The following is a 534,843-nucleotide window of genomic DNA, read 5'->3' as shown; positions in this document are numbered from 1 at the left end:
CCACTTCCCATCATCCTCCCTTCCAATCACATGCACCAATCACCAATTGCCACACACACCTGCAGATCATTACCTGGACTATTTAAGACACACACACACACACACACACACCCTTTGCGAAGTCTTGATTTGCCGTGGTTATCATTACTAAGCGTTTTCTTGTGGACTGTTTCCTGGTTTCCGTTTGGATTGTTTATTCTTTGTGATTCTCTGCTGCCTGCCCTGAACCTTGCCTGTGTACTGGACTGTGTTTGTTTGCCGCCTGCCCTGATCTCTGCCTGTGACCCGATACTGTTTGTCTGCCGCCTGCCTCGACCATTGCCTGTCCTTGTTTATGTTCCTGCCTTTGCCCCTGTCTACCTGTGTAAATACTGTCCTTAATAAAGTTTGCAAATGGATCCCCGCTCTGCCGACCCATCATTACACTCTGAAACTCAGAGTTTGTTCAGCTATAGTTTCATGCAACAGGCCACTAGTTTCCTAGTGTGTGCCAGTTTGTTCCCTTAGTTACTGATTATCGCCAACTGTTTCTAATTGAGTTCTTTTATTATACCTCCTGTATTTACACCCCTGGTTCTGTTCTCTGACGGTTCTCGTTAATGTATGGTTTGGTTTGCATTTATCCTGTGTTCCTGTGATCTTCTGAGTCTTTTGGATAGTTAATAAAATCTGTTATTTGAATCGTCTTCGTGAGTGCTACCTGCATACATGACACATGCACAAATGATAGGTAAAAAAAAAGTAAAAATTTAATAGTTATCATAGAATTCTGCAAAAATCATCAAGCAAAATGGTGTTTTAATATACAAAACTTTTGTAGAAAGTAGCTTATTTATAATGATTTATTCTAGACGTTTCAGCTGTGTTACATGCAACAAACAATTGTACAACTTGTTAATATTCAGTCTTTTCCAGGCCAGCATTCTCTAGTCCGACTTAGATGAGAATAAAGAGAAATATCGGTAACACTTTACAATAAGGTCTCATTTGTTAACATTAGTAAATGTATTAACTAACATGATCTAACAATGAGAAATACATTTGTTACAGTATTTATTCATCTTTGTTAAAGTAATAAAAATACTGTCATTCATTGTTTGTTCATGCTAGTTCACAGTGTATTAACTAATGTTTTTATTTTAATAATGTAATAGTAAACGTTGAAATTAACATTAACTACGATTAATAAATGCTGTAGAAATGTTGTTCATTCTTAGTTCATGTTAATTAAAGTAGTTAACTAATGTGAACTAATCAAACCTTATTGTAAAGTGTTACTAAAATATCTTTTGTCCAAGAATTGAATTTCAGACAGCAGTGGAAAGTCTGTTATCCACAGAATTGGTAATGGAAGTTCTTTGGAAAGCGCTCCGGGTCTCCTCATCAATGGCGCTCTCAATCTTTGACAGGAAGGAATAGCATTTCTTCTTCAAATCCTTGGCCATGAATGCATAGAGGAATGGGTTTATAAAGCTGTTTGCAGTGGCAAGGGCTGCAGATATTTGTAGGGCCGTGTGAAAGACAGGATCATGCTCAGTTTTGCCCACCTCTAGAATAGATGTAATGTGAAATGGCAACCAACAGACAAAAAAAGTTGTAATCAGTAATGTCATGATCTTGTACGGCTTGGATGATTTGGACATTTGGTTTGCTTTAAGTTTACAGATCAGGACGGAGTAACAGGTGGAAATGGTCAGGAACGGAATTAAAAACCCAAAAGTAAAACGTGTGAACACAACGGTACTGTGGTGATCTTTATAGTTGGTATAACATTTGACCGTACGTGAGTCATGTGTAATATCTCTAAATTTGGCAGGTGGAATGCTAAGCAAAGCAGACACAAACCAAACCATCATAACAACTAAAGAAGCTTTCTTTATAGTGCGTTGATTCTGGGCCCAGACAGGAAACTTGACTGTGATGCAGCGATCCACACTAATGATGACCAGGATGAAAATGCTGCTGTACATATTGATGGTCATAACAAAAGAGGCGAATTTGCACATAAAGAGCCCAAAGATCCAGTTGTCCGTAGCTATTCTGCTAATGATGAAAGGGAGAGTAGCGCAGAAAATGAAGTCAGACAAAGCCAGGCTCAGGTACCAGGTGGTGTTCACTGACTTCTTCATCTTAAAACCAGTAATCCAGATCACCGCACCATTTCCAACGATGCCAAGAAGGAATATGATCACATTAAGAATAACTGTGATTACACATGCTGCTTCCTTGCAGTATCCAACAGGTAAATCCACAGAAATGTTTATTGCGTGATTTTTAAGATCATTTTCAAAATTACTGTAGTCGTAATCTGCTTCTGTAGTAGAATCCATTATGTCTTGTTAGAACTAAATAGGAAGTAAAGTTCTGTAATGAAAACAACAGGCAATTTATCCAAACAAATTTAAAGTGAAGCCATTTTGCACATTTCTAAAAATGAATGCAGTTGCTGAGTAAAAACATCATGACACTTGATTTGCAATGAACTGCCTTTCCCACAATTTCCATCAGGTTTAAACCACACAGGACCACAATTTGCACAAGTGGCATGTTATTAGCGTTTGAATTTTAAATGCATCTAACTCACTTTGAAACTTCAACATGTAAAAATTACGACTGACAAGTATGTTTGTTAAGTTAGGAAGATGTAATGTTTCTTATTTTGTATCCTATCTGATATCTACAGCCTGTAAAGGTGGTTGCAATCCTGAATTTATAAAGTATCTTAGTTGATTTTGTTGCAGCATGGAATTAGGAACATACATCTTAATTCAATTACTGCTCTCAAGTGTTCACCGCATGATCAAATACACATCTTGTATCTTATATATCTTTGATGCACTGGCTCATATAACATCTATAAATAATAACTTACCTCACAATGTAAGCCTCAAAATGCCGTTTTCAATGCTTCAGATTCGTACTTCTGCTGCTGGGTTGTTTTCTCATAAGACAAATGCAGACAGAGCTATTGACCAAATATTTTAACACCTAGTTCCTCTGTAAGTTGCAAGCAAATTTCTGAGAACTGATACTGTTGACAGCCACTCTTAACATACCATATTCAAAACAGCTCTGTTTATCTGATAGTTAGCAATAGGCTGGTTTGCGGTTAAGACCTGAGAATATAGCGCCATTTCAGTGAGCAGGCCCCAGTGTGTTAAACTCTGCCTTCTTTACCATTGTGGGACAATGCTGAAGTGTGGTATATTATGAAACTCAAAGCACAATGACTGCAGTCAAATAATGTTTATTAGTCACAGAAAAGTTCAGTTATTATACAAGTGGTTATGAAAATTAAAGAATGCTTGCTTACATTAGGAATCCATCTGCATTGTGCATAATGATGGCTTGATTTACTATAAATCACTGAAAATTAGGATTGTTTAAAAAAATGTAATCAAATTAACTGCAAATTCTAATTACAAAGCCTCAAATTAAGATAATTCAAAGACATTACATTATTGTGGCAAACATGTAAATCATTAAATATATATTACAAAAAAAGTGGCTTCAATAGTCAGTATATTGTTTATTACCATGTCATTTACAATAGGCATGACTGGCCTAAAATTATGTTGAAATTGTGGGAAAGGCTTCTTTCACACAGGGTGGGTTATCACATTCTATTTTGTCTATGTACGTGTTTTTTTGTCAGATATTTTTGGTTGTTGCACCACATTTTAAGATGCAGTGTCACTTTAAAAGCAGTTCTAACTTTAAAAAAAACATATCTTGCAACCCTTTTGTTCTGTTTCATTTTGTTGCACTCCAGCAGTTTTGAATGCAATAATGCATCCAGAATAACATTTAGGTGGTATTTTAAACTTAAATTGCACAGATGGAAAGAAAATTTATGTTCAGGTGGCATAATCTAAGAAAAGTCCATAGGGCCAACTTTACTGTTAATGAGAAGGAATTTTCCATGTTGATTTTTCACAGATGTTTTACCTGTATTCAGAGTTATGCATTGCATTATGTTGTGTTTTAGGGTTAAACAGTCTTTCAGGACCTGAAGTGGGACAATCATATTGACTCCATTGTGGAAAAAGGCCCAGAAGAGATTGTGCTTCCTTAGTTGAGGAAGTTCAGCTTGCCACAGGCACCGCTGATGCAGTTCTACTCAGCCGTCATCGAGTCTGTCCTCTGCACTTCAATAACTGTCTGGTTTAGGTCAGCTACAAAATGTAGTTAGAAAACCACAGGGGACAGTTCGGACTGCTGAGAGAATTATTGGTGCCCCCCCTGCCCACCCTCCAAGAACTGTATACACCCAGAGTGAGAAAAAGGGCTCAGAAAATCACTCTGGATCCCTCTCTTCCAAGCCACCTTCTTTTTGAACTTTTGCCGCCTAGTCGACACTACAGAGCACCGAGCACCAGAAAAGCCAGGCACAAGAAAAGTTTCTTCCGCCAGGCAATCTATGTCATGAACAGTTAAATGTTCTCCCCACGGTGCAATGATAAATATGTGCAATATTACTTGACAATACTGTCTTCCTATTCCATTCCCTGTTAATTATTCTATTCTGTTCTGTTTGTATATAGCATTTTTGTTATACATATGTGTGTCTTATTTACATATGTCTTTAGTTTTTATTTTACTATCTGTGTATGTTGTTGTCTTTGTGTACTGAAAGCTTCTTCTGTCACCAAAACAAATTCCTTGTGTGTGCAAACATACTTGGGAATAAAGCTCTTTCTAATTCTGATTAAAGGAAATATCCACAAACTTAACGGATAATGTCATGGAAGAAAATTAAGAAAACTCTCCTTCCATAAATTTTGCATCTGAAAGAGAAAAATCCTACAAATGCATATGCAACAAGGTCATCTGAAAAAATAACTGTGTCCATGCCTTTTCATTGCTAAAGTAGAAATAAAGTTGAAATATTTTTTTTTTTTTTTTTTTTACAATTAATCATTCTAAACTGCATTAAATCACGTCAAACTCCTCTACAACCAGCTCCAAAAAACCTGCCTAAAAGTTTCTAGTAATCCTAAAGACCTTGATTAGTTGGTGTGTTTAATTAGGGTTGGAACTAAAGTCTGCAGGACTGTGGCCCTCCAGGAACTGCGTTAAATTGACAGCCCTAATGCAAAATAACTTACTTCTAGTTTATTTTTTAGATATGAGTGGACGCCCTGGCATCCACTGAGCTAGAGCGAGACAGGTAGCGACTGATTGTTCGGCCATCTTCTCCAATAGCATTCTCAATCTTTGATAAGATGGAGCTCTTGAACTTCTTCCTGAAGTCATTGCCCATGAAGACGTACAAAACAGGGTTTAGGAAGCTGTTAGCGGCAGCAACAGTGGTGCCAATGGTCAGTCCGTGAGTAATGACCTCATTGCTGAAGGTTTTGTTTTGTTCGATTAGCACAAATGTGTGGTACGGCAGCCAGCACACGAAGAAGGTCAGAATGAGAGCCGTCATGATCTTAAAGGGTTTGTTGGACTTTGCCATTTGGGTGGCTCTCAGTCTGAGGATGATGACAGTATAACAAACGATGATGAGGAAGAAAGGGATCACAAATCCAAAAACAAAGCGGCTCATTGCAATGATTCTGTGGCTGTACTGGCTGGAGGTGTAGTTGTTCATGCATCGGTTTGTGCCCAGGTAATTCTGGACATCACGGAATACAATAGATGGGATACTTAAAGCTGCAGAGATGATCCATGCGAGTACAATTAACACAGATGCTTTTCCAATAGTGCGGTGATTCTGTGCCCAAACAGGAAACATGACGGCAATGCAGCGATCCATGCTGATGATGACAAGGAGGAAGATGCTGCTGAACATGTTAAGGAACATGACAAAGGACGTGAACTTGCACATGAAGAGGCCGAAGATCCAGTCCGAGGTGACACCATAGGCTATGTTAAAAGGCAAACAGGCACAGAATATGAAGTCAGATAGAGCCAGGCTCAGGTACCAGGTAGTATTGACTGTCTTCTTCATGCCAAACCCTGCAATCCAGATGACCACAGCATTTCCTCCAAGGCCCAGCAAACAGATGATCAAATTGATCACCAGCAACAACAGGCAAAGAACCTGAGTGAAACATGTGTTGTGGACTGGTGTGTAGACTGAACCTTCTTCGTAAGTTATATTACTGGAGTTATTATAATCAGTGTAAATTTCATATTCACTAGTTGAATCATAGTCAAATAGAAAATTTGTTGAATCCATTGTAATTTACGTTGATTCCCTGTAAGCAGACAACAAAAAGATCTTTTGTTAGTTCAATTGTTCTTTAAGTATTAATATCAGTAATATCACAGTCACTGTTCCCAGATTATTTTTTGCTCAGTAATGTCATTTCAACCTAAAAGTTCAATGTAATTTCATAATAATTCATTTTGTGATTTTTTTATAACTAAAATATAAGTTAGATTCACAACAAAAGATTTAAGAGAGAAAAAAGCTAAAAGTAAAATAAATCTTTTTGAAAAGTTAGTCATATTAAATAAAACTATTCAATATTATATAATATAAATATTATAATAATTACAAGCATCTCTGTGGACAGAAGCATTCAAGTAAATGTTCACAAGACTTATTAATAGCTATCAGTCTCTCACCTTAGCAAAAAAACAGTGCCTCCAGCATTACTGCACCAATAACCATTTGACATCTGACAACTTTGTCGCTTTTCCATTTATAAAGAACTGGTGTCTTGTCCTTCTCTTGGGCAATATTGTGCATGACTGCACATGCTGTACTTCCACAAAACATTTCCAAAACTGTTTTTGTTTTCCTCATCAACAAGTTCCCCTACTTTCACTTCACATTTTGTTCTTCTAGATTTGGAGAAATAGATTCATAAAACAAACTTTAAGCTTTGGCCATCTACAGTGATCTGACATATTTCAATTATCCCTATCAATAAAAATTATTAAGTGATCATTTAAAATCATTTCCCTATAGAGAAATTCCAGGTGTTTTGCTTAATATTTCTCTAATCAAACTTGTTTTCTTTTGAGTATTGTTTGTTTATTCAGTATCACTTATTTTATAAAAACTAAAGCTTAACTATCCCCTTAAATTTGACTAAAAGCTAGTTCCTCCATGACATCATGCCCCAGGAAGTGATTTCATTTTGGGGTGAAAACAACAGCACTTGTCAGTATCAGTAATGGATTTAATGAATTCTGTGATGTTTTTTGTGTATAGGTTGATTAGTCTCATTTGTTCCACCATGTACAATTATCATAAAATTACAGAAAGATTTTCTCTGAGACCTTACATGTCACAGTCTGGATGTCCTGTAAAGAGCACATTCAGAGATACCAAATGTTCGGAGGTTTCACTGTGACCACTCCCTCTCCTTGTTCTTTAAAAATGTCTGACATTAATTTTGTGATCAAATTTAACACCCTTATGGAAATATGATAATGTTTTGTTTTTTATCATTTACATCTGACTAATTTTCAAATTGTTTGTCATAAATCAACATCTCAGGAAAATGTTATGGGGTTTCAAATCAAAATATGACTTTCTGTTATGAAACAGGACATCGATTTTATACATATACATTGCATAAAGCAAAATGGTATATAAAATCATTCTGTTATATCTTTCATAACATAGTTGAGAATCGTTATACAAAGTTTGGTATAAAAAAATCCTGAAACCTAAAAATTGATTGGTGATTTAAAAAAATCCCATTGTTTTTGCCTTTTTATGTCTATTCATGTCTTATTTTATTTGAGTCCTGGTGTCCACTAAAGAGGACATAGCATAACATATGAATAAAATATAATTTTTTCATTTATTTTTCCATTTTTTCTTATGCTCTAAACAATGTAAATATACTAAATTCATAAAACCTTTTTTTTCTAGTAGTCAGGAGGATATAAACATTTCAAGAGATGGTTAAAATGGTCAAAGATAACTGATAACACCATCATGTAAGCCAACTTTCAGTCTCTCCCTGAGCAATGGCTAACTTTAGCTCTTTATTTACATCCTGTTCATTTCTAAGAAAGTGTTCTACCTGTAATATGAAGCTTTACCTGTAAATATGAAGATACATTTCTAGCTCTGACTGGTTTAAATCATAATTTTGGCCACCCCTGAAATGGGTCATACCAACATTACCTGAGCAGTTTAAATAAATACCTATAAAACCGGGCTCATTCAGGGACGTGTAAAGTTATAATAGGCCTACTAACTTTAAAATTATTTCTACTCTACGTTTTTTTAAATAGCCTATAGAACATTTAAATGGTGGCTGTCAGCTTGACAGATTTATTCAAACATGCATTATATAGGCTATTAAAGAACATTAAAAAAATATATAATTAATATGTAATATGGTGCATATATTTAGCTAAATGCTCCTCTCTAGAGTTAATTTTTCTAGCTGACTAACAAGTTTATGGTCACTGAATATGCTTGTTCTGAGGTAAATGTGACGTTACGTTTGTTTGTTTACTAGCTTTTTTATTACTGTCTTTCCACGGTTGAACACTGAGTAAGCGATTACACGAGACATGATATGGATTTCGGAAAGTTGTTCTGTATCTTTTAACATACCTTTAGGTGTTCATTCATGTTTATTTCACGCTGTAACTGGTATTAAAGCGGAGGAGAGGATCAGTTCACGTGCGCGTCAGGCTGCCGCTTCTCTTTAACTGAGGCTACAGCAATCTGTTACGACACATTAAAGAGCACCAGATCCGTATCCTTGCGCTCTTTTAAGTGGATATACGGAAATCCTTTACCTTTTCTAGTGGGTATAAGGCATATACCTGTGTATCACGTAGACTACAGCACTGGGGGGATCCCCTAGGGGAGAAATCGTGGGGGCCCTCGTGCTTGGAGATCAAAGACTTTGGGTGCTTCTCAAAACCTACTCAAATCATGCTACATCCTCCAGCCTGTGACCCGGAAACCGATCGAAATCAGCCATCTATGAGCGAGGATACACAGGCAGAAATCATATTATTATAGGGAGATAAAAGGGTCTGTATCTCTTACCATTGGAGAAAGTGTAACAGCTAACTTAATCACGTGCGGCACCTCTCAGCCTATCGTGTTGCCGTTCAAAACTCCTCCCTCGTACTGCCAATGCGTACCGCCCGTACCACCAGTTAGCATTAGCCGTTACGCTTTTTTGGCTAAAGGTTGCAGGCTTGCCTTCCAGTGGCTTTGACACAGGTGTATCCTTTGCGGAAGTCTTTCTCGTCAAGAACGTTAAATGTATGCTTTACTTTTGCAGTTTCTATAAACCTTACATCTCACATATTTCATCGGGGCATACGTTATTAATATCTATTATGATTTTTTTAATTAACCAAACTTTAACAACATGAGGGCAAATCCCTCGAGTGCAGCTGATTACGCTTTGAAGTGACGCTCAAGTGATCAAGAACATTTCAATATACAAATAACATTTCCTTCAATTCCTCCTCCGTCTTCATTTTTAGGGGTTCAAGCGCATAGCGCTGAAACCTTATTGTAATTGTTACATTTTCCAAGGATTAGCGTTCTCCCCTAAAAGTGATAGGGCAGACCAAACCGTAAGTCGTAGAGACTTAAAACTTTGAGGGCTGGTAGTACTCATACTGCCTACAATGTCACCAAGACTCGGCCCAATCGGCCTGACGGGGGCGCTACAGCAGTCAAAAGTATGAAATGACTCATAACTAAGGTGGACAAGATGCATGAAATGGCGAAATGTTCGGGTATTTCGGGTTTTTTGAAAAACCTACTTCTGCGAACTAGTCCTCGGTTTTTGACCCGATCGGAACCAAACCAGACAGAAATGTTCTCTGGAGTCTTAATATCAATAATTATCAAAAAAATGTTGCAATTTTGATTCATGGTCGCTAAGGGGTGCCAAAACAAACAATGAGGGCAGAGCCACTTCTACTAAAATGGCTACAACTCAAGAACGAAATGAGATATTTGCACTCGGTACACGTGTGTAGGGCCTCAATCTTTGGTCACAATAAAAATAATCGCGTTGATTGGACACTAGGTGGCACTATACTTGAGAAAAACATGAAAACAGCTGTAACTATGCAACCGTTAGTCCGATCGACTTGAAATTTGGCATGCAGTGTCTTGGTCCAAGGAGGCATGACAGTCTATGAGGACATTGGCGTATCTCAAAAAACATGGCCGCCATCAGCCAACTAAATTTGAGCACCTGTTAGACAAGGTTAACAGAGGCCGATCGGAACGAAACTCGGTGGGTATGTTCGACTCATGGTCCTAGAGGTCTGTAAGAATTTTGAAAGAAATCAGCCACTAGTTGGCGCTAACGAGTTTTATGCCTCTGTAATCATGTGCGGTTTCACAGATCCACACAATATGCATATCATTTGATAGATCTCCTAATGCTGAACAACTTTGCCTCAAGAGCCAATGCTGTCAATCAAATCGTTCATTAATTATTCATGAATATCTGAAAAACCTACTTTTGCGAACTACTCCTAGGTTTTTCGCCCGATCGGAACAAAACCAGTGCAGGACAATTCTCTGGACTCTATAGATCAATAATTATCAAAAAAAGTTGAACTTTACCCTTTGGGTCGCTATAACAGGGTAATTTAGAAAATGGGCATGGCAAAATATACTCAAAAGCCTATAAATCCTAAACAAAAACTCAGAACTTCACAAAATTAAGTGAGCACATGCAGCATATGACTCTAAAGAAGCATGCCTATAACTGTTAAAAAGCTTTAAAAATATATATTTTTAATGGTTTTGGTTGAAAATATATATAACTTTGGGTGTGGTTGACTTATTTTCATGGGAGTCACGTCCTTAGACTCCTGAAACCTTGCAGAGTCCAATGATACTAGACTTGCCAGGTTTTGGCTTATGGTTTGTGCAACGTTGTGATTTAGTGCTTAAAAAACTTTTGCGAATATCTTCGAAACCGTTAGTCCGATCAAGAGGAAACCAGCGTAGGAAACATGTAGGTTATTTTTTATGCTCTCATATACATAAGTATCTATAACTCCAAAACAAAATGAGATATTTTCACCAAAATTAACACGCATATGTATGGGCACACTCTGAGGACACCCAAAAAAAGTGGTGGAGATCGGGCAATAGGCGCCGCTATAACTGTCAAAAACCTTTAAAAACCATATTTTTCCTTAGTAAATTGCCTGTATTGGCTGTAAATGGTCTTTTCCATTTATTATCTAAGTGCTTACATGCTTGCTAAATATAATACCTTTTTATGTGCTTAAAGGCCTTCAGTGCTTGAACCCAGATAAATGCTGCTTGCAGGTTTAATCTTTCCTTGCATCCTCCCCTCACATCCTACTAGGGTGGAGCTGAGCCACGAGGAAAGGAAACAAGGATGCACAAATAAGAAATGAGAAACACCCTCTATATACAGTCTTAAAGGGACTTTAGTGTAGACGAAAAACAGTTCTGCTATGTTTCTGTGATCTGATAAGGCTGCAGACTCTGCATGCAACATTCACCCTGCATGTGTGAATGCAGTCAGTTTTGACCGCAAAAGATGAGGTAGGTTTGATTGGATGTTATGTATTTACAGCATTTTGCCTGCTAGAAATACATCCTCGGTTTTAATGTTGGTAGGGTAGAATTATATGAAGGGCAAAACTCAGCATTTTGTTCGCGTACCCCCAGGAGTATGCTTACAACAGTGTGGGAACCACTGATTTAAGTGAACTTAAAACTTAACATAAACATCTTCACATAAACCCATTATAATAAATGTCATATTTACCTGTGGCTTTCCTACCCGTGTAACAGGTATGAAATATACAGAAATTAAATAAAATTAACAAACAAAACTTTAGTTTTCACTGCATAAATTATAAATAAAAATGGATCAATCCTTATTAATGCTACAGTTGTCTCTGTTAGCTTTGTCCTTTGATTAACATTGATGACAGACATCACTGGTTTATTAGGCTACAGTCACTTTAAGAGCTGACGCTGCTGCACATGAAGCGGATATGATTAAAGAACTTGTACTGACAAGAAGTGAAAGCCAATAGAACGTTCCATTAAAACACCAGGGCCCAGCAGCAGCACTACGCTTCCACCATTTTGGGGTGAAAGCGCCTCGGCAGTCCACTAGCTTCTATGGCAATATCAGCTGCTTTGTTAAAAAAACCAAAACATTACATTAAAGCTGAAATTCAACCTGAATGATGACAACACAGGATAACATACAATCGGGGGACTTCCGGGTTTAAGATGGAGTAAGACGTGAGTTTTGTAGCTCCGCTGATTTACATTCAAATTTCATTAAAACAAGACAACATAAAGCCAGTTAGTGCTCTTGAACCGTTAATAGTGTGACAAACGTTCAACATCAATCGCAATTTTCTTGCTTAAATGCCGTCAAAGAAACAAGGAAAGAAAGATGTCGCTGAGGGAGAAAGTACGGCCAAGACCGCGGGCTCGATGGAAGAGGCCAGCTCAACAGTAAGTAATGACCCGGTGCTGCTTGCAATTGAATCTCTCCGATTGGAGCTGGGCAAAGTTAAGACTGATATTAAAGAAAGTTTGAAAGGAAAGATTGCGACGCTGGAGAGGAAAATTGATGCGAAGTTTGATGCAATGCAGTTAATCATAAATGACCATCGCACAACTCTCGAACATCTTGAACAGACCGCTACGGCCTCGTCAGATGCTGTTATGAAACTACAAGCTCATGTTAAAAGTTTGTCCGAGCAGGTGTCAGAATTAACGGAGAAATGCATCGATCTGGAAGGCCGTTCTAAGAGGCAAAGAATCGCGGGAATCCGACAAGGATTGGAAAACGGTCAAGGTGCTAGAGAATTTGTAGCTAAGCTGCTGATGGAGGTGCTTGAATTAGATGAGCTTCCTGTGCTGGATCGCGCGCACCGAGCTCTTCGTTCCCGGCCTGAGGACAGTGACCCACCGCGTCAGTTTATTGCTCGGGTACACCATGGCCATACAATGGAAAACATCATGCGCAAAGTGCATGCATCATCACAAAGTTTCTGTTATGTAGCGGACTCATGTTGGACTTTTGTGAAGTCTCTGCAAGTAATATGCGGAGGTCGGCTTTTCTTTTCTACTTTTTGTCTTTTATTATACGTTTTTGTTGCCTTCTAGGCCTACTTCGTGGTGAGTTGTGCTGTACATTTGTTCTGGTAACAGCTAAACATGTTCTGTTAGCTAATGTTTTGTTGGGAGGGTGGGTGGGTCAGTGCTAAAGGTTTCCACGGTAACAACTACCGGTGTGTAGGTAATTGGTTGGAGCAGATTGATGTTGCAATAATCACTGTTTATGTTAAATAATCAAAAATGCAAAGAGGGCGTGTTTAAGTTTCTCCACTTGGAATTTTAAAGGTCTGAATGAACCAGTTAAGAGAGGGAAAATATTATCTCATTTAAAATCGCTGTCTTCTGATATTATGTTTCTACAAGAGACCCATTTGAAACGTACTGCACATGTTAGACTGAGATGCAAATGGATCGGACAAATATATCATTCCAATTTCTCTGCCAAATCTAGAGGAACAGCTATCCTTATTCTTAAAGGAGTCCCATTTAAACATAATTTGACTATGTCAGATGAAGAAGGGAGATATGTAATTGTTGTTGGGGAAGTATTTTCTGTGCCATTAACACTAGTCAATGTTTATGGACCAAATTGTGATAATCCTGAGTTTTTCAAAAAAGTATTTGATCTAATTCCATCTATTTCAGATACAAATCTCATAATTGGGGGTGATTTTAATTGTGTCCTTGACCCGTATTTGGACAAATCCTCCACAAAAATAGTTAGTTCCAATTCCAGTAAATTTCTGAATGCATATATAAGTAATTCTAATATGTTTGATGTGTGGAGAATTCTCTATCCGTCAGCTAGGGAATACTCGTTTCATTCTCAAGTACATAATATCTATACCCGAATAGATTATTTAATTCTGGATGGTAAACTTATGCCAAAGGTCTGTACGGCTAAATACCATAATATTGTTATCTCTGATCACAGTCCAGTGACTTTTTCTATTAAGATAGATAATATGGAGAAACCACAAAGAAATTGGAGGCTTAATTCTCCTTTACTTACAAATAAAGTTTTTATTAATCACTTAAAACGGGATATAAAAATGTTTTTCGAATTAAATGACAAACTGGACATTTCTATGGGGGTGCTATGGGACACATTTAAAGCATACATTAGGGGTTGTATTATCTCCTATCAAGCGTTTCAAAGAAAGAGAAATAGGGCTGAAGCAGAGGTATTAGAAATTCAAATTCGCGAATTAGATGTGGAAAATGCTAAACACCCATGTATTGAAAAATATAAAAAAATTTGTGCACTTAAATATAAATTGAATGAAATTCTCACTTCTAAAATTTCAAAATCCTTTCAGTATGTAAAGCAAAAATATTTCGAATTCGGTGATAAACCTCAGAAACTTTTAGCTCGACAACTCCATAAAACAGCATCTGAACTGACAATATACAAATTAAATCAGACACAGGAGAATTTCTCACTTCCTCTAAGGATATAAATAGTAGGTTTCAAACATTTTATGAGACACTGTATTCATCTAAAGGAAATATAGATCCTACAGTTATGGCAAAGTTTCTAGACCAACAGAATCTACCCTCATTAAATCAAGAGCAAGTTGAGGAGTTAGGTACAGAAATTACTATTAAAGAAATATCGGATATTATAAAATCTCTAAAAGGATGTAAAACTGCTGGTCCAGATGGATTTTGTAATGAGTTCTATAAAGCCTACAATGAATTACTATCACCTTATTTATATAGGGTTTACAAACAAGCATCTATAGATCAGTCTCTGCCGTCCTCCCTAAACGAGGCAATTATTATTGTAGTCCCAAAAAAAGGAAGGAACCCAGAGGAACTGGGTTCTTTTAGGCCGATCTCACTTCTAAATACTGATCAAAAAATTCTGGCAAAAACCTTGGCACGCAGACTAAATACAGTAATTAGAAACTTGGTGCATCCAGATCAAAATGGCTTTATACCTAAACGTAACTCTTCTTCTAATCTTAGGCGTCTTTTTAACATCATGTACTCTTCCAGAGCCTTGGCACAAGATTTTGCCATTCTGTCATTGGATGCAGAGAAGGTATTCGATCAAATTGAGTGGCCTTACCTATTTGCTGTACTGAAGAAGTTTAATCTTGGAGATCACTTCATTTCATGGATTAAATTGTTGTACTCTAGTCCGTGTGCAAGAATTCTCACAAATCAAACAATATCTTCTCGTTTTGAACTACACAGAGGTACAAGACAGGTTGTTCGCTGTCACCACTTTTGTTTGCATTAGCAATTGAGCCTTTAGCTTAGGCTATTAGAGCCCATTCGGGTATTAAAGGCTATAAAACCAGAAGTACTGATAATAAATTGGCGTTATATGCAGATGATGTAATTTTATTTATTTCTGAGCCCAATAGTAGCATTCCAAACATCCTTAATTTGATTAATTTCTATGGCACATTTGCAGGATATAAAATTAATTGGGACAAGAGTGTGTTGATGCCAGTTACTATCAAGGATTCTTCTTGGCTTCATCATTTGCCCTTTAAGGTTGCTTCAGAACAATTCACATACCTAGGAATTGAGGTGACAAAAAAGTTTTCCAACTTAGTTAAGGCTAATTTTCAACCCCTGTTGTCAAAACTTAAATCTACGATCAGTTTCTGGAGAACACTTCCTATTTCTCTTGTGGGAAGGGTAAATGCAATCAAGATGATATTTCTCCCGCAATTTTTGTATATGGTGCAGAACATTCCTGTATTTCTGCCCAAATCCTTTTTCAAAAAATTGGACTCTATCCTGGTCCCATTTGTTTGGAACTACAAAGCCCACAGGATTTCGAAACACCACCTATGTAAATCCAAAATACAGGGAGGGCTCGCCCTACCTAATTTTCTTTTTTACTATTGGGCTGCGAATCTGAGGTTCTTGACTTCATGGATAGATTTTACTCCGGCGTGGGAGAGTTGGTTGGTGCTGGAACAGGACGAATGTGCTCCATATTCTATTAATGCAATACTTTTATCACCCAAAGGTATAGCTAATTCACTTTATAATCACAACCCTGTTATTCATAATTCTATTCGTATTTGGAAACAGTTAATGACACATTTTAAATTCATCCAAATGTCATTTTTGTTATCTATCTCAGCTAACCCCGCTTTTTGCCCTTCGATGTTAGATAGTGCATTTGAGATTCGGAAAAATTTAGGGTTACGAAACATAGGGGATTTATATGTGAATGGAAAATTTGCTTCCTTTCAGCAGTTGTGTGAAAAATACAATATCCCTTCTAATCACTTCTTTAGGTACCTTCAAGTTAGAGACTTTGTGAAGTCTAACATTTCTAATTATGTCACGGCTACACCTGTGTATCTGGACACATTTCTGGAAAGATGTCTTCGAGAGGGTAGTACCATCTCATTGCTCTACAAGGCTTTAGAACAGGTGAAAAGTCCATCTACGGAGAAAATTAAATCTGCCTGGGAAGAAGAACTTGCAGTAGAAATTCCTAGTGAAATTTGGGAACAAAGTCTTGAACTGGTTCACAGATGTTCCGTTAATGCAAGACTTTGTCTTATTCAGTTTAAAGTGCTTCATAGGCTTCATTATTCCAAGTGTAAATTAAATAAAATATTTCCAGAAGTGTCTCCATTATGTGACAAATGTCAATTTTTAGACTCTAACCTGTCTCACTGCTACGTCATGTGTCCAAAATTACAACGTTTCTGGAACAAAATTTTCCAGGTATTTTCAGAAACATTGGATATGCTTATTGAACCTGACCCTATATTAATTATATTTGGAGTTTCCGAAGAATTTTTGAGACTTGCACGGGTACAACAACAGTTTGTTTCATATGGGATAATATCTGCTAAAAAACTTATTCTTTTGTTTTGGAAGAAAAAGGAAGTTCCAACTCTTATATTATGGCTGACAGAATTGTCAAGTACACTACATCTGGAGAGAATTAGGTATACCCTAATAGACAAGACTTTGTTATTTGAAAAAAATTTGGTCCCCTTTTATTTCCTTTTTGCAAACTTCTGATTAATATGTTTATCATGCCTACATTACCTGCCTTTACCATTGGATAGCACTTATGGGTTGAGTTTTTAGGTGGGGGGGGATTTTATTTTTATTTTCTGTTCAACTGTTATTTCTATGACTATTGTGTGTATTTTTTTTTTTTTTTTTTTAAAGCCTATTTGTTAAAATTTAAGTTTTGTTTGCATTTTAAAAAGTGTAATTACAATTGACTTGCTGTTAAAATTTCTAATAAAAATATACAGCACAGAAACACAGAATAACATACAATCACTAGTGATCATCAAATCCATTTATCAGTTTATTTTACAGACTTTGTGTTTAAGTCTTCCACTTTTCTTTGCAAAACCTTTGCTCTCTAGAAACCCAGTCAGTTTGGGTTAAAATTCTTTGAAGTTCAAATATTAGCATTATTATTAGCATTATAAACACTGAATTAACACCAACATATGAAATTAAATTATAGAATTATTGGGAATGTTGGACAATAAATATATAACAGACAGAGCTGGGTAGTAACGGATTACATGTAATCTGGATTACGTAATTAGATTCCAAAAATCAAGTACTTGTAATTAGAGTAAATTACTTTTTAAAATATTCGTAATCAGACTACAGTTACTTTTTTATGGATTACATATTTACACAATGGCAGTAAGTTGTTCACAATTCATTGATTCTCCTAATTTTTTATTTTTTTAACGTTTATATTTTTTTATAATAATACTGCCGCTTATATACGTTTGTGATTCTTCGAGTTTTTCCGGTGGTGAGGGGGAGGGCTGTGAAATGGTGCACAGAAATCAGCAACAACAAGAATATTTGTTTTTGTAATGTTGCTGTTTTCTAAATTTACTTAATTTTAAGTAAATATGTTTTAAAATCATAAGATGTGAACAAGTGATTTGTTTTATTCAGTGTTACTATTAGCAAACACTAAGAGGTACATTAGTGTTAGTATTTTGAAGTATTAACTGTCCATACAAACCCGATTCCAAAAAAGTTGGTACACTGTACAAATTGTGAATAAAAAAGGAATGCAATAATTTACAAATCTCATAAACTTATATTTTATTCACAATAGAATACAGATAACATATCAAATGTTGAAAGTGAGACATTTTGAAATGTCATGCCAAATATTGGCTCATTTTGGATTTCATGAGAGCTACACATTCCAAAAAAGTTGGGACAGGTAGCAATAAGAGGCCGTAAAAGTTAAATGTACATATAAGGGACAGCTGGAGGACCAATTTGCAACTTATTAGGTCAATTGGCAACATGATTGGGTATAAAAAGAGCCTCTCAGAGTGGCAGTGTCTCTCAGAAGTCAAGATGGGCAGAGGATCACCAATTCCCCCAATGCTGCGGCGAAAAATAGTGGAGCAATATCAGAAAGGAGTTTCTCAGAGAAAAATTGCAAAGAGTTTGAAGTTATCATCATCTACAGTGCATAATATCATCCAAAGATTCAGAGAATCTGGAACAATCTCTGTGCGTAAGGGTCAAGGCCTGAAAACCATACTGGATGCCTGTGATCTTCGGGCCCTTAGACGGCACTGCATCACATACAGGAATGCTACTGTAATGGAAATCACAACATGGGCTCAGGAATACTTCCAGAAAACATTGTCGGTGAACACAATCCACCGTGCCATTCGCCGTTGCCGGCTAAAACTCTATAGGTCAAAAAAGAAGCCATATCTAAACATGATCCAGAAGCGCAGCCGTTTTCTCTGGGCCAAGGCTCATTTAAAATGGACTGTGGCAAAGTGGAAAACTGTTTTGTGGTCAGACGAATCAAAATTTGAAGTTCTTTTTGGAAAACTGGGACGCCATGTCATCCGGACTAAAGAGGACAAGGACAACCCAAGTTGTTATCAGCGCTCAGTTCAGAAGCCTGCATCTCTGATGGTATGGGGTTGCATGAGTGCGTGTGGCATGGGCAGCTTACACATCTGGAAAGGCACCATCAATGCTGAAAGGTATATCCAAGTTCTAGAACAACATATGCTCCCATCCAGACGTCGTCTCTTTCAGGGAAGACCTTGCATTTTCCAACCTGACAATGCCAGACCACATACTGCATCAATTACAACATCATGGCTGCGTAGAAGAAGGATCCGGGTACTGAAATGGCCAGCCTGCAGTCCAGATCTTTCACCCATAGAAAACATTTGGCGCATCATAAAGAGGAAGATGCGACAAAGAAGACCAAAGACAGTTGAGCAACTAGAAGCCTGTATTAGACAAGAATGGGACAACATTCTTAGTCCTAAACTTGAACAACTTGTCTCCTCAGTCCCCAGACATTTGCAGACTGTTATAAAAAGAAGAGAGGATGCCACACAGTGGTAAACATGGCCTTGTCCCAACTTTTTTGAGATGTGTTGATGCCATGAAATTTAAAATCAACTTATTTTTCCCTTAAAATGATACATTTTCTCAGTTTAAACATTTGATATGTCATCTATGTTGTATTCTGAATAAAATATTGAAATTTGAAACCTCCACATCATTGCATTCCTTTTTTATTCACAATTCACAATGTACAGTGTCCCAACTTTTTTGGAATCGGGTTTGTACATTGCACCTTAAAAATCTGTTGAGGCTCTTGTTGGTGAATAGAATATATTTTTTGGAATATATTTTTTCTTTAGTACAAGAATAGTACAAGATTATCCTACAATATATGTGACATCAAATAAGAGTTAGCACAAAAGTAATCTAAATGTAATCCAAAAGTAGTCAGATTACGTTACCAAAAATGTGTAATCTAAGAGATTATATTACTGATTATAAATTTTGTCATGTAATTTGTAATCAGTAACTGATTACAATTCATAAGTAATCTACCCAGCTCTGATAACAGAATATAACAGCTTGACAGTAAACTGTTTTTGCAGTGTTGTCTTATATTAATATCCGTTAAAGCAAGACTATGTAAAACACAGGAAAAACACAGCCACTGTGTCCAAAAGTGGCAATTATGGGATAACAGACACAGCAATGCATCATGTTCTATAAGATCATTATCTCTGTAGCGTGATCCAGGGGATTAAAACGTACAATATATATTTCAGACCTAGAGGAGTAATTTACTATTACTATTACTCCACTAGGTCTGAAATACGTTTTAATCCCCTGGATCATGCTACAAACATGATGATCTTAACTTTATTAATTATTAATTTATTAATTTACTATTAATAGTAAATATGTAAAGTTGCATAAAATGGAAATACTCAATAAAGTAGGCAAACTACGTTACCTCAGATGTGTTGGATTCAGTGGTGTAACTTTGTTTTAAAAAGTGGCTGGGACATGCGTGTGGGACATCCGCCCCTTTTAGTTACTGTTGCTTTGTCAGACAAGCCATGCCGCTCTCACGCCACACATCATGTTCTCACAGAATGAAAATTACATCTCAGAGCAAAGAGGACTGACAACATGTCGACAGAAAAGACAGAGCAGGTTACTTTTGGTATGAAACAAAGTCTCAGCTTTCAAATTTTGTAATTTTTTAAAGAAACTCAAACAATAAATACCGTTTTGTGGCTCATTAATGTGTCGTGACAGATAGCTGCATTTCAGTTCAAGCGGCGCCGGCACGTGAACCAATCATCTCTTCCTACTAGTAATAAACATGAATTAACATCAGTACACACCATTTAATCCCCCCCACCCCCCACATTAAAACCAACATTCAGTGATAAAGCGCTCTTCTGTGCACGAGCGCCAAGAGAGCACAGTTGCATGCCACTGATAACAGCAGCAACGTCAACGAACACTCGGCATGATTTGAAAAACAACACATTGCAGCGCCAGATAGCCTCTTATTTAAAAAAACTAAATTAATGCTTTGCTAGTCAACTGGAGATGTTTCATGTGTATTAGGTACATCCATGCCGCAAGATGTTTCAAAAAGTGGTAGGGACAATATCGACCCTGGTGAAAAGTGGTGGGGATGTGTCCCACCTGTCCCACCCGGTTGGATTCCACAACTGATAACATAAAACATAGGGTTATATAGGCTAAGACTAAGTGGCTAAGTACAACATTTACTGTAGGTGTCATAAAATTTACTGAATTTGAGAAATTTTCTCAATTTTCTGATTTGGCTGTGAGATTCGACGCTTTTGGGTGCGTAAGATGTGATGGATTCTATTGTCCAGTTGGCATTTTCACCCCAAAATGGCTGCTGTGCTACCGAAGAGGCCGAAGTGGATGTTACCCAAAAAGCATCAGAGCTCCGTCTCTTGGGTTCTATACCAGGGTGAAGTCAGCATAAGTGGGACATCAGCTAAAATGGGACAAATAAGCTTTTTGGTGTAGTGCTCTTTAAAAAAAATTATAGATAATGGTGCGTGGTCTTGAAATGTTGCAATAACAGTACCTAATTTGAATATCAACATTTGATTGGTAAAATATAAATCATGTGGGTGTGGTTACTACTCAAGTGCTGGAATGTCTGAGAAAGCACATGTTAATTGCCCGTACATAGTTTAAGTCTAATGAAATTGTTAAGGTTTTAATTCTAATACAAACAGTATTTCAATCTACAATATACATTTTTATTACATCTGTTCATGTGATAATTACATTTTATCCAATTATGTGTATGTTTCTTCATTCTATTTTAAAAATATATCAAGTTTTGTTACTGTCCTAATTTACCTTAATGTGTTAGATAAAATGGGCATTCAGCTAAAGTGGGACATCCTATTAAATAGAAGATAATACATTGCTTAATGGGGGAAATTGTTTTGTTTTACAGAAAATGTCACAAAGCTATAGGCAGAAAGGAAAACATTGGAAAACATGTCAGCCAAGCAGAAGATACAGGTATAATCAGTGGGGTGAAGAAAGAAAGAAAGGGGCAATCAGTGAGTACAGGGTAAGGCCATGCAGGCCAGGAACCTAGACTGTTTTTTGGCCAGGGCATGGTGTGTTCCAAAATCCACTCTTGAAAAAAGAATGAAAGGTGTTGTGAGTGGATGTAGTCATGCCTCTGGGAGAAAACCATTTTTGTCAGAGTCATCTGAGAAGGAACTGGCAAACATGTTAAAGCATATTTCACCAAAAAAAAAAAAAAAAAAAAAAAAAGCTTTTGAATATGCAAAAGCTAATTGAATTAAAGAATTTTCTGAAACCAAAAACACAGCAGGCTATTACTAGTTCCAAAACCTTTTAAAAAATGAATCCAGAGCTGAGCATGAAACATCACCACCATCATAACACAATCTGAAAGTGTGCCTGTTTTTATAGTTATTCTTTTACATTTTGGAAAAAAAAATTGAAAAAAAAAAAAAAAAAAAAATATATATATATATATATATATAGCCAAATTATGATGGAAAAAGCGCAATCTGCATTAATAAATAGCATATTTTTAATGCGTTAAACTGAAAGAAATTAATCACATGCGTTACCGCTCTAATTTTGACAGCACTAATATGTAGCAGGCTATATATACAGGTGCTGGTCATATAATTAGAATATCATCAAAAAGTTGATTTATTTCACTAATTCCATTCAAAAAGTGAAACTTGTATATTATATTCATTCATTACACACAGACTGATATATTTCAAATGTTTATTTCTTTTAATTTTGATGATTATAACTGACAACTAAGGAAAATCCCAAATTCAGTATCTCAGAAAATTAGAATATTGTGAAAAGGTTCAATATTGAAGACACCTGGTGCCACACTCTAATCAGCTAATTAACTCAAAATACCTGCAAAGGCCTTTAAATGGTCTCTCAGTCTAGTTCTGTAGGCTACACAATCATGGGGAAGACTGCTGACTTGACAGTTGTCCAAAAGACGACCATTGACACCTTGCACAAGGAGGGCAAGACACAAAAGGTCATTGCAAAAGAGGCTGGCTGTTCACAGAGCTCTGTGTCCAAGCACATTAATAGAGAGGCGAAGGGAAGGAAAAGATGTGGTAGAAAAAAAGTGTACAAGCAATAGGGATAACCGCACCCTGGAGAGGATTGTGAAACAAAACCCATTCAAAAATGTGGGGGAGATTCACAAAGAGTGGACTGCAGCTGGAGTCAGTGCTTCAAGAACCACTACGCACAGACGTATGCAAGACATGGGTTTCAGCTGTCGCATTTCTTGTGTCAAGCCACTCTTGAACAACAGACAGCGTCAGAAGCGTCTCGCCTGGGCTCAAGACAAAAAGGACTGGACTGCTGCTGAGTGGTCCAAAGTTATGTTCTCTGATGAAAGTAAATTTTGCATTTCCTTTAGAAATCAGGGTCCCAGAGTCTGGAGGAAGAGAGGAGAGGCACACAATCCACGTTGCTTGAGGTCCAGTGTAAAGTTTCCACAGTCAGTGATGGTTTGGGGTGCCATGTCATCTGCTGGTGTTGGTCCACTGTGTTTTCTGAGGTCCAAGGTCAACGCAGCCGTATACCAGGAAGTTTTAGACTTGCACACAGTGCCAAAGCTACCAGTACCTGGTTTAAGGACCATGGTATCCCTGTTCTTAATTGGCCAGCAAACTCACCTGACCTTAACCCCATAGAAAATCTATGGGGTATTGTGAAGAGGAAGATGCAATATGCCAGACCCAACAATGCAGAAGAGCTGAAGGCCACTATCAGAGCAACCTGGGCTCTTCTAACACCTGAGCAATGCCACAGACTGATCGACTCCATGCCACGCCACATTGCTGCAGTAATTCAGGCAAAAGGAGCCCCAACTAAGTATTGAGTGCTGTACATGCTCATACTTTTCATGTTCATACTTTTCAGTTGGCCAAGATTTCTAAAAATCCTTTCTTTGTATTGGTCTTAAGTAATATTCTAATTTTTTGAGATACTGAATTTGGGATTTTCCTTAGTTGTCAGTTATAATCATCAAAATTAAAAGAAACAAACATTTGAAATATATCAGTCTGTGTGTAATGAATGAATATAATATACAAGTTTCACTTTTTGAATGGAATTAGTGAAATAAATCAACTTTTTGATGATATTCTAATTATATGACCAGCACCTGTATGTGTGTGTGTGTGTGTGTACCCCCCACCCAAACTTTCTGACCCCCCTGAAGGCCACTGTGGCCACAACCATACTATTCTCATTATTCAGTTTTTTTTTTAAAGATATTCAGTTCACACAATCATGCAATCTCTTGCTCTGAACATGGTAAAGCAGGTTTGTGGAGCCATTACTCACCACAATCTTTGAGCTCAGATACCTTCAAATAATATTAAAAAATATATTTTAAAAAAACTCAATTTGCACATTTCTTTTGGCAAAATGGCTATTAGAATAAAACACAAAATACAAAAATGTAAATTATTTGACATACCTTAGCAGCCTAAAAGCACCATTAGTCTGCCCATTCTATGCAGATTCAACTTCATATACAAGCATTTACCGAAAGGGAAGGACAAGTATGAAATGACTTCACTGTGTTCAACCCTGTTACAGGAAAGTTTTTTGCTTACCACAGAGACAGATTAGCTATAGTCAGACTATTTGCACCATTTATTTATGATCTCATAGTTTGAAGGAAACCAACACATGTTCTGTAGGTGTAAGAAAACTAAGACAAATTTAAACCCAGAAGCTCAAAATTTTAAGGAAAATGTAAATAAGGTGTTTTTGTTTAGGGTTGGTGCAGGAAACTCTGCAAGAGTGGATCTCGAGGGCCAGAGTAGTCCATCCCTGATCTAGATGGATTTCTCTTCACCCCCCCACCCCTTTAAAAAAAAAAGAAAAAAAGAAAAAAAAAAAGAAGAATCCTTGGGTGGATCATGATCTTTAACTTGACATGAACTGGAAATTGCGGCCGCCCTTTTCCCCTATTATGACATATATCTGAGCATGTCAAACAAGAAAACAGGGAGATAGATGTTTTAATGTATTTAAAAAAAGAATAAAGTGATAATAAAAGTGATAAAAGGCAAGAAAACAATTTGGCTTACCATATTACCCTTAAAGTACAAATTCAGCTTTGTCTTACAAACCACAAACATAAACCACAAGCTAAAATTAACAGTTCAGCCTTGACAGGAAATTTTGTGCTCACCGCAGAACACATTCACGGTGCAGTTGTGCCAGTCAAAACCTACTTTTTGCAGTTACTCATATATAATTAGCATATGCCAGCTATAATGTAAATGTTACATATAAAACATTTTGTTTTTCATGCATGATTAGAGCTACTGCATGCAGTACACCATGCATGGTGTCAGTTGCTCTGTCTGCTTCTTGCATCATGGGCCTCATTCATGTAATCCTCTTATTAATCTCTTACACAAAATCTGATCATGTTTCATAAATGAAGCCCAATTTTCTCATTATTACTCATTAAACAAACAAAACAAAAACATAATATAATATATTCATTTGTATTATATTAATTACACCATAAACATGTTTTGACAAACAATGTTTATACACAAACATAAAGTTTATACATAAATATAAAGTCATAAAGTTGCTATATAAGCTTTATTCATATATACAACAGGAAATATATATTGGGCTAATAGTGTTCCGTAGCAATGGTTATTCTAGCATATCTTATTCATATTAAAGTCCCTGGGGGGGACGTTTTTTCAGAAAACCAATATGACTCATTTAAAATTCTGTACTACTTACATTACTGCATGCAACAGTTTCAGAAACCCACTTTAAAAATGACAGTCCATGTTCAGCTTCTTAATGATTTTTAGTACATTTAACATAGATAGGCTATAGCAAGTTATTGACAACATTATTTCTATAACTTCATTTTTGATAAAAAAAAAATATATATATGTACACGGGTTCTTTCTCGCGCACAGACGCGCGTGCGAGCCTTTGAAAGTATTTGGCTGCGGAAAGACTGCTCACTGTCTGCTCACTTTCTAGTGGAATTTTGTTTTCAAGCACTCATATCACTCTCACATGGGCTTTTTTGGGGAGGCCCCTTCGTATTTCTGCCCCCCGGAACGCGAATCTTGGTTTTGACATTTCAGAGTTTGGATAAAAGTTAAAAGAAACAGGCCACTTTTCAGTTTCAGTATATACAACCCAGTTTTTATAGACAGTCAGTATAGTTCACATTCCTTGCTTGTATGTGCTACAACTATATTTTTCTACTGCTTCTACTTCGAGGTACCTAAGGGCATCATTTCCCTCTCATCATTGTGATTACGAATATGTTCTGGGTCATGCCCCATCCACTTCATTTTAACACTGCATCCCAGTAACATATAGATGAGTGGGCTGGTAAAGAGGTGGGTTGTGGCCAGTACGGTAGCTGCTGGAAGTCCATATTTTGACATATCTGCACCCAGGCTGCCGCTTACAGTGGCTTGAAGCATAGTTAAGAAGATTTGAGGGCCCCAGCACACAAAGTATGCAATCTTTAGAGCACAGATAATCTGTGCCTGCTTCTTGCATTGTTTACATAATTTGTGAGATGATGCCATACAGCAGCTGAGAAACATTATCAAAGCTGGCACCAATAGCCCGAGGAGAAATCGCATGACAACGACAGCCTTCAGCCTTGTAATGCCGTCTTGAGTTGTTTTGGTTTTGTCGAAGTCATAGTCATCAATGCACTGAAAATATCGAACCTCTCTGGAAAACAGCGAAGGACATGCCAAGACTGCTGCAATGGTCCAGGAGAGTGAAATCAGAATAATGTTACAATTCTTGCACTTTTTTGTGCACGCGCTCTTTAAATAAACAGATTTAATGCTCCAGAGACTCAGCATGGTTGCCGTGAAGAACATACTGCCGTAGGTGATATAGGATGACAGCTTGCAGCTTGTAGTTCCGTAATTCCATTCAAAGTAATTGTAAGCATACAGGAGCTGAAACACAACAGATGTACAGGAGACTAAATGTGTTACAGCCAACGCCATAATCCATATGGCAACCTCCTGAAAACGCTTGTATGTCCGGCAGCTGATGACAATGACGGTGAAGTTGAGGGTGACACCCAGGATGAGAACAATACAATATGTACTGAAATAGGTCATCCTGATCTCATTTTTGTACTGCTTACTGCTTGTATTGTCTATGCTTTGAAGTTCTAGAATGAAAGAATCGTAGTCTGTATCGCTCCCGTTAATGTGATCTCCAGACATCTTGTAAATCCTGAAACAAAATTAAATGGATTATATCACTGTGAATATATCCACTGCTTTGGAAGGGATGCGTTCCGTTCACACTTTGTTATGTTCTTAAAGGAATAGTGCAGACAAAAAGCTTTACAGAAGTGGTCACTCTGAAATGTTTTTATGGAAAAGAGCTATGTGATGATTTTATTTTCATGTCCAATGGAAACATTAACATTATACAGGTTCATGGCTGAGCAATGACAGGATTTTTATTTTTGAGTGAACTGTCCCTTTAAAGGAGGAGTAAAAAAACGTCTCGGTTACGTATGTAACCCTCGTTCCCTGAAGGAGGGAACGGAGACGTACGTCAGTAGTGACTGACGAATTGGGATATCGCTAGAGAGCCGTATCAGCTTCGAGTGAACTACAACAGGCCAATGAAGTTGGCGTGCGATATTTGCATAATGCGCACCACCCCCGCCAGGTGGTATAAATAGGGGAGCAGATGCAATCGCACTCTGTTTTTCGCTGAGGAGACAACCTAGTCTGCACTACAGCGAGGGTACAGCAACTGTGGCGACGGGACGTACGTCTCCGTTCCCTCCTTCAGGGAACGAGGGTTACATACGTAACCGAGACGTTCCCTTTCAGTCGGTCACGTTCGACGTACGTCAGTAGTGACCGACGAATTGGGATCCCAAATAAAGCGCCACAGTATGACCCCCTTCCAGTGCCCAGCGCAAGCTCTAGCCACCCGGCGCACCAGTGGGACAGGGAAGGGGGCGAGCTTACGCCGAGAGAGTTTACTGCTGTTCCGATATACCCACTAAGTAAACTAGACTACACTGGGGAAGCGAACCCATAGGGGACGCTGCGGAGACCACTACCCACCCGTAGGGGAGGAATTTACGTGGAGAGTACACATATGGACTGGCCGTGGGCAGTACGCATATGGAGTCCCTGGGATGGCTCCACCTGGGTAGGGGGAGACTCATCTGACAGGTGACAGCAGAGCTGGCTCTGCTAAGGGAAAGACACGGGCTCACCGTGGGGAGTTGACCGTGGACAAATACACACATGGGACCACTCACGTGGAGAGGTCACGACATGTGGAACCCAGCCAAACGTCAACGTCGGAGACGGAGGTTTGGCCTGGCATCAGACACTCCGCAATGTCCGAGCCGAAGGGGGAGGCGGAGGAACTCGACAGGGTTCGCCAAGCGGGGAACTCGACTGGAGTAAAAAGGATGCACGTATCCGGCCCAGGGGGCGGGAGTGGCATTGCAAGCCGACACTAGAACAGGCTCTTCGCGTCTACCGGCTGGTGGAAGCGAGTACACGGGAAGATACCGGTTCTACACGAAGGCTATAGAATCTAGCGAACGTGTTATCTGTAGAGCTGCAGGCTGGGCGACACCTATCTGTCAGCGAGGCGCCATGCGCCAGTGCCTAGGAAGAGGCCACTCCTCTGGTGGAGTGGGCTCTCAACCCGAGCGGGCAAGGCACGTCCTGGGATTCATATGCCAGGGCGATGGCGTCCACTATCCAGTGGGCCATCCTCTGCTTGGAGACAGCCTTTCCCTTCTGCTGGCCTCCGTAACAGACAAAGAGCTGATCTGAGGTCCTAAAGCTTCACGTTCTGTCCACGTACAGGCGCAGAGCGCGGACGGGACAGAGCAAAGCTAGGGCTGGGTCTGCCTCCTCCGAAGGCAGCGCTTGCAGGTTCACTACCTGATCTTGAAAGGGAGTGGTAGGAACCTTGGGCACAAATCCAGGCCGGGGTCTCAAGATAATGTGAGTCACCGGGCCCGAATTCCAGGCACGATTCGTCAACCGAAAATGCGTGCAGGTCCCCTACCCTCTTGAGGCCAATGCAACCAGGAGGACGGTCTCTAGGGACAGTACTTTTAACTCAGCTGATTGCAAAGGCTCGAAGGGACAACCCCGGAGAGATGTAAGAACCAGGGTCAGATCCCAAGAGGGTACAGAGGGAGGCCGGGGAGGATTCAGTCTCCTCGCCCCCCTCAAGAACCTGACGATCAGATCGTGCTTCCCTAGCGATTTACCATCAACTGCATAGTGATGTGCGGCGATAGCCTTCGCTCCAGGCCCTCTTGCAGAAAGGAAAGCACGGTTCTGACCGAACATGATCGGGGGTCCTCTTGGTGAGAGGAGCACCATTCGACGAACAGGTTCCACTTCAGCGCATAGAGGTTCCTCGTAGAAGGAGCTCTAGCGGAAGTGATAGTGTCTGTGACCGGCTGCGGGAGATCACTCAGAACCTCCGCGTCCCGTCCAGGGACCACACATGGGAGTTTCCACAGGTCGGGACGCGGGTGCCAGAGGGTGCCCCGTCTCTGAGTCAGGACCTCCTTCCTCAGAGGAATGGGCCAGGGAGGTGCTGTCGCGAGGAACGTGAGGTCTGAGAACCAGGTCCGAGTTGGCCAGTATGGAGCCACTAACAAGACCTGCTCCTCGTCCTCCCTGACTTTGCACAGGAGCTGTGCGAGAAGGCTCACTGGGGGAAACGCATATTTGCATAGGCATCCGTGCCGAGCGTGCCGCCGGTCAGGGAATAGAACAACTGGCAGTGGGCAGTCTCCGGGGAGGCGAACAGATCTATCTGTGCCTCGCCGAAGCGCTGCCAGATCAGCTGGACCACCTGGGGATGGAGTCGCCATTCGCCCGGAAGCGGAGGCTGCCGTGAGAGCTCGTCGGCTGCACGGTTGAGCACGCCTGGGACGTGAATGGCACGAAGCGACCTCAGATGCTTCTGACTCCATAGCAAGAGATGGCGGGCGAGTTGCGACATACAGCGGGAGCGTAGACCACCCTGATGGTTGATGTACGCAACGGCCGCAGTGCTGTCCGAGCGGACCAGTACGTGCTTGTCTGTCAACAGCTCCTGGAAGCGGCCCAGTGCAAGACGTACTGCTAGCAACTCGAGACAATTGATATGCCAATGCAGTTGGGGCCCCGTCCACAGACCCGATGCTGCATGCCCGTTGTACGTGGCCCCCCACCCCGTGGCAGAGGCATCTGTGTGGACCACAGCATGCCTGGACACTTGTTCGAGGGGAACTCCAGCCCGCAGGAACGAAGGGTCCGACCACTTGGTGAGGGTGTGACGGCAGTTCGGTGTCACTGGGACACGGAACGTACCGCGCTGCCACGCCCATCTCGGGACCCGGCCGCGGAGCCAGCGTTGAAGCGGCCTCATATGAAGCAATCCGAGCGGCGTGACTGCGGCTGCGGATGCCATATGCCCCAGGAGCCTCTGAAAGAGTTTCAGTGGGGGCGCCGTCCTGCGCTTGAGCGTACTCAGGCAGGTCAACACTGACTGGACGCGCTCCTCGGAGAGGCGCGCGGTCCAGGCGACCGAATCCAGTTCCCTACTGAGATAAGAGATCCTCTGCCCGGGGGAGAGTTTGCTCTTGTCCCAGTTGACCCGAAGACCCAACTGACTGAGGTGAGCTAACACCATGGCCCTGTGTTCACACAACTGCTCCTGCGAGCTGGCCAGGATGAGCCAGTCGTCGAGGTAGTTGAGATGCGAACGCCCTGTTCCTTGAGCGGAACAATGGCCGCCTCCGCAACCTTCGAAAAGACGCGGGGTGACAGGGCCAGCCCGAAGGGTAGGACTTTGTACTGATATGCCCGACCCTCGAACGCAAACCGTAGAAGGAGTCTGTGACGAGGCAGAATCGAGACGTGAAAGTACGCATCCTTCAGGTCGATCGCTGCTCGACCAATACACTGGGACCTGCTGGCGAAGTGAGAGGGGGCTGAGAGTGGCGAGGTGGGGCCTCACGCACTGCCAGCCGCGCCCTCTTGGGACCTGGAGGGTTAGAAAACAGTCCTACTCCGTGGGCACCGCTGGTCTCCGGAGAGCCAGTGGCGGAACAAACCAAAATTCTCCACCCAGTCCTCCTCCGGGGAGGGAGCGATGCGGGCATCGTCTCCCCAAGAACTGTTTACCTCAGCTCCAGGTCACCCGTTTCTCCAGGACCGCTTCTCGCTAGCCAAGTGGCTTGGCTGCGGCTGAGCGGGCTGGATTTTAGGCCAGCTTGTGAGATGAGAGCATCGAGAAAGCGTACTTAGACGATGACACACCTCTGCAAGGCTAGCCAGGGGTGTTTCCGGACCACCATGGTGGACATTGTCTGGCCAGGGGCCTGCGCTATGACTTGCATCATGCGTAGCTCAACCCCGACTCAGAACTACCCATATGCAATGAGTGCTTTGGCCTTCCACAGACTTGCCGGGGGCCAAGACCCATGCAGGGCAGAGGTGGTGTGCCCGTAGCACTGCCACCCCACCACAGAGGGTAGTGAGAGAGAAAACTTAATGCAGATTATGACCCTTTTGGCGTTCCATATTTGGCACCAAAAAAGGATTCCAAACTGCCAAGTTTTTCCATGCACGTCTGGGCTAAGACAGGGGGCGGGGCAAGGCGAGTACGCGTCGCACCACGCCCCCAGGGGCCCGGGAAGCATGGTCGTTAACTCTGAATCTGATTCAGCATGAGTACATCACAACCGTGGGACGCTCAGCCTCATCTTCATGTCCAGAGCCCAACAACCCTCTCTCCAATGTAGCAGTCGACATCTGATCCTCTGCTGGAGCCCTGCTAAGATGCTAGGTCCCCCATGAGAAGGACCAGCAATCCACCCAGAAGCTACCAGCCATGTGGGAGAGTGAACGTGGTCGTCTAACTGAACGACACACGGCGCTGAGCGCCGACGTGGCCATGTTTTTACCAAACATAAACCACCCACGAACACAGTCACAACATGTTTGCGATGCATTAGGAGTGGGGGGCCCACGGGGATTGGCTCAGCAGGTATTGCCCCACTGTGATCCTCTGACCACCCTGGCTTATTCACCAAAAGTAGTACTTTTCTGATTCAGAAAGAGAAACTAGATCGGGGAAGAGGTGAGGGGACTCCACCTCATTTGAGGCACTCGAGTCTCGACCACGCATCTAGAGCGCCGAACAACGCGCTGGGTTGCCATGGCAACGCGCGCTGTCAGCCGGCAGCTCGACGGCACACGGCGCGCTGAGCGCTCAAGCCCTTACGAGAAAGGCAAGACGAACAACGCGCCGACGTGGGCATGCTCTTTTTTGTTTACGAGAATATGAACCACCCACAAACAGTCTCAGCACGCTAAGCAGACATGAGAGAAAGTGACTGTGGCCGTCAGTGAGGATAGGAAACGACCGCTTCCAGAAACGCACAGACAGCATGACGTCTTGAAAAAGACGCGGTGTCTGTCTGTGAAGCTCTTTTAGAAGCTCTTGTTCTTTGTGCCGAAGCACACAGGGAACAGCCGCGATGTGACTGCAGGTACACTTTTCACTCCCTGAGTCACACACACAGAGGAACCGGCCCAAATCGCAAACCAACGGGGCAAATAATGCTATGAAAACAGCAGTTGAGAGCTGTATAACAGCTCGAGAAGCTCACTCTGGGAAAGCTCGCGGCCTCGCTGTAAGATGCCATAAAGCCAGCACTGTAGAACAAAAGCTCTTCAAAGGCTTGCGAAGTCACTCTCAAACTAATAGCAGAAACACACAGGTTAGCTCCGAAACGAAAGACAGAGTGCGATTGCATCTGCTCCCCTATTTACACCACCTGGCGGGGGCGGTGCGCATTATGCAAATATCGTACGCCAACTTCATTGGCCTGTTGTAGTTCACTCGAAGCTGATACGGCTCTCTAGCGATATCCCAATTCGTCAGTCACTACTGACGTACGTCGAACGTGACCGACTGAAAGGGAACGTTTATTTTTCCAAACGACACGCCAATGAAAACATGGAATGGCTTCCTTTTCTAAACTATCTTCAAGCATAAAATATCATCATATATTACAGAAATATCTTATGTTATAGTCAATGACACTGAAATCCTTATACTTTCATCAGTAATGAACGCATTTAAATACTTTACATTATAACCAGTGAAAAACATTAGATGGTAAGTCAACAGCAAGACTGTAAAACTGTAGTAATTCAAATATCACACAAAAATGCATAATTTAATATTACGAATGAAAGCATTTACTAAGCATCTCCACAAACAGAAAAAATATTACTATCATTAGAGTACAAATATATGCAAAACAAGACTACATGCAAGTTAAAAAAAATCTTATTGTGCATTATTGCACACCACTTTTGAAATCAAATTACATCTATATGTCTTGCAAAACAAATCCTTTTTTTTTTTTTTTTTTGCATATATATATATATATATATATATATATATGGTTTGAATTGTTTGTGTTCTGCATACTTTCTGCAAAATATTCTTACCTTTGGCAGCAAAAGTGCAGAATGAAGAAATTCAGAAGACTGTGTCCATCTGAGAAAACTCTGAATATGAAAGTAAAAGCACTGCACTGAATATTTAAGACAGCACAGTACACGTTTGTTTTCGTCAGCTGCAATTTGAGCTGCAGGACATGGTTTTTGGACAATTTCCAAACATTTTTTGTTCCTGTTGGATTACTGTGGTTACACAACCGCAAGTGGAAAAAGAAGTTTCATTCTTCTAACTAACCATATTTATGTCAGTAGTAAGGATGATAAAAGATCTAAGTTTGTGGTTCTACGGTTAAAAGAGAGAGTCTTGCACTTGCATAACAAGTTGTTAATAGCAATAGCACCATCAGATTACATGTTGAAAATAAATTATTTTTTTAAACCTTTCTAGTAGCTTCACTTGGTTACAGTTCAAGAGCAGTTTATATAAAAGGCTTAAGTTAAGTTATCAAGTTAAAAGATGATGAATTAAAAGCAACCTACCTTTATGGCTAAACTTTGTTTAATTCCAAAATTCACGTAAGAAGTTCATGTGAGAAGCTAACTACTGCCTAAGGGGTGGAAAGATATCTAGTTACAAAAACTAATTTTATGCAGGGCTCTTCAACTGGCGGCACACCAATCATCTTCATCCGACCTGAGGTCACCCCATGGCAGTGCGACTAAATTTGGTTAGATACGTGGGTCAAAATAACTATAAAGTGGCTTTGAGACTTCACAATTTCCAAAATAAAAGCTGAGATTTTCCATTTAACTTCATATTTGTTGTATTAAGGAGACCTTAGGCTGTTAGAAATGCATGTTGGTCAAGCTCCAGCACTTTTTGTAAATTAACTGCAAGCAGACAATGTACGAGCAAACCACAAAATATGTCCACCCTGTCATGACAAAATCAAAGTAGAGTAAATACATTTTCATTGCATAGTGATTATTAAATGTAGATTTTCAGGAGGACATTTGGTCCCTTTCTCAACAATACATTTTAATTAATCAGGAAAGTCTTTTGATAATTAACTACTGAAAAATATTTGTTTCCCTATAAAATATGCGATAGGTGCACTTTTCTAAATAACGTCTAACAACAAAGATATCTGGTCAAACTTTCAAACAATATTAACTGGCCCTCTTTATAAAGGAGTCACACAAAAGGTTTTGCTAACTTGTTTAAATAATTTGATTATTTTCATAAAAGATGAAGATGAGAGGGTGGACAATGACATGGTGGACCTTGGCATGACAGGGTGGACAAAGACTTTAATGGGTGAAGAAAACAGGAACATCAGAGAAACAACAGGAACAAGAAGAAACCCTTAAGCAATATACGATATTCTAATAATAAACTAAAACTGCTCACTTGATTTGTTTAAAACCGTGGCTTCATTCATAACGAATCGCTGCTTTGTGTTGCTCAGAGATGCACAACAATTCTGCTATTTTTGTTGGCAAAATAGAACAAAAACTGACAATATTCATGATATCTTGCATTAACTTCTTGTTTATTTTACTGTTGTATTAAATTAAATACCACATTTGCAAATCGAGCAGATATTCAGGAAAACAGCACTTGCTTGTGTGATTGCTTAACTATCGCATATAATATAAATATAAGACAAAAACCCATATGGAGCATTTTCCATCTTCATATCTTGAATTTTAGGCACATTCTAACTACATTCTAATAGGCTACATCACACAGTGAGTCGTTGCCTTACATCATGTTCCATCACTATGCAACTGCATGCCATGTAAGATGGCGCACAGGTCTGGGCCGGGGCAAGGTGCACTAAATGCGTTCATTTCAACGTGTTATTTTTTCCATAATTAATCACACCAAATTACCACGTTAAATCGACAGCCCTAGCGAAAACATTATCAGAATGTGGCAAAAACTATGCACGTGTCCACCATTTCATGTACCATGTCGGGTGGCCATTATTGGGGGGTTAAACATTTTTTTTGGAAATGTTAACCTCTCAACCCCTCAGTTGTTTCTCCACTAAAAGTAAGTAATGTATGCAAAATTTCATCCAGATAATGTGTCATTTAGGCTATGCTCAAAGCATGCATCTTTTTATCAACAGGTACTTGATATCTGATTGGAGATATTAGTGAAGGTTTCTTTTACTGTTAAAATTTTGACTGTTTCTGATATCAGATGGCCACTTTGCGTAACCAGGATGAAGTATACTTGTTTGAAAGCAAGAAGGAGTCTTTATCACCAGTTTTCCGTGGGGGCAGTCATGGCCTACTGGTTATCGTATCCGACGGGTAACCCAAAGGTTTTTTTCCAGCACCGACAGGAAATAACTGAGGTGTGCTTGAGCAAGGCACCTAATCCCTAATTGCTCCCCAAGTGCCACAGCATAATGGCTGCCCATTGCTCCGGGTGTGGTGTGTGGTCCATGGTTTGCATTGAATAGTGAACACACACACTGCAAACCTAATGTGTGTGCACTAACTTGGATGGGTTAAATACAGAGGACAAATTCCAAGTATAGGTTACCATACTTGGCCTTTACATGTCACTTTCCCCTTTCATTGTCAATGTTCTTCAAGTATATCTGCACCGAATGGGAAAAAAGGTATAGTGAAGCAAGAAGCAGCAGCGCAGACCATGAAGGAGGTCCAAGACTTTTGGGAAATGGCCCGCTTCCCTTTCGAAAGGGAGCTCGCTCTGCGTTTGAAATGCTATGGGGAACGTCACACGTGAGCTGATGTCTGAAAGCCAAGTATCAAAAACTCCAATCCTATTGGCCAGCGACAGCCTATGACATCATATGGCGCGACCCGGAAGTATATAAAGAGCACCTGGAGAAACAGTATCTTTTTGTCTTTCGGAACTGTTCTGTCTGATCATGATTGTATCGACTCCGGTAAGGGATTCTATAATATGCCTCACAAACGTTCAAGAGAGTGTGTTCATCCATGTCCCAGGTTTTGACACTTGATATACACATTTCTGGGCGTTTTCTGTCTGGGACAGGAGCGCTGATAGACAGTGCTTGAGGGCGCTGTCTGTGACTTTCTGTTTTTTAATGTGAGCGTCTCCCTGTTGGGATGCTTCGTTCTCGTTTGGCACTCTTCTTGAGGGAAGAGATGTCTGCATCTGTGCCTGGTGATTCTTGCCCCGTTTGTGCTGAGGCATAACGGCGGCTGCAATCATGGCGTTTGATGGTGAGCTCGTTGGGAAGCTTGAGAGAGTTGTATTCTCTCTCGGCTTCCCTGGGGGCTGATGAGGATGAGTCGTGGATGACAATGACGTCTGTGTTTGACATCATCGCGTCTGGCAGCAAGCGCTCCTCTGGCTGCTGTGTATGTGGAGCTGCTGGTGTTTTTAGGACGCGCTTCTGGCAGGCTGCGGCTGCCGTGAGGGCGCGTTAAGAAAGGGACTGCACGCAGACGGCTCGACGAGCAGTTTCTTTCTGTCCATGAACGCTGCAGCTCCCATAAGCTTTTCATTCATTCCTGATCTCTATGTTTGAGATTGGGAGGGCAAAAACACCTAGCCCTTCAGATTTGTATCTGAGCCCAGACAGACGGGAGGGGGAAGAAGCGAGAGTGAGATGGGTGATCGATTGTAAACACCGCTGCGTTTGTAATCGATCCCCCAGCTGCAAAAGGGCGATTTACATCTACCCTCTCCTCTTCTTCTTCCACCTCCTATATATATATATATATATATATATATATATATATATATGTGTGTGTGTGTGTGTATGTATATATATATATATATATATATATATATATATATATGTATGTATGTTTATTTATATGCATGTATATATATTTTATAGACATATATCATGCTCAGATACTTCTTATGGTCAGACTGATGGCTGGGCCCATAGTGATTCTGTCGGCCCGCTTTTTCGGTTTGTTAGTGAGAGGATCTTTTAGGCTTAAAAGAACCCTAGATTCTATCCTTTCATATCGAGGAAAAGGAATATAGGAATCTTCGGTCTATGAGCCGCAGGAAGGTAAGCTGGGTCTATATTTTATTTTTAAAATGAGACCTTGTTTTCCTGTATAGTTTATCTGAGCATGTAGTTAGTCAGGAGGCTGGTCCATCTCGAGCTGAGGCTCTGAGACAGGGCCAGAGGTCCAGTATGGCTGCTCGGGCGCCTCCTCCTTTTCGGAGCAAGGCGCAGAGACGGCTGGACTCAAGGAGGAAGAAGCAGGTTTTAAAGGAGGTGATCGAACACATACGGCAGTAGCGTCGGTGATCGATTCCCTCTCGTTGCGAAGGTGACTTTACATCTGCCCTCGCCCCTTCTTCCTCCGCCTCCTGGGTTTTGGTTTCATTTAACATACTCAGGTGCTTCTTTAACAGTCAGGCTGGTGGCTGGGCCTCTGTTAATAATTTCTAAGGCCCACCTTCTGGCTTGATAGTGTAAGAGGCTCCTTCCTTGTTAAAGAAAATGGGAGGAGGAGTCTTTGGTCTTCGAGCCGCAGGAAAGTGAAAAGGGTCTATATTTCTAAATATGTTGACCTTGTGTTCCTGTATAGTTTTTCCTGAGTATGTAATCTGAAAAAGTAAGGGGTTTTTGGGCGAACTGAAGTTTGATAGGTTGGCTAGAACAATATATATTGCAGGCCACAAAATGGCTGCCTCTTAGCCGCCTGTTGTTTAGAGTAGCTTCTCGTCTGCTGTTTGCTAGAGTAGTTTGAGTTAGCACTCGTCACTTCAGTTAATATCTATGTTTAGGTCGGCCTTAATCGGCCGCCTGACATTGTTTGCTTGTGAGCTTCGCTTTCTTTCTCTTATCCATGAGATATGGAGGTGAAGCCCAGGCTCCATTAGGCATGTGGCCCTGTAAGAAGGCCCATAGCTTAGCAGCCAGGCTAGAGCTAGGTTAGGTGTGTTATATGTTAACCCTATGTATACTATCCCTTGTCAGGTTGTATAGTTCCTAGTTCTGGCCTCCTCCCGAGGGAGTTGTTAGGCCATATGCCCATTGTCCCCTTGTTTATGTAGGTGCAATGGTGAGATTAACAGCTAAGGTTGTAGACTGTTTTTCTCAGGTGGTAGGCCCTTATCTTTGCATAGATAAGTTATGCAGTGTATACTAGGCCCCACTTTCTAGAACTTTCCATGCTATGAAAAATGTTTTTTCCTCTGAGCCACTTGATTTTTCCATTCAAGTTTGAGTTGAAGGCGCTAGCTTTTAGCCTCCGTCCTCTAGGACTCAGTACAGATTTGCGAATCTGTTTGGAGAGAACATTTATCCTATTAGGATAGCATGTATTTCAAAGCATTGTGTTTTGCTTTGAGTTCTAGCCTTTGCCCTACATTTGTATGTGAGCTTACTTATGCTGCCACAGGTTAGCACCTGTTCTCATAATAGCAGGCCTCCCTTAGACCATGTAGGCATTTATTGGTTCCCTTTAGTCACTGGTTTAGGGTACATTGCCTGTTGGAATGTGTAGTTGGTTGTAGTTAGCTTTCACATCTGTTGCTGGGTTAGAGCTGGTTCCCTGTAAGCTCCTTTTTAGTTCACATGTTGGCACAGTTTGTGTTTATATATCTCAAATGGGCTGAACGCCACTTGTTGCTGAAGTTGAAGGCCCCATAAGGCCCCCTTTTTAGCTGACTTGCTGGCAGGATGCTTGGGAATCCAATACCACCATCAGCCACGCCCCACCTCTGTTGAGTAGGCCTTAAGCAGGCCTCTCATGGAGTATGGTGGCATAATATTTCCTTTTTAGAAACTAAATCGCTGAATGCATGGCCTAATGGTTGGTATGGGTATGGTTGCCACTAGCTGGTGCCACATGCTTACTAGGGTAGGCCCTCTGGGCCTCCCGTGTAGCATGCTGGAGTTCAGTTATGTACTCCTCTCACTTTGAGAGTAAAAAGGTGCTTTCACCGAGTACTTTTCGGAGTGGCTGACCTCTCAGGGGTGAGTTTTTGTGGTAAAACCCTACTGAGGTTTGGTTTTAATGGATCATCATAAATATCTAGATCAGATGTCAGTTTTGTTCTAAGTTCACTTTCTTTACAGTACACTAATTTCACTTTTTAACATTCTGCTTTTACATCTGTAAGAACTTTGTGGCTAAAGGATGTCAGACTGTCATCATGATCTAGATCAGATCGCAATTTTTCAAAGATCACTTCTCATCGGCATTGTAATTGAACTTTTTAAGACTAACAACACTGTTCTGTGTCCTCATTTTTAACCTAATTAACTGTTTACAAATGGTCTTGTATAATTATTAATTATGTGCTGTTATGGTCATTAAGACAGAAATTCAATATTGTTGAGCACACCCTAAATGTACTCCAATCTCAGCGAAATTTGGGTTGTTTCCATTTCTCATGAAGGAGAGTTGAATGGGTGGGTGAGAGCAGAGGATTTCAAAAGTCCAAAAATAAGGGCCTCCCTTAGGACTTGACCCTTTACTCTTTGACATTAGTGTTTCTCTGACTGCTTTAACTATGCGTTTCTGATGCATGTTTGTTACAGCAAAAAAAAGCAAAAAAGCAAAAAAAAAACACTCAGATCAGATGATGTAGTCATCATAAAGTGGTCTGGTTCACTGATACCAGAGTCTGGTCTCTGACTAAATTGTTTAATATTAGTTGTAATTTCACATGCTAATATACTGCAATGCTGTAATACTATAAACAATATTATTAAATCATTATGCAGGAAATGTTTTGTCGAAGTCATGCAGATTCACACAGACATCAAGAATCAGCGTATGAATCTCAAAAAAAAAAAAAAGAAATTCAGATCAACTCACAGCTTCACAAAACAAGCTGCTAAAGTCACAAAAAAGCTTTGTTGATTGTCACCATTGTTGAGATTCATATATTGATTATTGATGCCCCCCATCATCATTTTATAATGATGTAACTCAGTTACTAACTCAAGTTACTATTTGTGAGAAGTAACTAGTAACTATAACTAAATACTTTTTTAAAGTAACATGCCCAACACTGGTTATTTTGTTTATTGTAGTAGTCTGGCTTTGGTATTTCCTTTAGTTTCTTTAGGGACACTGTGCTATTTATATGTGTGTGGGAGTTCTGACAGTTTGTAGGAATGTGCGCATACACATGTTGAGAGCTGTAATCATTGTGAGACTAACAAAGACTGACATTATTTGGGCTATTGGCTAAAGTGAACCTTGACTGACCATTAATCCTTCATTCTCACAATAATATTCCCTTCACAGAAACCAATATAATAATTACTTTAGTATAAGTCACTTTGCATAAAAGTACCAGCTAAATGTATAAATAGAAATGTAAATTGCAGAATTAAAAACAAACATTGATTATTATTATATATTTCTCATAACACAAAATTCACAGGAAATTAACTCATTGCATATCTGCAATAATTAAATAATATAAAAATTTCTTTCTACTTTATATAGTTAATACTGGCTAGTGTGGTTTGTCTCTGTGTGTATTTCCTGTCCACTAATGAAAGCCTGCATTATTACTTGCACTTTTTCCAGTCTTGAAGTGCATTAAAGAGATCACTCCTCCACACAAAATCACTGTTCGTGGCAATTCAACCTTCATGAAACTGAAGGCTGTGCGATAAATGGTTGTTGACCTGGAGAAAAACAGTCTGTTTATTTCCCACTACAGCAATCATATTAATGATTTGTAAAACAGTCCTGTCACTTAGTGAGTAATAGCCTAAGCCAAAGGCAGTGGTCTCAAACTCAATTCCTGGGACTGCTGGTCTAAGGTATTTTAAGGGGATAATACAGTCATTTGGGTATTTTAAATTACATTAACTTGAAATGTCCACTCTAAGAAAAGCCTATAAAAATAGGACAAAATACTATGTATGTCACGATCATGTTCTGCTTATGGTATGTTGCAGGGCAACAATGTAGGCTACTAAAAACATGTTCTGTCATGTTCTGTCAACAGAAAATTTCATGTTCTGTTTAGTTTTCACCTCCTTTGTATTTGCCTGGGGTGCGTTCAAGCTCAAACCGGTGCGCAACGTTTTGCTACGGTTTCCGGGTTGAACGACATGTTTCATGGAAACGGTGTGCAACGGGTTTGAGAGACATTTTCTCTTGTTTGGTGGGTGTGTCAAAAATGTCAGCCCAGTATCAACATGCATATAAACCACGTAGTATTAAAGAAACGTAAATGTAATTAACATCAAAATAAATTCACAAGAGCAAGTATATTGTTTGCACATGTTTATTTATAAATAACTTAAATAATAAGAGCACAAGTATAGATCTGGAACTTCTTTAAGTCTCTCTAAATATCATTTAGTGATTGCAATGTCTTCTGGTCCATATCCTTTCCTAAGGCAGGTGTGCTAGACACTGATTAATGTAACATAAAAATACTATACTTATATATTTTGCTATTGTATTGTGGAGTGATAGTTTCATAAACTTTCATAAACATAAAGGCAAATGTTGGATCACAATTAGGAACCACAGTTTCCACAAATCCCTTCACTCGATTGGGATGTTCTCTTTTATTCTGGACGGCAAGGGCAGTGACTGTAACGTTGAGCGTATTTTGCAGTATTAAACACGTATTTATACCAATTTCATCAGGCTCCGAAAATTCTTCAAAAAGAACACAGGCTATAGTATGGTCTTCTCAGCTGCCATAGTTGCAACTCTTGTGTCATCAGAACGAGGTGTTCAACCAAAGCCACTGGAAGGCAAACCCATAGACATAATGTCTATAGGCAAGCCTGCAACCTTTAGCCAAACAAGCGTAACGGCTAATGCTAATGCTCCACCTCTGGCGGTACGCAGGGAAGGAGACCAGAGGCTGTTTTTTGAATGGATGTCAATGGATGAGAGGCTTCACTATGCTGATTAAACAGCTTTTGTGGGGAAATAGCTCATTTAATTAATCGACAGCCTGTTTGCTAATCTTCAGCTTGTTTTACACTAAACAATACTTTCGTTGGGAACTGTATGTTGATTTTAGCTTGATAAAAATGTATTTTTTCAAGAGAAGGCAGACTAGGGAATGTTGCGACTGAAGTCACTGCCATTACATGATAGGCTGAGAGGTGCCGCACGTGATTAAGTTAGCCGTTACGCTTTCTCCAATGGTAGCCTAAGAGATACCCTCTTATCTCCCTATTATATACAGTCTCTGGTTCAACGCACCACTGTTTCCGTTTAAATAAACGTTTTGCAACGTTTTGTCGTGGCTGAACGCAACCCTAAATTGTCCAACATTGTCCAATTGTGTTTTCTTTTCATGGTTTCTGATTAGTTCACACCTGTTCCCCGTTTCCTTGATTGCTTTCCTCGGTGTATTTAAACCTTCAGTTTTCTCAGTTCGTTGTTCTTCGTCGTTAGTATATAATGTGTCATTTTTCATGTTCTTGGTGTTTAATTAAGAGTTTCTTTATCATTCATTCTGCGTCACGCATCTCATAATCGGTGTAATACTACACAGCCACTGTGACAGCGTAAATATGAAGGAATTTTCTTTATTGACTTTTCACGTGTTTTACCCATTGAATTACACATTACTAGGGCTGGGACAATACATTGAATCAAGATTGGCGATACAATGATTCTGGACCGATTATGATATTTTCTCTCTCGAATCGAGTCTGAGCTTAGTTTTAACAGCAGGTGGCGCTCTAGGCTAGTTTTTAACCGCACACTCAAATGTTCACGAGGAAGAATGCTGGTCGCGATTGTGCAGTCATGTAAGTGGTTAAATATAATTGCACCTCTGCTCAGAATGCTTTTATGACACGAGATTAATGTAAACACAGCCCACTGCGAACACCATTGTAATTCGCTTCAACCTTTTTGAACTTTATGAACGATTATTTTAGGTTGAAGCGGTGTGTGTAAAGGAACTGGAAGGAAGCGGAGTACGGGTGTTTCTAAAGCACGTGGTGCCATCTGCTGTTAAAAAAACTAATCTCAGAATCGATTCGAGAGAGAATCGCGATACATCGGAAAATATCAGAATGAAAAATACACTGAAATAAACAGTCTGTCAGAAAATGAAAAAGGTACTCGCAATTATCTGCTGGGACATTATCTGTTAAGTTTATAGACGTTTCCTTTAAACCTAAAACACAACACAATGTAATGTGTAGGGCTGGGACAATACTGGGACAAAGTAAAATAATAATAATAAAAATAATAATAAAACAAATTGTAATTCCAGGCTCAAAACGCAAAACAAATTTGAGACTAATACCTTATGATAACTTATGATAACTTATTCACACTGATTTTACTTTGTCTCTGAATGATGTTTACCAATTTTCCTCATTTTCTTTCCACTTAAGAAAATGCATATAGTTTGCATTTCTGTAATCAAAACACTAGTTGCTGAGATACATCCTTTGTGACAACTTGCCCATTTGACTTCCCTATACACTTCCTTAAACATTTTGTATAACCTTTGGTATAATTGTTTTGTGTTCAAGTGTCTTTAGACAAAACCCAAATAACCCAACACTCACTGCAAAGATAAATGAAGTAGAAAATGCATCTGAAAACACTGACCCTGCAAACATGCCCCTGCGGGGCCCATGCTGGCTTTTTGCGGGCACAGTGGTCTAGGGTCAGCCCACACCAAACCTAAACAGGCCCAGTGCGGGCTTGCCCAGGCGAGGCCCACAGCTTTGGGCTCACTGCGGGCTCTCTGTGAGCAGTCCACACTAGCGAACTGCCCACATTAAGCCCATGATGGCCCAGTGTGGGCCAGCCCGTTCAGGCCCAGAGCAACTTTTGTACCTTTGGGCCCATGCAGGTTTTGTGTAGGCAGCCCACTTTCATTTCCCATGCTATGTTTGGCTGTATTTTTATACAGTATTTTCTGTTTTCTTAAATTACATACAAATGTATGTAGAATTACAAAAATAATCTGTAATTAATACAATAACAAAACAGTTAGATGATACAACAGTCAAATGACTGGCAGTAAAGTAAAATCTCCTTATTTAAATAAGCTGAAAACACTGTCACATGACCAGCAGCAGAACATTAAACGCTAACAGATCTGTCTAGATCTCAGCATCTTTACTTATTACAATCCAGTTTGACTATTTCTTTCATACAAAACTTTTAGATGTTAGTTTTATTGAAAAGTCAATTTTGAATTCACCATTAAGGAGGTGAGCTGTAACTGTGTGTAGAAATTCTGGTTAGGGGAAGTTGATTACTTATTGATGATTCAATCATCATGTGGTGGTCAGAATCTAAGAGATTTGCATTTTACAGAGAATGGTTTAGGGAGCGTTTGAGTGACAAATACCTTTTGCAGTCATTAACTGTAATTTTTGTTAATGTTAAACGTGTGGCACCCTGTGCTGCCAGATTTATTGTTGTAGGTTAATAGAGTGGGCCCAGTGAGGCATTTCTGGGGGTTAAGTGAGGGCTGCCTGTGCAGGGCCAGCGCTAAGGGGCCAACGTTTTGCCAATTAGCAAATTCTCAAGGGCTCTGCGCTTGCAGCCTGCTGGGGGCCCTTACGCTAGCCCTAATTGGGCCCGTAAAGGGTCAGTGCAGGCTTGTTTGCAGGGAAAGTAGCTATTTGTTATCGTAGTATGTTGTGTGTTGACCCAGATGAACTACTCAGATTCCTACTCCAGCCACTGCTACTCTCCTACTTAAGCACAGATGGAGCATTAAAATTCTACTTTGGGTGGGTGGCGATGCTTCCTAAGTCTGTCATATGTGCAAAAAAGGGAAGAACAAACACGCTCCAGGTTACAACTAGCAAAAAAGTATTAAAGAAAAAAAAATGCATTTATGATTTAACCAATTAGCGATGGTTTATATCTTGTGCACACATTATTTTACTTCAGAAGCCATTGATTCATCCACTGGGGTCACCTGGATTACCATTGCGTTCGCTTTGTGTTACAGAGATGGATAATTTTTCTAAAAATCTTTGTTTGTGTTCATCTGATGAAAGAAAGTCATACATCTGGGATGGCATGTGGATGAGTGTAAGCAACGATGCCTGAATTTCAAGAGTTACAGTTTACAGGCCTGTTCTGAATACCAAAAAATGGAGCCAAGTTCCTGTCTAGAGATATGATTGTGCTACAACTCTCAGTCACAATGTACCTCACAACACTGGTTTTTCAAAACCTGTTGTGACATGTTGTCACAAGTTCAAAAAACAGAAAAAGCATAATGTTAAACAGTCATCTCTCCTAATAATATTAGTTTCATTACCACATTGATCAAAACTCATAAATCCAAACTGATCACACTTGTAACACATAGCTAGTTCTTCTTTCAAAACCTGATCTCATTCATTACAGTTATACATAGTTTCAGCCAACATAAACATTGTTTCAAAACAAAAGATTATTGTATATGTAATGAGAACATTTGGTTTACAGTTTTTTTCAACTGCTTAAACACATTTTCAAAACTTTACACACAAATCCAAGAATTGCACACACAAAATGCAAAAAATAAAGCACTGCATTCAAAATATCACAAACACATCTCAAAAGCAAACATTTGTCTTACGTTGCAAACACCTTTGCCATAATATCTTATTTTTGGATATATCATATTCACAGTTATTCAAAACCTAAAGCTCTTCTTTCATGAGGTCCTATGTACATTTCTGTACAAGATTGAAAGTAATTGGTAGAGAGATGTTGAAAAATTCACAGTAAACACGAAAGCGAGATTGAAACCAAACTATTTTTTTTTTTTTTTCTGTAAGCATTTGTGGTTGTGAATACACTATTACACAGAATGAAAGAAAAGAAATGAATCAACCATGTGTAGTTGGACAGAAACAATGGTTGTGTTTGAAAAAGGAAATCAAGATACTTCCTGTTAGATTTTTGTGTGTTACATAGAAATTTGTGTGTTGTGTTTTGAAAAAGTGTTTTAGGAAATTGAAAACTGAGTCGAAGGCCGAGAATTAGTATATGGTTTTGCAGATTTGGTGTGTGGTTCTGCTGTTTGAGTGTCAGGTTCTCACTGTACTAGACTGAATCCACTGTTGACCTTTTCAGATGAAGGAAGAGTTACAGTAATATGGCAGTCTCTACCATGGGCATACCTCTATTTACAGTATCACATGGCATACTGTAATATAAAATGCTGTATTTGATTCCATCTGTCTCCTTCTTCTGATGTTACACACTCATTGACTGTTTCCTCTCCCTTGTACCCTATCCTGCTCTATGTTCACAATTTGCAAATCTCTCTGTTTCACAAACACGCACGTGCACATTTTGAACATAATGGTTATCATCTAAGATAAATATAATTTTTATAATGTAAAAAGAATTAATTACATTTGGTTATATCGAAAATCACAAACAAGTTCTAGAACCTATATCTATAGAAAATGTATTAAACTGAATGAGATGCAAATTTAATAAAGTGTGATAGCAAGAGCTTTATTTCTGTCATAGTCATAGAGGCATGGAAATGGATATGACAGTGTTGATATGCAGAGGTAGGTAGAGTATCCAAAAACTCAAGTAAAAGTACAAGTACTTATAGAAATATTTACTGAAAGTAAAAGTGAAAGTAATAATCTTAATAGTTACCTTGAGTAAGAGTAAAAAAGTAACTATATATATATATATATATAATTAATATTGATAAAATTGATTTCATATTTTTATGAATTTTTAAAATATGTCTGTATAGCAATGTATGTATTGGTCATGACTTTGGCATATAATTATTAAAGAATAAATCAGTAAAAGAACATGAAAATCACCCACAGTGGTACTTGGGGAGATATAGAACAAGAATCAGGTGGAGTTTGCAGAAAACAAATTGATTTCATATTTTTATGAATTTTTAAAATGTGTCTGTATAGCAAGGTAAACCGTATTTGTCATAACTTTGGCATGTAATTATTAAAGATTAAATCAGTAAAAGAACATGAAAATCACCACAGTGGTACTTGGGGAGATGCAGAACAAGAATCAGGTGGAGTTTGCAGAAAACAGTTTGATTTTATTTATTTTTTTATGAATTTTAAAAATATTTCTACCGACAGTGAACACCTACCACGCAACCTCATGTAGACGCGCAATACATTTTAAGCACACGAGGAAGCGCGTGTACAGTTCGCAAATATTGAGGTCTCTTTCAAGTCTTGTGCTTGAACGGACAAATTCACAAAAAATTATGTCAACATGCCCGTCTTGGCGAGTATCCTAGCAAGCATAGTCGGTTATGTCTTAAGTGAACTTATACACTCGAGAAAGAACGCATGTGTTCAGTATCAGTGTACTGATCCGTGTATTGTGTCTTAAAGAGACAGCAGCCCTTGCATTCCTGCTGTCTGAATGTGTTTTTAATGTTAATCAAACAACAAAAGACAAGGAAATCACTCACTGCTCATGACTGAATAGTAACTTAATAATTAATAATGATTGATCTTTATTTAATTTATACAGTGAAGATTATATGCAATGTTGTTTTACATTTTATTAGCTACTTTATTCAAATTCTGTACCTGAAAACTGGATACATGAAAAACCTGAAAAGCTTTATTTATTTGTATCTTTGCTTTACTGTATTGATTTGTGCTGTTTGTCTATTTGTTCTTATTTTCTTTATTTATTTATTTTTTTGACAGTAGTAATTTTTTACCTGAACATAGCACATACTGAACCGTACCGAAGCATTATTTCTGGCATCTGTAGCCCAAATATCATTGCATGTCCTTTGCTTTGTATAATAATAACGTATACTCCTACATTTGACAGAAGAAAGAGAGAAAACTCTTATGTGGGTAATAATTTGGCAGGGGGTCGAAATTCGGCACAACACCAGCGCCGCCACTGCGCTTACCGTGGGACAGCGGGTGTTCATTTCATACTCTCTGAACAATGGTAGCTTATTTAATGTATAAATTAAGATATATGTCCATAAAAAACGGTAAAGAAATGCTACATACTTTGTTATCGTGGCGTAATAATCTGTTTGGTTGTAAAATGTCGGCTATTGGCTGTATGAATTGAAATCGAATGAAATCGATACCTGTGGAATTGTTTACAGACAGCATACGCAGTTCAACTAATAAAGATCTTCATCGCTGGCAAACAATAGGATGTATTTGCAGATTTGCTTTTAATTGATTGTAGGTCCACTGCCACTACATCCATGCCATGCTCTGAGTGAGAAACCGCTTCAGACGATTCAGTGCATGTAGGGAACCGAACAAATAATTCAAACTGATTCACGAACCAATTTAGACAGTTTTGCCATCTTGTTTGATCAAGTCTTTGAACAGAATTGACTCAAAAGAGTGATTCATTTGTGAATGGGGCATCGTTCATGAAAAAAAGAGAAAGTACGCTTGGAATAAACTACGCATTTCTTAACATGTACAGTATTGCATTAAAATAAAGTAACAAGAGGAACGTCGCCCAGCGTAGCGTAGTAAAAGTAAAAAATTTTATTAGAAATGTACTCAAGTTAAAGTAAAAGTACCCACATTTAAATCTACTCTAAAAAGTACAGATTTTCCAAAAAACTACTCAAGTAAATGTAACGAAGTAAATGTACTTCGTTACTACCCACCTCTGTTGATATGTTTGGTCTTGGTGGAATAGATCTGTTATGCTGCTGCTGTTGGTTATTGCTGCTGCTGCAGCTCCTACGGGAATGCTACTGCCAATACATACACGACGCGCTACTGTGAGCAAGTAAGACATGCTGCTGCTGTACAATATAGCCTACATGAAAAACCCGTAGCAGATCTATACAGGTGGAGCTGGGGAAGATGGAGGGTTTCTGAAAGCGTGCTGAAAGTGTGCACCAGCAAATGCTGATCAAGTATTTGAAGGTTGAGCAGTGAGCTCATTGGCTACTGCAGCAGGAACCAATCAGCTGTGTCCTATAGAGAATGATGTGATTGCAAGCAGATTGAGTTAGGACCTAACTCAATCTGCATGTGCACATCAGCATGTGCCATCTAGAGTTTCATGACAGTACTTTGTATGAAAGGCAGTTACTGTGAATGAAATATTTATATATGAAACACTGCAGAATATGTTACATGATCCATGTTTACATTACAGTACAAAATTATTCCTAAGTTGTCCCCTTTTGTATTGAAAGACTGACACCTGTGTAGGTGTTCAGCTTCATTTTTGAAATTTTGGTGGTTTTGGTGGTGTTTGTATCTAAGTGAGAAAGAAGTTGAGAAATGGGTCCTATTGTAAATAAATAAATAAATAAAACTGTAAATGTCAGATGCATAAGTAATTTTAGAAGGAAAAGTTTGTCATCATTCTCTCTCATGTTGTTCCAAACCTTTATGACTTTATTATGTGGAACACAAATGAAGTTTTGAAGAATGTTCACACTACTGTTTCATACACTAAAAAAATAACCAGGGGCATAAAATGCTCTGTAAGTAATTTGTGTCTTTTTTTTCTCTCTGTTTCCTTCTGATCTTCTATGGTTTAGGGGAATAATGTCACCTTGTTTTAAAATTTTGTGCATTTTTGTGAATGCTTATTTTGCTTTACTGTACATGTACTTGTGTAGTCATTGATGAAAGTTGGTAAGAAGTAGTAAAATGGTGGATCTTAAAGGGTTTTTTTATTTTTTATTTTAGTTTAATCTGTTACTGAAAGTTCTACTCTGATATCCTCTGACAGCAAGTTCAGTTTGTGGATTTAAAGACATAGATGTCAATGTGCCACCATATTACAACATAATATCAATATTACTCATTGTACACGCATTCCTTGCATGACTCCAAATTTCTAATTGTATAGTGAGGTATCTTGTCATGGTTGGTTATGCCTGAGGCCTTTCCCTAGAACCACATGCAAAGCAAATGTGAGAAAGACAACTTATTCCTTTACATGACTTTCATGAATAGCAAAACATTGAACATTTACAGCCATGAAAAGCTAACTGTAACAAAAACAAACAGCAGAAAAAAACATGTTTACAGCCTGGATCAAATTGTGGTTTTGGTCTATACAACTAATTTTGCCCTTCATGACAACTCTGAGGGGGGTGAATTTTTTTATAACTCATCCGTTTAAATGATATTAATCCTTAAAGTTCTGCATAATTAAGGGCGTGGTCACTTGAGTGACAGGTTTGCCGCTGCTGTCACCTCAGCTAATTCCAGCTGCTGAATTTGGCATCTCTGCCGTGTTTGTAAAATGTGTTTTAAAAAATTATACTTTGGACGCGGACTCATTTGTTTGTGAGATATATACGATCATATAGAGTCTTACAACATAAAGCGTTTATGTTATGCTCAGGTTGCATAATTTCTTGAAGAACGATGATGGAGAGCAGATCATTCAGAAGAAATGTGATGCAAACAATGGATAATATAGGCTATCAATATTTCATGGATTTAACGCTTTTGTGGACAAAAAGTACTGTTTTTTGTTTTTCATTGGACACTCATGGACATTTTACCCAAGTGCAACGAACTTGGGTAAAATGTTTTTCATCTCACGATCTCTATTTCATTATGAAGTCCCGTTTGATTTTAAATCAGTTCATGTGAGTACAGTGGTTCAATATTAATATTATAAAGTGACGAGAATATTTTTGGTGCGCCAAAAAAAAAAAAAAAAACGACTTATTATAGTGATGGCTGATTTCAAAACACTGCTTCAGGAAGCTTCAGAGCATTATGAATCAGCGTGCCAAATCAGCTGTTCACGTGATTTCAGCAGTTTGGCGGTTTGACACACGATCCGAATCATGATTCGATACGCTGATTTATAATGCTCTGAAGCTTCCTGAAGCAGTGTTTTGAAATCAGCCATCACTATAATAAGTCGTTATTTTGTTTTTTTTGGCGCACCAAAAATATTCTCGTCGCTTTATAATATTAATATAGAACCACTGTACTCACATGAACTGATTTAAAATCAGCTCATGTGAGTCTTCAGTGAAGATGCTTGTGATGTAGATGACACCCCCACTTTTGCCTGTTCAAACAGGTGGCAATGATTCTTTTAGATATACAAAGATGGTGCACTCATATTACTTATGAATGGTAGAAATTGCAAAGGCATAGGAATAAGAACCAATTGGTAAAGTCATTGTGTCACTGCAGTTTCCAAGCTCCAGTTGCTATACAAAAAGACAGTGTTCTGAGACGCGTGAACTGCATTTGCTCATTGGCTCGTCCAGCCTAAAATAAGCTTTTTAACACTATTTGAGCATAAGAAACAATATTTTTGGGATAGTTCATATCAAATTTGTTGCTGAATTTAATCGTTTTATTTAAATATGCTTGCAGTTTTTGCAATTTCAGGATTTTCCTTAATCAAATTTATAGGACTTCTTCTTGGATGTCCAAAACAGCTGCCCGGCGACGTCGCAAATATGGCTGCCAAATGTGACCAGAATTTCCTTGACCGAGTCTTAAATAAATTTATTTAATAAAAAAATAAAAATAAAAAATAAAAATTTTTCTACAATATAATTTTTGCCAGCAGAGCTCCAGCTATTAATAGCCCGCAAATTCAAATATCTGAACCCAGCCTTTTAGATTCTCGTTTGTCACTCGTAAAGTATTAAGCAAATGCTTATTCCTCCCCTGCAGGAAATCACTAAGAAAACATCACCAGAACAACACCAGAACAGAACACTCCGAATCTACTTGCAATTCTAAATTTGATCCACCACGCAGATCCTTTTGTCTTTCTCCAATCTCCAAGTATTATACAGCGACACCATCCACAATATCAAGCATAGCAAAACAGATCAGTTAATGAGCATCCGTTCAATTTTCATTCAATTTACCCAAATCCCTCCAATTTAACCAGTAAACAATTTCTTCAGTTTCTTTATTTTAGCCCACAGAAGTTCCAAAAATTTTAATTTCCTGCTGACAACGACAATAATACTCCCAACTCTTTTGAAACATTGTTCCAAAACACTTTCCAAACAGACTTCAGTTCAAACCCGTCACACATACTCAAGCTCAATTACCCATTCAACAATGTAGTTGCTGCGTATGTAATGCATGAATCAATAACTCCACCTGCTCTCCTCTTTTCCTCTGCAATTGCAGGATTTCCTCCACCCTAAAAGTTCCGTCAGCCTGTCTCCATTCAAGTGGTGCAAGACTACCTAGCATGGATTTCCCTTTAGGCTCTGCAGTAAGACTTTTATTTCTCACTGCCGCAGCCGTGATTTCTCATTAAAAATAATCTTTTAGCAAACACCAGTGCTAAATTTACCATATGTTATAATTATTCTTCACAGCTTATATTAACGAGCCCATTGTTTCTTGCGTAAATTAATACATTTTTAGATAACTGTGTGATTTGTATATGTACATTTCTGAAATACATTACATGGACACAGTGACCTCTGATAACAGATCGCACTAAATTGTAATGTAGATACATGAATTTCTGTAAAGCTGCTTTGAAACAATATGTATTGTGAAAAGCGCTATACAAATAAATGTGAATTGAATTGAATTTTTCTACCACAGCATGTATTTTGGCCTGCACTCCAGCATCAGGTTTCAGACTAAAACTTTAAAATTTGAATTTCCTGCTGATGCCCTGTTTGTCAACGACAATAATACTCCGAACTCTTTTAAAACATTGTTTTTATTCCCCACAGCAGTGATTTTGGACACCTCTCTCTCAACAGCCTTCAGACTAAAACTTTATTCCCCACTACCGCAGCAGTGATTCCAGCCACAGCTCTCTTAACAGCCTTCAGACTAAAACTTTATTCCCCATTGCCGCAGCAATGATTTCGCCACCTCTCATTCAACAGCCTTCAGACTAAAACTTTATTCCCCACTGCCGCAACAGTGATTTCGGCCAGTGCTCTCGCATCAGCTTTCAGACTAAAACTTTATTTCTATCTACCACAGCAATGATATCTCCCCCACTGCTCTCTAAACTTATTTCTCACTGCCGCAGCAGTGATTTCAGCCTCCACTCTCGAAGCAGTTCTCCAACTGATCATCTGTAGGGACAGAAAAGTATCCCTTCATTACCCCAGCAGTGATTTCTATCTCTGTTCCTGCAGGAGCCTTTCGTTTTCTCTTTTAGCTCCCACAGGAAATTCACCACACAAGCTGCCTTATTTTTTCCCCCAATACGGCAACAGCAAAAAATATTCTGCTCATCTTTGGGGGGGAGAGGGATTAAATCCTTTAAGTCTTCTGTACTTATATTGCTGAACTACTCTTAGTTGACTGCCCAGAGCTCAAGCCAAGCCTCGGGTTCGAGACTCCTTCGACTCCAACTTGGCTTAAGTTTGTTTTACCATTAACCATTCAGACTGAATGGGCAGGCGAACTCGTGAAACGTAGTTTCAAACATAGGTTCGGGAGGAGCCTAAACATTCAGTCCTGTCAATCGTCATTACGAGCAGCAGTCACTGCGTCATCCCAGTGACAATTCTTCCAGCATCCCTCCTCCTCCCCATCTCCTCCTCTATTTCTCTTATCCCTCTACACAGCACTGTTGTAGGGGAGGTTTAACTCAGAGCTCAAGCCGAGCCTCGGGTTCGAGCCTCCTTCAAGGACAGCAAGCCAAGTTTGTTTTACCATTAACCATTCGGACTGAATGGGCAGGCAAACTCATGAACACTAGACAAAACCTCGCAGGGAATGGATAAGTGAACCAGGCTTATATAGGGTGAGAAAACAAGACTAAACAAGCTTAACAAGGTAATGAGTTAACAAGGGGGCATGGTCCAATGAGTGTCTATGGTAACTAACAAGGGGAGCAGCAGCAGGTAAACACATAATGGAGATGCAGGAAACACAGACAGGGATCATGACACAGGGAATAAATAATTCCATAACTCAACTGATTTATTTCTCTCTTGGTTCTCTCTCAAATTCAAATTCAAATGAGCTTTATTGGCATGACAAATTGTACATTGTATTGACAAAGCATTTATATAAGCAGGACAAATAAAAATGAACAAAGTAGAACAAATTGTGTGATGAACAACTGTAGAAAAACAGAAAAAAGCACAGTGTAAAAAGGTTCAATACTGAAGACACCTGGTGCCACACTCTAATCAGCTAATTAACTCAAAACACCTGCAAAGGCCTTTAAATGGTCTCTCAGTCTAGTTCTGTAGGCTACACAATCATGGGGAAGACTGCTGACTTGACAGTTGTCCAAAAGATGACCATTGACACCTTGCACAAGGAGGGCAAGACACAAAAGGTCATTGCAAAAGAGGCTGGCTGTTCACAGAGCTCTGTGTCCAAGCACATTAATAGAGAGGCGAAGGGAAGGAAAAGATGTGGTAGAAAAAAAGTGTACAAGCAATAGGGATAACCGCACCCTGGAGAGGATTGTGAAACAGAACCCATTCAAAAATGTGGGGGAGATTCACAAAGAGTGGACTGCAGCTGGAGTCAGTGCTTCAAGAACCACTACGCACAGACGTATGCAAGACATGGGTTTCAGCTGTCGCATTCCTTGTGTCAAGCCACTCTTGAACAACAGACAGCGTCAGAAGCGTCTCGTCTGAGCTAAAGACAAAAAGGACTGGACTGCTGCTGAGTGGTCCAAAGTTATGTTCTCTGATGAAAGTAAATTTTGCATTTCCTTTAGAAATCAGGGTCCCAGAGTCTGGAGGAAGAGAGGAGAGGCACACAATCCACGTTGCTTGAGGTCCAGTGTAAAGTTTCCACAGTCAGTGATGGTTTGGGGTGCCATGTCATCTGCTGGTGTTGGTCCACTGTGTTTTCTGAGGTCCAAGGTCAACGCAGCCGTATACCAGGAAGTTTTAGAGCACTTCATGCTTCCTGCTGCTGACCAACTTTATGGAGATGCAGATTTCATTTTCCAACAGGACTTGGAAGCTACCAGTACCTGGTTTAAGGACGATGGTATCCCTGTCCTTATTTGGCCAGCAAACTCGCCTGACCTTAACCCCATAGAAAATCTATAGGGTATTGTGAAGAGGAAGATGCGATATGTCAGACCCAACAATGCAGAAGAGCTGAAGGCCACTATCAGAGCAACCTGGGCTCTTATAACTCCTGAGCAGTGCCACAGACTGATCGACTCCATGCCACACTGCATTGCTGCAGTAATTCAGGCAAAAGGAGCCCCAACTATGTATTGAGTGCTGTACATGCTCATACTTTTCATGTTCATACTTTTCAGTTGGCCAAGATTTCTAAAAATCCTTTCTTTGTATTGGTCTTAAGTAATATTCTAATTTTCTGAGATACTGAATTTGGGATTTTCCTTAGTTGTCAGTTATAATCATCAAAATTAAAAGAAATAAACATTTGAAATATATCAGTCTGTGTGTAATGAATGAACATAATATACAAGTTTCACTTTTTGAATGTAATTAGTGAAATAAATCAACTTTTTGATGATATTCTAATTATATGACCAGCACCTGTATATCTTGTGGTATTCCCTAAGCAACTGACTTAAGTGAAACCAAGTGTAGCGTTTTTAACCTCTAGCGCATCTACTGGTGACAACCTGGACAACGTCTTGCCCCCTATTAAGGTCTTGGGATTAAGTTCTTTAGTGTTCCACTGTCCTGCTGCATCAGTAGTCAGACAGACTCCAGACAATGCCTTCAATATGCTTTAAACACAGACGGGAGGATCTCGGACAAATTTCAGAGAAAATACCCAGACAAAGAGAGTAAAACAGTTTTTATTAAAAAAAGAACATGGTAAAGGTGACACGTAAAACCAATCAAGTTGGAGGAAAATGATGTAATGAATCATGCAGTATGTATAATTCTTTGTATTATCTTTGTATTGTAGAAACCTGGCTATCTCAGTCATGAGGTTGGACATACATAACAAAACTGGACAACTGTCTAGTTTTATTTCTCCTTTTGTTATTTTCAGAGACACAATAATTCTGGCCCAAGTGTTACAGACATTCAGTATTCAAAAGCATAAATAAATGTAATCCCTGTAAGGAAAAGAAATGTTAGTTATGATTAATTAAAAATTAAAAGTTAAAATTCAAATTTCTTCAACAGTCTCCTGTTAGTCATCGTTTTATTGGAAGAATAATCTCACAAATCAGAGTGAAAAATGCCCATGCAGAACATTTAGTAAAATGTACAAATTCATATTTTTCTTCAAACAGCTAATAAATGAAGAAAAATTGCTGTTTTCTCTAACGAAACCTGAAAACTCGAAAACATGATTTTTTCCGTTGTGTTTTAGGTGAATTATGAAATTAGCATTTTTCCTATTCTTTCCTCTCTGGCTCTCTGTCACCTCCTCTCTAGACATATATTCCCCACCTCTGCATTTCCATGGTAACCCCTCACCTCATTTATCACTAAAAGCTTTGATTATGCGCTCTTATGAACTACAAAACATACTCATGCAAGCTGATCACACACACAGAAACAAACCAATTTAGTTATAAACGGGGAAAATACAGGGAGAGGTGTGGGAAAGGTTCTGAATATTATCAATGAAAGTTCACGGTGTTGATTTGTTGGATGTGCAGTCTAACATACACTGTAAAAAAAAAAAATCCCCGTAAAATTTACAGTAAAAAAACGGCAGCTGTGGTTGCCAGAACTTTACCGTAAAAAATACAGTAGCAACGTTGTAGGTTTTACAGAACAGCACTTAGTTTACTGTCTATTTTACAGTTTAAAACCGTATAATTTAAAGGTTTATACTGTAATAATTATGGTTCATAACTGTTTATTTTACACACTGTAAAAAAAAAAGAGTTAAATTTACAGTAAAAAATTTATTTCATTAACTGACACAAACACTAAACACCATCATGGTAACACACATGAAATTTTAAAAATGCAATAAACATTAATTTAACAACATTAGATGTAACATAAAACCCTAATGTACATAACTGATTAGAAAAAACTAAGAAGAAACTGGATCATTTTCAACAAAAATACATCAAATGTGAAGTGTCACACAGGGAATTGTGGGAATGTCAATTTATGTTTTTTTCACTGTAAATTATACAATGACTTGTTATTTCTCACTTCCAAAAATAATGGTATTTTACTGTAAAATTATATTAAATGTACTGTTAGATCTATTACAGTTATTCACCATATGGTACGGAAACTTTCTGTAAACCAATTAACTGTTTTTCACCTTAGCATTTTTACAGTCTTTTACTGTTAAAATCACGGTCATTTTTTACAGTGTAATGTATGATTCCCTGGGGCCATATTCACAAAACATCTTAAGGCTAACAGTAGCTCCTAACTTGCCCACTTTGGAGAAACTCTTAAAAATAATGGCCGTGTTAGTCCTAAATTTAGTTTTCTGCATCCCTCCACCACCCCATCTCCTCACACTTACCTCACACTTAATATCCTAACCAGAGATACGGAGGTAGTACTCTGGGTTCGGGCCAAAATTCCATGCTCAGAGCCCTCCCTTCAGAGGTGGCATGCTATAGCACACCAAATACGCATACATTTTATATCTGGGGCCATATTCAAAAAACATCTTAAAGCTAAAAGTAGCTCCTAACTTGCCAATTTAGGAGAAACTCTTAAAATAATGGGCGTGTCAGTCCTAAATTTAACTCCTAAATTTTTGCTCTAGGACTATTTCACAAAGCATTTTAGCGCTAAAACTAGCTCCTAAATCTGTAATAAGTTAGGAGTAGTCAAGAGGACTCCTAAATCACTAAGACCAAATCACAAAAAAATCTTAAAGTGGTTGTTGCTGGCAATCCACCTCAGCAATCCTCCCAAAGACAGTGAATATCAGGCAATAGGTGATAGAGCCTTTGGTGCTGAGCCTTTTCTTCATAAATTCAATAAATATTTTGATTTATAGATTTTATATGCGATGACATAAAAAGATTCAATTATGTACAAGCAAAATGTATTGAACAATGGAGAATAAAACACTGCGATCAAGTTGAAAATAATTTCCTATCGTCTGTGCTGATAGCCTTGTGGGCAGCTTGCGTGACCTGAGTTCGAGTCTTTTTAAAATCTTTATTTTAAAATCTTTATTTAAATATGGCAACACCTTGTTAGTGATACCTTGATATTGATACCTTGTTCAACAATATTTCTATGAATAAATCACTGACAGAGACCCCTCCTCCATCAGCCAATCACTGTGTGCATAGTTAGTAAGCGTGTTGACATCATCCATAGCAATGAGGTCAACGCCGCCCTTTCTCTTAGCTTAAGACTTCTCTCTATTCTTTAGTAAAAGTTGGTCTCAGCAGCTTTGTGAATAGGTTTTAAGAGAAAACTCCTTTAAGAGAAAACTCCTCTCTTAGCTAAGAACTTTTACTGCTATTTAGGAGCAGGGGCGTCGTAAGTGGGGAGAAAAGGGTGACAGAGTGCATAGGGCCCTGGAGTGTAAGGGGCCCTTGACGATCCTGAAATTATTATTATTATTATTATTATTTTACGATTGTGCATATACATTGCGTCTGCGCTATTTCTCCATTCACAAAAAAAGGAGGAGAGGAAAATAAACTTAAGGAAAAACAATTCCTTAAGTTACAAATTTCTTTTCAAAGAGGCCTTCAAGCGAGAACCTATATTGTTCGAGCGAGGCGACGGCGCTGTTAATGTTGTGTAAATAGATGCTTGCTGCATGAGAGTCTGCATTTTCCTACATAATGAGAAACAACGTGTTTCTAAGTTGGTGATAAACGCTCTTATTATACTCTAAACACTGAAGTAACATGAAAAGTGTGTGACAAATCTTTAGATATAAACTGTAAATATGGAAAACAACATGTAAACGATGTTTGTGTGGATCTTGCATTAAAATATTAATACAAGCAAATTTGGTTATATAATTTTAGGATGGCGTGACGATAATAAACTAAACAATATATATGAATCAAAAACGATTAAACACAATGTTAAACGCAAAATTCTGCAGCTCCTATTAATGTTGCTGAGAATGAGTGAAGATAGAGTGTAGTCAGGCAACTAGCCTATTGTTTACAAATCCAATACACTTTTAACATTTTACAGAAATGACAAAAATATTTAAAATATATATTAAAGTAATATGTGTAGTAATATCATTACTATGTTTACTATTCAGCAGCTGTTATTCTTAAACTATACACATGTAGCATAAATATCAGATATGTAATATATGGCTCAGGGTAATATCAATCCTGTGTTCATCATGCTTGTAGAGGTACCAACACTGTTTAATAGTTTGGAAAGATTGTAATGTTTTGGAATATAAAGCACAATGTCTGTTAATAAGACAATTCCAATTAAATAATGTTAATCTGTCGTTTTTATGTCTAAGGGGATACTGGGGGCTCTATTTAAGTAAAGCACAATTCATACAAAAATATCAGTGTTATACTGTATACATGATATACAGTAAAACCGTTTTTCTATCAGTGAGTGCTGCGTGTAAAGTTGTAAACTATTATTTATTATTTATTATTAAACTATTATTCGGTGCAACTCCCCTGTTTAGGAGAACTCTTAGTGGTAAGATAAAAAATGTTTTGTGAATATGGTGCTTGAAATCATCCTACAGAGCCTGAAGCATGAATGTTAGTGTAGAAAACAAAAAATGAAAATAAATAAACAACATGTATTAGAGATTTCCCATTGCTGCCTTGAGGCTTATTGCTTTATAGGGGAATGAGGCACACTGCTCTCATTATATGCTGTGATTCATATACGTTATTTCATGATTGAGATTATATTCCAAATGCAATTTTAGTGAAAACATCATTATAGTGTCTCTAGATGCCTCTATACAGGTTTTTTTTTATGCAGATATGCATCAAAGTTTATAAAGGGCATATTTGATGGGTTTAGTGACTCTGTGAAGGGTCTGGTGTCTGGGTCTGATATGATTGTTCTGATATAGAGTCTGTTTAGCTGTCCCTTCTCCTCTGAAAATTCTGGGGACATTTTTTCCCCACAACATAAAGTTTACCAGGACCACATACACACACACACTTTGTGTGTGTGTGCACAGGTGTGCAGATTTGGCTAAACTTGAAAAAAGCCCTTGTCACACAAACCAGGGAACGTTTATTTTTATAGAACACAATGGTGATTCAAAGTGCTTTACATAAAAAGGATAAAAAAGAACCATAAAATAAACACAAGAAGTGCACAGGAAATAAGAATGACAATAAAAGCAAAGAATAAGACATTAAAATAGATTTAAAGTGTATTAAAACAGTTATAAAAAAGATTAAAAAGAGCTCAGATAAAGTGCAATCAGTCGGACATACAGTTGCACAGTGCTCATTCAGTAAATGCACAGCTGAACAGATGTGTTTTGAGTCTGGATTTGAATGGGTCTACTGTTGGAGCACATCTGATCTCTTCTGCAAGCTTGTTCCAGCTACGGGTGACATAATAGCTAAAAGTGAACCCTTGGTATTTATAAGTTTTCTAACTGACATGATCCTAATGATCTGAGTGGTCTGTTAGGTTTGTATTCAGTGAGCATATCTGCAATATAATGAGGTCCTAGGTGATTTATAAACAAGTAATAGTACTTTAGTCAATTGTAAATGTAACCAGAAGCCATTGTAAAGACCTGAGAACTGCTATGTTCAGATTTTCTGGTTCTGCTCAGAATTTAAGTGCTGAACACGTTATTTCCAGTATTTCTCACCCATTTAGTTTTGTGAGCATGAATTGCTTTCTCAGAAGTATTTTTCATCTAATCAGCAGATTAGATGAGTTTGCTGTACAATTTGAGAAGGCCTTAGACTTTCTATCACTTGGTTCCAGCATTCATCAGTTCCTCCATTTTATCCGAGCTCAGAAGTGGAGATACTGGAGAGAGGGATAACATCTGGTGAGAGGGACTGTGGCTCTAGTGCTATTGGAGGCTGAAATATGTTATCCTGGCTTCCCTCACTTTTTGGTCGTCCTTGAGCACCAAATCTTGGAGCGGTTCTAGTCTGTCACAGTCAAGTAAACTTTGTGGCAGAGCTCAGCTGGGATTGTGTCCATGAGCAGTGGTTGTTGTGGCTGCTTAGTGTTATCATTGACCTTGTGGGATATGTCAACCACATTCACATTCAGGTGCTTATGTGAAACCCTGTGGTCATTCAGACATTCACCATGTGTTGAATTCACCACTGCTGAGAGATGATGGAAGAAGAACAAGATATTTTCCTTTAGCACTCTTGCACCAAGTTTGTTTGGGTGGAGGCTGTCTGATCTAAAGGGTTAGCTCACCCAAAAATGAAATTTCTGTCATTAATTACCCACCCTCATGTCGTTCCACACCTGCGTTCATCTTCAGAACACAAATTAAGATATTTTTGATGAAATCTGAGGGTATCAGATCCACACATAGGCAGCAATGTCATTGCACCTTTTGATGTCCAGAAAGGTAGTTAAAACAGTCAACGTGAGGACTGGTGTGATATGTTCAGATTTTCTGGTTCTGCTCAGAATCCTGACAGCAGCATTCTGTATGAGCTGCAGCTGTCTTATGGTCTTTTTGGGAAGGTCAGTGAGGAGTCCATTACAATAGTCCACCCTGCTGGTGATAAAAGCATGAATAAAAGTCTTGACTGGAAACAAAACATCTAATTCTTGCAATATTTTTGAGATGATAGTATGCTGATTTAATTATTGCTTTGATGTGACTATTGAAACTAAGGTCCAACTCCGGAGGGAATCAATGGGGCTATAGTTGTTAGGCAACAGGGCTAATTAGATTTGGGTGTCATCTGCATAGCTGTGGTAAGCAATTTGTTTTTTTTTCTCATTATTTGGGTCAGTGTTGAACAAGTTGAATAAGAGTGGTGCAAGAATTGAGCCTTGTGGGACTCCGCATGTCATGGAAGTCCACTTAGACTTATGGTCAGATACTCACATAGGCCGTTTACACCTAGTATTAAGATGTGATTTGGTCGGTCGGATTACAAGTGGACATCGCTAAATACAGGTGTAAATGGGATGCAAAATGTTTTGAGTTTGTCCACTTTTGACCACTTCCAGAGGTAGCCTAGTCGAAAATGCATTTGACCGGATTGCATTAGTAGTGTAGATGCCCATGTGGTCGAAAGTGTTCGAACAGCCACAAAAGACCACCTACTTTCCACCTACTGACACAATAAATATGGGAAGCGTGCAAAACAGACAGGATTTCAACTTTGCCAGATGAAGCCATAGGTTTGGGTTGAAGATGAAAAATGTACTAAGCACAATATTCTCTAAACATTTCTTTTTTCTAACATGCATTTACTGCGTTCAGCACGGTCTTGCAGCTGTCAGAGCAGAAATGAAAGCTGATGCTCTCTGTTATCTCCAGTTTCGTTCATATGCAAACTGCACGCGCTTATTTCACCTATTAAATTGAAAGATCTGAAAAAGCCCATACATTTACCTGCCCATAGACCCGACCCTCAAAGACAACTGGACAGAAGTGGTTGAAAGTGGATGAAAGAGATGGATTAAAACACCAGGTGTAAGCTGGTATGTGTCTCTCTCGTCCACTTGTGATCCGATCGACCAAAACGCATCTTAATACTAGGTGTAAACAGGGCCATAATAACCTCTCCCTATGACCTGAACCATTTGAGGACCACCCCAGAAAGCTCTACCCAGTTTTCTAGCCTGTCAAGAAGTATGCTGTGATCGACAGTGTCAAATGCAGCACTGAGATCCAGCACTGATAATTTGCCTGTGTCTGTATTTAGGCAAATATCATTTATTATCTTTATGAGCGCTGTCTCTGTACTATGATGCAGTCGAAAACCAGATTGAAAATTGTATCCATTCAACAACTTTTTTGATTATCTTGCCTATGACAAGAAGATTTGAGATTGGTCTATAGTTGCTCAATATTCTGTTATCCAGACTGCTCTTTGGCTTAACAACTGCAGTTTTCAGATACTTTAGAAAAGTCCCAGAAAGAAGTGAGGCATTTACCACTTTTAGGAGATCTGTTGTTTGGATTTTTGCCATTTTATTCTTTTATGTAATTAGTATATCATAGGAGCCTATTTGATGATGGGTAAGTTTTACTTTAGATTAATGTTTGTGGTTCTGAGGCTCTCAAGAATGCATGCAGCTATCACTTGTAGCCAAAAACAGTGGTGAATGGTACTGTTTATATCATCATTGATATCGTTATTGAAATAAATACCCGAAAACTTCGTTATATAGTTTTAAGTCCATATCGCCCATCCCTACTGTCTGACCTCAGTGCTACACGAGGACATGCTGATTATTAATTCTCTGAAAAAAGGAAGCAAACTCATTGCTTTCGGAGAGCAGTTCACTGGAAATCTCACTAGGAAGTTTTAGTTTCTCTCAGTAGCAAAAAAAGTATTGTTTATGTTTCTGTTTATAATATTTGAAAAGAAGGTCTGTCAGGCTGTGCCTAGTTCTGCATTGAAAGTATGAAGGCTGTCTTTATAGATGTTATAATGGATAACTAGTTTCATCTTAAGTCACATGAGCTCAGCATTTCTGCATTTTCTTTACATACTTTGAACTGCTGTTGTGTTTCTCCAAGGTGTTTTAGGTCTGCTAGTCTTCTTCCTGACTTTTACAGGAGCAATGTCATCAATAACATTCTTAACTTTGAGTTAAAGTAATCAAGGCGAAAATCAACAGAGTCTGCAGATATGCTTGGTGTCAAAGATATAGCCTTCATAAATAGCACGGTAGTGTTCTCATTTATGCATCTGTTTTTAACAGAGACAGGTCTAGCTTCAATGGCAGGAGAGATCAATGTATCAAAGAAAATACAGAAATGATCAGTGCTACATTCTTAATAACAGTGGATGAAATGTTTAGACCCTTACTGATAAGTAAATCTAGAGTGTGTCAACAATTGTATGTGGGTTCATGTACATGCTGAGATAGATCAAAAGCGTTTAGAACAGTCATGTCTTCTTTTGCAGTATTGGATTCAGCATTGTCAATGTGACTGTTAAAATCCTCAGCAATAGCAAAACACTCAAACAGTTCTGACAACAGTTCTGTAAAATCATCAGTAATGGCTGGAGAATATTTCAGAGGCCTGTAAATAACGACCAATAAAATGTATGGAGCACCTTTTAACACTATATTTAAATATTCAAAGGACAATCTCTGATTGACGTTTAATAGGCAGCAGATTAGATGAGTTTGTTGTACGATTTGAGAAGGCCTTAGACTTTCTATCACTTGGTTCCAGCATTCACCAGTTCCTCCATTTTATCCGAGCTCAGAAGAGGAGATACTGGAAAGAGGGATAACACCTGGTGAGAGGGACTGTGGCTCTAGTGTTATTGGAGGCTGAAATATGTTATCCTGGCTTCCCTCACTTTTTAGTCATCCTTGGCACCAAATCTTGGAGCGGTTCTAGTCTGTCACAGTCAAGTAAACTTTGTGGCAGAGCTCAGCTGGGATTGTGTCCATGAGCAGTGGTTGTTGTGGCTGCTTAGTGTTATCATTGACCTTGTGGGATATGTCAACCACATTCACATTCAGGTGCTTATGTGAAACCCTGTGGTCATTCAGACATTCACCATGTGTTGAATTCACCACTGCTGAGAGATGATGGAGGAAGAACAAGATATTTTCCTTTAGCACTCTTGCACCAAGTTTGTTTGGGTGGAGGCTGTCTGATTTAAAGGGTTAGTTCACCCAAAAATGAAATTTCTGTCATTAAGTACTCACCCTCATGTCGTTCCACACCTGCGTTCATCTTCAGAACACAAATTAAGATATTTTTGATGAAATCTGAGGGTATCAGATCCACACATAGGCAGCAACGTCATTGCACCTTTTGATGTCCAGAAAGGTAGTTAAAAACATGGTTAAAACAGTCAACGTGACTACAGTGGTTAAACCTTAATGTTATGAAGCGACGAGAATACTTTTTGTGCGCAGAAACAAAACAAAAATAACGACTTTATTCAACAATTTGAATCGTTGCCATACGTAGTGAACACATAGGTAGGTTTTTTTAAATCTTTATTGTGTCTTAAAAACGGCGGTTGCTAACAAATTGCTAAAAGTGACTACTTCCTTTGGCAGGGACTTCAGACGTCATAATGACAAACAGGACATCTGGACAGCATTTCTCATGAAAAAGTGGATAAGTATTCATACACAGCGCAGATCATAATCAGCGAGCATGTTTTTAAATAAAGTTGTTTTCTAAATAAAGTTTGAGGACGCTTGGTGGTGGTGGCGTTGATCCGCGACCATGGTGTGCTGTAGTCCGTTTATAGCCTACTGTTAACATTTATACATTTTGAAGCCTAAATAAAGTCGTCAGCTATAAAAAGCTGTGTTAACTTGTAAAGATTATCTTGATAGAAACGTGTAAGTGTCATGTTGTTGTTGTTGCTGTTTTGTGCTGTTAGCGGTGTCTGACTAGGGTCAACACGTGGGGCGATGACATCATTGTTTCACAAAATATACGGACTGGCTGTACACATGAAAACGCAAGGGCGGCGTTTTCAGATTTATCCACTCTGGGAACAGGTGTTGTGTAATATTCGGTTCCTGTGAAAAACTGTTCCAGTGGGTGAAGTATACGTGAATATTCATGATATTTCCCCGGTTGTGGGTGTGGCCTTGAGACAACGCGCAGACGAATGGAACTGAAAATATTAGTGCTCAAATCGCAACTCGTTTAAAGGTTTATTTCTAAACAGTAATGAAGATTTAAAGTTAAGCATTAACTGCAACAGTTGACATTTTCAAAAGAATGAATATATTGTGTAATATATGATAAATCGTCTGTGATGTTTTGCCTGATTGATTACAGACACAGCAGAGCAAACAATCAGCGAATAACCCATGCTCGTATAGGCTAGTGCAGTTTATTACTATTTGATGTCTTTATCTTTTTTTATTATTATTATTTCATTTGTGAGGTTTTCGATTTAATTTGAATATTTTGGGTTTGTAGCATGTATACTTTTTTGCCATTCGGTGACAACAGTACAGCAGAGTGTTAACAACAATGCCTGAAATAAACTTATATGTATCTGTGCCCTAATAAATTGTATATAAGCTAGCCTGGTGTGAGTATTTGTGTAATTCTTAATTTATTTTATAGCCAATGTTTCCCAGCCTCCACAGCCACGTCAGTGAGGCTCAAACTTCCTTTATCAACACCAAACTACACATTTTTCCTGTTTTCTCATATTATACTGGATATTATGTAAAATTGTAATTAAAGTAACACAATTGCACATTTAGGCCTACTTGTATCTATCACAATTTTTTTTTTTTTTTTTTAAAGCTTTAACAAAGCAACATCAAAATCTTTCCACACCTATTTGGGAAACACTAGTCTCCAAGTACTAATCAATTATAATAGATTAAAGGTATAGTCCATCCAAAAATGAAAATTTTGTCATCATTTACTCACCCGTTCGAAACCAGTATGTTTTCTTTTCTTCTGTGAAGAAGATATTCTGAAGAACATTGGGAACCAGTAGAACTAATTTTGGTGCCCATTGACTTCCATTGTATGAAAAATACACTGATACATTTTTCAAAATATGTCCCACGAAATAATTAGTCATACAACTTTGAAATAAGATGAGGGCATCAGAATTATTTTTAATGAACTATCGCTTTAACATGGGACCTCAAAAGAGTACATCCTGTTTTCATTAACAAAAACAGATTGTATGTAGTTTTTTAAGAGTAAAATACAGTTTAGAGAAATAACTACTACTAATAAATATTATATTACTAAATATTTCTTACACACACACTTATATATATTTAAAGCATACATTGTGTCTGTTCTTTGAAAACATTGCACTGAAAAACAACCTACTTCCATGTCATGTGTTTTATAATGGTAAGAGAAATCATCCAAAATGTAATAATCCATAATGTTGTGTTAATCGTGTTTAAGATTTGAAAATATTATTCAAAAGTATTTCATTTTACAAGTATACATACAATTAGACCATTTCTGGGGCCGTATTCACAAAACATTTTATCTTACCACTAAGAGTTCTCCTAAATAGCAGTAAAAGTTCTTAGCTAAGAGTTTTCTCTTAAAACATTCACAAAGCTGCTGAGACAAACTTTTATCTCAAGAGAATGCAGAATTCAAGCAACAAATTATGTTTTATAAACAAAGTTTGGGAGGAACACATTTAAACGGGAGCCAACTCGCCTATAATTACTTTGACAGTTTTCTGCATCCCTCCACCATCCCGTCCCTCACTCTCGGCTGGGGATATGGGGAGAACTTTGCAGTTTGGGCTAAATTTCAAGCAATTTCATCCCCTTGGACAGCATACCAAATACGCTTATTATATATTTTATTACTCTATTCAATCATTTGTAAGCGTGAACTCATGAAAACCACTGCCACAGATAACCGGACAATATTTATTTATTTGTTAAAGATTTATTTTTGGCGCCTCATCGTAGATTCAAATCTATAAATCAAAATGTATTGCATTTATGAAGAAAAAGTTCAGCACCTAAGGCTCTATCGCTATTGCCTCAATGGTGTACAGTGTCTTTGGGTGGATTAGGACTGTTTGTGATTTGGTCTGAGTGATTTAGGAGTCCTCTTTCCTACTCCTAACGTTTCACAGATTTAGGAGCTAGTTTTAGCACTAAAATGCTTTGTGAAATACTCTTAAAGCAAAAATTTAGGATTCCTAAAATTAAGACTGACACGCCCATTATTTTTAAGTGTTTCTCCTAAATCAGCGATTTAGGAGCTACTTTTAGCCGTAAGATGTTTTGTGAATACGGCCCCTGATCTTCAACATTGTAGGGCAGGGATTCCCAAACGTTTTTGTCAGCCAAACTCTGTTGAACTGAAATATTTACTTGGGATTAATAAAGTTAATATTTTAATAACTCAGCAACACACTTTCATGTTCACTGTTCTCTGATGTTGGTTAATGGTTATGTGATGCAAAATTAAGTGAATGTCTGCTGTCTGAGATTATTAAAACAGGGCCTTGGCACTCAGTGAGAACAGCCTCCATGTATGTCCAGATCACACACTGCCAGAGCTACCAGTGACTTCAGCACTCACATCCAGTCTGAAACAGACAGTAACTTTACATGATGATGATATGCATCACAAAAGCAAAATGAAGCTTCTGAAAAATAATAGAATAATATTCTTGAGGTAACTGCTGGCCTATATAAGAAAGACTGGGCCGTCAGAACAATGCTTTAAAGCTTTATTCGCTGTATTATATAATAAAGTACAAATTGCAATGTTTATGATGACTGCAAGATTAATAAAACATTCTCGTATGTAGTTTATGTACACTGTAAAACTCAATAAGTTCAGAATACTCAAAACATTTGAGGAAACTTATTACCTCAAAACATTTAAGTTAACTAACTTAATTTTTTGTGACAAGTGGGGCGGGCCAAGTGCCATGGAGGTGGAGCAAGGCCAGTGTGGTGCACAGGTGTCTCTCATTAACAATCACGTCACTGGCATTCCTTCGCTCCTACGGTTCTAAGTCTTGCCCCACTCAAGTACATATAGTTAATTTACATAAACATCACATTCAGATCTTGGTTAAATATTAGTTAGCAAAAAACACATGCTATTAAAACTATCAAAGAGACTATCAATATATACTTGTATGTATGTAATCAAACAACATACAGTATATGTAGGTCTTAAAAGTTTTGCAGCCCATCCTCAACCTAACCACACAGTCTACTCTTCACCAGAATGGTAACCCTACAAAACTAACATAACAGAACCCCCTGTCAATCCCAACATAACACAACATTAAACACTAACTTATGCAAAAACACACAAAATAACACTTAATTTCAACATTTATACAGTCTGATGCAAAGCATGCTGGGAATTAGAAATCTGCTGCAGCTCAACTCAATCATATTAAGTTAGTGCCATAGTGCCATGGGCAAAACAATTTAGTTTACTTGAAATATGTCAGTGCTGTGAACTCAAAAGTAAAAGAAAGTTTTAAATACACATAACAGTTAATTTAACTGAATTAATTTGTTTAATTTAAGTTTGTCCTACTCAAACAAATTAAGTATTTTGAGCGTTAGGGTTTACAGTGTAGTTAACAGAAACACTGGCTATATACGAAATAAACAAGAAAATAAGGATGACTCACAACAGGCTAGCTTATGAATATTTTATTAGGGCACAAGTAATAAACTGTACTATCCCAGATTAGAATAGGTTATTCGCTCATTGTTTGCTCTGCTGTGTCTGTAATCAATCAGGCAAAACATCACAGACGATTTATCATATATTACACAATATATTCATTCTTTTGAAATGTCATCTGTTGCAGCTAATGCTTAACACTGAATCTTCATTACCGTTTCGAAATAATCCATTAAACGAGTTGCGATTTGAGTAGGCCTACTAATATTTCCAGTTCCATAGAGACAGAGCGACACGCGTCATAATCTGAAAACCACGCCCACCAGGCGGAAAACAATCCAACCGTTCCCATTGACTTTACATAGCGTGAGGCTGCCTCCTTGTCATTTCTGACTTATAACAAAAAATAGAACAATGTCTAAAAGCTGCTATGTGACATGGTGTACAGCAAACAAGCTAAAAACCCAGAACTAAGTTTTTATAAGCTGTCGACCCCCCAAAAAAACGAATGTTTAAGGACACAAAAGTGGATACAGGCAGTGAGAGAGCGCAACGGGTCATATTACTATAAGAACTACATTGGAGGGGAACGTATTCGGCGACAGGTGAAATAATTCTTTGACATGGTTAAAAATAATGAATGGTTTGTTTTTGTTTGTTTGTTTAGCATATGTTGTCGCTGATTACCTTCCCCTCCACTATTTCTTATAGTAATATGACCAGGGGCGCAACTGTACATTTGCTGAGGGGTATGCAAGATTATGGTTGCCCCCCCAGCCTACATTGTGTTTTGTCTACTTGTGACTTTAATGAATATGACATTGAGCAATTTATATGATCAATTAATCCAGAAAATCCAAAGGATTCACATTTTCTCACATTTTTCAATTTTCTTGCCACTCTATGTCCCCCAACCCTCACACACAGAAAACTTCCTGCATTTTACTGTCGATTTAACACGTTAATTAGATTAATTAATTACGATTAAAAAAAAAAAACTTTAATTTTTTTAATGCACTTGCCCCGCCCCAAACCTATGTAGGTCATCTGATGAGGAATATAATGCAGGGCAACAACTCACTATGCGATGGATAGAGCTTACAGAATGCAGTTAGAATGGCCATAAAACTCAAGATACTGGAGCAAAAATGCCCCTTATTGAGTTTTTGTCTCATATTTATCATATGAGTTAAGCAGTATCACAAAAGTAACGGATTTCAATATTACACGAGTGCTGTTTTTGTCCCAAATAAAATGAGTGCAACATGCAATGCTTATTTTATACGTAAGTTCAAAATAAGTTTATATTGTGTTATTTTAGACAAAATATTGTCTGGTTTGTTCAATTTTGCCAATGAAACTATAAAGACAAAGCAGAACTGTTCGTCTCCACGCAACACACAGCAGTGTTTCATTTCTGAATCTGCGTTTTGAATGTAACAAAAGTGATTCAGCGGACCATTCATAAAAGACTTGAAGCGGCGCTACACGCAGACCGACCGGTGTATGGCATCAAACTTATAGTGATATAGGTTACGCTTACCAATTTCTTGTTATCCACATGGACATCGATGTTATCATTTTAAGACACTGTTTTTCATTTTCATTTTCTTTTTTGCGTTTTCTGTTTTCTGTTCTGCGCCCCAGAAACGCTTCCCTCCTCTGTCCATTTTGGACATGTGACTGTCCGTAACAGAGCAACGGCTCTTGTCGAAATGGTGAGCAGTTGATATCACTTGAATTTAAAATGCTAAACAAACATTGTTTTTCAACAAACATCATTTTTAAATTTATTTTAAACGTTTTATTCAAAAAGATTTTCAAAGACGTTTTGGCACAATGGCGCCCCCCTCCGTGCGGCGCCCCTATGCACTGCATATACCCCATTTTTGCGCCACTGAATATGACCCGTTGCGATCGGTCTCACTGCCTGTATCCACTTTTGTGTCCTTAAACATTCGTTTTTTGGGGTCGACAGCTTATAAAAACTTATTTCTGTTTTTTTTTTAGCTTGTTTTCTGTACACCTTGTCACAAAGCAGCTTTTAGGCATTGTTCTGTTTTTTGTTACAAGTGAGAAATGACAAGGAGGCAGCCCTCACGCAATACAAAGTCAATGGGGACGGTTGGATTGTTTAACAGGGTTCTTTATTCTCGTTATAGCCTGTCGAGGAGCCTAGATTCACAGACCTCACAGGATTTTGTGGGCGTCCACAATGATGTTTTCCTGTTCTGGCAGTTCTGGCAGGACCGAAAGTAACTTTGTTCCATTAACTGCATTCTTTTTTAGAAGTCTGCGGGTGTTCGTGCTGTAGCTTTTAAATAAGATGGAGGCATTTTCATCTGAATATAGGCAGCTGTGTTGTTCCTTCTTAGGAATGTGCTGGCAGTGGGAGGCTGGTCGGGAAAAAATTTCCCCCTTTTTGTAGTAAAGTTTCTGATTTTATTATAGTGTTGTTGCCAACTTGCTTTGTCATTTGAGCACTGTGCTTATTTGCTGAAGTTAATATTAGGAGATGAAATAAAAAAAGTGAGAGAGCAAAGTGCGGAGCAGTAAGCAAGCATTTTGAAGTTACTGTATGTATGAATGTATACATGTCATGTGTGTTAAAGTTCTTTCACACTGAAAGAAGAGGATTAATGTTCAGTTGCTAACAACATCCTCATAATTTTAGAGGAATCCACAGGATGTTATGATTACTAAGGTCTTGGATTTCTGAAATGCATGCAGAACTTATTTGTAAGAGCACTGATCTATAATCATGTAGATCAGTGGATAAGAGCCATGTCTTCCCCACTGCAACATAATTAAATATTAACAGATGTCTCAGATGTGAAAGAACAAAAACAAGGAGTAAATCAAAAATTTTTTTTTTTTTTTTTTTTTTACTGAGGCAACACTGACCCCTAGTGTTTACACTTGCCAGGCAGAAGCCAGGAAAGTAGGAGAAATGTTTGGTAATAAAAGCAAATTAGCAAAAACCTTTTTCTTTCTTTTTTACATTGTATTGTTGTTTACATTGATTCATCTGATTTACAACAACGACAATAAAGGCTTTCCACAAAATAAAAAAAACAACAACATCAAAAAAAAAAACCAATAATAATTTCCTCATTGTGTATCATTAATTTAACTAATATAATATAAACATACGTAAATTAAATACCTCTGCAAAAAAAAAATAAATAAATAAATAACCGGCAAAATACTTGCTAGATTAACAGTAAACAACATTACGTACCAACGGATCCGTCTTGTCCAATCAAGTAGTTTCACGATCTGAAAAATGTGTTGCTGCAAGTGGGTGTGTGGCATATATCTGACCAATCACTGAGCACGTACTTAATAAACTCAACCTATCAACTTTAACCTTACAAGTAGGCGATGCTCGTTTCGCGGAAGTTGACGTTGCTAACAGCAGGGCAAACGTTTCTGATCATATCCATGATTTATAATGACAATAACACGTCTGTAACTAATAAGGTATGTTTGAACATCTGCGTCTTGTTTTACATTTTATAAAGGACGTAACTAGCTGCCGGTTTTAGGGTTTGGTGAAAGTCTTTTTGAAGAAATGTATGAATGTTGTAATCACTTGTCATGAACTGCTGTAGTCATGGACTGTTAATTTTAATGTATCTAACATCGGGGAATCTTTTAGGTATCAGATGTGGAAATATCTTGTACAATATTACAAGTATTTACCTATTGTGTTATTAAATAAATACAATGTTAGTGTGTTTAAAACAGCATAAAAGACAGGCAAGTTATACATTTCAAATACTGGTTAGAGTACATTGACCATGAGTACATTTTACTCTGATCATCAGACTGCCAAAGAACATGAGAAAGTATTGTAAATGTGGTTACAAATCACTGGACATAAGAAGGAACATTCAGACTATTTCACAAACTGTCAGAATCCCAAGACCCACCTGACTTACATTAGACTGTAAGGAGAAAAATTACAATTATCTTGATTTAACATTTTATGTCTTAACCCTCTTCCTCCTAGAATGACGGACATGTGGCCTGAGAGATCTGGATTCTGTGATTAATGGCAGCTCTAACAGTACTACGTCATGCCAGCAGCAGTCCTCTGCTCTGGGGTTGGGGACCCGCTCTGTTTGCCCTCCTGGGATCTGTATTTGTTATGCTGCTGCCTTTAGCAGGCATAGAGGAGCAATGCTGTGCCACGCTGAAGGGTCTTGCTCTTTTGCGCTGCCAGCTGTGGGGGGGTGTCCAGCGGCCTGTGGTGCACACAACCAGCCTGACGGTCCCCTTCACAGCACTGGACCTCCTGCCACAAAAAGTCAAGCCCAGTAAAGGTACAGTTGAAGATGCTATTGACTTTGTTATTGAGTGGCCAAATGTCAAAAGGGAAACCTGAATCAAAATGGACTTTATTTACATTTATAATGCATGTACCTGGACTTACTATGCATAATTTATTGATGAATTATTTATGTAATTCCAAATTAAAAATTAATAGTTCATACTTGTTTTATCACATTCAACAAAAAATACATGCAAACTTTGAGAGATGTTTTTTTAATTGAGAGATGGACAAATAATTGTTCCCCAAAAGCCTGTTGTCATATTTAACATTTACATTAACATGAAATGTAAAAAGAAGTTTAAATTTTAACATTAAAAAATGGTATAATGGCATGAATAATCAAGTAAACCCAAGTTGCTTCAGTCCAGTAAATGTTTATCTTGCATTGACATGAAGATTTATGAGTAAAAAAGACTTTTTTTATTTGATTAAAAAAAGTACTATCAATCAGAGGACAGAAGGCATGAAGTAGATTGTGTACAAGTTTTTCAGCAAAGTTTTGGTCATATTGATAATTTATAGGCCCTATAAATTGCATATTAAATATTATACTGAAGGTTAATATGTTCATAAATAAGCATTATATTTATTGTTCAACAGAATTTTACAAATATTTTTTTTTTAAACATTTGGCTAACATGTTGTAACATGCATTGCCAAACAAGCATTCTTTTTCAATGAATTTATACTGCCAAAGGGGTGACGCATCCAGGGGGATACTAACATTAAAATCAAAAATAAAAGTCATGTTTTTGAAAAAAAATAATAATAATAATAATGAAATTGTATTATTTGTGTCCTAAGAAGATTGAAAATAGCAATAAATTAATTTTCTGATTTCTCTCTGTGGTCTTGCCCTTTTTATTGTTAAAGTGTTAGTTCACCCCAAAATGAAATTTCCGTCATTACTCACCTGTAAGGCTTTCGTTCATCTTCAGAACACATGAAGATCTTTTTGATGAAATCTGTCAGCATTCTGTCCCTCCTTAGACAGCCTTCACAACTGGAACTTTGACGCTTTAAAAAGTTCATAAAGAGATCGTAAAACTAATTGATATGAATTGAGTGGTTTAGTCCAAATTTTCTGAAGAGACATGATCACTCTTTATGATTCAGATTTAATTTAGACTCACATATAAACATTGATCAGCGAACATACAAAGAAGCTCAACTGAATCTGAATGACACACAAGAATAAACCTCATTTGTTATGCAGCACGTTTGAGCTTCCGGAAGAGGTTTGTTCTTGTGCATCATTCAGGTTCGGTTGAGCTTCTTTGTATGTTCTCGTCAAAGTTCCGGTTGTGAAGGCAGTCTATGACGGGACAGAAAGCTCTCAGATTTCATCAAAAAAAGATCTTCATTTGTGTTACAAAGATGAACGAAAGTCTTACGGGTTTGGAACAACATGAGGGTTTTCATTTTTGGGTGAACTAACCCTTTGAGGAAATGCTCAAAGGGTAGAATTTCCCATTTGAATTTTTTGAATCCTGTTGAATTTCCTGTTCCTTAGATGTTCAAATATGTTCAATAATGCAAGTAAGGTTTGCAAACTGCATTTCTTTTGACAGTTTTTATTCTAATATGCTTTTGTCTCATCTAGCTTTTGAATGCTTGACAGACACTAAAACTCATTGAAAGCTCATTGCAATCAAGTTTAAAAGCAATTTACGGTGTCAAAAATGGAGATAAAAATGATAAAAATTTGAAAAGGAAACTTTTGAGTGATAGTGCCTATTGATTATGCGTCTCTCAGTTGAAATGTCACGCTGTGTAACGCCGACCATCTGTTTATTTACAGAGACTCAGTTGGAGGCAAAGGCGGCTCTCCAGCAGGCTTTGGAGATGAAGAAAACTGGAAAGAGAGAGAAAGCTCACAAGCTGCTCGTCCATGCGCTCAACATGAACCCTGAGTTTGTGGAGGCGCTCACTGAACTGGGAACCATTCTGGAGGAGGAAAAAGACGTTGTCCAAGCTGACCACCTCTACACCAAGGCCCTCGCCATCTCGCCTTGTAACGAGAAGGCTCTGGTGAGCAGGGATCGCACACTCCCATTAGTAGAGGAAATAGATCAACGGCACTTTGGAATCATCGATGGAAAGGTGCGACGTCTCATGTCCATTCCCAAGGGCAACTCTGCCTTGCGTCGGGTCATGGAGGAGACCTACTACCATCATATTTACCACACCGTTGCTATCGAAGGCAACACGCTCACTCTGTCAGAGATTCGCCACATTATTGAGACCAGATATGCTGTACCAGGTAAGAGTCTTCAAGAACAGAATGAGGCAATTGGTGTAGATGTAGCCATGAAGTACATCAACACCACCCTGCTGTCCCGTGCTGGAGCAATCACTGTAAATGACATCCTAGAGATACACCGGCGGGTTCTAGGCTACGCCGATCCCGTCGAAGCCGGGCGATTCCGTGCTAGCCAGGTGTTCGTGGGACATCACATCCCACCGCACCCGCAGGACTTAGACAGGCACATGCAGGAGCTGGTGCAGTGGTTGAACTCTGAGGAAGCGCTGCATCTACACCCGGTGGAGTTCGCAGCTCTCGCGCACTATAAACTGGTTTACGTGCATCCGTTTGTGGACGGGAACGGACGGACATCCCGACTGCTCATGAATTTAATCCTAATGCAAGCTAGTTATCCACCGATCACCATTCGGAAAGAGCAGAGGGCAGAGTATTACACCGCCCTGGATACAGCCAACGAGGGCGACGTTAGACCCTTTATTCGATTTATTGCAAAATGCACAGAAATTACACTTGATACGCTACTGATAGCCACGGCCGAGCATGCAGTTGGGCTGCCCGGGTCTAGTAATCACGCCTGCCCTGACTGTAAACACACCATACCTGTGCATAGCTGAAAGATGTATGTTGGTAGATGGAAAAAGACTGCACATGCATGTAAATTAAAGTGCCATATGGTCCATATCAGCCTCTGAAATAAATCACTGTCCAACCTTGTACTGCTAGAATCATGCGGCCACAATGGATAAGTTGTGGATCCATTTGAAGGTTTTTTTTGTTTTGTTTTTTTTGCATTTAATGTGTAGCTATATTTGTTAGAAATTGTTTTTTGACTGTTTGAAATATATTTTTAGCCTTACAACTTTGTTGTCAGTTTTAAATTTGAAATGAAAGAAAAATGTTTCTTTTCCACTGAATGAACAGTATTGGATCATATCCTCAGATCTTTTAACAAGTAAGTCCCTGATTGTGTTTATGATAAAGTAGCATACATGAACTCTGCTGTTTGTATGGGAACAATATTCATAATCATACATGTGTGATGTTTATCTGTATAATTAGAATTTTTTCTTGTCTCAAAATCCAAGCTTAAGCTAAATTTGCTTGGAAAAAGAACAGGTCTGTGAAATGCTAAAAGATTGCAGTTCCATTTAATTTTGTTTTAGTTAGGATTTTCAGACGCTTTACCAGCTGAAGTACATTTATTATGAACTCTACAGCTTGTTGGACACATTTCTCTCTTTGCATAAGACTTGCTGGCAGGCTACAGTAAAGAAATGCCATGTTCAAAAATTAATGTCTGTCAAACTCGGAGTAATAGTTAACCTTTGCCATTGCCTAGAGCATAATCCCTGATTTTGTTTTACATGAGTTTCTTTTAAGGTTTATTTTAAAAGGTCATTAATTTTGAAATGTAACTAAGGTACATTTTCTTCTTTTGCGATATGAAAATGATTATTCAGTGATGTATGATGCATACATATTCTTATTGCCTACAGCTGCTCAAAATGGTATTTAGGAAGATTATTGATTTCAGGAATATTGTTGAAATGTTTTATTAAGAATGTTAGGGACTTTTATTTATTTTATTTTTGATCAACATCTTTTCATTTTGGGTTTGCCACTATTTTCAAGCACTTTAGTTTGATCTATTTAAACATAGCTTTAATTTATTTTACTACTTCTAAAAAGATATTTTATTATTGTGTGTAATAAACTATTGTGCAACTTCTCATTTCCTTCTAGCGTTTAATGTCTTAATTTCCTTTCGTCTTTTCATACGCAGGTTAATAGTCAGTATCCACTGTGAAATATGACCTGGTGATAAACAGAAAAATGTCAGATGTACCCTTGACAAAAGATCAAACCAGTCTACTTATGAATTTGAGCACAAATATCACACAAGTCATATGTTTGACAACCACATATATTTAATTGCTTCATTAAACAATTTAGGCCTTAAAACAGAGGAAAAATAAAACCATATAACATGAGCAACACAGGAACTACAACAGGAACATTATTAGAAATTATTATGAGTGCCTAAAGAGGACACTGACGTGGTAAATAAAAATGACCAATCTATAATCAAAAAATTGATAGTTAACCAAATCAAGAAAGTGCACAATTTACCACACGTATACCATGATTTCATTATTTTTAATGTTGAACAAGACATTGCAACAGCACTTTTTTTTTTTCTCAATCACTACTTTAGGCCACTGTGGTGATCAAACGCAAATATATAGAGCTACTTTTTTTTTTTTTTTTTTTACTTTGTTCAAAATATACAAATGTTTTACAAAACTATGGCCAACTATTGAGGGGTGTGAACAAGAATCAAACACAATCATAAGAACAATGCAGGAGGGAACTGTCTAGTGTAGAACACTGCAGTTAAAAAAAAGTCAGCTTAACATTTATTAGTGGATGAAATACCATCATAGCCATCAAAACCAGTAAATAATACTAATATCCAGGACATTTTAGATGATATATGTTGTGTATATGTACAATACAGTATATGATGGGTTCACAATCAGGTGAACTAATAGTGGAAGGTTCTAGCGATATACAGCTGCATAGATTCAACTTTTGGAAAGGTCCAAATAGGTTCTAAAACTAACGTGCTCCTCAGCCAGTCCTTAGAACATGACCACGTACTCAAGTGAAATCTAAGGTTCTAGACAGAATGTTGAATTGAATCTGGCTGTGGAGCGCAAGCTTTAACCTTCAGACCATTTTTGAGTACACAAGGTAAGGCAGGTTTACAAGCTGTGTCAGCGGTTAAACAAGATTCTAAGGGCAGCGCTTGGAGAAAATACAAAAATGCGTGATAAACTCTGCAAATAGAATCTACTAATCTCCAGGACAGGACAGTGCACAGCTTTTAATTCAAGCGCTGCAGTCTAATAAACACCAAAGTTGAACCTCTTAGTCACAAATGTGTTGTTGGCAAGGTGCTGGATTTTATTTGCTGACAAGATCATCTATTATCCAATTTAGTCTTCATTTAGAGCTTTTATGAAGACATTACAGAAGTTAGTTGTAAATCTACACATGCAAATTGGTTGAGTTTCAGATGGTTGTGGTACTGCAAATAAATTATTTATACAACATGCAGTTCAGATAAAATGTAAAATCAAGGTTTTGATCTTTATTTTTATTTTTGTATGCCTTTGACAAGGCAGAGGTGCAGGACGCATCTACAGATCAGCTGCCCCAAAGGGACCTACTGAGAAATGAAGCTGCGTTGAAACTTATGATACATCATGTATCTTCATATTAAATGTTCTTGCATATACCTTTTAAAACAATGGTTCACGTCATCTGTTTTAACATCCTGTTAAAAAAATACTTGCTGACAAAATCTGAAATCTGACCCCCAAATCCCTTTCTTTATTACTAAGAATTGAAAACAATACAGCTCACATCTCCATGGATGAGGTGTTAAAATAGTTTTACTATATATCTGGGGTGGTCATGTATTTACAGAAAGTAGGCTAAACTAAAACGCTGTTTCTCCGCTGGACTTCGTAAGGACACAGCATGGCTTTCTGTCAGAAGGCAGGTATTCTTCTTGTGTTATCTGTATACAATTTCACTTTTTGAGGAGCATCCTGGCAAAGTCCTCATTGGACAGGGACTTGGTTTGCGTGTCCAGGCTTGCGGTTCCAGGTCCTTCGTGCACTCCATCTGTCACTGTGGCATGTGGTGCAGAAATGGTCCCGTTCTCCGCTTTGGCATCTGGAGCACTCTGTCGGTACAGAGAGCGTGGCAGCAGAGAGATCTGAGTGCGTCCTTTTCCCCTTCTGAAAAGAAATAATAATGTTTATGGAGTTACATTGTACTTACTAAAATAAGTACTGAGTAATATTAATTAATTACATGTACTTACTCTAGAGTTACAGTTAGGTTTAGGGTTAGTTACTTGTAATAAAGCATAATTTACTGTTATTACTATAGTAAGTACATGAAGTAACGTGTAACTACGTCACCTTAAAATAAAGTGTTACCGAAAGAACTTGTTTTTCAGTAAATCAGGACTATGAAAATAAAATTGAAAAACTGTAGGATATTAACCACAGAGGCTGTGTCAGAAATTTTGCACGATACATGATGTTAGGGCTGCACAATTGGTTGGGCGGAGGGTGATTCATTTAAAAAATTCAGATAAAAAAATTCAGATGATTCAGATTAAAAAAAAAAAAAAAAAAAAAAACTTTTACTTTGTTGTAAAGCTGAACAATTTGGCAAAAAAAAAAAAAGTTTTTTAAAATACATTTAAGATAATAAGATTACTATTTTAATTATGATTAGTATTATTATTAAATAACAATATTAAACAAAATAAAATACTCTGTTACAGTGAAATATTATTACAATAGTTAAGAAACCGTTTTATTTTAGGGAGAGCTTACAGCAACAGGTTTATAAGCACTTCTCATTACAAATCTCGTAAAATTGTTGCACTAATCGCACTAAGCCATATCACAATTTTGATTTTATTGTGATTGATCGCTTAGCCCTAAAAGATAAACAGGCAGCTGAAACCTCTTTTTCTTTCCCAGATCGAATATTACAAAACAACAACAACAAAAGTCTTTCCTCTGGAGACTTTGTGACTGTTAGTAATTATGTTGTGAACATATGTGGTCTTGGCTACAAGCAGTAATTTAACACATGTGAGAAGCTAACCTGTCGTATCAAGTACTTACGCTCCCTGAGGTTGCCTTTGCATTACTGCCCCCAGGATTCGACTAGGTGCTGCTTTATCTTCCATCTTCCTGCTCGGGGGGTTGCTAATAGCAACAGAGAGTGTGAAGTTCTCCAACATGGTGCCGTCCATCTTCTGCACAGCCTTTGAGGCCTGTGCCTCATTCTCATATTCCACATACGCCAAACCCTACAGAGCACACATAAATTACTATGGAGAGAAGAAAAAAAGAAACCTATTCCAGAGTTTTTGTTAAAAAGTGTTTTTTCTTTTGGACATGTAATGTATCTAGAGCAGGGATTCCCAAAGTGTGGTACGCGCACCCCCAGGGGTACGCGAGCTGCCACCAGGGGGTGCGCGAGAGGAAAAATGTAATGGCGATCTGTTTTTTTAAGTGGGCTTTTCCATACAATAAAAAACCATGAACAGTAAACATTCTTTGTAATCGCTTTTATTTTAAATAAAAAACTATAATTTATTAGTTTTTGATAGAAACGTAGAAGAAGACAGCTACTGTCTTCTTCTACGCACTGCTCTTCTTTTATGCACTGCAGGCTAGGCTATATGCGTGCCAACTCGTTTCATTCATTCCATATATATATATTATAAATATGCTTAACTGGCTGAAATCAGGGAAACTTCAATGTACTGTCGTTCTAATTTCCATAACCGTTGTGTTATGATGATGATGATGCTAGCTCCACGGTCATTTAATAGGCCTATTGCTGCAATGTTTCTTTTACGCGGCTGAAAATAACTGTGCTTTCTGTTACTGAGCCTGTGTCTGTCACTCGTCCTCTTAAAAGTGGAAGCTTGTGCGTAACTTTGTTGCATTATATTGAAACTTTGTTGATGTTGTTATTGTCATGCGTGTTCTGGTTATTTGCGCATTATTAAACATGAGTCTTTATATGGCGATAAAACAAAGCTTTGTTGCGTTTTTTTTTTTTTTGAAGTGGGGATTGGGGGTGCGCCAACCCGGTTGGGACATAGAAGGGGGTGCGCAGGAAAAAAAGTTTGGGAACCGCTGATCTAGAGGAATACGAGTAATATATTCTGGTAATATTAGTATACTAGGACAGTGTTCTTGTGTATTTATGTTGGTGACAGACACCTACACACCTTGGGTTTGCCTGAACGGTTGGTGACTAGCCGGATGGCTCTGATTGTGCCGTGTTCTTTACAGAGGTCCTCCAGTGTCTCTTTAGTGCAGGTGTACGGCAGGCCCGAGATAAAGATCTTGTGCTTCTCCAATGATGTTTTGTACTTAAAAACCTATCAGGAAAACATTGTTATAAAAATGATTAACTTTTTAAAAATGCCAACTAACGCTCACCAAAGGAAATTTAATAATTGTTCACTTGAACATAGGGACGACAAGGAAACACCAAATACCAGGTCAAAAATTTAGTAGTATACATTCTAGATACCTTGAAATCAGGATTCTTATTCTTGTCCACACAAGGAGACACATACATGGGCCGCCCATCCACCTCCTGCCTGTCTAGTTTCAGTGCCTCAGGTACAGCCAGCCGGTCCTCAAACTGCACGTAGCAATAACCTCTAAACACACCTTTTGGTGTATACACGAGCCGCACCTGCTGTACAGTCCCACAACCCCCAAACAATGTTCGCAGCTTGCCCTCGGGGTCCTCCAGATTAAAGGCCAAGTTACTGACAAACACACTATTTTCATCTTTGCGCTGCTCCTTTGACACGTCCTGGGGTTCTCGCGATGCTTCGGGCACTCCCTGCTGGTTCTTACGGAAACCAGGCGGCTCAGTTTTACGCTGTGGTGGAGCTCGTCGGCCGAAAAGCCCACTTTCTGTCTCCATGAGCTCCTCCGTGGTTGTGCAGCCAAAGTCCTCCTCCCCTCGGAGCCTCTTGAACGGCAGCTCTGCACACATTTTATATCTCAGTACAGTCAAAGTCTGAACCACACTGTTAGCTTTTACAAATTGACATTTTGTTTGGAAATTACCTCAAATTTCTCTGAAAACAGATTTTTTACACTTAACAGAATTATAAAACTTAAAAAGCTCTCCATTCATACCTGCATCCTCTCCCCATTCGTCCTCACACTCGTCTTCAGCTTTCCGTTTATCCCCCGTTCTGTTTGCTTTCTGGCTCTTCTTTTGGCCTTTTTTATCTGCCTTGGCTTTCCTCCTGTGCTCGGCTTTCTCCTCCTCTTGTCTGGCTAGGAGAGCCTCTTTTTCAGCCACCTGCAGAAACAGCATACAGACGGCTCAAAAACCACAGCAAAAGAACATTTCTACAGCTTCCTGCCAGATGCCTCAAACATAATATATAAATAATAACTACTTCTGTTATTTTATAGGAAAAAGGGCATAAATGAAATGTTTGCCAAGTATGGGGAAAATCTCAAAAAGGCTAGTTACAGGACTAGGGTTTAGAATCGTAAGAAATTTTCCCATTCCGGTTCTGGTTCCGATTCCATTAAAATGATTAAACTAATAAAAATAAATAAATAGTAGCAAGGAAAAAAATGCACAATACTCAACTCATTATTTAGCAATTTTTGCAAAAAATAATTAATTTTTCTGAAGGAAAATCAACATGTCTGCTTTCTCTGGGAGAATTCGGGATCTCTCCTGGCCTATTGTATCTCCAGCAGTGGAAAATACCCTCTCAGAAGGGGTAGAAGATGCTTGAAAACACATGTAAGTTCCAGACAGGAGAAACAGAATATTTTTTAAAATCGGTTTAAATAAATAATTCATAAAGTCTTCACTTGTTTCATTACTGGATGAATCAGCATTTTTTAACTAAATCTCTTGAATGAATGATTCAATGACAAATACATTTTTAAGTCACTTGTCGTCACCAAGTGACATAACGTAATCAATACAGTCGTTATTTAAAGCGCCAAGTTACTTTCAAAATGTAGACATCAGTGTTTATATCCAAACTATAAACTTTTATCTCAGTACTTCTGATGCAAAACATATATGAGTGCCGAGTTGGCTTTTGAGTGCATTCATTACTATATTTATAATCATGATGTGAGATATCGCTATTAAAGAATATGCTCCCAATGCTTCGCCCACACATCACACCAGAACCGTTTTCAGAACCAAAACTTGGGAATTTCGCACTGTTCTGGTATTTGTCAAAAAAACACTACCAGTTCTGGATAAGAACCGTTCTCGGTTCCCAATCCTATATAGGACTTACTCTTGCTCTCTGCTCATTGACTCTGTTGAGTTTGGTCTCTGTTTTTTGGACTGCAGCATCCCAGTCTTCCAGAGAGCCTGTGAGAGACAACACCCACATAAAGACTCAAAGCTGGACACCCACATAAACAGCAGCATATATGTGCATGAATTCAACTCACCTTCCACTCTTTCAAAGTTGAGCAGGACATCACACACATGCTCAGGGTAGTCTGATGTACACTGTACAGCTCTGTGTAGAGCCTTCCTGCAGTGAGTAGCATCTCCATATGACCTGATCAACAAACATACATACAGAGTCAGAACAGCAGCCTTTTACCAGTGGCTTAAACAATATGAAATTAAAATAACCTCAACCCTCTACAACTTATTAGTACACATTATTCTGAAGAAAACTAATGTTGGTTTTCATAATATTTAATAAAAATGTAATAACTTGCTCAATCTCTAAAATTGAATTGATCTTTCTGTTGATATAACCTAGGTCACACAGCCAGGGAAAAATTATATTAACCAATAATATTCATCGCACACAACACCCCCGCCCCCTTCCACTTCTGATCCAATCAAATCCTGATGGATAAACATTATCTCCACAATAATTCCTGGATATTGTGTTTCTTAGAAATATGTTATTGAAGTCAAATGTGTTGTGAACACTGTTTCATGACATCTTTGAATATTGTGTTCTACAATAGGGGTGGGTTGAGTGTTTTAAGGCAGGAACACACCAAGCCGACGCCGACGAACTAGTGGTGACGAAAGCAGACTGCAGGGTTGGCTCACGTCAGCAGCGTATGGGTCCAAAGTTGCTCTGACACACCAAACCGATGCTCGACAGCCAACGTCTGTTCTGCGCCTACGTAAGATGAAATGCCTTTCCATACCAGCAGGTGGCAGTAGCAGTAGCTGAACAGCCAATCAGAATGATCAGATGGCCCGACGGACCGACGAGCTCCAACGCCAATTCAACATGTCAAATCGGGCAAAAAAAAAGACGACGAGGACCAACTTCAGCCGACGGTGTGGAACACACTGAAAAAACTTAGTCGGCCGATGAACAAAAACTGCCCGACGGCCGACCGTCGGCTTGGTGTGTTGCTGCCTTTAAAGGCTCCCCCAGTATAGGCTAAGATATTTTTGGTATTTCTGCTGTAATTAAGCAGCTCATTTTCAATCTATTTTGAAAGTGGTAATATAGATATATAGCCCTAACCTAATAGGAATGTTAGATTAGAATAATGTTCTACAAACCAAAAACTAACGTTCTATTTCCGTTAAGAAAACTTTCCTGGCTAACCCAAAAACCATAAAAAAATAATGTCATGGAAACCAAAAACTAATGTTCTAAGAATGTTAGAATAACATTCTACAAACCAAAAACTAACATTCTGAGAATGTTAGAATAACATAATGGGAACGTTAGTGTAACTTTAGAATAACGTTTTACAAACCGCCTGGAGCTGGGTGGATTACTTTTATGATGGATGGATGCACTTTTTTGGGCTTCAAAATCTAGAGTACCATTCACTCCCATTATAAAGCTTCGAAAAGCCACGATATTTTTTTAAAGTCCCCCTGTAGTCAATAATTTTGTCCTTTAAAACTCATCTTTGATCACCAAAATGACTTATTTAAATGTTTTTTTCCTCTGAAAAAAAACTCTTCATGCCTTAAAATAACTTGAATGTAACTCTACACCCTTGCTTTATTTAGTATACGCAGATCTATGAATATGCTAATTAGCACCGCCTCCACCCACTCACACCAGCTCAGAGATCCACTCGGTCAAGAGATCCTTCTCACCCTGTTCAAGATAAAATTAAAGGCTCGTGCAGAAACAAATCTGTTTTCGAGGATATTTCATGTGTGATACAAGAACCCCCCTTTGAGCATGTGTGATGTTCATAGGTGTAATTTGCAGGTGGGACATGTCCCCAACACCTTTTGCCAGGACCTCTGACATGCTGAACAAAAATTCTACCACTAGTCTATCAGGACAATCTGACATTGAACACGTATCCACATATTTATTGACTAATGTAAATACTCATATTAAACATGAGGTCTATGTCAATAAATTTTGTGCATTTATTATTGTGATTAACAATTCTTTTGAGAATCCCCTCCTTCAGATCGGTCATAGTTAATAATATGCTAAAGGCCGCCCGCCCGTTGACGTGATTGGTTACAAGGTAGTTTGTGACATAAGAAACTCCAGTGATTTCAAACTGCGTTTTTGAAACCATCTTTAGATCACTGCAGTTTTAAAGAGAAAATACTCAGCAATGGTGTTGACTTATGAATTTGCACATGGTTTGTCTTAAAATATATTAAAAACACCACATAGACATATAAATAACATGAAAAAAATTATTTTGACCACAAGGGGACTTTAATATAACTCCGACTGTGTTTGGCTGAAAGGAGAAAGTCATATACACCTGTACATATTTTTTCCCCTCAAATAAACATGAATTTCAGAAAATTTTAGTATTTGGGTCATCCCTCTTTTGCTTTAATCACAGCAGCACTCAAGCTGCATGAAGTCAACACGATCAGAAGGTTTTACACAAATTTGTGATCCAGCATGATTTTGATTTCTCTGAATCAAATGATTCAAGGAGCACCTTGTGCTTCAACGGAAGCCAAAAAATATGACCTGTTGCACAAACTGAAGAAAATGACTGACCTTTCCAGGTTGTAATATTCCAGCCACATGTTGGCATATTTTGCATTCCCTTTTGTCATTATGCTGTCCCACAGTTCACGGGCCTTCTGCATGTTCTTACAGTGTAAGGCCTGTTTGGCGCAAACAGACACAAGCAGCACTATAAGACATTAGTTAATGGAGGATGGACAGATGCAACGGTGTAGTGTTTCCTCACCTCTATCTTTGCCCAGATCTGCATTATTGTGCAGGACAGATCTCCACTTTCACTAAACCCTGAGAAGAAATGAGACAGTAGTTAAATGAATCTTTCTACAACAAGTCTGCTCTCATACCTCATAAAATCAGATAAGATACTTACTCTCTTCTACATCCTGTTTCAGGTAATCAAGGGAGCGTGCGAAAGCTGCCCGCAGCTCGTCCAACTCCCTGCTCCATTCTGAAATGATCAACAAATCCATCAACAATAAATCACCAGATTCACTCATCTGATATCAACTATGACTGTGGACCAAAACTTGATAATGTAAGAAAAGATCAGTAATAGGGCAGAAAAGAAAAGCATATGCTCTTGCCTTTGCTGAAGTCAACACGTCTCCTCAAGTAGTCCAGATAAGATTGCCATATTTCTACATAATCAGTCGCCTGGATGAATCCTGCATTCAGGGCCTTTTCAAACACATCTAGGGACATAATGCATGTTACTGTCAATTTTTCCATGTTAAAATGGTTCTATTACTGCAAAAGGTTTTTGTCATTCAGAAACTGATTTAACATTACAGTGTTCCCACACCTTTTGCTAATTTGAATTTGCTAAATGAATTTCCATGACTCTTAATTTCATAGAGATTGCACAGAAATATATATTATTTTATATTTAGAACAGAGCATAATCTGAAAAAGTTATATTCACTATATAGATTTTTTCATTGACAATAGGAACCCTGTTCTACAACGTTTGATGACACAGAGATGTTTGAAGTGACTACCCGTCACTGTCTGATGGTCTGCCCCATGTCGCTCTAGAGCCAATAGATAGCTCTTCCACAGGCCCATGGTCCAGGGACAGTTCCTGACGGCTCGCTCATGAGCAGATAACACTAGATCTTTTATTTTCAACTGACGGTCCTGAAGTAGAACAGAAAAAAACAAAACATGTTGTAGGTGTGGGTGACTTAACTAACTGAATCAAACACAAAAATGATATTTTAATCACCTTCCTTCTGACTGTGGAATACTACAATTTAGAACATTTTCAACTGAACAGCTGGACAAAATCCTGATTCAAAACTGCCCTATTTAATAACATATCATTGATTGAACAGGTAAAAACACCAGAAATAAGGCTTGTGTTTCAAATAAATGCAGAGTAAACGTGAAAAACTATACTCTTGTTCTAAAAACATGACTGAACCTTCAGGTCGCGTGCCAGGTTTTCCCATCTTTACAAAATTGCAGAGATTGAAACAAATATAAATCAGGATGAATGACAAGCAAATTCACACCTGAATATACTTTCACTCAGAAACATGTTACACAAATACAACCAAATTCAGTATGATATATAAAATCAAGATATTAATACTGCATTGCATGTTAAAATGTACAGAAAAGGTCTCCAGCCTTTTTGCCTTCCACACCAAAGCCACTAAATATGTTTCAGGAAGAGCAGGTGGTGTGTGTGTCTCATGAGTAGTCTGTAATGATCATAATTCCCCATCCAATCCAGTGCTGCTTTTCTCCTCCCAACCCATTTACAAACACTTCTGCTCAAAAATTACATATAGCATCAGGCTAAAGGAGACGTTCAGCAGGGAATCACTCCTCCATTGTAAAAGAGGTTTAATCTACAGCCAAGACAAATCTGTCTGTGGGAAACTGCCTTACATCAATAATCATTCCGTAAAATGCAATAATGGCTTTACAAACGGGAGAGATGAATAAAATCCCTGCTTTGCGCACCATACGCCAACTCAACATCTGCTCACTGCACTCCAAAATGTTTTTGTTTCATCAAAGACTGAATGAGGATATCTGCTGAAGTATCAATCATGGTAGCAACGTTCTTTGAAGCCTACAAGACTACTCCTGAATAGCTGAATACTCATTGCATTTTGCTGAATACTCTGAATAGGTGGTGCATGGATATTAGTAAGAAAAAAAATGGAATTCCACTATGGAAAAACACTTGTTCCCAAAGTGGTGCAGGTCATTGGTTACATAGAAGACTTTAGATACAATACAGCACTTTGTAAAACCAAGTAATAACCCCATTTTATCCATTAGGCAAAGCAGCTCTGTGACTCATAGAGTGAGGTGCATATAATTTAGTTAAATAGCATCTCAATTTAATCACCTAAGAGAGTACAAGTATGGAGGCTTGATTTAATTACTTCACACATCCATAGCTGCCAGGAATTCAGCTGCCTGAATGGGTTCCACCAACACACTCCAGCCTGTAGCCCTTAATGCAGAAGTTCATTAAGTTCAGTCGTTGAATCAGAAAGCCCAAATGGATAGAAGCTTTGGCTGCTAATGTGGGGAGGTGTCATTCTCTCCCCTTCTCGTTCTCTTTTTTCTCTCCCTATGCGCCTCCCCCATCTCTCTTTCTGTCTTATTAACTCGCCGTTTTCCCCCATCTCCCTCCCTCCCTCCATCTGGTGAGGTGTTGGCTCTCTAATGTGTTCTCAGCTGCAACTACGCTGTTGCGCGTTTGTGGCTTGTGCATCTCATTACCATCCCATTAAAGCAATTAATATGTTTCTGAATAAACGAAGGGAGGTGTGGGGCTGGAACACATGTGCAGATGCACATTCATTTTTTTGTGAGCTCTGCGAAGGGCGGCTGGGAGAAAGCGGACGTGTGCTTATGCGAGTCACTCACCAGATATGTGGTGTATTTGATCCACAGGTCTGGCACAAGGCAGTTCTCCGCCAGCGCTCGCTCAAATATAATCTGGACACGGGCCGGATCCCCTTCCTTTATCTCGAAATCTATGTACACTTGATACTCTGCCAGCTTTGGAGTTTCAGAGACCAGCTAGAACATCAAAAAGAACAGCATTAGAAAGCACAAATGAGAAACATCATCTTTTGAATTTAACAGAAAAAAGAGCCATACAGGGAAATTACATGTGTTCTAATGAAAAGAGTGCCAGAGCACTTAACTGATTATTGTAGAGTTTAATTATAATTAGTGACTGGGTACTTTTATTTAAAATAAGTGCAGTGTACTTCAGTTCACTATTTAACAATCACTTCTACTTTCTGGGAACATGGCACATTCTCCACTTTCTATGGCAACGTCACTAGTTAGGTTGAATTTGTTTTCTGAATTCAGTTCTTGTGACTTGAGTGAATTATTTGTTGTAGAGTTGTCAAAAGTACCGACTTCGGTACCTAGTTGGTACTGAAATTTTAAAAATGTGCCGCTTTGAGTGCTGTTGAGCAGATTCGTAAACACCTCTGATTGGCCATTGTGTTCACGGCTCATCGGATTTGTCTGTGATTGGCTTCAATGATCAATGATGTAAAAACATTGTAAATAGTCATCAATGAAGCTCTTCACTGAGCGCTTACACAGATACACACAGGAGCGTTTGAAAGCAGGTGTCTATCTCAGACCAGTCCACTGATAGATGCCTGCTTTCAAATTCAAACACTTCCATGTGCTTTCAAACGCTGCCGTGCGTTGATCATTGTAGCCAATCACAGACATATCTGATGAGCGCATCAACAATGGCCAATCAGAAGCGTTTACGAATCCACTTAACAGCGTTCAAAGCATCACATTTTTAAAATTTCAGTACCGATAGGTACCGAAGTCTGTACCTTTGACAACTCTAATTTGTTGAATATAAAAATCTGCACAGTATAAATAGCATCTACATGTTAACGCTTCATTGTCAGACAAACAGGGTCAATGATTAGTTAATGTATTTGTCAGGTTGAGGTCTACAAGCTTGACTACAAGCTTTAAAGTCAACATTAGCCACCCATAGCCATTTTGTTTCTCTAATGTGCTGAATGTCCAAGAAAAACAGGATATTCAAAGTAGGAAAAAAGGTAGAGCATGACTTGATTTTGTCCACTGGGAATCAATTAAATAGTGAATCGTGTTCAAATTTTGCAGTCAATTGTGGAGGACTGCCGCCAACACCATTTTGGTTAAGCAGCCTTAGTAATGTCAGCCAAAAAGGAAGTTGTTTCAGAGATGGTTCAAGCCTTTAATGTTTGATGAAAGACTAAGAAGAAAAAGAAGAAACAAGAAAACAAAAAAGACCAGAACTGTGTAATAAGAAAGTAAACAATGAGATTAAATTGAGATTTCATGTTGACTTCTCCTGAATGGGTGAAAGTATAGTGTTGATGAGAATATGTTTGTGGACGAAGAGCTTTCATTACCATAGATGTTTTATTCATTCAGATTCTCTAAATGACACTTGGGAAGACTGATTTTGGGTTTAAGCAGGCTACTGCTATAAAACATTTTAAAATCATAATCACCGCCTTTACGGTCACAACTGCTGCCAGAGACATCATTTTGCATTAAATTATAATGGAAAATCAGAAAACCAAAGGATCTCTACAGCAGTAAGACAAGGGCATAGTTACCAAAGCCTCCTCGTAATGTTTGCATTTCTCCATTTGTTGCAGGGCACGTGTGTACTGGTGTGTAACCGTCTCAGGTACGCCATCATCGGCCCAGTTCGAGTACTCCACGTAGGTTCCCTCCATATCTACACAACAATGTTAACACAAAGATGAGAAACAAAGCATCCAGATACTTTAACTTTCAAAACCTTTTCACTGTTGCAGGAACACAGTGTCTGTTCTGTTTCAAAGATGCTTTCTGTTACTACTGCATTTCTCACCTATGTCATCACTACTAGGCAATTTTATGACACAGAAATAGGGCTATAGAAACATGAGCCGTGCTACACGAAAGCCTATTCTGTGATCTGGCTCTCTTAGCTGAGAGGGATGTGATCAGAGCTTTCTCCTCCGCATCTCCGGTGCCAAAAGCAGCCGGCAAGAGAGAAGGGGTGAAAAAAAAACCCTGCTCACAAAACCAGACCATCTGGCTATCTGCAGGCTGCTCCTGGTTCTCCTGTCCCCAGCCTGTGTTACAGCGTCTGGCAGCGCTGGTGTCTACCTGACAGAACCTATACTACTTGGCTTTCAGAAACGTACATGAAAGGAAACCACATGCAACAATCAATATTATTTGTAACTCAAGTCTTAATCAATCCCATCTGACCAAATATCACTTTGGTCTAGACATGTTGTTCTCAGTTTATTTTATTTCTGCCAAATTGCGCAATCTTATATTCATAGTCTAAATTCTTTCAGCATCCGTTCTCCCGAACCTTTCGGCCTGTGGATAAGTTTTTCCGATTATTTATTCCAACACTGGAAAGAGAAAAAGACAAGAAAGAATGGGAAAGTGGAGGACTAAAGGTATGAGAGGAGAGAAACAGAACTGCCCTCACCCATCAGAGGTACAGCAAGCTGCCGCCTGAAGAGTGTGTGTATGCGGTCGAGCTGGGCGTTCAACAGCTCCTGCTGCTCCTGTGATGGAACGCTGCCAGGAGGAGGCTGAATAAGAAAGAGGGGGTTAAAACACCAATACAAGACAAAACACTGCAACCATTTAAGATATTTATTCAAATTCATACTTCTCATTACTATTCATGTGATATTTAATAACAAGCCTTTCCGTTTGGCTATTTTTACAGCCACTTAATGCCATCTAAGTAGGAACCCCAAGTACATACCTGTACTGTTGAGAGAATAACAATCTCAAACTCCCTGTAGGCCTCCCATATTGAAGCTCCTTTAGTCACGTGTAAACCCACTGCAGTCAGTGCCCTCTCAAAGATGGACCGAACCCGCTCAATGCCTCCCTGGGCTCCCATTCCCCCGATGGAGTACTGCACATATTCCAACCAGATCTCTGGACCTGTGGATGGGTTTAACAGCAGCCTTTTTAATCCCCCAGCACAGGTTTATCTCAAAACAATCTATCTTACAATTAAGAAGAAGTTACACGTTCTTCATCAGATTATTGGTGGTAACAGAATGTGTGTTTTACAGTAAGATCAAACACTTGAACATAAATATTACATTTAGAAAACACTACAAAATTTGACCAAATTAAACCTGTTTCTGAGAACTGAAAATTATTAATATAATTAAGCCACACTTACACACATAATCCTTGATAGCCCTCTCAAACAGCTCGTAGACTTTCTCGCGGTCCGATTCATCTTCTGTTAGGCGAATTTCATCCTTCAGCCAGTCCAGCCAAATCTCTGTTCCATCAAACAAATGAGTCAAACATAACACGTAATAGTCACATCTTCACATCATAAAATCTTAAAGTCCCCCTGTGAAGAAAATCAAGTTTTTAATGCTGTTTATATGTCTATGTGGTGTTTTTAATATGCTTTAAGGCAAACCATGTGCAAATTCATATGTCAACACCATTGCTGAGTATTTTCTTTTTAAAACTGCAGTGATCTAAAGACAGTTTCAAAAACGCGGTTTCGAATCACTGGGGTTTCTTATGCCACCTTGTAACCAATCGCGTCAATGTGCCGGCAGGCTTTAGCATATAATTAACTGCATATTATTAACTTCACAGGAAAAAACATTTAAATATGCCATTATGGTGATCAAAGATGAGTTTTAAGGGATAGAATTGTTGACTACAGGGGGACTTTAAAACTCCTTTAGATTGTAAATACATACACATTCAAAGACTTCATATTTTGGTTTAAATATTCTTCATATGCACTAACTAATTTTCTAATTGCACTCTCAAAGGTTTATCCCCTTTTTCTCCTATTGCAGCCAAGTGCAAACTCATTATCATGTCCAGTAAATTAATATGAATCATTATTACAGGGTTGCTCAGTCCTGTTCCTGGAGATCAACTTTCCTGGAGAGTGATGAGAATTCATGAACGAATTCACAAAATAGCCAAGGGCCCGTTTCAGTATGGAGGTTCAACCAACTCGGAGTTAAAACTTAAACTTTGAGTTTACTTTTTCTGAGATGGGAAAGTTTCCAGTTTCAGAACAGATTAATTGAGCTAGTTCAATCAACTCTGAGTAGGTTGACTCGCATACACCACGACTATGAAAAGCCATGATCAATGGTGCTCCAATATTATGATTCAGTAAGTTTAATCACCGTTTTATCACTGATTTAAAATCAGAGGTGAAAACTGGCAGAAAGGTAGGTTATTGGACTAATATTTATTTTCATGTTATCGTTCATATTGTTTAATAAATAACTAAATAAATAATAATAATAATAATATTAAAGTGTTTTTTTATTTTGCAAATTAGGCTATCTGCCAATGGGGTAAGAAAAATATGGCAGCAGCTATTTACACTAAGTGGAAATAGCATATTTTCTTAACAATAGATGCTATTTACAGTGCAAATAGTTGTAGAAGTGTAGTGACAGAAAAATTATAGTGATAGAAAATAGTGATATATTCTATTTAACATGTAAAAGTAGCAGTTCTTTGGAGTGTAAAGTATAAATAGTGTTAAGTGTAAATAGTAATTAGATGCCATTTATACTTTATATTGGCAGATAAATACTTTTTGCACCTCAGTACTGTTGTGGATTAACAGGATGCAATAATAACAGAGTGTAAATGATTATATTTAATAAATTATAAATACTTTTATTATTATTATTATACACATTTGTTAGGCACTTTACTTCCACTTTCTAGAACATTTTGATGGGAAAAGGGAGAAAAGCGAGCCTGGCAAAAGGCGGACTCGAACCCAGTTCTACATGTCTTACACGCTACTGCCTACACCACTGAAGCCGTTGAATCATGCACGTCTTTTTTAACCTTGTGTGACATTTGTGGGCGGAGCTAGTGCAAATTTGCACTTAGTGTAAGACACTCCGAATAATCTTGTTTTCTGTTTGCATGAAGATTGTTTTTATTACCCCACTGGCAGATAATTTTACTTAAAGATGCAGTCCATAAGTTTAGCCTCTTTGTCGCCATCTCTGTTTGAAACCTGCAGTTGTAGTTATTTGCGGAATTACCATCTTTATGTGGGTTGTGCATCGGCATGGCTCCTCAGCGCGGATGAATCTAATGTTTGCTGTCAGTCACCACATCGGTGTGGATACTGTACTTTGGAATCAAGTCTCGGAAGTATGACCAAAATAAGAATTTTCACTGGAAAAGTCATCTGAACAAGTAAGTAACATGTCTGCCACTTTTGTTCTGACCAACTAAAATAAAATGCATTAGGCCTACAATAAATTGCGCTGCCAATGGTGATTAAATCTAATGATCGCTTAGCTCGGATCACGTCAAACCATGCAAATTATTATTACCGTTATACATTATTCTCAAATTGTTAATGTTAACAATACCAGCATTGCATGACTGTGTATTTAGTGTGTATTAGTGTTACCTGTACAGGGCTCAACGCTAAGGATTTTTTCTACTGGCCCGGTCGGACCAGTGGTTTAAATTTTTACTTGCCCCAAAAAAATTTTCACTGGCCTCACAACAAAAAATTATTAAAGTAAAAGAAAAGAAAATGGGCCTATAAAATAAGCCTAGTTATTGTTTTCGTTGTCTTTGTTACATTTAACCTTAATAAATAGGGTTATGACACCAAAAGCTACTAGATTAACTCACTTAAATTTTCAATTTTGTTAGACAAATAAACAGTAAGTAATAAAATAGTAACAAATAATCAAATTATTAGTAATAGCACAAATAAATGCAACAGAACAAACATATAAATTAAATAAACAGTGCTTTTCAAGTTTTTCATGTAGGTTTAAACAAGATTTCCAGGTACAGAAATTGTAATCTAATGTATAATTATATAACTATAGATTAAACATTATTAGTTAATCAGTCAAGAACAGTTACAGATGCATAAATAATGTTTTGCAATGTTGAAAAATTCAAAACGTTAAAATACTGTTATCTGAAATTATTTTAAAAAATCAAGACACTTTAAATATGAAATTAAGCCCGCCAGTAGGTGGCAGCGAATCACTTTTAATGAGCGAGTCATTGAGATTCAACCAATTCATTCAGGAAGTGTTGCTCAGAGACGCAAAACAATGCTGTGGACTTTGTTTGGAACTATTTTCGTTGGCGAAATAGAATGAAAAAGGAGATTTGGTGTCTAAAATGTAAGTCACTTGATATTAAGTTCTTGTTCATTAAACTATACGTTGTATAAAATCAATATCACATTAATCATGCTGATATTTGGAGAAAAACAGCGCTCTGTGTAATATTGGTTAACTATATTAAATGATATAAATATAAAAGACATACCTTATCTTTAATTCTGGGGGCATTCTAAATGCATTTTAATAGACTAAATCATGCAGTGAAAGCGTACACTCTAAATATGCACGCGCACTAGTCTAACCTACTAGACTACGTCACGTAGTGTATGCGCGCACTCAAGGGGTGTGTTTTTGTTTGGTTTTTGTAAAGTGAGGGACATACTCGATCATTCCAGATCGTTAAATCAACAATTACGATATCATAGACGATATATATCGCACACACTACAGCACTGGCCCGATCGGGCAAGCGACAGTTCCGTCAACTGTCCCGAGCGTCGTTCACACTGGCCCCGGACCATCGGGCAGTCCTTATTGTCGAGCCCTGCTGTAGATTTCAATTTCTGTAGCCATTCCGCAGTCCGAAGTCTTTTGTTTTTGACTACGGGTAAATTTTCAGTTGTCACTGATGATTGTCATTTGGACCTTTCTGGATTACAATCCGCCATCAAAATGATAAATTTAATTATTCTAGCTGCTGTGAGAAAAGGCTATAAATCATCCACTACCAACAGCATATTCACATGCCATATAGCCTAGCTGGGACTCCTCCTTTCTGTTTACATGTGTGACGTAACGACGCAAAGACAAACAGCTGTATGCTTGAATTTTACCAGCGGAAACCCACCGCTATTTTATTATAAAACATTATTACAAGCTTATTGTTGTGAATTGGGCTAAGGTAAGGAGATAGTTTTGAACACTGGATGGTTATGCACTTGCTCAAAAAAAAAAATTTGGGATAATTTTTAACCAAAAAAAGTTACTGACTGCAGCTTTAAGTAAAATGCACTTAATTTAGATTTCTCCCCGGGAAACAAGACTAAAGATCTTGCATCATTTTTCCTATTTAGAAAATGCGTCATGATTTAAGAATTTTTAGATATCTGTACTTGAATTAAGACAAAATTACTAGAAAAGAATAATAAGAAAAGCATTTTTGCAGCATGAATGAATAAATGAAGTATTTAAATGTCGCTTACGCTTTAAAAAGGGGAAGGAGACCGAAATAAACTCTGTTTACCAAAGAAAACCTGCTCCTGACCAGGTTAGGTTCACAAAGTAAGTTACCATGGTAACTGACTCTGAGTACAAGTTACCTCACTTTTAGAAATGGGCTTGGCTTACCCTGCTTTCTCAGGATTAACATACCTCCCATTCTGAAATGGAAAACCCAGAGTTTCCCTCATTTCAGGGTTAACATACTCAGAGTTTTCACTTAACCTCCTTTCTGAAACGGGCCTCAGGACTCTAAAAGCACTAGTTGTCCTTTCACTTTATATAACATTATGCACCAATCTCTCTGTTACAGAATCAGAGAAAAGTCTGGCTACCGCACAAGGCACACAAAGAGAAAAAAAAAAAACAAGAGGGAAACAAAATAAAGATGTCCCACCTTCAGTGAGGGGAAAGAGTTCACTCATCTTCTGCCTGGCCTTGCGCAGTCTGTGAAGCTTCCCTTCTTGCCTCAGGAGTTTGATCAGGTCCACATGGCAATTGTAATCAAATGCGTTGATTGACAGCTGTAGAAATGGGACACAGCCAGGGTGTTGACTTTTGCTTAATGAGATTCACGTGGTATTCACAAAATATTATACAAATGAAATCTCGATTCACAAAAGGGGCTTTCGCACCGGAGGAACATTTTCATTGTTCCTATAACTACTGGCGGAAGTACTTGCTTTTTGGCGTGTTCGCACCACAGCAGATCAGCCTGCAGTACCTGTGCGCTCCCCACGCTTTGAGAAACACTGGTTTACATATACGTACTCCACGAACTAACTCAACGAACATGGAAAACAGTGATAGATGGATCAACGCCAAAGTCCAGGCACTTCTCAACCGTTCACGGTGTCCTCAGTTGTTGAATGCCGGCCTTAAATGACGTCACTGTCATCCAGCTTACGTCATTTCAGTGTTCCTACTGGCGGTGCCGCTCTGGTGGCTAGTTCCTGTAACTACCCAATGCGAAAGCCCCTAAAGTATCCTGTAGAAGTTGACCTATACATGTTTAGTACCATTAAGCATGCTAAAATCATTCAGAATAAATACATCAATATGAGATTACATTGCTCAAAGAAAATGCTTAAACGGGAAGCATATACACAAAATATCACATGATTGCATTGCTTAAAGGGTTAGTTCACCCAAAAATAAAAATTCTGTCTTTATTTACTCACCCTCATATTGTTTCAAACCCGTAAGACCTTTGTTTGTCTTCGGAACACAAATTAGTCAGAGAGCTCTCGGATTTCACCATAAATACCTTAATTTGTGTTCTGAAGATGAACGAAGGTCTTATAGGTTTGAAACAATTTGAGGGCGAGTAATTATTGACAGAATTTTCATTTTTGGGTGAACTAACCCTTCAAGGGAGATTACATAATGTCTTCTAAACTGCATTACTCAATCAGCACAGATTTTTGCTTGATTTTTTCCTAACATTTAACAACCAATACGTTTGGTTGGGTGGATGGCTAAAGATTCATCTTGACAAGGCGGGCATTCACTGTAGTCTAGCACGCAAGAGTGGGAGACACTGGAACAGTTCCACTTCCCACAGAGAGCGAATCTCTGTGGGACTAAAAAACATTGAAATAAATCAGATAATGTGACTTGTTTTTGATCCACTATATTTTGCAGGCAACAAGCTAAACTTTTATCTCTGCTTTCTTATGTATTGCAACAAAACAGAAACTGGCTGATGGTTTAGAGATCAGACACACTTGGCAAATTTGGCATTACAGCTGTTGCATAACGGTTACTGAACAGGGACTTGACCAGTGTTCCATGCAAATCACTGTCTTTCATCCATTTATGATGGTCAGAAATGAATTCAGAATAAAACAATTCAATGCCAGGCCATAGAGACGGAACCAAACCTGCATTTATCATGTAAAAAGTTTGTCTTTTCACAGATTCACATAGAAAGTTGCCGCTTTTCTGGGACACACTTATTCTTATTTAGGATGGATAGTACGGACATTGGGACGCAGGGATAAATACATAAAGACTGCAACGTAATTACTACTTTCAAGGTCCAGAAAGGTAGTTAAAGACATAGTTATAATAGTCCATGCGACTACAGTGGTTCAACCTTAATATTATGAAGTGACGAGAATACTTTTTGTGCGCAAAAAACAAGAACAAAAATAATGACTTTATTTAACAATTTCTTCCCTTCTGTGTCAGTCTCTGACGCTGTTCACATTGTAAACACAGTGCAGCGCTTCCAGGTTCTATGTCAGAACACCGGCTCAGTATAGTATGTGTGTGGTGCTGACGCAGGAGCCTGTGTCAGTCTCTGATGCTGCTCACATGAACTGCGTCAGAGACTGACACAAAAGAGAAGAAACTGTTGAATAAAGTCTGTAAAAGACTATAAAAGATACATACACTGTACTAGGGCTGGACGATTAATCAAAAAGTAATCGAAACTGAAATTCAGAACCTCTAACCAGTGATAGGAACAACAGCATTATAAATAAACGGCGTTACTTTTTTCAGTAACGAGTAATCAAACAAACATTTTACTCCGTTACAACACCGTTACTGACAAAAAATGCTGCATTACTATAATTGAGCTCACTGAAGCAGTTTTCATCCGAGTAGGCTTTCTCTCAGCCATAGGACCTGCAAAGTTTTTATCTGGTGTGTGTTGGGGCAGGACACATGCTAACTGATGACGATCGGTGTGTGAGGAGAGATGATAGACCTGCAAAGCGTTTTGTTGTAAAGAAAATAGTACAGGTTAGTCATACACAAATATAATTTTAAACTGATAATAATGTTCGATGCTCCGTGTGTGTGGGTGTGTGTGTGTGTGTGGGTGTGTCAGAGCATGCGCTTTGTGACATGCTGGATCGAAAATATGTGAAATAAGTTTTTTCTAGTCGACTAGTAGCTGCTCATTTAAGCCATTAGTTGACTAGTCACATTTATATTAATTTGATTTCTTAAATACTGGATAGAATAAACATAATAATGAGCGTTTACGTAATACAGGCTATACAGCACTCAAGCGCACGCATTAAGCTTGCCATAAAGAACCGGCAAAAGTAATCATTATGAATGTGACAAAAACAGCAAGGAGACATTTTAATTGTTTATTAATAAACTAATGTTTTGTGAATCAGTGTCGGCTGCAAAGATGAAGTTGACATTGCTGACTCTCATCATCTCCGTGGACGCGCTTATAGAGAGAAAATGCACATTTCATTCGGATTACATAAACAGAGAGTAGCCTATTTCTTTTCGTTTTGAATGATTTCGTTTAAAAGTAGACATTTCAAGCTTTCTATAGATATATTTCTCATGTCTGTGAGGCAAGCAGCCGCTGAGTTTCGGTTCATTTAGCTATAAGAAGCGCTCCAGTTCATGTGCAAGTGATCGCTCCGGCGCCTCCATGTCATGATTATATTATCTGCTATATTTGCTTCTTATTTATTAAATCCAGGCAATTGGTTGATGAAACATTGATTAAAATTAAGATACAATTTTTACAAAATGAAATTCACTTCAAAGAAAGGCTTTCTACAAAACAAAACTTAATGAAGTGTCAAAATCATGTCTGACCCACTCCATGTCTCCCGATATATTGCGTATCTTATGATGTATCATATCTTAGTCATGCAGTTCACTTTTCATAATCAAATAGATGAATTTAAAACATAACATAGGCCTACTTAAACAATAACTTATTTTTAGACTTCTATTTTAACAATGTCTTTACTACCTCTCTGGGCCTTGAAATTACTAATTCCATAGCAGTCTATGGGGGGGGGGGTCAGAAAGCTCTCAGATTTCATCAAAAACATCTTAATTTATCTTGTCTTGCGGGTTTGAAACAACATGAGGGTGAGTAAATAATAACAGAATTTTCATTTTTGGGTGAACTAACTCTTTAAATGCCTCAGGGGGTAAGGCACTCTAAAAAGTTTGGGAACCACTGTTTTAGCAGGGCTTTTGGATACTCTTTAGCTGGTCTGGCTGGGAAACCAGCTGAAGACCAGTTTATATGAGTTTTAAGTATTTGGCATAACATATGAATTTATGCATTTGGAAGATGCTTTTATCGTAAGCGTCTTGCACTGCATCCAAGGTATTCATTTGATCAGCTCGTGCTTTCCCTGGAAATGAAACCCATGACCTTGGTGTTTCTAGCTATACCATCTTAAACGAGCTAGGGCTGGTTTTTAACAGTTTTTAAAAGAAACATGCGGTACTGGCACACTGGTGTTTTCATTAGCTGTACTCAGTTTGTCAAATCAGAAATAGCATCTACTCCAAAACAGAAGGCAAAACTCAGAGCTACACAAGGAATCCCAAACCAAACATGTGGACATGACCACTGCGCAACAGTATCTTAAGCCTCCTGCTACGGCATTTGGTCTGCAACTCAAAACAAATGTGTAATTATCATGATTCAAGTCTAAAATCATCACAGCATCTAATCGGCGTCTCTTGACAACTCTGTTGCATACAGCTCCCTCTATATGAGCTCTATGGCGCGTATTTGAACTCCATGCGCACAGCACGCGTCATCAAAACACTCCAACAGTAAACTTTATTCTTATATATTTCACTTACAGTCTTTAGACCTGCAAAAGGTCACAAAGCTCCATAGACACATTTAGGACTGCGTATAGGTGGAAAACAAGTAAAAAGGCAAAATGAAAAGGCAGTTTGGAGGGTATCATGACACAAGTGTTCGCTAGCTCACTTAAGCCTTTGCTAGCCACATTCCTCAGGAACACAGTTAAGCATTTCTGTATTTTTATTACTTCTGGCCACGTATTTTGTATGCTAAGCATGTATGACCTCTCTACTAAACGGGCTCTGGCAAATACATGAACAGAAGCTCCCCAGCGGAGTCGTCCGTGGGGTGTTTTGAGAGCTGCGTATGTGAAGAGAGCCGTTAGCCTCATTCATTCCTCTCACCTGCTCCTCCAGCCGCTGGATCTCTGCTTCATTTTCCCGCTCGTCCTCAGACGTGTCCTCTTCATCTTCCTCCTCGGAATGCTCAACTCCCATCCCTTCTACTTCTTCCTCCTCCGACTCCATCTCTCGCTCCATGCCCTCAGCCTCCTCTTTGATATCTGGCAACAACGTCTGTTCTTCGTTACCCGTCGCCGCCATGTTGAGTACTATCTGCCTGGAAACAGGGGCAGGGCTCGCGCACACAACACGAGAGCTTTCCCTCACGCGAAAAACAGGGGGCTCGTGCAACCAGAAGGCGGGGCTCGAGGGAAAAACAGGGGGCGCGTCCCAAATACAGGCATTGGCCGCTGTCAGTTTAGCATATTTGTTACTGTAGTCATTTCCAAAGAAATTCTTTGTGGTAGCTTGGAAAACTATCTTCGTTTGTCAATATTTGCATTAAAATATTCTTCATGCTTTTGTCCAATGCTGCAGTAATAACACATATACATTGCAATTCCCAAATATTCACATATAATATGCATGTTAAAAGTCAAATATTTAATATTACTCATGTGAACATGCTAAATATTATATTTATACATTTTATAATTACAGGTGCATCTCAATAAATTAGAATGTCGTGGAAAAGTTCATTTATTTCAGTAATTCTACTCAAATTGTGGAACTTGTGTATTAAATAAATTCAATGCACACAGACTGAAGTACTTTAAGTCTTTGGTTCTTTTAATTGTGATGATTTTGGCTCACATTTAACAAAAACCCACAAATAAATTAGAATACTTCATAAGATCAATAAAAAAAAAGGATATTTTAAACAGAAATGTCAGGCTTCTGAAAAGTATGTTCATTTCTATGCACTCAATACTTGGTTGGGCCTCCTTTTGCATGAATCACTGCATCAAAGTGGCGTGGCATGGAGGCAATCAGCCTGTGGCACTGCTCAGGTGTAATAGAAATGCCCAGGTTGCTTTGATAGCGGCCTTTAGGTCATCTGCATTGTTGGGTCTGGTGTCTCTCATCTTCCTCTTGGCAATACCCCATAGATTCTCAATGGGGTTCAGGTCAGGCGAGTTTGCTGGCCAATCAAGCACAGTAACACCATGGTCATTGAACCAGCTTTTGGTACCTTTTGTGGGCAGGTGCCAAATCCTGCTGGAAAATGAAATCAGCATCTCCATAAAGCTTGTCAGCAGAAGGATGCATGAAGTGCTCTAAAATTTCCTGGTAGATGGCTGCGTTGACTGTGGACTTCAGAAAACACAGTGGACCAACACCAGCAGATGACATGACAGCCCAAATCATCACTGACTGTGGAAACTTCACACTGGACTTTAAGCAACATGGTTTCTGTGCCTCTCCACTCTTCCTCCAGACTCTGGGACCTTGATTTCCAAATGAAATGCAAAATTTACTTTCATCTGAAAAGAAGACTTTGGACCACTGAGCAACAGTCCAGTTCTTTTTCTCCTTAGCCCAGGTAAGACGCCTCTGACGTTGTCTTTGGTTCAGAAGTGGCTTGGTACGTGGAATGTGACAGTTGTAGCCCATTTCCTGAAGACGTCTGTGTGCGGTGGCTCTTGACTCCACTCCTTTTGAAGCTCTCCTAAGTTCCTAAATCGACTTCGTCTGACAATCTTCTTGAACCTGCGCTCATTCCTTTCACTTGTACAGCTTTTCCTACCACACTTTTTCCTTCCAGTCAACTTTCCATGAATATGCTTTGGCACAGCACTCTGCGAACAGCCAGCTCTTTCAGCAATGACCCTCTGTGACTCATTGTAGTGGGTCTTGATGATCGTCTTCTGGACAACTGTCAAGTCAGCAGACTTCCTCGCGACTGCTGTTGGGATTACTGACCTAAACCCAGTTTTTATACCCTGAGAATGGTAATTTAATAGAACTTGAAATTAAATATTCTAATAATTTGAGATACTGATTTTTTGATTTTGATGAGCAGCAAGCTGTAATCATTAAAATGAAGACAAAAAAGCCTGGAAATATTTTACTTTATGTCTAATAAATCTAGAATATATTTAAGTTTTACTTTTTGAATTAAATTACAGGAAAAAAAAAAAAAAAAAAAAAAAAACTTTTTCATGATATTCTAATTTATTGTGATGCACCTGTATGTGCAGGTTGAAATTGCTCCCCCTGCTGGTTGAGTTCCGTGATAGCTCCCACTGTCGGAAGGCATGTTTTTGCAAGCGGTACTCATCAGTGCAGAGTCAAATGACATCCAGCTCCACCTCTCTGGACATCATGGGTTGAGCTTGATCTTTACCGACTGCAGAACCACAGGACCATACGTCACAGCAGTCTGAGGGCAACAGCACCAGGCCAGCAGTCTCACACCGGTGTTGGGGTGAGCTTATAGCGTCATTAAGGGTAGGGTGGGGTTCGCATTCGTTAAGGTTCAGCTTAAAGTTATGGTGAATGGTAGGGTTAGTGGTTGGGGCGGGTTATGGTGTGGTTGGACCTCCTAGCTCCACCCATTATGCTTGTCTTTTTTAGCAAAACAGTAGTAACATCAAATATAGAAATTAGAAATACATAACTACATATATAAATATAAACGTGGAATGTATATTATAATAAAAGATGACTACAATATGAGCAGTGGAGACGTGCTCCCTTGCTGGTTGAATGCAGTGAATTCGCTGCCGCTATCGGTTGAGTGCTTAATGTTTTGTGCAAAACAGCAATGATATTAATTATATATGCAATATTATATTAAGGCGAAATTTATAATATCTACAGTTTAAAAAACTTGTGTAAAATATCTGACATTTGTATAATGAGGTGTTCGGTGAAAGCGCGCCCCCTGCCAGTTGAGCCCAGTGTGTGCAGGTGCAGTCAGTCATCATGGCGTTAGCAGCGGCAGCCAAGCGCTGTGCATCCTCTGCAATTTTCAATAGATCATTGTCATTACCCGAGCTCAAATCCGCCTACTCTTATCATAAAAAGGTAAATATCACTTCTTGTCTTACGGCTGACCATCCAACGATAATTTAACTATGATTTATTCAGTTGTAGTTCCTAATGTTTTAGGAGAACAACTTTGTTCCAGCGTGGTTGCTAGCTAGGCTAACGTTAGATAACTACTCATGTAAACAAATCAGCAGAACATTGTACGTTAGACAGTAACGTTATATTCAGTAGTCTGCGTGAGTATAAAAGTCATGTCATCAACTGGTTTATGTATTTTTGTCTGAGATAAAATGACATTCATCCATATTTACAGTTAGTTTCATAATCAACTTGATTAACTGTCCTACAAACTCATCAGTGATGTCTTTCTGTATATGTTAACTGTGCCACAGGTTAATAAACCTGTGTCTTTTGTATATTGTTAGTACACTAAAGAATTACCAATAAATATCAATGATCTGTAATGTTATGCTATGAAGGTCACTGTCTTCTTGAACTTTTTCATTTGGTGTAAATTGTCATTCTCACCAGTCCTCATATGAATTGTTTTTGATTGTTAAATATGATCAGCATGTGGTCATGCTTTTTACTGAAGGTGGTAGACCACTATGAAAACCCTAGAAATGTTGGTTCCCTGGACAAGAATGCCAAGAATGTGGGCACTGGTTTGGTAGGCGCACCTGCATGCGGGGATGTAATGAAACTACAGGTAAGAGCTTTTTGCTTTTAAATATATATATATATATGTATATATAATGTATAATACATGTATATATGTGTGTGTATTAGGGCTGGGTGGTATGACGATACCGTTACCACGGTATAAAATGTCTATCATCAGAGATTTTGCTATATCATGTATATCGTGGTATGTAAGTATATAGTACTATTGACACTTCAGAATGATGAAATGCGTGAATGAGAACATACAGAGCGGGACATGCTTGATGTTAAAAAGAGTTATAAGTGCAATATATCATGAAAAGTAACTCTTTTGTGCTAACTGCCACACTGCCAGAGTGCGCACACAGAAAGCTGCCTCTCTCAGAGGGCAATCACGAATTTGGGACATGCTTGATGTTAAAAAGCAAGGACGGACTGGCCATCTGGAGTTCCGCTGGACAATATGGGCTGGTCCGTTGCTACGTAAATATACAGGAATAATAGTACAGTTACGTAACATGACTCAAAATGATTAGCCTATTTAGCGTGCTCTGGCTCAGTCACTGCAGCAGTCTAACAGCGCTATTCAATGTCAACATTTTTGAGATGGCCAATCAGATCAAAGGCGGGGTTTACAGTTCACAGAGGTCGAGCCCAATAAGTAATTCCAGCGTGGCACTTTTTAACGCTTGAAGAATGCGAGGTAAGTTGTAAGGAGATGAACATGACGAGGCTGAATACAGCAATATTTGCCAACTGTTTAAAATAAAAATGCTAAATATAGTAGTAGCTATCTGTCCGGTTTTAGGTCAGACAATCTGGTTTTAATATCATATCTGTCAGCCTGGAGCCAGATGCTCATTTGTTCACCTTTTAAGATCACTATTTTATACTTTATTCAATGGTATACAATTAATAAATAAATAGTTAATTGATTAGAGATAGGCTAAGTTTTAGGTAAATGACGCAACATTATATTATATAATATTGAGTGTTTTTGCTCCAAAATAGTTCCAAACCAGAGTCACAGCAGAACGTTTGTGTTACACAGTGGTGTTTCGTTCTTGAATGATTCAGCGTTTTTAATAATTCAATGACCCATTCATAAAGATACTCACTTGCCTCATTCCTGAATGAATCGGCCGTTTTGAACGAAATGGTTAAATTAATTAATGAATTTATCAATGACTCACTTATTAATACAGTGACTTGTTGCCACCTACTGGCAGTTTGTTTAACATTTAATGTATAATTTATTTTTTCAAAATTTCATATTTCTATATTCAATATATTTTTTTATTTAAAGCATGAATTATATTTTACAATTTTTATGCATTTGTAAAACAGTTTGTGTTAATACATCTAAATGCCACTTCAGATGCAGCTTGGTCTTAAAGTGACAGAAGCGTAATATACCTATTTGCTGCTCTGTGTCATTAATCTGAATCAAACAAAAGAGAAAATAACTTACTGCACTTGACTGAATTGCTTTTTTTTTTTTATTTTTTTTTTTTACCTTTAATAGGAATAAATGTATATTTAATTCGTACAGTGAATATGCAACTTTTTTTTTTTTTTTTTTTTTTTTAACATTTGATTGTTAAATTTCTGTACAAATAAAATAACAAAATAACAATATCATGATATATATTATCGTGAAATAAAATTTCTCATATCATCAAATAAGAATTCTGTCATATCGCCCACCCCTAAAAATATATGTATTACACCTATCATTCACTTGACTCTTATGTTTTGCAGATTCAGGTGGATGAGAATGGAAAGATAATAGATGCCAGATTCAAAACATTTGGCTGTGGCTCAGCCATTGCTTCCAGCTCACTGGCCACAGAGTGGGTGAAGGGGAAATCGGTGAGTCATTGTGACTCAGACCATCACACACATTCACAGTGGCCCTCATTTATCAAACGAACGTAGAAACCAGTGTACATCAGAACAAAAAAATCAGCTTACGCCAAACGCTCACGTGTGATTCATTAAACTTTCGTATGCAGCCAATTCTGTGGACCATTTAAACTGAGGAGTGTTAACTTTGTCTGCATTTTAGTTAGCTGATAAATGGCTAAAATGTAAATTTAGCAACGCTAGAACTGATGTGTTGGGTCTGCGTGTGTGAGTGGGGCGCCTGCGTGATCAATTGGATTTTTAAAAAATAAAGATAAATATTTTAATAAAGTAAAGAAAACGAATACAACACAAGCGTAGGCTGTACTAGCCCTACTTGATGCACAGTTTTTCTCTTTTGTTAATCTGTCGCATTTTTTTTTAATTCCTTGTAGGCTATATTATTCTATTATTCTGTTTTTCTCTGCATTGCAGGTGCATGATGTGTAAATCCTAATGTTCTGTTGATGTTGCCATTTGCGCATCCAGAGCGAAATCCCTGGAAAGAAAAAAAACATTTGTGGTATTTTAAGACACGCATCTATTCTAATTTAATTTTAATTTGACATTTTAATCGTGTCGTTTAATGGTTAATTGATCGGTTAGTGAGTGATTGTCGGTCAGGAAAATAATAAATGTTCTTATAACAGTTCCCCACCAGATTTACTATGCTGCACACGCAAGTTCCCGCTGACTTAAAAAAACGTGCATACACGAGCTGAGACCTGACATGAGATTTGATCGTAGTCATCACTCACGCTCATATTGATAAATGGCAAATTTTGCATAGAAACGAGCGTACGCACAGTTTTCTGGGGTACGATTGTTTGATAAATTAGGGCCAGTGTGATCAGATTATCTCATTGTGCTCTATATTTGTTCTCAAGCATTGTAATGTCCTCTCTTCCTTGTATAGATTGATGAAGCCCTGAAAATCAAAAACACAGAGATTGCCAAAGAACTTTGTCTACCACCAGTCAAACTACATTGCTCTAGTAAGTGTATCAAAATTAATGTTTGAGACTGCAAACACATTGAGGGTATCAAAAAAGACAAACTCAAATGCTCTGTTAATGTTTCTTTTTTGTTTTTCTGGCAGTGCTTGCAGAAGATGCTATCAAGGCTGCATTAGCAGACTACAGGCTCAAACAGAAGGACAAGGAGACGAAGGCAGAAGCTCGAAATTAATGTCCTAATTCACCAATGAGTCACTGTCACCCACTCTTGCTGTGACTCAGGAAAAAATGGTGTAGTTTATTATTGAGGTTGTAATAAACATAATAGCCAGTGTCTATCATTATTACTATATGCACACTGCCTTAGCATTGCGGGTTTGAAGTGCTTTGCATTGACAGACTGTGGGGATCTTTGGATTAAAGTTTTTTTCTGTATCTCTCTGAATCACGCACATTAAAATAAACTTTAATTCTTGAAGATCTCATACTCGGACATTAAATGTCCTCAATATTAAATGTATAATACTAAAATGCTTTTAAATGTATTCTACTACACCATAAAAAGTAAAGTATGGGTTTAAAAAGAAAAAAAAACATTTGTTAAGATTTGCAGGAGGGTCATTATAGTTTTGGCAGTGATTTGTAAGCAAAAGTGACACCAAAAAAACCAATAGATACCTGGGCTTTGATGCTGTATTATTTCTTGTAAAAACTTAATAAAGCTCTAGATGTTAATATTGCATCAACCATTGTTTTGTATTATTCCCTACATATTTTTCTGCACTAAAAAGTTGTCTGTAATACAGATTATGAATGTGTGCTAATGTCTTCTTGAACCTGTGGAAACGGTGCAACTCTCAAGTTTCTGAGCAGGATGTTCTTCAGTATCAAAAGCACTGTGAGCATCAGAAGTCCTGTAAGCACACAAAGAACAGCCAGGACCGCAATGAGCACTGGGTCACTGGACTGTAGTATTGTCCGAGGAGTGAATTCGATGTCTCTAGTTGTGGTCATTGAACCAGTAGTTGCTGATGCTCCTGTTGAATTCTCCACACAACCAGCTTCCTCATCTGTGGCTGGACTGTTGGGTACTTGGGTGGACGGGGGTATAAAAGATGTCAAATTTAGTGAGAGACAGTTTTCATAGCTCAGTCTCTCTAAAGTGGGCTGGTCTGACCCAAAGAAGGACCTTGATATTGTGCTCTCTGGCAAAGATTTTTGACATCTAAATGAACTTGCATTGCATGCAACATCAGATCTAACCAACATCGATGTACTTGTAGTCTGTTCTATATGACTTTCAACCACTTTTCCAGTTTCTGCACTTGTATTTACAGATGACATTCTCTCAACTGGCTTAAAAAGTTTTGGACAGATGGCCATGACCGACAGAGTTAATAGCAACTTCTGTGCAAGGTGCAAAGGAGTTGTACATACTAGATCCGATGCCATCCGTAACCTGTCCATCAGAAGCCACCTATAAAGATACATGATGTCACACTCACAAACCCACAGGTTATTGGCTAGTTCCACCGACTGGAGACGGGACAATCCATCAAAAGCCTGCTCGGGTATAGAGCGTAAACAGTTACTGTTAATCTTTAACACTTGTAAGTTCACCAATGCACCCAACGAGGATGGATCTAGGGCAGATATGCAGTTTGCCGACACGTCGAGGTGTGTCAGCGAAGAAGGTAAGTTAGGTGGCAGATGAGACAATCTGTTCCCCTTAAGGGTCAACCTCCTCAGTTTGGTCAAACCTAGCAGCGCCCCCGGCTGAATCGCTCGTATCCGGTTATCCTCTAGGTCCAGGCGTGTGAGGTTCCCAAGCTGCCTTAGAGATCCGGCAGTGATGTAGGTGATCTGGTTCTCTTGAAGCTGAAGGGTCTCTAGACTTGACGGCAGCCCACGAGGGAAACGAACCAGTTGGTTGTGGCTGAGGCTTAGTTCCTGTAGGCCCGAGTACGGTTGAAACACATTATCCACATTGCAGAGCCGATTCCGGGCTACGGAGAGGACGGCGGTGCTTAGGGGGACAGAGCGAGGCAGAGTATGTAGACCAAGAGACTCGCACAGAACCAGAGCACCAGAATGGGGACAGCAGCAGCCGTTGGGACAGGGTGACACAACCAGGCCGGCAAGGAGTGATGAACAGAGATACAACAAGAGACAGTAGAGAAGACTACGACACATGGCTCACTTGAGGGAAGAAGATTAAGAGGGATGGATAAGGGAAAGAGAAAGGAGAAGTTAGTAACTGCTTTTCTTTTACTGCAAATGAATCTGTTGAACAAACTTAATTACTATGATGGACTCTGCGGCTCCTCCAGGTTGTATTTCCTTTCATGCGCGTCTTGAGCTTGACTCCAAACGTCTTATCAAATGTGTTATTTAGACATAGAGATGTGGTACTCACCATTATTGCCCTGTTTCAGCTGACCCCTCGCTTTCACTTTGTCCGCTTCACATCCTTCGCTCTTTCCTCTTGTCCCTTCTAGAGAATGGTCCGTGCTCACCCTGAAAATTCTGGGTAGCGGCCCATCAAAATTTAATGGCAGCCTTAAGGTTTTGAGTTACCTGTTTTGTATCTTCTTCACAATGTAAATTAACTGGGCACTCCAGTTGCTTTTCCCATGGCACAGCAGCACTGGGTTAGTAGGGTAGTTTTATTGTTAATAATAATTCTGTGCAAGTAATATGTTATTTGATCGTTTGAAGAACAAAGCTAGGTGAACCACAAGTAAACTATATTTATGTTAATCATGGCTGGCCAAAATCATGTTCAAGTCCAAATCGAATCATTCAGGAGTGATGAGAGCACATGTCACTCTCTCCCAAAGAAGTGAGAGCGGTGTGTATTTCCAGAATTATTTAGCACCTCGTGGACAAAAGAGGGGAGAAATCGACCTTGAGCTATGGTTCTTTTGGTGGCTCAAGTTTCTGGCTCATTAAGGCTTCACTGCATATCTTTGATGTTTACTCTTTGGTGATGACATGCTACCAACACTTGTCTTGGCCTCGTGCCATGGCAGTGGGGTTTAAATTTCAGTTATGAGGCTAATGTGCATTTAACTGGCTATTAATCAACGATAGGCTGAAAGCATCGCTGTAACAAAATCTGTATGTATTTTAAGAGGTCTGAGCATTTTTTTAATTGGAAAATAACTGTTGCATGGAGGAATTCACACGTGACTGAACTTGTGAATTAATTTGGATAATCTATATTGGGTAAATCTTGGGATTTATGAAGTTATCCACAAAAAGTTTAACACTGGCATACTGTACAAATCATTGTCTGCTTCTGTCACAACCAGAATATTTCCATTAAGGCCAGATATTTCCAGATCTGTCTGAAAAGCCTATTGTAATAAGCTTCTGAAATATTGATTGGATGTTGTATGGATGTGACAAAAGCTCTGTAGCTGCTGCCGTTATGCTCTGTTGGGATCTGTTGCTGGGGTTCTTGAGTTTCATATGCTTCAGCCAAGTCAACACAATTCTTTTGACAAACCACACCATTCAAGACAAACACACAGGACACAAGAAAGTGGTTTGTTTTACATATCTAATAATTTATTACCATAAAAGTTCATTTAATTTTATTAAACACTTATATATGTTCTTCTTTGGGAGAGAGTGACGTGCTCTCGTCACTCCTGTGAGATTCGATTTGGACTTGAATATAATTTTGGCCGGCCATGTTTAATTTAACTAGTTTACTTGTGGTTCACTTAGTTTTGTACTTTAGACGATATATAAATAACACCTCACTGTAAAAAAATCTAAAGTTGAGAAAACTTAAAAGTTTAAGGCAACAAACTTCAGTAGATTTTTGAGTTTTCTCAACTTGTTGTATTCAGTTTATACAACAAAATGTTGTCTACAAAATCTACAAAAACAAGTTGAGAAAACACAAAAAGTTTGTTGCCTTAAACTTTTAAGTTTTCTCAACTTTTGATTTTTTACAGTGCTCTATCGAACTCATATTATATTATGGTCAGAAATAATTTGTTTGTTTTGAAAGAAATTAATACTTTTATTCAGTCACAGTAAAAACATTTATAATGTTACAAAAGTTTTCTATTTTAAATAAATTCCATTTTCATCAAAGAATCCTTATCACTATTTCCACAAAACTAATAAGCAACAAAACCTTTTTTTTCAAGATTGATAAGAACTGTTTCTTGAGCACAAAATCAGAATATTAGAATGATTTCTAAAGGATCATGTGACATTAAAGACTGGAGTAATGATGTTGAAAATGTAGCTTTATCATCACAGAAAAAAATACATAAAAAAATAGAAAACAGAAGTTTTAAATTGTAATATTATTTCACAATATTAGTGTTTTTACTGTATTTTTGCTCAAATAAATGTAGCATTGGTGAGCATAATGGACTTTTTTTTTTTTGACCCCAAACATTTGAACGATAGTGTATCTGTATTTGAAACTATTTATTTATTTGAAACAGAGCAGGGGAGTAAATGTTTGGAGAGTTTATTTTACTTAATGACAAAATCATTTACACATTCCTGACAAAAATGTAACTAATTAAATTCAATACTGAGGAAAGTCATGAATTTTAGATAAAATAACAGTCATGTACAAAACCTGACAACATCTTCAGAAAATACAGCATAAATTATGGGTTACCATGCATATAGGCATTTCATTTGTAAAATATAACTCAAAAGGAAAAAGAAAGTTTGAAAAGACATTTTCACAAATATCTCAAAACTAGATAGCGATTCACAAAATAATTTCAAGTTTGCTGTGTACACCATTTTATTTTTCATATGAATTGTAAACTGTCAATTAGTTATTGTTGTTGTTTTTCTTTTTAAGCAAAATCATTTTTAAAGAGACAAAATTAAACAAACAATTTTTTTCCACTCTTCCTCTTATAGTACATACATTTGGAACATACACAGGTTGCAAACCAACGAGAAAGAGGGCACCATATCTACCTAAAGATTCATAACAGTAAAATAAAAAGTTTGAAATCCCATCAAAGCCCATTAAAGAAAAAGCTCTCACGCTGTGCTGTGATTGGCCTTTCTGAGGTGACACGTACAGACCACTGGCTGACTGGAGGTGGCATTTGAGGTGGTTGGCTGAGGCTCCTCTTTCTTCTTGGGCTCATCTTTCTGCATCTCCACCTCTTCAACATCCTCCACCTTTTGGACCTCTTTCGGCTTGGGCCGGGGGTCTTTTCCTTCCTTCTCCCCCACCAATGCTTTAGTAGGTTCTCGTAGGGTCTTTGCAGCAGTTGTCTTGCCATCCTGGACCTGGTTATGAGGTTTTTCCGTTGCTTTACTAGGTTGGCTCATGTATTTCCTGGGTGCGTAGGTCTTCGGAGGATAGTAGGCCTCGAGCTTGCGTTTGTGGCTCATTGCTGAAGCACAGCAGACGATGAAAATGATAACTACCAACAGAGAGGTCACGACAATGATGAGGAGCAAGTTCTCCTTCAGGAAGTCCACCACCTGGTTGAAGATGAAGTCTTTGATGCGAATGAACGTGGCCGTTATGTTGGGAGATGGCGAGGGTGATGGGGGAATGTGAGTGGTACGAGCAATGGGGAAGATGAGTTCGGGTTCGTCCCCGCTGCCCTCCATGGAAACGTTGAACGGGGCAGGCTTGGCGAAGCAAACGCTGCCCCAGAGAGCAGTCAGGAGCAAACAGACAAAGCGCAAAGAGAGTGACATGCTTCCTCTAAAGACCTGTAAGAAAATGGACACAGACGTCATTCCCATAGAAACAGGAAGTGTTTCATCAAGGTGGTTACAGCAGTTTTTTAATAGTTATAATTTGGAAAAAACATTATATATTTAGTTATATTTACTAGTGACCATTCAATTTTTATTAACAAACAGAAGGGCACAGAAATAAAAAATAAAAATACCATATACCAATACCATGGTATATATAAAAGTACAATAGTATTGTTATTTGATTACATCACAGTACAATGGTGTATTTTTGTCACCTTTTTATGTAGCCTACAATTTGCAATCTTAAAATTTTTTTTTTTTATTGGCATACATGAAGAACCTTTAAAATCCAAAGAACCTTTCAGGTTCCACAAAAGGTTCTTTATAGTGGAAAAGGGTTCTTTAGATTTTTAAAATGTTTTTCAGATTTTTCACTGAAAGTTGTTTTTTTTTTTTTTTTTTTTTTTTTCTCGGAGAGCCAAAAATGGTTCTTCTATGACATCACTGCAAAAGCTCCCCTTTTTATTATCTGTATACTAGGTTTTCTTTGAGTCACAGGAAGGAAGCTGCTTGTATCAAACATGTCGCTGGAGAATCACTACATAGAGCACATTTTCATGTTTCTGTTGCCTCGCAGGAGAGGAGCTATTCCTGTTACATCCAGTCATTACTTATTTGGGGTGGAGGCAGAGGGAATCCAGACCTGGTTTGTAATTTCCCTGCCTGGCTGATGCCACCCACTTACCACAGAAAAGCAAAAGCAAGGCCAGATATATATTTGTGAGGGCGCAGCAAGGCGTGGGAGAGCCACAGCTCACAGGCCTGTATTTACAGCCCAGCTGCTATGAGACGAGCCAGAGACCAGTGAGACTATTTCTGCTCTTGCGCAAGAACACATATAATGTTCATACGTGCATCGTCAAGACACTGCATTATGGGAAGACTTTTTATCTTATCTTATTTTTATTTTTTTAAATCTTTTATGCTAGACATAGAACTTTTTTTTTTTAATAAAAACTCAGGGTATTGTTCAAAAATAAATGGCAGATTTTAATCATAACTCTCTAAAATTGCTCTTAGCTGCAGAAGACCAGACCGAGTGGAATAGGGAAGTTCCCAAATGAACACCACCAGAAATGGCAGTAAAAAAAAAAAAACACATTGAGTATTATCCAATAGTCATTTCTTCAGATGTTTTTACTTTAAAACTTAAATAAAAACATTTTCCCCTCAGTGCCGACCACACCGACTAACTCTCTGACCACATTCTTTGCTCTGCAAATAGGAAGGCGTTACACTCCCACATTTGTATTAGTAATGTACGAGATGAAGTAATAATCTTCGCAAGGTGTTACTGGAATGTTACATAAATAATGAATAAGTATCTGAATGTAATATGTGGTATCATAGACCACAGAAAAAAATCCCTTATAAAATCATACAGTTATGAATCTAGGGTAAAATACTGTATTGATATTTAGGTGTAACTAACTGTCCTGAAAACTGGTTTGTCCAAATAGTTTGGCCTTTGCTGTAGCACAGCATTGTGCTATAGGTCAATAGAAAAATGTAACAAAGAGGCACAAAAGTAAACACTCAAGCCACATTTAAAATAAATATCACAAAATATCAGTATCAAACCAAGGTTTTTTTAATGTACAGTATATATAGTTAATGTGATGATTTAAGTTGGTTAAAGACCACCGGGTTAGAATGTGGTAAAGCTGCATAGACAAATTAAGCTGGTTCTAATAAAAGGTCTAGCATTATTTGCTTAGAGATTTGATATTTTGTATTTACAACATTCTTAAACACTTTTTGATGCCACAATATCAGGAAAACATTAAATTAATAATTAAAATGCATTTTTGAGAAGCTGAAATCTATACTGTGTATAGTATGCTAACAAATGAATTACGCATAAAATGCAAGTGAAGCAAAACATGTACCCTCTCAAAGAAGGAAATATAAAAATACTCACTGCTTGTGTTACTTCCGTTCTCTGATGCACTTTTACACCGTCACTTCAAGCTACAGGTAGTCAAAATAAATAAAGACAGGAAAACAGCTGCCTGTGTTGGTTCTCAAAGGCTTATGGAAGCTTCTGGCCATGTGGGTTTTCCTAAAAAATCAGGATAATTGCACAAGGACATTTCCCTCCTCTCTCTCCATCTCCTCCCTTTTTCTGTCCTTCTCTTTCTCTCCCCTTGAACACATGGAAGCCTAGGATAAGGACAATCCAACTACAATCACCAAACGAGAAAGCAGTAAGGTGTTACAAAATAATATATTAGGCTGTAAAATTCTCCACATTTTATCACTGTATTCTGTCACAGTTTTATTTATTTTTACTACCGCAGACTGAACAGCCGATTAGTCAAAAGGTCAAAAACTGACCCCATTTACTTTAATTCAGTAGCATTTATTAGTGCACGTTCTTCCAAATACTAAAATTGTTTATCTTGACAATCTTTGCTCTTTTTCAGAAACTTTATTTCTTACTGACGTCACATAGACCGCACAGGATATTGGATAATATGGTAACACTTTACAATAAGGTTCATTAGTTAACTACATTAGTTAACGAACTAATAATGAACTGGACTTATATAGCATTTATTAATCTTTGTTAATGTTAATTTCAACATTTACTAATACATTATTAAAATTTTGTTAACATTAGTTAATGCACTGTGAACTAACATGAACAAACAATGAACAACTGTATTTTCATTAACTAACGTTCACGAAGAGTAGAAAATACAGTAACAAATGTATTGCTCATGGTTAGTTCATGTTACATTAACTAATGTTTAACTAATTAACCTTATTGTAAAGTGTTACCGATAATATTAACCAAGTCAAATAGCTAAAACATTTTCAGCTGGTTAAACTTAGAAATGAAAGCTCATCTGCTGGCATAAAAATGTGAGTGAACTCAACTTGAAAACCTTTGTTTCAACTCACAAATAGTCAAGACAATCGGTTACTTTAAGTTTAATCCACTGTCACTATTTGTGAGTTGAAACAAAGGTTATCTTCAAGGTGAGTTAAGTATAGTTGAGTTCACTCACATTTTTAAGGCAGCAGGCGAACTTTCATTTCTAAGTTTAACCAGCTGAAAATGTTTTACAGTGGGCATTAGGCATTATTTTACTCTTGTTCGGTTTGGCTCAATTCTAGTATAGCAACACCCACTTTTCACAGCACAATCTATCTCCAATGGATAAAATCAAGAAATTCAATCACACTATGAAAGTAAAATGGTTTGGATACAGCAATTCAAATTGACTTGAGAATTTATTTAACATTTCTTAAATTAATTTGGGTATAACACTGTACAATGACTATCATTTTGCACAACATTCATCTATCAAGATCATAAACATTTATAATAGAGTCAACTACACATACAGAACGTACATAGAAAAGGGACAATTATACAGTATAAAAAATAAAAATAAAAAAGTAACTACAAAATTAAAAAGAAAATAAAATAAATGTGAAAACAGACAAAACTACATCTTGCTTTTTTCAGTGTTAATCTTGTTGACTTTTTCAATTGTGTGAATTAAAAATGGCCAGTGTGTAGCTTCGGCGCGAAAGCAAAATTCTTTTTGGGAACTTGTGAAAGAATATATTTTATGTACATTTGCAATGATATGTTATATTCAGACTGTGATAATCTCTAACATCATTCTGTTAAAGTAAATTATACAGCGCTGGTTGAACCACAGGCAGGAATAGAACATATTCAGCAGTATATGCTGCCAACCCTCACTAATGCCTGAGCTCCTCAGAGAAAGTAGTATAGTATTTCAACACTGGAATGATTGTAAAAGTTTCAAACATGCAAAAACAATTAAAATATAAATGTTCCACTGATTATAGGAGAAAAAAAAAAAAAAACCTTAATATATACATGCATATACATAAATCCTTAGAATTGAAACAATTTTTTTTTTTTTTTTTTTTTTAATCCACAGTAAAGTACAGTAATAAGGTTATGGTTAATCCCAGTATATAAAAAAAGAACAGCAACAAATCAATCTAGATCAATAATGTGCAAGATCTACGTCTGGGTTATGAACGAACAGTAGTATAAAGAAAAAAAATTGTAATGTGCATATATATCCTATTGTACAAAAAAAAAACAAAATGGTTGATGTAAAAGGCACTTCAAAACCAGGTATCAAATTATTGAATGTCATTGAGTGAGACACTGAGATCCCTGTTGCACAGATATGCTGTGAATTCTATTTTTTGATCTTTTGACAGTGCAAACCACTCTAGAGCTGAGTTTCGGTCAAACCTGAGCACTTAAAATAACCACAGTGTTAGAGAGTAAACATTTCCGTGCATACAGTGCATACAGCAAGGTCTAAACTTCTAAAGAGGGCCCTCGGTATCAGGAAGAAAGCTGTTTAGAGTAAGATTATCTCCGTCAGGATCTCCATCCTCAGTATTCGGGATCAGTGCTCCATTACTTTTAGGGTGTCGTCTTGGCTTTGGAACAGGGTGATCGGTATCATTCATAAGGGCAGAAATGCAGACCATCTCAGTCTCCTGGAGAAGATGTGCCTTGTGCCTGTATCTGTATGTCGAAAGTTTTGTAGCCAGGCAGATGGTGCTAATGATGAAGATGGTCGTCAGCGCAGCCATCGAGGCGATGGCGATGAGGCAGCGACTCACAAGTCCGCCCTCATGAGAAGAGGCAGTGGAACATGAGTGGGTTGATGTGGTTGATTTTCTAGTGGTCATTGAGATAGCTGCAGTGGTACGTCTTCTCGTTTCTGTAGACATCTTCATAGTGGCTGTTGTCATTTGCTTTTCTGTTACCTTACCGGGCTCCAATGATGCAGGAAGCGTGGGGGCAGAACTTCCTGCTTGTGAAATGTGTCCAGTACCATTGCTATTACTTATTGTGGGAAGTTGGGTGTGCAAAGTACTCTCATTATCTGTGTGCTGGTGGACTGTCAGGTTCTCGGTTCCTGCAGTGTACTTCTGTTGGGTGTGGTTCAAATCTGGTGTATGATGGTAATCTGTAGTTGTAGAGATATATAAATCCGGTGTTACAGTTGTCACTTCTGCTGTATGTAATGCACTTGAAGCCTTTAAAGTTTCCAGAGTGGTGCTACTTGTATTCTGGGCTTCAGCTACATTTGTTGTACTGTGCGTGTCGTTGCTGTTTAGCGATGTTGTGTTGTGACTAATTTCCCTTTTCGTCCTAAGATATCTTGATGTCACAAAACTACTCAAAGTCAGCAGCAAAACAAGAACTGATAAACACCCAAGTCTGTTAGTCACCATCGCCATCTGCACACACACACACACGAAAAAAAGGTTCATTAAAAAAAACATTCATAAGCATATTCATATACTGTCTGGTTATTATTTGAAGCATATGGAGAACAGCCTTTAGACAAATGAGAACAAATCAGTCACGGAAGAGCAAAACATCTTGTTGTAACATTTAAACGGGTTGCTCGTACTTTGGCAATCTCATGTGGCATGCTGAGTTTGTGACTACAGCATGTGGTTGGACCATTTGGGTGAAATACTTCCTTTTAGCTGATACAGTGTCATTGTTGTACTGTTATCAATACTTCACTACTCAATTTAAAATAGATTATGATTACCGTCATGGTAACACTTATGAAATTTCGATCTTTAACAAATTCCTTGCAGACATTCAACCATGTACTCTCTGCAGTTCAAGGATTTCAAAAATCACCACATCATATAAACATAGCATCTTATTTTAGACGTCAAAATTCAAACTGAAAACAAAACTACTTACCATCTGTTTCTACCACCGACTGGTTCTGTATCTGGAGTTCGACTGAAAAGTCACAAAGCAATGTCACAAACCTACTCAATGTACAAATACAGGAAGTTAAACCTCATGAAGCGTCAGGCTAAAGCTGAGGTTCACATACTGACGCAAACACGAATGAGCAAGAGAGAGACTTAAATATCACATCTTAGTTCCTCTAAAACAGTAAGCTAGAACTTTTAATCAACCAACCTTGCTTCCACAAAAAGGTTTTATAATTAGAGGACAAAAAAAATAAATAAATAAAAAAGAATACGAGAAAGACCAACATTTCAGTTTATTTCTTTTTTATTTTCCTCGTAATCAGTAAGACTCTTTATACTTGAAGCAGATGAATGAACAAAAATGGAACAGTTATGCACAGAATTGAATTTCTAGATATCCTTCCATTCGATTTTTATCATTGGAAACATAAAAGGCTCACAGTGTGCATAATGATGAACGGGTAATGGGGAATATCCTTAAAATCATCAAACTCCAAATGATGGACAAACACCTTCCTACAGCCAAAGAAAAAATGAAAAGGAAAACTAAAAAAACATATATATACAAAGCATCAAAATAAATCACTTCCATACAGCCTTCTTCCTGCATTATCTTTTCAACCTACATAAATCCCTTTTTGCTTCATTCATTCACTCCTTTGAAACCACACACACTCATGGCTGCATCACAGATGCCTCCTGAGGCCACTTAAACACTCAATCCATCACACATCCTGAATGTGATCCAGCTTGGCACATCTGTACCCATAAGCACGGTCCCTACGTTTTCAAACCCTTCACTTTAAAAGTTCACCCAAAAAGAGAGAGCGAAAGCAAGCAAATGACAGAGGTATTGAGTTGTTGCTGTAAGATCTGAAGCCTCGTTTTAAATGAAGTACGGGCGATGGTTCTGAGGTGAGAAGGTGGAGGCTATTTTAGACTAAAAAGCATGTGGAAGAGGGAAGGTGCTTTTCATAACCTATGAAAGAGGCACTAGGTAGTGATGCAAACAGAAATGAGATATGCAAGACGTGTCAAAATGAAAGCCACAAGAGAACATTCTGACAAAAGGTTATAGCCAAAGCAATCTGATCAACAGAATCACAGTTTCCTCTCCTCATCTTGGCATGGAAAAATACATAACCAAGCTAAATAAAAATCCAGTTGTCATCACCTCAAACTTGTGGCACACATAATACGGCCGTAAAAGGATCATCTAGACGTGAATCTCCCCTTGAGAGAATTGGTTCTGCTTGGCTAGGAGAGCACAGTAGACACAGCGCATCGCAAAATGACCTAGTAGGAAAAGGAAGTCAGTCATGACTCACAATTTTGCTGGTAGTCACGGTCTACAATGCACAGCAAATGTATGTACAAAGCTGTTGAGATTCAACTGAAAGCTTGGTTTCTGAGATGGTATGGACGGCACAACTAGATGAGATTTGAAGCAATTAATGAGAAAGCAAAGCAAACCTAAGTGTGTTTCTTAGACCTGAACGATGCCTGACTAGAACGAAGTCAGATTAAAAGCTATCAAGCTGGTAAAGTAATGAACAAGTTTTGCTGCTAAAGCTAATAAACATCTATGGGAGTTTTTTTTTTTTTTTTTTTTTTCTGAGCTTATATCCTCATGTTTTGAAGACGAGGCCTTCTAGAGTTACGCAGTGAGACCTGAACTGTTCCTGGCTTCTTTCAGGAAACAGACTGAGACACTTCAGAAAAGTGCAGATATGTGGAAACAGATTAGAGATCGGAAAAACTGACTATTTGCTTGCATTTATGATGAGCAACTGTTGCCATCAAGAAAGTATTTGGAGTAGTGAGAAGAGTACACATTTACTGTGTTCATGGCAACCGCCGGAACCAGAATTATTTGGATTATTTTACTAATTACTATCTTAATACATACATGGGTACCTGAATAACAAAGAAACAACTTTAGTGGAATATTTTAGAGCACCTGTATTGTTTTCCAGTACTGGTTTGTAAACGTTTTCAACTCTACATGTTTGCCAGGTTGATTAAAATCTTTATTTTTTATTCTTTAGAAAGACATTGACAAATGGTTCCAATGATTTCCTCTCCTTGCATTACTAGCATATTGCTTTGTCCCTTATAAGTACAAAATGAAAAGCTAGTCAAATACTGTCAGGGAGGTGCATAACTCCTCTATAAATTTGGCAACTCAGAAGGGCAAGAGAGGAACTGCAATACTGATGGCTACTTCAAACTTTGAGCTCATCAAGTTCATGTAACTGCTTCATAAAGCAAGCTTCTTGGTCACAATTTTTAATAAGAAAAACAAAACAAAAAACTTAAGACCATTCAAGAACACCAGATAAAACACAGCCATTGCAGAAAGATTTGGAGTGAGATTTGGAGTAAAAGCTAAACGGGTCAAATTTAGAAATAAACCGAAGGCGTTTATAGTTTTCCAAATGGCTATGAGGTGTAAACAGGTTTTGGGGATTGCAAAAGGAATAATTGATCATCTTGGAATGTGTTTTGGAGTCTTTGCGAGGCAGGCTTCAGACGGAACGCTGTCATGGTGATTGGCAGTGACGGGTCCCGCCCACCTGGCCAATGGGATATCCTGAATAGAAGAAGGGGGAGGGATTACAGGGTCCTTTTAGATGTCCATTTTAGACAACTGCTCCTCAAGTTTGGCAATTCTTTTTTCCTGACTGCTGACCAGCTCTCTGAGAGATTTGATTTCTTTCAAAACCTCATCCAGCTTAGCTTCACTTTTCTGTTGAGGAAGAAAAAAAAAGACAAAATGTTAAGAGCAATTCTTTCAGTATAAAATAAATACATAAAAAATAAACCACATTGTTTTGTGCCAATATATTTGAGTTACTACAATGACAACCACCTAGTTTTCCAATTTCACTATACAAAATCATTTCTTATTAAATTCACTTAACAAGCTTGAACTCAGCTGCCATATACATTTATTTTGAATTCACCATCAGTTTTCATTTAAAAAAAAAAAAAAAAAAGTCATTGGAATATCACTCCAAACAAATCAATGGCCCATATGCCCGTGTTATTTATTTACTATTATAGAATATATTAAAGGGGTCATATTAAAAGTTCATTATTTTGATTATTGGGTGTAACAGAATAGGTTAATATGCTTTAATGCTCAAAAACCACATTATTTTTTACATGCTGCACATTATTGCAGCTCTTCTATTCCCAGTCTGTCTAAAATATGGTGATTTCTACAAAGCCCCTTCTTTCAGAAAAGCTCAGAACGCTCTGATTGGCCAGCTGACCCAGTGCGTTGTGATTGACCCAACAACTCAAGCGTTTGTCTTACATGTAACGACCCTTGCCATAATTGCAAGCTTTTAAAGCATTTGTAAACACACAGTTAATAATGTCGTCGGTTTTACAGCATCATTTTGAGGCCAAGTCCGATTCTAAAAATGCAGATGATCAAGCAGAACAATCGGAACCAACTTTGCAAGCATAACTTTGCAGAACATCTACTCTCCGAGGTTCAGGTAGCCGTCCTCGTCTCCTCTCTTTGCGTATGCCTTTGGGTGGGCATTATGTTAATATTTCACATTGTGACATGGATGTTTGAGGAAGTAATATCTGGACTTTGATCGAGTTGTTGTAGCAACGTTCTCTGTTAGAATAAATCTCTTTGTGGGAGACTATGAGCTTTGTAACTTTGCAGATCTTATACATGCACAAACAAATACATTACACACTAAAGGAAAACATCAAAAAGCATCATATGACCCCTTTGATATTTTAAATTAGCTTTTATTTTTTATATTTTCTTGTAATTTAATTTTAGTTTTAGTAATTGTTATGCGATTTTGTCATTTTTATTAATTTTTATTTAGCTTTATTTTATTTCAGTTTTAGTAATTTTAGTGCTGCAAGGCAGCATGTCTAATGTTCGTTTTTAAGTTTTATATTTTATTTCAGCTTTATTTCAATTAAAGGATTAGTTCACCTTCAAATAAAAAAATCCTGATAATTTACTCACCCCCCCCCATGTCATCCAAGATGCCCATGTCCTTCTTTCTTCATTTGAAAAGAAATTAAGGTTTTTGATGAAAACATTCCAGGATTTTTCTCCATATAGTGGACTTCAATTGGCCCCAAACAGTTGAAGGTCAAATATAGTGCAAGTATATAACAATTAGTTCAAACTTTGACCTGTGGAGGGCAGTAATACACTTAGCAGCATCTACACTGCTGGAATTCTAATAGAGAAGAGAGCTAGTTCAAGATGAGCGTTTATGGTTAAAACGTATATAATTTTTTTTTTTTTTTAGAAAATGAGCGATGGTTTCTCTAGATAAGACCCTTATACCTCGTCTGGGATTGTGTAGAACGCTTTGAAGCTGCACTGAAACTAATTTTGACCTTCAACCGTTTGGGGCCAACTAAAGTCCACTATATGGAGAAAAATCCTGGAATGTTTTCATCAAAAACCTTAATTTCTTTTCGACTGAAGAAAGAAGGACATGGGCATCTTGGATGACATGGGGGTGAGTAAATTATCAGGAAATTTTTATTTGAAAGTGAACTAATCCTTTAACAAAAACTATTTTTAACAGTTAACAATACCAACGCTGCCATAAGCAAATAATTAAGACGCAAATGCAGTCAGATTGTAGGATAATCTTTAGGTGTGAGAATAGCAGCTAACATTGATGTGTTTGTAGGACAGCGCACTGGCTCCTTTGATTACAGCCCTGAGCGTGGAGAGCTGGGTTTAGAGGGCAGGACACACATGTGGTGTTGCTGTCATGTGGTTAAACAAGCATGTGGTTAGGGGTTGGTTCTGCTGCAGAACATCCTTAAAACTATAAAAATATTATGTGAGCCAAAAAGAGAAGTTAGCCTTGAACAATGCAATAATTTAGCTGCATGTAAGTCACAACTGGTGCAAATTACAGTACAGCTAAAGAAATTGTTATTATATATTTTTATATAATATTATATATTTTTCAGTGAATTTAGTGCAGAAAAGGGGATTGTGAAGAATTTGGGAGGGAAATGGCTAAGACAAAATAAAAAGTGAAAAGCTGGTGGATGATAAACTGAATTAGTAAATTAGTAAATGAGTCCCACTCACGATAGATGGCGTGGAGGTGGCAGTCTTGATGGCAGGGGCAGTATTCTCTGTATTCTTGCTCATCTTGTTGTCTAGGATGTTCTTCTTGACCACTTTGAGATCGCGGTTCTTGCCTGGGATGTATCCATGTTTCAGGGATATCAGGACAGGGTCTCCATTCTTCCCTTCAAACCATTCCTCGGCCTCCAGGGGGGCTTCTGGACCTGCCGTGTCAGGGTAAAGGTCATCCTGGAACAGGTCCGACTGATGGAAGAAAGAGTGTTATTAGTTGTTTGGATATGCAGGATAAGAATCATGCAAACCACTGGAATATAAACAACCGGGATGCAAATACAGAGTTCAGTTGCTTTGGTTTGAGTGAAAGCTGTTTTCCCAATTTATGGCTCTTGATCAAAAGCTTTTGTGGAGAAGGCAGTGAAAATGTTGGCCATGTATTTTCATATTTTTTGAAAATTATATATTGTGTGGACATTGTGTATATTAACATTTATTTTAAATCATAAATATTATTTTCAGTGAATATTAAAGTACACTGCTAAAATTTTTTGTTGTATGGCCAGTGAAAATCTTGGCAACACTGGCCCAAAACTCTCATACTGGCCCAGCAGGTCATTCTTATTGTTGAATCCTTGTTAAAAGCAAAGGGGCTCAAACATCAACAAAAAAGGTGAAGTGATTAAACACTGTCTATTTTTGACTCCTCCAGCATTGTTGCCTATGCGCAGTGGTAAACAGCTGCCATCATAACTCATGAGCTGTGTTCGAAATCGCCCCCTATACACTTATTCAGTATTTCCTACATTAGTCCACTAATATAGTCCAGTTAAAGAAGTGAATGAAAAGGAGTGAGCGAATTCAGACACTGAGTGTGCCAAAATGGCTCACACTTTTGCATAGTTTGTGCAAAGAACACCCTTACAGTGCATTATGGGCAGTCTCTAGCTGCTGAGTGTACATTGGTTGTACACTCGTTATTGCGGTGCATTATGGGATTGAATGAGTGCACTCATTATGCACTATGCTTTCGGACACTACTACAAATGGATGTCCCCTCAAACAGTGCCCTATTTAAGCGTATAGGAAGCGATTTTGGACAACCATGGTGTTACATGTTGATGGTGCAAACATACTGCGGTTTAAAGCAAAATAATATCAAGTGGCAGTGGACCTGCAGTGGAGGAGCGGCACTAAATAAATCAAACCCAGTGTGAAAACAGGTTTCAAAACAGGGTAAACTAATACAACTGCTCTTTGACAATGCCAGAAAACAGAAGCCAAATCAAGAGGAAGTTGTGGTTCAGGATATGCAGTGTTGCTGTACTCTTAAAAATAGTAAAACAAATCAAAAGGCTCACTTTTCTTGGCACGGTCATGATGATAGGCTCACACTTTCTCTCATGCAGTTTGTAAAACCTGAGAACACACACAAGCACACAAGTCTATCACATTTTCAGAAGGGTAGCAGACGTTAGTGCATGATTCATTTGGCAAGTCAAAACAGAACTGGGTGTGAGACACGGGGAGGGGAAAAAAAAAAAAAAAAAAAACACCACCATGCAATTATTTAGGAGCATTAGATACCACCAAAACCTGAACCTCTATACATTAATCACTACCCATAAATCTTTTGAATCTTAATCTGAATGATCCAGCAGCCTAGTGCTGCCCTCTTTTGGGTGGATTTGGACACTTCCATCTTCCCTGCATGCACTGGTGTTGATAAATAGCACTATAAACTTTATATTAAAAATATATCTCAGCAGTTTATGAAAACCTAGACCAAATAATCTACATAAAATAGAAACAACAATCCCAAAAAGTAAAAATCTAATAAGGATCTTGTAAAGGATCTTATAAAGAAACATCCAGGTCATATTTCACCCTAAAATAAAAAGGTGCATATAAGATGCATATATAAGTTTTTTTTTTGTTAATTTTGCATTATATCAAGACATTTTTATGACATTTAAGCAGATTTTCCTCTCAATGTTGTCATTATTATCATCAATAATCACTAAAGTGCCCCTTATTATGCTATTTTAAAGGTTCCTAATTTTCTAAGGTCTTCTACAGTAGGTTTACACGCATCCAACACTTTTTATAAAGTGTCATCCAACTTTTTTTATATAAATTCTCATAATACACTTTGCACATCACCTCATTTCTCAAAAAAAGTCTGAAAACAGTTCGCTTGAAGATTCAGTCACTCTAAACCCCTCCTTTCCACAAGATTCCTCTGCTCTGAATAGTTAGATGGCCCAGACTAGTGTGATTGGTCTACCGCTTGTGTTGGAAACAGATGGCGTTGGTTTTTCCATGTCAATTCCAGCGGAAGTCCTTTGGAAGTGCATGCAAAGTGTATTTGCAGTGCTGAAACATGTCAATAACACAAACCAAACTCTTCCAGGCCCCAACTACAGTGTTTGAAGACGGGTCAAAGTAGACGTTGTTAACGGGCAGCCAATGAAGACCATAGGATGGTATTATGCAAATTTGTTACATAGGTATGTAACAGGAAGTGAGACTGGAATTGCTGACGACTTGTTTCAGCAGTTCAGAATCGACTGATTCTTTGATTTAGGAGAAAATAACTTTATTTGTTGTGCACTTCGATCTTTAAAACTTTGCAGAACTTTTACATTCACAAACAGCTATAATATATTACATTGCATGAAAAGTAATATTTGAACATCAATAGTGTCACTTTAATTCTTTTTTATTCACAGCAGTATATCAGTAAAACAAACGCAATGTGAAAATCTTATATGGTCATAAAAATAGGTTAAACTAAATATAGGTTTTATTATTTTTTTTTTTTTTTAAGTTTTGATTTTGGTGTGAAATATGACATGGTCCATATTCCTGACATGTTTCACAAGATTTTCCCCACATATGTCCGTAAGCTTGTGTAATAATTGTTGTTGCTATACCTTGCGATCTCACACTTGTTGACGTCCAGCCCTCTCTTGGGCATGTATCCCATGCCCCTCTGAGGCTCCTTAGTGGTAAAGGTGTTGAGGTAATGGACAAAGGGAGCTTCGTCCGTAATCTCAAAGTAACGGATGCTGCTGTCACCCTATTAGAAACAAATCCTCGTTAAGGGACTAAAAACCCATTCTATGATCACGGTACCATGTCCAAAAAACACAATAATACCTAAAAACTAAATATCCAGGTGTACATTATCATTTAAAACGGTGGGGTTGGTAAGATTTTTTTTTTTTTTTTTTTTTTTTTTTTGGCATTTTGAAAGAAGTCTCATGCTCACAAAGGCTGCATTTATTTGATCAAAAATACAGTAAACAGTAATAATGTGAAATATTATTACAATTTAAAATAATTGTTTTCTATTTTAGTAAGGAAATGTATTCCTGTGATGGCAAAGCTAAATTTACAGCAGTCTTCAGTGTCACATGATCCTTCAGAAATCATTCTAATATGCTGATTTGCTCCTCAAACATTTCTTATTATTATCAATGTTAAAAATAGTTGCTGATTAATGTTTTTGTTGAAACTGTGATGTTGAAACTGATGATTATTTGATGAATAGAAAGTTCAAACCAGAAAAGATTGCGGCGCTCTAAATTTATAAAATAAAGTTCCTGGAGCCAAGGAAATACCTGAAAATGAACAAAAAAGGTAGCTGGCTGCACACTGAATCCAATGAAGACTTGAAAAGTTCAAAAGAAAGTTCAATACAAAGTTCAAAATGACAGCATTTATTTGAAACAGAAATACTTTGTAACATTATAAATGTTTTTTTTTTTTTTTTTCGGTACTTTACTTTAATGCATCCTGGCTGAACAAAAGTGTTAATTTCTTTAAAAAAAAAAAAAAAAAAAATCTTTCTGACCCCAAACTTTTAAACGGTACTGTATGTGCTGTGTTTACCTTTCCACACAGGTAGACCACATTAGTATCGGGATCATAGAAGGGCAGGAGGACTCCATTACTGGTGTCCATCTCATGGACAGAGATCGCCTCCTCCATATTTTCCTGAAAGACAAACAGAAAAAAAATGTATAGTCTAATTATAAATAAGAAGGACCATTATGTGTCACTTGTGTCAGGAACTTCAACTAAAAGTTATTTTCTTTGTTTGGAAAGCATAATCTGAATAAGTTAGATCTCATTTAGTCAAGTCTGAAATGCATTTGTTTTTTTATATTTTTTTTTATTTATGAGCAGGTGTTAGAATGAAATTTGTCTGCGGTTTCCATGGCAACTTACCGGATCCCAGAGGGCGAGCTGTCTCTCGCTCATGCGGCTAAAACCAGTGGTGAACACTTTGCCGTCAGACAAGAAAATAGCTCTCATGGGCCTGGCGCCCTCATGGGCCTTGTCCTTCTCCTGTCAGCGAGACACACCATAATACATCGCAACACTGCTCACATTCATTCAAAACTGAGCAGCCAAATACTTTTGGGATCAAGTAAACACATCAATATACATCTGAGAAAAACTAAAGCCAGAGAAACATTCAGTCCATGTAATGCAGAAACTTTTATACTCAACAGTTTACAAATAAAAGCTATATAAAGTGATTATCTGCCTATTCACTCCAGAAAAAGCAAGCACTTACCGCAATGATCTCCTCCTTGCGTGGGTCGATGACACGGACTTTCTTGTCCTTGCAGGCAGTGCAGATGAGACTGCCATTGCGGTTCCAGCAGGCGCTGAAGATGATGTCAGGGTGCATATCCTCCAGGGTGATCATGGACTCTCCCGTGCCCACATTCCAGATGAAAATCACATTATCACAGCCTGCAAACAAACCCGGGAGAAACCTCATGTGATGGGGAAATAATCATGTTTGAATGTTGAAGAATCTATTTATTAGAAAGCAGCTGGAGTTTTTTTTTCCATTTAAGTGTTTTGACAGATACTAAACTGGACACAGTACATTAAATGTATACAAACAGTACATTAAAAAGATCTTTTCCCCACTATTCCCCATCTTCTCTGTTACAATACAGTTTCCTTTTTCCTTCCTGGATCAGGTGACGCTTCTCACCTGCACTGAGGAGGACGTTGCGGGCGGTTGGATGCCAGGTAATGATTCCCACTCTTTTAGAATGACCCTCCAGCACCACCACTGGCTCGGACATGGAGGTCACCAAACCATTCTCTGGGATCTGCCACACCTGAGAACAAAAAAAAAAAAAAAGAAAGAAAGAAAAATATATATATTGAAATTTTCGTCTAAAATCTCACAAGTGCAAAGATACATGACAGTGAAGTAAACCAAACCAGTTTTCGTTAAACTATTACAAAATTGATTTTGGTAATTGAAATAAAGCTGGAATTAAAAAAAATAAATATATACAAATATTTGATGAAAAATTTAAATGAAAATTAGAAATGCTGCCTTGGTAACTAACTGAAATAAAAAAAATAAAAAAAGTACTAAATTACTAAAAAATAAAAAAAAAATAAAAAAAGCTAAACAAATATTAAACAAACTAATAAAACCGACAAAAGTGTAACTAAATTACTAAAATTTAAACAAATGAAAACTGAAAATATAAAAATAAATGCTAATTCAAAATTAATACCAAACAGTATATACATAACACTAAAATAACTCTAAACATCAAATTAATTACATTATGATCCAAAATTTGAGCCTTCTTGTTTAACTTCTACAATTACATTCATTTGTCTGAAGGTGGCAGCAGAGGGCAAATAAAGGAGTCCAGCAGTTTCATCATTTTAAACAAGAATTAAAAGTATAGATGATCTTTTAAATTTATATGGGAGAAATAGATAATAGTATGCGATTTTGAAGCCTCTCTCTTCTCTCGCTACATAATGCTTATTCTCATCATTTATTAAACAGCTATCTGAAACATTTTATCCTAATTGGACAAAATGCAACATTTTACATTTAAATATTTCTGTATATTGACCTCTTAACTGTGTAATAGACTGGATGAGTGTACATTATTCCTTTAAACAGACACTGCTATACCTGTTCAATGTCATTATCAACATCATCATCATCGTAGTCTCCTAAAAAGATCATTAGGTCACAAATGAAACTACCCTCCAGCATCCAGGGCTGGGTAAAAAAAAAACCCCACTAATTTCTCAATTTTAAATCGATTCTCATTTTGAAGAACCGATATCGATTCTTAAATCCAAAGAATTGATCTTTCGGTCTATACTCTTTTCAGATGATGAATGAACAAAGCTTGCCTTGCATCCAATAAATCTCAACAAGCTTTGTGTTTTGTTACTTCTGATATGAAACAAAGTCTCAGCTTTCAAATTCTGTCAATTTTATTACGAAATTCAAACAATAAATACCGTTTTGGCGCTCTTTAATGTGGTGCGACAGATCGCTGTTGCTGTTCAAGCGAAGCAGCATCGCGGCACGCACGTGAACCGACCATCTCTTCTGCTACTAGTTACAGCACGAAATAAAAGATACATTACATTACATTACATTACAATTAACAGAAATCCGTATTGTGTCTCATGTAATCGCTCAATCGGTGTTTCAATGGCGAAAAGACGCCAATAAAACAATGCTTGTCAACAAATGTCACATAATGTTACAGAAAAGCCATTCAATGTCTAAAAACTTGTTAGTCAGCTAGAAAAATTAACTTTTGCTAAATATATGCACCATATTGCATATTTGTTGTATTTTTACTTAGCTTTTTTCCCCTCAATATTTAATGCGTGTTTGAATAAATTCTTGTTTTTATGGCAGCCACCATTTAAATGTTTATATTTAAAAAACAAGTAGAAACATAAAATGTATTATAATGTTACTATTATAATTATTCCTGTACAGTTTACAACATTGAGAGATATTTTTTTCCTTGAGGAAATCTGTCATGTACTGATAGGCCCCAATTAAATCAATACTGAATCAAATTCTAATCGAAAGTTTGTTAATCAAAATCGAATTGTGAAATTTGTGCCAATGCACAGCCCTACTCAATATATTTTAGATGTTATGAATCTGGGAAGATAGGACAAAGGAAAACAGCAGGAATCATCAACAGCCCTGGCCTCGGTATTCCCCAAGAGAGCGGACGAGAGACGGTGTCCTATTAAACTCAACACTTGCACACTCATTACAATTACACAAACACTGGAGTTGCTGGGTTTTTTTTCTTCACACTGGCCAAATAAGGTCTAGTAGTGTGATAAATAGACCCAGAGCCAGCCAGACTGACCTCAGAACTATAAAATAGTAACTGCTGATTCAATGACTTCAGGCTGGGCTTAAACTAATCTAAAACAGTCCAGAAGAGCAAGCTTTCAGTTATGCTGTGATCCGATCTACCGCTGTTCGCATGAGTCATAGGGCAGACTTTGCCAGCCACACATGGACTCAATGGGAGGGTGTAGATGTGATTTTGGCTATTCAAGGAAACTTATCTAGAAATGGTCATATCCACCCATCAATAAACAAGCTTTGAAATGATTGCAGCAGTTTAGCTAGAGTTGAATTCTGTGATCAATGCAATGTGATTTGCACATCAATGCATTGACTACAGAATTATTTATATTTATACGTACACTACCATTCAAAAATTTGTGGTCAGTTTTTTTCCCCAGAAATTCATATTTTTATTTAGCAAAGCCCTATTTGGACGGGACTAGTTTTCCGGTACTTTGTGATTTTAATCCCGTCCGAATCTGCCATGCCTGTGTTTTTCCTCACACAACCTCAGTAAAATTTCCAGGGCAAATTTCCTACTGTTTTTCGGCAAACTCAACAGTCCTCTGAGAAATCTAATCCCGCCTGAATGCAAATGTCTGTGATTGCCGATATTGTATTATAATAACACTTCTCCTAATGTGTTTTTTGACCTACTGTTTGTACACAAACCTTCCACATGCTTCAATTTTATTTCTAAGCGCACACACACACACACACACACACACACACACACACACACACACACACACACACACACACACGCAAATTCATTACACATTACTTACAGTCTACCTACCATCTGTGTTAGTTAGCATCAAGTCTGACAATGTTAAAATGGCATTAGTTTCCTAAGGCAGTTTTAATGATGACAGTGGATGTATGGAAGTGAAGAGAGAAAGGGTGACATACCATCACGGTGCAGTCTTCAGATCCACTAGCGATGACCTGGTCATTGTGAGGGCACCAATCAATGTCCAGAACAGGGCCAGTGTGGCCACATACTGTGGGGTAGGCCTTATCTATACGGCCTGACTGCAGAGAGAAAAGAGACAAAGACAAAAATTAAATTATGAAAGCATGTGGCCCATACGGTAAATGAAATGAGCTTTGACAGTGCAGTGACAGGGGGGGGGGGGGGGGGGGGGAAGAAGAAAGCCATTCTTTTCCAAATTTTCAAACAATAGCTTATCCGGTCATTCAAGCGAACAGCAGAAACATTTACACATGACAGCTGATATGTAATAAAAACAGATTGCGAGGCTTTTGTTCTTGCAACTGTTTCCAAATGCAGATAGAAATACGTGTGCAACAGGCCACTGACCTTTTCACTCGGAGTGAAAGGTCACACGGAGGTTTGGGCAGAGTGTGAGAAATCAAATTAGATGATTTTGCCACATCAAAAAAACAAAAAACAAAAAAACAAAAACAAATTAGTTACTAATACTAACTAACTTTATTTTGCTGAAAATATACAATACTGGGAGGAGAACAATGACTGTATTGCACATTTTATTTAGGTAAATATTTAATTCTTTGAATCACTTATTTTAAATGGTCCGTTTAAAAGAATCAGTTCAGAGATTTCTTTGTATCATGCGTCAATTATTTATTTATATTTTTAAAAAATTTAGTCAAATCTATTAGTGCATATAAATAAAAACTCACTGTGGAAAACAAGCCTTACTTATTTTAGATAGATTTTCACTGCATTTTACTTCTATGCTACATTTCAATATCCAAAAGATAATAAAATACTGCAAAAGTAGCCAGATTTCACCACCATGTCCAATGCGACTGTTTGCACGCATGCTTGTATATGAAAAACAGTATTATTCTTCATTCTGAGCAACTTATGTAACACCATTATACAATGCACAGGCCTGAAGTCTAAGGGAAAAATACAACAGAAGATTTCCCTCCTCTCCCTTGTACACAGCAAACAAAGAAGCCAAATAAAGGCACGGCTGCGGTCCCATGCCCAGTCAGCTGACTTCCTGATGACATCAGTGCCCTCTGCCCAAAGGTCATGACCTTTGATCTCTTGCGAGACCACAATCTCTGCAAAGGGCTGTGTGATCAGGTGTCATCTGATCACATTGTTCAGTGTGTAGAGATGTCCACACCCACTCTTTTGTTCATGCTGCTGCTTTGCCTATGGTGCGATGACATCACAAGCAGAAACCCCAGCCCAGTAAAGCACAACTGCCTGGGCTATTCTCAAGCCCCACCTGTACAAAAAGACACTACCCACCTGTGCAGAAAACCACTCTGTGTACACATTCCTTCTCAAGTCTGGGCATGGTTATAACATGGCCTTACAAAAGAGAAACTATACCTTTAGCAGCTATTTGTGAGCTAACCGCCCCACTTGTTTCTAAAGAAGTGCGTGTGGATGGTTTCGAATGAGAGCAGTGAAAAGACGACAAAGCAGCATTTCACAGGAAAAGCTCAAAAGTAACTGTAAAGAAAGGGAGATAGAAGAATACATAAGATGTTCTCGAAACTGAGAAAATAACCCAAGACAGAACACAAAGAAATGCCGCCTTATTATCAGGAACACTGATTACCAATCAGTCCATGAACAGCTAAACAAACATACAGACAGTCTGGTCCTTACACACTGATACAGCTGCTCGCCAATAAAAACAGAATTCCTAATTCAAAGTCCAGCTGTGGGCAGCGGTCTGTCAACCATCACATGCACCAACAGAAAACAAGCCAAGATACGTTTTGGCATGAGACTAGTGTGATAGAATCACTTACTGCTATTGTCTGTGTAAAGTTATGGAGATGTAATGCTGGTAAGCACAATACGTGCAGAAAGCGATGTGACGCAACTACCCATAAAGCCGTTTACATGGAACTTCACCTAAAGGAAAAAAAAAAAAATTAAAAAAAAAAAAAAAAAAAAAGTGACCTAACCAGAAGATCATACACCTAGGAAAGTATCAACATTTCAAAAATGTACAGCTCAGGAAGTGTTACTGGAAAATTCATTTGCTTTTTTTAAAAAGAAAAAAATATTATATTATATTATATTATATTATATTATATTATATTCACACACACACACTTTTCCGCCCCAAGTGTTACAACACAGTAATGCAACGACATAATTCAACAACACAGCCTATATAACATCTCTTTTAAAACACACTTAGAATATTATATTCTGACAACTTCGAATATTTTCTGACCCTTAGGGCTATGTATGTCATACAAAAGATCTCTTAACATTACGGCTTATTTTATCTACTCAAACTCTTTTTATTGAAAGTAAAGTGTTTTGCTACTTATACTTTTTTTCTTTTGTCTGTTCTGCATTCATGAGTGCACAATCACATGTCCAAGTGACCAAGTTATGGAGAATTTTAATTCAGTAGTTTAAGCAAATGTATTAAACTGAAAAGTAACTCAAATATTAATGAGTAAATCTATAAAAGTAATGTGTTACTTTACTCATTACATCAAAAAAGTAATCTGATTACATAATGCACTTTACCAGTAATGCATTAAACCAACACTGTTGGTTATCCTATGAACCTTTTCTACTTGTTTAGTCATAGACATGTGGAAGGAAGCGATGGCAGAAAAGAGAGGGAAGGTGATAATAGGGCACTAGTTCTCTCAAGAGAACCTTCCAGTAAAAACCCATAACTCAAAGCCTTTAAATGAGGAGGATCAGGATGATGCACAAGCATTAGCTGCTATATTGATTTACTGACATTATAGCCAGTTGGTTTTTATGGATCACTGACATTGGAGCAGAAGGTTAGCAGTGATCATCTGCCTATGGATTTTACATAGTTTTGCTTTATTATTTATTAAAGGATTAGTTCACTTTGAAATGAAAATTAGCCCAACCTTTACTCACCCTGAAGCCATCCTAGGTGTATATGACTTTGTTTCTGACGAATACAATCGGAGAAATATTAATAAATATCCTGACGCATCTGAGCTTTATAATGGCAGTGATAGGGTTCAATGAATATGAGCTGAACAAAGTGCTTCCATCCACATCCATCCATCACAAACGTGTACTCCACACGGCTCCGGAGTGTTAATAAAGGCCTTCTGAAGCGAAGCAATCCATTTGTGTAAAAAAAATATCCATAATTGAACAAGTTATGAAGTGGAATATCGAGCTTCCGCTAGACCGCCTTCCGGATTCAATGTACGCCTAAAGTGTAAACCTCTTGCAGTTCACAAAGCTTACGTGACGCCAGTTTACACTTTCTTCGTAACTTGTGGCAGTCTGGCGGAAGCTCGATATTCGACTTCATAACTTGTTTAAATATGGATTTTTTTTTTTTTTTTTACACAAACGCATCGCTTCGCTTCAGAAGGCCTTTACTAAGCTTGTGATCACAAGATATTTTTAAAGGGATGAGCAAATTATGAAAGCAAAAGTAAAAAAAAAGCTTAAAGAAACAAAAATGCAGATATAGACTGATTACCAGGCTTTCAAATGATCCAGAATCATGTCAAGATCACTGATAACACAAAAACGTCACCAAGATGTCTATATTACGTGTGCATTTTCACCCGAGAGCAGTGACATTTTTAGAATATTTGCTCATCAGAAACAAAAAGTTACAGTTACAACGACAACAAACAGATGTTTTTTTTGCTATGTTTATGACTGGCCAACTTAATAATGGAAAAAATGGAAGTAATTATGATAATATATAAAACTGTAACAACATTTATAATATTAAAATATGTATTTCAAACATCCTAATAAGGAATGTTCAAAAATTGACAAAAATAAGGCATCATGGTTTCCACAAAAATATTTAAGCAGCACAACTGTTTTCAAAATTGATAATAAGAAATGTTACTTGAGCAAATTTAGCATATTAGAATGTTTTCTGAAGGATCATGTGACACTGAAGACAGTACTCTGAAGTAATGGCTGCTGAAAATTTGCCATCACATTTTTTTAAATAGAAAATACATTTACTTTAAATTATAAAAATATTTTAAAATATTACAGTTTTACTGTATGATCTACAGTACATGCAGACTAAAAGTTTGAAATGCCTTTCAAAATCATTATAAAAAATCTTGCAGACCCAGACAGACGGCAATATTAGAATGGATAACTGTGAAGTGTTAGTTTACCTTACAACATGAACTGTTGCATTGAATTGAAACATGAAAATGTTGCATCATTAAATCAAGCTTGTATTTTGGCAAATAAAACTTACAGGAAAGCTCTGCTAAACTTACATCATGAATATTTATGAAATGTAATTATAGCTTACTAAAACCGGAACTGTCCAAAACCATCATTGCAGTGCAGTGAACTTGTTGCATAGCAACAGTAGCAGCATTACTGCAGATCCCTCACCTCAACTAACATAGGTCTCAACCCATTCAATTAATAAACCACATTTAAATAAGTATTCCTCGCCTCGAAAAAACCACGTCAGAGAGCAAAAGAGAGATGCCAGTGAAGAGAGACATGAAAACCATGGAAAGAAGGAAATGAGAGAGACAGAAAGGCTGGACACACTGTGGAGGTGGCCAACAGAAAGTATTACAGAGCCACAGATGCTTTCTCCAGTAGCTGAAGCACGTCTGTCTTATCTAGTCAGCATGGAAATTTCCATTTCCTCTGCGAGTTCACGAGGACCCAGAGGCAGCAGACTACAGCTGACCTGACTGAAGCACCCCAGCTGCTGTCCAACCAGAACTCACGTCATTTTACATGATCCACGTAAACAGCGAATCAGGGCAGAGGGGGCGGTCCCAAGCGTGTGTCAGAACGAGAAAGCTACCCAGGGCCAGCAGGTGTATGCAGTTGCCTAATGCATATGACCTGAAAGATGAGGAGGAGGGAAATGAGGTAGAAAGATCACGAGATAAGAGAGATCCTGAGGTTTGACACTCGGAACATTTTTTAAAATACATTTATTATTCTAAATACAAAAATTTAAATAAAATTAAATGGTATTATTAATTATTATTGTTAAGATATTATATTATGCTATAAAAATATTCTGATAATTAAATTCATGCAAGAAATGACTGACTTTTGTACTGTAGTGAAACAACCCATCTGGATTTAATTTATGGATAAATTATAAAATGAAACCGTTTCATAATTGTCATATTCTGTAAACCCATTATAATAACTTCTGGATGAAAAAAATGATAAAGTAAAATTAAATAAGTTATACATTTATAATTAATAATAATAATAATAATAATAATAATAATAATAATAATTTTATTATTATACTATAAATAATATACTATTTATAATATTATATAACAACAACAACAACAACAACAACAACTACTAAATTAACACAGTGGACTTCACACATTAACCAAAAAAATTCCCTTCACACTGCCCCCTTTTCTTCTATGCGTCTATCAAAGAATCTATTGGGCGCAAGCACTGTGCTTCAGCCAATGGAGAGGAAAGAGGAAATGGGTCTGGAAGGTTGACAGGCGGGAGCTGTGGATGACCATATAAGGTAAAATCTGCAGTCAGCAGCCGCCAGAACTCAGTCAGTGCAGCAGGAACAGTAGGGGGCTCCTGGAATACAGACTGGGAATCAGATTGACATCCATGGCCACACAATTTAAGTTACATCTGTCCATGTGACTGCACAGAATATACGGAGGTGGACTTTGAAGTAAAGCAACTAAAACTCTCACTTCCTTTGTGTGTGCCCCTTTTTTCCTGTTTCTCTCTTTCCCTCTTTCCTCATCTTTGGTGCTCTCAGTCTCCTGCTTTTCCTCTTTACTGTGAAGTGACGCATGGGCCCAGTTCAGAGGCAGGAATTCCAACAAATATGTCCAACATATGGTTGGATCAATACAAAATGTTTTGGCTTCAACATGATGCTAAATCAATACCTTAAGCAACAAATAAACAGCCTTGGGTGACTGATCATTTAAAACTATGGCAGTATAGATTTAATTTCATTAAAATCAATTATTTGTCACCCATACAATTCCAACTTTTTCCATATGCATATGCAGCAAAGACATTTTACCAACTGTCATCTGCTTCTCTCATTGTTTATCCAAAAATAATTCATGAAAACAGTTTGTTTTGTTGATTAAACTCTGCACAAATGTCATGCAAAAAGTGCTAATGGTTTTTTTCTTCTTTTTTTTGGTGAAACATCCCACCTTAAATATACACCACTGTTCAAAGGTTTGGGGTTGGTAAGATTTTTTAACTTTTTTGAAAGTCTCTAATGCTTAGCAAGGCTGCATTTATTAATATTGTGAAATGTTATTACAATTTAAAATATATTTTTTTCTATTTTAATATATTTTAAAATGTAAATTTATTCCTGTGATAGCAAAGCTGAATTTTCAGCATCATTACTCCAATGTTTATGGTCACAAGATCATTCAGAAATCATTCTAATATGCTGATTTGGTGTGCATGAAACATTTATTATTATCAATGTTGAAAACTGTTAATATATTTTTTCCAGGATCCTTTCATAAATAGAAAGTTCAAAGGAACAGCATGTTCCTTACTGGCTTTACATTGTCATGACAGGAAAGATTAGAAAGCTATTTTATCAAATCTCATCTAGTCTCATGTTGCACATATATGACGCGTTCAGACTACACAATATTTTTGTCTGTTATGATAGCCACTGTGTCAGATTATGCTATTTTGACTCCTAAATTCTTGTGTTGTAGTCAAGAAAAATATCAGATTACACATTGCTTTCCAACCAATCATCGCTTGCCGTCTTTAAGGACATGCGTGATGTCATCGAGAAAGCGAACTATGTCTCTGTGATTGTCCATCTGAATTTTCTCTATAGCGAAAGAGAGTGTAATGAATGATTTGCTAGCTTAATGCTGATTCCAGTACTCTCCAGGTTGTTGAACTGCCTCTTGCTATCGTTTTTCTTTTTTCATTCTGTCATGGTAGTCCCTTGAGGAAACATTATAAAGGCAGGAGTATTGTTGCCATAGCCCCACAAACCTTTCCTCCATTGCATAATTCCACCTAGCAGCACCAATACCATCATCCCTTTCATTTCGTCATGTTTGAAAGCCGTGTACGGAAGAGCTTCTGTGCTCCTATTGATCAATACTATTGATCAGATGTGACGAAACTTGTTGTGGAGGACTGAAAAAAAAATTAAACATGCTAGTCTTTCTGTCAGGACGTCGTGAAGCATCGCAGACGCTGCGTCGGTTGTCGTCGTCCATGAAAAACACTATACAAGATAAAACTCTATTCTTATGTCCCAATGCCTATTGTCATTTACGAATCACTTCAACACACGTCAAACAGATCGGGGCATCAGTCTTATCACCCATAGCAAGTGATTCACCAAGTCATTTTATTCAAATGAAAATGATTATATGTTATAGTCAACATTACCACACAAATGATAAAATCGAAGAATTGCTATAAGCAGAAACGGCAGAAGACTGCCTCAAATGACCAGGTATTAAGATTCAAAGTGAAAACTTGTCACTAAATACACGCTTTGAAAGTCTGCTTCCTTGTTACTTCAGGATTTGAGCTCTAAAGGGAAATTGTTGCTAATATCATAACAGAGGCTGGCGGCATAAGGGTAAACGGCAGTTTCCTGCAGTATGGTTCATATTTCGTGCTATAAACTAAACATTAGAGGTGGTCAGGCAGAAGGGATGAAAATTAGTCATTCTGGTCGGTGTGAATGGAAAGTAGGAATGCAAGGCCTGCGGAAGGCTATAGCCATCCGTTTCCCACCACTTCCTTCATATGTTAATGAGAGTATACAGCTGAGTGAAGGGGGAGGGTGTTGAGAGAAAGACAGACAACATGTGATTAGTTAGACACCTGATGGTCTTATGAAGGGAAATACAATAAGAGTCTGAGTCATGCTGCTCTGCCTCCCACACAAAGAATCCAGCCACAACCCAGCTGAAATTCCCCCCAGACTCAAAAGACATTACTACAGAACATCATTACTCCTTACGGCAAAACGAAAAAAGAAAAAAACAACAACTTACAAATGCCTTCATTTAGAAGCAGGACATCTCGTCATGACATGCCACGTTCAGGTAAAGGACAGAAGGCAGCTCAGTGTCTAAACCGAGCACAGCGCAGGCAATCAGTGTCTAAGATCAATTAAAATTTACTTAAAATTCACTAAAATTATAAATAAAATGCAAAAATCCACAACTCAAGGGAATTATACCGAACCACTTTGGTGACAGACTGTGCTCAGGCATTTCAGAACAACCAAAACAGCATTACAAATGCTGTGCAATAAGATCGGTCCGCTTGTTAGTCCAGTTATGATGTCCCATCACATAAAGCTACATGATTTTTTTTTTTTGATGCGCATCAAGGAATTTATTCGGTAAATGTGTTTTCATCGTAGTTGATGCACATTTTCTTATCAGATACATTTTTTTTTATCTGACTCAAACGAGCACATACATTTTTTATATGAATTTTTAGAATTTATTCACATCTTGTCATTTCCATTCATCAGTTTTTGATGTGATATCCCAAAATGCGCATAAAAATAGGCGGATGGAAAAAGCTACTGAGGCATTTCTCGGAGTATCTTCTTTTATGTTCCATGGGAGAAAGAAGGAAGAAAGAAAGTCATACAGGTTTGTAATGACATGAGGCTGAGTAAATGATAAATTTAGATAAGCATACTAAAACACCATCAGCCTTGCCACTTACATTTCAAGAGCTTCGAACACTCAAGCTACCATTGCTCCTTACTGGGAAACAATAGACAGACGCATGGGTCTGAGGATTTTGGGGAATCAAGTGAGGATGAGGAGTTCCCATACAGATTTTTTTGGGAAACAAAGAGCTGTGCAAGACCTGGCATACACACAAGAACAATAGCTCCCCCAGAGCCAGCTGTCTGATTGCAGGGGGCTGCTGGGAATGGGGTGGCCTGGGAAGACGGACCATAGACAGATGAAGTGCTACACTGAATCAGAGCGGATACTTAGGGAGGGGTGCAAAGCTTTAGATGAACAGCAGGCAGAACAAAACAGACACAAAGCAGCAGCAAAAAAACAATGTATAAACGCACGTATAAACTGAAGTGAGAGGTTTTTTGGAGGCTAAATGTAAAAACTTTACAAAAAGCAAGCTATGACAAGCTGACTCACAAAATGACTCACAAAACCCACTGATGCCACACACTCCACGTACGATAGTCTGAAATTGTCTAAAAATTACTTTGCTGACAATATCTAAGCAAAACTGTAAACAGACTACAAAAGCACTGACATTCAGATTCATTTACAAAAACCTTGAAGTCTCAGCAAAAATGTTTAATCCCAGCTCATTTCAGTCCTACGTCAAAGAATGGGACAGATGGATCAAGCAATCTGCTCAGAGAGAAAAAAAAAAACAACAGTGAGAATAAGAGAACAATGATTTATTTTCACAGATTAATAAATTTCCCCTCACACTTGGATTGTGAGTCTGAACATCATGGTCGGAATGACAAAGGATTTAAACTGGTGTAATCCATCACTTTTTAAGCTGACCTGAAACCTGAGCTTTATAAAGGCTTCAGGAAAGCAGCCTGCAGGAACCGACAATGAAACTAATAACGTAAATAACACAAGATAAATATAAGAGTCGGTTGTAACTGAGCTTGTCTGGCCAGGCAGCCGAGTGCTTGAGTGTGACATCATTTATGAGCGTGTGCACGTGTTCATGTGTGACGCTGATGACAGGCTTCAGGATCCAGGCGAGAGCCCGAAGAGGTTTGGATGTCACCGTCGTGTCTGAGCGCTCTCTAATTACAGAGCGCTGTTCCGCTTGTCAACAGCATTGCTCTGAGCTGTTGTGCTAATCTCGCCAGTATTACCACAGCAATCTGAGATGTGCCAAATGACACCATCAGAAATACACACCTAACACTTTCTACAGATGGCTACCTACAAAATACAAAACTAATTAAGCTGCAAAGGATTCAATCAAACATGGGGGGGGGGGACACCTCATCTGATCATAAAAATATTTTGAGAAATGTCTCCGTGTTTTATTTATTTATTTATTTATTTAACCCATAAAATGGCAGTCAATAGTAATCAAAACTTTTTGGTTACAAATTTTCTTCAAAATATCTTTTTTCTATAAAATATCTTCATATTTCTTCATTCATAAGGGTTAGTAAATGGCGTTAATTTTTAGGTGAACTATGCCTTCAAAACCGAAGTATAGTTTACAGCCCATTTATATGAAACTATATGCTCACAGGAAGTGAGTAACTAAATAGTTGTAAAGAAAACAACTTATGATTAAATATGCAATAAAAACAATCATTATTATTCATTTTATTATACATATTTTTGCTAATTGTTTGTTTTCACAATATAAATGGCTATCAAATTTAGCTTTGTTTTGGGCTGTCTAAATGTAGCTTTACATTTACATTACTTTACATACAAATGAATTAAGTAAAATTCCAAACAATATATAAAAATAAGTTACTTTAACTGTAAATACTATTGTTGGGTATTGTTCTGTGGAGAACAATTGGTGCCAATTACCAGAAGACATAACCAAGTTGAAAAGTATGAATATCCAAAAGTATTTCAGTCAAACCAATTATCTTTCGACATAGAACTGAAAACCAGTACAAAAAGAAAGAAATGGGGAAATAAAGGCCACTCCTTCAAATTATCTGGGAAAATCTGAGAATGAACCACACACTTCAACATGCACCAACATGCAGACTCACTAAACCCACAAATGCTAAACCACTAAACCAAGAACATAACAGACTAGGTGACACACACTTCATCCCGATGAAGCAAATCTCTGACTTTATAACAAGTAACAAAAGCAGACAGTAGTAGTTGGTGACAGAAGGTTAAAGAGGGTAGTGCATTAATCTCCGAGGTAACGAAATCCCTACAGACCCAAGATCTTCATCACACATATCAAATGACAGACCGCTGCAGATCCAGCTCACAAATTCGACTTTTGTCACCACATTTGAACTCAGAAAGCCATTAGGAAAAGAGATATCAATGGGTAAAAAATACCTTTGAGTGCAACAGCAAAGTCTTAAGTGCAATTGTTAATACTGTTGCAGCAACGTTGACTTTTTTGTGTTATGTAATTGATTAAAAAATGACAAAACAATGGAAAGGATAAAAGTGTGCCATTTATGTTTTTAGCATTAGCACAATAAAGTGGGGGTACAGCTGTATGTGGTCTACATAATTTGTGATTTTAATGTATTGTCACACTGGAGTAAACCAAGTGTGTTTCAGAATAACATGGGCAGAACATGCTCACTAACATCTCAAAGACATCCAGCAGAGTGAGTATCCTCTACTCCTAACAGAACAAGGCAGAAGTCTAATGAATCATACCTATCTTAATTACCTCCATTTGTAGAGACGCAAGGTAGCAATTAAGAGTGTGTACATTCAAACATGGACCAAGACCATAAGCGTGACACAGCTGTAGTTTAAGCGGAGGGAGCAACTCTACACCCTCACCTTAGATCAAATTTTCAGAACAAAAAACATTTTGTCACTTGGCTTCTTCTCCACACTAAGGACATAATATCCTCATCTTCTTGTAGGTGTAAGACTTCTCTGATGAAGCAATGTTCTTCTCAAACTTTAAAGAGAGTTCACCCGAAATATTTACTCGCCTTCATGTAGTTTCAAATCTGGATGCTGCTTTTTAGCCCTTGGAGCAAAAAAAGAAGATATTGAAGAATCTTCTCACTCATTTTTTTCTGTGAAACGACAATTCAAAGTGACCAAGACTTGTCAAGCCTCAAAAGGGACTATAATAGAACCATAAAAGTTAATCAGTCTGTGAGAAAGACTAAAATTTTTGTCTTTATTTGCTGATAACCTCCTTCTGGTGAGAAAATCAGTAAGAATTTTAGACTCGCACTCACACTCATGTGACATGCGATAAAAGGTATCTTTTCCATGTTAATCAGAGTTTTTGTCCTAACCAGCCGCGACGGCGACACACAATGATTCTATTTTAGAAACGGTTTCTATTTCTCCGCGACGTTGAGGCTGGAACAGCAACACAAAGAATGGCAATGATAATATCAGGTACTGTTTATGTGCTTTATTTAATGTTAATGTTAAAAGCATCTAATATGAGTTTGGACGTCATTCTGTGTTCCCAGCTTTTCAGCTGTAATGAAAACAACACTGGCTAATTCACTTCAGATCAACTCAACACGAACAAAAGTGTATTCTATGACAAAGATTGTTTCAGTCACTCCGTATGTACTTTAAATAATGTTTAAATGGTGTAATATTTATGAATTTTACTATGTACTAACCCATTTCATCGTGTCTGCTGTGCTCTTGCCAAGAGAGCCCACACTCTCTTCTGATTGGCTGTGTTTTTTTTATTGATTTTATCACTTCTCATTGTCGTGCCGCGTCTAGTGTGGACAGTCAAATAGCTTGGAATCTTATCACATCGAGTGTAGTTAGGACACGGTGTCAGACTCAAAAGATGTTTGCTCATTATTAACTGTCATCATATGGAACAGAGAAGTGTGAAGTTCCTTCAAAACTTATTGAAGTACAGTGACACACAAGATAACAGCATTCAGGTTTGGAATGGCATGAGTGTGAGTAAATAGTAAATAGAAGTTTTGAATGTAAGTTAAACTTTCCCTTTAAAAGGGATTCAGATGTAGAGGTCAAATTCTAATCTCTCCATTTCCGAACTCCATACAGATCAAAACACCACATTAAATGTACAGATTTGGTCATTAAACATATAAACTACTTCTAATAGCCTTTCATTTAAACAATTCAAGGCTTACACACGATGTCAAGTCATTTTTGTGTCCTCACTAAATGCAAACTACTCAAACATAAAAAGCCAAAAGGAAAAATATTTGATGATTAAAATACAGACACAGTATGTGGGGAGCGATATCACAGCAATGGTGTCAAAATTGAAAACGTACACTACCATTCAAAAGTTTTGAGTAAGATTTTTTTTAATAAAAGTCAGTAAGATTTTTTTTAAAGAAATGATTACGTTGATTAGAAGTTGAAAGTAAATCCTGGGGAAAAAAAAAAAAAAAAAAAAAAAAAAGTACCATGGTTTCCAAAAAAATATTAAGCAGCACAGCAATAATAATAAATGTTTCTTAAGCATCAAATCAGCATATTAGAATGATTTCTGAAAGATCATGTGACACTGAAGACTGGAGTAATGATGCTAAAAATTTCAGCTTTGCCATCACAGGAATTAATTACATTTTAAAATATATTAAAATAGAAAACAGTTATTTGAAATTGTAATAATACTATAATACAATACTATGGTGTTTACCTTGGTGAGCATAGGAGACTTAAAACAACAACAAACAAAAAAAATGTACAGACCCCAAACTTTTGAACGGTTGTGTTCATCAACACATCTTGACAGGACACAAAATTTTACTAAAACCAAACTAGAATTTGACTAGCCATCTAAAAGAAATAAATATAAAAAGCAATAGATATAGAACCAAGAATTCCATTTAAGCACAGTGTTTTTACAGATCTCTCACCTTATGAAGAGGCAAAACCATAAACGCGCCACCTCCACTAGCATCCACGATTATGGCAACAAATTTGGGGTTAACCGCGCAGAAGGCGCTGTCCCACGTGACCCGGGACACCCTGATGTCATCGTAGCACTGGTCATTCTTCACCGCCTGGCCGAACACATGCCGGAACTTACTCTGTCGTACAACCCGTCTGAACATATCTGCAGAGAAGAACAAGAAAAGAATGATAAATTAAGCCATCACATGACCTGAACGCTTGAGTGCTTTCACTGAACAGATATGAGATAGTGTTCAGGAAACACTATCTGAACTGGTTGAGAAGCCATTCACACTAACATCTGTCAATGACAAGTAGACCTGCAAAAATCAACATTACTGTTTCCTTTTATGCACCCCATCACATTAGTGCACTGCAATCTGTAATCCAATGATGTTACAACACACATCTCAGTGTAAATGGCAGTCTTAAGGTGTTTAAACAGTGACTTAATCCACTGGCTAGTTTAGTTTAAGTATAATCCTAAAACATGACAAGTGCTGCAGCGTTTGCACTAAAAGTCAATAATTACCTGAGCAGAACAGGGGCACTTCAAGAAAACCTGACATATTCAAATGATTTCAAAGTGTACACAGAATAATGGTCAAATCCATCTCAAAGAGCAGTGCTGAAAAATCAAAGCAAGTTCAAAGTGGGACAAGCTCGATTTGACCGCACACGTTACCAGATGGGTTCACTATCCCGAATGTGGAAAAAAAACAGAATAAATCCCCTCTCAGAGTACATTACTCACTCTATTTCACACAGAAAACTCAACATAAGCGTCAACACATCACATTGGTTTCTATGCTATCTGTTTCAGCTTGTCTTGCTTTAATTCTAAAGCAAACCTGAATTACGAGAAAATTCTGTCTTTGTGCCATTTCCCAACAAAAACAATTGAGGCCCAACTAAAACAGTAGAAACACTAAGGCTGGATTGATACAAACTGTCAATGAAAAAGATGAGGGAAAAAAAGCAAAATACAAACCTTATTGCTCAGGGGATCAATAACAAGAACGTGCTTAAGTCTGTAATGTAGTGCACACCCAAATAGGCACATTTAGACACGTATATTAACTAAATAGCTTCATAATCTTAGTGCAAAAAGTTTTGGCAGGAGTTGAGACACTCTGTGCTTGATTCTAGTAGCAACTTACATGGTATAGACCAATATATCATCATCAATGTTTGGTTATGAGATTATTTGCATGAACATGGACTACTTGGCTGACTAACAGTAGTGGTATATCCTTTTTGCATTAGTTCCAAATTTAACCAACAGCCTTGTCAATGGATAAAAAGTAACACCTGCAAATGTTTGTTGCAGAATCTGTAAATGCAAAATAAATAAAACTAGCATTTGTTCTATTTTTTTTTTTAAACATTCCTACACATAAAGGGCAAACAATATTAAGAATCAAATGTATCCAAACATTTAACGCAGGATGATTTGTGTAAATACATTATGATAAATTAAACAGTTTTATAAATAATTTGTCTTGTAGATTATACTTCAATTCGACATGAAATAAATTAATTCTTTACATTTTCTAAATTCATGTTATAGATCTTATTATGAACAATTCATCCATGCATACTTTTTTTTTTTTTTTTAATGTTTTGACCTCGTAATGTTTAATCAAATTTTTTTAACTGGACTTTTTCCACTGACATATGCAGGACTTCTTAAATCATTCAGTCCTCTTAAACTCCACCTCTACAAGCACATGTTCATCTGCCTCAATTTTTGAGTGCAATTGCCACATCATAAAATCCAATCATTATGCATAGAACCAGGGCCTGACATTACCTTTTTTCCTCACCAGCCACTGTAGCCATTAGTGGTTTTCCAAAAGTTACTCGCTGTTTTTTCACTGGCCACAATTTTGACACTGACACCACGGGGAAAAACTGCCATATAGATATTTTTAATATTATTTCATATTTTTAATATTATCAAATTATTATATAATTTGGCAGCAGGTCACTTTAAGACCTGTCACACTCTACCATGTCACAATCTATCATACTGTTACACGTTTTCTTTCTCAACTGTTTACGTTCACGTAAAACATAACTGTGTTTACATGAATACTCGCCAAGACCAGCATTTTGACATTATTTTGTGTGTATTTGCTGTTTAAGAGTAATAAGCAGCGAAAAAGAACTCAATTTAGTACTGAGAGGCGGCTTTATGTGGGCACATTTTGAATGTAAGCACAAAATCTGAGAGAATGAGTAAAATTATGCGCAATACGCACAATCCCACGCCAAAATTCAAGCCCTGTAACACAAACAACCGGAGCAAAATGAATGAGTGATGGGAGGCGGGTTTGTGTGTCAACTCTCTCAGAGAGAGAGCGAGAGCGAGAGAGAAAGTGCAGCTGGTATCGTGTATCTATTCAGCGGGAAATGAGTATTGGAAGCGTTTCAAATATTTCAGGATCGATATGTATTGAAAAATCGATATTTTTGACAACACTACATTGCACTTAGTTTATTGTTTCAGGTGCCTTTTTAAAAGCCTACAATTGAAAAATGTATATATTATATATAAAATTCAACCCGCCAAAGTGGCTAGTAGGAGTGACTGTGTTACACGCCACTGTTGAAATCCACCCACATTTGGCGGGTGTTAATGTCAAGCCTTGCATAGAATCACAAGGGTAGTTCCAGTAGCAGTCAATAGTTAGGCATAGAGGACGAGATGGCCTCAGGCTGGTGTAACAGCAGGGGGGGGGAATGAGGTCAGGAAGCAGTTCCCATTGGTGGGTGTGGCTGTTTGACTAAGGAAGAAATTTGAACTTTGTTTCATGATAATACAGTGTAAAGCATATGTTTTACACCAATCACATGCTACAAATTCTGTCTCTCAACACTACTCACCTAACACCAGGATCTTAAGACAGCCCACTGAACAGAAGACACAGTTACAGGTGTATTCAAGTCACCATGAAATCAAAATCAACAATTCTAGTTTTTTTTTTTTATGGAATACTGCTATATTTATTAGAAATAATTTATTCATGAACATCAGTAGCTGCGTTTACATGTACCCTAATAATCCATTTGAAATCAGATTAGTAGCAGTCTAAATAAAAGTCACATGTAACAATGCCAATCAGAATGAATTGGATTGTAAAGGGTGGTTTAAACCTTTTCTAATCCATTCGATAGGACATGTAAACACTTGATCGGATTGAACACCAAAACTGGAAAGTTGCTCAATGATGTAGAAATGCCGTAATGACGTATGACACACGTCGCATGTTGTTGAATAGTGTCATAAATGACTGTCATGTCATTCTAAAATTCTCATTCTACTCATCATGAGAAGTGCTGCAGGACAATGTCATCCCAGCAGTCCTTGCTTCAGACTCTCATCCACAGATGCCTTGTTTTGGGTGTGGAAAGGAGCATATTTACTGCTTGATAAACATAAGCAGCACAACACAAATCTTCATGTGCTAGTTGTGTCCTAATCAGGGCCCGAAACAGATAAATATTAAGTCTGCTCTTTAAAACAAAGAAAAGAAATGATGGCGAGTATGCGTCAACAGTGGGAAACTATTCTAGTGTTGTCAAAAGTACCGACCACGATACCAAGTCGGTAACGAAATTTTAAAAATGTGACGCTTTGAGCATATTCGTAAACATCTGATTGGCCTTTGTGTTCACGCATTCATCAGATATGTCTGTGATTGGCTACAATGATCAATACTTCAAAAGCATTGTAAATAGTCAATGACATTCCTCACCAAGTGCTTAGACAGATATACACGGGAGCGTTTGAAAGCAGGCATCTATCAGTGGATTGGTCTTCTGATAGACGTCTGCTTTCAAACGCTCCTGTTCCGCTTTTAAAATCAAACACTTCCGTGTGCTTTTAAATGCTCCCGTGCGTCGACCATTGTAGCCAATCACAGACATATCTGATGAATTCGTGAACACAAAGGCCAATCAGAGGGGTTTACGAATCTGCTCAACAGTGCTCAAAGCGTCACATTTTTAAAACTAGTTTGACAACACTAGTATATTCATGCAGTGTGCATGTCAAAAGATCAAATCTAATTTTAAGCTTACGGAAAATTCGCACAACAACCCAATCACTTCATTTAATGCTCATGTAAACACTATGTTCGGATTCATCAAACAGAATGTTTTCATTTTGATTTAAACAAAAAGTGTCCATGTAAATGTAGCTATTGTTTTTTGTTTTTGTTTTAATTCATGTGCCCTCGTAATCTTTCATCAAAATTCACATACGTCATAATAGGTAACAAGGAACAAAAGACCATGGCAGCTTCCGCTTCATGCCGACTTTAACTCCCATACGACATTGCTAATATATGTAAAATAATATGCAAGAATAATATATAAATATTCTTATCCCTAATCTGATAGGTCCACTGTTACTATAACTGACATTAATGCTGCACTGCATGTCAAAACTTTAACACAGCTTCTTAAAAACATGCTATGAATCACTAGAGGAAAAAAGACGCATCATGACTTTGTTATGATTACACAGACCAGTAAGAATGAATCTAGTGTAAAAGACACCTAAGATGCTGTTTTAAAGTCCTGAAATGGAAGTACCAAGAGTTCTTTTTTTTCCACATTGTGACGTACATCCGAGTGCAATGGATTATGGAAAAAGAAAAAAAATGTAAGGCGAGGACTTGTAATCAAAAGTGGAGAAAGATGAACTTGAGCTTGAAGGGTTTAAATGGACTAAATGATTGGAGAAGTCCAGCATTTGTTACTGGATTTAAAAAAAAAAATACATATGCAAGAATAAATCGCTCACAATAAGATAAATAACATGCATTGTAAAAATAAATAGGGCTAATTTTTTTTTTTGTCAACTTAGCCTCTAACCAACCATTCTTAATGCTTGAACATAATGATCAATAAAAAAAAGAAAAGAAAAAAGAAAAATGTTTTTACCCAGTTTTTACATACTTTATTTTTGAACTTTGAGCAACTTTTTTTTTAATACACTGAGACAGTGAGACATGAGACAGGAAATGATAAGGAGACAAGGGGGTTGGGATCAGGAAATGACACGAGCCAAGCTCAAACTTGGGTGACCCGTATGTATGCTGCCATGCTTGCAATACCTGCCAGAACATGTTTCCTAAACCTCTTTAAAAGAAAACACAAACTACAAATACATTAGTAGGAGATTCTTGTTTCTGTGACTTAATAAATAAATCCACAATTCATCATTTTAACCAAAGACAGCCTGAGGACTGTGTCTACCTTATATCAGTCATCATGATGCTACATCTCACACTTCCTTCAGGACCACAGAAGGCCTCGCACAGGGCACTACTGTAGCAGGTTCATTCAGCTGGAGGGCTCTAAATACCACACTTTCTCCAAACAAACTGAACTGCTGCCATTTCCTCATTCACACCCCTTTTCATTGCTTCATTTCCCATAAGCTGCCAAGGTCAACCACCTGACATTAGCTCTGGTAACATAAGTTCAGAAAGGACTGTAATGTCTCAGGGAGCAAAAGTGGAACCGAAAAGGTTTGTCTGGGCAGCAAAGATGGCTCTTGACAACAAACTTCTCAAAAAGCAGCTTTAGGTTCAACAAACTGCCTTTTGTGCAAATAAGGATGTACAGAAAAACAGTCTGAGACACAGAAGTTCACGGTTACACCACTTCTCTTCTTGGTTACTGCTTAGTTGATTAAAGCAGCTAATGAAGTGAATTATCAGGGAGCTACAAGACAACAAACCCCAAATCCCCACGAACATGCTTTATCTTGTTACTTGCATAGGGTAGTATGCAGCATAGCAGACTAATCAAATAGCTTGTTAACTGTAAGTTAACCAAAAACAGAGTTATTTAATTAGCTATTTGTAGCTTTGGTTATAGTGTGCTATGTTTGATTATATGATTCATTATATATTGATTTATATGATTCATTATATATTGATTTATTTCTGAATAGTTCAGTTAAGTTAAATTAAAGTGGAAGTGAAAATATGAGTGAATTTATTAAATTGAGAAGACAAAAAAATGAATAAAACTGAAAATAAATAAAAATAGAAATAAATAGTGTGGAGCAATAAATAAAAAAAGTGTAGCATACAGATGCTGTGCACAGATAAATGCATGGAAGAGTAAGAATTTAAAGAAATGCGGACAAAATGCCATGCATATCTCACCTGGCTCAGTACGGTTTTCATTTTCATGTCTCTGCAAAGGTTCTCAAACATTCACTCTTGCCTAGCAACTTTATTTTCTATTATGCTCACATGAGCATTCAGAGGCACTGCTTGCATTCTTTTGTCTGTTTTAATCTATCACTACATCAGCTCTATGATATAAAACAAGCCAAATATACATTCCAAACAGGAAGGTTTAATCCAGAGCATATGTAATACAATACTTCACCATTGTAAAATTCATCATTTGCCACACCTCAAAATCCAGAGGGGAGAAAAAAAAAGAAAAAAATTAGAAAAAATTCAAAGCTTATACAAAAGCGCATCACAGTTTTACACTCAATCTACACCCGAAGCAAGTGGCAAAAACTACATCGCTGCCACTATAATCACTGCAAGCATCCAAAATTGCTACGCTTTAAGTGTAGATTGTGTGTAAGGAGAGAAGCGCTCGCAGTATTTTCACAGTCTTTTCCTCAAGGAACTATACCCCATAAAGTGATAATCAGATGGTCTTACTGTGCCAGAAGGACAACCAACAAAATGGAAAAGATCTTGTCTAGAATGGTGTTCTCAAACAATAAAATGCAGTAAAGACTGGAGTGAACTTTAAGTGAACCTTTGTAAAAATGCATTCAAACTCCAACGACACCCTACAGTGACCCAAACCAATCATGTTCAACACTGCTAACTCTTAGAGAATGAGATAAGATTCTCTCAGTTAGAACAGCAAGGTGTTAAACCATTAAATCCAATCTAACCGGACAGTGTAGCCTGGCCTTTAACCTATTCATTGAGGACTGTATTTGGTTATGCAGACAAACAGTATGTAATGCTAGGGTCAATCTAGAAGCAGTTAAAGATAGGGATGAACAGATAGTAATATTCTGGGCGATACAACAAACTGATTATTATATTCATGACATGTTATGGCTGATAACTGGCCAATATGTTTAAATAAATTAAACTGAATGCTAAAAATCAATTTAAAATCTACAAAATGAATTCAGTTATAATATACAATATGAAAAATGAATATTCATTTTATGATTTGCTAAAAAATACATTACTTTATTAAATTTTTAATGATTCATCAACGCACACATCAGTTATGGTAAATGGAAACTCAAGCATGTTTGTTTGACGTGCAAGAACAAATGAGGTTCATTCCCTTAATGAATGTTTATATATGAATAAAAGCCTAAATTCAATCTGTTCATCATATAAAGCGATCGTGTCTCTTCAGAAAATTTGGACTAAACTGCTGGATTCATATGGACTAGTTTTGTGATCTCTTTATGAAGTTTTGAAGTGACATAAATGGTAGCTGCGTGGACTGTCAATGGAGGGATAGAAATCTCTCAGAATTCATTTAAAATATCTTCATTTTGTGGTTTGAAGATAAAAGTCTTACGGGTTTGGAAAGCCATGATGGTAACTGATGACAATTTTTCATTTTTGGGCGAACTATCCCTTTAATATCAATCACATGAGAGTCATATCCAGTGGCAGTCAACAGACTACAGAATAATAATAAATAAAAGTTGATTTATTTTACATGAATCAAGTCACCTCAATGAGATCACCACACTGAGATCAGGTGATTAGCCAAAACACCATTCACTCAGAAGACCCATAATTATCGGACCATTTCTTGTAGTGGAATAAATGAACCGTGGTTGACTTAAACACAAGTACAAAAACTTTAAGTGGAATGATTCCTCCTCTTTTTTTTTTTTCAGTCTTGCACTTTGGCCCTGCCGTAGTTCTCATTTACACTTTGTGGAGACAGGATTTGCTTCATAAATTAGCAAAGCTGTACTTGATTTGACATCTGCATCGCTCTGAAGACCCAACATGGCATGTGGCCGTGAATCCAGATGAAACGCATTGACCTTGTGCCTGATCTGCTCACCAATATCCTGCTGCTGGTATTTAGTCTCTGCACCACACTGGCACAATGGAATGTTACAAGAAAACTCTACCGTGAATGTAATACGCAGATACTCCGCCTCACATTTGCATCTGCTGTGTGAGAGGTTAGCATGGGCTCACAACTGTAGCTCTCTTGGCAGTCATGTTGCAGACCAGGTGGAGCAAGAGAAAAAGCGATTAATAGCGTGAGGGGAAAAAGAGAGAGGGGAGTGGCACTTTGCGTAGATTTGAATCAGCAGGTTCATGTAGTCGAACTGCGGTTGGCTGTCTGAAGGCAGAGTCTTGCTGTCAAAGTAGAGCAAGGACTTACTGCCAAGTAACACATGGTGAAATCCAGCCTGTATTTACCAACACTAGTGAATCGCCTAGCAACACCAGCAAAATACCACAGCAGGAAAGAATGGAAAAAAAAAAAAAAAAAAAAAAAAAAAAAGGTAGAACCAAGTAGAGAAGTAAATTTGGCCTTTTAAGTACAAAATATACCCAGTTGACGCAGAGACTCTCAAAGCAGATCTCTCTGATGTGTAACTGAATCACATTGAGATAATTTTCAGCCAAAAAAGGCTATAATACAGGGTCTATTTCAGCAGACAGGCTGACCACTATCACTCCAAGCCATAGAATAAGTCAAATAACCTGCCAAATGATACTTTTGAATATTTTTTTAGGGTTTTAGTTTACTCTAACCAGGCACACACTACAAAACTGAAGCTCGCCACCCTTAGATTATTAAAGGCATAGTTCAAATTCATGTCGTTGCAAACCTTTAAGACTTCATTTCATCTATGGAAAAAAGAAGACATTTTGAGAAATGTGTGTTTTTTGTCTATACAATGGAAGTCAATGGTCACCAAAACTGTACTGTTACCAACATTCTTCAAAATATCTTTTTTGTGTTCAGCAGAAGAAAGAAAGTCATACAGGTTTGGAGCAACCAGAGAGTTTGCACCTTCATAAACAAATAAATAATAATAATAATAATTATTATTATTATTAATGAATTAAAAATATTTTATTTTCAGCATGTGCACTATTCTTACTTTTTCTCTTTACTCTTACTTAGTCTTACTATTCGTACCCCCTAAAAAGATTTAGGACTGAGATTCAAATCCTTCCTATTACAAAATGACCCTTAAAGTGGAATTTTGAGTGATCTTGGTGGGACTGATCCCATGTTGTTTGTTCATATGTTAGGAAATTTAGGATTGTAACTACTGTGAATGGCTGTGATTAATCAAAGTGCAACATGACAGACAACAAGAAACTGAGTATTTTAATGCCCACAGGGCTTCAGTCTTGCAGTGTATGCTTGGCATCAGATGTACATTAAAGGTGCAGTATGTAATTTCTCAAAATCGGTGTTGAACACTGTTGATATCTGAAATCAACCCAAACAAACACACCCCTCCCTTCATTTGCTCCACCCCCAAAATGCACAAACACGCAATACAAGAGTGTCTCTTAGCAAAAACGAAGCAAAATAATGCTTCGCGAAAAATCAAACGAAGATGACGAACGAACGACAAGGAAGCATAAAATTTAACATACACATGAGACATGACACTCAAAACCAATGTTGGAGCAGAAACGAAGCAACCTCGGCGTCAATTTTCAGGCCTTCCCGCTTAGGTTTCTCAAGCGCTGGAAAGCTTTTCTGATATAAACACGGGTCCTAAAGCTCTTTTCTGATCATAGCCATTCTTTTTCAAATAATATTCCTCTTTTCTCTTTTGTAATACCTCTCAACCATCTCTCTTTAAAGGTGCAGTGTGTAAATTTTAGTGGCATCTAGCAGTGAGGTTGCGAACTGCAACCGATGGCGCCCACCCCTCCCTTTCAAAGCAAACAGAGAAGCTACGGTTGCCATCTGGCTGACACAAGACAAAGATGTCGTCGTCAGAGAGCAGATAGTAGCCAGTCAAGCAATGAGGTTTCTTCTTACTTCTAACAAAGTAGAACTACTACTATTTCTTCGTGCGTATTCAACATAGTGACGATGCAAGCTGCCTGTAAAAACATGACCCATTTAGAAGAACAACAACATAGTGACAAATCGCGCTCTGTAGAGCAGTTTTTCCGTTTAGGGCTACTGTAGAAACATGCCGGCGCAAAATGGCAACTTAACATGTAAGGGGATCTGCGGTGTATGTAGATAGAAATGGCTCATTCTAAGGTAATAAAAACATAACGGTTCATTATGTATGGTCTTTATACACCACTGAAAACATAGTAGTTATGTATATTATATTGCATTTTTGTCAATAGATCCTCCTAAATTTTACACATTGTACCTTTAAAGTCTTTCTTCAAATCTCCCTCTTGTGCAGCTCACTCTCTCTCCTCTCCCATCATGAGTGTATGCGCCCCCTACTGCTGATTGGCTACAAGTTTGTTGTGGTGCTCGGTCCGATCTACTTTCGGCAGCGTTTTTTTAAAAATCACTTAATGCATCTTTTAACTCCAAATCTACAATACGTGATCGGTTTCACAAAAGAAAGTCTAACTATGACTTCACTCGACAGCCCACGTTCTGACTAGCACAAAACACGACATGCTGCATCACTCCAGCACACAATAGCGGTCTTGACACTTCCATGAGTCATAAAAATCCACCTAGACCATCCAACAGCCATTAAGACAGTTGCATAATGCCATAAAACTTCCATTTATACAAAGAAAGTCCCCTGTATAATTTCACCACATAATCTGGCCATAATCACGAGCTGAAAGGCTCAACATTGTTGTCAGTGCATATGTTGAAGAATCTTATTCAGCAAGACACTGGCTGGAATAAAAAAAGTCCCCTAAAAAGGCAACAATGGGAGTCTCAGAGTGCTGGAGAACGGGAAAGTATAATTGTGTGCATTCATTGCCAAGCAACACAATATCAATTCACAACAGGATGATAGAGCTGCATTTTGAATTGAATCGCAAAATATAATGCATGAGAAATGTTCCACAGCACAAAGTGAGGGATAAAAGAATTAGTACGAAAACAGATCCGTGATTATCTGACCTTTAGTCCGCTGAACATGGATTTGTTGGGAAAACAAATAGCAAATGTTTTAAACATACATTGAGTAAAAAGTGACAGTTTATGCAAAGTTCATCTACATTTTTATTAGCTGAATACACGATTTTTCCAAAAATATTAGGTAACACTATTTTACAGTGCCATTGTTACATATGTTACATGTAGTTAATATAGTAATAACTATAAATTATGCATAATTACATGCAACTAACCCTAAGCCAAAACAAACGTTTCCAAACCAAATTCTAACCCTATAATTTTTGTACATGCAGTTACTTAATATTACTAAGTACTTAAACATATAACTACAGTGTAACAAAGACACCTTAAAATAAAGTGCAATTTTTTAAAACATTTTAAACATTTCGTAATGATACTCTTATTGCAGGGCGCAACAGTAAGGATGGAAACCCTGACAGAAAACTCTGCAACAGGTCAAGCACAGTTTAAGTAAAGCATCATAACTGTCTCTTAACTGCAAAAATCAATTCAACTTGAATCGACCTTGTTAAACCTCTCCAACCTTCCTTGCACAAACCACACTGTATTTGCTAAGGGAACTCACATTGATGCTGCATGTGAAAAAACACAATACAGCACACAGCTGTGATTTCTTTGAACTGCACAAGAAGGAGAAAGAAAAAAAAAAAAAAAAAAAGGAGATACAGGTAAAAGGAGATACAGGATATTTAAACATTTCACAAATCAGAGACGAAATACATTGACAGATTATACTCAGTGTCTACAATAGCTTATTTTTTATTTTTCTACTGTAGACATGAAGAGTCTATACTAGTGTTGTCACGATGCTGGAATTTCCAACTTCGATACGATACCTTGAAAAATATCGATATTCAAAAAAAAATGTCAATACCACAGGTAAAAGTACTATACCATCATACAGATAATTTGTTATCATCTCATAATTTTTTGATTATTTGGGTTATTTTGTTGTAATAGCTTAAACACAGCACAAGGAGGCTTTATTTAAATGACTGAACTACATTTACAAATAAACAGTCAGTAATAAAATAAGAACAAATAAATAAATTGCAAATGATGGCACAAAATAAATACAGTAGATTAAAGAGAAAAATGAAATAAACATGCTTTAAGTTTTTCAGGTGGGTCTAACTAGTATTCAGGTAAGAAATAATACAGAAACAAAAGTAATCAAATGTAAAATAACACTGAATAGTTTTCATTGTAAAAATTAAATAGATTAATGCTTATAATTAAAGTTACAAATGTTTTTCAGTCAAGAGCAGCGAGTGATTTTCTCTTTGTCTTTTGTTCTTTGATTAACATGACAGACAGCAGCAGGTTTATTAGGTTGCTGTCATTTTAAGAGCTTAGGCATAGAGGATCCAATATACTGTTACACAACATGTGTTTTCTCTCAACTAATTACATTCCAGAACTGACTATTTACCTGAATACTCAGCAAGATGGGCATTTTGACATAATTTTGTATGTATTTGACTGTTAAACCGCAATAGGCCACGAAAAAGAAGACAATTTGGTTCTCGTAAGCTGTTTGAGTGGCTTTATGTGAGCGTCACTTGTATAGATCAGTGGTGCGTGCGCTTAAATGGTGTGAGTGTGAAATCTGCGCGAATGACTAAAATTATGTGCAATACAAGTACTATTCAACCGGAGCGAATGACATGAGTGACGGTGCGTGTCTGGTGCGAAGCCAGCAGAGCAGAGAGAGCGTTTTTAGTTCATTCCTATGGAAGTTGAGCTTCATGCTCGCACGTGAACCTGAAGCTCAACTTCCATAGGTATGAATTGAAAACTTTCGCTCTGCTCCGTGCCAGTGGACACGGGTGCGTGTGTCAGTTCACTGTCTAAGAGAAGAAAGAGCAAGAGCACGCAGCTGGTGTCGGTGTATCGATACTGCAGAAAAGGCGTATTGGAACCGTTTCAGATATTTCAGTATCGATACATATCGAAATATCGTTATTTTTGACAACACTAGTCTATACTACTTAGGATTGCAAAGGGGCGGAAAGTTTCCATGGGAACTTAACCTGGGGAATTTTGGAAATATTCCAATTTGGAAACTTAACAGGAATTTATGGGAATTTATGAGATTTTATGGGAATTAATTGAAAATTTTGGGAAATTTATATAAATGTATAATATTTATATAAAATGTATCATATACAAACAAATATAAACATTTTGTTTGGTCATAACATGAAATAACAGTTCGCATTCAATTAATTTTAATTTAGTAAATATGTAAAATAGATATATTTTTATTGCAGCAATTGTTGTGTTATTTATTTCAGTGTCACGTGATCCTTTAGAAATCATTCTAATATGCTGATTTGATACTCAGTTATCATCAATGTTGCAAACAGTTGTGCTGCTTAATATTTTTTTGGAACCTGTAATACTTTTTTCAGGATTCTTTGATGAATAAAAAGTTAAAAAGAACAGCATTTATTTAAAATAGAAATATTTTCTAACAATCACTTTAATATCACTTTTTATCAATTTCACACATAGTTGCTGAATAAAAGTATTAATTTCTTTCAAAAAAAGAAAGAAAAAATTACTGACCCCACAATTTTGAACGGTAGTGTATATTGTTACAAAATATTTCTATTTTAAATGAATGCTGTTCTTTAAATTTGTATTCATCAAAGAATCCTGAAAAAAGTATCACAGGTTATAAAAAAAAAATAAAAAAAATTAAGCAGCACAACTGTTTCCAACATTGATAACTGAGTATCAAATCAGCATATTAGACTGATTTCTGAAGGATCATGTGACACTGAAGACTGGAGAAATAATGCTGAAAATTCAGCTTTGCATCACAGAAATTAAAATATAATTTATGTATATTAAAATAGAAAACCATTATTTTAAATTGTAGTTATATTTCACAATACTACTGTTTTTTCTGTATTTTTGATCAAATGTGTATGTTATGGAGGAATGCACAGTGGAGGTGTGGCCTCAATAGCCTTGCAGTAAGTAATGTGCTGTGTGAATGAGATTGAGGAATGTGCAGGGTAAAAATTCAACTGAAATTGCATTAAATCTGGTTGTTTTAACCAAAATTATGCTGTAAGATGTTTGTTTGTTTTTTCAACTACATTTAAGTACCCTGTTACAGGCTAACCTGCAATTTTGCAAATTCCCTGTTTATTCCCATTAATTCACGTTAATTCCCATATATTCCCATTAATTCCCATATATTCCCGTTAATTTCCATGGAAAGTTTCCAGCTTTGAAAATTCCCGGAATTTTGCAACCCTAAAACTACTACTACTCAACATTAAAACATGAAAAAGGTTAAGTTACCTTGCCATTTACGGAGAAAAATTGTAAATGGTTAGTTTACAAGTGGAAGTAGAAACTACGAATTGCCATAAAATTTATGTTGGAAAAACTCTTCACAATAATTTATTGTGAAGAGGTGTGCTATTACTTTGAGCAATCAGACTCTATTTACTCATTATTTCCTGGCAGGTTAATGAGGACTGCAAGCCAAATTACTGCCAAATCAATCCAGAGCATAAACTGATCTTTTTGTCCATTTACATTCCAAGAGATACCAGCAATGCTTTTATTCAATAGCGTGCAACTGCGTCCTTGTGTGTGTCACCATTAGCATGGGAATGCTAAACAATCTCAGAGTAGCCAAGCAACCCTGGCAAAGACGCTGAGAATTTATTCCAGCGTGAACACGAAATGTGGATAACCTCTAATAAACGTACTGGTATAGAGTAAAAGAGTGCATTACTATTTCACTTTGCCATGCTTGTGTTCTGGGTTATATAGTTTAAGGTTGGGAATGTTACCCTGGGCAGTGGGCACTAATGCATAAAATTCCAGACAATGTCCAGAAAGATGCTGGACAGTTTTCCAAGGAATGCTGCAGTGAGAACAATGAGGCAGGGAGGCTTGCTCTCACATTCCTCATCCATTAAAATCTGCACAAATAATACCACAAAGAACCGAGGATGGAATTTACACGGTCACACCAGCCATGTTAGTAGGCTGCCTACAAGAACAAAAGTGGTTACAGATGGCCAGAAGTGTTGTCATCCAAAACAAGCTGCGGTAAAAACAAGTTTGTTGGTCTAGGATTCTCAGCCACACAGTATTAAGAAAACAAGGGTCAGACTAAGATGTTTGATCGTAACCTGCTTCAAGATAGATACAGGTTTGCAAGATGGGTTACTGGGACAACACCACACAGTTTCCTCTCTGTGTGCAGTAATTGGCTGCTGGCCTACTACCGTTTGGTGTCGGTAAGATTTTTTTTTAATGCTTTTGAAAAATGCTCACCAAAGCTGCTTTTATTTGATCCAAAATACAGTAAAGCAGTAATCTTGTGAAATATTACAATTTAAAATAACTGTTCTATTCAATTGTAATTACTTTAATTCTATTTTCCATTCTATTGATGGCAAAGCTGAATCCTCAACAGCCATTACTCTAGTCTTCAGAGTCACTTGATCCTTCACTCTAATATGCTGATTTGGTGCTCAAGAAACATTTCTTATTATCAATGCTAAAAACAGTCCGTCATATTCGTTTGGTTAATAAAAGTTCTATGTTTAATATAAAAGTTTGTCATCATACTGTTTGTTGTTGTGGTTTTCATTAAGAATAATAATGAACCCACCATTTAAGAAATTGCCGCTACCATAATTCGAAAGAGAAAGTAAAATGCGCACGGGCATTCATAAGTGAGGTGGAAAAGAAGGGAAAAACTCCAAACTCCAACAAATTATTCCTTAAGCTGCCAGGTGAGCGTGCCATACAGACATGCTGGCAGCCAAATAAGCATGCTTGACCAAGAGAGAGGGGGAAAAAAAAAAAAAGATTTGGGCATGTCATGTTTTCAACATGTGCATCAATAAATAGATGGAATCTACAGGACCTGACAAAAACTACAGAGACTACAAGCCAAATCTTATGATTCAATCATTTCCTGATGGATAAAATCAAGTTTTATCTTTTTTCCCCTCACTGCATATTCTGTTTCACTTGAAAGTGTCACTTTAAAAAAGTAAAATGTGTTGCAATTAGTGGTGCAATAGATCACTGAACTCATCATATTACAGTTTTTCAGTCAGAACAGATCATTTTTTTGGATCAGGAAAAAAAAAAGGTTGGGGGGGTGGGCGGGTTATTGTAACTTTCCTTTTCATTTATAACTTAATTCATCTTTGTTATAGATGTGTTTTGTTGTTTGATTAAAATTAATGACATAGACAGCATCAGATTTTTATAGGCTGCTGTCACTTTAAGACCTAATGCACGGCTCCAATATATAATCAGGGGCGTTGTCACAAAACATCTTAAGGCTAAAAGTAGCTCCTAACTTGCCAATTTAGGATAAACTTTTTCTCTAAGAGTATTTCACAAAGCACTTTAACGCTAAAACTAGTTCCTAAATCTGTGAAAAGTTATTAGTAGTCAAGAGGACTCCTAAGTCACCAAGACCAAATCACAAACAATCCTAAAATGGCTGTTGCCTGCAATATGCCTCAGCAATCCTCCCAAAGACATTGTACACCATTGAGAGAATAGGCGATAGAGCCTTGGGAGCCTTTTCTTAATAAATGCAATAAATATTCTTATTTAAAGATTTTAATCTGCGATGACATAACATAACATAAATCTCCATTTATGATGGAGAATAAAACATTGCAGTCAAGTTCCCATCGTCGGCGCCGATAACCTCGTGGGCAGCTTGGGTGACCCTAGTTCAAGTTCCAGCTCATGGACCTGGTCCGTACGGATCAACTGTGATCCGTTGCACCCCTAGTTGCAATTCATGGTGACTTTAACAAATGCTTCCAAACAGTAGAACATTGGTGTTCAGGATGCCTGCTTATGAGGAGCAAGACCAAAGAATTACTCCATCAAGACACTAAATGATGTATAGATCCCTGGCCGCAAAATCAATCTAGCTACCGTCTCCCTGTGAACAGATGTCAGAAAAAAGCTGAGATGCTTAAATTAAAAATTATCGCTGTTATGCTTTTATTAAATCACCTAAAGATGATCTTAAACTTTCATTTAACCATCAAGAGAAAAAGCCAACATCTCTCTTTTTTATTGAAGCAGACTCTCACTTCACAATGATTTCTGGGCAATGAATCAGAGTGATACCGCCTCCACAACCATCTGAGGCGATTCCTTCACTTCCTGAACTCAGCAGTGCACAAAGGAAGCCTTGTAACGCAGCACTGTGGCATCACTGGTCTACCGGATTCATGGTGAAACAGAATGTGAAGGCTGGGGAAGCCTTATCCAAAAGCTAATCAGAGAACACATGTGCTTTTCCTTCCGTATGAAAGAGGTATATTAACTTAAATAAATTCCCATAACTGATCGTTGTTTAAATTAACAATCAATTAATCGATTAATCATTATCTTTAATCTCTTAAATCTGAAGCGGGTGGGGGTTATCACATTACTTAACCACTTGCTTAATAGTTGCTTAGAAGCTTGGCTTTACAGTGAATATAGGGAATATAACCATTACTTAACATGTGTGTTTACATTTGCTGGCATATTAGAAGTGCTCTCTTTTCACAGCATGAAAAAAAGAACTGCTTTACATGAAAATGTGATCTGTAAAATCATAACAGATAGACTTATGTAGTCTTCCAAGGATCCTTCAAATTGAGACAGCCTTCAGGGGCGCTTGATGACGTGGCAGCTGAGAAACGCAGCCTTCCATTTGAGAAGCACCCAATATGATGCGCAGATCACAGAGTGACATGACATGCTGCTTAGATAAAGCTATAGGACTTCCCTGATCCAATTGCGTAGCGATCATGACACGGTGTTTTCCACAGTCATTTGAAAGTTCAACAGGATTTTGGGCATGGTGGGAGGATATAGTGGGTAGGGACGATACTAGAGACCAATCAGACACTGTTTTACAGCTGGAGTGCACTTGGATTGGCTTAAAATTACATTCCAAAATATATTAAAATATTATAGCTATATATAGTTATTTTCAATCGTAATAATATTATACAATATTACTGTTTTAACTTTATTTTGTGATCATATATATGCAGCCTGAGAGAGTTCTAATAATAACAACAACAACAACAATAATAATAAATGTGTTATCGATCAAATATATATTTTATATAAAAAGTGGAAAACTGATTTAATGATAAAATAATTTAATATGAACATATATTCCATTACATGTATATAAATCTGCATGAACTAGTCCACTCACTCACTTTCATATAAATAACAGACCCATCCTTACTGCATGTGTATCTGTTTTTATTTATATAAAGTCCAGACACATTGCTGGACTCTAACAGAGAACGCTGCAGCAGAGAAAAGGCAAAAGACCAAGTGAGTGACAGTTCTAAATGCAGGAGTGTAAGAAAGTGAGCACAAGATTGGGAGAGTGTTTTTGCATGTAGTCAGACAGAGCCATTGTACACTTGACTCAGTTAAAACACCATACATGGCTCTGTTTAAAAATGTCATTTAAATCTTCTCAACACAACCACATCATTCACTCCTGCCAGCCACAGCCTTGTATAACTAGAATTCATTTGACATTATTGGGTTCATTATGGCACCCTGGTCCCTGATATATATGACTACAAGGGTATGAGAATGTTGTTAAAGACATTCACCGTTGCCTTATCCTGTTTGTCTCCAGCATGAAGGCTAAACCCAGAGGGAAGGTTAACAACATCAAAATTCAACTTAAGTGTTAGGTTGCACCAGCCTAATCTGTCCTGATGTCATCACAGCAGAGGTTGATATGATGTGTTCTAATCCAAATCAATGCACTCTCTAAATGGAAAGGCATCTGAATACATTGAAATGATTTATCTGCGGGGCCACACAGAATGTGCACTCTCTGAACTTTCCAGATATGGAAAAGCCCATCATTCATGAAATCTGACATCCCTTATGTGACTATAAAATATTTTGGCTATTTTGAATATGCTTTCAAAAATCACTGCAATATTCATAATGTTGCTTGAATTTATTTCACCAGTAAAATCACTGTGAGTATATTGTGAATACTCAGCTATGTCACTCAGCCCTCTCAGGGTCTATATACACTTCCATTAAAAATGTTTGTACGTCTAGCAGATCTTTTGAACATTATGAATCCTGAAAAAATGCATTGCAGTGCAACTGTTTTCAACATTAATAATAAGAAATGTTTTTCGAGCAGCAAATCAGCTTTAAGTTTAAGCTACAGTACACTTGTTTGATGTTTATTAGCTTGTAGTGAACCATCTTATGTTGACAGATAGTGCTGCTTCCTTCCTAGCCAGACAGGGTGTGGTTCATCACATGGTGCAAAATGGTGACAAGCAAGTTTCTGTTCCCTTAGGCAAGAGTTAATTTGGCTGTCCTTTTGAGTTATGGAATGCTTTGGGTAGCCATGCCTGTAATATAAATCCCGCACCTTTCTGACAACTCATTTAAATCATAGTTTTTCCATATTCGCATCAGCCAATCAGTGGTTCAGATATGCAAATGGCAGTCAATGCATCATCCATGCAAATCAGGCAGTAAAAATAAATAGGAACAGAAGCTTTCAAGCTTCAAAAAAGGATACAGAAGCACAATGAAAATATAATAAAAGTGGACTTATAGTGAGAATATAGAATGAGTCCTTTGGGCCACTTTTATGATACTTTCATTTTGTTTTGCGTCTTTTTAGAGGCTTGAAAGTTTCAGTGCACATTGACTGCAATTGTCAAATTCAAAAATATGCTCAGTGGCAGAAAATGTCAACAGGTTTTGGACAACATAAGAGCAAGTAAATAATGAGTGCATTCTAACAGCCTGATGAGTGAGTCATGGGCCACTCTGAAATAGGGATGCACCGATCCGCCTTTTTCGCTTCCGATACCGATCTGATACCTGGGATTCAGTATCGGCCGATACCGATCCGATCCGATATTCAAGTAATAATAAAAAAAGTGCTAAATTGCCTAATAAACTGTACGCCTCACTTAGGGCTGTGACGGTCGGCATGACAACCGCACCACCGCGGTCGTGGAGTGTCACTGGCGGTATTGTGTGTATGTGTATATATATATATATATAATCTCAAAATTGTCCGTCATTGATGGAATTTTTTTTAGCAGTGACGGAAAAAATCTGCAGCCTGTCCGTCATTTTGACAGATTACTGAGGCTGATGTTGCTTGTAACTGTAATTCCCACCCCTGTCCAGTAGGTGGTGAGTGTGCTTCAGTGTGGCAGCAGAGCGCGAGTTCAGTCTCCAGAATAAAATGAAAACGATGCGTTTGATTACACGCACCCAGTTTGTCCATACTTAAATAATTAAGTTTCTAATCCATTTCGTTCTGTTTTAAATAGTTCGTTTTATTTTTCTTGCTGCTGACTATAAGTTTATGGTCAACGAATTTCTGAGGTATACGTGACTGTTTGCAACACTGACTGAACTGACGTGATACAGATTTCGGTAGGCTACTGCAACTTAACATATTTTTTTATTTTCATTTATGTTTATTTCCTTCTGTAAAGTAGTTAAGAGGAAGAGATGATCGTGTTCACTCACGATCCTCAAAAAGTGTTCAAGATGAAAACTGAAAAGTGACGAAGTCTTTAACTTTCTTTCCATAATACTTTCTTATAATATAAATAAATGAATAGTTAATTTGTTTATCCTATAAGTTTGTGAATAAATATGAAAATGTGGACGAAATCAGAAGCTATTAAATGTCTTAATAAAATATAAAAATGAAAATGATGCATGGTAATAATTATGACGGTATTTTTACAATCCTGTCCGTCAAAATGACGGCGAAAGTCTAACGCAACCTCATATATCGAAAGTCTAGTGAAGGCTAACAACTGTAAATAAACCTATAGCTTCACTAGCTCGGTAGACATTCAAAATAAGCAGGAGTCCAGCTGATTCCTTCATCCATGACTCATGGCTTGTTTTTCATGAATGTTTGAGTCATATAACAAACTAAATATATTTATATATAAATATAGGCTATACTATAAAATTAAAAGACATTTCTTTTAAATTTATAGGGGAGTTTTTTTTAATGAGGCAGCAACATATGATAGGACAGAACAAAAAAAATGCTATTAACAATCTTTCATTGCGCAAAAGTATTATAATAACGGCTCCCATACAGAGCGGCACAAAGCGCTTATGCGCATCCCGTGTGCAGAATGATGCGCTTGAAGCATCATGGAGTCACAGCGCGCAGCGGCAGTGCTTCGCATTGAAAAGTTCAAAGCACAAAGTGAAGATATATTGATGCGTATTGTATTACTGGTATCTTTATCTACAGATGAAGTATAATAATAGAAACATTGATTCATCTTGGAGAGAGTTTTATTGTGTTGACTGTTGTAACCGAACGCGACACGCAGTTTGAATGCTGAATTGAGAATGACTGACAGCCGTAGCGGAGGGAGTGCAAGAAGTGCAAGAAGACCTATGAATTTGCATGTTCTGCATGACTCTGAGCGAGTGTCGATTAATCATTAGCATCCCTAATAAGTACATGATCAAATTCATAAATATTACATAATTTTAAAATTATTTAAAAAAACAACAACAACGACATACTGAGAAACGGAAACAATATTTGTCATAGAATACACTTGTTTGTTCACACTGAGTTGACAGTTTGAAGTAGGAAAGTTCTTGTTTCATTTATTTACAAGATCTGAGGTGAATAATCCATTGTCGCTTTCAAGCTATAAAAGGCCACACAAAACTCTCATTTGATGCTTTTAACATTAAATAAAGCACATAAACATTACCTTAGATTATCATTGTCAAACTTTGTATGTTGTTGTTCCAGCCGCAATGTTGCAAAATACAGAAATCATTTCTAAATAATAATCATTGCGCATCACTGTAACGGCACCTCACGTCCAGTTAGGTTTTACAAGCGAATACATATGCTGGTTAATCTTTACCCATTTAACCTGTGAATTGAGCTTAAATGCATAAATAATAAGCTTCTACACATGAAACTCACAACTCAGATGACCAACATCAGCTTTAAGTTTATAACAAAAAAAAAGAAGTACCATGAAATGTAGTATTCAGAAAGAAGCTCAAAAGCTGGATCTGATGTTTAGCTATTGAAGATCCACAGTTTCATAATCAACAAACAAAAGCCCGTCTTGACACGATCACCTTTGAACATGTTTTCACAGCTTGTAAAAAGTGACATTTGACTATGCGGTTAAATACCATGCAGGTAAACAATGAACAGAAGTGGAAAAAAAAAAGGAAAAAAAAAAAAAAGGTTGAGATGTCAAAACCTCCATAGCAATTCTAACCTGCTAATTGCAGTAAATGTCACATAGGGCAAATCTTCCTCATTATAGAAGTTAAAATGAGTGCTCAAATGAGCAACAAGTTAGTTTTAGCAAAGAAAATGCTGTATAATGACAGCTGCAGGTCTTGAAAAAGGGTTGCATTTAACCCTGCATACCTGCTGATGATGAGCTATCCATCGCAAAGCTCAACTCTCTGACGCATGCAGCCTAAAGGACGTGCACCAAACACAAGAATGTTATCTTGACTGGTAAATGTGAAATGTGAAACATGAAACTGTCAGGTCTTTAGAGGAAACAAGACTTCCTTAAAACTCAACAGATTCCCCCTGCCTATATATGTCCAGTTGTTCCTCTCTATCTCTCTTACACACACACACACACACACACACACACACACACACACACACTCCTAAAGCTGCATCCTCTCCAGCCTTGCGGCAACTTCCTGCATCTCCTGACTAATTTTACCCAGCATCCTGACCCATTTCCCAAGGAGCACAAGGAAACAGGCACAGAGTAGACCATGCAATGATGTCCATATGCATAAACAGTCTGATGCATTTTGACGGCCAGCCCAAACATTACCATGTCAAGATTTCAGTGTGGCCTCAAGCTATATCAGGCACCAACAATGACCAAAAAAAGAACAAAGACTGGTCTCTTGAAACAAGGAAATAAAAACTAAATCATAATGTACTTTTATCCATGTACAATGAGTTCTTTTATCCTTCTCGTTCTATAAAAAAAAATTAATTTGATAAATGAAATCCATGAAATGGAATTGTAAATGCAGTCAAAATAACCAGTCTATAAATACTACAGACAGCATCAATCCAAATATATATCTGGCATTTCTTAGATTTCCAAAACTTTTTTTTTTAAGCCTTGAAATATGTCACAGTACTTGAGGTTTCATTTTTTTATTCTTTCCTGCTGCCTGGCAAGTTAGAGAGTCAAACTGAAACAAGCCAGACAATATTACAGTGTGGTTGACACATGGGTAACCACAGAAAACCCTGCACGCTACATAATATTAAAACACTAACCGGGTGTAGCAGCCCAAACACTTGTTCTCTGCCTCTGAGATGACTTAAGGTTAAAGGGATAGTTCATCCAAAAATGAAATTTTTGTCATCACTTACTCGCCCTCAAGTTGTTCCAAACCTGTATGAGTTTCTTTCTTCTGTTGAACATAAAAGATGATATTTTAAAAAATCTTGGAAACCAGACAGGTAGCGACGGTAGCCATTAACTTCCATAGTATTTTTTTTTTCCTACTATGGAAATCAATGGCTACAGTCAACTGTCTGGTTACCAACACTCTTTAAAATATCTTCTTTTGTGTTCAACAGAAGAAAGAAACTTATACAGGTTTGGAACAACATGAGGGCAAGTAAGTGATGACAAAAATGTTCATTTTTCTATCCCTTTAATGCAAGAAGTAAAAAATTACACTACACTTATTACAGGGACAGACAGTAACCTGAGGTTGAGTCACGCTGAACGGAACAATGATAACCAAACAACCAAAGGCTATTGTATTTCTAGCTGAAATTATAACATTTTTGCAATCATAAAATGTTTCTCAAGAAAAGGGAAGGCTACAAAACTTATTTAAAAAAAAGAAACCACATTGGATTAAAGGTACACTTAGCAAAATTTCTGTTCACATTTATCTGGTTTTTATTTAGATTTTTAAAAAATGCCCCACTTTTATCCTTAATCTCAGCTCTGTTTTACATTAAACACATTATTAGAGACCCTGTCAACTGTATGACAAGACCAATTGTGTGACGTCAACATGGCAGCACCCATAAAACGTTGACCCACTCCAAGACTCAATGTAGAAAACAACTTTATCTAAAAGACTGATATGACTTGACTTGAGTCTTCATCTCAAGTGTATCATCATTTCAATGATATTTAACAAAAGTTGTTCATTTCTCTGTGTAAAACTTTAACAAGTAAATTACTGAGTGCACCTTTAAGAAACCCTCCAAACAGACATCACATTGTATTAAGATAGTTTATAATGCATCCACCCTCTCAGATATGACACGATAATCCACACCTACAGGAAGATCAACCAATTGATTTAAACATGTCTTGGCCAGGCCACTGATATAAATCACTGTTCTCTCTACATTTCCCTGTGCATACTCATTGATTTTTTTAAAAATAATTTGATGACTGCATATCTGCTGGAGATCAGTTGTTCCTAGGTTTGACACTTCTATCTGATACTGATATAAACTTTCATTTTTGCTCTGAGCAGTGAATGCAGGACAAACCAGACCAGACTGACAGTTCCAACAACTTACTTTAGCAAACCAAGATAGGAGTTGCCAAAAAATTAAGATAGATCACATTGGCTTGTGTGGCAAATTAAAGTGGTTAAACTTTAGCTTTATTTGCTTAGTGATCACTCACTCTCTGTCCCTGTAATGTGATAAGCAAACATATATTCATACATTTCACTCTAGTAATTTCAAATCAAAAATTCTAACATTCTACACTAACAAATTTAAAATAGAAAGATTCCAACATTCTATATTATTATTACTACTACTTTTATTCAAATATTCTAAAATTTAAAAAGAGCAAGATGCAGCAACTTTTGCTTCCCACGCTGTTCAACACAGAGCCAAAGGGGTTACTTAATCTATTCATACAAATCAAAGCATTACATATTCCACCCTGAAAGCATGTCAGTTCAGATATGAAACATGAATTTGTTAAAGCAATCCCCCGTTTCGAGCACTGCAGATCAGCCCATCTGGCCTGATCCACGCTGCCATGATCCCTTCGCATGGACAGATTCTTAAACTTACGCACACCAATACAATCTTTGCCTCATATTATAAAAATTATGTGACAGATTGAGTTTACGCCTATTCTTACCTTCTCAGCTGTCGTAGAAAAAAATATATCCAAGCCCGACTTTAATTTTGTTCTTTAGACAGCTTTCCCCAGCAGCACTCCCAGATCGCGCGAATGCTCTCTATGCTTCTGCCTCACTCAACTTGTCCGAGACTCGCCGGAAGCCACGCCTTGTTTGTTTTCTCCGCCTCACAAAGAACGTGATTAGATAAATGGGCAATGAGTGGCGTCAAAGATCACCAATCACAAAACATAATAATCTTAGCCCTGCCCATTCGGAGGGCAAACAGGTATGAACTTCAGCGTGCACGACGTGACTGCGCGTACTAGTAGAACCAGTTTAGCGTTGCAGACGTCATACATATATCGTCAGTAAACATTAAGTTATGTCGAGAAGTTGATAGTATCATAGTTATGACACAACGAGCTCTAAACACAATGAATGTTGGATGTTATTTGGCTTTTTTTCCAACTGTGATACAACCTATATGTTGATTTTCCTGTACTGGAATTGCCACAAGATGGCACCATTATGCTGAAATACACAATTTCATTGTTTGCTGCATACAGATAGATAGATAGATAGATAGATAGATAGATAGAGATTTGCGATCGAAATATGTTAAATTGTCTAAATAAGATAATATAGTACTACAAGCATGTAATATATGTCTGGTTTAATATGAAACACAATGCAACACAGAGGGTTTCTGCTCCATCTCTCTATCCGCCAAGCGAGGGGCCCTTGCATTACATAAACAACATCCTTCTCAGAAATGTTCCTACCTTTTCTCACTGAAGGTTTTCTCTCTAGTGCTTTGTCAGGTGATTTTTTTGGTGGATCAAATGCTGCTTTCATTTGTGAAACTTTCACAGACTGTGTTGGATCTAAGGTCAGATCAACCCGGACATCAGCCGGCTTGGTCCACTCCTTCATCTTCTTCTGCAACTCAATAGTTTCCTTTATCATATCTGAAACATGTCTTTTCTGTGCACCCTGCGGTGTTTCCATGATGGTGGTCAGGTTGCTTTCTATCGCAAGCTTTTGGTCAAGCTGGCTTAAATGTTTCTCCTCTAACACACGAAAATTTGCTTGTGTCGACAGCTTGTTCTGCTCTTTATCTTGTTTCTCGTTAGCTTGCATACTTATTAGGTTGCACATGGAGGAGGAATGTAGCACATCTTGTGCAGCAGATGTGTTTGCTGTCCTGTCTACTAATGCAGTACAACCATCCTGGACCTGATCATATACATCTGTCTGGCTTAAAACGGAATGGGTTGGTGCATTTGTTAAAATATTCAAAAAACATTGCCCTTGGAGTTGAGAAGAACCAGACAGAGTGACTTCTGTTTTCTTGTCCATGCCTAGCCTGTCATCTATGGGACTTGAAGCTGTCTCAGGACCAGCAATGAGCTCAGAGATGGAACTATTTGCAGATGTTTCCTTACGCACGTCCGTTTTTGAGCTGATGGTATTCTGATTAGACTTGCTGACCTTGTCTCTCTCTGATGATGTCAAGTCGCCTAAGTTAGCGTTAGCATCTCCCTCTGTTCTCTGCTGTTTAGTAGCATCTTCTACATCAATCACTGCGCTTAAAGAAGATGTACTTTCTGGATCCATCCTATGAGTAGTATCCTTCACTGTCTCTGGAAAGGTTTGTATCACTGCATATGGACTCGTTTCAGCCAGAAACCACTCTAGACTTATCTCTCTGTGTTCTTTGGCCTTTGCTGAAAGAGGGGAATCCTCTTTTTCATCTTTTTGCATAACTTGAACATCAGATTTAGAAGGGGGGTATGAATCCGTAATGGCTTCAGAGAATGTAATACATTTCTCATCTTCATAGCTTTGTAGCAAGGGATTGTTTTCAGCCAGCATACTTACACTGGCAATATTAGATGTCACAAAACAAACCTCTTCCGTTTCTGTTCCACGCAGAGAAAGATCTTTTATCTCGGTTTTCTTTGCATGGGAACGATAGAGGCCCTTTGAAGCAGATTCCAGATTTTCACTTTCTTCAGTCTCTCTTATGCCATCTTTATTTTTATGACCTCCAGCGGGTGATCTCTCAAGTGAAGGTTCCTTTGTCCTAGGGCTCTCCAAGTCTGACACATTAAATTGCCTTTCTTTCTGAAGCTCATCCTGTGTGAATTCGCCTGCAGATATTTGCCGATGGCTCTCAGCGTGACCCTGAGATGACTTGGATGCCACTTCTAAGGGGCTGAGGTCCTCTGGGCTCTGCGCTCGTTCTAGGCTCACAGCTTTTTTTTGTAAATCCGCACCTGCCAGCCATGAACTAGTAAATCTGGTCTTCATGACATCATCTGTTGGCTGACACCATGTAACGTTTTCTCTGGCTTCGCTGACAACCTTCATTGACCGCCCCTGGGTTTCGACGTTCTTCGGGGAAGAATGTTCAGTGTTTAAGGTTTCTTTTACAACCTTATCTGGATTCTCTGGCGGCTTCTCCCTTATTCCTTCTTTGACTTGCTGAATTGCCTCAGTAATGTCCTTTGATGTCTCCATTTGTGAGTTCATCACGGGTTTTGATGTGCTGGGCTTGTTAAACGGCCTCTTGTTTTGTGATTCAGTCATGCTGGTCTTCAAGTCTACGTTTTCCGTAATGAGCAAAGCTTTGTCTTGAACCGTAAAGTGAACGTTGGTGTTGGCGTCCCCACCACTTGATTTCGAAATGTCCTTCCTTTCCAGAATCTCCAAAGTAGGCCCTGTATTTGTTAAGCTAATATCACAGGCAGCATCAACATCTAGTTTTCTGTCCCCTTCCTGGCACTTTAGCTTGTCGTCATCTCCAAAAACAGACTCCATTTCGTCCTTTACATATGAAGCACAATTCTTACTCTTGTTTTCTCCTTTGTGAGCACTTTCAACTTTGTCTTTACCAGGAAAGTCGCACCCGAGGTTTTCCTGATGTTTAAGATAGTCTTCTAGCATACTCTTCAAGTCTTTTCTCTCGTGATCAGGTTCACCAGCCTCCCATGTGCCTTGCAGGCAGCTGTTAGACTGTGTGATTCCATTCAGCTGCTGTGGAGCCAGCAGTTCAGCTCTGCCTTCCTCGCTACTCTTTCTTCCTCCCACTTTCTCGCCATCCCCTCCCTCCACAACCCCCCCATCCGTGGGAGCACACACCTTATCATGAAAATCCAAACTGTGCTCTGGTGTAGGTGATGGTAACTCCCTGCCTGGGCCTCCATCCAACCTTCCATCGGCTGCTTTCTCCTCATCTGTCCCGACACCATGAGTCTCAATGGTTGGATTTCCTTCCTCTTTTGCCCCCCCAGGGTCTGGGCTTGGTCCCTTTTCCTCTGGTCCTGCAGAGCTGTTGTCCTGCCCTGGCTCCCCCTCCTTGACCTGGTTTTGTCCCATTCTGTGGAAAAAAGAAAGAGAGATGTTATTGGCAGTGTATTGTGGTGGACCACAAGATGTTGATGATTGCATGACTCTGGCATGCAGGTTATGCCAGTGTTTATCTGAAATTCTCCCACACTTTAACTCCCCTGTACACAGTTTTATGTTCACTGTGTCTTTCACCTTTCTGTCTCTACTTGTCATTTCGGATGAGCTCATTCCTGTAATCACAGTCAAACTTGACATGTTTTGTTTGTTTTAACTGATTTTGCTCTGTTTTCCTTGTCATTTTTTTAATGGCAATGAAAGGCTCTTTGTCTCTGGTATTAACTGCTAAAAAGTTCATTAGTTCAAAGTGGAGGATGAAGTACACAAATCTTGTACTTAAATTAAAATACAGATGCCCTGTTGAAATGTTACCAGTAAAAATAGAAGCACTCCTTTTAAATTTTCACTTCAGTAAAAGTACAAACTTTTTACTTTTGAATACTTAGGTAGGGTGAATTCAGGGTGATTTGGACACTTTTTGCCATTGAGATGAAATGGAAAAAGTGTCCCAATCAAACTGAATTCACCCTATCTATATGTTAATTATTTTTCTAACTATTTGATATACTCCATAAGCCAATTTCTGCTATGTGAGAAAAAAATAAATAAATCACTGAATCATAATTTCAAACATACAAATTCATAATTATTACACAAAACGTCTAAATTATGTCATACTAACTCTTTAGTTATGAGGGGGAAAATTACTTTTGAATGACAATGACATTTTGAATGAGACTAGACCAATTCAGTTGCTCGTGGATCACAGAATCGATTAGTTATTAATTGCTGCAGTCGGATCAGTCAAAACCACAACTGAATCGTTCAGTGCGATTTGTGAATTGCATCAGAAAGAAGCGGCTCAAAAGAATGATTCATTCACAAATTGGATATCATGTCCTTACACAGGTCTTTATTGTTTTTCACTACAAAATAAAAGTAAAAGCTTCCGAACATTAAAATCTTTTATTTATTTTTTTTATTGTTTTTTTTTAAAACAATTAAATACTTGAGCAAAGTAACAGAGTAAAATGGTTAGTACTATTCACCATTGTGCAATGCTAACCAAATGAAACAGCAGAGTGTATATTACTGGAACCTTGACTTTGGTGGGAACAGTTTCTTTCCTCTGTGTCTTGTGACTACAGCATATCTGAGCAGCCATTGACTGTTCATGCTTGTCTCATTACATGAACTGTACTGTCAGCAAGAACACCAGGAATTAAGATTTAAGTCACAAGATTTTGCAAGAACTCTCCAGTAAAACACTGTCAATCTCAGTCTTCACAGAAAGTACTGTACAGATTCTTTACATCTATCTGTCTATCCATCCATCCAGAAAGTATATTTTGGGATAAATATTGACTATAATATGCTTTGTCCAGAATAAACATTTAAAGCAGTACATTTTAGAGTTAAAAGCGATCTGAAAGTTGAGAGTGGCATTTGGCTTCTCGCTGCTGACAGCATGTTGAGGAAGATGAGTGCGTCAGGCGATTCAATCCTGAGACACACATTGGTTCATAATCCTGCACTCTGTCACGCATCATTTAAAGGGCTTACAGGCTCATGAAATCCACTGATGAAATCTTACTTTGGGTCACACTTCCTGTCTATTTCCTGTCTGCACATCTCCAAAAAAAATCTCTGATTCCTCTTCTCATCTGTCAATGCTTCCTCTCTCCCTGGCCCAAAAGCAGCATGAACATAAAAGAGAAAACAATTAGTAATTTATGGATTATTTATGTCCCATTATTCATCCCATTATCTAATTTTTTTGTTAGGGCCAAAAACAATTAGTGATTATTACTATTAGTTGTCTCAATATTTTGTCTCACACTTTGTGATTTCACAGCCATTTGATATAGAGTATATTTGAATTACAAATATTTTTGCAGAAAAACACAGCATAACTGTTTAACCCACTGGTGTTGTTTGGTCATTTTAGCCCAGAAAAAAATTGCAATTGCTGTGTGACCACAAGAATTAAAAAATAAATAAATAAATTGTGGACTTAATTTGACAAAGTTGAATGGTCATAAAAAAATAGTCACACTTGGGTTGTTTGCAGTCAAAAATGACCACTTTAGGAAATGAATGGGAAACAGGCAAAAATACAGAAATACAAAGAATTTTTTGTGTACAATCTACAAATCAGCCATGATGCAGGAAAAAAAGCACACAGTAGTGAAGGGGTGACACTTTAAAATATCAAGAGTGCAAAATAGACACATCCCACCCACCCCCCACAGACACACATATATGAACTGGTGTGACTGTAACACAAAGCAAGTGTTTGCAAATTTGTGAAATAGAATCAATAATTCAGCCACAATGCAGTAAATAAAATGGACAGCAAGGAAGAGGTTACACTCTAAAACACTGAGAGTACAAAACAGACACACCCACTCAAACACACACTCACTTAGACACACACAACACACTATTATACACACACAGATGAATTGGTGTGGCTGTAACAATATAGCAAAACTGAGCCAGAAGACTCAAATAAGAGGTTGAAATCAGGTTGATTAAGCTCTGATAAAGCATTCCTGTTCATTTTTGTTACATTTTTGTTGAATTTTATGTGTAACAAAATGTCTTTCTCTGTTTTCACGTTTGACTGACATTTCAAATCAACATTTAAAAAAAAAAAAAATCTAAACCTTGACAAAAAGTAGTCTTTGAGAATGTCTAAATACAGTATCTCACAGAAGTGAGTACACCCCTCACATTTTTGCAAATATTTTATTATATCTTTTCACATGACAACACTGAAGAAATGACACTTTGCTACAATGTAAAGCAGTGAGTGTACAGCTTGTATAACAGTGTAAATTTGCTGTCCCCTCAAAATAACTCAACACACAGCCATTAATGTCTAAACCGCTGGCCATAAAAGTGTGTACACCCCTAAGTGGAAATGTCAAAATTGGGCCCAATTAGCCATTTTCTCTCCCCGGTGTCATGTGACTCATTAGTGTTACAAGGTCTCAGGTGTGAATGGGGAGTAGGTGTGTTAAATTTGGTGTTATCGCTCTCACTCTCTCATACTGGTCACTGGAAGTTCAACATGGCACCTCATGGCAAAGAACTCTCTGAGGATCTGAAAAAAAGAATTGTTGCTCTACATAAAGATGGCGTAGGCTATAAGAAGATTGCCAAGACCCTGAAACTGAGCTGCAGCACGGTGGCCAAGACCATACAGCGGTTTAACAGGACAGGTTCCGCTCAGAACAGGCCTCGCCATCGTCGACCAAAGAAGTTGAGTGCACGTGCTCTGCGTCATATCCAGAGGATGTGTTTGGGAAATAGACGTATGAGTGCTGCCAGCATTGCTACAGAGGTTGAAGGGGTGGGCGGTCAGCCTATCAGTGCTCAGACCATACGCCGCACACTGCATCAAATTGGTCTGCATGGCTGTCGTCCCAGAAGGAAGCCTCTTCTAAAGATGATGCACAAGAAAGCCCGCAAACAGTTTGCTGAAGACAAGCAGACTAAGGACATGGATTACTGGAACCATGTCCTGTGGTCTGATGAGACCAAGATAAACTTATTTGGTTCAGATGGTGTCAAGCGTGTGTGGCAGCAACCAGGTGAGGAGTACAAAGACAAGTGTGTCTTGCCTACAGTCAAGCATGGTGGTGGGAGTGTCATGGTCTGGGGCTGCATGAGTGCTGCCGGCACTGGGGAGCTACAGTTCATTGAGGGAACCATGAATGCCAACATGTACTGTGACATACTGAAGCAGAGCATGATCCCCTCCCTTCGGAGTATTCCAACATGATAACGACCCCAAACACACCTCCAAGACGACCACTGCCTTGCTAAAGAAGCTGAGGGTAAAGGTGATGGACTGGCCAAGAATGTCTCCAGACCTAAACCCTATTGAGCATCTGTGGGGCATCCTCAAACGGAAGGTGGAGGAGCGCAAGGTCACTAACATCCACCAGCTCTGTGATGGAGTGGAAGAGGACTCCAGTGGCAACCTGTGAAGCTCTGGTGAACTCCATGTCCAAGAGGGTTAAGGCAGTTCTGGAAAATAATGGTGGCCACACAAAATATTGACACTTTGGGCCCAATTTGGACATTTTCACTTAGGGGTGTACTCACTTTTGTGGCCAGCAGTTTAGACATTACTGGCTGTGTGTTGAGTTATTTTGAGGGGACAGCAAATTTACACTGTTATACAAGCTGTACACTCACTACTTTACATTGTAGCAAAGTGTAATTTCTTCAGTGTTGTCATGTGAAAAGATAAAATAAAATATTTACAAAAATGTGAGGGGTGTACTCACTTCTGTGAGATACTGTATATATCCAAATCCACAACTTAATAAAAATAAGTATTTATGTCTAAAAACAACTAGAGAATACCAATTCATCAGTTCATTCATGGGATACCAATTCATCAGTTCAGTTCTGACGTAAAGTCGAACATGACTGACTGAAAGGGAACTAGTGGTTACACCACGGCATTACACACATTTTACTTTTTTTTACTCTCACTAGATGGCACTAATCTTCCTTCAAATTGGATTTTAAAGGCATTGTCTCTGTTTTACTATGAAATACTGCTTTAACTGAAAAGTAATAAAAAATATTAGAATTATTTGGATGGATCCTTATTATTGCATAAATATTAATTAGTACCATGAAATTCTCTCAAAATACAAAAGAAAAAAGAAAAAATATTATTGATCAAAAATATATTATATTGATTTTACTGAAAATAAAAAAGTTACATTTCAGGTGTTCAGTCACTTTTGACTGCGAACAACACAAGTGTGACTCCCAAATGAACAATACCAAAGGGTTTAATGCAGCTTTGGTGAGCATAAGAGACTTCTTTCAAAAACATCTTACCAACCAAAAAATCTTAAAAAACCCTAAAATTTTTAACAGTATGTTTTAGGGCTTAAGTTCAGTGAAGGTTTTATTTTAAAAATTGGTCTTGCATTTCATATCAGACAGTAAATTCTATTAAATATTGTAACTCTATTTTAATATCCTGTTATTTTAAAATTCATGAGGATACAAACAACACACAAATTAAATTGTTTCGAGAAATATCTACTTAAATTTTAAGTGCAGCCAGAATTTTTTCTAAATGCCTCAACTTTTAGCAAATGTAGAAAACATTTACAAAATAAAGGAGTCTTGACAATGTGTTTCATGTTCATCTGCTTCACTCTCTAGTTCTTGACAGCCCTCACAAACACATTTAACTCACACACAGAACTGGAGGCGTCCATGTCACAGTTCAGCAAAGTTGAAACGTGGTTACACAGTGACGTTTTCAATTCTGTCCTGGGACAGACTAATAGACAACTGATTTGCTCACAAAGCCATTGCATTGTCTCATTGCTCAATATTAAAAGCTCATTTTAACTTCCTCTAAGTTTTATCTTTGTAAGATAAAATCAGACAAATCAGACAGCATTAATCATTTTTCAACCTTTTACCAGTCCACTTTCCTCATTTACTTATCTTTAAGCCCTTGCGGGCATGACAGGATTCCCCATACAAGGCCATCTCATCTTAAAACTCCACAACTGCTGCATTGTGCTGCATCCGTCACCCTGACACTTAAGGCAAGTCACTTGATTTCCTTGTGGCTCGCTGCCTCTCCCATGTATGCAGAATCGAAAAGGACTGAACAACAACTATATGAAACATCTCTCCACTGTCTCAGAAAGTTTACTGGCTCAATCAACATGTGTTTAAATCAAAATCCGATCAACTTGTCCTGCTCAATGGACGGCACACCACGGAATCAACTTCTAAGGTAACAATTTGTCTCGAAATGGATACTCACCGATACTCCCGTGACTGCACCGTAACTCCAGGACAAGACCACTCTTTGTTGGATGGATGGATGTTCTGGCTGAGTTCTGCTGGCAAATGGGCTTTTATTACTCTCTTGTGATGTCACAGTCACATTTGCCTAATGCAGTAAGCTAGTCCTATTCCTGTTCCCAACTTTCAGATTCAGTAACTATATATTTAAAGTATAGTAGTTCATCCAAAAATTACTTTTTTGTCATCATTTACTCACCCCATAATCTCCTTTCTACTGCAGAACAAAAAAAGAGATGTTTAGCATAATGTTCACACTGCTATTTTCCATAGCATGAAAGTGGATGGAGACCAGGGAGGCCGAAAATGAGAAAAAGCAAAAAAAAAAAAAAAAATATGACTTGGATATTTTTGTAATAAAATTGCATTATGAGAGTCATTGTTCATGCTACACATAAAAATAGAGGTTCTTTATTGGCCTCTATGATTACATGAAGAACCTTTAACATTTAAGGAACCTTTCCAGGGTTCATTAGATTTTTAAAATGTTCTTCACACAAAAAAGTTCTTTGGGGAACCAAAAAATGGTTCTTTTATGGCACTGATGTGAAAATCCCCTTTTGGAACCTTTATTAATGTCATCAAATGATGTAATTAATGTGTGCGTGTCTGTAAGTTAAATTGGTAAACATGGTAAATTGGAAAATGGGAATATTCAAATTACATAAATGAGAATTGACAAATGTCAAAGATTTTCAGCAAACAATGGCTTCAATTTGGGTCCATTTCTTACACAAGATCATATTACTTAAATATAGACTTGAATTAGTTTTATGGTATATTTTTTGGTCATTTTTCACAGCCTTTAATATGGAAAAGATCAACACCGTAAAAACTTTTAAGCCCGTACAACGACAATCTTAGTACTAATTTCCCCTAGCTTTTTCTTGTTTACTAAACTTTTGTAAATAACAGTTATACTAACTGAAAATAAGTTGTCTGTGATACAAAAAAAAATAAAAAAAAAAATGTTTAGATGAGTTAACCTAACATTGCTAGTTTTCTGGAGAGGTGCAACTATTTTATAACAAATCTTTCTAAGTTGAGCCAATTCAACATTTTTGTCTGTAGAACTCAATGTCTGAAGTTGAGTGAACAAAGAAAATGCTACTGGAAATTAGTACCAAGAAATATTACATAAACTACAATAACATTGCCAAAGTCAAAAACTGAAAACAGTGAGTCAAGACAATGTTAACTAAACATTTATTCCAAAAAGCAATTCAAGAACTGTTTTCAAAACAATTTGTCCAGAAGTCAATAAAATGCTATTTTATTTAGCCATCATCACCCAAAAATGGTAATTATCTCATCATGTATTCCCAAACTCATATGACTACATATCCTCTGCAGAACACACAGAAAAACATACAGCTCTGGTGGTTTAATCTGTGTCTTCTAGAGCAATACAATCAGTTTTGGGTAAGAAACAGATTAAATATTACTTGATTATAAATCTTGACATCTGATTGTATTGCTTCAGAACACATGAATTAAATTACTGGAGTCACATGGATTATATTTATATATCTTGAAAGTTGAACCCTATTTAGTTGCATTGTATGGATATAAACATGTTAGTCTATGAAAATATCTTCTAGAGAAGAAAGGAAGACAAATGAGACTGAGACAACAGAGTGAGTAAATGAATAATAATTTTTGGGTAAACTATCCCTTTCAATATTTCTTACAGGAAATAAATAAAATGTCCTGTGATACCATGTACAGTCACATCTAAACAACAACATTCTTACAAAGATGTTCTGCACTGCCTCAAATGTGTATTTTAGTCTTTATCGTATACTCAATATTAAGCGCATAGAGAAGTCCAAAGAGTACCATGAAAGCAGTGGGAAAGTCAGATAGGTCTTCCACGACCACAGTTTCCTCCAGGATGATGCTGAAGTTTAGACATCTCTTTGTTGCCACCGAGAGGTTGTCCTCCATGACTTCAAGGATGCCCACAGTTTCACTCCTCTTGCACAGGCCTCCTTTAAGTAATTGTCCTAAGAAATATATACAAATATATTAAAGAAAAATGGTTGATTGTGTAAATTTAAAAATCAAAGCACAACTACACTCTTGCAAACAAAACATGGCAAATTATGTGCTAACCTGATGTAAACACTTAAGGAAAAACTATTTATTAAATGTAAGGACACATTAAATAAAAGAATGGTGATCAATGAAAATGTGAGAGAAACAAAAGCAGAAAACCTATCCAGTCTTGAATATTGCGTCACACTCCCTAACGTACAAGGGTAGTAGAGGTGTAGTGTATCTGTGTGATAGGACGTCTGATGTCTTTAGGAAAAAAAAGTAAATCATTTTATTCATGATGTACTTCTGCAGAATTAATTATAAATCATAATTGAGCGTCACTGAAAATGTATTAGGGATGGGAAGGGGGTAAGAAATGAAAGAGTGAAAGATAAAAAAAAATCTCTGAACACTATAAACAATCGGAACAAAATTGTGTACAACAGAGAACATGTAACATAACTTACGAGACAAAACCAACAGTACTTCTCAACATACAAACTTTCATGGAATCCTGCTAGATCATGTGCCCCAAAATTGTCTGCAGAGACGGTCACAAACTGATTTTAGACTACATGCAAACCCTCTCTCGCAAGTGTCTGTACATAATTATTGGTCCCAATGCCAATACTGGCACAGGTGTATTCACGGTACCTACACTGCATGAAGTGTGTGCTCAATGTAGATCTGTACAAGAAAATACACAATGTGAATGATCAGGTTAATAAAAGCAAATTAATGAATTATTAATTAAATGGATAATGGATTGTATTATATTTAGATTATAGCTACTGCTGCACAACTTTGAAACTATATTATCAATAAACATTATCTCAGAACTTTCCAGCAATCTACAACTGTAAGGGCAATTAATCGGAATTCTCAGTTGCCCTCAGTACAGTACAGATGGAGAGCCAGGGAAGCTAATGTCTAACAATGCAACAGAAGTCACATGCACGACTTCCAAACACTCTTTAGTTGAGCAGCAAAATACATCGCAACAAAAGACAAATTATTTCATGTAACAGTATTTAAAAAATACAGCTCGATTCAGGAACGTTCAAAAGGAAGTGGTTGTATGCATTTTTCATCATTAGCCAATATCGACTAATAGGAAAACTGTGACTTAAAAGAACAACGATAATCAAAAACGCACTATTATTAAGCACTCACCATAAAGTTCTTTATTATTGCCCTCTTCGTCCTATCTTTTCTTTTCTTTCATGAATATTCTTCTTCTGCCATTTGCTAAGTCCCTAATGCTAAATGCCCCAGTTCTAATCTAAACTTAAGTATACGGTCCCCCTAAAACCCCAGGGTGTGAAACCAGGTAAACCGTTTAACCAGTGCTTATGAAGGGATTACGAAAACCAAAAATATAACAAGAAGATGGCAATCAATTTACAATCAATTTACTCAACAATATAACAAGGGCAGACACAAAAAGAATTTTAAAAGGAAGTAAAAATAAATACATGAAAATAAATACACAAATAAACAAACAAGAAAATATCTGCACAGGCTCAAAAAAAAATCTTCTATAGGCTTTTAGATATTGTACCAGTTCCCTCATTTTTTTTAATTTTTTTTATTGACATATAAAAGCAAATGTTACAAGTCAAAGAATTTAACAACAATAATAGAATTATAAACAGTATACACAAAAACAGCAAAGAAACAAACAAACAAAAAATAAATAATAATAATAATAAAAAAAATAATAATAAAAATATAAAGGTAATATAACTTAACGTAAATTAATATTGAAAGAAGTAGAGAAAGGTCCCTTTTTTTCTTACTTGTACATCATAAAAAGGCATAAATGTTATACTTTGTGCACAACGAAAAGGACTTTGGTTTGTTCCCTCGTGAAGAGATGAAGCGCAATCTCAGTGACGTCACAATGGCACGCGTTCTAAATATTCGCGGCTTCAGCTGCAGTCCTGTTTATAACGCTGGAATTCTCTCTCGAGCTCAGTGTGTGTCTCTAACTGCAGGACGGAAGAAGGTAAGACTCAATCGATTGTCGTGTGAAGTTTCTTCGTGAAGCTTTGCTCGGTGAGTCTGTGCCTAGTCCTTCGGGGGATTGCGTCATGAAAAACGCAGTTCTCGCGAAGGATTTTACGTGTCTGCTGCTTTCGTTGTGCCTCGGAGCAGCATCCGGTCTCCGGCACGGAATGGCACCCGGTTTACGCGTGCTCTCCCAGGGGCGAGGAGCTCGAGCACGCTTGGATCGGGTGCAACGGCGCTGATGACCACCAGGGAGACACGTGAAACCGGTACCATTACTTGGCCTCCGCTACCAGGGTGTGGTGGGTGGGTACAGCGGGGGCCAAGTGGGTCCCGACCCGAGTGTGGTGGGAACGGGTTGGGGGTGTGATAGTGACTGACAAAAGGGGGGCAGCATGGTTATTCTCTCTAATCAAATTACCTTTTTTAGTTGTTGATCACTGTTAACACCTGCTATAGTTCACTTTAAAATGAAAATTAACCCAAGCTTTACTTACCCTCAAGCCATCCTAGGTGTATATGACTTTCATCATTATGAAGAAAGTCATAATCAGAGCTATATTAATAAATATCCTGACACATCTAAGCTTTATAATGGCAGTGAACGGGTCCAACGAGTATGAAGCTGAAGAAAGTGCATCCATCCAAAGCAAAACATTCTCCACGCTGAAGCAAAGTGATGCGTTTGTGTAAAAAAATATCCATATTTAACAAGTTATAAAGTAAAATATCTAGCTTCAACCAGACCACCTTTCATATTCAACTTAGAAAGAAAGCGTAACTGACGCCACGTCAGTTTAGCTTTTTTTGTAAGTTGAATAAGGAAGGTGTAGGACGTAGCGTAAGAGTTTTGAACTGCGAGAGGCATTACACTTTCTTCGTAAGTTGAGTACAGAAGGCGGTCTGGCGGAAGCTAGATATTTTACTTTATAATGTGTTAAATATGGATATTTTTCTTACCTATACGCATCGCTTCCCTTTGAAAGGCCTTTATTAACCCACCCTGAGCCATATGGAGTACGTTTTGCTTTGGATGGATGCACTTTCTTGAGCTTTATTCTCGTTGATCCCATTCACTGCCATTATAAAGCTTAGATGCGTCAGGAAATTTATTAATATAACTCCGATTGTGTTCATCTGAAAGAAGAAATTCATATACACCTAGGATGGCTTGAGGGTGAGTAAAGCTTTTTAATTTTCATTTTAAAGTGATGAAGATGTGATAATCAAACACAGGCACAAATTTATAAATTGCACACTGTCCTCTACATTACGCCATAAACTAGTTACAAAGTAATGCAAAGTGCCATGTATTTTTTACATGTAAATGCAGGTGGTTATGCCTTAAGTTAATAATGTGTAGGCTACCTGCTGCTGTCCGTGCCATTAACCAAACAACCAAAGACAAAGTAAAATTCCCTTACTGCTCTTGACTGAATAACTTTGTAGCTTTAATAAGAATCAATGTATATTACATCCACACAGTGAAGACTATGCAGTGTTTTATTTTTACATTTTATTACTTTATTACTTGGCCCCCACTGCCAGGGTGTGGTGGGTGGGTGCAGCGGGGGCCAAGAGGGTCCCGACCCCGAGTGGTGGAGTGTGGTCGGGTCGGGTTGGGGGTGTGATAGTGATTGACAAAAGGGGGGTGGCATGGTTATTCTGTCTAATAAATTGATCTTCTTTAATTGTTGATCACCTGCTATATACCTTAATATGAATAACCTGAAGATCTGTGAGATAATCAAAATTGTAAATTGTGCATAAAATGTCCTCTACATTATGCAATAAACAAGTTACAAAGTAATACAAAGTGCCATGTATCTTTTCAAAAATAATTTGTGTTTCTAAATGTACCTAAATAAATATTATGCTATATATTAAAAGAGAAAAATGATGTTGTCTCCTAAGTTTATTTGGAGCACAAAATATTCAGTCATTTCAGGCAACTGATAAACACAGTATGTGACTCAGTTGTCCAGCTTTTCAGTCAAAAATCACTAAACCATTTTTCTCTTCATTTTCCCTTAGTATTAAATTGTTTTAATCCACAATTAGCATTTGCTTTTTACTACATGGGAGGGAGGGCATTTCCTAAATGAGATTGACTTAACTCAAATTAATAAATTGGCAGAAGGTTTTTTTGGATGAAGTTAAAGTGTTGTTCACACAACTCATATTTTTAAGTTTATTTAAAAAAAAAAAACAAATCTTGGGTTAGATTGACTAACGTAGTTGTGCTGAGTTTTTTGTGGATTTTTGCTGAACCAACACAACCAAACTAGTCATTTGCTCTTTTTTCGAGGTTTTTTTTTTTTTTTTTTTTTTTACAGTGAATGTGAAGTTACCTAACAGGTTTGAAACAACATGAGGGTGAGTAAATGATGGAATTTCCAGTTTTGTGCTTTAATGAAAAAAAGATTATTAATAACAGATTTGTCACAGTCCTAAGGCCTTCATTTTATTGTTTCTCTCTAAGCAAAGGCCTTTATTCCCAGCACAAAAACATGACATCACCACACTCCTCTTTTGTCCCACAGCAGGCTAACCGAGCTGTTATCTGTACGGTTTATATCCTTTTACAGTTAATGTGTCAACTTGATAGGCATTCTCAGTTTTATGACTTTAAGAATCACTCCCTCTGTTTTTAATTTAGTCCTTTGTATTTACAGATTAAATTGTTCATGAACTTTTTTACAAACCCGATTCCAAAAAAGTTGGGACACTGTACAAATTGTGAATAAAAAAGGAATGCAATAATTTACAAATCTCATAAACTTATATTTTATTCACAACAGAATATAGATAACATATCAAATGTTGAAAGTGAGACATTTTGAAATGTCATGCCAAATATTGGCTCATTTTGGATTTCATGAGAGCTACACATTCCAAAAAAGTTGGGACAGGTAGCAATAAGAGGCCGGAAAAGTTAAATGTACATATAAGGAACAGCTGGAGGACCAATTTGCAACTTATTAGGTCAATTGGCAACATGATTGGGTATAAAAAGAGCCTCTCAGAGTGGCAGTGTCTCTCAGAAGTCAAGATGGGCAGAGGATCACCAATTCCCCCAATGCTGTGGTGAAAAATAGTGGAGCAATATCAGAAAGGAGTTTCTCAGAGAAAAATTGCAAAGAGTTTGAAGTTATCATCATCTACAGTGCATAATATCATCCAAAGATTCAGAGAATCTGGAACAATCTCTGTGCGTAAGGGTCAAGGCCGGAAAACCATACTGGATGCCCGTGATCTTCGGGCCCTTAGACTTCACTGCATCACATACAGGAATGCTACTGTAATGGAAATCACAACATGGGCTCAGGAATACTTCCAGAAAACATTGTCGGTGAACACAATCCACCGTGCCATTCGCCGTTGCCGGCTAAAACTCTATAGGTCAAAAAAGAAGCCACATCTAAACATGATAGAGAAGCGCAGGCGTTTTCTCTGGGCCAAGGCTCATTTAAAATAGACTGTGGCAAAGTGGAAAACTGTTCTGTGGTCAGACGAATCAAAATTTGAAGTTCTTTTTGGAAAACTGGGACGCCATATCATCCGGACTAAAGAGGACAAGGACAACCCAAGTTGTTATCAGCGCTCAGTTCAGAAGCCTGCATCTCTGATGGTATGGGGTTGCATGAGTGCGTGTGGCATGGGCAGCTTACACATCTGGAAAGGCACCATCAATGCTGAAAGGTATATCCAAGTTCTAGAACAACATATGCTCCCATCCAGACGTCGTCTCTTTCAGGGAAGACCTTGCATTTTCCAACCTGACAATGCCAGACCACATACTGCATCAATTACAACATCATGGCTGCATAGAAGAAGGATCCGGGTACTGAAATGGCCAGCCTGCAGTCCAGATCTTTCACCCATAGAAAACATTTGGCGCATCATAAAGAGGAAGATGCGACAAAGAAGACCAAAGACAGTTGAGCAACTAGAAGCCTGTATTAGACAAGAATGGGACAACATTCTTATTCCTAAACTTGAGCAACTTGTCTCCTCAGTCCCCAGACGTTTGCAGACTGTTATAAAAAGAAGAGAGGATGCCACACAGTGGTAAACATGGCCTTGTCCCAACTTTTTTGAGATGTGTTGATGCCATGAAATTTAAAATCAACTTATTTTTCCCTTAAAATGATACATTTTCTCAGTTTAAACATTTGATATGTCATCTATGTTGTATTCTGAATAAAATATTGAAATTTGAAACTTCCACATCATTGCATTCCTTTTTTATTCACAATTTGTACAGTGTCCCAACTTTTTTGGAATCGGGTTTGTAACCTACACTCCTTTGATCAAAACCTACACACATTCCACCAAGACTGCAATGATACAAACTGTGTAGTTAGACTGTCTTGCGGCTCTGTGCTTTTCTCAAAACAGCAGTAACCATAAAGAAAACTACACTGGACCTCTAGTGTAAACTGAGACAGTGATAGTCATGGTAACAGAGATACAGTACATGAGGAGAGCACAGTATCAGTACGGTACCACTCTATCAGTATTACAGCTGTGTACCAGTCTCCATGGCCAAAGTTTAGTGAAAGTTTCCTGATATAATTAACAAGCTATGAAGGGGAGTGGACACTGTGATCACGTAAAGAGATACTGACTAAAGTTTGCCCGAAAAGAAGCTGCAAATACAAGGGAACAAAGCCTTATAAATCTTCCTGTTATGCGACTGGTCACCATGGCAATGATCATAACAGGATGCTCTCGTTTTCTCTTAGATAATAAAGGAGAAATGACTTCAGCACAGTTCACCAGACACTAAGATTGAAGAAAGAAAGCAGGCCACGCAGAAGTGGAATTGCAGGCTGCTGTGGAAGAACCTGGTGACTCCTTCTGAAAGATCATCATGAGGACATATTTATTTTACAAGCCCTAAACAGTATTTAGGCATTTAAGCCACACTTAAAAGTGTATGAATGTAACTACATTATATAACTAAATATCAAAACAAGTGGCAATTATAAGTAAATAAATAAATGTTACATTAAATAAATTATGTTCTTTTGAACTTTCTATTCATCTAGAACCAAAAAAAACTGTATCATGGTTTCCATAAAAATATAAACAAGAAATTTTTGAGAATGATTTCTGAAGGATCATGTGACACTGAAGACTGCAGTAATGATGCTGAAAATTCAGCTTTGCCATCACAGGGATAAATTACATTTTAAAATATTTTAATTAATTATTCAGCATATGCAGATGCATAACATATCTAGACATTCAGACATTTTTAAATGTGACAAAAGTGTCCAAATACATTTTAGGGACACTTACTTACCTTATTAATACCTAGAGCATGAATACAAAATAAAATCATAATTTATCTCCATCATTGGGTCATACATGACAACGAACATGCATTTTATGCTTCCTAACTGATTTGTTCACTGTCATAACTTAACTTCTTTACAAAAGATCAGTTGGAAAGTACCAGCTGCATTTAATCCCTATATTAACAAGAAAATGAAATGAACTGACCGATCATGTGCATTCATTCCCAGAAGACTTGATGGTCATTAATCACCCAGTCTTTCCTACAACCTCAAAGCCTGCAACAAAACCTCTGATGTCATGCGTGCAGGGAGGTCTAGCCTGTAGTTGCATAAGCTGGCTGCTCTAACTGCACAACCATGCCAGAAAATACTGACAGAGCACAGATGGCACACTATGATGTCATAATACTATATTAGAGTGTGCGAACCAATCAAATCAGAGTCTAAAATGGTCTAGATTAAAGTGTTTTGCCAGAAAACGTAGCGAACATGACAAGAAAAACTAAAGATTGAATGAAAAAGTTTATTCCCATAATAAACACATACAGTACATTATCTCAACAAAATGTACAAAGTGCAATATGCATTGAAACTACAGCAAATCTGCAGTACAAAGGGAAAAAAAAAAATTACTGCATACTTAATAATGATAACAATAGTGATCGCGTGAGGAGAAGCGAGCGCTCCTATTTTGTGAGCATCGCAATTAAACAGCATTGCTAATTCACAAAATGACGCTCAATATCCAACTAGAGTTAAGTCTATGGATGATCTGGGAACAGAACAACCAGTGTAACATTCTGGGAAATAAAGCCACTGTCACCATCTTTCCTACGCAAAAAGCTTGAATCTATGGTGGTTCGGTAAGCAACAGCATCAACAAATGTGGCATTTAATATTGATCCTCAACACAAAACTTTGGTTATCACTTCATACTTGAAAAGCATAAAATCCTTCCTTGCTCCTTTGGAAAGGAAAACCCCCCCAAAACTTGACAACTCTAACAGCTTTCATGAGTTTGCAGTGTCTTCCTCTTTAATTAAAAGGAAATAATGCAAAATGTCAATGATCTGTTTCTATTTTTTCTAACACAACAATACAATTTAGGAGTGTACAGCAGGAAAATGTCTACCAGCTTTAAAATGTGCCCATGTAACCCATTGGCCTCTGCCTTAACTGGCAACATTATCAAATGGGAGTCAACACAGAACAATGCCTCTAGTGCTTCTGGGTAAGGCACTTGATGTTGATGACACAAGACAATGCAGGAAACCAATAACATTTAATCTGTAATCTCTGACCCAGATTTGACCTCAATATGGCATCAGACACAAAATGGCAAAGACTTCGGTGAGAGAAGGAGGGTTCGGGGCACATTAAGAAAGATGCAAGTAACGGTTCATGACACAAGACAGCTTTCTGGCTTATTTCTCCTCTTAGATTTTATATTCAGGCCCCAGAAGTGATATTAAATAGTGCTGATACTTGTCCAATCAACCAAAAATCATTCAGGCAACTGAAGGAACTGATTCAAGTTGACTTTCAGATACAAGTACCATGAACTCCAGGCAATTCTGTTATATGACCAACATACATATTTACATACAGTGTACTGCTGTGTGTATATGTGAGGAAGCGGAGACCGTGTGTGTGCTATGAGCCTGCTCATGTTTTCAACATTAAACCACACACATTCTCTGAAAGGGTTTTGTGTTCATAAATAGTTCACAGTAACGGTGTAGCTGCTGTGCAAGGCACCGCTCGCTCGCACACACTCGCAAACTTCACATTTCTGTTGCACAAACTCAATGTGGTAGCATAGATACATGTAAAAAATCAGTTTAAAAAAATATTGGAAATGTATGCTGCATAATAATAAACCTCAAGTACTTTAACTCAAGCTGTAATCGACCAACTGATTGGTAGATAAAGGGCTGTTGACACCAGGATATGAACAAATGTCATGAAACATTTGGATTGATGCATTGGTGAGTTTGTTATCAAAGCTTTTGTGATCACATCAACTGGTATGGCAAGTTTCCTCAGACACAGAGGTGAATATCACTGATATTTTGATAACATGTCTTGATATTTTTTCACCCCAAATATCAAATAAAATTTGGTAACACTTTATTTTACAGTGCCGTAGTTACACTTTACTACATACACTTACTATAGAAATAACAGTAAATTATGCATAATTACAAGTAACTAACCCTAAACCAAACCCTAACTGTAACTCTATAGTAAGTACATGTAGTTAATTAATAGTACTCAGTACTTATTTGAGTAATTACAATGTAACTACGGCACTGTAAAATAAAGTGTAACCTAACATTTTATGCCAATTCAAATATTAACATTGTTGTATTACAGCATTTTTTGCATTGCATTAATGAGAATCTAAAGGGAATCACCATTGAGAGCAATGTGAATAAAACCTACAATTGTATGTTTATGGTCATAAAAATGGGGTTCAGTTCCTAAAAGCAAAATATAATTTAATATATTTTAGAATGTTTATTAATTAATTATTTCTCTTCTGATTTTTGGCAAAATGTGACCTGGACATGCTTTTGTAAGATTCACCAATACAGACACACACACACTCAGTTTAACAGTTACTGAAACCATGCCACATCTTTGCTTTGTAACTGTCGTCTGATCTTGTTTCAGTTCTACCTATAGATTTGATTCAAAAGGCCAATCTACCTTACTTTGATTTCATTATGGAAAATTGACAGCGAGTACAAACAGGAAAAAGAGTTAGAACAGTAGAGCCATAACATGGTGGGAATCATCAGCAAACTGCAAAAGCTTCAGTTCAGACTGGCATAACCAAGCCACTGCTTCAGGAACAAGTAAGTCTTTAAAAATAACAGTCACTCTTTACCTGGGTGAATGACGAATTTGCATCACATTTGGAAACACGGAGCAGCTCTTTTGCTAGAGAAACTACAATGGAGGAGTTTCCGATGAAATAAAATCTTTACAAGAACACGTTATGTGCTATTAGAGAATGTAACAGTAATAGTGACCCAAACATTTCCCCAAAACCCTACCGCTATTTTGACAGCAACATGGACAGTCACATTCGTTACAATAGCGACTGCATCTATGAGCGTTTCAGTGGATTGAAAACAGCAGCTTGAATTCGCCTCCGATTTTCTTTATCCTTCAAAATGATTGTCTTTCAACACCATCATCAAGTATTAAAAAGATGGAAGAATCCCAAACAAATCTTTTGGTGGTCCTCCACCAGCTTTCCCAATGAGCCTCCACACACACTGCATTGTGTGTGAACACTGAAGTGCTGCCAGTCATCCTGTTTAGTTATCTGCCTGGCTTACAAACAGTACTGTATTGGTATGAGGTATTAGTTTGAAACCTGTGAGTGAATCATCAGTGCTCTGTGAATGTTAAGAGTCCATCAGCATACAAAGAACTTTCCTAATCACGCCAAAGAGTCCATTTCCTTTCACCATCCAGCCAGGAAGCGTGAACACAGCAGGGTGTTTGATCTTAAAACCCTTTTCAAATGTGTGACCATGTCCGAAGGAATCTGTGACTCATTCCAGGCGACAGTTTGTGATTTATGGTGTGATAAATGGGTGGGCTGATGGAAAAATTACACAATAGTCTATTTTGACGCTTTCAAGTAATGGCCTTTGGGATGGCGAGTGCTTATTTTGCTTCAGAACAGCAGAGAGGAAGAGCAGTGAAAACCTCATGAACTGTTCGTCACTCAGTGCAATACACATGCATTATGCCTGTCCATAAGGTTTTGGATTTACTGAATATTATGTCTATATTCATAACAGAAAGCAATTCTTTTGTAGAAGACACTCTTTACCCAAGTTGTTAGATCTGTTCACCGCAAGAACTTCTGTGAATGGCCAATGTTCCCAAGTGGCTGAAATGTTTAAAAAAAATATAAATATAAATATCTCAGTAACATTGCTGGAGAACTCCAGCTGAAGCTGAAACCAAAGGTACTGTTGCTTTAACACCTCCCACTGTCAGCTCTTGGACTCTTCAGGTCCAGATTCGCCTTGGTTGATAACCTCCATGTTGGTGGAGGTCGAGGAGGAGGAAGAGGGCCACGGTCTGGCCCATTCTGGACTGAATGAGTGCTCAGGTTCTGGAGACAATGAGAGCATGAGAAGGGTCCCTGCATCAGAGGAGCACGCCGAGCACAAGTCCTCAGACGAGAAGGTGAGGCTGCCTAGTTTGGCGAGAGAGTTGGAACGCTTTAGTTGAGAAGGTACAGTAAGTCCCGCTAGTCGCATTCGGGCTTCGATTTCTTGCGTACGTTGACGCACAAGGCCTGGTTTGCCACGGACGCTGCGGAGGCTGTCGCTGCTGGAGCTGCGGGTGAGCGTGGAACCATGTGGGGATGAAACCGGCGTCAGGCCACCTGAACCAAGGACCGCCAACAAGGCTTCATTCGTCAGTGGCACTTCCGCTTCGGTAGCGAAATCTGCCCGTGTTCCAAAGGGCCTGTGGAAAGGGTCGGTTGGATCACTGGAATTGTTTGTTGCATCCTCGGTTTTGCTTGAACCTGCTCCCCGTTGCTCGTTTGCACGAGCACGCTCCTGGAAGAGACCGGAGAGTTTTTCCAAGCGCTCTTTCCGGCGACGAACAAGGCCAGAGCGTTGCAGCTGCATCAGAGCCTCTTGTTGTTGTGGAGAACAAGATGCCTCCGCCATCTCCAAACTCTTCATCTCTCTTTCGTTCCTGGGTAGAGCAGAGGAACCTTGTGCATCAGTCTCTTTCTGTCTGAAATCTCCTTCCCCTTTGGCCTCAAGCATCGGAGTCAGGTTATCAGTTTCTTTGTCAAGAGATTTGCTTTCTGGCTTATCTTTATGCCCCAAGGGCATTGCATTGGCATCAAGGCACGAATCTGAGGCAAACTTGCCACCTTTGGCTATCATGGGCAAGTTGGCACAGGGTGGCGTCTGAATAGAGATATTGGGCACACTGTTGAGGGGTAAAGGGGCAAGGCTTTGTCTGTTAGCCTCTAACAGAGCACTCTGGGTGGGCTTGGAAGCGAACAACAAACCAGGAGCAAGCCTTGGCTTAACATGCTGCTTCAGATGGGCACTTTCCTGAACAAGAAAAGACAAGAAAAAATTATGTAATGCAAATAATATATGATGCAAATGGTGCTAGGTACTAATACTTTGTGTGACCATCTGAGAAACTCACAGTGAGATTTTGTTGTGTTCTGAGGTGGTTATTGTTGTTGGAGTTCTCGTTGCACAGATGGTTTAGGCTTGCAAGATCAATCCCCTTTTCATTTGACAACTCCTCACTATCCTTCCTTCCTCCCTCATTCCCATCTCCTCTCTTTGCTCCCTCTGCTAACGCTTCCATTTCTGCTTGCTCTTTCTGAGCCTCCTCTTCATCTTCCTCCTCCACCGTGCTGAACTCCAAACGTAAACGTAGTTCCTCCAGAGGCTCCGCCCCTCTAGAACAGGTCTGAGCGGCCGTGCCCTCTTCTGGGACACCAAAATGGGGTAAATGAAGGCCGTCGCGCCCCTCGAAGGTTTCATCGTCAAGAAGCGCATCTTGCTCCACATCGGCAACCTCGATGTAGACACGATCTACATCCACCAGAGGCGGTGCATGGACAGGCGTGGAAGGGTTGCTGTCGAGGGCCGAGTCTGACAGGCGGCGGAAGTAGTAGTGGTAGTTTTGCGGGTGGCTGGGGTCAAGATCTAGGCTAATTGGAGAGGAGTGGGCGGTAGGCTCACAGCATACGGTGACCCTGGGGTTCGTGGGGTCAGGGGTGACGTGATCCACAGTCTCTGCATTCACACAGCAAGGGGAAGCAGCTTGCTGGCAGTCAGGGTGATCGCAATCTGAATCAGGATGCCACAGACGGTTATGACGCTGCTTACTGAAAGGAAGAAAGACAGAAAGCGTTAAAACCTATGTTGTTCCAAACCTCTGTGACTTGCTTTCTTCTCCAAAACACAAAAGAAGATAGTTTCAAGAAAGAATGTTTCTTTGATTAATCGATTTAATGTCATCTTTTTTTATATTTCGGATCAATTATTTTAGATAAATATTCTATTTATTTATAATTACTTATAATTTATAAATAAATAAAGGGAAGAACATTTCTTGTTTATACAATGAGAGTCAAGGTGGTCCAAAAACAACAATAGACCCTAACTTTCATTGTATGAACAAAAAAACAAACAAACAAAAAAGACATCTTTCAAAAGTATCTTCTTTTGTGGTACACAGAAGTAAGAAATATGCACAAATAAATTACTGATTTTTTTTTTTTTTTTTTTGAGTGAACCTTCAACTAGAAATACACATACCAGTTTACAATACAAAAGGAAAATTTTCTTTTACCTGGCATCCAGTATGCCCTCATACTCTGCCAGCTGTCTCATGAAGCTGGCATTGGGACGGGTGATACTGCGCTTCTGTTTGACGAAGTTATATGCTTTCTCCAGAGACCAGCCATTCTCTTTCATTGCATATGCTATTACAGTAGAAGCCGAGCGGCTTACGCCCATCTTACAGTGAACCAAGCATTTGGATTGATTCTTTCTGCAGAGTATAAAACAAAACAGCACAGAGGGTGTGAAAAGTCATGTTGCTTTTTTTTTTTAAGATAAAAATCTAAAATAGTGCCTTACTTTGCTTTGACAATAAAGTTGTAGGTTTCATTCCAGTGAGCCAGTAAGTCTGTGGCCTCGTCATCGTACACTCGGATGTTGTGGTAGCAGAATGTTCCTGGGAAAAAGTTATCTATTTCCCTTGTAACATTTAAGATGTAGCCCACCCTAAAATAGCAATGAATTCCAATGAAGAGATCGCATAAATAACATCTGGACAATAATAGAAATCCATATGCATGCAAGTTTATTCTTGTTCCTTACACCAGATACTAAAAACACACCATGTGCTTGCTGTAAAAAAACAGCTTTGATGACTTTACTCTGAACTTTAGCTGAAACATGAGAAAATGTTGCCCTTTAAGAGGTTATATGATACATACTTACCTTAAACTTTCACATTTACCAAACATTAACCCATTTACAGAAGCAGTATCTTGAGAAAATCAACAGTATGGGAGGAAAACAAACTGTGGATGTCAGTAAAAGGTAAAACTCACCCAGTTTCCTGAAGTTCCTCTAGATTAGAAGCGTTCCATTCAGAACCCTGAAAAATGAACGATGCAAATCACTGGCTTTTTAGGGAAATTGGCATCTAGTGCCCCATATATGAAAAATACCATCTGCTCTTCTACAGAACTAACAAGCTTTACATTAATAAATTAAAACTAATTTCCTTATCAAACCAGTGCTTCTGTATTTCCTCAGCTTTTACTTGCATTTTATTTGTACTTATTTAACCAATTGATTATTTGAAGTGATTTATAATTCAGATAAATAATTATTTAATTATTTTATTTTTTAATTATCAATTCTAAATAAATAAAAAGAAGGAATTTGGGGGTAGGGTGAGCTGGGGGAGAGGCGATTTGCTCATCATTATACAATAAAATCAATAAAAAGAGGGGGAATAAGGTGGGAGGTCTGATAAAAGCAGCACTAACCAGATAAAGGTGGTCAAAGATGAGAGTGGCTTTGTCCATCTGCCCAAGAATAAGTAGCATCTCATTGTCTATGAACTCTTTGTACTCTTTCAGGTTGCGGTTCATGTGTTGTTCCAGCTCATTACGAATCTAAGGAAAAACACATCATCACTGACTTGCAGTCTCAACAATTGTTCTGTTATACACCCTATCCACACCTGCTAAATCTCCTGAAAATCTGATCACAAAAGGTCAGCCGAGACACATTACTAGATGCTGGTAGCAACGTGTCTCAAATGTTTCTCAAATGAGTCTGTCGTGACATATCACTCAGTATGTCAGTGTGTAACTGCGTATTTATGCACATTCTGCATTTCCTGCTGACCTCTTTGGACGTGACATTTTCAAGGTCCTGGCACATCATGATACTCCTGAGTTTGGATTTGATTAGACATTCTGTTCTCTCCCTCTCTGTTGGCCTGAGAAACAGAAACAGAGCACACTCTAGATCGAGGGTTCAAGAAAGAGCATAATTTCAAGGTGAAGGGTGTAACTTTGATGTTAACATGCATGTTTGACCATCATGATTAACTCAACACAGCAACACTGGCTCAACCAATTGCATCATACTCTTCTCTTTTAAAGCAGATGACCACTGATTATTAAACAGATCAAATATTACATACAATTGTGACAACACTCAACAAATATGTCTGGCTTTTGCTCATGGTCTCAGTTGTTCACAAAAGAAGAAAAAAAATGTCACTTCCAAAAAAAACAAACAAATCAAAATGTAGAATTAAATTTGCTTGTGTGTTTCACAAGTGCCAATGACTCTTAAGACTCTAAGGGTTTGCACTCACTTGTCAAAAAAGACTGCAGGAGAGTCCGGTCGCAGTGTTTCCAGGTCCTGCATGGCATTCCACTCATTGATGCAGCTCTGTTCAGAGCCAATACAGCTCTCGTAGTACCCCGTCCACGTGAGCGCCATGCCACCGGGGAAATAGTTGTACCTTCGTGACACCTCACACGCCTTGTGTAAAATCTGCAATGCAGACCTGAAGGAAGAAGAGGTTAAAGGTGAGCAAGATGGAGAGACTTGTGCCATCAGTGTAAATAATCACGATGAGAGTTTCCATCTCTTTTTGGGGTCCATATGCTATGGCTTAACAATAAAAGAATGTATAATCTTAAGAAGGATCAAACAGTGTCTCAAATTGAGTTAAAAAGTGACACTGGTGAAACAAAACACTAATCTCAGTTGATTTAAAGCATTTTAACACCAGGCTCATTTGTTTAGGGAAATATATATACTTATAACTTCTGTTCACTAACTAATAAATACTAAAAAGTACCATGGTATTACTGTGTTTTTTGGACAGGATGTTGGAGATCCATGTAAATACCATAGTACGTGGATATGGTAATCGTAGTTTTTAATTTATTGGTATGTACAGGTGTCATTTTAAACATGGCTGCCACAGTACTTGTTTGAAAGGGTCACCAGATGGCAGTGTAGCGCTTTATTATATTTACGGATGTCAAATTCCCAAAGCACCTGTGAACATTTGAAAAACAGTCCACTCATGTCATCTTCAACCCCCTGAGGAGCTGTTTTTTTCTACCCAAGTAACAAACAAGTGCATAAATTCACCCAGCCAACTAGACAGCGGCTGGAAAATACTAACTTGTCACCTGATTAAGTGAGCTGATTGTAGGATAAATAATAACATGAAAGATTGGAAATAACAGTTCATTCTGCATGTCAGTATATACTATAGACTGAAATTTCTAAAATGTGAGTTTAAATTGCTCTAGTACATAAGTTATTGATTTTGTTTTCTCACCACATAGCCTGGACTGACACCGGTTTGAAGATGTGCGTGCGACTGGCGGTAGTCACACTGAAGCCCCTGGAGACATGAGAAGAGAGGTTAACTGAGGCCATCGTACGTCATAAAAGAACTACAACCTCTATAAATAACAATAAAAATAATGAATGCTTGTTAATATTGTCATTGACATTATTTTCAGTGGACAAATCAAATCAAAATGGTTTTTAATTAGTGCCATCTAGATCTGTGCATCAAATGCTGAAGTGACCAGCAGCAGCATTTCCTCTTCATTCCCAGAGGGGGCAGTACTCACCCATCACCATCTAAATGAATCTTGGTGTCACTCCACAGTGGCAGCACCATCCCAATAGAGCAGTTCTTACTGTGAATGAAAGAAAAACACCCTTTTTAATGTCCTGTAATGTCTCTGCAGGAGGAAACAAACTCCTAAACTCGTCTGTTTGATGACACATGCTAAACTGTATTTGATTTGATTGAAGTCACCTGTCTTTGTTGCTAAAGTCCATCCCCAGCAAGATGTTTTCCTCAGTGTCTTGACGGCCATTTGTGTAGACTACCACCATGTACCGCACGCGGTCTGACCATGCGCTCTCTAACCGCACCGCCTGCACATCACAGTTGATATACATTGTTTAGTGCAAAAACAGCGCTCATATAAACACAATAATATATTAAACATTAAATATTAACATACTGAATTGTCTTACAAAAATAGATCACCTGAAAATGAAAATTCAGTCATTATTCACTCACCCACGTCTTTCCAAATGTTTTTTTTTCTTTGAACAGTTTTAAAGTCATACAGCATTATTGCTTTGTGTGAGAAACAGACTGAAATTTTACATTTCTTATCACTGACGATGCACTGGAGCTCTCAAGAAGACATAAAGACTACAAAAATGACACTCAATGATATTTGACACTGAACAACATAGGTTGTTGTGATGTCAAATTTGAGAGCTATACCAGAAAGGAACATTTCCAATATAGAATAATGATATAAAATCTCTGTCTTTGTCACAGTTTCAGTTTCAAAAAACTTGAACCACTTTTATGATGCCACCACCGATCACGGATATTTCAAAATGCTCCTGTTGTGTTGGGTTTGGAATGTCATGAGGTTTATTTAATAATGACAGAACTTTCATTTTGAAGACAAATGCAGCTGCATGCATAGTAATCAACATGTCATATGTGATTGACACTTGCATTAGTATATTTCACCATGGAACCCTCCAAAAATGCTAGTAAGACATTTAAACGCGCCTTAATAAACACAGCAAAAGAAAAAAGCTTCAGGCAAAACTTTGACAATAAAACCCATTCAGCCTGACTGCACGTAACTTACTGTCAAAATGTTAGTCATTGACAGTATGCGTGTGTTCTCTCACCAGTTTGATGCGGTCCTCAGAGCGAAGAATGTTGATCATTACCTGTAGATGCTGAGGTAAGTCACCTGTTGAGAGAAACCATCGTTACAATCCAAACAAAAACATGACGACTATTTTGTTTACATTGTGGCGTCTCAAACCCATATCGAAAATCTATTGAAGAAAAACAACCATAAAAGTAAAGAAGTTGACTTAAAAGTGATGTCATGAAAGTCAGGAGTGAACAAAGGTTTATAAGAGTAAGTGAGCCAAGAAGAATGTGATACGAATCAGTCTTGAAGTGTTGGGTGGGACAATGGTATGCTTTTGATTAACGTTCTTATAGCGCTGCTTATATTACGACATGCCAGGAGTACAAGTGTCCAAATGCACAAAGGTAACGCAGAGAAAATGTTCTTTGTGATATGAAAAATGTTGTTTCTTGTGTTTACATGTCTCAGATAATCCTATTTAATTAAATGATAAATGACATGAATAAGCAACTTTCGGCTGCATTGTAAGGTATGTGCAAATAAGTCCCTTTGTGCCACACTGGTATCAATAATTATAAATCTGACAACCTGCCAGTCATCTTATTCTAGCCCCGCCCCTTTTGATTCAAGTCAATAAGAGATACCAAGTCTTGAATACACAAAATCTGTTTACATTTCATTCTCCTCCTTTACACAGACAGACTAACTCCTCTGACCTCTGACTGTGGTGTGTTCCTACCCAAACAAACCTCCTCCTACTCTTGTAGGTTTTGGCAGAATCAATGAAACTATGATGTAACTGGTGTGGGACATGTGGGAGGCCAATCAAAGTGTACAAGGAAATTCAGAACAAAGCCAGAAATGTGAAATCCAAATAAACTCAGATTAAGAGCCAGATCTTGTCATGTATACTCAACAAAACAGATGATGTTCTCTACGGTTTATTGGCTGCTTTGCATTTGGGACAAGTATGAAAAGAAGGGGTATGTTTACTCGTCCAACAAAACAAACCTCTTGGTCCTCTGGGTCTCCGTGACAAGAATTTACATAACTTTACATGCTTATCTGATAAAAACTGATATGTAAAGGAATCACTAAGGCAGCACAAGATCCCAGAGCATAGCTTTGATCAGAATCATACAAGATTTTGAGAATCTTCATTAAAGGAATAGTTTACTCACAAAAAAAACAAAACAACTTCATCATCTTTTACTCACAATCATGTTGTTACAAACCAGTTTGAGTTCCATGAAACACAAAACAAGAAATTTTGTAGAATATACAGGTCTTCTTCCCTCCATGCAATTATAATGAATAGGGATTGAAGCTTCAAGCTTCAAAATAGAAGCAAAAGTACCATAAAGCTGTATTAAAATGATCCATATGATTCGTGTGTTATAATAAAGTCTTCTGAAATCATACACAGTCCAAAAAGATAGATATTTAAGTCATAATTCACTGATAATCTTCCTCACCTGCACACTGTTAACTGAAGAATCATTGTGATCAAATTGGGATTCCAGAGCCAGATCAGTCCAACTCTTGAACAGACTGCTTATGTGAAGCTACTCAAGTTTGATTAATTCACAAATTGTTGACATTGCTGCTTCTCTCACAAGTCATATGGATCACTTTTGTTGCATTCTTTTTCCAAGCTTAAAAGTCCAGCCCCAATTCACTGTAAGTGCACATAAAAGAGTGACCAGCACATCATTTACAAAACAGAATTGCTTCTTTTTCTTTACTGAAGAAAGTCATGCAGGTTTGGAGCAACATGAGGATGAGTAAATCAGGACAGAATTTGCATTTCTGCGTGAGCTATTAGTTTAATAATTATTCTGACTGACTGAGCACAGTTTGACACACAGCTTTCTCCAACAGTTAAGATGTTGGCAGTGATTCATCGTTTAACTTCAGTTTTTGTCATGATGCATCAATAATATGAATGGAACTGAAATAGGATGTTTAAAATCAACGTAGCCAAGACCTTATACTTTAAATCATTGTTATGAGCATATTTGTTTAAGAGGTCAAACAGACACAACACTTTTATCTCTGTTTAACAATGCACTCACTTATAAGAGTCATCTTAAAAGAGTTTTAAGCATTGAAATGTACATTATGCACTACCATTAAAATTTTACACATATATTTTTTTAAAGAAATTAATACTTTTTTTCAGCAAGGATGCATTAAATTGATCAAAACTGACAGTAAAGACATCTATACAATTTCCTATAGATTTCTATTTCAAATGAAGACTAGAAATGACTGCTGAAAATTCAGCTTTGCCATCACAGGAATTATATATGTATATGAGAGAGAGAGAGAAAGAGAGAGAGAGAACAGTTTATTTAAATAGTAATAGTTAGTCTTCTTTAAAAAACATTAAAAAAAAAAATCATACCGACCTGAAACTTATGAACGGTAGTGTACAGGTATTTTCTGAATTATTTAAGCTCAAAAGCTTAAGAGAAATGTAATTCCTCATAATATCGCCCCTTTAATTGCCTTTGTGTTTTACTTGGACCTCTAAAGAACTTTTCTTTTATCTCATTATTTCACTCTGCATTTCCCAGAAAGACAAGCGGTGCGGGTGTGAATCCATGTGCAAATATTTATGGTGTATCTTGCTTTAGGAAGTTGGACAGTGTTTAATACATCACAGCTGATACTATTTTAGACTGTCTGGCTCCTGGCACCATGAGAATGCAAATAGATGTGACTGATGACGTCAAAAAACAAACAAACAAACAAAAAAAACTAACAGGACCAAAATAAATGGAAATCTATGTCATTAACATCTAAATGCAAAAACATTTAAAGAGAAAATATTTTAGAGCTTGATTTACATTTAGAATGAGTACCGAGGATTTGCCTCATGAATAACTGTTAAACTGTAAGAAAAAAGCTGAGCTATTCTTACTGTCAGGACATTTTGTACCTAGACTGCTACTGAGGAAGAGAAACCTTGCATCGTCTAGTTGTCTAACACAGACATCCGCTTTTTCTCAATAGAGACAGTTGACTTCTCCACTAAATGCTGTGATGCAATTGAAATTTTTCAAATGATTTAATTCTTGTAATCTAATTCCAGATCTTCTAGACTGTCTGCATAAGTCACTTTATAGGAAGTGTTTGTCTTGTTCATCTTGTAATTGATGGGCAGATGAGTTATTATTCTCACATTTCACAAAAAGCTCATGACTCAAGCGAAGCACAATCCCTTCATGTCCCGAGGTCAGACTATGTAAAAACAAAACCACTCGTCAAACCTGCATTAACTCGCCTATGATTAGCACTTCCTGACACATCAAATCGAAACCTCACATCCCAACAAGATGACAGCATAATATTAGCCAACTGACAAAACAGATGCCTGATAATATCAGATGATATGAGGGATCAGGAAAAAAATTCAGTCTAAACCTGCTGTGATATGAAAAGCTGTCTGAAAGCATGGCGAGATAGTCAGCGCATAAAGCCTGAGGGCTTGTTGTGTCTGCATGGTGTTTAGTTTCTCTCATAACAGATTCAATTCTCCTGGAGCAAATGTACACACTTGTGTTTAGCAGTAAACATGTCCTTTAAATTAGCATGTTTAATAAATTCAACATGTCACACGTGTTAGAAGGTGCCAGACAGATGGCGTCTAGGACACTGTTGTTGTGCATTTGTATTTGCGTTGTTGCTGTGGTGATACTCTTTCATTGATTGATTAAATGTGTCAGATAAATTGCACAAATGCTTGTTTTTCAAGCAGTGGTTTCATATCGTAGTTTTAAACTACTGTAGATAAAATGGTGAGTTCTGTCTTCCAAACTAAAATTTCATTGTCATTATATTTTTGTAATATTTGTTGGGTAAAGAAGTTAACTCAAATCCACAAAAAAATTAACTTAGTAACACTTTACAATAAAGTTTTATTTGTTAACATTAGTTAACTACATTAGTTAACATGAACTAGGAATAAACAATAAAAATACAGCATTTATTAGTCAATGTTAATTTCAGCATTTACTAATATTTTTTTTTAAATCAAAAGCTGTATTTGTTGACACTCGTTAATGCAACGTGAACTAATGTAACCGGTCTTACTTGACCCACTCTGAGCGGGATTCAAACCGGTGTCTCCGGCATAGGAGGCGCGCATGCTAACAAGTCACTACTGTGCCTCTTGAGATCAGGTGAGTGAGGTTTACACGCACAGCTCTTACTAGCTTGCCTCCATTACACTCATCCCCCTAAACCTCACTCCCATCCGGGTCATGGCACCAAATGGAACCCCTTCTGGTTCTATCTGCACTGCTATGAGCGGGATTCGAACTGGTATTTCCGGCATGGAAGGCAAGCAAACTAACAAGGACGCTAAAGACTGCAGCCTCTAGTGTCTGTTGCTAGTGCACCTCTTGAGATCAGAGAAGTGAGGTTTACCCAAACAGCTCTTACTAGCTAACATAAACAAACAATGAACAACTTTATTTTTTCTATCTACCATTAACAAAGATTATTAAATGCTTTAAAAATATATTTTGCTCATTGTTAGTTCATGTTAGCTAATGAATTTACCAATGTTAACAAATTAGACAGTATTGTAAAGTGTAAATTGTAATCTAGGTAGAATTTAACCAAAAGGTATCATTTTTATTGGGGCAAGGTGTCACAGCAAGTTGTACATTTATAAATTAACTTATAAATCAACTTATGTTGACAAAAACAACGGTTTTATATTTTTTGTATATAATCTTTTTTAAACATTTCTGCCGTTTCATGAATTGTTTTGTCATAACTGTTTACATTTACCTATAATAGGTTGTGTAACAGGCAGATTGTGACAACTTACCACATATAATGAGAAAACAAGCTCCACTATTGTTTACTATATTTTAATATATAGTTACACTATATTCAATGTAAACTATTTGCCTATACAGACAGCCTCTCTACCTACAGTATACGTTCCTTTCTGGTGTCAACAGTCCCATAAATTAGAGGCAAAAAGTAAAAAACAAATTAAATAATATAATTAAATAATTCAAAACAGTAAAATATTACATTAATTTATTTTAAAAAAAAAAGTGTATTTTTATATTTTCCTTTCGGAACAAACAGTTAAATTTTAACACATACAGTACGTGCATCATAAACCACATAAAACCCATTCTGTGTGGCCTGTCTATAAGAAGTGATGTTCCCACAGTCCCAGTGTGCTGAGCTAAACTGCTAATCTGGCTAATCCACACACAAACACACACACACTTGTCTGGGACACGCTTAGCCAGCACTGAGTCTGTCCATCAGCCGGACAGCATCTGCTGCAGAATTTCTGAATTCACGACACAGTCACCCTTACAAAAATTACTATAGTAACCATCATTTCCACTCTCAATCCCATTCAAGTGCATGCATGGACTGACCTGCATGTTTGTGGTGAGGATGACCTCTCTGACCCTGTGGACAACTGCCCTGCTGCAAAAACAGAGCGGCCCCCTTGACCATGAAGAAGCTCTCACTTAGACTGTAAAAGATGGAGGGAAAGAAGGGTAGAGAGGAGACAATGTGAGAAACGACGGCAACAATTGAACAAAACATGCTTGCATGACAGTTTAGACAATGCAATACAACAAAACCCACGAGAACAAAAAGTTGTGGATTTGGATTTAGCAAAAGCATGTGGGTTTTTCTTCCTCCGCTCAGATTCTTCTTCTTTTCTTTTTATTTTTTTTTTCTTAAACATTGAGTCCTGTTCACTGATTCATATAACACACTAACATTTAAAAAATTGCTGAATTTGAACAATAATTTGCTCTTTGCTGCAGAGAAGATTGAAAAATAGTATATGAAATCTTTCAAATCACTTTTGATCAATTTAATGCATCCTTGCTGAAGAACGTTGGTCTACAAATATACACACATACATTTCATCATGTGTGCATAATTGTATGATGAAAAGCACTATAAAATTAAAACTGACATGATGTCAATAATCTATTTTAAAAAGATTAGTCAGTGAAAATAAAAAGAGTTTCTGAAGAAGATTTCTGATAAATACATATGGCTATGTGTCCATTCGTTCCATATGAAAACAAAACACTTTGTGAATGACCTATGACTGCGCATCTTTAATCCTCTGGGGTTGAATTTTGCATGTTATACAAACCATCTCACCACCGCTCACCCGTATGCTCACGACAGGTGCTTCAGGTCTGTGATTTTAGGTGGGGCAGTAATTAGCCTCACATGCAGTTAAACACACTCATAGAAATGTGAACCACCTGAGGCTCACTATTATTCTAATGCACTGTGGCACAAGTAAGCTTTAATGGAAACTCAGTGCTGGGAAAAGACAGGACTACAGCCGGTAAGGTGAGAAATGTGCTCAATAACTTGCAGAGAAGCTACTGAGCTGTAATGAAAACACTCTTGTCTGTTATCCTACTGTCATTTCAAGCCATAATGATAGTAAATATCAAGACTTTGTATTGCACTTCATCCCTAATTTCATAACTCATAACCTGAGTATTGATGGCCATAAAATTAGTGCTTGACAATCACAAAACAGTGGCGTAGCGTCTGGGTATGCAGGGTATGCATGTGCATACAGGCCCGGACGGATTGGGGGCCCGTCCCCTGGAACGCGATTTCAACCGAGGGGGCCCGTTAAAATTTTTTTGCATATGGGCCCAGGGCTTACTTGCTGCAAAGCACACATGCATGTCATACATACTGTATGTCAATGACTTGTCAGGCAACTACTTGTTGATTGTGGCTCCATTCATGCAGCACACATCATCTATACATGCTCTCTAAATCACTCTTACTCTCTTGAAAATGTAAGGCAGTCACATTAGTTACAGAATGAGGTTGTCAACTTCTTTTGTAATTTAACTGTTTTTGAACAGAACTGTAATCGACTAACAACTGTATTCTGCTTTTGTGTGAATACAGCCCAATTACATTGCAATATGTTGGCCAGTGGCCATTGTTCTCTCTAGATACCATCACTGAAAAAACTAAAAACTAGATATCAGTGGATCACTAAGGCAAAAACACAGAATTCATGCTAAATAGACAATAGACCATAATTATTCTGAGCTTCCTTAAGACTAACTAGTTAACTAATCATTCAGACAACCCAAGGGGTCGACAATTTTGAAAATGTAATTTTGCACATCCCTACACTAATCTATAATCTCAGATAATTTCAATTAAATGGTTAATTTTACCATGTCAAACTTGATACAAGTAAAGTAAAATGATCCATTTTTCAAACACACAGATGCAGGGCGTCAAACTGGAAAGCTAGATAATAGAAGCGTACATTCAGAATGATCACTGACTGGCTATTTAGGAGTGGCTACACAAAACTATCATGCTCTAAGCAGGCAAAATATTTCGGGGTCACATTGTTTTCTCGCCCTGCTGTGGTTGTGACCCTCTGCTGACTCATCCCTCTCATTTTCCTGACTGGACTTCCAGTGTCTCAGTATTCAGAGGAACAACCATCACATGATAAGCAACCAGCAACAAAACTCGCATTGTGCCCCCACCCCACCCTTCTCTTTATTTCTCTCCTACTTCCTCCTCCTCCCTTTCTCTTATTCCCCTCTTTAACTTTCTCACCCTCCCTCCAAAGGCCTCGAGGGTGTCAGCGGATCACAGTGGCTTTTGTTTCAATCCTCATCTCTTTTGTTTCTCCTCTCCCTGCTGTGTTCTCTCTCTGTCCGCCCCTCTGAGCGATTTATGTGAAGGCTGGAAGCAGCTCAGCACCGTTGGGCTGATGGATTGAATCATGACTGAGACAGACAGCAGAAAATGACGATACACAAGCCCTGAGCAGAATACGCTCATCTCCAAGGGTGTAATTATGATGTGAGTAACAGCTCGAAAACGTCTCTGTCCACGTTTCACTTGTATGTCTAGAGTCGGCCCCAAATGGAAATTTGGTACCTGGTGTAGAATGGCAGCCTTTTGGTGGAAATTCTGGAATCAAAACTACAGCAAAAATATAAACTTATTTTCAACTTATTTTCCTGATGAATGTCACAGAAATTAACTTAAAGGGTTAGTTCACCCAAAAATGAAAACTCTGTCATTAATTACTCACCCTCATGCCGTTCTACACCCGTAAGACCTTTGTTCATCTTTGGAACACAAATTAAGATATTTTTGATGAAACCCGAGAGCTCAATAGACAGCAATTTAACCACCACTTTCAAGGTCCAGAAAGGTACTAAAGACATTGTTAAAATAGTCAACATGACTACAGTGGTTCAACCTTAATTTTATGAAGTGACGAGAATACTTTTTGTGCGCAAAAACAAAACAAAAATAATGACTTTATTCAACAATATCCTCTCTTCTGCGTCATTCTCTTACGCTGTTTACTTTTTTTGTGTTTTTTTTTTTTTTTTTTTTTTTTACAGAAAAAGTCTTCAGTGCAAACCTGTTAATTCGTTAGTCCCCATAAAATCACAATTGAATTTTTTTTTGGCTTTATGTTGATGAATATGTTAGCCTTACTGTTATCTATAAGCTAGTATGCTCCAAAACAATGACAAAATTTGCATTTAGAAGATAAAAGCATTCAAAACTTGCTCTCTTACTTCCGCAAATATGGATCAATGATTTTGATGACATCACTCTGCACTTCAGCTTCTCATCAGATTTTCTGTCCAATCAAATGCTCTCTAGAATCTGAAGTGTCCCACCCCTACACTATATATAGATGCTGAAGCTGCGGCTGAAATCGGTCACTTGTTCACACATTACTATTTTCTACATGGTGAATGGCACACAGTGCACTATATAGGGGATGGACACGATTCAGACAGAGCAAATATGCTTTCCATTGAGGCGAATGAAGTCTGGTTTCACGTTAGTGTCACGCGAACCACAGGACATATAATAAGTGCATTAAAATAGTTGCAATATATGCTCACCCTATAGAGGGCCAACTTTTGAGTAAACTCTTACTGGTTTTCTACATGCATAAGCCAAAAATACTTTCCATATCACAGTATCAAGTACACATCCAGGCTTAACAACTTCACACAACAGTTAGGAAAAATTCATCTGAAGGTCACTCTGCAAGAGTGGTATGTCCACTCTTATATAACGCACACAGTATGCTCTTCAAACACAACCTAGGGCAAATACAAAACTCAAAATTGGACAGCCGCATGCCTTTCATTCAAATATGCAAACATCACTACCTCTCAGGTAACACTAATCACTCTTATATAAAAGAGCAAATAAAAAGAAAGTTTCTGATGTGGCAAGACCAGATTTTACAAGTCAACACAAATGTGACCAACATAAAAAACAAAAACACATGTAAGATCAAACCAGTACTCATCTTGCAGGCCTCATATAAATATGAGGTATGCATGAATGTTGCCTGCAGCTATAACTGGGTCACACATCTCCTGTAGTCCAGGTTGATGTTTCCACCTCTGTACTACACTTCTCACTCACGATACTGTCCAGAAGTTACAGTGGGATCCAAATGCCTGAGACCACTAGTAAAAATACTTTGCAGTATTTGAATAAAATAAATTCTTATTACAAATTACACGAATGTTTAAAAGTTTGGTCTCAGTCAGATGTACTTTTTTTAAATAAATGAATACTTCTATTCAGCAAGGACGCATTTAATTGATCAAAAGTGTCAGTAAAGACATTTATAATGTTACAAAAGATTTCTTTTTCAAACTTTCCATTAATCAAATTATCCTGGGGCAAAAAGTGTATCACGGTTTCCACAAGCAGCACAACTGCTTTCAACATTGATAAAAAAAAATGTTTCTTGAGCACCAAATCAGCATATTAGAATGATTTGTGAAGGATCATACATTTTTGATCAAATAAATGCAGCATTAATGAGCTTAAGAGACTTCTTTCAAAAACATTACAAATTTACAGACCCCAAACTGTATATTAACATAAACATTTGACTGAAAAGTTAAACTGACACAATTTTCAGATGATTAATTAACAATTAACATAATGTCTTAGTAGTTGGTTTGTTTCCTTTTTACTTTAATGACAGCAGCACTCAAGCTGGATAAATTCCATAAGTTTGTGTAAAACCTGACGATCATGTTCTTCCGATCAGTTTGAGAATGATCCATGTGACCGTCTGTACAAAGAATTGATTATCAAAATCACAAATATGCTTATTTAATTAGTGACTAGAAACAGTACAGAATATTAAATATTTCATATTTACTTCACATCAAAACATTCTGTTCATTTCCAGATTGGAAATTATAATCGGAATCCGTGACTTCTAGATCTTCTAGACTGTAAATGCCATGCGTCACAATCAATCAAAGACAAAAACAGCACTGCAATCCACATCAATGCTGATTTCACTTAAGACTCCTGCACCAATTCATTGGTTCACTCACATGTGGTAGATCTGGCTCTGTGTGACGAATGCATTATCCACAAAGTACGGTAGCATCTTCAGCACAACTTCCTGACAGGAATCCACAACCAGATGCATCCTGCTGCTGGCTGCAGGGAGCTCTCCCTCGCCCGGTCTGCAGCAGCACGCTTCGGTCAGATCTCCAGTCGCTTACAGCAGAGGGAGAAAAACAGCATGCAGAGGAGAGGAGGAGTGCGTCTGCAGCCCCTACCTCGGTCTGACGCTGTCTGAGAGTGTGTGAGCGAGTTCCTACTGACGCACTCGTTCTCGCTCTGTGTGTGTGTGTCGGTAAATAGAGAGAGGAGGAAAAACCTGTTCCCTTCTCTTGCAGTTACACAGGACGGGATGAGGCACTGTGTGTGTGCGAATGAGGAGATCTCTCCTGTGAAATTACACTGTAAAAAACAACTTTTCAAAGTTGTGAATAAAGATTACTGGAGTATGTTTTACAAGAAAATACTATCTCAGATTTTCTACTTCAAAATTTCACGTTTAATTCAATGTGTTACTTGCGGGTTCTATGTAATTGTTTGTGAAATGTGCAATTTCTGAGGGAAAATTGCAACAAATACCAAATTATTTTCAATGTAGCCAAACAGCTATGACACTGCAAAAAGCCTAGCGGGCACAGAGATCCTGGTGTCTCTCTTGGAAAAATAATACAGCTTTACTCCAGCAAATCTGACAGAAACAAAACGAGAGAAATTGAGGGGAAGAAATAGGAAGGATACCAGGAGTAAAAAGAGAATCTTGTTCTTGTTCCTAAAGACAATCAGTCGGACAAAAGGGAGGAACAAAAAAAAAAAAAACTACTGGCTACTAAGCATAGGCGGCTGTGCCTGCCACTGTCAGACGAACCAGGGAAGCTTCTTCAAAATCTCATTAGGAGATGGGGGATGAGCTCCCCCCTTGATTGTCCCAAGTAGACTGCGGTAAGTGAAGAGACTGGATGACCGTCTGTACTCCACTATCTTGCCTGTCAACACTGCGGCTTGACTGAGAAGGACAGAGTACTGGGTCTCTCTCACACGTACACACACACAGGCAAGGACAAATGATGAAGCAGTACTCAAGAGGAAGAGGGTTGACTCTTTCTGTCTAAAAGCCGATTAAACAGGACAAAGAGTAAACTGAGACACCAAGGAACAGAAATAGCTGGGGGGAAATCTACAAAAAAGGGGGAGGGGGAGATATTTAAGAAGGAAGGAAGGATGAACATAAAGGGAGATGAAGAGAGCCGTCTAAAATAACGAAAGAAGCCAAGAGAATGGGACTTACTAAAGGGCATTTGGAATTTTGACTTTCTGGATTGGCAAGACAAGAAAAAACAAAAACAGAAAACAAATAAAATGCTGCCAGGTTACACTCTTTAAAAGAATGTTCTAGGTTCAATACAAATGAAATGCTACCAATTACCACTAAAAATAACTCTGACTTCCCTTAGAAGCAGAAACCATGCAGTAAAGAACTTATAATGGAAGCCAGTATGGGACAAGGAATTGCAGAGGATTTCCTCAAAAATGAGAGCAGAAGAATATTATTAAAACACTTGTGAGCTATAGTGTAAATCATCTTTTTGTAGGTGGGACAATTGTTCTAGGCAGATAAACTTCTACACTGTAAAAAATATTTTTCTCCTGTTTTCCAGTAAAGTGATCTAAACATCTTTAAATCTTTAAATAGTTTGGGACTTTTCAGAGAACATTTCTTAAATTAAGTTGTTTTTTTTTTCTTTTTCTTTTTCATTTTTCTAAGCATAATCAAATAAAACAGATAGGTTTTAAAAAAATGACAATGGAGTGATAAAAAACATAATTGAAGATATACACTACCGTTCAAAAGTTTCAGGTGAGTAAGAGTTTTTAAAGAAATGAATACTTTTATTTAGCGAGAATGCATTAAATTGATCAAAAGGGACAATTAAGACTTGAGCTGTTCACAATTTAGCTTTGCCACCAGAGGAATAAATTACATTTTAAAATATACTGAAATAGAAAATAGTTATTCTCAATTGTAATAATATTCCACAATATTATTGTTTTTACTGTATTTTTGATCAAATAAATGCAGCCTTGGTGAACATAAGAAACTTTTTTATGTTAAGAAGAGAGTATTTCAAGAAAGTATTTCAAAATCTTACCGACCCCAAACTTTTGAACGGTAGTGTACTGTATTCTTTAAAAACAAGTCCCAAGTCCCCAATTGCTTAAACACATTTCTTGAAATTATGCCTCCTTTTCTCGAAACTCTAGACACAAATCCATAACTTTTCACCCAATTCCCCAAACTTCCTATTTTCAGGTCAAAATGAAACTCTCCACTCAAAGCCATTCAATCTAGGTGAAAAACCAAACTTTGCCCTCAGACATGACACACAAGCCCTCAAAAACACACACTCTACAACATAGTCTTACACACTGGTGAGATAAATTCAAAACAATACTACAAAAACCGGTAATAAGTTATGTTTCTTGGTTCTCCCCCTCAAAAACATTTTCACATGATCAACACAACAAAAGACACAACAAATGTATACATTTGCACATTTTACACCAAATAACAACAACAAAAAAATTCTGCCCCACCCCAGCATCCCGTCTTTGGTCTGGGACAGGCCAGAGAATCTTGTCAACATCACAGACTATATTGGCGGGGGTAAAATCCTCTTGCATGCCTGATCCACCCCGGCACGCATCAACTGAAACTCGTTGCCCAGCCTCCCTCATTGTCATACCATGGACAAGGACATGGTCAACTAGAGCAACATGAATTTAATCTCAGGCTGCTTGTCTCCTTGCCCTTCCCCTTCCTCATCCTCATCCTCCTTGTCTTCCTCCTCATCCTCTTCCTTCACCCCTTCCTCCTCCTCCTCCTCCTCTCTGGTGTCCTCAACCTCTTCTATGACGTCTCTCTGGATACATTGTTCCAAAACTGAATGAACTGACTGGGGCTCTTTTATCTACCTATTGAAGGTTCTGATTGGTGTGTGATAAATTTTGACTCTTAGTGTTTCCACCTGGGTATTTGTGTGCTAACTGAGTTGAAGCTGTGCTGACTTGAGTGAACAACATTGAATGCTATTGCTTTCTAAATGACCACATGGTCTAGGCAATGAGAAACGAAGGGATTTGTGTCTAGAGTTTTGCAGTGACAGTTCAACAAATCTGACTCAAGTGTCAAAACAGGGGACTAGTGTTTATAGTTTAGGGAAATGGGTGTGCTTTTTGATAAATGGCATTATGGTTTTGAAATTTTAGTTCAAAAGCCTGGTTATAGTGTTTAAGCAACTGAGAAAAACTGTAATATGTTTGTTCTTACAAATTGAGGGAAAAGATTAAATAATTTTCTATGCAAAGACAACATGCCACAGAAAAGTAGTAAAGACATCGTTAAAATAGTCAATGTGACTACAGTGGTTCAACCTTATATGTTATGAAGCGACGAGAATACTTTTTGTGTGCGAAAACAAAACAAAAATAACAAAGTTATTCAACAATTTCTGCTCTCCCCTGTCAGTCTCCTACGCAGTTTACATTGTATAGACAGTGCAGGATTCTGGGTTCTGCACCAGAACGCCGGCTCAGTATTGGCTGACGTTGATCACGTGAGCACCACGTTATGTGTGTGATGCTGATGCAGGAACCCGGAACCCGGGAGTCTGCACTGTCTATACAACATAAACTGCGTAGGAGAATGACAGGGAAGAGAAGACATTGTTGAATAAAGTCATTATTTTTGTTTTGTTTTATTAAGGTTGAACCACTGTTATCACGTTGACTATTTTAACAATGTTTTTACTACTTTTCTGGACCTTGTATGTGGTAATTATGCTGCTTTCTACGGGGGATAAAAAAACTCTTGGATTTCATCAAAAATATCTTAATTTGTGTTCTGAAGATAAACAAAGTTCTTACGGGTGTGGAACGACATGAGGGTGAGTAATAAATGACAGAATTTTCATTTTTGGGTGAACTAACCTTTAAGTTGAATGCTAATTACTTACTTTAAAAAACATTCAAACATTGTTTTTTAGAATATCACTCTTACTTTTTCTTATGTCAAATTATGTACATTTCCTATAAAGTTTATTGAACAGAAGTTCTATTGAGCTAAAACGTTCCCTACTTCTTTACAAAATCCTCTTGTAGATTACAACAGATGGGCCTGTGGTACTCAGCTAAACCTTCTCCTTTCTTAGGCACACATGTGCAACTGCAATATATATATATATGGCAGGTGTGTGAACGTTTAAATACATTCATGATGTAGAGTATATCCTAAGCAGATTAGCCTTATATGCTCATGCTTTGACATGGCAAGTAATGGAGCACATGACCACACTTATGGAGCTTCCCATGTGACTCAGCATAACCATGGCAACACTATCAGGCGAACTCCAGAACACCTGACAGGTGTCCTGATTCAGGACGCCTGCATGTGGAGCTCTAAGCAGATCAGGCGTGTATGTGTGTATATCGGAAGGAGTGTGTTCACTGGATTATTCCAGTGTGCTGAGACTGCACTGGTACACAAAAGTGCTATGGTCGCTTTTCTGCACACACAGGCACACAAAGATTAAAAGCTTCTTTTCTGGGAGCAGATGTTACATAACATTTCTATTATATCTTTGCCGAGCAACGGAGGAAAAACGAGGGACAAAAGGAGGGAGGGGGCAAACAGCGCATCAATCTTTTCTCAGGTGTCAAGACGAGAATGATGAATCGCATATTACATCAGTGTTCTTCAATCTATTGGCCACATGCCTGTATTTGCTCCGCCTCCTTATTAATCATACGAATTGCCACATGCACCGGCCTTTGTCCGAATGATGTTGAACGTACTCTAGTCCCAAGAATACATGCATGTTCATGCAGTTTGTGCACTTGTAATAGAACACGTGATTTTAAGAGCCATGTTACTGTTATGAAAAATAAAACAGACTTGAGAAAATTACTTTAGAAAGATGCCAGCATCATTATTTTTATTTTATTTTAAATAATGAATGCTGCAATCTTTCTAAAGTAATTTTCGCCAACCTGTAATTTGGCTCCAAATCTCCAGTGAAAATGGTCTATTAATGTTTGTCTTTCTTCAAAATAAAATATTGTCAAAACCAAAAAAATTGGTTGATTTGACATACAGTGGTGATCAGAATTATTGGCACCCTTGGTAAATATGATCAAAGATGACTGTAAAAATAAATCTGCATTGTTTATCCTTTTGATCTTTATTTCATAAAATTAGCAAAAATCTAACCTTTAATTGAAGGAAAAGAATTGAAAGTGGGGGGGGGGGAAAAAATCACGTTATGAAATAAATGTTTTTCTCCGAAACATGTTGGCCACAATTATTGGCACCCCTAGAATTTATGATGAGTAAAATATCTCTGAAGTATATTCCCATTCATATTTACATTTTTTTAGCATACCAGGGTGATCATGAACATGAAATTGTCCAACCATGACTTCCTGTTCCACAGGAGTATAAACATAAAGAAACTCAAAGGCCAAATTCCCTTAATCATTCATCACAATGAGAAAAAAACAAAGAATATAGTTCTGATGTGCAGCAAAAGATTGTTGAGCTTCACAAAATAGAAAGTGGCTGTAAGAAAATAGCTAAAGCATTGAAAATCCCCATTTCCACCATCAGGGCAATAATTATGAAGTTCCAATCAACTAAAGATGTTACAAATCTGCCTGGAAGAGAACTTATGTCTAAATCGTCCTAATGCGCGGTGAGAAGGACAGTTTGAGTGGCCAAAGACTCTCCAAGGATCACAGCTGGAGAATTGCAGAGATTAGTTGAGTCTTGAGTCTCAGAAAGCCTAAAAAAAATTATCAAACAGCACCTACATCCCCACAAGTTGTTCGTGAGGGTTTCAAGAAACATCCTCTGCTCTCATTCAGAAACAATCTCCAACATATTCAGTTGTCAGACAAGACTGGAACTTCACACGGGACCAGCTTCTATGATCAGATGAAACTAAAAAAAGAGCTTTTTGGCAGCAAACCCACCAGATGGGTTTGGTGCACACATGGACACATGGGGTCCACACGTGGACCCCATGCCCACGGTTAAATATACTGATGGATTTTTAATGTTGTGGGCCTATTTTTCTGCTGGAGGTCCTGGACATCTTGTTCAGATACATGGTATCATGGATTATATCAAATACCAACAGATAAAAAAAATCAAAACCTGACCGCTTCTGCTAGAAATTTAATAATGGGCCGTGGTTAGATCTTCCATCAGGACAATGATCCAAAACAAACATCAAAATCAACACAAAAATGTGTCACTGAGCACAAAATGAAGCTTCTGCCATAGCCATCCCAGTCCCCTGAACTGAACCCTAAAGAAAATGAGTGGAGTGAACTGAAGAGAAGAAGCACCAACATGGAGCTGGGAATCAGAAGGATCTGAAGAGATTCTGTATGGAGGAATGGTCTCTGATCTCTTGTTAGGTGTTCTCCAAACTCATCAGGCATTACAGGAGAAAACTCAGAGCTGTTATCTTGGCAAAAGGAGGTTGCAAAAAGTATTGAATAAAAGGGTGCCAGTAATTGTGGCCAATGTGTTTTGGAGAAAAACATTTATTTCATAATGTGATTTTCCCCCCACTTTCAATTCTTTTCCTTCAATGAAAGGTTAGAATTTTGCTAATTTTATGAATTAAAGATCAAAAGGATAAACAATGCAGATTTATTTTTATAGTCATCTTTGATCATATTTACCAAGGTTGCCAATAATTCTGACCACCACTGTATGACCCATGATCATTTTATCTTTGTTCAATTATGCAAACACAACTGAAAATACTATGATGTAGTATCAAGTTCTTCCTGCTAAAAAAACAGCCTAAGCTGGTTTGCTCATTTAGCTGGTTTCAAGTCGACATGAAATGAAAATTTACTCTATTTTCTAAATGCATGTTACACATCTTATTGTGAACAATTCATCCATGCATAGGTTTCATTTCTAAAAATATTTGACTCTTAATTTTTTTTAATCAAAATGTCACAAAAGGACCTTCTGGTGAAAATGACTTCTGTCTGGTTACATACGCAGGACTTCTCCAAACATTTAATCTACTTAAACCCCTTCTTATTCTTTTTTTGTTACACTCGAATGTATGTCACAATACGAAAGAAAAGATCTGCTGCTACTTCCGTTTCATTGCAACTTTAAAGAATGTCTTCTGGACTAACCAGCTAAAAAGTCTCCAAAACTGCTCTGAAACCAGCCAACAGAACAGCCTGACCAGGCCCAGTTTCACAGGAGGGCCAGGGTAGGCCTGGCCCACCCAATCTTTGGCCTACCCTGGCCAATTTCAAAATTGGTGTGATGTTCAATTCAGCACCAGATTTTGAGGCAAATCATTCTTTCATTCTTAATGAACGTAAACAGTTGAGAGAAAATCTGATGTGTGTCAGATCCGTGCATTTGAAAATAAAAAGAATAGAAGAAAAAAAAAAAAAAAAAAAAACTCTGCTCAACTGTATAACTTCTTTAGCTTTAATACGATTAATATATATTTGATTTATACATTATAGCATTTTGTACCTGGACACTATCTGTTCATTTCATTTCATTTGTATCTTAGTTCTATTGTATTTATTAGTGCTTTTTTTATTTATATTTACTATTATTATCATTATTATTGTGGCCAGGCCAGAGAAAATTTTGGCAGGGCAAGTAACCAGTAAACTCCTTAGCTTGAGCCATGTGTTCTTATATTTAGAGTCCATTTTAAGACCTGTCCCTTTTGTTATAAAATGAAGTTACAAAATCTGTTATGGAGAAAAAATAAAATAATGTTAAATCTCTGGCCCACCAGGAAAGTCACTTGCTCCACCTTACTTATCAAAGCTGAAGCCAGGCCTGAGCCTGACAGACTGGAAGACCAGCAAACCAGCTAAGGCTGGTTTAACATGTTTTTTCAGGGTTGGTAGCAAGATATAAACTTCATCATCGGCTGAAAGTACACTTTAAGATATTTTTAGGTGATCTATCCCTTTAACTCAAGATTGATGTTTAAAATTAGACCACCAACATCAACTGTAAATAATGCTTTTTTTCTTTTCTTTTTTTCAGAACAATACTGAAAAATTGTATGTTCTCGAACGGATCGGACAAGCTCACACACACCCAAATACTCAAACCCTGATATGCACTGCAACTAAACCCAAACATAAACACAGATTGCTGTGCTTGGCTGCTCCTGCCTCTGTGTCTGTTTGGTGAAATCACCAACTGGCTCACTGCTGTGCCACCTGCTTGATTTCACAGGAAAAGATTTTGGCCAGTTCAGCAGGCATTCCTGAGTTCATCTCAGTGCAAAGGCTAAGATAAGTGTTACAGTTATTAGAGGGGTCCAGTCCTGTCTACGATAAGGTTAAAATTTGGTGTGTTTAAACTCCTCTAATTAGTCTATTTCTTTATACAGATGTCACAAAAGGCATTCTTATCCAGCTATGCCTGTTTCAGAATGCTTAAAGGATTAATTGACTTTCAAATGAAAATTACCCCAAGCTTTACTCACCCTCAAGCCATCCTAGGTATAAATGACTTTCTTCTTTCTGATGAACACAATCCTATAAATCATCCAAGCTTTATAATGGCAGTGAACGGGACCAATGAGTATGAGCTGAAGAAAGTGCTTCCATCCACATCCATCATCATAAATGTGTACTCCACACAGCTCCGGGGGTTAATAAAGGCCTTCTGAAGTGAAGCGATGCGTTTGTGTAAAAAAAAAAATCCATATTTAACAACTTATGAAGTAAAATATCTAGCTTCCGCCAGACCACCTTCCGTATTTGTACGAAGAAATTGTAAAACTCTTGCAGTTTAAAAACCTTCGTAACTTGAATATGGAACGCTGTCTGGCAGAAGCTAGATATTTTACTTCATAACTTGTTAAATATGGATTTTTTTTTTTTTTTTTTTTTCACAAACGCATCGCTTCGCTTCAGAAGGGCTTTATTAACCCCCCGGAGCCGTGTGGAGTACACGTTTATTATGCATGGATGTGGATGGAAGCACTTTCTTCAGCTCATTTATTGTAATTATAAAGCTCAGATGCATCAGGATATTTATTAATATTTCTCTGATTGTGTTCATCAGAAGGAAGAAAGTCAATTACACCTAGGATGGCTTGAGGAGGGTGAGTAAAGCTTGGGCTAATTTTAATTTGAAAGTGAACTAATCCTTTAAAGGGAATGTCCACAGTAGGGCTGCACAATTGGCAGGGGGAAAAAAATCAAATTGCGATTTTTCTGATAAAATTGCAGTTGTGATTTAAAATTCAATGTAAAAAAGGTTTGCTGTGCTTGTTAAACCTGCAGCCCATAACTTTTGGCGCTTTAGCGGTTAATAAACAAAACTGCATGCGTCTTGTGGAAGAACACTGTAGCCGGAGCTACTTCTCTCTGTTTATGTCTATGACGAGTCATGCAGGTACTTGGCTACTCCGCAGTGGTGGCGACCCGACCAGTCTAAAATAATCAGAATATAAACACTTATTATAGGTGTACTGTAGTGATTCAGGATAAGGCAAAAAAAATTTTGGAAAATGGATTCATGATGTACTCGCTCGTTATATAAATGTTGTAAATTTTGAACACAAAAAAAAAAGTTGCAGACTGCAGCTTTAAATGCACAATTTGGCCAAGTATTTTGTGATTATATTTCAATGTGACTATGTAATAATAATAATAAATATTTTAAAAAAGAACAATTACTATTGTAATATTTCACTCTAGCATAAAATTAAAGAAAAATATAATAATAATAACAATACTAATAATATTTCACAATACATCAGTAAAACTACAGTACTAATATTTATTAAATATACAGTGGGTACGGAAAGTATTCAGACCCCCTTAAATTTTTCACTCTTTGTTATATTGCAGCCATTTGCTAAAATCATTTACGTTCATTTTTTTTCCTCATTAATGTACACACAGCACCCCATATTGACAGAAAAACACAGAATTGTTGACATTTTTGCAGATTTATTAAAAAGGAAAAACTGAAATAGCACATGGTCCTAAGTATTCAGACCCTTTGCTCAGTATTTAGTAGAAGCACCCTTTTGATCTAATACAGCCATGAGTCTTTTTGGGAAAGATGCAACAAGTTTTTCACACCTGGATTTGGGGATCCTCTGCCATTCCTCCTTGCAGATCCTGTCCAGTTCTGTCAGGTTGGATGGTAAACGTTGGTGGACAGCCATTTTTAGGTCCCTCCAGAGATGCTCAATTGGGTTTAAGTCAGGGCTCTGGCTGGGCCATTCAAGAACAGTCACGGAGTTGTTGTGAAGCCACTCCTTCGTTATTTTAGCTGTGTGCTTAGGGTCATTGTCTTGTTGGAAGGTAAACCTTCGGCCCAGTCTGAGGTCCTGAGCACTCTGGAGAAGGTTTTCGTCCAGGATATCCCTGCACTTGGCCGCATTCATCTTTCCCTCGATTGCAACCAGTCGTCCTGTCCCTGCAGCTGAAAAACACCCCCACAGCATGATGCTGCCACCACCATGCTTCACTGTTGGGACTGTATTGGACAGGTGATGAGCAGTGCCTGGTTTTCTCCACACATACCGCTTAGAATTAAGGCCAACAAGTTCTATCTTGGTCTCATCAGACCAGAGAATCTTATTTCTCACCATTTCTTTAACAAACTCCATGCGGGCTTTCATGTGTCTTGCACTGAGGAGAGGCTTCCGTCGGGCCACTCTGCCATAAAGCCCCGACTGGTGGAGGGCTGCAGTGATGGTTGACTTTCTACAACTTTCTCCCATCTCCCGACTGCATCTCTGGAGCTCAGCCACAGCGATCTTTGGGTTCTTCTTTACCTCTCTCACCAAGGCTCTTCTCCCCCGATAGCTTAGTTTGGCCGGACGGCCAGCTCTAGGAAGGGTTCTGGTCATCCCAAACGTCTTCCATTTAAGGATTATGGAGGCCACTGTGCTCTTAGGAACCTTAAGTGCAGCAGAAATTTTTTTGTAATCTTGGCCAGATCTGTGCCTTGCCACAATTCTGTCTCTGAGCTCTTCAGGCAGTTCCTTTGACCTCATGATTCTCATTTGCTCTGACATGCACTGTGAGCTGTAAGGTCTTATATAGACAGGTGTGTGGCTTTCCTAATCAAGTCCAATCAGTATAATCAAACACAGCTGGACTCAAATGAAGGTGTAGAACCATCTCAAGGATGATCAGAAGAAATGGACAGCACCTGAGTTAAATATATGAGTGTCACAGCACAGGGTCTGAATACTTAGGACCATGTGATATTTCAGTTTTTCTTTTTTAATAAATTTGCAAAAATGTCAACAATTCTGTGTTTTTCTGTCAATATGGGGTGCTGTGTGTACATTAATGAGGAAAAAAAATGAACTTAAATGATTTTAGCAAATGGCTGCAATATAACAAAGAGTGAAAAATTTAAGGGGGTCTGAATACTTTCCGTACCCACTGTATATCCAATTTCAAAAAGTATTATAAAAAAAATAAACCTAATCTAATAATGGACAGTAATTGATATGGTACTGATGCACTGTGCATCCCTAAAAATGATGATACACGTGGCAACTTTTTGAGCAATGTTGCTGGGCACTTTCCCACAAAACAGTTTTTTATCTGGATACTTTAGATCGAAATTTGTTGCCCATTCTCAATGGGAAAGTGCCCAAGCAACATCGCTCTGCAACATTGCTGAAAAAAGTTGCCCCATGTATCATCACCTTAACAGTAATAATTTTCTTACTTACAAACTGGGCTATTTAAGTGAAATATGCCTGGGTAACAGTATGAATATAAAACTGCAGTAAATACAAAGAAAACATACTCTCTTGTATGAACATCCTATAAATCCACATTATAAAACATTCAAAGCTATGGCATTCACTAGCCCTTTCCACACTAAACCACGAATGCACGATTGCACGTAACAGTACTGCAGATTCTGCAATAGCACATATTTCAACATGATTTCAGGAAAATAAAAGATAAGCTAGCCTTAGGTAAGTGAAAAGGAATCTGTCAGGTTCAAACTGTTTCTTACTAGCAACGTGTGTTACTTCAGGAATCAATGAGCTCAGGCAAAAGGACAGGTCTTTGCATGTGTGCATAAACAAATTACATCAAATACTGGGAGTGTGTCCATGACATGTCATGTTCTGATAATTGCACAACGATGGATGGAACAAGCTGGAATGATCAGTCCAGGACTTCTTTAACAACTAGTAGTTTGTTTCTTTAAAACAGTAGCTAGCTTAGACTCACTTACCTACTCCAAAACTAAGTCTTTTGGTTCATTCTCAGTTTCATCCTTGTCTAAAATGGCTGTTTGTGAGGAAGTAGTGTTCTGCTTTGCTGATGCTGCTGTTCTTACATTGTTTTTAGCTCCATGCATCTATTGCACTAGTGACTTTATCCTAACCTTGTTTTTCCTCATTAAAAGAGGATTTGTTTCACATGAGCCTCTAGGACATCCTGTTACCAACACACACAACTTTTCTGTCAGTTTTCTGCACTCTGGATAGTTCCAAGAATGTATAGGTTTTTATAATAAGGGTTGAACATATTAGAGATGCACCGATTGCAATTTTCTTGGCCGATTCCGATTTCTGATTTTTTGTTAGTGTGATCTGCCGATACCGATTTTTGCCGATTCCAATTTTCTTTCTAAGAACTATAATTGACAACATATACAAACAAAAATCTACTTTTCTTCAATGCAAAGTTTTATTTTCATAAAAAAAAAAAAAAAAAAAAAAAAAAAGAGTAAAAGTCAGTAATAAAATATAAACAGCTCAAATAAATGCAATAAAATAAAGAGAGCTATGAAACTAAGTTTTTCAGGTTAACTGGGTTTTTATTCAGGTAAAAAATACTACAGAAATTAAAGTAATCAAATGTAAAATAACACATTCAGTGTTATTTTGCATTGGTGACCTTAATTTCTGCAGTCTTTATTGTAAATAATAATACAGATCAATTCTTACCATTAAAGTTATAAAACGTATTCAGTCAAGAGCAGAAAGTGATTTTTTGTCTTTTGTTCTTTGATTAACATGACAGACAGCAGCAGGAATATTGGACTGCTGTCCCTTTAAGAGTTTATGAACGGTGTTCAACGGACCCAATACTGTTACACACAACAGGGTTCACTTTCTTAGCTATTTAACGATTCAAAACTGACTGTGTTTATCTGAATACTCGCCAAGATTGCCTGTGCCGCTGGTTTTGACATACTTTTGTATGTATTTTGGTGTGAGCGCGAAACCGGCGGGAATGACTAAAATTATGCGCAATACAAGCACTATTTAACCGGAGCGAATGAGACGAGTGAGAGAGAGGAGGCGCCCGCGCGGGTGCGTGTCACTTCACCGTGACAGAGAAGAGAGCGAGAACGCGCAGCTGACGTTATTGCCTGTGCCGCCGGTAACAAAACGGATCGGCTCGGAATCGGTAAGAAGTGAGACTGACTGGCCGATCATGAGGGAAATCGGCCGATTCCGATCCCTGGCCGATCGATCGGTGCATCTCTAGAACATATACATTAAATTGGAATTGCTATTCTGACTTGTAGTGTAGTAGATAATTTAATTATTTTTTTGATTTAATTAATTATAAGAACCGACTGCAGTTCCCTTGCAAACATCCAGGGGTTTGCAACTCCCAGTTTGGGAAACCCTGCATTAGATAAAATTATCAAACCAAGTGGCATCTGCAAACAAATTACGCTTTTTTTTTCCAAAACAAACTTCACTTTTCTTAGTAACTTTTGCAATGACTTTTAGCCAACTGATCTCAAAGAGATTTAAGTGTGGCTTAAGTGCCTAAATACATTTTGAGGCCGCTGTGTGTTCTTTCTAATTGGTATTTGAAGAAAACTCTGTTTGGTGCTGAGGGACTAGAGTCTTATCTAGTATGAGTCACAGGAAGATACAAAAATCAGACACAGCCTCCATTGTGTTTGCAATCGCTAAAGCTGGAATCTCAGACTCCTTTTCTCATATCCTGTTTTTACAGAAACACTGAGGCTGAGCACTGCCTTCTGTAACGGTCACAGGACAAACAGAGCGAGAAAGAGACGGAGATGGACACAAAGTACTAAAAGCACTTTAAATGTGCTGAGGGAACAACTGCTCTTTCCCTTATCAGATGACCTTATGTAGGTCACACACGCCACATGTGCTTACATCCAGCAGAAAACAGACAGACGGCATTAGTAGGTTCATTCAGGTAACCGGCACAGTAGTTCCTCCACACCCTTTTCCAAGCTTGATCGAAATAAAAAAACAATCCATTTCCTTTTACTTCTTAACAAAGTACTCATTATTGCTGTGTTCACACGTTCTAGGGATTAGTTTGTTTGAATGTGCTTATTGCAAGCCATTCATTTAGTGATACTTTTTCCAAAAGCACAAAACAAACACTTCATTATAGTATCTCTACTGTCATTTAGACAGAAAATGTAAAATTAGGACAGAAATTGCAATTGATTCAACTTGTGTTGAGTTTATAGTCAACACATGAGCTATTTCCTGAGCAATGTGACCTTTGAGGATGTCATGTGACCTTTGGGATGAAAAATCTTCCTCTGTACACATCCTCTTCCTTTAGCTCCTCAATCTGTACTGTACATAAGAATTCTGACTGCCTTCACAAGTTGTTATTTGACCATCGCCTAGATGGCAACACTGGAATACAGAGCAAAAGTTTCACAAAGTACTGCACATCAGCGAACAACTTGTCTCTTAAGAACTTTTCTTCTGCTCTTACTGGTGACCTAGATTCAAAGTTTGAAAGGACTGGGACATTAGTCCAATCCCAGCAGACACAAGCCCTAGTTTAAAATGTCCTCTAAAAGATCTTCTCAGTGAAATAGTGCTGAATCTAAAAACAGTCTGGACAAGTGTCCTCTCTACTTGGAAAGCATTTGGCCTTACTAGTAAACACTAAAGCTGTGATGATAAAATTATATGTATTGATATTACATTGATATATTAAATACTTAAATCAACATACACATTTAAATGTAATAAATTTAATAGGTGTGTAATTTCTCCACCACCAGCATCACTAAACAATATAGCAAAAATAATGATTTTCCAAACACTTAAAACGTCTGTCATCGGTCAAACAAACAGATAGTTCTGCAACCCAAAAATATTTTTATTGAAAAATTACACATAAACAAGTTAAATGTTCAAGTCTGAGAGCAACATCAGAGCCACCACATTGAATAAAATGTTAGAGAATGGCATGAGACATGAGATTTAAAACTACTCTGCAGTTTTCCTCTCTAAAACTGTATGTTTTGGTGCAGTTTTAATCATGATCTAATTATGATAACCTGATGCATCACAAAGTATTGACATGAATCATATCAAAACAGTGAGTGAAATTGTTGTAAATGAGACAGAAAAACAAAACTTGCCGAGAAATCTAGTCGTCACTTGTGAAAGGCAGGATTCACAAACAAATGAACCGGTTATTTTCAAGTCAGTCAAAAAAATTCATAAAACATCCACATATTTGCTTGTGATTTCACAACTAAAAAAGCAACCCAGGTTCATTGGACAACTGTGCCTGTAGCGACATTTCTGCAAAATGATATTGTGTTGCTTCTTGCATGTGTTAATGCAACCGATAGTGTTAACAAAAACAAAGTGAGATGAAAATGCATTTGCTGATGCAACTGTGCCATTTTAGCTTGCATACAAGCCTTTAAGCTCTGTTATAATCAAAGTGTATTACTTTACAAAAAATATAAAAGTGTGGTAAAAGTGTTTTGAGGTCACAGCATAGTATTGTGGAAGGAACCGTGTGAAAATAATCCTTTCTTAATTGATATGCCAATGTAATCAAAATTTGCAAGTTGTTGGTGTTTTACTGCCACTAGTGTTCATTTCAGTTGGAAATTGCAGTGAATTGTATGTATAGGTAGGTTTTGCAAATATGTAGATAGAGGAACGTTTTTCCAATGAGCCTAGGTTTAATTTTTTTTTTTTCCATTTCATTCCCTGCATAAGGTAGCTCTACTAAACACCACTTCATCCATCTGTCCTCTACAGTCATTGAATTACAAGGAACCAGATAACACTAATAAGACTATTCATTAGGAACGATACAGTGTCTGATAGGGGAAAGCCAGTAAGATGTTTGCTTCAAATGAAACCCACTTGACCTCACTTCAGTCACTGGAACTGTAATAAAAACCCACTCTGGTGTTAGAGCTGCTGTGAAAGCAGTGATCAGACGCCTGGGCTCAGATATCCTTGATTATATGTGTTAGAACAATGGAGCAGAACCATCTCTCAAACTACAGGGTGCGATGAAGGCTCCTCCCATTGTGGTTCTGACAGATTGGACATTGAGAACACACTCGCACACAAAAATATACAAAAACTTGCATTTAAAAGCCAGTTGTTACCTCTGATTTAGCCGGCGCTCATCGTCACTTCCAAAGTCCTGGGAAAATAAAAAGAAAGTATGAGGGAAACAGAAGTTAGTTATCTAAAACAACATAGCACAAAGACATGTCCACACTGTTCTATTTTAAATTTTATTGCTTTGAGCCTTAAGATAAGAACAGATTTATTACATCAGAAAAGATGCATCTAATTACGTCTTCACACATCTTCTACCAAAACCAAATTATAAGTTATAAATTCAGCATCTGTTTTGAAAATGTCAGCACAATTCTGGAATAAATAATGGAGAGGCCAGAATCCCTCAGGCATCGGAACTTTTCCAAATTCCACAACCTCACCCGACTCAAACCCAGCGCAACACACAACAATCCGGCCTAACAACAATCCCCCCCCCCCACCAAAGATCTCTCACTCTCTCTGCTAAATGTGTAACATTTAAGCACAATACAAGACCTATGTGTCCTAAATAACAAAAAAGCTTTGATATTTCACTATTCACAGCAGCATAATATGACAAAGAAGAAATGTTCTCTCAAAGCTGAAACGTGAAGAACGGGGCCTCTCCTTAAGATAAGGTTTCATCATAACAAAGAGTGTTTTTAAAATAGTTCCTCACTGTATATGAACGTGACGGCTCTGGTTATTAGGTTACTGATAGTGGTATGTAGCACTGAATGGAGGCAGGGGAGTGTGCCACGGTCAGATGTGACAGATGCCTGAAGGGGAAGAAACCATGTCAGGGGAATTGGTCGTGCCACGGTTTCTGTCACGTACCCAGTGTTGGGAGTAACGCATTACAAAATTATATTACAGTAATTTATTACTTTTTGCTGTAACGCAGTAATATAACACATTACTAATACAATTCGGGTAATATTATACTCGTTTCAATTTCAGTAACGCACGTTACAACAACGCATTTTAACCTGAAATTAAGTGGTGTTAGTTTTATTTTACCAACATCTCAAGACATTCCAGCACCAGAGGAAAAAAAATCCGCGGGTAAAATACTATGTCCATTTCCTGCTGCTGGAATTCGATGGTTGAAATGACTGCAGAGACGGATTCTACATTTGTGACATAGCTACTCCCATTATTTTCAGAGAAAAGGACAAGAACATTATAGTCAAGTGCACTATTGCCATCTATATGCGTCACTGAGGGAACTTTCTAGAAATAGCACTTTAAAAAAAAACTCCTGGACAGGTGCCACGCTAACACTAAGATAACCGAGAGAGCTTCAGGGTCGGAGAAGAGATAGAATGCGCCGGACGAGAGCGCGGTCAAGACAAAGCAATAGATGAGCCGCGAGCGCACATACACGGTTTGTTTGCGCATCAATTATTACGGACTCGCGCATGCCTAATGTACAACTCATGTATGCCACTGTAATCGTCTTTACCTTCATTGCAATCGTCATCAATCAAAAATTTATTAGCGATACTGGTTTTCTTTATCCAACTGAGAGATGTAGTTTGCGTTTACTATGTTACTGATGCGGTTGGGTGTTTGGAGTCTGTATTTCACGACGAGAAACGGCGTGAGCTGCTCCGAAACAATCGCAGATTACGCAGAGAGGTGGTGTTTGTTAATATTTAATTTAACGTATTAATAATACATTATATTAATATATTTAAATTAATTATAAGCTATCTCAAAATATATCTCAAATAGCTATCTCCAAGCCCCCCCTGGAAGATCACTGGCCTACACAGTCATTATGCTATACCACATCGCCCTCTACTGGATGTATAATAAGCAGCAATAAACTACAAAATGTATTTTATGCCGTCATACTTCTGTGGTTATTTTGGTGAACGTAACTCAAAAGTAACGCAAAAGTAGTGTACCGCATTACAATTCAGAGACAGTAATAATATAATGTAACTAATTGCTTTCAAATGACATTAACTAGTAATATATAATGTATTACATTTTGGAAGTATCTTGCCCAACTCTGCACGTACCAAAATCTGTCCCTTCATGCAGAAGCTGGGCTTATAAAACTTTATAAGCAGGGCAGAATGAGCAGTGGAAACAATGAGGTTTGTGAACAGAAACAGACTGTTTGGAGGCGTGAGGCTCTTCTGTGATTTATTGCGTTCTAAGTGGATGAACAGACAGCATGGGGCGAAAGGTGAAAAATAAAAAGGTAGAAATCAATACGGTGCTGCTGAGCATTCACAAACTCGTTTTAATTTTGTAATGCGACAAATTTCTGAGTGAAATTCTATTAAAATATGCACGACAGGAACGTGAATTAAAGGACTACCTCAAATGTCGTTCCAAATCTGTAAGAATTTAGGAAATTCCTGGTCTCAATTTTCAATAAAACAAAAGTAAGAAAACTGGGGCTGGCAAAACTTCATATAAAGCCCCATAAAATTTAGGGGTGTTACAATACATTGATAAAAATCAATCATATGACTAATGATGTGATGTATTGATACAGCATTTAAAAAGTGAGCTGAAATATTTGATGAGTTTTAACAACTTTTTTGTTTTCTTTTCTTTTTAGTATATATTTCTCTGTATAAATAAGTTTTTTCCACAACTGGAATACCTCATTTTTGGTGCATGTCCTAATGTGGATACTAGATTTACACATTTTAGAGAGCACAGAAGACTGAAAGATTTTTTTGACTGTTGTCATTGCTTAAGCCAAATCTCAATGTGGCAAAGTCTTAGGATACAGGATTCACAGTTTTTATTTAGTGATGGAACGGAGTAAGGTAAGTGTTTGAAACATAGCCTGCACAGTTCAGTTGAATGATAAAGTTGACCTTCTTTAACTTAATGTTGTTAAACAATGTATGAAGCAAACTGTACGAAGAACAATGTACGAAGCAAACTGCAAACTGAAATATCCACAAAATTAAAAAAACAACACTGAAATAAGAGTGTGCAGTTTATCTGTCAATCAGATGAGTGTGAAAGTGGTGTTCATTCCTACAGCAACAGGGTCATTCCGTGTCAAATCAAGGACCTCAATGGTTCAATTCCAGAGATATAGAGATCTCAATGCGGCTCCATGAGTAAATTGGTAAATTTACTGAAACTTGCTGATACTTTCTTCTTTTAAAGATGAATATCTAAAGAACAAATAATGTTACCACTAGAAATGTATCTCGTATTTTTCTATCAGCTCAATTGCATAGAACATACCTGTCTGAGTGCCATAAATATTCCTTTTCCAAAGTTTGCATGCCTGTAACTCTGAAAGTACTCAAGATATCTCAATATCCTTCTAGATTCTCGTTCTTAATAAACTTTTCTTTTGGAATCTTCATTTTCAAGGCCCTATATAGTTCAGTCCCATAGATATGGGGATCTCAAAGCAGCTCCATGTTCACATTGTTGAATTTTATCCATTTTCAATGGTCAAGAACCAAATGTATGTAACTTTTTAAACAGCTTATAATTATTGTGTTTAAAGAAGAATGTCTGAAGAACAAATAACAAATATCTTGTTTCCCTCTATCAAAACAGTTGAATACAATACACCTCTCTGAGTGCCAAAAACTAACATTTTTCTGAATTTCTGTCTTTAATTCAAGAAGTGCTAAAGATATCTTGATGTCACTTTAGATTATTGCTCTTATGAAACTTTTCTTTTGAAATCTTCATTTTTAAGGCCCTATATGGTTCAATCTCATAGATATAGGGATGTCAAAGCAGTTATGTGCAGTTATGATACTTGGTAGCTTCAGAAGCTGTTAAAATGAACAAAATCCCATCTTCCAAATATCCTTAAAACTGATCCAAGTAGATTATAAATACACTTTTGAGAGCAAGTTAATGTGCCTCAACTTAACCATTTTCATTGTTTTTTAGGTACTCAGAGAGTTATGCTTTATGCCATTCTTTTGATAGAGGGAAACAAGACATTTCTTAAACATTATTTATTCTTCAGACATTTCCTTTTAAATGCAATAATTATCAGCTGTGTGCAAAGTGAAACACATTTGGTTTTCGATCATTGAAAATGGGTAAAATTCAACTTCTGAATTTGAACACGGAGCTGCTTTGAGATCCCCATATCTATGGGAATGAAGTATATATAGGGCCTTGAAAATGAAGATTTCAAAAGAAAAGCTTATTAAGAATGAGAATCTAGAAGGATATTAAGACATCTTGAATATTATTAGAGTTACAAGCATGCAAACTTTGGAAAAGGAATATTTATGGCACTCAGACAGGTATGTTCCATGCAACTGAGTTGATAGAAAAACCAAGAGATACATTTCTAGTTTTAACATTATTTGGTCTTCAGATATTCCTCTTTAAAAGAAGAAAGTATCAGCTGTATGCAAAGTGACCTACATTTGGTTTTTGACCACTGAAAATGTGTACAATTTATCAATTTACTAATGGAGCTAATTATGCTGCCATCTTTCTAAAGCCATTTTTACAACCCTCTAATTTGGCTCTAAATCTCAGGTGAAAATTGTCATTATGACCCCCCTTTACAAAACAGTGGATTACTCAGTAAATATTCATCTGTGACATTTAATATTTTGGATTCCATCACTATTTATGTTTGTCTTTCTACAGAAAAAATAATAACAAAATCAAAAATTTGAGCCGAGGAAGATTCCGAAATTTGGTTGATTTGACACGGAATGACCCAACAGTAGACTCCCATTCACTTTATACATTCATACAGTGAAGACTATACAGTGGTTTTACATTTGATTACTTTCTGTTGATAACGACTATTCTGTTTTGTTGTTTGTTGTTTTTTTATTATTATTATTTACTTCACAGGAACGCTATATTTGTTAAGCTCTAAGTTGTTCCTAGTCACCTTTAAGAGAGGAAATGGAATATGTTGCTTGCCAATAAAAAATTGTCAATTCATGATACTTTCTCATCTCATTTTTTTATCCTTAAAATAAATTGTTGTTAAGAATAGCTAAATAGCCACAATGGGTCTATTTGAAGCCTTCTATTTATCATGTAGTATTATTTATTTCGGTGATCCCATCGGCCAATACTGCTTCCAGTAATCGGTAATAGGTGATCGGCCCCAAAAACCCTGATAGGAGCAACTTTAAATTGAAGAGTCATATGGACCGCTTCTATAATACTAAAAATCCTTGTAAATTAATCCTTTAAAATAAATAAGGTCAATTTTGATTTCATGTTGAACCTGAATACCACACAAAGCTTCTGCAGATTTTTACCCTTGGAACCTTAAAACCAAACTAACATCACCGTAATTATTCCTCTTCAATGGGTTTTTGCTACCCCTCCTTTCTACGAGTCTATCTATCCCTCTCTCTCTCAGTGTCTGCATGAGATGACATCACTGCAGCTGCATGTTCCCAGTCCTCATGTTTGAGGTTGTGCTGTGAATTCTAAATAGTGTGTGTCCTCACTAATGTAGCGCATTACGCAATCATTCTTACATTTAAGTACTATATAAATCTAAACATTAAAGATCTGAACAATCAGGAAAAAAGAAGGTTTAGCCCACCTAAGAAGCAAAAGACCACATTTCCTAAGAGGTTCAAGAATGTTGTTAATCTGACCCTGGTACCATGACAGAAACCGAATTAAAGTGTGATTTATGCCCTGGCCTGAACTGTGTGTATATATATAATAAAAATAGTGCACAAATATCTATATTTAATAACGCAAGAGTTACTCTCATAATACAGTATCCATCAGATCATGCACTTTGTGCTCTACCGTTCAAATGTGTAGTGCTAGCGCCTCCTACTGAGTGTAACTTGTACAATCGTTTTCTAAGACAACTGTGATGTCAGAGAAACTATTATGAAGGTGGGTGCTTTCATAGAGGAAAGACAATTTAAATTAAAACCTACAAGACCATTCCTGAAAAAGCAGGGTTTTCCTGATACTTTTCAGAACCACCTCCTGAGAATCACTAACAAATAAAGGCCATACAGCTCTCCTAGTGAGACTGGCTAAAAGGGTCTAGCTCCTAATGAAAAGGTAAAAACAGGAGGCCTTTCATCGCATGAGAGGAGCTTAGCTGTGCCAGGGCACAATGACTTAGATTTAAATTTCTGTTGAGAAGAAATGCAGTCCTCAGGGGGGCAGACCTTTAACTTTCACACAAAGAACAGCAGCTCATGAAGGGCTAGTGTAACAGAAATTGACTGCCTGCAGATCTGCACCATACAGATACACTAGCAAATTAACACGATAACTAAGCAAACCGAAATGGCTTAGTTGTATTTGTGGAAGCACAAATTAGGAACTATGGGGAAGGCAGTGCTCAGTATTTCTGTTGTTGGACATTTTCATTGTATACAAGAGAGACCATGACCAAAAAGCTCTTTGACAGTTCCCCTTTTAAAACGGCTTGACCAGTTGAATAGAAGCACACAGTCCAACACAATAACATAAACAAACTCCTCCATTTACTACTACTACTACATACAGTGACAGGAGCAATGTCATTATATTTTCAACAAAAATAAAAATAACCACCAAAGAATGTAGTGGCATATTCTGTGTGTGCTTATTTTTTGTATACACATCTTGCCATTTAAAGTTGCACTGAGTGATTTTTTTATTTTATTATTTTTTTTATCTGGTCCCTATTTGTCCCTATTAATACCACCAGTTATGATGTGTCTGTATATAATATATAAAGTGTGTTTTGTTAAGATGTACTTGTTTTGTTAAGATGCGTATGCGCAAACATTACCAATACCGACTGATCCCATCATAGCCCAAAATAAAATATACATTTTTAATTACTAAGTAGGACTATCCTCAAAGATTTATCTAAGAATTAATTTTAGATAGGAATTCTACAAATCTGGGTAAATATGTCTTTCTTTGTGAATATTAAATTGTCACAAGAACACACACACACACACACACATACATACATACATACATATATACATATATACACATATATATATATATATACACACTGCTGGTCAAAAGTTTGGAAACATTACTATTTTTAATGTTTTTGAACGAAGTCTCTTATGCTCATTAAGGCTGCATTTATTTCATAATAAATACAGAAAAAACAATAATATTGTGAAATATTATTACAATTTAAAATTATGGTTTTCTGTTTTAATATACTTTAAAATATAATTTATTTCTGTGATGCACAGCTGAATTGTCAGCATCATTACTCCAGTCTTCAGTGTCACATGATCCTTCAGAAATCATTCTAATATGCTGATTTGATACTCAGTTATTATCAATGTTGAAAACAGTTGTGTTGCTTAATATTTTTCTGGAACCTGTGATACTTTTTTCAGGATTCATTGATGAATAAAAGGTTAAAAAGAACAGCATTTATTCAAAATATAAATCTTTTCTAACAATATAAATCTTTACTATCACTTTTTATCAATTTAACACATCCGTGCTGAATAAAAGTATTAATTTCTTTCAAAAAAAAGAAAGAAAAAAAATTACTAACCCCAAACTTTTGAACGGTAGTGTATATTGTTACAAAAGATTTCTATTTTAAATAAATGCTGATATTTTTTAACTTTTTATTCATCAAAGAATCCTGAAAAAGTATCACAGGTTATAAAATAATATTAAGCAGCACAACTGTTTCCAACATTGATAATAAATCAGCATATTACAATGATTTCTGAAGGATCATGTGACACTGAAGACTGGAGTAATGATGCTGACAATTCAGCTGTGCATCACAGAAATAAATTATATTTTAAAGTATATTAAAATAGAAAACCATAATTTTAAATTGTAATAATATTTCACAATATTGTTTTTTCTGTATTTATTATGAAATAAATGCAGCCTTAATGAGCATAAGAGACTTCGTTCAAAAACATTAAAAATAGTAATGTTTCCAAACTTTTGACCAGCAGTGTATATATATATATATATGTGTATATATATGTGTGTGTGTGTGTGTGTGTGTGTGTGTATATATATATATATATATATATATATATATATATATATATATATATAACATAGCTTAAATTAAATTTTTTGTTTGTTTGTTTGTTTATGCATTGCAAAGCACCTTGCACACTGACTCACTCAATTGCATGACACGGCTGGTCACGTGATGTCAACAGCGGCACCCCTTAAGTGACGACACACTCCATGATAAATAGCTTTTTAGATGGCTGATATGTCTGAAGTCTTCATCTTATGTGGGTGTACATAATTTTAATAATTTTCCCCGAAAGTGTCATTCATTTGTATAACGTTTTAGTAAAACATACGGAGTGCACCTTTAAGACTTAGCATGGTATTCATGATTAATCCTTAGTTAAACCAGTCTGTACCAAAGAAAACACAGTGTTTTGTGGTTTGTTTACTAAAATTAGACATATTCTTTCACAATCTTTGAACCACAAATTGTAGGACAGCCGGGAAACAAGCCATTAGCTCAATAAAGTACAACAGCCCTGTCAAGCACTCTCTCCTGGTGACAGAATTAACCAGGATCCAACACAAGCATCACACCTCATCTAACCACTACCACACTAACAGTCAGCAGAGATTAAGCAAAATCACAAAACACACAAGATGAAGGTGAATGATCATGTAAAACCTAACAACTTGAGCCAAGAATTATATTTATGTTTGTGTATATATTTTATGTATATATGTAGGCTATACTTCATAAAAAGCCCAAGGCGAATCGTGTCATCTCACAACAGCAGACATTCAGAGTGTCAGTGTTCAATCCTCCATCAACTCTGATGGCATCCTGCTAGTTAGCTCTACAGCCTGAGCTGTATTAGCATTAGGGCCTACGTGGCTCATATATGCGTCCCCTTATGTATTTTATTAAACATTACATCATCTCATCTCAGCGTGTTTATTTCCGCTTACCTCCCCCGCGTTGGTGGTGGCGGTGCTGGAAGTGGACGCCGCGCTGGGAGTGGGCGAGCGCTGCAGGGTTACCAGAGCCATGGATGGAAATCTCCCAGCACAACGGCCAGTCTATCTGTCACAAGCTAAACCGACTAGCGGATTTTTCCCTAGCAGCAGCGCCAGATACACGGGGATTGTGCTGCAACTCCACGCGCTCGATGGGGCCACTGTTAAAAGACCATATGGCTGAGCCGCTGTTCGGCGTTGTTTATGTCGCTGATTCCGCTTTGACATGAGCTGGATGATGTTTTGGTACTCCTCTCACTCTCTCTCACTCTCTCTCTCTCTTTCTCTATTAGGCTACTCACTGTCACATGTGGCTGAAACACGGACTACTACTGCTGCTGCTCTCAGCTCATAGAGCCTATAGTGGTGCTTGCGATTCCGTGTTTTTGAATGAATCTTTCATGTGAACGAATCGTTCTTGTTCACTTCCATAATTTTCGTTCATCGAATCTCTCTCCCTTTCGAAACGAGGGACTGCTTTCCTGATTTCAAAGAGTGACTATAGCATGGACCAATGGCATTAGAGAATTGGCTGTGTGGGAGTATATCATTGGTTGAACAGCTTGGACTTACTGAACGAACACGCCCTTTACTGAACGAGTCAGAGTTTTGAATCTGAATCTCGTTGGATATGTTGAATGAACTGGGTTTATAGCACCTCTCTTTTGTGGGAATGTAAGGAGGTTACTGTAACTCGGTTTTATTAAGGCGATCTTTGTTGTTTTTTATAGCTTGATAATAGCCATGCCATGCACTTCACTCAATGAATGTACAAAATATTTTTCTCAGTTGTGGATAATATGAGTATTTATTGCAGACTCTTTCAGGAGTCTTTTTGTAGATTTATAGTTGTTATTTTAAAGGAGTGTTGCTTTGTAAATCACTCAGTCAAATAACGAATTGGTTGAATGGGTGATTCAACGACTTCAGTGATTCACTGACCACTTGTCAGCACCTGTAACATGCAGCAGCTCCACTGGACAAATCTGAACGAATCTTTTTTTTTTTTTTTTTTTTGGTGAATGGAGATTCAAAATATTTGAGCCCCTGAATCAAAATACTTGCCACTAAGAATAAAATCCATATGTTTTGGTATATTTGCATAATTTTGTTAATTACTTAATAAAGCTAACATAAATATTTTTGTTTAATTTAATTTATATACATTTAAAATTGGCTATAATATATGATTTAATGTGTGTGTGTAATATTAAATTTCTTTAATGTATGACTTATTTGTCTTGTTCTGTGTATGTTTTTTTTTTTTTAAGTTAACATAACATACTAATAATATTGACCAAATAGGTGTAAGGTTGACCTATGAATTAAATAAATTCAGTGTATTTGTTCAAGTGAAATAGCCTATTTTAAGACATCAAAAAGTTGCCACTAGAGCCTGGTTAATATAAACCAGTGGACTTTACCCCGTCATTCAAACTTTGTGTAAAGACAATGGATGAATATGTTATCGAAGTTACGTAATGGGGAATAAAGTTAACTAATACATTCTGGTTTCTGCTTAAATTGATCTGTCATAAGGCAGTGCATGTGTGAGAGAAGCAATAAAAGCCTATGGGACTTTTCCTAGTAGTTTTTGGGAGAAAACTTTGGTGCAATTGAATTCAGGTGAGTGAAACTGTCTGTGATATTCTTTCCAGCTTGGTATTACATGCAATGTATTACCTACTCAACTATAAAATCTTACATAAAGGTGACCAATAAGGAAAACAGTTATATATCTATAAATATTTGCATGTGCTGATTTCTTCAGGATTAATCACGTGGGTGGCAGCATTGGTGATTGGTGATAATATTTCAAATGGAAAGGGCTACATATTATTTACACATAAGATGCAAAGATAAAGCAGAAATTATTTGTAGAAATAAAATGAACTGCTGCGAAAGTAAAATAAATAAATAAATAAAGCCTGGTGGGTTGTACAAAGAACCTTTCCACACACACACACACACACACACACATATATATATATATATATATATATATATATAGTACTGTGCAAAAGTCTTAGGCACGTCAGTATTTTCACCCCCAAAAAATGGTTTTAAGCCAGTTATTTATATCTTTTGCTGTAGTGTGCAGAAGGAAATATCAGTTTACATTTCCAAACATTCAGTTTTGCCATTAATTATAATAATCCCAGTGAGATTTTTGTATGCACAAGGAGTCTGACAACAGCCAGTGCTCCACACGGAGATCTGATCTCACCATCATCAAATCCGTCTGATTACATGAAGAAGCAGATGAAATTGAGACAAACTAAATCCAGAAGAACTGTGGCCGTGTCTCCAAGACGCTTGAAGAAACTGACCTGCAAAGCTACAGTACTGTGAAGAGTTTTAGGCACTTGTGTAAAAATGCTGTAAAGTGAGGATACTTTCAAAAAATACTGTCAGAAATAGATTTTATTTATCAATTCACTTCTATTAACCAAATCAAATCAATATTTGGTGTGACCACCCCGTTTAAAACAGCTTTTGTCCAGGTATACTTGCACATCTTTTTTCAGGTAGCTTTGCAGGTCGGTTTCTTCACGCGTCTTGGAGACACGGCCACAGTCCTTCTGGATTTAGTTTGTCTCAGTTTCATCTGTTTCTTCATGTAATCACAGACAGATTCGATGATGGTGAGATCAGATCTCAGTGTGGAACACTGGCTGTTGTCAGACTCCTTGTGCATACGAAAATCTCACTAGATTATTACAAGTAATGGCAAAATGAATGTTTAGGAATGTGAACTGATATTTCCTACTGACACACTACAGCAAAAGATATAAATAACTGGCTTAAAACCCTTTTTGGGGGGTGAAAATACTGACGTGCCTAAGACCTTTGCACAGAACTGTATATATACATATATATTGCAAAAGAATTCATCTGTAATGGTACTTTTTTCTGCAGACATGAAGGTGTGCATCATTGGAGCGGGGGTCATCGGCCTCTCCACCGCTCAGAGCATCTACCAGCACTTTCACGGCAGGGTCACCCCTCTCAACATAGAGGTGTATGCTGATATCTTCACTCCACTCACCACCAGCGACGGGGCAGCTGGACTCTGGCAGCCGTATCTGTATGACAAGGGGAACGTGCAAGAAACGTGAGGTTTCATTTGTGTGAAAGTGTCTGAATCCAAAATTGCATATGAATCAGTTGAAGCACACCCTTATGTTTTCAGAGATGCTGTATAATCTAGAATTGGATAAAATGTTTTTATTCTATTTTCACAGTAAATGGAACAAAGAGACATTTGACTATCTTCTAAGTTTCCTCAACTCTCCAGAATCAGTGAAAATGGGAATCTTCCTCCAGTCTGGCTATAACCTGTGCACTGAAACTGTACCAGTGAGAATATTCTCATTTCCCTCCTTAAAATGCTTGATATTTAAAACGTATAGTAGTGTGGAATACCGTATAGCTGCATGTAGCATGCCGTTGATGTGGCATGTCATTGAACAGAAACAATGCTTAATCTTTCAGACATATTTTGTAGCTGTCTCTCTGCCCCCCTCAAACAGGACCCCTCATTTAAAGATGCTGTGTTGGGCTTTCGCCAGCTGACTAAGCGTGAACTGGATGTGTTTCCGGGATACAGGTACTACTTATCAGCTGCATCTAATCATAATTGATATTGCTGACATTGTTTTAAATGTTTTAAATACTGAATCAGGGCAGACCTACTTTATATTATTTTTAAGTGCTGGTGTTTAAGGTTCAGATGGATTGATTTAAGTTCAGTTCAATTGAAATGTAATTGATCTCTGTGTCATATCTACATGTCCATTTCTCAGCTATGGATGGTTCAACACCACTCTCATGATTGAAGGAAAGACATACCTGCCATGGCTTATGGATTGGTGAGAGATCTTAACAGAAACCTGAAGTGGGATGAAGTTGCATACTGTATAGATGACTAACATATACATTTTAATCATTTCTGTTGTTCTCTATACAGGTTAAAACAAAGAAATGTCAAGTTTCATCAGAGAAAGATTGGTTCATTTAAAGAGGTTTGCATGTGTTTTTGCATTGTTTTCCATAATTGAAAAGCTTTAATATAGGTGTTAAAATTCAGGTAATTATAAATCAATACTGAATCAACAAAACAGCTATATATTATTTATTTATTTAAAATAATTAATATTATACTATGGGGCTGTTGAATGCTCAAATCTGACTGGTTCACGAACATTTTTAAGGTGTGCAGTTATTTTCAAGCAAACGCATGGTTAAAGTAGTTCCAGGCAGCTCTTGACCACATTACATGTCCATATCATTTTGCCAAATGATTTCAGTTATTTCAATAGTCATTACAGCCTACAGCAGCAAAAGAACCAGAACCCACAATGACACTGACCAAGCAAATAAATATAGTAAACAATAGGATAAATTGCTTCATGTCGTGGCTGCATTATCACCTCAGGTGTGCATTATTTTCTAAAAATTCAACAGCCTGTCGTCAATTATTCCTTACTTAAACATTTATAATCATGCATAGCAGTGATTCATACTCATACTTATACTAAGATGCAGTGGAAATAGTGTATAGCAACCACTATTTCAGCTACTCTTTACTGAGAACCGCATCTCTGTTGTAAAGTGACTGTTCTCAAAGTTTGCAATTATCCCACCCCTCAAAAAATTGTCCTCCAGTTGGCAGATAGTGGTGCTGATGTTATCATCAACTGCTCTGGTGTCCGATCAGGAGACCTACAGCCTGATCCTGAGCTGCAGCCAGCCAGAGGCCAGATCATTAAGGTGAGGTTTAGTGGAAAAAAATTCAATCAGGGTTTGAGTTTTAGACAGAACAGTGTCACCTCAGATTCTGTGCTGTGCAGGTAGATGCTCCCTGGATAAAACACTGGATCTCCACACATAATTTCTCATCTAGAGGTAATTCAACATACATCATACCTGGGTGAGTTTCTTTAAGGTCACAGTCAATATAAACTTGTGAAAAGTCAAACATGCTGTGTTGGTTCCCCTCATCTTTGAGTTATTTTTATTATGAGATGCAAAATATAGTCTTGTCTTAGGATTAATGCACTCAGTTTGTATCTGCAGGAGTCGTTTAGTCTCTGTGGGTGGAGTTTTCCAAGTAGGAAACTGGAATCTGCAGAACAGTTCTGTTGACCATAAAAGAATCTGGGAAGATGCCTGCAAGCTTGAGCCCAGTCTACAGGTAGGAGATCAGAAGTTGTCTAGAGTTCTTATTTAAGGAGTGATTTTCCATATTCCTACAGATCTGCTCAATTCTTTTCTCTCTAGCATGCACGGATAGTAGGGGACTGGACTGGTCTCAGGCCCGCACGCAGCAAAGTTAGACTGGAGAGAGAGACCATACGATCTGGACCACACATGCTTGAGGTGAGCTTGTAGTAAAGAAAGCACTCTTTCATTTGCTTAGCTCTTTCTCTTTACACACACCATGCTGTTTTCATTCACCTCAGGTCATCCATAACTATGGACATGGAGGTTTTGGACTGACCATCCATCGTGGATGTGCTGAGGAAGCTGCTCGACTCTTCGGACAGATCCTGGAGCAGAAAAGCTTGCTAGCACTCTCTAAATCACGTCTTTAATAGATCTGGGCTTCTGGACAGTATTATCCATAATCTCATCAGACATCAGAAATAATCTCATAACCACTGTCATGCTGATTCCAAAAGATAATGGATTCCATGAGTTTATAAATCCTAAACTACTGTGATGTAAATGTTCATATATTAATTTTTTATACTCTTTGATAGAATTTTAAAATAAAAGATCATAACGGATCTGAATTGTCAACACTATTCTGCTAATAAAGAATCAGATGCCATCATGCCAGCATTATTTATTTAATGCTTTATCTAATACTTTTAAATTATGCATAATCTTTATCATACACATCTAGGCTACATCACGTGTAGTGGCGTGGGATCTCAGGGTTCCCACTCCTCTATGAACACTAGATTCAAGGACGTTTTCACGTACCTTTTATATCAAGCACCTTTCAAAATCACATGGTATACATAAAAGGATTACTGGAAAGAGCTGGAAAAAGGATTATTCTGAATGTTTGTGCTGGTATGTGTAAAAGTGGCATGTTTTGATAAGGTATTTTATTTATTTTTATTATTTTTTTTTTTTAATGTTTTGAGTTTCACAAATTTCCAGAATTTACCTTGGAGTTAGCAACCCAAAACATCACAAATGTTTCTGCCTACTCGGAGTGAATGACTCACAATAGACTTGTCGCCATCTGCTGGACTAACGATGTAACCCAAGGGTCTGAAAGAATCAACGAACAAATATGAACAAATCTTTTTGGTGAGCAGATTCAAAAGATTCGAGTCACTCGGACTCCACCACTATGGCTTAATAACATACTATTATTATTTGTAACGTGTAAAAAATAGTAAGACGAACATTATTCCGAATCCGGCCCATACATGACTAGCTCCACCTTAACGTCACAGTCGACGTTACGTAATGTGGGAAAAAAGTTAATTTGTAAGTTTTGCGACCTGTCATTACATTGCTTAAGACTCTGCATGCAAGAGAGAAGATAGAACCTGGTTTTTAGGACAACGCGATCTCTTTTTGGAGGTAACAAGAAAAGTTTGGTGAGTAAAGCTGCACGCCCTTTTTAAAAATATGAACTGGCAAAGTAACGTTATACCTTGAATGTAATGTAATTCGCTAACAAAGCGTCTGCCAAATGTATAAATGTAAAATATGGAGTATTTCCAGGTTGACATTACATTAAATGCACTACCTATTAGGTTATATAGTCAATGTTAATGTCCATGTTAATCTTGTCATTGTGTACTGTATGGCGTTTTTGTGGTCATAAGACTTAATAATGTCCTTCCCATAAACATATGGCAGCATTGGAAAATAAGATTGCAAAAAAAAAAAAAAAAAAAAAAAAATCATGGTAATACTTTACAATAAGGTTCATTAGTTAAACATTTGTTAATGTATTAACTAACATGAACTAACCATGAGTAATACATTTGTTACTGTATTTACTAATCTTCGTTAACATTAGTTAATGAAAATACAGTTGTTCATTGTTTGTTCATGTTAGTTCACAGTGCATTAACAAATGTTAACAAGATTTTAATAATGTATTAGTAAATGTTGAAATAAACATTAACAAAGATTAATAAATGCTGTATAAGTGCAGTTCATTATTACTTCATGTTAACTAATGTAGTTTAACTAATCTTAACTAATGAACCTTATTGTAAAGTGTTACCAAAATCATGTATAAATCCATATTTACACTTGCATTTGCATTTTTTAAAAAACATATACAATGATGTAGAGTATATCATTATTAAAATAAAAGAGGGGAAAAAAAGAGGTATTTAAGCTTTTATGGCACTTTTTTTCTGCAGACATGAAGGTGTGCATCATTGGAGCGGGGGTCATCGGCCTCTCCACCGCTCAGAGCATCTACCAGCACTTCCACGGCAGGGTCACCCCTCTCAACATAGAGGTGTATGCTGATATCTTCACTCCACTCACCACCAGCGACGGGGCAGCTGGACTCTGGCAGCCGTATCTGTATGACAAGGGGAACGTGCAAGAAACGTGAGGTTTCATTTGTGTGAATGTGTCTGAATCTTTGTGCATTTGTTCGTGGATAAATAGCAAATTAATTACTTGAAGCACATCTTTTTTTATTATTCTTTTACAGTAAATGGAACAAAGAGACATTTGACTATCTACTAAGTTTCCTCAGCTCTCCAGATTCAGTGAAAATGGGAATCTTCCTCCAGTCTGGCTATAACCTGTGCACTGAACCTATGGCGGTGAGAAAATCTTTTAATTGCATGTAATGACTTTTTTTTTCTGGTATACAAAATGTTATATAATAAACTGCAAGCTTTGATGGATAGAACATACTGTATTACATTGTCAGGTAATTGATTTCACATTTACTGTAGGTCTCTGCCTGTGGGCCCTTAACTACATTATTATAAATTATTCTACATTGAATGATGTTTTTGCACTGTCCAGTGCAGATCATGATCAAAATAGCAGAACAGAGCATAATGTACCTTAATGTATAGCTGAATAAAAGAAGAAGTGGTCAGAATCAAACTGTCAGGGATATTTGGTTATGTTTTTTCTTAGTTTTATTTTCATGGACTTTTAGTTTGTTATTTTCAGTCACATGTGTTCCTTTGTCTAGTTTTCCCGCTTCTCCTTTGTTGTCATGGTTACTAAAAAGATTTGCCATCACATTCAGCTGTGTCATCGTTAATCACCTCATTTGCCTGTGTATTTAAGTTCCTGTGTTTTCAGTTCATGTTGCCTGGTCTCGTCTATGTTACGTTGTAGCTACCCTGTTGGAATTGCCTGTGTGTTAAATTAAAGACCTTTTGGAATATTCATTTTCATCTTCGTGCGTTTATGTACAGCAATTGGTGACACAAACAACCTTGACCGTCCATTTTAAACTGCTGAGCCCCCTCTCTGGGATGGGTTAAAACCAGTATAAATTTAGAGTGAAAATAACTGACCCATCTCACTGATCCACGAGAGATAATTGCAATCTCTCTGCCCCCCTCAAACAGGACCCCTCATTTAAAGATGCCGTGTTGGGCTTTCGCCAGCTGACTAAACGTGAACTAGATATGTTTCCAGGATACAGGTACTTATCACCTGCATCTAATCACAAGTCATTTCTATAATTTGATTCTGCTGACATGTTTTCATAATCAGTTTTGTTGTTTTACCCTTAAACTGGGATTTGTGAATATAGTGTTTTGTGTCAACTTTCCTTTTTCCCTCAATCCCTTTAAGTTTTGGGTGGTTCAACACTGCTCTCATGATTGAAGGAAAGACATACCTGCCCTGGCTTATGGACTGGTGAGAGATTCCTCTTATCTTATCAGTAACCCAAATCAGATTTGGAATGAAATAGAATATACAGTGGGGTCCAAAAGTTCACAATAAAATCTGAGATTCAAATTCTAATTTAAACTTAAAAATAAACAAAGATTTTGCATTTTGAAAAAATTAAATCAAATAAACATTATACTTAAAAAGAATTAATATTTCAGATTCCTAGATTTTCATTATAAGTTAGTGTAGCTATGTATATTTTATGTGTCCACATCTTATATATGCATATATGTGTGTCTAATTTTTATATGAATGTACATATTCTTCTATTTTATATGCATCAGAATAACTGTTATGCATTTATATAGTTGTGTAAAATCTGCAGTGGATGTGTTACTCATTTACAGTTTTTTTTTCATGTCTAACAATGATTAACATTGTCGTTGGCACGTTTCTGTGTTTTCCGCAGGTTAGGACAAAGAAAGATTAAGTTTTATCAGAAGAAGATTGGTTCATTTCAAGAGGTTTGAGGAACTGTTATTCTCATACTTTTTTAAATGAAAATCTCTATCTTAAAATACACTTTCACTACCTTTAAATAGTTTTAAATAGTGTGGTTAGTATGATTTTGTATGTGGTTAGTATGATGACTTGATGTTTCTTGAGCAACATAAACATAAAAAATTCATATCGACCATAAACTTTTAAATGGTTGTGTAACTTTTTAAAACAGTGCTGACACTTACTCTGAGGTCACATTAAATCAAAATAATCCTTTGTCTTAATTAGAATATTTTGTGTCACAGATGCAGTGAGGTATTATGGTAGTTTTCTGATTTTTACTTGCACAAGATCCAGTGTTAAAATCCGTAAGAAAAAAAAGTATAGCATCTGGTTAACTGACACTAGTTTTAACATAATATGGGCAGATTCACTAACCCTAATCTTCCTGCTAATTCATGTAGAGATTCTGTCTCTATACTGTTGCAAAGTGAATTTAGTCATAGAATGTGTGCATTGGTAATGAACTCAAAATTGTCCTCCAGTTGGCAGATAGTGGTGCTGATGTTATCATCAACTGCTCTGGTGTCCGATCAGGAGACCTACAGCCTGATCCTGAGCTCAAACCAGGCAGAGGACAGATCATTAAGGTGAGGTTTAGTGGATAAAAGTCAATCAGACTTGAGTTTTTACATTTTTACATACAATTGTGTTGATCTTGTGCCTTTTATATCAACAGGTAGACGCTCCATGGTTAAAGCACTGGATTCTCACGCACGATTCCTCATTAGGAGTCTATAACTCACCATACATCATTCCTGGGTAAGACACTTTATGCTGACACTGTATATATATATATATATATATATATTAAGCTAAAATATTAATAAATACTATAATAGTATATAAATAATACTTAGATAACATTGTTGTAAGCAAGCATTTTGCTGATTTTTTACTTGTTTATATTTAAGTGCAAAATGTAGTCTTGTCTTAGCAGTGATGCACATGACCTCAGGTCCTCTGTTTGTATCTGCAGGAGTCGTTTAGTCACTGTGGGTGGAGTTTTCCAAGTAGGAAACTGGAATCTGCAGAACAGTTCTGTTGACCATAAAGGAATTTGGGAAGCCGCCTGCAAGCTTGAGCCCAGTCTACAGGTAGCTTAATCCATTTCAGTCTTGCAAAATTAGTGTTTGCTTAACTGGCATGAGGGGATTGGATCTTCTTTTTTCTCTCTAGCATGCACGGATAGTAGAGGACTGGACTGGTCTCAGGCCCTCACGCAGCAAAGTTAGACTGGAGAGAGAGACCATACGATCTGGACCACACATGCTTGAGGTGAGCTTGTAGTGAGAGAGAGCACTGTTTAATTTGCTTAGCTCTTTCTCTTTACACACACCATGCTGTTTTCATTCACCTCAGGTCATCCATAACTATGGACATGGAGGTTTTGGACTGACCATCCATCGTGGATGTGCTGAGGAAGCTGCTCGACTCTTCGGACAGATCCTGGAGCAGAAAGGCTTTCTAGCACACTCTAAATCACGTCTGTAATAGAGCTTCTGGACAGTATTATCCATAATCTCATCAGACATGTTTTAAAAATATGACTCATCATAGCAGAACTGAATTGTCAACACTTTACCCTGCTAATGTATAATAAAGAATCATATGTAAGCATGATTTAATTAATGCTTCTATCTAATGCTTTTTAAATTAAGCTTCATTGTTATACACATGTACATCACCTGTAGTGGCAAGGGCTTTCAGGGTTCCACTCTTGAAATTTTTTTTTAAGCTCAAAAGAAATCTGCACAACCTGTGAATAAACTGAACCTAAGAATGAATTTGAATGTGTGCTTAAGCTGTTTTTTATTATTTAAATAAATTTGCAGTTTTATAAATGTACAAATATTGCACAAAGCCATGAAAGGAGGACATGTTGCCTGTACAACCTGAGGGCAAAACTGATTCAATATAATGTAATATATATGTATTTTTTTTTTTTTTTTTTTAATGCTAAAAACTTGGTTTCTTTCCTGCGGATTAGCATTTAAGGATATATAATTTAACCATAAAAAATAAATATGTGTGAGTTGGGTTTTTTTCTGTCTTGCATGGAGATAAACACCATGTTTCTGTAAAATAAATGTCAATTAAAAAAGTGAAGTAAAAATAATAATAATTGTAAGATATAGTCGGTAATTGTTTTTTGTTCGTTTATTTTCACCAACATCATAGCTATCTCCAGACTCAGACGTTTAGGAGCAACTGTTTACTTTACAACTCATAAAAATAACTAAACAGAGATGGAAAATGATTGTTGTTAATGTTTGTCCTGGTATCTGTGTGAAAGTGTCGTGTTGTGTTTTTTTTTTTTTTTTTTTACACCAGAATTTACCTTAAATACAATGGAAACCAGAAACATTACAAACATTACAAATGTCGCCTGCTCGAAGTGAATAACAATAGATTTGTCGCCACCTACTGAAGAAACGACGTAACCCAAGGGTCTAAACGAATTAATGGACGAATATGAACAAATCTTTTTAGTGAACAGATTCAAAAGATTCGATTCACTCAGAAGAGTGAAACCAAAACCAAAACTATGGCTGAATTGGGAATAGCGTGATACTAGCACTATTGCTATTTCTACCATGCAAAAATAGTAAGACTTCTGAATGCAGCACATACTGAGCATTTTCTGAAGGCGCACACGAATAGCGCCACCTTAACGTCACAGTTGATGTGAGATAAAGTTAATTTGTAAGTTTTGGGACATGTCATTGCATTGCTTAAGACGTGTGAATGCAAGAGAAACGCTAAAGACCTGTTTAGGACAGCATCGCTTCTTTTTTGGAGGTAAAAAGAAGTTTGGTGAGTAAAGCTGTTCTTTTATAAAATATGAACTGATAAAGTATACCGCGAATGCAATTGAGTCGTCATAAAAGCGTCTGCCAAAAGCATAAAAATGTAATTATTTCTAGCTTGACATGACATGCAATTCATTACCTATTTAAACTATATAGAAAGCTCACAGAAAGGCAACTAATAAGAACAGCTCAAGCTCTCTAACCTTGTTAGTTGTCAATGTCCATGATAATCTTGTCATTGTGTCTGTATGGGGTTTTTAATGGACATAAGACATTGTCATGTGAAGGGCTTAATAAGACAATGTAAACATATGGCGGCGTTGGACTTTGTTCTCAATCAGATTGCAACATTGTAATATTTTATTAAAAACCCTGCTTTAATATTTACACTTGAATTTACAGTTTTTGACAAAGAACATACAGGCATCAGATAGCTTTAACACATACCATATCATTATTAAAATAGAAAAAAGAGGTGTTCATACGTTTTTCTGCAGACATGAAGGTGTGCATCATTGGAGCGGGGGTCATCGGCCTCTCCACCGCTCAGAGCATCTACCAGCACTTCCACGGCAGGGTCACCCCCTCAACATAGAGGTGTATGCTGATATCTTCACTCCACTCACCACCAGCGACGGGGCAGCTGGACTCTGGCAGCCGTATCTGCATGACAAGGGGAACGTGCAAGAAACGTGAGGTTTCAGTTGTTTCAATTCAATTCTGTGGCATAAAAATGGCAAATGAATCAGTTGAAGCACATCTTTGATTTTTATTCTTTCACAGTAAATGGAACAAAGAGACATTTGACTATCTACTAAGTTTCCTCAGCTCTCCAGATTCAATTCAAATGGGAATCTTCCTCCAGTCTGGCTATAACCTGTGCACTGAACCTATGGCAGTGAGAAGAATTATCTTTCAATACCAATTCTTTTTTTTTTTCCCCCAGTATACAGAATGTTATATAATAAACTGAAAATTTTGATGGATAGAACATACTGTATTATATTGTCAGGTAATTGATTTCACATTTACTGTAGGTCTCTGCCTGTGGGCCCTTGAAGGATTAGTTCACTTTCAAATGAAAATTACCCCAAGCTTTACTCACCCTCAAACCATTTTAGGTGTATATGACTTTATTCTTTTTGATGAACACTGTCTAAGAAATATTAATAAATATCCTGACACATCTGAGCTTTATAATGACAGTGAGCGGGATCAACGAGTATGAGCTGAAGAAAGTGCTTCCATCCACATCCATCCATCATAAACATACTCCACACAGCTCCGGGGGGTTAATAAAGTCCTTCTGAAGTGAAGCGATGCGTTTGTGTAAAAAAAATATCCATATTTAACAAGTTATGAAGTAAAATATCTAGCTTCTGCCTTCCGTATTCAACTTACGAAGAAAGTGTAAAACTCGCAGTTCAAAAAGCTTACTCTACGTCCTACGCCTTCCCTATTCAACTTACAGAAAAAGCTTAACTGACGTGATGCCAGTTCTGTTTTTTCGTAATTTGAATATGGAAGATGGTCTGGCGGAAGCTAGATATTTTACTTTATAAGTTGTTAAATATGGCTATTTCTTTTTTGCGCATCGCTTCACTTCAGAAGGCCTGTATTACCCCCCCATGTGGAGTACGCGTTTATGATGGATGGATGTGGATGGAGACACTTTCTTCAGCTCATATTTGCTGATCCCGTTCACTGCCATTATAAAGCTCAGATGCATCAGGATATTTATTAATATATCTCTGATTGTGTTCATCAGAAAGAAGAAAGTCATACACCTAGGATGGCTTGAGGGTGAGTAAAGCTTGGGGTAATTTTCATTTAAAAAGTGAACTAATCCTTTAACTACAGTATTATACATTATTCTACATTGAATGATGTTTTTGCACTGTACCAGTCCAGTGCAGATCATGATCAAAATTGCAGAACAGAGCATAATGAACCTTATTGTATAGCTGAACAAAAGAAGTGGTCAGAATCAAACAATCTTGACCGTCCATTTTAAACTGCTGAGCCCCCTCTCTGGGATGGGTTAAAACCAGTATAAAATTAGAGTAAAAATAACTGACCCATCTCACTGATCCATGAGAGAAAATTGTGAAAATGACTGCAATCTCTCTGCCCCCCTCAAACAGGACCCCTCATTTAAAGATGCCGTGTTGGGCTTTCGCCAGCTGACTAAACGTGAACTAGATATGTTTCCAGGATACAGGTACTTATCACCTGCATCTAATCACAAGTCATTTTTATAATTTGATTCTGCTTACAAAATCAGTTTTGTTGTTTTAGCCCTTAAATTGGGATTTGTGAATATAGTGTTTTGTGTCAACTTTCCTTTTTCCCTCAATCCCTTTAAGTTTTGGGTGGTTCAACACTGCTCTCATGATTGAAGGAAAGACATACCTGCCCTGGCTTATGGACTGGTGAGAGATTCCTCTTATCTTAACAGTAACCCAAATCAGATTTGGAATGAAGCCCCAGCTCCACCTGTATAGATCTGCTACGGGTAAATCATGTACACTATATTGTACAGCAGCAGCATGTCTTACTTGCTCACAGCAGCGTATCGTGTATGTATTGGCAGTAGCAAGTCCCGTACTTGCTCTGCAGCAGCAGCAGCAGCAATAATCAACAGCAGCAGCAGCAGCAATAAAGCAGCAGCAGCGGAGCAGATCTACTCCGCCAAGACCAAACACATCTACATTGTCATACCCATTACCATGTTAAACACTCAGAGTTGTCATGACAGAATTATATTTAATGTGTCTACACATCTTATACATGCATATATGTGTGTGTCTAATTTTTATATGAATGTACTTATTCTTCTATTTTATATGCATCAGAATAACTGTTATGCATTTATATAGCTATGTAAAATCTGCAGTGGATGTGTTACTCATTTACAGTTTTTTTCAGGTCTAACAATGATTAACATAGTCTTTGACACGGTCATGTTTCTGTTTTTCTCAGGTTACGACAAAGAAAGGTTCAGTTTTATCAGAGGAAGATTGGTTCATTTCAAGAGGTTTGAGGAATTTTTTATTGTCATTCTCACACTTTTTTAAATGAAAATCTCAATATCTTAAAATTTACACTACCTTTAAATAGTTTTAAATAGTGTGGTTAGTATGATTTTTTTTTTTTAATGTTTCTTGATGTTTATTGAGAAACAAATCAGCATATTAGAATGATTTCTAAAGGTTCATGTGACACTAAAGACTGGAGTAATGATGCTGAAAATTCAGCTTTGCCATCGCAGGAATAAATTACATTTAAAAAAATATTAAAACAGAAAACGGATATTTCACAATGTTGCTGTTTTTGTTTTTGTTGTTGTTTGTTTGTTTGTTTGTTTGTTTGTTTGTTTGTTTGTTTGTTTTGTTTGTTTGTTTTGTTTTGTTTTGATCAAATTCAGCCTTGGTTAGCATAAGAGACTTCTTTCAAAAACATTAAAAAATCTTATCGACCACAATTTTTTTAATGGTTGTTTAACTTTTTAAAACAGTGCTGACACTTACTCTGACTGAGGTCACATTAAATCAAAAATAATCTTTTGTCTTAGTCAGAATATTGTGAGTCACAGAAGCAGTGAAGTATTATGGTTGTTTTTTGATTTTTACTTGCACAAGATCCAGTGTTAAAATCCGTAAGAAAAGTATGTGTGTGCACTTGGACGGATGAAATGCAGAGCAAAAATTCCAAGTATGGGAAACCATACTTGGCTACACGTCACTTCACGTCACTTCACTTCACTTCACTTCACTTCACTTTGAAAGAGAGGTGGAGCTCAGAAATAGCATCTGGTTAACTGATACCAGTTTTAACATAATATGGGCAGATTCACTAACCCTAATTTTCCTGCTAATTCATGTAAAGATTCTGAATTTAGTCATAGAATGTGTACATTGGTAATGACCTCAAAATTGTCCTCCAGTTGGCAGATAGTGGTGCTGATGTTATCATCAACTGCTCTGGTGTCCAATCAGGAGACCTACAGCCTGATCCTGAGCTCAAACCAGGCAGAGGACAGATCATTAAGGTGAGGTTTAGTGGATAAAAGTCAATCAGACGTGAGGTTTTACATAGAACTGTGTTGATCTTGTGACTTTTATATCAACAGGTAGACGCTCCATGGTTAAAGCACTGGATTCTCACGCACGATTCCTCATCAGGAGTCTATAACTCACCATACATCATTCCTGGGTAAGACTCAATGAAATAAAATAAGTTCAAGTTGAAGTGCTAAAATTACTAAAACTAAAACTGAAATAAGAATAAATGAATGTTAAATAGAATAAAAACTAATAAAAATGACAAAACCACATAACAAAATTATTAAAATTAAAATGAAAGTGAAAACTGAAAAAAAAAAGCTTAATCAAGATATTAATAAATACTATAGTAGTAAATAAATAATACCTAGATAACATTGTTATAAGCAAGCATTGTGCTCATTTTTACTTGTTCATAATTATGTGCAAAAAGTAGTCTTGTCTTAGGACTGATGCACTCAGTTTGTATCTGCAGGAGTCGTTTAGTCTCTGTGGGTGGAGTTTTCCAAGTAGGAAACTGGAATCTGCAGAACAGTTCTGTTGACCATAAAGGAATTTGGGAAGCCGCCTGCAAGCTTGAGCCCAGTCTACAGGTAGCTTAATCCATTTCAGTCTTGCTGAATTAGTGTTTGCTTAACTGGCATGAGGGGATTGGATCTTCTTTTTTCTCTCTAGCATGCACGGATAGTAGAGGACTGGACTGGTCTCAGGCCCTCACGCAGCAAAGTTAGACTGGAGAGAGAGACCATACGATCTGGACCACACGCGTTTGAGGTGAGCTCATAGTGATCATTACACTGAAGATGCCATCTTCCAATGAAGAGGAGTCGCTATAAATAGCTAAGATGATGTATGATTAGTATGTCCCTAACAGGACATGGTAATAGAAAAAAAATTAGATGGGAGGAAAAAATGATATTGCAATTCTTTTCGCGTTCTATTGTATTCACTAGCAAAACTTTTGCTCACAAAACTGGTGATGGAAATAATATGAGACGGGAGGAAAACGGGTTTTGCAAGTGAATGCAAAGTTTCTCAGAGGAACGCAAACGTTTTTCAAGTGAACGCAGAAGTTTTGCAAGTGAACGAAAAAGATTTATAAGCACACGGTAAAGTTTTGCAAGTGAACGCAAATGATTTCTAAGTACACAGTAAAGTTTCGCAAGAGAGCGCAAAAGCAATACAAATGTTTTGTGAGTGTATTTTTCTCTCCATCTCATAATTTTTCCATCACCATGTCCCTTTAGGATCTCTGTAGATTCTTCTCTTTTCACACACCATGCTGTTTTCATTCACCTCAGGTCATCCATAACTACGGACATGGAGGTTTTGGACTGACCATCCATCGTGGATGTGCTGAGGAAGCTGCTCGACTCTTGGGACAGATCCTGGAGCAGAAAGGCTTTCTAGCACACTCACGTAAATCACGTCTGTAATAGATCTGGGCTTTTGAACAGTATTATCCATCCAGTATTATCTAACACATTCTCTAATCTAATAACAGATGTCATACTGATTCCATTATACATTTCACTACATTTATCTGCACTAATCTACAATAAAGACACATACTATTTTTCATTTTTTGAATCATAATTTATTGTTATCATACATGTACATCCAGTGCAGTGGCAAGAGATCTGTGCACAGAGACACAAAACGCGGCACTAAATCGCAAGAGGCAGGCATAGGAGACAACTCTCTGGACTCACAGGAACAACTGCACACTTCCCATCATGCCACACACATACCCACTGTACGGTTGAGAAGGCAGAAATACAAATAACCGAATATACCATTGAGCTGTCGGGCTGAAGAAACAAAGACGGTATGACAGTAATAAAAATATACTTGACCTACAGACCCATTCTGATGAAAGCCACTTGCAATTGTTTTATTGTTATTGAGTTGTATCTTAAGATTCAATAATCTTTGATATGCCTGATTATAAGGGAACAACTGGAGTTTTGTACATGAATGAGAATTTTACATGAGAGATGGCAGGTGACAGCAAGTGAGGATGAAGAGAGGTGCTCTCGAGTGCTGAGTGGTACGAAATTAAGACTGGTGTCTACTGGATACGTCACTGGTGTCAGTGAAACTCTTAACACTATGAATGGCTAACATTTAACCAGCTTAAAGTATGGTAAATGGAAAAAGCAAGATAACAGAGACCACAAACTGGTGCAATATCTGATTTATAGCAGCATCCTGTCTCTGCTTCGATGAATAGATAAAAGTTGTCACGACCTCCCCAAAGGAATGCTGGGAGTGGAGTGTAAGGCCCTCTTAAAAAATAAAATAAATCTTTCTACTTGCTATCATACTAAACCTGTCACAAACACACATACTCTTGTGCTATCTTTCAACTTCAAGACTTCAGGACTTTGAAAGTTCAAATCTTTCATTCTTCTCCTAAACACCCCCAAATGCTCTTCAAATCTTTTGAACATATGAGAGTGATGATGGTTTTCATGTGTTAAACTGCATAATGCAGTTTTAGATCCATTTTCAACCCATTTTCTGTTGTATTCCCTGGGAATGAGGCAAAAAGGGAGTATTATGTAATGGAAATGTATTCCCCTCGATTTTTTTTCTGGTCCGGATGTTCATAAAGAGAAACCTTTGGTGGGGGAATGTGTCATTTAATGGACTGATTTAAATCAAAACCAAGCAGTTCTTAAAACAATTAAATCTGCTATTCCTTTGTGGACACACATTTAATTTTACAGAAAAATTACCCACTTCCATCCAAGAATAATTTCTTCTACAAAGTCTTTCCAAACCCCTTAGTCCTGTGATCCAGAGCTGGAATGTGGAATCCCTCCAGGGCTGTGGTCTGAGGCCCGTCCCATCATCTCCTGACCCCACTCTCTGTGACTGGACTCCTGTAGGCCCCGCCCTGTGGTCTCTATGGGCAGCGCACAGGAAGCAATAGCAGCCAGCAAACAGCAGCAACAGTATACTGACAGGGTCAGGTACACTGATGATTCCAGCATCACCTTCAGGAAAGAAGCAGAGATGGATAGAATATGTAAAATTTCTCTGGATCACACATTCATATTGGGTTAGTAAGATTTTTTACAGTTTTTGAAAGAAATTCTCTTAGGCTCACCAAGCCTGCATTTATTTATCCAGTAAAATACAGTAAAACAGTAATACAATTAAAACATAGATATATATTTTAAAATGTAATTTATTCCTGTAATGGCAAAGCTGTCAACTCAGCCTTCATTGTCACATGATCCTTCAGAAATCATTCTAATATGTTGATTTGCTGCTCAAGATACATTTCTTAGTAAATTTTATCAAAGTTGAAAACAGCTGTGCTGCTTGTAAGTTGGTTATTGTTTTTTCATACATTTAGAATAATATTAAGTACAACATATTAATAATGAATCATAATTTCTGCATGAAAATTTTCACACAAATATGCACAGTTAGTGAAAGAGACCCATTGTTTTTTCTTTTTTTTGTGTGTGTGTCATATTTCTGGTAAGAAACTCTTTGAATTGTTGTTTGTAGAGTTAGTTTTGTGAGCTGGACTCACATGAGCAGCACAGCTCAACATAGCAAAGCATGTGCCCTGATTTCCAATAAATTAAAACAAAATAAAGTTAGTATATTAGATCTCCAATATTTATAATATCATATTAAAATTAAAATTTTTAGGGTTAAAGTATTTGATTCATTCTTTATTTTTTAAGTCTTTTATTATTTTCTAGTTAGTGTTTCCGCACCTGTGCCACAAATGGTGTGATGAGAGCTCCAACTCGGGCCATCCCACTACTGGTGCCCAAACCCAGTGCCCTCGTCGCTGTGGGATACACCTGCAAAAGACACAAGGAGAGAGATAACCATGATCTTCTCATTGAACACTTAACTATTACTTAACCACTGGGTGGTTAGTGAATGGACATGGATCCATTATTTCACTAAAGTTTCTTCAGCGTGCTTTTATGCTATAAACACTTTTAAAACCAGTTAAATATCACAAAGATTAATGTATTTGGGAAAATTTTCAACCCTCCATTCATTTATCTGGTGATGAACTCCAGTAGTTTATGAAAAATGTAGGATGACAAAGTGGCCTGTTTTATTTCAGGTGAGTTGTTACAGTGGCTGCCAAGTGGTGGGAGTGAGCCAGGAATTGGACGTTTCCCAAGGTCAGCGCAGCTGTTGCCTTGAGAGAAACATTTAACACTACAATGACAGTCTACAGGCTTTACTCTTCTTACAATTGATCTGCCAAGAGTGTCAAATTTTGCTGTGTTTCTATTACATATTCTTTTGACACAGCAAAGAAGAATAGAGCTTCCCTTTGAGCCTCAGTTCCTCTAAGAAATAAAAATAATATATCAACTGATATTAATTGAAAGAGTTCTCACCTCAGGGGTGTACACATATGCAGCCTGGAAACCTCCAGCGATGAAGGCCCTCGCAATGAATATAAATACTGTCAAAGAAGTCCTGCAATAAAGGGAATATAGTTAATCTAAATATCATAATGTATCTTCAAAGATGTCACATTAGAAAGAAATTCTAGTTGGATTTTACATGACATGTAGATGTAGATGTGTGTTCACATTTGAGATTAACAAGCTTGAGTGCTTTAGAAAAATGTCCGTAATGGATGTGCTTTCTGACCTTCCCACACAGCCGTAGAGCGGCACAATGCAGAGGGAGAAGACAAAGAAACACAGTGCCATAGTCTTCCTCCTTCCTAAACGATCAATTGCCCACAGGGTCACCAGCAGGCCTGTGATGCATCAATCAATACGTTCATCACATTTTCGTTTTGCCTGCCATACATTACTTAAAAATGAGATGTTAATGGTGTTATAATTCAAAGGTGTACCTGGAAACTCAGAAAGTGTGGTCCACAGCAGGTCTTTGTAATCATCTGAATTTAGATATTTGCACTCCAAACTACAACCTGGCTCCCTTTTTCTGCCCTTCGCCCCTAGGGGGTGACACATGACCAGTATAAGCATACAGAATACATTGGTTGTATTTGGTTAGTATTCTACCACACTATAGTTTGAAATGTGTTAAACATACTATTTAAAAAAACATTAAGCAGCATACAATATATATCCTGCACAGTATATTAAATAATATGTTGAATACATATGGGATTCTATGCTATTCTTAGCCTTTACATTCTCACTACACTGCTCCAGTCTGTTTTTAAACACACAATAGCTGTCACTCACCACCACAGGCACCTCCCTCCTGGAAAAGCTCTGTGGTCAGCAAAACCACACCATAATATGAAAATGCATTAGAGAACCTGAAACAGAAAGCATACAACAAAACAGAATAAGAATGCAAGCAGCAAGAACTAAACATTGTAAAATAATTGAGTGATATTGTGAAACAAAAGAGTGAGATCTGACAAATTTCAAAGAACAAAAAGTCCTTTTAAGGATTAGTGGACATCTACATTCTTGATTTAATGACTGTTTACACAGTAATTTATAGGAATCAGTATTGTAGGACTCTTTTACCATATGAACCAGAGCAGAACTGTGGTCCAGCGTAAGTGTGGAGAGAAAAGATCCCGAAGTTTTCCCCTGTCCTCCTTAACACAGAAAACAAGTCGCATTGAAAATAAGGAGAGATGAAATATAATTAACAATATTTATCATGTTTTCTATTTTAATATATTTTAAAATGTAATTTATTTCTGTGATGTTACAGCTGACTTTTCAGCATCATTACTCCAGTCTTCAGTGTCACATGATCCTTCAGAAATCATTCTAATATTCTCATTTGGTGCTCAAGAAACATTTCTTATTATTATTATCAATGTTAAAAACAGTTACATTTTTTTTTTTTTTGTAGAAACCATGATGCATTTTTTTCAGGTTCAAAAGAATAATAGTGTAAGAGTATAAATAACACTATCTAATAGTTCTGTACAGACAAAAACATTAACTTAAATGTGTGGTTTAAGTTTAAGGTTCTATTTTTTTATTTACTAAATTTAGAATAATTTTAAGTACAAACATATTAATGAATCATAATTTATGCATGAAAACATTAACACATATGCACAGTTAATGAATGAGACTCATTGTCTATTCCTTCTCTTTTTTAGTCATATTTCTGGTAGGAAACTCTTTGAATTATTGTTGTTTGTAGAGTTAATTTTTGCGAGCTGGACTCAAAATCATGTTGCACACAAGAGCAGCACAGCTTAACATATCAGAGCAGGTTCCCCCCAACTGACAGATTCAACAGCATTGTATTATAGGAAGTGTTTAACTGTTTTCCAATAAAGAAAGCCATAAACGATATACATGAAGTATACTTGTACTAATATATTAGTATATTGAACAAAACTAGTACTTTACCTGTCTGGCCACTATGAGTTTTCCCAGCGGCATTGGGACATTATTCTCTGTAGCAATGCGTCTGAGTGTGTTCAAAGCCTTCTCCTGATTTCCTGTCAGGACGTCGTAACGAGCGCTTTCTGGCAGCCACTGTTGATGTGCATGACACTTACTGTACTGTTCAGACAATATTTTGCTCACACCACAAAAAAAAAAAAAAAAACCTATTCATGTCTAGCTCTAAGAGAGAGAACAAACTGATATTTGAGGACTTCATACTTACAAAGCAAAAAAAAGCAAAAATGAAGAGCGGAATAGTGGAGAGGGCCAGCAGCCAGCGCCAGCCCAAAGTTGGCATCACCAAAATAGCCAGCATTACTTCAAATACTGTACCCAAAGCCCAGAATATCTACAGCAGATCAGAGGGAAATAGATTTATAATAGATTTACACTAAATCCACAAGCTATCCTGGTTATGATGACTTCATGCTTTGGTTCAACAACTCATAACTGAAACTGTTTAATCAGGGCTATGATATCTGTATCTAAACAATAGAATAGAATAGAATAGAATAGAATAGAATAGAATATTACCTCTATCAACAGAATGCAAGTGGCTCTGGACCGCATAGGGAGAAACTCAGCATACAGTGTTACTCTTAGAGGAAAGACCAAAGGTTTCTGTAAGTCTCTAAATATTTAATGATGTTATTAGTGGCACATTCTGATTAATCATAGTACAAATAATAATGGAGAACCTATAGATTAAAAGAAGCTTAAATGTTAGGTTAACATCTCGCAAATCTCCTTATCATAATTCACTAAATGTTTGTAAAAACTATCCTTCAAATGTTTGGGGTCAGTAGGAATAACAGGATGTAGATAGAAATCAATACTTTTATTCAGAAAGGATGCAGTAAATGAATTAAAAGTGAAAGCAAAGACTTTGACCTACAGTATTTCAAATAAATGCTGTTCTTTTCTATTAATCAAAAAATCCAGAAGAAAATGTATCATGGTTTCCACAGATATATTAAACAGTAAAAACTGTTTTCAACACTGATAATAAGAAATTATTATAAGAAACATTACAAGAAATGTTTCTTGAACATCAAATCTGCTTAGAATGATTTCTGAAGGATCATGTGACACTGAGTAATGGTTGCTGAAAATTCAACTTTGCCATCAAAGGCATACATTACATTTTAAAATATATATAAATAGAAAACAGTTATTTTAAATTGTAATAATATTACTGTTTTTACTGTATTTTTTATTTATTTTCAAGTAAATGCAGCCTTGGTGAGCATAAAAGGATTTCAAAAACATTAAAAAATCTTACTGACCACAAATTTTTGAACGGTTGTGTATGTATCTAGATTTGTGTCACACTTACGATTGTGGAGCCCCTCCAATACCGAAGCCCACCAGAGCCCTGAGGAACAAGATCCATCCGTATATAGGTGCAAATGCACTGAGGAGGCCATAGAAGAGGGTCCACAATACACTCATCTTCAAACCCTACCACAAACACACACACAGCTCTAATCATACCCTGGTGCACAGTGAGATTGTAAATAACATTTGTCCAGCTATATTGTTGGACATGCACATACTGCTCTTTAATTTATGAACATACTCACTGTTTTTCTCCCATATTTATCAGATATGTTCCCCCATAATGAAGAACTGATCATCATTCCAATAAATACAACCTGTTTCAGAGAAGGGGAGAAACACAGTTATTCATAACAATTTGGTTAATCAGGCAAACACATTCAGGAGCAGCTGATGCGAAGCTTAACAGAACAAGAAAAAAACCAATCCTACTGCCAAACCTATCTAAAAAAGAAAGAGGAGTCATTCTTGACTAAAGGAGAAGTGTACAGTACCGAAGTTAGCAGTGCCACCTCCCAGCTGGGCAGTGCCCACTCACAGTGCAGTTGAGGCGCCAATATACTGAGAATCATCATCTCCATGGCGTCGGCCATCTGCACACAAATAAAATCATCGAAATTGATTTTTAATTGATTGGGAAATTGATTTTCAATGATAACTTATAGACCTTTAAAGACAGACCTACTGTGAGCTACGAGGTTGTTAATCCATGGTATTTGCTTCTGCTGAAGCCGTCAGCCTGCATTATTTCAACTTATTCTTATAATAATTGCTTTTAACAGCAGAATTTGTGGTGAAAAACTACATTACCCATGATGCTGTACAGAAAATTCCAGCAATCAGAGTCGCCACAATCAAAACGTGCCAAAATAGCTCCACCTACTCCCGTGAAGCACTGTAAATGACATAATCAAGTCGATTTCCCTATATATATATATATATATATATATATATATATATATAAAATCAACATTTGTAAATGAGTAGTTTTATTTTCCTCCACTATTTTTAATTCGATTACACTGTTCGCAATGCTTCATGGGATTGTAATTTTTTTCCCTCACAAAAGCCATTAAGTACACAGTCTTGTTCCTTTGTATTTTTGTCTAATTTTCAAATACCTCTTTGCTTCAAAGTTTGTAATGTTGTGATTCACCTTCGTAGGTGATTAGCTTGGTTCATGGCCTATAACGCTTTAACAAAGACTTTAAAAAAAAAAAAAAAAAAAAAAATCCCTATAGTAAAAAAAATGAATGGAAAAAATACTTCCTTTCAGCGCCTCTGAAAAATTGGGCAGGCATTGTTGCACTCCATTATACAGTGTTACGAGGGAACAACAATGATTCCCTCTCTACATTTTGCTTAAGTATTGTTACCCAAGAAAGTCCAGTCAGGATGGACAGTTTCCACTGAAATGTCCCAAAGCCAATGGCTTCCACGGCATCCTCAACCATGAAGGTGTCTGTTGAAAGAGTAACATATGGAGAGTAGTTTAGCCTTAAAGGGATAGTTCACCCAAAAATGAAAATTATCCCATGATTTACTCACCCTCAAGCCATCCTATTTGTATATGACTATCTTCTTTCAGATGAACACAATCAGAGTTATATTAAAAAATATATTAAAAAAACACCTTTAGCAGTTCAAACAAATAGGGCTGGGCAACAAACTCCAGCTCCTCTTTTCTTATATCGAAATCCTCTTATATTTCTCTGTAAAAATTCTCGTTTTAGAATTCTTATTCATGACCGGTGTTTTGTTTTGCTTTATCCTCTGTGCTTCCACATTCGTCAATGTGTCATACGTCGGGTCAGAGGTCACTCTTCCGCTGCAACTCGATGTGCTTACAGCTGTTGCCGGAAGCCAGTTATTATAGTTTATAAAGTTTTAAATATGGATATTTTTCTTTAAAAATAAATCCCATCGCTTCACTTCAGAAGGCCTTTATTAACCCCCTGGAGTTGTACGGATTACTTTTATGATGGATGGATGCCCTTTTTTGGACTTTAAAATCTCAAGCGCCATTCACTACCATTATAAAGCTTGGAAGAGCCAGGATATTTTTAATATAACTCCTATTGTGTTTGAAAGACAATAGTCATATACACCTAGGATGGCTTGAGGGTGAGTAAATCAAGGGATAATTTTCATTTTTGGGTGAACTATCCCTTTAAAAATGTTCAGTGAGGTGTCTGATAATGCAAATCAACTATCCTTTATAGGAGGCATTTAACATGCTCACAACAGTGTTATTTCAGTATTATTTATATACTATTATAGTATTTATTATTATTTTGAATTAGCTTTATTTTTGTATATACAATTTTCATTTAGTTTTAGCAATTTTTTCTGAGCTTTTTGTCATTTATTTTTTTATATATATTTCTATTTAGCTTTAGTTTATTTTTATTTCAGTTTTAATCATTTTAGCATTTTTAAAGCAATTTAAACTTTTTTTTTATTATTTCAGTTACTTGCCAAAGCAATGTTTCTAATTTACATTAAAAAAAATTTCATCTAATATTTATATTTAATTTCAGCTTTATTTCATTTACAAAAACAATTTTTAATAGTTTTAATTTACAATAATAACCCTGGATCAAAATGCCCAAGAAATATTTCTGAAAAAACACATTAGAAAGTAAAGAAATGCTTTTTATATATATAAAAAAAATGTAACAAAAACATAGCTAGTGATCAAAAAGCTATATTAATTGGCTAAACATACCATCAGTGGGGTTGGCAAATTCCCGAGGCACCGGAGCACCATCGGCCAAGGAAACAGACTCCATATCCATCCGTCCTCCCTCCACCTCCAAAGCCTCTTCCCTGCTGCCACACTCATCCCCTGAGCGAGTGCTTTCACCTGTACGCCGAAATTTCACCACTCTGTCAGAGAGAAAAACGGGCAAGCAGAAAATCAGGTACAGTATCAACCAAGTAATTCATTTCTGTAGTATTGCATACGGCTCTGACCCTTTGACTAAAACCGTAATTGGAAGATTAACAATTAAATATCCTTTATACTTTTTTTGCAGTGGCTGTTTACATGAAGAAACATGAAGAAAGATCATATAATGATGCTTTAATCACATGTCTAGCAATGCCTATGCATAATATAACAGCCCACACATACAGCCAATATGCTGTTTATTGTAATGTGGCAGGGCAAAATGAATAATTTGACAGAACAAGCATCTGTATGTGGAATACAGCTGCAATGTGTAGGACAGAATGATGCAAATAATAAGAAGCTGTTGCCAAGGTGATGAGAGAGCTTCCTGTTTGTGCAACCCCTCTTCTGGTGTTTTGGAAAGAAAGCACGAGAGAATGTGCGAAGAGACAGTGGAGTGATGTTTGAAACTGTGACTCACAACCGTCAGCCTTTATAGGGCAACTGGACGACAGGCATTTTCTCACTGAATGAAAACTGCTGTTTAAAGATAACAATAACAGATGCTCTAGTGGTAGTCGGGGGGATTTTACTTTACAAATATCTTCGCAGCTATGAAGACAGATTGGATCAGGGAGCAGTAAATAAGAGGAGCATACATGGTTTGATTACTGTAATTGCAGTGCTCACAGCGACACTACGAGCAATAAGGCCTTCATGAGCAGACAGGCAGTGTAATTAAACAGATGACCTCTCCACGCTCTGCAGAGACAAACGGTACTTCGAGAGTAGTCAAACAACACAAAACCAGGATGAAGATATAAATCATCATTGACAAAACAGACCCGAGCTCCATTACTGACTGCAGGTATGAAGAAAATGTTAAGAATGAAGACGATTTACTCTGTATTATTTCCATAAAGCATGGAAAAAGACCAAAGCCTAGCTGAAACAAGCTCTATATATTAACAATTAAGAGCGCTGCCATCATGAATTCTGCAAACCATCAGATGGCGACTGGGCCTACTGCCAAGCATCAGCAGCACAGGAATAACATCAGCATAAGCAGGCAGATTATTCAAAACTCTTGCATCAGTGGAAAGACCTTTACTGCAACACAGATGAATGAATGAATAAGGCATTTATATAGCACTTTTCTATGTACTACTGTACACCTAAAGCACTTCACAATCATATCAGGATTCTCTCCTAACCACCACCAGTGTGCCGCATCCACTTGGATGATGTGACGGCAGCCACAGAACAACAGTGTCATTGCACTCACCAAACACCAGCTATAGTTGGAGAGGAGAGTGAGTAATAAGGCCAGTTCAGTGGATGGGGATTATTAGGAAGCCATGATTGATAAAGGCCAATGGAGGGAATTTGACCAGGACACCGGGGTTACACCTCTACTCTTTATGAGAAGTTCCAAGGGATTTTTAATGACCACAGAGAGTCAGGACCTCGGTTTAACGTCTCATCCGAAGGATGATCATAAACAGGTTGAAGCCCAATGACACACAAGGAATTTCTATTTCTTAAGATGCCACTGATGCATTGGATGATCATCAAGACCTAGAGCAAGACCAAGATGTGTTGCTGTTTGACCTCATTTAATTTAAAATAGGGCTGGGTAAAAAATATCGATTTCTCGATTTTAATCGATTATCGTTTTTACGAACCGATATCGAGTCTTAAATCCCAAGAATCGATTAGTCTAGTCTGTTTTCAGTTGATGAATGAACAGAACATGTAGCGTGCCTCCCATCCAATAAATCGCAATAATCTTTGTGCTTTGTTACTTTTAATATGAAGCAAAGTCTTCGATTTCAAATGACGTCCATCTTATTATGAGATTCAAAAAATAAATACCGTTTTGGCGCTGTTTAATGTGACGTGACAGATCGCTTTAGCGCCTCAGTTAAAGAGAAGCAGGCAGCACGGAGCGCATGTGAACATCCTCTCCTCCGCTTTAATACCAGTTACAGCGCTAAATAAACATGACTAAACATCTGAAGGTATGTTAAAATACACAGTACAACCGAAATCCATATCATGTCTTGGGTAATAGCTCAATCAGTGTTTCAACCGCGGAAAGACATCAATAAAACAGCTTATAAACAATGTCACGTAACGTCACATTTACCTCAGAAAAACATATTCAGTGACCATAAACTCATTAGTCAGCTAGAAAAATGAACTCTAGAAAGCAGCATTCTGATATAGCCTAGCTATGTACCGTTACATATTCATTATGATGTTATTCAATATAAAAAAGAAAAAAAAAAAGAATTGGAGTAGAAGTATGATTATGTAATTCTAAACTTTGTTTATTATAAAAAAACATAAGTGTAATTTAAGTGTTTGTATATTTATCTGAATGGAGCTCACAGACACCAGGATGGATTAACTCAATGGTTTTAGTTCTCAGATTTGGCTCCCTTGTTCTGGAAACCAAAGTATTTCTGTTTAGATGCCGTATACAGCGTATCTGTAGGCATATTTGTACCTAGTAAGTTAATTTTAACCTTCAATATTATAGTAAAGTAGTACCAACTGACTCCCATGTGTAGTTTACAGCATTAGTTGAGAGATATACTTATATACTACATCCAAAATAATCAATATTAAATCAAATCTGATCAAAATCGTAATCGAATCGCAAGCATGCGAATAGAAATCGAATCGAATCGTGAAAATTGTGTCAATACCCAGCCCTAATTTAAAAACAGTATTATTTAGACTTTATGCTATGCTGTGTAAATGTTTGTAAACATAACAGTTACAATAAAAAGCTGATATCTTATTGTGTAATGTTTAAAATGTTTACATATTAGATTTAACAGACAATAAATGTAATTTTCTGTATATACTGTAAAAAATGAAAAGCAAAAAATTGTAATTTACAATAAAAAATAAAATATTATGATAAAAATATTACATTTAACAAGACAACAGTGGCGGATCTGCCACCCCCACTCGCCGACACAGAAATGAAGGAGTGACACCTTAACACATCTATGATGGAGAACATATGAAAACACACACATACACACATATAACACACATAACAGCATGTTCAGGTTTGACTAATATTATGACATCATTGCAAAAAAAAAAAATTATACTTCAGTACAAAAAGAAAGAGTCTTTTTTATTGTTATAATAATGATTTTTATAATGTCTAAACATAAATCTAAATGAAAAACTTGGGAATTGTATATGAGCCATTGAGTAATCCTCTACAGACATCTAGTGGCTGTTGTTAAAAATAATGTTATTTTAATTTTAAAAGTGTTGGTTTTCCAGTAGACGGCAGCCATTTTACACTAAACCAAGAAACATTTTTCATGTTATCACCATAAATGAATGAAGAAATGTAGTTTTTTTTGTTTTTTTTTAAAAAGTGAATTTTACATAAAATGTTGCTATTTTATATAAATATATATATTTAAATTATTACAAATTGAGGCAAATAAAAATACCACAAATCCCCTAAAACTGCAGAACTGTATAGTAAAAACACTAATAAAGCGAGTGATATTACATTTGTTTAAAAAAGTTACGTTATTATGTAACAAAATCACATTTTACTCTCTGATTATGTAAGATAGTTGAAAAAAGGAATATTATTGCCATATGTGTAATAACATAACAAGCAACACCATACATAACTTTGCTATATGCATGTTATACTCATAACAAGATGAGAGATAGCTGCATACATACTTTTATCTTTTTCAAGTTTCACCTCTTCTTTTTCCTCTTTTTTCCCTAAATTGGGCTCCTGGTGGCTTAGACCTTTTTTTCTTACCATAATTTCAGTTTATGTTGATTTAGAAGCTCTCCCGCTCTCACACCTGACGTCACCCCAGGTCTCCCCACTGGAAGCACTGTTGACGTAAACCAAACCCCGCCCCTTCTTCTCGTATTTCTGAGTGAAAGTAGTTGGTGCACACTCCACGTCCTGACCAGGTTAACTGACCCACATGGTGACATGATATCATTGATGTGACGTGCACATAAGCGGTAAAAACCGGTAACCCCCACCACCACCACCTTTTTTTTTGTGCGAGCTCCCCAAGGGGAGCCCTGTTGCCCATACCTTAATTCGCTAGTGCAGGACAATACATGTACTTTTACAGTATAGTTAATAATAATGTATATTTTATAATAGTTTTTTATATTTTTTAAAAAAATTAAGAGAGGTTTTTCTTCAGTGTATACTTAACCTTGGGTTAACATCTATCCTGCAACATTTGTTAAGGGTTTTTAACCCTGGGTTAAGAAGCCCTGCCCCAGAAATCGTTTAAAAATAATTTAAAATGTGAACAATCTGAAAAGTCACAGACAGTATTTAACATTTTCTAATGGGCCAATCAAATTAGCTGTGGTATTATGTAAAAGTATCTGAATTGCTCTCAAGAGATATTGGCAGAAATTGGAGTGTCTATATCAATAGAAACGCAATTATACACAAATAACCATTGTGTTATTCAATGGAAGGTGACGTGTACAATGCAAATGAAGCAAATGACGAGGAAAATAGTCTGTGCAACACAACGTTAGTGCTTTAACATACATAAATAAGCTGTTAGTTTAATCTACTTGAGCTGTTTACCGATACACCCTTTGCCAATTCATGCACCCCAAACGTGCGTATCCATATTCTACATCAAACAGCCATTATGTAAGCATTGATTTTTTTTTTAAGTTGCATAAATATCAATGTCACATTGTTTACGGCACATTCTAGTCGTTGTACATCACTAAAAGGACTTAAATGAACGGAAGAGTGTTTGCATGATGGCTCAGGTCGCGTGCGGATGAAAGAAAAGAAATGAAAAAAACACTCACGGGAGCTGCCTTAACTGAAACAAATCATCGTCCATTATCGGTCTGTTCGTCGGACTGCCGGAGTCTTTGTCTCATTGCCGTTACATTGCTGTCGAGTTGAGGCTGATTTCAGCACCACAGGCGTGAGGACAGTGAAGAGCTCAGAGAGGGGCGGTGTTGTGCGTGTGCGGAGCTGCCATGATTTCTGCGCCTGTTGTGTCGCTGGTGGCGTCGCTCGGCTTGCTGGATCTCTGCAAAGGCTGGAACGCCCGTGTCATACCAAAACACCAGTAGGGCACTGTGAATATGTTATGGAGATGATGAATCAAGACAACACACTTTGCCATCCATGAATTTCATTGAGTTTTTTCCCCATTCACTTTTTTAAACATATTATTTATATATAGATTATTCCACTAGGCCTATGTTTCCAAAATGTGAAGTAAATTCTATTCATATTTTAAATATTCAACGAGACAAAAAAATCTGTAATTGTTAATAAATTGCATTGCTCCATTTAAAACTAAAATAAATACGTTTTAATATACATTCTATGCCTGTTACTAGAGCACGAGGTCATGGCACTGTTTGAAAGATAAATTAAAGCTGATAATTCTTCACATAGCCTATCCAGTTGTCCATAATTAGCAGTACAAAATAAGGTAACAGATTTGATTATTGATTCGATTATACTACCGACAAATCTAAGAAATAAGATAAAGTGATAAAACTACTCACTTGCACTTGAAAAATGCACGTGCTGAAAGGACGATGTAATTTTAATAAGGGATAGTAGTTAATAATTGATGCATAGCAAAGATTAGCTTTAACAGACAATAAATGTCATTTTACTGCATACTGTAAAAAAAAGTGATGGGTTTTGGAAGTAAAAAGTAGGTATTATCATAGCCTATATGTCATTTTCAACAAAAATAAAATATTATGAAAATATATTTTACTGAAAAAAAGAAAAAGAAAAATGTATTTAACAGCACAATACGTGTACTTTTACAATAGCCTATAGTTACAATATTAAAAATGTATATTTTATAATATTTTTTATATATTTATTGTAAAAGTAAGAGTGTTTTTTCTTCAGTGTTTTGTTCACATATCCAGTTTAGGTGGATATTGAAAATTTAATGTTCTTTTTAATTCATTTTCGTACTTTACACAAACCCTCATGGCTTATAAATACAGCTTTCACGGCCCCTCATAATTTCCGTTTACGGCAGGCTCGTCCTACTAAGCGGAAGGTCCGTCGAACAACAATGCGCAATGTTTAGTTCCGCACATGCGAGCGCAGTGAAATATGCCTTGGTGCAAACAAGGAGCTACAGACAAGCTTGTTCGAGAGTTTTTACGCACTGGATCCGCTGCAAGGTTGGACTTTGTATAGAAACGTGTGGCATGACGGCTGATTAGTGAATCTGTATAGCTCAACTAGACGCAAGAAAGGGCAGTAAAGATAGTCCCAGCTGTTGAACTGGAGGCCAGCAGACATTCGCTTCTATTACTGTGAATTTAATTGATCACAGATAAATAAACATGCGAATCTATCTTTTTTTGCTTTTAGCTGTTCTAGACCCAGTAAACATGTATGTGCTGTAATAAATTTGTTCCGCTGGTTCTCTTCCTAGCTTGATAGCCAGCAGTAGCTTATTCAAACTACTCCATCTGTCTTGACAATAGATGTGAAATTAACACTTATAGGTATTTAATGATTCAGAAAGCTTTAATTCAGTATACAGCATAAATCAGAGGTTGAAATATGGCTTTAAATGTTTTACTATTCCCCCCCAAAAGTGTGTTGTACATACGAATGGCTTATGGGGTTTTTGCTAGAGAGCCAGACTTAACGCAAACACAGCTGTCAAGGTCAGAGATAGTCTGCTGTCTGCCACAGGTGTCCCTCTGACATGTTTGTTTGTGATCAGTCTACATGGAAGGATCTGTAAATGTGCTCTTTAACTTTGCCATTTCAATCCAGTTGTCTGTGCTGGATGCAACCAAATTTGAAAACACCTTTTTTTTCTTTATGTTTCAGGAACAAGATGATGAAAAACTGGGGTGTAATTGGTGGTATAGCTGCTGCCATGGCTGCTGGAGTGTATGTACTATGGGGGCCAATTTCAGACAGGAAGAAGAAGAGAAAAGGTTTGTTTACTTTGTGACTAAAAGTCTTAGAGGAATTTAAAGTCACCATGAAATCAAAACTGACAATTGTAAATGGAATATTTAGTTACAAATGATTTATCCATGCTCAATTTTTTTTTTTAATTAATGTGCATTCATAAATAATCAAAAACATTAACTCAGCAGCAACATCTCTTCACTGATGATGTGTGCACTCACATGAGATCACAGCAATTAGAAAAGACATGATCCAATCAATTCCTGATGGAATTTTTTTTTTTTTTTTTTTTTCTGGTTTAAGTAGCTTTTTTACTCGGATATACATCACAATAGGGAAGAAAAGACAATTGCAACTTCTGTATTATGCTGACTTTAAAGTGTGCATGAAACTGTTACAGTGGTAATTTCTTCGATATTGTGACATATATCTGCGTGAAACAGCTTCTTGGACAAGAAAAAATTTAGGACGGGACTTGATTTTGTCCAATGGGATGTGATTGGATGGTTGTGGTTTGCTATTGCTGTGATCTCATGTGAGTGACAGGTTGTCCCGCCCTCCACCAATAAACGCATCATCAGGGAAGAGAAGAGATGCCTCTGCAAGAGGGAGGGGAAGTTATTTTGATTAAACATTACGAGGGTACATGAATTAAATAAAAATAATGAAGTGCACGCATAAATCATTTATAATAAATACAGCAATATTCCATAAGAAAACAAGAATTGATTTCATGGTGACTAACTTTTATTATAAAATAGATAGTGCTGGATGTGGAGGTCAATACAGCTCTTCAAAATAAAGGCATACTAGTACATGTCAGGGACTATATCTTGTAGCATAAGGATGCCACTTCATGAATTTGCTTTAGTTTATTTAACAAAGTTCAGGAGGAGCACGTTCGGGTAATCCAACCAATCAGCACAAGAAAAGGCTTTTATATATAGCCATCCCTCACCTCTGTCCTGCGACAGCTTCCCAGCATCCCTCCACCACCCTGTCATCTCACTCTTGGCTGGTTCCTGTCCCACTCATGGTACTCTGGGTTTCATGGTACTCATGGTACTCCGTCCGGACAGCACGTCAAATAAGCATACTTTTCTATATCTGATTTCATGTATGTGTGAACTCGTGCCTTAAATATTTAGATACAGTATATAAAATATTAAGTAGTAACTATTTTATGAAAGCAATGAGGCTGTAGGCTCTGTTATATTGTGAATATAGTAACTGCTAGAGGGGTTGCAGTCTCTACACTGTGTGTTGTGACTGTATTCATTGCTTAAATGTATCATGTCTCGCACAGGTATGGTTCTTGGCTTATTTAGAATAAGATGTATTATTATTAAATGTATAATTTCTCTCACAGGTATGGTTCCTGGTCTGCTTAATCTGGGGAACACATGCTTTATGAACTCACTTCTCCAGGGCCTGGCAGCGTGTCCTTCCTTCATCAGATGGCTTGAAGATTTTGAAAGTGAAAGCAGTGTCCATCTAGAGAGAACAGAGAGAGAGACTCAGCTGTCCAGATCTCTGATGCAGTTACTTAAAGGTTCTTTCCCAGTCACTTCAGCTCACACAAATGCGCAAAATGTTAATTCACACTGAAAGGGTGATCTCTCCATCTTCCTTCTTTTATAAAGCCCTATCAAGTCATGATCCTGGAGAAGATGACGTTTTAGATGCAGGAGGCCTTTTAGAAGCTCTCAGACTTTACAGATGGCACATCAGCTCCTTTGAGGAACAGGTAGGATGTTCTCAAAGACAGCGCAGTTCCATATTTTACAGGAATATTTTTCTTAAAAATGGAGGAATTACTCCAAATTATGTTTTTACATCCTTAGCTCAAATTTTTTTTAAAGATTCATTACAGACCCCCTGTGGTGAAAATAAAGTATTTAATGCATCTTTGTGGTGTTTTAATATGCTTTAAAACAAACCATGTGCAAATTCATCAGTCAACACCATTCCTGAGTATTTTTTTTTTTAGTTAAAACTGCAGTGTACCAAAGACAAGCTCAAAAAACGTGGTTTGAATAAGTAATTACTTCAGGACCACTAAAAAAAAAGTATGTTCTATATAGTATGAGTGTGTGTAGTATGAATGTAATCTGGGACGTACTACATTCGCCATTCTGTCATTATCATGTGACCTACGGCATCAGTTGCGTCGCTTCACTACCATTCACAAAGGCTCTCCTGTGGCCTCATGGGATAGTAAAGTGTCCATCATATGCACACTTCAGATTCTCGCTGGAAGTAGTAGGTCATCCGGGTACTTTCTGACAACTCTTTTATGAGTATTGTGAATTCGGACATTTATCACATAGTTTTTCGCCTACTATATAGTAGGGAAGTATGCAATACCAACGTCAACATGCGGGGTGGGGCTTTTCTTCACTGACTTTCAATGATGTTCAAAGTGTTTTTAAAGATTTACTAATTTTTAGAAGGCAGCTTTCTGACTTTGATCTGGTGAACGGGAACATTTTTTGTGTAACATTAGCAACACATTATTAGCTGTTTGGTAATGTAGTCAAGCCAAAGGCTAATCATATCAATTGCGGTTACGTGTCTGACATTGTAGAGAGGGATACATAAAATGCATTACCATTCTGATAGATCGACTTGAAGACGACCCTGTATAATTCGCTCTTCCTCTTCTTCTGAATCAGTTTCTGGTTCAAACATATATGGCTGAATTAAACCAATATTTCCACTTGCCATTGTGCAGCATTTACTACAGTTGACCGAGTGGATCAGGGAGTCTGAGCTGGTGCGAATGAGTGGAGGCGGGGACCAATTTGCATATTCATGGTTCCACGTATACTAAATAAAGCAAGGGAGTAGAGTTACATTAAAGCTATTTTAAGGCATGAAGAAGCTATTTTCACAGGACAAAAAGTTTAAATATGTCATTTTGATTATCAAAGATAAGTTTTAAGGGATAAAATTATTGACTGCAGGGGGACTTTAACATAAAAATGACAATATAAGTTTACATTCCTTGCCTTATCTCCTCAGGATGCTCATGAGCTCTTTCATGTTCTCACATCATCATTAGAGGAGGAACGGGAACGCCAACCCAGAGTCACTCACCTGTTCGACATGCAAACACTGGAGGTAATCAAGAGCAGTCACCATTAATGCAATAATAGTACTTAAAAGATAGTTTGTAAATCTAAAGTGTTCTTAATTAGACATGACATTTCTTGCCACCCTATTGTTAATGCTTTCAGAAATCTGTGGAGTCCAAAGAAAAAAACATTAGCTGCAGAAGTGGAGGTGAATGAAAACTTTCTTCTTTAAACTTGTAGACTTTTCGTTTATTGCCTAAATTTAGTTTTTTAGTATTTTTTAGGATTTAGTAATTTATCTTCTTCATCTCCAGGCCCATTACATCCTATTCCGAGTTTATGGAGGACTCGGCATCCTTTTCATGGGCGGTTAACAAGTTATATGGCTTGCAAGCGCTGTGAGCAGCAGGTGATCTTTTTTCAGCCTTGTTTTCAAATTAAATTTTAAATAGTTTTTAGGTTTATGTCTACAGCATCTTATTGAAACAATGGAGTTGTTAACAGCATTTTTTTGATTTCAGAGTCCTGTGCACTATGATTCTTTCGACAGCTTGTCTCTTTCAATCCCCTCAGTACAGTGGGTAATGCAAACTTGTTCAATAATATACAATTACATGTGCAGAATAGCTTCCTTTACTATTTTGTCATCACTACATTCAAATATGACAGCTGAAGTTGTATTACCCAGCTTCATTACCTGCTTCATTTGTATTCATGTGTATCCTTCTTTCAGGGCCGACCGGTTACTTTGGACCAGTGTCTGCAGCATTTCATCTCCTCTGAAACCATCAAAGAAGTGGAGTGTGAAAACTGTACCAAGGTATCATATATGTAAAAATTTAGTTATTTTACTACCATTGTAGCTCATCATTTATTTGCTGAACTGATTCTCTGTCTCTTTGTAGCAGCAGGCTGAAGAGCTTGTAAATGGAGAAGTCCTTGAGAGTCAGAGGACGACGTTTGTCAAACAGCTGAAACTTGGGAAGGTATAAATGTTTGAAATTCTCACATTTAGACAAACAGCCTTTCCTGAACTCTGACAGTTGCCCTGTAACAGAGTAAAGGCCCATTCACACCAAGAACAATAACTATTAAGATAACTATGTTAATGTCCTCACCAACGCACAAAATTGTTCTGTTTATTCTAAGCGCACGCTACAGTTTTGACGTCTTCCACTTTAAATGCTTGATGTATAGATTCTAAATGGCTGTTAATGTTATTATTATTCATCTGCTGGAAAAAAGTTGCTGTAAAAGTGATTCAAACAATATCGTTCTTCTGTGCTATTATCGTTATAGTTGTGGTGTGGTTTCTGCTATTCCTTTAAGTTCAGAACAATTTTAAAAACATATATTTATCGTTATAGTTATTGTCCTTGGTGTGAACAGGCCTTAACAGTGCTCCTAAATAATACCCTGTTGGTTTGTATGTGTTTCTTTTCACATTTAGTTGCCTCAGTGCCTCTGCATCCATTTGCAGAGACTGACATGGTCTAAAGAGGGCACTCCCATAAAGAGACAAGAGCATGTTCAGTTTACTGAATATTTGTCTCTGGATCGATACAAACATTGCACTGCTGGTCAAAACCTGCAGAGGACCAGCAAAATAAACAAGCCCATATCTGCCAAAGCTGCCGGAGAACCAAAAGACAAAACCATCGCCAATGGTGTTGGTAAGAGATGTGAACTCTTTGATGTGATGCTGTCGTTTAGATCTGTAAATATGGGTTTACTCTAGATAAATGTGGAATCTGTGAAACCAATCAAATCTTCTTGCAATATTTTTGAGTGTCTTAAAATTACTTTTAATTTATTTAGCAGATTCAGAACACTGTAACAACAATAAGCCACTATCCAATAGAACCTTTCAGTCTGTCTTTCTACACTCACCAGGACTGAGCTCACAATTCAACCTCACTTACGACTACAGGTAGATACATGCATGCTATAATGCTGTTTAGTTTGAAACTGTTTTTTTTTTTTTCATATTACCTTAACTTTTTTTTTTCTTCCGATTCCAGCGCCTCGGAGTACCTCTTCCGCTTAACAGCTGTATTGGTTCACCATGGCGACATGCACTCAGGACATTTTATCACTTACCGCCGCTGCCCTGCTGCTCCCCGTGGGACTTCTCCTTTTAGCTCCCAGTGGCTCTGGGTTTCTGATGATTCTGTGAGGAAAGCCAGCCTTCAGGAGGTGCTCTCCTCCAGCGCATATCTGCTCTTTTACGAACGAGTGCAAAGGCACGGTCTGAGGGTAGAAGAGTAGCATCTCAGCTGACCCGGGTTACTTGTTCTTAGTTTAAAGCTAGAGTGTTAACCCTTGTTCCTCTTCATTCCAGGCCATGCCACTATGTCCAAGTGCAATCATGCATCCTTGTGCATGCAGTTTGGTGTGCATGTTGTTTCTGATCTCTCTTTGTGAGAAAGAGAGAGGGAAGACGAGGGTTCTGTAAATCACAGTTTCCACCTTAATCTTGCTCAGTGTCTATGGCGGTTGTTGTTTTAGAAAACTCCTAAGTCATTATCTGAGCATGGGAATGATGGCAGTCATGATTACTAGTTGCCACTAATATGGGAATCACATGGAGATTTGAACTTGGGTTTTGTCAGGAAACTCTACATTTCATGATAATGTTTTGTTGCAAATTGACCCAGAATTGTTGCCTTCCTCATTAAGCTAATGATTTGTTAGACAGAAGTAAATTTTACATGGTTTCTCATGTAGTTATTTTTAATTATTATGTGTCTTTGTCAATTCATTACCCATTGTTATGCAATTCACATATAACAGTCTTCTGTAACATGTAAACACCACTAAGTAGTTTTTCACATTTTGGAGTAAAAGAACACAAAATCATGGAATGTATCAGCAAGTGTTTAGTGTCTATTTAGATCAGTTTTTCTATAAATGCTCTTTATTTTTTGTTTTGTTGTATGATTGACATATCCTGTCATTTTAACTTTAGTGAATACCTGGAAGGGACATTTATGAGGAATATGAGAATGGTAACCCATATTCCAGATCCTGAGTATTTACCACATAGATTTTCCGCTGACATAAATATTTCAGTCTACGCCTATTTCCAGTGTTATGTAAATTCCTTGTTATATGTTGATTGTAAATTATGCTATTTGCACAATTGTATATTTTTATGGTATTAGTGTGTATGATTGTGTGGGTAAACATTTTTTCACATGTAAATTAAATTAATTCCGCAGCTGTAATATATTTTGTTTAACCGTTTTCCACTTCTTCGCATGGTTTAAAAAATCACATAACTATAACCTTCTGAATTTTTTTGGGTCTTGAAAGTGCCATCTATGAATGTTTGCAAATGAAAGATATGCTGGAGGGGAAGACTTGGAATGTAGTGCATGAATCATTTTTTAAAAAAAAAAAAATGTTTTTCTTTCTTTTTGTTCAACAGCCCCTGTCATCATTCATTTTCATTATTTAAAAATTAAATCAATATTCTGCCTAATATTTCCACTTGTGAGCACGAGAGTCATGCAGCTTTGACCGAATGTTCTATTCCTTTGAAGTTTAAAGGGATAGCTCACCCAAAAATGAAAATTCTGTCATCATTTATTCACCCCTCGAGCTGTTCCAAACCTGTATGAAGACGATATTTTGAATACAACCAAACTGTTGATGGGCCCCACTGACTTACATAGCTCTTGAGAGTGAGTAAATGACTAAATTTCATTTTGGGGTGAACTATCCCTTTAATAAGAATTGATCTGGCTGTCTCTTTAAGAGACAGCACGTGGACTTAAGGGCGTGGTCATGTAGAAGTAAACCAATAGGATTGCACAGAGCCGTACCGTTCTATGACGTACACGTTCAGACCACGCACGCTGCGTTCGACCCTCCTCACCTAGGGTTTGCACTTTAAGGAAACGTTGGTTTCTCATGACTAAAGTTCACAGACGTTGTACTAGTAAAGTAAACTGACGATGCCAACGCAAAGTGTACTTGTCCGAGATCCCTCTTTTCTGGCGAGGGTACTACAGCAATACTTGAGTTTGTTAAAGAAATATCCAATCATCACCAAATCGATTACGAGGTCAGTTTATATCATTGTTAAAGCTAGTTGGCTAGCTGTAGTTTTGGGGCAAGTTACGTGTAATGTATGTTACCATGCTGACAGCAATGTTTGCATTATCGTATCGTTATCTTCGTTAAACCTCTAACAAATCATTATACACTCAAACTACACGCAACACTAAAACAGACGAATTCTGCTTGCGGTGATATCAGATAAGTACAAATTGTTTCTATTTTTTTAATCTTTTGCTCAAAACAGTACAACATATATATAACTTACCAGCCGTTTACTTTTTTGTAATTTCACAAAAATCTTAATAGCAGTTTTTTCTTGTTAGTCTCAGAATCAATATAGTTACTATTTCTTCTGGTTGGTAAATTTACCCATATGAATGTGCAGTCATTATATGATAATGATATTTAATAATTAACCATATATTAATACAGAGTAATTATTATTATAATTTATACATTTCTTAATAATAGTTATTAAAATAACGGAAACATGAGGTCAGTTTAATTTTATGTAAAATAGTTTTAAATCAAGTTAAGTACTAAACACACACACACACACACACACACAAATACTTAAAAAAAAAGTTCTTTAGCAATATCCATTTACTTTATCCATTACTGTATTTTTTGTAATCTTAAGCCGTCTTTTTCCATTGGTTGTTTGGAGGGTGGGGCAATCAAGTCCTTTCAAAAGTAACACTCTCTTTTGGACCAAACACAAAAAGACAAGTGTCTTCTTCATTAGATGCAAGGCCATTTGGGTACAATGATACAATGGTTGTTCTGTTCTTTCTTACAGTGGTATTCTATCTGCTTTGGGAAATCTTCTGTCTCAAGCTTTGGAGTACAGGAAGAACAGGGGAGAAAACAGCCCAAAAAAGAAAATCAACGTTCTGGGACCTGTACACTTTGCAATTTATGGGTAGAGTGATCTTTCAGAGTCAAATAATGCATTTTAATTACATATACGCCACAGTACACATTAAGTCATTTTACATGTTAAATGATGAGTTACAAATGTTTCAAAAGTCTCTTTGATTTTTCAGACTTTTTATCACAGGTCCACTCAGTCATTACTTCTACCATCTCCTGGAGGTGCTTTTGCCAACCACTGTCCCATACTGCCTGATCAAGCGCCTTCTGCTGGAACGTCTCATATTCGCCCCTGCTTTCCTCTTGCTCTTCTATGTGGTTATGAATGCTTTGGAGGTAATGTTTCATAACTGAACTTCTTTGCAACATTAATCAAATTTTCTACTTTATTGGACAGAAAATATGTTTTCTTAAAGGGTTAGTGCACCCAAAAATGAAAATTCTGTCATTAATTACTCATGTCGTTTCACACCCGTAAGACCTTCAAAGCCATAAGACAGCTTCATAAAATTAAGGTTGAACCACTGCAGTCACATAGACTTTTTTAACAATGTATTGTGTTAAATTTTGCTGTCTGTGGACAAGAATATACCTCTCGGATTCCATCAAAAATATCTTAATTTGTGTTCCGAAAATAAACGAAGGTCTTACAGGTGTGGAACGACATGAGGGTGAGTAATTAATGACAGAATTTTCATTTTTGGGTGAACTAACCTTTTAAAGTGCCCCTATTATGCTTTTTCAGATATTAAAAAGCAAATAGCTGTTTGCGAAAGTAAAAGGTCTGCAAAGTGCAAAGATCAAAGTGCACGATAAATGGAGTTATTGTCTCTGAAAAGAAAGAACCGATTCTGAACTGATGAAATTAGTTGTCAGTAATTCCAGCCTTGGTCTTCATTGGCTGTCTGCGAACAAAATCTGCTCTGACCAGCCCTCAAACACTGAAGTTGTAGCTGAGGCCTGGAACAGTTTGGTTTGTGTTGTCGACATGCCGAGAAGATGCTGTTTTCTGTGCTGCGGAAGCAAATCCACTTTGCATACACTTCCAAAAGAAATTGGGTTAGAGGGTTAGAGAGACTGAATCCTTTATTGAACAGTTTCAGAAAAGAGATGATGCTGCAATATATATTATGAGAAAGATAGTGTTTTTGACCTTAAATGCATGTTAAACTATTGTAGCATAATAGGAGCACTTTAAATACAGTGAAACAATGTGATTTAGGACATAATTTCTGCATTTATTTACACTTTATTTTCTGGGCATACCTCTATATGCAACTTTGTTGTTATTACTGTCATTGACACATTGTTTTACCATTTATTGTCAAGTATTGAGAAGTTGGTAGTAATTATGTTAAGATGGGTAGAGTATGGATGAAGCAAGCATGTGATTTTCATAATGTCGTGGAGCATAAAACAACAGGACTGGTTGTCCTGTTGCAGCAATCTTTTCATTAGAAGCAGATCTTATGTTAGCTGTCCTTCATGATGCTCAACTTTGACCAGAATATAGAGTACAGCTGCTGGTCAATGAACTTGATCTGTTTGCTGATCTACAGTTTTCAGTCTCTCAGCTCACAAGGTGGTTCTATTTAGTGTGTTGTTGACAGAGGCTTTGATTTCTCTGTGAATCTACATAAAGCAAAGGTCAACATGGTACAGCATTGATTCAGTTTTTTTTTTTTTTTTTTTTTTTTAATTAAGATCAAAAGAAATTATAATTTTTTTAAAGAGCTGCCAGTGTTGCATTACCTGATATGTCTGCCGGATATATAGTTTTACCTTTTGCTTGAAGATTTACTGGGTCAAGACACCATTTAACAAATAAAAGGCTAATAGAGAATTTTTCTCAAGTACAAAAATAAATAAATAAATAAATAAATAAAATACAATTTTAATGAATGTGTCTCACTGAAGAGACTTTAGAGCAGAATGTTCTCATGCATTGTAACTTGTTTCTTGCTTGAAACAAAGTAGTTTTTCATGGCTCAACAGGTGTTAATGTCCATTCGTATTTTTATCTGACTGGCCTTCAAGGTTACAGATCTCTGAAGCTTATCTTGTACAGTTAACACACACACACACACACACACACACACACACACACATACAGGTTTGTTTTGCTATCAAAGTGAGGACATTCCATAGACGTAATGGTTTTTATACTGTACAAACTGTACATTCTGTCACCCTATACTACCCCTACCCCTAAACCTGCCCATCACAGAAAACATTCTGCATTTTTACATTTTTAATAAAACATTGTGTAATACCCATGTAAACCAGTGTAATACCCATGTCATTATACAAATGTGTGTCCTCATAAATCACAAAAACACACACAACCACACACACATTGTTTCTCTGCCACAGAATAAAAAATAAAATAGAAAATTGCAACTTTTTATCTCACATTTCTGACTTTTTTTCTCACAATTGCGAGTTTATATCTTACAATTGATACAGTTACAGAATTGCGAGATATAAATTTCTGACTTCTCACAATTCTGAGTTTTTTCCTGTAACTGCAAGTTTATATCTCGCAGTTCTGATGTTATTTCTTACAATTCCGTTTATATCTTGCCACTCTGAGTTTATATCCACGCTTGGAATTGTGAGAAAAAAAGTCTAAATTGTTAGATATAAACGTGTAAATGTGAGAAAAAAGGTCAGAATTGCAAGTTTCCGTGGTGGAAACAAGCTTCCATTTTACAGTTACTATGATGTGCACTAAACTAATTTTATCTTATATTTCTAATTCATGAGATATTCTGCCAGTATATGGTGGCACACTATCCTTACGATCCTGAAAATAATGAAAATGAGATTTTTGCAGGGCAAGACAATCACAGATGTTCAAAACAAACTTAAAACAAGTTACTGGCCTGCAATGAAGATGAACTGGAAGGTTTGGACCCCGTTTCAGTTTATCAACATCAACTATATACCGGTGCAGGCAAGTATAAGAGCATGACACCAATTCCTCTCTTTCAGATTGCATAAGGGATCTCTGATCCATTATCTTACTTTCTTTTGTTCTTTACACAGTTTCGAGTGCTGTTTGCCAACCTGGTTGCCTTATTCTGGTATGCCTATCTAGCATCTGTCAGGAAATGAAACCACAAAACCAGCTACAATGGGCATAGGTTGGTTTAAGATGAATCCAGTTTGTGCCTTTAAAGGACTGATGTGTATAAGAGATGTTTTAAATGTCTTCCAGGACAACTGAAAGGGAATATTGGTCGGTTTCTGTAAAATAACTGTGATGTAGATCAGTATTGAGATTGTACTGCTACTTCCACTGACTGTTATTGAATTATTGCTCTGATTTGAAACATTTTAGAAAAAAATCTGCCCCGAGATTCATTATGCTCATACTGAGTGTCTTTCTACTGCTTGTGGAGGCACTGACAATGATTGTGTTGTATTTGATTAATTAAAAAAAAACATTGATTACAAATTGATTTTAGCATTTTAAGAGTTTATTCTAAGATTTACATAAATAGCAATGACCTTGCTAATATATTTTGTATATTGTATAGCCCTGATAAAATGCAGACGTTATGTTCTTTTTTTTTAAAAAAAATCACATTTGGTTTAAAATAATTACCAGCACACACACCCAAATATTTCAATTCACTCAATATTATAATGTAAAGGTTCAATACTGTATGACAGTGTTTTGAAAAAGGTGGGTTATATTGTTGTTTAGAAAAATGTGAGGCTCATTTTACACAACATTTATAGTGGCTGTATAGTGAACAAATAAGATATATTTATTAATTTTTTTAATTGAAAAAGAAAGTTGCCTCTCTCACAAACACAATCAGTTCTGAATTTTCATGATTGTTTTGAAACTCACCCCCACTGAGTTCCCTTTTCAGGGATTATTCAGCGATTTTCTGTTTCTATACTTCAGAAAAGGTGTGAGCATGACAGGCCATAAACATAACGTAGGGCACAATCATTTGGGTGTGTTCAGAGCTTTAATAGACACAAGAATTACGTCATAGTGGAATTTTGTGGCGTACACGTAGTGTACAGTATATGACCTGTTCTTTGTTTCTTAATGCTTTTATTGTTATTTAATGTTTGTGTAGCATGTATTAAATATGCAATCATACGATGTAATTCACTTGATCAAATTATGCCCATGTCGACTTCATTTGTTGCCACAAAGTGCTATTAAGTGCAGTGAGGTTTACTTATAGATATTCAAGATCATGAAAGGTGTTTCGTTGACAGGTACTTACACAACCTTCATTTTCCATTCTTCTCAAGATGAATGGGTATTTCCCACGATCATGTGACGAGGCACGAGGGAAACCCAGGTAAGCCGAAACATAAACATGCCATAAAAATCAACCCCGCACAGTACAATGTTTGCACCACCTGGTGCGACATCAACCTTGATCACTTTCTATTTATCATCATTTGTTTTATAATTTGTATGTACATGTCGTCCATTTGTATGACTTAAAAGGAAAAGACGATATGACAATGAAAAATACTTTAGCTTTGTTTAGATGTTTATTTCTGCTTTTTATTTCAGGACATTAGAATGACAATAGGAAATAAATCAAATCCAACCAGTAATCTTTTATGGAATTCCAAGAATGTCTTCCTTAATATTCTATATTCCTGGGCCACAGCATAAACACCTTACATGACAAGCATGTCTGCCACCCACACACACACACACACACACACATATATATATATATATATATGTATATGTGTGTGTGTGTGTGTGTGTTCTTGTATACATGGTTTATGAGGACACATGTATATAATGACATGGTTATTACAACGTAAACATGGTTAATGAGGACACTTCCTGTGTCCTCGTAAACCTAATGGCTTAAAAAAACATAAACCGTGTTTTGTTTTTTGTTTTATTCAAAACCTTCAAATAGTTTTGTGAGACCATGAGAGGGCGCTAAATAATGCCGTTTTTATTTTTTATATAATTTTAAAACTGATTATTAAAATACATCTGCGTACACTTGTGACATATTAAGAAAGCAAGAGAGAATGAGAATAAATAAATGTGTGCGTTGTGTTGTAAAGTCAAATGTGGGCGTGGGGGGATATGGGTGAAAAGAAATCTGATTGGCTACTTTAGTTTCGGCGTTTTTTTTCACACATGAAAAATGACATTACAGATAGTTAATGTTTAAAAACAGGCTCAAAATGAGTAAACGCTCTCTAAAACAGCTAAATTCTATTGAAACATTTGCAAAAAGGCCTAAAACTATTGAGTAGGGATGGAGAAATAAAGCCTGTTAAATCTTTGCTTTTCTCTAAATGTTTCGGAAAAAGTTTCAAAGCATCAAGAGTGTCGAAAACAGCGCCATCTTATGGCAGGTAAAATTTACAGCAGCCATAAACCTGAGTGCGCAGCTCCGTTGTTTTATCCATTAAGCACAAATAAAAGCCTGACGACGCTAAATATGTTTACTTTTCTGATAATATAATTAACATATTAAAGTGTGGCAATAAATTAAATGTAAAAAAAAAAAAAAAACAATAATTATAATAATACAAATAATACCTACTGAGTTGTTTGAGGCAAGTAAATTGTGCTGTTATTGTATTGTTTTTAGAGGCTAGCTACGATTTATATGACAGAACGATTTATATGATAATGTAATATAGCAGGCTATAATATAGGGTGTGTGTGTGCGCGCGTGTTTAAAAAAACCTTATCCAGTAAACCACAAACAATTGAATTACAAATCACAGATTTATTGGGGATGGGGAACTTTGGATAATGACTTGGACAACGGGAAGCCTTGGAGTCAAAAAGTTTGAGAACCACTGGTCTAGACAATAAGTCAATAAAAACTGAAACCCTGCTTAGGAATGTTTAGAGCATTTATTATTTTACTTACGATGCAAATGTGTTAAATATCATTCATAATTAGCCATATAAGATATAAGTTAAAAAATACAGATAAATACCTACTCTGGAATTACATGAGTTCGTAAGACATAGTAACGTATATAACACAGTTAATAGTCAAAGCCTATCATATTTACAGCATTTACATAATTTAACACATAACAACATTTTTTTGTACACATTCTAACCGATTAACCTCCTCGGAGGCGGAGAGTCATGTGAATGGTGCTTCCAGATGTGATGTCGTAGTCTTGCAGCTTCATGCCAGCCTCCAGTTGTCTGCCGTTGTAAATCAGTCGCTGCTGATCCTTGGGGACACCGTCTTTGCGGAAGATCTTAGTCTGAAGCTGATCTACGGTCTCATTGACTTCAACGTCATAGGTTTTGGTCTGTCCCTTTTCGTTCTTGACGAACACTTGGAAAGGGGGGTTCGTGATGAGCAGCATCACCACTGATCCTGAGTGCAAACCGTAACTGCTGAGGCTTCTGGAATCATCCTCAAGGCTGATACGTTGACCGTTGTCGCTAGAAAGCTTCTGTTTGTAAGGAGGCTGACTGAAGTGCTGAGAAATGAGCTGCTTGAGTTCGCCAACTGTGGCATCAACTTTCACCACCAGCCGCTTCACGTCTCCGTTTAACAGTTTTATTGCCAGTTCCATTACCTGCCAACATGAGGAAAAAATATAAAATCATTAGAACTACTACAACATCATAGGCTACTTATTTAAAACTGGAGATTAGAGTTAATATTAAAGTTCAATATTTTATAGGCTAATAGGTAGCTATATGCGACTTACCGAGCTGGGTTGTGCAAATAGGCTGCTACGGCTTTTGTTGTTGTTTTCTTGAATAAGTCTTGTGAGTCACAGCGAAATCAATGTGCCTCTGGTCACAGTGAGCCGAGGCATGGATGTTTATAAAGCATCAACTCAAGCCCCGCCTCAAAGTAATGTTTCGTTTCCAAAAACTTACTCAGTCACTTTCGGTTTCCATTCTCACTCAATCGCTGATGTAAGTCCTGAGAAATCGTTGATCAACACGATAAGCGCAAATAAACAGTAGGCTACATAGACACATTTATTCAGTTAAATTCAAATTCTTTTGCTGAACACAAAATAAGATATTTTGAAGAATGTCTGTAACCAAACAGTTCATGGGCCCCATTGACTTCAATAGTATTTTTCCCCCATACTATGGAAGTCAATGGGGTCCATCAAATATCATATTGTGTGTTCAGCAGAAGAAAGAAATTCATAATGGTTTGGAACAACTTGAGGGTGAGTAGATGACACAATTTTAAATTTTGGGTGCGCTATCCCTTTTCATGACAGTGTAATGGCCTAGTTTAACAACATAGATGTTTCATAAACATGAAAATGAATATATATACATAAATGTAACAATTTTTTAAACAGTGTCCACTTGAGTTTCGTTTAGACACAACAAGAAAACAGCAATAATCTCTAAACAGGGGCGTAAATCGGCCAGTGTGAACGATGCTCGGGGCAGTTGACGGAACCGTCACTTGCCCGATCGGGCCAGTACTGTATAATATATATCGTACACCCTGTACGATATATATCGATATACGATATATATCGTCTATGATATCGTAATTGTTGATTTAACGATCTGAAATGATCGAGTATGTCCCTCACTTTACAAAAAAAACAACAAAAACATCCAGTGAGTGCACGGATGCAGTCTAGTCTAGTAGGTTAGACTAGTGCGCGTGTATATTTAGAGTGTACGCATTCACTGCGTGACTTAGTCTCCTAAAATGCCTTTAGAATGACCCAGAATTCAAGATAAGGGGCAAAAATGACCCTGTATATATTTTATATTTATATAATTTAATATAGTTAACCAATATTACACAGAGCGCTGTTTTTCTCCAAATATCAGCATGATTACAAATGTGATACTGATTTTATACAGCGTACAGTTTAATAAACAAGAACTTAATATCAAGTGACTTACATTTTAGACACCAAATCGCTTGTTTCGCTCTATTTCGCCAACGAAAACAGTTCCAAACAAAGTCCACAGAATTGTTTTGCGTCTCTGAGCAACACTTCCTGAATGAATTAGCCGTTTGAAAGAATCGGTTGAATCTCAATGACTCGCTCATTAACAGTGATTCGCTGCCACCTACTGGCGGGTTTAATTTCATATTTAAAGTGTCTTCATTTTTCTAATTAATTTCAAATAACAGTAGGCTATTCAACGTTTTATATTTTCAACATTTCAAAACATTATTTATGCATCTGTAACTGCTCTTGACTGATAAACTTTAATAAAGTTTAATCTATAGCTAAATAGTTATACATTAGATTACAATTTCTGTACCTGAAAATCTCCTGTTTAAACCTACATGAAAAACTTGAAAAGCACCGTTTATTTCATTTATATGTTAGTTCTGTTGTATTTATTTGTTCTATTACTCGTAATTTGAGTATTTGTTACTATTTTATTACTTACTGTTTATTTGTCAAATAACAATAGGCCTATTTAAAATGTAAGTGAGTTAATCTAGTAGCTTTTGGTGTCATAACCTTATTTATTAAGGTTAAATGTAACAAAGACAACAAAAACAATAACTAGGCTTATTTTATAGGCCCATTTTCTTTTCTTTTACTTTATTAATTTTTTGTTGTGGGGCCAGTGAAAATCTTGGTGGAAAATCTTATTTGTGTCCCCTTCAAAAATTGCTCTTGAGAAATTTTGTTTATAAACATAAACATAAAATATGTTTATGTTAACTTAATCACGTGCGGCACCTCTCAGCCTATTGTGTAATGGCAGTGACATCAATGCCCGCTGTTCAAAACTCCTTCCCTGTGTACCGCCTATGCGTACCACCAGAGCCGGAGCGTTAGCATTAGCCGTTACGCTTTTTTGGCTAAAGGTTGCAGGCTTGCCTTCCAGTCAAAGCCACTGGAAGGCAAGCCTGCAACCTTTAGCCAAAAAAAATCGTAACGGCTAATGCTAACTGGCGGTACGGGCGGTACACATTGGCGGTACGCAGGGAGGAGTTTTTAATGGAGACAAGATAGGCTGAGAGGTGCCGCATGTGGTTAAGTTAGCCGTTACGCTTTCTCCAATGGTAAGAGATACAGACCCTCTTATCTCCCTATAATAATACGATCTCTGTTCCAGTGGCTTTGCCGAAACTCAGCTTTATTGCACATTGCATTCTGAGTAGTCGCTGCCATGTTTTAGGACATGCTCAGGAGCGTACAATGACAACAAATACAAATCACTAGATGAAAAAACGACTGTATTTACATTAATTTTTTAAAGAGCTACTTGCACTTGCTTAGAATAAATGGACTTATATTTTAATCTCTTGTGTTCATTTGAGCGCTCAGTCGTGTGGCCAGGACACGACACATATAGAAATCGTACTGTTGCCTTCTATTGTACCACACACAGGACCAAAGTGATTTCTCTCTTGCAGTTTTTAATAACTAAGTGGCACCGATATATCTGTCAGATAAAATAATAAACGCATTATAGATTGATCTCAGCCAGCATATCATCATATCGCCCTACTTTCTTAATGTTAAAGCATTAAAGTCCCCGTGAACCGGAAGTTGCAAATGACTTTTCTCCAGTGTTATGATGTATTTCCAAGTGAAATGGAATATTTAATAGAGGGCAGGGTTTTACCTTAGCGCTCCTCCTCTCCATCTCTCACTCATAGCAGACTAACGGTTGGAGGGGAGTGGTTTAGGCGTTTTCAACCCAAGCCGTCAAACTGACATCATTAGAGAAGGAACGCCATTCCAGACAGGAAGTAACTTCACATTTTGATTAAAGATTACCACGACAAACAATTTTTTTCCTGTGTATTAACTTGCACGGATTAATTGTTCAACACAAGACTAGTAATATGCACTAACAAAGTAAATAGTGTCAATTTTGATTTTATGACGACTTTAAGGGACAACATAACAGCAAAAAATGCAGTTCTGTAATGCAGCTCTGAAATTAATTATATTGTGGAATCGCACCAAGTAAGTTTTACTGGACTTAAATGGAACAAATACATGATTTCCTACTGAGAGAAGCTGAACAATGAATCAAAGGTGTGCTGCTGTATGAACACGGAGAGTGATTGCAACGAGCTATACTATGTTGCCAAAAGTATTGGGACACCTTTCCAAATGATTGAATTCAGGTGTTCCAATCACTTCCATGGCCACAGGTGTATAAAATCAAGCACCTAGGCATGCAGACTGCTTCTACAAACATTTGTGAAAGAATGGGTTGCTCTCAGGAGCTCAGTGAATTCAAGCATGGTACCGTGATAGGTTGCCACCTGTGCAATAAGTCTATTTGTGAAATTTCCTCACTACTAAATATTCCACGGTCAACTGTTAGTGGTATCATAACAAAGTGGAAGCAATTGGGAACAACAGCAACTCAGCCACGAAGTGGTAGGCCACGTAAAATCACAGAGTGGGGTCAGCGCATGCTGAGGTGCACAGTCCGCAGAAGTCGCCAACTTTCTGCAGAGTCAATAGCTACAGACCTCCAAACTCCGTGTGGCCTTCAGACTAGCTCAAGAACAGTGCGTAGAGAGCTTCATGGAATGGGTTTCCATGGCCGATGCATCCAAGCTTTACATCACCAAGTGCAATGCAAAGCGTCGGATGCAGTGGTGTAAAGCACGCCGCCACTGGACTCTAGAGCAGTGGAGACGTGTTCTCTGGAGTGACGAATCACGCTTCTCTGTCTGGCAATCCGATGGACGAGTCTGGGTTTGGCGGTTGCCAGGAGAACGGTACTTGCCTGACTGCATTGTGCCAAGTGTAAAGTTTGGTGGAGGGGGGATTATTGTGTGAGGTTGTTTTTCAGGGGTTGGGCTTGGCCCCTTAGTTCCAGTGAAAGGAACTCTTAATGCTTCAGCATACCGAGACATTTTGGACAATTTCATGCTCCCAACTTTGTGGGAACAGTTTGGGGATGGCCCCTTCCTGTTCCAACATGACTGTGTCCATTGTTTTTGGCTTGAGCACTTACATATACAAGCGGATCAGAAATTATGAATCTGTAATAAATACAAATGACAAAGCCACATTTTGTTCAAGTTGTTTATTTTCATTGAGTTTCACTTTCACCACTGTGTTGTTTCTAAGCTGGAAAGCAGAAAATTGGGGACATTTAAAACGCTTAACATGAAAAAGCTTAACGTGGCTTAATTTACTAAGACAGTGTTATTAAACCAAACTTAGTAAACACCATACTAATAAATCATTCTATGTACAGAAAAGCAGATGAGCTCAGAATATGAACGCAACACTTTTAATTAAAACAGTAAACATTTCCCCCCATAAAGAAAATGCTTAATGTGACCAAAAGACCAAATTAGTAAACACTATACTAATAAAGCATACTATATCTTTTAATATCACTTAGTAGTCTACATTAAGCGTTTTCTTTGTAACTGTTTTATACGGATGAAAACTTAACGTGTATACGCATTTTGTTAATATTCTGGGCTCATCTGCTTTGCTGTACATAGTTAATATGGGAGGAAAACGCTTAACGTGAAATTTAACGCATTGCGTTCAAATTCTGGGATCAACTGCTTTTCTGCATGGTTTATTAGTATGTTGTTTACTGAGTTTGGTCTGTTAATATCACTGTCTTAGTACACTAAGCCACGTTAAGCGTTTTAAAATTGTCCCGAAAATGGCGCTTCATTTAAGATCCTTTTTCTTAGCCGGTCATTATGCAGATGGTTCATAACACAGTCAGCGTTCACCATTCTAATTTGTTTTTAACTGTATAATATAAATTTGAACATCTACCTCCACTATTTCCCAGTCTCTACTGTAGTGTCGGTGTCCTAAAGTCCCAGAATGCATTGCGTTGCAGACGTCACGTTCCCAAGCTCTATAGGCTACTTGCCTCACATACTTGAGAAATATATCTGTAGAATATGCAGCAAATATACAGCTGTCGAAATCCGTTTTCACTCCAATACCTCCCACCATACTGTCCTGTTGAGGAGGGTTTTTTTTTTTTTTTGGCATGGAAGGTTTACAATCTCCAGCTCTATGTCAGGATATGCCTCATTCAAGCCATGGAGAAGGCCTGAACTAATTGATGCAGGGTCTGTGCAAGGATGGATTCGCCATTCAAGAAGATTTTTCCCTCGCCGAGAGAGGACATCGCCTGTGATGTGGATGAAGTGCTATGGCCAGATCCAGCTAGGCCAAGAGATGATGCTTAGGTGTTTTTTTTTTTTTTTTTTTTTTTTTTTTCATTTATGTAAAATCATGCTTTGTTTTGTCTCCACAAATGTTTTTGTTCATGTACTATATTGTATTTAGAATATGTTCTGATTTCCAGTGCAAAATGTAACCTTTGGAAAGGCATGGATGTATTGAATGGCTTTACAATGTGGTGAGAAATAAATATTTTCATCAACGTGGAGTACTGGTCTTGTGTGTTTTTTTTTTTTTTTTGTTTTTTTTGTCAATATATTCATGTACTTTAACAATATCTCTGAAAAAATTAAAGCCAGACTATATGATTAGAAAAGTATAAAAGTTACAAGTGTTTAAGATTGAGCACAGCAGTGTGTAAATGAATCAAACAGAATCAGAATGTATGAACCATGTGTGTTCCATACGATGCCAAAGTTGGGTTTTGTTAAATTAATGTAAAGTTTTGAATGAAGTGTTTCATTTTGCAAAAGTGTTCATTTTTTACTTGTGGGTGTGGCGCTGTGAATTGTGTGTAGTGTTTTGACAAAATGAGCCTTGTTTTTAAAATTGTGCTTAAGCAATCGTAAAAAATTGTAATATAGACGAGGATCAGCGTTTTGAACGAATCGACGAATAAATGACTCCTTCCTTAACACAATGTCTTACCGCCACCTAGTGGCAATATTACTTTCATAATCCAAGTATCATTTCATTGTGTCATTTCATATTTCTGTATTAAAAATGCTGTTTAAAATATGAATCTCATTATATTATACAGTTGTAATTGCTGTCTAAATGTATTTACTGTAAGTAGCTACATCTGAAAGCAACTTCATGCAGTTGGTTGATACTGATTTAATTAGTAACAGCCTATAGTGTCATATTATTCTAATTTATTTGACTAAATTTAAGAATTTAACATTATAGATAGCATACATATTTAATAAGATTAGGACAGAAATTCTATATAAAGGTAAAAGAAAAATACCCCTGAAAATCATTTGTCCCATATGGAAAAGTTAATTTCTGACACTGGTAGGCATTAAATATGAAAACCCTTCATCTCTGGTTTATTGTACAAAGTTTTATTTCAGGGTTCCATTCATATAACTCAAGCAAGTTCACCTTAAAATCATTATGTCAAATTCATATTTTACTGAAGTCAATCACTGAAACAACCATTTTGTGGGATAACGACACGTGATATCCATCTGTGTAAAGTGTTGTATGAATAAAATCATAATAAAACTATAATAGATGTGCTGTGAACATTAACTATGATACGATGTCATTTCTTTTCATATCTGTCATATTATTTCTAGTTCCTCCATTGTCCAAATCTCAGAGTATTGCCTAAAAGAAGTTATGACATCTGTGTATTATGACTTAAATTGATACTGGTCTGGGCTTCACTACCATATCTCTGTGCTGTCCCGTGAGTTTCGCAGCATTGCCACACAGGTTTTGATAGGTGGTCAGCAATAGTAAAACATGCAGTGTGCCAAAAGTGTTGGCTATTAGGGAGTTGTGAGTGCAGGTGTGAAGTAAATTATTATATCTGAGATAAACTACAGTTTTTTTTATTTGCTTTGGTACTATTTTCACAAGTAAGGTGTATATTTTCAAAACTCTTAGTACAAAACTCCAAACTGATCACACTTGTAACACAGCTAGTCATTCTTTCAAAACCTGATCCACTGATTGAAGTCAAGGGTCAAGAGTTCAACTAAAGCAGATGCTGATCTCCATGATGGTGACGAAACATTTTCAATAAGACATCAACATCTAAACCTCTGTTAATTCAAACATTTTCAATAAGACATCAACATCTAAACCTCTGTTAATTCTCAATAGGAACTTCTGTGTGTGACAGAAATAAAGTCAGTCTGGTTAGTAATAAGTGAAGCTGGTAATGCTGTTTGTGGAGTTGTTTAATCAGATCTTCAGAGATTTAATGTCTTTTATCTTCAGTTCATCTAAGGCTGTGGCTGAAGAAAGTTGTAGTTTGTGTTCTTATTTCTCTTTCTTTCAGTGCTTGTTCACAGCAGGTGTTTGAATGATTGAAAGAATGTTTCAGGAACATCATACTAATCTTTAAATAAGGTTCTACTAACATTAAGGAAACTGGACATTTTTATGTTCTTGGAATGTTACAAATCAACGTTCTCCTACAATGTTGAATTTTAAATCAAAATTAAGTTGAAAGAATGTTTGAGGAACATTATACATTATAAACAACGTTCCTCTAACGTCAAGAAAACTGGACGTTTTTTACATTCCCAGAACCAACACTGTATATTTAGAGAACGTCCTTAACAAAATCAGCTAGCTGGGATCGACCGTATCCGTGTATCTAAAGTGCTGCAAAGATCCATTGAAGAACCTTAATTTTAGAGTGTAGCAGCGCTCCCCCTGCTGGACTTTTTCTTCTTTTTTTTTTCAACTGCTTACACACAAAATCTTTACTTGTCACACAATTTCTGAAACCTGACACTCAAACAGCAGAACCACACCAAATCTGCAACTACACATGGTTGAAGTATTAATTTTCTTTCGTACTGTGTAATAGTGTATTCACAACCACAAGTGCTTGCAGTAAAAAAAAAAAAAAAGTTTGGTTTCAGTCTTGCTTTCATGCTTACCATGAATTTTTCAACATCTCTCTGCCAATTACTCTCAATCTTGTACGGAAAGGTACATAGGAGCTCATGAAAGAAGAGCTGTGAGTATATGATGTATATGATGTGAGTATATGATATATCCAAAAATAGATTATGGCAAATGTGTTTGCAAAGTAAGACAAATGTTTGCTTTTGAGATGTGATATTTTGAATGCAGTGCTTGATTTTGCAAGAGATGTGAGGCATTTTGCATTTTTGTGTGTGCAATTCTTGGATTTGTGTGTAAAGTTTTGTAAAAAAAAAAAAAAAAAAAAAAAAAAAAAGTTTTGAAAATGTGTGTAAGCAGTTGAAAAAAACTATAAGAATAAATGTGGAGTTGAGGAGGTGCGGGGATGCAAGCCAAGCAACCCTTATCTTCAACATTTTTGCAGGAGGCTTTTCATCTGTATAACAATTTGGGATGTTTGCTACATCCTCAGTAGTGAGATTAAGACCTGTTTTGAGACATGTGGTCCCAACATGATGAATACATTTTGGTAAGACAAATTAAGACAAAAAGTCACTGCTCATGACACTTATCACATGCATCTTTGACATTCTCATTTGGCAAAGACATTGTGTCACGTTTCTCCGGATGTGGAGTTTCCGGTTACCCACATGGAACACGGTTCAATTTCAGGTCATATTAATAGTACACAAAGGAGACAGGAATTCATGCTCCGGTAAGCCCACCAACAAGCTTTGCAATCCAGTGACACTTAAGCCCATGTACCATGTCCCACTTAAGCACGGTGGCCAGCAACTGGCCAAGCACTGCATCCATGCCATTTGGCTTATACAGAATGTAAACAAAACAAATATCCATTAAGTGATGATTATGATTGTGTCATAATCTAATTTAAATGGCATTAAAGAGCCTGCCTCTCCTGCTTTTAAAGTCCGTGTGCATAAGATTATTGAAACATCCTGTAGATCGTGGTGGCTATTTAATTTGAAATGTTTTGCAGACATTCTTTATAACTGATAGTATATAACTGATAGTGTCAGTTATCATAGTGTGTGCTGGACCTCATAAATCATTTAAAACCTGATACGGAGGACAGTTTTGTACATGAGCTCACCACTCAGACGTCTCTCATAACTTACTGTTGAACTTATGACCTGCTGGGAACAAAAAGAAACTTTAAAAGTTCTCTTTGTTCCCTTTCACACAAACACACACTCACACACACATTTTTCTATTGATATTTATTGGTTTGATACTGAGCTGTAATATTATGTCCCCTAATGCTAAATCTCTTTTTATAAATTCATTACTAGTGTTTACTAGCTGTTTTCCTCATTAAGACATGTCAATGTAGATCATTTCAGGTTTTACTATTCTTGTGAGGACATGTGGTCCCTATGTAGCTGTGAGAAAGAAAAAACGAATATGTAGAAAACCGGAAAGGTAAGCTGCTGGTTATTTCTGGTTATTTTCAAACTGTTTTTTTAACCTGAAAACAGCACGATGCGATGCGTAATTCAAAATACGCTTAAAAAAAATCAATACTTCATATTACGTAGGCTACACTGAGGCCTAATTTTACGGACTTTTCTTAGTGTATAGGCAAATATTACAACACAACACACCCTTGGCTCTATAACCGCTGCATTTACTTCATTTCAGTGCTATACAGGGAAGAGCACACTGTCCAGACAGACACTGGTTATTTATACCCAAGTGCATGGGCGACATCAACGCTATGGCCCTTAAGCCCCCCACCGACCCGTACACCTGTTAACATTGCTTATCATTTCTTCTGACTGAAACACAATTCCCCAAGGCTGAGCAACACTATCAATAACCGTTATACGTATCGTCATTAAGCCATTGTGATACTCGAAATGAACGACTGTCAGCATCATCATGAGCTCGCGCAGAAGTGAGAGAACCGAAGTCTTGGCGATTGGCACTTGAAATTTATGGTCCTCCTATCAGCATTTTTTTGGGCTCTATTCATAATATCTGATATCACTCACAGTAATACTTGAAAAGTAACTCACATAATCTGAATCATTGTTGCGTATTAGTGCTATTATGATATTGGCGATTAGTGAATGTGACTTTAAGAGCGCGCTCCAGCGCTGTAACTCGAGCCTCGTGCAGTGACAGCTGTAAGCACCGAAGAGAAGAGAAAGCTCGGTTACTGACTGCTGGAAAGTAACGTGTCTGTCTCTTTGTTACCAACTTTTAGGACCGTGTTTTGCTGATCATGGCCATGGCCGACCGGTTCGGCAGGACGTGTGTATTTGCGTTTGCGCTCGTGGTCACTGTATTACAAGGTACGTGCTCTTGTGTACTTCAAAACTTAGTGACTGACTTGGCTCTCCGTCGTTATCACACTACCACTGCACTGTGACCGCAGGCATGGAAAAGTGCTTAATATTTTCTAAAGGTCCTTTCTATCTTGTGGGTATTTTAATAGGCTATAAACTTTTAATATAAAGCTGTTACAAACATTAACATTGTGTTTAGGGGTTACTGCAGTATAAGCTATTGTACTGTATGGGATTCACAGTGCTGAGTCAGTGAAGTATTAAATGGCTAATGTATATTATGAATATTATGTTATGATTTGTAGTCTTGTTACACACATAAGCTATTAAAAGTTAAATGGTTTGAAAACTGCAGTATAATTGATAAATCTTCCTAGGAAATCTACAGTGCTGCTTGAATGTTTGTGAACCCTTTAGAATTTTCTATATTTCTGCAAAAATATGACCCAAAACATCATCAGATGTTCACAAAACTCCTAAAAGTAGACAAAGAGAACCCAATCAAACAAATGAGCCAAAAATATATGTTTTGTCAATTATTTATTGAGAAAAATTATCCAGTATTACATATCTGTGAGTGGCAAAAGTTTGTGAATTCTTGTTTTCAATATCTGGTGTGACCCCCTTGTGCAGCAATAACTGCAACTAAATGTTTCCGGTAACTGTTGAACAGTCCGGCTTGAAGGAATTTTAATCCATTCCTCAGTACAGAACAGCTTCAACTCTGGGATGTTGGTGGGTTTCCTCACACGAACTGCTTGCTTCAAGTCGTTCCACAACATTTCAATTGGATTAAGGTCGGGACTTTGACTTGGCCATTCCAAACATTAACTTTGTTCTTCTTTAACAATTCTTTGGTAGAACGACTTGTGTGCTTGGGCTTGTTGTCTTGCTGCGTGACTCACTTTCTCTGGAGCTTCAGTTCACTGACAGATGTCCTGACATTTTCCTTTAGAATTTGCTGGTATAATTCAGAATTCATTGTTTCATCAATGATGCCAATTCATCCTGGCCCAGATGCAGTAAAACAGGCCCAAACCATGATACTACCACCACCATGTTTCACAGAGGGGATAAGGTTCTTATGCTGGAATGCAGTGTTTTTTTTTCTCCAAACATAGGCTAACGCTTCTCATTAAACCAAAAAGTTCTATTTTTGTCTCATCCATCCACAATTTTTTTTTCCAATAGCTATTTGGCATGTCCACATGATCTTTAGCAAAATGCAGACAAGCAGCAATGTTTTTTTTTTGGAAAGGAGTGTCTTTCTCCTTGCAACTCTGCCATGCACACCATTGTTCAGTGTTCTCCTAATGGTGTGCTCATGAACATTAACATCATCAACGTGAGAGAGGCCTTTAGTTGCTTAGAAGTTACCCTGGGATCCTTTGTGACTTCTTGGACTATTACATGTCTTGCATTTGGAGTGATCTTTGTTGGTCGACCACTCCTGAGGATGTTAGTTTCCTCCATTTGTACACAATCTGACTGTGGATTTGTGGAGTCCAAACTCTTTAAAGATGGTTTTATAACCTTTTCCAGTCTGATGAGGAATAACAGCTCTTTTTCTGAGGTCCTCAGAAATCCTAGAGCTGCACATACTTTTTCCACTCACAGATATGTAATATGGGATCTTTTTATGGAGTGAATATTGTGCCATAATTAAACAAAGAAATCCAGCATTTTGCAAACAAACACAATCTGCTTTGCAAAGGAAAACTCGGCTCGCAAACAAACAGAAAGTGATGTGCAATACAAAGGTCAGTTTGAGCGAAAACGCAGAGGAGTAACAAATATATGAAAATATTTTACAAATATAAATAAATGAGCCTACATCATATTTCACAAATAAATACAAACCATCCTACAAATGGCATGTAACCTTTTAACAAATACCAAATCTAGTGCATACATATGCACACCTGTCTGTTACGATTGTAAGACATTTGCCTTTTTATGAAATCTCTCTGCTTGATTTTCTCACAAATGTGTGCAGACAGATTTTCTCACAAATGCAGTTGAGCAACTTCCTCTTCCAAAACAGCAAATGGTGCTTTGCTATGGGTCTATAATAATAATAATATTAAACTTTATTTTATAGCACCTTAAAAAGTTGCATCTCAAAGCGCTTTACAAGAACATACAAATAAAATACAATGGAATAGGGGAAATAAGATAGAAACATACATCAAAACACATTTAAAGACATAGTTATATATAAAACAAAATAATTACGTATAGCCTGAAGAAATAAGTTTACAAGGAGTTTGCAGCTGACAAAAATGAGCAGTGAACAGGTGAGTTGAGCGTTTCTCTATACCAAGTACGCAAAGTTCAGTAATTCTGCATTATCTGCAAAATGCAACAGCAGCAATCTTGATAACATCACTCGGCTCACTCTGGCTACTCCGGTTATCTCTGTATAACCGCCAGCAACATGTTATACAAAACATGTTATAAATCATTCAATCAATCATTTGGTTCAGGCAATGCTTACATTGATTATCTTCACTGCATGTACAGTACCGGTTAAGATTTGTAAACAAATGTTTGTAAACATTAAGGTTTTTTTTATGTTTTTGAAAGTAGTCTCTAAATCTCACCAAGGCTGTATTTATTTGATAAAAATACAGTAAAAACAGTAATACTGTGAAATATTATTATAATTTAAATTAACTGGTTTCTGTTGTATATTTCAAAATGTAATTTATTCCTGTGATCAAAGCTGAATTTTCAGCATCATTACTCTAGTCTTCAGTGTCACATGATCCTTCAGAAATCATCATACTCACCTGTTCACCACTCATTTTCGTGCAGCTGAAAAGTTCTTGTAATTTTTTTTTTTTAGGCTAGCTTATATATGTGAGATATATATATATATATATATATATATGTCTTGAAATGTGTTTCCATCTTCTATTTCCTCTATTCCATTTTATTTTTATGTTCTTGTAAAGCGCTTTGAGATGCAACTTTTAAAGACACTATAAAATAAAGTTTATTATTATTATTAATATGTTTTGGGGCTTCTCTCGGGAGACTAGCGTAAATTGACCCATAGCAAAGCACCATCTGCTGTTTTGGAAGAGGAAGTTGCTCAACTGCATTAGTGAGAAAATCTGCCTGCACACATATGTGAGAAAATCAAGCCAAAAGATCTCATAAAAAGGCAAGTGTCTTACAATCGTAACAGACAGGTGTGCATATGTATGTATAGTATATATTTTTGCAAAGTTAATATTTTTGTCTCATTTGTTTGATTGGGTTCTCTTTGTCTACTTTTAAGACTTTTGTGAACATCTGATGATGTTTTGGGTCATATTTTAGTAGAAATATAGAAGATTCTAAAGGGTTCACGAATTTCTTCAACTATAGGCCTATTTATATTATATTATATTATATTTATATTATAGGCCTATCAACTATTTATTCAGTTTGTCAACCAACAATGTTTTTGTTAGTAAGCTAATTTCTGTCTTTCATTCTTTTACTTTGCAGTCAGTGGAAATGAGGAGAGGCAGTTGATTGCAGATAAGTTTAAGAACTACAATAAAAATATTCGACCAGCAAGAAACACTGATGAAAAAGTGAAGGTTCAGGTCAAGTTAACCCTCACCAACCTCATCTCTTTGGTAACTAATCTCCCTGCCAACAGTAACAAGTATTGTGAGTTTTTAGTAAACAAACATATTTATCATTACATTATATTGATTATCTAAATGTTATGCATAAACAGCAGAAAACATAAATGTAAGCCGAAATATAACAAATAACATATAATTTGTTTTAGAAATTTGTATGTACGTCATTGCTACTATATTATATAATATTTCTGTAATAATTAGATAATATTTTTAGTTTTTTTTTTTTTTTAGTTAATTCAATAATTTATTCAATAGGGACTGTGCACAATGTAGTAGCTGTAATTTATTTACATTTGGAAAATTTCCTTCCCTGAACAGAATGAAAAAGAGGAGACTCTCACTACAAATGTTTGGATTGAGATTGTGAGTATCTTATGCAACCTCCTAGGGGCCGCTCACGCAAAACGTGTTTTTACGTTTAAAGTCGCAATGTAACAGAAGTAACAACATCTTTTCCTATATCCAAGTGAAACAGATTATCAAAAATGAAAACAATGTGGGAAACAATCTAATACTCTTCTGAATGAGAAGTTCAGTGAGGACAGAGGAATGAGAGCTTGCAGTTGATTGTTAGAAAGGGGTGAGGTTTAAGCAGATTTAAATTATTATAGAAATCAGGCATACATCACAAGAGACTTTTCTCTGGAACACTCAGTTATGACATTTTGATTTAAAATTATGTACTGAAAAAGAATAAACAGATGAATCTATATACATAAGATGAATAACATGCATTTAGAACAGGTGAATTTCCATTTCATACAGATTTTAAAAATGTGATGCACAGTGTAAAAAAAAGCATTTTTTAAAAGTTGAGCTTTTTTAAAAAGTTAAACTTGGCATGGCATTCTACAAACGTGCCACTCATGCATGAGAATAACATTTAAAGGCATCTGTCTCGTGTATGTTTACATAGAAAAACAATAGAAAATCAGTGCAGTAGGATGCAAAAACTTGTTTTGTGTGAAAGGCCTTCAAGATGCTTCAAAGAAATAATAAATCTTTCATAATCATTTATCTTAATCATATTATATTTCAATATGTAAAATATTTAGCTACAGTAAATATAGCTTTTTCTTATTCCTCTGCATCATCTCTCCATATTTACTTTATCCTTTTTTCTAAAAAATAAATTTTCTTTCTCCTGTTTTTGCTCATTCAGTTGTTTACAGTTATAATCTAAAATGTCTTATAATGCGGTACATGTGTCTGTCTGCACTTCACATAGTTTCTTTTTTCTGTTCTATATCCTGCTAATTCCTGCTTTTCTTCTTTCATGTTTCTGCTCTTTAGCAATGGCATGATTACCGTCTTGCATGGAATAAATCTGAATATCATGGCATTGATCTGATCCGTGTGCCATACAACACTGTGTGGCTACCAGATATAGTTTTGGAAAACAAGTGAGTTAGTAAAAGAGTAAGTTTTCCAATATTTTCTGTCTGTCACTTGAAAAATTACCTCTTTTCTACTCTCTTCACAGCATTGACGGCAAGTTTGATGTGGCATACTATGCCAATGTGCTGATTTCGAGTGACGGCTCCATGTACTGGCTTCCCCCTGCCATCTACCGCAGTACCTGTACCATTGAGATCACCTACTTCCCTTTCGACTGGCAGAACTGCACACTAGTCTTCAGGTTGGCATAGATTGAGATTTGTGTTTAAATGCATGTCTCGTGGGTTCATGGAGATTCATAACAATTTTTTTTAAATTTTGGTTTTAAAGTTAGCATGTATATATTTTAAATTTTATTTTATTTTACATCTGCAGGTCTCAGACATACAGTGCAAATGAAATTGATATGGTATTGGCAGAAGATACCGAAACAGGGAAGCCTATTGAGTGGGTGGACATCGACCCTGAGGCCTTCACAGGTGCCATGTGGACAATTTACTATTTATTTCTAAACAGACACACAGACACACTAAAAACACACTTTGGGGTCACAAAGATTTTTTTAAAGAAATGAATACTTAATTTATTAATACTTAATACTTAATTTAAAGACAGGCTTAATTTAAACAAAAGTGACAGTACAGACAATTCTAATATTACTAAATATTTTTATTTCAAATAAATGCTGTTTTTAACTTTCTATTCATCAAAAATGTATCCCAGTTTCCACAAAAATATTAAAAAAATATTAAAAAAGTTTTTACCATTGATAATAAGAAAGGTTTCTTGAGCACCAGATCAGTATATCAGAATGATTTCTGAAGAATCATGTGACACTGAAGACTAGAGTAATGGCTGCTGAAAATTCGGCTTTGCCATCAGAAATAAATTACATTTTAAATTAAAGCTGCAAGCAGCGATGAAAGGGCCCTCGCACCTATGCCACCACCACCTGGTGGCTTTAGGAAACAGAGCACAATGGGCAATATGCATTTAAGTATATAAATATAGGAGGACTACATCAGTCATTTGTATTTTCCACACTTCCTGCTACCAGCTGGTGGCGATATGACTATAACTAAATTTTGCCATGTAGACGTCTTCAGCCAGGACACTTATCAAACATGTGAAGTTTGAGGCAGATTGGACTGTTCCTGTTTCCTGTTTCGTGGCGTAGCGCCTATATTAGCACTTAGCCAAGTGTTGCATGATTTAACGTGTTTCTAGCATGTTTGGTACTTTATGGCATATTTAATGTGTTTCAGGGTGAATTACAGTGTAAAGCATGCCATTTCCTGTTGCCAACAGGTGGCGCTATGACTAACTGAATATTTGCATGTAGATGTGTTCAGGGCAAGAATCTTACTACACATGTGAAGTTGGGGCAGATTGGACATTGTATGCCTGACTTACAGCAACTTCCTCTTTCATGGCGAAACATCCGACTTTGTCAAGCCACCACAGACACGCCGTTCAACGAAAACTCAAGATCTTTGCAATTTAACATCACTAAGGCCTTAAAATTAGACGGACCATATATGATGTTGTTCTGGTTAAATCTCTATGAGTTAATCACAGTGTAAATCATGATATTTCCTGTTGCCCACAGGTGGCGCTATGACTGTAACTGAATATTGCCATGTAGATGTCTTCAGGCCAGGACTCTAATAAAACATGTGAGGTTTGAAGCAGATCGGACATTGTATGCCCGAGTTACAACAACTTCCTGTTTCATGGCGAAACATCAAATTTTGTCAGGCCGCCACGGACACGCCCTACAGTGAAAACTCAAGATCTTCGGAATTTAACTTCGCAAAGGCCTTTAGATTAGACTGACCAAATATGATGTTGATCTGATCAAAGCTCTAGGAGGAGTTCGTTAAAATACAACGTCTAGAAATGGTAAAAACTGCAAAAAATTTTGCAGAGAAAATTCAAAATATCTCACTTCCTGTTGGGTTTTCAGATTTGGGACTTTTTTGTAGGTATTGGGATGTTACACGTGTCTACCGAATTTTATACTTGTACGTGAAATGTAGCGCAAAGGGCGCTTAATTGAAATTTTGTAGGTGCCGCTATCGAGCCATTTTGCCACACCTAATTCTGAAACCCATATCAGACGTAAATTTTCACCACTTTTGACACGTGTGCAAAGTTGAGTTTTTGAGCATGTTTACGCCCTCAAAAATGCGATTCATTTTGGAGAAGAAGAATAATTGACCGAGCAATTTTAATAGGGTCCTCACACCATCGGTGCTTGGGCCCTAATAAATATATTCAAATAGAAAACAGTTATTGTCAGGAAATAACAGATACAGCCTTTAATTCAAAACTCACTTACAGGAATACTTAACACTGATGAGAATGGACAGAGACTAAGGGAGAACTACTCAGGATTTAAATGCATGGTACAAACAAAGGGAACTAATGAAATAATAATGAGACAGATAAAGATAAATAAAATGTCTAATCAAAGAAACTAGAAACTGAGAAACTAGGTCAAGGAAGACAAACTAGTGAAGAGAAACTAAAAGTCCATAATGCTGACAGTTATTTGAAATTGTAATATTTCACTGCAGAAAACGGGGAGTGGGCAATCAAGCACCGGCCCGCACGTAAGCTGACGAACCATCGTTACTCCCCTGATGACCTGGAGTACCAGGAGGTGTATTTCAATCTCATCATCCAGCGGAAACCACTCTTCTACATCATCAACATCATCCTGCCCTGCTCTCTCATCTCCTCTCTGGTTGTTCTGGCCTTTTTTCTACCTGCAAAAGGTGTTTGCATGTGCAGATATTCTGAGGTTAATGTACAGTATGCCTCACAATATTAAGATCTTACAGTGCTGGTACTCCCTCTGTCTGTCATTTCTCTTTTGCACTCTGTCTGTCTCTGTACACTGTTTGTCTTTCTTTCTGTCTTTTAGCTGGAGGGCAGAAGTTGACTGTGTCCATTTCTGTACTGTTGGCTCAGACTGTGTTTCTCTTCCTGATTGCTCAGAAGATTCCAGAAACGTCACTTTCCGTGCCTCTTATTGGCAAGTGAGTGTCAGTGTGTAGACAGTTTAATTTTTTAAACCATCTTTTATCAGTCTTATCATCTAATTTCACTCTTTCTTGCTTTTAGGTATTTAATCTTTGTCATGTGTATGACCACATTGATAGTGACCAACTGCATTATTGTCCTCAACTTCTCCCTCCGCAGTCCTAGTACACACAACATGTCACAGGCCATCAAACATGTGCGTTTATGTGTGTTTTGTCTTAAATATATCATATTTCCTAATATCACTGAATCTGTAGTCCTTCTTTTAACTGTACTTATCTCATCTTATTATCTTATTAAATATATGTATTTATTAGATTTTCCTCGTGGTGGTCCCTCGTTTCCTCGGCATGGCATCATTTGTGGATGAGGAGGAGCCAGGTGGTGGGACGCATGAAATGAGGGAGAGGCGCCGCAGTTCATTTGGGCTGATGCAGAGGGCAGAGGAATATGTTTTGAAACAGCCACGCAGTGAGATGATGTTCGATAAACAAAGAGAGAGACATGGACTCATGCGCTCAATTGGTAACACAAATTCAAACATTCACTTACCTAAAGCATTGATAAGATTATTATATAAGAATATCATGAACAACAGATGCATACATGTGGTCAGTCGGAATGAAACAGAAGTTGTGATAGTCTTTCCTTCCCCATTGTGATGTATAACCAAGTGAAACGGCTTCTCGAACAAGAAAAAATGTAGAGCGGGACTTGATCTTGTCCATTGGGAATTGATTGGATGGTTGTGGTTTGCTATTGCTGTGATCTCATGCGAGTGACAGGTTGTCCCGCCCTTGGGCCAGTAAACACGTCATCAGAGAAGAGAAGAGATGTCGTTACAAGAGGGAGGGGAAATTATTTTGACTAAAGATTATGAAGCATGTGTATTTTAAAAAAATAGTGATGTGCACGGATAAATCATTTATAATAAACACTGCAATGTTCCATAAAACTTTGATTCCATGAATGTATATCTTTTTAAAAAAAAAAAAAAAATGAATGTGCACTTGTAATCTTTAATCAACAACGCTAATCTCCCCTCCCCCTCGAAAACATGTGTTCTCTTCATGACGTATGCCTCGGCGGAAGATGGGACTAAATATCCTCCACAACTGACCGAATCAGTGTATTTGTGCAATTGGCACTTTGGCACTGGCGGAGGTGCATCAGGCAGTGATGCCCAGCAGGCTTTACCATCAACCTGTTTCTAATCATTTCCACAACACTGACTGTAAACTGGCATTCAGATCTGCCTCCATTTACGATCCAATTGGTTCCCGGGGATGAAATCCAGTCCTACATTTTTTTTTCTCATTCCAGAAACTGTTTCACATCAGAATAGGGAAGAAAAGACTATTGCAACATCTCTTTCATGCCGACTTTAAGAATTAGTGGTGTAGTGTGACAAAACTTTTAATTTAGTTGTAGTTTCTAATGTGTTGGTGTATGTCTCCCTCTAGTGGATGAAATTGATGTGAGCAGTACGGCAAACCTCTACAAGAGTCTGGCAAAGACAGCACCTGAAATAAAAGAGTGTGTGGATGCCTGTAACTTCATTGCTGAATCCACCAAGCAGCAGAATGACATCGGATCTGTAAGTGTGTGTTTGTGTCCTAGCAAAAGAACACTTTTATAAACCTCCAAAGTGCAGTTGTCTCCACCCACACACTGTTTTCCTTATTCATCTTGTTTTTCCTAATGTTGATCCTCTTTTTTTCTCAGGAGATGGAGAGTTGGGTGCTGATTGGAAAGATGATTGACAAGCTTTGTTTCTGGGCAGCCATCACGCTATTCTCTGTTGGAACAGTGGCCATCTTCCTCATGGGTCACTTCAACCAGGCACCCGAGTACCCATTTCCTTGGGAGAACAAAAAGTACTTACCTGAGTAGTGAAGAAGCTCTGAAGACTCTAGAGATGGAACATAATTTGGTACATAAAATAAATACCGGGACAAGTTTTATAGCTGGAGTTGGATTACAACAAGCTGTACATGATATGAACAGTATCGTTCGACTTGATATGTGATCTTGTCTTATATTTCATATTATGAACTATGGGTGTCCATGCATGCATTAACATTTTGTACTAAATGTTGTACTTACACAAGGGGGATTTTTACAGAAATGTACATTTTGCTTATGCTTGTGCAAAAATGATTAGTGAAATAATACGATAATAAATTAATAATAATAAATTAGCTAAGGATTTCAGCTCATTTAATACCATGTAGTAGTTCTCCAGCTCACTGTGGTTGCATTTTGCAATGCCCCAACCCAGGTTATCGTCTCTGTTTACAGTGTGTTTACTGTTCACAGTGTGTTACATCAGCCACTTTTTATAACTGATTGTACTGTAGTATTTAGCATTAGTATTATATAGATGTATTATATAGAGATGCATGTTCATTTTTGTTTGTTCTATCTTATGTATTTCATTTAAAATGATCTTTCTTTTAATTTCACTTATGCAATTTTGCATTAAGTTTATTATTTACTATAAACTTAACCACACACACACACACACACACACACATAAGAAACGTGGCCTGTGAAGAAATTTGCAGTGAATAAATTGATTTTCTTAATTAACACTGTCTTAAGATATGCACTGCAAATTCACACGAAAAAGGTATAAAGTCTGCTTGTAATTGCATTTTTAAATCCTTATTAAACACTGTGCTGTAAATAAAATAATGGACTTATTCAAGGTAAAGTTCTAGCTGATTTATTTTTGAGCTCGGCTACCACACTCGCAGAAAAAAATGGTACAGTCTATGGGGTTACATATTACCTTAAGGTACTAATACGCATCCTTGAGGGGTAAATAAAGTACAAAGGTGTAGAGCCCAGTGCCATCTTTTGTCGTATTTTTTTCTGAGAGCAGTTCTACCTTAATATGGATATGGGTCTTAGTAGGCTATTTAAAGGTACATACACAACGTAGTGGTTTTCAAGATAAGGTGAAAAGGAACTTACAGTGTACAGTGAAAATGGTTTCATGTGAAAAGGGTGAGCCTTTTGTTTAATCGGTATTTTCAATCCCACAATGACGATTTCCTGTACTGTTGCTAGTCCTAGTGCACTGAGTAAGAGGGTGTTATTTCCTGCCATACCCCAAATGTAATTCTGTCGTGTATTACATCCCGCTGTCCAAGCTCTACGAGTGTCTCCTCTGATGTAGATATTGTTGTTTGAGTACTCATAAAACCACTGTTTCATCAGTACAGATGCTCCTTCAGCGCCTCAGACGCTGCGTATCAGTGCTGCAGCTGCACGCGTCGCATCTACGCAAATTACGGTGTGGTTGTGGGACGTTTGCGCCAATGACAAATACAATTGGGAAACATTTGTTTTAATAAACCAGCCAACAGTTATAGAGATCGTCTATTTATGGAATGTTTCCCTAAATGGACCACATTTCTATTTGCGCCAGAACGGGCAGATAAAAGGTAGATGCATACGCACTTAAGAATTAATTCTCTCTGGAGATCATTCTCGGGGCTTTACGGTAAATTCGGCCTCTCAAGTTTGTCTACGTTGAATGTAACAGCAAACCTACGCCTTGGGAGTTGTGATGGGGGATAAGTTATCCAGAAGTTTGAGTCTAACTGGGGAATAACAACCTACGAAACTACAAAGGGCAAAACGAACATTTACTCGCTTGAGTTTCCTTTGTGGTGAGTAATATTTAATAAAGTCTTGTTTAGATAGAGGTATCACGATCACCGAGCATCGGAAAATGTGGCTTCACGCACATTTTCAAAAGTGAATTGTAAAATATAATTTTTACGCTTGTCCTTACACCCAGTGAAACCTTTTATTGTTATAAATCTCATACGGTGTTATAAAGCAACTAGTTAAATAGATTTTCCGTCAGAGTTTCGTTTTAGATGGCGAGTGACAAAATTGTCCCATAAAACACGTTAATGGTCACGATATGAAGGAGATCATTGATGCATAAAAAATTGATCTGTCTCAAAAACTAGCGAGCTGCCTATCTAGACAGCATTTGGTGGACCGTAAACGCGTGATGCCCAAATGTTGGACAGCTCACTGGATTTTGACACGGCCACACTCTTCATTCTCACATCCTATTGACTGTTGAGGGATCATTAGTGGGCAGCCTCATCCGGGTTACCAGGAAGAAGCAGGTTTGGAGAGATTTTTGAAGAGGAAAGTGTCTGTGCTCGCGGGACAGGAGATGATGCGGGACAGGTTAGATGTCAGTCATGATCACATTCCTATCTGTCAGGTCCTGGGAGGAAAATCATTTCAACAGCGTGTGAACCGGGACAAGCATTTTAATATTAGTTTGATTTTTGACTTCAATAATAATGATATATAATGTAATACATAGCTTTCATAATACACAGTTTTACAGATTTAAACATTTCCATTATGTATCACTTATTTGACTTATCTGCAGCACACAAAGTAATTGTGGTTGTAAGCAGCTTGCGCGGTTGTTATCAGGTCTGATATTGCTCTTCAGGAAAGCTGTTATTGTCATGAGCGCAGTTCCTCTTAATAAGTGATTTGTAGCTGTGGTTTTCATATCTAGGCAAAAGAGTTGCTAATTTGGAAATCAAATGCAAACAGGTGCAGAATATCTCGAGAGTGAAATACAGTGTTAAATCATTTTACTCATACATGGTTTTATTAATCTGCCTATCTTTTTGTATGTTTATGATTTGTTTAATATCTCCGTCCCTTTCTTCCACCATTTCTAGTTTACTTTAACTTCTGTCTCTCCAACTGTGTCTAATGTTTCACCTGGAACCTGGTTGCCTGGCAACAGTGGCCATAGTCAGCCAGTGCAACACCCTCTAACACCCTCTCTCTGTAGCCTACTGTTCTCTTCGTTTTTTACTAATACATATTATTACAATTTAAAAAAGTTTTCTATTTTAATTTATAATTTATTACATTATTAATAATGTAATGGCAAAGCTGAACTTTCAGTCTTTAGTGTCACGTGATTCTTCAGAAATAATTTTAATATGCTAATTCGGTGCGCATGAAACATTGTTCTTATTACCATCAGTGTTGTGCTGCTTCATGTTTTTGTGGAAACTGACAATTTCAGGATTTTTTCAGGGTTGTTTGATGACTAGAAAGTTTAAAAGATTAGCATTTATTTTAAATAGAAGTCTTTTGCTACAATCAATTTAATCAATAGTATTAATTTCTTTTAAAACAAAATGTTTGTCAGAAATGTCAGTGTTGATGTCAGAGTCATATCCAGTGTCGTCGTTACAGAACCTCAGAGACATGGTTAATATCATATTACCTAAGGTATCTTACTCTGCTTTGTTAATTACTTACAACAACATTATTTCACAGCCTGTTCCTGGAGGTTCCCCACAATGTTATGGACGCCTCGCTTGTCAGACATGCCTATTTCAGGTGTTGAAGTCTCTACTAATGCTCTGATGAGTTCAATTAGGTTTGATTAGGGAGATATCCAAAATGTGTGTATTTGAGGGGCCGGCAGGAACAGGGTTGGGAACCCAATCCCATATCCGAAACTCTGAATGTGCTTACTTCCATACTATATAGTAGGCAAAAAAACAGTATGTGAGCCATATAGTGTGTCTGAATTCATAGTATTCATTAAATAGCAGGTGAAAAGTTCACAGATGTCTTACTACTTCTGGCAAGATTCTGAATTGCACATCTGATGGACTTTTTGGGTGCATTCCACTTCGCTTTTAGACATAGGCTTGCAAACTTCCCTAAGCATTTCCCTTCAGGGGAATACCTGCCACCGTTTTGAAGTGGGTTTTACTTTGTCAAGTGGGCGAGGGAAGTTTATGTGGATAGACCCTCGTCCCCTTGATTTTGACCGAAGGAGCGAGTTTACTCCGATGTACACTTAAAGGGTTAGTTCACCCAAAAATGAAAATAATGTCATTTATTACTCACCCTCATGCCAGAATTTTCATTTTTGGGTGAACTAACCCTTTAAAGCAGATCTATATCCCACAATTCAACTTGATTATGACGTAACAGCAGATCACACTTAACTGTATGATATATTAATTATTTAGAGAATTAATCGCTTAAGTGTATAATATATTAATTATGTATTAATTATAAATTTAATCACATAATACTTGTAGCTACCTTATGTTCAAAGTCAAAGTTTATACTATTAATATTTTTTTTCGTTTGTGTAATTTTATTTTTCTCCAACAGCTCATATACCTATAAGATTTTATATATTTTCTCCAACAAGTTATATGTATATTGAATGATGCATATAAAAAAAACATAAGTAAAAAAAGAGGTAAAATAATAAATCAGCTCATAGTGAATTCCAAGTGATCAAGGGCTTAGTGCATTCCATTTAAACCTTTTGCGAGATTTCCGCCAGTAGTGGGCACTCGTGCAACGTAAGCAACGCCGTAGCTACGTCGTAGGTTGTGTGTAGCACGCGCAGCCTATGGTGTAGCCTGACGTGCACCTCTCCGAAAATGTAACAACGCGTCAATTCTACTCAGAGCGCAAGCGCTGTGATTGGTTTGCTTGGTTTGTCTTGAGGGACTTGAGGGAGGGGTTCTAATAGTGGAGCATTTCCTCGTATGCCCGTGGACACTGCCTACTAGTGGTCTGCATGTGTAATTGCACGTCGACGTGGACAACAACACATAAGTATAAATGAAAACCGATGCATAGCCTGCAGCGTAGAGGCTACAGCGTAGGTCTGACGCAGAAATATAAATCAGCCTTTATTCTTCTGTGTCGAACCCATGCCATAGCTACATCGTAGGCTGGGTGTAGCATGCGTAGCTTATGGCATAGGCTGACATGCACCTCTCCAAAAATGTAACAACGCGTCAATTCTACACGGACTGCAAGTGCTGTGATTGGTCTGCTAGAACCCCTCCCCCAGGTCAAAAAAAAAAAAAAAAAGCGTTAGTGTAGCATTTCCTCATACGCCTGTGGACACTGCCTACTAGCGGTCTGCATGTGTAAATGCACATCGACACTGACAACAACGCAGAAGTATAAATGAAAACGGATGCGTAGCCTACAGCGTAGAGGCTACGGCGTACGTCTGACACACAAGTATAATTCAGCCTTAACGTGTAAATAAGCAGGGCGCGCGCTGCAGTTCCATTTTTTACCACAGATTTACATTGGAAAATTGTGGGGCGCTGTAGAGCTGGGCAGGGCTCAGGCACCCGCTGCCCCACTTAGTATCATAATACACACCTGCCGAAGCCATACGTTAAATTTTAATATACCCTGTTCACTTTACAACTTAAATAGTCTAGAAAATCCAAAAATATTTGTTACAGAATGCTGAACACATTTACAATTTATTATTGATTCAGTTTATATAGAGGTCTATATATTTTGGATGAATATTTTGGTGGGTCTCTGCCCAAATATTAGATGAGGTACCTGTTGGTACCTGCTGTACAGTAGGGAGTTTTGTACGCAGTGACTGTACTACATGACTTAAGAAGTAAAATCCACTGTCAAATCAGCTGAAATCAATCAGTTATCTATTTTATTTATCTTTTCTCTTTTTGTTTGTCTACTCTCAACCCAAGAATCATTTATATCTTATGAACAAAAGAAGGAAGAGGTAACTTGATAGTGAATCATCTGTGCCACAGCTGGAGTGCAGTTTTTTTATTGCTAGAATGTTGTGCTCCTTTGTTTAATGGTGAAGTTGCTTTAGAAATACAATGCCATTCAGCCCAAAGACAATCTGGATTGAGTCCAACTGCCACAAGCGCTTTAGCTTTTTTGTCCTAGTTATTTTTACTTGTGCTTAAATGAATACAGATTATGTGATAATAACAACAGTGCAGACAAATCCTGCACCTGTGAATATAAAATACATGTACTGCAATAACAATAATTAATGTTATTTAATCATACATCTTTTCATATTATGCCATTCATATTATGCCATGCTTTACAATTAAATTGCATAGAAACTGTCAAAATATGAAACATGCATGTATAAAAAAAACTGCACATAACAGAACCAACCAAATAATAAACAGAATAATACATCATAGAAGGAATACAAAGAAGATTATGGAATTACTGTTTTCCAATCAGAAGAGCCTAAAATAACATTACAAAAATCTGTTAGATTTATCTTGATGATACAGCTGGTTAGTAGGGCTGTGTATTGCCAAGAATTTGGCGATACGATACGTATCACGATACAGGGGTTACGATACGATATATTGTGATATATTGCAATACTGTAAGAAAGGCGATATATTGCGATATTCCTTGTTTTTTTTTAGAAAAAGGATGTAATTTTAGAAAAAACGGTCATAAAGAACACACCACCATATGCATAAAACCTTACAAACAACTTTATTTTATTTAATCAATGCAGTATCATTTGCATTTATATCACTAATCACTATTTTATGCAATCTAAGGGAAAATAGTAAAGTGACTGCAGGATTCTTTAGGTGTATATGTTTTAAAAGTTCACGGTATAGCAGTTTTTAATTTCTAAACTATTTAACAACTAGTGCAAAGTCCATTTCATGACTGAATATCTGTTTGTTTTATATTTAATACTGTAAAGCTGCTTGCTTTAAAGCAGTCTAATGTATAAAGTGCTATTTAAATAAACGTGACTTCACTGAAGTTTTGAACAGAGCTGGTGCAAACATATTAACATCGCTATGATCAGATGCGTTCTTAATTCTGTCACCGCTGTCATTTTTGTTGTGTTTATTTTGTTACCGAGAGGAAAGCGTGCAGTACATACTACATATTCTATCGAACGCCTCTCTCAGCAGCGCGGATGGCATCGGGATATTAAGTGAGCTCTCAGATTCAATCCGTTTCCCGAGTTTTGGATTTTAACATGGCCTATTTTGCAAACAACTGACTCTTGTCGATCTCCTTAGTGGGCTCTTTATAGTTGAAGCCAAAATGAGCACACACACTTCAGCTCTGTATGCCGCGGCAATAATTCTATCGTCTTGTGAGCTGGGTTTGCTAATGCTAACGTTAGCGATGCACCTTGCGCTTCTCCGGCTACGAGTCACTTTACGTTCTGAGATAACACTGACATCTAGCGGTTGGGTTTTATACAGTCTGTGGTTTAAACCGAACACAAAGCCACGAATCTTGGATCTAAATAAATAAATAAATATCGATACAGTGTTTTTGAGAATCGATACAGTATCGCCAAACATAGTATCGCGATATTCATGTGTATCGATATTTTCTCACACCCCTACTGGTTAAATGATTCTTTAGTTCCTGGATCTCCACAACCTGCTATTAAACGTGAACTTTGTGTTGGAAGCCCAGATCTCTATCCATCTCTCTCCTATCTGCAGCATTTTTTAACCCTCTGGTGCTGCTTGTGTGGGGGTCAAAAATGACCGAATTTTTCAATGAAATGAATGTATTATATTTTAGTTCGATAATGTTTCAAATGTTTCATTTCAAATTTTGTATTTTTAGGGGAGTTTATGGTACTAAATTATGATCCATTTATTACATGTTAATCTTTTTGAGCATACATAGACCTGAAAATGAAATTTCCAACTTAAACTGTCCCAAATCTTGAATGCTTTATTGCTGAAGTAATAAAAATAAAAAAGTGAAACAAAAAAAGTTGTAGAAGTTATTATGAAAAATGTACATGGAATTAAAGAAAGTGAAAGCATTTTTTTGTTTTTGCTTTTTTTGTTGAGGTTAAGAGTTTGCTTGCTTCTAGTTTTATGTCATGCTAACGTTTGCATTTTGTAAACTATGTTGAAAAAACAAAGTGAATTTCCTTGTTTTCCCCTCTTTGTGTGCGTGGGTATTAGTTTGTTGGTGTGTTTGCACAGGTGTGTCGTGGTCCAGAAGCCTTATGGCTAGTCCCGAGACGAATGCAGCTCAAAGGTGGCGAACATGTGTGGACACCGTGCTGTGCAACCTTACTGAGGATCAGCTGAAATCTATCAAAAACAACAGTGGTGAGACAAATCACATACAATAGTGTTTATTAACAGATCACAAAGTTTGAACCCTGCCTGTAACTCTCAAGTAAACCCAAAGACCTTGATCATTTAGTACATGTGTTTTTGCTTTGAGCTGGAATAAGCACCCGTTGTGCACACAGTTTTCCTTGGCTTTTTAGCTTGTTCATTGCTTGCCCATAGCTATGATTACTGTATAAATTCTTGGCATACCTTTCTGCTGCCTTTCCACACCTTGATGGACAAATTCAAACCTGCTTATTGGAGTGTTTAGTCTGTTTTATTGTTTTAATAGTTTAGACATTTAATATTAACATTTTATCAGTTTTAAATGGAACAACATTAAAATAATTATTGGTTTATTGGTGTTGGCTAAAATTGTAATATTAGCGCATTACTATTTATGGAGTGTGGACTATATTGGACAGGACAGATGAGTTCGATGCAGTCAGAATTTTGACTTTCCAAGAGCACAACAAATTCTTTTATATATATTTTATATTTGTCACAAGGACTGCCTACTGTTCCATGACTCAGACTCATGTTTACAGTTTATATTTGCAGGTACAGTGTCATGTACCAAGAACACAGATATAGACAATCAAGACCTATAAGAATATTTTATAGAAACAAATAATTCCAGTGCTCAGTTTGTCATTGCAACTAAGGAATTGCAGGCGACAGGCATAATGCTTGTGACATTTTCTTATTTTATTACAGAACAAAAACAGTTATTGGTTATTTGCTTCACAGTTCACAGTTAACCTACAGACTTCTTTTCAATCACTGATTTGTCTCTTAGGACAAAAGATTATTTATGCCACATCCACATGTCAGTCATGCTGTAAGAACAGGTATTGAAAGTTTCACAATGGGTCGTTGTACTTCACTGTGAATTTTTTTTTGAAACATGTAGAATGCAGAGAGAGGATTGACTGGCTTCACAGCTGTTTTCTCTCATTCACATACTTCTAGAAGGATTGTGTTCTTGAGCACAACACTGAAACTGAGTTACTCGTCTGAGCTTTGACTTCTGGTCACATAACATTGTTGATACTGAGGCCTGTCACAGTGGCTGTTCTTCAAAACAAAAGAGGAACAGAGTCTGGGATTCAAAATCAAATTTTAACCTGAAAAAACAAAAAACAAAGAATCATTATGGTAAATCTGTGACATTGATCATGTGATTCTGTGTACAGACGGCCAGATGTTCTTCCATTAAAGCACAAGATGCTCTTTGGATAACTTTAAATCATACTGGAGAACATGATTATCAGGTTTTACCAGTGTTGTAGTCGAGACCAGCTCATTCGAGTCTGAATCAATACCGAGTTCAAATGCTCCGGAGTCCACGACAAGACCAAGACCATAAAAAATATGGTCTTTAAATCTGAGTCCAAGAGCATATCTTTATGACCTTGGTCTTGTTATGGAATTGGGAGCATTTGGACTTGGCATTGATTCAGACTCGAATGAGCTGGTCTCGACTACAACACTGGTAAAACCTGATAATCGTGTTCTCCAGTATGATTTAAAGTTATCCAAAGGGCATCTTGTGCTTTAATGGAAGAACATCTGAAGAACACCCTTCTGGTCTCGGTCTTGACTACAACACTGGGTTTTACACAAAATTGTGGAGTTCATGCATCATGAGTGCTGCGTTCATTAAAATAGAAGTTCATGATGATTTTTCAATTAGATTTTTCGCTTATATTGTTTTGCTGATTATTTATTATGACATTTTTAGTATCAAATTAGGCAAATAAAAAAGTGTTTTCACAATAGTGGCTTTATTTTTGTCTTTCTGTGTCTCTCTATCAGAGGAGCGAGACTTTTTCGTGGTACATCATCTGGCAGACCTGAAGGAGGGAGCCATCTCTCCTCTCCTTAATGGCACACCTATCACCTGCAAAGTGGAAAACATGGAGCGATACACCACCCGCTCCAAAGTGCGTTTGTGGGTTTGTATTTAACAGTGTATTGTTGCATCATACCTGACAGTCTAAATATTCCGTTTGTAGGTACACGTGTGCACTTTGTACACAGTCCGTCTGACACATGGTGAGTTCACATGGACAGGTGAAAAAAAAGTACAAGCACTTCCAGGAGCTCCACAGAGACCTGTACAAACACAAAGTGTTGCTGCAGTTCTTGCCTCTGGGGAGGTGATTGCACTCACACAAACATGCAAATTCACAATGCTTCATTTGTTTGGCCTGGAGTTTTGACCTGGTGTTTTCATTTTTCATTTTGCTTGCGATTTGAATTAGATTTGCCATTCAGAGACAACAGCTGGCAGGTTTGACAGAGGACATGCCGACTTTACATGGAACCGATAGAATCAGGAGAACATCTAGCAAACCGGTACATATGTAGTAAAGCAAAGCATCACTTCCCTCCAAAAGTTGCACACCCAGTGTGTTGTACAAGATGTTTTTATTTGTGTTTTCCAGAAATATCTGGAGGAGTATTTAAACAACTTGCTAGAAAACACCTTCTACAAGAACTATCATGTGATGGTGAGAAGCTTGCATGCACATGCTTTATAAGTAAATGCATATAATTACCCTACCCCGTAAAAGAAAAGCTTTACATTTTTAGAATTAAAATAAACATAATTTTAAAAACAAAATACAAATTATTTTAATTTGACTGGTATGTGTTTTATATGGATTAACTATGTTTTTAATTAATATTTATATACTTTTCTACTTATTATACTGACAGTTCTCCATTTTTCAATATTGGGTCTACTGAAGAATAATAATAATAATAATTATTCATATGTTTTTATTGTTAAAATCTAATCATTTAGTTATTGTGTCAAAAAGCTGTATTAAACACATTTCTGCGTATTGGCTATTGGACAACATAATAATAATTGTTATTGTATTAGGTATTGTATTATTGGTTAATCTGTAAAGTGTCTTAAAGATGTCCCTGGATGTCTTTTTGTCAGATTTAGTTAAATTCTGGAGACAGTTTTGTCTTTGAAGTGTATCCAAGATGATCCCCTCACACACTCATACACAAATACAAAGTTACAGAGGATTGTGGTTGTACACATGCATACTAAAGAGTGTGTGTATATTGTGCTCTCAGTTAGAGTTCCTGGCAATCAGTCCCCTGTCCTTCATCAGAGACCTTGGACCCAAAGGCCTGTGAGTACAGACTGTGTATTTCTTTTTTGATTTTAATACTATTCCATTGTTGCTTAAATGTATTTCTGTAATGCTTTTTTTTTTATAATGTTTGTTTGTTTGTTTGCCTCAGAGAAGGCTATATTCTGAAACGGTCTGGGGGTCACCGCATCCAGGGGCTCAACTGTATCGGACACCATCAGTTCTGCTTCCGCTGGTCCCGCCGCTGGCTTGTGGTGAAGGATTCGTTCCTCCTGTACATGTCCAGGTGGGTTCTAGTCAAGTCATCTTCATTTATATAGCGCTTTTCACAATACAGATGGTTTCAAAGCAGCTTCACAGTGATAATAGGAAAACTAATGGACAGAGATTGTTTTGGCTTTACAGCATCTCTAAGGAAAAGTTATTATCGAGCTAAAGTAGGTTTTTGATTGAATCACTTCCGTTGTAAAAATCGTTAATTATTAACTTAGGGGCCGCTTAAATGACTTTTGACAGAAAACAGAAGACTTTTAATGCGTTTTTGCCGTTCATTTAGTCTATAGGTATGTGTGTTTGAATGTGTATGTGCGCAGACGCTTAGTCTTTTTTACAAAGTGACATTGCCAAATTACTTGTCTGGCCCGCATAATACAGAAAAATTAGTCGTTTCCACGGACCCATGCGAACTGGAATCATTTTGATAACGTTTTATCTATACATAGGGAAAGGAAAGGGAAGGAGGCCTTCGCAGGGGATAGTTTAGTTTCAGGGCTTCAGGGCTGCCTTGTCGTCGTGTCTAGGCACAGGTCCTTCATCTCAACTGGATAAGGCCTGTATCTGGCAGACTACAGCAAACCACGGGATAAATAGTGAGAGACTAATATTAGCGTAGACGCCATTCTTCTTATGATGTAGCGAGTACATCAGGTGTTATGGGAAGTGTTCCCGGTTCCGGCTGACCTAATCTATGCAGCCTAAAAATTAACATGATTTGAATTATAGAAGTAGATAATGTGTTATGTGTATGCCAGGTTAAAGAGATGTGTTTTTAGTCTAGATTTAAACTGACAGAGTGTGTCTGCTTCCCGTACAATGCTAGGAAGACTGTTCCAAAGTTTAGGTGCTAAAATGGAAAAGGATCTACCGCCTGCAGTTGATTTTGATATTCTAGGTATTATCAACTGGCCTGAATTCTGAGATCGCAATAGACATGAAGGACTATAATGCATTAAGAGCTCGCTCAGGTACTAGGGAGCTAAACCATTTAGTGCTTTGTAAGTAATTAGTGCTGGGCGATATGCTCATACACAATATTACTGAGCGCAGGGGGGTTCAATAGTTTACTTATTTGATCATTAATTTACTTTTTTATTTACTTATTTACTCATTTATTTAATTATTTACATTAGTTTGGGAAATTTTGCGAGCAAAGACGTAGTTGGTGATGAAGAAAAATGTCACGTTTCATAGAAATATTTCACCCAAAAGGTGTGCCCTGTGGATATCACACATGTAATTTGCAAACTTTGCATGAGAGTTATACCAGTGCAGGAGTCTCAAACCACAGTCAATTATTCCCTGAAAGTGAAAGCAAAAACTGACCGAGCTTTTAGCATCTGATGCTTCACAATGCATTAATTCTCTCAAGCCCCTTTCACATATTTAGTGTCATTAAAATGTTCTGTTAAAGTGCTATGGAAACTAAGCAAAACAATGCTGGTTTTGTATAATGGTTTAAGAATGATGCATCACTTTTATAACAAGCACTCTTGAATATTTGTAAATAGATCACCTTGCAATTCAGTTTTGATGTAGGATGTAATTTTGTAGTCTGTTTTGAAAACATTTTTCATTGAGCAGTCCTCAATCCTGATACGCGCGTGTCAGTGTCACAAGTATGTGGTGATATTATGAAATTAGGTAAGGCAAATGAATTATAGGTCCTGATATTAATCTGATAATAATACTAGCCTGATAATAATAATAATAATAATAATAACAAAAATAATAATAATAATAATTTAGTACATTAATGGAAAAACAAGCCAATTATCATCTTGATACTATCATCTAACTGCCAACCCTAGTGAGTTTAAAACAAGACAAATAAACCCACATGTGTACTGTTATCTCATCTGTTACCTCACATTGCTTCATGCTATTTTCTTTTGTTTCATGTAACAGCATGCCTTTATATAAAAGCTATGAATTGATGAGAACACACAGCCACTTGTTTTCGCAAGCTATTTCTTTCTTTTTAATTTACCAGCTGTTTTTAATTCGTTGTCCATCAGCATGAGTCCGATTTTTCAGAACCCTTTATTGTCCTGTGGCAAACCTCTAATTTTACCCTCAGAAAATACTGATTACCACAGGTGCTAGACAAAACATCTAGCAGGTTTCATTTATGCAATATTATACAATGTAGGATGGAAAGGATTGTCTCCCAAAACAAATATTGATCCCTCACAGCCTGCAGCTTACTTCCAGCATCAAAATCACAGAAGGTTATTGAAAGGTTAAAGATGTAGTTGGAGATAATATAGGAGTTGGTGCTTGGACTAGAAGCCTGTCAAACAGGTTCGTCCGTTTACTATACGAGTTACAGAGGTCATCAGTGTTGTGTCATTAATCAGAATAGTCACTAGGTGTTTAAAGGACATTCACAAGTGTGTATTTCTAATACAATTTAAGATAAATTTACACATATCAGGAGTGTCACATTTAACCACTTAGTTGCACAGCACTGAATGCCTCTGTCAGTGTTTCAACTACATTTTAAAATATTTCAGGAAACGACATGACTCATATTTTTTCCTTCCACTTTTGTAGCTTGAGTCTGTTTAGGTTAGTTGCAGTAACCATGCATCATGTCTGTATGCCAAACAGGCCAACCAATTCTAGAAAACACAACGGTTTCCTTGAAACAGAGGTGAAACTTTGCCCAGCCCTTTATTGTGTGCTAGTAGAAAGCCCTGAGGCCAGTGCTTGAAGTGGTACGCAGTACAGGCACTTCTGTATTTTAATCTGTAGCGTACCCTCACTTTTTCTTGCATACTGGCATTTCTCACGTTACCGGTACTCTGACCGCCCCATGATAAAATATATTGGCCTGACATTGACAACCTCAGGGTCTTTCCAATGTTTAGTGAAATTTCATGCTCGTGCTTGTTTACATATCTTCATAAAGAACAATCAGAGGTGTTGTCTCTGTGACTGACTGGCCTCATCTGGGTGTGTGAACCTCCTCTTCATATGTTGTTTATCTATATAAAACTTTCTTTCAACCCTCTTGCACTATTTTACACTCTTGCTATTTTTTATGTATTTGAAAGAGGTCTCTTATACTCATCAAGGCTACATTTATTTGAACAAAAATATAGTAAAAACAGAAATATTATTGAATATTATTACAATTTATTTGAATATATTTTAAAATGTCATTTATTCCTGTGATAGCAAAGCTGAATTTTCAGCATCATTACTCCAGTCTTCAGCGTCACATAATCTTTCAGAAATCATTCTAATATGCTGATTTAGTGCTCAGAAACATTTCTTATGATTAATGTTAAAAAAAAAATGGTGCTGTTTAATATTTTGAGATTCTTTGATGACTAAGAAAGTTAGAGAGAACATTTATTTGAAATATCTTTACTATCACTTTTGATCATTTTAATGCATCCTTCCTGAAGAAAGTCTTAATTTGATCCCAGACTTTTGAACAGTAGTGTTTAATAAATGTGAACCTGACAAAATGATTTTGTTCTTTGTATTGTTTTTATAATCATATATTTATACTTTTTTTCTGTATATAAATGTTACTGGAGTCTGCTCTGAATAGACTCAGCATTTGTTATTGTTTATTACAATACGCATATTTAATGTGGATTAATATTTAATGTTACATTCTAATGACTGCTTTTTGTAATTGATTTTTGTTGTTATTTTCTATCATTGTTGTGTATGAGCAGAGATCCCGGCAATGTGTCGTTTGTTCTGCTGTTTGACCCTGAGCTGAAGGTGTTGGTTGGACGTGTTTACACTGATACCAAGTATGGCGTCTGCATCGAGAACTTCAGCAGGTAAATAGGGGAGTCTGAGGACCATTATCAGGAAGTCTTCCCACTACTGATACAGACTGTTACAGAGACTTGTGAAGCCACAGGTGGTGTGTGTGTGTGTGTGTGTTTTGTAGGAAGCTGGTGATTAAGTGCAGTAGCTACAGGCAGGCCCAGTGGTGGAGTCATGAGATTCGGAGTCTCTCTGAGCGCTGTGATTTCCACCAGACCCATCGCTTCGAAGGCTTCGCCCCACCCAGGCCGGACACCCTCACAAAGTGGTGTGTGCATTTACATAATATGTCCTTGGATGTATTCAAAAATATTCAAAGAAAATTGATTGATTGACTAGTAAGTGTAATGAAGTGAGTATTGATTAAATGACTTACTGGTTTATTGACAGGTATGTTAACGGGAATGGCTATTTCTCAGACCTGGCTGATGCACTGGAACAGGCTAAGGAGGAGATCTTCATCACTGATTGGTGGTCAGTGTGCTACCACACACACATGTACAGTACATGTCACATACTGTAAATAGCTATGTTTCCATCCATCTATTTTAATGCGCATTTTGTGAAATCACATAAAAAACACTGGATGGAAACGCCAAAATGCACATAAATTCTAAAAATGTGTATAAAAAACGTATGCACTCAATTTAGTTAAACTTTTTATCTGATAAGAAAACATGCGCTTAAACTATGATGGAAACACATTTACCGAATACATTTTTTTGCTGCGCGTTAAAAAAGACGTGACTTGGTGATGGGACAGTATAACTGGACCAACCAGCAGACCGATCTCGTTGCACATCATAGTATATATGCACAGCATAGGCTAATGACATCCCAGAGCTGTCTTACTCGACTGTGTTTCCAAACAGCAGGCTTTGCTTCTGAAAGCAAGATAACTTTATTGTGTTTTGTCTGCACACTCTGAGGCACAAGTAAATTATTATATACAAAGTTATTATATGCAGCAACTTCCATTTTTCTTAGTGATATTTAGTGCCAGTTTATCAGGATGTGACGATTTTGTTCTCTTCAGCTCAATGGATGGAAACGGTGCTTTATTCGCAAATGTGTTATGCGATATTCCAATTTTGTAAAAATCGCAACATTGGATGTGTGTGGTATATATACAATCCAGACTTACTGCTTCCATCATGTTGACATTGCTGTGTGACCCACAATATTGGTTGCGCCCCTGTTCTCTGCCATTAATGCAAATGATGATTGTACAATGATGATAGTAACGCATTCTTTGAAACACAGGACATCTAGGTATTTTTACCTGTGGACATACTACTCATGTGCCTCACTGCTTTTCGTATGCTATTCACTTCAATTCAAGGGTTTGGGATCAGTAAGTTTCAAGGACATATAAATTGATCAAAAGTGACAGTAAAGACATTTATCATATTACAGAAGATTTGTATCTAATGTTGCAATAATGTTACAAAAGAATTGTTTCTATATAAATCAGCATATTAGAGCGATTTCTGAAGGATCATGTGACACTGAGTAATGATGCTGAAAATTCAGCTTTGCCATCACAGGAATAAATTACAATTTAAAATATATTCAAATAGACAATTTTTAAATTGTAATAATATTTTATTTTACATTTTATTTGACTTGGTGAGCACAAGAGACTTCTTTTAAAGACATTAATAAATTTTACAAACTCCAAACTTTTGAACTGTAGCGTACTAGGGAAGTACACATATTCGGATGCTGGGAATATCTGAGATTCAGTTGTACAATATTGTGATGTTATTGTTCTGTATGTTGTTATATTATATGTATTGAAAATAGATGTGTGATTGAAAGTGTTGTAAAGACATTTGAGTTTTCTCTCTACAGGCTCAGTCCAGAGGTTTTCCTCAAACGTCCAGCTACAGGAACATACTGGCGCTTGGACAAGATTCTCAAACGCAAAGCAGTATGGGGGAAAGCCCTTTTACATTACATTTATTCCTTTATACATTTAATACATTTTCTCCCCTATCTATCTTAAAACGCAGTCCATCTGTTAAACTATGTAAGTGTTTAAATATGTTGATGGCAATGAACTCTGACATTACCTGGTGTGTGTGTGTGTGTGGTGTTTAGGAACAGGGAGTGAAGGTGTGTGTGTTGTTGTATAAGGAGGTGGAACTGGCTCTGGGTATCAATAGCGGCTACAGCAAGAGAAAACTGATGAACCTGCACCCCAATATAAAGGTTTGATGTACTACAAACATTTGCTCATACTGCTGTTCTCTTCTCCCTCCCAATTTTGTCCTTCTTTTTTCATCATGTCTTAATGTGTTCTTTTTCCGGGAAATGTTATAGATGATTCATTCTATATCTCTTTTGCCCTAGGTTATGCGTCACCCTGATCATGTGGCCTCAGTTGTGTTCCTCTGGGCCCATCATGAGAAAATGGTTGCCATCGACCAATCAGTGGCCTTTGTGGGTGGGTTGGATCTTGCGTTTGGGAGGTGGGATGACAGCGACTATAGGCTGAGTGATTTGGAACCCCAAACACCGGCCAATCATGCAGAGGCAGGCCCAGAGGTACAGTTGTGACCAGTAGACATGATGATGTCCTTAAATGATCCCATACTCTTCATCTGTCCCTGTTTAATTTTTCTATTTTACCTTCCCTCTCCCTCTCCCTCTTTCTGACTCAGTCTGATACTGTAGATGGCTCTGCAGTTCCTCTGACAGAATCTGCGTCAGAGTGTGAGGATGAAGTCGATCTGAGCTGTAATGCCCTCTTGTGGCTGGGAAAAGATTACAGCAACTTCATCAAGAGAGATTGGACACAGCTGGATCAGCCCTATCAAGGTACACAGTCCAACATAGACTTACATAATTACTTGCATATATTTTTAATCACCCCTCTAACACTTATCTTTATATCTTTTTATAAGCATCATTTTTGAATTACAACCTAATTTGGAAATGACTTAACTTTATGTATTACATGCGGGAAATATTCGCTCTAAGTTTATAGTGACATAAAGAGAAACTCAGATAAGCTATATGCATTGCTTGTTGTCAAACAAGATCTCTTTGTCTGCTAGATAACATTATATATATATATATATATAATCTTATATATTTTATTATATATTTTTTATATAAAAATATGAAAATAAATAAATAATAATAAACATGCAGTACTGTTCAATAGTTTTTTATTTTATTTTGCTGCATTCATTTGATCAAAAGTGCAGCAAAAACAGTAACATTGTGAAATATTACAATTTGAAAATATCTGTTGGAATATGTTTTAAATATAATTGAAAATAACTATTTTAATTTATTTTAAAATGTAATTTTTTTCAGTGATGCAAAGCTGAATTTTCAGCATCTTTACTGAAGTCTTCAGTGTCACATGATCCTTCAGAAATTATTCTAATGCTGATTTGGTGCTCATGAACCATTTCTTCTTATTATCAGTGTTGTTTTTTTGCTAATCTAAAAACAGTTATTCTGCTTAATATTTTATTGGAAACCATGATACATTTTTTTTCCACAATTCTTTGATGAATAGAAAGTTTAAAAGGACAGAATTCTTACGTTTATGCTTAGCAAGAACACAGAAGATGGTGCAATATTGAATGTGGGTATAGCCAGTAGTGTAGCTTCTGCTTTTTTTCCCCCTCAGACAATGTTGACAGAACTCAGGTGCCACGCATCCCCTGGCGAGACCTGGGTGCGGTGCATCATGGGAAAGCAGCCAGAGATCTTGCACGACACTTCATCCAGCGCTGGAACTTCACTAAGGTCAGAAATCAGAGACTGATTTTAGTGATTGTTTTTGAATCTACATGCACACTAGAAACTTCTACCGTTGCTTTTTCTTCTCACGTTCTGTTTGTCTTTTAAGATCTTTAAGAACAAGTACAAGGATGACTTCTACCCATACCTACTGCCGAAATCTCACTACACAGCAGATAAGTTGCCATTCACAATCCCTGGAGCCACAAAAGCCTCTGTACAGGTACATGTGTGTTTTCTTTTCTCTACCTCTATCCCCTCATTTAATTTTTTTTTTTTTTTTGCTGTCATCATTTATTTACATCTGTTTCTCTTTCATTATCCCCTCTCTTTTTCTCCCAGGTTCTTCGTTCTGTCGATCGCTGGTCCGCTGGCACATGTGAACACTCTATCCTCAATGCCTATGTACATGTTATTGAGAACAGCCAGCATTACATTTATCTAGAGGTAACACTCTCTCTGTGACCTTACCAAAAGCATTTGCCTCTGACTCATAAGACTTCACGCACACACAGCTGAACAGAGATTGTGCTCTGTTCACACACAAAGTCTCAGTGTTGTGGAGTTGTTTGCAGTGTTCTCTCCCACTAGGATCATGTGATTCTACTGCATTCAGCTGGCAACACACAATAGCCCTCTGCTCTCGCATAATGCTCAGAAACAGGGTCCTAATGCGAGTCAGTTAAACTAGGAAGAATGTAACAGATATGCTTAAACTACATCCAGAGGAAATGTTTGTGTCCATACAGAAAAAATAATAAAACAATATTGACAAGCATTGAAAGCTAAAACTTTTACATTTGTGTATTTAAAAACTTGAAATACATCAATAAACACTGATATTTTTGTCCAGACTAAATTATGTACTACAGTTTACTTTTGTATTTATTTAATATGGTTATGAATAAATATTAATTATTTAAGATGGATGTTACAATTCTTAAGAAAAAAATATGAATTAATGAATTAATTAAAAATGTATTTAGGTATTTTATAAGAATGTTCCTAAATGCAAATATTTGCGTTTATTATGATCTATTTTCTAAAGAATAAAATGGCAGGCACATCTCAGACATTCCATGACCAGAAACAAGCGTTGATCCGACAAAACCCGACAAACATGTCTGTTGCTGTTGGTTGACATCTGGGAAGGAGAATAATCAAAATAATGTGAATTTTATTCCTAAGACTGTTTTGTGTTTCTGGCTCCTGGTAAAGCAGCTTTACTGGAAATAGAATTTTTATAAAGATCACATGCTGCAGCCCACCACGTCCGTTTGTTGTTCACATTATTACAGTACCAGATGCCTAGAGTTTAGCAAACAAGTGAGACAAATGAAACAAACCCCTCTCTGTCCCTCCTCTTTTTTTTAGAATCAGTTCTTCATCAGCTGCTCAGATGAGAAGAATGTACACAACACCATCGGAGATGCTATTGTCAAACGGATCCTACGGGCTCACAGGTGTGTTACCTCTGTGAAAATAATAAAAATAAAATGTATTCTGCCGTGTTTCTGTGTTTATTAGCATAAATTGTAAGCTTTATTTGAATTTTTATAGTGAGGGGAAGAAGTACAGGGTGTTCGTTGTAATTCCCCTGCTGCCCGGCTTTGAGGGTGACATCAGTCAGGGAGGAGGAAACGCCATTCAGGCTATACTGCACTTCACCTACAGGTACACACACACACACACACACACTCCAGGCCAGCCCAACATCTACAATTATTCACACTCACCACCCAAAATATGTGATTGTGTCTTGCTAACAGAACATTTTCTGTGTGTAGAACGATTAATCGAGGAGAACACTCCATTCTTTCAAGATTAAAGGAACAAAGTAAGTATCTGACAGAAACATATTTAGCTGTCTGTAATTCTGCCACTCTGGTAGAGTAAATTTTTTGGATCTTGTCTTGTTCTCCATCTGTTACTTTCACATCTGTTTATAAGTGACTAAATGATTTAGTTTATCTGATGTTGTTTTTTTTTTAAACATGGATTACAGCATTCTACCCATTAACCAATCACACGGATGGTTTGCCATTTATTGTTTTAATGACTGTCTCATCTTCTCATCAGTGCAGGACGAATGGACACAGTATATTTCTCTGTGTGGTCTGCGCACACACTCTCAGCTCGGCCAATCCCCTGTTACAGAGCTCATCTACGTCCACAGCAAAGCCCTCATCGCTGACGACCGTTGCTACATCATAGGTGAGACATTTGGTTTCAGATTAATACAATAAGACACAATTGACTGTCTGTGACCCATGACAATAGTTCAAAACCTTTTTTAATGTATATTACCATTCAAAGATTGATGTCAGACAGATTTGTTTAAAGAAATAAAAACCTTTATTCAGCAAGGACATTAAATTGATACAAAGTGACAGTAAAGGCATTTGTGATGTTATAAAAGATTACAAATAAATCTAGGCTTCAAAGAATCTTAAATAAATGTCACATTTAAAAATATTAAGCAGCACAACTGTTTTAAACTTTAATTAAAGGTGATAACAAGAGGATAATAATGATAAGAAATGTTTCTTGAGCACCAAATCAGCACATTAGACTGGATGTCTTGTGACACTGAAGACTGGATTATTCAGCTTTCCCTTTACAGGAATTAATTGCATTTTAAAATATATTCAGATAGAAAACAGTCATGTTAAATCATAATAATTTTTTATAATATTACTGCTTTACAGTATTTTTGATCAAATTAATGCAGCCTTGGTGAGCATAAGAGACTTTCAACAAAATTAAACATTTGAAACCCCCCACAGACCCATCAGAAAGGTGCTTTTCACTTAATCATCATCAAAGCTCAACTTCGATCTGATGACCGTCTTTAAATAATTCCCGTTTTATATAGGTTTAACGAAGCAAAATACAAAAAAGTAGGCCAGGGGTATTTATATCCTGGGTTGGGATTTGGGAATCACTGACCCATGATACTTAGTATTTGCATGAAGAAGCTGAACTTCACAATCCACCTGTACATTAAAACCTAAAGTTCTTCAAAATGTCCTTCCTCTCCTGTTGTTTTCAGGGTCAGCCAACATCAATGACAGGAGCATGCTGGGCAGTCGTGACAGTGAGCTGGCAGTGCTGGTTGAGGATGAGGAAAGAGTTCCCTCAGTTATGAACGGAGAGGAGTACCAGGCTGGACCACTAGCACTCGCCTTACGAAAGGAGTGCTTCAGGTGTGTATACATGTGTCTAAAGCCCAGGATACACTGCACGATTTTTGGCTGTCCCAGACGAAAGACTGCCATCGTGAAACAATCGTGGCGATTTCTGTGATCGTGGCTCTTAATCGGTGGTCCTATGTCGTACAGTGAGAGAGGTTCAAAGACGGCTGTTTTCCCGGTCTTGCAACCAAAGATAGCCTATGACCATTTTCTTACAGTGTCAGAAATTCAGCATGATCAATGCATAGTGTGTTTGCTGCTACGACCTATGTCTACTGACCAGCCAATAAAAATGCGACATGAAATCAACGCGGCACGGTGCTAAAATTTAAAACTGCTTACCTCAAGCTCTTTTCCCTTCTTCTTTCGCCACTTCCTTTTTTTCCCAGCGCACATAAAAACTACAACTGCGATTCAACATGGTTTTTTGTTTACCACTAGCGCATGCTAATGACGTATTATTATTCTATCGTAGAATACGAGTCAACAGGTGTCATTACCGTACAGTCTACATGCATGTCGTACCCAAGTTTAATAGATCCATGTCGCACAGTGTGATAAAGTAATGATCTTATAGGATTGCTAAAATCGTGCAATGTATCCCGGGCTTTAAGTAGCGACAGAGATGCACTAGAGCATATATTTTAAAGTTGTCAAGATTTCTCTTAATCAAACACATATATGAAACTTACATCACACTTGCATCAGAGTCTTCTACAGTCATTACAAACTACAAACTTTTAGGGAATTTTAAAGTAGCCTGGTCGTTCACACCTCAGAGCTAGAAAAGTCTGAGAAAATGGGCATGTAAAGCTCTGGAAAAGTGGGAGTGTAGAAGGGGGGGAAGAGGGGAGAGAACAACAAATAAAACACAGACCTAAAACACAGTTATACAGAATAATGAATATTAATATATGAGCATGGAGAAAAATGACAACAAACTCCCAAGCACAAGGAAGAAATGCAGAAGAACATTTAAAAGGTCTAATAATATTTTCATTACGTCTATGAGTACTGCAGTCTCATGATAAACGACATGTCAGTTTAACACAGAAAGAACAGAGGCATAGTTACTTTTTTACCCATTCTTCTTTGAATTTTCTAAATCATTGTCTTTTGTGTATTAGAATAATCCATCGTATCATCGCGTTCAGATACACCACTGTATCAGTGTCCATATTTGTACATATTTCATTTGAAGAAGACATGATGAAATATGTGTGCATACACTGTGCTGGTTCATGTTTGGTGCAGGAGAGTGTGTGAAATAAGTCTATAAAAACTTTAAACACGCATTCTTCAGTCTGTATATGATCTATAATCCATGTGGCGAGTGTTGTTAAACTCATCGCAGAGCTCCGCGCTGAAACTGATCATATACGCGCTCCACGTGTATATCGTAACAATCATATTTTCCATGAGTTCGTAGTCAAACTCCAGTTCTGACTGCATCACGGGCAAAATACAAACAACACTGTAACATTAATGTGATCTCATGTGAACATATTTTCCATTTGTTCTGCTCGCTTTGCAGGGAAACACATTTTTGTATTGTAGCGCTGAGGAAGCGAGCGCCTACGACCCATGTCTCTGAATGACAACAATATTAGGCAATGAGACAGAAGCAACAGAAGTGATATTTCCTCATGCATATTAATACCGCAGTTATAATCTTGTGCATACTACGGCGCAGTGATTGGATTGAACGAACTCTTTCTCATGAATAAATGCAGAGAAATGCTCAGAACTGTGTGACGTAGATTTGGGCCTCTCCCTCCCTTGCAGCCTATCTATCACACACTCCGAGGCCTGAATCTACGTCAGATTCTGTGACGTAGCTTCAACTTTGCTTTATAAACCGGAAGTATGAAATTGCTCTGAAAAAATGCAAAAATAACCAATTTCCACTTGTTTATCAACTTTATGACTGCTATTAGTATTCATCTCAAAAAATGTGTTCTGGGGTTACATGACCCTTTTAATCACAGGTTTGAAAAGTTATGGAAATTTCCATAGTGAATGAAAATTTCTTTGGATATGCTTTGCATGGAGGCTCAGAAAGCTGGATCCTCGAGAGTTTTCAGTCTGAATCCAGTGTGATGAGATAACAAGGCTGTTTACCAAAAAATAATGGCAAGAAAACATGTCTTTCTATTGAGCTGTCTCCGCAAACTGCAAGCAAGAACATATATGCACAGTGCAACCAGTGTACACTACTGTTTAAAAGTCTGGGGTCCGCAAGATATTTTTATGTTTTTGAAAGAAGTCTGTTATGCTCACCAAGGCTGCATTTATTTGATTTAAAAAAAACAATGAAAACAGTAATATTGTGAAAAACTGAATGTTCAGCATCATTGCTTCAGTCTTCAGTGTCAAATGATCCTTCAGAAATCATTTTAAAGGTGGGGTATGTATTTTTTTAAACTACACTGTTTGGAAGTTAGTCGGTCCAACACCAACAACAAACGTGTAACCAGTCAGCATTAGGGGGCGTATGACGATCAAGGAGAGAGAACGAGCAAGTGGGAGATTTGAAAAAGAAAAAAAAAAAAAAAAAAAACGCAGAAAGAGAGATGATGAAACAATACAAAACAGCTCAAAAGAATATCACTGGAATGAAGGGTAATGACTGGGCAAGCACTTTAGGACCCGTGTTAATATTAGAAAAGCTTTCCAGCGCTGGAGAGAGCTAAGTGGGAAGGCCTGAAAACAGATGTGGAGGCTGCTTTGATTCCCTCTCATGTGAGTAACACTGGGTTTGAGTGTCATTGATTGTCTGGGGCTGCTATGCTGTTGGCGACCAACAACGAACACTTGTTTGTATTTACTATTGTGTACTGTACGTTCATTTTTTGTGCTTCCTTGTCGTTCGTTCATCATCTGCGCTTTATTTTTCGTGAAGCATTTTGTTGCACGTCAGCTGTGCGCAGTTGCGTGTGTAACAGTGGCCAGATAGTGAGAGTTTTGCAGTTAAACTACTGCACACTGAGCGCTAGAGAATGTGTTTAGCGTCATTGTCAGTGCACTCGCCTCGCATGCCAGCAGTGATCGGGCCGGGGTTTGAGACCGACTCTGAGCAGGGTGGTTAGGATTGGAGAGTGAGTTTTGGAGGCGGAGCAATGAAGAGAGGGGTGGGTTTGTTTGGGTTGATTTCAAATATCCAACAGCGTTGTTGAAAAAATACCCACCTTTAACATGATGATTTGGTGCTCAGGAAACATTTCTTATTATTATCAAATTTGAAAACTGTTGTGGTGCTTAATATTTTTGTAGAAACCATTATACATTTTTTCCAGCATTCTTTGATAAATAGAAAGATCAAAAGAACAGCATTTATTCGAAATAGAAATCTTTTGTAACATTATAAATATCTTTACTGTAATGTTTGATCAATGTACAGTGTCTTTGCTTAATAGAATGATTTATTTCTTTTAAAAAAATCGAATTGACCCTAAACTTTTGAACGATAGTTTGTTTGATTCACAACAAATGAGTCTTAGGAGCTAGTTCTTATAATGAATCGCAAACTCATGATTTACTGATGTAAATCATTATGAGGTAAGGCTGTTCAGCCTGTAAGGCACAAATATCTGCATTATTAGCTGACCTTAATGACTGTAACAAATTAAAGCATTTAATTTATGTCATTTGTCACAATCCGCTACCTTACGTCAAGCACAATTGATTGGAAATGAGTGACAGAGACAAGAGTATGATATCATTAATAGTCAATAGCCAATCACTTTGTATCTTTTTGCTTTTCTCTCCATGAAATCCCTTTAACATAGTCGTAATCCATCTCTTCTACATGAGAATGGTTCTGTAGCTATGATAGATTTGTGTTTGTGCAGTGAAGCACCTCGGCTTCCCATTTTGTCCAACTTCTCCCCTGTCTGTGTAGGAGTGTGTGAGTGAAAGAGAGAGGTGTGCGAGCGTGTGTGAGCAGAGCAATTTGTGTTGGCACGTTGCGTTCCACACTGCCAGCTACCAGAACATCTCTTGGTTGCCAAGGGAAACAGTGAGATGCTTCTAATGATGCGTGTGTCTGCAGCACCTTTCACTGCTGGCCTTGGGATGTGACCTCAAGAGATTGTGTTAATGTCCATCTCTGGGTCCTGTGATCTGATTGAATTATTCCACTCTAATCTCCTCGCATAATAGTTTTCACAGTTCACATTTGCTTTATGAGACTTTCTGCAGGCTTTCTACACCCCAAGGGTGCACTGTACCAGTCTAAATGAGTTTGTGGAACATATTTTTGATATTTTTCCTTTTTTGATGTTGACATATCCCTGATGTATGAAGTAAAATGCTATTAAATTAACTCTGGATATGATTAAAATTTGAAATTTGATTATGTAGATGGAGATTGTGCAACCTTAGCTAATTTTTAGTCCTAGTCTTTTAAGAGCATTTGATTGACTTTTTTTTTTTTTTCCTTTTTCTTTTTTTTTTTTTAACTTTTGTTTGGTCCATGTAAGCATATATACACACACACACACACATCAATCACACTCAGATCCACAGACTTAGACAATTTTAAGCAAACTCTGGAAAGGGTCACTCTTGGTGAGAATGCTGTTTCAGCAGAGCTGCTGTCTATCCATCTTAAAATTTACAAATGCTGTGATGAACCAAATCCCGAAACTAAAAGGGAGGAGTGGGGCGAGTTTTCATAAATGGACGGCCAAAACACATAAAAAGTTTTCCATTTTTAGTTTAACGGTGTTGTGTAAATGGCCCCTAAGAATAAAGATGTACAACATTAAACTAACATCTTAATTTTGAGTTTATTTTTATTACAACAGAAGTACCAGAGGTACTTGTCAGCTTACTGTAGATAGAAGGGCCTTTGAATATTGTCTTGGACAAAGGGGGGCCTTAGAGTCAAAAAAGTTGAGAACGACTGCTCTAAATACTGTTAAGCAAACTGTAACTGTCTAAATTCACCCTTTACCTCCTCTCCTCAGTGTACTTCTCGGAGCAAAACGTGACCCAACTCTGGACATTGATGATCCAATCAGTGATCATTTCTTCAACGATGTTTGGAACAAAATCGCCCAAACAAATGCCATCATCTATGAGAAGGTGAGGGACAGAGCTTGTGATCTGAATTTCTCCAAACCCCCTCTATGCCATTTATGAATCTGATGTCTTTAACTAAGGGTTTTCATTTAAAGTCACTGTGCAGGATTTGAACTGATACAAATGCATTGAATGCCGGTCTAAACTACGACAAAACCTGCAATTACTGTAATTTGCAGGTTGTGCAGTATTCCTGCAGACAATAGCACCACTCCCATACACTTCTGCGCTATCATTACCCATATGTTTACACTCACAATGCTAATCCCAGAGATCTCGATGGTTGCATGTACTAGTTATGGATTAGATTTCCGGAATGTTAAAATAAATGTTGGCCAGTGGATATACTGCAGTACCTTTTCTTCACTGTGCAGGTCTTCCGATGTCTTCCACTGGACTCCATCCGAAATTTGCGTGAATTGCCTGGGCACATGAATGCGGAGAACCTCAGTCTTACCGACCCGGAGAAAGCCAGAGAAGAATTACAGGCCATCCAGGGCATCCTGGTCCATTTCCCGCTGCATTTCCTGTGCGAGGAGAACTTGCTCCCACCACTTAAAAGCAAAGAAGGAATGGTTCCTATGGACGTGTGGACATAGCAGGGAAAAGCATCAAATAGTTTGAAGTGTGCCAGTCAAACTGGATTTTAGAGTTTAAAATATCACACATCCAGGAAGCTATAAGCTACTGTGGCTAACCTTTTGTCCATTTAAGTTTGGATTAAAGTAATGGTAGTAAATGGATGATTAGCTCTGAACACTAACCAAATACAGTGTAGAAACACATGATAATCTTGTATAAGAAGATAAATGCATTTATACCAGTAGAATCACACGGTGCTGTTGCTAATTTTATGAAGATACAATGAAATGACATCGATCTTCTCCCCAAATGCCCATTATGGCCTCAAATGTCATGATCTGAGTATTTAAGATGGCAGAGGATGTAAAGTGCTGCTTATATATTGTGGATAGAATGAGGAACGAGGAAAGGAAAGAAGAGAGAATAAGGCAAAAGAGAGAGAGAGAGTATTTTTGATGACCAAGGAACAGAATGTACATTTATTGTTGTGAATGTGTGTGGGTGGATAGCATTGCTTTACCTTCTTTTTCCTCTCTCTTTATTTCTTTCTTGCGTGCACTACACCTCTCAATGCAGTGGTAGCAAATCTGTCAGAACATTTGTGGTTGTTATGGTGACGGGTATAAAGAGCTGACTTGGTCTTGGCTGCTGAGAGTGTGACAGAGAGAACGAAAGAAAGAGAGAGGAAGATCGAGAAGAAGCAGGAAAAAATAGACAAACCATAAAAACAGGAATAACTGGGTTCTGGCGTACTTGGTCAGGAAAATGATATAATGTTTTTTGAAACAGGTAGGGGGGAGTGTTACGGAGCAGGGATCAGGTGGGGCATCAAACATGGTGAGATATTCAGGGGGAGTCTCAGCTCAACATTTATCCCCCCCCCCCCCCCCCATCTCCATGACAACCAGAAGAAATTATTGTTATGTAATAATGTCAGTGGCCCAGAAGATTCCACTTTGTTTTTTTTGGAGGGGGTGTCGACACAAGTGCAAAGCACACTGGAGGCCAGAAAAGCAAAGCTAATTTTGTCAATGCCCCACTTTGTAAATGATTACTAATCTGACCGTGTAATGCTGTAGAATGTTGTAGGTCACTTTATCTGCACCTAAAGAGAATGTTTTAGGTTTTGACCACTAGAGACACAATCATTATTATACTGTAACATTCGAATCACATGAAGCAGTCACCTTTATGAACTGGCAATTATGCTTGTTTTAAAAAATCACTCTATACCTGTTCAGATATTCACGTATCCACTTTTGCACATTTTTATACTTTTTATGTATATACAATTGTTTTTATTTAGAAAGCATACTGAGCTCTAATACTTAAATGAATCTTGGCTAACACTATGTGTTTTCACAGCTTCTGGATGTCTACTATAGGCCTTAGCTAGGATAGATGGCAAATTGAATTTTCTTCAGATGAAAATGAGGCAATGAAGGACAGACTTAAAATCTCTACAATGGCATGCTTTCTATAAAGGTCCTAGATGTCATTTTTAAAACTCACTTTCAAAACTGTTTTATGGTGTTTTTGTCTACACGTATGACATGTATTTTTGTATTAATGACTACAAATGACATATCATAGTTGTCTGAAAGCAATTGAGCAATCAATTATTTTTCCTCCATCTGTTCTATACTAATATATTCATTTACTTCAGATGCTTTGTGTTATTTGTGTATGTGAAGTTTTGCCTACGTTGTGAGGACCAATTAATCCCACAAAGGTAGTAAAGCCTGAAATCACCAACATTGTGAGGACCAGCCAGCAACGTTCAATTATTTATACAGCGCCTTAAACTCAAGGTCACTTTAAAGTGCAAAGAAAATAAATAAATAAATAAATCAGAAACAGAAGACCAAAAATGAAAATTCTATAATTTACCCACCCTCATGTCATTTCCAAACCTGAATGACTTTTTCTTCTGCAGAACAAAATAGGAGATATTTTGAAGAACGTTGGAAACTTGTGGTGACCGCTCTTTTGTGCTCCACAGAAGAAAGTCAAGAACGACATGAGGCGGGCAAATCATGACAGAAAGTTATCATTATTAGTTTTTTTCTCAGATGAACTATCCCTTTAATAAACATACTAAATTATGTCTTAAATTATAAAAGTGTTAAGGTGTGAGAGTTAGGCTTATGTAAGTTTATGAGGACAGAAAAATCATGAACTTAGTATAAAAGCAATAGAAGTCAATGTAAAGTCTCCAAAATTACAACAACAACAACAACAAAAAAACCAAACAACTTGTGTGATTATGTTCTGCTAAAGTTATGGAGGTATTATCCCGGTACCACCTGTCTCCATTGTAACAAGCTTATTCGGGTAGTTTGTCCCTGTTGTAGCACCGTAGCACAGTCCAGGAAGAAGGGAGTGAGAAGTGTAGGGGAGGGAGGAAAAAAAGGAAAAGTGGCTGGAAAACAGAGTGTTGTGTATTCTTGCAGAGGAGGGACGTCACAGCCCGACCACAGCAGAAGTAGGATAGGATCATACCAAGACAGGAGAGAGAAGTTAAATCTGACACATCAAAACAAACGAGATTACAGCAAAAGGACAAAGTTGATTCCCGAGGCGACTCGTTGGCGAATATCTGAATAATAATATTATTATGTATGCATCGTGACAAGTCGCTGCCTTAAAGGGTCCGGGCTAAAAACAAGGTCCTGTTTATGATTTCCCGTTCTTCCCCCTCTCTTTCTCTCCAACAATTCGGCGGAGGTTTTGCGCACCACCGGGAGGTGCCGCTGACTGACATCAGGAGGGAATGAAAGTTTGCCAGGCGGGCGGAATTTTATTCGACGTAAACACTTATTGTTTTTGACACCAGGAACGTGTATTTCAATCCGATAAACATTGTAGAGACTTTTAAAAACTGTGGACATTAACTGAGCCGAACTGTAACATCGAAAGCTACACAGAAATCCTGTTTAAGGCGTGTGCGTGGGTTGCGCCGTAACATGACGGCTTCAGTGGCAGATTGACGCGGATATCACGAGCGCCGCTGTTTTGGAGCTCGGCTTTTCACATACCTTGAAGTTCTGCCTATTTATTTATATATTTTGTGATTTATACTGCTCGTGTATATATTATTCTACTGGTTTTGACAGAGGTAGGCTTGGCTTAACTTACGCAGTGCTGCCAAAATGAGTGTAGAGACGGAGCGCAGTGTGGCACATCTGATTCAAGCTCATGTAAATGTTGCCATGCAATCTTCAGGATTATAGGCTCAACCTCAGCCTTTATCATCGATAAATGCTCGCTAGGCATTTCTCGATCGTCTCCGGCTAACACTTGCCTGAAGAACCGGATCACTTAGCCTTAAAGAACCCTTTGTTTTCCGATAAAGAAGAAACAAACATTTTATGGTCAGAAATCCTGCAGCTGTTGTCAGTTAAACTGGTCGCGGCGGGGACAAGACAAATGTTTCTCGGGGGACCTCACAAGTTTTTCTGAACTGTCCCTTGAAAGAAGCATACTAATAAAATAATACCGCGGTCGTAGCTGCAGTTTTGGAGTACGTATCTTGAATTTCCTTCTGAAATCGTTGCAAAAATGTCAGAAAACGCACCTACGCGGAGTCTGGATGACATCGACCTGGCCGCCCTGCGGGTGAGTGAGCGTGAGAGTGTGTTCACCTACCTGCACCTGCCAGAGGCCTTCACACCCAAACAAATCCATAACAGTATGATTTATGAGTTATGGGGATAATTTAAATACATCAACGAGCTTTTAAAAATGATCTTAAAGGTTTACAAGCTCGAGATTGATTATTTCCTGCGAGCAGGTGAGTCTTGGGCCTGTATCGTGTAATATAATAATCAAGGCCTTGAGAGTTTATGTATTTCTGTGTGTCTAAGTCTAGGTCTCTCTCACTCACGTACATTTGTGGTTTGGGAGGGCCTACCTTGCAAATAAGCGTTGACACTGAATAGGCTTGCTCTGTAATCTTAGAATAGCTCCCTTGTTGTATGGGGAATGCCCTGCAAAACATTAGTGTAACTTTCCATTTAGGCCATCGCTCTTTTTGTGTTTACATACAATACAAATGTGATGGAATGATTCAGTGAACTGTGTTTTTATAGCTTCCCTACGTTCCATACCTACTGGCCAGATGCTGGAAAGTCTCAGTTAATGGATAAATTTGATATTTTTACAGCAATGATTGAGTCCATTTTGTGAAGAGAGAAAATTAGTTGCCCACTTAGTATTCAGAAGTGGGCAGATTATTATCTTGACATTAATCCAGACTACATGGCAAGAAGATGATAATCCTTTACCAAAGTTTATTTTTTACAGGAAACTAGCCTAGTATATTTTAGCAGCAAATAATCTCTTACTTAATACACAAGCATTCATAAATTTGGGGTCAGTAAGGTTTTGGAATATTTTTCGAAGAATTCTCTGCATTTATTTGATCAAAAATACATTAAAACAGCAGTATTGTGAAATATTTTTAAAATTTAAAATATCTCTTGAATGAAATGATTTTTTTTCAGGATTCTGTGATGAATAGTAAGAAATCATTGTACTATTGCCTTTACTGTCACGTTGGCTCAATTTAATGCATATTTGCTAATAATAAGTATTAATTTCTTTAAATAAAAAATCTTACTGACCCCAAACCTTTGCACTTTACCTACAATAGCCTCTGAATAGCTAGCATATGTTGTATACTAGAATAGTCCTTGTGTATTTAATGTGCAAGCAGAAGGCTAATCTAGTCATCTAGCTTAGTGGTATGTTAGCAGGTGGCTAATCCAGTGTCTTAGGGCTAATTATGCTCACTAATTAGGTGAATTCCTGCATATATATAAGGTAACTTATTTGTCATTCACAAAGAAACATGTTTCATTTTACTGTTTCATTTTTATGTGCTTTTGTCATTTGTATTAGGTTTTTTTTGTTTTACCATTTATGCTTAAATTACTTATATTTCCATTTCACTTTTAGCTTTTATTTCTAATTATTTAGTAATTCAACTTAAACTTATTTTACTTACTTGTTTTAATCAGAATGCCATACAGTAACTCTGTCTTCCTGTGTGTGAAATGACAAGACGTATTTGGTGACGTATTTCAGTCTTCTCCAATCATTTAGTTAGTTGCCAAGGCAACATTTTTTACTACTATTTTTTTCCATCTAGTATTTCTATTTTATTTTCCAGCTTTATTTCAATTGACAAAAATGTTTTTAATAGTTTGTTGAGGTATGCATCCCCCCTAAATAACTGCTTTGAGCCTTGTGGACTGGACATAAACATGATAGGACTCCATCGTTTTGACACTTAAGCAGTTACGTGTGTGAGTGGCGTTGTGAATATGCCATAAATGATAAAGCTCTGGCCGTAACTCTCTATCTCTCTTGTGTGTTGGTACAGTGAGTTCCTGGGCACAGCTCTCCAGGGTGTGATGTGTCTGATATTGCCCCTAGAGAGGGAGAAAGAGCACGATGATTCACTTAAGCTCATTGTTTGATAGCTGTCCTATATAACACCCACGTACCACGTCTCTCACATGCTCACATAGACGCATGTTTAGAGGAGCAAAACACATTTAGACTATCTCAAGAGTTCTGCCTTACATGTGTCCCTCCAGCTAGAATCGCACACGGCCGAGGTGGAAGTTTCATTGTATTGTTTTTGAACTTGAGAGCAACCTGCTATCCAGTTCACCTTGGTCATCTCAGTTTCAGTTCTTGTAAGGATCACTTTTAAATAACGTTGACGTGCCAGAGCATCAAACTTGGCACAGAAGCAGGTGAATTTATTTGCTTGTAAATCATATATTTAAATTGGTCTATTACATAATCATAATAGCAGCCATTTGACAGTTAGGTTGCTTATGTAAATGAGATAAATGCTTATGACATCATAATAGGAACCATAATATCAAATAGTAATGATGTAAGATATTGGTTAAACACAAACTAATGAATATGCATGATGACTAGAAAAATCTGTTATACCTTACAAAATGTAACAGAAGCTTGTCATTGGCTGATCAAAATAAACCAGCTGTCGAATAAACCAGCTGAAGTACACATGCATAAAGCCAGATGTTTGCTATACATTGGCAAGGAGAAAATATTTATTAATGTTTATTGGTTTCTGAATTCATGAGGTTGGAGGTTAATGATGTAACTTGATCTAGTAATGCTTAAATATTGATAACCGTAGGCTGGCTCTGATGGGCATTACTTTAGTGTCTAATGGCTTCATCTCCCTGTCAGATAGCTGCATGCTGTTCTGTATATTTCCCAGCTGTTTTTGTTTTCCAAACTTAAGTTGGTTTATTGAGGTATTTTATGTGACAGAAACTAAGTAGTCTAGATGTGTTAACTTCTACCCGTATTAAAGTGCCCCAATTATGCTTTTTCGAATATTACTTTTCATGCAATGCGTAGCTGTTTGTGAATGTCTTGCAAAGTTTTAAAGATCAAAGTGCATAACAAATAAAGTTATTGTCTCCTAAATTAAAGAATTGATTCTGAACTGCTGAAACAAGTCGTCAGCAATTCCAGTCTCACTTCCTGTTACATACCTATGTAACAAATTTGCATAATTCCAATTTCATTGGCTGCCCGTGAACAACGTCTCCATTGACCCGCCCTCAAACACTGTAGTTGTAGCCGAGGCCTGGAAGAGTTTGGTTTGTGTTGTCAACATGTCGAGAAGACTATTTTCAGCACTGCGAATCCACTTTGCATGCATTTCAAAAGGATGAGGACTCGGGCTGGAATTGATGCAGGAAAAAAAGACGCCATTGTTACTGTTTGTATCACTGGGGCTTTTCACACTGCGCTTAACTCCGGGTTATCGTCGTTCTTAACACCGCTTTTAACCCCAGGTAAAGGAACGTTTCACACTTGTAATTTAGAAGTGGGGTTAGCACCGTTTTTTACCTGGGGTTATGAAACCCTGCTCCGGAGCAGGGTTTGCACCGCTTTTGCCAAACTTGTACAGTGTGTAATGATGCAGTGTTAGAATGTTACAGCTAGACGCTTAGCAACAGACAACCAATTGCGTGCCTCATAACTGCCTGCTTTGGACAGTCATGGAAACACTGCGCATTGTATATAAACAGTAAATTCAGCGTTTGAGAGGAAAAATTGACAATTGCTGACAGAAAACGCAACAATTTGAGTGAAGAAGAGACAGTTTTATTCTTACCTTTATAGTCCGAAATGTCCATTCAGTATAAACTTGATAGTACAGTTGACATTACGAGCATGCGCAATGTTAGAGCTTTTATGTAAGCAGGTTGCGTGCTGTTTATCCAATCAATGACAGGAAGTTAACTCAGGGTTTAGGAATGTACAGTGTGAAACGTCATCTTATGAATACCCAGGATTAATTGTTAACCCCAGGTAAATTATGAGCAGTGTGAAACATGAGGCAGGATTACGTTTACCCGGGGTTTAGAATGACCCAGAGTTAACTATTGTGACAAGCCCTACTGTGTATCAAGTGCTGAGAAAGAATCCGGAGCTGAAATTCCAATATGATAAAAGGCGTTTAGTTTCTGTCACACGCAGTAAGCGGTGGACCAGTCATAACAGACTGGGCCATCTGACCAATCACAGTCAGAGCAGAGTATGCTCACAGAAAGGAGGGGTTTAGAGAAACTGCAAATTACATTTTGTTCAAAGATTCAATTACAGTTTGTTTTCAAAGAAGTTTAGTAGTCTAATTTGCTCATCTTTTATGTTAGCATGATTTTTTTTTTTATTTGTTTTGATGTTTTTTCTGTACGTTTCAGGTGGGCGTTTTAGTGAATATTGACATATATTAGCATGTATTTCTATTGGCACATTGCAGTTTATGTGCTGTCCTGTCATTCATCACACATGCATGGACATACACTGACACATTTAAAAGATTTATCCTGTATTTTTAATTTTTGAAAAGCCACAGGCAACCTTTTCACTAAACGTCCTTCCCCCCTGCAGTCTCCAGGGAAAGCCTTATTATTATCTGTTTATCATCTTATTCATTGGCTCATTTATTCATTTCCCTGCTTATGTGTCATCTCTCTCTCTCTGAGACAGATGCTCTCTAGGAGTATAGACTAATTTCCTTTGATGATCGTTGTAAACTCAGTTTGAATATTATAAGGGCACAAAAATATATGTTTGATATGACATGCTATTTTATGTTATAAACGGTCTTGTTTTTAATCCTGTTTGTGTTTGTTCTCATTTCCATTCACCCTCTTACCGATGTTTCACATAAGAGCGTGTTGCTCACTTACAGCTCGCCACTCCAGATCTCTTTAAGAGAGAGAGAGAGAGAGAGGAAAAGATAAAAAGGGAGATGAAGAGAGTGAGAGAGAAAAAGATTGCAGTTATTGGAGGCAGATGAGAGTGAGATGAACGTGGTGTGTATATGTGTGTGAGAGCTAGGAAGAACGTTAGCCTTGTCCACCCACAGAGCTGTACCGAGGCCATATTGAATCACACTGTGTGTGTGTATGTGCTGCGCTGGCTGTTTTTAACCCTCTACTCATTCTAGTTTTTGGCTATGCTCCCCAGCTGAAGCCACACATTAGAGGTACATAAAGCTGCTTGAGAGTTGCATAATGGGTCTTAATACACAACAATGCCACATAAACTCCCTTTTTAAACCTTGGGGTTTGTAAAAACATTGTTCTCAATGGCTGAGCAGGTAATGGTTCTGTCATTGCCATCCTGAGCCAGCAGGGAGCCGCTTGTCTAAGACAGAAAAATAACCTCCAAAAATAAGCTTGATTTAGGACATGAAATATTTTATTTTCTGATCATCGTAGACTTTGTTCAGATCATGTAGTTTGGATATCTTCCCCTGAGAGTGACAGAATAGAGAGTACAGAGAGTGAAGTTCTGACTAATATGGCCAAAACATATCCAGGGCAAGTACACAAAATTCTGGCTTTGCTAGCTCTATTTCATGTGTCGCTGCATACTGAAATGTCCGACCACAATTTATTAATTCTCAGCATTGCCACAAGGGGATGCTATAAATATATTAGCATAAAAAATTTTTCTTCCAGTTAAGAGACTGAATAGTAAATCTTAAAGTCGGCATAAAATGAAATTCACCTTATCTATATTCTAAATGCATGGTATTGGTCTTATTTTTAACGTTTTAATGGCACAGACTTAAATAACTCTAGGTTCCTCTACCTTCCCCTGAGGTTTGCTTTGTCAACACGAGTGCACATCATAAAATGTTCAGCCAGACTGCTTGTTGACAGTATGTTGGTCAAGTTCTGGCATCTGTGTTCACATTCTTGAGTAAAGTATGTTTCTGGCCTAAGCCTCTATGGTATTCTGGGGTTTTATTGTCATTGGACAAAAGTAAATCCAAATGAATTTCCCTCTACAGTTTTTATTTTAGGGGGTTTGCATGATTATATGATTTCATGATCTTAAAAATTGTTTCTCTCTGTCAGGACCCAGCAGGAATCTTTGAGCTGGTGGAAGTCGTGGGCAATGGCACCTACGGACAAGTGTACAAGGTGAGATACAGATGGAAAGGGCGGGAGAAAGAGGGATGATGATATTTCTTAAATGCTATCTTGTGTTACTTAGCAAGAGTAGATGACCCCTTAGATGATAAATAAAACTCCCATTTGTGTTCTTAGAAAAATTGAGGTATGTACCATGTGTTTGAGAGCGAGAGTGATGATGGATTTACTGGGAGATGGATTAGAGATGCTGGTACATGAGCAACAGCGGACAAAAGTGGTTTAAAGCATGTGTACGTGAGAGCATGTGTGAGAATGTCATTGCGCTCTCAGCGTGGTGCAATAACACACAGAGTACCTCAGATCACTGCAGCTGTGCTCAGACCTGTCAATACTCGCCGTTGAGATGAAGACGCCTGGACGAGGGGAGGAAGCTGACAGAGCAGAATGAATGGAGAACAGAATGAATGCAGATAAATTCCAATGTTTAACGCTAAATTGTGTAATTTCTGTACTAATATTGCCATCAAACGCAATTGGAATAATAGTGATGGTTTTCAAACAGATTTCCTATAAAACTCCCCTCATCTCCTGTTGGTCAGTCAAACGTATAGTCCCGTCCAAAACACACTCCATTGGTTAAACCAGTGATGCTGTTTTTGGTTAGTCAGGTATGTTTACACTTTTTGGATAAATCAGTCTACTAATGGCTCACTTATAGTCTGCATATTAAGCTGGGATAGGAGAGAGTATTTTAAAAGAGAAAAAAAATACACTTAATTTTTAAGGAATCACATGACGTTAGTTTGTAATAAGTCATTATACTTGCAGACTTAAATAGTGATTTTAAAGGCCTCTGTAATTATTGCAATGTATGGCATAAGCCGCCTTTACAGAGTGTGTAGGGTGTAATTTGTACTTCAGGCTGTGTTGTTTGGAAAATGTTTCATTTGTAGACTGTAGTGAGGATATAGTTTATGTCATGGTGTATGAGTGTGAACTGTAGGTTATAAAGGGATGTGGTGTGTATGATGAATGCGTTTAGCTTATGGGTAGACAGTGAGGTAGTTTATCCAGCCTAGTTTTAGTGTTGTGTTGAATATGTAGTTTGTAGACCAGTGTATACAATGTGTCTTACTGTGGTATTTCTCAAAGTACTATGGTTTTGCCATAGTTATTTTGAAAGGGTAATTATATGCAAATGAGAACAAGGTCATGAAGAACAGACAAATAGTCCATATGTTATATATTTATATACTGTTATGTTATGTATTAATATATAAAAAAACCTTTTTGTCTGATGAAATTGTGTGGAAATACATACACTACTATTCAAAAGCTTGTGGTATGTAAGTTTTTTGAAAGAAATATTTTATACTCCCCATGTCTATTTTTTTTAATCAAAAATACAAACGGTGATATTGTAAAATATTATTTACAATTTAGTTTCTATTTTAATATGTTTGAAACTGTCATTTATTCAGCAAATCTGAACTTTCAGCAGCCATTACTCCAGTATTCAGTGTCACATGGTCCTTCAGAAATCAATATGCTGATTTTGGTGCTTCAGCAACATTTGTGATTAATTTTTTTTTCAGGATTTTTTGATGAATAGAAGGTTCAATGAACAGCATTTATTTGAAATAGAAATCTTTTGTAACATTATAAATGTCTTTGCTGTCACTTTTGAACAATTTAATACGTCCTTGCTGAATAAAAGTATTAATTTCTTTAAAAAAACCTTACTGACCCCACACTTGTGAATGACGTATTTTTTAGTGTATTTTTGAATGAATGAGTGTATTTTTGTATACTTCTATGCCTCACTGCCTCATTTACTCTGATTATGGTGTATTAACAAATAAAGTTAGTAAATTAGTCATTTCTATGCTACTTGCTATTGAAATTCTTTCTGTCTCAGGGTCGTCATGTTAAGACGGGTCAGCTGGCGGCCATAAAGGTCATGGATGTGACTGAGGAAGAGGAGGAGGAGATTAAAGCTGAGATTAACATGCTGAAGAAGTACAGTCACCATAGAAACATTGCCACCTACTACGGAGCCTTCGTCAAGAAGAGTCCGCCTGGACACGATGACCAGCTCTGGGTCTGTGCTTCCTCACTTGCACAACCTGCGACTTCTGACCTTATAACTGATCTCATAATTGCTAAAAGTCCTGGATCATGACACTATGATCAAATACGTCTATAGTCTGCCATTAACTGAAATGGTTTAGCATGAAATGTTGATATTTAGAGGTCTTGGACCTTGTTGATTTGGAAAAAATGGCCTGTATTAGTTTGCAGTTTCATATATGTAAATTTTGTGTGTTTTTGTTTAGTTGGTGATGGAGTTTTGTGGCGCCGGCTCGGTGACAGACTTGGTGAAGAACACAAAGGGCAACTCTCTGAAAGAAGACTGGATCGCTTATATCTGCAGAGAGATACTGAGAGTGAGACTCTTAAAGTCACCATGAAATCAAAATTGACAATTCTTTTCGCAGTGTTTTTTATGAATGATTTATCTGTGCCTATCTTTTTTTTCTTAAATACCTGTGCATTCGTAGTCTTTAATCAAAAACACTGAAGGCCCGTTTACACCAAAGACGATAACTATAAAGATAACGATATCATTGAGCTCACTTTCAGTATGATTTTTTTCCAGCTGTTGAACGATAAAACACTGACAGCCAATCAGAATCCATTGTAATTTAAGGGCTTGTGCATTTAAAATGGCAGACGACATTGCAGAGAAGTTAATCACCGAGGTCCAGAAAAAGCCACCACTGTTTGACAAGTCAAAACCCCTTTTTTAAGGATACTTGAAAGAAAATGGATATATGGAAAACAATTGGTCATACCCTCAGAATAAATGGTGAAAAGTATTAACGATGAGATCATTATGCCAGGCTAGCAAATAGTGTAACATAAAATGACTTCAGGTATCCAGTGCTAGTTTTGACACTTCCTTTGAAATTGCAGTGAAAAAGACTAGGCGTTGTTTTTATTTCACTATATTGACTACGTCAGCTAAATTCACTGTTAGATTAGATCGATTACACTAGCTATTCACTCAAAACATAGCATGCTGACGACATCTGCTGGTTAAAGCCGTGTAAGTGCAACAAGAACAGCGAAAAAATTTTGTACACACTTTGAAACCTCAGTGTGTGAGCTTAGAATAAACAGACCATTATCGTTCGTTGGTGTGGACGCAAATATACAGTAGTTATCGTTATAATTATCTTTATAGTTATTGTTCTTGGTGTGAACGGGCCTTAACTCCTCGCAACGAAATCTCTTTTCTGATGACGTGTGCACCGGCGCGTGTGTGGGACAATAATCCATCCCTTCCAGGCACCTGTATATGTCACAATGTAGAAGAAAAGGAGATCGCAATTTTTGTTTCATGCGGTCTTTAACAATACACATTACATGCCTGATACATGATTCCTATCTGCAGCCTTACTTGAGTTGATCTTTTAGCTTTATGTAATTATATGTAATGTCGCACAGCCAGTAAACACTGTCTGTTCCTCAGGGTCTGTCTCACCTCCATACTCACAAAGTCATCCACAGAGACATCAAGGGACAGAATGTACTGCTTACAGAGAATGCAGAGGTTAAACTCGGTGAGTGGGATATTTGCTTGACACAAAACAGAAAAAAACAGACTAACTCATTAACTGTCTGTTTCTGTGATATTTGATTTGTGTAGCCCGGTTTTGTGTGTTTGAGTGTGCGTGTTGTCTAGCCTATATACTGTCTGATTAGAGAACATCATCTTTTAACAACTAGAGCAAAGCACCAAAGCTCATTAATATAGGCCTGACACCATGACAAAAATATCTTCACACACCACAACCTGAGGGAGAGTGTGGTGGAAGTAGAAGAGTGTGTCGGCTTGTATGAGAAGCAAAGATTTAGCGCAGATGAATATAAACATTTTGGCTGTGCAACAGGTTTCGTAAGACTTTGAAAGCAAAATGTGTCCTGTAATATTACAGACCTTGATTGCTTCCTCTTTTCTCACTCTCTCTGTAGTGGATTTTGGGGTGAGCGCACAGTTGGATCGTACAGTCGGCAGAAGAAACACTTTCATTGGCACTCCCTACTGGATGGCCCCAGAAGTCATTGCCTGTGATGAGAATCCTGACTCCACATATGATTACAGGGTAAAATGAGCTTCTGACTGTTGATGTACACCACACTGTTCAAAAGCTTGGGGTTGGAAAGATTTTTTTTTTTTTTTTTTTAAGTAGTCTTTTATGCTCACCAAGGCTGCATTTATTCGATCATAAATACAGTAAAAATAGTAATATTGTGAAATATTACAAATTTAAATAATTTTCTATTTTAAAATGTAATTCATTCATATGATGGCAAAGCTGAATTTTCAGCATCATTACTCCAGTCTTCAGTGTCACATGATCATTCAGAAATCATTCTAATATGCTGAATTGATTCTCAAGTAATTTCTTGAATTGAACTGTTGAAAACAGTTGTGCAGCTTAATATTTTTGTGGAAACTGTGATATATTTTTTTCAGGATTCTTTAATTTAACAGAACGATTAAAAGAACAGCAGATTTGAAATAGAAATCTTTTATAACATTATAAATGTCTTTACTGTCACTTTTAATTAGTTTAATACGTCCTTGCTGAATAAACATTTTCATTTCTTTAAAAATCTCACTGACCTCAAACCTTTGAATGGTAGTGTACACACAGTGTGTGGGTCACATTTGCTGTGTCCGAAATCACATACTGTCTGAGTAGGTACTACATGTGAATTTGAACTTACTTTGTGATCGTTAAAAATATATAGGTAGTATGACTGAAATTCGAATATACTACATTTGCTATGATGTCATTATTATGTGACCTACCAGCATAAGTATTCAATTTCAGACACAGCAATTGTCTTTGTTTTAAAAGGTCACTTCCTCTACGGTGTCCTCATGTGATAGTAAAATGTCCATCGAATGCACACTTCAGAATCTCGGCAGAAATATTAGGTCATCCGGGTACTTTCCGCCTACTGTTTTTTGAATACTATAGATTCGGACATACTATGCTGGCATGCTGTTTTTCACCTACTATATTGTAGGGAAGTATTAAATTTTGGACACAGCGATTGTCTTTGTTTTAAAAGGTACACTAGGCATTTTCAATTTTTAATCTTAAGAAACAATTAGTGCTTTTGACTATTAATATTTTACAATATGTTAAACAGATCAGTGGTCTAGAAATAGCTGCATAAGGGTCTTCTCTCATGGTGGCTGCCATATTGAGATCACATAAAGCCCTGTTATCATATGCTGATACCAATACTGACGCCTCTATCACATGGAGAGGGTTTTGTGAATTCTGATGATAAAATGGGAATGTTCAATTATATCAGTTTAACATTATAAAGCCATTATCAACATTTAAATGGGACTAATTGTTTGTTTTTTTGCTTAAAAAGAATAATACAATATGGTCAATCAAAAACTTGTGAGAAAAAACTTTAAAAGTAATATTAATGACCATAAAAACCTGTCAACCAATTATATGTGACATTTAGCTTGGTCAACATTTAGTGAAGTAGTACTGAATACAACACCTTTCTCTCTGTTTGGTTTAAATGGCTATAGCATTGTCTGCGACTGCTTGCAGGAGAAATGGTTCCTCTAAACTACTGTTTATTGGCAACGTTCTTTGTTTTTCACTTTTAAGCTCATGATACATTTTAATGTACATAACCAATAAACAATGCAATTATTAGTGGGTTTTATTTTTATGTGAGGATCCTGTTAATACAACATTAATATTGGAAGTATGAATTTTTCAATATCAATCAGCTCATCCCTATTATTGCACCTCTTGTATTGATTGTGTTTGTGTGAGTATGTGACTTTGCTTGAATAAAATAACCTTTTTTTAATTTTACAGAGTGATATCTGGTCTTTGGGAATCACCGCTATAGAGATGGCTGAAGGAGCACCGCGTAAGTACACTGTGTTTACAGATACATCCTTACATTACAGTGTGGATCCAGACCTTAATATGAACAAAATAACTATCAGTCCCTCATATCAGCAGCATGATACTCACATTACAATCGCAATTACAGCTCCTGTTTTTAAGTGAATAATCAAAAAATGATTGTATATGTGAGTTTGCACAGTTGCTGCTTTCACTTTACCGCTCACATACGGTGATATATGCAATAACGTTGTTTCTAATAAGCACATGCTTCAGTTGTGTCGTCTTCTGCTTTAAATGCTCAAGCTATTTAGAGTCAGGTGGATTCTGATGAGCTGTCAAAGTTTTATCGTTCATCAGCTGGAAAAACATTTCTGAAAGTGATTCCAAGGATATCGTTCCTCTGTTGTTGTCATTATATTTATTGTGTGGACTTCCCTATTCTCATAGAATTAAAATGATAATTAAAACTTAATAGTTTTCATTATAGTTATCATCCTTGGTGTAAATGGGCCTTAATATGACATGTTTTCATTTTTTCAAAAATATTAAAAAAAATTTACAAACCAAGCAATAATACTAAACCTCCCTCTCTTCCATACCTGTTATGCGAGTTGGAACAAAAGGAGTAATAGAGTAACAGAGGTCGATCTGTACTTCATTGTCATAACTTATGCAGCACAACACTTAGTCATAGTCTTTCTCACACGCTCACACGGACAGCGTGTAGCAGCGGCCCAGTCACTGTTCTGCTTTCGTTCATGAATTGTTGTCACCTCTTGAGTCAGTTAGTATGATGATTGGGCACATAGGTGAAAGAGTCTTTTATCAGCATGTTTGATTTCTGTGCTCTTTCCCTCAGCGTTGTGTGACATGCATCCTATGCGAGCTTTGTTCCTTATCCCACGGAACCCTCCTCCTAAACTGAAGTCCAAGAAATGGTGAGGACACACTGTTTCAGCTGCTATTTTAAGATCAAGCTATATTTTCCTTCTTCCTTCCCTCCCTTTTTTCCCCCTCGTCTATATATACATGCACTGCATACTTATGATCGCTGCCATCCATATAGCTTCTCTTTTTGTATGTGGTTTCCTCGTTTAATAATGTTTTTCAGACAGGAGCTGCAGTTTTGCACCCACCTACATCCTCACACATATAGATTGCTGTTGCATGATGAAAAATTAGTTCTCTTTCTACCTTCAGTTCATCTATGTTTTTGTCTTTCTTTCTGTTGGTTGCAGTTGTCACAAATTGGCATGCCATGCTATAGTTTTTTAGATTGGAGTTATTTTGGTCCTTCTGGTCAGAGCCCTGCCCTTGAACAGCTGGTTATAGAAGTAGAGATGGAGCATATGTTGGGTTTGAATTCAGAAGGCAGCCATATTTCGTTTTACTGAATTGTGTCCTGTTAGCAATAATGTGTAAGATATTCTGCTTCCTGTTTAAAACAGCCTGTTTTGTTGGTATTTTTTCAGTGTGTGTCTGTTTGATTTGGTTTGATTTAGATTATTTTTTTCCTTTAAAACTTTATATTGAAAGTAATAACAGAGCTTAATACTTTTATTCAACAAGGATGCATTAAATTGATCAAATATGACAACTGACATTTATAATGTTACAAAAAAATACAGATTTCAAATAAATGCTGTTCTTTTGAACTTTCTATTCATCAAAGAATTTTTTCCACAAAAATATTAAAGGGTTAGTTCACCCAAAAATGAAAATTCTGTCATTAATTGCTCACCCTCGTGCCGTTTTACATCCGTAAGACCTTTGTTGATCTTCGGAACACGAATTAAGATATTTTTGTTTAAATCCGTTGGCTCCGTGAGGCCTACATAGGTAGCAATGACATTTCCTCTCTCAAGATCCATAAAGGTACTAAAAACATATTTAAATCAGTTCATGTTCAGTGTGAGTTCAGTGGTTCAATATTAATATTATAAAGCGACGAGAATATTTTTGGTGCGCCAAAAAAACCAAAATAACAACTTATTTAGTATTATTAATATTGAACCACTGTACTCACATGAACTGATTTAAATATGTTTTTAGTACCTTTATGGATCTTGAGAGAGGAAATGTCATTACTCCCTATGTGGGCCTCACGGAGCCATCAGATTTAAACAAAAATATCTTAATTTGCGTTCCGAAGATTAACAAAGGTCTTACGGGTGTGGAACGACATGAGGGTGAGTAATAAATGACAGAATTTTCATTTTTGGGTGAACTAACCCTTTAAGCAGCACAACTGTTTTCAACATTAATAATAATAATAAGAACTAAATCAGCATATTAAAATGATCATGTGACACCGAAGACTGGAGTAATGGCTGTTGAAAAATTGAAAAAATTGCCATCACAGGAATAAATTACATTTTAAAATATATTAAAATAGAAAACATTTTTAATTGTAATAATATTTCATGTTTCATGTTTTGATTAAATACATGCAGCCTTGGTGAGCATAAGAAACTTCTTTCAAAAACATTTAAAAAATCTTACTGATCGTAACTGGCCTGAAACTTTCTCACGGACCTGAGGCCTGTGGGGCATTCCCTACAGCCCTGGCCTATACAAAAGCATTCTATAATCAGTTTTTTTCTTTTTTTTTTTTTTCTTGAATTGACTTTGTTGCTAATACATTAGTTTCTTGCATGTTTTTCTGTCTCTTTCAGGTCTAAGAAGTTTATTGACTTCATCGAGGGTTGTCTGGTGAAGTCATATCCAAGTCGTCCATCCACAGAACAGCTCCTGAAGCACTCGTTCATCAGAGACCAGCCCACTGAGAGACAGGTCCGCATCCAGCTCAAAGATCACATCGACCGCACACGCAAGAAACGCGGCGAAAAAGGTATGTGTCATGTGTTTTCTTTAATGTTGCCTTTACAAATAGTTTTAGACAAAATACAAGAACAATAGAGCTTTTTTAATCACAAAAGCCCCAAACATTTCATGACCCAAGCGCTTGATAATTAATTCAGTAGTTAAATCAGTTTTGTTATCAGAGTAAGGACAGATGCAGATGCATGAAGTATGTATCCACCCATTTGCACACTGGAGCTCTGTGGTGGAACAGAAGATGTAATAAAGTTTGTCTGCTTGCCTTTGTGCAGTGAGGTCACCAAGACTCCCTTCCAATCAGAGCTCATCTTTGCCTTGGTCTACAAATAGGGTGCTTGTGCATAACTGTGTGTAGCTTAGAGTAACTGAGTAATCAAATAGCACAGCTGGTCTTGAATTATGTTTCTTTTTGGTTATAAAGAAAGAGGAACAGCTAAAAATGGAAGCATCCAGCCAGCAGCCTTCAGCAGTATTATTAGAGCTCATACAGTATCAGTTAAGGAAGAGTGCAGATGATTTAGAAGTGCTGCAGTATGCATAAACTGTGTTGAGCCATATTATATTAATGCCTAAAGCCTTTCTCGTTATTTTCCTGCCCTCCTCTCTCTCTCTGTTTCTTGCTTTTTCATTTTGTCTTGATTTCTCTCAGAGGAGACTGAATACGAGTACAGCGGTAGTGATGAAGAGGATGAGAACAGAGGAGATGAGAGAGAATCCAGGTAAACACAGCAGCATCTGTGTTTACACAGTTCTACATAGCACTACACAATATTGCAGAAACTCCCCCCAGTGTTATTGACATTTTGTGTTAACTTACTAACTTAGCAGTATAAAGTCTGTGAATTTTATGATGTTCAAATACTTTCTCCTATCCCATTTTAATGTACAGAGACCAGAGATGGAAACTCTACGTTAGCTAAACTCTAAGGTCAAGCTGCACTTAAAGGGTTAGTTCACCCAAAAATGAAATTTCTGTCATTAATTACTCACCCTCATGTCGTTCCAAACCTGTAAGATTTTCATTCATCATTAGAACACAAATTAAGAGATTTTTGATGAAATCGTAGAGTTTTTTTTTAATCTCCCATAGAAAGCAATGAAATTACCACATTCAAGGTCCAAAAAAGTAGTAAAGACATTGTTAAAATAGTCAACGTGACTTTACGCAGTTTACGTTAGACACATTGCAGAGTTTCTGGGTTCTATGCCAGAATGCCGACTCATTATTGGCCAACACTGTTCACGTGAGCAGCACGATGCATGCGTGTGATGCTGATGCAGGAGCCGGCTAATAGGAGTTTTCTGACGTAAAACACAGAAGCTCTGCAATGTGTCTTTAACGTAAACTGCGTAGGAGAATGACAGGGTAGAGAAGAAATTGTTGAATAAAGTCGTTATTTTTGTTTTGTTTTTGCACACAAAAAGCATTCTCGTCGCTTCATAATATTAAGGTTAAACCACTGTAGTCACGTGGACTATTTTAACGATGTCTTTACTACTTTTCTGGACCTTGAACATGAAAAATATCTTAATTTGTGTTCTGAAGATGAACGAAGGTCTTATGGGTTTGGAACGACATGAATGTGAGTAATTAATGACAGAAATTTCATTTTTGGGTGAAATAACCCTTTAAGTGGGAAGAAAATGTTCTTGCAACTTGACTAAAACTATTAGATAATTGACCTGAGACTTCACGTAAACTAGTAGATCATTTCGCTTGAGATTTGATTTGGTAATCAATTTTCCTTGAGAATTGACTTAAAGTAGTAGATAACTGACTTGATACATGGCTTGATTGAAATTATCTTTTGATTAAAATAAAACTTGTGAGAAAAGATTTGAGACCTGTCTTTACATGTCTGAATGAGTCAGTATTAAGTAAGCCATTTGTTTGTTTAAGGTGGGATCATCAAATCATGACAACTGCTCTTTGGAAACAATCCTTATTTTTGCAATTGTACTTGGAGCTTTGTGGCAGAAATTACACACTTCATCTTTAATGGATTTGTTTAGGGAACCGTTTTATGTGCATAGAAGGTTCCTCGTAATGCTCCATTAATGCTTTATCATATTACTCAACATGGATCAATCCCTTTACTCACTTGCACATGAGTACATGCCCTTGACGTAACTTGGAGAGAAATTAACACACAGTACAGTCCTCCTTGCAAACATTAACTGTTTATATCATCTGACTTTCCTCTCTTTCTCTGTTTATTTCTGTCTGAAGCTCTATTTTGAATGTTCCTGGTGAGTCGACATTGCGGAGGGATTTCCTGCGGCTGCAGCAAGAGAATAAGGAGCGTTCAGAGGCCTTAAAACGACAGCAGGCGCAGCTCGCCGCTCAGCGCAGAGACCCTGAGGAGCACAAACGCCAGCTGCTGCATGACCGGCAGAAACGGATAGAGGAGCAGAAAGAACAGAGGCGTCGCTTAGAGGAGGTACACATGCTTGCATGTGCGCATGAAAGTCACTGAACATCGTCTTTTTTCACGCAGGAAATAATGAGGGCAGAGTACTAATCATAAAAGGTGGTCTGTATACGAGTACTGACAGATACTTGAGCTGTTTGAGATGTGGTGTTTTCCTCAGTGCATAACTTACATTTCACAGGTAAAATCTCCATTTGTAAATGTTAGAAAGTCTTGCAAAAATGTCCATTTTGCTGTCAGGAGTGGACAATGTAAGCGAGTCTCTGCTAAACTTCACAGACTTCAGTGAACGAGCGCAGCCGCACGGAAGCGCCAAACAGACAAACAGCCAAATAGAATTGTAGCGCAGTAATTTGACTGAAATAAAAATTTTGCTAAAATGTTACAATATTAGAATGTAATGTGTTTTAACCCTTTTTTGCACATAATATATAAAATAGCCTACATGGTTACATTCACAATATTTGTTTTCATAGCCTTCAATATGAACGTTGTTTGTAGGACAACATTGGGCAGGATTTGAAATAACATTTAAAATAGAAAAAAGTAGAAAATCTAAGAATATATACCTTTATCACCATTTAGTGAAAAAAACAAAAACAGAATTTTTTTTTTTTTTGGGCCATATCACCCATTAATATGAATGTCACTTTTATAATAATTTTATGGGGCTTTTTTGCAACTTTTTCTGAAGCGAAACAGCTCCAGTCTTTATTTACTTTTATTAAATTTTGGGTTCCACAGAAAAAAGGTGATACAGGTTTGAAATAACATGAGTAAATAATGACAAGATTTTTGTTGTTTAGTGACCTAATCCTTAAAGTATTTTAGATTTTATCTCCTGTCCATGAATGTTGAACTGAACATAGATCAGAACATTCCATTGAATGGGGCTAAAAGAGGCTAAAAGTTTATACTAGGAGAACATTTTAGAATATTCAGTGTTTGACATAAACCGTACATCACAGCCAGAAGATTTACAGCAGTGTTTGTTGAAGTGCTGAACATTTTTCTCTTATCTGGAGCCGGTCTTTCTTCATTAAAGTGAACACAGGGAGGTATTTGTGGAATTTTGTGAGGCACATGTAGATGAATTTAAGAGACAAGCCTGGTAAATGAATAAGAACTCTGCAAAGTCAGACTTTTAATTGAATTAGTTTGAGTGGTCATTGTCACTGGATGACTGTGGAAGGACATGATTAGCATGATTGCCTGATTAGTCCTGCACTAGCTGATAGAGACATCGGGTGATGAATAGGCCACAACACAAAAGAGTATGTGTATTTATGTACTGAACATCATAAGCCATTATATTCATGTCTGCCTTTGTATACTAAGAGATTCCCAAAGTCAAGCCCCTAACAGCTAAGCTAATTAAATCAAGACAGATTAGTTTAGTGTCCAATTCTCACTATCAATTAGTTGTTTATTAGCATGCATATTACTATGATATTGGCTGTTTATTAGTACATATAAAGCACACATTATTGCCTTATTCTGCATGACCATATTCTATATCCCATAATCCTACCCAATTCCTACCTAATGCCTAAACTCAAAGGGTTAGTTTACCCAAAAATGAAATTTCTGTCATCAATTACTCATCCTCATGTCGTTAAAATTGGTTATGACATTGCTGTGTATAGGGAGGTCAGAAGCTCTTGGATTTAATAAAAAAATATCATAATTTGTGTTCCGAAGATGAATGAAGCTCTTACGGGTGTGGACAATATCAGGGTGAGTAATTAATGACAGAAATTTTCATTTTTGGGTAAACTAAGCAGTAATTATGAGTTTGAGACAAAAGTCGTCGTTAATAGTTAGTTAATAGTGAGAATTGGACTCTAAACTAAAGTGCGAACAAATATTCAAATAGAAAACCATTATTTTAAATTGTAATATTTCACAATATTCATAAAAGTAAATTTGTCATTGACTAGTCAGATGTTCTTCCATTGAAGTTCAAGATGTTTTTCTCATCATCTCTAATACTACTTGTAATTAAAAAAATAAAAATAAATAAATAAATATATATATATATATATATATATCATTTAGACAGTTTAAAATCCCATAATTTTGTCACAAACATACTTTGTCTTGCTATCAGTGGACATTTAAATTCAAATAAATAATTGTACTGTAAAATGACTTGTGTTAGGAATGATAGAGTTTAGGTTTGCTGTCCAAAGTTACATGCTGTATAGGCCATGTACAGGGTGACACCAGCACCATCTAGCCACTAACTGACTGAATACAGCACCGCAGTGCACTGACTCACCAATATCACTATACTCACCCTCTCACCATAACTGTGCCCAATGTCTTAGTCACTTTTGCTTTCTCTCTTTTCTCTGGCTATGTTCCCCGTTCTCTCCCTACTAATTTCCCTTCTCAAAAGCATTAGATGATTTTTAGCAACAGGAAGGCTCTCATTATTTCAGCCAAATATGTTAAAGTGACTCACACTCTCTCTTTCTCTCTCTCTCTCACACACACACACAGCAACAGAGGAAGGAGAGAGAGATGGTGCGGCAGCAACAGGATAAAGCTCCTCACCGGAGACTCGATGACATGAGACGAGAGGAGGACAGGAGGATGGCAGAGAGAGAGCAGGTAACCAATCACAGTCACAGAACTGCAGCCGGACGGCCAATCGCAGCCTAGCGTGGGTGTTCCACTCAGCACAGCTCTGGCCCTGGAATGTCTGTGGAGTGGTTGCCATGGCAGCAGGTTCTCAAACGCAGTGTGTGTGTGTGGGTGAGCCGTGTGCAGCCCTACATTCAATACAATTCAAACTGACAGAAACACAAAAGACCAATCAGCATGAATTAGTGCACAATGTGCCACAGGACACACTCTTCAAAACGACCTCACATGTACATGCCTCACATCACACTTCCTTCAGTTTTCCGCCACTAAACGACTGGAGAAACTCACACATACGCAACACATTCCTCAGAGTGACAGGAACCACTTGTAAACACTCGCTGCATGTCATTTTAAGATTATAAAAGCGGCGTGACGTTACGGCTCTACCGCAGTAAGTGAATGAAGCGCGTGGAACAAATCTCTTCACTCTGTCGAGGTGTCTTCAGCCATTTTAAAAAGCCCATCAGAAACACTTTAAAATGTCTGCCTCTATCTTGAAAGGCTGCACAGACAGGTGTATCTGTCCGCTCCCTCAAATATCTTTTTATTCCATCCTTTTGAGTCTATTCTGATCCATCTCTTCCTTCTCCACTGCTCCCCCCTCTCTCTCTCTCTCTCTCTCTCTCTCTCTCTCTCTCTCTCTCTCTCTCTCTCTCTCTCTCTCTCTCTCTCTCTCTCTCTCTCTCTCTCTCTCTCTCTCTCTCTCTCTCTTCATCCCTCTCTCTATAGGAGTTTATAAGACATAAGTTGGAGGAAGAACAGCGGCAGTTAGAGATACTGCAGCAACAATTACTGCAGGAGCAGGCATTGCTAATGGTAACACTCCTTTCTTTCTCTTCCCTCTGTTTGTTTCTTGCTCTGGTCCTGTCAGTCCTCAGCCAGTTTTGATGCATCTCATGTTCCAGGATGCCAAGATTGTGCTTGAATGATCAGACTCCTCCTGGTTTCAGAATTGGAAACTTACAAAGGAGAGTTTTGAAATGTTCTGGAGCAGGGGTCTTTAATTATTGTTTGGTCTTAAACTAATTTTATGAAAATATGCATTAAAGAAAAATATAATATTTAGTTAAATTCACCCAAAGCTAGTGTTAAGAAGCTCAAATTGAGCTAAATGTTTCATTGTCCCTCCCAAATTAAAATAAAATAAGTTAAATTAAAATTTTAATTTAAATTAAATTATTTGATTAAATAGATTTAAATAGATTTCTAGTGTCAAATGATCTAACAGAAATCACTCTACTATTCTGATTTGCTACTCAGGACACACTTCTTATTAATGTTGAAAACAGTTGTGCTGCTTAATATTTTTGTGGAAACTGTGATACATTTTCATCAGGATTCTTTGATGAATAGAAAGTTTTGATTTGAAATAGAAATCTTTTGTAACATTATAAATGTATTTACTGTTCAATTTAATGCATCCTTGTTGAATAAATGTTTTAATTAAAAATAAAAATAAAAACTTTACTGACTCCAATCTTTTGAATGGTAGTTTATTTATATATTAAAACACAACACTAAAGTGTAAACTGGATTTAGACCCCTGTTCTTAAACATGAAATCCTTTGCTGAAGTGAGACTCATCAAACTTGACTTGTGTGTGTCTTCAAGCTCTGTGTGTTTGTCAATATAACATAAAGGGTTGATTTGATCATTTGTTTGTATTTTTTGGATTAGTTTCATTTTAAATGTACAATTTAATTGAGAATAAGGTCAAAATATCAAACGAAAATACACCAATATGACATAATTACACACAATAATTACATCACAAATCCTTAACAGAAGAATTGTACAGCTAAGGGAAATGTTTTTCTTTCATTGTTTAGTTGTACAATAAACACTTTGTATCTTGTCAAGATCTTCAGGGAATGTGAGCCTTGATCTCAGTATAATCTAAAACTCAAATAATCATGTTTTTGTGTGTAGTTATTCATTAATTCATAATTATTTCCTTTGCATGTTGGGAAGGGGCATATGTTTTACATTTTTGTTTGTGTCTGTGTGCTTGCGCTTGTGTTATTTCCTGTGCCTGCAAAAAATGCAGTGCAATGTCTTCACATTTTGCTAGTTAATAAGTTATTAATTGTTTGTTCATGTGTGTGTAGGAATATAAGCGTAAACAGCTGGAGGAGCAGAGACAGTCGGAGAGACTTCAGAGACAGCTGCAGCAGGAGCACGCGTACCTCGTCTCACTGCAGCAGCAGCAGCAACAAGACAAGAAACCACAGATGTACCACTACAGCAAGAACCTAGAGAACAACAAACCAGCCTGGGCTAGAGAGGTACGCTTGGACCCTGCTGAAAACAATAGTGTTCAGAATTGAACCGTCACAATATAAATTCTCATGCTTTTGTTTATCAGGTTGAGGAGCGCAGTAAACTGAACAGACAGGGCTCTCCCAAAATCTGCACTACAGTCTCTGACACCAACATCCAGTCCCGTTCAGAATCTATCAGCCAATCAGGAGCTTCACAGACTCCACCTATGCAGAGACCTGTAGAACCACAGGGTGGGCAAGGAAAGGTGTGCAACCTGTCATTTTATTCCCTCTGTATATAAGCCAAATCTCAGCTAGAATGCAGTGTTAATAAATATTTGTTAAAAAATAATAAGACTACTGTTTAAAATAATAATAATAAAATCTTTGTAAAAATAGCACATACAGAGAGAATACAAAAACACGTCTGTGTGAGTCTGATGGACTCCATCAGCTTTAGACTGGACTGATGAAATTTGAAAGCAAAATGGGTTGCTGTAGACTGTTTGCCAGTTAATGTCTTATATTTAATGTTATAAGAAATGCAAATACAAAACAATATATTGATTTCTAAAGACACTTTTTATAAGTGTCCAACTCAGTAATTTAATGTCATTGAACTATGTACATTATCATTCAAAAGTGTGTGGTCGGTAACATTTTTCTTATCAAAACATAGTCAGCAGTCACTTCTTCTTATTTTATTATCAATGTTGAAAGCAGTCACACTGCCTCATATTTTTGTGGAAACGGTGATCATTTTTTCCTGGTTCTTTAATGAATAGTAAGTTCAAAAGAACTGCATTTATTTTAAATATTGTAACATTATATTGTAACAAATATTGTAACATTGTAAATGTCTTTTACTGTCATTTTTAAATAATTTTTTTTATGTTTCTTGCTGGAAAAAAAAGAAACATTTCTTGAAAAAAGAAAATCTTGCTGACCCCAAACTTTTGAACGGTGCATTTACGGTTTCTTCAGCAAATATTGATTTGTGGTTATTAGCCATTATTTTTGATTAATTATTTGTCATTATCATGTACTTCATTTTAATTGATTAATAATAGCCCTAAAAAAGCCTTGATAAGAAAGACTGTGATTAGCAGGAGGATGCCATCATTTCTGTTCTTTAATCCTGCATGCTCTGGCTAACACTTTACTCTCTGTTCAATGACTTTCTTTCTTTTTTTTTTTTTTCTTTTTCTTTCCTGTGGGGCCTACTCGCTTCCTCTGTAATCCTCCATCATTTTTGGGAACATCCTCTTCTCTTGTTTATCCTGCACTGGATCTTCTACCTTTCTCTGCTGCCCAACCCCGATGGCCTGTAAACTGCTTTACTTATTTCTGCTCTCTAAAACACTCTCCTAAACCCCATTTGCAAAAAAAAAAAAAAACATCCCAACTTACCTCTTAAATAAAAATCTTACCTTGCCCAATTGGCCTACCTTTTACCCTCCCACTTTCCTTTTGGCTTACGTTGACATACTTTTTTCTCTCTCATCTCTTATCCTGTTCTCTCGTCCTCCCTCCCATCTACCGTAGTTCCAGATGGCCCACCTGGTGCCGTTAAAACCATATGCCGCTCCTGTCCCTCGCTCTCAGTCTCTTTGCGATCAGCCCACTAAGACCATGTCCGCCTTCCCCACCCAGGATCCCTCTCCCACACCCACACCTCGTCCTCTACACTCCAGAGAACTAGTCCGTCAAAACTCTGACCCCACCTCAGAGACCCCCGCCCCTCAGTCTCGACCAATGAGAGATGACCGGGGACCCTGGATCCGTCTTCCTGAGATTGAACAACCTCCTAAAGTAAGACAAAATAATTACAGAATAATTTTTCTTCTCTCATACAGTTTTTGTAAATTGGGCACTAAAACAGCTTGTGCAAACAAACAATGTATTCAGTGATCATTAATATCATTGTGATTTTATGTATCATTTTCTCATAATTCCTTGTCCCTCTCTTTCCCTTAGATTCCTCAGAGAACAGCCTCCATAGCCACTGCACTGAACACAAATCTCTCCTCCGGTATCAGGCACCCAGTCCGAGCAAGGTAACATACACACAAACACATTCAACTGAAGTGACACACATCATATGACTGCACTTAATCCTGCACTGTGTGTTTTTTCCATGTCAGTAATCCTGATCTGAGTCGCAATGAGCGCTGGGAGAGAGGAGACAGCATGAGCATCATGTCCAACCTGCCACAGACCGGCTCTCTCGAGAGACACCGCATACTCAGTGAGTGTTGTGTGGCTTATGCTTTGCCATAACATTGTGGCGCCACATCACCCCCACCCCCCCGAAATAGTAAAATCTGATATTCAATTTTTTAAATTAAATTCAATTCACATTTATTTGTATAGTGCTTTTCACAATACATATCGTTTCAAAACAGCTTTACAGAAAATGCATGCCAACAATACAGTTTTGAGTGATCTGTTATCAGAGGTGACTGTGCAAGTTATTACATTTCAGAAATGTACAAATACAAATCACACAGATAGCTAACAATCTATTAATTTAAACAATATATTAATTAATTAAGACCGAAACGATGAGCTCATTGAAATAATACATGTTAACAAATGATTAGAATATAGAAAAATTTGCATTGGTGCATGTTGATCCACATGACTGATATCACCTATGTTGCTTAATAACCATACTAAATAATGCCTTAATCAGTCTCTCCAGGAATTTTTGTTTGTTTTTTTGCACTTGCAGAATTTGACCCAAAATCAAGGAAACTCTGCAATCTTTGCACCAGCTTGCATTTTGTCCTATTTCCACAATTTGACTGCAAAAACACCTTAGCTAAAAGCAATATTAGCTAATCAAAATCCCAAACAAATGAATCAATACATGTTCACCTGTCCTGCAGAAAAGCAGAATTATAAGTATTTCTACGCTGGTGCCACCATTGTTTTGTGCATGGGGGACCAGGCCCACAAATTTGGTAATTATGCACAAAACTATTTACAGATAATTGTACTTTTACGTGAAATCCTGGTGGGACTGCTTAATAAACGTGAAAATGCAAAAAAAAAAAAAAAAAAAGTTTGTATGAATGTTAGATAATAGAAAACAACATTTACTCATAGTGACAAAATTCCATTTGGGAACAAATTAGAAATTCAAAATTGGAAAACAGGGTTTGTCTGCAACAATTGTAAAGTGTATAATGTTGGGGGTCCATTTCAGGCTCGTCCAAGATGGATTCCTCCCCCACCCTCTCTCATGACGGCCGACACAAACCAGGAGAATCCCGAACCTCATCAAGGCCCAGCAGGCCAGCGGTGAGATAAAGAGAGACACACACACACTCACATAAACAAAAGAGTCGCATGTTAAAATACACACACTCATGCACAAAGAGTCCCAAATCATTTGCTTGTGTCTTGTATAGAATGAACACACTCGGCCCTCCTCTAAACACTAACCTCTGTTCCTTACATATCCTCCTCTCCCTTTATCCTTCTCATCCCTCTCTCCTCTCATCAATCTCTTTTCCTCCCTCTTCCTGCCCTCAGAGCTATAAGAGAGCAATAGGAGAGGTCAGTGCCCGTATCTGTGTATCAGCATGAGTCTGTATCGGTGTGTGTTCTTGCATGTTTGCGTTTTCTCATGATGAGGCCAAATGTCAAATGAATGTTGTGCTTTTTCATTACATGTTGAAAATAATAAATAATAAAAATGTAATTCTGGTTAATCACTTCATAAATCACATAAGATTTAAAATATAAAAATATTAAGTCTGTCAATCGAATTAATTACAGTGCTTGAAATGCTGATGAATTAATCAAGTGAATCGATCAAAAGTGACAGTAAAGACTTATTAATATGTTATAAAAGATTTTTTATTCATTAAATTAAAAAAATTAGCACAACTGTTTTCAACATTGATTATAAGAAATGCTGCAAATCAGCATAGTAGAATAATTTCTGAAGGATCATGTGACACTGAAGACTAGAGTAATGGTGCTGAAAATTCAGCTTTGCATCACAGGAATAAATTACGTTTAAAATGTATTAAAATAGAAAACATTTTTGATTTGATTTTGATAGTAAAGGCAGATGAGAAAAGCATTAAATAGACAAAAAGTGTCTACAGCCATTTTGTAGTCGAGTCTTAAAAGGGATAATTCACCCAAAAAAAATAAATAAATAAATAAATAAAAAAATTGGCACCATTTACTCCTCATGTCAATCCGAACCTGTATGACTTTCTTCTGTGGATCACAAAATAAGATATTTAAAAAATATTTATTCCCCATACTATCATTGAATGAGGTGTTGTTTTTGACCCCATAGGCTTTCATTATTTGAACATGTGGCATGTGTGGACATTATTAAAATGTCTTTTTTGTTGTTCCACAGAAGAAAGAAAGTGATGACAGAATATACATTTTTTGGTGAACTATCCCTTTAAGAGCTTTTCACAGAGATTGCGCTATGTATACATGCATCTCAGACCATTGCGTAGCATCATGCGTTTTTCTTCGGAAATCTGTCCTGTTGTTTTCACCCGTCCACAACCATCAGCGTCTGTGGAGGGACAGTCCCACGTTTACAGCCTTTGTATAACCACATTCTGCCTCCCCACCCAAGATCCCATTCCCACACCCACACCACACCCTCCACTCTCCATATAGCTTTGAAAGAAAGAATGCATGATCAAAATCTTATGGTCCGACTCAATCTGGGGAGATCCAATGTTAATGTAATGGTGACTCTAGATGTGAGATGTGATGAAGTGTTGCTCACTTGCCTGTTGATTTCTTCTTCATGTGAATGTGTCAGGACCATGGCCTGTACTCTAAGGAGCGGGCAGAGGAGCAGCCGCGGCCCCCGGTGAAGGCTAATGACTACTCCTCTTCCTCAGAAAGCAGTGAAAGCAGTGAAGAGAGTGAGAGTGGAGAGGGAGCAGAAGAGGAAAGCCCTACTGACCGGTAGGAGACAATGATTTGTACTTTTTTCACTGACATATATAAAGTCTGTTAAAAAATGTCTGGATGATTTGTTGTTTTTTGGTTTTCATATTTTTTTCTTTTAATGTGTATCAGCCCACGTGATGCAGATTCTGACTCTGTAAACACTATGGTGGTCCATGAGGAGGAGGAAGGTGAAGGAGGAGATGAAGAACGTGCTGGAGGATATGGAGACCAAACCATGCTTGTACAGAGGGTAGGATGTGTGTGCGTGCGTGTGTGTCTACATTTTGAGGACTAAATGTATTCAGGTTTCAGGTCTCTATCCCCACATTATAAAGACATCCAGCTGTCCCTGTAATTCAAATGGCTAAATAAACATGCTAAACATTTTTTTTAATAAAATGTAAAAAAAATGTATACTTTTTTCTGTGAGGGTTATGTGGTTGGTAGGGGGGGGGTTTGAGAGTTTCAATCAGTAGTATCCCTCAATTTAAAAAAAAAAAAGTGATTTTGAGCGTGAAAAATGGGTTTACTGCTTTTGATGGACCTTTTTTTTTTTTTTTTTGTATGTGAAAGCGAGTAGAACATCAATAATACCAGTTCCAATATGTGTTTGTTTCTGTGTTTGTTCCTGGCAGACCCCAGAGAAGCGTAGTCATAATGGATACACCAACCTGCCTGATGTGGTTCAGCCCTCCCACTCTCCCACGGACTCGGCCTCCCACTCTTCTCCTGGGAAAGACTCTGCCTATGATGTGAGCTCTGCCCACCCAACTTTTAAAGCTTCATTCTCTCCATCATATATAATGTTATCATGTTTTCTTACTGTGTTTAAGTCATTAACAGGTACACTGCACAACATGTATGTAGTTGATTGTTTAACTCAGATCATGCAATCAATTTCAGTATCAGTCCAGGGGATTGGTGAAGGCCTCTGGAAAGTCCTCTTTTACTACTTTTGTGGACCTAGGAATGTACCAACCATCAGGGGGCACAGGAGATAACATGTCTGTTGGAGGTACGGTATTAAATTGACTGACAATTACTGGGTATTTGTTACAATCTCACATGAATATTGTTTCCATAAATGTTGTTTCTTCTGCTCAAAAAGCATTAAAGGGGTCATGACACAAAGGGGTCATGACTTTTGACATATAAGAGGTCAGCGTACTATTAAAAACACCTGAAAAATGTATCCTCGCCAGAAAAATACTATTTATTGAAACCAAGCTGACAAAATGACTTGTTTTCCACTTCCATCCATTTGTGACGTCACACTGCAACAGATATTTGCATTTGACTGCCTCCACAACACTTCAATGCCTATTTTATCAATTCATAGTAATATGAGTGTACCGTCTTTATATATCTAAAGTCTTTAAAATATGTCTTGATGTAGAAATGTTATTATTTGAAAGAGTGTGTGTATTGTTTTAAGGATCCTTATATGTTTTTACTAGAAAACAAAAGAACTGATTAAGAAAATCATCTGCGATCATTGCTTCATTGTTGTGAAGTTGCTGCTGACTGATGACTCAATCACTCACCGCTGTGCTTTTCTGTTTTCTGCATGTGTCGTTTGTGGGTGTTGTAGGTCTGGGCTCTCGTTTTGAGCAGCTGAAGCTGGAGGTGAGGAAAGGCTCTATGGTCAATGTCAATCCCACCAACACTCGTCCAGTTAGTGACACTCCTGAAATCCGCAAATACAAGAAGAGATTCAACTCTGAGATACTCTGTGCTGCTCTCTGGGGTAAGAGCTGAAGGAGAGCGGGTTGTGCGTGTGCGTGTGTGAAAGCTTACCAGTGTTTGCAATACTAACCAACTACATTTTTCATGACGGTCTCTCAGCTGTCTTTTTTAAAGTCAGAATGAAACGGTTGTGAAAGTTGTGATAGTCTCATCCTAGTCTCGCGTAGCCAGACCTTCAGACTGACGGCAGAAGAGACTGGGCTCTATCACAGCTTTCACTGGCCAAAGACCGCCCAAGAGGACGTTTGACTGACATGTAACGCAGCCAATCACAGTTCGTTTTGTTCCACGTCAGGTTTAGGGGCGTGAAAATGTAACGTCGATGTCCCTGCAACAGACCGGTGTTCATCAATAAATTATTAATTCAAGAGTGTTGTGCAAGTTTACTGCAACAATGGAGTTGCGAACTTCACATACTTCTGAAAATCCAGCGTTTAGTTAATACTGGTAAGCGCTCATCGTCACAGTTGTAAACACTTCCACGAGGGGGTTTAGCATGACTAGTCTTGTCCTCCCTTTTGTGACATTCATCTAAGTGAAACGGCTACTCGAATGAGAAAAAAATGTTAGGCGGGACTTGATTTTGGCCATCGGAAATTGATTGGGTAGTTGGATCAATGTGGTTTGCTGTGATCTCATGTGAGTGACTGGTTGTTCCGGCCTTGCAGCAGTCAACACGTCATCAAAGAAAATAAGAGATGTCGTTACAAGAGAGAGGGGAAGTTATTTTGATTAAAGATTACAAGGGAAGGGCACATGCATTTAAAAAAAATAATAAAAAAAATGTGCACGGATAAATTATTTATAATCAAATACTGCAATATTCCAAAAAAAAAAAAAAAATAAGAATAGTAAATTTTGATTTCATGGTGACTTATTTGTGGTGCAGTGTGACAAATCATTTCAGATTATGTGGTAGATCAATTCAGTGTTGCAATCTGAACACGTAGATCTGGTGTTAAGAGAGCTGTTAACAACTTGAGCTAGCATACAAGAGACATGGCCAAGTTAGCTCATCGAGAGCACTTTCCTAAAATGTCCTTGATTTCAAGTAGCATTGGGTCATTTTGGGTAATTTTAGCTCATTGGTCTGTGTGAGTGTTTCATTTCGAATTCAAAAAAAAAAAGTCAGGAAGCATTTTACATGTTCTTTTGGTAGTGAAGTTATTGTATGAAGTGTGTGCAATTTGACTCGCTGATGAGAGCGTGTCTCAATGTCCCTGTTTCTAATTATAGTCTCAAACCCTAGAGTACCAACTGTTCAATTTTATGCACATTTTAGCTAAAAACGTTTGAAGCAAGTGTCCTAGAAACAGAACCTTTTCCTCTGGTTCTGCGGCGATGCCAGTGCAACAAGTGATTTTTACCCTTGCATTGATTTTCTGCCCAGATCTCTTTTCCAAACACGTCTTGCTGTCATCAGCTTGTCACTTGGCAGTCAAAAGTTATTTACAGCATTTTGCACAATGTGAGTTCATACAGGAAGTGTGGCTATATCTGTGTAACACATAGATGTACTGATTTGAACTTTGTTGTCATTGCCTTAATTCCCTGAATGTGCAAGACTAGTTTGGCAGTGCCACCCACTGGCCAAAGTGCATAAAATATGGCCAAAAAGCATTATAACTGTGGAATAACTTGGCATAGGGTCATGTTTCTTAGCTCCAAGAATTTCTATATTTCAATTTTTTTTTCCAAGTTTCACAAAAAAGTTTGCTGCCGATTTTAACTGTATTATTTATTTATTTATTTTTTTGCTGCTACTCCTACAGAGACTGTCAAACTTGCCTTATCAAAATAGCTTTGACTGCACCTGAACTACTTTAAATTCAATGTAGCCCAAAGCTTGACAAGCTATATTTTCAGAGTAGCTCCCCAAACACTGCCTTTGTGCATGTTATAGAGTGTGTGTTATAACTGTGTTTGTTCTGTCAGGTGTGAATCTGCTGGTAGGGACAGAGAACGGTCTGAAGCTGCTGGATCGAAGTGGCCAGGGTAAAGTTTATCCACTGATCAACTCACGCAGGTTTCAGCAGATGGACGTTCTGGAGGGACTGAACCTCCTCATCACTATATCAGGTTCCACACTGACTTATTCATCACTTTACACATACACACATACATCTACTCATCACTCTGTCAGGACACGTGGATACATACAAGCACAGCTTCATTTAGAGGATCTTCATGTTCAGTATCTCTCTCTCAGGCAAGAAGAATAAGGTGCGTGTGTATTATCTGGCCTGGCTGAGGAATAAAATCCTCCATAATGACCCAGAGGTGGAGAAGAAACAGGGCTGGACCACTGTAGGGGAAATGGAGGGCTGTGTCCACTACAAAGTGGGTAAGTGTACACTAATAAACTGCTAAATTAGAGATACATTTCTCAGCCGATACCGATAGCCGATTATTCACAATGATATCTGCAGATACCAATACCGATAGTTAGATTTTTCTTTAGAAAAAAATCTCTCCTAACTAATGCTGTAAACTATACAGGGAACCCTCTCATTTGGTACATTACTATAATACTGTATTAGAGGTTAAAATGAAAAACAAGAGCTTTTTCTTTTTTCTTTTCAGAAATTATAATGTCAGAAATTATAACGTTTGTATGCAACTCAGTTGCACATAAGGTAGTTTTCAAAAACACTTGTCTTCATGGCAAATTTATTTAAATATACATATAATTAACAGTAAATGAGTTTGTCTCTAGTGTTTTTGATAGCTAACTAGTGAACTGTGAACACTGGATAAAATGCAATGCTAAGTGACATTGTTCACAAGATGTTGTATTGATTATTTGGTAACACTTTACAATAAGGTTAACATTAGTTAATAAGGTTAAACATTAGTTAATGTATTAACTAACATGAACTAACCATGAGCATTACATTTGTTACTGTATTTACCAATCTTCGTTAACGTTAGTTAATAAAAATACAGCTGTTCATTGTTGTTCATGTCACAGTGCATTAACTAATGTTAACAAGATTTTAAAAATGTATTAGTAAATGTTGAAATTAACATTAACAAAGATTAATAAATGCTGTATAAGTACAGTTTATTAACTAATGTAGTTAACTAATGTTAGTTAATGAACCTTATTGTAAAGTGTTACCGATTATCTGCGGTTGAGACACTGAGCGATCACGAGACGAGATTCATTTTGGCAAGTTGTACTGTATCTTTAAACATATATTTTAGATGTTCATGCATTTTTTTTGTGTGTGTGCTGTAACTTGTATTAAAGTTGAAGAAAAGACTCTTGCTGCCTCTTGAACTGAGGCATCTACAGCAATCCGTCGCGTCACATTTACACGCGTCACATGGCATTTATTGTTTGAATTTCATGATAAAATGGACCGAATTTGAAAGCTGAGAGTTTATTTCTTATCAGAAGTAACAAAGCACAAAGCTCTTTGTGATTATTGGATGGGATGCGTGCTATACAGAGTATTTGCCACATAATATTAATTACAATGTACTCAACACATTGTGAAATATTGAGAGCAATGACAGTGTGCACTACTACTGGCTTGTGGCTAACCAAAAAAGAAACATAGGCTAGCTCAGAAGACCTTAGGCAAGATACTTTTATCTTTGACTTTGGCCTCCTACTCTTCTAAAGTACTTCATGAGATTTATTAAAGGTGCTATGAACATTTTTGTTTATTTTCCCAGTGAAATATGAAAGGATTAAGTTTCTGGTTATTGCTCTGAAGAATGCGGTGGAGGTTTACGCCTGGGCTCCCAAACCTTACCACAAATTCATGGCCTTCAAGGTAGACCACAAGTTTGTCTTAATGTCAGATTGTTTTATTTATTATGTACTCTATGTACTTACTGGGCACTCCAAATATATATATATATAAAAAAAAAAAAAAATAACAGGTTGGGGGGAATTTTGGGATCAGCAAGTTATTTTTTTGTTCAGCATATTAGAATGATTTCTGAAGTATCATGTAACACTGCAGACTGGAGTGATGATGCTGAAAATTCAGCTTTACCATCACTGGAGTAAATTTAATTTTAAAGTATGTTCAAATAGAAAACAGTCATTTTAAAAAGTAATATTTCACAATATTTCTGTTTTTACTGTATTTTTGATCAAATAAACAGACTTGGTGAGAATATAAGATATTCTTTCAAAAACAAACAAAAAAATCTTACTGACCCCAAACTTGTAAATGGTAGTGTAAGTAATAATAAATAATACTACACTATATGTAAATAAAAATAGCAATTACCTTTTTTTGAGAGAGAGAGAGAAAAGCAGTTTTTGATTATAAGTATCATGCTTCAAATTCAAATTCAGGTTTTGTGAAGCATTCCTTTACAATATTACAGCAATATTACAACTTAGCTGATTTTTGTATAAGATTCATTTTATCATTCCACATAATCTCTGTAATGTGCTGTAATTTCTGCCTTCTACTCATTCGTATGTCATTCTTCCCAGTCATTTGGAGACCTGCCACATAGGCCTCTGTTGGTTGACCTCACAGTGGAAGAGGGTCAGAGGTTAAAAGTCATCTATGGGTCATGTGCTGGCTTCCATGCCATTGACGTCGACTCTGGAAACAACTATGACATCTACATTCCTGTACATGTGAGTTATGCTGTCATGTGATGCACCAAAACTTTTTCACAAGATTACACAGGAGCGATCAGTAATTTGTTGATCAATTAGAAAATAAAGAAGAAAGTTTAATGGACATTTACAGAGAAATGAATCTCCTTTGATCTTTGTTCCCCTCTTTCACTCTCTCTTGCTTTCTGCGCATCTGTCTGTCACTGTAGATCCAGTCACAGGTGATTCCTCACGCCATTGTATTCCTGCCCAATTCAGATGGGATGGAGATGCTGTTGTGTTATGAGGATGAGGGTGTTTATGTCAACACGTACGGACGCATCATTAAAGATGTTGTGCTGCAGTGGGGAGAAATGCCCACATCAGTGGGTAAGTGTACACAGACACACACACAAACATGTTCTGTATTCTGTTTCTGTATAAAATATTCTTATAGTCTTCGTATTTGTGTTTTGCGTATAGCCCACATTTGCTCTAATCAGATTATGGGCTGGGGAGAAAAAGCCATTGAGATCCGTTCTGTTGAGACGGGACACCTTGATGGAGTCTTCATGCACAAGAGAGCTCAGAGGCTTAAGTTCCTGTGTGAAAGAAATGACAAGGTGATACATTTTCACACACACATACTGCAATTTACACAAATGGGGTAAACACAAACACAAATTAATTTTCTTTTTCAAAATGAAGATTAAGTAGATACTTAACTAAACCTCAGGAGAAGAAAATAAATGAATAGTTGTTCAAAATAAAAGAAAATGTTTATATATTATATGTATTCTATGTTCTATGATGTCTGCAGGTTTTGCAATTCTGTTGCCAAAATATGGGACTAATATCTAAATACAGTTAAAACCCCTGATTTGTTGTTCTTTTCTAGGAATAAACATTAAATAAACATCACCAAAATGTATTAAAAAATAATGATAAACACTATAATTTGTGTGAAAAATGTGATAAGGTTATCCTGTAGAGAACAAATGATGTTACTTGAAGGGTGTCATAATTTTAATTTTCGTTATCGATTAGTGAAGGCAGGATAGGCCGAATCACGCTGAATGACACAGACCAGAAGCGCTCTCGCGCACGCGCTCTCTCTCTCTTTCTTGTGCGCGATCCCAGTTCTCTCAGACAGCACGAGATCGGTTCTCCTCGCGTCTGAATGGTCAAATGCACACATAGTTGTCAAAATATCCATCGTGTGGAGTATCTCACGTAAATACAGTCGGTTATGGCTTAAGTGGACGTAAACATTTGGGTGAAAACAGGATATGTGTCAGTATCCATAGATTCGGTCTTAAAGGGACCGTAGCCTATATTTGTCATTAATGTTAATAAAACAACAAAAGATGTTAAATAAATGTATACATGGTAAATAAACCTACTGTATCTGAAAAACAAGTTTATTTAATTTGTATCTCTATAGTATTTGTTGTATTGTTTGTAATATGTTTGTAAATTTCTTTTTATAGAACAACAGTTATATATATTGGTAATTATGCCCTAATTATGAAGGTTTTTGGACACTATTTTTGTTCTTTAAGTTTGTGACAAGCACATAAAATTATTACTTTTTTCATTAGAATAATAATAAAGAAGCTGTCCTACATTCATTAGTCTCACTGTGTTGTGCTTGGAAAACTGCAACACCACCAAAAAAAAAAAGAGAGAGAGAGAGAGAGAGAAATTAATAAATGTAATGGTATCAGTGCATCCCTAATTTAAAGTATTATTTACTACTATTAACTGAATATCAATTCAGTACAAATACACAGAAAAAATTATTTTCAAAAAGCTCATCCACTTTATACTGTAATCGTGTTTTTTTTTTTTTCCCATTTCTTTCAGGTGTTTTTTGCGTCAGTACGTTCTGGCGGCAGCAGTCAGGTCTACTTTATGACCCTCAACAGAAACTGCATTATGAATTGGTGAAAGAGCTGCCACATAAACATAAATTCTGCTGTGTGCACACATACAAACACTGAAGAGAGAGAGTCCACACACACAACTACACCCACATACATTCTCACACTGTGTAAATACACAAACAAACCTACAGAGATAACACACACAGAGTTATTTACTTCACATCTTCCTGAAGACACTCCTTCACCATTCTCCTGTGATCTCTGAGCCAACTGTACAAGGCGTGCGTGTGTCTGCCGTGAGCGCACTGCTGACCTCAATGTTGTGTTCATCTTATTATGGGTTAGCTTTCAGCTCACTGGGGCCAACGTTCCTCTCCACTAATATTTCTGACGTTTTTAGGACCAGACGAAAAGGATAACTGTACATTATTCTACTAGAAATGTGTGTAAACTACAAGAGTCGTTCAATTGTTGCACGTCTTGTGACGCTGCAGCAGTGGTGTGTGTGTGTTTGAGAGACTTTATAAGCTACTTTGAGCAGCAGAAACAACTTGAAACTCCAGTGGTGTGAGATGGTACTGCAACATCTGTAATTTTCCATTTCCACTGTATAGTGTAGTAGTCGTTTGTTATTGGTTGCATTCAGAGTTTCAGATAAAAGTGATATGTTTTCTTTCAACAAGTAGAAGTTTAGAAACTGATTTAAAAATCTGAGTTTTAACATATTCTAAAATGGCTTCCCTTCCGAATGAGGGAAGGTTTTCACTTTCTTGATGTATAAACAATAATCTGACGCCTATGTCACCAAACTGTTTGTTCGATGGAAACGTTGGTGACCGCTTACGAAGCAGAATCTAGCATTTTACTTTTTCCACTAGTCAGCTGGTGAGACCAAGTCGCCCACAATGGAGCAACAGTCTCTGGTTTCGCTTTTCAAAGCACTTTTTTTTTTTTTCTTTCTATGTGAGAAGTATCATCATATATACTACAGTTTAATATTCTCCGTATGTAAACGTATTTGGTATTATTCCTACTTTTATTATCTGCTGTTCTATAGCTGTTCTATTGCAATACGTGCTGTGTGCTCGTTCTTGTTCGAAGTTTTATGAGGGAGTTTCTCTTGGGTTATTCTGATTTTAGGTAGGAAGATACAGTAAGTTACTCCGGATATGATTGAAAGCACTTTTTGGCAGCATAAACGTATAGTTCAGTTGTCACAATGTAAATTGTACATAGCAGCCATGATCGTATTTAGATAAGTCTCATTTGTATTCAGTAGGCACATGATTTTTTTTTAGGAGCTCAATCACTACACGACTGCGTAATACACTTGAGAGTGATTTGATAACTGAGTCGTGTTTGTGCTGTCAAAATTGCTTATGGAAAGTGTAGTTTTTTTTAGGCAGGCTTGTAGTTCATCAGGGACGTGTGCATTTGATCAGACTTTTTTTGTTTAATATTTGGACCCCACCATTTTTTAGCAACAGAAACGTCATGCTTAAGACAAGGACTTGGGTGGATCGGAGCAAGAATATTCTTTTGTTTATTTAACAGTGTGCAAACGATCCGTGTGTGTGTTTGTATGTGTGTGAGTGTCTCAGTGGGAAATATTAATCAGTAAGATACAGTAGGATCAGTATAAAGCAATAGTTTAAGGATTAGTGACGGGTTTACGCCTGGTGTTACTGTCTCCAGCTCTGCAATACTAGACCAGAGATTATTCTCAAGCTTTTCACTCATTTCCATGCAGATAATCTACATTTACACGAATAGAATACCTTCACAATCTAGACTATTTGACAAAGTTGGTATTATATTATATCACTGTAACAAGTTTGTGTACTCTAATCACAGAAATATTTGACGCACTTTGGTCCTTCCTGAACATTTTTCTAGTTATTCACGCTAAATGATTTTTAGCACTGATTTGTAAAGTAGCTTGTGGTGGCACAATCATCATCGGTTACCTAATTGTCCCTCCCCTCCCTCCGGACTTATTGGCTGCTGTCGCACAGTCTAGACGACCACTAAATGCCGATGACACATTCAGCCAGTCATCATTTAACATTGCGGCGCAACACTTCAGACAAATAATTATAAATAGTTGCGTTTTCAAAGAGAGGCGAAGACTAATAGTTAGATTTTTCATCATCTGTAGGTGAGCAGAATCAAACTGAACTTGAACACTACTGTGCCATTATGACTGATTCACTCTCTCGGAGACTTATTTCATTTGTTCTCGGCCCTCATCTCTTACTTGCTATAGAACTTAAGCATTTTCTTGCTTAGTAAATCAAACTGCCATGTTTACTGAAATAACAGTGCCTTGGATTAGGGTTGGGTGCATTTGATTGATTGTGTGCATGTGTGCGTGAGAGAGCATGTGATTGTTTCAATAAGAACTGAAGTTCAGGGAAGAGAAAAGTCCAGTGCGCAGTTATAGGTCTCGTGCCAACAAAGTGCACTTAAACTGACAATAGCCAGAGCACCAAGACAGGCTCCTCTCACTCTTTTTAGCACAAAGCCATGCCATATAGAGTTCATTCCTCCAGATTGAAGGCAGTGCGTTCCTCCGCAGTATTTAGATGTTTATTTAACACCATATTACAGTTCAAACACCCTACAGTTACATGACACGATGAGCTCTTTGTTCCAAAGTGTGTGATTGTGAGGCTTGTAGCTCCCATTTCAGTGGCTATATCATTTTGCCAAACAGGGAAAGCCACTTGTTTTCATGCCGGAGGTTCACAAAAGGTTCGGGTTGTCATGGTGAGGAGCTGCTCACATGCTTGTGATGTAACAGTCCCCGGCATCCCAAGAGCTCTTGGAATTTGCTGAGATTTTGCCTTTATGCTTAACAGTAAATGTGTATAACAGCGTTCACGCTAATGGATTGACTGAATTTATGTTTTTATAGCAGAATTATGATATAATAAAGAACAGAATAAAAATAGAGGGGAAATATAAATTTATAAATTAGATAGAAGAGTTTATATTTGGATTACCATGGCCTGTCAGGATGAAGGGAAATGAAAGGAGGAAGTGTGTGTGTGTGTGTGTGTGTGTGTGTGTGTGTGTGTGTGTGTATATATATAAAAAATATATAATCCCTGAATTTTTCTTCTTCTTTTTGACCTAAATAGATGTGAATTGACCAAAAAAATTTAATGACTGTAACCTTATCAGTAGAAATGGCTAAACAATTGCATTGATATATGTAACAGCGTCTTTTGGAGCACAAAGCATCTCCCTGTCGAGCTGTACATTCAGCTAGACTCGTCTCTCTCTCTCCCCTCCTTTTTCCCAGCGAGTGTTATAAAAGAGAGCGTGTGGGTGTGCGACTGTGCATGTGTGAATAGGAGAGCTATTTTTGCGTGTATATCCGCGTGTGTGCTGTTCATTATTCCCTCAGAGGAAAGAGAGCGGGGGGAGAAAAAACAAGACCAGTCGAAAGCTATTGAGGACCAGCATGGTCAAACATACACACGTCATCACTGGACTCAAGCCACAGATGCGACTCCTGTCATGTTTGTAACGACGACCAAATTAAACATTTTTAGTCATTTTGCAGCAACTGACCACAGTCCTGATCTCGTACAAAAGCTCGTATTGAAATCTCACATGTCAGGGGTTGTTTTGAAGGTACACGTTGTTGGCTTTATTGCAGACGTTATTGAATGTAATCAGTTTGTGTTATTCTGGTTTATTAAACTGATCTGTTGGATTGAAGGCTTGTAAGAGTTTTACAGAATCCATGGTTTAGGTGCACTTGTACAAATGATAGTTTACACTCCATCCCCTTCCTAGAGTCTGCAACAGATTTGAACAAATGTTTATCATTAAATGCCCAGTCTCTTTTATATCCACCAAGAGCATAATTTTAAACCAGTCAGTCTTTAAAAAGCTAGACCAGGTCATGTGTGTAGCGATCTTAGAGAGACGTGGAGCTGTCTGGTTTTCGTTTTAAGGCCTTTACTGCTGTGTTTGAGATATTTATCTACTCTACGTGCTATTAGCACTATGCTAACAAGTGGCATTTCTCTTGTCGTTCTCTAGTAATACAAAATTTAATCCCTTAGCTGATTTTTGTAAAATATTTACTACTCCAAAGAGAAAGAGTTCATCAGTTGTAGTTCTTTTACTTTGTGTTTTTGGTTCAATCTCATAGCAGTAGCCAGGAGAGGTTAAAGGTTGGTTTTGGAGGTCTTGACAAAGTTGATCCTCTGTGATGGGTTGATTATTATTCTTTTCATTTACTTTAAAAAAAAAAAAAAAATGTTTTGTTTCAGGAAAAAAAGTAGATGTTTCAGACATTTTTAGTGTTTCTGTTTAGGAAAAGGAATGCTTCAGATGATTTCATGAACAGATGATTTTAAGTCTTAAAGATTGAATGCATTCATATGTCTGTAATGTCTCAATACAGCATTATTTGAGAATTAAAATAACTTGATCTCTGTTACAATGGTGTAATTTTTTTTTTTACTCCATGCTCACTTTATTAGATTTCTTTAAACGGTATATTTTAATTCACTTGTTTGAATCGGGTTATTAGCTTATGCTAGCATGTGTCCATATAATTTTATGACGTTAGATAATTATAAAAAATAGTAAGTCAAGTTAGAAGTCAATTAGTAGTCAATTAAATGTTTTACAATAATCACACTATGAACTCATACTGTAACTTAAGATGGGAACCATTCACCAGTGGTTCTCAACAAGTTTCTGTTTGGGTTATAGATAGTAGGGGGGGAAGAGGAAAAAAAAGTATTTTGATGTTGACATTAAATGTATGTGCATCCAATCAAACTTTATTGCATTTAGGCGCAAATTTAATTTACAAATAATATGGCTAATTTGTTATTCGTGTTAGCTATCACATTTATGTTGTATATGCTTTTACAACATTGTCAGATTCATAATTTTAGTAGCTGGGTCTGTGCAGTTGTAAAGTAATTATAAAATGTTAATGCTTAAAGGGTTAGTTCACCGAAAAATGAAAATTCTGTCATTAATTACTCACCCTCTTGTCGTAAGACCTTCATTCATCTTCAGAACACAAATTAAGATATTTTTGATGAAATCTGAGAAGTATATGACTCGTCCATAGCAATATAATCAGCACTTTCAAGGTCCAGAAAAGTACTAAAGACATTAAAACAGTCGACGTGACTGCAGTGGTTCAATCTTAATTTTATGAAGCGACGAGAATGCTTTTTGTGCACAAAAACAAAACAAAAATAATGACTTTATTCAACAATCTCTTTTCTTCCCTGTCATTATCCTTATGTAATTGCTGCAGTAAACACAGTGAAGGCTTCCCTATTTACGTCCGAATGCCGGCTCAGTATTAGCCAAAGCTGCGCATGTGAGCAGCACGACACATGCCTGTGATGCTGACGCAGGAGTTGGCCAATAATGAGTCGGCATTCTGACGTAGAACCTGGAAGCACTAGACGTAAACAGCGTAGGAGACTGACACAGAAGAGAAGATATTGTGGAATAACATTGTTATTTTTGTTTTGTTTTTGCGCACAAAATGTATTCTCATTGCTTCATAAAATTAAGGTTGAATGTCACGTCGACTGTTTTAACGATGTCTTCAATACCTTTCTGGACCTTGAAAGTGTTGATTATATTGATGTCTATGGACGAGTCGGATACCTCTCGGATTTCATCAAAAATATCTTAATTTGTGTTCCAAAGACGAACAAAGGACTTACGAGTGTGGAACGACATGAGGGTGATTCATTAATGATAGAATTTTCATTTTTGGGTGAACTAACCCTTTAATTTAAGGACACTTTCTGTTTTAAACAATTTTTACTACTGTTTTGGCTCACTGCTTGATGTCCAGTGTAAAGTCTGGGTCCTGAAACAAAACCAGCTTAGAACAGTTATTATTAGAAATGACTTAGTTCATAGCAAGTATTTACACAGATATGTGATCAACCTTTGGTTGATTATTTAGTGGCACATTTTTTTTTTTTTTTTTTTTCAGCTTTCTTTATTCTCCTTAGGGTGTGGCACACAGGAAAGCATGAATAAAATAGGCATTTAAAAAAGGTCAAATCTAAACAAAAAATTAAAGACAAACATATATTTACTTGTATACTTGAATATGCTGGCATACGCATCTATAAAAACATGGACTACATAAAGTGTGATCTGTATCAACCAGGGCTGCATTTCCCAAAAGTATTGTGAGCCCAATTTGACTGTGGAAACCATTCTCTACAATCAACTCCTCTCACGATGCTTTTGAGAAACGCAGCCCAGGACATTCTTGGTGGGTAACTGTATCAGAATCTTCCATCTTTTCAACTCTACATGCTCATAGAAACATCAGTACTTATTTTTTTGAGTATAGAAGACATAATGACAGTAAGTCAAAATTAAAATGAAAGCGCTTCAATGCATCAACTCCAACTCCCAAGGTTCAGTCTCAAAATTATCAAAAGTATGTCAAAGTTTCAAATAAATGTTTTGGATTGTACGCTCAAATCAAGATGACTCACTCAACAAGCATTCCTCCAAATGCACTTGTGTCTCTTAGTGAGTAAAGGTACCGTGTAGGTCCAGCAAAGCTTACGTAAGGGAAAAAGTGTGTGTGTAAACATTCCTGTTTCAAACTCGTGGTCCAAACCTACCTATAGTGTAACTGTATATGTATACAATGATGTGGCACTGAAAAGATTTGGTGTAAACATATAACTAATTACCATTATATATAGTATGTACAGTTCTTTGTCAGGCATATGTGTCTGTGTAGGCAAGTGTACATCATATGTACAGTAAAGTACATACAGTGTGTATGATGAGTGAATAAAGTGTACTATATGTGAGCTGTGTGTGGTCAGTTCCAGATCTTCAGGAAGCTGTCCCAGGAACCTGTAGACACGGCCATGCCATCATCTGTGACCCCAAGACAGCTCACACGATTGTCATGGCCAGCCAGCACTCCTGTAAGAGACAATGAGTGTGAAGAGTTCAAGTGTAACAACGGTTTAGATTTGAAAAAAAAAAAAAAAGTATTTTAGTGGACACACCATGGAACAAATATATGACCATACATTATTCAAACGTTTGGGGTTGGTAAAAATGTTTTAATAATATCTCTTACGCTCATTTAAATATTGAAATAGTATTAAAATTATAAATAAATGTTTTTATTTGAATATATTTTAAAATGTAATTAATTCCTGTGACGTCAAAGCTGGTTTTTCAGCAGCCATTATGCCAGTTTTCAGTGTCATATGATCCTTCAGAAATCATTTCTTATTATCAATGTTGAAAACAGTTGTGCTGCTTAATATTTTTGTGGTAATGTGATAGCATTTTTTTCTTTTTGATGAATAAAAAGTTTGGCGTTTATTTGAAATAAACATCTTTTGTAACATTATAAATGTTTTTACAGTCACTTTTGATCAATTTAATGCATCTTTGCTGAATACAAGTAATATTTTCTTTAAAAAAAATTCTAACCCAAACTTCTGAACAGTATAGTTCATGAAAAAATAAGTCAAATAGTAAATGTCTCAATATCTATATAAAAAGCATTTTAAAATGATAGCGTTTTTGTTAATAATGAGCATTTAAAAGTATTTTTATACTGTAAATACAACATTCGTGCAATGTGAAGCAATTACACTACAAGCAAGTGTAGTAATGCAACAAAACTAGCTGTAGGCAGCTTAGCTGATATTAATGGGATGAGAGCAATATAGTTTCGTTATGATCGTCTGATGCAATAATTTAGTGCAAAACACAATTTTTCATTTATGTTCCCACCAATGCTGGACTGAACAATCCTCTAACCCCCTTAACCTCCTATATCCTACATCAAAATTGTTACAGGACCTCAAAATTGACAAAAAAAGCACTGTGCACATGATAAAAACGCTAGCATGTTCACCTGCTCGGTCTCCCTTCATGGCATCCCAGATGTTGCAATTAAAGTCGTCGTATCCGGCGAGCAGCAGGCGGCCAGAGCGGGAGAAGGCCACAGAGGTGATGCCACAGATGATATTATCATGAGAGTACAAACATAGCTCCTGATCTGCACGCAGGTCAAACAGCCTGCAGGTGGCGTCATCGGAACCGGTTGCAAATGCACTGCCGCTGGGGAAGAACTGAGAAATGGAGGAGAAAACAAGTGAAAAACCAAAGGTGATATATCTGAAATATCAGTAATGTGTATTTCTTTCAGCAGCATGTTTACTCACACAGACAGCATTAATGTCTGACTCGTGACCGGTGAACGTCTGTCTGCACATGCTGTCTCTGATGTCCCAGAGTTTAATGGAGGCATCACAGGCCCCGGAGATGAAGGTCCGTGAGTCTGGAGCCAATGAAAGACTCATCACATCTCCACTGTGACCCGAGAACAGCGTGGTCTGCTGACCAGTCTCGATGTCCCACAGAGCACTGGCACAAACACAAACGCACAGTTAAGACGTACAACCTGCACATACGTTATTGATCTCTTGTGTAAATTCAAAAGAAGCTGTAACTGAAAGTGAATGGGCTGTTTGAGTACAGCAGTGGTTCTCAACTGGTGGTAAACGCTTCCTATATCATTTGCAGTTGATGCCCAAATTATTTTGCCAAAAACTATTAACAAAACTATGCATTATAAATTTTAAAAAAAATACCACCCCGACTACAAATAAATTACTTGCAACAGTGATAAAAGTGGCTTGTGCCAACTGGATTTTTTTGTGTGGTAAATATTGGTTGCTGAGATTAAAGGATTAATTCACCCAAAAATGAAAATTCTGTCATTAATTACTACAAATTAAGATATTTTAAATGAAATCAATTTCTGTCCCTCTATTGACAGTCTTCAAAAAGTTAAGATCATAAAACTAATCCATATGAATTGAGCGATTTAGTCCATATTTTCTGAAGAGACACAATTGCTTTATACATGATGAACAGATTTAGTTTAGGCTTTTATTTACATATAAACATTCATCAACTCACACATCAGCTGCAGTAAACGGAAGCTCAAGCATGTTAGTCGCGTAACTGTCTATGGAGGAACGGACAGCTCTCAAGATTTCATCAAAAATATCTTAATTTGTGTTCCAAAGATGAACAAAAGTCCTATGGGTGTGGAACGACATGAGGGTGTGTAATTAATGACAGAATTTTAAATTTCAGTGTTTGATTTTTAGGACTTTTTTGTTTACATTGGTACGATAAGCAATTTTGGTACTATGTTGGGATGCCACAAATCTGGGTCCTGAAGCAAAACCACTTGAGAACCACTGCAATATAGTGTAGGGTTTCATATTTATTACTGAACACACCAGGTTGTGTCTCCTGAACTGGTGATAATTTGATTGTCATCTATGAAACGGCAACAGGAAAGGTAACCTAGGAAATGAACAGGCAGGAAGTCAACATGTCACACCCTGAAACTGTATGATGGTAAAGAAACGTCTTGACTGCCATCTGATTCTCTTTTCTTTCAGAAGTACAGAAAAAAAGTACAGTAATGAGCAGTACATTTGATTACTGCCAAAAAAATATTGCATATGCATATTGTATGTGGGCCTCATTTATAAAATGCTGCGTAGAAACCGTCCCACATTTGATCTTATCTTACCTTCTCAAATGTGCGTACATGTGATTCAGAGAATGAATGTATTCACAAAGAATGTGTATACGCCTCTCTTCCTGATGTGAAACCTATAAATCGCAAATTATCTTGAAATTGTGCGCAGCTGAGTGGTTTCCGCCCTGTATTTAATGTCATTAACATATAAAAGAGCAGCAGTCATCGTCCAAATCCTTTACTTGAGAATGGCGGGCGGCAGGAATTGCTTAGATTTCCAAATACCTGCAGTATTAAGACTCTCTGCTGTAAGGTAAAGTGCTTACATCTGCTTAGGCCCTGACGTGACACAAAGCATTTTTCCACAACAAAGACCATTTTTTTATAAATATGAACGACGGCGTGGATTTTAGCCTACGCACGTTTTCTAAATGAGGCCCTGTGTGTGTTATCAAACCTGTGTGGCCAGGCAACTCCCGGCTGACTCTAACATTGCCCTCTCTCGTCTTTAAGCTGTATATGGAGCAAATGTTGTCCAGTCCACCACAGGCCACAAAGTTTCCGGATGGCGCATACGCACATGTCATCACCCATGATGACCGTAATGGGATGGCATGCATCTGAAGTTTATAATATTGTGCATACATGAAAAGTTAAAAACATAATGACAGGAAAAACACACATGATAATTATGATAAAAAACACTGCTGATAATCTTTACAACATAATATATAACTGATCTTTTGGCAGTGTTAGCAATAATAATTTGTTTTTTACCAGATGATTTTAATGTGACCTTACAATGCACTTACTACATGGTTTACACAGGAAGCTTAACTTAAAATCTTGGTTACCAGTTCATATCTACTTGGCTACACCATCATGTGCTGTATGTGTAACACTACGATGGAGCTACAGACCTTGTTTGTAGTGTAGCTGTCCCAGATTATGAGTTTTCCATCCTGCGAGGCACTAACAAGAAGCCTGAGGAGAGGAGAAGAAAAGAAAATGGACATATATATAGTAGATAGATAATAGATAAAAAAAAAAAAATAGATATATAGATAGATAGATAAAAGAGAAAATAAGACAGGGAAATGGCTGGTGGTCTTACTGAAAAGTTGATGCTACACACCCATTTACTTTACAGAGGCAACAATGAATTTATAAACTAAATTTACAACTTTCAATTGCACTCTCTTTATTTCTTTATTCTAAATTAATTTAGCTAGTGGGCAAGAAAAAAAACAAAAACAAATCACCAAGCTTATATGTTATTTGCTTATAAGTTTATGTTTTTTAAGTACCGCCACTCTCTATATACAGAGCATGGCACCATGGGGGGCATCAAATGGTGATTTTTACCCAGAAATCGATTTCCCGTTTTTTTGTTTTGTTTTGTTTGGTTTTTTGCTTAGGGCACCAATTTGGCCCTGTGTTTTTATCTTTACACAGCAGCAACTCTAATTCGAACAGGTTACTAGTCTGTGGTGCCCCGTTGATCACATTGACAGCCAGGCCAGAATCCGGTCCCCCTTGGACTGCAAAGGGATTTATAAGATAAGACAAGATATAAGACAAGCAACAAATAGTTGGTTTTAACAATTAGCCTGCTAAGCTAAAATTCCCTCATGCAATCTCTATGGTTAGCATGCTAATCCAATAGCCTATGAAAATAATATGGAGTTACTATTGTATTAAAATGCTGAATTTCATTCTATTGTAAAATGAATATGGTAATATTTTCAAATCAAAACCCATAATGATGTTAAATCGTCTACTTAAGGCCCAGATATACTTCATTTTCCACTTTCCGCTCCATCTCATACACAGTTGAGCATGTAAGACTTTCAAAGTACACTTCTTTTACCGTGAGCACTGATAAATGCATTTGGCCCATGCGCACTAATGGACCTTCCTTTCCAAGCACTCAAATCAAATGCACTGTTGTTTGCACACAAGTAGGCACAGACACAAAAGCTCTGTCTCATTTCGAAGGCTACATCCTCCTGAAGTTGCATTTGTCAGCTGCATACGTCATTGAGCCTGCCTCATTTCAGAAAAGTAACCAATACATTCCAAAGTAAGAAAGAAATTACAATACTTTATGCCTCACAAGAAATAACAGTCAATTTTACAATTGTTACTTTTCTGAATCCTCGATGACCTATGTGGCTAAAAAATGTGACCTCTGAAGTGTGCAGCCTTCGAAAAATGTAGAAGAATGTGATATTAATGAAAATTACACAGACAGTCCATAAACCAGAGTGGAACGCGGAAAATGGTATTATAATTTTGGCTTTATGGTTGTAACTGTAAAGATGGCATTCTAGTGCAACACATCCTTGGAACTTATGAAAGTATGGAACAGGTCACAAAAATTACATGTTTTAAAGAAATTCATTTAGATTGTGACACTAGTGTAGCCGTAGATGATTAGCTAACAAAGATGAGTTAACATGTGGGTCAGTATGTCATGTTGTTCATTGTCTTCTGTGCCGCCAACAGGTGCAAAACCAAAGCCAAGTCACGACCTGCTGAGTCATGCTCATTTGCTACTTTTAACTTTTTTTTGTTCTCTTTGATGCCAGGTGTGAGAGCAGACTGTGGCACAGTTGTGAGAAGGCTGCAGATAGAAATACCTGGAATCTGAGCCCCAATGCATGGCGTAGATTTTAGCCAAATGCCCACGCAGAGTGCGCCTCGTCCTCATCTGTATCCTCCCCACCGGGTCCAGGCCTGCTGTTATCTACCAAACACACACACGCCACATGAATGAAAACCCACAGACCTCTAGTATGGAGATCACATCATTCAGGTCCTACATGTAATTACGTCTTACCTGAGTAAGTGTGGAATCTCCACATGCCTTCCTGGCATCCTGAAAGGCAAATGACAATGTTATCTGAATTGTTGCACCATCACCATTTGCAGGTAGAGGTAGGGCCTGTTTCTTAAGTTATCAGGATATCTCAATGCACACCTAATTTTGAGTCTATGGGAAGCCACAATAGCATCACTGTTAATTGTTTATGGCACCCATACTGCTCTAAAAGGCAAACACAGTAACTAACTCCAACACTGAAATTCTTTAAATCGATTAGATATAGATTTTCACACTGTTTTCTTAAATATATTTTAGTAAATTGTAATATTTCTAGCCCTGTGAGAAAATATTTTATTCTGTTGATACCCTTGAAAAGCTTTTCATTCAAGTTAATCCAAATAATGATCCAAAATCCAAACATGGGTCTTATTTATTTTCTATTTTAAATTTTATAACTCAAGTATGGTTTTCATTATGAAAATATTCAAAGAAGCTGGCATGGCGTTCTCTGAATGTGAGCATAGTGGAGCCAAATCCATCTGTCATAGTCTAAGACACCCTATTTCACTCATAATTTGATAAAATGTGTAGTTACTGAGTTTGCAAAAAAAGTTTTTAGAGCAGTTAGAAAGCAAAGATCAATCATAAGTTGAACTTCATATAAATGTATTTAGCTTTGACATGATAAATTTACAGCCAACTGTCATTATGGCAACATAAACCCTGACAGCGTGATTAGGACCCCAACACCAATGGTGTAAAATAAAGACCAGTGTATTTCAGCACTATCAGAACTGAGACTCACTCTGATCTGATTACGCAGTTGCTCAGCCTCCTGTCGAAGCTGCTCGAGCTCACTCATCTTGAAATGTTCTTTAACCTTTACCCTCTGACCTCTCTCACCCCCTCAGACACCTGTAGATTAAAACATGACATATGAATAACATTAGAGGACACATTGTTCCTGTTAAACCCAAGAAACTTTTCTTTTAAAATAAATCTCATTTTGGTAATAAGATTTTTCAAAATGTGAACAAACAGGAAGTAGTAATCCTGTACATATTGCACACAATACTGATCATTTGAGGAAAGTTCCCACTCACAAAACTAAATTATGTGTAACAAGATTTTTTTATTAAATATAAAATATGTATAAAATATTTGTTCATCACTGATCATTTCATAGTGCAGATGTTCTGCGGGGTTTAGATTAACATTACGGCATTACTGCTTTAATCTGGTATAATCTGGATAAAAGAATCTATAAAATAATAGGATTAATGTTCCGAGAATCATCCCAAACACAGAAACAAGATCAGGAATCAGGATTATAAAGGATGGTAAATAAAAGTGAGTGAAGAGAGAAGAAAAGGTTGCATGACCTGAACTTGTACATAAGGTTATACATTCAAACTGGCATGCAAAAACACACAGGATTTTTGCATAAATTTTTACAGTCAAATATGTCACAAATTATCAGCCAATCACATTGTCTTTTGGATCTTATAAACAGTTCTACTTTGCATGTTTTCCAGTTATAGCCACGCAGATCTCAGTATGGCTATTGTAACAATGCTGAGAGCTGTGAGACACGGATTTAAGTCCCTCAACACGCACACACACAAAAACAACACCACAGCAGAAGGAAAGATATTAAACACTGTATGAAAGTTGAGTGTGAGGAAATTCTACACAAAGAGCATTAAAGGTATAAACACCCACTTTAAAACTTACATCACAGCCAATCATAGAGAAAGAAGCAGCAATGAAGTATAATCCTGTTTTACCCACAAAACCTTTCGTTTAGATAAATGGCTACGATCTGAGGAATCTTGGATAATCTACATCACTTAAAAACATTTCTTTACGTTTTAAGATCTTCAAGCAAGTTGGGAAAGGAGCATTTAAGGGGAGAAGGGTTAGTTATCCTCTGGTCCATACTAGTGCACCATAATGCCTTCTTGACTGATGTGTAGTGTTTGAAATCGGGTATAAATGGGTTAGAAATAGCCTTAGGATCAAACATTATTTATTTATTAACCTATTGTTTTTTCCTTTTGTGCAGTGGTGTTATATTATTGTCAGCACTATGTAAAATAATACGACTTCATGCATTAATCATGACTTGAGGGGGCTGTCAGCTGATAAGCACCAAACAAGGCCACCGCCTCGGAGTAGGCAAATGTTTTCTCCGTCTTTATGAAACACAGGTAAAATGTTTTCTACGACTATTTTACAGGCAGATGTGGAAACAGCATATTGCATTCGGCTTCCATCATCACGTTGCCGCAGAATGGCGTGTCTACGGAACCATTTTCGGTTAAACCAACTTTCCATTTCATTACCGACACAAACGCGCCAATGATCATATGTGTTCAGTGGATTTCTGTCCATGTACTAGACGGAATTCTGATAGCATTAACTATAAAGAATTGTCAGGCTTGGCCCCACCCCTATAGCTAAACGCAGAGTGGCAAATGCACTCTGCATACTGCGAGTAAAGGGAGAAAAGTAATGCATTTCTATCGTTTACTGGCACCATGGCGCAACCGCTGTTTTCACTGAAACCGCAACCTATTTAAACCACGGGTCCTTTTAAACCAGGGAGACAGCTGCAAAACGTGCGTTTGCTTGATCACATGGGTTACGTTTGTATTTCAGTCAGATCGTCCTACGCCCAGATCAACAGACATATGCATGGTTAACATCCTCTTTCTCTTGCTACTGACATGCGTATGGCAAGCCGTTTTAACATGTAGCTCTTAAATAAAACTAACTGTATCTCTGTTACTTGTTTTTCTATCATTAGTGCGTAATCAAGTACTGACTAGTATCTTATATGGGGATCTGTGTATGAGATATCAACTATTTACTTCTAACTGGTATGCATTCCAATAGTGATATCTCTTCCAGGTTTACTACTAATTACATTATTCACTAGTACTTATTCTTGATTTACTTAAACGTCTAACTTCAAGATTTTGAAGCTCCAAAAAACGCATCCATCCATGACAAAAGTAGTCCATATGACTCCAGTGGGTTAATAAATGCCTTCTGAAGCGAAGGTGCCCATGGAAGCCAGTGATTATAGTTTATAAGGTTTTAAATATGGATATTTTTCATACAAAAACCCATCACTTCACTTCAGAAGGCCTTTTTAACCCACTGGAGTTGTACAGATTACTTTTATGATGGATGGATGCGCTTTTTGGAGCTTCAAAAACTTGGGCACTATTCAATGCCATGACAAACCTGGGAAGAGCCAGGATATTATTTAATATAACTCTGACTGTGTTCGGCTGAAAGAAGAAAGTCATATACACCTAGGATGGCTTGAGGGTGAGTAAATTATGTGATAATTTTCATTTTGGGGTCAACTATTCCTTTAAAGTTAAAGCAGCCTAATAATAACCTGCTGCTGTCATTAATGTTAATCAAATAACAAAAGACAAAGAAAATCACTCACTGCTCTTGACTGAATAACTTTTGTAGCTTTAATAAGGATTAATCGATATTCAATTTATAATTTATGCAGTGATGACTGTGCAGTTTTCGATTATTCAGTTTCTTTATATTTAGGCCTACTTGTTAGACCAGGGGTAGGCAACGTCGGTCCTGGAGAGCCACTGTCCTGCAGAGTTTAGCCCCAACCCTGAAAAAAACCCCGCACCTGCTTGTAGCCTTATTAATCCTGAGGACATTGATTAGCTTGTTCAGGTGTTTGATAAGGGTTGGACCTAAACTCTGCAGGACAGCGGCTCTCCAGGGCCAATGTTGCCTACCCATGTGTTAGATCTACCTGAAAAAATTAAAGCACAAGGTTACATGGGTCAAAAACAAAGTCCTGATATATTAAAGGCATAGCTTAATGTGACATTTATTACAATGGGTTTATGTGAAGATTGTTAAGCTCACTTACCCTTTTCACATATAAATTTAAAATATTCTAGCTAACCCCCCAGCATGAGTTTAAGGTATTTTAGAACGTTTCACCTTATTATTTTCATGGCGACATGTCATGCTTGTCATGTGAAACCACAGCCACAATAGTGCTATATGAGAGATGTATCGCTTTTATTTTGTTTTTCCTTTTTTATTCAAAATATTCACAAACTTTTTAGCTATGTCATCAACTACCTAATATTCTGATTCTCAAATACAAGTATGTCAATGTGTTTTTTCTTTAAAAAAACCTTTATAATGACCATGTTAGCTGACCTATAACACGCAATGGGTGTCGCCATGTTAGTTTGCACCGCAATTCAGAGAATCATATCTGTTGGATTTACAACACGTCAATTCATCCACTTCTCCCCAAATACATTAAAGTAAGTGGCCGGTGGAGAAAAGTAGAGTAAACTTTATAGTTACCTACACAATGTGTATCTGATATGAATAAACACTGGTGTGATCAGTCTAGGCTGGTCCTCGGTATCAATGCACCGGCCTTCATTCATAGTGCTTAGTAAAAAGATGCAATTAAACAAATATTTCAGGAGATTCAGTGTGAAAGTACTACAATATAAAAATATATTGAAAACATTAATGTTATGTGCAATTAATCGTGATTTTTTTAATCAGTTGACAGCACTAGTATAAAGCAATAAATGTTAAAACAGCTTGCCATAATCAGAGCTGTGGCGTGAGTAAAGCGCTGGAGGCTGCGGCCAGCTGAAGAACAGGAGGCTTCTGCTCCATCAATTCACGACTCGCGGCTAAAATGAAACATGCAGTACCTTAAAATACAAATGTAATATTATAAATAATCTCTATAACATTCCTATTGATTGTGAATAACAACACGTTGGTGACAAAACTAGTAAAATCCCAAATGATCGAAAATAAAGCTGATCCTCGCATTACACATTGACATAACCATTTTAATCATTTAAAACAACGATGCCCGTCCTAGTTTTCATCATATGTCTCATCTGGGTCCCACCATTCTGATGAATCTTAGAATTTAATAGTACCTGTTAATCTTCCTGTTTGGCTTTAGTCCCTCTCCGCGTAAAGTGACTGGAATGCTGAAGTGGGTGGCGGAAGTAATTCGCAGGGAATTTTTCTGCTGGAAAATGATTAGGACTGCATACTGTCGGTTCTTTCCTGGTGCTAGTTAGGCCTCAGCGACTCAGTGTTTCATGTATGAAACGAATCAAAACGATGTTATCAGAAAGTATGGAGCCACCATATCGCCCTTTGATCGTTTAGAGAGGATGAGAAGAAGCCTTTTCCACGATATTCCTGATTTTAGCACACTTTGCTTTTGGAGAAAAAAGGCGCCTTAAGTAATATAATTAGCGACAAATGTAATGTCCAAATACAGTAAAGCTTTCGAATTAAGTACACGCCGTCGTTGTCTTTATATTGCGTTGCGATTTCGCTGATCCTCGCCTTTCCTTCCGAGAGCCTTCTTCGTTCGTCTTCTCGTTTTGGTCTCTTCGTTTTGGCCGCTGCTCCACGTCCAAGAAATGACCTATTCAGTAAAATGCGAGGCACCCCGTTGCCCTTCAAAGAAATGAAAATAAAGTAACCAAAATCGACTTGGCTATCTCTCCGGAGGAGCATATAACCAATCCATCAGTTCAAATGTGACTGTGCCAGAATAGGAGGCGGGGTGAATTTAACATAAACAACAGTACAGTTGTTTTCTAAATAATTCAAATAATGTGCGCTCACTCTGCTGTCAATTCAGTCCCATATGAAATCATTCGGTCTGCACCAGAAACACGTAGCATCACATATGCGCGATTCAACCACACCCATTTTATTGCGAATGTACCACTGCAGCGCAGACCTCCACCGCCAAACAGCGGCTCAGGGGGGTGAACAGCACCTCACACTGGAACACACTTGAGTTTAGGCCGCTAAAGCGAAATGTCAGTTCTTTCATGAAATGTGGAAAAGAGAATAAGTAGATCTCAATATTAATGTTTGCAGAAATGGACAAATAATTGACTTATGAGAGAATAGTGACATTCTACAGAATTCCCCCTACGCGGTGCACAGTGACTACATGAACGCGCTCCTGAGCAGAGTGTTGCCAGATCGCGCAGGGGGAAAAAAAACTGGTGTGAAAAACAAAAACGAAAAAAATTAAAAATAAACCGACTTCCCCTAAGAGTCATAGCGGAGCTGAGAGAGGGGAACAAACTATGATAGAAAGTGTAGCTATTTGGAAGTGTGAATAGTTGCTCGGTTTATTGGGTTTTGGAGGCCAAGGAGGACCAGCAATAAAAATGCGACTGCATATTCCGAAAATAAGATTAAAAGACTGGCCATATATTTTAAAGTTCCACTGTAAATAATAATAATAATAATAATAAAACCAAGCCCAGAGTTGTTATAAGTGGACATGGCAACACCGTCTGAGCGCAAACCATACGTCATAGGAAGGCTTAAGTTTAAAAGATTGCGTGTAGTTTATAAAACATATGCTTTTACAGTCCTTCTTCAACATATTTAACAACCAATTTATTTCCGAAATTTTTAATGCACATCCAAAAATGCCTCCAGCATTTTCCAAACAGCTTATTATTACCCAGATAAGTTCACCAACCTCACACTTTCTCAAATTACTTAGAGCTGTAATTAAAATTCCCCTGTAAGAGCACTCAGTAATGCAATGCGCACTTTCTCTCTAGAGACATAAGCTGCCACCCACCGGAGACACACTCCTAATTACACCTGCCATAATTACACGTTGAGGGGAGGGGCACAGACAGATTATTACATTATATTACTGTGCACTTGCTGATTGATCCATATAAATTTTTTTGTGCTCCGATTTTTGTGTATGCTATAATACTATGATTTGTCAACAGTTCGTTATTTATTGCTTTTTTATTTACGTCTTCAACTGTGCACCCTTTAAACTGACCCACACATTATGGAGTAGGACAGCAACATATGGTTTATCCCTCCCCTCGCCAAATGTAGTGATGGTACATTCCACCTGCCCTTACTCCCCATAAGGTACTGTAGTAGCTGTGGATGAGTTGCCCAGCAACACCATTTCCAGAGAACCAAGCTAGCAGTATGTGGTTGGATGGACATGCACTGTTCTGCATTAATCCTCCACACATATATTTATAGCCACTTAGGTAGGTCACATAATATCTTTCCCAGTCTGTGATGTAGTTAACTTCATGACTATAAGCAATAAGAACACAACCATGTATAGAAATGTATTTAAAAGCTTTAAACATGCTTCCCTTTGGCAACAGATATGATGGACACAATGAGCGGGGGGGTGGCGATTCTAGAGAAGAGGAGGAGTGCAGTGTGATCACACTCCTCTCCACATGGGCTAAACAGGGCTCTGGGCTCAGATTTACAGACGATAGAGAAAGAGGAAGGTTCACATTCTGGAGTCAGACAGACCCGATTTTGGTGCAACAACGTCAAGTCTGAAATAAATAGAGTTTGTCTTATTCCATTTGTCGACCTCTAGAGTGCGCTATTGCTCCTTCTTACAGCATGTTGGGGAGTGTCCAAATGAAAATTATTTGAACTAATGGCACAATATAAATACGTTATGTAAAAAAAACATTTTTAAAAAATATTTAAATATGTAAATAATTAAATAATAACTATGAACTATGAATCAAAACTGTGAATCAGAACTGAAATCAAATGGACAGTAGGCTATTCTATGAAACATTTTGTTATTCTCTAAAGTTATTGTTGTTTGATGTTTAACCCAACCAAAGCTGGAATGAAGTGATTAATAGCGTTCAGCTTCAAGCTCCCTCTAATGTTTAACCCTGACGTGTGTAATCAAACAATGTCCAGCAGTCTAAAGGTCATATAGGAAGACAGCAGTTTCATATGTAAACCAAGTTTTTAACACTGACTCACTCACTGATCTATATTTATATCAGTGAGACACTACTCAAAATGTTTTTTTTTTTATTCTATGCAGTAGCCCAGCAAACACGAACGTTCCCCTAACGTTCCCATAAGGTTCCCGTTTGGTTTTTTTTGGGGGGGGGGGGGGGGGGGGTCTCTATTTAATTGGATTGATCACGTTCTCTATTTGTGCTTTTTTTTGCAACCTAAAGAGAACGTTCCCAGAACGTTCCCTGCAAGTTCTTTTTAGGTTTTATTTTTATAACTATAAGAAATACATTTCTCCTTTGTCTTTATGACGAATTCCTTGACTAAGGAGACCACATCACGGAACACTGCATTCCTCAATAACAATGATCAATCCAATTACTTTTTTTCATTTCAATGAGGACATTCATTCTCGTATGGATCCACTTTTTATATTCAACATAATTTAATTAAAAATATATCTATATATTGTAAATCAGCTAATAATAAACAGAATGGCCTTACTCACAACAACTAACGGCTCAAAGAATGAAAACTACAAATCCCAGGCTGTTATTGACGTCATTAATCCGCGACACTGCTTGTGACGATAGCAGAACGCGAAGCTCGAGCAAGATATACAAAACACTTTATGGTTTCTCTGCTTTTAACATTGTAAGCAGGTAACGTATCGAAGTAATGGTAATGGATGTGAGGCTGTAAACTATTCTATTCTAGTCCTCAGTTAGCTAAGACAGAAACCCAAGCCATCTCTTTTTAGCTCTGCAGCCACGCATGTAATTGCATCTCACAGTGAAATACTGCCGTGAATCATAATAACCATGACTTTGAGCATGGACATCAGCGTTTCTTTTCTCAAGTGCGAGCTCGCCTCCACTATCGACAATGCGGTAAGATTCGCAGTAGAATCTGTTTTAAAAGAAACAGCGCGAGTTGTTGGCATAAAGCTGGCCGCGGCTCGTAATGCTGCCGCAGAGTCGCACCGAGAGAACCAGAGCCTGCGCGAGAGACTGGAGATCTCCGAGAGCGAGCTGAAAGCGGTGCGCTACTACATGACCGCGGCTGAAAAGAACATCAAACAGTGTTTACTTCTCAACAGAAACCTGCCTGGGTCAAATATCGTGCGCCCAAACACAGACGACGCACACGTTGTGTTTCCCTCACGCGCTGCGGATGGAAGCCCCACCTCACAGGCACAGAGCAGAGATTCCTCCCGCAAAAGCTTCCGAAACTCACCGGGAAGAATCCACAGTCCTAAAAATTTACCTAGTGTTGGCCTCTGTCTCCCCACGGTACAGTCAGACTGGCCTCGTGAGTGTGTCAACCGCAGAAAGACACGAGGGTCTTCAGTAGGCAACAGTTCAGCACTCACGAGTGACCCCACGACCGCACAAACACTTCTGGAAAACAGCGCTGTTCTCTTCAAACCAGAAGACCAGACAGAGGGCCCATTTTACATCACGAATGAGGGTGAAAAAGGTTCGTTGTTGTTATTAATTTTTCCATTTACCAATACTGCCAAACAAGTGTGATCATAGCTGTTTATTAACTCTCTAAAGCCTGACATGAAATACTAGTCAGAAATGTGCTTGAAAAGGATCAGTTTATTGTGCCTCTATATATATATATATTTTTTTTTTTTTCTCCAACATTAACATTGTTTTTCTCCAAAACACGTTGGCCACAATTATTGGCACCCTTTTATTCAATACTTTTTGCAACCTCCTTTTGCCAAGATAACAGCTCTGAGTCTTCACCTATAATGCCTGATGAGTTTGGAGAACACCTGACAAGAGATCAGAGACCATTCCTTCATACAGAATCTCTCCTGATCCTTCAGATTCCCAGCTCCACGTTGGTGCTTCTTCTCTTCAGTTCACTCCACTCATTTTCTTTAGGGTTCAGGTCAGGGGACTGGGATGGCAATGGCAGAAGCTTCATTTTGTGACACATTTTTGTGTTGGTTTTGATGTTTGTTTTGCTGCCAAAAAGCTCTTTTTTTTAGTTTCATTTGACCATAGAAGCCGGTCCCTTTTGAAGTTCCAGTCTTGTCTGACAACTGAATATGCTGGAGATTGTTTCTGGATGAGAGCAGAGGATTTTTCTTGAAACCCTCCCGAACAACTTGTGGGGATATAGGTGCTGTTTGATCTTTTTTTTTTTTTTTTTTTTTTTTTTAGGCTTTCTGAGACTCAAGACTCAACTAATCTCTGCAATTCTCCAGCTGTGATCCTTGGAGAGTCTTTGGCCACTCAAACTGTCCTTCTCACCGCGCATTAGGACGATTTAGACATAAGTCCTCTTCCAGGCAGATTTGTAACATCTTTAGTTGATTGGAACTTCATAATTATTGCCCTGATAGTGGAATTGGGGATTTTCAATGCTTTAGCTATTTTCTTACAGTCACTTTCTATTTTGTGAAGCTCAACAATACTTTGCTGCACATCAGAACTATATTCTTTGTTTTTTTCTCATTGTGATGAATGATTAAGGGAATTTGGCCTTTGTGTTTCCTCATGTTTATACTCCTGTGGAACAGGAAGTCATGGCTAGACAATTTCATGTTCATGATCACCATGGTGTGCTAAAAAAAATGTAAATATGAATGGGAATATACTTCAGAGATATTTTACTCATAAAAAATCGTAGGGGTGCCAATAATTGTGGCCAACGTGTTTTGGAGAAAAACATTCCCCCCCCCCCCCCCCACTTTCAATTCTTTTCCTTCAATAAAAGGTTAGATTTTTGCTAATTTTATGAATTAAAGATCAAAAGAATAAACATTGCAGATTTATTTTTATAGTCATCTTTGATCATATTTACCAAGGGTGCCAATAATTCTAAAAAAGATATAACATTTACTTTATAAAAATCACAAGATTTCACAGCAAAAGATGTGTACCACGACCTGAAGGGGGACAATTTTAGAATTATACTAAAAGGCCTTTTACTTACTAAAAAAGTATAAACTATCAATTAGAGGCCAGAGGCATGTAATACAGTGGTTCCCAACCACGTTCCTGGAGGCCCCCAAACACTGCACTTTTTGCATGTAGCTGAAGTGGAGTTAACTATCTTAAAGTCATTGATTAGCATAATCTGTCATGATAATCTATAAATCACTCGTGTGGGAACTGTTGAAGATAGAACAGGTATAGTTTAGTTAAGTTATGGTTATAACTTTATGTTGTCATGCTTTTATGACATGCCATTGCATTTGTGTTACGTACTGTATTGCAATAAATGTGAAAAGATGGGTGTGACAACTTGAGCAGACTCCCAAATGTGCTCAACTACAACAACTCTTCCTCTTCTCTAAAGCAGCCCAACATGGCCTCACCCCCTTTGTTGTGTGTTCTCAGGGTTTATGTAAATTTTAGGGTTAGTGATGTCACCAACCCGGGAAGAAGCTCGTTGTAGTCCTTAAAAAGCAATTTCTGTAAAAGGAATATCTCCCTTTGCATTGAACTTTGAGCATCATAACTTTGCACATGTTGTTTATGCTCAAACAGCAACATTACACACTAACTAAAGCTAAAAAAGTGAAATCATAATCAACCACCCCTTTAATGTATCAAAAAAATATGATACAGTAGGCTTAATAGGATTAAGAGCATGCCAGATTCTCTCTGATTAGAGTTTCATCCATATAAACCTGCGTTTTCTTTGTTTTACAGACAACAGTTCTGCAGTTACAGACACGGAGAGGAGACATGAGGAGCCAGACGTTTCAGGCCCCTCCGCAAACCCACCAGAGGACCCATCTGACATGACGAAGTTTGAGTTTGAAATGAGCACGCCTGCTGGGAATGTTAATGAGCTGGAGCTGATACAGGTGATGGAGGACTCTGATGATGTCAAACAGGGCACCATTAAAATCGAAGACGATCCTGATTCACTCACATTAGAGCCGCCTCCATCAAGTCTAGCTGTAGCCTCTTCATCCAACTCCATGCAAGAGTTACCACAGATCTCCTCACCTCCAGTGCCGGAGAGCGATGGCGATGCTTTGCTGGCCTTGGCACCACCTGTGGGGAGTGACTCTGGGTTCAGCGGGACCGTCGAGAGCCCTGATAAAGTGCACCGCTGCAACATTTGTGGCCGGGGATTCAGACGTTTCTACTGCTTGAAAACACACCAGCGCATACATACGGGAGAACGACCGTATCCTTGCAGATACTGCGAGAAACGCTTCCGCCATTTGGACAGCTTACACAAGCACCAGCGCATTCACACAGGAGAGAGACCGTACCGCTGCGCAGAGTGCGGATGCTGCTTCAGAGAACTCGGTCAACTCAAAAAGCACAGACTCAAACACTCACCCACATTTGTTCCTGTGGCCAATCCCACCTTCCCCCTCCTCCCAGCCGGGCCCTCCTATGTCTGGCCACATCTCAACACACAGTCTTTGGATTCAGTCTAGGCATGTGATGGTATTGAGCTCTCAAAGCATGATCATTGCGGAAACTTGGTGTATGGTATTATGGAGGTATTGAATTAGCTTGAAAAGAAACAAACTTGTCTTCTTAATAACCTGGAGCATTTAAATGCAATGTACATTTTTATTGGCCATTGTTTTCAAAGTAAAAATGTTTTAAACAGATTAAAGTGCAAAAGAACAAAACTATATAAAGAATCAGAACATTTTTCAACCATTATCTGGATATCTTTTCTGGGCTGGCAAGTGTAAACAAATGCTTAGTATTTAATAAATATTAAATTCTTAATATTTATTTGAATATAAATATTAAGTATTTGGTGGTGTTTGATAAGTACCATAGTGAATACAAAAAATTTGAACATTTAAATGTTATTTGACATCATTTCCTTGAGTCCACAAAACAAAGTTGCACAGCTTTGTTTGGGGTAACCTGGGTAACCGCTGGAATTCTGCTTTTCCATAAGTGGCACCTACTGTCAAAGAGTGAATTTGCATTTTCATTCAGCCAGTCTGCCATTTTTGTTCAGACTAATGCAAAAGTTGGACTGATTTATTACGCAGCAAACACACACTCAGTTTTCACCAGTTGATGGAAAATAAGCTAATGTGCATTCTAAAAATATAAACAATTTGGATAAAGGTATCTAGAATTATTCACTGTATTTGAAGTGTGCATAATAACAATACCTTATGCTCATTACCGTAATATACCAAATAACGGCACATGTCTAATTCAGTCTAAGGCCTATACATGTATGTTGTTGAGCAAAACACTCCTCACATAAAGTTCGTTCAGTAACAGTGTGGTCCAGAAGCGATTGGAGTTATATTGGAAGATATATATGCCTGATTGTATGAACAGTTTTACGCATCAACATATCATTTAGATCCATGTATACAAATGTACAAAATACCTCATCAGAAATGCAGCACAACCAGAACTTATGAATTATTTTCATGCATAAGAACAACTTGATGTTAATGTTATACTGCAGAACATTGAAATAGGTTCCGGATATGAATAAACTTCACAATTTATGCATTTTTCTGGTCTTGGGAATTCATTTTACTCACTGTTTGTCATGTAACAATGTGCATCCTGCATAAATCAGCACTTCAAAGATTTTTAAATGCATCTGTTTAACCTTTTGACCTGGCAAATAAAGGCAGAAAGACTACTACCGGGGGTATACAATTATTAAATACAATTGTCTAGTGCTAACGTAATCCTTTGTTTGCATTTTAAACGCATAATGTATTTACTAAAACCTAAAATTAAGAAATGTGTATGTGTGGTATTTTGTTTTGATTTCTGAAAATGTTTGACTGATCAGACTTTTAGGTCTTTAAATAACGAGTAAAATAGTAAACAACACGGTTCTCTCATGTTCTACTCAAAATCATCTCCCTCTTGTGATATTTCAGCCGTCCTCTTTGTGGAGTCACATGGGCATTTCCTCTGTCCCGTGACTTTTTTTCTTTTTTTTTTCTTTTTACAAATAAAGAGGCAGGCGGCACAGTCCCGCCATACTAAAGTATGAGAGTACATGTTTCGTTTATCACCTCTCAACGGACCGTTATATAATAGATTTATGTTTACATTTTAGGTCTTGCTGTCTGTTGTTCATCGTCAGGTGCACAGAGGTCACACCATCCGTCATGTCCCGGGGGTTTGATCACGAGATCTGAGGCTGCAGGCGAAAACTTTCTACCTGCGATTCTTTTAAGAAACGGAACCAACTCGACATGATGCTCTGATGAAACATACCGAATTCAGGACATCCTGCATCCACATTTTCAAAACGAGTAGTTTGGTTTCCTTGTGGTTTTGTGCAGTTTCTTCCTAAAAGCGGAAGTCACATACCGCTTTTAGATCTGCATCGCTGCTGTTGTTTTCTAAAGGACAGGTAGGTTGTGTTTGTTTCTCCACCTCCCTACTGTACTTTACCGTTATATTTGTCACGATAACCTTACACGCCCACGTATTTGTGACTGCTTAAAGAGATGGAGGTCTCACTGTCGTCTAGAAATGTCAGATGCCTTTTCTGGAATGAATGTTTGCTAGTTTATTCAAACTACTTGGATGTTGTTGATATATGGCAGCGGGCTCTTTTATGGTCAGATTATTCTCTTTGCCTTTATAGAACATTTTCAACCGCATATTTCGGATTGTTTACATTGTCATGTACTTCCGCTACTAGAACGATGCAAATTTGTTGTAAAAACGCTGAAACAAGAGGTTTAATGAGACATTCATTGTCTTGTAGTCTCAGGGTTCCCACTGTCATGGAAATGTCGGGCAATTTACAGGCCTGAAAAAGCCATAGAAATTAACAAAATACTAAGCCACTGACATTTCTATGGTGAAGGCATTTAATGAGTTATGCTAAATAATTCATCAGCTAGATTTGAAAGTAAACTCTAATATAACAAATCCTTATCCGACTGCTTTTTTATTATTATTATTATTTTATTTCTGCTTTTTGACCCAATTTTTAAATAATAATTAGTAGATTACAGCAACAGAAATAAACACACCCATTCAAAAGGGTGATTGAGATTGTTTTATTATTTTTGGAAGAAGTCTCTTATGCTCACCAAGGCAAAATGCAGTAAAATCAGTAATACTGTGAAATATTATTACAATTTAAAATAACTGTTTTCTATTTGAATATAATTTAAAATGTAGTTTGTTCCTGCGATGGTATGATTTTTTCAGCAGCCATTACTCCAGTCTTCAGTGTCACATGATTTTTCAAAAATCATTCTAATATGTTGATTTAGTGCCCAAGAAACATTTCTAATTTAAAAATGTTGAAAACAGTGTAATATTTTTGTGGAAACATGATTTTTTTCAGGATTCTTTGATGAATAGAAAGTTCAAAAGAACAGCATTTATTTGGAATCAATTTTTTTTTTTTTTTCAAAAAAATCTTACTGAACCCAAACTTTATATGAGCTGAACAAAGGTGCAGCACTCACACTTACAGAGCTCAAACTTTTGAACAGTAGTTTACATTATGCATATTTCAATAATAATAAAAACAGTCAATAGCTGACAAGTTTAAAAAAAAATCTACTTGTCATTTTTTGTTTTTACTGAACAGGAAACGGTTTCTTCTGCAGGTTCCTGTTTTTCAGACCATGGCAAACGAGCACTCACCTCTTCTTGTTCACGGGGTGTACAGCATGATAGGAGATGCTGAAGATTCCAGTCGTGGATCGGCAGTGACAGAAGAGGGATCCCCCAAATCAAACCCCCGCAAACTCAACACCTTCTTTGGTGTCATGGTGCCCACCATCCTCTCCATGTTCAGTATTGTGCTCTTTCTTCGCACAGGTGAGTGAGACATTGGAAAAGACAAAAGAGCATGGCAGGAGATTTCATAAAGCATTTTCGATATGGTGATGTATCACATTATAACCCCCCTCTGTGTGGCTCTAGGTGTGTTTTTGTGCATGAATAATTCTGATAAGTGTTATGTTTCAGGCTTTGTTGTGGGTCATGCCGGTCTTCTCCATGGTCTCCTCATGCTGTTCGTGGCCTACTTCATCATTTCATTGACAATCCTGTCTATATGTGCTATTTCAACTAATGGTGCTGTGGAAGGGGGCGGGGCCTACTGTATCCTTAACCAATCCCTCTACCAATCCCTAGATTGCTAGTTGCAGGTTGAATTCTAAACGCTGTTTTTGCTCCTTGAAGGGCAATAGAGTGCAACAGTGCCCGCCCCCTTTTTCAGTGGCGCTGGTTCCGGAAGTATTTTTTTAATTCATTTTTCCCATAGGGATTTTTTTTTTTCTTTGTTAAAGGTGGACTCATTAGAATTTCAAAAACACTGTTTGGAACTTAGTCCGGCCGACACCAACAACAAATGTCTAACCAATCAGCGTTAGGGGGCGTATGACGGTCGAGGAGAGAGAACGAGCAAGAGAGAGATTTGAAAATAATAATAAAAAAAATTTAGAGAACGAGAAATGGGACACAATACAAAACAGCTCAAAAGAATTATCACTGGAATGAAGGTTTATGACTGGGCAAGCGCTTTAGGACTGCGTTTATATTAGAAAAGCTTTCCAGCGCTGGAGAGAGCTAAGTGGGAAGGCTTGAAAATAGCCTGTAGTAGGCTGCTTTGATTCCTTCTCATGTAAGTAACACTGGGTTTTGATTGTTTGGAGCTGCTGTGCTGTTGGCGACTAACAATGAACACTTTGTATTTATTCTTGTGTACTGTACGTTCATTCTTTGTGCTTCCTTGTCATTCGTTCATCATCGATTTATTGCTTTATTTTTCGTGAAGCATTTTGTTGCACTTCAGCTGTGATAAACAGACATCCACTCGCATTGCGTGTGTAACAGTGAGAGTTTTGCAGTTAAATTACTGCACACGGACGACTGCTAGAGAATGCGGTGTTTAGCATCATTGTTAGTGCACTCGCCTCGCATGCCAGCAGCAACCAGGCCGGGGTTCGAGACTGACTTGGAGCAGGGTGGTTGGGATTGGAGTGTGAGTTTTGCAGGCGGAGCAATGAAGAGAGGGGTGGGTTTGTTTGGGTTGATTTCAAATATCAACAATGTCCAACAGCGTTTTTCAAAATCTACTTACCACACCTTTAAAAAGTTATAAGCCCTGAACCAAGCCAATCAGCTACGAGGTGAATCACAACACTACAAACTTTGATTTGAAGCAAAAAAAATTAACATAAGTTCACATAAAAATACTCAAGGGGCTCGCACACCGGACGCGAAGCTCAGCGCCGCGACACGTCTTTAAAATTCGAACGCATTGTTTTCTATGAGTGTACGCACACCGGCGGCGACATTCGGCGCTGAGAGCATAGGGAGATTGAGTCGATTATGTCATTCGCAGTGCTTCATGGGAGTGGGCGGAGCTAAAAAGCTACTTTGGAGCATGTCATTCTTTTTTTGAATCTCTGATTGATGTAACTTTTTGTACAGCATCATGGGTAATGTTTTTCTCTAGGATTTCCACGGTTAAAACTGATTATTTAAAAAATAAGCTGAAATAATGCAGGCTGGCGGCTTTAGCAGAAGAAAATAGCAGCCTTGTAGCTCACAGTAGGTCTGTCTTTAAAGGTGTATAAGTTATTGTTCAAAATCAATTTCCTTATGGAGAAAATGAATGGAGATTTTACTTCCATAACATGACTGTTGCACTCTAGGTAAAGGAACACCATTTGTAGAGGCTTTATTGTCACGTGACACAGGGTCGATTCATTTTTAAGTTAGATGGCAGGAGAGTTCAAGATAATGTAAAACAGAATCAAGTTGTTTTGTTTGTGATATATTACACACATTTTCATCATGCATTTCATAAGAAGTCTGTATGACATTCATTGATATAATGTAATCCCTAGCCCCAACTAAATGACTAACCTAAACCCTGTTTTTAGGGTTAAGGTTAGAATTAGGTTAAGATAAGTGTAATGAGGAAATTACGTTGTCTTTCATTGCTCCCTTTGCCAAAATTGGCTACATTTTGACAAACAAGTGCCCTCCTTGCTCCAAAGTCCCCAGTGAGTAAGGCATAGGGATGATCTCTTCCGATTGGAATTCGCCTGCAGACTCAACTGTTGTTCATGAGTGTTTGCATATTGTTGTTGTTGACCTTTAACTCTTTAGTTTTAGTCATGATCAGTCGTTCTCTGGGACCAGAGTTTGGAGGCAGCATCGGCCTTATGTTTTACTTGGCAAAGGTATGTGCATGTGGCGTGTATGTACTCGGCCTGGTGGAGGCCATACTGGACGTCTTCGGGAGGGATCCAGGTGAGAGCTGCCTTGAAGCACACTGTACTGAACAGTCTTTGAAGCAAATTATATTAGTAATACCGAAGCCACCTGTCTTTTTACAGCAAAGCTTCTCTTTTCTTCTCTCTCCAGGCTCTAATGTGTCACAAGGGCTGCGTGTGTTGCCGCAGGGTTACTGGTACACCGTGTTGTACTCCTCTATAGTGCTGTTGCTATGTCTGGTGGTGTGTCTGGTCGGTGCTCATATCTACGCCAAAGCCTCTTTTATCATTCTGCTGGTGGTGACGGTGTCACTGATCTCCATCATCATCAGCCCCCTTATAGTCAGTCCACAGCGCTTCAACATCACACACACATACGGCAACAACCACAGCGTCACCGTCAACCCCAGCTACACAGGCTTTAACGGCACCACATTAAAGAACAACCTTGGACGTGAGTGAGATGATCATCAATACAGTAATGATGCTGATGGTTGTGATGATGACAATTGAGGCTCTTTAGCAGTTTCATTTCAAAATACTTCAATGGCAAATGAGACTGATCACAATTATGGAGTGTTGTCTGTTCGATGAAACATTTAGTGGGAAAAAGGTATATTGGATAGTGAAATATTCAGCTTCTGTATTGCAGTCATTCATCAGGGAGCACACATAAAGCTCTTTCCGTTAATTTATGTAATTACTGCACTGGCATGAATTTTGTCCAAATGTCTCCTCCTGTAGCACGCTACTCTCTGGACTACAGTACCAACACAATGATGTCTTTCGCCACTGTATTTGCTGTGATGTTCACTAGCTGCACAGGCATCATGGCAGGAGCGAACATGTCGGGTACAAAACCAGAGACGCCTACATACACCGTTCATGTATTCACTTTTTGGTTGCTGATGGAATTGTGTTGCCTTTTACAATACTGATAACATAACTCTTATAGTAGTTGAGTGTCATAAACATGTAATTTGATTTGCCTCACTTCCTCAGGTGAGCTGAAGAACCCCAGTGAAGCAATACCTAAAGGGACCATCATAGCGGTGTCATACACATTCACTGTCTACTTGCTTCTCTTCCTGCTCCTGAGCTCTACCTGTGACAGGTGCCGTTAACGACACTCAAGCCACGTGGAAAAACATGAAAACCATATGCATTTACACAATGCTTTGTTTTCCCTTTCATTCATCTCTCATTTATTCCTCCTGTCTCTATCTCTCTCAGGTTGTTGTTAATCAATGATTATGCAGTGTTCCAACGTGTGAACGTGTGGCCTCCATTTGTGACGATTGGGGTGTACTGCGCGTCTCTCTCGGCTGCTATGTGCTCCATGATAGGAGCTTCTCGAATCCTCCACGCTCTTGCTCTGGACCAGCTTTTTGGTTAGTGTGCATTTGAGGGTTTGGACACATTTCAGACTGGAAACTGATACTGAGATGGTGATATGTGTTATGGTTGTTGACATATCCACAAGAAGTGTTATGGGAAAACATTAGTGAGCAATACTTGGAAAACGGTATTCAAGGTTCCTAAGAAAAATGATTAGTCAATATTTTTCCGTTTTGCTTCATTTTTGTCACATTTTCTAGGCTGTTTATGGTGTGAGATGTCATTTGTTCTGTGCAAGGAGGTAAAAAAGGACATTTTAACTAAAAGAATCATAACACATATTCATTTCCTTCAATCATTTTCTACTGAATTGACATAATCAAAACTAAACAATCAAAATTTCATATTTATTCCTCTCAAAACATACTTAAAAAATCATTCACAGGAATCACAGAAAATGATTTGTGTCACACTGTATGATCGTGGTTACAGAATTAAACATTGTGCAAATGTTATGTAAAGCATCTTGAAAAATTTCAATTTATGTAATAAACAAGAGTAAAACAGCAGATATGTAAGATATCCAGAATTCAAGCCTCTTCAAAACACCAGTACACATTTATCCAAAAATATATTGCATGTACAAATAGAAAACATCAGTTCACTATTTTTGGATTGTTTGCATAAAAGAATAAGAATGTTTGTTTTAGTGTGACTCATTTATCATGGCTCATAAAACCCGTTTTAAATTCTTGTATAATTCAATATCACACACTTTTTCCAAGACACTTTACTAAAGCACTGTTTGATTATGATTATACACTACCGTTTAAAAGTTTGGGGTCAGTTCATTTTTTTTTGTTGTTGTTGTTGTTGTTTTTTTTTAATGTTTTTGCACTTATTTGATCAAAAATACAGTAAAATGTAGTAAAATTGTATTAATTAATTATTAATTAGTAAAATATTGTTAAATGTATTAAATTTAAAAATAACTTTTTATTTAATATATTTTAATATGTAATTATGACGGCAAAGCTTAATTTTCAGCAGCCATTACTTCAGTCTTCAGTGTCACATGATCCTTTAGAAATCATTTTATATGCGGATTTGCTGCTCAAGAAACATTTCTCATTATAATAAATGTTGAAAATAGTTGTGCCGCTTAATATTTTTGTGGAAATCATGTACATTTTTTCAGGATTCTTTAATGAATAGAAAGTTCAAAAGAACAGCGTTTATTCATAATAGAAATTTTTGTAACAGTGTAAAAGTATTTATTCTCACTTTTTTATCAATTCAATGCGTCTTTGCTGAATAAAAGTTTTTTTTTTTTTTTTTTACAAAATAAAATGACTCCAAACTTTTAAATGGTAGTGTAAATATATAAAATGATGTCCTAGCAGTATAATTCCCTGGATACAGAAAATCATACTGACGAGACTGTTATGTTATGATGGTGTAATAGTATCCTGAAGTGAGATGATGGTACTGCTCTGTTGGAGTGTGTCGGGTTTGTTGATCTGTGCTGTGATCTGGTTTCAGGTCTGCCTCTGGCTCCGGCTGCAGTCACCTCCAGCTCTGGGAACCCGTGGGTGTCTGTGCTCTACACCTGGGGACTGGTGCAGGTACAAGAAGCTCTGTGCATATGTCTTTGGAGGCTATTTCTGTGACAAATGATATAAAGAATATGTCTGTCTTTTAAGATTTGTGTGTGTGTGTGTGTGTGTGTGTGTGTGTGTTGTAGTGTACGCTGTTTGCAGGACAGCTGAATGTGATTGCTGGTATCGTGACAGTGTTTTACCTGTTGGCGTATGCTGCAGTGGATTTGGCCTGTCTGGCTCTGGAATGGGCCTCTGCTCCAAACTTCAGGTACTGCACCGTGTGTGTCTGTGTGTGTCTGTGTGTGTGTGTGTGTGTGTGTGTGTGTGTGCTTTTTATAAGGTAATTGTAACTGTAAATCTCACAATGTGACTTTATATGTTGTAATGTGACAATGTCTTGCATTTGGAACTTTTTTGACTTCATGACTTTTGACCTTGACCTCACAATGTAAGAACCACTCATTTTAAACTTTTATTTAATAATAACCTTTTTATTTACCTTTTTACTCTGAGGTGGAATTTCAGTTTGCTTTTGATAATCTCTCAAAGGACATGTTCTGTTCATTCTTTAGTTTGTAAATGTACATCACCTTTCAAGAGTTAGGGGTCGGTAATATGTTTTTTATTGAAGCCTCTTTTGCTGACCAAGGTTGTGTTTATTTGATAAAAAAAATACAGTAATATTGTGTGTAAAGTTTACAAGGACAGCATGAAATAGAAACCTTTACTGTCACTTTTGATTGATATAATACATCCTTGCTAAATAAAATTAATTACTTAAAATCGTAATGACCCCAAACTTTTTAACGGTAGTGTAAGTATTTATCTCTATATTTTACTCTCTCTCCCCCCCTCCCCTCTTTCTTTCCAGGCCAACATTTCAGTTATTCTCTTGGCACACATGTTTGTTGGGTATTGTCAGCTGTGTGGTAATGATGTTCGTGATAAACCCAGTGTATTCCTCGGCCAGTATCGTACTGCTGCTGCTCCTCCTGCTGATCCTGCACTACCGTTCTCCCACCAGCAGCTGGGGCTACATCAGCCAAGCGCTCATCTTCCATCAGGTACTGCACCTGCGCACACACACACAAAACACATGTGAATGCAATGAACCTCAAATCCATGAGACAGTCTTTCTGTGTTCTTTCAGGTGAGGAAGTACCTTCTGATGTTAGACTCCCGTAAGGATCACGTGAAATTCTGGCGGCCGCAGGTCTTACTGATGGTGGCAAACCCACGCTCCTCCTGTCAGCTCATCTGCTTTGTCAACCAGCTGAAGAAAGGAGGGCTTTTTGTCCTTGGACATGTGCAGATCGGAGATCTGGGTAGGACAAAAGGGGTATTAGGTTCAGGCGGCAATTGTATGAGAGAAAGTTCCACAAGACCCATAGATCAAAGGCTTCTACCCTTGCTAGTTACCACTTTGTGATCTCCGGCTGAAATCCAGACATTTTAACTGCTTCCTCTTAATCTTAAAGATAAAGCAACGGTCATCTTTACCTGATTTTCTAAGTTCATGTAAAAGGGTTCATTGTTGATGCTGTGTGGGGCTGGTCTGGATGCTCAAACAAACAGCCATATTTTGACAACACCAGAGTCACAGGGTTTTTACACTTTTCAGGGAAGTCAAATGCGCCAAAATACCTGATGTTGATTTGTTTCGGTTACATTTTTGCAGCTAATGTAATTGTTTACATTCATTCCATTGTAATCTGTTCAGATGAATCAGTTTGTCTGGTAACTCAGGCTCATCCACCCCCATAAATGACTTGATTTACTCACCTTCATGTCGTTCTAAACCTGAATGACTTCTTACTTTTGTGGAACATAGAAGAAGATATTTTGAAGAATGTCAATAACCAAACCATTTTGGTTCGCATTCGCATATCTCAAAATATCTTTAAACCTGATGACAGAATTCTCATTTTTGGCTGAACTAGCCGTTTAATATACTAAACAGTCTTATTCCCATAAACTCGTTTTACTTTATCATGTTGTTGCACATTGGTCGTTAGAGTGTAAAGGAGCAAATGACCAAACTTAATCTCTCTGAACTATCTCTCACAGATGTGTTGCCAGCAGACCCGGTGCAGCCGCAGTATAATTTCTGGTTGAGTCTGGTGGATAAGCTGGGTGTAAAGGCCTTTGTGGATCTGACTCTTTCTCCCTCTGTCAGGCAGGGCACTCAACATCTGCTCCGCATCACTGGACTGGGTAAGACATTTCCTGATCAGGTTATCTTTTTGACATGGAGCCAGAAAGCATCTATTAGATTAGATTCATCTTCATTTTTATTGTACAAAGTACAAGTACCTAGCCAGTGAAATCCTAGACAGAGAGTCCTAGACAAGATGGCAGCACAAATAGTTTCACATAAAAAAACAATTATTTCACAAAGTAAAACATATAGACTGCATAAAAATATCATAAAAGTACTCAAATCAGAAAAAAAAAAACATGTTTCCTTTAGAGCAGTTTGTAACTTTAAAGGTATTCAAAGAAAGCGCTTCCTTCAGTTTAGCTGATGATAATCTTGAGATGGCTGTAAATAATCACAGTTTGTCTTATTCAGACTTTTGGGGTTCGGCATTCACAGATTTTCTGATAAATTTCATATATTTATCAGATAAAGTACAAAAACTCTGCAAGTTCTTTTAGTGAACAGTTTAAATGAGTCTGAAACTCTGCTCTGTATAACTTACAACATTAGCACACAGATAATTTCTTTTTGTAACAATATGTGACCCTGGACCACAAAACCAATCAATTTTTCAATTTTTTGAAATTGAGATTTATATATCTGATGTATGGTTTGCTATGATAGGACAATATTTGGCCGAGATACATCTACTTGAAAATCTGGAATCTGAGGGTGCAAAAAAAAAAAAAAAATCAAAATATTGAGAAAATCGCCTTTAAACATGTCCAAATGAAGTCCTTAGCAACGCATATCCACTCACAAATATAAATTTTTGATATACAGTGCTCAGCGTTGAAAAGTAACATTTTAAACAATATCTTAATGAACACAAAAACAATTTCCAAAATGTTGACAAGACTAAGTTTAATATAACATCTGTTTAACTTATAACATGAAAGTAAGGTTAATAATATAACTTAGATTACACATTTTTCAGTTTTACACAAATTAGGGTGATGCAAAAATCAGTACACCCCACAACAAAAACTACTACATCTAGTACTTTGTATGGCCTCCATCATTTTTAATGACAGCACCAAGTCTTCTAGGCATGGAATGAACACGTTGGCGACATTTTGCAACATCTATCTTTTTCCATTCTTCAAGAATGACCTCTTTTATAGACTGGATGCTGGTTGGAGAGTGATGCTCAACTTGTCTCTTCAGAATTCCCCATAGGTGTTCGATTGGGTTCAGATCAGGAGCCACTGAATCACTTTCAATCCAACAGTGGCCTTAGATGTGTGTTTAGGATCATTGTCATGTTGGAAAAGTGCACGACGCCCAAGGGCACGGAGTGATGGTAGCATCTTCTCTTTCAGTATAGAGCAGTACATCTGTGAATTCATGATGCCATCAATGAAATGCAGCTCCCCGACACCAGCAGCACTCATGCAGCCCCACATAAGGACACTGCCACCACCATGTTTCACTGTAGGCACCATGCATTTTTCTTTGTATTCCTCACCTTTGCGACGCCATACAGTTTTGAAGCCATCAGTTCCAAAAACATTTATCTTGGTCTCATCACTCCAGAGTATAGAGTCCCAGTAGTCTTCATCTTTGTCAGCATGGGCCCTGGCAAACTCTAGGCGGCTTTTTTGTGCCTGGGCTTTAGGAGAGGCTTCTTTCGTGGACAGCACCCATGCATGCCATTCCTCTGCAGTGTACGCCGTATTGTGTCATGGGAAATAGTCACCCCAGTTTGGCTTTCTACTTCTTTAGATTACTGCAGTGAACTGCATGCCTATTTTCTTCAACCCTTCTCAACAGAAGACGCTCCTGTCGAGGTGTTAACTTCCGTGGACGACCTGGACGTCTCTGTGAGATGGTTGCAGTTCCATCTTTTTTAAATTTTTGTACCACTTTTGCTACCGTATTCTGACTGATAAGTAAAGCTTTGCTGATCTTCTTGTAGCCTTCACCTTTCTGGTGTAAAGAAATTATTTTCTTTCTCAGGTCTTGTGACATTTCTCTTCCATGTGGTGCCATTGCTGACAGCATGAAATGGGAAGGGGTTTTAACACCCTTTTATAGTCAGCTGTCTGCTGGACACCTGTGTAACGAATAATGGATTTTGACTCACCTGTGGTTGAATTCTTGTTAAATTAGACATTTGTAGTCTAAAATTTAGCTTTGCTCCAGAGACTTTCAGTGGGGTGTACTCATTTTTGCATCACCCTAATTTGAGTAAAACTGAAAAATGTGTAACCTAAGTTGTATTATTAACCTTACTTTCATGTTATAAGTTAAACAGATGTTATATTAAACTTAGTCTTGTCAACATTTTGGAAATTGAGATATTGTTTAAAATGTTACTTTTCAAAGGGGGTGTACTCATTTATGCCCAAATATACCCATGCGACTTTTTGTGGTCCAGGGTCACATATATAGTCAAAATGACCATTATATCTAAAATAAACTGAAATTATTTGGACTGGAAATCGAAATGGGAATCAAATCGAAAGCTTAAAATCAGAATCAAATTATGAAATGTATCAATACTTCTTTGTATTTCTTTTTCAGACCATCTCTTTTTCTCTTCTTTTCCAGGAGGTATGAAGCCTAATACCCTGGTCTTGGGCTTCTATGACAACTGCTACCCAGAGGACTACTTTCTGCAGGACCCTGTCTTTTGCGAGGGCGATAGGGGCGAGGGGGATAATTTTGGGGTTGACCTCCCATCCTTACAGGCTCATTTTCCACTGGTGCGCCATGCCGAGAGCCCTCGCACGTTGCAGCCTGAGGAGTATGTGAGCATCATCCTTGATGCCATAAAAATGGGCAAGAATGTTTGTTTAGCCCGGTACTTTTTCCAGCTACCACCTGAGAGTAAAGGTGTAAAATACACAAGGGGAAATGACAGCGTGGACACCATTGACGTGTGGCCGACAAACCTACTGTCGCCAGGCAGTGCCAGTTACGCAGACGTGTGCAGTCTTTTCCTGCTTCAGATGGCATGCGTGTTAAACATGGCCAGCAGGTGGCGCCGTGCAAGGTTACGTATATTCGTCTGTGTGGAGTCTGAATCTGGAGACCAGGGCTGGCTGGCTAAAGAAGAGCAATTTAGAGAGCTGCTGGGCAAGCTGAGGATTCGTGCCTCTATTAAGATTGTGGCGTGGGATAACGTGGCACGCATGTTTAGAAGGCAAAACTCTGTGTCTGAAGACTTCCTGTGTGCCGTGAATGCCCTGCTGAGGGAACACAGCTCTACTGCAGCGGTGCGCTTCCTGTACTTGCCCCACCCGCCCTCCAGTTCTGAGCTGTCACAGCAGTACCTGATGCAGCTGGATGCGTTGACGCGAGACCTGGGCCCAGCTCTCTTGATTCATGGGGTCACACCAGTCACGTGTACTGAGCTCTGAGAAACCATGACCAAAGCTTGTTTGTGTGATAATGAGGAACATCAATAATGTTAGTGAGTAGAATACAAGTGTATTTGATTCCTAACATTTTTATAATACTCCTCAAATAGTGGGTGATTTTAAAGACCATCATAAATGGGTAGAGTATGTGCTATTGGTAAAAAAAAAAAAAGTTACTTAAAGATGGATAGATGGAATGTGTGTTATTGGTGAAAACGGCTTATGTTTTAGGGTTTATGGGTATATACTGCCAAATCATGTTACAGCGTGCAGTTATTTTTGCATTCTTCATGCATCTCCGTTTGTTCTCATCAAAAGAAAGTTTAGTGTTTGTGGAAAGGAAGTGTCTACATATAAATTTAAATTGCTAATTATGTTTATTTAAGTGTCAGACAGTAAGTGTAAATATTTAAACCGTTCCTGTGATCCATATTTTTGTGTTTGTGCAAGACACTGTATGGAAAAAATAACATTGACTTTAATTAGGATGGAAAGAGTTTGTCTTGAATGAGACGTGGTTATTGCTGTCACAGTAATAGGGCAATGTGAGCCTGTTTACTCACTTTTTGTTATTGTAATGCACTGTTGGAGCATTTTGTTAATCATTTCTGCTTTTTGACCCAGTTAGAGTTAGCAGGCCAATGAGGAGTCCTCACGGGATTGGGTCATTGTTGGTGTGATGGCAAAAGTGCTGCTCTCAGCTTTCCGATTAGAGTTCTTACAATGGATTTGTGCATTCATGGTGTATTTACTGTAATTTGGATAATCATAGACATGTTATGTTATTTATTATTATTACATTTTGTGTGTGTTTGTAAGAGAAAGCAGGGAGAAAGAGTAAAAGTGTTTTCTTGTGCACATGTTTTCATCAGTAGGTCTGGATTTCATATTGTGGGCCTCATGATATACCCCTGACCATTTGCATTAACTTTTGTTGTTTTTACATCATTTTGATTTTGTGTGTTTCTTGCCGTTTTTACAGTTTAAATGCGCTCTGTACTTAGGAATGTTCTGACTGGCTGAAGGCAGAGGTGAGAGCTCATGATTGGTCAGAGCTTATGATGATGTTTGTGTTGAGTCTGTTCTGGTCTTTGGGAACTGAAAAGGGACACTGGCTTAAATGATACTTGAATTTTTTGCACATTTGTGCATGTGTTAGAAGTTGCTAGAATTAACAAAAACAATGCAGAAGCCCAAGAGTACCAGGCCTTTATCATAGCTATACAATAATAGAGGTCTTATGCTAAATAAGTAATTCCATTCTGTACATTCATAATAATAATAAAAAAAAAAAAATGTTTTTTTAACAGTGCTTTGAGTATGCAAAAATTGCTGTACACAATCCAGTTTCCATATAACCCGGAGTATTTAGAAATCTGAGATCAGAAATTGTTTGGGTGCATCATTAGCATTGATATACTTACAAATATACATCCATATATGCGTTCATACAATTACAGTATACAATCATGATCTTTGATTGACAATTTATCTCAAAAGGAAGTTCAGTTAGGATGTAATGCAATTACCCAGCATTAGTGTATATACAATAGCTCAATCATATGACTGAATGTAGAGTTTGTAAACAGAAGAACAATTGATTAAACAAAACATTTCAGTCATCTTTTTCCTTCATTGCCTTTTCCTTTATGCTGAAATTATAATCCTCTTCCATCCTAAAGTGTGTTCATGTCACATTATGGAAAAGCAATAAATACATTATGTATGTAAAAGTCATAGCCTACATTATAAACAAGTTATTATAAAGTAGTTATTGTGCTCCAGTCCAGTCCTATGAGTCTTTTTCACATTTCCAAATTTAGAACACCGAAAAAATTATAGCTACTTAACTGAACAGATATTCCTCATAAAAAGAATTTGTGCCCTTTTGATCATGTGACACTTGAGCGCAACAATCAGAAAAGAATGCAACAGTGCCTGCCCCTTAATTCATCGGTATTTTTTTCATTAATTTTTCCCATAGCGATTTGTTAAACAGTTATAAGCCCTGAACCAATCAGCTACAAGGTGAATCACAACAAACTTTGATTTGAAGCAAAAGAGTTTTTGAAAATCAGACACAACTGTGTGTGCTTAACAGTTTTAGTGAGGGAAAGAACTACAATCCCATGAAGCATTGCGAACAGCATAATCATTAAAAATGATTTTTTATGTTGATTGTATGTATAAAAATATGTTTTCAGTTTATTCCAAAATATGCATATATTACAAACATTTCAGTATTTTGAGTGTAGGGAGATTGACTCAATTACATAATTTGCAGTGCTTCATGGGAGTGGGCGGCGCTAAAGAGCTATTATGAGTGTGTTGCTTTTTTTGATTCTCTGATTGGTGTAATTTTCTGTACAGCATCATGGGTAATGTAGTTTTTCACCAGGATTTCCAATGTTAAACCTGATTATTTTAAAAATAAGCTGAAATAATGCAGGCTGGCGGCTTCAGCAGAAGTAGATACCATGGATTAACAACCTTGTAGCTCACAGAAGGTCTGTCTTTAAAGGTGTATAAGTTATTGAGTTTTACACTCTACTAGAATAATTTCTGAAGGATCATGTGACACTAAAGACTGGAGTAATGACTGCTGAAAATTCAGCTTTGCCATCACTGGAATAAATTACAATTAAAAATATATATTCGAATAGAAAATTAAAATTAAATTTATTAAATTGTAATAATATTTCACAGTATTTTTGATCAAATAAACACAGCCTTAGTAAGCACAAGTGACCAATGTCATTGAACTCTGTGAAAAGGCTCCATAGGTTAAAACTGCTGATTCCTACATGAATACACTCTTGAATAGATGTTAACTCTACATAGACCTTAGATCTGCCTACTTACCAGAAAATGTATATGTGTGTGTGTGTATTTGTCACTATTGTAATAATGCATCTGATTACTGCCACTGCAGTAGAAACAGTTGTGTGTATAGTTCTTATTAATATCATTGGGCATATGTTTGTGTATTATGTTCATCTCTGTGGTCCACGGGTTTGTATCAGTCCTGTTTGTTGTTTGTCTGCGCCATCCTCTCCTTTAATTTCGGTTCAATGCTACGGGCGAATTTTGTCATGCGTTCTACACAAAAGGACGTGAGACGCAGCCAGCCCGGGAAAAAAATGGACAGAGCAATGTGCTGAAACAACAAAGGATGGTAAGTTATCTTTTTTTTTTTTTTTTATAATATATTCAGATTTCTACATTATTTAAATAAAATAAAAATTTCTACTACATTATCACACAACCCTGCATCTTTATATAGTACAAACTGTTGAAATGTGTATTGAGGAGGATAGAAAATTGGTATAAAAGCTGCCGTCCCACACTGTACAAACTGATTTGTGTGTGGTGTTTACCTGTAGTGCATGAGTTAAACATCCGCTTGTGTATGTTGTGTAACCCACAGTGTTCAGAGCATCTCTAGCAAATGAAGCAGCACTTTTAACCAGTGGATTCACTGGCACATTATGAGTCATATTAGTGGAGACCATAAACGGGGCTACACACTGGACAGAGGAAGAGAAACAACATCAAGGTTTGGCAAACAATTTATGTACAAGATGTTTACTGGTACTGGGCTTACTTGAACCGTGATTCCTCTTGACCTGTATTCTGCATGCAGACAGCGAGAGAAATATGTAACAAATATCTGGGTGTAAAAGAAGAGCAAGACACACTTTAGTCACTTTAGAGTTGGTGTTTTTATTTGTGCAAGGCTGCATTTTATTCAAATATTTAAGCAGGTGAAATTTGGTTTGTGTGTAACAAAGTTGTACCTTAGTGGCAGAATACACTGACACCATTGGCTGAGGCTGAGAGGCTGCCTCTGATGATATGTTTATAATAAGGCCTTTCCCCCTGAGAATAAACACAAGCCCTCAGTTAAAGCATAAACATAGTTTTCATAATTTCACGGATAAGATCAGGGCCGGCTGTGTGTTTACCTTTCAATCATTCCTGGCAAAATGAGTCTGCTCATCTACAAAACAAAACATCATTCATTATCATCAACAAAACATTATCATCAACATCGCTGTTGTCGTCGCCTCTTTCAGTATCAGAATCACAGATGAATGTGCCATTTTAATATTTTTGCGGAAGCCATGATCAATTTATTTAGTGAATAGAAAATTCAAAAGAACAGCATTTATTTGAAATGGAAATCTTTTGTAGCATTTTTAATGTCTTTTAATGTCACTTTTGATCTGATGCGTTTGATTTAATGCATCCCTGCTGAATAAAACTTTTACAGTTTTTCTCGATCGCTAACACACTATAACTGATTCAGTTGGCACAGTTTCCCAAATCATTCATTAAGTTTGCAAAACAAAGACACATTTCTCAAAATGTTTAACACATTTCACCTGTTTTCACACATGTTCCAAATTTCTTTAAGATTTCTGCAAAACTACACAAAAAATGCCCTAATTTTACACAGGTTTGACCATGTTCTCCATTATAAAATAAACACATATAATTAACTCATGGATAAATGTGTGCTGTTTCACATTGTGATGCTTGAGTTAACATTAAGTAGCAAAACTGATGGCACACCAATCAGAATCTCATGATAATATAAATAGAAGCACAGGTGATTGTGCTTTAGAAAATGCATCCAAACACTGGAGAGAGAGCTGAAAGAATCAAAAAATCATCAAAACAGGGTTTTTAATGCTACTTACACATACAGTATAATTACAGTACACAGTAACAGTACTTCAGATGAGTGAAATTTCACTATTCTATGTACAGTAAACTGTAGCACATGTTCTACACCCCCAAACTCATTTTCAAATTATATATATAGTATGTGTGTGTGTGTGTGTGTGTATGTACATATATAATACATATACATACATACATACATACATACATATGTATAGTATTTTTTAAATGTGCATATGAAGGACAAAATGGCACCCATTTTTTAGAATGACCTATGTATACAATGTATGCTGGTACTATGTCAAGATGATATATGAGATATATTGTATAACAGACCATGTTTTAACAGGTTCACATACAGATATTCTTACCTGAGTGACAGAAAGTATGTTACAGTTTATCACTTGTGTGATTCTCTGGAAATAGAAGAAAGAACTTTATATAATCACTCTCATACAATGGATTTTGGATTACAATAGAGTATAAAGTCAAGCTGTGTGGTGTAGAAAAAGTATTTCAGACCTGGTCTGGATCAGGAACATCCAGGAAATTTGCCAGAACCCCAATATAGTTCATACCTACATTGTTCACTATGGAGAGAAGAGAATAAATTAATAATTTATACACCTCTCTTCAACTATTTATTGTATTTTATTATCCTACTTGTTGACCGCATAGATCTTCTGCTAAGAAAACAGATAATTACATTCATACATTAGTGTTTACGCTTAAAAAAAAATCCTATTTGCTATTTACAAATTTGCCCCAGTCACTTACACTGAAATAATGAGGCAGAGATAGAGTAAATACTAGTCCAACCAAAAGGTGATGATGATGCTATTATTCAAATTATTATTAACTGCTGATTAGAGTAAAATATGGGGGAAGAATGACCAAGCATACAGAAAAAGAGTAGTTAACATTTAATTTAAATTTCCATTTTCATTTTTCAATTTTATTTGCGCTTATAAGCGCTTTTCACATTACACATTGTTTCAAAGCAGTTTTACAGAAAAAAATATTTATATAAAAGTTATATTTTTATAAAACCTCAGTGGCTTAAACTTATAGTCCACATTTAGCAGTTTAATGTTTTAAGTGTTTAACCCTCAGGTTGTGTTCGGATCATTTTCTTTTTCCTGAAAATGCTAGTTAACGTTATAACTACCCCCCCCCCCCCCCCCCCCCCCAAAAAATGACCAGCCTACCAAAAATTGCTTAAAAATCTCTCGTTATGCTATATTATCACAAAATATTGCATTCAATCTTTTTTTTTGTCAACTTGTTTTCTTTCAATTAGGACAAGTTTTGTATTTCTTTTTGGATCTAATTGATTGTAGGCCTCCTTTATCTGAGCACCTAAATTTTGGAGCAAAAAAGCATTATTTGTGGGTAATTTTGGCAATATTCAATAAAATTTTAAAAATATTCTGTACAGTTTATCACACTAGTGTGCTTTAATGTTTAACCAGGAAGTTTGTTTTGAAATGCTTTTATCTTGTACAAAATGGCACAAAGTCACACTTGTGACTATATATAAATATGATCAATCAGTTCCAAAATGAAATATAAAACCTGTCTTAATTGAAAGGAAACAAGTTGACAAAAAGATTAAATCTAATATTTGGTGATAACACAGCACAAGGGTTAAAAAAATTGGTTCCAGAAATGAAAAATATTTATGCTATGACCCCTATAAGGCTTGTCAAAATTCAATTCATTCTTTTACACCATCCTCACTGCATTGTACACATCATTCTTGATCATTATCTTACCCAGAATTCCGATCTCCATGCCCATTAGCTGTTGTGCGATAGCTGGGTAGATGGAATGGCCTTCTGTAAAGTCTGTCTGAATCACATGTGTCTGTCGCTTGAACCGAGACTCTGGAACAGAGTACAAAGCTGATTTATGCTCTTTTTTACTCTGTAAAAATAAAACTTTGTTTTTCCCCACAGAAAACTAGTCTGTCTAGAAGAACACAGATTAAAGATTGATTACAAAATGAGCTGAATATCAGACTATTCTTTTGGTAGCATATATGCAAATATGGTCCATGACACTTTAAAACATTATGGCGGTGTTCAGTCATATTCCAAACTCTCAGAAAATGTGGTCAAGATCATGCACACAAATGGATTTATTTCTGTTCTGATAACAGATTTCATTTCTTTGAGAAGTTTTTTTTTTTTTCTTTCTTTCTTTCTTCTTCACTTCCACTGTAACTCACCTATTTCTTTGGCAACGCTGTTAAGCTTTTCCTCCGAGCGACTGATCAGGACAATGTTTAATCCTCGTTTGGCAAGCTAAGATACAAATACACACAAAGAAACACTATATATGTGTATGTACTGTATATGAAATTTTAAGTATTGTGATTATTGCTATCTTTTACAACTTTTTTTTTTTTTCCTTTTTTTTTTTTTTTTGTCCATAGAATGAAATCCATTGTGGAAGTCAATCACAGGAGTCTTTCACTGTTTTGATAAGAAACACAAGAGTGCAAACACATTGTATGATAGACATCCTCTCATTAATCAGACTACTTTCCTCTTCCTTGACTGAGGACAAGAACAACACACCGTCACAGCCAAGATACAGCCGGATTATAGTCTGATAAAATACTTGACCAAATCAATGCAGATTTTGCCAAACGGAAATTACAAGTTCATCTGTATCCTCTAAGATATCAGACTTACAAACTGGTTTGTTATGGCAATTCACCTATATAGTCAAACACTGCACTAAAATTGCATTTTAATGACAATTATAGAGCAAACTTGACACTTCTTTACTTAAAGCGATGGCTAAGGGTGCTTTAAGACATCAAATGCAGTCAAATATTGCATGTAGCTTTAAGGAACCCTAACTATGCACCTCAGATAAATGGTAATTACAAACTACAAAGATATGTAGTGAACGTTTTAGTATCAAAACAGATGCTATTACACCCACGTAATTGTTTTCAAAAAACAGAGTTATTTACTGACCTCTTCAGCATATGCTCGACCAATCCCTGATGTTGCTCCAGTTACAACTGTGAGAGACAGAGGAAAGTTTTGTGAAATTTGTCGATTTCAAATATCAGCACTGTTTCCTCTTTGTGTTCTACTGTCAGTTATCAATAGACCACCCAACTTTTGATTATGCCTGCCTGGACACATTTTAAGTAAACAAGAAAAAGTCTGACAAGGCAGCAATGATGAGTTTCTGGTTGAGCTGATACCCTGAGCAGAACGTGTACTGTACTGTACTGGTCAACCAATGCAAAAGAACACCCCCGCAGAAAAAATAGCAACGCAGGTCACAAGCACAATCACATGTTGTGCTTTGGACACTAGATGTTGGTGTGACGCCCCTTCATGCTGCTTAACCGCAAACATCTGCCCTGCTCCAGCAAGACCTTGCTGCCTCACGTGCCTGCCAGACTCCCCGTGGTCCACCAGCTAATCCAGAAGGGTTCTGCTGGTTAAAGCATGGTCCACCAGCTGGACCAGCAGAAAACTTGTGCTGAGCAGTACAAACCGCATACAATTTATGCTGGTAAACATTTTTTTTTTTTTTTTTTTTGAATCAGCAGGAGCAAGATATCAATTACTATCATCTAAGTCTAGTTAACACAGATGAGTGGCAAAACCTGATACTTTGACTTACTCAAACAAAAATGCATGTAATGTTTCCTGGTCTCATAAAATCCCTGTATAGAGCAGTACAGCAGACAACTTTACTTTACATTTACATGAGTAAATTAGTTTAGGCAGCTCATATAAGACAATGAAATAATTTAGAACACCAGCATCAGTTTCTTTGTATAGTCAGTTTCTATGAATAGTGATCAATTCAGTTGGTCACTAGTAGTTATTCATAAAAAAAAAATATATAATATATATGCTAACAGTAACAATTTAGAACGACGCTATAGTGATAACACATGAATAATTGTATCTAATAAACAGAAATAAGTAGTACCTGATGATTAGTTGCTAGTAAAACTAGAACAGGTGCTCAACAACTGACATGCATAGGCCTATATCCCCACAGAATTCAGTGGCAAAATGTGTAATTTGTAATAAACATTGGTATAGATACTTGTCACTATTGTGATTAAAAATATCAAGTATTCATAACGCAAAAATAGATTTGGTGAAGGGACTAAATGTTACAACGGCTTGCCATAGACATTTACAGTGAAAGAATAAGCAGATGACAGACAGGCACTTTTATTTGTCTTAATTATTCCTGCCACTGTACTGCATCTACGAAACAATTGATAATTTTATCATAACAGGATAATGAGAAAGGAATCCACTCTGCAGCTGTGAGGAAAGTCTTACCAGCCCACTGCCCATATGTCTTCAGGTCCGTTTGCCAGATCTCAGAGACCATGTACGCTTTGAATCCATGCCAACACTGCCATGACCACCTCAGCAGGTAATATGCAGCCGTAACGAAACCGATGCAACACAACACCATTGAAGAACAGCTGCACTCTGAAATGTCTCCCATCTCACTTCTTTACATCTGTGTCATAAAATGACCTTCTTCTGATATGGTTCAGAGTTTGGAGTTGGGGGAAAAACTCCACACACACATATACACTCTCGAACGCTTACTTGCATGCTCCTCCCATTGCGCTTGAGGTCTGGCCGTCATTGGTCGGCAGTAGCCTATAGAATAAATTGAACCTCGAAAGCGTTACTCCGCCTCGAAACAAACACGTAGTTCGTGTTAAAAGTGAGTCCGACCCCTTTTACTGTATGTACTCTCCACATCTACCTGATTATGTTTATTCTCTTGCCTAAGTGCGATGTTTGGAATATGATTCGATAAATGAATGTTATGTGGTCCGACCTGCCATTCATAAGTTTATCACTTCTGAATGACACCCTGTTTGAACAATTTATTATTGTACGAAACAGATAAAAAGCCATGGACCACTCCTGATTGTAGACTTACTCAGAGATATTAAATCACAAACAAACGCTAAACTTCAACATTGCTGTCATTTCCTGATCATTTGTGAACATTGACAAGTTTCACGGGAACCACCCTGAGTGATGTATAATGCACTATTGTGTTTATGAGTGTTGTATAAATGTAAAATATGGAAATAATTAGTAGGTCTTTGTCTGTCGAGAGGTTAGACCGTTAGGGTAGGCTAGTTGTGGATGGTGTAGCTATTCATCTTTGCCACCACAGAAATAAATTACATTTTAAAACTATTTTTACTATTTTTGATCAAATTAATGCAGCTTTGGCGAGAATACTTGTTTCAAAAACATTTACAAAACATTAATTATTCCACAATTTTCACCATAGTCTTCTCTTTAGAGTATATTAGAACGGTGTTGTGCTGAATTCTGACCCCTGCCAGATTATTATGCCCCCTGAGTCCCCCCTATAGTTAGGTTAGGATTAGGCAAGCAGGTAGCTGCCTCAACGAGGGGAGCAATAATTTTTCACTTTATGTATACTGCCACAGTGTGAGTAGATATAAATTGACAGATTAAATTAGTTATTATACAATAATATGTCCTGCCAGAACATACAGGGACAGCTTGTTCGAATCGTTCGTTTATGTTTATTTAAACACAAGATGGCGATATTGGCTTGTTTCTTAGCCCAGTGTAACGCTCCTGTTAAGTCTTAAGTCATTTTAAACAGTTACAATGTATTAAAATGTAATAAGTTATTTAGTTAGGCTAAATACTGTCAGACTTGTATGACAGACCATCAAAACTTGACAAATACAATAATAACAATTATATCTAATACAAAATATTTTCTTGTAAAAATACACTGCTGTATTTTTAAATAATTAAAAATGTTAATATTAATTATTTTTAAGATGGGAATATTACTGACAAAAAAAACAGTTGCTTATAACTAAAACTTTTTTATAACTAAATTCTAAATGCAGATCATATCACTTTAAAAAATAAATAAATAAAAAAAAATCTGTGAATGCCATTCTGCCCCATAAATGACAGTTTATAACCTGAACAGACAATAAATCTTGCACTCACTGTTAGTGTCAGACAGTTAATGTGATTCCCACCCTGTCATATAATCAGTTGGAAAGCAGTGAAGAAAAAGGTCAAATAAGGTTGTGCTTAAGATTAATGAGTAAAGACAAAGTGAAAGCTACATGGTTCTGTGGTATTCCCCTTCTGTCAAGCTGTGCTTACAAACAGGAACGTACAGCTTCAGGCACAGACAAATGTACAGTGTTTATGATCTGCCAGTGAAGAAGGTATTTGTTTGATTTTTTATGATTTTTTCTAGTTCTCTTCACTCTCTACAAGTTCTGTTATCATTGTGAACAAATGGCTCAGTGGAAATTGACATTTGTGAATTCATGACTTTTTGACTAGGAATAAATAAATTTTATCTCGTATTAAAAAATTAGGCATTGACTAATTGGCCTTTTCCTGACTGATTTGAAAACTGTGACTGTGTTGAATATGCATGTTTTAATATGCATGTGTCCAGTGGCTTAAATAACACCTTATTTTACTCTGACCAGTATTTCTCTGTATTGTTCATGTTTCTCAGTCTATCTATGTGGAACAGAAAAATTTAAACCATGAACAGTCCAAAGGTATAGTGCTTTTATTTTATTTTATTATTTTAAATTAATTTCATTTTCATGAATTTGTGCAATCTGCCCTCACTATAACACTCTAGGATGGAAAATTTTATTTTAGCACACTCAAGGGATCAGCACTGAGTGTAAAACTATTTTTCCAAAAAAAGCTGCAATATGTATCGCAATATGTTGCTGGTCAAATTATGTAGTAATACAGAGAATTTTATACAACACTTCAATCTTAGATATAATAATAGATGCATAATAATATTATAATAAATAACTTTTAGGCACAAATTTGCCTTTTGTTTTTTGTTTGTTTGTTTTGCTCAGTGAACAAAAATAATTCAATTGAAGCCAGCACAATTAATCACTGCATTGCATCTCCAACCAACACACAGTAGCCCTGTTACTGAATGATTCAGTGTTTTGAACGAATCAGTTGAGTGAATAATTCAATGACTCAATCATAAGGACAGTGGCTGTGTTCAAAACTGCATACTGTATAGCAGGTAGGTCTACTACATTTGGTTTTAAACTTGCTTCACAACCATTAAAAAGTATGTTCTAAATATAATATGAATGTGTATAGTATGAATGAAATTTGTATGTACTACAGTACATTTACCATGTTGTCACTGTCATGTGACCTACGGAGTCAGTTGCATTGCTTCATATTCATGACTGAAAAAAAACCAAAAACATTTCAAATGAAGAAAAACATTTAAGAGAATGTAACCTGCAGGTAATTTAATTTCATTATTTGAATCAGCAACAAGAGTATCTTGCAGATTTATTGTAAAAGCTGCAGTGAATCTAAACTTTTTTCGACGATGGAAAAGTACCACAAAACATATAGATTATGGTAAAGAAGATTAGGTGCAGTAAAACAGATACACAATAACACCATTCATGAGTGGTCAGACTGAGCCAGAATGTAAAGGGATAGAGCCAGAACTTCTGGCCAGCAGATGTCGCCATATGAACCCGAATCATCCGTGTAATCGTTGGCATCTGTTAAATTTTTCAAGATGAAGACAGCCAAACAACGAGATATACAGTAATCCTTTCTCAGATGAAAGTTAATTTTTTGGAAAACTGTCAACAGGTAGGCCTATCTATTTTATTTTCTGTATAAAAACTGAAAGTGAAAGAAGCAGGACTATTGGAATTCCCCTTCAATCTGTTTAAGCGTACAGGAAATAAACAGAAACGTTTTGTGTCTCTACGCACAAAGAAGAGTCCTACAGAACACTGTCCGGTACGTATAAGCCTACATTTTACTTATAGTTATTTGCTCTTCTCATACATCCTGTAGTAGCCTAAGAGTCCCTGAATATAACTCAAGACTTCTCGAATTCACACTTGTAGGAAGAATCTTGTGTCTTTTGGAGCGCATACAATATCATTTTTGATGTCACTTGTAGGAAGAAATAATCTTTTCTTGTTGGCAAAAACATTGATGTTATTTTACACCTTAGATGTTCTTCTGGTGTTCTAAATTCTAATTTTTTATAATGTGGATCATTAGTGGTACAATGGCTTTGTGTCAGTGTCCTCAGTATCTCTGCCAGCACAATTCTCAATTCCTTTCTGTCTTTTTCATTTCTAATCCGCTGGCCCTTGTCTACTCTCTCTGTCTCTCAGGTTTGTCATCTGTGAATGTGGTCCAGGAGGATTTGAGCCATGAACGCTCCAAAGGTAGATTGTCCGCGCGAGAGCTCAAAGATCCATCATGACGTCAGACATTTCGCACACGCTATTTTTAGGCACTTGTTCTGACAGAGTAGTATAGGAGGGGAATTAAGCTCTTAGACTTCATTTAGCAAACTATGTCAAGGGGTCTGATTAACTGTGACGCAGTTTTCCACTGATAAGTGTCTAGAGGAGCCTTCCTGGGTTAAAACTTTTAGGATCATTGAGCTATAGCTATCATTTTAGTTCTATTTTAGATGTGAAAATTGTGAAAATGTACCCCTAAGGATACTAGTAAGATTAGCCCTGATACATCTTTTGTAGTTTTGATTTTGTAGTTGAATGAATAAGCTTATGATGTAACTGTGTGAGGGTTAATGCTTCAAATTTGGGTTGTAAAGTACATGAGTCATTGTACTCCAGTACTGCACTTAATTAGGCTACTAGAGCATTATTTAAGGAAAATTGTACTTGGAAGTAGTTTTGAAGCAAAATACTTGTACTTTTATTTCTTTTACTCTTTGAGTACACTGGGGGAAATCATACTTTTTTTACCCCTCAGAACGTAATTGCACCTTGAATTACGTCAATTAGGCTAAATATTTCACTGCTCATTGTGTGTGTGTGTGTGTGTGTGTGTGTGTATATATATATATATATATATATATATATATTATTGAGTTTTATCACCTGGTGTGTCCATAGATCCCCAAATAGTGGGGTAGATTTGAACAGTTTGTTCATCAAAATCACTTGAATGATAAAATCTTAACTGCCTCTTGATTTATAAGTCAATTTATAAAGTTTATAAAAAAAGTTTTTGAAAGTTGTACATTTTGTGGAAATGTTCACTCAAATCTTTAGCTGTTTTTTTTTTAAGTAGAAAAGCAAGTGAATGGAATCTGTTAAGTAGAGCCCCTCTTTATTTTATTGTGTGACCAAATCCCACAAATTCTTTCCCCCTTTCCCAGTGTCCCTTTTGTCAGCAGTCTGATGTTGGCATTCTGGATGGTCAGCATGCGGTCTGCAGGTCTTGCTCTAAATCGAACCGGTGCGTGTTTCAGTTTTGCATGGCATGTCAAAGAAAATGGCCACAGGGCACTTCGACCACCAAATCCTGCATGCTGCCGGACTGTGCGCTCCGTGCTGCCCTCCTCAGCGACACAAGAATCAGTGACCCAGAAAGCTCGGCAAGAGGATGCCCGTACTTCAGGGCCTGTCCGCAATGTCATGCCCTGCTAACACACAATGGGGAGGGGTGCCCTAACATAATTTGTCCCAATTGCAACCAGGAGTTCTGCTTTCGCTGCCTGCGCCCAGAATGCTACGACAATGAGTACTATGATGAGTATGACGATTACGACCATGATGATCCTGAGCCAGAGTTCTGTGTGATAGTGGATAACACTGAGATCCTTCAACGACTGTAATGGATAAACAACATAACTCTAAATAACTCTGTGAGGATAAACTACTAAAAATAACATTTAATTTAATTGATTTAATAATGAGCTGGGGAAAAGATAACACTGTATTTTAATTTCTAAAGAGAATAAAAATGTTTTTACTCAAAGTTATGTTTTTGTCTTTTCTTTTTAAGCCAGAGGTGCAAAAATAAATAGCGTAGATCAAATTATAAACATGATGTTTCAAATAAGGCCTTTATTGCTCTAAAGTGAAGCAGTGTGTGTTTCAGTTCTGCTTGGCATGTCAGAGAGAATGGCCATGGGACGCTTTGACCACCAAATCTGCATGCTGCTGAACTGTGCACTCCATGCTACCCTCCGCAGCAACACAATAATCAGTGACTCGGTTAGAGGATGTCCATACTTCAGGGCCTATCCAGGGCTGATTAATGCTGATTTATGCCCTGATTTATGCTCTTTTTTTACTCTGCAAAAATAAAACTTTGTTTTTCCCCACAGAAAACTAGTCTGTCTAGAAGAACACAGATTAAAGATTGATTACAAAATGAGCTGAATATCAGACTATTCTTTTGGTAGCATATATGCAAATATGGTCCATGACATTTTAAAACATTATGGCGGTGTTCAGTCATATTCCAAACTCTCAGAAAATGTGGTCAAGATCATGCACACAAATGGATTTATTTCTGTTCTGATGACAGATTTCACTTCTTTGAGAAGTTTTTTTTTTTTTTTGTTACTTTGTAACTCACCTATTTCTTTGGCAACTCTGTGAAGCTTTTCCTCCGAGCGACTGATCAGAACAATGTTTAATCCTCGTTTGGCAAGCTAAGATACAAATACACACAAAGAAACACTATATATGTGTATGTGCTGTATAGGAAATTTTAAGTATTGTGATTATTGCTATCCTTTACAACCTTTTTTTTTTTCTTTTTTGTCCGTAGAATGAAATCCATTGTGGAAGTCAATCACAGGAGTCTTTCACTGTTTTGATAAGAAACACAAAAATGCAAACACATTGTATGATAGACATCATCTCATTAATCAGACTACTTTCCTCTTCCTTGACTGAGGACAAGAACAACACACCGTCACAGCCAAGATACAGCCGGATTATAGTCTGATAAAATACTTGACCAAATCAATGCAGATTTTGCCAAACGGAAATTACAAGTTCATCTGTATCCTCTAAGATATCAGACTTACAAACTGGTTTGTTATGGCAATTCACCTATATAGTAAAACACTGCACTAAAATTGCATTTTAATGACAATTATAGAGCAAACTTGACACTTCTTTACTTAAAGCGATGGCTAAGGGTGCTTTAAGACATCAAATGCAGTCAAATATTGCATGTAGCTTTAAGGAACCCTAACTATGCACCTCAGATAAATGGTAATTACAAACTACAAAGATATGTAGTGAACGTTTTAGTATCAAAACAGATGCTACTACACCTACGTAATTGTTTTCAAAAAACAGAGTTATTTACTGACCTCTTCAGCATATGCTTGACCAATCCCTGATGTTGCTCCAGTTACAACTGTGAGAGACAGAGGAAAGTTTTGTGAAATGCAGTGATGAGTTTCTGGTTGAGCTGATACCCTGAGCAGAATGTGTACTGTACTGTACTGGTCAACCAATGCAAAAGAACACCCCCGCAGAAAAAATAGCAACGCAGGTCACAAGCACAATCACATGTTGTGTTTTGGACACTAGATGTTGGTGTGACGCCCCTTCATGCTGCTTAACCGCAAACATCTGCCCTGCTCCAGCAAGACCTTGCTGCCTCACGTGCCTGCCAGACTCCCCGTGGTCCACCAGCTAATCCAGAAGGGTTCTGCTGGTTAAAGCATGGTCCACCAGCTGGACCAGCAGAAAACTTGTGCTGAGCAGTACAAACCGCATTCAATTTATGCTGGTAAAAATTATTTATTTTTATTTTTTATTTTTTTGAATCAGCAGGAGCAAGATATCAATTACTATCATCTAAGTCTAGTTACCACAGATAAGTAGCAAAACCTGATATTTTGACTTTACTCAAAAAAAAAAAAATGCATGTTATGTTCCTGGTCTCATAAAATCCCTGTATAGAGCAGTACAGCAGACAACTTTACATTTACATGAGTAAATTAGTTTAGGCAGCTCATATAAGACAATGAAATAATTTAGAACACCAGCATCAGTTTCTTTGTATAGTCAGTTTCTATGAATAGTGAAAATATATAATATATATGCTAACAGTAACAATTTAGAACGACGCTATAGTGATAACACATGAATAATTGTATCTAATAAACAGAAATAAGTAGTACCTGATGATTAGTTGCTAGTAAAACTAGAACAGGTGCTCAATAACTGACATGCATAGGCCTATATCCCCACAGAATTCAGTGGCAAACGTAATTTGTAATAAACATTGGTATAGATACTTGTCACTATTGTGATTAAAAATAAAAAGTATTCATAACGCAAAAATAGATTTGGTGAAGGGATTAAATGTTACAACGGCTTGCCGTAGACATTTACAGTGAAAGAATAAGCAGATGACAGACAGGCACTTTTATTTGTCTTAATTATTCCTGCCACTGTACTGCATCTACGAAACAACTGATAATTTTATCATAACATGATAATGAGAAAGGAATCCACTCTGCAGCTGTGAGGAAAGTCTTACCAGCCCACTGCCCATATGTCCTCAGGTCCGTTTGCCAGATCTCAGAGACCATGTACGCTTTGAATCCATGCCAACACTGCCATGACCACCTCAGCAGGTAATATGCAGCCGTAACGAAACCGATGCAACACAACACCATTGAAGAACAGCTGCACTCTGAAATGTCTCCCATCTCACTTCTTTACATCTGTGTCATAAAATGACCTTCTTCTGATATGGTTCAGAGTTCGGAGTTGGGGGAAAAACTCCACACACACATATACACTCTCGAACGCTTACTTGCATGCTCCTCCCATTGCGCTTGAGTTCTGGCCGTCATTGGTCGGCAGTAGCCTATAGAATAAATTGAACCTCGAAAGCGTTACTCCGCCTCGAAACAAACACGTAGTTCGTGTTAAAAGTGAGTCCGACTCCTTTTACTGTATGTACTCTCCACATCTACCTGATTATGTTTATTCTCTTGCCTAAGTGCGATGTTTGGAATATGATTCGATAAATGAATGTTATGTGGTCCGACCTGCCATTCATAAGTTTATCACTTCTGAATGACACCCTGTTTGAACAATTTATTATTGTACGAAACAGATAAAAAGCCATGGACCACTCCTAAATGTAGACTTACTCAGAGATATTAAATCACAAACAAACGCTAAACTTAAACATTGCTGTCATTTCCTGATCATTTGTGAACATTGACAAGTTTCACGGGAACCACCCTGAGTGATGTATAATGCACTACTGTGTTTATGAGTGTTGTATAAATGTAAAATATGGAAATAATTAGTAGGTCTTTGTCTGTCGAGAGGTTAGACCGTTAGGATAGGCTAGTTGTGGATGGTGTAGCTATTCATCTTTGCCACCACAGAAATAAATTACATTTTAAAACTATTTTTACTATTTTTGATCAAATTAATGCAGTTTTGGCGAGAATACTTGTTTCGAAAACATTTACAAAACAATAATTATTCCACAATTTTCACCATAGTCTTCTCTTTAGAGTATATTAGAACGGTGTTGTGCTGAATTCTGACCCCTGCCAGATTATTATGCCCCCTGAGTCCCCCCTATAGGTAGGTTCCCAGATAGCAAACCAACCTTGAATCAACGTGAATCAATGTTAAAGGGTTAGTTCACCCAAAAATTAAAATTTTGTCATTTATTACTCACGCTCATGTCGTTCCACACCCGTAAGACCTTCATTCATCTTCGGAACGCAAATTGAGATATTTTTGTCTAAATCCGATGGCTCTGTAAGGCCTACATAGGGAGCAATGACATTTCCTCTCTCAAGATCCATAAAGGTACTAAAAACATATTTAAATCAGTTCATGTGAGTACAGTGGCTCAATATTAATATTATAAAGCGACGAGAATATTTTTGGTGCGCCAAAAAAAAACAAAATAACAAAATTATTTAGTGATGGACGATTTCAAAACACTGCTTCAGGAAGATTCGGAGCGTAATGAATCAGCGTGTCGAATCCGCAGTTCGGAGCGCCAAAGTCACGTGATTTCAGCAGTTTGGCGGTTTGACACGCGATCCGAATCGTGATTCGACACGCTGATTCATTACGTGGAAACAATATCAAATCAATCTTGCTTTATGTACAGCAAGATTCTAAGCCAGTTAAATGTCTATTTCTACTCATTTCAATCAGAGACAATGTAAGGGCTGCAGTTAATATGGTTTTTAATGACAAATTCACTTCAGTTGAACTTCCTTCAGTTTACATACTTCCTTCAGTTTACATACAAATGTATTTATTTATAACCACACACTGTTTGAACAGGAATTAACATCACATTCAGGAAAAACAAGTGGCTGTAAAAATGGCATTTCATGGTGACAAACAAATAGACCTGGTTTCACAGACAGGGCTTAGGATAAGCCAGGATCAGACCTTAGTTCAATTATTTAAGTAGCTTTTATAAACATGCCTTAGAAAAGTGTTTATCTTGAGACAAAACAATGGCAGTGACATAATTTAAGATATGTTTTCAGTTAAAACAGTTCAGACATGCATTTTAGTCTGGGACTAGGTTTTAGGGATGCACCGATCCGCCTTTTTCACTTCCGATACCGATTCCGATACCTGGGATTCAGTATCGGCCGATACCGATCCGATATTCAAGTAATAAGAAAAGTGCTAAATTACCTAATAAACTGTATGCCTCACTTAGGGCTGTGACGGTCGGCATGACAACCGCGCCACCGCGGTCGTGGAGTGTCACCGGCGGTAGTGTGGCGTGTAGGCATATATAATCTCAAAGGTCGCGTTAACCGAAAATTTTCCGTCATTGATGGACTTTTTTTTTAGCAGTGACGGAAAAAATCTGCAGCCTGTCCGTCATTTTGACAGATTATGTAACTTGTAACTGTAATTCCCACCCCTGTCCAGTAGGTGGTGAGTGTGCTTCAGTGTGGCAGCAGAGCGCGAGTTCAGTCTCCAGAATAAAATGAAAACGATGCGTTTGATTACACACACCCAGTTTGTCCATTTTATTATATATTATATTATAATACTTATGCTTACATAATTAAGTTTCTAATCCATTTTGTTTTATTTTTCTTGCTGCTTACTTAAGTTTATGGTCAACGAATGGCTTTTCTGAGGTATACGTGACATTGTTTACAACACTGATTGAACTGACGTGATACAAATTTCGGTAAGCTACTGTATCTTTCAACATATTTTTTTGATATTCATTCATGTTTATTTCCTTCTGTAAAGTAGTAAAGAGGAAGAGATGATCGTGTTCACGATCCTCAAAAAGTGTTGAGATGAGATGAAAGATGAAAACTGAAAAGTGACGCAGACTTTAACCTTTTTTTTCATAATACTTTCTTTTCATAATATAAATAAATGCATAGCCTAGGCCAATTTGTTTATCCTATAAGTTTGTGAATAAACATGAAAATGTGGACGAAATCAGAAGCTATTAAATGAAAAATGAAAATAAAAATGAAAATGATGCAGCAACATATGATAGATAGGACAGAACAAAAAAATGCTATAAACAATCTTTCATTGTGCAAAAGTAATATGAACGGCTCCCATACACAGCGGCACAAAGCGCTTAGGCGCATCCCGTGTGCAGAATGATGCGCTTGAAGCATCATGGAGTCACATTGCGCAGCAGCAGCGCTCCGCATTGAAAAGTTCAAAGCACAAAGTGAAGATATATTGATGCGTATTGTATTACCGGTATCTTGATTAAGTATAGTAATATAAACATTGATTCATCTTGGAGAGTTTCAGTGTGTTGACTGTTGTAACCGAACGCGACGCACAGTTTGAATGCTGAATGGAGAATGACTGACAGCCGCAGCGGAGGGAGGCATTTACGTGAACTTTTAATTTAACAACTTAAATATTTATCTGTACCTCTTTATGGTGCTTTTTAATGTTTGTGTGCCTTTTGTGGAGCTTAACAATAACAGAATAGTACACGCACAGTATATCGGATTTGGATCGGTCCCGTCCGGCCGATACCCGATCCGGCAAAAATGGCATTATCGGAGCCGATACCGATCTGAATATCGGATCGGTGCATCCCTACTAGGTCAAGCCTTGTCTGTGAAAGGTGTTAAGTAGTAAAGAAAAAATACATTATTGGCATTCATCTTGAGACAAAACAATAGCAGACAAATTTTAAGATGTCAGTGCAAGTTACTTTCAGTTAAAACAGGTCAAACTTGCATTTTAGCAACAATTATTACAAAACAGATATTTTTTCAGAGAAAAACAACACAAAAATCACATGCATTTGGGATGGCATAAAGGTGAGTTAATGAAGATCTGGTTTGGATAATTCCAAGTCTAAAGTTTGTTAAAGAGGATAACATGCAAGTCAATAAACAACATGGATTTTACTCACATCCAACATTAGTAATTCATTAACAACTATATCAGTTGTTATATAGAAATTACTTACCATGTATTGCAAAGTGTCCTCGGTTGTCAAACAACATTGAAAAGCTTTAGGTCCTAAGAGGAGAAACATTTTTACAGCATTAGTGGTCGAAAGTTGTTTGCTATGTCAATTAATTAGTTGTGCGAATACTACTATTATAATCTACTATTTCTACTAAAATCATGATCATGATTTATACTAAAAATATCCTAACATTTTTCCCTGGACGAAGCAAAACACCAAGTTAGGCAAATGTAACGTTAGCTCACAATGTCTTTACTTACAGATTTGGATCATCATTTTGGGCACATGAAATCAGAGCTAACATGTCAAAGACAAATAAAAGAACAGACAAATATTAATTTAAAAGCTTAACTCAATATTAATGCAGGAATCACGCGCACTTCCCGCCCACAGCATTTCAAATATCTCGCGCTGCATACACGGTAAAGGACGCATTCATTTTAAATTCGATTAATTACGATTCCGTTAGTATTCATGTTCACAAACAACGTTAATTAACTGTAAAACACACATTCAAACGCTGCATTATCGAATATATAAAATAAAACAAATTTCCAAGTTCAACCTACCTTTCAGTCCGAGAAAATAGATCGATTCGAGCAGAAAGTTCAAGACGCTCGTGCGTCGTGACGTCAGAAAAACGTCTGATGCGGGATCCTTAAAGTGAAGATGTGATGTTTGAGTAGTTGTGAATTTACTGTTTAAGTTGAAAGAGTGTAACGTTATTATAATAATAATGTCCAGCTGATTCATCTCACTGACTTTATTAAATTTTTATTTATATTTATATTTTTATTTATTTATTTATTTATTTTTGTGGGACTAGACCAGAGGGAAGGGTCATGGGGAGCATGAATGCTAATGTGAATAAAGTGTTGAATGAGGGGACAGATGAATTGATATGGGGAAATGAAGCTGACCAAAAATCAACATTGATTCAATGTTCGTATTTTTCAACACTGAAAAGCATTGAAATATCAACGTTGATTAAATGTTGTCTTTTTCAACACTGAAAAGCATTGAAATTTCAATGTTGATTCAATATTATTTAGCATTGAATTTTCAATCTCAACCAATCTGCTGGTCAAATTATGCAGTAATACAGTGAATTTTATACAACACTTCAATCATAGATATAATAATAGATGCATAATAATATTATAATAAATAACTTTTAGGCATAAATTTGTCTTTTGTTTTTTGTTTGTTTGTTTTGCTCAGCGAACAAAAATAATTCAATTGAAGCCAGCACAATTAATCACTGCATTGCATCTCCAAACAACACACAGTAGCCCTGTTACTGAATGATTCAGTGTTTTGAACGAATCAGTTGAGTGAATAATTCAATGACTCAATCATAAGGACAGTGGCTGTGTTCAAAACTGCATACTGTATAGCAGGTAGGTCTACTACATTTGGTTTTAAACTTGCTTCACAACCATTAAAAAGTATGTTCTATATATAGTATGAATGTGTATAGTATGAATGAAATTTGTATGTACTACAGTACATTTACCATGTTGTCACTGTCATGTGACCTACGGAGTCAGTTGCATTGCTTCATATATAGTTCAATTGAAGCCAGCACAATTAATCACTGCACAATTAATCATTGAAGAAAAAAAAAACATTTCAAATGAAGAACAACATTTAAGAGAATGAAGGTAAACATTAATTTTGTGATTTTGGTTGACTGTAACCTGCAGGTAATTTAATTTCATTATTTGAATCAGCAACAAGAGTATCTTGCAGATTTATTGTAAAAGCCGCAATGAATCTAAACTTTTTTCGACGATGGAAAAGTACCACAAAACATATAGATTATGGTAAAGAAGATTAGGTGCAGTAAAACAGATACACAGTAACACTATTCATGAGTGGTCAGACTGAGCCAGAATGTAAAGGGCTAGAGCCAGAACTTCTGGCCAGCAGATGTCGCCATATGAACCCGAATCATCCGTGTAATCGTTGGCATCTGTTAAATTAATAGTATTTTTCAAGAAAAAGACAGCCAAACAACGACACATACAGTAATCCTTTCTCAGATGAAAGTTAATTTTTTGGAAAACTGTCAACAGGTAGGCCTATCTATTTTATTTTCTGTATAAAAAATAAAAGTGAAAGTGAAAGAAGCAGGACTATTGGTATTCCCCTTCAATCTGTTTAAGCGTACAGGAAATAAACAGAAACGTTTTGTGTCTCTACGCACAAAGAAGAGTCCTACAGAACACTGTCCGGTACGTATAAGCCTACATTTTACTTATAGTTATTTGCTCTTCTCATACATCCTGTAGTAGCCTAAGAGTCCCTGAATATAACTCAAGACTTCTCGAATTCACACTTGTAGGAAGAATCTTGTGTCTTTTGGAGCGCATACAATATCATTTTTGATGTCACTTGTAGGAAGAAATAATCTTTTCTTGTTGGCAAAAACATCGATGTTATTTTACACCTTAGATGTTCTTCTGGTGTTCTAAATTCTAATTTTTTATAATGTGGATCATTAGTGGTACAATGGCTTTGTGTCAGTGTCCTCAGTATCTCTGCCAGCACAATTCTCAATTCCTTTCTGTCTTTTTCATTTCTAATCCGCTGGCCCTTGTCTACTCTCTCTGTCTCTCAGGTTTGTCATCTGTGAATGTGGTCCAGGAGGATTTGAGCCATGAACGCTCCAAAGGTAGATTGTCCGCGCGAGAGCTCAAAGATCCATCATGACGTCAGACATTTCGCACACGCTATTTTTAGGCACTTGTTCTGACAGAGTAGTATAGGAGGGGAATTAAGCTCTTAGACTTCATTTAGCAAACTATGTCAAGGGGTCTGATTAACTGTGACGCAGTTTTCCACTGATAAGTGTCTAGAGGAGCCTTCCTGGGTTAAAACTTTTAGGATCATTGAGCTATAGCTATCATTTTAGTTCTATTTTAGATGTGAAAATTGTGAAAATGCACTCCTAAGGATACTAGTAAGATTAGCCCTGATACATCTTTTGTAGTTTTGATTTTGTAGTTGAATGAATAAGCTTATGATGTAACTGTGTGAGGGTTAATGCTTCATGAGTCATTGTACTCTAATACTGTACTGAATTAGGCTACTAGAGCATTATTTAAGGAAAATTTTACTTAATGTACTTTTGAAGCAAAATACTTGTATTTTTATTCCTTTTACTCTTTAGGTACACTGAGGGAAAACATACTTTTTTCACCCCTCAGAATAATTGCACCTTCAGTTACATCAATTAGGCTAAATATTTCCATGCTCATTGTGCGAGTGTGTGTGTGTATGGAATCTGTTAAGTATTGCCCCTCTTTATTTTATTGTGTGACCAAATCCCACAAATTCTTTCCCCCTTTCCCAGTGTCCCTTTTGTCAGCAGTCTGATATTGGCATTCTGGATAGTCAGCGTGCGGTCTGCAGGTCTTGCTCTAAATCGAACCGGTGCGTGTTTCAGTTCTGCATGGCATGTCAAAGAGAATGGCCACGGGACGCTTCGACCACCAAATCCTGCGTGCTGCCGGACTGTGCACTTCGTGCTGCCCTCCTCAGCAACACAAGAATCAGTGACCCACAAAGCTCGGTGAGAGGATGTCCATTCTTCAGGGCCTGTCCAGGTTGCAAGGCCCTGCTTACACACAGCGGAATAGGCTGTCCCAACATTGTCTGCCCTCATTGTAAAACACAATTCTGCTTCCGCTGCTTGCGCCGTTGGTGTCCCGGGATAAGGAATGTTGACCACATTGAGTTTCTTACCCGCGGACTGGCCTTTTCTATAGGTAATGAAATGAGACCATGTATCGTGGTGGACAACAAGCAGAGTCTCACAGAACTGTAGCGAGAAAGTTATGATTATGAAAATTTTGAATGACACTAAGCTAAACCCGGCCAAATTAAAAATGTCCAGTTAAAGCCTACTCTATGTGATTCACTGTTTAACGTTATTGTTACTAACATTGTTATTCTTGAACATGTTCAAAAAAAGGTAAATAAAAAACTCTCACTGTACTGTTCAATGAAAGTATCCTGGATGATTTAGAAATATTAAGATGATCTCTTTTTTTCATATCTGATTACATTATACTATATAACAATATCAATAAACATCTTTAAAAAATTATAAAATCTTTGTTATTACACCAATTTTATTTATATAAGGAACAACAGAATTTAAGTTGTTATTCACTGAAAATCTTTTGCTTTTAAAAAGCTGAATTTAAGCACTGCATTGAACTTGAGCATACTCTCTTGAGGAGATACTTATTTTGAATAAGTAATTACTTCATGACCACTAAAAAAGTATGTTCTATGTAGTATGAATGTGACGTACTACATTCCTGATGTTGCCCTTATCACGTTGCCTTCCAGCATCAGTTGCTTCGCTCTACTGCCATTCGCAAATCTTCTCTTGCGGCCTCATGGGAAAGTGAGGTAAGTGTCCATCGTATGCACACTTTAGATTCTCACCAGAAGAAGTAGGTCATCTGGGTGCTTTTTGGCTGCATCTGAAATCACATACTTCCCTACCATATAATAGGTGAAAAACAGTATGTGTCAAAAGAAGAATGTTTGAATTAACAGTACTCATAAAAGAGTAGGCAATAAGTACCCGGATGACCTATACTTCCGGCAAGATGCTGAAGTGTGTATATGATGGACACTTATGCTATTTCGGACGCAGCCTTTGCCTACTCTTTTATGAGTACTGGGAATTCGGACATATTTTTATTGTCACATACTGTTTTTCACCTACTGTATAGTAGGAAAGTATGCGATTTTGGATGCAGCCAGTGTCATGTGCGAGACGCGAGACAAGCACAACTGTAAAACACGTTCATCTAGCTCATATTTAGTTACATGGTAAAACTATGGAAAAGCAGCTCAGTGGAATGTATAACAGCCTTCTTTATGACCTTCTGTCATGACTCTTTTTTGTATATGTGTTTCACGAGACAGAAACTCATACAGGTTTTGAAGGACATGAGGGTAAGTAAATAATTACAGGATTACCATTGTTAAGTGACTTTTTTTTTTTAAACATTACTGCAGTTTTACATAAATAGTGCAAAATACACTTACCATATTATACCCAGGCACATTTTTGCTGTATTTGAGTATTTATAAAATTTAATACAGTTTTTACTATGTTAATGTATTAATTATTCAGTCAAACTTTGATTAATAATTCTTTCAGACAAATTATGAGGCTACCCGTCTCCCCCCACTTCATCTCGCTCTGTCTCTCTCTCTGATCGGAGGTAAGAGGCTTGCCGGTTGAAGCTCAGTACAGCACGACCCAATCTGACTAATCTGATTATCTTAAAATGGACTCCAATCAATCATGAGCTAACATGAGACACACACACAAGCGGGCCTAGTGCTAGTGAGATCAGAGAGTTACTTGTTCCAATCAGCAACAAGTTAAAAGTGTAGGGCAGGAAACAATCATGACCGAGTGAAAGCCTTCAAGGTTTGTGTTTATGTCCCTTCCACCTCTTGACACTATTATGACCTTGAAGATGACACTTGTGGTGCTGTAACATGTCCTGATGTACCGTAAATGAATAGGTAATAAAAAAGTAAATGGGGCCTTAAGGGTGTATATGGAGAGTGAGACAAAAGATATATGTGCTTCGTCTTCTTTGTCCGGCACATAGCACGTGTTGGGTCAAAAGGTGAACTTTGTTTCCAGTGCTCCAAGTTCCAACAGCCCTCTGATTAATGCGAGCTGACCACATAGTGTTTAATAGGGCTGTGGTCAAAGCTAAGCCAATATTGCCAGTGGCTGCATAGAGGTCTTCTTTCTGTTAGGACCATTAATGGGGCCAGTAAAAGGAAAGGAAAGATTTAACTGGATCAACTGACAGGCAGCGACATTCAAAAACAGACCAAACCATTACTTTACTTTGAGGGAAAAACATAGTGTAAAACATACAGCACCGTTCAAAAGTTTGTGGTCGGTATTATTTTTTTTTAATGGCTTATGCTCACCAAGGCTGCATGAGTGTACAGTGAGTGTACAGCTTGTATAACAGTGTAAAATTGACAACATCACGGAGCTGGTGGATGTTAGAGACCTTGTGCTCCTCCACCTTCCGTTTGAGGATGCCCCACAGATGCTCAATAGGGTTTAGGTACCCTCAGCTTCTTTAGCAAGGCAGTGGTCGTCTTGGAGGTGTGTTTGGGGTCGTTATCATGTTGGAATACTCCGAAGGGAGGGGATCATGCTCTGCTTCAGTATGTCACAGTACATGTTGGCATTCATGGTTCCCTCAATGAACTGTATCTCCCCAGTGCCGGCAGCACTCATGCAGCCCCAGACCATGACACTCCCACCACCATGCTTGACTGTAGGCAAGACACACTTGTCTTTGTACTCCTCACCTGGTTGCCGCCACACACGCTTGACACAATCTGAACCAAATAAATTTATCTTGGTCTCATCAGACCACAGGACATGGTTCCTTAGTCTGCTTGTCTTCAGCAAACTGTTTGCGGGCTTTCTTGTGCATCATCTTTAGAAGAGGCTTCCTTCTGGGACGACGGCCATGCAGACCAATTTGATGCAGTGTGCGGTGTATGGTCTGAGCACTGACAGGCTGACCCCCCACCCCTTCAACCTCTGTAGCAATGCTGGCAGCACTCATACGTCTATTTCCCAAACACAACCTCTGGATATGACGCAGAGCATGTGCACTCAACTTCTTTGGTCGACCATGGCGAGGCCTGTTCTGAGTGGAACCTGTCCTGTTAAACCCTGCAGCTCAGTTTCAGGGTCTTGGCAATCTTCTTATAGCCTACGCCATCTTTATGTAGAGCAACAATTCTTCTTTTTAGATCCTCAGAGAGTTCTTTGCCATGAGGTGCCATGTTGAACTTCCAGTGACCAGTATGAGAGAGTGAGAGCGATAACACCAAATTTAACACACCTGCTCCCCATTCACACCTGAGACCTTGTAACACTAACGAGTCACATGACACCGGGGAGAGAAAATGGCTAATTGGGCCCAATTTGGACATTTCCACTTAGGGGTGTGCTCACTTTTGTGGCCAGCGGTTTAGACATTAATGGCTGTGTGTTGAGTTATTTTAAGGGGACAGCAAATTTACACTGTTATACAAGCTGTACACTCACTACTTTACATTGTAGCAAAGTGTCATTTCTTCAGTGTTGTCATATGAAAAGATAAATATTTACAAAAATGTGATGGGTGTACTCACTTCTGTGAGATACTGTAAGATATCATGTAAATCTTATAATTTTTCCTCCTTCCATTTTGCACTTGTTTAATAATCAAAATATCAATTTAAACATAAATTCTCTCCATACATTTTTTTCTAGCCATTTCCAAAAAAATGTATGGGACTATATGGTGATTTTTGTAATGACCTATCATCACCTATCATTGTAACCATTGTAATCTGGCAGTGTGTGACTTCATGTACTTTAAATCATTGGCTGAGCTGTTATGTGTCTGAGCTCTATGGCTAAATGTCATGTTTTCAAATTTAATCGTTTTATTGCCTTGGGCCATTTCTAATTTACGAATTAATATTTAACATTTTGGTCAAACTAATTTGTATAAATTAGTTTGTATAAATTTCAATAAAGGTCAGAGCACTGCTCCAGTTCTGGAGGACTCCTCAAGGATATAGTCGTAATCTTCACAGGCTTACCGCTTACCACTCCACAGGCTCTGAATGAGTACCTCACAGCTCCCTCTCTCTTGTTTCATATATCTCCATCCTTTCATTTTTTTTCTTTTGACCACAGCTTCTCATAATAACAGCTTGGTGACCTTGTAACCTTTTATCCAGATCTTCTCCAGGAGGCCTTTAAGCGCTTCTATATCTGACCCACAAATATCATGCTGAAATGTAGTTTTTATGTCAGCAAGCTATAATAAAAAAAGTGTAATAGTGTTGTGCTATAGGACACAATGTCGCAATGAACAAAGGTATCGTGGCTTAGGGCTTCCTGGGAACTCAAATCTCTTTTCACCTGTTGGGCATTCCTTGCCAAGCTTATAAACTCAAGAAAGATCAAGAAGAAGGGAGGAGGAGCAGGAAAGAAAGAGGGACACACTAACACTTGGGATTTTTTAATGTGACATGAGGACGTGTTACACTAATGGTTTAACACCATCATCTTAAACCTCTTGCAAAAGTTGCTGTGTGATCTTCATATTGTTCGCCTTTCTGTCCATTGTGTTAACTTAATACTCTTTTAGTGTCACACAGATGTATGTAGAGACATTAATATTTTTCCTATTTAAAAAGTTTTTAATAAATAAATAGTACCTCTGAAAAAATGAGATTTTAGTCATGCCAGTAGCTGAACAAAATCTGTTTATTTGACCTCAACAATGTGGCTATATTGAGGTTGTATAACCAGCCAAATACCACTCATTTATTTTGGTTACTATTACCTGACAATTTTTTAATTTTGGAATATTAATCATGGTGTGAATAGTGGATTTCGGGTGACTGCCGTATTGGCCAGCGTAACAAAAAAATTACAGAGTGCACCTGAGGAGACGAAATGGAGCAGGGCAGTACAGGTCCAGTACAATCTGTTACATTTGTTGGCTCACTGTTGATCCTACACAGACAGTTGGATCAAATGCTCAGCTTAATTCTAAACAATCACGCAACCTATCTATTGTAATATCTGTCACAGTATCGCATTAAAAATAGTCTGCCAACCATTCACAGTTAGACTCAGAGAGTAGAGATAGCTAAAATGATTTTAAAAATCAATAAAATTGCTAATGTCTAATGCTGTGACTGAGAGTGGGAGAATATATTTTGGTAAATATTTCAATCTACTTCAAATTGTCAATCAATATGTTACTGGGTCACAAGCTCACATTCATACCGAGGAGACAAAATGCCTTTTGCCATGTATGTGTGGATTATAGGCTAAAGAGGGTTAAGAAGTCACCACTTGGATTCCCGGCCTGCCCCTCCTTTCTCCTCTGCTCGTTCCTTGTCTCTTGCGATATCTCTCTCTCTCTCTTGCTCTCTCTCTCTGTGTAAATCTGCCTGTTCCCAGTAAGACCCAGGATTCAGAGAGGCTCTTGTTCCAGTGGCCTCCCCCATTAGGCTCTCCAGATTGGGGCAGGACTCAGTCAAATAGAGGGCCTCCAGGAACCACAAACCAAAAATCAACTCTCCATTGTAAAAAGAGAAAGGTGGATTTCTACTTCTATACTTTTTTATACTATTCTTTTCAAAGAAATTTTTTAAAGACTGCTCTTCTATCTGTTTTTGCATGGAATATATGTCTTTTTTCCACCTTCAATTTGGACTTTTACATTTTTAAATTGGATTTTGTTATTTCCTCTCCGGGAGTGCAGTTCTGGTCTCTCACTGGCTCTTCCCAGACTCTCTGTGTTCTAATGGAGCACTCATCATGGCTCTCATTTAGCCACACACACCAGGTTAGCCCATCTTTTGCTCCTCTATTAAACCATCCTTTATTAAGAGTAACAATAGTTTTCAATATTAAAGAGAATTAGGATTTCTCTGAGGGATGGCAGGTAATCTTAGGTTGTTACAACATCATTAGAAAGACTGCATTTCATGCTTTGGCTTTTTTTGCGCTTTGCATAAGTGGAGTTTGTTAAATAATTTTTTAATCATAATATATGCATTGTTTTATTTCTCTATTCTGTTTTCTTTTCAGCCAAAAAAAGTAGTTTAGATTATCTAATCTTAGACTTAATGTCAACCGTCTGTATTAATTTACTAAAGATGTCAATTGCTAACTATGCTAACTCCATTTACATTCATTTACATACAAAGTTAGGGTTCTTTGTGGTGAAGAAATATTTTCTATTACAGTTGTTCATTCAGTATAATGTTTCTGTATGTTCAGTCACATAAACTAACGCATTACATAGGCTACTTTACATATCCAGGTAACCAACGCCAAAAAATAGGCAGTGTAGAGGTCGAAAGAATGTGACATCACCAAATTATATATAAACTTGATTGTACTATATATATTTATTTAATACGTCATTGACTATAAAGAGAAAGGAGGTTCTAATTAGACAGCTATAAAAACTTTCCACTATTCTGACTATATGAAGAGGGCTGTAATGAAGATAGCTGTAATTTTTAATGAGCGGCTTAATATCCATAAGAAAGAACACAAAATGTGAACACAAGCAGTAATTTTCAGCAGCCAATGATCAACTATAATAATAACACTGGTGCATTTACAGTATATAACAGGACATCCCCTTTGAACCAATAGCAGAAAGCAGCCTTAACAAATCTTATTAGCAACTAGGAATATCTAGAGATTTAAAATCTCTATGAGATGGCAGCCTTTAGTGTGTACATGTAGCTGACATGACCATATTAACATACCACAATAGTTATATTAGCTTTGAAGACTAATTTTACATTTAAATACTAAAAGTGAAATATTTAGGCAGCTTGTATAAGGCCCAAAAATGAAATTCCTTTAGCTGTGGTGTGCCAGTTATCCAATATCACAGACAGTAAATCATTCAAACACAGGAGTAGCGTGAGTCTGACAGCAAGGTCCCGTGCAATCCGCTGTAATCCTGAGTTATTTCAGTGCTGGCTAAAGGTCCAAAGAAAGAAAGAAAGCCAGACGGTTAAGATGTGAGGGGCAGAGAGGAAAGTTATACAGAAGTAATACAGGATGCTAAAGAAATGAAAGGTCGAAGAATAATGAAAAATCAAAGAAGAGAAGACTTCTGACAGGTCAGTAGATACAGAGCGATGATGGTGTAAAGAGATAAGGTTGATTAAGATTAAGATTGATTAAGCCTCACGTTATTGGGCAGTTATTATGGCCAGGGCTAATGAAGGCAGAGCTCTTTAATTGTAATCTGCTTTCTGCTTGCTGAGCAATGGATAGAGACAGAGAGAGGGAGGAATGGGCAGACAGCCTGGTACAAGTTGTGTGACATTTCACCCCAGCTCCACCTTTAAACACAGATGGCACATGAGTCAGGTGAGGTTGTGGCTGATCAGCTGACCAGACCCAGCCCACATTCAGAGGTCAGATCTCTAGGATCACAGGGGAAAGGACAGTATGAGAAGAGGGTTGAAGAAGACTTTAATATCCTGCTTCCTGTTTCTCAGTGTCACTTCGGTCACCAAAAAACTCTTATTAGCAAACCAAATAGCGTTTAATTGAGAATTGTCACCCTGAAAAGAAGTAATAGATCATTCTGTTAAAAGAAATAAATATGAATATATAAATATATTTCATCCTTGATAAAAACATCATCCAGGCTGGAACCCTACTGCCCCAGAGTAAAAAATAAAAAAGTAATTTGCAAGATTAAAGTTTAAAATAAGAAATTAAGTCACAAAAAAGTTGCAAAAGCAATATATAAAGTCATAATTCTTTTTAGGTGGATATGGGCTTTTCTGTGCATCATGATCTGCTTTTACTTTAATTTTTTATTATTTTTTTTTAATTTACACTGCTTTACATGTTTTTTTTTATGTTTTTGAAATAAGTCTCTTATGCTCACTGAGGCATTTATTTGTAATTTATTCCTTTATAATAGAATTATTAATATATATTATAGATATAATATGCCATTACTCCAGTCGTCAGTGTCACATGATTCTTCAGAAATCATTCTAATATGCTGATTTGCTGCTCAGGAAACATTTCTTATTATGATCAATGTTGAAAACAGCTGTTCTGCTTAATATTTTTGTGGAAACCATGATACATTTTTCAAGGATTATTTGATGAATATAAAATTCAAAAGAACAGCATTTATTTGAAAATCATTCGCTGAATAAAATATTAATTTCTTTAAAAAAAAAATCTTACTGACCCCCAACTTTTGAACCGTAGTGTAGATCTGTTGACCTTGGTACCATAATGATTCATATGACTCTGATGCTGATGTTGGAGCCACTGTTACACTCTCGCATCACTAATAAATATAGTAAACGATGGTTAAAAGAACTGCAATGTATTAATATTCTAATTATATGAAGGAAGACTAACCTTTTCTGTTCTGTTTCTGTCCCTTGTCTTTTCCCCTCTCTCCCTCTCTTTCACCAAACCTTTATTGTTTCTCTCAAACACAACTGCACACATTTGCTCCATCTCTATAACAGACAGTGATGGCTGGTTATTGTGCAGTAGTTTTGGGCTAGTGCCCCTCAGTGGGTAGAACCCAAATCGAGAGCTGGGTGTTTTGAGCGTGTTTTTTAATCAGCCTTCATACTGTTGCTGACAAAATATTCACATAAACACACAACATCTCTCAGTGCCACCTTTTTTTTTTTCATTGTCCCTGACATTTAACAGTAGAAAAAAAAAAATGGAAATGGATGACCACAGAAACTCTAGCTTTCTTTGCCAGTCCCACCACCCACGATGGCAACCACAGTCTTCAGCAGGGAAGCAACGACGAAAACCAACCTCAAAGCGAAAAGCAAGAAGCCCTGATGACCCAGCGAGCCCAGTGTCCTCGACCCCAGTGCTACGCAGCCACAGCTGGTGGGGGAACTGTTTGCTCCTTCCTCTAGTCATGCTATCATACTTGCCCTGTGAGGCCTGGGGCACCACCTTCAAAATTGCCATCGTAGGACCGTGGGCGTGCGACCCTATGTACTCCAAATCCCTGCCAGACCTGGCTGCCCGATTAGCCATTAGCCGCATCAACAAAGACCCCGACCTCAACAAAGGCTACTGGTATGATTACACACTAATTAATGAGGATTGCTCGAGCTCGAGAGGCCTGGCACGCTTTGCCGAGCTGGAGGGTTACGGTTCGGCCTTTCTTGGACCGGCAAACCCTGGCTACTGCACTGCTGCTGCACTGCTGGCAAAGAATTGGAACAAGGGTATCCTGTCCTGGGCTTGCCTGAAGGCTGACATGAATGAGGAAATGTATCCCACCTTTCTGCGGCCGCTCCCGTTGTCTTCTCGTGTGCTCTTCTCTGTGCTGCGCTTTTTCCGCTGGGCACATGTTGGGATTATAACAGCGGAGAACGACATGTGGGAAGCGACTGGGCATGAACTTGCAGCATCCCTGCGTGCTCTTGGTCTGCCAGTTGGCACGGTTGTTACCATGGAAGCGGACAAGGAAGGACCACGACGAGCCCTAAAGGCAATACGAGAGACAGATCGCGTGAGGGGTGAGTTCTGCTTGAATTATGTCTAAAAATGTATATTTAAAATGCTCAGCAAGTAACTCTTAACTAAAATTTTTAGAACTTTAGTTAAAAACAAAGAGGATTACTGAATAATGATTAGAGGTTTCAAATGAAATGATCTGCTTCTATATCCTCAGTTATAGCTACTAAGATAAATGAAATCTATGATTAAGGATTGGAAATATTATCCATATGTCATAAAAGAAAATGTTAGTAATCTAAAATCTGTACATAAATATTTTAATTTGTTTAATTTATTTTATTATTTTAATAAAATGTATATATAATTTAGTGTGCCTTCCTCTGGGAGTGTAATATCATCAGGACAGACACTTTTTAGACAATATAAATATTAATGGGGGAAAACGTTTGTTACATCATCCTGTGTTATTGTGTTATATCTCTCATTGTGTTTTAATAACTATTAATGTCAGCTTATTCTTTCGTTTATTCCTCAATTCTTTTTCCTCCCTTTTTAATTTTGTGTGCAGTTGTCATCATGTGCATGCACTCTGTTCTGATTGGTGGAGAGGAACAGTATCAGTTGCTAACCACAGCAATGGACATGAGATTGATTGACAGAGGATACATCTTCATTCCATATGACACACTGCTGTATTCATTGCCATATAAAAATGTGAACTATCCAGTCCTGGCCAATGACACCAAACTGCGACGAGCATACGATGGGGTCTTAACAATAACCATGGACCAAGGGGAACAAAACTTCTATGAGGCCTTTAATGCAGCACAGGGATCCTATGACATCCGCAGCAGCACACCAGCTGAAGAGGTAACACACTGAGTTTGAATTGGTATATCATTTTAATCAAGCCATATAGGGACAGGGATAGCAAAAGCAAATGCTATCATTATTAGAAAGAATCTTTGCCACAATAGTGACTCTTAAGATGTATTTTATCACAGAAAAAAGGCTTTTAGCGTTATGTATTTAATATGTCAAGTCAATTCACCTTATTTATGTAGCGCTTTATACAATACAGATCGTTTCAAAGCAGGAAAATTTTGCATTTCGGCTGTTGAAGTCAGTTCAGCGTTGATTGAGTTCTGTTGTAAAGATCATCAATTATTAAATTAGTTCATTTCATCTATAAAGCAGTTCTGCAAAAATATCATCGTCCAGCTCAGGTCCATTCTCATATGACAGCGTCAGTACAGTCAGATCAATAATATTGTTGAATATTAAGTGTCCCCAACTAAGCAAGCCAAAGGCGACAATATGTACATAATTTGTGTATGCAAAGACAGGTTGGTGTTTTGTCTCTAAATGAGGTTATTATAGTTGAATAAAGCTAAAACCATAAAAACATTTTCATTACTTGAAATAAAATAAATGTTACCTGAAATCAAATAAAATATTAAGAAAACATTATACAGTCAAACCAAAAATTATTCAGACATTTTTGATATATTTTTACTAGTGGGTGCAGGACACTATAGTTCATTTATGTAAGTGAGGATAGCAAAGTAAAGTAAACTGTGACATATTATACCCAAAATTTCTTCATACAGTGGACTACCAGTAAAATTGATAAAAATTTGGAACCAAAAATTATTCAGACACTTTGACCTGACCATGTTTTGCTTTTATGTTATCTGACATAATTAAGATTAATTTTTTCTGACACAGTTTAACTCTGAGTTCTTGTCATATTTTATAACCATTTTTTGAATAAACTGTATTAATAAAAGAAATGTTCAATGTGTCTGAATAAATTTAGGTTTGACTGTATGTTGTTTCAGCTAGTTGTCAACATTTCTCATTTTCATTTTGTTTAACTCGATGTACTAAAATAAACTGAAATAAAATGAATAAAAACTATATAGACATACCCTTTCAAAAACAAATAAAAATGACAAAAACAACAAAACTTTAAGTAAAATTAACATGAAATGGAGAACATAAGAATAAAAACATTCAAAATATTAGTAAAAACTATAATAGTGATAATAAAATAACACTTTCATAAAATCAACAACAGACGCATATTAAAACGCATTATTATGCTTAGAATTACAATACAAATCACGTGTTATTTGTTGTATTTTTGTGTTTTTCTTTTTTTTTCTTTCTTGGCAGGTTTCTCCATTTTTTGGGACCATCTATAACATGATCTATTACACAGCCATGGCTGCAGAGCAGAGTCGTGCTGCGAGTGGAGGGCGCTGGGTATCTGGTGATACACTGGCTAAAAACGACGGTGGATTTGAATTCAATGGCTTTAACCAACGGATATCAGCAGGTACTGATGGAGAAGGAATGCAGGCACGCTACGCTGTCCTGGATTCAGATGGCTCTGGCTCCAGCCTACACCGCACGCATGCCCTGGAAGCACCACACACTTATGGAAAATATGGAGGGTTGAAGTACTTGGGAAAATCGATTCATTTTGCTGGAGCATCTCCGAGAAGTGACTCAAACTGCTGGTTCAGCCCTTATATCGCTTGTAGTGGAGGTGAATATGCCACATGAATTTTATTACGTTACGTTTTATGACATCAACATCACGACTGATTCTGTTTCTCATTCTTTCTTTTTGTTTCAGGCATAGATGGAGTGACCCTTTTATTCCTCCTCTTGTTCATTGTGTTGGTAGGTGGAGCAGGTGTCCTTTTTCTCCATGTAAGGTACGAATTGACTTGCTTGAGTTGTAGCAAACCACCTTGTGTTGAACAAGTTTATTGTATTACTGATAAACAAATAAGTATATGAGTGTGTGTGTGTCCAGGAAACATGGTCAGGTGGGGATATTAGGAGCATTTGGTGGAGGAGGAGTCGGAAGTCCCACTAAGATAGTGCTGACACTGGATGACTTGGTCTTCATCAATACCACACTCAGCAGGAGGGTCAGTCACAAACGCTCTCTCTCTCTCTCTCTCTCTCTTGCTCATAGACTTTATCTATATCTCACTCACTTTTCTCTCTCTCTGTGTGTGTCTGTAGAAGCTAAATGTGGAGAGTATGATAATAATTTAATATAATTTCAGTTTGTGCTCTGCTGCGAGTGTGATGGTAATAAATAGGACAGGAATGAGTCTTTTCGTAGAAATTACTCTCTCATTCTCTCTCTCTTGTTCAAAGATTTTTGTCGATGCCTCTCTCATTATCAATTTCTCTCAATGCTCTCTGTAGAAGCTGAATGAGGAGAGTATGGTGAAGAGTCAACTAGATGTTAAAACCCCAGGCCACTCAGTTTCTGGTCGCAGTTACATTACGTCAACTCCTGAAACGTCCAACGTTGCTGTATTTGAGGTGTGTGGAATCTGTGCGTTTTTGTGTACAGGCATAGATACACCCTAGTAAGTTATTAGCAAAGTGTCTTGGTTTTATATTAAAGCAATATCACCCAAACAAGAGGGATTCTGTACTGAATACCAATAAGTAATGAAAGTTTCAGACAAAATTTGACCAGTTAGTTTGTATATTTCTCTCCACCAATGAAAATAGTTCCAAAGGAAGCCTAATGCACCAAACTGGAACAGTAATTTGAAAGTGCTTCAGCGGCTTCAGGTGTTAAGTAATCACTCGAGGTTTTTAAAGCTCTACTCAGGGTTTTCCATTTTCTACTCCGCGCCTGCTTAAAAAATCCAGCATAAACCAGCATGAATTCCATGTTGGTTCAGGCTGGTTTATGCTGTTTTTTATTGCTGGTATGGTGCTGGTCCAGCTGGTGGACCAGCATAGTGATGCTGTTCTCAAGCAAAACCGGCTCTCCTGCTTACCATCCGCCGGTTGCACCAGCTGGACGTACACCCGGTCATAAGACTAAGCTTAACGTAAAATGCGTTTCAAGTCCTGCGTAGAATTAATACCTGTTGCACCATCTGGCGTAGCGCACGTCTGAGACTAAATCTTACGCCTAGTCAAAGGTAGGTGTAAAGTGAGAAGTCTTGACTTGTTTCCATGGTGAAAATAAAGATAAATAAAAACGTTGAGACGATGGCGCGTCTGGTATACAGGCTACAAGATCAGCGGGCTTTCCGGTGTGAAAGAGTTAGGAGAGACCGGACCAGTCCTCTAGATGCAAGATATACTTAATTGGGGCTCCTTTTGCCTGAATTACTGCAGCAATGCGGCGTGGCATGGAGTCGATCAGTCTGTGGCACTGCTCAGGTGTTATAAGAGCCCAGGTTGCTCTGATAGTGGCCTTCAGCTCTTCTGCATTGTTGGGTCTGGCATATCGCATCTTCCTCTTCACAATACCCCATAGATTTTCTATGGGGTTAAGGTCAGGTGAGTTTGCTGGCCAATTAAGAACAGGGATACCATGGTCCTTAAACCAGGTACTGGTAGCTTTGGCACTGTGTGCAAGAGCCAAGTCCTGTTGGAAAATGAAATCTGCATCTCCATAAAGTTGGTCAGCAGCAGGAAGCATTAAGTGCTCTAAAACTTCCTGGTATACGGCTGCGTTGACCTTGGACCTCAGAAAACACAGTGGACCAACACCAGCAGATGACATGGCACCCCAAACCATCACTGACTGTGAAAACTTTACACTGGACCTCAAGCAACGTGGATTGTGTGCCTCTCCTCTCTTCCTCCAGACTCTGGGACCCTGATTTCCAAAGGAAATGCAAAATTTACTTTCATCAGAGAACATAACTTTGGACCACTCAGCAGCAGTCCAGTCCTTTTTGTCTTTAGCCCAGGCGAGACGCTTCTGACGCTGTCTGTTGTTCAAGAGTGGCTTGACACAAGGAATGCGACAGCTGAAACCTATGTCTTTCATACGTCTGTGCATAGTGGTTCTTGAAGCACTGACTCCAGCTGCAGTCCACTCTTTGTGAATCTCCCCCACATTTTTGAATGGGTTTTGTTTCACAATCCTCTCCAGGGTGCGGTTATCCCTATTGCTTGTACACTTTTTTCTACCACATCTTTTCCTTCCCTTCGCCTCTCTATTAATGTGCTTGGACGCAGAGCTCTGTGAACAGCCAGCCTCTTTTGCAATGACCTTTTGTGTCTTGCCCTCCTTGTGCAAGGTATCAATGGTCGTCTTTTGGACAACTGTCAAGTCAGCAGTCTTCCCCATGATTGTGTAGCCTACAGAACTAGACTGAGAGACCATTTAAAGGCCTTTGCAGGTGTTTTGAGTTAATTAGCTGATTAGAGTGTAGCACCAGGTGTCTTCAATATTGAACCTTTTCACAATATTCTAATTTTCTGAGATACTGAATTTGGGATTTTCCTTAGTTGTCAGTTATAATCATCAAAATTAAAAGAAATAAACATTTGAAATATATCAGTCTGTGTGTAATGAATGAATATAATATACAAGTTTCACTTTTTGAATGGAATTAGTGAAATAAATCAACTTTTTGATGATATTCTAATTATATGACCAGCACCTGTATATGGAGACAGAGAATTTATTGACAGGTTTAGTTTCAGCAGGTTGCATATTCTTACTGAATAGCTTAATAATTGTTCTTGTTTCACAATCTGAGTAATTTATTTTTCTTTTTTTTCGGCTCAGCAGTCATTTTTCATCTATTCATTGGAGCCAATAAATTCAAATTGATAACCATAGTAACGCGAACGGCGTCTCAACTAACAGTGCTGTAGAGCATGCCAACGTGTACGCGCATCGTCTAGCTGCGCCTAGTCGTAGTTTTAGATGGTGCAACAGGTGTAAATTCATCGAAAAGCTGGACGAAACTAAGTCCAGCGTAGATCTCACACCCAACTTTTTTATGACCAGCTGGTGCAACCGGCCCCAGGTGACCAGCAAACCAGCAACCAGCATACAGGTCCCAGCAAGCAAAACTGGTGACCAGGGGCTGGTTGCATAAACTGCTAAGACTAGTCTTACAAGTTAGTCATCAGATTTCTTTAAGACTGTTCATAACTTTTTCCAAGTCAGATACATAAAAACATAGATTGATCTAATTTGATTTGGAAAAAGTAAGACTGATTAGCCCTAACTAACTGCTAGTTAGTCATACTAGTTCTTAAGGCACAGTCTGAACATAATGGCTATGTGTGGATTTTTCAGCAGGATGCTCACTGATTAAAGCAAGCACTAATGTTACAACTTTCAAAAACCCATACGTTATTGCAGGCAAACTAAGCTTACAATCAGATAAGAGGACTGTGGTATAAAGTAGCATGTATATTATCATGAACATACAGCATTTATTTGTACATCAGATGTTGAGGAAATGTATTAGTTGTGTGCAGAATCTGCCGAAAGCTCGGCAGATGTCCACAGTAGAATTTTGCAAATGACCGTGTTTCACAAAATTTTGCACATCACTTTCCCTTGCATGTTTATCAAACTGTACACTGTACTATGATAGTTATATTACATTAAAATATTATATAATTAATAAAACAAACATACCAATAAAAGTATAGATAGTACTTGCAACTCCATCTAACCCATTTACACTACCTTATTTAAATGAATTCCATAGAATTATTAATATTTTCCTCTCAATTCAGTGTAGCAAATGTGAAAAACAAAGTCAGGATATTCTGTCTGAGCATGTGGTGATGTGTTAAATTGTTTTATTCTGTGTTGTCAGGGTGACTGGGTCTGGCTGAAGAAATGTCCCTGTGGAGATTCTGTTACAGAAATCAATGAGAGCACACAGGGCGTCTTTACCAAGGTAAGAGAGAGAAAGTGAGAGAAAAGAAATGAAAGTTCAGGAAAACTGAATGCTACTTACCTTCTGTACCCTCTTTTTGCTTCTGTTTGCCTCCTTCTCTCTTTCTAGCTGAGAGACATGCGTCATGAGAATCTGAACTTGTTTCTGGGTCTGTTCTTGGATACTGGCATATTTGGCATTGTTACGGAGCACTGCACCAGAGGCAGCCTGGAAGACCTGCTCAACAACGAGGAAATGAGACTGGACTGGATGTTCAAATCCTCTCTCCTCCTTGATCTGATCAGGGTGAGCAATTGAAGCGATGGAAGGAAAGTTTCATTAACAAAGGGTTGAATGAATGCATAGATGAAGGGATAAGTAAGAACAGCTCAGGAATAAGATGAAGATGTGGATGAAATGTAGTAAAGAATGACTGGCTGTTAATTCACGAGTTTGCCTGCCCATTCAGTCTGAATGGTTAATGGTAAAACAAACTTGGCTTGCTGTCCTTGAAGGAGGCTCGAACCCGAGGCTCGGCTTGAGCTCTGAGTTAAACCCCCCCTATAACAGTGCTGTGTAGAGGGATAAGAGAAATAGAGGAGGAGATGGGGAGGAGGAGGGATGCTAGAAGAATTGTCGCTGGGATGACGCAGTGACTGCCGCTCGTAATGATGATTGACAGGACTGAATGTTTAGGCTCCTCCCGAACCTATGTTTGGAACTACATATAATGAACTGTCAAAAATGTCACCTGCTTCCATCTCTTCATACATCTCTCTTACTTTCCTCTCAATGCCTTCTTTATCTTTACCTGTCAGGGAATGAAGTACTTGCATAATCGTGGGGTTATTCATGGACGCCTGAAGTCAAGAAACTGTGTGGTAGATGGTCGGTTTGTTCTGAAGGTTACAGATTATGGCTTCAATGAAATCATCTACTGTCAAAACATCATCTTGGAGGACAGCAAACCGGAGGGTACGTGTAATACATATGGAAAGTGCTATGAGAACCAGGATATAGAGGCTCCTTTCCTCTTCTTTGCTTTTATGTATTCAGTCTTTCTGATTCACTCCGATCTCTGTATCTTTGATACAGATCAGTTTTGGACGGCTCCAGAGATCCTGCGGAATCCTAATCTGAAGAGGAAGGGGACGTATGCAGCAGATGTATACAGCTTTGCTATTATCATGCAGGAAGTGATCTCTCGCTGCGCACCCTTCTGCATGTTGGATATGCCTCCTGAAGGTTAGGCACCATCACATACCACTACATAATTACTTTCTCCGATTTTCATTTTTCCATGTTTACTATGAAAAAGCTGAAGATAGCAATGATTTCAGTGAGCTTGTTGGGAGCAATTCAGATCTGAATACAGTGTACTAGGTGTGAATAAAAGTTGTGTATCTCTGTGTGCAGAAATCATAGATAAGGTGCGCTCTCCACCACCGCTGTGCAGACCCACTGTGTCTGTGGATGAAGCTCCGCTGGAGGTGATTCAGATCATGAAGCAGGCCTGGAGTGAGGAGCCTGACAAGAGACCCACGTTTGAGGAGATCTTCAGACAGGTGCACCTTCTTTCAAATTCTCATGAGATCTGTGTCTGAAGATCTTTAAACCAAAGATCCTTGCATCACTTTTCTCTCTCTCTCTCTCTCACACACACACACACACACACACACACACATACAGGTTTGTTTTGCTATCAAAGTGAGGACATTCCATAGGCGTAATGGTTTTTATACTGTACAAACTGTACATTCTCTCCCCCTACACTACCCCTACCCTTAAACCTACCCATCACAGAAAACATTCTGCATTTTTACATTTTTAATCAAACATTGTTTAGTATGTTTTTAAAGCTATTTTAAATATGAAGACTTATGAAATGTCCTCATATTTCATGTTTACGTCGTAATACCAGTGTAATGCCCATGTCATTATACAAATTTGTGTCTTCATAAATCACAAAAATGCGTGTACACACACACACACACACGTTGGGTAATGATTATAGACATAATGATTTTTATACTGTACAAACTGTATATTCTATCCCCTAACCATAACCTTGTCCCTAAACCTACCCATGACAGAAAACTTCCTGCATTTTTACATTTAATGCTTTTATATATATATATATATATATATATATATATATAGTTGCTACCAGAGTCAGTCAGACTAAAATAGCATGAATAGTATGATTTAAAATAGTATGATTAGTATGAATAGTATGAGCAAAATAGTATGATTTATTAGCTGTTTTCCTCATGGGGTCCAAAAAAATGTCCCATCAAGGACAAGGATTTCTGATATTGCCATCTTTGTGGGGTCATTTTGTCCCCATAACATAGGGTTTACCAGGACCACACACATACATACACACATCAACACACACGTTTTCACACACATTACTATATAAATCGGGACATTGCATAGACTCTTATCGTTTTTATATAGAGCTTGTTATAAATACTATAACTTGACCCTTCAATTTGAACTTAAATTTTATACTGTTTTACAAATGAGGACATCCATAAAGGAGGTTTTGGGAGGTCTTGTCAGATGTAGTTTACTTTTGGGAAAAATTTGTCCCTCAAAATTTGGTTAAGTAGGTACACACACACACACACACACACACACACACACACACACACACACACACACACACACAAAGATATTCTTAACTTTTTAGATAATTATTTGAAATTAATGTAAGAGATTTGTCTTTTAGTCCATGTGTGTTAGCTTTGAGGTCGCATATATGCTAGTGTACTACTAAATGTTTTTAACATAAAGCATAAAAAATGTAAAAGGTCAGATTTTAAAGATCTTTTAAAGAAGCTGGCATGACAATAAAAAAGAAAGCTAACAAACAAACAGTCTTTTTTTTTTCCTCAGGGAAAAAAAAAAACAGAACAAAAATATTTTCCATATGAAACAGAGGGTAGGAAAAAAAAAAAATGTACTGTTCTCTGTCTCTTTCTTTCTAACTTGCAGTTTAAGAATGTGAACAAGGGAAAGAAGACAAATATAATTGACTCAATGTTAAGGATGCTGGAGCAGTACTCCTCAAACCTGGAGGATCTGATCCGAGAGAGGACTGAAGAACTAGAGGTAGAGCGTCAGAAAACTGATGCTCTCCTAGCTCAGATGCTGCCCAAGTGAGTCCCACTTCAGATTTCACCCTTCTTTTCCATCTCTTCTTCTTTCTTATAATGCCATTGTCTTTCAGGTCTGTGGCCTTGGCATTAAAGACAGGGAAGCCAGTGAAACCGGAGCACTTTTCAGACGTCACACTATATTTCAGTGATATTGTGGGTTTCACCACCATCTCTGCTCTGAGTGAACCTATTGAAGTGGTCGATCTGCTTAACGACCTCTACACACTCTTTGATGGGATCATAGCAATCCACGATGTCTACAAGGTCTGCATGAGCTTTTTTATGTTTCGCTTATACTGTTGTGGAAATTAAGTATCATAATCATAATATCAGATTTAGAGGGTTTTTGCAGCAGATCCCTTTCAAATTTCAGTACACTCTCAGAAAAAAAAAAGTACAAAAGCTGTCTATGGAATGGTTCCCTTTCAAAAGGTACACCTTTGTACCTTATTTAGCTCTAAAGGGTGCATAATAATGCCCTAAAGCCACATACAAGTACCTAAAGTGTACACATTAGTACCTAAATGGTACTTATTTATGTTTTTGAAAGGGTATGCCCTAGTGACAAGTCTTGGACCATTTTTTTCTGAGAGTGCATAAAAAAGGGAAAATAAAATATTTTTTTCTTTTATTCTTTTGATGGAATAAATTAAAATAATAAATTATTTATATAACATAATATCAATTTAGGTCACCTCTATGGCACATACAAACAGTTATGAATTTTTACAAGGAACATTTTTAATATGACATATATCAATAGGTTGAGACTATTGGTGATGCATACATGGTGGCATCAGGGGTTCCAAACCGTAATGGTAACCGGCATGCAGCAGAGATGGCCAACATGTCTCTGGACATTCTACACTGCATCGGAACATTTCAAATGAGGCACATGCCTGACGTCAAAGTCAAAATCCGCATTGGACTCCATTCTGGTAAGAAAAGCACAAACAACTACACCAACAACGTTCGAAAGTTTGGAGTTTTTTGCCTTTATTGAGATAGGATAGTAGAGAACTAACAGGAAGCTAAGTGGGAGAGAGAGGGGGACAGGATCGGGAAAGATACCCAAGCCAGGACTCAAACCACACTACATGTTGGAGCGCTGCCCATGAGGCTATCTGCTTCATCAGGGTTTTTTTATGTTCTTGTAAGAAGTCTCTTGCTCACCAAGGGTGCCTTGTTTTTAATCAAAAACACAGTTAAAACAGCAATATTGTGAAATATTATTAGAAATTTAAAATAATGGTTTTCTATTTTACTGTAAAGCACTTTAGTAGCACTTTATGCCCTTCTCACAAAGTTAAAAATCAAACATAATTTCCCTCGGATGTAATTTTCATTGACAAAAATGGTCTAGTCTTACATCACCAAGCTGAACGTAGTGCTAAATGTAAATACGTTTTTACACTTGATCCTCTGATGGTGGTTTATTTCTAGAACAAGTGAAATGTAAATCCACGGCATCATCCAATTAACAGATTCATCCAATTAGTAAGCATGGCGCTGGCCCTTTCCCCCACCCCACCCCACAACTCAACAGAGATCACATGATGCTTGCACAAGTGTGACTGACACAACAATATGTAACTCTTGAAATTTAATGCAGTTGCTAATGTGCTAATTACTATTTATGTGTGTTTGACAGGTCCAGTGGTGGCAGGTGTAGTTGGGTTGAAGATGCCTCGGTACTGTCTGTTCGGGGACACAGTAAACACAGCCTCCCGAATGGAATCCACAGGATTGCGTGAGTACACCTAAAACTTTTGTGTTGTATATGTATATACATCAGCACGTGTCTGACACTAACAATGTAAGCTTTTGTCACTGTCTCTGAAGTCGTGATTCCAGGAATTTGTCTTTGGCTAAGGATCAGTAGTTAGTACTTTGTGTGTGTGTGTGCTGATCAGTGAGTGCATGTCAGTGAGAAGCTCAGAGGGCTTAAAGTGCAGAGTTCCCTGTAAGCTCTTAAGAGTATAAGCCAAATTAGAAAGAAAATTCTGCTTTAAAGCTAATGTCGTCTTAGAACTCAGCCTCCGCTATCACCCTGAACTGTCTCACCTTTAATCAGACCTTCTGTCACATTTATCCAAGAACATTTACTTCACATGTTTCATGCTGAAGAACATGGAACAAATGTGTGAAACATGATTAAAGATTTGCTAATGCAATGCCATTCAAAAGATTTTAGCTAAAAAAAGAAAAGAAAAAAGAAAAGACATCAATACTTTTATTAGGCAACGATGCATTCAACTTATCAAAAGTGAAAGCGAAGTGAATGTTACAAAAGATTTCTGTTTCAAAAAATGCTGTTTACATTTAAAAAAATGTATTACAGTTTCCACCAAAATATTAAGCAGCACAACTGTTTTCAACATTGATAATAATAAAAAAGGTATCTTGAGTATCAAATCATCATATCAGAATGATTTCTGAAGGATCATGTGACACTGAAGACTGGAGTAATGATGCTGAAAATTCAGCTTTGCATCACAGGAATAAATTACATTTTTAAATATATTAAAATATCAAACAGTTAATATAATATTTTAATAATTTTTCACAATATCACTGATTTTACTGTATAAATGTACTTTTTTGAAACTTTTCAATGGTAGTGTACATTTTAGCGTTGAATTAGGCTACCTCAGAATTATTGTAAATATTATCATATTGTACAAGAAGGTTTTGTTTGAAAATCAGGTTGTTTCAAATTAATCTTAAATGAAAGATTAAGGATGTTTTCATCATAAATTAGGCCACAAAGGTCACACGATTAGTGCTGTGTGATTTCACCTACACAATAAAATGGCTAGAACACAGTTTCCCTGATTATCTGAAGGGAACAGGAAAGTGACAGAACGTCCTGAGTGATGTAACATGCCCAGTGCGTCAGACTGAAATGGCTCAAAGTGAATTGTCAAGACGTTTTTAACAGTTAGAGACATACTGCCATCTAGTGGTTTCTCAGGGAACACAATTACCTTCAAGTGGAACTGTGAATAAAGTTCTTGGTGACCTGAGTCTGTATGAACTCACAACAAACCATTGTGGACAATGATCAAGTGATAAATTTGTAATAATGTATTATGATTAACTAATTAATTAAAATATTTTTTTCTTTTCTTTTTTGCTCTCCCCGTTTCTACAGCTTACAGAATTCATGTCAACCAGAGTACTGTTGATGTCCTGAACAGCCTCAAACTTGGCTATAAAATAGATAGTAGGGGCAGGACAGAGCTCAAGGTACACACACACACACACACATACACGTCTGGTTCACTATCCTTGTAGGGACTCTCCATAGGCGTAATGGTTTTTATACTGCACAAACTGTTATTCTGTCCCCTAACCCTAACCCTACCCCTAAACCTACCCATCACAGAAAACTTTAGGCATTTTTACATTTTCAAAAAAACATTTAGTGTGTTTATTAATCCATTTCCACATGGGGACTGCTGGCTGGTCCCATCAATGTAGGTGATCTCAGGTTTTCCTATCCTTTTGGGGACCATTTGGATGTAATACAAACCTACACACACACACACACACACACACACACACCACACACACACACACACACACACACACACACACACACACACACACAAAGTGTTTCTTCAGTTTGTGCACTTTTATGTCTCAGGAGTTTTATTAAAATTACTATATTCCTAACTATGATCTAAATGGTAAAACAATCAATTCAATATTTGTTGTGTGAAAGTGATTGTATAATAAATCCATATTTCAATGAACAAAAGAAAGGAGACAACCACTTTATTTCAAACAAAGTTTACAATTCAATCACCGACATTTTCACCACAGAATATTATTACACAGAATACATCATTTGAAATGTGATGGAAAAGAAATTATAAAGTTTGTGACTTTCAGAAAAAAAATGACAAAAATAATTTTTTACCGTTGCATGTATATGTCCACCATTGGACATTGGACATAAACAAATTCAATAAAAGAGTTTATTTTTTAACAATTCCCAAGAAACACCCAGGGAACAAACACTACATTATACAGTACTGTACTAAGTACCTCATAAATGTCTTGAAGCCTGTCATAAGAGCTTCTGTTATTCCCTAACAGGGTAAAGGTGTAGAGGAAACATATTGGTTGGTTGGGAGGGATGGATTTAACAAGGCACTACCTGTACCGCCAGACCTTACTCCTGGGTAAGAAAGAAACCACTTCTCTCTTTATGTACATCTTTAAGATGATGTCTGTAATGTAGAGAGTAATCTAAACATGTTGTGTTGATATGCTGATATCTTCCTTTCTGTTGCCACAAAGGGCGAGCAACCATGGTATCAGCTTGGATGAGATTCCGACAGACAGGCGGCAGAAATTCTTGGATCGACAGAAGAAGATGGGGAACTGAGGTAGAGAACCGAGACATTTCACTGATTTCACTGTTCTGCCTAATAAATGGATGAAAGTGTTTACAGTTCACTGATGTTCACTAATGTAGTTGCTGTAGCATTGAATGGATAGTTCACCCAAAAATTCAAGTTCGTTTACTCACCCTGATTCTTCTATGGAACATAAAAAAGATATTTTGAAAAATCACTGGGATCCAATGTTACTTTGGACGCCATTTAAATCCCGTTGTGTTCCACAGAAGAAAGAATAAATCATACAGATTTAGAAACATGAGAGTGAGTAAATGATGAGACAATTAACATTTTTTAGGTGTCTGTCCCTTTAAGCCCTGCAACTTAAGGTTGTTCAAACTTTTGTACTCATGCTGTTCTGTTTCTGTGCCTTCCAATAGGTTGTGATGCTCATGTTTCTGCACCAGCCTATCGAATTTAGGAGAAAGTGGGGCAAGGGGATGAAAGGAGTGGATTGAGGTGTTCAAAAACCCCTCAACTACCCTTTTTCTACTTGAATCATTCCTAAAAAGAGTGGAAAACCTCACTAGGACATCTGACAAGAAGCACAAACACTTGAACTCTGAACACCAGTCCATCAAAACCATCAGCTCAACAAGATGGCATGTACCAACTGCTATGGATGGTCACAGAGAACTCTTTTTTTTAACTGTATAGAGTTTATATTGCAGTTCATCCAATACTAAATGAAAGACACTGCTGAGATCACAGCTCATCAAGACGTGAAAATGAGAACAGCAGCACATGCCTCATTCATCTCTGCAGTTATATGATCCCTCCAGTTAATCCACTTCTACAAAGAGATGTCGTTTCTTTATTTCATTGTTTATAAAACAATGCTAAAACAACAAATTGAAGGTGCTTGTTTATAATGGCACCTGACAATTTAGTTATAATTCTGTGGAAATAACAGCAATAATATCCATGTGTTGGAATTATTTGAAATACTGTGTTGAATTTATTTGCTAGGAATATCAGGCTTTAATAACTAGGTGTTAGTTAAAAAATAACTTCTTCACATTCTTCACATTTTCTTTTTGAAAATGCTTTCATTCAGTTTCATTTCATGACTGTTTGGCCTTTATAGAAAGTAAAATGCAGTCAGAGCAGTTTTCATGGCCAAGAAAACATCTTTCAAACCCAAGATTATATGGCAGACAATTACTTTGGTATCATTTGAGTAGGTTACCTCAATTGTCCTTTTTGAATAAGAGATACTTTAAAAAGGAAACTCGTGAGCTGAGACACAAATTGTCAGGTTTATAATAGCATGGCACATTATCCTGATACTCGGCACATTCCATGCATAATAACGTGATGTCAAAATCTGCTTCAGAGTCCTGAAATAATACCAAAGAAAATGTATCAGAGATTTATCCAAAGATTTTCTCAGCACTATTTTGCCTGCTGCTCATACACTCTGACTCAGTAAATTTAGTATGTGCCCCAAAAGGGTCATTATTTGAAGGAACACCATGACGGAGAGAATTTTAAATGTGTGGTCTGGATATCTTCATTAAGATAGGAGGGTTCTGGTGCCTGTGGCTGTCCAGGATGACGTTCTGTCACCTGATACCTAAACCACAATCAGGGGAGCTACAGTCACAGCAGGATGTAGCTGAATTTCAATTGCAAATCGCACCATTTTATTCTGTTGTCTGTGATTATGTAAATAAAAGCTGGTTTTAGTGAGTGTGCAGATTCTTTCATGTGCTTATTTAGCTCCATATCAGTAAGTGAATCCTCAATCTATGTAGTTACTGAATTATGAAATGTAAATCTTTGAAATACACAAGTAGCCGAAGTACCGCTCCACTATTGGAACTTCAAAACTGTATAAAATAATAATAATTTTTATAAGCAACAAAAAGGTTGTACGATTTTCTTATCATATAGTTTGTTTGTTTGGACAGTTTCAGATAACATGTCAGTACAAAGTCTTCTTCCAGCAAAAAAACGGATGTTTCTCCCACAATGAACAAGAGTTACAGGTATAATGAGGATGTCAACATAGAAGAAACAAAAGATCCTAGTTTTAATTCTACCAAGATGGATTATTATTACTTTAAGCATTTAGTAAAGTTGTATATCCGTGCTATGATTAAAAAAAGGAAAGACATCTCTGTTTTGCGTGCATATGTCAAGGCTAATATGACTGATTGATAAAGACGCACGGAGGATTGGGTGTCAACTCGCGCTCGGGTGACTCGAGTAAACGGAGTCTGAGCTGAATTATAATTCGCCTAGAACTAGGACATGTTGGCTCCGCCTACTTATCAAAAAACATCTCGCTGATTGGACACAGAAACGTAAAAGAGGCGGAGTCCATGGGTGTGTCACGAAGCGTGACCAAACTATGATTGGCTTTCGTCTCCCTCTATCAGAATCCGAATAGCGGCTCCTAGAGCCAAACCACATTTTACACATTCAGGAACTGTCTCTGGTAAAGTGTCGCTGATACTAACACAGGATAAATAATATTGTGCTGTCTTGGTCATTGTTTTCAAATCGAAGAAGTTTAAATAGTCCGTCAAGAAACCAAACGCCTTAATTTGACCTTAGAGCAATAATTTCCTTATGTTTTCTTTTAAATAATGTGTAAATGATAAGGGTCTTTCTTCTTTGAAATAAGACGAACACAATTCCGATTAAATCGACGGAGAACTCACTTGACATGCACTTCACGGACTTCCACGGAGTACAGTAACATAAGGTAAACCTCTGGAAACATGAAATGTGTAAATTATATCTTATACATTCAAATATTTGACCAAACCTGATATTTGTTCATATCTGAATTGTTGTCGTCACCTCGTACTACTTTATGCCAGTTTGTAACAACAGCTGTCTGAATGTGCTTGTTTTCTATTGTGCTATCCATGACAGGTGTAATATTTTGCAGGGGAATACGTGGCTTAATAAGAAGTCAGTTATATGTATACAGACAAACAGACAGGCGCATCTTTCTGTATTAGCTCGTTGTGTCTGCACGCGCATATTTTTCGTTGGCTTGCGCTCTGTTCTGCTGTCACGCGCGTGTGAATGCTCTGTTTGTCTACATGTTGCGAGGGCGCATCTAACTGCTTGGCAGCGCTCGGGCTCTCAGCTTCAAACTGTGCGAACCGTCGCTCTTCCCCAACCCCCGTTGCACTGCTCAGGCAGCGAGGGCGGGGCCAGCCCAAATAAATGTGGGGAGGGGAAAAAAACGAAGACAACAAACCTTAAAAATGTAGGCCACGGCGCGTGACCCAGTTCCTCATGAACAACACAGCGAGTGTGAATGTGGAGCACAGTTATTATCCCCCACGCCCGGCACGGTTCCAGGGCGGGTTCTAGTGTGTGTTTTTCTCTGTGCCAAGCAATGTTCGGGGTCTTTTAGACATATGAAAGAGAAGAAACAAGTGTTAAATTTATCCAATTGCTATTTAAAATGGTAAATTGTATCGAAAGTTTTTAAGTATTTTTACATGCCTCTTCATGTTTTTATTTTCTGTTTTATTTCTGTATTGACAACTGAAATAAGTAAAAGAAATTAGTAAAAGAGGTGTGTTTTTAACATTTTATATGTATATAAAATGTTTAAAAAAACTTACATATTTTACTTTTTTTATGCCTCATTTGTCAATCAAAACAGATATATATATATATATATATACACACCACAAGTTGACACCCAATTCTCTGTGTCTTTTATATATATATATATATATAGCCTATATATGTCTGAAAACTAAAATCAGCTCTTCAATCTCTATATTGACCACAGCCCTCAATATACAGGAAATATTTACAACTGAACACAGCATAAACTGTTTCACTCGGCAGGCCCATTTCTTGCCTGGGAGGTTAATCTTTTCCCCTAATCTTAGATCAGTTTTGTGTTTAGATACAATAGATAACGCTTGGGGTGTGGTTGTGAGAGATCAGAAAGAAAGAAAAAATGAATTTTCCATTTACACATATAGCCTGTGGGGTGACCAGGTGGTAAACTACATCTCTTCACCTGTTGATTACACATGGGGAGTGAGCCAGTGTCAGTTTCAATAGGTGTGTGTTGTGATCTGAAGTCAGGGTGGGCTGGGCTGCTCCTATAGGCTTTTGTGTGGTTTTGACCATAGTGAATACAGGAAGAGAAGATTGTAGTGTTGTGTGTGTGTGTGCGTGTGTGGCAGATATTTTGTTTTGGGCCCCCTGGAGAAGGCGATCAGTCTGAAGCTGACCTACTTTTCTCCTTTACTCCATACCTGCAGAGCTATTTATACCCATGGCACAGGGCTACAGGAGCAACTCAGACCATCTCTCCCCTCACAAACGCACACATAGACACTTTCTGCTCACATACATATGCGTACACATCTCCTGCCATCTCACAGTTTTTATATGTTTTTTATTATTATTATAATACTCCCAGCCTGGCCTGTGGAGAACAATCCCACCCACCCACACAGTATGAAATCCACACCCCCTCAGGGGTGCAGTGAGGGTGAGCTGTATTCCTTTAAAGGGTCTGGTCCCAGTATGCATGTGGAAGCCTGTTTCACATATCAAAGCATGTATGCCTAATGAATGTTTTTCTGTTTCATCTGTGTAATAAGGATCAACCCACATCTATAATTATTTGTTTGTCCCAGAATGTTTGGAGACTGAATTACTTTTGTTGAACCATAACTGGGTTACTTATCACAAAAGAAAAAGTCATGTTGATTCTTGCTGAGTTGCTCAGTGAACAAAAGATTCTTCAACCGAGTATTTCCAAGTTCACCCAAGTGCAAAAAAAGTTCTTCGTGCAAATTTGCAGAGTTGACAAACAGAAATCTACTTGGTTTGAAAGTAACTTCTGTGTGTATGTGCATCACTACAATACTGTCAGTAAAAAAAAATCTGAAACTGTAGAATGCTTAAATTTCGCTAGTGACGGCACTTTAATGCTGTCGACTCAGCTTAACTTGTATTGAACCCGGGATACTCCTTTAACAAGGAATAGTCCGATCTTACACAATCTTTGGACGCTTATATCATAAGATCTTCATAACATTTTATATCTCTTTATGGTCACAGGAGACAAAAACACCATTCTGCAGTTAGAGGGATGGAGGACAGGAGGCACCTGCCTCCAGATGGAGGTGGAAATCCCAAGCGCTCCGTCTCAGCAGAGTGCGACACGGAGGAAAAAGCGGTCAGGAAAGAGCAGGATGACCCAGAGACCTCGACACAAATGCGTGTGAGAAAAGACGATCTCTGTGATGTTCCTCGCAAGGTGCCTCGTTTCCAGTATGTGGATTTCCCTTCCCTGCACCAGTGCATCCAACAGCTTTCTGTGCCTCCGCTGAATGGCTGGCTGGGATCCTGTTCATTGGCAAAGGCAGCAAACTATAGGCCCGCCAGTCCTAAAGAAAAGGTGCCCAAGTTTAAATACGTGGACTATCCATCTCTCCACCACTGCATTCAGCAGCTGTCTGTGCCTCCATTAGAAAGCTGGAGTGCAGGTCTGGTCAGCTTCAATGCAGAGGGGAGACAGGAGGGGTCTGGATTGCAGAAGAGATCCTCTCAACCTGGGACTGTGAGGAAGAACCAGAGGAATGAGGCAGGAGATCAAAACAACGAGGACAGGAGTAGAGTTACAGCATTTCCTTTCCCAAGAGACACACACACCTCAGTCTCAGGCAAGCAGGAGAGGCCTCAACATGACTACACCTCAGAGGTGCCACAAAGGTCCTGTGCTATGAAACCAGAAGCTGGTTTGCGATCAGATTGCGGTTCCAGGTTAGAATCTGGTTCTGGATCTCAGAGCAACACAGCGGTGGTGAGAAATGACAGGCCGTCAGTTATTAGCATGGTGCACACGGATAAGCAAAAGCACTGGACAAAGGCAGATCACCTGGAAGAACAATTGAACTCTCCAGATTCAGTCGGACAGGTACCGTGGAATACCCTCCCAGAGTCAGTCTGCCCATTCTGCCAACAGATGTTCACAAACCCTGAACAGTTCAGGGCTCACCAGAGGAGCCATAAAGACAAGGTGACTAATGCTTACTGTTAAATATATCAAATGAGTCAATGATTAGATCCAGCACACTTTCTCACTTTCTTTTGTGACATACACTGCATTCTCTGTATGTCACCACCCAAAAATGAAAATTATATAATTTACTCACCCACACAAATTTTTTTATTTTTGGGTAAACTTTCCCTTAGTTTTAAGTAGTTTGTTACTGCATCTTGCATTCAGCTTCAGCAATTTCTGCATTCAGCATCCATTATTTCCAATTAATCACAGTGTCTTCTTATCTTCACAGAGACCAAATTGATGTGCAGAAGTACTGAGTGACAGCTGCCTTTGCAAACAGTTAATGCCACATCATATGGAATCTCATCATCAGAGGCCTTCTTGTGACTGCCTATAGTGAGGCTCGCTGGCAGGACAATATGGAGATCAAAGACATGCTAAACACATTAGACAGTTTGGGTTCAGACCTTAGGGAAAATGCAAGCCTTTGTCTTGATTTATGGTGTGAAGTCTAAAAAGGCAGAAACTGACAGACAGAAACACAAGCATACAATATGCATGCTTGTTTGCACACACCTAGGCGTGTACACTTGCAATGATGCTGACACACACACACACACAGAGAGAGAGAGAGAGAGAATGTCTTATTCATGATTTAGAAGAGGTCAATATTTACTTCCCCACAAGGACCATCAGACATAATGGGTTTCAGCTCACGACAGGGGATTAGAAACAGATTTGTAGTCTCTTCCACACATATATCAGTGTGTTTACAGGGGTGGGTGAAGCTCGATGAACTGGTGCATAAGAGGATGAATTTTATTACATATGTGTTCCCCACACTGTGTGCATGGTGGCAGGCTAAATATTTAGCTTTTGGTGCCTACAAAATAATGGCTATTGTTAATGATGCACAAACAAACAAGCTTGTTAATGATTTGTTACATTAGCTTTTTATTGTTTTGTATTTTTTTATGTTTTTGGAAATTAATGTCTAGTGGCTTCGAGCTGGTAGCTTTAAATATTAAAAAAAAAAAAAATGTACCACTTGTTTTCAAGTGTTTAGTTGTGTGAGTAAAAATTTTTCATACAGAAACAAATGTTTGACTTTTCAGTACAGATATGCCCTGTGCAAAGAAAACCTGTTTGGCAGGTTACCTCTCTGTTTTAATGTTTTAAGCTTTATATAAACAAAAGAGCTAAACAACTACAGTAACAAAACTCACTATTTATATTTTAAACCTCGTCTAATTTTTTTTTTTTTTTTTAAATAGCATAAAAAGTGTTTTACTTTTTGTTTACTTTGTAAACTTTTAATGTACATAAAGTATTTACATTATAGTGATATACTGACCAGCTAAAAGCATCTGTTCATTATTAAGAACTACACATTAATAACTCGTAGTTTAAGTAATTTACATGTTATCCGATTTAAATCTGGTCAGCATGTAAAAAGAAACAGTAACGATAATTGTCTTTTTATGAATCTCACAAACCAAATACAGATTTACATAAAGGAATCCCTCTTTTAATTTACAAATAGACAAAAGATTTCAAAGCACCAAAGATATGGTTATAATGTCATAAACCTTCATAGTAACTTCAGGGGAGTTTTCCAGAAAGCAAGGTTAACTTACCGTCACATACACCTTGAACTCTCGGTTTATTAACCTAAACCTTGCTTACTCGAGGTATGCTGGTTCCAAAAACGCGTCCGGGAGTAAGTTCAGCCAACCCAGAGTATGTTTCCGGTTAACACACAAGAGCGACGAATCGATGATTCACCATGGAAACAGACGCTAATTCTACTTCCTTCTTCTTTTGTTTAATGGCGATTTACATAACCTACTTAGTGCACATCGCCACCTATTGTGTGGTTGTACAATCATTTTTTTCAATCTTTCCATTTAATACGTATTGTTTATTCACTGAGAATAAGAATTATATTGTTTGTTTAATGCTAATTATTTATTAAGATCACATATGTATTTTATTATAGAAATTATAGCATAGAAAACGTCCTGTTATAAAAAGTAAAAAAAAAAGTAGATCCATGTGTGAGATGATAATAAAATAAATACATATATTATTAGAATTGGATAAACATTTAAACATTACCGCTTTATAATATATATATATATATATAAAAGTATAATATAATATGGTATATATAACTGTAACTGTAATATGGTATATATAACTATATAACAAAATTAGTTACATTAATATAACTATATTAATTATATAACAACGCATCTGAATACCTCTTAAGCAAACTAACCCTGGAACATAACCTGCTCTGGAGAGTAAGATACTATGGCTACTTACATACCCTGAAATTATACCTCAGTTTTTAGAACTGAAAGTTAAGGTTATCTGCTTAATCACTCTTAAACATACCCAGGTATGTGACATAACCTTTCTGGAATTCCCCTCAGGACTTTCCAGAACTCAGCTGTGGGCTGTTCCTGAAAACAAATGCTATAAACAAAACACTTTCATTTCTACACAGAACAACGGATCGACAACACAGCACAGATATTTACAGTGAGAATTTTTTCTCACTTAATCTTACGCAAACAGATCATATGAAACGTACTAGAAGAACCAGGAAAACCTTGAAAAATGCTAGTATGAACACAAATAAGGAAGAGCTGAGAAGTGTGAGACAAACAGTTATACAGAGGGCTGCAAGAAGAAAGACAACAATGGGAGCTGGTAATTGTTTTGTTTATTAATTTACCATTCAAAATGTACAACTGATTATAAACAAGTTCGTTTATAAATATATCCATGATCATCAAAAAAAATGACTTTCACTTTCACTTTGTCCTGAGTAAAGTACGACGCAACATGCCTAACCAATGCTTCAGTCAATCGTAAAATTGCACATTTCAGATGTTGTAAAGCCCCAAAATTGACCAATCACTGTTCTGTAGGTAATTCACAGGTGTGCAATCTGACTGATGATCTTGGCCAGGAGGGAAATATTTTAAAGGTGAGAACACGTTTTATGTTAAACACATTCTGTTGTGAGCTTATAACTATAATATTGCATCATACCAATCGAATAAAAATATCCCTAAAAGCAGTTTAAAAATCGCAGTTGAGCATAAAGACAGTAAAGCCTCATGTGCTGGCAGTGCTATTGGTTAAGTCACTGGATTAAAATGATCAAATGATTCATTGTATCTTCTGTCCGGTCTGTGAAGGCACGTTCTCCTCCCTCTCAAACACTATCACTAGTGGATAACCAAACCGTCAACACTTCTGCATCTCAAAAAGATGGAAAAAACTCAGATCCCACAAACACAGTGAGCACTGCATATTAACTTCATTTAATTGTCATCAACTACAGTCTGAACTAAACCCATAAGAGTCAAGAAGTTGCAAATGTTTATTAATTAGCACCCATGTCTTACATTTCTCCAAAGTGCCCTGGTTTGTTCCTCTGCACTGAAACCTGCATGTATAAACGGGTGTACTACTAGTGAACTGCTTCACTGTACTCGATGCCCGACCACTCAGCTCCTGTGTGGCTCCTGCCTCTACCCCTGCACTTCTGCTGGCTGCACCAACAAGCTGTGCCCCCTCATCTCTACACTGCTAATATGTGAAGTGGTATCAGATCCAAAGAGTAAAGTGCATGGTTGTCCAATGTTCAGAGCCTGTCCCAAGTGTCACAATCTGATTAAGCATGAAAAAGGATGCAAGTTTGTAACATGCGCATCATGCTTTTATAGTTTCTGTTTCATCTGCTTACAAGATAACTGTAGCAAGGATGCAGCAAACTACTGGTCACTAACTTGCACAAAGCAGAGAGCAGAAAGACAGAGATTTTTATCACCACAATCCTGAACAGAGATTCATCCCAGGGTTGGAAACTCTTCTAAAATGCAAATCCAAGAATTTTCAGTTGTTATACAGAAGTGGACAATAACTGAATTACTTTCAAAAACTGATTCAGGCTACAAAAGAAATATAATATAGCATTGATCCCATATTCCCCTGTACGTTGAAACTATGCTTTGTCTTACATCTGACCTGGATTTTGGTTAGCAGACATAACAACTCAAGTATGGAATTGATTATTAAATGGCACATCCTATACAATGCAACGTTAATTTAAGTAGCACTTGTTGACGCTAGAATACTTGCATCTGTGTAAAATATTGTTATTAGTGAAACTGTCTGTACATTATCTCTTACTAGGACATTGTGCCACTCTAATTCTTTTATACCTAAAAATGTCCGATATATTGTCATTTAAAATGACAGTTCAGGGTACAATATAGAAAGATACATACATGATTTCATTTTAAGTATTTAAGATTCTTAATGGCAACCTGTGTGTGTAGCTTTAAAAGAGTGACTATACACCTGTGTTGTTTTATAATTTATTCATTTACAATCAATCATAATCATTTATTTAATTATTCAATTTAATCAAATAATCATTTATTATGCACATTTTAAAGGATTAGTTCACTTTAAAATGAAAATTCTAGGTGTACGCCATCCTAGGTGTATATGACTTTCTTCTTTCAGACGAATACAATTTGGTTATATTAATAATCACCATGATGCTTCTAAGCTTTTTAATGGCAGTGAATGGGACCAACGAGTATGAAGCACAAGAAAGTGCATCCATTCATCATAAATGTATACTCCACACTGCTCCAGGGGGTTAATAAAGGCCTTCTGAAGCGAAGCGATGCATTTGTGTAAGAAAAATATCCATATTTAACACGTTATAAAGCAAAATATCTAGTTTCTGCTAGACTGCCTTTCGTATTCAACTTAAGAAGAAAGATTAACTGACGTCGCGTCAGTTATGCTTGATTCATAAGTTGGCATAGGACGTAGCATAAGCGTCTTGAACTGCTAGAGTTTTACACTTTCTTCCTAAGTTGAATACGGAAGGTGGTCTGGTGGAAGCTAGTTATTTTACTTTATAACGTTTTAAATATGGATATTTTTCTTATACAAATGCATCGCTTCACTTCAGAAGGCCTTTATTAACCCCCCGGAGCCGTGTGGAATACGTTTATGATGGATGGATGCACTTTTTTGAATTTCAAACAGGTGGTTTCCATGCACTGCCATTATAAAGCTTAGGAGCATCATGGTGATTATTAATATAACTTCGATTGTATTTGTATGAAAGAAGAAAGTCATATTCACCTAGGATGGCTTGAGGGTGAGTAAATCATGGGGTAATTTTCATTTTAATGTGAACTAATCCTTTAACTATTTGATCATTTTTATATTATTTATTATTTTACTGGTTTTTTTTATTATTTAATCTTATGATTTTGGGTTTTCAAGGGATATTTGTCTTTACAAGTTAGAGTTGAAAGATAACCTCAAAGAGGTTTTTAACATCATGTTGTGAAGCAGTATTTTTCCCATTGCATTTGGTTTGGTATAATTTGTGGTGGTCAGACAAAGTACTGAAAGAAAGTCCAGACAAATATTGAAGTTCAGAGGAAGTCTGAGCATTGAAACATACGCAAGTTAGATTATTCAATAAACCTTGTTAATTTTTTATCATCACTTCATCTCATGCTTTCTGCTATTTCATGCCTCTGTCAACCTCTCAGACAAGACTTTTAGTTAATATAATTTTGGGCACCAGACAAAATAGTTTTGTTAACTGATTTTATGCATCAGATTTTAACTGGTTTGAGGTATCAGACAAAATGGATGTCTTTTGACAGAATCTAGTAAAAAGACTGAAGCCAATATTTCTGGAGTGGAGAGTCGATCTAACTGGTCATATTAAAGACTTGCACAACAGAGTACTGATTCTGGATCCTATTGTCAGGCACTTTAAATCTTAGGGAAAGAAAGAAATTTTTGAAAGGCATTAAGGTATAATGGATATTCATTTGATAGATGCTTTTCATTCAAAGCAGGGACATTCCATTCAGGGATGAATGCAGGAATATTATCTTAGGGATAATTCACCTAAAAATAAAAATTCTGTCATTTACTCACTCTCATGTCATCCACCAAATTAAATCTGTTCATCATATAAAGCGATCATATCTCTTCACAAGACTTGGATTAAACTGCTTGATTCATTTGGATTTTATTTGACACCTTTATGACCTTTTTGGATCTTCTAAGTTTTGGTTACCTGGAAGTTCAATGAAGGGACAGAAACAGGTTTCATTAAAAATATCTTAATTTGTATTTTGAATAGGGATTTTTTTTTTTTTTGTCCGATACAGATTTTAACAAACAACTATTCACTATTAACTAGACACTTATATGTCATATGCTCTTTTATTTGAACTTTTATCATTAAAATTGATTAGTGTTTTGATCATGTTTTAAATAAGCAAAGTTCAAAAATGCATACATCAAGGTATACTAGTTAGTTTATTGCTTCATCATAAAATAATTTCTATTGAACATGGATTGGATCCATTTAACATTCAACAAGCCAACATAAATACATAAATACAATAGAACAAAGATGCATATGAAATAAACTGTGCTTTTTAGGTAGGTCCAACATTAGTTTTCAGGTACAGAAATCAAGTAATCAAACGTAAAATATATTTTTCATTGTATGAGTGAAATATACATTAATCCTTATTAAAGTTACAAAAGTTATTTAGTCAAGAGAAGTGAGCAACTTTTTGTCTTTTGTTGTTTGATTAACATTAAAACAGCAGGAATATTAGGCTTCTGTCACTTTAAGAGATGCACGGATTCAATATACTGGCACACAATTTTTATTTCTCTCTTTACGTTCAAATAAGACATAACTGAATATGTTCACAAGGATACTCACTGAGACAGGCATTTTGATAAAAATTTTGTGTGAATTAGAAGTGAAAGAGAACTCAAAACAGTTTGCACGCTGCCTAAAACAGTTTCCAGGCGTGCGCTTTGGATGTGTGCGCATACAAAACTTTTCACACAGTGAGCAGAATTGAGGTCTCCTTCGCATCTTCTTGCGCTTGAATGTTTAAATTCGCAAGGTTTACAAACACGTGCAAAGGATAAACTTTTGTGAAGATGCAGCACTGGCCTGATCGGGATAGTGACAGTTTCGTCAATTGTCCCAAGCGTTGTTCACGCTGGCCCCAGGCAGTCCTTATTGTCAAGCCCTGCTGTATTTTGTACAGATTTTATTTTGTTTTAGCAAGTATTTGATCAAAAACCGGCCGACAAAATCGGTGCATCTCTAGTTTTGAAAATTAACCAAAGTCACCCGAACATGGTTGACCAAATGTTGACAGAATTTTCATTTTTAGGAGAACTATCCCTTTAATAACCTTTTGGCTTTTGGAGTGACCCTATATTGGATTTTTCCTCCAACACAAGACTACCATAAATAGTGCATTTATACAACTGTTGTCATGAACACTGATGAACCTTCAATCCACCATCATTTCGAAACTTTTTTCCACACTGACCGCAAACATAAGGTTTCTCTCCCGTATGAAGGCGGAAGTGTCGCTTCAGTGTCAATGCGTGACGAAAGCGTGCGCTACAGATAGAGCAAGTGTATGGCCTCTCTCCTGTATGAATCCTCTGATGGATCTTGAGATGGTGCTTACGGTTGAAGTCTCGTCCGCATAGGCTACAATGATAAGGGCTCCGGTCGGGGGGAAACGCATGGTGCCCGGGACTCTTATAATGGTTGTTGTGGACCTTTGGGAAGTGGGTTTGTTGACCTGAGCTTGAGGACGACAGGAAATCTAGGTCTAGAGGCAGAGAAAAGGGAAAACTACATGTAAAAAATCTTGTAATATGGCATATACCTGTGCTTAAGTTTATAATTGTACTTAGTGCAAATTAATATAAACCTATTATCAAGGCATATTACTCATATACAGTAGTACTAACCTAGGGGTTGGTTGGTGGACTGGCAGTGCATGTTTGATTGGCAGCTCTCTGAGTGCAATGGCTCAGGTCTCCAGTCTTCCAATAGTCGAGATTGAGCCAGAGAAAGGCTGTCTGAGTTGGGTTCCTCCACTACAGAGAGGGACACTGGGATTGCGTCATCATAACTCTCTTCTTTCTTCACCTTTACAGCCACATCAAGGGATGATCCCTCATTTGTAACTGTCCCAGCACATGTCTGGTCAGTTTTGGTCATATTGTGTTGATCATTCTTGATGTCTGAGAAGAGAGTGACTCAAATTTCATCAATCCTGTCCAAACCATGCACAGTGGCAATAATAGAGTAGTGCAGGTATGACGTCAGAACCCAGAAGAGTAATTCGCCGCTGGTTCCTTCAAGATTTTCCTATGGGGTTTTATAATGGGGTTTTTCGGTTTATGTGTAACGTTTATTCTGACGTTATACCTGCACCACTCTATAGATATACACATATACACAGTAAAACTGTCAGCTGTGGTTGCCAGAAATTCACTGTAAAGAAATACTGTTATTACGGTATTATGGGACGACATATTGGTGCCTGTATAACTGTATATTTCATTAAGCAATATAATGTTAATAAACCAATTAACTATCAAAATTTGCTTTTTACCTTAAAGGGTTGGTTCACCCAAAAATGAAATTTCTGTCATTAATTATTCACCCTCATGTCGTTCCAAACCTGTACAATCTTCATTAATCATCAGAACACAAATTAAGATATTTTTGATGAAATTATTTTCATCAAATATTATAAATAATATATTTTTGATGAGCTTTCTGAATCACCCATAGGCAGCAACATCGTTGCAACTTTCAAGGCACAGAAAGGTAGTAAAAACATCATTAAAATACTCCAGTGGTTCAACCTTGATGTTATGAAGCGACAAGAATACTTTTTGTGTGCATGAACAAAGGTCTTACGAGTTGGAAAGACATGAGGGTGTGTAATTAATGACAGAAATTTAATTTTTGGGAGAACTTAACTAACCCTTAAACATGTACTGCTTACAACCACGATAATACATGTGGTACAATAGAAAGCCACCTAATGGATCAGATCAGAGTCCATAAAACATGGCCAATATTTGTTCAAGGTAAACTAAAATAATGCAATAAACATTAACTAATTAACAGAAAATACCTCTAAAAACACCCTACTGTACATTACGGATAACAAAAATAAGAAACAAAAATAATTAAAATATAATTATAGGTGATGTCACACAGTAAAATGACATATAATGTTATTTAAACCATTTAAAGTTATGCTAAGTATATGGTAAGGTAACTTAGTTAACCAAATAACAGGTTTTACTATGGCATTTTTACAGTCTTTTCTGTAAGGATTACAATTTTTACAGTGTGTAAGCAAGTGTAACTTGAGCACTATCATAAGGGTATACGGGTACGACTACAGAGACAGACAGACACACGGTTATGGCTAATAACAACCCACATGGGGTTAAATGAACAAGGATAGAGTAAACATGAAGTCAGACTGGGCCAATAGTTAGAAAGGCGTGTTGTTATTGCGCTATCATTGACAGTCGGGCATTTTAATTGATTTAATTTCGACTTTAAACATCAAATAGCTTACCATTTGTCTCATCTAATCTATAGTGGGTTGATTCCTCAAATGAATCCGAGTTTAAAGTCTGAGCGCACGCGCCTCCATTTGGGTTCCCACAGATTGATCCTCGCTGGAATATATTAGTTTCCTTGGATCCACATACCTCATAGTCATGTTCCGAGTTCACAGTGGGCTCGGTTTGTTGTCCGACGTTATTTAACTGCCGACCCCCACGCTGAACCCTGCTGCAGCTGATGGGAGGGTTTGTCACCAACTGATTGCTACTACCGATGGGAAAATCTTCGAGTCTCTGTGGCTGTTGATCCAGGCGACCACACACAGTAGAAAGTTGCGTTTCAGCTGTTTGCAGCCTAAACTTGAGCGCACTGTTGTCCCGCAAAGCCTCTTGAATCTTGCCATGCACGTCTCTGAGCGCTCTGTCAAGCAGTCTGGTGATCTCCGCAACGGCGATCTCTACTGCAACACCGAGCGCGTTTTGAAGGGTCGCAGTCAGTTCATCTTGAAACGAGAACGATACCTCAGCAATCACTGCGGGGTTTGCAGGTCCACCGTTTACCTCCATTTCGTTTTTCGTTTAAAATAACTTTTCCACAATAGTCTAATATCCTAAGAGGAGACGAAGCGCATCGCTCACCGGATAACCCTGAAGTGGCGAACGTTTAGTAGCTGGCCAACCTAAATCATTCCCTTCGTTGCTTGCATATAAAAACTGAACACTTATTTCTGATTACTTATTTTTAGTCGAGCCCATTTTAACGCTTCGAAAAACAAACTAACAGAATGCATTAAAAACATATCATTCACTGTCGTTAACAGTGGTAAAATATCCAATATAAATTAATTGAACAACACTCCGGAATAACACACAGTTGTCCGCATTGTTTTTTTTTTGTTTTTTTTGCACGTTTATATTTTAAAACAGGGAGCAAGGCACACTCACTAACGTGAAAAAAGAAAATCAGGATAATACTAAAATAGTAAATATTCTGACATAGAAGTGTTTCCTGTCTTTCAATGTTTTTAAAGTATTTGAAATAATGAATGTAGGGTATTTTAAACATTTTTACAAGTCATGTATAAATAAAGGAGGGTTTACATTTCTTTAATTTACATGTGTGAAATATTGATATTAACCAAACAAATTTGTCATGTTCACAAGGTCAGAAATCCGGGAATTCAATTTATTTAAAAAAAAATATGTTATTAATTTTTACTGAAAGATATTTAAGTTGTGCGCAAAAAAATGAATTTAGTTGATTATATATTGATAGCTATTTGTAAATAAAGTAATTTGTATTTTTTTCTAAATTATTTTTTGGACATTATCATAATCATCATCAACACCCGAGGGTCCACTAGGGGGCCTCAGAAAAATAGTAGGCTAAGCATGCAGAAAAAAGAAAAACATGATCCTGTTGCATTAAAGATATTAGGGAAACAACTGAGATATCAACTCGATCTCCGTGATAGTCTCAGAAACTTTAAAATGAAAAGTGATCGCTGTCAGATTCTTTGTTCAGTCACTCATAAGGCTTTTTAGGCATGTTCTGCCTTTTGCACGTTCACAGTGTACAAGCCCATATATGGGAAACCGGAAGCTGAGAGCACCATTTTCTGTGGGTTTGGAGGTTTATCACATCTGTCAACAAGGGTGTACACAGCCGAGCATCCTAAAAGTAATAGAGGACAGAGGAAAATAAAGAGACCAAAAAGAGTCTGGACCAACAAAGAAAACGCAGACTTGAAAACGCATGCCGAACTTGCTTAGCTTGTGATTAAAGATGGGGTGATACATTTTAAGATGAAGGTTACAGCACCATTATTATGTTCTTTAAAAGTAGGGTAGGCAATTTCGGAGATGCTAGCAATAGCAAGCTAGCTTTGAATGCATAAGATCCCACCCTCCCTTCAGAGCGCTCTCCAAAGCCACGCCTCCTCCAAAACACATGAACGCGCACAGCCAGAGCAGAATCTGCAAAGCGTCACGAGAGACGGCATTAAATTACATCATGTCTCAAAGCACATAACATTACTGTAATAATGAATGTAAACAACTTACAGAGTTCGTACTTGTACCACCTGACTGCTGCAGATTCTTTTCTGCACTGATAGTGTTGACATAGAAACTCATAAATCTGGAGGATGTGAACAGCTCTGGGTAGAACATTACAGGGGTTTCCATCTCTTAATTATGGTTAAGACATGGCGTGAATGCAGCATAAGCTTGTTGTTTTGGTTCAGGAGGAAGTGTAAAAGGTGGCTGCTGTTTTTTTTTACTGCGCCCGGTGACTGTCTGTCTACAACTCTGCCAGCCTTGTAGAATGCGCTGATGACATGTGATAGCAGGGTGCGGGGTGCACGGAGGTATGGAAATACTACATATTATGTTGACAGGTAGGACCGAATGCAATGATTGGACGAGTATTTTTTGGTCCTGAGACTTCCACAGAAGATATATGTAATTTTTCAAAAATATATATTTAGACAACTTCTACTATTTATTGCTATCAGGATGTTTAGAGAGTTTCAACCAGTAGCCTATAACAAAAAGTGTTTATAAAAAAATTGCCTACCCTAGCTTTAACAGCACTATGTAAAATGACACAATTACGTATTAAAAAATAATGTAACAATTAAAAGTTTTATTCTGTTGATTTTTCGCAATCTTCAAAGGAATCTCATGGTATGTTTCCTGCACTTGAACTTCTGTGGCATTACATATCAGGCTAATTTTGTTTTCTTAAACGCTGACGCATTAACACCTTGAGATCTCATTATTTTATTGCGGTTTAAGTTCTAATACACAGTTAAAACAAGCACATTTGTTGTAATTTCAGCAGGAGCACAACAGGAAAAATCTTCGAATACTGACTTGGAAAGTGGGGAACTTTGCTGGTCTATATTCTGTTTTACATATTGATCGTTTTTGGCCGAAATATAAAGTGGCTGTTTCATGTTCCTGTTGTAGATAGATTATTTGTATGCATTTCAGCAAATTGCATAAAGGAATTTTGCATCAGCATCAATCAGCATTAATATTAATCTCATTTCTTGATACAGGCGAAAACTGTCAAACGAGTTTCGCCTTATTGCACTGAAACAAAAAATTGCAAAAGCCAACCAACAGGTGTCGCAAACGGCTCACCAAGAATAATGCACTAGCGCAAGAGACTTGCCAATGACCGTAGAGAGGGGGATTCCGCATTTAATAATTAAAAAAATGCAATACTACGTGAAAAGCAGAGTCATGTGTATATTTTCCTGGTAAAAAATAATTCTAAAAATAATTCCGATATGCGTTCCCTCTAAATTGCCATATCTAAGCTGGCAATTAAAAGAAACCCTTAATGTGGAATAGAAAATCTGGAACAAGAAATGTGTTAATTAAACCTAGATGATGTTCAACTATATTTTTCAACGAATCCATATACAGACAACACTGAAATCAATGCATTCTCGGTTCCGCACTGTGTACACCGTGTACATGAACTGGCATTGACGGGTTTACCAGTCTCAGACGTGCAGGCAGAGGGGGGCATCCGAGTGTGCGGGTAGAGCTGTACAGTAAACAATTTTGGTAAGCTTGCAATGATACACAGCAGAACTGCATGCTAGTGCAGACGTCGCATGCCGCATGTGCACGCCTGTCAGTGGAGCCTGGGAGCACACAACCATACAAGCTGGACCAGGAGGAAAACAATCTCAAGCGATTATTTGGGCTCTCCTCGAGGGCGCGTGATTGCATGATGAGAGAGAGAAGAGAGCTGCTGCTATCATGAACGAATGTAAAACATACTACAGATTTTAGGCAGGCATTGGTGGATAAAAAAAAAAAACCAAGCAACTCGCCCTGCAATGGAGAACCAGGCGGCGATGGAGCAGCAGAGCTACGAGGACGTGCGGAAAAGCGGTTATCTCCGCAAACAGAAATCTATGCACCGGCGCTTTTTCGTTCTCCGGGCTGCATCGGAGCAGGGCCCGGCCAGACTCGAATATTATGAAAACGAAAAGAAATTCCGTAGCAAGTCACCAGTCCCAAAGAAAGCAGTGAACCTAGACTCTTGCTTCAACATCAACAAACGGGCAGATTCAAAGAACAAGCATATGATAGTGCTGTATACCCGCGGGGAGAGCTTTGCCATAGCCGCGGACACTGAGGAGGTCCAAAACGAATGGTACCAGGCCATGCTGGATCTACAATGTAAATGTGAGTTAGAAATTATGTTGTACCCTTGAATCAAATTCGTCAATGACCTGTCTTTCATATATATATATATGCTGCAGCATAGACCTTGATGATTGTAGTTTCTTAACCTGCCCATCAACGTGTTGATGATGGGAGCCCCCTTGGCTTCAGCGGATCTATATTTGCAAAGCTGTTTGGCTTCAAATGCACGTTCTACCCCACCCGTCTGTTTAATGTAGCCACCACACCTGGAAATGTGGACGCACGCGGTATTAAAATAGCCAGATAGATTACGGTGCATGCTTTGTAAAACCATATGCATTCATAAATAGACAAATTAATAATTTGATTTTAATTGAATTATTTATTGAAAATAGAGATATATTAAAATATTAAATATTCTAATGGTCTCATCACTAGACAGAACTACTATAGCGCGTAGTGCGAGAGTGGCGCATTGTGCAACGCTGCTGCAGCGCTCAGGACTGTTTTTGTTTTTCTACACATTTGTGCATGTTGGTCGTGTAACCTACATTTCTGTCATAGCGATTCTGCTGGGGAGGGGAGCCGCGGCAGCCGTGCGTGTTTATTGGAATACGGGTCTCCTCTTGCCCCATCCTTCGTGTTTTGGTAGAACATGATCCCCCCACCCCGCCGCTGAATGAACCGTTCACCGGGTTGAACAGCAGGCCATCAATGTGATGATATGGAGACATTAGTTGCCGAGCAAGCGATTCTATAAGCCTTCCTCGGTTTAATTCATGTCCGTAAAGGCTATAATGGATTCACTTGGTTGTAGTGTATGTATCCAGCAACTGCACGGAGAACATCTCTTTCTCCATTTTTACAAGCACGCTACAAAATGCGCAGCATTGGTCAGATAAATGGCCAAATCAGTTACAACCATTTATATTATACACTAATCAGTCAAAATCTGTTCTGACCTGGGCTGGTTGGTTTGATCGGCACATGGCTACTTTCTCGTTCTTAACTAAAAGCTATCACGTAAATGTAACAAACTTTTGCCCTTGTGACCCTCTCAAAACATGTAAAGGTAAGGACAACTTTATTTATGTATTTTTTTCCCTCAAAAAACCACCCCACTCTACAGATCAAAAGCTATAGAGAAATTAAAATGTATTTCTTCATTTATTTTTTGTTTACTTCTACATAGGTCTACATACAGACATACACATAAAACACAGACACACACACACACAAGAATTTGCATGTGGTGAAGTAGTAATAAAACTAAATAATTTGTGAATTGCATATGTGTGTGTGTGTTTATTTAGGATAACTGATTGTCCCACCAGAGATATTCAAAAGCGAATAAATATTGTGCCAACCAACGCTGTTTTCAACTAATAAAATAGCTTGTTTTCATGCCATTCTTTTAAGAAGATGACATTGGGTTAAAAATGCAACATTATCTTAACATTTTGCTCTAAATATGGTGAAAATATACTGAAATATAGTATTTTAATGATATAAACAATTATAATATAAACAATTATTTGTTTCCACTTTTAAAATTCTACCCCAAACTTTAATGATGTAACCAACAAGTATTTTTTTTTTATATTAGTGTGGTTTAATAACACAAAACTTACTTCAACTAATAATGTACTGAGTGGAAACATACATTTTTTGTGACATATCTGATTGGAAAATATTTATTATTTAAATTATGCCTCTATAGACACAATCAACACAGTACTGTATACTTTACAATTTCTTTAAATATACGCATGTTTATTTCACTTTTCTATTGTGTTCCTATCTTTTATTTTGTGTCTGTAGGTAAGACTCCTGATGAGTGTGGCAGTGGAGGAGACTGTGGACTGCCTTCCCCTGGCCCTGCCTTTAAGGAGGTCTGGCAAGTTAAAGTCTGGCCAAAAGGTTTGGGCCAGGCCAGGAATCTAGTTGGAATCTACAGACTTTGCTTAACGGACAAAACAGTCAACTTTGTCAAACTAAATTCTGATGTTGCAGCTGTGGTCCTACAGCTGATGAATGTGCGACGCTGTGGCCACTCAGAAAACTTCTTTTTCATTGAAGTGGGTCGTTCTGCCATGACAGGTCCTGGAGAATTCTGGATGCAAGTAGAGGATTCAGTGGTGGCGCAGAACATGCATGAGACCCTTCTTGAGGCCATGAAGGCTCTGAGTGAAGAGTTTCGTCAAAGAAGCAAATCCCAGACTGTTGGTGTGAGCTGTGGAGGAGGAACTGCCTCTAACCCTATTAGTGTACCTTCTAGACGACACCACCCAAATCTACCACCTTCACAGGTTGGTTTTTCCAGACGTGCTAGAACGGAAACCCCTGGAGTATCAAACACCAACACGTCTCCAACTCCACGGCACGGATTCTCTAGGTCACGGACAGCCAGCATTGGGGCTCGCACAGAGGATGGAGGGGGCAGAGCAACGGCACTCAGCACAAGTCCAAGTCTCAATGGTTCATCCTGCTCAACTACCCCAACCCTGAGACCTAAACCCACACGAGCACCCACTCCAGCGAAGATCACCCTCAGCCTAGCACGATACACTCCTAACCCTACACCTTCCCCAGCCCCCAGCCTCTCATCCAGCTCTGGTCATGGGTCAGAATGTGGGTTAGGTGGAGCTGCCTTTGGAACAGTGCCCATCTGCACTTATGCTCGAATTCCTCAGAGAGTGTCCATGTCAGGATCACCCAGTGATTATGGTTCCTCAGATGAGTATGGCTCCAGCCCCGGAGAGCACTCCCTGCTAGCCACAGGGTTCCCTGGTGCCCTTGTTGAAGGTGGAGCCAGCTATATCCTGATGGGTCACAGAGAAGGGTCTCACAAACGTGTTCATGGACGCAGGGTTCTTCGTCGTTCATCTAGTCGCGAGTGTGAGGCTGACCGCAGGCTGCTCAGCAAGCGTGCTTCCTTACCCCCCACCTCTACCCAGGAGCGTTTGGTCCCACACCGCAGGGAGGAGGAAGAAGAGGATGAAGAAGACTATGCAGTGATGTCACGTAGTGCAAGTAGAGAGTCTTTCACTTCACGCCGAGGCTCAGGAGGTTCAGCTACAACATCATTAGTGCAGGAAAACTCAGCAGATAAAGGTGTCAGTACTAAAGGGGGGCCTGAAGACTCCTCAATTGACAGTGGCTACATGTCCATGTTACCAGGTGTTACAGCTCCTCCTGCTTCATTGTCACTATCAGTTTCTGGTTCAGATGTAGTGCCAAAGGGTGGAGATGAATACATGGCCATGACCCCCAATAGTAGTGTCTCACCCCCTCAGCACATCCGCCTACCCATTAATGAGGGCTACATGATGATGTCTCCTAACAGTAGCTGTTCACCGGACTTACATGGCCTGAGTGGATGCATTTGGGGCAGCAGGGGCAGCATGGAGAGTCGGGCAGGCAGCGATTACATGAACATGTCACCTATTAGTGCCAGGTCAGCTTGCAGTACTCCTCCATCACATCCAGAGCAGCAACCACTGCAGCCAAAGATGGTCTATTCTTATTTTTCGCTGCCACGTTCATATAAACACACTGCCCTCTCAACCCGTTTTGAAGATGATCTGGACAGGGTTTGTATGGGTAGAGGTGAAGCTGGAGGAAAGGTTGGTTACCATTGTGGAGGGGACACACCTGTGGGCTCAGGTGGTGGTGGACAACTCTCTCTGTCCTCATCCTCTTTCTCCTCTAGTTCAGCTAGCAGTGAAAGCCTTGAAGACAGGTCGTTGTCTCTGTCTGTTGGTGGAGTAGGAAGAGCAACCAGACTAACCACAGGACACAGGGTAGGGGGAACTCACCCCAAAGTTTCAGCCCAACACCATCACCAGCAGAAATGTGGGCCAGGTTTTCAGAAACAGGGTCATTTACAGCCAAGAAAGGACAAGTTGTCCAACTTTTTTGTGGATATGTCCAAAGCCAATACATTGCCGAGAGTCAGGGAGACTTTGCTCCCAACTGCATCCCAGAGCCCTGGAGAGTATGTAAGCATTGTTTATCAGGGTGAGCGAGGAGGACATAATAAGGTGAGGACTACAGCTGAGCCAGGGAACTCCATGGCACAAGGTCATAAAAGAGCCTTTCACCGACCACAGCCATGTCAAAGTGGATCTGCCAACCTTCCCCGGAGCTTCTCAGCACCCCTCTCCACCTCCATCTCTTTATCCTCTGAATATGTGAACATGGACTTGGGTAACTCACCTTCTTCTCTCACTCCCCTGTCTTCTTTTAAACCCACCCCAAAAGTCAGAGAGGAGATCAGCAGAGCTTCTCAAGTAAAACAAGAAATGGAAATGGGACTCAGGAAGAGCAGCGTGACAGGCTTAACATCTACAGATATCACTGCTGCTCCTTTTACAGACTATACTGAGATGAAATTTGGATTGGATGCAGATAAAACATCCATGTCCCCTAAACCTGGTCAAACACCTCTGCCATCCTCCATGGAGCAGGAGCATAACATGAATTATCCTTCACCCAAAGCTTTTTCAAATGTGGATCAGGGTGCCCGTCTAGTGAGGGCAGAATCATCAGCAAGAAGGCGGCATTGCTCTGAGACATTCATAGCAGCTCCAGCTCTCCCCCTCTCCCCCTCTGCTTCCCCTTCTCCTTTTCCTGAAACACCACATTGTGGTCCACCACGACAGCAAGGATTAGAGAGTAACCTTTGGTCTAATAATCAGCCACCCTCTCCACAGTGTGCCAGCCCTGGAGTGGCAACTCTTCCTGCTGCTCAAGCATCTTCCTTAACCCTGGAGCAAGGCCTGAACTACATTGATTTAGACTTGGTCAGTAAGGAGAATCAAACCAGTGTGGATGGACCTTCTGGCCCTCACTCATTTTTCTCTCCTGTAGTAGGAGGGTTGACTGGGGGATTGGGTGGAGCAGGAGGAAACACCACCTCCAGCATCAACACATATGCCAGCATTGATTTCATCAAATCAGATGAATTAAGAGTTCATCAGAGCAGCAGGAAGGACAGCAAAGGTAAAAGCATTGTACACTACAAAACTTTATTTGCTCCATTACTGAAGCCCACTTCATACGTTTGCCTTTCCATACTGTTACCATTTAACCTCAGAGTATTAATCTCTAGTTGTTTTTCTATCCTAACCAATGTGACTGCTGAATATGATCAAAGGTGTCACCTCTCACAAAACATGGTCAGTGGTATCACAGAACATTTTTTGAATCCTTATCTCCATTTTAGAATAATACTGGTTATAAAGTAACAATATTCAATTAATCAATGATTCTAACATTCATTCAAGACTCATGCAATCATTTAAAAAAAAAAAAAAATGTGTTATTCAGTGTATTTGCATTGGAAATGACGAAATCTTTCCTGCTGAGGCTCACAGTAATGGTAATGGGCTTATCAAGGGATATTTTGGGGCCTCACTCCTCTCTTTCTTTGGTTATAGAACAATAGTAAATATTGTTGAAGGCTTAGTTCTGTATTTGGACTGCTCTCTGCCTGTTTTCATTTGTGAAGTGGAGGTGGAGTATAAGAAGAATCTGACAGCTCCTGCGTTATAGTATTAACCAGATCATTTAGGTTGTTGGTTTTGAGTGTGTGTTGGTTATGGTTTATGAGTGCATGATAAGGGCAGTGTGCATACAGACATATGCGTGTGTGTGCCTGTGTGATGTGTGTGGATTGAGAATATAGCATATTTGTGGCTTATCTAAGTGTTTATAAGGGATACCTCTGAGCAGCCCTGTATCCGCATATATATTTAACTCACTGTGATTGTAGATAATTATGGCTATTTAACTTCAGTCTTGCTGAAAATGTTCCTGAATGTGGTTCTGCTTCTACTCATCTCTCTCCTCTTTTCTCTTTCTCTTTTTCCTTTCTTCTAAGTCTTTCATCTTGACCGTGTATCTCTCTTTTTTGGTAACATATAGACAGGCGTTGCAAGAATGTACTACTCTAACCTTCTAACCTTTTTTAAATGTTTCCGCTAGAAATTGAGACTAAAGACATGATTTTCGTATGTAATTCACTTTACGTTCAGTGACATCCCATTGACCACAGAACTGGTGCATATAGCTGTCTTAAAACAGCTAGTCAGATGAGTGGCTTCTTTTGCTCTTATAGTCTTATGACAGGCTTCAGGTCAGTGTAATCCAGGGGTTCTTAACCCTGCACTATCTCAATCCTTGATTTGCATAAAGTTGAATGCTCACCCAAAATGTCTTAATTAAGCTGCTGTGTGTAATGTTTTGATGTCAAATGCTTTCTCCTATCGTAGCTGATTGTGCAGAAAGACAACTATATTGATTTCCTCAAAAAGTTTAAACACTACGGCTCTGTGATGTGTTTAACATTGCTCTGATTGTTTGAGGAGCCCAACATAGCAACATTGACCTTACCAATGGTTTTGAGGGTGTGATTACCTATTTTTACAAACAACAACAGATGGACGAAGTGTTTTGTAAATCGCCATTTTATTTGCAATTCCATTTGGTGCTGCAAGTGGCACAGAAATTGCACACTGCAATTTGATTTTTACATTTTCTGTACAAAAAATGGGTGGTGCTTGCAGCTTGCCCATGCAAAAGTTGCTATCACAATGCTTGGGTGTTGCTAGGGCATTTCTATGCAGTTGCTAATGCGTTCTGAATGTGTATTGCAGTGCATGCACCACTAATTATTTTGAGTAAGCGTCCTATCTTCCATAACTTGCATACCTCAAATTTGCTGAACAAAGATTTAGCCTCATCCAAATCTTTTAGAAAAGAAAGAAAAAAATGTCAAGGTAGTATCCTTGACTGTGCAATTTAGTTCAGTGCTGGGTTTGATGAACATCCTGAAAACCATCTTACGTAATTTACTTACTATCAGGGTGGAAAGTGAGTGGGGGTGATTCAAAAACGAGGGCAGGAAATTGTACAATACGAGCAGTATAATAGACAAAGAAATGTTTTTAGTGGTTAAAAGAAAGATGACACCAGAGAACACAAGAATAGACTAACAGAGAGTATGTGGCCTCAGAGAGACCGTAAGGTTGAGACTAGATAGAGAGAGAAAGATTAACAGAGACAGACAAGGAGTCAAAGCGTCAATGCAGGTATTGTGTGACTCAAAGTGACGCTCTGAAGGTTTTACCTCATACAAACCCAGTCACCACAGTGGTGCTAAGAAGTGGGGAATCTGCTCCAACCCAAAGCTGTCTAGACAAGCAGGTTGTTGTAGGTCAGAGGAGCTGTAATCTAGCTGACCCATCAGCAGCCCAGAGGAGAATACATTCCTTTACATTGGACCTGAAGGAGGGCCTTTACTCACACCAACATTATTGCATGGCAATGTATCTGTGTCTTTTGTGTCTGTGCAGTGATTCATTACATTACTCAAGTAGAATTATCATTAGTTAAAAAATGGAGAAAAAAGTGTACCTTTTCCCAGTAACACACCTCTCATAGGGCTAAAGTTTAGAATCGGTATGTTTTGTCTGCATGCATATTTGTTGTTAAGGCACAAATCTTTGCTCTCATTTCATAAGCTGCTTCCATGTGCTGATTTTGTGTCTTGTGGTTTCTATTTTTTTGGTTGTTTTGTTGAATTATATGAACTGCATTAGAGGGTTTTTGTTGTCTACATCTGATCCTGCAACCTAATTGGACCCGATGAAGCAAAATCCACTGAATAAAGGATCAGTGTAATTTTATCCAAAGGCCTATTCTGCATCTCAATACAAATAGTGTAGTTATTACAAACTGTCTTGTCATTATTTTTACAACATTTAAATAAAAGGTTTCAGAAATCTGGAACTTTCCTGATGTATCTACTACATTTTTAACACGTTTCTAACATTTTTAAACTGGGGTTCAGGGGGCCACAAGTGCTAGACCCCACTGGGGTCAGTGGAAAAATTTAAAAATAAATAAATAAAAAAAGATTAAAATAAATAAGTAAATAAATGAGTAAATAAATAAATAGTGCATCTAACAGTATAGAACTATGAGTAGAAAAAAATCATAATAATGTAGCTTAATAGAAAATATTTTCTAATACTATTCTAGATATATTTATAATATTAATTGCTACAGTATTAGGTCTTTATTAATTTTTTTTTTAATAAAATATGACAAGATCTCAGAGTTAAACTGTCAGAAAAAATTAATCTTAATTATGTCAGATAACACCTAAGCAAAACATGGTCAGGTCAAAGTGTCTGAATAATTTTTGTTTCCAAATTTTTATCAATTTTATTGGGAGTCCACTGTATGAAGAATCTTTGGGTATAATATGTCACAGTTTACTTTATTTTGCTATCCTCACTTAGATAAATGAACTATAGTGTCCTGCACCCACTAGTAAAAATATATATAAAGATATCAATTTTTGGTTTGTCTGTATATATATTATAGATAGACACTCACATGATGATAATGATCATATTTGCGGGTCCGTGGCATCTAATCGAAAATTTCTGATCTAGCAGACTGTCCAGGCTGCTTTTTCCATACAACAAAAGTGAATAGTTAATGTGAATGTCAAGCTTTAAAGGCACAATATGTAAGATTTTTGCATTAAAATATCTAAATATCTTCAGTGTTTTGTTCACTTGTGTGCTTATATTATCCCAAATGTTTCCAACTATGTTTATATCCAGAGAAATTAGTAATTTTAACCATTGTAACATCCCTCCTTTATTGTGTTGCCTGTCAATGGCATCATGTCTGCGTTATCCTCGGTTTGCGCTTTTACTGCCATAGAAACCATGTCAACTCAGTGAATCTCATGAAAGATGCGGAAGTAGTTGTAACGTCTAGCACGCCACTCTGCTGTTGTTTTGCAACAATTATTTGTTATTTTTTGCAGCAGGTTCTGTTGCCAAAGATAACTCCAAGAAACATAAACATACAAATGAATCAAGTGACCCAAGAAGAGTTTTAGAAAAAGTTTTTAAAGCGAGGATCAATATTGGTGTGGAATTTCCTAACACTGTTTAACAAGTCTGGTGGCAGTGTAATTAAATACAGTATGTGTTATACATAAATAGTTAGTCAGCCTTTTTGCAAATGCTGTGGGTACGTTCAAATGTACTTTTAGAATGATTGTTTTGAACACGTAAAACTGCGCTGCTTTACCCCACCATTTAATTCGACAAATAAAGTGACATATATGAGTAGTAATTTAGCATTAAAGGGGACGTATAATGCAAAATATACTTTTGTGTGGTGTTTGGACATAAATGTGTGTTGGCACTGTGTGTACACAACCACCCTATAATGATAAAATTCCAACCACTCCTTTTTTAATCAAGTTCACAGTCCGCCATTGCTGCACTGACGAGAACGTCTTCTAAGTGTTTTAGGTGTTCTGTAGCTGGATGGATTAATCCACATAGCTCTCTCCATTTACTCCCTAAATCTGAGCTGCTGAAGATGAGCTGGATTAATTTTGTTTTCGAAGAAAATGCTCCCTCAACTCTACCGAAATTCTTGTCTTCGCGAATCATTTCACACCAGACTTCTTTGTGAACGAATGTCAATACAAAGGGACAATACAAAACAGAGGTTGTGCTAAAAATTTGTTACTCAAGGATAGATCAGTAAACTGTTCGTGATCCAGCTTACAGCCTCCAGAGTGATACTGGATACGGCAGTAATGAGAGCACTTTATTACAGTTCATCAGAGTTGATTTACGGATATAAAGTTTGCCAGTTTATTAAGTTCCACCCGAAAAGGCATAAGGTCTTTATATATTTGTTTACTGTTAGTTGTAACGAGTGTTTCTGTGTACTTCGCTGTGTATGTTGATGATAATGAGAGAGAGATGTTGAGAGAGAGAGAGTTTATGGATAATATTTTAATTCACACTTGTGTTTTATTAAGCTCTTACAGTGATTTTCTAGAGTGAAAACGGGTGCTTCATCTTTTGTGTGAAGTACAATAAACATCATAAAACTCATCTGTAAAGTTTTGGCCATCATTCGGACGGGGTCCGGTACAGCAGGCTTGTACTAATATAATGGAAGAAGACAATATAAGTTATAACCGTAATTGAACTAAACTATACCTGTTCTATCTCCATGCAGCATATATTCGCAGTTTCTGACATTATAGTGCGTCCAGAATGAGCTCTTGAAGCTCCACCCTCTTAGGCCGCGCAGCAGCTCATTTGCATTTAAAGGGCACACACTGAAATGGCGCGTTTTTGCTCAACCCCAAAAAGTGGCAATTTTAACATGCTATAAAAAATTATCTGTGGGGTATTTTGAGCTAAAACTTAACATACACACTCTGGGGACATCAGAGACTTATTTTACATCTTGTAAAATGGGGCATAATAGGTTCCCTTTAAACATTGGTTATAAAATTGTTATAAAACTTTATTAATGAACATGATTTCTGAAGGAGTCCCTTCAGATTGATTTTCATTGAGGTGAAGGCGACAACTCCCATCATTCCCCACTCCTTCACAACGTCATCAAGCTACGCCTTTGTTATTGTTTTGAATATGCAACCTCTAGCAGCGAAAATTAAATACTGTGCCTTTAAGACTGAAATTTAAGTTAGTTACTGAAAATCTCATATTTCATCTTAGCCATCTCTATTTCATCTTAGCCATCTCGGCAACTCACTCTGAGACTCTGGCCTTTGAGTTTAAGTTCAAAGGCCAGAGTCTCAGAGTGAGTTGCCAACTGTTAGTCTCAGAGTGAACTAACTGCATTAAAGGTGAACTAACATTTTAATGCAGTTGTTTTTGAGTGTACTGTTAATATACATGCTTGACCATAGGAAGGATATAGTTTTAAGCCTGGTTTATTCCAATTCAAGCCTAGAACTTTCTATGACAGAAAAACACTTGCTTTTGTAGTGTAAGTGAGAAGATTTGATGCTTATTTTGGACTTTTGATTTGTCCTACGTCAAAGGAAGACTCATCCGTTTCGTTTCCTTAGTGATACTAATGAGAGTGTCGTTTGTTTTCTCCCCCCTGCTTGTCTTTCTTTCTCTCTGTCTCTGCTCGTCAAGCCAAAGTCAGCTCCCATCCTCTCCAAGCCTTTAATAGTATCACACACATACATACACACTCATTAGGGTCGAGTTCTACAAAGGTGTAAAATCTAGATTGACAGTCACATGCCCTCAACCAATCACCTGTTTCTGCTGCAGCTCTAGTTACTACTGCCATTCTAGTTATAATACACCATTTTAAATATTTATGTAAAAAAAATATGCATCATCTAATGTAGATAATTTATGAAGCTCCTGCTCCTCAAAATCTTTATGTGGCCAATACTTTCAGCTTCACCTGCGTGATTTATTTTCTCAAACCAGTTTACCACAAACCCTGCCCCGCAGCTGATTCTAAAGATTTCATTGGTCATGTCAATCACAGTTCTGATTGCCAGCACAATGCTGAAACAAATACTAACCCCTAATCATAACATTATCCTTAGTATAGCATTAGTAGGACATCCTGAGAGATACCATTACTGTTTGTTGCAGCCATTCATGATATTTCTAAAATTTGAATTAAATTCATGAAGTCTGAACTTTTCTTGACGGGTGAGTGCATGATTGAGTTCTGATGAAGGAAACCAGCAATAGCATCCCATGCTGGTTTTCAGCAGGGTTCAGGCTTATTTGAAAATTACTGACAGGTTTGTTAAAGCCAGGTTGTAAATGTGTATATATTTTAGTAATATTCTGTTCTAGTAAATACATAATTAATGTTTAGTAATTAAGTTATCCAGGAGGATTTTAGAACTTGTGCTTGTACCTTTCATGATGGACAGTAAGCCAATGAATTTGTGAATTCACCTTTTGAAATCCTAAGATTCAATTTCAGTCTAGACACTCAACTGACAAGACCATAAGAGATGGACAGAGGGAAATATGTTACTATTTATGTTAAGCAAACACCATCTATGTATATGTGTGTGTGTGTGTGTGTGTGTGTGTGTGTGTGTGTGTGTGTGTGTGTGTGCGTGAGTGTGTGCATATGGGTATATGTGTGTGGGTAGGTGCTTGTCTGCAGGGAGATTATGGTTAACTCAAGTGGGTGTACCGAGAGCAGAGCCAATTGATCTGTCTGCTGTTAACAAACCATCCACACACATACTGTCACACACAAACACTCACTCATGTGTATGCACTCAGAGCAGGAGTGGGTATAGGCATAGTTAGACTGAGAGTTTAGAGGATGAGAAAGAGAATTGTAATGCATGTGTTTAGACTACTGATATTGTAAGGTTGCGAGACAGAGAGGGAGAGTTGGATTCATTTCATTGCTCTAGAGAGTCTGTGGCATTTAATACAGTAAGGTGAAGGTGGCAGCTGGCCAGTTCACAAACATATATAGCAAATTTGCGGGGCTCATCCAAGAACCATGAAATGGGCCCCGCTCACAACTAGTGGTCACAAATAAGTATTTGTATTGGGAGATAAAACATAATTGCTGATGGAGACAATGATGTTAGTTAGAGCAATATTCTTTTGTTTTCTTTATTTTGCCTTTTCTGTACATCACTGTACAGTATTTTCTGTTATTTAGAAAGTGTCTTGACAATGATTATGCGTCGTGTTTTCTGTCCACGAGAATCAAATGTGTGTGATGCATTGTTTTCTTGTAATTGTGCTTCTGTGCGGCATAAAAGAGTCTCTGTTTTTGTTGAAACCAAGATACTTCTTTTCAGGATTCTTTGATGAATAAAAAGTTCAAAAGAGCAGTGTTTATTTGAAATTTTACATTTATCTGAAAAACAAAACAAAAAATTAAAAATAAATGTTTCTGCTATTACCTTTGATCAATTTAAAGGCACAATATGTAATTTTCGCTGCCAGAGGTCACTCATTCAAAACAAAGGCTTAGCTTGATGACGCCTTGATTTCACGAAATCATGGGAAGTGTTGTCTTCACGAAATCATGGGAAGTGTTGTCTTCACATCTACAACCTGTGGAAAAGAATCCGACGGGACTCGGGCAGAATTCATATTCATGGATGAGCAAATGTATTAAAGATTTATTAACATTACTGTAGTATGAAGCAGGGTGTGGCTGAAAGCTTCTTCCGGTCAGGGGTATGTGGGGTAACACAGTGCTGTTTTATCATATTAGATACATTTGTGTGTTGAAAGTTGTTATAATGCTATATGCTTTCGCTTGGTGGCTACTATGAGACACTTGCTGCACACTGCAGTAAGCTTGATCGATATTAGGCATGGTAAAACATGGTACTCGCGGTAAATCAAGAAAACGAGATTTAAACAATAAGAATCACTGTGTTGAGCTGTATAACATGATTGGTTTTCTGTCGATAAATGTATCCAAACAGTTGCTCACCTGTCTAAAAAAAAAACACATAATATATTAAAGCATCTTTGGTGTTTCCATGGTTTCTACAAAATAAAATTTGAAATTGAGGGTAACGTGGGTATGATGTCACTGATAGGCGACGCATGGACACAAAAATTGCTTATTCCTCTGGATTTAAACATTCTTGGAAACATTTGGGGATAATGTAAGTACACAAGTCAACAAAATATATAACATTGTTAGTTTTAATCCAAAAATCTTACATATTGTGCCTTTAAAGGGTTAGTTCACCCAAAAATGAAAATAATGTAATTTATTACTCACCCTCATGGCGTTCCACACCTGTAAGACCTTCGTAAATCACAAATTAAGATATTTTTGTTGAAATCCGATGGTTCAGTGAGGCCTCCATAGCCAGCAATGACATTTCCTCTCTCAAGATCCATTAATATACTAAAAAACATATTTAAATCAGTTCATGTGAGTACAGTGGTTCAATATTAATATTATAAAGCAACGAGAATATTTTTGGTGCACCAAAAAAAATAAAATAACGAATTATTTAGTGATGGCCGATTTCAAAACACTGCTTCATGAAGCTTCGGAGCATAATGAATCAGCGTGTCGAATCAGTGGTTCGGAGCGCCAAAGTCACGTGATTTCAGCAGTTTGGCGGTTTGACACGCGATCCAAATCATGATTCGATACGCTGATTCATAACGCTCTGAAGCTTCATGAAGCAGTGTTTTGAAATCGGCCATCACTATGTAAGTCGTTATTTTGTTTTTTTTTTGGCGTACCAAAAATATTCTTGTCACTTTATAATATTAATATTGAACCACTGTACTCACATGAACTGATTTAAATATGTTTTTAGTACATTAATGGATCTTGAGAGAGGAAATGTCATTGCTGGCTATGGAGGCCTCACGGACCCATCGGATTTCAACAAAAATATCTTAATTTGCGTTCCGAAGATGAACGAAGGTCTTACGGGTGTGGAACGGCATGAGGGTGAGTAATAAATGACATTATTTTCATTTTTGGGTGAACTAACCCTTTAATGTATCCTTGCTGAATAAAAGTTTTAAGTATTAAGTATTTATAAAAAAAAAAAAAATCTTACTGACCCCAAACGTCTGAACGATACGGAATATATAGGCATCTTAAATGCAACTGCTGTAAACACCAAGTTGTAATATAGTTGGCTCAATGCACATGTATTCACACACAATCAACAACCTGTTTTCTCTCTCTCTCTCTCTTGGCCTTTCAAATTTATGTCACACTCTGCTTGGCAAGTCCTCTCTCACAGATCCATACAACATTCTCTATCACAATTTTTCCTTACACACACCTCCCAAAGTACATAAACAGATCCAAACACATGGACACAGCTTTCTGCTTGTCTCTTTCTCTTTCTCTCTCTCCACTAGCACATATACACACACACATCTCTCCCTGTCTCTTTGAGTGTGTCTCTCTCATGTCTGTTCACTCTCTTTGGCAATGACTCATGACTGTGTTGAAGAGGAGGGAGCCACCAATTCGGAATGGAGAAAAAGTATGGGGATGTTGTGATCTAGATCAGAGTAAAATGGTCTAGTAGTTTATTGTCATCTGGATGTGTTTCTCTTTTACTCAAGACGTTTCACTCCTCTTCCAAGTTCCAAGTTGTTTTATGAGGTATGGGGAGTCACACTGTGTACATATGTTTGTATGTACAGAATTGGTTCGATTTTGTTCCATTTAAAAAAATCATGCAGAGTGATTTACTAAGGTTTGCACTAGTCAATTTACTGGTATTTGTGCCATTATTTAACGACCAAAAAAAGCATGTCTTAAACCAGATGCTAATTTGCGCTGCTCTTGCTAGATTGCATTGGTCATTATGGAATTGATCCGGCTATGTCTGTGTTCTTTCATTTCCGTGTTGTCAGTAGATCATGTGCAGAACTTTCCACTCCCATCCGCACTTTTTGAAATTCTCACGTTAATTTGTTTAGTAAATCTGGCCCTAAATCTTAGCTGAGGATGGTTAAACAACTCCACAAACAGCATTACCAGCTTCACTTCTTACAAACCAATTTGACTTTATTTCTGCCATACATCTACAAAAGTTCTTATTGAGAATTAACAGAGGTTTAGATCATGATGTTTTATTGAAAATATTTCAATATGTCCATTATGGTGATCAGTGTTTTTAACATTAAAATATTACTACCATATTTTTTTTACGGTAAAGTATTTCAGCCACAGCTGCCACTTATTTTTTTTACCATAAATTTACGTTTAATGCCGTAAAACCTAAAATATTGCTACTGAATGTTTTTTTACAGTAAATGCTACGGTAAAAATTTTTTTGAGACTGTCCTCCTCCAAAAAACAACCCTATAGGTCGTTTTTTCAAGCACCCTATTACGACCTATATTTACGTTTTAAAGTCATGCGCCGTCTAGCTGGCGTAAAAATAACGACAGTGTCGTGTTACGTCTGTCATCATGAAATGACGTATGACCGTCGTTACCATTGTTCATTTAAATGCAGTGTGTGGACTTTTTATATGGTCCCTTACCCACTATTTGTCCTATATCCATTTAGCAAAACTCGTTTTTTTTATTAACGACTACACCTACCCTTAGTGATTTATAGTGCATATACACTTTATGAACGCATGTGTCCTGTTGTCGATAGGGGCGCAACATTAGTAAACGCTCCCATGGGTCGTATTTCAGGGAAGTGACAAACAACCTATATGGGAATATTGGTTGGAGGACATGTTGTTTTTTTTACAGTGTACTTCCAAAATCTGTACATTTAACAGTATTTAAATTACATGAAATGCCCCTTGAGATTTATTACAGTTTTTCACCATGTATAGTAAGGGAACATAATGTTAACTAATTATCATGTTTTATTACCACTGAATTTATGAACATTTTTTATAGTGTGTGTCCCCATGACTTACTGCTGCTGTAATTTACAGGATACTGAACTTGGGTTGAACTCAGATTATTTGTTATATTTGACAGTTAAATGTTTATCTGTAATCAGAATATCAGCCAACCTTCATGTCCCCATTCATCACCATTACTTTTTAAATGATCAAATGATAGGGGTGTGAATTATTGCCTTGACAGTGAATCAGCCAATCATGTTTTGGTTTTTATGCATTTAAAATTAACATTAACAACAACAACAAAAATACAATTCACAGTGATTCAATTACATTTGACAGTGAGCAGAGACTATATTCAGAAACTTTTATTGCATTCATTTGATTCTTAATCTTCTTATTAGACTTCTAATGTATCATAGGCATTAGACAATAAAGAGAATAATTACAAAATTTGTTTTCACTAAATTAATTGCACGTAACTATAAAGGAAAGGAAGTGCCTATATTTCCTGAATTACCTAAAATGAAATTGTTAATAACTAATAACATTAGGGTGGTAGAGAGATACTAGAATCTAAAGACCTTTACCGGATTTAAATAATGCCATGCTTAGACTTAAGGGTAAGTAATGATTAATCATAGATTGTATGTTGCAAGACAGTAACCACACATTTAGGATTGAGCTAATAGTTTAAGAATCAGCCCTTGAAAAAGCCGCATTTTTACCACTAGTCCAAATTTTAGTGGGTATATGTGTCACTTTATGGAGGTTACAGACCTGGTACTTTGTAAAATGTGAGATAAAATATGAAATCTGCTTGAAACTTCAACATTAACCTCTTTAAATGGAATTCTAATTACAAGTTAAAAAACATTTTCCTGAATTCTCTAGCACAGTTTCCTGAGAATTTCAATGCAGTGTGCATTTAGACAGGGTGGAATCATTGACATGTGAGTTTACACTGACTTTCACAGGGAGGAATGTTTGCAGTGTGAGCACGGTACGTTGCATTTGCAGTGTGTCGGTTTTGTGTGAGGTGCCTCTCACTGGAGTGTTGGCCGTTCACATACTGCACTACATCTTTGACTGTGACCCTGTCTGGCCTTTTTGTGCATATAGACATACGTACGTGTGTGTGTGTGGGGGGGATACCGGGAATACTGGCACTAAAAAGTACAAAAATAGAGTACTTTGATATTCTTTAAACATGTGCAGTGAAGAATGAAAAAAATGTGGAAATCCCATGGGACCTGTTCAGTGATGCTTTTATACTGGGAATAGAGAAGGATATAGACAGAATGAACAGAGACTCTTGAGTAAACAAAATAAAAAAATCAAAGTGATGAACTGTTTCTAAGGACTATTATCATTACTGTCTATTCAGTTTCTTTTTGACATTTTTCAAGTGTGTGTTTCTCTGCTTGAATGTGTGTGTGTGTATCTGAATCTTTTCTCACTGTCTCCTGTCTGTAGACTAAACTGAAAGTGGTTTGGTGCCTCTGTGACTATGTTATCCTCTGGTATGCTGTTTGTTATAACATTGAGACTAAGAGTATGAGCTGGCACCCGTGTCCTCCAATGAGACACCTCAAATCTGAAGGCAACTCTGAGAAGACACATAATTTTGTGTTTGCTGCCTTGAGATTTTAAATAGTCAGATATCAGATTTTTTTTTTTAAAAAATGTAAATAAAAAAACATAAACCCAATTTTTATGGCACAAATTAATCTCTGGAAAAGTGAAAACTTTCTGGCCAAGTTTGCTAGTTGAGAAGTACTAGATTTGGCAAGAATGAATTTGAGAGTGTCCTGTGGGGCTGTTCACACAGGGGCTGTTACATTTGTAAAGGTTGAGGTTTTTCAACAAATCTTAACCTTTCCTGCCTGAAGATACATCCGACTGTTGACCTAGTAGTCTGGAACTGTAATGACACTCCACTTAAACCTCATATATAATTTTATTTATTTGATCAAATAAATATAAAACAGGAAAAACAATAATTACAATATTTTAAAATGTAATTTATTCCTGTGATGCAAAACTGAATTTTCAGCATCATTATTCCAGTCTTCAGTGTCACATGATCCTTCAAAAATCATTCCAATATGCTGATTTGGTGCTCAAGAAACATTTCTTATTATTATCAATGTTGAAAATGGTTGTGCTCTTAGATTTTTTTTTGTGGAAACCATGAAACATTTTTTCAGGATTCTTTGATGAATAGAAAGAACAGTATTTATTTGAAATATAAATCTTTTGTTGTTTTATAATTGTCTTTCGGTTTTGATGAGTGCATCCTTGCTGAATAAAAGTATTCATTTCTTAAAACAAAAATCTTACTGACCCCAAACTTTTGAACGGTAGTATATAATGCTAGTAGTATGTGTCTATTTTTATTCATTTATTTTATTGCTCATCTATAATTGTATTTGTATATTTTATGTAAGGTCACTGATTGTAATTATGGGTCCTCAACAAGCAGTATTTTTAAAAAAAATACTTTTAAGGTGCCTAACCGAGTATCTCTGTCTCTTTTTCTTTTTGCAGATTGTTAATGTACTCCTGCATTCAGTCCAGTCAGCACTTGTCCTTCCTGCGTGAATGCGTTTGTCTGTGTGTGCACCTGATGTGATCTGAAAAACGGTGCGATTGCCCACATCCCTCAGCAGTGGACAATTAACTGCCCTTGCCTCATAACAACATTTACTCTCATTAGTTGTCAATGGTTCAATCAAAATAAAATTTGTGCCAAAAGACTAAAGGTAATTTCCGCCAGAGATCACTGAAATGGACGTGTCCTTCAACCACTTATGAAGGGCCACTGCCAACCAGGAGCCAATGATATTCCTTTTTTCCTCTACCACAAACTTTAAATTATTGTAAGAGAGATGTTAAATAGTATGAACGATAGATGAAAAATATATATAGCAGACATAGTATTACTGAGAATAAATCTATCTATCTATCATCTATCTATCTATCTATATATATATAAATACAACGTTTTTTTATAAAAGTGCCTCATTTTTGATTGTAGCCATTTTTACACAGGTCTCAATGTGCTCTGTAAAAGAAAATTGCATTAGATTTTTGTTTGTTTGTTTTGCTTTCCCGTTCCTTTGTGTTCTCTATGCTGAACAAAGTCAAAAAACAGTTACAGTATAAAAGAGTGAAGAAAAACTATTGGATAGATGAAAGAGCTTTATTTGCTATGGATTGTGTATTCAGATTGCCTTACTGTGCTGTATTTGTGTATGTGTATGTGCGTGTGTAATCAGTCATCCAAGCCTCAGCCATGCTGTGCCTCGGTTCACTAAAAAAGATTTGGACACACACACACACACACACACACACACACACACACACACACACACACGCACAAACAGAGAGAGAAAGAGATCCAAACTGATTGCATATGCTATAACACTGTGTGATTTAAACTTTAGTGAATGCATCTGCCCCTCAAGATAAACACTTAAACATTTATTTCATCCACTTTTTCTTCTATTAATCTGAGCATGTTGGCATTAGATGGCTGGGAGCACAAAATCTGATGACTGATAGGGGTCTGATCAGTATAACTGAAACTGCTAGTGTGACTGTGTGTGTGTGTGTGTATGTGTGTCCATGGCCTATTGTCCTTAGTCATATAACCAGGATGGTGTATTATTGTAGTATTTCTCATCCCCAGTTTACTACGATCACACACACTCACATTGAGATCTCAAACTGTGCCTCTCTCAAATGCAGCTCTGTTATCAGCAGACTGTACTGCTATATAAATTTAACACACACACACCAGACAGCAGATATCTATCAAATTTCTCTGTCTGACCTGTTGACAATACTCTGACTGGTTTTTACACTCCTGCAACACACACACTTAACTTGCCCTGTAATAGTGAATGTGCTCCAGTTTCCACTGCTTTTGATTATTTTCTTCAGTTACAAGGGAGCAGGGTCTTTTCATACCATCTGGACAGTGGTGTCTGTCTTTACGTAGCATGTTCTCCTTTTTAAAAGATTTTGTTTATATATATATATACTACCGGTCAAAGCGGTAAGATTTTTTAATGCTTTTCAAAGAAGTCTCTTCTGCTCACCTAGGCTTCATTTATTTGATCCAAAATACAGCAAAAACAGTAATATTGTAAAAAAAAAAAAAAAAAAAAAAAATTACAAATTAAAATAACTGTTTTCTATTTGAATATATGTTAAAATGTAATTTATTCCTGTGATGGCAAAGCTGAATTTTCAGCATCATTACTCCAGTCTTCAGTGTCACATGATCCTTCAGAAATCATTCTAATATGCTGATTTGCTGCTCAAGAAACATTTATTATTATAATATATTATATATATATATATATTTATATTATAAATGTCTATACTGTCACTTTTGATCCATTTAATGCATCCATGCTGAATAAAAGTATACATTTCTTTAAAAAAAAAAAAAAAAAAAACACCTCTTACTGACCCAAACTTTTGAACGGTAGTGATGTTACAAAAGTTTTATATTTTAGATAAATGCTGTTCTTTTGAACTTTCTATTCGGCAATCAGTATATTAGAATGATTTCTGAAGGATCATGTGATACTGAAGATTGGAGTAATGATGCTGAAAATTCAGCTTTGCATCACAGGAATAAATTACATTTTAAAATATATTCAAATAGAAAACAGTTACTTTAAATTGTAAAAATATTACTCAAAATTACTGTTTTTGCTGTATTTTGGATCAAATAAATGAAGCCTTGGTGAGCAGAAGAGACTTCTTTTAAAAACATTAAAAAATAGCTGTTTTGACTTACTTTTGATGGCTTCTGCAATTTTCTAATGAATCTAGAGTTTGTTTTGTGTAGTGTATGTAACTTGCAAAAAATGTGTCAAAATGATTCTGTTTTAGTGCCAAATTCCAAACTGACACACTACCATTGATCATGCACTGAGGAAAATAAGCGAAACATGCTTTTTAATACCAGATTTTTAGTAACCAATATTTTTCTCTTTTGCCTACACAATCTGTGTATTTTTTATCACTTATTTGCTAATGTAAACTCATATCTCACATTGTACAACAGCTGCCTTCAGTTACCAGGAATCAACATGAAGCCTTATAGTGCTTATATGAATGCCTTTTCTATCACGTAAAAATAAAAGCCTCCTTAGGTTATGCTTATTATATACAGGTTCATTTATACGTAAGATGTGACATTCAATGCAGTGTTTCTAAGTGTTTAATAGAGGTGACATTTGCTTAAAGTGTTAATACTCATCATCCACATCACTTACACAGTGGTTGTCAATGATTACAGATAACATGCATACCTCCCTACTGAAATGTTCACATACTTCATAATGTGTACTAAGGATTAAAACAGAACAACAACAGGTGGTGATTATAATATGTGGTGGGCTTAATAATGTCCCCTTAAGAGTTTTAACTTCTGTGTTTACTTCTAATCCTGAGCAGGACATATGCCTTTTTAAATCCACCTCATGGGTAGACCATTACAAATACAAAGAAAGCATCAAATCGTGTTTGTGTGTGCGTGTTTGTCTGTTTATGTCGGTCCAGTCCAACTGCAAAATGTGTTTGGCTATTCTGTTTTACTCCATGTCTTTTCTTTCCTATATTTTGATTGCCTTATTGTCTTTATTATGTCTTATTTAAAACACGGCAGCTGTAAAAGATGCTTTTTATTCTAGAACAGTGGGAAGTTTGAAGATTCTGCATTCTAGCAGTGGGATTTTTCTTTCTTCAGACTGACAATTTTATAAAGTGGTTTGGTGTATAAAATTGTATGTCCCCCGACTTTCTTTCCAGAAAACATTAACATGGTATTAAGTGATGTAGAAATACAGCCAAGGTCATATGTATACTGTAGGTAAGGACTATCTATATATAGTTCAGAAAAAGAAAAAAAAGTAAAAAAAAAAAAAAAAAAAAGAAAAGTAATCCTTTATTGTCTATAAGTACCTGCAAGTTATTGGGAAAAAGGGTCTGATATGCACAATCAGGGGTCTGTGTAAAGTTACAAAGTTGATCTGTTCTTCTGTATATCTAATGCTATGAAACATTCAATGACAATTGTGTATAAAGGGGTTTTAATAAGAGAATTATTAGGCTGTGGGCTACTGTATAGTTCTGTGAATAAGGGGAAATACTGGGCTCGGGTGGGCATGGGAGACTGTATGGTATGGATATAGTAGAAATGTCTGTTAAATTCAGAAATTCATCAATGATTGCCTGTGATTAAGACAATGTCACTCCAATTTATGGAAAAAAGATGAAAAAAGGATGAGAGAACTGAAATATGTGTCCCGTGTCTTTTTTATTATCAGATTGTCGTCCATGTTGGAAAGGTGTGTGAATTTGCGCGCGCGTGCATGTGCTTGGGTTACTCAAGTCTAGACAGATACCCGCCTCTTAAATGACGTTCAAGGATAAACCACCTGCCAAGCTGCATGATCATAATAGACATGAATGTGGACATGAGCGCGCGTGCGTTTGCGTGTGTCGACGTACAGCCTAGTCCCCATTTACGAGACTTTGAGGCGGCCATTACCCCTTGAAAAAAACATCACATTCCTCGCACGGAAAGACAGGGACCTTCACATGCGTTCAGTGTGTGTGTGTGTGTGTGTGTGTGTGTGTTTGCCAAAGTTATGCCTCTGAGGACACCGTGTGGTTAGTGTGGGGTAAAACATCAACAACATAGCTACTGTTTTCAATAGTATCCAAAAGCCGCAGCGCCATATGTGACAGACATGATGTGTAATATTCAGTGTTGGGATTCACGCATACAAGTAACGCGAGTTATGTTATCTTTTTCTTTTTAAAAACTACATTTTAAGTAACTAGTAAAGTAACGTATTTTAAATTTACAACAAATACCTTGTGTTACTTTTTTCAAAAAAGTAACACAAGTTATTTTGTTTTCCCATTTATTAACCGACACCTTTCCTGTCCCCATGACGAGAGAAATCCTATGGAGGTGTTGTGTGCGCTGTCTAAACATAATGATTATTGTAGTTCAATGTGAGCATGTGAGCGCTGAACTTTCTTCTCCTGTCCTGTTCTGCAATCCAGAACGGCAGCATGAAATGAATGTAATCATGAAATTGATCAGGAGCTAATTTGACGGCGAAACTCTGTGGGCAAAAAAACTGTAATCTCAAAAGGATTGCGATTGGGGATTTAGTTCCCTCCAGTTTCTGGTTATTATTGACAACATGCTTGTTGCTTAATCTTCTTTTGTTGTTATTTATTGGCAACATTTCACTTAAAGGGTTAGTTCACCCAAAAATGAAATTTCTGTCATTAATTACTCACCCTCATGCTGTTCCACATCCATAAAACCTTCGTTCATCTTCAGAACACAAATTAAGATATTTTTAATGAAATCCAAGAGTTTTTTTTTTTTATCCCCCACAGAAAGCAACGTAATTACCACATTTAAGATCCAGAAAAGTAGTAAAGACATTAAATAGTCAACGTGACTACAGTGGTATGAAGCGACAAGAATACTTTTTGTGTGCAAAAACAAAACAAAAATAACTTCATTCAGCAATTTCGTCTCTCCCGTCAGTCTCCTATGGTGTTTACGTTGTATAGACAGTGCAGCGCTTCCCTGTACTACGTCAGAATAATGACTTAACAAAATTCCAGTTTAAATTCTGCACAGATGAATTGTTTCATATTTTAAATGTATTTTCCTGATCTTCATCAATGTCAGTTTTGAACCTTAATCTAATTGAATACATTTGTTTGAATGTGTATGTGTATTGATAACCAATTAAATCCTCCAACAAAATGTAACATTGTACATTTTACAGCCTCGTTTTGTCATGTTCAAGTTACAGATACTAAATACATATGTATGAAGCATTTAGACTGAGTATCCTTTCTCCAGAGCTTGTCCTGTGTAGGTTCATGGGAATGCTGGACCCTTTGAGTAAACTCGTGTGTCCAATAATTGAAAAACAAATGTGATTCATATGTCTTTCAGTCCATGTTCTTGTTGCACACAAAATAACAAATTCACTTGTTTACATAGTTCTATATTTATAATTGAATTCATTCTAGTAGCTAAACTAAACGTTATGATTAAAAAATTCCTAAACTACACAGAGATTTATATATTCTGTATTGCATCAGTGTAATCTTGGTTGTTGTCATCATCTTCTGTAACAGCAGAGACAGAGGGGTTACTATGGCGATCTGAAACCTCAACAGAGCGACCTCTACGAGTTAACATCTCCACAAGCTCTGTTGCATGTGTCTGCTCAGTCACAATCTTCAGGGTAAATCTGGGTGAGTTCCCCAAGTCTGCAGCATCAGCTGGAATAATCTCTATTTCTGCCATTTTCCTTGAGAAGTAGAGAGCGAGGTCAATCATATTGTTAGAGAGAATTTTGCATAATATATAGCAGGGATACCCAATCCTGTTCCTGGAGATCCAGTAATATTTAAATACATCTGGCCAGTTGCATAAACATAGGCATTATGTTAAGACTGTGCCTTAAAGGTGCAGTAAGCGTTTTCTGAGAAACGCTGTTGAAAGTGGATCGGACAGAGCGCCAAAACACTCCAGTAGCAAATCAGCAGTGAGGGGCGTGTCCACTCATGAGGGGGGAGGTGCCTGTGCTGCATAGCCTATTCTTGAATTTAGGGGTGGGGCTATCAAGATAGGGGTGTGATCCTTTTGGGAGGGGCATGTTTGTTTTGGTGATTTCAAATATCAACAGTGTTTCTCAGAAATCGCTTACTGCATCTTTAAAGGGTTAGTTCACCCAAAAATAAAAATACCCCAATGATTTACTCACCCTCAAGCCATCCTAGGTGTATATGACATTCTTCTTTCAGACGAATATAATCAGAGTTATATTAAATAATGTCCAGACTAATCCACTTTATAATGGGAGTGGATGGTGTCCCAAATTCTAAAGACAGAAAAAATGCACTCACCCCTATAAAAGAAGTCCACACGGCGCCGGGGGGTTAATAAAGGCCTTCTGAAGCAAAGAAATGTGTTTGTGTAAGAAAAATATCCATATTTCAAACTTTATAAACTGTAATCTCTAACTTCCGCTAACTGTCGTACGCGCGTTCACGAGAGAGTGGCGTTCCAGCTTGTGATGTAAGACGCATGCGCAGCCTGAGCTCCGGTGAGAATATGCTAGTCTCGAGAGAACCAAGTTGTGCACAGCAAAGGAAATCCACGTGAAGAAGCAAATTATTTGAGCTATAATCTACATTTTATTAGTGTTAAAATGCTGATTTCTTGTGAATATCTGGGTTGCTTCAACAAAGCTAAAGTCATCAAAGGGAGATGCAGAGCGCTGTGCGTGACTGGCTGCTGCTTCAAAACTGGATTGTTTGTTTGTATGTTTTGCTGCACTGATCGGATTACTGCTTTATTTGTATTTCTATATCACCATTTGATTACTGTGCTTTTTGGATTACTCCAATTCTAACGGCTGGTGCTTTGGACTTGATTGTTGACTGCAATTTTTACTGCCTGCAAGTTTTGCCATCGGGCTGCTGCAAGCTCTCTACCCTGTTGCATCTTCCACCACTTTCGGCTCATCAGATGGGTGAGTTACCGCTTTCTCTATCAGTTGCACGGTTTGTTTACTACTTGCTATCTGGGTGTGTTATCTCCCTCTTAGCCTGCTGTTTTTGGTGATGTGACTTACAGGGTTTGGCTAACGTGGTTTTCGCTAGTGATTGGCATTTACTCCGACAATATAAACATGCCTCGGCCAACAGTTTTTCAGTTTGTTTTGCTGCTGCAGCCTCCTCCATCTCCTGGAGTTCCTGGTCGGTATACTCTGGTTCAAACAAATATGGCTGGGCAAAAAACAAAGTCTTCTCTTGGCTTATATCAGAATCCTCCGACATTTTTCTTAAGAAATCCTAGTTTTGTACTTTTAATTCGTGACCGGTATTTTGTTTTGCTCTCTCCTCTGCACTTCCGTGTTCGTCACCGGAGCTCACACTGCGCATGCGTCCTACGTCATAAGCTGGGACGCCACTCTCTCGTGAACGCACATATGACAGTTAGCGGAAGCTAAAGATTACAGTTTATAAAGTTTGAAATATGGATATTTTTCTTACACAAATGCATTGCTTCGCTTCAGAAGGCCTTTATTAACCCCCCGGCGCCGTGTGGACTTCTTTTATAATGGATGAGTGCATTTTTTCTGTCTTTAGAATTTGGGACACCATCCACTCCTATTATAAAGCATGGATTAGCCTGGACATTATTTAATATAACTCTGATTATATTTGTCTGAAAGAAGAATGTCATATACACCTAGGATGGCTTGAGGGTGAGTAAATCATGGGGTAATTTTCATTTTTGAACTAGTATGACCAACTAGCAGTTAGTTAGGTGTAATCAGTCTTACTTTTCAGTGTCAAATGCGACTAATCTACTGTTTATGTAATTGACTTAAAAAAGTTATGAACAGTCTTAAAGAAAAAATAATTGATGACAAACTTGTAAGACTATCTTAGCAGTTTATGCAACCGGCCCCTGAACTAGCTAATTAAGATCTTCAGGATCACTTGATATTTACAAACAGATGTGTTGGACTAGTACTGGAACTGAACTCAGGATCACCAGGAACAGGGATGAGCACCCCTGATAGGGTGTGGTGGGATTGATATTGTGTATATGTTAAACATATCTGTGTGTGTGAGTGTGTGTGTTTCAGTACTCTGTGGGTCTCTGTGTGTGGTGTCGTCTGATGAGCCAGCATACAGCAAAGATGACCAGCAAAAGGAGCAACAGCAAGACCACAAACACGATGAAAATATCAGAGTTCAGCCATCGTGACAGAGAATCTCCGGATTCCATCCCTACAGCGCAGACTGAAGTCGTTTAGATGTGGAACAACACATACTCATGAACATCGTTTTTCTGTCACGTTTTGATGAAATTTAAATCTAGTCAGTGAAACGTATAATGTAATTTGAACAATAACTAAACGTTACATTATAAATGGCTGATAATTGTTTGATACAGCGCTGCCAGCTAGCTTACAACTTCTTATGAAAGAATAATAGTTCTTTCTAGTACAATGAAACAAACAACAGCAAAAAGATTTTAAATTTGAGTTTGTACAAGGATGTTTGTATAAAGTAAGATGTTTAATTGATATAGCATAGGCATACCTGAATAATGGTCTGTACTGTTGCGCTGTTTCTTCTGAACACCTCAGTTAACGTGCTCAGTCATGGCTATGATGAAATATATAAGTAAAAAGATAAAAACATTGATAGAAACTATAACATTATTTTAATTAAAATTAAAGTGAGAATACCAGCTTGATGTTACTAGTTAGATTTACGTTTTGTTATTGTTTAATTGCAACAACGGTTAAAACAGTTCAACACTTCAAAACATTACAGGAAGAGGGCGCTACAACCCAGAATAAAACTCTCATACACCTTTAGGACTTGCTGACTTTAGGTGTTTGTGTAAAGCAGTTAGTAGTTAGTTGATGTAATCCGTTTATAAAGATAGTATAACTCCAGCCTAGCGGCAGAAGCAGGAGAGGAGAAATGAGAAAAAAAACGGTAAACCAAGTGATCATAAGAATTTATTGAATAAATGTAGTCATAGCCAAAGATCTACCTGATTCCATTTGCCTAGAAATGAATTCATCAAGTGTTTTGAAAGCAAGGAAGCAAGAGTTTCACCTTGCACTAATTAATAAAGCATTAAACATTATACATGAGGTTATTCAGGGATAACAAAACAGCAAGAAACAATATAAAGCAAAATGAAAAGCTCAACAAAAGTAAAAAATTATATAAACTGAATGTAGAAAATATTATTTAAACATATGCAACATATGCATATTTGTTCTCTGGAAGCTGAACTTTGACCTGTGGAACTGTCCCATGCATAACCTACATTAAATTTAAAAAGCTTAAATTCAAAATTCTTGGCCAACAAATGCACACAAGGTTATCTGGATCACTGCAAACTGCTGGAGTTACAAGGACAAGTGCTGCTTGAGAAGATAAGGATCATCAGTAAAGTCCAGTGGCTTCAAAATCTGGGAATATGGGTTTCCCACAAACAAATCCTTCTCCATGATCCGTATCAACATCAGAGGTCATGATGCCACACTTATTATCGTCACCCTGAGGCACAACCAGAACAGTCAGAAATATATTTTTACAGAAATGTATCAAAATGACGTTCACAGAATTGTGAATTGAAACACATAATTAATGTAAGAATACTTTATAATTTTACTGATTTTAACAAATAAAAGTCTTTTACTGAAAAAAAACAATTAAGCCCAGAAATGTTTCAATATTTTTTGGATTAATTTTCTCATCTTTTCTACACATATTTTTTTCCACTCACACACAAAAAAACCAAAGAGAATCACATTTACAGTATACAGCAATTTGTTTTCCAAGCTCTGAAGTTTTACAACCTTCCAACAGCGTTAAAGGGATAGTTCACCCAAAAATGAAAATTTGATGTTTATCTGCTTACCCTCAGGGCATCCAAGATGTAGGTGACTTTGTTTCTTCAGTAGAACACAAATGATGATTTTTAACTCCAATCGTTGCGGTCTGTCAGTCATATAATGCTTGTCAATGGGAACTCCATCTATAAGAGTCAAAAAAACATGCACAGACAAATCCAAATTAAACCCTGCGGCTCGTGATGACACATTGATGTCCTAAGACACGAAACGATTGGTTTGTGCGAGAAACCGAACAGTATTTATATCATTATTTACCTCTCATACACCACTATGTCCAACTGCCTTGAGCGCACGCACGGCATCCGGTGTGTGAGGTCTGAATGCACTCTGATGCCGGAAGTGATCGCTCGCACTCACTGACATATACACGCGAGAGATCACTTCCGTCATCAGAGCGCGTTTTTAGACCTCACCAACCGGATGCTCAAGGCAGTTGGACATAGTGGTGTATTAGAGGTAAAAAAAAACGATAAATACTGTTCGTTTTCTCACACAAACCAATTGTTTCGTGTCTTAGGACATCAATGTGTCGTCACGAGCCGCAGGGTTTAATTTGGATTTGTCTGTGCATGTTTTTTTGACTCTTATAGATGGAGTTCCCATTGACAAGCATTATACGACTGACAGACCGCAACGGTTGGAGTTAAAAATCATCATTTGTGTTCTACTGAAGAAACAAAGTCACCTACATCTTGGATGCCCTGGGGGTAAACAGATAAACATCAAATTTTCATTTTTGGGTGAACTATCCCTTTAAAAGCTTTTCAACCATCTAATTTTGGTAATTGCCTGTTCAGAAAAAAATTTCACAAATATCTTAATGGTTTAAAATTTAAAAATGAAGACAAAAATTTGTAGATTTCAAGCGCATTACCCCAAATGAAGAATCACTGTCCCCAGATCCGTCTGATGAGGCTTTTAACACCAGAAATTGCTTTCCATTGCTTCTAGACATCAACCAGACCTGCCCATGTACACACACAACATTCACTTTTAATTCATTAAAATTTAAACAAATTTAATTAAATTTTAACTTTATATAGTAAACTTTATGCCACTCTCAAATCCTCTCTGCTACACCTACTCAACCTTATAATAAATAAGAACCAAATAATAACCGATTTATGAGGTAAAATTACCCCGGATTCAGTATTGTCAGCAAGGGTTGAGGACAGGAACACGAAGATGACGAATTAGATAAATGTGCTTTAATAAGCTTCAAAGATACATACAATCGCAGGGAACAGAAGAAACACAAGCACTAACTTAATGTAAACCGGAACAACTGAGAACCAGTGTTGCTAACTGCTTTCAGTTGAAAGTTGCTAAATCTGATTGCAAAATGTCACTAGATGACATCATAATGGTGATTTCACTGATTTATATAAATATAAATATAGATCAGTGAGTGAGATAAGAATCTAGATATGGTTTTTCCAAGAAGTTGCTAGATTTGTTGCTAGGCTTTTGAAAAAAAGTCTCAAAAGGGGCGAGGGAGTTGCTAGTGACGAAATAGCTAAATTGGCAACACTACTGAGAACTGAAACTGAATGACATAAATACTAATGGTAACGGGGTGAACACAACTGAAACAAATGACATATCATATTAGTAACCATGACGACAAACAATGAGCAGAAAACTGAAAGAAAAGGAACACAAGAATTAAAGAATACTAACTAAAAGTCCATGAATGTGCAACTATAAGAACAAACATAACCAAATATCCCTGACAAGTATATGAACCAGCCAAATGTTCAACCCAGTCTCAGAATCAGACATCATCTTCATAAGCTCTGTGTATAATAATGTAATTATTTTAATTCTGTTTACTCTCATGTACAGTAATAGTGGTAATGGAACACTGTTCACATTATTATTTCATTGTTAATAAATAATTACATTATACTTTATTATTTTTTATGTTATATATTGTTAAATATTGTTTTTTTTATTCTACTGTACTGCTGGTATTGTTACTGCACTGTTTTCCATACTGTTTTTGCATCAATTCCTAATTCTTAGTATTTGTATAATTCTTAATATAGTGTAATTATGCAGAAAAGGCAAAAAAGAGAGAAGTGAATGAATGGCTGCTGTACTTTGTTATGGCTAGATAACACAGCAAGGCTGGCATTCCTCTTAGAGCAGAAGCTCTCAGCAGCGTTGCAGTTACTGTTGTCACTCCAGAACAAATAAAACACATTTTCATAGAGAAGCCACACTTCTGAAAGATAACAAAGTACATTCAGTAAATATCTGTTGACAGAAATCAAAGAAATTATGAATATTTAAATAATCTTTTTTTTTTTTTTTAATTGCTTTGTATTAGTATTAGTTTTGTGAGTTGCATCTGCCACGCCAGGACAAGTTTAGAACAAAACCACACAAGAGTAATTTTAACAGTTCAGATTTCCATTTTAGCTCATAAAATGATGCACAACACAGATAAAATTAAGAATAATCAAATGTGTAAAAGACAGACATATAACACATCAGATATGAATGTGTGAAACAGTTTATTCTTCAGAGGTTTCACACGTGCAGGCTGACAGTTAGTTAGCAAAATTAGTTCCTTCTCAGCAGTTAATACAAATTTAAACTAACCTTTTTGTCCTTTTATTGGTTGTGTTTCTTTGTTCTGAGAGTCTAAGGGGGTGGAAACACATGATATTCATAAATATTTTGTCAAACTACACTTAAATGTACTCATTACTGTCACAAACCATTTTTTCGATTATTATTTAATACCTCAATAAATTTCGAATGCTGTCATAAAACTTACAATTTAGGCTCACAATGGTAAGGATGATGGTTGAGATAAGAATGTTCACAGCAAACAGTAAAAACACATACTTCCTTTCATAACGCTCTGTTAAACAGAGATTAATAAAGATTAATACAGAAACACCGATTGTAAACGATGAAAACTTTGCTCCCTGAATTCCATCCACCCATCCTCTGTTGTCTTACCTGAGAACAGTCTTGTACTGTTAATAGTTCTTTGGTCTGTCGACGGGTACTGAAGAGTTTGATAAATGTCTTCTGTTTTAACAACATCATTTTTCTGCGTCTCCTTGTTTTCTGTGTTTCCCTCACCCTCTTCATATACATTTACGCACGCAGAAAAACGCTGCTGCAGCTCCATCACACTCTCAAACTATAGCACATACGCACAGTAACAAGAATCATATATCATACCCTCTGAGACTGAAAAAGTAGTCGTGATGCAAAATACTGTTTGCTGCTGTGCTGACTAGCGGTAAATGCAAATACAGTAGATATTTCTCTGTGCTGCTGATTTTCTTTTCTCTTCTGCACTTTCTTTCTTGTCCAAAGTCAGACCACATTTCTCCACATGCCTTGATGATGGTGTAGCCTACTTGGATTTACATACAACAGTGCAGTTTAAGTTTCTGACTATACAGAAAGAGGAAGCAGCGGGAGGAGTTATAACTATAACTTGATGATCATAAAAAAAATCAGCAAAATTACACAATCTGCAAAATGTCAAATAAAGCAGAAGGGAAAGAAAAAATCAAGTCTTGCTTTACTTATTGTGCAGAAGAGCTCCGCTTGCACGGACAGTAATTAAATCTCTGCATGTCACTGAGCTCTTTATCTCTAGGTGTTCCTACTCTACCTGAACTTTCCAGCTGTATCAGTATCAGGCAGCAGATCCTTCATATTTATTTTACTCCACATTTCTTCAGAGAACGACACTGCCCTCTCTCTCTCTATTTCTCTCTCTCTTCACCCACTGACTGCTGAGTTTCAGTCAAGTTCTAACATGCGGCTGGTGTCCTCATTCTGCTGTACCAAATTCTGCTTCTTCACTTTGGGCATATTATGGGAACTGCACATTGCTGGTTTGAGTATTTTCTAAAATATATCCTTCATGGTATCTTGGAGATGAGTCTGTCAAATCCTGCAGATGTGTGCTCTACAGCAGAATTAACTGATCAGGAAAATCAGATACTTCTTATGGGAACACAGTATTGCATTCATTGGCTTATGAATTAATTAATTTCTTTTTTTTTTTTTTTTTTGGATGAAATTTTCTTAATAGTTAATATACAAACAGTATGCAAGTAAACAGTTTATTTTTATTTTATTTTTTTTACAATAGCAGGAAACCAGGGCTATCAACTCTCACGCATTCAACGTGACTGACACACAAAATAGACACTGCTCTCGCACCACATCCTTTTTCTCAAGCAGTGAAAAAAAAAACATTGCAGAGCACAGAGCACCAGCAGTATTAACATCAAGTGACATGGTATCTGATGCAGTGGCACATCCGGTGGCACTTCTGGTCGTCATTGGCATGTGTCACTTAAAAGGTGTGACACGTGTCAGTGGATAGTGGCATGTGCCACTGACATTGTCACGAAACACTGACACTGACACTGTCTCGCGGACCATGTCGCCGTATGTTGTGACACCTGCAGGAGTGACTGACAGATGAGTTGAGCAGCTATACTGATGTAATTGCTCAAAATCCTAAATAAATAGTATTTAAATAGTGTTTTTTTAAATCCAATTAAACGTATTAAACTCTTAAAAACTAAATATTTTTTCAAACATGTCAGGTTTGTGGAAAAAATACTATAGTAAATACTATAGTGTTTTTGAACCATAGTACTATAGTAAAGTACTTGAATTAATTTGTTGTGGTAATTCTATAGTTGCTGTGGTAATATAACAACTATAGTAATGTAAACAAATTACTTTACCCAATACTACTAAGTTTTCTACAACTATAGGGTATATTATACTACAATACAGTAAAAACTAAAGTATACTACACTATTTATTACAGTTTATCAGTTCACTATAGTTAATATTACAGTATGCTGTAGCATTCATTAACAAATTGTTGTAAATACTATGATATATACAGTATACAACAATTTACTATAGTATGGTTCAAAAACACTATAGTATTTACTATAAATTACTATAGTATTTTTTCACCGGGGGCGCCACAGGTTTGCCAACTCTCAGACTCTGTCTTGCTCTCACTCTGCCCAAGTAAACCTCAGGCCAAACTGGCAACCCTGCTTTGATACGAAACAAAGTCTCAGCTTTCAAATTTTGTAACATTCTTCCAAACAAACCAGCTGTCCTGTCAATGTATTTGAATGGGCTTAAGCAAAATAGATGACAGCTTCACTATAATTGCAGAAATTTAATTAAACATTACAGCATATGGTTCATATTCCTTGGTGGTCAATGTGTCTGTACACCTTAGGCTTAACTATTTTTAATTAAATGTTCTGTATTTTACAGAAAATATTTCTCATATGTCCAGAAAAATAATTTTCATTTGTAATGCCATGGTTTACCCACTAGGTGCCTGTATGGCTATACATGTATCTAGTCTAGTTGCTCCTAGCTACCGGTCCTAACAGATTACTTATATAAATTTAATAAATATATTTAATTGAATAAATATTTAGACATGATCAATCACTTGATTTTTTTATGTTAAATTGTGAAGTTTTACTGACTTGAAGTATGCTAATGCATCTATCTATTAAAAGAAAAAAGCCATTGCTTTAACTTACATATTTGTTGAGCCTTTCTTTCTTTGCTTACTGAAAAAGGTGTATACATTTTTTCATGACTTCAGTCCATGACTTAACTGTGGGGATTACTCTACAATAACCACAAATTCATTTGAAATATAGATATAATTTAATATGTGGTAAGTAGTTCTCATCTATGGTTTTAATATTTCACAAACAATTTTATGGAATTATGGAATTAGACAAATGCATTTTTAACAATGTGAACATGCATTCCTTCTGGAGATTCCCAAATGCTTTGTAAAAAGATTTGTCTTGCTGTTAGTAGCCACATTGTAATATCCAGTTTCTGCAGTATCTACACACCTACATTACTCTGCAGTATAAGAGCCATTGTCAAGGCAGCACACTTCTTGAATGGTTGGTGCCAGTTCTCATAATTCATTTCACAATGGTAAGTGTCACTTTGTAATGGTTTGTGGCATTTTCTCTCATGCTAATTTAAAATTATATAAAATACCTGACTGGTATTGGTATAGTGGTATAGTGTCAATTTGTGGTGGCACATATGACATACTCCTGCTGGTTGGTACCACTTTAATTAGAAAGATTATTATAAAAAAAATTACATATTTATAATATGTAGTTAAATACACTGTCAAAACTAAAAAAGTAAATATAAATACATATAACAGGCCACAGTTTTAAACATAAGCCGTAACCTAATGGTTGATGTAAAAATTAATGGATATAAAAAAATCCCATGTATGAAAGCAAAGTATTAATTAAATGTCATTCTGCCATTAAGTGCGTATGTCACACCATCTACATAATGGACAGCCAGCAGCATGTGCCACTATAGGCTACTGGAGGTGGCACAGCATACAGTATAATATGCCAGTGGATAGTGGCACGTGCCAGTAAAACTTGTGACATGTACCAGTGGTTTTACCATAGTAAAACCATAGTTAATTTTCGTAAGGTTATCTTGTGCTGACCAATATACACTTAGCCTACTTAAACTGGCACCTACCGGCGTGCTTGTAGCATCATTCAAAAACGCGACTGTTAATGCGGTATTCGCAGTGACCCCTGATTTATTCCTTGTGCTTTCAATAGGTTGTTTGCACATGACGTCACTGCAGCAGCGCGAATGAGTCCGGAGGGCAGGGAGTGATTTTTCTATATAGGAATCCTATCAAAAACTCAAAATTCGTATGTTTTGCATCGTTTATGGTTGCTCAAATCGATAAAATCGAGAACCCAGAAGGTGTTTATATCGTTTACATAACTTATACCGATTTTTATAACTTATATCGTTTTTTAACTTTAAAAGTTGTCGCCTTTAATAGCGTTTTGCGTCTGCTGATACTGAAATGAATATGGATACCTGCTTACCTTATTTGTTTTTGACTTGGTTAAATATTTACATTCTTCATGGTATCGTTTGCAGGGAAGAGAAGCTATTTTATCCCACTGAATGATAATTTGGTGTTTTCACTTAAGTTTTGTACTATCCCGTTCACAATGTTGATCTGGTTACCATGAGAACAGTGTCACGCGCTGCTTGCTTCAGCCATCATATGGTAGAAAACGTCCAAATAAAAAATTTTTAACAACCTGACAGAAGTCGATTCATTTCTTTGTTGGAAGGGTGTAACTTTAAATGCAAGTGTAGTTTTAATGTTTTCTTTGTAAATATTCACTTTCCCATATGGCCACGGAGGAGAATCGGAGGGTAACATTCAGCGGACAGACAACCTTGTTTACAGTCTATGATGATAGACACCGACATACTGTTTTTTGTATTTATTTAAACAAATGACAACCAAAATCAAACCCATAAAAGCTCGTGAACAGTTCTGAAGTGGCTGTTATACTCATTCACAAACCGGGTGAGAGTAATACTCGCAAATGAAATGTTACACCAAAACAAAATACAACACTTTCAAAAACGCTCAGCTATGTTATTATTTTATTGAGTGTTAGGGAGTGGGTTAAATCAGTGACATTATTAGATTTGATATACGGCGTCTTCCCGTCACCTCCTCAACCTGCTTCCCTTAGTGTGTTTTTACACGTATAAAAGACAACAATTGTATAACACCGTCCAGTTATTTCTTTGAACGATGATGTGAGCTCCTGTTGCAATTCTCGATTCAGCATAAATGATCTACAATGACGACATTTTTCACAATCACGACAGAAAATCAAAAATACTGCCCTAACATCACTAGCAGAAAGGCAGCGCGATATAAACGAACCAAACTAGAACTGAACATGGCGTGACGGCAGCTTCATATTCTCTATATCTACCTCCTCGATGGCAGGAAAGTCTTTCAATTCAGTGGAAAAGTCGCTCCTCTTCATAACATAAAGATCACGTCCAACAAATGTTGTGATTTTCCGTTTATACCTTTCTAAACCAGCACAGAAAGGACTTTTCTCCATCTCTTCCATTCTAATTTTCACTGCTTGCCCTCCACCGGTATTTCGCGCGTCACCAGAACCACGTGATTGCAAACAACTTATTACGGGCATTTTTTGTGCTAAAAAAAAAATACAGCAGTATCAAAATATAGTGAACTGACAAACAGTAATAAATAGTGTAGTATACTTTAGTTTTTACTACAGTAAACTGTAGTGTATTGTAGTATAATATACCCTATAGTTGTAGAAAACTTACAGTATTGAGTAATTTGTTTACATTACTATAGTTATTTTACCACAGCAGCTAGCCTATAGAATTACCACAACAAATTAATTCAAGTACTTTACTAAACCTATTTACTATAGTATTTTTCCAACAAACCTGACATGTTTGAAAAAATATGACCGACTTTAATACGTTTAATTGGATTAAAAAAAAAAACATATGTATCTAAGTTATACTATTTATTTAGGATTTTGATCAATTACGTCAGTATAGCTGCTCAACACATCTGTCAGTCACTCCTGCAGGTGTCACAACATACGGCGACATGGTCCGCGAGACCGCAACACAGTGTCAGTGTCAGTGTTTCGCGACAATGTCAATGGCACGTGTCACACCTTTTAAGTGACACATGCCAATGAAGACCGGAAGTGCCACCGGATGTGCCATTGCGTCAGATGCCATGTCACTTGATGTTAATATCCCCTCTCATCAATCATGGGAAACTCTATTATATTAGAATTTATTCTAAGGCATGCTGAATAGTAGGTCTGGGTAAACAATATCGATTTTTCGATTTTAATCGATTCTCATTTTTACGAACCGATATCGATTCTTAAATCCCAAGAATCGATTAGTCTAGTCTGTTCAGTTGATGAATGAACAGGGCATGTAGCGCGCCTCCCATCCAATAAATCGCAGTAATCTTTGTGCTTTGTTACTTTTGATATGAAGTATAGTCTCAGATTTCAAATGACGTCCATCTTATTATGAGATTAAAAAAATAAATACCGTTTTGGCGCTGTTTAATGTGACGTGACAGATCGCTTTAGCGCCTCAGTTAAAGAGAAGCAGCAGCACGGAGCGCATGTGAACATCCTCTCCTCCGCTATACCAGTTACCAGAAATAAACACGACTAAACATCTGAAGGTATGTTAAAATATACAGTACAACTTACTGAAATCCGTATCATGTCCTGTGTAATAGCTCAATCAGTGTTTCAACCGCGGAAAGACGTCAACAAAACAGCTTGTAAACAATGTCACGTAACGTCACATTTACCTCAGAAAAACATATTCAGTGACCATAAACTCATTAGTCAGCTAGAAAAGTGAACTCTAGAAAGCAGCATTCTGATATAGCCTAGCTATGCACCGTTACATATTCATTATAATGTTCTTCAATATTTAATGCATGTTTGAATAAATCAGTTATGTCAGCCACGATTTAAATTAAAGAGAAAAAAACTTTATTTATTATAAAAAACATAATTGAGTGTAATTTAAGTGTTTGTATATAAATAAGTTAATTTTAACCTTCATTATTATAGTAAAGTAGTACCAACTGACTCCCATGTGTAGTTTACAGCATTAGTTGAGAGATTTTTTTATCTCTAGAAAATTTGCCATGTACTGTAACTGATATACTACATCCAAAATAATCAATATCGAATTGAATCGAATCGCAAGCATGTGAATAGAAATCGAATCGAATCGTGAAAATTGTGTCAATACACAGCCCTACTGGCAGCCCCTCTCCCTCTTGCACTGCATCAGGGTTCATGGCAAGCCATTTTAGCATTTAATGTTTCCAGCGTTACTCGTCGTAACTGCATTTTTACTAGTAACAATTAAATTCGAGAGCTGAGCTCTCTAATTCAATTATTACTAAGAATTACAATTACAGAGCTCTCTAATTCAATTAACAATTCCAGTTGGAGAGATAAACAAATGCATTTTTTTGGTCATATGTCTCCATTGACTTCCATTCATTTTTGATTACAGAGCTCTACAATTGAATTTTTACTAGTAATAATTACAGTTAGAAAGCTCTCTAATTTAATTTTCCACTAGTGAAAAAAAAAACACACTACAGTGCATTCACACCGGGCATCGGTGTTAACTCGTCTCATTTACTTTGAATGGGTGACATCATGCGTTGCCAAACTGAATTGTGTGTTTGTTGCATCACATCACTGGTGTTGCTTGAAGCAGAAGTTGAAAAGTTTTCAATCAGTTTGCCTTAAATGCAAACACCCCAGTGCATACGCTAGCCAATTGCGTACATGAAACACCAGAAAACAGAGGAACATCAAAATGTAGGAAAAGCTTATCATTGCGGTTGTTCCATTTTGATGTTCCTCTTTCTGGTGTTGCATGAACGCAATTGGCTAGCATCTACGCTAGGTATTTGCATAAGGCAGGGGTTCCCAAACACATTCCTGGAGCCTCCCCAACACTGCATTCCGTGTCTCCTTAATCAAACACATCTAATTCAGATCATCAGCTCATTAGTCGAGACTCCCAAGACCTGAAATATGCATGTATGAATATCTATATGTGCAATAGACTTCAGCAGATGATTTTGCTTAACTAACACAATAAAGGACAGGCCTAAACCAGCCATACCAGCACAATAACACAATTAGCAAAATATCGCCTTAATTATCCTTATCGAAAAATACCCCCCTAGGCTACAAGAAATATATGCAGGAGAGATTTAACAGGTGACTCATATGAACCGGTTCTTTGTGGTGATTCAAAAACACACAGCGCAACCAGTGTAGCCCAGTTCAATTGTTATTCCATTTGTTTGTGAATCAGAATATGAGAGAAATCAAATCCTGTCCGGATAGTAGGCTATGGGATTGCGATCATATTGACCCCATACACAGAGTGTGACTTTTTTTTTTTTTTTTTTTTTTTTTTAACATACTTTCAGAAAAACTGAATCAAGACCAGCCTTTTGTGTGTGTATAGATAGATAATGTAGAAAAAGTCACAAAATCTTATGCCACTCCGATGAAGGGAAGCATGTTTTTTTTTTAACTAAGGAAAGTTCAAAAATGGGGTCATATTGACCCTAAACACCCTATTAGGGTTAATTTCTTGATTATTTTGTAGAAAGCCAGTGTTGTCATGGAACCATTAAGGTTTGCATACCCTTTATCAACACCAAACTACAAATGTTTTCCTACTTATGTTTTTTCTATTATACTAGATATCATGGCGAATTATCATTAAAGTCACACAAGTAAATGCACACTTGTCAAGCCAGTCAACATTCAAATCTTTCCATATACCCCTGGTTGGGAATAGTCTCCAAGTATACTAGAGGTGCGTCCCAATTCGCGTACTTCTGCACTATTCTATGACGTTTTTAAATAGTGCGAGTAGTGCGTTCACACAGACAATTCTAAAAAGAAAAAGTGCATCCTGGATGATGCACTAAATTAAAGGAAAAAAACAAAGTGTGGAATATTGGACACTTCATGCACTCAACTGTCGCAGCTTTAATTACGTTGCTGAGGGGGAGGGGGGATCAGACTCCGATGTTTAATGACAAAATAAGCGTATAAAATCCATACACTACATGGATGAGTACATAGTGCATAAGTACATAGTGTATAGTGCGTCATTTGGGACGCAACTTAGGTATATAATAGAAAGGAATAGTCACCCAAAATATTACAGGAACTGAATATGGAACCAAATATTTCACGAACTGGATATATTGTAACACCGGAAGTAAAACAGGTTTAGATGATGTCATGAAAGTTGCGCCAGTTGCCTTTGCCTTTTTAAAAAAGATCATTATTCTCTTAAATTATTTAGATTACATATACTCTGCGTATACTGTGACTTATTTGACCATCAAGACCAGCTCTTTGAATGTTTAGAGTGAGTTTCGGTTTAATTTCTGTGCTGTTTCGTTAACTCTGCTGTTGGCGCTCATATTTTACTGGAAATATAACCATCGTCATTTAAAATATGTGTTGTCAGGTGTAAATTCAGTCTTAGTACGAGTTCATAAAAATGCTTACGCTTACGTTTTAAATCTGAATATTGTCTTTTAGATCCAGAGACTTTTGTCGTTAAATTTGCCTGTAACGTAAATGGAAAGTGAAATACACACAGAGTGGAGTTCGGCTTTAGATGAAGACTTACTTCAGTAAGTACAAAACAGCTTACAGTGGGGTTTTAAAGTGTTTCTGTTTGGAATTGTTCAGCAGCACGGTTATTCCTGTTCTCTTGGCAGGGACCCCGTTTCTGCAGTGATTCCGCCGGTTCCTTCACTATGGAGCTCATCAGCCGGGCCCTGGTCCACTGAGAGCAGCTTCCCAACAGTATTCAACCAGTATGCTGAAGAACAAGATTACAGCACGTATACACCCAGCAATGAAAGACAGAGCCAAACCGTACAGGTCTGAGAAAAAAAAAAAAAAAAAACTCCCAATGATCCATTTCACAAAAGTGATCATCTAAATGAAGTTTGATTGTTATCTCCACTATAGACTGATGACTGGACAGAGGAAAGCTCTACAAACACAAATGAGGATTGGGAATCAGATATGGTAAGTTTTCAGCACCCTACTACAGGTTCTCTTGATGACTGTCTGTGTGTGTGTGTGTGTGTGTGTGTGTGTGTGTGTGTGTGCAAGCTATATTTGTAAGCACCAAGTTTGTATGTGCTTACAAATATAGTGAAATATAATGAAAATGACTTGTTAGGACATTTGATGTGGTCCTTGCTATATGAAATGCTGAAAACATGATTTTCTTTAAATCTTATACAGGGTTGAGCAAAAATGCTGATGTTGAACTTGAAACCAACATTTGTTTTTGTGTGTGTGTGACATTAGCCTTGTACTTCTGGATAGAGCAACCTTATTATTGTTCTTTCGAGAGATTTGTTGCACAAATATACTAGTTTTCTAGCAAATATGAATTAGGAGACAATTTAGCCTTGGAGCCCTGTACTTTTTTACTGTTTGTGGAGTTTACGAATGTCTTACAGATATTTTTGGAAATGTGAATTTGTGTAGTGGTTTTCAAATGTCTGAGAAGTGAAAATGTTTCTATTTTGTTTTTTCCTAATCTTACTTGATTTTATACAAATGTGTAATTACATAATATTAACACAAAACACATTGATACATTTGCATGAATTGACTGTTTCAAAAAGCATCCAGTTTCAATGGAAGTAAGAGTATCCTCTTATAAAAGGAGTACAAATAAATGATGCAATAAATTTGCTTATTTAATTAGTTTCCTAGAAATAGTGAAACGTATTATTATAATGTTCTTTTTAAAAATTAATATTTCTTTTTTTTTTATATATATATATCCCTTTCTCTTCCTCTTTAGCGTGCTTTAGAAGACTACAGTATTGAGTTGAATGAGCAGTATGAGGCTCTTGCGAAGCAGCATGAGGCAGAGGAGGAGCACCACAACATTTGTGTCCACAGTCTGGAAAAAACAAGAGATGACAGGAATCATCAGTACCAGGTTTAGCATCACATCTGTACATCAAAAACCACCAATATATACAGGTTCTGACATTTACATCATTTGAATAGCAAGAAAGGTGCTTAAAATCTCCCTTGAACTCAATAGGGAATAGAAATACTTTGTACAGTGTCCTTGTCAAAACCTCTGGTATTACTGTACTTTTTGAGCCTGATTTTCATTGGTATTGAAGTTAATTTTTTTTTTTTTTTTTTTTTTACAGGGTTTTATTGAAAAAATTGAGTCTTTGCAAATTAAATTGGAGCTGAATAGCAGCAAGACAACACGGAAAAACTTTATGGTAAAACGGCAAGAGCTTACTGCAGAGAAAGATCGAATGGAAGAGGAGAAAACGAGGTAAACTGACATTAAAATATTTATGAAATTAATATACTGCTGTGGGCAGAACATACAATATCAATAAGTTCTGTAATCCTTTTGTTTTTAAAAGAAGACTTTTAGGCTCACCAAAGCTGCATTTATTTGATCAAAAAGTCAGTAAAAAATAGTAATATTGCGAAATCTTGATATATATTCTATTTGAATAAATTTTAAAATGTAGTTTATTCCTGTGATGGCAAAGCTGAATTTTCAGTCATTTCAGAATTTTCAGAAGTCATTCAGTCACATGATCCTTCAGAAATCACTCTATTTTGCTGATTTGGTGCTCAAGAAACATTTCTTATTATCAGTGTTGCTGCTTAAAAATTTTGAATAAACAGGTACATTTTTTTTTTAGGATTCTTTGATGAATAGAAAGTTCAAAAGAACAGCTTTTATTTGATAGAGAATTCTTTCATAATGTTATAGATGTTGTTACTGTCCTTTTGATCAGTTTTATGCATTCTAGCTCAATGAAATTATTAATTTCTTTCAAAATAATTGTATTGACCAAAACTTTTAAACGGTAGTATATAATATTGCATAGATCTTATTCATTGAAAAAGATATGTATGTGTTTTAGATTGGCTCAGGATCTGGAGGACACAGAAAAGAAACTCAAGATGCTGATTGAAGAACAGAGTCAAGAGAAGTAAAATATTCAAATTGAAACAGAGAAACACCCAAATGTCTCTGGATCTGAGTGTTTATCTGGTTTTTGTGCTTGTGTTTGTGGCAGGCTCTCCTGGGAGCAGGAAATAGCTGATCTGAGGGTGGAAATGGAGACGCTGTGCAGACAGGCAGAGCAAGCTAGTCAGACCGTTCTTCAGGATGAGGCAAATCCTACACCTTCACAGCACATCTTCTAGAACAGTGATTCTCAACTGGTTTGGCCATGGGACCCACATTTTCCCATGGTCATTAAGTTGCAACCCAACAACCAAATTTATTTCACAAAAATTGGTGACACACACACAAGTACTGTCCCACTTTACTTAACATACACATAAATTGTACAAATATGACTAATACTGATGAATAAATAAGGTAAGGCTATAGAATAGCAGTGCCAAACTAGTTTTTGTTAATAAAATAAAGTTAGTAAGTTGGCATGAGCCACCTCAGTTATTTAGAAATATACTAAATGACACAGTAAGTGAAAATAAAGTATCATTTTGGGGGGTTATAGAAACAACAGTTACCATGGTAAATACACAATACTAATATGAACCATAATAAAACATGGAAACTGCTCCTGATGAATAGAATGAACATCATACATGCATGCAAATCCTTCCCAGCTAACACACAACGTACCAGTTACATGATTTATTTGGTACTTTTTTTTTTTCTCTCGGGCTTTATATATGAAGTGATATACGGCGCACGCTGCCACATTTGCGCGTGCAATTGAAGAGTGCGTGCTATACGAGTACAGTTTCCCAGGACAGGAAAGTTTAGTTTTCTGAGGCGAAAGACTTTTTATTTCTTAACAAGCTACAAAAATAACGTTAGAATAATGACACTGACATATAGCCTGACAACATCTCATCTGACCGCAGATACGGAATCAGAACAACACGTTTTTTTCAGGCACTCCACGACCCACTCGGAACGATGGGTCACGACCCACCAGTTGAGAAACACTGCTCTAGAAAACGCACAGAGAGTGTAATGAATCTGACTGTCTATTTGTTCATGTGTCTGTGTGAGCAGATAGCTGCACTTGAGATGCAGAAAGAGCTTGCGCTTTCTCAAGTGGAGGGCTGGATTGCAGATGCCGAAAAATATCTTAATTTTCTCAGGTACTGTTTGTGAATTAATATCTATTGACAGGTATGCAAATACAGTAAATCACCATGCATAAGGGTGATATGATTTCTTAGGGTTTTTTGCTTAATCTGGACAGATTACATCCTTCACAGCAGCACCTGCACCAGCAGCAGAAGTGGGAGCACAATGTGGCAATGGTCCGCGGGAGTCTGGTAGGACTAAAGGTGAGGGGAGGGGCTAATACCAGTGAATTACAGGTAAAGGGATTTTGCAGCTTCTCTCACTCTGTCTTTCGGTTTTTCTTTCACAGAATAAGTTTAATGAAAACCATCAGCTCCTGCAGAGAGGTGAACAGTTGGACAGTTTGCCCTCAGTCCCGCTCCCATTACTTCCAGCAGTGCCTACAGTGAGTGTCAGTTTATTCATATATGGCTTAGGGCTGAAGGTATACTACTGTTCAAATGTTTGGGGTCTGTAAGACTTTCAGTCTTTAATGTCACATGATTCTTCAGAAATCATTCTAATATGTTGATTTGGTACTCCAGAAACATTTCTTATTATCATTGTTAAATGCATTTTTCCCCCTGGATTCTTTGATGAATTGAAAGTTCAAAAGAAACACATTTATTTGAAATAGATATCCTTTGTAACTTTTAATCTTATTAATCTTACAATCTTTTATAAATATCTTTACTGCCATTTTTGATCAAACTAATGCATCCTTGATGAATAGAAGTATTAGATTCTTACAAAAAAATCTTATTGAATTGAAACTTTTACACGGTGCTACTGTTTTATGGCAAATACTGTGCTATTGTAGAATTGGCTGTTTTACCATGGTTCGAAGTCGAAAATGGCCCATCCAGTCATATTTATAATACGTTATGTGAAAATAATGTGACTCTAACTATTTGTATGTATATATCTTTTGGTTTGCATCGGGCAAAGTCCTAATTTAAAGTATCTTTTTATTTGTAAAATTTACTAGTTTATTAAAAATAAGCATTTCTAAGCAATAAGCATGATTATGTAGTGTATAACATACCAACTACCTCTAATATGGTGGCACATCATCTTTTATAAACTGCATGTTCTCTAGAGTTGCTGCTCAAGACAGAATACAGAGTTTAATTGTATATAATTATTTTGCATAGTTTAAAACTGATGTAAGTAATGTATATTTTTGTTTGCGTGTCATTTCTTTTATCCTTGGCTTTCCGAAGTTGGAGATGATAATCAGTCCACTTCAGAATCCTGCTTCTTATCCCATTTTCAACGGTGGTTCACCAACTACCACAAATTCTCCTCCCATAGTTCATCCCCAATTCCACCCCTCGGTCACACCTCCACCACAAAGAGCCACACCACCACTTTCAGCCCCGTCTCCTCAAAACACACCATACGTACCCATCAGTATAGGTCCACAATCTGCACACCTCACAAACATTTATGCCCCTATGACAACTCATGCACCTGCCCCTCAAATACCCATGCAAACCATCTGCCGGCCTCAAACATCATCCCATGCTCCTGTCACACCAGCCCCACATATTCTTTCACAGACACACGTAGGTGTTCCAGGTGTCTCCCTCGCACCCTCAGTTGCTCACGGAGCCAGTTTTCATCCCCAAGCTGCAGTGCGCCTTCCCCAAACGTTCATGCAAACCACATCTACGCGTAACTCCTCTCCCCAGCCCCTCCCCTCCAATCCTGCACCGGCAGGCAAACTGGACAAGCTTCTGGAGAGACTGGGCTCACATTTCCCACAATGCACAAGGTATTGAGATTATACACTGTTATATGATAAGCTTGGTTACTTCCCAGTACATTTTTAGCAGCCAGTATAATTTTGTCTTCTTGTTGACACAGTTTTTTTGATTGTAATTATTGTCAAAGAGAAAGGATTGCTTTTTGAAAGTGACCTTTCTGTTTTTGTCTGTTAGAGATCAGTTAACACGTGTTCTACAGCAAATCAAGAGTGAGCGCGGTACTATGGCTGGCATGTCGATGGATGATGTTACTCAGCAGGTTGCACAGAGACTTGCGCAGAACCAAAGACCGGTGTGATGGCACACTCCTCTCACTCTTCCTCATTGTGTTTTTGTTGTTACTTTCCTCCTGTGCATTGCTTATATAATTTTTAACTTTATGATTGTCATTTTAGCCACCAGGACCTATAGCACCTCCATCTGGAGCTAGAGCCTTTCCTGCTTCAGTTGGTCCGATCCAGCGTCCCATAGCCCAGCCATCACATCCGATGCGGCCTCATTTCCGTCCCCCGGTTGCTCAGGTTTTCCACACAAGACCCACGCAGGTAGAATTCAGCTTTAAACCCCTTTCCTTAAATCACATTTAACAAAATACTCTGGACTATAGGGGAGAGTGGGGTAAGCTGTGCTATATTTTACTGAAGTTGTCCTTTTAGTAAGGAGGAATGATACAAAGGTAAAATTAATATACCTAATTCAGGATGTCTGCTATCAGATAAAATAAGAAAGCAGAGTCATAAAAATAAGACTTTAAAAAAGTTTGTTTTTGTGTTTCAAATAAAAGTATTGGCAATAAATATTATTACTGTTTTAATAGTCTCATTTCAAAGCCCTACTATATTTTACAGTGCAGTTTACTGCATATTATTTCCTAAAATATATCCATAAACCAACCAAGTATTCAGATAATTTGAATTTATTGAATAACATTTTTGTTTTTAGAACCATATTAACAAATCCTTTCTCTCTGTCAGTCCTCTATGCGGAAATTTTGTTTGATGTGTCAGAATCCTGTGGATACTGGAAGCCAGTACAACACAAACTGCTCCCATACAATGCACAGAGAAGTGAGTGTGTAACATTCACAAAATATACATTTAGTCACATTATTTGCTTTGTGTTCTAATAACTGTTGTTGTTGTTTTTTTTGTTTTTTTTTAGTGTGTCAGCGTTTGGCTCAAGACCAGCAAGAATAACTCTTGTCCTTTCTGCCCATCTAAATGAGGACTGAGCAAACACTCTGAGCCATTACCTGCAAAAAATTAAGTGGAATGATTAATTTAATAGTTATGTCACTTGTGAATTTTTTACAATTCCATATATAATTCCATAATAACTATCTGGTTAATGTTATAAAATAAATTCGATCCATTCCTGGTCAGAGTTGATTATTATTATTATAAGGACAGTATGTTATTACACTAATGTGTTACTTTGCTGATCAGTGGAAATCCTTCTAATATGAATTGTGCTTTTTTCAGTATTCAGTTTTATTCCAAAGATTTTCAAATTTACCCTGAAGTATAATCCTATTATGTAAGCTTTTCTTAAGGTCATGTAACATACACACAAACTCCAAAACAGAATAAAATGTTTCTTTCACTTCAACTTTTCCAAGTGATATAAAATTACTTAACTGGAAAATGTTGCTGTTATATTATATATTTCTGTATTTTATTAAATTAAGGATCAACAGAGGCCTTTATGTAGGGAGTTTTATACATTAAAAATAAATTGATTAATGTCTTTGTTTTGAGCGTAATCACTGTTAGTCAGTCTTTTAAAAAAAGATTTATTACTAAGATATAAAATAAATTATAATATTGTTCAAAATGAAAACTGTATTGTGATCATATTAGTCCATGGGCCAAGCCAGAATTTGGTACCACCTAAGGTGGCAAAATCTCTTTGGTACCAGTTTGTTTGTAGAGTCCATATAAGTACTTTGAAACATGATAACCATTTCAAATGAGTAGCTTTACTAATCTTTTGGGACAATCATTATTTTTGCCATTATCGTCCTACAGTATCTGCACAGCAGGTTTGTATGAAGTCTATTGTAAGAGGTAGCCATACATGCTATATGTTGATTTTTTTTTTTTTTTTTTTTTTTTTTTTTTTCTCAGGACAGTCAGGGCTATCCAGATCTGCCATAATTTGACATGATATTTGTTGTATGCGTTTTATATTAGCCTTCATATTAAAGAAAACTATTTTTTGCATCTATTAAATTGTTATATTTGTATATCTATCTCAAAATATATTGATGTTAGGGGGGAGATGTTATTTTCAGATATGGATAGACAAGATTGTCTGTAATCTGGTGATATCAGAACCATGATGGTGGGACAATCCATGACCTAGCAATTTGAAAAAATATGTATGTACTGTATATGAAATTAGTATATTATGCAACAACAACGACTGGTGCTAGTTTCAAAACCAGATTACTCCACCATACACTATATTGCCAAAAGTTTTGGGACACCTGCCTTTGCATGCACATGAACTTTAAAGGGGTCATGACATGAGAAATCAAATTTTCCTTGAGCTTTTGACATATAAGAGGTCATCATACTATAAGAATATCCTGTAAGTTTTAGAGCTGAAAACTTCCTTTTTAGTCCAATAAAACCTTTAATTGACACCAGACCCAGAAAACGACAGGATTTACAAAGTGGGGATCTATGACGTCAAAGGGCAGCAAGCACCTCCTCTGCAGAAGAAGATCAACGCCTACTTCATCCCTGCCTGTATAGCCCCGCCCACCGAATCGCGCATATGTAACATATGTGGTGCTAAACCAGATCGAGCTACCAAGCAATGAACATGCCGTTGAGGATTACAAAATATTGTGCAGTGCCTGGACTCGACAGTAATGCGACAACATGTTAGTGACAGTGTTAATTCTAATGCCTGATCTGATATTAATGATTCATGTACAGTCAGATGTTCTTTGTCTGTGTGTCAGTAAATCAAACCAGTGACTAAACGTCAACTTGCGTTGTTTCTCTTAGTAGGATGAAAATAATCTGTTATTTAACGGTGATCAAATTATATAAAGAAAGCCCCCTTTGTAATCGTTCGAGCAGCGCGTGCTGAAGCTGTCAATCAAACAGCGAGTTTATCAGTGACTGACGCGCAAAACTCTCGTTTTATTCAACGAATCTTTTAGTTATATCGCGTTTGCACTGTTAGTGAAGATGAAAGCATTTGTTAGTGTACAGAAATTGAGTTGCAATGACGAGATCACTGCTTTCATGCGCTCAACATTGTCTGTGATCGGCTACAATGTTCATCTCTGCAACCTTTCATGCCACGATCTAAATATAATGCAACACTTTTCACGATTAGTTAACCTTAGAGCTGTAATAGTAAAAACGCGCTAAAAGAGAGAGTAATACTTGGATATTTAGATATGCAAAGATGTTAGCCAATCACAGCAGTGGGCGTTTACACTGAAGTCTCACAGTAGACACGCCCCTTAAAACGGAGCGTTCAAATCAGAGGCTAAAATCAGGGTAGAAAAAATGCCTTTTATTCATAAATTATGACAATTTTGGATGTAAAAAGCATACTAACATTATAAGTGCACCCCAGGAAACATTATAAAACAATAAACCAACGCAGTTCATGACCCCTTTAATGACATCCCATTCTTAATCCGTAGGGTTTAATATGGAGTTGGCCCACCCTTTGCAGCTATAACAGCCTCAACTCTTCTGGGAAGGTTTTCCACAAGATTTAGGAGTGTGTTTATGGGAATTTTTGACCATTCTTCTAGAAGCACATTTGTGAGGTCAGGTAGTGATGTTGGCGAGAAGGCCTGGCTCACAGTCTCCACTCTAATTCATCCCAAAGGTGTTCTATCGGGTTGAAGTTAGGACTCTATGCAGGCCAGTCAAGTTCCTCACCAAACTCGCTCATCCATGTCTTTATTGACCTTGCTTTGTGCACTGGTGCGCAGTCATGTTGGAACAGGAAGGGGCCATCCCCAAACTGTTCCCACAAAGTTGGGAGCATGAAATTGTCCGAAATGTCTTGGTATGCACTTGGTGATGTAAGGCTTGGATGCATCGGCCATGGAAACCCATTCCATGAAGCTCTCTACCCACTGTTCTTGAGCTAATCTGAAGGCCACACGAAGTTTGGAGGTCTGTAGCTATTGACTCCGCAGAAAGTTGGCGACTTCTGCGCACTGTGCGCCTCAGCATGCGCTGACCCCGCTTTGTGATTTTACGTGGCCTACCACTTCGTGGCTGAGTTGCTGTTGTTCCCAATTGCTTCCACTTTGTTATTATACCACTAACAGTTGACCGTGGAATATTTAGTAGTGAGGAAATTTTAGGAATGGACTTATTGCACAGGTGGCAACCTATCACGGTACCACGCTTGAATTCACTGAGCTCCTAAGAGCGACCCATTCTTTTACAAATGTTTGTAGAAGCAGTCTGCATGCCTAGGTGCTTGATTTTATACACCTGTGGCCATGGAAGTGATTGGAACACCTGAATTCAATCATTTTGAGGGGTGTCCCAATACTTTTGGCAATATAGTGTGCTTCGTTGTACAGATAAGCCACTAGCATCATCTGAAAAGGTGAGCCCTGCTGTTTATTTTTATATGTGTCACCCTTGGAGACTACAAGCACTTCGCGACTTATTCAGCTATGACTCAGCTGTGTGAAAATGAGTGAAGAAATGACCGATGATTGCAACTTTGTTTAATTTGATGCATTTTCAAATCAGCAGCAGGACATTCTGAGAATATTTCCAAATAAAATATGGTTCCCTAAATGTTCAGAGAACGTTCTGAATGTTCCCTGAAGGTCCACCAAATAACGTCCCCCAAACCTTAAAAGAACTCCACATCATGACCGTAAGTAACGTCGGTAACACTTTACAATAAGGTTGTATTAGTTAACATTAACCATGAACAACACCTCTGTTCAGCATTAGTTAATGTTTGTTAACATTAACTTACGCATGTATTAATGCATCTATTAACGTTAACAGCGCAAGTAGTTAACATTAATGCATTAGTTAACATTAACTAACCATGAACAACACCTCTGTTGAGAATTAGTTAAGGTTTGTTACCGTTAACTCACGCATATATTAATGCATGTATTCATGTTAACTGCACAATTAGTTAACATTAGTTAATGCATTAGTTAACATTAACTAACCATGAGCAACACTTCTGTTGAGCATTAGTTAATGTTTGTTAACGTTAACTCACGCATATATTAATGCATGTATTCATGTTAACTGCACAATTAGTTAACATTAGTTAATGCATTAGTTAACGTTACCTAACCATTAACAACACCTCTGTTCAGCATTAGTTAATCTTTGTTAACGTTAACTTGCACATATATTAATGCATCTATTCATGTTAACAGCGCAAGTAGCCTAGTTAACATTAGTTAATGCACTATAATATGAAATAATCACGAACAATGCCTGTAAATAGCCTTAATGTTTTAAGGTTAACTTACTGTACATATTTACATTAGTTTATGTAACAGTTGACACACTAAGGGTGAACATTTCTAACTCACCATCTTACCCTAAAGGTAAAAATGCCATTGTGTACCTTATCAGCATTATTTAATTACAAGGCATTGATTTGGGCTGTAAACATAATTCTGAAGTGGAAACCATCTGAACATGAACAGATATGTTGTTCATGTTTATATGCACTTTACTATCATTACTTACATTCAACAAAGCATTCATTGATGGAATTTGTGAACCTTATTGTAAAGTGTACACTATTTCAACATTAACTGATGTGTTACTAACATTTGTAGACCCTTTATTTATATGACTTACCATTAACAAAGCATTTAAATGAAAAAAAAAAAAAAAAAAATGTCTGTAATTGTTTAACCATTTTGTAATATTTAGTTTGTTTGCTGTGCGACACAGACGTTTTCTCCTAAGCAGCGACTGACAATGCATAAGATACGCCAAAGCACAACATAAATTCCCAAATCACATCAACTTTATTTGTTCGCTGTACTCCAAATCTTCAAAATCCATATGTTTGTGAGGAACAGATCCAAATTCTGCGCTTTATCCGGCGATCTTCATCTTCATTCTCAGCAGCGACATTCATAGTCAAAGTCCGCGCTCGTTATGATTCAAATTTGAAAGTTGCGCCATCGAGAACCTTTACGGCATGGTTTACTGCCATGGACTTCCAAATGAAAATAACATTGAACAGAACAGATAGATGCAATGAATATACACATGCACAAGGTATTTATGTTAAATCAATATATAGGCTACTTAAACTCAGTGTACAGAATGGCAACATGAGATATATATATACAACACTTTTATAATATGAATATTACTATTATAATAAAATAATTTTAATTATTACATGTTTATTTTAACTTCTACAGGGTTGGGCCATTTACTAGGCTTTTCCCCTCGACATTGCACTGTGCCTACTTCAGAGATCACTGTTCCGGAAAAAAAAAAAAAAAAAAGGTGTCCAAAGGAAACATTCTGCGATTGTGTAAACAAACTTGTAAAAAGCTTTGGGTCAACAACAATCTTGTAATACTATTATGTCATAGCCCCGCTGTTCCTGTGTAACAGGACCTGTTTTGTACATACATCCACTAAGTAACTGATTATCCCAAATATAATCATAATATTGTCATATCTTACAGGTGAAAGGTGATCCCACGGGCTCTCGTTTTGAGACTACGGCAATTGGAGCATCTGTAGGCTGCACAAAAGTATGGCATCTTCTCCTATAAAAGCAGCAATTTCCTGTATCATAATGTAAGATGTTTTTAACAAACCAAACCGATTGGAAATCATGTGCAACTCAAGTTATATTGAAAAGAAAGAGCAATTCTGCCTCTCCCACTGATGTAAAATTGCTGGGTAGCAGCTAAACTCTAACTACTAGGTCTCACTCAAAGCTTCTTGTTTAGCCAGCCAATAACTACAACCACATCCACAAAGATTGTAATTTAGACAAAAGATGTCATAAAATCGTTATTGGTGTCAGTAAAACCTATATAATTGAACAGCTCGATTGTGGTCTCAGCCTTGATAACTTGCGCAAGTAGCCGTGATACACAACTATGCTGCACGATTAAGTCGTTTTTCGAAAAGAAAAGCTGCAATTTCAACATGTTCAAGCATCCAGAATTATAGCCACGTTGATAAAGTTTGTAAGAAACCAAACCATTTGTAAATCCGTCAAGATTTCAGCGAGATAAGAGTATTTGTGTCCGTGCAGATCACTCACCTTACATCAGGTACCACAGAGCCCGCCAGAAAGCTTGCCTGTGACAAGATGGCCGCCGGTGATGCCGTTAGAGACTCCGCCGTAAGACATCTAGCCTTTATTATATCTATGATCTCACCTGCTTCGTCACAGATTGCGACATGCCGTGTTTCAGTGGATTGACATTTGAAATTAGTGCGCGCCTTCACGGAGAGAAGCCGGATTCATATTTTCATGGATTAATAGCTTAAATTCTGCTCTGAACCCTATAAAAACTATTACCGCCAGAGAGGAATGCGACTGGAACTCATCATCATTTGAACTACTTTTGGTAGCCTACCACTTTTGACATTTTCGCAAAAAATAAATTATTGTGATTACACTTGTTTGTCTGTTATTCTTTTATTTATAACAGTATGGAGTTTTAAGAAATGGTTATGGGTAGGTTTAGGGGTAGGTGTGGATCAGTGGCTCAAAATATCGTTTTAATGTTATATTTTTACTAAAATTGTCATTTTCCTGAACATTTATTTTCATTATGTTTTATTATTTTAACATTCTGTATAAATGTGTATAGGTTCGGGATGGGGTTTAGGGATCTTACATTTATCTACAAAACGATAAAAGGAAAATTATACATATATCTTTATCATTATGACATGAAAGATTAGTAAATATATTCATAAAAATATAGTAAGTATTTTTACGTTTTAGTGCTATAAATACGTCAATTTTGTACTTTTCAGCACCTTTCTAAACATACAAAAATGTACGTTTTGTGTCTTTGAAACTTACGTATTAATACCTACGTATTAACAATGAGACCAGGCTGGTAATAAAGGTTCTGAAAATGTATTTGAAGATGTTATTTTGGGTATTAAACATGTTATTTTTTATTTAGTACTGTCCTGATTAAGATATTTTACATAAAAGATGTTTACATATAATTCACAAGACAAAAAAATAGCTAAATTTATTAAAATTACCCCGTTCAAAAGTTTGTGAACCATTGATTCCTAATACTGTGTGTGGTTACCTGGATGATCTACGACTGTTTGTTTGTTTGTTTGTTTTCTGATGGTTGTTCATGAGTCTCTTGTTTGTCCTGAGCAGTAAACTTTTTTAATTTGAAGTTCAAGGTAAATTGTACTCAATTTGTCTCCGGGAAACATGTAGGTATCTTCTGCTGCTTCCAAAGGGCAGTACTAAATGAAGAAAATTGATATTTAAACAAAATAAGGAAAATTTGGACATCTTCATCCTGTTCAAAAGTTTTCACCCCTGACTCTTAATGCATCGTGTTTCCTTCTGGAGCATCAGTGAATGTTTGAACCTTTTTTAATAGTTGTGTTTGAGTCCCTCAGTTGTCCTCAGTATGAAAAGACGGATCTCAAAATCATTCAGTCACTGCTGGAAAGGGTTCAAATATGCAAAAAAATGCTTGAAATCTGAAGAATCTGCAGGACCAGGAGGATTTTTCTGAAGAACAGAGCTCAGTTTAACTGCTCAGAACAAACAAGAGACTCATGAACAACCGTCACAAAACAAACAAACAGTCGTAGATCATCCAGGTAACCACACACAGTATTAAGAACCAATGGTTCACAAACTTTTGAGCGGGGCCATTTTAA

The 534,843-nt window shown here is 37.4% G+C and overlaps 30 protein-coding genes and 1 pseudogene across 54 annotated transcripts; 16 read left to right on the top strand and 15 right to left on the bottom strand.

The window, feature by feature from the left end:
* Positions 1-727: 727 nt before the first annotated feature.
* On the bottom strand, positions 728-3,098 carry LOC127512518 (chemerin-like receptor 1). Its single transcript, XM_051893492.1, has 2 exons — positions 2,873-3,098; positions 728-2,364 (listed from the first exon to the last, which is right to left on the bottom strand). Exon 2 carries the CDS (start codon positions 2,328-2,330, stop codon positions 1,308-1,310), a length of 1,023 nt encoding a protein of 340 aa, XP_051749452.1. The 5' UTR covers positions 2,331-2,364; positions 2,873-3,098; the 3' UTR covers positions 728-1,307.
* A 133-nt stretch (positions 3,099-3,231) lies between these two features.
* Positions 3,232-20,715, bottom strand: cmklr1 (chemokine-like receptor 1). Of its 2 annotated transcripts, XM_051893487.1 has the most exons (4): positions 20,587-20,715; positions 20,310-20,480; positions 6,580-6,798; positions 3,232-6,206 (listed from the first exon to the last, which is right to left on the bottom strand). In XM_051893487.1, exon 4 carries the CDS (start codon positions 6,185-6,187, stop codon positions 5,123-5,125), a length of 1,065 nt encoding a protein of 354 aa, XP_051749447.1. In that variant the 5' UTR covers positions 6,188-6,206; positions 6,580-6,798; positions 20,310-20,480; positions 20,587-20,715; the 3' UTR covers positions 3,232-5,122. The 2 variants fall into 2 exon arrangements, with proteins under 2 accessions (XP_051749447.1, XP_051749448.1); XM_051893488.1 differs by lacking the exon at positions 6,580-6,798.
* A 4,188-nt stretch (positions 20,716-24,903) lies between these two features.
* LOC127512519 (chemerin-like receptor 1) lies at positions 24,904-34,018 on the bottom strand. The gene is made up of 3 exons (XM_051893494.1): positions 33,931-34,018; positions 33,439-33,498; positions 24,904-27,157 (listed from the first exon to the last, which is right to left on the bottom strand). Exon 3 carries the CDS (start codon positions 27,145-27,147, stop codon positions 26,158-26,160), a length of 990 nt encoding a protein of 329 aa, XP_051749454.1. The 5' UTR covers positions 27,148-27,157; positions 33,439-33,498; positions 33,931-34,018; the 3' UTR covers positions 24,904-26,157.
* A 38,726-nt stretch (positions 34,019-72,744) lies between these two features.
* On the top strand, positions 72,745-77,762 carry ficd (FIC domain protein adenylyltransferase). The gene is made up of 3 exons (XM_051893486.1): positions 72,745-72,908; positions 73,441-73,753; positions 75,566-77,762. The coding sequence occupies exons 2-3, from the start codon at positions 73,483-73,485 to the stop codon at positions 76,642-76,644; spliced, it is 1,350 nt and encodes a 449-aa protein (XP_051749446.1). The 5' UTR covers positions 72,745-72,908; positions 73,441-73,482; the 3' UTR covers positions 76,645-77,762.
* A 178-nt stretch (positions 77,763-77,940) lies between these two features.
* Positions 77,941-102,214, bottom strand: sart3 (spliceosome associated factor 3, U4/U6 recycling protein). Its single transcript, XM_051893479.1, has 19 exons — positions 101,909-102,214; positions 97,365-97,491; positions 92,818-92,922; positions 92,386-92,570; positions 92,101-92,206; positions 91,223-91,347; positions 89,493-89,648; positions 87,599-87,737; positions 87,185-87,292; positions 86,971-87,048; positions 86,827-86,885; positions 86,631-86,740; positions 84,100-84,212; positions 83,940-84,016; positions 82,798-82,966; positions 82,175-82,641; positions 81,867-82,019; positions 80,746-80,933; positions 77,941-79,839 (listed from the first exon to the last, which is right to left on the bottom strand). Exons 1-19 carry the CDS (start codon positions 102,104-102,106, stop codon positions 79,629-79,631), a joined length of 2,874 nt encoding a protein of 957 aa, XP_051749439.1. The 5' UTR covers positions 102,107-102,214; the 3' UTR covers positions 77,941-79,628.
* A 2,496-nt stretch (positions 102,215-104,710) lies between these two features.
* On the top strand, positions 104,711-109,105 carry iscu (iron-sulfur cluster assembly enzyme). Of its 2 annotated transcripts, none has more exons than XM_051893497.1 (5): positions 104,711-104,875; positions 105,435-105,548; positions 107,264-107,374; positions 108,324-108,402; positions 108,507-109,105. In XM_051893497.1, the coding sequence occupies exons 1-5, from the start codon at positions 104,774-104,776 to the stop codon at positions 108,593-108,595; spliced, it is 495 nt and encodes a 164-aa protein (XP_051749457.1). In that variant the 5' UTR covers positions 104,711-104,773; the 3' UTR covers positions 108,596-109,105. The 2 variants fall into 2 exon arrangements, with proteins under 2 accessions (XP_051749457.1, XP_051749458.1); XM_051893498.1 differs by having other exon boundaries at positions 104,774-104,875; positions 105,410-105,548.
* A 3,702-nt stretch (positions 109,106-112,807) lies between these two features.
* Positions 112,808-117,202, bottom strand: tmem119a (transmembrane protein 119a). Its single transcript, XM_051893496.1, has 2 exons — positions 116,060-117,202; positions 112,808-114,087 (listed from the first exon to the last, which is right to left on the bottom strand). Exon 2 carries the CDS (start codon positions 114,070-114,072, stop codon positions 113,398-113,400), a length of 675 nt encoding a protein of 224 aa, XP_051749456.1. The 5' UTR covers positions 114,073-114,087; positions 116,060-117,202; the 3' UTR covers positions 112,808-113,397.
* Positions 117,203-117,359: 157 nt separating this feature from the next.
* On the bottom strand, positions 117,360-120,047 carry selplg (selectin P ligand). Its single transcript, XM_051893495.1, has 2 exons — positions 119,879-120,047; positions 117,360-119,394 (listed from the first exon to the last, which is right to left on the bottom strand). The coding sequence occupies exons 1-2, from the start codon at positions 119,879-119,881 to the stop codon at positions 118,468-118,470; spliced, it is 930 nt and encodes a 309-aa protein (XP_051749455.1). The 5' UTR covers positions 119,882-120,047; the 3' UTR covers positions 117,360-118,467.
* Positions 120,048-120,184: 137 nt separating this feature from the next.
* coro1ca (coronin, actin binding protein, 1Ca) lies at positions 120,185-172,292 on the bottom strand. 2 transcript variants are annotated; one of them, XM_051893485.1, is made up of 11 exons: positions 172,127-172,292; positions 146,711-146,910; positions 133,092-133,214; positions 130,017-130,146; positions 129,585-129,766; positions 129,233-129,352; positions 128,894-128,998; positions 127,933-128,078; positions 126,358-126,415; positions 125,003-125,245; positions 120,185-122,647 (listed from the first exon to the last, which is right to left on the bottom strand). In XM_051893485.1, the coding sequence occupies exons 2-11, from the start codon at positions 146,906-146,908 to the stop codon at positions 122,528-122,530; spliced, it is 1,425 nt and encodes a 474-aa protein (XP_051749445.1). In that variant the 5' UTR covers positions 146,909-146,910; positions 172,127-172,292; the 3' UTR covers positions 120,185-122,527. The 2 variants fall into 2 exon arrangements, with proteins under 2 accessions (XP_051749445.1, XP_051749444.1); XM_051893484.1 differs by lacking the exon at positions 172,127-172,292 and adding an exon at positions 169,381-169,533.
* Positions 169,503-185,950, bottom strand: si:ch211-108c6.2 (uncharacterized protein LOC559375 homolog). The gene is made up of 4 exons (XM_051894236.1): positions 183,222-185,950; positions 181,342-181,417; positions 172,860-175,491; positions 169,503-169,508 (listed from the first exon to the last, which is right to left on the bottom strand). The coding sequence occupies exons 3-4, from the start codon at positions 175,488-175,490 to the stop codon at positions 169,503-169,505; spliced, it is 2,637 nt and encodes an 878-aa protein (XP_051750196.1). The 5' UTR covers position 175,491; positions 181,342-181,417; positions 183,222-185,950.
* Positions 185,951-191,247: 5,297 nt separating this feature from the next.
* Positions 191,248-238,010, bottom strand: ssh1a (slingshot protein phosphatase 1a). Of its 4 annotated transcripts, XM_051893475.1 has the most exons (15): positions 237,224-237,593; positions 228,397-228,434; positions 206,936-207,036; positions 201,547-201,611; positions 200,639-200,760; positions 200,448-200,516; positions 200,147-200,212; positions 199,163-199,357; positions 198,685-198,778; positions 198,321-198,449; positions 197,877-197,923; positions 197,398-197,544; positions 197,108-197,308; positions 195,947-196,640; positions 191,248-195,846 (listed from the first exon to the last, which is right to left on the bottom strand). In XM_051893475.1, exons 1-15 carry the CDS (start codon positions 237,302-237,304, stop codon positions 194,758-194,760), a joined length of 3,138 nt encoding a protein of 1,045 aa, XP_051749435.1. In that variant the 5' UTR covers positions 237,305-237,593; the 3' UTR covers positions 191,248-194,757. The 4 variants fall into 4 exon arrangements, with proteins under 4 accessions (XP_051749435.1, XP_051749436.1, XP_051749437.1 ...); XM_051893476.1 differs by lacking the exons at positions 228,397-228,434; positions 237,224-237,593 and adding an exon at positions 211,931-212,270; XM_051893477.1 differs by lacking the exons at positions 206,936-207,036; positions 228,397-228,434; positions 237,224-237,593 and adding an exon at positions 211,931-212,265.
* Positions 238,011-238,746: 736 nt separating this feature from the next.
* dao.3 (D-amino-acid oxidase, tandem duplicate 3) lies at positions 238,747-243,110 on the top strand. Its single transcript, XM_051893490.1, has 11 exons — positions 238,747-238,897; positions 240,191-240,386; positions 240,517-240,631; positions 240,805-240,881; positions 241,078-241,143; positions 241,242-241,296; positions 241,940-242,044; positions 242,125-242,204; positions 242,351-242,468; positions 242,555-242,653; positions 242,737-243,110. Exons 2-11 carry the CDS (start codon positions 240,193-240,195, stop codon positions 242,866-242,868), a joined length of 1,041 nt encoding a protein of 346 aa, XP_051749450.1. The 5' UTR covers positions 238,747-238,897; positions 240,191-240,192; the 3' UTR covers positions 242,869-243,110.
* Positions 243,111-243,614: 504 nt separating this feature from the next.
* Positions 243,615-248,478, top strand: LOC127512514 (D-amino-acid oxidase-like). The gene is made up of 11 exons (XM_051893489.1): positions 243,615-243,894; positions 244,675-244,870; positions 244,977-245,091; positions 245,860-245,936; positions 246,089-246,154; positions 246,600-246,654; positions 247,177-247,281; positions 247,371-247,453; positions 247,671-247,788; positions 247,871-247,969; positions 248,054-248,478. The coding sequence occupies exons 2-11, from the start codon at positions 244,677-244,679 to the stop codon at positions 248,183-248,185; spliced, it is 1,044 nt and encodes a 347-aa protein (XP_051749449.1). The 5' UTR covers positions 243,615-243,894; positions 244,675-244,676; the 3' UTR covers positions 248,186-248,478.
* Positions 248,479-250,003: 1,525 nt separating this feature from the next.
* Positions 250,004-255,149, top strand: LOC127512513 (D-amino-acid oxidase-like; annotated as a pseudogene).
* svopa (SV2 related protein a) lies at positions 255,143-269,321 on the bottom strand. Its single transcript, XM_051893482.1, has 16 exons — positions 269,058-269,321; positions 264,033-264,193; positions 262,681-262,766; positions 261,799-261,897; positions 261,550-261,621; positions 261,303-261,427; positions 260,501-260,564; positions 260,190-260,315; positions 259,928-260,056; positions 259,079-259,152; positions 258,785-258,861; positions 258,427-258,531; positions 258,216-258,327; positions 257,957-258,038; positions 257,309-257,398; positions 255,143-256,570 (listed from the first exon to the last, which is right to left on the bottom strand). The coding sequence occupies exons 1-16, from the start codon at positions 269,090-269,092 to the stop codon at positions 256,358-256,360; spliced, it is 1,650 nt and encodes a 549-aa protein (XP_051749442.1). The 5' UTR covers positions 269,093-269,321; the 3' UTR covers positions 255,143-256,357.
* Positions 269,322-270,251: 930 nt separating this feature from the next.
* Positions 270,252-277,534, top strand: usp30 (ubiquitin specific peptidase 30). 4 transcript variants are annotated; one of them, XM_051893175.1, is made up of 13 exons: positions 270,252-270,419; positions 271,084-271,193; positions 272,540-272,722; positions 272,814-272,917; positions 274,195-274,293; positions 274,410-274,455; positions 274,562-274,656; positions 274,769-274,828; positions 274,981-275,067; positions 275,156-275,233; positions 275,698-275,920; positions 276,066-276,177; positions 276,269-277,534. In XM_051893175.1, the coding sequence occupies exons 1-13, from the start codon at positions 270,349-270,351 to the stop codon at positions 276,513-276,515; spliced, it is 1,515 nt and encodes a 504-aa protein (XP_051749135.1). In that variant the 5' UTR covers positions 270,252-270,348; the 3' UTR covers positions 276,516-277,534. The 4 variants fall into 4 exon arrangements, with proteins under 4 accessions (XP_051749135.1, XP_051749136.1, XP_051749134.1 ...); XM_051893176.1 differs by having other exon boundaries at positions 275,153-275,233; positions 276,141-276,177; XM_051893174.1 differs by having other exon boundaries at positions 275,153-275,233; positions 276,069-276,177.
* Positions 277,535-278,073: 539 nt separating this feature from the next.
* pxmp2 (peroxisomal membrane protein 2) lies at positions 278,074-282,649 on the top strand. Its single transcript, XM_051893188.1, has 5 exons — positions 278,074-278,316; positions 279,112-279,234; positions 279,359-279,521; positions 282,022-282,141; positions 282,234-282,649. Exons 1-5 carry the CDS (start codon positions 278,207-278,209, stop codon positions 282,300-282,302), a joined length of 585 nt encoding a protein of 194 aa, XP_051749148.1. The 5' UTR covers positions 278,074-278,206; the 3' UTR covers positions 282,303-282,649.
* Positions 282,650-282,873: 224 nt separating this feature from the next.
* chrne (cholinergic receptor, nicotinic, epsilon) lies at positions 282,874-306,542 on the top strand. Its single transcript, XM_051893172.1, has 13 exons — positions 282,874-283,516; positions 296,170-296,257; positions 299,750-299,883; positions 300,214-300,258; positions 301,189-301,298; positions 301,379-301,534; positions 301,669-301,772; positions 303,873-304,073; positions 304,223-304,337; positions 304,423-304,537; positions 304,659-304,866; positions 305,805-305,938; positions 306,067-306,542. The coding sequence occupies exons 2-13, from the start codon at positions 296,188-296,190 to the stop codon at positions 306,232-306,234; spliced, it is 1,560 nt and encodes a 519-aa protein (XP_051749132.1). The 5' UTR covers positions 282,874-283,516; positions 296,170-296,187; the 3' UTR covers positions 306,235-306,542.
* Positions 284,913-286,125, bottom strand: LOC127512365 (polyubiquitin-like). The gene is made up of 2 exons (XM_051893193.1): positions 285,888-286,125; positions 284,913-285,752 (listed from the first exon to the last, which is right to left on the bottom strand). Exon 2 carries the CDS (start codon positions 285,747-285,749, stop codon positions 285,282-285,284), a length of 468 nt encoding a protein of 155 aa, XP_051749153.1. The 5' UTR covers positions 285,750-285,752; positions 285,888-286,125; the 3' UTR covers positions 284,913-285,281.
* Positions 306,543-307,201: 659 nt separating the features above from the next.
* On the top strand, positions 307,202-335,790 carry pld2 (phospholipase D2). Its single transcript, XM_051893169.1, is given in 26 exon segments — positions 307,202-308,021; positions 314,178-314,306; positions 316,131-316,258; positions 316,331-316,387; positions 316,389-316,474; positions 316,580-316,673; positions 316,763-316,828; positions 317,412-317,470; positions 317,583-317,717; positions 321,403-321,513; positions 321,627-321,770; positions 321,893-321,976; positions 323,357-323,435; positions 323,606-323,716; positions 323,858-324,052; positions 324,169-324,325; positions 325,152-325,270; positions 325,374-325,487; positions 325,607-325,711; positions 326,639-326,727; positions 326,825-326,938; positions 327,052-327,101; positions 327,344-327,478; positions 328,317-328,470; positions 333,429-333,546; positions 333,918-335,790. Coding segments are annotated over 25 exon segments (2,835 nt in total). The 5' UTR covers positions 307,202-308,021; positions 314,178-314,200; the 3' UTR covers positions 334,143-335,790.
* A 743-nt stretch (positions 335,791-336,533) lies between these two features.
* mink1 (misshapen-like kinase 1) lies at positions 336,534-377,343 on the top strand. 3 transcript variants are annotated; one of them, XM_051893162.1, is made up of 32 exons: positions 336,534-337,743; positions 343,563-343,628; positions 345,499-345,681; positions 345,917-346,027; positions 347,116-347,206; positions 347,619-347,749; positions 349,511-349,565; positions 350,406-350,484; positions 352,222-352,397; positions 353,037-353,106; positions 354,618-354,828; positions 357,325-357,435; positions 358,201-358,287; positions 359,580-359,756; positions 359,837-359,998; positions 361,386-361,544; positions 361,710-361,789; positions 361,877-361,980; positions 362,944-363,038; positions 363,273-363,296; positions 364,543-364,691; positions 364,806-364,926; positions 365,312-365,428; positions 365,580-365,691; positions 366,268-366,423; positions 368,358-368,501; positions 368,632-368,766; positions 370,107-370,207; positions 370,885-371,034; positions 371,226-371,385; positions 371,479-371,618; positions 372,862-377,343. In XM_051893162.1, the coding sequence occupies exons 1-32, from the start codon at positions 337,687-337,689 to the stop codon at positions 372,943-372,945; spliced, it is 3,798 nt and encodes a 1,265-aa protein (XP_051749122.1). In that variant the 5' UTR covers positions 336,534-337,686; the 3' UTR covers positions 372,946-377,343. The 3 variants fall into 3 exon arrangements, with proteins under 3 accessions (XP_051749122.1, XP_051749120.1, XP_051749121.1); XM_051893160.1 differs by having other exon boundaries at positions 361,278-361,544; XM_051893161.1 differs by lacking the exon at positions 363,273-363,296 and having other exon boundaries at positions 361,278-361,544.
* A 1,513-nt stretch (positions 377,344-378,856) lies between these two features.
* Positions 378,857-394,519, bottom strand: gnb2 (guanine nucleotide binding protein (G protein), beta polypeptide 2). Of its 5 annotated transcripts, none has more exons than XM_051893181.1 (10): positions 394,373-394,519; positions 386,073-386,182; positions 385,283-385,321; positions 385,083-385,189; positions 383,361-383,424; positions 382,898-383,060; positions 382,193-382,259; positions 381,104-381,305; positions 380,794-381,010; positions 378,857-379,841 (listed from the first exon to the last, which is right to left on the bottom strand). In XM_051893181.1, the coding sequence occupies exons 2-10, from the start codon at positions 386,127-386,129 to the stop codon at positions 379,735-379,737; spliced, it is 1,023 nt and encodes a 340-aa protein (XP_051749141.1). In that variant the 5' UTR covers positions 386,130-386,182; positions 394,373-394,519; the 3' UTR covers positions 378,857-379,734. The 5 variants fall into 5 exon arrangements, with proteins under 5 accessions (XP_051749141.1, XP_051749140.1, XP_051749144.1 ...); XM_051893180.1 differs by lacking the exon at positions 394,373-394,519 and adding an exon at positions 390,241-391,044; XM_051893184.1 differs by lacking the exon at positions 394,373-394,519 and adding an exon at positions 390,947-390,967.
* On the top strand, positions 393,666-398,589 carry LOC127512358 (Krueppel-like factor 6). The gene is made up of 2 exons (XM_051893177.1): positions 393,666-394,585; positions 396,784-398,589. The coding sequence occupies exons 1-2, from the start codon at positions 393,928-393,930 to the stop codon at positions 397,527-397,529; spliced, it is 1,404 nt and encodes a 467-aa protein (XP_051749137.1). The 5' UTR covers positions 393,666-393,927; the 3' UTR covers positions 397,530-398,589.
* Positions 398,590-399,028: 439 nt separating this feature from the next.
* On the top strand, positions 399,029-413,114 carry slc12a9 (solute carrier family 12 member 9). 2 transcript variants are annotated; one of them, XM_051893171.1, is made up of 14 exons: positions 399,029-399,454; positions 400,674-400,887; positions 401,038-401,172; positions 403,198-403,335; positions 403,450-403,752; positions 404,043-404,150; positions 404,301-404,412; positions 404,532-404,689; positions 406,179-406,261; positions 406,381-406,505; positions 407,109-407,301; positions 407,388-407,562; positions 408,305-408,451; positions 410,991-413,114. In XM_051893171.1, the coding sequence occupies exons 2-14, from the start codon at positions 400,692-400,694 to the stop codon at positions 411,800-411,802; spliced, it is 2,685 nt and encodes an 894-aa protein (XP_051749131.1). In that variant the 5' UTR covers positions 399,029-399,454; positions 400,674-400,691; the 3' UTR covers positions 411,803-413,114. The 2 variants fall into 2 exon arrangements, with proteins under 2 accessions (XP_051749131.1, XP_051749130.1); XM_051893170.1 differs by having other exon boundaries at positions 400,655-400,887.
* A 1,350-nt stretch (positions 413,115-414,464) lies between these two features.
* Positions 414,465-429,182, bottom strand: hsd20b2 (hydroxysteroid (20-beta) dehydrogenase 2). Its single transcript, XM_051894235.1, has 15 exons — positions 428,881-429,182; positions 427,700-427,746; positions 426,952-427,027; positions 422,477-422,486; positions 420,823-421,001; positions 419,479-419,525; positions 418,719-418,794; positions 418,264-418,374; positions 417,011-417,078; positions 416,860-416,904; positions 415,768-415,802; positions 415,600-415,681; positions 415,407-415,472; positions 415,180-415,329; positions 414,465-414,959 (listed from the first exon to the last, which is right to left on the bottom strand). The coding sequence occupies exons 1-15, from the start codon at positions 429,050-429,052 to the stop codon at positions 414,822-414,824; spliced, it is 1,302 nt and encodes a 433-aa protein (XP_051750195.1). The 5' UTR covers positions 429,053-429,182; the 3' UTR covers positions 414,465-414,821.
* Positions 424,004-436,938, top strand: LOC127512363 (E3 ubiquitin-protein ligase RNF144A-like). 4 transcript variants are annotated; one of them, XM_051893191.1, is made up of 4 exons: positions 424,004-424,185; positions 434,988-435,056; positions 435,443-435,496; positions 436,178-436,938. In XM_051893191.1, the coding sequence occupies exons 3-4, from the start codon at positions 435,482-435,484 to the stop codon at positions 436,649-436,651; spliced, it is 489 nt and encodes a 162-aa protein (XP_051749151.1). In that variant the 5' UTR covers positions 424,004-424,185; positions 434,988-435,056; positions 435,443-435,481; the 3' UTR covers positions 436,652-436,938. The 4 variants fall into 4 exon arrangements, with proteins under 4 accessions (XP_051749151.1, XP_051749152.1, XP_051749149.1 ...); XM_051893192.1 differs by lacking the exon at positions 434,988-435,056 and adding an exon at positions 424,270-424,338; XM_051893190.1 differs by lacking the exon at positions 424,004-424,185 and adding an exon at positions 434,770-434,897.
* Positions 436,939-437,175: 237 nt separating this feature from the next.
* Positions 437,176-471,734, top strand: gucy2d (guanylate cyclase 2D, retinal). Of its 3 annotated transcripts, none has more exons than XM_051893168.1 (27): positions 437,177-437,244; positions 437,770-437,799; positions 438,008-442,007; positions 442,173-442,256; positions 444,943-445,968; positions 446,478-446,779; positions 448,088-448,463; positions 448,554-448,635; positions 448,737-448,854; positions 449,141-449,260; positions 452,536-452,619; positions 452,728-452,904; positions 453,417-453,573; positions 453,694-453,843; positions 454,015-454,163; positions 455,599-455,762; positions 455,834-456,026; positions 456,526-456,700; positions 457,414-457,512; positions 458,917-459,011; positions 459,867-459,952; positions 460,071-460,159; positions 460,552-462,884; positions 465,230-466,190; positions 466,468-468,896; positions 469,118-469,176; positions 469,391-471,734. In XM_051893168.1, the coding sequence occupies exons 5-22, from the start codon at positions 445,149-445,151 to the stop codon at positions 460,156-460,158; spliced, it is 3,435 nt and encodes a 1,144-aa protein (XP_051749128.1). In that variant the 5' UTR covers positions 437,177-437,244; positions 437,770-437,799; positions 438,008-442,007; positions 442,173-442,256; positions 444,943-445,148; the 3' UTR covers position 460,159; positions 460,552-462,884; positions 465,230-466,190; positions 466,468-468,896; positions 469,118-469,176; positions 469,391-471,734. The 3 variants fall into 3 exon arrangements, with proteins under 3 accessions (XP_051749126.1, XP_051749128.1, XP_051749127.1); XM_051893167.1 differs by having other exon boundaries at positions 437,189-437,244; positions 438,008-438,071; positions 441,869-442,007; positions 453,417-453,843; XM_051893166.1 differs by having other exon boundaries at positions 437,176-437,244; positions 445,136-445,968; positions 453,417-453,843.
* Positions 471,735-472,546: 812 nt separating this feature from the next.
* si:ch211-284e13.5 (uncharacterized protein LOC793850 homolog) lies at positions 472,547-476,367 on the bottom strand. The gene is made up of 3 exons (XM_051893178.1): positions 475,682-476,367; positions 474,045-474,320; positions 472,547-473,902 (listed from the first exon to the last, which is right to left on the bottom strand). Exons 1-3 carry the CDS (start codon positions 476,235-476,237, stop codon positions 473,553-473,555), a joined length of 1,182 nt encoding a protein of 393 aa, XP_051749138.1. The 5' UTR covers positions 476,238-476,367; the 3' UTR covers positions 472,547-473,552.
* A 271-nt stretch (positions 476,368-476,638) lies between these two features.
* si:ch211-284e13.4 (insulin receptor substrate 1-B) lies at positions 476,639-504,848 on the top strand. Of its 3 annotated transcripts, none has more exons than XM_051893163.1 (3): positions 476,639-479,882; positions 481,665-484,847; positions 504,235-504,848. In XM_051893163.1, the coding sequence occupies exons 1-3, from the start codon at positions 479,531-479,533 to the stop codon at positions 504,420-504,422; spliced, it is 3,723 nt and encodes a 1,240-aa protein (XP_051749123.1). In that variant the 5' UTR covers positions 476,639-479,530; the 3' UTR covers positions 504,423-504,848. The 3 variants fall into 3 exon arrangements, with proteins under 3 accessions (XP_051749123.1, XP_051749124.1, XP_051749125.1); XM_051893164.1 differs by lacking the exon at positions 504,235-504,848 and adding an exon at positions 498,583-501,992; XM_051893165.1 differs by lacking the exon at positions 504,235-504,848 and having other exon boundaries at positions 481,665-484,648; positions 484,716-484,847.
* A 2,789-nt stretch (positions 504,849-507,637) lies between these two features.
* Positions 507,638-511,990, bottom strand: LOC127512361 (uncharacterized). Of its 2 annotated transcripts, XM_051893186.1 has the most exons (6): positions 511,533-511,981; positions 511,345-511,431; positions 511,167-511,208; positions 510,662-510,786; positions 509,434-509,523; positions 507,638-508,200 (listed from the first exon to the last, which is right to left on the bottom strand). In XM_051893186.1, the coding sequence occupies exons 1-6, from the start codon at positions 511,705-511,707 to the stop codon at positions 508,087-508,089; spliced, it is 633 nt and encodes a 210-aa protein (XP_051749146.1). In that variant the 5' UTR covers positions 511,708-511,981; the 3' UTR covers positions 507,638-508,086. The 2 variants fall into 2 exon arrangements, with proteins under 2 accessions (XP_051749146.1, XP_051749147.1); XM_051893187.1 differs by lacking the exon at positions 511,345-511,431 and having other exon boundaries at positions 511,533-511,990.
* Positions 511,991-520,246: 8,256 nt separating this feature from the next.
* On the top strand, positions 520,247-527,697 carry rnf214 (ring finger protein 214). The gene is made up of 16 exons (XM_051894944.1): positions 520,247-520,424; positions 520,601-520,695; positions 520,783-520,948; positions 521,039-521,098; positions 521,892-522,032; positions 522,256-522,389; positions 522,997-523,065; positions 523,153-523,249; positions 524,130-524,218; positions 524,323-524,410; positions 524,497-524,592; positions 525,410-525,963; positions 526,130-526,247; positions 526,351-526,500; positions 526,930-527,022; positions 527,117-527,697. The coding sequence occupies exons 2-16, from the start codon at positions 520,640-520,642 to the stop codon at positions 527,177-527,179; spliced, it is 1,974 nt and encodes a 657-aa protein (XP_051750904.1). The 5' UTR covers positions 520,247-520,424; positions 520,601-520,639; the 3' UTR covers positions 527,180-527,697.
* The last annotated feature ends 7,146 nt before the right edge of the window (positions 527,698-534,843 follow it).

Source organism: Ctenopharyngodon idella, chromosome 5 (assembly GCF_019924925.1).
Source record: "Ctenopharyngodon idella isolate HZGC_01 chromosome 5, HZGC01, whole genome shotgun sequence".
NCBI classification, from domain to species: Eukaryota; Metazoa; Chordata; class Actinopteri; order Cypriniformes; family Xenocyprididae; genus Ctenopharyngodon; species Ctenopharyngodon idella.
Note: the sequence above shows the minus strand (reverse complement) of the source record. Positions and strands in the feature narration are given on the sequence as shown.

Bases quoted from the DNA above. Each gene is read 5' to 3' on its own strand.
- LOC127512518 (XM_051893492.1), bottom strand. From the start codon at position 2,330: ATGGATTCTACTACAGAAGCAGATTACGACTACAGTAATTTTGAAAAT.
- cmklr1 (XM_051893487.1), bottom strand. From the start codon at position 6,187: ATGGATTCAACAAATTTTCTATTTGACTATGATTCAACTAGTGAATAT.
- LOC127512519 (XM_051893494.1), bottom strand. From the start codon at position 27,147: ATGTCTGGAGATCACATTAACGGGAGCGATACAGACTACGATTCTTTC.
- ficd (XM_051893486.1), top strand. From the start codon at position 73,483: ATGGCAGCTCTAACAGTACTACGTCATGCCAGCAGCAGTCCTCTGCTC. The intron at 73,754-75,565 runs GTACAGTTGAAG...GTTTATTTACAG, and splicing joins AAAAGTCAAGCCCAGTAAAG to AGACTCAGTTGGAGGCAAAG.
- sart3 (XM_051893479.1), bottom strand. From the start codon at position 102,106: ATGGCGGCGACGGGTAACGAAGAACAGACGTTGTTGCCAGATATCAAA. The intron at 92,923-97,364 runs GTGGGACATCTT...TTGATGGAACAG, and splicing joins ACTCTTTCCCCTCACTGAAG to AGATTTGGCTGGACTGGCTG. The intron at 92,571-92,817 runs GTAAGTGTGGCT...ACCCATCCACAG, and splicing joins GGCTATCAAGGATTATGTGT to GTCCAGAGATCTGGTTGGAA.
- iscu (XM_051893497.1), top strand. From the start codon at position 104,774: ATGGCGTTAGCAGCGGCAGCCAAGCGCTGTGCATCCTCTGCAATTTTC. The intron at 105,549-107,263 runs GTAAGAGCTTTT...TATGTTTTGCAG, and splicing joins GGGATGTAATGAAACTACAG to ATTCAGGTGGATGAGAATGG. The intron at 107,375-108,323 runs GTGAGTCATTGT...TTCCTTGTATAG, and splicing joins AGTGGGTGAAGGGGAAATCG to ATTGATGAAGCCCTGAAAAT.
- tmem119a (XM_051893496.1), bottom strand. From the start codon at position 114,072: ATGTCACTCTCTTTGCGCTTTGTCTGTTTGCTCCTGACTGCTCTCTGG.
- coro1ca (XM_051893484.1), bottom strand. From the start codon at position 169,402: ATGGATAGCTCATCATCAGCAG. The intron at 133,215-146,710 runs GTGAGAGATCTG...TTCTCTCTGCAG, and splicing joins TGGTTTTGCCTCTTCATAAG to TCAGGCCGTATAGATAAGGC. The intron at 129,353-129,584 runs GTAAGTGCTTGC...TCTCGCTGACAG, and splicing joins GCAAGGAGGAGATCATTGCG to GAGAAGGACAAGGCCCATGA.
- si:ch211-108c6.2 (XM_051894236.1), bottom strand. From the start codon at position 175,490: ATGGGACAAAACCAGGTCAAGGAGGGGGAGCCAGGGCAGGACAACAGC.
- ssh1a (XM_051893475.1), bottom strand. From the start codon at position 237,304: ATGGCTCTGGTAACCCTGCAGCGCTCGCCCACTCCCAGCGCGGCGTCC. The intron at 197,309-197,397 runs GTAAGGCACTAT...TATACTCTGCAG, and splicing joins AACTTTATTGTCAAAGCAAA to AAAGAATCAATCCAAATGCT. The intron at 196,641-197,107 runs GTAAAAGAAAAT...TCTTCCTTTCAG, and splicing joins GAGGGCATACTGGATGCCAG to TAAGCAGCGTCATAACCGTC.
- dao.3 (XM_051893490.1), top strand. From the start codon at position 240,193: ATGAAGGTGTGCATCATTGGAGCGGGGGTCATCGGCCTCTCCACCGCT. The intron at 240,632-240,804 runs GTGAGAATATTC...CCCCTCAAACAG, and splicing joins TGTGCACTGAAACTGTACCA to GACCCCTCATTTAAAGATGC. The intron at 242,205-242,350 runs GTGAGTTTCTTT...TTGTATCTGCAG, and splicing joins TCAACATACATCATACCTGG to GAGTCGTTTAGTCTCTGTGG.
- LOC127512514 (XM_051893489.1), top strand. From the start codon at position 244,677: ATGAAGGTGTGCATCATTGGAGCGGGGGTCATCGGCCTCTCCACCGCT. The intron at 246,655-247,176 runs GTTTGAGGAACT...ATTGTCCTCCAG, and splicing joins AGATTGGTTCATTTCAAGAG to TTGGCAGATAGTGGTGCTGA. The intron at 247,789-247,870 runs GTAGCTTAATCC...TTTTCTCTCTAG, and splicing joins AGCTTGAGCCCAGTCTACAG to CATGCACGGATAGTAGAGGA.
- svopa (XM_051893482.1), bottom strand. From the start codon at position 269,092: ATGGACGATGATTTGTTTCAGTTAAGGCAGCTCCC. The intron at 259,153-259,927 runs GTAAAGTACTAG...TTCTGTGTTAAG, and splicing joins AACTCATAGTGGCCAGACAG to GAGGACAGGGGAAAACTTCG. The intron at 258,039-258,215 runs GTCAGAAAGCAC...CCTTTATTGCAG, and splicing joins CTCTACGGCTGTGTGGGAAG to GACTTCTTTGACAGTATTTA.
- usp30 (XM_051893173.1), top strand. From the start codon at position 270,349: ATGCCTTGGTGCAAACAAGGAGCTACAGACAAGCTTGTTCGAGAGTTT. The intron at 275,921-276,065 runs GTAAGAGATGTG...TAATTTATTTAG, and splicing joins AACCATCGCCAATGGTGTTG to CAGATTCAGAACACTGTAAC. The intron at 276,178-276,268 runs GTAGATACATGC...TTCCGATTCCAG, and splicing joins AACCTCACTTACGACTACAG to CGCCTCGGAGTACCTCTTCC.
- pxmp2 (XM_051893188.1), top strand. From the start codon at position 278,207: ATGCCAACGCAAAGTGTACTTGTCCGAGATCCCTCTTTTCTGGCGAGG. The intron at 279,522-282,021 runs GTAATGTTTCAT...AGATTTTTGCAG, and splicing joins TGGTTATGAATGCTTTGGAG to GGCAAGACAATCACAGATGT. The intron at 282,142-282,233 runs GCAAGTATAAGA...TTCTTTACACAG, and splicing joins TCAACTATATACCGGTGCAG to TTTCGAGTGCTGTTTGCCAA.
- LOC127512365 (XM_051893193.1), bottom strand. From the start codon at position 285,749: ATGGAACTGGCAATAAAACTGTTAAACGGAGACGTGAAGCGGCTGGTG.
- chrne (XM_051893172.1), top strand. From the start codon at position 296,188: ATGGCCATGGCCGACCGGTTCGGCAGGACGTGTGTATTTGCGTTTGCG. The intron at 301,535-301,668 runs GTTGGCATAGAT...TTACATCTGCAG, and splicing joins AACTGCACACTAGTCTTCAG to GTCTCAGACATACAGTGCAA. The intron at 305,939-306,066 runs GTAAGTGTGTGT...TTTTTTTCTCAG, and splicing joins AGCAGAATGACATCGGATCT to GAGATGGAGAGTTGGGTGCT.
- mink1 (XM_051893160.1), top strand. From the start codon at position 337,687: ATGTCAGAAAACGCACCTACGCGGAGTCTGGATGACATCGACCTGGCC. The intron at 347,750-349,510 runs GTAAAATGAGCT...TTAATTTTACAG, and splicing joins ACTCCACATATGATTACAGG to AGTGATATCTGGTCTTTGGG. The intron at 353,107-354,617 runs GTAAACACAGCA...TTCTGTCTGAAG, and splicing joins GGAGATGAGAGAGAATCCAG to CTCTATTTTGAATGTTCCTG.
- gnb2 (XM_051893181.1), bottom strand. From the start codon at position 386,129: ATGAGTGAGCTCGAGCAGCTTCGACAGGAGGCTGAGCAACTGCGTAAT. The intron at 383,061-383,360 runs GTCTGTAGCTCC...TATAAACTTCAG, and splicing joins ACAGCTACACTACAAACAAG to ATGCATGCCATCCCATTACG. The intron at 381,011-381,103 runs GTGAGTAAACAT...TCCATTTCTCAG, and splicing joins CAGACATTAATGCTGTCTGT to TTCTTCCCCAGCGGCAGTGC.
- LOC127512358 (XM_051893177.1), top strand. From the start codon at position 393,928: ATGACTTTGAGCATGGACATCAGCGTTTCTTTTCTCAAGTGCGAGCTC. The intron at 394,586-396,783 runs GTTCGTTGTTGT...TTTGTTTTACAG, and splicing joins CACGAATGAGGGTGAAAAAG to ACAACAGTTCTGCAGTTACA.
- slc12a9 (XM_051893171.1), top strand. From the start codon at position 400,692: ATGGCAAACGAGCACTCACCTCTTCTTGTTCACGGGGTGTACAGCATG. The intron at 403,336-403,449 runs GTGAGAGCTGCC...TTCTCTCTCCAG, and splicing joins CGTCTTCGGGAGGGATCCAG to GCTCTAATGTGTCACAAGGG. The intron at 404,690-406,178 runs GTTAGTGTGCAT...ATCTGGTTTCAG, and splicing joins TGCTCTGGACCAGCTTTTTG to GTCTGCCTCTGGCTCCGGCT.
- hsd20b2 (XM_051894235.1), bottom strand. From the start codon at position 429,052: ATGGGAGACATTTCAGAGTGCAGCTGTTCTTCAATGGTGTTGTGTTGC. The intron at 419,526-420,822 runs GTAAGACTTTCC...TGTCTCTCACAG, and splicing joins GACATATGGGCAGTGGGCTG to TTGTAACTGGAGCAACATCA. The intron at 417,079-418,263 runs GTAAGATAATGA...TTCTCTCCATAG, and splicing joins CATGGAGATCGGAATTCTGG to TGAACAATGTAGGTATGAAC.
- gucy2d (XM_051893166.1), top strand. From the start codon at position 445,149: ATGGAAATGGATGACCACAGAAACTCTAGCTTTCTTTGCCAGTCCCAC. The intron at 453,844-454,014 runs GTTAGGCACCAT...CTCTGTGTGCAG, and splicing joins GTTGGATATGCCTCCTGAAG to AAATCATAGATAAGGTGCGC. The intron at 456,701-457,413 runs GTAAGAAAAGCA...TGTGTTTGACAG, and splicing joins CCGCATTGGACTCCATTCTG to GTCCAGTGGTGGCAGGTGTA.
- si:ch211-284e13.5 (XM_051893178.1), bottom strand. From the start codon at position 476,237: ATGGAGGTAAACGGTGGACCTGCAAACCCCGCAGTGATTGCTGAGGTA. The intron at 474,321-475,681 runs GTAAGCTATTTG...CTCTCTTCTCAG, and splicing joins TAGATTAGATGAGACAAATG to ACATCAAGAATGATCAACAC. The intron at 473,903-474,044 runs GTTAGTACTACT...CTCTGCCTCTAG, and splicing joins GTCCACCAACCAACCCCTAG to ACCTAGATTTCCTGTCGTCC.
- si:ch211-284e13.4 (XM_051893163.1), top strand. From the start codon at position 479,531: ATGGAGAACCAGGCGGCGATGGAGCAGCAGAGCTACGAGGACGTGCGG. The intron at 479,883-481,664 runs GTGAGTTAGAAA...TTGTGTCTGTAG, and splicing joins GCTGGATCTACAATGTAAAT to GTAAGACTCCTGATGAGTGT. The intron at 484,848-504,234 runs GTAAAAGCATTG...CTTCTGTAACAG, and splicing joins CAGCAGGAAGGACAGCAAAG to CAGAGACAGAGGGGTTACTA.
- LOC127512361 (XM_051893186.1), bottom strand. From the start codon at position 511,707: ATGGAGCTGCAGCAGCGTTTTTCTGCGTGCGTAAATGTATATGAAGAG. The intron at 511,209-511,344 runs GTAAGTTTTATG...CCACCCCCTTAG, and splicing joins TACCATTGTGAGCCTAAATT to ACTCTCAGAACAAAGAAACA. The intron at 510,787-511,166 runs GTTAGTTTAAAT...GTTATCTTTCAG, and splicing joins ACCAATAAAAGGACAAAAAG to AAGTGTGGCTTCTCTATGAA.
- rnf214 (XM_051894944.1), top strand. From the start codon at position 520,640: ATGGAAAGTGAAATACACACAGAGTGGAGTTCGGCTTTAGATGAAGAC. The intron at 524,593-525,409 runs GTGAGTGTCAGT...GGCTTTCCGAAG, and splicing joins TACTTCCAGCAGTGCCTACA to TTGGAGATGATAATCAGTCC. The intron at 526,501-526,929 runs GTAGAATTCAGC...TCTCTCTGTCAG, and splicing joins TCCACACAAGACCCACGCAG to TCCTCTATGCGGAAATTTTG.